Below are 576716 nucleotides of genomic sequence, written 5' to 3' on the forward strand. Positions count from 1 at the left end.
CTAGGTATCACCCTATACCCCAAACTAGATATGAAAAACACATCTCTGGTGCCGCCAAAAGCGCGTTCCTCAATCTGAAACTTCTCTACAAAATAAAACCCTTCCTTCCTCCAAAAGACCTTCAACAGGCCACTCAAGCACTGGTGCTCTCCAGAATTGACTATGGAATCGCAGCCCTGACCGAATCAGCTAGATCGCACCTAGGCCCCTTGAAATCCGCCCTCAATGCCACAGCTAGAATGGTCAAAGGAACCAAGAAATTTGATCACATTTCTCCCGCTCTCAAGGAACTGAAATGGCTCCCAATTGAACAACGTGCCAACTTTCGAACAGCATGTCTTATGCGCAAAGCCCTTCACACAGGCAAACCAGAATACCTGGCCGTGAAACTCAAAAGAGCCGGCCAGTCCAGGAATCTCAGGAGCTCCAACACGTTCCTTCTCATTCCATTGAAATCTCGGAAACACAAAACTACAAGAAAATCCTTTGCGGGAAACGCACCCAAGATCGGGAACTCTATCCCCCCCACATTAGAATGACCTCCTATTTCCTGTAATTCAAAACATTACTCAAAGCCCTCTTCCTTGAGTGCACCTGAACTTAACAGGAAGAACATAGCACCCCCCTGTGGACCTAATGATCTGTATCGTATTGTTATTTGCAATGCTCATAAGTTGACCAGATGTGGATTCTGCCTTCGCCGTTAAGGCACATTGTTGTACCTGATGTGAAGCGCTCTGATACCCTTGGGTCCAGCTAGCGCTATACAAAACGTATAATAAATAAATAAATAAATAAATAAATTATGTACGACATTACTAAGTTCTAAACACATAAAAACATATCTTAACATGATGTGTCAAAAACTCACCCAAAAATACATAAAAATGCATTGGTACTGGTTGTACACGAAAAGCATATGTGCAGTACGAATTTAAAGCAATGTTTCATTCAAAGCATATAGATGACATTTGAAAATGCTATCCGAATGAATCACAAAAAATACATTTATGAAATGGCTCTTAAATACAAAAGAAAAAAGGCGAGACCATTTCATGGCATAATATAAACTTTTTGATTGTGGACAAGGTCAAATATTGTCTCAGGAAGTGTTCAAAGAATTCTTGTTCTCTATGAATAGTTCTACTTTAAGCAGATTACTTTGTGCCAAAAAATGAAAAAATAAAAATTTGGAAAAACAAAAGCTTGATCATAGAAAAAATATAGCTCCAAAGTTAGAAACTTTTTTTTGAAAATGAAAGTCGAATTCAAAGTCTCTCAAAACACTGCGTGCCAAATCAAAAGTCAATGTTATTGTTCGGAGAAAACATCAAATCGTCTAAGTCTGAAAAGAATTTGTGTACCATTGTAGGTGAAAGTTGGATTACCTCGTTAAGAAGATTAATTGCACATAGATGTGAAGCATCGCCGTCAGCGTTGGTCACATTAGCAATGTTCGAATTAGATGGTACCTGTGTGCTGCTTTCCACTGGTACCTCACTGTCAGCATTTTGCGTCTGTGAGATCTCAATGAATGCCGTCATCCGAATTGGTAGCCGCTGGGGACAACACAGTGCATGAGCCGTCACTGGTCCAAGCAAAGTATCAACATCCGTTGGCATGACTGATGGGAGTGTGAGACAGATGTCTAACACGCATTCTTCTCTGCTTAGCAAGCATCGTAGAACAGGTAAGATGCAATCTTACCAGATTGGCCTGAGTGACATAAACCATTTGGTATTCAATTCTCTTAAACAAGTTAATCCCAAAATTTGGACTATGCGCTCATGACACTTCATCGCCAGTAGAGTATTCTCCACGGTGAACTGGGTGTCTGCTGTGGATTGGCTTGCCATATTGAAGCAGTAGGAGCAAAAATAGTATCCCTGCTGCAAGTCCCAAAATGAGAGGCAGTCCGCCAAACACAGAGTGCACGAAGTTTGGAAATATTCCTAGGACTGCTTCAAAAGGTGCTAACAGTCCCGAAAAAATCGTCTTAAATACATGTACAATACCACTCGTATCAGACATATTTAAGATACGACCTAACATTTCTGAGAAATGTACAGGGCAGTTTGTAGTTAATAAGGTGTGTATCTCTGCAGAAGTCCTTGCGACTTGCAGATCATAGGTCTCTTTGGCCGAGGTCAATGGCACAGTTTTCTGTAAAAGAATGGCTTCATTCTGCTCAAAGTATCAATTCGTATAGAAGAGATGTTCAGTGAATTCCATAACAGCGACTCCCGGTCTGTCTTGGTTTTTGGAAACAATACTTGCATACAGCAAGTGACCCTGGCTGACACAGTTACAAGATAGGCTAAATCTGGCAACATGCCACAGCAGCTGTGATCATTCAACATAATGTAACTTCCATTAGAAAGTTGCCTAAAAATTGGATCAATCACTGCAGCTGGTGAACCTTGCAGGTGGCAGTATAAATTGTTAGAGGAACCATCGCAGGCTCAGTGTAAATTAATACCCTGACAAAGGAGAGAGCCGCTTAGTGCGTTTTCACATTTTTTACCACTTAGAAACACTTCTTTCCCCCACTCCAACATATGTGTGTGTATGGTAATTCCCAGGATGTCTTGATGTATTCTTTACCCAACCTTTTATATATGCCTGCTGGTATTTGTTTTAAGCAATACTGAAAATGGAAAATTGTAACAGGCAGAGTGATTGTACTGTGTATTGTCCATTCAATAAATGGTTATTCAGCGACTGTAAATGGCAATCTTTCCAGTTTTTCCCTGCTCAGCACCGTATAGTCTGCTCCCCTCTGTGCCAGTTTGACCTGTTTATCAGTGAGATTGAATTCTGAAAATAGTGACGTAGTATTGATTAAATGCCAAGGCACATAGACTGAACGAAGGTTTTGTAACGTCCAGCCTAATAGCATTATAGAATGTAGTTGCGACTGACCATGTTGCAACATGACCAAGTCCTGTTCCATTATGTCTATGGCAGAAGATACTATGCTGTCCAAAGAATATATCCTGGATGACAGAGTCGTTAACCCATAGTCAACTACAGAGAGAGATTTCTCTCAATTAATACGATCAATTTCTCGTATTCGTTCTGCAGTCTCTGCTTGCGTAATCTTCCAAGCTTCATTATAAGCAGCATAGATAGTTGTTTGTGTCTGTGGGCCAGATTAACCATTTTTTCCAATCTGGATCTGTTCTGTTATGAAGCAAAATAGTATGTACATCGACCACCCCCTCTGAAGTGTTACTGCTATTAGATGCAGGTGTAGGTATGGACGGTTTGTTTAACTCCTTCATCTTGGCAAACCCAAGACAAGATGTCTGTTGGATAGTGTCATTCAAAAACATTATTTGTTCTGGGATAATGCAGGCTCTAAATAAAGCTTCTAAACCCTGCACCTGCCAGTTTTTTGTGCTCCAGACAGTTTTTGTCTCAATGTTGCCCTTCCAAAAGTCGAAACCTAATGAAGACAGCTGAGCATAAAAGGCCACAGGATACATTTGTTTGGTATTTGTCAACAAACTTTTCACTCCTGTCCTATTAGCATTTTTAAAGTAAAATGATTCTGGATTTGAAACATTAAAACCTGAAAAGTATGGAAATTTGCCAAAAAATGTTTTTGAGCTACCCTTTGGTGGCGTAAGACAATGTTCCCATTGGTTACAAATTAATACATTTCTAGGATTTGCAGATTTGTGCAAGAAATGATGACCATAGTGATTATAACAATACATTTGTTCATAATCTGATGAACCTTCTAAGTATTCATGATTTGTAAATCTTGCAGACATTTCTAAGTCTCACATCATATTATTAACAGTCTCGAAGTCCCAATCATCAGAAAAGGTACTAGATGAAACAAAGTCATTCAAGGAAATCTTGAACTCGTGTGGAATCTTCAACAGCTTCGCCGGACCGAAACTGTCATAATCAGTTCTGTCCCAAGCTAGACCACCAGGTATAGGAACAGCTGTGATGTTCACTGATGACAAGTCTCTTTGTTCACGATGAGATGATTTGTGTGGCTTGAGGAGTAAATTGATGTTCTTGCTGTGTCCTTTTGAACATATCTTCCATTTATCAGTATTCCCAAAGTAAATACAAGAGTCAACCAAAGTATAAGACAAAGTACACCCAACACAATCCAAAGTTAAATCCATGGTGAAACCACATAAGTCTTTTCCAATTGATGAAAAACTGGTTCTTTGAAAGTTCTTTTAGCTGGCGTTGTTTCAGGTTCGCTGAGATCCTCAGACAACGTATCAAAGTTAATGAAATAGCCAGAGGCAGTTCTGTCAATTGTATGGATTCCATCAGGATTCGTTGAAATCTCTGGAACCACTTGATCACTTGTTACGTTTGTATAGTCAGGTGCTATTTCATTGTAGACAGGCCTTTCTTGATGAACTGTTATTTGGGTCTCAAGAGGTACAAGTTCCATGGCTTTGTTGCATAGTCCTTCTTTTTGCACTGCAGATTCTTCGATGGTGATGAGTCTCTCAAATTGAACCTCTTGGATAGTAGCCAGATTCGGGCGTCTGCTACATCTTTGGAGTCCACTTGGCCTACTGCTTATGATAGACCCACATGATGTGGTTTTACCAGGTCGATGGACACAAACCTGTTCTCCTTTTTACCAGCAAGGGGAGGCAGTAATATTGTTCTTGATCCGTGGATGGCTAGGACAGGTACTGGTTGTCTGTAAGAAGGCCCAAATTTCTTCTTGTCCGCGATCTTTTTTCTGACTAGATCCCCAATCTTTGGAATCCAGACAGGCTTTGCTGGGACAGATGTTTTTTCTTCAGGAACATGTTACTTTGGCTTTTTCTTATTTCATTTAAGTCCTGCAAAACAGCCAAACGGTCAATGATATCAAAGGGTTTCTGTTCTACCACTGAAGTGTGACAATTGAGATCCAAAATAATAATTCTTGTTCCAAAAACGATTTCATATGGAATGATGTCCCCTAGAGAACTTCTTGGCAGAATATTAAGACTACGTTGGACAATTATTAGATGTTTGACCCACCCGTCACCCGAGCCTAATACCCTAGCTGTTATAGATTGTTTTATGTCCCGGGTTTTTGTCTCCACTACCGAATTTCCCTCAGGATGGCATGGACTACAGTACCGCAATGCAACGCCCAATTTGGCCATGGCCTCCTTATAAGCTTGAGAGCTAAACGCAGGACCCTGGTCAGAATGTAGTGTGCCGACTGCGTATGTGCCGATAATGACTCGCAAATCTTTTATAACAGTTTGAGCGTCAGCCGAGCGCTGAGGCCACATCCAAATGAATCTTGAGCACAAATCCACTGCGACCATGATATATTTATAGTTACCATCCCTCTGTAAGGGACCGCTTTGATCCAAGTAAACACAAGCTAATGGTTTATCCGAAATTAACAAGAGCGTCTGTGCAGGACATTTCACTGTAGAGACTTTCATCTTTTGGCAGATTTCACATTCCAAAATATAGTTTCTGGTCTGTTTCCTCATGCGCAGCCAGCAGTATCTCTGTTTTAATAATGATACTGTGGCGGAAACACCTGCATGTGCAGAGGCAAGCCCTTCATGTGCTTCTAAGATTAGTCCCAATTTATGTTCCATGTTTGGAATTACTCTATCCCCCACTCCAGGGATTCGAGAAAACGGAACATTATTCGCATCAGTTATTTATGAGTGTTTGAGTGGAAAGCCTTTTGGTAATGTTTTGCCACTGTCTTTACTCGAAGCATTGACAGCTTGCATTATTTTGCTGTCTATTTTTGTTTTTTAATAAGTGATTGCAGCTACGGAAGCCGTTTGCACAGATGCCTTCGTGGCTCCATCAGCCAATGAATTCCCTGCAACGTGAACGCCATCACGCTGATGACTCAGTGTATGTATCACGTGAGCCTTTTGTAGTTCCAGTCATAACTGAACTACTTGTTCCCAAAGCAACTTATCCCTGATTGTGCCACCTTTTGCATCTTTGTAACCATTTTGAATCCAGTTCTGCAAGTATTCATTGTAAGATTGAACACAATAATACGAATACGAATACGAATCGCACACTATGAGTGTGGGGAATTCGCAATCAGTATTTTCAAGCGCCATCTTGAATGCTCAAAGTTCCGCTTGCTTTTAGTGACCATAGGTCTGATTTGCCATCTCGCCAGCGACCTTTAACGATCGCACACGCAGCACTATAAGCTTGTTTACCCCCTGTAGCGGGTTGGGCTGATCCGTCAGTATAAATTATACATTCATACTGCTCTAGAGGCAGAATTTCAGTAGGCAGAGGACATTCTTGTTCATATTGTAGAAATGCTTGTGTTTTCAAGTAAGGGTAAAAAACGTATTCAACGTCTGTTGCAGCAAGAGAATTAACCCATTGTATCCCTCTCGGACGTAAAGCTTTAGCATTTGGAATGCTCGCTTTTGTCACTGCCTTTAAGGCCGATACAGGAATCACGACCATTATGCGCTCACACTGTGCGAGGACTCTCACTTTTGCTACTGCAGTTTGAACCGCTGTCAGAATTATTTCTGTAGAAGTGAACTTCATTTCTGCTTGTGTGTACAAATGTGAGTTATAAGCTATTGGACATTTTTCTCCGTCATTAAAGGTTAAGTACGTGAATCCGCATTGTCCTGGAATGATTCTGATCACTAAGTGGAGTACGTTTAAATGTTTGTTGCTAACATGTCTGTTTGCAATGAACACAACATTTCTGTGTGTTTTTGAGTCCAATTAAGTGTTTTGAAATCAGGTTTGATTAATTCGTAGAGAGGTTTAACCCTTGCTGCGTAATTTAGAATGTATTTTCTTCCAAAATTCCGGAAACCTAGAATCAACTGTACGTTTTTCAGCGTTTTTGGAGGTTGGAGCAGTGCACATTTCTCTAGAAAGTTTGCTGCCAGGCTTTTGCCTTCACTTGATAATTCATAACCTAGAAAAAGGACGTTTAAATGGGCAATTCGTGATTTCTTAAAATTGAATTTGTACCCTTCAGAGGCGAAGCCCAATATTATGGTGTTCACCCTGTTCCAGTGCCTGTCCAAGTAATTGCTGTTAGATAGATGTCATCGACATATGATAATGCTTCATCATCATAGGTTTGTAGTAACTCTGTTACTCTTGCTGAAAATAGCCCTGGACCATTCTTGAATCCCTGGGGGGTATATGTTTGCCCATCCAAAATGGGTAGAAGGACATATAGCCAATTCTCCAATGGCCAGCACTTTGGGGCTTGATTGCAGTGATGGTCTGTGGAATGACCAACCATCATCGCAGCGGGAATGGGACTGGCCAACAAGGAGTCGGCAGTCCCACCCGCTATCTAACGGTTATACCGCTGTACAGGCAGTGGGAAACTGTCTTTTTCCACTGCAATTTGTGCTACGGCCCAGGAAAAGGGCCACAACACAAGCAGCATTGGAAGAAGGCAGTTTGTGCACATCTGTTTACCGTGTGCCATGCACCATGCTGTGCCTGGCACACAGTGCATGGATGTAGGGGGGCACGATATGTGCCCCCAAGCCACTTAGATGCAGCCTACATGGGATGGGGGCCCTGCCATTTCATGGAAGCTCTCCCACTATGAAAATGCAGTTGGAAAGGGATATCCTAATCCCTACCGCAGTGCCTGCACAGGCACAGACCCTATTCAATCAATCAATCAATTAATCAGGTTGCATGTAGAGTGCAACTACTCACCCGTAAGGTTCTCAAGGTGCTGGGGGTCAGAGGGGAACTGTTGGTCCATCGAAGGCACTGTGGTACAGTTGAAGAGCCAGATCTTGAGGTCCTTCCTGAAATGAGGCAGTGACAGAGCTTGCCTGAGGTCTTTGCTGTGAGGTAGGAGAAGGATCTTCCTCCAGCCGTAGTCTTGCGGATACAGCGGACGGTAGCCAGGACCAGTTGGCCGGAGAGGAAGTCTCTGGTTGCTGCGTGGAATGTGAGGGGGTGGGTAGGGTACGCAGGTCCCGCATCATGTAGGGCTTTTTAGGCATGTGTGAGGAGCTTGAAGGTGATTCTTTTGTTGACTGGGAACCAGTGGAGGTCTCTCAGGAGGCCTGTGCTGTGACTTTGGCGGTGGACATTGAGGATGAGTCTGGCAGAGGCTTTCTGAATGTTCTGCAGTTTCTTGAGCAGTTTCTGGGTGATGCTGGCTTAGAGTGTGTTGCCGTAGTCAATTATGTTGCTGATGAGTGCCTGTTTGACCGTCTGCCTGAACTCGATGGGGATCCACTTGAAGATCTTTCAGAGCAGGCAAATGTGTGGAAGCAGGATAATGAGATGGCGTTGATCAGGCGGCTCATGGTGAACGTGAAGTCCACAATGATGACGAGGTTCCGTGCGTTGTCTGTAGGGGAGTTCCAAGTGCTGTGGGACACCAGGAGTCGCCCCAGACGTAGGAGGTGGAGCTCATGATGAGGATTTCAGTCTCTGAGTTGACCTTGAGACAGCTGTTCTTCATCCAGGTGAGGACAGCCTTGGTCCTGTCGTGAAAGTGTTTCTTGGTGACTGTAGATTTGTTGGTGAGGTAAAGAATCAATTCAATTCAATTCAAAATAAGCTTTATTCGGTTGGGACATACAGCCATAAAAGCACAATATATAGTCACATAACAAATTAAAAACAGTTGATAAAGGGTTGACATCCATATTAAAAAATGGCGTACAAATACTGATTCACTTGGACATCATACATTGCGGCAATTCTCCTAATGTAAACAGTAGACACATAGCAGCTTTACATAATTTGGTGACAGAGATCCAAAACACGGGGCTTCAGAAAGTGCAAAATATAAAGTGCATAAACTGAGGCATATCTCCTAATGTAAACAATAGACTCATAGCAGCATTACATAATTTTGTTAACGGAAGACCAGGACACATTGGCTTCGGAAGTGCGAAATATAAAGTGCAAGGTGCTTAATTGATAAGACCACCCCTAGACATTATGGAGATGGTAATTTACGTTAGAACAACATACTCTTTCTAGCTTTAATTGAACTTAAAATAAATGTAGCAGTAAAAAAACAAATCTCAGGTTCTTTAAGTGCAAAAAGTAGTGTCATAGCAGCATTAGTGGTTTTGGCTTCGTACTTTTTAAACAATGGTTTAAGATAAGCAATTCTAAAAGACAGAAACAAGTCACATAAAAGTAAAAAATGCAAGGTGCTCTGCTTTGTGTTCCCGTCGCAAGGACATGGGGAAACTGGGTGCTGTTTCATCGAGGGAAACACAACCAAGTGATGCACAAGGCCTAACCTCATTCTAGTTAATACATAGCGATGGGAAGGTCTCGTGACAAGTGAAAGGTATGCTTGGAAGCCCACCGTATCTCCATGCAGATGATAAAGCCGATACGTGGTTTGTTTCCTTGCTATTTCCATCCTGCGTTCATTCTTATGAGACAGGAAGTTACTCTTTAGCTCCTGTTTTGACAAAGCAGAGGTTTCATTGTGATTTCCCAAGATAGTACGGTCAAATATGACCCTAAAAGAGTTGGCTAAATAATTGAGCCAGGGTATCTTTAAATAGTTATCCAAACACAAACAATCATTTATAATAGACTTAGTAAAAATAGTCTCCTCTTTCGACCATAATGATCTCCATAACTGAAGCGGTCTCATGGCTATTAAATCCATCAAATAGTTAAGACCAACCTCACAGTGAATAAGTTCAGCGGAAGCTGAGACCGGGAGACATAAAAGCTTCTTTAAAAAAGAATTCTCTTCCGTTTGTAAATCACAGCCTGGTTGGTATCCCCAAAGCCCAGCCCCATAGAGTGCAACCGATGTGCATCTGGCTTAATAGATCTCAATCATGTCTTTAATGCGGCGGTCCCCCAAATTAGAAGCTAATTTAAAAACACTGTATATACTTTTCCTCAATTTGGCCCGAACATGGGACATTTCGGGGTTTCAATTCCCATCCGAAGAAAAGGAAATACCTAAATAACAAAAATTGTCCACATTTTGTACTTTGTTCCCTTCAATAAAAAAGGGTTTCAGACCTTTATATTTGGGGCCACATACCATTGTAAAAGTGTTGGTCTTATTTCTCAACAGCTTCCTCTTACTAATAAATGCTGCAAACCCATCAAATAACCTCTGGAGGCCTACCGGCGTTCTAGATAAAAGCACGGCATCGTCCGCATAAAGCAGGAGTTCCTTGCCCTTCACTAATGGGGAATCCGCCTGTATCAGTTTAAGTGCTGCGTCGACTCAATTAATAAACAAGGTAAAAAGCAGCAGGGCTAAAACACAGCCTTGGCGGATACCACGTTTTACATTAAAATTGGGGGTTCATTCACCCTTCTGGCCGTACTGTACTTCGGTTGATAGATTTTTGTACAGCCTAGCTAAAAAGTAAATGATGGGTTTCGGGGCGCCAAGGTTGAGTAAAACAGGCCATAAAACACCATGATTCACCAAATCAAAGGCGCTGCTCAAATCTACAAAACTTACAAAAAGCCGGCCCTGTTTAACTTGTGTATATTTTCCAACTAAATCCTCCAAGTTAATACTCTGTTCTAACGTACCTAACCCCTTTCTAAAACCATATTGCGCCCGGGCCAAAATATCATTATCCAATTTTTAACAATAAAACGCTGCTCATAATTTTGACTGAAGAGTCGAGTAAGGAGATGGGTCGATAGTTTTTCGCTTCAGATTTGTCACCCTTTTTGTAAATGGGAATAATAACAGATTCCCCCCATCAGGACGGGCAACCCTCAGTTACTGCAGCGTTAAAAACTCTTGTAAGGATAGGCCCCACAGTTGTGGTATCGATTTATATATGTGGATAGGGACACCATCAGCACCTGGTGCTTTCCCCCCTTTACTATTACCTTTACCTATCAAAACTTCATCTATAGTAATATCAAGTGGGGTAATAGGCCAATTATGTTAAATTAGTGGGTCTGTCATAAATACATGACTAGGGTTAAAAATGCTAGAAATTAAAAAAAGTTCAGGGACTGATTCGTTTTTGAGAAGTTTAGAATTCACTGTATCCCAGAATAATTTATTGTTAGAGGTTTCCGCAGCTAATGCAAGGTTGTCCCAAGCCTCCTGTTGAAGCTCCTTCGTCCTGCGTTTTAAGTTATAATTGTATTCTGCTCTTAGGTCATAGACTACTGCACTATCCCTTAGTTTATTCGAAAGTGCTGTTTTCAATCGATTCAAAGAGACAGTACATGAATGGTCGAACCAACCCCTGGCCTGTGTTTGTTTCCTAGATGGCGTCACAGTAAGTAATTTGGAAATAGATTAATTTTGATGCAGCCAGTGCACCACCTTATTTTTCAAGGTACCATAGCTTTCTTTTTGTTCCGCTTCTAGAGGTGGTACGTTAACCATAATTGCCACATATGGTCTACATTCAGGCGGTAAATTAATAGATGTCTCTACTGGTCCTGCTTGCGCTTCCCTCTCCTTAGGTTTATTATGGGCATGTAATACATTTTTATTTACAGCTGTATCCCCTCTATCAGGGTGTAGATATCTATTCTGTGGCCCTGTCTGTCTATCCACTCTTACAGTCAATTTATTGTCAACCATAGATGTTGGATTAATGGTACCTGTATCATTAGTACTCCTAATGGAACTGTGTGATTTGCCTATATCACTAGCAGATGTATTACCTGTAACTGCAGTTATTGTTGGATTTAAATTACGCTCGCCCTGTGAATCAATTGCCTTTGTCCTTATCGATCCACAAACATCTTTTAGAATATTACCAAGTTTAATAACCTCTACATTTAGGTTTTTTATTTTATCAACCAAAGGTTTGATGGTTAATTCCATTTTTTGTGTTTTAATGGATACGATATAATTAACTTGTTCATCGGACATCGGATAAGAAGCATAGATTTTCTCAGGTACCTTACTTATAACACTCGGGGGACCACATTTTGCAAAGATAAATCTTTAGTTTGAGTGGGGGTCTCCAAACTCACCAAAGGGATAGGTTCTTGGACACTATTCGAGGTAACATCTACCTCCAGGGCAGGTATATTCTCTGAGCCATTGCCCACTCCAAGATATAGGCGGCATTCTGCCCTATTAATTTTGACATTAATGGCGCTAACTGCCTTAACTAAATAGGCATCGATAGTTCAACCATGGGGATCCATATTTTTAGGGGTTTTCAATAGTTTGCACTTTGACATCCTACCACTTAAATGACTAATAAGTCACCCAAACGCCAGACCAAATATATAAGCGGTCAAGGGACCTAGAGCGTCTAATGTTGTTGATGGATAGCGCAGGATATGACTGCTAAAAACAAGAATATGGGACTATATTATAAAAAAGCAACACATATAAATACTAACACAAAGACCTCATTCCTTGGTTTTCTGCCACAGGGCATAAAGGTCAAATAAAAAGGTTTATAAAAGGGTAAAATGTCCAAAAAGGGAGAAGTCTTAGAATCTGGTAATTGCGCCAGTGCCACAAATTAACACTAACAATCGAGGGAAACACAAAATTAGGGTAAGGCGCAATTGCAGTTCAAATCGTCTCACCATTCACAGTTCCTTTGTGAATTCGGGCTGTTCCTGCAGGGTCCGAGTGCAAGTTGCCCTTTGGAGCTTGACTGTTGGTTTTCAATGGGGAGCCTTATTCAAATATTTAGTAATATGGTGTCGCGGGAGGCCCCTGTGGTTTTTAAGGGCCCGGTGGTGGGCTGCCTCAGCTTCTCGCGCGAGACCGCCGGCAGACAGCAGTCCGGCGGTCCGGTGGTCCGGCTGTCCGGAGCAAAGAAGGAATTCAGGATCCAATGTTGGCAAGGTAGGTTTCCAGCAGGGCGGCAAACAAGAAAAACGGACCAGCAGGGCAACAGCAACAGTGATGCACCCAGGTAAGGGCGCCCGCAGGAGGCCCCGGTGGTTTTTAAGGGCCCGGTGGCTGGCTGCCTCAGCTCCTCGTGCTCCTCACACGAGACCGCGCTGCCCTCTGGGGGATGTAGTCCCCGGCAGACGGCGGTCCGGCGTTCCCGAGCAAAGAAGGAATGCGGGATTCAATGTTGGCAAGGTAGGTTTCCAGCAGGGCGGCAAACAAGAAAAACGGACCAGCAGGGCACCAGCAACAGTGATGCACAGCTGGGTGTTGTCGGCGTAGGAGACGATGTTGAGTCCATGTTTCCTGACGATGGTGGTGAGTGGGGCCATGTAGGTGTGGAAGAGAGTGGGGCTCAGGGATGAGCCCTGAGGCACTACACAACTGATCTCTGTGCATTCAGAGTGGAATGGTGGTAGTCTGACTCTCTGTGTTCGGCCACTGAGGAAGGAGCGGATCCATTCCAGGGCTTTGTCGCAGGAGTCTTGTGAATACAGTGCAGTTCGAAGCGGTATCGAAGGGTCCAAAAGGTCCAGGAGGTTGAGGGCTGTAGCTATGCCTTGGTCAAGGCGGATGCGGAAGTCTCTGGCGCTACGGAGGGCGGTCTTGTAAGGTTAGGAATCGGACCACTGTCCTGACGGGATCCTGTCAGAGGTGGTGGTCCTACCGCCTGACCTCTGCACTCCAAACGTCAGTATAGTAATCCGGCAGTCAGATCTATTTCCAGAATGTCAGACAGACTGCCAACGACAACCTGTCGGTGGCTGTCCGCCCCACACCGTGATGACCCCCTATATTAGGCTGTCTGAAAAGTTTGGCCATGTTGGAGACAGAGTAGTTTCCGCTGTGGCCGAACTATGATCCTTCTGCTTCTAAATTCTGCGAGTGAACCATTATGTTGGCGGTAAGCATACTCCGTCTCCATTGCAGAGATTATCTATACCACCAGCATATAAATCGGGCCATAAATCATGATTTTTTGTATCTTTGTGACATGTCCCTCAGCTTAACTGATAGTGAGAATTCCCAATTTTTGCCGGTCTTTTTTCTCTCAAAAGATGAAGGCAGAGAAATCAGTGGCAGTGTTGAGGTCAGTATTGCTCCCTGACGAGATAGAATAAACATCACCCACTCACTCTCTCCTCAAATCCGAAATCTCAGACTAAGTAGGAAGTATTTTTCCAGGAGGAAGATTGCTCACTATTTTCTTCGGTTTATTGTAATTTAATATGTCTTGCTGTTTCTGCACATTGAATGTCATTATAAGAGCCTGATATCCACAGGGGAATTTCCTGACTAGATTTACGAGGTCCTGCAATCTCAGCAGGCCAGAATTATTATTCTCTGTGAAGTGCCTCTTGCTGCTTATTTTAATTGGGAGACTTTATTGCACGAGTACTATTCTCTCTATTTGGGATGGAACAAGGATGCTTAGGAATAATCAGCAAGGTTGACCACCTCACAGGTGTGACTCATTCGATGCATGAGAAATTAACGGCTGTTCCCTCATGGTGTAATATCGGCACAGCAAGTAATTACCTGACGGACTGCAAGCTTCCTTTCCCCTCAGCCCCGTGACGCAGATACCATCTTCAGGGCAGGTGAAGGTTATGATAGCAACTGAATTACAACGACCATGAACCTGTATTGTGCCGGTTCTACACATGTGGGGTTGTTAGTTACACTGTGCTCTGTCTTAAGGCGAGTATGGCAAACTGCAAAAATACAATTCACACTATTTGTAATACATGTTGGGTCACATTTTTATCATTATAGTAGTTATTATGGTAGGTTTCTGCTTATGATAAATGAATAGATCAGCAGGTGTCATTTCTTTCTTCGTTAATAGTATACAAAGCACACTCGCACTGCCAGGAGCTGGGTGAAGAATCATTAAGGCAGTAATCCTGGTGAAAGTGTCAGGCTGCATTAAGCAGAACATAGGCAGAAACACATTGACGGTCTGTGTGTGATAGAGTTGGTTACCTCACCCTCTACGTCTGTAACCTTATGGGAGTGGAGACAATATATTGAATGTAATACCCACCATGACACCATTTTAATAAGTGGCCCTTTATGTATAAGATATGAAACTGAATCCGTTTAAAAATTGGCTCATCCAGGCAAGACTAAAAGACCACGAAAAAGGTCCATCTGAAACTTGTATTCCAGATGAAGAGTAACACAATTATGAAACATATCACTTTGTTGGGGTGAATAGTGTGTGTCCTTTTTATATAAATATACTAGAGATCTGATAGTTAGCCTAACTAAATGAAGGGTGTTTAACACAACTACTGCTTGTCTGGGATATAGCTTTATTTAGTGGTAACGTGTGTGAGGTTGGTTTGCACCCCCTTACAAAAACATGTTATCATCTATTCATGTAAACAGAAGCAAAAGTAAAGTAGCTTTGTCTAAAAAAATGAAGTCTCCTAACTAAATCAAAACCAGTTGGGCAAGTTCTTCAGCCATTCATCCAGTCTCCATCTCATGCCTATAAGATGGGTCAGACTGCCTGTCGTGTCCAGCAGGCTATGGGCGCAGAACTGGCCGATGGACAGGCACCCAAGACTGGCCTTATTCCATCAAACCAGCTGCACAAGGCTTTTGGCCACGTTTGCGCCTGTCCCAGCCAGACCAGCTGTGCCCTGCGTCTAGCCCACACATGCCCATTGTGCTCAATCTGCACAGGCTTTGGCCGTGTGCAGTTTTACTGTGATTTTGGTTTTCGTTTGGCTTTCAGGACTTACTAATTGACAGATACATTTTTTTTAAATGTTTAAAAAGTGTTCTGTGGTTACATGGTGGAAACAGAAGTGGCAGTATGTGTCCCTCTGGGACACCCCACTATATTTTACCTGTGCTCCCTGCATATCCCCCTATTATTTTTTTTTACATGATGCAGGCGTTGGTATATAGTATATAATGGCCAACGCAACAAACCTTTTCAGTTGTGACCACAGTGGGCATCCCGATGACTTGTGGATCCTGCAGTGGACAGATTTCAAAGTGTTTCCTGGTCCTTATGTGTTTGAAGCTGGGAAACCTATGGACTTTCATGAGTAACTGTCAAGGTACCTCTATAATGTAACCCTTCACACTTCATCACAAATAATTTTGCAATCCAAACACTGCAAACTAATCAATAAATGTACACAACTAAATTGGTCCGTTGTAGGTAAACTGCTACTTTCTTCGAGCTGCGTGCTTTAGAGCTTGTCCTATCATCGCCCTCGCACCCCCAGGCAATAAATAAACACTAACCCATAAGGCCTGGTTACAGGGGAAGAGGTAGCATCTGGAGACTGTGGCAGCAGAGAATGCAGAATGGATACTGTGGTCTTCGAAGGGGTGGTAGTCCATGTAGCAAAGAGCTGCAGGATACAACAATACCATGTCATGAGTCAGAAGTGGCTGGCAGACAAACTCTGTGCTTTTTTGTGCATTTCACCTTAGTGGGGACCCAACTTCTCTCATGCACCTAGTGAGCTCACCTGAAACCTATTGCCAATTAGAAAGGATGTGGTGCAGTGGCCTGAAGTGCTGACTCAGGCGCTGGGGAGTCTTGCTCACATCTCGGCTCAACATCCTCTAATTCTGGCCAAATCACCTAATCTCACCCCTGCCCATGGACAGCACCTGAATACCTATAGAGATAACTGGCTAAGACTGCTTCTGTTGATTAGATCTTGTTCCAGCTCCTGCCGTAAATTCCTTCCTCTTCAAGGAACATGTCCTTGTTTCTTGTTCTTGATAGAGCGCCATGTTGTTTGAAACATTGTAGGGGTGCATCATAACCGTCCGTAGTCAGCACCCGCATATTTAGAGGACCCTACTAAAGTTTGGTTTTAGAAATGTAGGACTAATCAAGAGTGTTGCCATATATAGAATTGTGCTCAAATCATTTACTGATTGAAATAGTCCTTAGTCGAGAGAATAGTGCCTTAAGTAATTTATGATTAATTGCTCTGAGTATACAATGTGCATTGAGATTAAACGTGCCATATTAAAGTTGCAGGTGTAGGCTGCTTAATGAGAAATGTAATGCTTTAATATGAGAACAATGTTTGTTAACGCTATCACCTGTATTCGGTGCAATTTTTAAATTGGTCTGATTCATGCGAATAATTTTGTTAGCAGTAAGTTGCTAGTTGTTTTTACTGTTTTTAAAATAGTTACTCACTTTTGCTGCTGTGCCTCAGGCTCCCCGGTCCACCACGAGCGTTGCGTGATTGTTGTGGAGGGAGTCTCTCTTCTAGCTCTATCATTTCTTGCTGCTTTCTCCTCATTTCCGGTGTTAAGAGGTGAGCGTTCTAGTGCTCAAACCTCTTCCCTATAAAATGGATGCTGCAGGCGACGTGCACCGGACACGCCGTCACCTGTATGCTGTGCAATTTTTAAATTGGTCTGATTCATGCAAATAATTGTGTTAGCAGTAAGTTGCTAGTTGTTTTTACTGTTTTTAAAATAGTTACTCACTTTTGATGCTGTGCCTCAGGCTCCCCGGTCCACCACGAGCGTTGTGCGATTGTTGCGGAGGGAGTCTCTCTTCTAGCTCTATCATTTCTTGCTGCCTTTCTCCTCATTTCCGGTGGGAAGAGGTGAGCGTTCTAGTACTCAAACCTCCTCCCTATAAAAAGAATGCTGAAGGCGACGCGCAGCAGACGTGCGCAGTGGGCGTGCCGGTGGTACGCCGAAGGTGCCCCAAAGGCAAGCCCGTCTGCGCCCGTCCGCGTCAGACCGTCGCCAGAAGCCAGGAACCCTGCTGGCTCCTCCATAGGTCAAATAAAAAACTCTAAGGTGAGCACAATCTATTCTAGGCAGGAGCTGTTACTCATTAGAGATCTCATTCCCTCTCCTTTTGCAGGCAAAGGTACCTACCCTTGCACTTACCAATTTCCCCCCACCATTGAAGGCCCGTTAACATGTATTCACTGTGGTTTTCAGAGTATGTCACCACCATTGGCTAATGCTCCTCATACCGCTGATAATAAGAACTTATTAAAAGCCAACTGGGACTGTTTTCTGGCTAACGTTCGTTCCCTTCGTAAACATGCCACTAACATCTGGGACTTAATCTCCTCATCTCTCTCAGATATTGGGTTTTTGACGGAAACATGGATAAAACCATCCTCCACCCTGGATATTGCGACTGCTTTACCGGATAGCTACCGTATTTTGAAACTAGACAGGTCACATAAAGCAGGTGGTGGGATTGCAATTATTTATAAAAACCCTATAAAAGCTATAATATTGGATCATTACAGTAGTGACAGTATAGAAATTCTTATATTTAGATTAGATCTCCACCCACAGTTGAGTTGGAAGGGAGCTCTTATTTACCACCCCCCGGACATGTCTCCAATTCCATTTCACATCTTTTGGACTTGATTGCTCCTCATGTGATTCCATCTAATAAATTTCTCCTTTTGGGCGACTTAAATGTCCACAGTGAAAACCTTGGTGACTCAGAGGCCGCCATTTTCCTGAGGGAAATGTCAGCCCTAGGCCTCACGAAAAGGAATGATGCTCCGAAACATATTGCAGGCCATACTCTGGACCAGGTCCTCTCTAATTCACCTGATATAGTTTATAAATCTAATAACTCATTGACATGGTCAGACCATTCAATAATCTCATTTGATCTCGCTGGCCCTTGCGAACACGTAGTTAATAAAGCCCTAATAACTCGCACCTACAGACAGTGGCATAAATTATCTCCAAATCTATTTTGTGAAGCATTTACCCCCATCTACCCATCTTTATCAGACACAGTTGATAATTGTCTGACGGCCTTTCATGACACTATTAAGTTCACATTAGATGCTCTGATCCCTGAGAAAAAATCCTGCGTGGTTTCCAGTCGTATCCAGACACCTTGGTACTCACCGGATCTTCGAACAGAGAAAAGCAAAAATTTAAAAAGATGGAACGACAGTGGCGCAGAACAAAAACCCCATGGACAAGGGGCAGTACAAAGCGGCCCTAGACATATACCATAAAAACGTTACATCCGCACAGAAAAATCATATAGCTACCCAACTTGAGCAATCAGGCAACACTTCTAAAACATTTTTTCACATTCTCAATACCCTCATTAACCCCAAAGCCTGTAACCCAGATGAGGAACCTACTCAAATACTTTGCGACAATATAGCTGATCATTTTTCGCAAAAAATAGAGGATATTTATAATAAGATAACATCCTCCATTACCAACACCAATCATAATTTGATGATTGATCATGCCTCTGATTCTTCTAGACACCTCACTTTAAAATAATTTCCTTTGCTTACCATTCAGGATACTGAATCTCTACTACAATCTGCCAAATCAGGCTCTCCTAAAGATCTAATTCCTGCTAAAACTGTAAAAAAACTTGCAGCCGAACAGGCAGAGTCTCTTTGTTCTATTCTTAACTGCTCTATTAAAGATGGTAAACTTCCTAAAGAATGGAAGGATGCTCAGATCATGCCATCAGGAACAGGGGCATAACACAGGCCCCTGCAGCCCATGCGGTGCGGGGGGGCCCCTAGCTCCAAGGGGCCCCCTCGACACTGAACTCTGGCCGGGAGAGCTCCTGATTGAGCCCGGAGGGGGGCCCCCCCTAAGTACCGTGCAGGGAGGCCCCCTCACTTTTCATTACGCCTGTGATCAGGAAAAATCCTAAATTGTCTCCCAATGATATAACCAACTACCGCCCCATTTCACTGCTTCCCCTTTATAGCAAATTGCTGGAAAAGCACATTAACATTCATCTTTCTGCCTTTATTGAATCTTCCAATTGTCTGGACCATTCTCAGTCAGGATTCCGTCCCAGGCACAGTACTGAACTAGCTCTGGTTAATGTAACAGATGACATTTGTGTGCTGGCGGACGCCGGCCAAGCAGTAATTCTCATACTGCTTGACCTGTCCGCCGCATTCGACACCATCTCACACCAGATCCTGCTAGACAGATTGCGCTCTGTAGGCATCCAGAATTCAGATTTAGACTGGTTGCAGGACTTCCTCAAAGAATGGACCCAAACAGTGAATCTTGGACCATTTAAATCCAAGACTACCTCAGTAACCAAAGGGGTACCTCAGGGTTCCTGTTTAGTCCATCCTTGTTTAATGTGTACATCGCCCCCCTTTAAGTACTCCTTAGGAATATCGGGTTTACCCCGATTTCCTACCTGGATGACACTAAACGTCTTCTTTCCTACAAGAATGATACCCCTAACATCCAAAGCATGTTGGCGGAAGGTATGAAAGCTATAACATCTTGGATGAGCAGTAATTTCTTGCAGTTGAACGCAGTGAAGACAGAAATAATGCTTTTCAAGGGCACACTTCTAAAACACTTTTTCACATTCTCAATACCCTCATTAACCCCAAAGCCTGTAACCCAGATGAGGAACCTACTCAAATACTTTGCGACAATATAGCTGATCATTTTTCGCAAAAAATAGAGGATATTTATAATAAGATAACATCCTCCATTACCAACACCAATCATAATTTGATGATTGATCATGCCTCTGATTCTTCTAGACACCTCACTTTAAAAGAAGTTCATTTGCTTACCATTCAGGATACTGAATCTCTACTAAAATCTGCCGAGTCAGGCTCTCCTAAAGATCTAATTCCTGCTAAAACTGCTAAAAAACTTGCAGCTGAACTGGCAGAGTCTCTTTGTTCTATTCTTAACTGCTCTATTAAAGATGGTAAACTTCCTAAAGAATGGAAGGATGCTCAGATCATGCCCATCAAAAAAATCCTAAATTGTCTCCCAATGATATAACCAACTACCACCCCATTTCACTGCTTCCCCTTTATAGCAAATTGCTGGAAAAGCACATTAACATTCATCTTTCTGCCTTTATTGAATCTTCCAACTGTCTGGACCATTCTCAGTCAGGATTCCGTCCCAGGCACAGTACTGAACTAGCCCTGGTTAATGTAACAGATGACATTTGTGTGCTGGCGGACGCCGGCCAAGCAGTAATTCTCATACTGCTTGACCTGGCCGCCGCATTTGACACCATCTCACACCAGATCCTGCTAGACAGATTGCGCTCTGTAGGCATCCAGAATTCAGCTTTAGACTGGTTGCAGGACTTCCTCAAAGAATGGACCCAAACAGTGAATCTTGGACCATTTAAATCCAAGACTACCTCAGTAACCAAAGGGGTACCTCAGGGTTCCTGTTTAGTCCATCCTTGTTTAATGTGTACATCGCCCCCTTTAAGTACTCCTTAGGAATATCGGGTTTACCCCGATTTCCTACGTGGATGACACTCAACTTCTTCTTTCCTACAAGAATGATACCCCTAACATCCAAAGCATGTTCGCGGAAGGTATGAAAGCTATAACATCTTGGATGAGCAGTAATTTCTTGCAGATGAATGCAGTGAAGACAGAAATAATGTTTTTCAAGGCAACACTTCTAAAACACTTTTTCACATTCTCAATACCCTCATTAACCCCAAAGCCTGTAACCCAGATGAGGAACCTACTCAAATACTCTGCAACAATATAGCTGATAATTTTTCGCAAAATATAGAGGATATTTATAATAAGATAACATCCTCCATTACCAACACCAATCACAATTTGATGATTGATCATGCCTCTGATTGTTCTAGACACCTCACTTTAAAAGAATTTCCTTTGCTTACCATTCAGGATACTGAATCTCTACTAAAATCTGCCAAATCAGGCTCTCCTAAAGATCTAATTCCTGCTAAAACTGCTAAAAAACTTGCAGCCAAACTGGCAGAGCCTCTTTGTTCTATTCTTAACTGCTCTATTAAAGATGGTAAACTTCCTAAAGAATGGAAAGATGCTCAGATCATGCCCATCAGGAAAAATCCTAAATTGTCTCCCAATGATATAACCAACTACCGCCCCATTTCACTGCTTCCCCTTTATAGCAAATTGCTGGAAAAGCACATTAACATTAATCTTTCTGCCTTTATTGAATCTTCCAACTGTCTGGACCATTCTCAGTCAGGATTCCGTCCCAGGCACAGTACTGAAATAGCCCTGGTTAATGTAACAGATGACATTTGTGTGCTGGCGGACGCCGACCAAGCAGTAATTCTCATACTGCTTGACCTGTCCGCCGCATTCAACACCATCTCACACCAGATCCTGCTAGACAGATTGCGCTCTGTAGGCATCCAGAATTCAGCTTTAGACTGGTTGCAGGACTTCCTCAAAGAATGGACCCAAACAGTGAATCTTGGACCATTTAAATCTAAGACTACCTCAGTAACCAAAGGGGTTCCTCAGGGTTCCTGTTTAGCCCATCCTTGTTTAATGTGTACATCGCCCCCTTTAAGTACTCCTTAGGAATATCGGGTTTACCCCGATTTCCTACGTGGATGACACTCAACTTCTTCTTTCCTACAAGAATGATACCCCTAACATCCAAAGCATGTTCGCGGAAGGTATGAAAGCTATAACATCTTGGATGAGCAGTAATTTCTTGCAGATGAATGCAGTGAAGACAGAAATAATGCTTTTCAAGGCAACACTTCTAAAACACTTTTTCACATTCTCAATACCCTCATTAACCCCAAAGCCTGTAACCCAGATGAGGAACCTACTCAAATACTTTGCAACAATATAGCTGATAATTTTTCGCAAAATATAGAGGATATTTATAATAAGATAACATCCTCCATTACCAACACCAATCACAATTTGATGATTGATCATGCCTCTGATTGTTCTAGACACCTCACTTTAAAAGAATTTCCTTTGCTTACCATTCAGGATACTGAATCTCTACTAAAATCTGCCAAATCAGGCTCTCCTAAAGATCTAATTCCTGCTAAAACTGCTAAAAAACTTGCAGCCAAACTGGCAGAGCCTCTTTGTTCTATTCTTAACTGCTCTATTAAAGATGGTAAACTTCCTAAAGAATGGAAAGATGCTCAGATCATGCCCATCAGGAAAAATCCTAAATTGTCTCCCAATGATATAACCAACTACCGCCCCATTTCACTGCTTCCCCTTTATAGCAAATTGCTGGAAAAGCACATTAACATTAATCTTTCTGCCTTTATTGAATCTTCCAACTGTCTGGACCATTCTCAGTCAGGATTCCGTCCCAGGCACAGTACTGAAATAGCCCTGGTTAATGTAACAGATGACATTTGTGTGCTGGCGGATGCCGACCAAGCAGTAATTCTCATACTGCTTGACCTGTCCGCCGCATTCGACACCATCAAACACCAGATCCTGCTAGACAGATTGCGCTCTGTAGGCATCCAGAATTCAGCTTTAGACTGGTTGCAGGACTTCCTCAAAGAATGGACCCAAACAGTGAATCTTGGACCATTTAAATCCAAGACTACCTCAGTAACCAAAGGGGTTCCTCAGGGTTCCTGTTTAGCCCATCCTTGTTTAATGTGTACATCGCCCCCCTTTCAGTACTCCTTAGGAATATCGGGTTTACCCCGATTTCCTACGCGGATGACACTCAACTACTTCTTTCCTACAAGAATGATACCCCTAACATCCAAAGCATGTTCGCGGACGGTATGAAAGCTATAACATCTTGGATGAGCAGTAATTTCTTGCAGTTGAACTCAGTGAAGACAGAAATAATGCTTTCAAGGATGCTGTCACAAGCTGGTCTCCTAGCTGGTGGCCAGAAGAATTAGGCCCAGCACCATCTCCCAAGGCAGTAGTTAAAAATCTTGGGGTACTAATAGATAATGACTTAAACATGGATGAACATATAGCAGTAACTAAAAGAGCCTGCTTTCATGCCCTTAGCCTCCTTCGTAAGGTCTTCCATTTCTTCCCTGCATCAACACGTAAAACCCTGATCCATGCCCTGGTACTTAGTCGTTTGGGCTTCAGCAGTGCTTTGCTGATCTCTGCCAAGGAATCTGCCTTGCATAGTCTTCAGGTGGTGCAAACACAGCTGCTTGGTGGGAAACCAGTGCACCTTATCGTGCCCCATCACTTCCCCAACTACACAAACTTGACTGGCTACCTAGTCACAAAAGAATTCATTTTAAAATTTGCTGCATTGTGTTCAAAGGCCTAAACCAAATGGGTCCTGCCTATCTAGCAGATAAACTAGTTAAATACACAGCGTCACGCTCCCTCCGTTCTGAAGGGAAATGCCTGCTTGTCATCCCCATATCAGGCAAGCCAGACTGGGAGGAAAATCGTTTTCCTACCTGGCCCCCAAACTATGGAATCAACTGCCCCTGGATATCCGCCTTACCACTAACTATCTAGGTTTTAGGGAAAAACTCGAAACCCTAATTTTTTAACTTTGCACCACATACCCATACATGTCCTTAGCGCGGAGATACTTCAGGCGCTTTACAAATGATATAAATAAAATAAAAATAAATAAATGTAGTGTTAGGATTTATTAATGAAATGCTTATGTTGTCATATTAAAAATGCACTTAAAAGAGTAAAGGCCTGTGAGATGAAACGCTAGCAGATGCCTAACTGTGGTTTTCTTAGCATGACTGGAAATGTCAAGTTGGAAATGTGCCTGGGAAGGAGGCTCATGTTTGCAGTTTAATTTTGAATTGAAACTCAGAGCGTGCAGAGGGATCGTTCTCATGCATTTCTTTTGCAGGTGCAAGGCCATGTAGCTCGTTAGGTAGAATGAGCCATTGTTTAGAAGTTAGATTGGTAGGAGTGGAGATGAAGGGAGTGTGTTAGCATGTGCACTTGCAACAATTGGCGAAGAAGGTGCTTGGGATCCAAGGACACAGCAACGGTGTTTGGAAGAAGAAGGTTTGACATTGGAAAAGTACAAGGGGCTGTACCTGCTGACGGAGGAGTGTCATGGGCATACCTCTTTTTTTTGGAATTTTGTATTAGGGAAAATGCCCCGAGGGTGGAGAGTTAGTTCGGTCTTAGTGAAGCTAGGGTTATGGCCTGTTCGGGTTAGACTGGGTCCTGTCTAAAGCAGTCCAATTGGATGTGCAGTTAGACATGGGTCTTAGTTTGGATTAGGCAGGAGAAACTAAGGTGCATCTTAGAACGAGCTCGGTAGTTTAGACTACTTACCTGGAAAAGTGAATGTGCTTCTTAGGAAGCCTTCACAGCTGACACCTTTTTCTCTTGCCTGGGAGGTATGTTAAGTAGGGATGTCACTTTAGAATTAGTGTAGGGACAGACTAATCTTTTCTTTCCCTTGGAACAGATGCAGTCGACTTTCCAGTGGGCACAGTGATTGCATGCCTAATGCTTCTTGATTTAATTTTTATTTTTATTCTGAGTCGTTTGAGACTCTTGCGAAGGATTGGGTTTGTATTAGTTTAAGTTTATTTCTTGAACCTCTTGCTGAGGTGCTTGTATGTCCAGTTATTTTTGGCTTTGTAATAAATTCTTAAATTTTCCTTTGGAGTCAGTGGTCCTCCAGATTAAAATGAATTGATTTTGGGAATCTGTCAAATGGGTATTGAATTTAAAGAATTTCCTTCACACTTCCATGCAGACTAAAGAGACCCGTAGACCTGGGGATTCCTCGGAGTGGTAAGGTGAAAATATAGGTGGGAATCCCAGCGTCATCAGTAAGTAAGGGAGTCCTAGGTTAGGATAAGTGTTTCCCCAAGGCCCATAGAATTAAGGTGATGACCATTCAGTGGATTACCGGTGGAAGACGGCTATTCATGGAAACTGACGGAGAGTGACGGTGCGGCGAAAAAGCAGCAGTTCATGGGAGAGTGAGTATGAATAGGGTTTTGTGTTGTTAGATTGCGGTTTTATGTTGTGATGTTTGTGGTGTTCGTGTTGTGATGTCTTGCGGAGTTGGAATACCTGTTGTATGAAAGGAGATCAGGCTGTGAGCGCGCGCAGCCCGGTAAAATCTTAGGCTCAAGGAGTAGCTTAAGTGGGTCAGGTGTACCGTACACCCAAAACTTAATTGTCGACCATTGTTAAGGGGATCGTGAGGTACCATCGATCGCCCGCTGGACCGAGATATGGGGAATGAATGTGTGAGTGTGTGAGTAACTAACAAGCTGGTCGTGGGTTGCTGAGTGTATGTAACCTATCAGTTGAGGTGATTGTCCGCTCGTTTCGTGGACAGACAGTTGCCAGTTTGGGTAGGCAATTACACGACTGTGGACGTACAGTCAGACTGTAGTCGTACAGTCACCGAAGTGATTGCTTAGTCGTAAGTTATCATTTCAGTGTATGTTTGGGACGTATGCGTGAGTGAGAAGCCAAGTGAAAAGGAGGGGAACTACTGCGAACGAGGGAAATGGTGACATGATGTGATAGGGCGGTTGATGTGAAGCCGCGTTGAGATTGGTGAATCGTTGTCAGGAAGTAAACAAGCACTGCGAACAGAGAAACACTGGTTTCATCATGAAATGCTTTCAAGTGTTTCGAGATTTGTTCAAAAAAGGAGGAAAGAGATTAGAGCCACAAGGGGAAGAGGCTCCGCCTGAGGACACCCCAGCTCATTATATGGCTACGAATGTGGGGTTGCATACCATACTGTGGCTCGAGTATTGGTGCAAAATTGCTGACGGAAATGAGAAATTGTATCAATTGAAACCGATTATGGCTTCTTTGCGACCATTGCCTAGACCAACACAGTTTGAGTCGCTGAATGTGTGGATTAGGGCGACACACAAGAGAAATAGAGATAGGAGACAGGAGCGGGTGAAGAGGTCAGTCAGGGCGTTTCAAGATGCGAGATGGGACACACTGGAAAAGAGATGGAGAGTACAGACGATTGAGGGGGATACATTTTATCCATTGTTGGTCAAGTCAGGAGATGCGCAGGCAAGGAAAGTTAAGGATGAAGACAGTGATACTGATGATAGCTTGTTAGATGTTATCTGAGAGACCACCCCCGTACAATCCGGAGTCGGAGGGGGACAGATCAGCTCAGTTGGAAGGAACTAGGGAACAACAAGCTCCACCGAGTTCTGAAGTAGTGGGAAAACTCTCAATGGGAGAAATGCATAATGCAGAAAGTGTCACTTCTCAGAGGTTACCGGATGCTCTTAGGCTACCGGTTACTATTGGTCCCATAGTGTCAGTGTACAACCCAGAGCAGGTGAGGAATGGAAGTCCAAAACAGGCAGTAATGGAAGGAAGTGCTGGTTTTGGAGGGAACAGTGTAGTGAATGAGCTGGTTCCATCACAGAAGCCTGTAGAGTCAAGCACACCGTTACCGGCTACAGCAGATTCATCAAGAGGGCCGATGGATCTGAGGGGACCAAGACCAAAATCCCTGGGAGAGCCGAGGTCAGACCTGAGAACATGGGAGTCAGTTGAAGGGACTCAAGGTGATCAGTCAAGAGAGGACTGGGATCATGGGAGTGCCGAGAATAGGGTGGCTTTAAGGGACACCTTTAAAGTGAACAGGTGCAGAGAACAGGACAGTGACTGTAAAGTCAAGTGGTGCATCTAGTTGAGGTATGCTTAGAACAGCAATGAGGGCAAATAGGTTAGATGTGATACGATTGAAAGCAGAAGTGGACGAGATTGTTGAAGGGAACTTGCCTATAGAGAGAGTGGAACGCTATGAGCCAGACGAGTTGTTGTTTGTAGCAAAAGATGTGACTCATAAAGCAAGATCGGCACATGAGAAATTAATTGAATTGGCAAACAGATACAATGTGTACTTGTCTAAAACGAAAATGTTGCAGGGTGGTCACCGGTTACAGTATACTGATAAGGATTTGGACGAAAAGAGAGTAATTGGACTAAAGACCCACATTAGAGAACTGATTATAGGGATACGAGCATGGAGCAGACTTGACAAGTGGGAAGAAAGATGGTCCAAGAAAAAGAGTGTTAAGAGAAATGCATCAGAACCACCTCCTGTGGGAGGGGGGATAGCAGGAATAGGGAACTACCCTTTATAAGAGGTAGCTAGTGGGGGGTATGTGCATGTGCCTTGGAGTAGAGGAGACTTGGCAGCATTCACAAATGACTTCCCAAAACTGAGAGAGAGACCAGTTGAATGGTACAAGCAAGTTGAGAGGTTTGTCAAGATTTCGATGGTGTTGTGGATCGATCTGAATACACTGTTCGACATACATTGTAGTTCCCTGTGACTTGTGGGTAGCTTGTAAGGCTGCAGTCGAATGGCCCACATCTGAACCGGAGAGAGATGCTCTCACTAATGGCCCATCACCTCTTGTTATGAAGAAATGCGAGCAGGTGATCACGTGGTTGAAGGCAGTTTCATTTATGATAAACTTTATGATATATTTTTATTTTTCAGAATCAGTTTTCTCTTTTGACAGTTCTTTTACTCTGTTAGGAACATCTCCATAGCTGGTACTTGGAATCTCATCCTTATAGTGAGTTATTTCCTCTTTTCCAGTGTCAGGATTTTTGTTCCTGCTTTCAGAGCTTTCAGACTGTTCTTCAGTATTTTCTTGATCACCAGTTTTATCTTTACCTTGCTCAGTGTCCTTACTGGTGTTAGTCTCTACCAAATCTCGATCTTCAGATTGATCTTCAGAATTCGGTATTTCAACAATTTCTCCTTCTCCTTCAGACGCAGAACTTGCATCTGATACTTCCAGATGTTGACGTTCTTGTCAAGCTTCAGTATCTGGACTTCTCTCTGGTTCACCTTCAGAGTCAGAATCAGTTGTGCTTTCACCTTTCTCGTTTATATTCTCAGGTTCAGGAACACAAATGGTATGGCTTGCGTGCACCCATCTTTTTACTCCGGCACATTTAACTGCAGTGGTGCTGACCAATATGACTTGTCTTGGTCTCTGCCAGCGAGGCACCAAACAGTTTCTTCTGTGATGTACCTTTATAAGAACCTAGTCTCCAGGAACTAGATGATGAGCTGAACTTTTCTCTTTCGTGTTTGATTCAGTTCCCACCCGATGGAACACAGAAGTCACCACGTCAGACAGGTTTTTGCAGTAATCCAGTATGATGTCATTATTAATAGTTAACAGTTTATCAACTGGTACAAATGCTTGTCTCATCTCCCTGCCCATTGAAATCTCATGTGGACTCAATCCAGTCTTGCTGTCAGGTATGTTCCATAAGGTCATCAAAACAAGTGGTAAGGCGTCTGGCCACTTAAGTCCTGTTGCCAAACACATTTTTGCAATCCTGTTTTTAATGGTTCCATTTACTTGTTCAACTACTCCTGAAGCTTCAGGTATGTAAGCACAATGCATTTTCTGACGAATGTCCAGTGCTTCACATATCATCTGCATGAGTTCATTTTGAAAGTGAGTGCCACGATCAGTTTTGATCGTTATTGGAAATCCGAACCTCAGGATTATCTCACGTAAAAGCAATTTTGCAACAGTTAGCCCATCATTTCTCCTCATGGGGAAGGCCTCTACCCATCGAGAGAACAAACAAATGATCACTAAAACATATCTGAGTCGGTTACAAGGTGGAAGTTCAATAAAATCCAACTGCATTCTTGTAAATGGCCCTCCCTCCCGTCCTATGGTTCCCAGACTCACAAATGTTTTTCTGTTTGGATTAAATTGCTGACATACCAGGCATCTCTGGCACAGACTTTCAGCAATCATCCTGAACTTTGGATTGTACCACATCTGTCTGAATAGACGAAGCATGGCATCTCTTCCAACATGAGCTTGACCATGATACATTCGGACCATGTTTGAAATCATGCTATCGGGCATTACTGGTCTTTCATCTTTGTAAACCCAAATTTCATCTTCCTCTCTTTGTCTGCATCCTGCTTTTAACAGATATTTTTCTCTTCCTCATCAGCTTCTTCCTGCATTTGCCTCACTTCCTGCCAAGTTTCAACTACTGTGTTTAGCATTAAAGAACTTGAAACATGCTCTTTTTCTCTGTCCCGATTAATGGAAGCCAAATTTTTAGCACAATATTTTGCAATTGAGTCTACGTACCTGTTACCTCGGGTGATATAATCATCTCCCTTCTTGTGAGCTGCGCGTTTTACCACAGCAATCTTGTCATGCAATTGAATTGGGTCAATCAACATTCTCACAAATTCGGCATTACGTATTGGTGATCCTGTAGAAGTCAAATAACCTCTTTGGGACCACAGCTGTCCGTAGTCATGGATAACTCCGAATCCATATTGACTGTCAGTCACTATGGTAACCTTAATTTCCTTTCCCAGTTCACATGCTCGAATCAAGGCAATCAATTCTGCTATTTGAGCAGAACGAATTCCTTTCAAGCAAGATGCTTCCAGTACATCTGCCACTGTGCAAATTGCATATGCTGCACTCAGAACACCTTCATTTGTTCTCAGACATGAACCATCAACAAACATTATGTAATCTGATTCAGGCAATGGCTCATCTGTGATGTCTGGTCTTGGTTTGGTACAGTATTCAAGAACATCTAGGCATTTGTGATCAACCTCATTTCTCACTTCAGTTTCCATGGTATCAGGCAATAGTGTAGAAGGGTTTACAGTTACGCATCTAGAGATTGTCACATTCTCTGCTCCTAGAATTACCTTTTCATATTTAGTCATTCTATTGTTTGTGAGGTACTGCGTTTTTGTCCTAGTGATGAGAATCTCCACAGAATGAGGTACATACACCCTCACAGGAAATCTCATCACTATTCCTTCACTTTGTTCTAGACTTACGCTTGTAGCTGCTACTGCTTTCAAACAACCTCGCAACGCTTTTGCAACTGGGTTTAAAACAGCTGAGAAATATGCAATTGGCTTTCTCAGTTTTTCATGTCTCTGAATCAATACTGACAGTGCACATCCTTCTCGTTCACTGCAACACAGTTCGAACTCATTTTCATAATCAGGCATTCCTAAAGCTGGAGCTTCACATAAGCTCGTTTTAGCTGTTCAAATGCTTCCATTTCAGTTTTGGTCAATACTATATGGTCTCAGATATCTGCTCTGGTTAATCTCTGTAATGGTTTTGCTATCAGTGAAAATCTGCTAATACACTGTCTACAGTAACCTACCATTCCCAGGAACATTCTTACTTGTCTTTGCATTTTTGGTGGCTGCATTCCTTGAATCATTTTGATTCTTTCTGCAGTGACTTGTCTGATTCCTTTGGCAATCTTATGACCTAAGTATTGTGCTTCTTTCTGACAAAATTGTAATTTAGATGGAGACACTTTATGTCCCTCTTCTGCCAAATGATTCAGCAATGCAACGGTATCTGTTACACATGCATCTTTTGTCTTCGATGCCACTAGGAGATCATCAATGTACTGAACCAATACAGACTCTCCAGGCATGCTCAAACTTTCTAGTAATTTCTTTAGCAACTGATTAAAGATAGATGGACTTTCAGTATACCCTTGAGGAATTCGGCACCATGCCAGAATAAGATCTCCGAACCGGAACGCAAATATTGGCTGGCTTTCTGGGTGCAATGGAACTGTAAAGAACGCATTACACAGATCGATCACAGTATACCATTCTGCATCATGCGGAATTTGATATAAAATCACTGCTGGATTTGGTACAATCTGACAAAATGGGACAACAATCTTATTAATTTTCTCAAATCCTGTACAATTCTAAAGGTTCCATTTGGCTTTTTCAATCCCATATCGGTGAATTACAAGGACTACTTTTTATCTCTCTCTGTATGCCTTGCTCAATCATTTTGTTTATCACTGGAGTTATTCCTTCTAATATTTCTGCTGCCATTTTGTTTTGGGGAATGTTCGGGTAACTCACACCTTCTTTTATATAGACTTTTACAGGATCTACATCTTTCATTGATCCAATATCTTCTCCTGTGAAATCCCATACCTTCTCTTTCACTACCCTTTTCAATTCATCAGGTATCTTTTCTCGATCAAATACAGGAAACAATTTATTTTTCTCTGCCTCAATCATTAGCATGGTCATTTTATACAAGCTATCTTCATCTGAAGAAATTGTTTGTGCCCCCTCCCTACAGCTCCGGTCCCGCTCTCGGCCGAGTATTGACGCCGAGAGCGCTGGGCGCCGGTTTTGGCGGCCATCTTGGGTCGGGCTAGGTAACTGAGGCCATTGACAGCGCTATAAAAGGCGCCAGGAACAGGTAGCCGGTAATTCTGACATTGCATGCACCTTTCCCCCTCTTGAGGCGGAAGCCGGGAGGTCTCTTGTCTTTCCCTGATTTATGATTCTGATAGGTGTTTGGGACCCCCCAGCGCTCAGCAGCGCCTAGAAATTGTTTGTGCCCCCTCCCTACAGCTCCGGTCCCGCTCTCGGCCGAGTATTGACGCCGAGAGCGCTGGGCGCCGGTTTTGGCGGCCATCTTGGGTCGGGCTAGGTAACTGAGGCCATTGACAGCGCTATATAAACAGACGGTCATGGCTCCGCGCAGCGGACGCGATCAGCGGACGCGCCGGACCTGCGCCGGAGTCGTGCCAGAGTCCTGCCCGTCTGCGCCCGTCTGCACACGACCGGGCTCAGGGCTGAGGGACTCTGGCACTCGCACCTGCTACTCCTCTGCGGACCTTCTTGCACTGAAATCTGACAGGTATATTCCATCTCCTGCTATATGTACCACTCTCAAGGAAAATCATATACTGCACCCTCCTAGCGGAAAGAATTTAAACCGCTCAACCCCTCTAAAGTTAGCCACCCTCAATACCAGGTCACTACATAAACATCATCTGGAAATCTTTACTCTCTTACAGGACGAGACTATCGATATCCTAACACTCACTGAAACGTGGTTGAGCGATGTCTCTTCCCCGGATATCATTGCCGCCCTTCCCAGCGGATATGATATGATCTGGCACAATCGACCTGAAGGGACCCGAGGTGGGGGAGTAGCAACGATTTTCAAAAAGCAATTTATGGTAACCAAAATCTTAGCAGAGACTATAAACATCGTCGACCTACTAGGGATAAAAGTTACCTCGAATAACTCTTGTCTCATCATCCTAACAGTTTACTGTCCACCCCAAAGCACTCCCATGTTTAATGATCTCTTTATCCCCATTATTTCTGATCTATGCACACGTTATAAAAACATCTTGGTAACGGGTGACTTTAATAATCATTGGGATAAAAGTGATCAATCTCCGGCTGTCCAGACATTACAGACCACCATGACTGCCCTTGGATTAACACAACTTGTGGAAGCTCCAACCCACATAAAAGGCCATATCCTAGATCTCATCTGGTCCTCGATACCAAGAGCAGTCATCACAAGTATTTCACCTTGTATTTGGTCGGATCACCATCTTATCTCATACGATTTACTGCACAATATCTACCAGGCCAAACTACCGTTAAAAACAAAAAGAGTACGCCAATGGAAGAAAGTAACTTCTGAGACCTTAACCAAAGTTCTGCCCAAATACAAACAGAATTCCCCTATCCTCGTTGATAGCTCCGACTTAAACTCAAAGTATGGTGCAATAATAACCACCCTTGGGCAATCACTCGATGAGCTAGCCCCTGAAAAAACACAAAAAGTAAAAGGTGCAGAGAAAGGAGCCCCCTGGTTCACTGAAGGCCTACGTGTACAAAAAAGGAAACTTCGTTACCTTGAAAGATGTTGGAGGAAATCCAAAACGGATACCGACAGGGAATCATATAGACTACTGTTTCAATCATACAAAAAGCTCATTATATCAGCCAAGAAGGATTATTATGAGACACGCATCAATAAGGCTACTAACATCCAGAGAGAGACCTTCCAAATCCTGAAAGAGCTGAGTAAGAAGGAAGGAAAGGCTGATATTCTGATTGAGTGTGAGACCTTTCAGGGTTATTTCCTGGAAAAAGTAGCAACCATCCTGTCCGATATCAAGAAGGACAACCCAGTCTCCTATACCGAACTTCCTCCACACCCTCCATCCCCTGTCCTCACTAGTTTCCCTGAAATCGACTCCACCACTCTGAGACAACTTGTATTATCCACCAAATCAGGCTCCCCCGCCGATCCCTGCCCACCTGACATCCTTCGGCTGGCAATACCGCTCCTAGAAGATCAAATTTTAGACCTTCTAAATACCTCATTAGCCACTGGAACTTTACCATCTTCCTTCAAAGAGGCACGCGTCAGACCCCTGTTAAAGAAGCCCGGAGCAAATCCCACTAACCTGAAGAACTACAGGCCAATCTCCCAGCTGCCATTTCTGTCAAAGGTACTAGAACAGCATGTATTAAAATCGCTGTCATCCCTCCTGGAATCTCACCATCTTCTCCAGGAGCGGCAAGCTGGCTTTCGTGCCCACCATAGCACAGAACTAGTAATGCTGTCGGTACTAGATGAGCTAAGATGCATGGCTGACGGTAAAAAGCCAAGCGCCCTGATTTTATTAGATCTCTCAGCGGCGTTTGATACCGTCAGCCATGCATTGCTCCTGGACAGACTGGCTAGGTGTGGGATAGGAGAGCAAGCCCTTAAATGGTTAACAGCTTTTTTGACAGGAAGGACGCAGAAGATCCAGTTGGCAGACCAGGTCTCAGATGTGGGCATGCTGGCCTGTGGAGTCCCGCAGGGATCGGCACTCTCTCCGCTTTTATTTAACATGTACTTACAACCATTGATTGAATCCCTGGCAAATATGAATTGTAAAGTATTTAACTACGCCGACGATACTCAGCTGTTGCTGAGTATCGATAATACTCCATCGGCTCAGTCTCTGGCCCAAGACATTCTACGATTTACAGTGAATTGGATGTCGTCCAATTTGCTGAAAATCAATCCAGATAAGACGGAAGTGCTTGTAGTTTCCACCTCTACTTCCCCCTGGAATGATTTGTTTTGGCCACAAGAGTTAGGGCCTACCCCAAAGCCTTGCCCCAGTGTTAAGAGCCTCGGCATGAAAATCGACCAGGAACTCTCGATGGTCAACCAAGTATCCACCGTAGTTGGCTCCTGTACCAACCTGATCAGACAACTACGTAAACTCGCCCCCTTGCTCTCGAGAAACATTCTGCAAACCATCGTATCAGCCACCATAGTGTCTAGAATAGACTATGGCAACGCGCTGTACCTCGGCCTCCCAAAGAGTTCCATCAATCGTCTTCAGGTTATCCTGAATGATGCAGCACGCTTGATCTTTGGATTGCCGAGGAGGTCTCATGCCTCCCCTCTGCTCTATGGGCTACACTGGCTGCCTATAGCGCAGAGAGTCGAATTCAAGAGTATGTGTATCTGTCACAAAGCAGTCCACGGACAGGCGCCAGCTTATGTAAAAGAAAGGCTCAAGCTATACGAACCAAAGCGCGCCCTGCGATCGTCCGGATCTTTTCTGTTATCCTGCCCACGCTTCAAGCTAACAACTAAAGGAGGCAGATCTTTTTCAGTTCAGGCCCCCACCACCTGGAATAAGTTACCAGAGGCGCTTCGCAGAGAACCTAACCTCCTCCTCTTCAGGAAGTCCCTGAAAACCTTACTCTTCAAGGACGCTTTTCCATCTCAACAATCGGCTATTTAGATCAGACACCCACGTACTTTCATTCCATCTTTGTTGCTGTACTTGGTCAGTAGCGCTTTGAGACCTGTCGGTGATTTGGCGCGATACAAAACACAGTTACAATTACAATTACAATTACAATCTGGGGTTTGCAGTTCTATGCCATCCGGTGAACAATATATGGCACAGTTCATCTTACACAAAATGTCTCGTCCTAACAGATTTACGGGGCTACTATCACACACCACAAATCGATGCATGTCTTTGAAATTTCCAATTTCTACTTCAAATGGTTGGGTTAAGGAGGTTTTAATCTGTTTATTAGCTACGCCTACAACTTGGATGTTCTCTCCCGAGAGAGGAAGATTTTGGACTTCCACTGATCAGAGAATGGGTAGCACCAGTGTCCACTAGGAAAGTTATTTCTACATCATTCACCTTTCCATTCATAAATGGACCAGACTGATCTACCTCAAGAGTGGCTCCAAGCACACACTCTTCTCCCTCTCTCAGGCACCGTCAGAAGCGTTCATCCGACTCACTCCTGCCTTCCTCTTGTAACCAATACTGGGGACTCACATTCACTCTGGGCGATCGGTTTACCTGTTCGCCTCCGCTGAATCCTGTCTCTGCACTGCATCTCTGAAGAGTTACACTGTGTGGAAGTGGCGGTTGTGGCACCTGACTTTGCTGAGTAACTATCTGCTGCTGTTCCGGTTGCTGTTGAATTACCTCATGCTGCACCTGTGGATTCAATGATGTATTTTCTGGATTAACTCTTGGTGGATACTTACACTCTTTCTTCCAATGCCCTATCCTGCCGCAATTATGACAAGGGTACTTTTACTTGAGCTCTTCGATATTTCCTACTAATTTTGTTTTGTGGAAATTTCCTTTCAATTTTCCCTGACTTGCATCCGTGTTGGGCTTGAAGTAGAGCTTGCCTCTTGTTCTGAAGTCTCAGGGACACAAAGGCTTCACCACCAGCTACCCTGAACTTCCTTGCTGGCAGTTCTGACCTGCCAAGAGGTGCCTAATCCTGTGTTGGGACTCTTGAGGTTGTTCCTGCTGCTGGGGACTGGGAAAAGAGAAGCAATTAGAGAAGTGTGACACATCCGCAAGTGTTTACGATACCACACCGCAGTGCAGGAAGAATTCCCACGCATCACCATTGTGTCATTGAAAAAACTGACACAGCATCTGCACGCGGCTGGAGAAGTTGCCGCAGGCCGAGTCTTGTGTACCGATCTCCGAAGTCCGAGATCACAGCACCCACTCCTGCTGTGCAACGGTAAGAACTGACGCATCGCAGGACCGCGGCTGGAGAGATCAACACAGCACCTTTGCCGCCGCTGCCGCATCGAGAACCAACACATCCCCAAATCCCCATGCATCACACCGGGGCTCTAAGTCTAAAACAACACAGGGGACATGGTAAGAAACTGACGCATCACCTCCCTGCACAGTAAGAAACCGACGCATCACCTCCGCTCCAGTAAGGAACTGACGCATCACCTCCCCTGCATGGCAGTAAGGAACCAATGCATCACCTCGACTGGAGTAAGGAACGGACACATCACCTTCCCTGCGCGTAAGGAACAGATGCGTCACCTTTCCTGCAGCTGTTTTTTATGTTTATGATTTTGACTCATGCGAGGTACTTTGTGTTGAAAGTGTCATATCCACAGTTTGCTATGGACAGAACTGTTGTAACCTTTTAAAAGTCATATCTTGGTAACTGTATGTTGAATATTTGTCGTTTTGGTATTATATGGTTTAGATAAAGATTACTTATTTTTCTAAACTGGTGTGGTGTTGATTGTAGTGTTTTCACTGTATTACTGGATCTGTGCACAAATGCTTTACACACTGCAGCTGAGATAAGACTGTCTGCTCAAGCCAAGCTACCAAGGGAGTGAGCAGAAGTTGTCTAAAGGTGTAACTCCCTTACCCTGACTAGAAGCAAGGATCCCTACTTGGAAAAAAGTGCAAACCATTGCCAACTAGAGACCCCCCATTTCTAACAACACCTTAAACAGATCTTGGGCTTCGCCCCGAAGCGGCTAGGAAGTCAATTGTCCAGGCACTAGTTGTTTCTAAGCTGGACTATGGTAAGGTGTTATATCTTGGGACCTCACAGGGCAGATTGAGAAAGTTTTGAAGGGGCAGAATGCTGCAGCGCATGTGCTGGTCAATCTTCCTAGGCGCTCATCCATGGGACCTACCCTTGCTGAACTCCATTGGCTTCCTGTGAGCAGGAAAGTGGCTTTTAAAGCTTTGTGTTTCTGTCACAAAATCTTGAAAAGGAAACCGTATCACCCCAGAAGAAATCTTAGGTCTGCCAAGGCATCACTTACTGCAATTCCCTTTGGTAAGAAAGCACGGATGGGAGGGTGCTCCTTTTTTTTGGCCTCTAAAATGTGGAATACCTTGCCACTAACTCTGAGACAGTAAAGCTTATGATCAGCTTTCCACAGGTCCAGTGCCTGCTTTAGACAGGTCCAGTGCCTGCTGAGAATGCGTGTTCAGGCCTCTATAGGTAGAGGTGCTGGCGTCTGTAGGTTGGAGTAAGCATTGAATTTACAAATCCCCTATTATTATTATTATTCTCATTATATGAATTACATATGGGTGAGTGGCCTCTCACAACTTTCTGCGAAAATATGCATGTGGCATACAAGGGAAGGTGGGATAGGGGGTTCCAAATCTCGCTCTTTACTATCAAGCCTTACAATGACACTACTTGATTGAATGGCCGTGAGACAAAATTGATAAGCAGTGGTATTATATTGACCAATATTTGGCTAATAAACATACCAGTGAAGTACCATGGGCCCCCAAAAGTATGGGAGGTTGGCTGTTGTATGTGCTCCCCATTAATCGAGCTAGGCTTGCTGTGTGGCACTCTGTTGCTCACAAAACCTCCTGCCAATTGTAGATAATGCAGACTTCACATCTGACATGTCCACTCATGACTTTCAAGTCTGGAGATCTAGTGGCTGCTTCCGTCTTCTAGATTTTTATGCAGATGGTGCTCTGTAGCCCTTTAAGCAGATCAAGAATGACTATGGGATCCTCAAGACTGAACGCGTCCACTACTTCCAAATCAGGCTTTGGGTTGTGCAACCTCACAACAAGGCTGGCGCTACTAGGACTCTCACACCCTTTGAAAAATTCCTCCAATGCCTTACGTCGACCAAAGGTCCGGTCTCTCAAATATACACCATCCTCAATCCCACGACATCCAGATGGAAAGTGTCCTAACAAACACAATGGGAAAAAGATATGAATATCTCCCTGGATCCCAAACAATGGCACGAGATTTTCTCCTGCACCAATAACTTTGTATGTCATGCTCAAGGCAAGGGGATCCTGTATAGACTTCGATTTTGCTGCCACCTTAGTCCAGCCTGGCTTCATGTCATTGATCCCATTCGCTCTGATGTTTGCTGGGGGGGGGGGCTGGAGGACCTGGGGTACCCTCATGCTCATTATGTGGTTTTGACATAATTTTGGGGATACCTGAGATACATTATTTCTTCAAATCCTGAGACTTTCTCAAATGATGGGGCCCAGTTAGCTCCAATTTGAGCATGGGCTTTCCCCCAAACGCTCTGATCTCTCGGCGTGTTTGATCCTTCATTGCTACCATGATTTTGCTATTCTGTGGTCTCGGAAGACTTATGATTAATGATCGCTCCCTTATAAATGAGAGTGGCACGGTGCAAGGGGTGTGAATTTGGGAGTGGAGGTGATTTGTGGACCTTGTTAATTGGTGGCTGCGTCCACCGACAGTTATGTTGGTTTACTTTTTCTCTGCCTCGTTTCAAGGAAATCTAATAAAAACTATTCAAACGAAAAGTGCTGCTAATAGACCAGTTATGTTATAATTCCATCCAGTATCTCACCTGATGCTCTGTAGTAACAGCAGGCAATGTAAAATACAGTGGACGAACTGAACAAGTGGGAATCATTGAACTTAAAGTTATGAGCCTACTTGTTCTTGCCAACAGGGTACTAAAATTAACAGTGATGGAGTCCTTCTGTTAATTTGAATGGTTGCGTTTATCTGAATGGCTTGAAAGACCCGGGTCATGCATTTTGGGCACATTCACCCATGAGCCGTTCTGCATGACTTTGGCATTCCTTTTCTGTCTCATCTTCCCATGAGCCATAACACTAAGCTATAAAAGTGCAACCTGAACCCCTGTCAGCAGCTGGTCATATGGCTGGCGCTACTTTATAGACCAAGTGACCCTCCTCTACAAATTAAAGGAAGCAGGGGCCCTTTAAAAGTGACAAGAGCAAAAGGGTAATTAAAGTATATTAAAGGAAGATGGAAAACCACTCAAATAGAACTAAGGCAGGAGAAGGATGGAACATACCAAAAAGCAGATGAATCCCCTACAACAGAATGATTGACAGAAGGTTTTTTTATAGTGGATTGTAAGCAGAGAAACCAGTAATAGACTCATCAACCCTGGACAATGTATACATTTTAATTCTTTATCGGTTTGAATGGCATTCAAGAGAAAGTACTACATGACTCCAGGGTTATTTGGAGGTCCATCTGAAAATATTTCAAGAATTGAGGTATGTGTTGTGTCATCTAGTAATGTATTTAAATGTATTTGAAGTTGTGAAATATTCTTTTTATTCCTTCTTTTTTTTGTCATCCTTATGCATCACGTTGGAGTTCCCTACCTTTGCACCTCAACTTGAGCAAGCCCTTTTTTAACTTCAAGTTCCGTAATAGTTACTGGCCATGTATCCCAAGCAGGGGCGTAGCTTAGTCAGTAAGATTTGTGCAATGTGAGCTTACAATTTTCCGACAATCAAGCTGGCATATAATGTTTACATACATTATAGGACAAGCAGGGTGCATGAGAGGATTCTATGGGGCAGTGGAAAGGGAGACGAATGCAGATTGGTAGGAGTACTAAGAGAGAAAACAATATTTTGTGAAATAGTCAATATTCTGAGGACTTTCATAGCAGAGAGTGAGAGAGTGCATGTGCATTTTTGTCTGTGTGTTTTTAAAAATACCTGGGGAAATCTGACTGACATCTCACAATACCCAACTGAAAGCACCTGTACCCAGCTATTTATCAGAAAATACATTTATTAGGGTGGTGTAACGCACCTCATCCCAAGTTTGGATCATAGGTCATAATCATTGGACTCCTTCTGAGTTATTTCTAGCCTTTCCCATGTGACGTTCAACCCACCATTTCTCTAGTGATGCCCATATCTCCACCTTCCTTCATATAGAACAACCGCAATCTAGCTTACCGATTCGCATAGCTGAAATTACCCACTCAATAAGCTCTGGGGAAATAGAGGATACCCATTTAATGCATGTCTCCCTTTTTGTCAATAAGACCAGAACAAAAAAGTAATCTCTGGTTTTTAGGCATTTTGATCCTTCCCCCTTTATCTAATAAGATACCAAACATCACCAGTGCGAGGCTTACTTTTATTTCTTTGCCCAGCATCTCAGATAGAGCCGTACCCAGTTCTTGGCAAAAGATTTGGATACCTTGGCACTGCATATACATGTGCAGATCATCCTCCATTTCCAGACTACATTTAGGAAAGGACTTCGCTGCTCATTTTTCCAGTCTCAACAGCTTTTTCGGTGTGCAATGGGCTCTGTGCAGTGTGAACAGATGTCTTTTCTTGAGATATGCAGATTTCACAAACTCACACAAAGTAGACATAGATACTTGCCAAATATATGTCAGCTCTAACTATGGCAGGTCCCTTCTCCACATCGCCACTGGCAAGGTGAAGTCTCCATCACTACCTTGCACTATCATCCAGTACCATTTGGCCACCTCTTTTATTATGTGGAACTCCCCTGTAGTAGTTCCTCCCCCTCAACATCCTTCCACCATCTTGATGCAACCCAGGAACCCATCTGGCCACTTGATAGAACTTAAACCTGGATAGATATCTCCTGCAATCTGCTATCTATATTTCCAAGACATCAAGCTACAATCCTTGATAATCTGACCCCATCTATTTATATCCACATCTTACAAAATTCGTGCTAAATTGTCCTGTAGACATTCTGGAGTTTCAGATATGGGCGAATTTGCCATAATAGGGTATCCTCAGTATTCATCTAATTTGCACCCAAAGCTTGAATGCAGCATGCGACATCTTCAGCCTAACGTTTTAAAAGAATTTGATGTTACCAAACTTGTATAAAAAATGCCTATCCCCATATGGCTCGTTTTTCAGCATGGCTTGAAAAATAAGACCTATCTGCGAGTAATCCTCTCCCCTTAGCAACATTCTAATGTTCTTGAGCAGAAAGGCCCAAAAATAGACTTGGAAACCCAGGGCAGCTATACTATACTATAGTAGTCATTTTCCTATGAAGTTTTTTCCAAGAAATTCTGATTTCCCAGGAGACCCAAATAAAACTGCTCACTTCTCCTTGCAGTTTCTTAAGCCATACTCTGCTCAATGGTAGTGGAATCTCATTGAAGAGGAATAAGTACTTTGGCAGCACTGACATCTTAATGATGTTAACCCTCCCAAAGATCGCGAGTGGGAGATACATCCATGACCTCAACAAACTCCTAGTAACCATCATAGCTTCCTTACAATTGACTTGGCCATTTTGTCCAGCTCTTGTACTACTAATATCCCTAAGTATCTAATTTATTTCCTTAAAAGAGGGCTATCACTTTGTATATTCCACACCATTAGCTCAGTTTTTTGAGAGTTCACCAAGTAGACCTTTCCAAAATCCTCCAGTGTCTGCTGAATATTAGGATACGAAACTGCAAAATTAGAAATATAAACCATTAAATCATCTGAGTATAACACAACTTTCCTCTCCCATCCATTACATTTAAAAGGTACATGTTAGAACTGTCAGCCTTAGGGCGGTCTTCCCCCAAACTTTTTGCCTGCTTACCTACTCTTTCTGCGGATTCTTATTGTTGGCCTTAGGACTCTACGCACTTTACCACTGCTGACCAGTGCTAACGTGCATGTGCTTCTCCCCTAAATATGGTAATATTGGTGTATACACAAATGAAATATTTTGTTTACTTATAAGTCCCTGGTAAAGTGGTATTCCATTTACCCAGGGGCTGTAAATTAAATGCTACTAGTGGGCCTGCAGCACTGATTGTGCCAGCCACACAAGTAGTCTTTCAAACCTCTCTCGGGTCAGCCAATGCATGGTCAGTATGTGCCATTTACGGCCACTTCAACCAGGCATTTAAAACATTTGTCAAGCCTTAAACTCCCCTTTTATTCCACATAAGTCACCCCTAAGGTAGGCCATAGGTAGCCCATAGGGCTGGGTGTTTTGTAAGTAAAAGGTAGGACATGTACTGTTAAGTTTTCCATGTCCTGGTAGTGAAAAACACCAATTTGTTTTTTCACTACTTTAAAGTCTACTCCTCCTATAGGTTAAGATTGGGAATACATTAATACACTTTTGAGATATAATTCCTGATTAGAAAGGAGTAGCTGTATCATTTATTAAATCTTTGGAATGGTAATGACGAATTCTCTTTACATGTAAAGTTGAATTTGATATTATTATTTTAGAAATGACACTTTTAGAAAAAGATGATTAAATCAAAAAGAGACTAGCTCAAGTTACTTTAGGGGAGGGGGAAGACTCTGGTATGTTTTGTCACGGAGTGTGAACACCCAGCAGGTGTGTTCAAAAAGCCCTCACCCACCAACCTAGTTGGTGGCATGCTTCATCATCGGGCCCACCCAGTGGCACCTAGCGTGCCCCGGGTGTGCTTCAACGCCTGACTACAGCGGAGCTGGTATTTTACTGAGTGTGCGGTGAAGATAGTTAAGGAAGTGATGTTAAAACGGCTGAACGGTGGTCCCAGTACCCGTAGGTAAAATTAGACTTTAATACCTGGGCCTCCGTCAGCGGTTAAAAATAAGGCAAGGGGATGTAAGGGGCGAGTTACGACCTCTCACATCCAATGGGTCAACATGTTTCAGCCAGTGCCTTATGACTAGACTGGCTTTCTTCAGGACCTAAAATAAGTGAGTGCAAATTACCTAGTGGGGGTGTAGGGGAGACTATGTGTCTACACGCCCTAAAGTGTATCTACGTGTGAGAGGGGGATTCCCTTCTCAAGACCACCTGTACACATAACATGGAAGGACAAAACAAAAACACACAGGGAGAAGGTAGAGTCATTAGGATGTACAGTTTTACGCACATCTGATGCCGTCACTATAGCGAGTGCTGGTGGGCTATAGGCGGCTATGGTGTGATGGTATTGGTGGTACCATCACAGTGGGAATCGCACTGATAACTCGAGAGTGAGGTGATTTAAGAGACGGAGTAAAACAGGGTGCATTAGTGAAATGCGGCGCAAGGAGGGATTCTTACGCAAGTTATTTGCTCAGTCTGACCTCAAGGTTGGGAGGTGGCAAAGGCTTGACCCTGGGGGGACAAACATTTACCAAGCTGATTAGGGAGACCTGTTAGGAAAGAAAATAGCGCTTACCAGGAGTCGTGGTGGTGGTTTCTCATACTCACAGTACTTCTGGGTTGAGCCTGCTCTGGACCTGTAGTGCCTCCTTCGCATACCGGTGGGGAATGAGTGTTTTCCCAGGTCTTAAGTAGTCTTGTTAATTGGTCTAATTAAGTGCACCTGTGATGTGGAGGGCAATGGTGAAAAGACTCACAGGCCTGAGTCATGCTGCCTGGAGTAAGTATGGGCGCCTTAGGTGCGCGCGCGCTCTAGCGCCCTGTCGCGCTGGGAGGCATCGTTATGGGCCACTGGGGAGCCACCCAGGCGCTCGCGTCTATAATTAGCGCATGCGCAATAGGTCCAAGTGCATGCTCCTCCGGGGAACAGCCTGGAGGGTAGTGTGAGTTGTTCGCGCATGCGCATTGTGACCGGGCTGGTCTGCGCATGTGCGGCGTATGACGGGTGATCGCCCGCGCATGCGCGGTGTGTTGTTCACCGGGCACACTTGATTTCGTCCATTGAGTGGACCTGAGGCATGCAAATTGTTTCATTTCGTCCATTGAGTGGACGTGGGGCATATAAAAAACATTTAAACAAATGCATTATGAATAAATGGGGGACAATCTTTGGCAATTTCAAGAAATAGACTGCTTAGAGGACATAGTCGTTCCAGTGATACTGCGCCCAAACATATGTAGTTTGATGGTGGGGGTAGGGTGATCACTGGCGGGTCAGGGAATTCCACGGGATGGCATCATTCAATCCCTGGGTGGATGTGGAAAGGCGGTAGATCCACCTTTGTTCTGCCTGCAGTAGTTTTTGGTCATTGTCCACAGTGCCTGAGGTGATCTGCTCTATCACCGTCCATGATAGGTCATTGGGTGTGTGGCCTTCGGTGATGAAATGGTTGGTCATCTTGCTTATGTTCTTTTTGCATCTGATGGTACTGCGGTGTTCGGTTATGCGGGTTTTTATTTTCCGTGTGGTCATCCCAATGTACCGGAGTCCACATTTACATGTAATTAAGTAGATGACATTGCGGGAGTTGCAGTTAGTGTGGCTGCGCTGGGTCCACATCTTGTTTGGTTCCAAATCCAAGGTTTTGGTGTGAGAGGTGAGGTGGCACACGCTGCAGTCATTGCACGGATAGTGCCCGCTGACATTGGGGAGGCCCCATATGTTGCGGAGGGTGTTGGTGGCAGGTGGGGGTGGTGGTCTGGGACGGGTATTGACAAGGCGGTCTTTTAGATTGGAGTTTCGCTTGTATGCGAATCTTGGAAGGTCCCATTTCCTCTGTCCTGAAGTGATGATTTTCCAATGTTTTTTTATAATTTTCGACACCTCATTCGATGCTGTGTTATAGGTCGTAACGCAGGTGATGGGTGGGTTGTCTTGGACTTTGGTGACAGTCTCGAGGAGGGCCTCCCGATTTTGGTTTCTTGCTCTTTTCTGTGTTTTGTTGATGATTGGTCTAAGTATCTAATTTATTTCCTTAAAAGAGGGCTATCACTTTGTATATTCCACACCATTAGCTCAGTTTTTTGAGAGTTCACCAAGTAGACCTTTCCAAAATCCTCCAGTGTCTGCTGAATATTAGGATACGAAACTGCAAAATTAGAAATATAAACCATTAAATCATCTGAGTATAACACAACTTTCCTCTCCCATCCATTACATTTAAAAGGTACATGTTAGAACTGTCAGCCTTAGGGCGGTCTTCCCCCAAACTTTTTGCCTGCTTACCTACTCTTTCTGCGGATTCTTATTGTTGGCCTTAGGACTCTACGCACTTTACCACTGCTGACCAGTGCTAACGTGCATGTGCTTCTCCCCTAAATATGGTAATATTGGTGTATACACAAATGAAATATTTTGTTTACTTATAAGTCCCTGGTAAAGTGGTATTCCATTTACCCAGGGGCTGTAAATTAAATGCTACTAGTGGGCCTGCAGCACTGATTGTGCCAGCCACACAAGTAGTCTTTCAAACCTCTCTCAGGTCAGCCAATGCATGGTCAGTATGTGCCAGTATGTGCCATTTACGGCCACTTCAACCAGGCATTTAAAACATTTGTCAAGCCTTAAACTCCCCTTTTATTCCACATAAGTCACCCCTAAGGTAGGCCATAGGTAGCCCATAGGGCTGGGTGTTTTGTAAGTAAAAGGTAGGACATGTACTGTTAAGTTTTCCATGTCCTGGTAGTGAAAAACACCAATTTGTTTTTTCACTACTTTAAAGTCTACTCCTCCTATAGGTTAAGATTGGGAATACATTAATACACTTTTGAGATATAATTCCTGATTAGAAAGGAGTAGCTGTATCATTTATTAAATCTTTGGAATGGTAATGACGAATTCTCTTTACATGTAAAGTTGAATTTGATATTATTATTTTAGAAATGACACTTTTAGAAAAAGGACATTTCTCTGCTCTTACTGCTCTGTATGCCTGCAACCTGTCTCCAATACCTGTCTGGGGTGGGTGACAGCTACACTTTTTGCATTTCCGCTAGGCATCCACAAACACAGGAAGGTTAGGTGTGTCTGAGTACTGAGTAGTATGTATTCTGATGGCTCTTCATGTGCAAGAAGGGAGGGAGGGCCTGAAACTTACACCTGAATAGGCATTGCCCTGTCTCCACACAATGGGCTGATTACCACCTGCTGATAGTCTGGATCCAGAGCTGGAAAGAAAGGACTTCTGTGCACTTTAAAGACAATTTGTTGAAATCACCCCACTTCATAGGCACAACTGACTTTAAGTACTAACAGCTAGATTCATCAAGCTTAATTGCGCTCGCAAAGGGCCAGATTCTGAGAATCTGGCCCTTTGCGAGTGCAATTTTTGCATTTGGGATTCATCATCCCAAATGCAAAATTCGCTAATAAAGAATTCGCACATTTGCGAGGAATTGCATTTAAGGAATCTCTATTTGAGATTCCTTAAATACAATTCATGAACCATTTTGAAATTGCGAAATCGCAATTTAGGACCGCTATTTACCACGAAGTCAAACCTCGTGGTAAATAGCTAAAACTTAGAAAAATGCATTTAAATGCATTTTTCTAAGTTGCATGTTACACACACACATGTCCTTTGGACATGTGTGTGCACAACATCAGTGTAAATTCATCCTTATAAGGAATAAGGAATAACTCCCCATTCATTCCTATGATGAATGGGGAGTTATTCCTTATTTGCAATTAGCAATTTGCTAATCGCAAATAAGGAATGTGTAGGAATCGCAATTTATTTAGCAATTCCTACATAAATCCCGTTTTGCAAGTCCCTAATAGCGATTCCTTATGAATCGCTATTAAAGACTCGCAAAACGGCCCTTTCATGAATCTAGCTGTATGTCTCTGACCTTGCCAAACTAGACACGGCTGGACTTGTGAAGACCACTGCCAGGAGGAAGGACTGTTGTGCTGCTACAAGGATTGCCACTCTCCCGGACTGCTGCTCCGGAAGAACTGCTTATCTGCTCTGATGTGCTGCCCTGCTGCCTGCTACCCTCTGCCCTGCTGAGGAAAAGGACTGGACCCATCTCACTTCAACCAAAAGTGATTCCAAGGGCATGCTGGCTTGCCCTCTGTTCTGAAGTCTCCGCGACATCAGACATACTGCAACCTTGCAACAGCACCTGTGAGTCCTGCCCTTCCAAGTGGTGCCAATCCAGTCCTGGCCCTTGAAGCTCTGTGCTGCACCTCACAATGACGATGCATCGCCGCAAGTACGCCGACCAGAACTAGCATGTCTGGGCATACCCGGCGCATTTAGGGCGAGATAGCAAAAGACACACAGATGATGGACGGAATGCAGACCAAATCCAACATTCACCCCCATTCAAGAGATCTGGGCTAAATGCATTGTTCTTTTGCTCACCATGCTACCCCAGTTTAGACCTAACCATAATCAGTCTAGACCCTGTGCCTCATGGGAACAGGGAGGACCTGGCTTGGCAGTTCGGACTGGACTGTCCCCATGTAGCACAGGGTCAAGACTGATTTGCATATGACTGGGTCTAAACTTGGGTGGCATGGTGAGCAAAGGAACAATGGGTTTAACCCAGATCTATTTACTGGGGAGGAATGTTTGATTTGCTCTACATTCCATTCATCATCTGTGTGTGTTTTGCTTTCTAGCTCCAACAATTGGCAATGCGGAGTTGGGATAGGACCAGAAGCATCAATATTTGAGCCATAAAAACCTCCTACTGCATACCATACATTGCGTTTCTGAATTTACGCTATGAAACACCGCCCACTGGAATCTGCTATATGGTCTCCAAAGGTAGCCCGAGCAAATATTTTAATCAAATTGGCCACCCCCTTCACACAACACATTTGGTCCGTACATGCAAACTCACTGATCTATCTCTGCCCCTTCAGCGCTTCTTCACACCCCTTCTGTAGATGTGTCTCTTGCAAAATTATTACCCCGGCTTCTGAGAGCCCTAGATAGTCTAAGATATTCCTCCTTCTGTTTCTTACTCTAAGCCCGTTCACATTCCATGACAGGACCTTCAAGGTGATTTCCATATCAACGCCTACTATTCTTCCCGTAATCTTTACCTTGCCAGTGCCTGAAATAGCTTCCTCGACAGTCAGCTCGCCACCTTCTACTGTTATCCCTTATGTCACCTTTTGCTGCATATGAGGACCATTCTTTTAGGCTTCTTCCCTTAATGTTCCCCACCCAGTGTCACATCTTATTCACACCATTCAAGTGCGTCAACCCTCCACCCAACCCCCCTGGGGAACCCTCCAGTCTAACCATTTGGGTACTCTCATTATACCCATTTGAGCTCTCCCTCTAGTGCCAATCTTACTTTTTCGTACACTGATTTGTTTAATTAAGTTTTACACCTCCTCTAAATCTCTGAAATGATGCATGCTATTTTCCTACAAAATTTTAAGAGTTGCAGGGAACCTTAGTTGGGCTTTGGCCTACAGGTCCCGAAGTTCTTTTATCTGCTTCCCCAACACCCACTGCCGGTCTTCTGACGCCTTAAAAATATCTGATCTAATGTGGAAGGACCCATTGTCTGTCTTATAGCTACCTGCCTATAGAACCACTGCATGGATCTGCTCTTTGAGGTTATAAGATTTAAAATCGACCAGTATCATACTTGTGTTTTTCCTATTTGTGTTTTTCTTGAACGGGTCTCAATGAACTCTCTGTGGACAACTCTCTATAGTCTACGGAATAAACTTTGAGATTAGATTTAACACAACCCCCCTTATATTGTCTCCTTCGGAAATGTTCAGCAATCTCACACTATGTGTGCCTCGCATTGCTCTTTAAAAATTCCAGTTTGTCTTGGATCTTCTTCCCACCTTATTTCAGAGTATGAATCTCTTCCAGATTTACCTCCATTTCCCCCTTAAGTGCCTTCACTGAGTCCTCCAATGTGTAAATACTTTAAATTAACTTGTCCTTTTTCCCTTCCAGCACCTCACATGTGCCTTGTATGCTTGTCAGATACCTGTCAAATTTAGGGCCTCGCTGCACTTTTGCGCCGCCAGAACATTACTTTTTTGATGAGCCGGTGGCACAATGTGCGCAGCATATTTACAAGGCCTCGTAAGCCATTTTACATGGCTTTTCATGGCCTTGTAAATATGTGCCTCTTTAATGCAGAACACTGCGTGAAAGCGGCATTCTATGGGTGTTGCTGTGATTTACAAGGTATCGTAAACCTGGGAACGCATCAGGATCTAACACCACCCATCTACTAATATTTTCCTTTTTCTATGTGTGCCCCCCGACCCCACCCCCAATTGTTTTACCTGCCCTATTTCTGTCTTTGGGAGGGGAAATACTGATGGAAACAGGGTGAACTCCAGATTGGGTGTATTATGAGCACTCGTGTTTCTAGCAGCAAGGTTTTCTGCTGCCGCGGACACAAATAAATCAGGGGGAGTAACCGACAGTTCTCACTCTGCTCGCATTCACCCGTTCAGGGTGTCGCAGGCAAATCCACACGCGTCTGCCAGCTCATGCTGACTACTCCTAGCACTCTCCGGAACGGGGTCCGCGCAAAGGTCTGCTGACCCTTGCGGAGACCTCGCGCCGCCTCCCTCCAGAGTGCAGCTCTGCAGCAAGATTCCTGAGCTTTGGTGACAGGGCACTAGAGGAGAGAACTCTCAACCATTTCACTCAGCCAGCCGCCATGTTCCCCCCAGAATTAGAAGTTGTGAAATATTCGTATAAGTCAGGTATTCCTTCTCCACTTTGTCACAGCAGCAATGTGTGGAAGTCAGTACGGGTGGCCAAGCAAGCTACTAGGCCAAACTCATGGCAGATGATGCGGTATTCTAATAGAAACTGTATAAAAAGGTGATTAGATTAAGAAAGTGCAGGAATACTGCACTAATGGTTGACAACACTATACAAAACAATATCTGGCATGGTACAGATTGGCAAATGCCAGGAGAAAAGGCGCTCTCTTTTCTTTCACTATGCAACAGACGTCACAAGAGTTCCTGTTTTACGTATGAGCAGCACGTTCAGCTCGGTTGTTTCCCTTTTGTTGTGGGACATGAATTTCCAAATTGATAATGGATTCAACTAGAAGTACCAGAATGCAAAGAAAAACCTTGAATATGAATAAGCAACTCGCACAGGGAACTGGTTAATTTTAGAGCGTGGAATCACTGATTTGTTTTGCTGCACATGACCTATGGGGTGAGGTAAACAACATCAAACACAAGGACAGCATATACGCAAGATTAAACTAAAATCTCATCCAACATACACAAGGCTGGACTACCTTTGTGTAACGTCTTCCACCTCAGTGTCATCTTAATGATTTTGGGGGCCCCAGGCAAGAAATGTTTGGGTGGCCCCTGCGTGGAATGACTTTAGATTTTATTACACTTTTTTTTATGAAGTCAAGCCCTATGTTGGCTAAAACCAGACGTGAGCTAGAGAGAAACTTCACTTTTTTTAAAGGGGGGCCTTTGGAAGGCGGGGAGCCTGGGCAATTGCCTACATTGCATATGCCTTAAAATGTCTCTCTTCCAACTCACCTATAATTCGCCATTGCAGAGGTCTTCAAACTGTGGGGCGCGGCCTCTGGGGGTCTGTGGCTGTATTCCGGGGGGGGCGAGGGGGGTAAAGGGGCACAAATTGCGACTCAAGTACTTGTATATGAAGAATGTCTGGAAGGTTTCCAGGCAGTTGTGATTTACATACAGCAGTTGGAGTGCTTTAAAACAGAATGTGAACTGTGATCCCTGATTCCAAGGCGTCGGGATCAGTGAGTGGTGGTGTCAAAGATTTGTCTAAAAAGAACAATATACTCTATAGCTGTTTTGTTATTTTGTCAACCTGCAGGTAACTGCATATAACAAATGTGCACATGTTAAATGAATAATAAATGCAAGTTAAACTAATCACCTCTATTGGCTAATGTGATTGATGCAGATGTCTGTGTGCGACTAGGAAGCAGCATGGGAGTAGCTTCTGCAGACTAAGAGCCCGATCTCCAGGGGCCCCCTTAGCATAAATGAAATGGAATTTAGATTTATAACATGCACTAATACCCGGAGGTGTCTAGGCGCGGCTGCTCCCCCTGATATACTAAACAGAGTGGATGATTATAATTCTGTGACGGGCTAGTTGTTTAAAAAGCTGAATTTTTTAAAGTTTACGAAATCCAAGTAGATTGTTTTCTGTCTTGAGTGCCAGAGCGAGGGAGTTCCACAATCTGGCTGTACCTGAGATAAAGCTCCCTCTCTCGTCTGGCTTAGAATTGTCATGACCTGTGTTTCTGAGAGGGTGTTGAAAGCATAGAGACAAGAGCGAGTGGCTGCTGGCAGACCTTCACCACTCGGACCCTCTGTTGTGGTGGAAGGGTGGCCATTTGAATGCCCTCCCGTCCCCTGGCGGGTGGATAGAAATAAGTCAGAGACTGTTTTGACTTTGACTTGAAAGGAGTCTGCTAGCCGGTTGCAAAAGTCTTGGTCTATTCCTGTATTTTTCTGACCAGGGAGTTTACTCAATTTCTGAACTGTAGAAAAGAGTTCTTTGGTGGAGTTAAGGGATGCGCTGATTTTGGTCGAGTAGTATTGTTTTTTTTGTTAAGATTTTTTCTTTGTAATCTGCAATAGCTTTTTTTGTAGGTGATCTTATCATCATGGACATACTGCAAGCACCATTTTCTTTCCAGCCTTCGACATACTTGCTTAAGTAGTCTCAGGCTATCGTCAAACCATGGCTCAGATGGGCAAGTCCTTTTATTAGTTGTACTTTTTAGGTGCGCAATGGTGTAGAGAGTGTCAATGATCCAGTTGTGGTAGGTATTTGTGGCCTCATTCAGGTCCACTGGAAACCCCGGTTTAGAGAGGTGGCGGGTGGCTAGTAAAAAGTTCTGAGGCAGCTTTATGCCAAGGGCGTTTCCTAAGAATGGATAGGAGGGACGGCCCTTGTTCAGTTGTCGTCTCTGGACGGATACTGAACATCACGGCTGAGTGGTCTGACCAGGTTAGTGGAATGATCGAGAGAATTTTAATATAGAGGTTGTCTGAGAAAATGCCATCTAAGGTATGACCTGCCTTATGAGTAGGACTATGCACTAATAGTGTGAGGCGACACTTCCCATCATGTCAATGAGGGCAGCCGCATCTTTAGATGCTGTGTTTTCGAGATACAGATTAAAGACCCCTAAGATGGTGAAGTCAGGAAAAAGGGATTTAATGTCTAGCAGCTGACTGCTGTTATATAAAATATTAGCACTCTGACCTGGGGGTCTATAAAGAAGCACCCCATTAAAGGAGTACCAGCTGGTCAAGGTAATCTTTAAGATCAGTGCTTCGCAGTTTGTGGTGGTTTGGATGGGTTTAAAGGAGACTTTCAGCTGTTCCTGAAAGATGATGGCCACCCCCGACCCTTTTATGAGGCAGGTCTAATCTGGAGATAATAAAACATGAAGGTATAGCCAAGATGAGGTCTGGGTCAGGCGCCACGTCTGCCCCAGTTTCAGTAACGAAAGCTAGGATCAGACCCAGGGAATTAATAAAATAAGAGTAGGACAGTGGATTTTTTATCAGCTACCTAGTTTTAAAGTTACACTCGTCACTCATAAACTATATGGTGCATGCTACGCGCCATGTGGTGGCACTGTCTTTAGCCTCAGGGTGGGGCATGGTGGGTGGGGGCCCCTCCATGTACTCTGCAGGAACACCCCCCCCCCCCCCAAGTTTGGTTATGCCACTGGGAAGCAGGGCCACTAAAGTTATGCAGCAGGGGAGGACTAATATTATTTGGCAGGGTTGACTAAATTATGCTGCAGGAAAAGGCAAATTATGTGGACTGGTGAATCACATTTTATTACAGTATTTCATTATTTTGCCATATTTACACATGTTTAAACTGTCTGGGCAAAGAATGAACCTCTTTATCACCAGTCTAACTCTCAAATACACCATTAAGCAATTAAAAGGTGACCTGTTGCATTTTGCTGGGCTTTCCACTATGTAACAACACATTATGTTGAAGTTTTAGTAACTTTTAATCTATTTGAGGATAGAACATTTGTTTTGTTAAAATCTACAGATTAAGCAGCAAATGCGGTAAATCCATAATTATGAGGAAAAAGCCACAGATTCACATCATTCTAGTGGTCCTCCCAGAAAATCGCAAAATGTAATCCTAGTTGGAGCAGTGGGCGATAGTGGCATGTGCATTCATAGTGCTATGACGTCAGAGACTGTGACAGAAAGCATTGTGAATATAAAAGTGATTACTTATATTTATATATATTAGTAATATGTAAGCAGACTGTATCTAGAAAGATTTTGTTAGATGTAGATTAAAAGGACGCTCTCAAGAACTCAGGTGGTGATACCCTCACATTCCCACTCAAGAAGAATAAACTTCTGTGGACCTCCAGGTGACTCCATCATTTCAAGCCTATGCTGACTCTTAAGTAGCCATTTACATTTCTTTCAGGTAGCAAGCACCTCTGGAGAGAAAGGCTCGCTTCTTCTTTAGTTTTGTGTCGCTCCCTCAGCTTCACAGCAGAGGAGCCCCCCACCCCCACACCACCCTTTCACTTTCAGGCAGAGGCATCACAAGGTCAGCTTTAACCTTTAAGGTATGGTTGTTTTATTAAAATGGTGAGTCCAGGGGGTGGGAGGGAAGTAGCTAGCATGGGTGCACTCAGATGCAGAGTCCTGATCCTCCAGAACCTGGGGGCCTCAGAATAATGGCCCAGGAAAGAGAAAGCGGAAAGGAGCCAGATCCATGAATATAGTTAGTCATGTGTTTTCAGGCCTTGGATAGTCCAGTGGAGTGGGCAGGACAGACAGCTTGCTTCACAGCACTGTAGGTATCATTGGTGCTGTAGGTGACGTGACGTGCCTCAAGCGCTCCAGAGTATGAAGGGTCAACTAAACCACAATCATGGCTATTTTACTACCCTTCCTGGCTTGCCTTAGGGCCTAGTCCACACTTGCTGTGCCAGTGTTACTTTGGGCCTTGGAGAAGGAATCGAAGGAATCGAAGGAGAGGAGACATCTTAGTTTGGGCATCAGAAAATTGGCAGGGAGGGGGTGGGGCAAGATGGGAGTCCAGGGGCCTCATTTATGAAAAGTGACCCATCGCTGCGTGAAAACAGCGATGCGTCACTTTTCATTGAGCCCTCCTTGCGACACCAATGATGCGTCATATTTACAATATGACGCATCATGTCGGAAGGAGTTACAGATACGCCAGTATTTCTGACGTATCTGTAGGCGCAAAAGTGACGCATTGCTGGAGTGTGTCACAAAAGTGACGCAACTCCAGCAATGTGTCCTTTCACATGGGGCTGCGTCAGTCTTACGCCTGCTGTGAGGCAGGGGTAAGATTTTGATGCATTTGAGTCCTAGAAGTGGCGCAGTGAAATCTTATAGATTTCACTGCATCACTTCTATGACCCTTTCTTGCGTCAAAACGCCCCCCTTGCATTCATTATACCTGGCGCAGGTATAATGTGGCGCAGGGGTTTACAAAGTGTTGCATCTACCTAGATGCGTCACTTTGTAAATATGGCGCAACAGGGCGCATTTTTTACGCCACTGGTGCATCACAAAAAGTGACGCACGGCCTCATAAATGAGGACCCAGATTTTTAACAAAGGTCAGAGGAGACAGCCCACTATAAAAGGCAGTAGTTATCATTACTGAAGCAGGTGCATGGTCCGGGGTCAGAGGGGCCCTCTGAATCACAATTAACTGTCTTTATTTGAAAACAATAATATGGGGGCTCATTTTCCTTGTTAGCATTAGGGCCCCTATGCTGCAAAAAAAGGTGGCAACACATAGAAGCCCCTTTTTTCCTGAAAGGGAGAAGAAGTGGCCCAACGGTGAGAGCTTCTGACTTTGGAACTGGGGAACCAGGTTCAGTTCTCTGCCATGAGTCAACATCCTTTGATTCTGGGAAAATCACTTAATAACCATGGGGCATATTATCAAGAACGGAGTTAAAAATTATCGCTGGTTTAGCGACAGAAAACTGCAGCTAAAGCGGCGATAATGGTCTTGATAATATGCTCTTGAAAATTCCAATAGAAGTCCATGTTCTGGTGTGAACCTGGGCTTCTATTGCAATTCTCCAGGGCATATTATCAAGCCTATTATCTCCAGTTTAGCTGCAGTTTTCTGCGGCTAATCTGGCGATAATTTGAACGCCGTCCTTGATAATATGCCCCCATGTGCCTAAAAACAAAAGAAAAATCTGACCTTGTGTAATATGACTGGGGCCATGTAATCGCTTTAGTGCCCTGGGACCGAGATTGGGCTATGTCGAGCTCTCAAAAACATAAAAGGGACAGAGGCTGTTTCAAGACTGAAGTGCTGATCAGGTATTTGCGGGAAAGGGGCGAAAGAGGCAGAGGTGATATCCTCCTACTCAGGGCCGCTGTTATCACTAGTGCAGAAGGTAAAGTTGCATTGGGGCCACACGTGTGAAGGGATCACAACACCAATTATGGGGAGCAGGTTTTTGTTAGTCAATTTCTGTTTGACGAATTTGCGCTTTCGTAAGTCTCAGATTTATTGTGAATATGAGCTACTGACAAAGTATCCCTGAAATGATCTCATAAGTCCTAGCCCTAGCTCAGCCCTGCCCCTCCGCTACCCCGATCCTTGCCATGAATTGTTGGAGGGGGACCCCAACTTTAAAAGATTTCGCTTTTGGGGTGCTCAAATAAGTTTACCAAAGACCTCTGGCCTGTGAGAACAGCTTTGGTGCCTGCTTATGAAAGAATTCTGTTATTGTAGACACAATTGGTGAACCACAATTTTGGGAATGAGCTGGCTTTCAATAATGTGTACTAGTAAACAACCGAATTTAGCAAACATAGTCAGGGGGTTGGATGGGGCGGCACAGAAACAGACAATAGCACTTAAGATCCCCAAAATGTTAAAGGGGGTAAGAAAGGGAAACTAGCCGGGAAGTAGTTTGAAATATCCAGAATACTCGTGGCCACTTACTCGCTGCCCCACTTGGGCTACATCAATCACTGTTTGGTGACTACTGGTGCAAGGTCACTGAGGGTAACATGCTCCCAACTGATATCAGGATGTGCTTGTAATGAGAGCAGTCCCCCTCATGCGGGTCAGTCATCAAGGGGTAGGTGCAGAGATGTATCAGTGCACTGGAGCCCCAGGTCAAACAAGATTACTTTAGAAGCCATCCCAGAGTCATTGGATGATCATCCAACTACTCTAGAAGTAATTTTCACATCATCAGGCATCATCAAGCTCTTGAAGTCATCAGCAGACTTTAGAAACTTGAGCTTGATGACTTGCGGACTGCAAGGAAATATGCAGCTGCACAAGTAAAGTTCTCAACTGACCCTATCCCACTAGGTTACATTTCAACCACTCTTTGATTTGTCACCCAAAACATTGAGCAGGAAAATTATAAAACTGAAACTACAAGGTCCAAAATGCCTAGTGGTATTGACTACTTAATGGCGGATCTTATGTAATAAATCAGGATGGCAACAACGTACCAGGTTTGGGTCTTAGCAAGTCCATGTAATCTTTGTTTCAAACATCATAGCTGCCAGTTTCCCAGGTCCCTGCTACACTAGTTAGTCCAGTCTCGTGTTATTCTTAGAATTCTGGGACTTGAGTCCTGCTTTTATACTGGGTTAAATAAGACTACAAATTCCAGATATATGTATATGAAAAAAGGGACTGTTCTTACTAGTCATGCATCGACATGGGAAACTTGTCAACTATGACGTATCTACATACATTTTTGCAGAAGTGCCTTTTAGGTTGAGCCTGGGCAGCGCATGCGCTGCTCTGCGAGGCATGCTGTATTAAGGTTAGGCATAGAAGCTCTGCCCATTTCAGGCCCATCTCTTCAATGCTTCTGCAATCTACGTTATCGGATAATGACAACGCCACACTGATCCACATGGTACTCCAAATTCTATAGTGCTGGACTAGCGGAAATATCTGTCCCTTTGCCACAATCGGTAAATTTACTGATTCGGTAAATATACCGAATCGGTAAATCTATATGTAGGTGGCACTGGAAACAGTGCCACAGGCCCCTAAGAATTCGTTATTTACCATGTAATCCTATTGCATGGTAAATAACGAATTCCTGTGTACATGCACATCTGTGTATGTACACCTGTGCCACACATACATGCCCTCAGGCCCTCAGGGCATGTATGTGTGCCACATGGCACACAAGCCAGTTGGTTCACACACAGAGATGCAGCAATGCAGTCAGCCCGTTCTCAGAATCCTTGAATAGTACACATATTCACGCAGTCTCCACAGTGCGGCCCTTTTGCACGGTTTACCCAGTTTGATAGTGATACAAGAACGCGCCCAGTTTTTAGGCTCCTGAAGTAAGGCACATTGCACATTTTCATTGAAACTGCAGTAATGCACGTTTGCCTAATCTCCACAGTGCTGCAGTTTGCTCATTCGTGATTAGTCACCCTAGCCGCACATTTGTCCAAGTTCTGCAATGTTTTAGATGCTTTGCAACTGCATAAAAAGGCAATAAAGCACACATTAGCACATTTTTCACAATGCTTCTGCAATCTACGTTATCGGATAATGACAACGCCACACTGATCCACATGGTACTCCAAATTCTACAGTGCTGGACTAGCGGAAATATCTGTCCCTTTGCCACAATGCCACCAAACGCTTTCCGATCAACACAATTATGCAGTAGCAAACGTATCTGTCCTACTTATGCAGTGCTGTAGTAATGCCCATTTGTGCTTGTTTTTCACAATGCACAGTGATGCACATATGTACCACAGCAAATACACCATGCTTTCATTAATACACACTGACAAACACTAACTAGCTCGCATACAGACACAGGCTGAAGTACAGGCAGGCAAACAGACACACAGTGGTGCACACAAAGGCTCAACACACAAATACGCATGCACAGCCAGGCACAGACTGCTCAATGTACAGCAACCGATAAAAATGCGCAGAAACACACTACACTTACAAACACGTGCGCACGCAGGAGAAAGTTTTTCTTTAGAGCCTGCTGCCGGAGAAGCTGAACACAGAGGCTGTCTAGTCTTGATTCTACCGTCTGCCTCTTTCCCCATCCTACATTTCCTGCCTCTTTAGCTCCCTCTTGTAGACACTTTATCGTGTCTGCCTGCTCCCTGTGTCACAATGCTCCTATCTTTATCTGTCTCATTCTTTCACACTTTCTGCCGTTCGCTCGCTTGCTCAGAGTCTAATGATAAAATATGTCTTGGTTTCTGCCCCCAAAAGTGAGAGCCAGTGCCCACCAACTGCAATCGCCCGTACAAATTAAGCACAGCACCCCTCGACAACACCCCTACATAGGCCAAAATGCAGCTAACACTCACTTTAATCACCCACTCGAGAAGTACACCAAATGCAAATTGGAGCGTTTTGAAATTCCACCTGGGATAAGGAAGCGCTTCATAAAAGCTTCAACACGATACACAAAGATACATGTTATGATAATGGAGCTTTATGAAGCACGCTACCACCAAAAATATCTTGGCGCTCTAGCTTTTATTAATAAAAGTGAGAATTTTGCAGCACTGAGTTAAATCTGTTTTATTTCCGATGTCTGCGGAATATGAAAAAAACTTGAGGCTCCTGCGGCCTCTCAGCATTTTCGTTTCCTATAATGAGCTGGTGTACAAAGCTTTCCTCAGTGTGTCTTGGGCAGTCCACCACTGCACGAGGGCAGTCAATAGTTGTAGGCTGCTGCAGAACTCAATGCCACCCGAGCATGCGCAGTCGGTATTTGCATGTCTGTCATGCCGGTCACCCAACTGCAGCACAATGATTGGCTGCATAGTGAGGCTCACGTTCGGAGCACCAGACACTCATGTGTTATAGATGTCACTGCGTGTGCACAGGCACATGGACTTGCACAAAGACCTGTCAAACAGAAATAGCATTTAATGTAACAGAAACACAAAACTTCCGGTCTTTGCAATTGGGGGTGGACAGCTCAAATTATGGCCTGGGCGGCCCCTGCTCGGCCCACCCGTAGCTGCTGCCATGACTTTACCAGGTGGCTCACTTTGGTTTGAGCGACAGGACAACGTCTATGCACATTGTTCCTTTCTCCTCAGTTACAACACTGGTTTAAATTGTGCCTTTTTTCTTTTTTTCTTTTTATATTAACTTTAAATATCAGCTGCTTATTTTACTTAGAGTATACTCAGTCAGTTGTTGATGTATTTTGATTCCTTTTAAAGTACTAAAAGGTTTTGAGTAACGTTGTAGCTGCCTGGTATTTGATTTCTTGGTTCTGTAGTGATTTAGTCGGCTCCTCCACAAATAATAATAATAATAGAATGCATGCCACAACTGAAACACTAACTGCCACACGTTTATATTAAAAACATGTTAATGCAAGGAAAGATAGGACGGCCAAGTTAAGGTGTCTTTTTCTTTTTATGGCATATGTTTGCAATAAAAAATAAAACAATAATCATCTCGGCTACAGGGGTTTTCAATGCTTATTGTACATTTGTGGAAGTTTTAACCTCAGTGCTGCCACAGAGGGCCGTTTGGTGTTGCTGTGCCGTATTTTTTAAATAAAACGTTGAAGTTACAGCCGCTCCTAAACACCAAAGTGTTGAATGGGGCTTGCTCAATGGTGCTATACCTTCTTCAATAAAAATCTAAAGTTGCACCCTGCTCATGCCGCGTTTAATTGCAAGTTTCATGTTTTAATTGTATTGATTTTTAATCAGTATATATGCATTATTATTATTGGCCCAATAAGTACACAGTTCATATGTTCACTTAGCTAATAAACGTACTTTAGTACTATAACAAACGCTGCTGAAATAACTACTTTCTCCAGTATCTAACTTGTTGGAAAGCTCTTGCCTTATTTAGCGTGCCGGTGTTGAACCTGATGGACTGGGTTTCTTGGTATTTTGCTGCCATCTGGTGGTGAAATAAATAACTTCATTATTTTCTCATTCAATGGAGCCACACTCTGTCTGAAGGTGACCAGCAAAAGATACAACAGGGAAGTCATATAAAACTTAGCGGCTGGTACATAAGGTATAATGAGCATTGTGAGAAATGATAAAGGGACGTAATGTACGCATCGCTCCTTAAAAGTTGAAACGGGCGAAGGTTGAAGCAACTACACAACCTCTTAAATGGAAGAACAAAGGAAATCAGTGGTCAACATCATAATACTCAGGGGCAGATTTACAAAAAAGTGACTCAGTGTGTTCCGCAAGCCAAGTGGCTGCGCTGCACTGAGGCACGTTCAAAGCTCATATGTTGCATCTCTGTGCTTCCCTCTGTGCTGGCGCACAAAAGCGCTCTGATACCCCCGGGTCCGGCCAGAGCTATATAAAACTCCTTAAATAAAATAAATACAAAATTATATGCAGGAAGGGAACCCTTCCTCTACATAAACAATCAATAGAAGTGATTTCCTCTTTCTATGTGTGCTGCAGAATGCCCCAGCAACACCCATGGCACGCAAAGTGCTGCATGCAAAGAGGCCATATTTACAAGAGCAGGAAAAGTCACGCAGGGTGCCCTTTCCTGTCCTGGTAAATATGGAGCAGTAAAATACGCCGCCGGTACGACACAAAAAGTAACACACTGGTGGCGCAAGGGGCTTGTAAATCTGCCCCTCAAGATTTAAAATCTGAGTTATGGGGGAGGTGCATTCGTTGTGAAGTTACTACATTGCCATCATTGTCATTTAATTCAAGCATACCGTTTATTTTGATAGAGTTTGTTCCATAGCTAACATGTGGACCACTTCACGCCCAAAACCTGCAGCCATCTGTTTTTCAGCCAACAGCATATTGCACACTGAGAATTATGAGCCCGTGCTTACTACAGTAAGCGAAAACTGTGCGTCACAGAATGAAATGTGCTGTCACTACCTACCGGATGTACTGACTTTTTTACATTAGAACATTGGGGCAACTATGTATTGTTTTGAATAACATGAGGAGCTCAGCAAATGAAAACACAGGAAGTGACTGATTGTAGATTAACATACGGATAAATATACGAACTAGAGCAGCATGCTAAGCAGCTAATTAAGCTTCACTTGTTCCGTGCAATGCACCTCTTTTGGATGAGCAGTGGACAAGCTGCAGGCCTTATTACCTTTACCAGGCCTTGATCACCATGTTTGATAGAGAACCTGCTTTCAGGTTGCCGTCAGTACATCCTGGGGAGTTCAAGCTACTGGAGATCACATTCGACAGGAAATGTCATCTCAATAAATGCACACTAGACAGGTACTAAGTAGCAGCACTTCTCCTTCTTACATAAGAAAGGGAAAGTACCAGCCCTTCCTATCAGGGGTCCAATTGTTTTAATGGGAGAGTGCTGGCACTTTTCAGTCGCAAGTAGGCACATGTTCTTCTGTGTTTACTTTTCAATACTGCCACCAGAATATTATGTGTTACTTTAGGTGATGTAGGTACAAATGCTGCAAAGTGCTGACATTTTCCTCCTTCATCTACTTTGTGCACAGTAAAAGGGAGAAGAAACTTAGAGGCATATTTTCAAGGGATGTGGTGGAGTGAGGCATTAGCCTTCCTGGCTTAATGCCTCACTCCACCACTATTTACAAGAATATGGTGCAGCCCAAGAATATCCCCCTGCGCTGGCGCTACACTTAGCAGCCTAGCACCAATGCAGGCACTCTGGCACCTTAGTACAAGGGTGTCTGCGCTGAAGGGAGTATTGTTTATGTGCAGGAATTATTATTTATTAATATGTGGACAGTAACGGTAGTGACCAAGGCAGCTAGTAACTGGAGAACAGATATGTTTTCAATTTAGACCTAAATTGGGGTTCCGATTCAGTTAGTCTGAGGTTAAGCGGCAGGGAGTTCCATAGCTTAGCAGTAACCACCGCAAAAGCTCTGCCTCCTCTTCTGGAGCGATGGAAACGGGGCGGGAGCAATAGACGAAGGTGGTTAGATCTGAGGGAACAAACTGATTGGACCTGCTTCAGTCTGTTCCTGAGATAGCCTGGACCATTCTCATTAAGTGCTCTAAAGGCCAGGATCAGGGCTTTGAACTGAATGCGATGAGATATCTGAAGTCAATGCAAGCTCTTTAAGTATGGGGAAATGGAGTGGCGGTAGGGGACGTGGCAAATCAGTCTTGCCGCCGCGTTCTGGATGATCTGTAGTCGGTGACATAAATATGCAGGAGCCCCTACATAGAGACAATTAGAGTAGTCCAGATGTGAGGTGATGAGAGCGTGCACGACGGTCCTCATTGAGTCCCTGGAAAGGTAGGGGGAGATTTTCTTTATCATTTTTAATTTGCCAAAACAGGCAGAGGTGACCCTTTGGATTTGTGTTTTGCATGACAGTTCGTTGTCAATATAAAACCCAAGATTCCGGGCAGAGTTGGCAGGGATGGGGGGTGGGTTCAACTCAGGTGGCCACCATATGGAAGACAGCAGTGGGGATTTCAGATTAAAAAATAGCACCTCGGTTTTATCGGTGTTCAATTTTAGTGTATTAGATGTCATCCATAAAACAATGTTGGTGAGGCAGGATTTAAAATTTGCTAGCCCTTTGTCAGAGTGGGCTCTAAAAGGAAGGTGTGCCTTCCTGCACATAAACAATCTTTAAAAGCTGTTTTGTAACTTCTATGTGTGCTGCTTAATGTAGTTGCAAAACAGCATTTTTAGAAAATGATTGTTGATGTGCAAGAAGGGGGACCTTTCTGTACATCAACCTAGCCTTTTGCTGTTACTATGTGTGCTGCACAATGCAACGCACATGAAAACAGCCATAACGAGGAGAAATTGAACATTTCTCCTTGTTGCGCCAGAGTAAGACAGGGTTTTCCCTGGTCTTAATACTGGCGCTGCCTCCTATTTACATGTCTCTTGTAAATAGGGTACAGCATCAGAATCAATTGGAGTTGCGGTGAAATGCACACAGCAACACCCATTGCCCTCCCCTTTCACGGTAAGCATAGCATGAAAGGGGGCCTTATATATAAGGCAGCGTTAGGCCACATTAAGTGGCTTAACGCTGCCTTGTAAATAAGGCAAAGCCCCTAACGCCACAGGACCATCATAAAAATTGACATTCCTGTGGCGATAGGGGCTTGTAAATATGCCCCTTAATGCAGCAGCAGAGGCCTGAGACAGGTTTGAAAGGCTACTTCTATGGGTGGCACCAGCAGTGCTGCAGGCACACTAGTAGCATTTAATTTACAGGCCCTGGGTATATAGGATAGCACTGTACAAGGGACTTGCAGGTAAATGAAATATGCCAAACAGGTGTAGACCAATCTTACCAAGTTTACAAGAGAGAGCACATGCACTTAGCACTGATCAGCAGTGACAACATTTCCAGAGTCATAAAACCAACAAAAACAGGTCAGACAAACTACAGGAGGAAGGCAAAAAGTTTGGGCATAACTCTGCAAAGAAGGGCCAGTGCCAACAGTGAGCCTTTCTTTAATTGTACAACAAAGACAGTGGATCAATCTGGTCAAGTGGTTCATTATGTTGATAGTGTCCTGTTTGTGAACCTAACCTATCAAGCAAGTTTTATCTCAATTTACAGGCATTCATCTGCTAAGCACATTCTCTCATAGCCCCTTATCCAGCAGAAAGAAAAATGGAAACTACACTTCTTGTACTGTCTACTTGCAGCAGAAAGTAGTACAGAAACATATAACTAGGGGTGGGAAAAGAATTGCGCTCTGCCAATGGAGTTTTTTCCCACTCCACCCAGGGTTCCACAAAACTCAGTAAAGTGACAGGGAGCAGAGTTTTTTCTCTCATGCAGCTCACCAACATTAAATTTGCGAGCAAGAAAAATCATACGCTAGTACTCCTCCCAATTAGATTTCTCACTGCAGGTGGTTGAAAGTGAAATCTGGCCCTCGCGTTGAGGAAGCTGCCACTCAAGTAGAATATCTACTCGAGCGCCAGAAAGGAGCAGCTCCCTCTGGCATGACGTGTAGTGCTGTTCTCAGTGATTTTACACTGTGGCCGAACTCCCAGTGCTAAAACTCAGTGGGGGCAGCGTGACTTGCCGCACTCCACCGCTTGCGGAACTCTGTGGAGTGTGGCAGAGCTTTTTCGGCACTTCATGGAGTTCCGCGGAGCAGAAGTCAGTGAACTATGCCCAGGCCTAGATAAAACCTCAAATCATTCTTGAAACACTCAGAACCTGGACTCATCTTCCTCCTTTATTTCTACCTACAAACAGGAAATTACCATGTTTGATTTATTTTTGTAGTATTCACTTACCTGTTAAGGGGATGTGGTTTGATTGCAGATTACACTGTTTCAAGTCACTTAAGCTGGTCAAATTCCTCTGAAAAACCCAATGTGTCATTCCTACACCTGGGTTTTTGAGGCGTAGGGATTTTGATGCATCTGAAGCTCAGCGGCCCTCTTCCTGACAATGCGTCATTTTGGAAAAATGTAATAATTATCACTGCATCAGATTTACGGGGGATTTTTGCAATGGAACGCCAACCTTCCATATATTAAAACGAACACGACGCAGTCGATTCTGACAGAGGAAAAAACACGATGCAGGCTGATGAAAAGTGACGCCCCCTTAAAGGTTGATCACCTTGTAAATATGGAGCAGTGATGGCGCCACCAATGCGTCAAAAATGATGACGCACTGGAGGTGCAGGCTCCTTGTAAATAAGCCCCTGATTGTTTATGGCTGCACCTAACTGTTAAGCTCAGTTGATCTATCTGTTGCCACTTCCACCATCAAGAAGGTTAAGATTTTGAGTTTTGAAACTGTAATTGGCATGAACATCACATGCAATTTTAGCCTGAACAATGGACAGCTACAGGGTTCATCATAAACGTTTAACCCCGTTAGATAGAGTTCAGGTTCAAAGGGCAAGGCGTAAGTACTGTGCCACTTTGACTAGAAGGAAGAAAGATTTAAAAACTGAAGCCTGGGAAGCCCTCCATGCAGCAGCAACATAAAAGGACACTGCTGCTTTCTGGAAGGCTGTGAATGCTCCTTTCTACCAAGACAGCCAAGGTCCACGCCTAGACAATGCTATCACGGCCCAGGAGTAGGTGTCCCACTTCCAGGCCCTGTATAGCAATAAGGCTCTGCCTGTACTAGCTTCCGAAACACCAGTATCTTTAGAAGAGGAGGATTCCCCGTTCCCTCTAGACATTCAATTCAAACTAGAGGAGGTATACAAGGCCTTAAGGGAGAGCTTAGCCTCGAAAGCACCAGGCCCAGACTCCGTCCCTATTGATGTTTTTAAAATGTACCCAGACCTGTGGGCTCCTCTACTCACTAGAGTCTTGAATTGCATGATGAAAAGAGGCTTTATCCCAACCTGGGAGGAGGCAATCTTAGTCCCGATATACAAGAAGGGGGACAGGAATGACCCTGCCTGCTATCGGCCCATCTCTTTGTTAGATGGCTTCATGAAGATGGCGGGCATGGTCATTCTTGCTCGCATTCAGGACTGGGTGGAGGGACAGGAAGTGTTGTCTCCCTTTCAGTATGGGTTCAGGGGAGGGCGGGGGACAATTGAGCAGGGGCTAAATCTTTCACTAATCATTTCGAAATATATTCACGCAAGGAAATCAAATCTGTATGTGACCTATGTGGACCTCAGCTCTGCTTTTGACTGCGTTCTGCACGACAGTCTCTGGCAGACGCTGACGGACATTGGGCTGGACAATAAAATAATTGTATACATCAGAGAACTCTATGTGGAGGCAGGTGCCCGAGTTAGATATGGTCAGAGGGGGGAATGTACAGATCTTTTTAAGATTAGTAGAGGGGTAAGGCAGGGCTGCATCCTGGCCCCCCTGCTATTTAATCTATACATTAATGGAGTGGGTTCTTGTCTAACACAACAGTATTATGATTACCCCGTAATCAAGGGCAAGCCCATCCCCATTTTACTTTATGCTGACGATGCGGCCATCCTCTGACAGACCAAGGTAGGCCTCCAGAAAGCCGTACACACCTTCACAAATTTTATGAACACTAGAGGGTTATGTGTAAACGTCTCGAAGACATTTACTATGTCGTGCAGTTGAAATAAATACAGACTACCATGCCCAATTGTTTTAAATAATAGGAAGGTAGCGTTAGCCGATATTTTCTGCTACCTGGGGGTCCACTTCGATAGACAAGGCACCTGGAAACCGGCCGTGAAAGCACGGGCGGTGGCATTTAACAGAGCAGTTGGGGCTCTCATGAATTTTGCTAAAAAAATAGGAAACAGGCCACCAATGGAGCTCCTCAGAATATTCAAATCGAAATGTGTGGCTATTGGGTCATATGGGGCTGGTATCTGGGACTGGCAGCAAGTGGAGGAGATCCAGCGAATTGAGAACAGGTTCCTCCGATTTATAACCGCTACACCAAGGAGCACCCCTATATATGTATTACATGCCGAAGTTGCTCTTATTTTTATTACGAATATTATAAAACTCGCCCCGGTTTTACTTTGGCACAATGTTTGGACCAACCCAGCCACATAATTGAATAGATCCATCATAGAGGACTGCTTGAACTGTGATGGGCTGAAAAATATCAAATGGCTTATTTACATTAAGAACTTTGTCGGTGAGATTGGTCATCCTGAATATTTTATGGACCCAGCCTCATTGGAATCTCTCTCGCGATCTTCACTGAAAAAGATACTGCTGGAACATTTGGAATTACAAAGGTGGAAGGGCGAAAGGTCCAAAAAATCGGTCATGAGCCACGATGAAGTGACATCTCAGCGGGGTCTCCAGTTGTATCATGTAGTAGAACACCCCCTACATCACCGTAGGCTCCTGACCTACTTTCGTCTGGAAACCTTTTATAGTCTCATATCATTCCCGACCTGCAATGATTGGTCGAGGGGAAAAAGGCTGTGTCCTTGTGATGACCAATCATTTCAATCAAACATACACTGCACTCTGTTCTGCACTGTATATAGCCACTGGCGACGACAAATTTTGAAGCCTCTTCTGTTAACTTGGGGCCTAAGGAATTCAAGAAACGCTTATAATAAACTTAGGTCCTTAGATGATTGCCTTACTATTAGTACAGTGAGTCTTTTTCTGAATACAATTCTTAGAGTGAGAAAGTCTATCGTCACGGGATAATAAGAGTTAGACAAATGTTTTTAAGGATTATCTATTTTAACTGCTTATACTGTTTTATTCCTTTTAACCATTTTTCCTCAAGAAGTCAAACCTTAGCAATGTTTAAACCAGAATGAAAAATATGATATTTTAAATTGTGATTTTTTTATCTGTATACTTTTATGAATTGTTATTTCAATTCGAATAAAGTCTTTTTGAACTTTGATAAACGTTTGTCTCAGTGAAGAAAGTTCTGGAGATAAAAAACAATGTAGCAGATTCTTTGCCTTGCTTTAGGAAAGCGAAATTCAGAACCCTACTACCAGAGGTGGAAGGTCAGATATACCCTTTTCCAGAGGAGTTTAGAAACCTTGGTTTTCCGTCCTGCCAGAGGTGACCACACAGGCATTATGTCAGGAATCCTGAAGTTCTTACTCTCCAGGGATTGTGTGCAGTGTTACAAAGAGGCAGCATTCTCTAATTATAGTATACAAGCGTCAATGGCTAGACTTGGAGACTGTGGCAGATGGCCCAGATGGATGGAGGGCAGAGTCACAGGTTAACACGGATCAGAACTTTTGGAGCAAGGTGGAAACAGACAGAACATTCAGAAAAAGCCGGATCATTCAGGAAGGAGCCAAAGGTTCTGGACACTGGAAAGATTTAAGCATCAGTCACTGTTATTTACATCATGTCATGTTTGTTCAAAAAGCATTTTCCTGGGCAATATCATGTTAATTAATAATAAAGGTCTCTGGTTGTCTAAATATTCCCTTTTCCTGGAACATTTCATGAGAATCTTTGGCAAACACAAAATTAAACAAGATGCCCAGAGTGGCTACCTTACACAATGGTCAAGAGATCTGAGTAACTACATTAGTCTTTAAAATCAACTGGTCTCAGAATTCAAGATGGATTGATGAAGCTGCAGCTGCCTTCTTCTGCCAAGGTGTACATGAAGATTGGAAAGACACCATATCATTAGTGGTAAACAGACCCACTAATTTTAATGGTCTCCTAGAACACAATGCCAGTGGGAGAGAGGGGTAATAGCTCACAAGGTACCTATAGTTCCAGCAGGAGAATATAAGTCTACAGAATGGTGAGAAGAACATATGCAGACTGGGCAATTACAGAACCCCCTTACAACCCCAGAAAAATATAAAAGGCGAGAAAGCAAGTGTCTGGTTTGTGGAAAACCTTGATATTTCTTTAAGAATACAATCAGCTGGGAAATAGCAGTGCCTGATCCTAAAGGGGGAATCCAGATTAAACAGATTTACAACAATATAGTTTGCCAGTGATAAGCAACATTACTATTCGCTGATCAAATTGCCCACTTCCACAGACTCACTCTCTATTTTGGCTCTTTTTGACTCAAGAGCCTCAGGACTCTTTATGTACCAGACCTTTCAGGAAAGAGCACAGGTTTCAAAAAGAGAAAGGAACTTATTAGATTCTGAAATTGCAAATTTGATTGATGCCCCTACTTCCACTGTTTTATTAGGAAGTTTGGAGTTATATAGACATAATCCTCAAATTGATTGGCACCAAGAAATCCTTCAAGTTTTATATTCCTACTGTACAAATAACTGCTTATTCTGTGCTAATTTTGCAATACAACACAACTTGATGTGCTGTATTTCATAGCCTTCTGAGAAAAGAATGCAGATTCCTGCTGCTTATCTTGAGTAACTGGATGTATTTAGTAAAGAAAACGGGGGAAATATATTACCCCTGCATCGATCCTATGATTGTCCCATTGGTCTGGTCCCAAGAAACAGCACAGACGCATTTGTCCTCTATGCTCTAAAGCAGATCATGTGCTTAAAGAATATCACAATGACAACATGTAGAAGGGGCCTACTAGACACTCCGGGTACCTGAAAGAGCACCTATTACTTTAGCTCCAAAACCAAGAGGGGAGTCACATCCATGTGTGGATTACTGCACATTAAACCAAATTACCATCCTAAATTGGTATACAATACCCCTCAGTTCAAGAATGTCAAGATCTATAGAAAGTCCTTTCAAGAACACTGGTTTAGTCAGAAATACGGATAAATTTACCAACAAAATGGCATATACATCCAGTGGTTTATAGTGCCAGGTTTAATAAAGCAACTAAAAGAGACAATGTGTTGATTTCTCTAATTGTAATAGATGGGTCAGCTAAGTATGAAGTGGAGGAGATTCTCGATTCCCATACAGACAGACGGAAGTTACAGCATCTAGTGACATGGAAAGGGTATGTTGCCTCAGACAGACCTTGGTAACCTGAGTGAATCATTCATGCACCCCTTTTAATCCACTCATTCTACCATCATTTGCCTGATGAATCTGGTCCTGATTTGGGGGGGGGGGGGGGGGGAGTGTTGGGGACTTTTTGCGGTAAATGTAATGCAAGGAATCCAGAAGTCTCTCCAGGGATAATGTCCATTGTTGGAGGGATGTGGTCACATTCTCAGACCCCATGATACAAGCTTGCAATTGGCTGGCCTTGGAGACAGTGACAAGTTTTGGAGAGAAGTGGTTAAGGAAAGCTGTGCTAAGAGCATCTGTATACCTGTGCTCCATCTTTCATAACTGTGTTTGACTAGGTATGAGATGATGCTGTGACTGGTAATTGGATAGAAATGCCAAATTCAACGCTTTTAACAGATCATTTGGGAAGTTATTTAATTTTTGTTCCTTATGATTATCTGTAAAGTTGGCATCATGGCACTAACAAACAAAAAACTTAACCAGTGCTAGCATCATGAAGAAAGTCAACTACATTCCTAAGATATGACACTGAGAATCAAAGAGGGCTTTATGAACTAGACAAAGAAATTTGAATAGCACTCTTTGCTTCAAAGGCAACCAGTCCAAAGAAGCTAAGGCAGGAGATATATGATTTGTTCTCTTCAGTGTAAGCAAAAGCATAGCTGCAGATTTTTTTTTACTAATTGCAGCTTATTGAAAACATATGCAGGTAGTCAAATAGCAGCTAAAAAGGCATTTAGAATTTGAACCTTAAGGGAAAATGAAAATAGATCAGTAATCTATTTCAGGATGTGAGGTTTCAACATCCCAGAGCTTACAATATAATGTATTTCAATTATGCACCAGTAGCACAAAAAGGGAACTCCCAGAATGGCGGGGATCTAAATGGGGTGGGGCGTGGGGGTATTTTAGTCTAATTTTCAGTTAGATTTAACCGAATCCAGCACATCCATGAGTCTACATTTTGAAAGCTCTAACATAAATTGGTGGCACACTAGGTCCGATATTTCCATTTGCAAAAGGCGGTTGCAAATTGCGCACTGCTTTTAGCAAATGGAAATGATTTTAGCAAACCAACTTATATACTAATAGGTTGGTTCACAGAATTACAAATTGTAGGGGGTAGCAATCTGAACAGCTTCATTAATATTCATGAAGTAGGTCGCAATCTGTGACTATATGTCTTCATGCCATCACAGGAATGGAGGCCTTCTTGGGTTACTAGGGGTGTACTTAAGAAGAAGGAAGCCGGATGTCAAAATAGTTCTTCTGTATTTACTGTCAGGTTGTAGGAAAACCCTACTTTTGTCTACCAGACTTCTGGGTATATTGAGGGTACGTGACTGCCCCACACCGAATTTTAATGTTAGGTGTGAGGGATGATTAAGAAATTGGGTTATAGGCTCAGGGGGGCAGCCGCGGCCGGTAGTGGGAGTACCTGCCGGGCGGTGATGTGGGGAGGGGGAGGGGCAGGGTGGGGAGCAGTATTGTATGGATTACGGACCTTAACAGGTAAGTAAACATATAAATAAATAAAACGAATTTCGTTGCGCGCACTGCATCGCATTTGGTGATGCAGTGCACGCAACAAAATTCATTTTATTTATTTATATGTTTACTTACCTGTTAAGGTCCGTAATCCATACATTACTACCCCCGAACCTGCCCCTCCCCACGTCACCACCCGGCAGGTACTCCCACTACCGGCCGCGGCTGGAGGGGGGTGAAACTCTTCTCAAGCCACACTCACAATTCTTCTCAGGGTGAAGTCACAAGCAAACCCTTAAGTTAAACTGTGCTCAACCGTAGGGTACCTTGGCACAGGGCAGTCAGGTTTAATTCAGAGGTAATGTGTAAGGTATTTGTGCAACACTTCAAACAGCAATACTTTGAGGACGCACCACAAAAGGATCCCACACCAGTTTAGAAAAATAAAGTTTTTTAAAATAAATAAAGCAAGACCAAATAGTCAAAATATCCAATCAGTATAACCAGAGGTATTACATTTTGAAAATTTTAGTAAAAATAGAGCGAAAAGGCATAACGCGCCAACAGTGCATAGATCTGGTCGCGCCAGACCGGGACAAAGTCACAAGTTCAGGCCAACCGCGATGTAGCGTGGGCCGGCTACAGGGACCCAGTTAGGATCGCTGAACAGAGTACCTTAAATCCTTGTTTGTAGAGTGTTGCGAGGATCTGTGTCACAGATGTGTTGCGCGCCAGAAGCAATGCATTGGTTCCAAGATGCGGCAAGGCTGCGGTGAGAGGTCCTGTCGCGTTATCATTGAATATCCCATCGACAAGAGCTTACAATGCAAAGTCCGGAGTTCAGGATGTGTCACACAGTCGGGTGATGCATTGGTTCTAAGGAGCTGCGTCATCATCATCGAGGCTGCCATCAACGAAGGCTTGCACTGAGGATGCATCATGCAGCGGCGGTTCCGATGCTGCATCAGACTGTGAGGCAGGTCTTTGTGGCAGTTCCATTCCACGCTGCAGCAGCAATGCGTCAGTTCTTTCCAGGGTTGGTCGTGCAGCAGAGGAGATGCGTTGGTTCCGCTAGATCCACAGAGGCTGGCAGAGCACCTTAAGCCCACTTCCAAGGGTCCAGGACAGGGGTGGCACCACTTGTCAGGGGAGATTCACAGATAACAGAGTATAGGTGCAGGAACAAGGTTGTTGCAGCCTTCTGTCCCTGAAGCTCAATTCAGGAGGCCAGCCAACTAGCCCTTGGAGTCACTCTGTGTTTCTGGGTTCAAGAGATGCAGACCCAGTCCTTCTCCCCCAGGCAAGAGGTCAGCAGGTCAGCACAGTAAGGCAGCAGTCCAGCAAGGCAGAAGTTCAGCAGGGTAGCAGTTCAGCAAAGTTGGAGTCCTTCAGCAGCACAGCAGCACAGCAGTCCTCTTCCTGGCAGAGTACTCACAGGTCCAGAGGTGTACTGAAGAGTTGGTGTCTTAGGTCCAACATTTATACCCAGTTGTGCCTTTGAAGTGGGGAAGTAGCTTCTAGAGATTTCCCTTTGAAGTCCCCAGGCATCCTGCCTTACCAGTCCTGGCTCCAGACTAACTGCAGGGGGTATGCAGTCCTTTGTGTGGAGGAAGGACACAGCCTCTTCAAGTGTAAGTAGACCTGTGCCCAGCTCCTGCCTCCCATACTGCCAGTGATGGCCCATTCAGGCAAACCAAAGCCCCCTCTTGTGTGTTGCTGTGTAGGAGGAATACACAAAGCTCAACTGTCAGCTACACCCAAATGTGACCAAGGTAAAGACAACATGCACTTATCGGCTAAGGCAGGAAAACTGCAACTTTCTAAAAGTAGCATTTTCAAAATTGTAATTTAGAATTCAACTTCACCATAGGTTAGGATTTTTCCTTGCAATTCGAAATACACCAAACATAAACTGATGACCAGCTCCCCTTTAGAAATCACAGCTTAATAAATATAATGAGGTAACTCCAATGTTAGTTTATGGTAAAGGAAGGCCTTGCAGCAGTGAAAAACGAATTTAAGAGCATTTCACTACCAGGATAAGTAAAACTTAAAAGTACATGTCCAACTTTTTAAGTACACCACTCCCTGCCCTCTGGAAAAGAAAGGTTTGGGCATGGCATAATGATTATTTTTGCCAGGTTGAAATGGCAGTTAACAACTGCACACACAGGCTGCATTGGTAGGACCGAGGCATGTTTAAAGGGTCACTTAAGTGGGTGGCAGAGTCAGTGCTGCAGGGCCATCACCACCCCCTTTTGTATCGCTTTGGCAGCCACAAGTGTGGCAGGGTATGCTCAGACGTGAGTCCCTTGCTCACTTTGCCACTGGATTCAAGCAAGCCGGGCTGAAGACGGCTGGAATGCCAGAAACCGGTCCTCGGAAGCTTGTTTCCGGTCCAGGGAAGGCATGGCTTGGCAGTTCGGGCTGGACTGTTACCATGAGGCACAAGGTCAGACTGATTTGCATATAGCCATGTCTGAACTGAGGTGGCAGAGTGGGCTAAAGAACGGTGATGGATCAAACCCAGATCTTTCGACTGGGTTTGAGTGTTTGATTGGTTCAGATGCTCCGTCCATCACCACCCCCTTTTGTATCGCTTTGGCCGCCACAAGTGTGGCAGGGTATGCTCAGACGTGAGTCCCTTGCTCACTTTGCCACTGGATTCAAGCAAGCCGGGCTGAAGACAGCTGGAATGCCAGAAACCGGTCCTCGGAAGCTTGTTTCCAGTCCAGGGAAGGCATGGCTTGGCAGTTCGGGCTGGACTGTTCCCATAAGGCACAGGGTCAGACTGATTTGCATATAGCCATGTCTGAACTGGGGTGGCAGAGTGGGCTAAAGAACGGTGATGGATCAAACCCAGATCTTTTGACTGGGTGTGAGTGTTTGATTGGTTCAGATGCTCCGTCCATCACCACCCCCTTTTGTATCGCTTTGGCTGCCACAAGTTTGGCAGGGTATGCTCAGACGTGAGTCCCTTGCTCACTTTGTCACTGGATTCAGGCAAGCCGGGCTGAAGACGGCTGGAATGCCAGAAACCGGTCCTCGGAAGCTTGTTTCCGGTCCAGGGAAGGCATGGCTTGGCAGTTCGGGCTGGACTGTTCCCATGAGGCACAGGGTCAGACTGATTTGTATATAGCCATGTCTGAACTGGGGTGGCAGAGTGGGCTAAAGAACGGTGATGGATCAAACCCAGATCTTTTGACTGGGTGTGAGTGTTTGATTGGTTCAGATGCTCCGCCCATCACCACCCCCTTTTGTATAGCTTTGGCCGCCACAAGTGTGGCAGGGTATGCTCAGACGTGAGTCCCTTGCTCACTTTGCCACTGGATTCAAACAAGCCGGGCTGAAGACGGCTGGAATGCCAGAAACCGGTCCTCGGAAGCTTGTTTCCGGTCCAGGGAAGGCATGGCTTGGCAGTTCGGGCTGGACTGTTCCCATGAGGCACAGGGTCAGACTGATTTGCATATAGCCATGTCTGAACTGGGTTGGCAGAGAGGGCTAAAGAACGGTTGATCAAACCCAGATCTTTTGACTGGGTGTGAGTGTTTGATTGGTTCAGATGCTCCGTCCATCACCACCCCCTTTTGTATCGCTTTGGCCACCACAAGTGTGGCAGGGTATGCTCAGACGTGAGTCCCTTGCTCACTTTGCCACTGGATTCAAGCAAGCCGGGCTGAAGACGGCTGGAATGCCAGAAACCGGTCCTCGGAAGCTTGTTTACGGTCCAGGGAAGGCATGGCTTGGCAGTTCGGGCTGGACTGTTCCCATGAGGCACAGGGTCAGACTGATTTGCATATAGCCATGTCTGAACTGGGGTGGCAGAGTGGGCTAAAGAACAGTGATGGATCAAACCCAGATCTTTTGACTGGGTGTGAGTGTTTGATTGGTTCAGATGCTCCGTCCATCACCACCCCCTTTTGTATCGCAGGGCCACTAGTAGCATTCAATTAACAGGCCATGGGCACATGCAGTTCCACTTTAAAAAGGATTTACATGTAATATAAATGTGGCAATTGGGGATAAGCTACTGTTATAATGTTTTGGGGGATGAGCACATGCAATTTAGCACTGGTTAGTAGTGGTAACGTGTGCAGTGTCTTAAGGCCAGCAAAAATGGAGGAGGGGAGGCAAAAAGTTTGAGGGAAGAGTGGACAGGTCTGACAGAGGACAATAGGATTACCTTAGTACACTCCCCAAACATATCTCTATCCCTCAGAGCCCAACTTTAGTGTGGCTGAAGACTTTCTCTATCTTGAAAATGCCCAAAGTGGATACAGGTGGTCCTGGGAACTTTTACCCCATTGGCTGGACGTGCCCAGGAACCATTCCCACCAACTAGCTCATGCCAGGTATAAATGTGGCATCAATAGCCACCCACTTCATAACAATCATGAATCTGAGGAAGATCAGAAGAGGATTGAATCTGCTGTCTGTGACATGAGAAGGGCCATGAAGGACTGGACCTGCTCTCTTGTACTCAGGACAAAGAGGTGGACTCCAAGGGTCATAAGGTTGACTTCCTGTTAAAGCTACAAGGATCAACAAGATATAAGAGACATTTTCCTGCAACTACCTTGCTGACTAGTGGCAAATGTACCTGGACCGGGCACTTCCATTTGGCCTTTGCCTGACACCCTGTGCGTCTCTACGTGCCCTCCTTGAGGTAATGGGGGGCTTTAGAAGTGTCAATAAAGTGGTGTAAGCAAAGAATTTGCATTTACATCCCCTCATGGAGGCACTCCAGGACGTTCATAGAAATGACTGTGTGTTTTCCAAAACTTGGATTTATTCCAAACATATTTCAAATATTATGGAGTTTTGTTGCTCCATTTCATTGGTTTGTAGATATTAACAGCATATCAGTACGATAACAACCATAGTTCTCCGATGCATTTCGGGCAGTATGCCCTTTGTCAAGGAGAGGCTGGAAAGAAGGAAAATGAGCCCGGGTCAGGGTGAAGAGTTAAAATGGGAGGGTCAATGTGGGCCAGTTAAATAGTTAGCGAGTGCCGATCAATAGGTGAGATGACGTGGGAGTCAAATAAACGTGATGAAAAAATGAAAATAAACGTGCTTAATACAGCGTGAATCATTACAGTGCACATACGCGGCAAGCGCATGTGAGTACGAAGATTAACTGTCGGGTGAAAACGTGGAAGGTATACAAGCACCGCTATGATATCCAAAGCGGACTGTGAAGGATTCAATACTTACTCGGTGATTAGCGCCGTGGCGGTCAGCAAAGATAACGCGACGGTCTGAAGATGCGGTGTGGTGAATCAAAAGATAAATACATAGGTGCAAACATAAAAAACGGACTAAAAGGTTCGTGGGTAGTGGCCATCTTAGATAGGGGAAAGAAGGAAACTAATGAGGGACTAGAAAGGGCTGATACGATGAAAAGTAAGAGAAATAAAAGGTACAATAAGGATAAAATAGAGAGGTTAGAATAGAGAGCAATGCAAAAAAGTAAACAATGGTAAATTACAGGTAACAACTATATTCTACACGATCGTTTAATCCATGGGGCTTAAGAGTATGTAAACGAAAGGTCCATTCAAGTTCTTTCTGCAAAAGTAGTTTACGATTGTCAACTCCTTCTCTTCGTGGGACACATTCAAGAACAATGAATTGCAGTTGTGCAATGGTATGGTGGAATTCCTGGAAATGTGTGGCAATGTTGGATTTCTCTTGTTTAGTACGTATGTTAGACTTATGTTCGTTGATACGAACCTTGACTTTTCTTTCAGTTTTGCCAACATATAGTTTGCCACATGGGCATTTTAGGGCATAAATGAGGTTCATAGAGTCACATGTTGCATTTACTCGTAATTTGATAGAGGTCCCTTTCATTGGATGTTTAATTTGATCTCCTCTCATTAGACAATTACAGTTGTTACAATTGTGACATGGTTGGGTTCCTTTGAATGTTTGTTGAACAATGGGTGGTGAGGAGAGAATTTCTTTAATGTTCTTACCTCGCGTGTGAGCGAACAGCGGAGGGCTATCAAAGATATTCCGAAAGTCTGGTTCCATTTGGAGAATGGGCCAATGGTTTAGAATGATTTTTTTAAATCTGTCGGTAGCTGTAGAGAATTTGGAGACAAGAACCATGCGTTGAGCAGGAGGTTTAATGTTCTTGACTAGACTTTGTGGTCTAGTGACGTTGGCAACACGTGTTTCGGCTTCATTGATAATTGCTTGGGGATATCCTCTATCTAGGAACCGATGGTGCATTTCCTTGATGCGATGAGTGTAGGTGTCTTGTTCAGAGACAATACGTTTAATGCGCAACATTTGTGAGTAGGGCAGGTGTTTTTTAAGAGACCCTTGGTGGAAGCTCTGATAATGAAGTGTGTTGTTGCGGTCGGTGACTTTTCGATGCAAGTCAGTGATGATTTTCTGGTTGTGAATTTTAACCTGTACATCCAGGAAAGGGATTTCTGTGCTGCTTGTTTCCCACGATAGAAAAATTCGTGGATCCTTGGTGTTAAGGTCCGTAAGAGCTGCGATGAGTTCTTCCTGTGGATGCGCCCATATGAAAAAAAGATCGTCTATGTATCTTACATACATTTTCAGTTTGCCATGAAATTTGGGGTTCTCATATATGTAGCTTTTCTCAAAGTTCTCCATATAGATATTCGCGTATGTTGGAGCCGCGCAGTTTCCCATGGCCATTCCTGTAAGTTGAAGGTACCATTTGTCATTTTCTTGAAAATAGCTATGGTAAAGCGTGTAGATCATCAACTCCATCAAGAATGTGCTTTAGAAGTGTACACCTGCGGTGGATTGAGAGTTGAAGGATTAAAGTCAGAAGGTAAAATCTTTGAATAGGAAGAGCATGATCAGTATATCTGACCCGCACTCCATCGCAGTCAGCATGAAATGTTGTCTAGGTCAGATTCACATGAGAGTTTTTCTCTTAAAAGTTCATCTTCTGGCAGCTGTCAGTTTGAAAACAAAATCTGCTTCATTGGGTATTAGGAGATAATTTGCAAGGGGCCCCCCGAAATTTCTGCTGCCTAGGGGCCTCCACAGGGTTTAATCCAGCACTGGTGGGTTCCACAGCCCCAATGCTCCAGCTGACATGTAATGCACCAGTGTGTGGTATGTTAGAAATTCCCACCTGGGAATATTAAGTCACTCTATTAGTTCATTGAAAACCATTAAAGTGCCATCCTGGAAGAGATAACCTACAGCTTTCACTCTTTTGCATGCCAGACGTATATGTCAATGGATGTGATTGAACCCCGGGTGCACAGGGAGCCCAACAGGGGAATGGTAAGAGCATAGAGAAGAGCTGTAGCTGTGATACATAAGCTCCTGTAAAAGCAGCGATGTGCCACTCAAAACAAACACCGACAGGAAGGAACTTTGGTCTGCATAGGATGAAACAATCGTAGGATGTATTCCAGCCACAAATGTGGGTGGATCAAGGTGACGTCATCTAAGTGGTGCTACACAAGCCAAGAGCTTACCCATTATAGTTCAGCTTCTAGGTAGTAATGTACGTAATTGGGAGCTCCCAAGACACCCTAGTTGGTGGGCAGCCTAAACTTGGATGGCGCAACTCTGCTTAGGCTCATGCACCAAATGAGAACTCCTAGCAAGTCAGAGAGTGAACGAAAGAACTTGGCTGGTTTAGGAAGAGTGAGGTTGGCAAAGTAATACAGCAGGTGCAGGAGCACTATTGTGTTTTAGAACGCAATTCTGACCATCACTGAGAGAAGGAGGAGTCTCCATAATGCAACCTGGTTGCAAATCCCCAACACTCCCCTGATAATGTTGCTGTACAGGAGAACTCTTTCATCATGATAAATTCCGGAACCCTCTATATCTAAACATCTGGGGCTGGCAGACACCGTCCCCCACCAACATCCAAGCCAGATTCCACAGTGTTCTGATGCAGGGGGAAGAGGCATGATTTCCACAAGTTATCGTGGAGGCTAGACCCCTCAGCACCTCAGCAAAGGTATTAAGGGTGGAAGCAATTTCAGAGTAGACTCCCACTATATCGCATGAGTTGTGCCCCCTAGTGGTACACTCCATCTCGCTCCTCCTTGGCCACTGGCTCCATTGATAGAGCAAATGGGGGCCATCCAAACTCCGCCCACTCATTATTTCTCCCACACCGTGGCGGAATTCACGCCGCGATCAACGGATTAATTGATGTGTTCCCTCCTGGCATAAAGCTGTTCGGATGAGGATGCAGCAGTTGGGGGTTCAGAGGCAGCAGATGGTCCAGCAGAACCTTACTTAGAATTTTATAGTGGGTTTTTGAGAATCATCAACGGCCGATACGAGGATATGTCCGACATTTCCTTTCCCGGTTTGGAAATAGACATAAGTATGGGCTCCCTAAGAGACAAAGGGAGGTGGCCATCTGTTGCTGCTGCCTCACAGAGATGTTCCAGACAAGGAGATAAGAGGTCAGAGAAAACCTGACCAAACTCTAATGAGAGTCCCTCCAGGCCAGGAGTCTTGATAGGGGCCAGGGAGATCCACAATAGATACGGAAAAGGTCTAGTTCTTAGCGCTGTTCCGGTGTGACTTGGAGCATGAGGACATTGTGTAGGAAGAAGGCTATTTTAGCCTTGAAGGAGGCGGCCCTGGCAGAAGCGTATAGTTTTGTGTAGTAATCAAAGAAGGTGGTGTGAATTTCAGCCTTGATGTGTCCTTATGAATCCTGACGAAGGCAAAGGGAAGGTATGGCAAGGCAGGGCTGTTTCTGCTTAATCAACCAAGTCTAGAACACACTAGGCATGTCCGCTTCAGTGTTGGTTTTTATTTCATGTGCAGGATAATCAATGCAACAAATCCACTCAAGCAAGATAGAACAAGTTGAGGGAGTGTTCACATTAAGGTCGAAATAATTCTAACCTTTCAGAGACGGTAGTGCACAAGGCCTGATCCTCTAAGAACAAGGATTGAAACCTCCATGTGTGTATTGGAGGGTGTGAAGCTCTCCAGTGGGTGCCTGCAATCAGAGGACTGTGATCTGAAACAGTCCAGCCCAGGAAGTCTATCGGGGTGAAAGAAGAACTTATGGATTTGGAACATAGAAACCTATTAAGTCCCACATAAAAGTTGTGCAGAGGGGGAGGCGGAGCTTGCCAGGCTTCAGAATGGCTGTGTGCTGAGCTTGCGCCGCAGGCCGCCTACACTGATCCATAATTAATTGCCTTCCATCCGGGGCTTGCCGTGTGAACTTCAGCGAGAAGTGTTGGTGAACCTTGGAGCTGTGATCTGATGCTGGGGACTCACCGAAATATACACTCCCCACGTTGCAGCACACTTTCACGCGGATGCAGCTTGTGGCGTAGTTAGAAGGAGGGTGAGGCGGCGCCGCCTTTCAGCTATCGACGAGTGAACATTGGCGCCGCTCTGCCAGGTCGCCGCTGATGCCAGTACGTTACATGCTACCTCCAGCCAAGATTGGTGTAGCAGACCTCAAAAAGTGGCACTGCCTTTGTCACTGGCGCTCCGTGTACCTCTTCCTGCTGGGCCGTGCTCCAAGCTCCTGATGCGGTGATCAGCTTGATTTGGGGCGGCGGCTGGTTCGGAGCTGCATGCTGGCTGCCGCGATCGCAGTGGTGGATATTGCCTGAGATGCTGCCCCTTCAGATGGTGACTGCGGCGCTTCTGATTCTCCATCCGTTTTTTGAGTCGGAGCCTTTCTGTACTCCCTGCCCCCCGTGGCTGCCAGAGCATGACTGTTAGACCTAGCACCTTGGCGTGGGTCTCCCTTCCACTTTTGCTGTTGCCTCATGTGTTTTCGCTGGTGTTAGATGCTTTGGGCACTGTGCCACTGCTGTCCAGTGCCTCAGTGCAAGTGCTCCCTATTGTAAATTGATGTATGGATTAGTGATTCCATGATTAGCTGGTTTGGTTTACCTGGCAGACCCTAGTACAGTGCACCAGGAGGGTTGTATGTCGGAACAACGAGTTCCCTAACCACGACTTCCCTTACAACGAGTTCGCAACTACGACCTCGTCTGAACCACGATTTTTTTTACCACGCATTCCTTTACCACGTTTTTTCGTTTTAAATGAATGCGTGTTAAAAAAAATGCTTTACAACTAGTACCCCGTTCCCCACACCTTTTTAAAACGAATTCCTTACACTGTAAAAATAAACACGTTCACCCAAACACACTAAACTAATTCTCCCACACCCTAAAATCTAACACGATCACTCACACACCAATTAAATAAACCCCAAAGCCTCCTTTCCCTTGTATATTATCACCCCGTCCTCTTAAAACGAATCCCTCTGCTCTTTAAATATACACGATTACCTTCAAACCTAATATGTTAAACCCAACCTCTCTTACCTTTTTCCCTGCGACGCTCCTTTTGACTCCTGATGTGTCATAAGGCATATTTTCTCTGCAGCTGTCTGGTTTTGTTTTTTACATTATTACGACCAGCCATGGAGGTCGGATGTAGCAGGGGGGTCTTTTTTCTACATGCCACGCTTGTTTCCGGCCCGAAGGACGCTACGTGGGGTGAGTTTACTGAACAACTACGCAAGCCCGAACTCCGCCCTGCCAGAACACTAGACCGAACCAGCCTTAACCACGAACATGCGTGGTTAAGGCTGAGTCGTTGTTCAGGCAAGTCGTTGTTTGGCTTGCGTGACTCCGGAACTCGTTGTTCCGGAGTCGTTGTTCAGGATGTTTCCCGCACCAGGAGTGCCCAGGGCTGGTAATCCAAATGCTACTGGTGGGCTTGCAGCACTGGTTGTGCCACCCACAGAAGCAGACTGTAAAGGTGTGTCTAAGGCCTGCCATTGCAGAGCCTGTGTGCAGTCTGGTACTGCCATGCTGACTGGGCAAGTGCACCCACTTGCCAGTCCCTAAACCTTCCCTTTTCTTCATATCAGACACCCCTATGGTAGGCCCAAAGGCAGGGTGCACTGTAAGTATAAGGTAGGACAAGCCCTGATGTGTGTGGCATGTCCTAATAGTGAATTACAGCCATTTTCGTTTTTCACTACTGCAAGGCTACCTATTCCCCATAGACCAGAATGGGCAGTTTGAATATTACATCCTATAATCCTAACTGACTCAGGGAACATGGTAGAATTTCGAGTTTAGTATGCCTGACCTCAGAACGATAAAATACATCTTTTAGTGAAGTTGGTTTTAACATTCTGTGTTTGAAAATACCACTTTTAGAATGTAGGTATTATCTGGTCTAACTATCCAAGCCTGTCTCTGCTAGGTTGTGTATTCCTTGTCTGGAGTTTGAGTGACAGGGGCTGGGGGATTCCAGGAGACAGGGTGAGTCAGCCCAGTGGTGAATAGAGAGAGCCGCATCTAGATGGGAGGGAGGAGTTGCACCTGGGACCTGAATAGGGCTGTGCCTTCCCTCCACAATGCTGGCTCCACCTCCTGTGGGGCGTTTGATGTCTCTGTCTGCACTGTGAAAGGAAAGAAGGACTCATGTAAACAGAGTGCTTCAGGACTGACCAGAACTGGTTTGGACTAGGCAAAGGCCTCTCTGCCTCCAGAGAACAAAGAGAAACTATGTATAAAAGAGGGCACCCAGACCCGAGAGAATTAGATTACTTTTGGGACTACAAGAAGAAACCTTTGCTGAGGAGTGGAACCAGAGAGACTGAGGAGAGACTATCCCTAAGCTGAAAGTGCTGCTTGGGGGATTGGCCTGCAGTGGTTGCCTAACTGCCAAAGAAAGGAGAGAGGAACTTTGTGTGTACTTTCGTCAGCTTGTGTAAGGATCTCCAAGGGCTTGAGAACAGAGCTTGCCTCATGCTGAAGTCTCAGGGACAACACACTTCACCCACCAGCTCCCCAACAGTTCTCTTGACGGGCCTGCAGTTTTGCTAGACTTTTTGAGGACTTGCATGTCGCAAAGGAGCTGGAAGCGCAACTCAAGAACAGGAAGCGTGTCGCCGAACTGCCGCTTCACAACACGAAGCGCCTCGCATCACCGGAGAAAAGGATCGACGTCGAGGCCGACGCTGCCTCATCACTGGGAAGCCTGTCGCAGGAAAAGAGGATCGACTTCGTATCAGGTGCCGCCGTATCTCCAAGAAGCGTGTTGCAGGGCCTGTCGCGGCTCATTGCCGGAGTAGAGGATCGGCGTCGCAGCAGACGCCGCCGCATCACTGGGAAGTGTGTTGTATGGCCTGTCATGGCTCGCATCGTTGTGGAAGCAACTCGCATAGCCAGGGGAGAAGATTGACGTAGCAGCAGATGCCACCGCATCACTGGGAAGCGTGTTGCAGGACCTGTCGCGGCTCGCATCGTGTAAAGCATCTCGCATCGCCGGAGCAGAGGATCGACGTTGCAGCAGATGCCGCCACATTACCGGGGCAAAAGGGGGTGGTGATGGACGGAGCATCTGAACCAATCAAGCACTCACACCCAGTCAACAGATCTGGGTTTAACTCATCACCGTTCTTTAGCCCACTCTGCCACCCCAGTTCAGACATGGCCATATGCAAAACAGTCTGACCCTGTGCCTCATGGGAACAGTCCAGCCCGAACATCACCGGGAAGCATGTCACATCAAGGAGAAAGCGCCATCTTTGTTTCTTTGTACCAGAGCTTAAACGCATCACTGTCCTTACGTGTAAGGGACTACCGCATCACCTTTCCTGCAACTCTTTCGTTGCCCTGCGTATTGTGGATTTTTTTGTCGTTTGTGGTCTTGTGTTAAATCTATATAAAGAATACTTATTTTAATATACAACTGTGTGGTGTCCATCTGTAGTGTTGTCACTTGATTACTGTATGTGTTCACAAATGCTTCACACACTGCCTCTGAGATAAGCCTGTCTGCTCCTGCCAAGCTAACAAGGGGGTGAGCAGGGGTTATTTTGGGAGTGTACCCCCTTACCCTGACTAGAGGCAAGGGTCCCTATTTGTCACAAGTACCTACCTGTGCCAACTAGAGACCCCCAAATCTAACAATGACCCTGCCCCCGCCTCGGGTGCTGTTACGCACTCCTGCAATCCAGCTGACTGGATCACTCGGCTTGTGTGGGCACATCTGAGGGAGCGTTTTGAGTCTGGGAGGCTTGCTACCTGTTTTGAAGATCTCTGCACAAGGAGGAGGAGAGGGATCCCTGACTGCCTGCTAATATCGTTGTGGCAGTGCCTGAGGACCCTAGCTTTGAGTGTCGGAAGTGGACAGAAACTTCAGAGGGGGTGCGCTCTCTACAACAGGCTTTTGATGATTACTCTTCTTATGCCTCCACTGGAGGAGTGTGACTTTGCAAAAAGCGCCGGTATTATCATGTGGCGCTTTGCAAATAGCCTCTGTAGGCTGAGGCTGGGGATGTAGTGCTTGGTGCTCGCTACTGTGGTCTACCCCCAGCGCCGCGGCTGACCTTCCCCTACGGTCCTGGTAGGACCCGAGTGTGAGGTTACCAGGAGGCATTACCCATATCGCCTGGGGGAGCATCTACATCATGGGTAAACCTGATAAAGCCCAATCGAAGCTGAACTTGAGTTGCCCAAGTCCAGACACAGAGAGGAGGCCTCCGAGACTTCAACTCCCAGATCGGGTGATGAAACGTAGGTTACAGGCAGTGAGTTAAAGCAAATCCTGGCAACTATGCAAAAAAGCCTTTCTGCCATTGATGGTAAAATTGACTCTTTCTCATATAGAATGGACCGTATGTCCAAAAGGCTTGACAAACATGCAGAACGTCTCAATGTGTCCGAGCAGCGTATTTCGGAGGCGGAAACGGAAGTTCACAGCGCGCAGAAACAGATGGCAAGAGCACTGTCGGTGATTAAGGACAAGGCTGAGGACTTAAAAGCAAGCCCAGGTGCAGCAATCTGCGTATTACTGGACTTCTGCAATCCACTTCTACTGGGGTTAAGAAGGTGTTTGTTGAGAAACTACTCAAGGATCTGATAGGCGCAGAGATTTTTTCGCCTCTGTTTGTGGTGGAGTGCACGCATTGCTCTTTGGGTCCTCGACATTCATCGGGAGCGCCCGCGCGCCCCATTCTCACAAAGCTACTTAACTATCAAGACATGGACGGTGCTCTCGAGAAGGCTAGAGAACTGGGAGAATTAAGGCATGATGGTTCCTCACTTTCGATTTTTCCAGACTTTACGCACAAGGTCCAGGAGGTAGGAGGCAGGAGGCAATTCATCCCGATAAAACGTAAACTAAGAGAATAGAATATGCAATGTTGTATCCAGCAAGACTCGGTGATTGTTAATGGTTCAACGAGGATCTTCAGAGACCCCAAGATGCTTCAAAAGGCTCTCAAAGACTGGAGAGCTTTGGAACAGATTAAGACACCCACGTGTTCTGGTCAAGAAGGAGCCAGCTCAAGCAGAAATCTGGATGACAATGACTAACTTTATTTGGTGGTCCAAGATCTCAGGGTTTGCTTACTTTGATTACTTGTTGTTATTCATAAACTCTGTATAGCGGAGAGGACTCGTAACAAGATGACTGGCAGAAAGAAGTTGATGGCTGGTCGGAAGAAAAATGGAACTGTAATATATACCTAGCTATACAAGGACATATACCATGACCAAAACACAAGCTTGTTATGTTTCAAAGAGTCACTTAACAATTGGTTTTATCCGGTTTTATTTTAAAGATTATTATCATAATTTTAAAAAAAGCAGCAAAAATGGAGGTAGTCGCTTATACCTTGTGGAAATTTTAATATACAGATGTTTATATGTTCTAATTTTGTATTTTATGCACTAACACTGCAATGGGTTTAAGTAACTATGCAGGAAATAAAGAAACTTGATACTGAAACTTGAAACTTGGTATAGCGGGAGGACTGGGTTGTATTTCTTTATTTTTTATATATATTGAAACCTACAATTTTTCTCACTCATGTTTTTCTCATGAATCAAAGGGTTGGGCCTTATCTGGGATGTAGATAGTTTGTGAGTCGCTTGTGAATTGATGTACAAGGTTCACTCTATTATTGTTTGGTATGTTTACCCCCTTTGGATGAAATATCTCTTTTGGGTGGACGGAAATGTCTGATTTGTTATAGATTGCTATGTCTGGCCACATACGCCTCCATGGGGTACCCCCTGGTTGGGTCATGTACTTTTTCTTTTGTTTGTTTTTTTACTCACACTATTGTGATATTTTGGTTTGTTATGCAGGGTGGGACATAGATCGTAAATGCATCGTTGTAGTGGGCATTGCGTAGGCGGGGGTTTCATTTTGTTTTCACAGTCAATGTAGACTTTAATGATGCGCAGGGATCCCGGGGGATTGTTCTCTATACCCATCCACAAGTGTTGCAATGAGTAGACTGCAGCAGCCACTAGATGACACGCCCGACACCTACGAGGGAAAGTAAGGTTCGTCACTTGGAATATTCGTGGGTTGAACGACTTTAGGAAATATGTAAAATATTAGCTTACCTTAAACGCCACGAAATTGATATCGCCTTACTGCAAGAAACTCACCTGGCCCCTAACAATTGTGTGCTTAACAATAAGCGACTGCAGGGCACATTCCATGCGGCTGGTTTCATCTCCTACGCTAGGGGGGGTCCTTACTTGGATCAATCCCAGATCTGGTATCTCCCTGACAGAGTTAAAGGCGGATACCAATGGCAGATATACTGTTTCCAGGTGTCGCAGCAGAGGTTTGGACATTCAACTTGTTAACATATATGGCCCAAACTATGATGACCCTCTATTTTACAGGTCGCTGCAGGCCCCGATTTCTGACAACCCAACTGTACCTCAGTTATGAGGTGGTGACCTGAATTGCATCCTGAACCCTCTACTAGATAGGTCTGGTGGTCAGGGACGCTGCGTCTCTGCCGCCGCCAAAGCTATTGCTGAGGTTGCACAGCAGCTAGATTTGGTCGATGTATAGAGAGCGGGACACCCGGAGCCAGGTGGATTCACCCATTATTCAGCCCCTCATGATACACACAATAGAATTGATAACATCCTGCTGGAAAGATCTTCACTCTCCCGAGTCCGAAACTGCACAGTAATTCCAGCACTTTTTCTGATCACTCTCCAATGATCCTTGAGGTAGAAATTCCACCGCGGACTATCGCTCCATTTAAAATGGAGGTTTCCCCCATACTCAATCAATCAGGGAATTTGTAAAGCGCACTACTTACCCGTGAGGGTCTCAAGGCACTGAGGGGAGGGGGTGCTGCTACTGTTCGAAGAGCCAGGTCTTGAGGAGCTTCCTGAAGGTAAGCAGGTCCTGGGTCTGCCGCAGATGGGTGGGGAGGGCGTTCCAGGACTTTGCGGCGAGGAAGGAGAAGGATCTGCCACCGGATGTTGCTCGTTGGATGCGAGGGACGGCTGCGAGGGCGAGGCTGGCGGAGCGGAGCTGGCGGGAGGGGGTGTAGAAGGTGAGTCTATTGTTCAGGTAGGCTGGTCCGGTGTTGTGGAGTGCTATGTGTGCATGGGTGAGGAGCTTGAGGTGATCCTCTTGTTGACGGGGAGCCAGTGCATGTCTCTCAGATGGGAGGTGATGAGGCTGTGTCGAAGGATGTTGAGGATCAGGCGGGCGGAGGCGTTCTGGATGCGTTGCAGCCGTTGTAGGTGTTTGGTTGGGATTCCTGTGTAGAGTGCATTGCCGTAGTCCAGCCTGCTGCTGACGAGGGCTTGGGTCACTGTTCTTCTGGTTTCGGTCGGGATCCACTTGTAGATCCTGCGAAGCACGCGGAGGGTGTTGTAACATGAGGAGGAGACGGCGTTGACCTGCTTGGTCATGGAGAGGGAGGAATCGAGGATGAATCCTAGGTTGCGTGCGTGGTCCGTGGGTGTCGGTGCTGGTCCCAGTGTGGTCGGCCACCAGGAATCGTCCCAGGCAGAAGGGGTGGGGCCGAGGATGAGGACTTCCGTCTTGTCCGAGTTCAGTATTAGGCGGCTGCTCCTCATCCACTCTGCGACGGCCTTCATTCCCTCGTGGAGGTTGATTTTGGCGGTGTGAGGGTCCTTGGTGAGGGAGAGGATGAGCTGGGTGTTGTCAGGGTAGGAGATGTTGTTCAAGTCGTGTTGGCGGGCCACTTGTGCAAGGGTGGCCATGTAGACGTTGAACAGGGTCGGGCTGAGGGATGAGCCCTGGGGTATGCCGCAGATGCTGTCGGTGGCTTCGGATAGGAAGGGTGGGAGGCGGACTCTCTGGGTTCTACCGGAGAGGAAGGACGTGGCCCAGTCCAGGGTCTTCTTCTGGATTCCGGCTTCTTGGAGGCGTGTTCTTAGTGTGCGGTGGCAGATCGTGTCGAAGGCGGCTGACAGGTCCAGGAGGATTGGGGCTGAAGTTTCGCCGTTGTCGAGTTGGCACCTGATGTCGTCTGTGGCTGCGATGAGGGTTGTCTCGGTGCTGTGGTTTCGTCTGAATCTGGACTGGGATGGGTCTAAGATGTTGTCCTCGAGGTGGCGGGTCAGCTGTATGTTGAAGATTTTCTCGGTGACCTTCGCTGGGAAGGGGAGCAGGGAGATGGGCCAGAAGTTCTTGAGGTCCTTGGGGTCCGCCTTGGGTTTCTTGAGGAGGACGTTGATTTCGGCGTGCTTCCAGCTTTCCGGGAAGGTGTCAAAGGAGTGGTTGATGATCTTCCGTAGTTGGGGGGCGCTGGTTGCAACTGCTTTGTTGAAGACATGGTGCGGGCAGGGGTCGGGGGAGGATCCTGAGTGGATGGAGTTCATGACCTTGCGTGTCTCGTCGTCGTTGACGTTGGCCCAAGAGGTTAGCTGGTTGGTGCAGGGGCATTCGGGGTGGGGTCTGTCATGGCCAGGTCGGACAGGATGTTGAGACTGTCGTGGATGTCGGCGATCTTGCGGTGGAAGAAGGCGGCCAGTGAGTCGCACAGATCTTGTGAGGGCGGGATGTCGTTGGTGTTGGCGCTGGGGTTGGATAGTTCCTTCACTATGTTGAAGAACTCTTTGCTGTCGTGAGCATTGTTATCCAGGCCGGTTTTGAAGGAGGATCTCTTGGCTGTTCAGTTGAGGTGGTGATGTCTGCGGATCGAGTCCTTGTGGGCTGTGTGGCTGTCTGGTGTGCGGTCGTGGAGCCACTTCTTCTCCAGCTTCCGGCATGTCTGTTTGGAGGTCTGGAGTTCTTCGGTGAACCAGGCGGTTTTCTTGCTGTGGTGGTTGATGAAGGGTTTCTTGAGCGGGGCGAGAGTGTTGGCGCAGTCGTCGATCCACGGTCTGAGGTTACGGGCGGCTGCGTCTGGGTCGGTGGGGTCGTGGGTGGGTTCTGGGCGAGGGTGGAGGTCAGTTGGTCCTTGGTGATTTTGCTCCAACAGCGGCGGGGTAGCTGTTGGGTGCGGTGGTGCGTGGTTGGTTTCGTGAAGGTGAAGTGGATGCAGCAGTGGGCTGTCCAGTAAAGTTCCGTGGTGTGGTTGAAGGCGACGTGGATGCTTGTGGAGAAGATGGGGTCGAGTGTGTGGCCGGCGGCGTGGGTGGGTTTGGTGACGAGCTGTCTGAGGCTGAGGTTGGCGAGGTTGTCGATCAGGGTGGCGGAGTTGGCGTCATTGTTGTTCTCGAGGTGGAAGTTCAAGTCCCCGAAGATGATGTAGTCCGTGGAGGCGAGTGCGTGGGTGCTGGCGAGGTCGGCGATGGAGTCGCTGAACTGGGCTCATGGTCCAGTGGGGCTGGGGGTGTTCATCTGAGGGTGGTGTTGGGGTCGGTGTGGATCCGGAAGTGCAGGTGTTCGGCGGAGTGGAGTGGGTTGTCTGCAAGGGTGTGGACCTCGAGGGTGGACTTGTGGGCGATGGCTATTCCTCCTTCCGATTCCATTGGCGCGATCCCTGCGGGTGATCTTATAGCCGTCCGGATGGCTATGGTGATGTCCGGTGCCGAGGAGTCGTTCCACCAGGTCTCGGTCAGGAAGGCAACGTCCGGGGCAGAGGTGTCGAGTAGGTCCCAGAGCTCGATGGCGTGTTTGCGTGCGGAGCGGGTGTTGAGGATTATGCAGCGGAGGTGGTTGGGTCCGGTCCTTGGAGGCTTGGTGGTTCTGACGCAGTTGAAGTTGCAGGTGTGGCAGGAGAAGGGTCCGTGGGTGCACTTTGGGGCGGCCTGGAAGCAGCGGTGGTCTCGTCCGGTGTTGAGAGCGTGGAGGGTGTTGGCGTCGTACCGGAGTGTGTCGTTGTGGAGTGCGCGGGGTCCAGGGTTCCTGGCGCTGGGTGCGGTCCAAGTGCGGACAGGCACAGACTGGCCTGCCTCCGGTGCGCCAGCGGCGCGCACGCTGCGCGGCCGCCATTTAAGGCTGGGAGGGAGGGAGGAGGAGCAGCTGGGAGGCGGGAGCGGGGCGGCGAGGGGGGCGGGCCACAGGGGGGCAGTGGCGGGAAAGAAGAGGCAGGCTGGGGTACAGAAGAGAAAACGAGGGGAGGAGGAAAGCGCCCAGGGAAGGTACGAGCACTAAAGAAACAAAGTGCTAGCAGGAACAACAAAATACTGAAATGACAGTCACACAGATATGGGGCACAGTGGAATGGAACTCACGAACTAGGGCGTGGGGACCCTTGGATTGCGCACTCCATTAAAGAAACACTTGAAGAATATAGCACAGAGGCAGACAACGAGGTTAAGCACATGGGGAAGTATGCTATTGCCAAACACTATGTCGAAAGTGACAGACCTGGGGCAGGACTGGCTGCTCTAGCCCGTCGCCAGAGAAATATGGATGGGTCTCCGAATTGGATGATGAAAATGGCACTCTCCTGAAAGATCCTTCTGATATAGCTAATACATTTCGTCAATATTATAGGGATTTGTATAGTTCACTCATCACAGTTGATGAGTCCGCTATTCTTTATTACCTGGAGCATGTTCGACTAACGTGGTTAACTAACTCTCATAGAGAATACCTGATGAGGCCACTAGATGCAGCTGAAATTTGCATTGCCTTGAATTCTATGCGAGATGGTAGCGCTCCGGGTATAGACGGACTCACTGTCCCATTCTACAAAACGTACATAGACCTCCTGCTGCCTTATCTAGTATATTATTCGAAGAAATAGCAGACACTTGTATAATGCCGCAAACTATGAGTGAGGCGCTCATTGTCACAATATTAAAACCTGACATACCCCCCCAAATGTGCTCTTCCTTTAGACCACTATCACTCCTAAATGTGGACACATAAATATTTGCTAAAATACTTGCCAATAGACTTTCCCCTCTTCTCCCCGTTTTCGTTGGCCCGGAGCAAGCAGGCTTTGTGCCCAGACGAACGTTAACCCAAAACCTTCGGACGGTATTTGGTGTCATACAACATGTTAGGCCTGAATTGAAAGCCGCTGTCATTTTTTGGGACGCAGAGAAGGCGTCTGACTCTGTGGAGGTGACCATTATGTTATGTTATGTTACGTTATGATATGTAATGTTATGTTACCGGGTCTTGTATAGCGCACAGCTTCCCCAGCAAAGGGGCGTCCCGGGGCTTTCAGCATCAGTAAGGGGGGCCAAACACCACAACAGAGCAGCACCAGAAGGAGACCACAGAGGCTAAGTTAATGGAAAGAGAAAGATTTTAAGGGCTTGCCTGAAAACAAGCAGACACTCCATACTGCGTATCTGCATAGGCAAGGAGTTCCATACCTTAGCCGCCAGGCAACGAAAGGAACGGCCTCCTTCGTGACAGCGCTTCACCCGGGGATCACTGACCAAGTGCTGCCCCGTGGAGCGCAACTGGCGAGGGGGAACATAGGGGGTAAGCAAATTACCCAATAGGCTAGGCCTTGCGAGCTTCAGAATATGAAAAGAAAGACACAATGTCTTAAATTGGATGCGCTTCTCAATAGGAAGCCAATGTAGTCGCAGAATGATGCCAGCAATAGGGCAGAACCATAGGAGCCCCACCAAAGCTCTGGCAGCAGCGTTTTGAACACGCTGCATCTGAACTATTTCAGCCCTATTTTCCCCCAACAGGAGGGAACTGGCATAGTCCAGATGAAATAAAATAGTCGACTGAACAATCAACTGGCGTGTCGATGGTTCAAAGAACTTCAAAAGGGGCTTAAGACCCTGCAGAAGGTCAAAACACGTACCAGCAACTTTTCTGGTATGGACCTGCAAACTAAGAGAGGAGTCCATCCATACCCCCAGATTTTTTACCACTTCCTTTGAATTAGGAGTCTTACCCAGTGCACTCGACCACCAGCGCTCGCTCCACAAGCTTGCGTTCTTCCCAACCAACTAAACCTCGGTTTTGTTGGCATTCAGTTGCAAGCAGTTGGTAGCCATCCATTCAGCCACGGCCGCCAGCCCATCTCTAAACCTGGAGGCATTCGGAGAGTAACCTTCAGCCAAGGTCACCACAAGCTGCGTGTTGTCTGCATACGAGACCATGGTAAGGTCCCACTGCCTGGCGACCACTGCCAGAGGCTGAATGTACAGATTAAATAACGAGGGACTCAACGCCGAGCCCTGGGGCACCCCCTGGTCGATGGAATGGGTCTGAGATAGAAACTGGGGGCAAACACTCGGAAAGATCTTTCGGTCAGAAAGGATCTGAACCATTCCAGAGCCAGACCAGTCACCCCCACCTCCTCCAGCCGCTGTAGCAGAATACCATGCGAAACCATGTCAAAGGCGGCACTGAGATTCAACAGGATCAATCCCGCAGTCTAACCAGAATTGAGGATGGTCCGCAGATATTCAGTCATGGCCAGGAGAGCCGTCTCAGTACTGTGGCCAGGGCGGAAACCGTTTTGCGATGGATCCAAGATGTTATTGGAGTTCAAAAACAGTGTAAGTGCAATATTAACATGCGCCTCTGCTATCTTGGCCACCCAGGAAAGAAGAGATATACGTCTGAAGTTTTCAAGCTTGGCCGGGTCAAGCGATGGTTTCTTGAGAATGGGCGATACCCATGCCTGTTTCCACAGCGCCGGAACAGTTGCTGTGGAGAAGGAGGAGTTGACTATATGACATAGCGGGGCCAAGAAAAGAGAGAGTGACTCCCTAAACTGCGCCGGCTTCAAAGGATCAGTTGGAGAGCCAGATTTAATTTTCCCACTCAGCCAAGTGAACTCATCCTGTGAAATGCAAGGAATGGCTGCCAAAGTCGGCCGTGACCCGACTCTAGGAGACCAAGTGGTCGACGGAATGGTCGCTTGTGGAAAAGATTTATAGATACCACTAACTCCCTCGATGGTCCCTTTCGACCTAGATTTCCCACTACAATGGAGTCAGTTAGATACTTCGACATACAGGTCCACAAAGACTCTGAATTGGTGCTGCGGGATAACTATGGGAGGGCATTCGCTAAACTAGAGGGCAATGTAGAGAAGTGGATTAAGTTGCCACTCCCCTCGTAGGCCGTATATCGTTGATGAAAATGATAGTCATACCTAGATTATTGTTCCTCTTCAATAACATACCTATGGTGATACTGCGGCACTTCTTCAAAAGACTCAAAGCTCTAATGGTTAGATTGGCATGGGAGGGAAAGGCCTCTAGGGTCAAGATGGATACTCTTACGTACTCATAATCTTTGGGTGGGCTGGGCGCTCGGGATCTTGATTTATACTAAAGAGCTGTCAGTGCTCACATGCTTATTTCTGGTGTCAGGGACCACACACTCTCCCGCACCTCCTCATAGAGAGAATGGTGTTGGATTCGTCCCCACTCTCTAGGCAACTTACTCGGCCCCCCAACAGGCATTATGGTGTTCTCGACTCTATTAACTCAATGGTCCACGCGTGGTGCGAACTATTAAAAAGGCAGGTGTGCACTCTGCTTTATTCCCCTCTGCTCTCAATGGGTTGGTGTCAATGGTTCTCATTGGGTTGTGAAGTTGCTGCGACTCAATCGCTTAGGAATGTTCAGATCCGTAATATGGGAGATTTCTTCTCTGAGGGGAGAGCTCGGACATGGGATGAGGTTGCCGCCGAAAACCACAGCGCTAGCACCTTAGTGCAATTTCATTCTTTTAGGGCATGTCATACCCTGAGGGTGCTGCTTGGAGATGAATATTTAGAGCATCCAGCTCTCTCGTCTTTCACATACCTCCAACGAGCCAAGTGCCCATATAAGCTGGTCTCAAATATTTATACAATGACCCAGGAATATTATCTTTCCAATTACTCTCCCCTGAGAGTGCAATGGCAAGCCGATCTGGAGATACTTATTGATGATAGTCAATGGAGGTACTGCTGCGAGGTCACCCAATCGATGTCTTTAAATGGCAGGCATAGGCTTATACATTTTACGTTTTTAAATAGAACATATTATACACTGGCACGTCTCCACAGATATGCGTTAAGAGACTCTGCTAATTGTGAGCGCTGTGCCGCAAGTGGTGCTGATTTTTTACACATGGAATGGGCAGACCCTCGGATTACGGCCTTTTGGAACCAGATTTTTCAGGAGTTGGGTGTGATTGTGGGTGTTCAGCTTGCCTCTGACCCTCTATTGGCCCTATTGGGGTACACTAAACCTCAGCCTAAAGGGGTAGGAAACTTTTGGGCTTGGCTTTATTTTAGCCGAGAGGCGGACAGCACTGCGTTGGGTGTGTGGGCCCCCTCCCACAAAATGGGAGTGGGAAAAAGACATAGGGCCATATTATCAAGAAAGGGTGATACATTATCGGCGCTTTTATCGGCAGGAAACTGCCGCTAAAGTGGCGATAATGGGCTTGATAATATTCCCTTGTGAATTCCCATAGAAGCCCAGGTTCTGGTGTTAACCTGGGCTTCTATGGGAATTCACAAGGGCCTATTATCAAGCAGTTTCCTGCCGATAAAAGCGGCGATAATGTATCGCCCTTTCTTGATAATATGGCCCATACTTTTTTGTAAAACGCAATCTGAAACATATAGTGAGCTAATGCCACCTCAGACCCGCCCCAAGAATTTCTGGGGGTAGTATAAACAGCATCTTTTGTCAAGAGAGGAAGAGCCAAATGATGCTTACAATTACTGTGCTGTATTCTGTCACTCAAATTACAATGTGTTGTTGTTGGAGATATTGATGTACATGTTATGTCCAATTGGGGTGATGTCCGTTGCAAAATACTAGTAAGTCGGGTGGTATCATTCGTCATGTTACAACTGTGTCTGCTGCATATCTCACTGGCTATCTTCTTTGGGATGTTCTCATTTCCTTTTTACAGATTTCCTGGTTTTCCACCTGCTATGATGTTACCATTACAGATGTATGTACACTGCTGTGACCTGTTAACTAAAATCAACAAATAAAGATTTTTTTAAAAAGGCTGTGCAGAGGGGAATAGAAAGAGAACATCCTTTGGCCCGCATGTCTTCACTACCAGATATGTTCTAGAGACCAGCTCAGGAGCCATTGGGCTAAGTGCTTAGCGTTGCGAGCAGTGGTTGCCTGAGGAAGAGGGAGCAATGGCCTGTCCAGTGTAATGACTAATGCACAGTTGAAGTTTCTACCGAGTATCCAGGTGACCCCCAACCCATTGTGTCAGGACCTCAGATAGACAGACAATCGAGGAAGGTGGAGTGTTCGCAATTAGTGGCAAATATGCTCGCTATAGCTACTGGCTAGCCATCAAGGGGCTCCTCCTCCAAAGTATATCTGCCCTCCTTATCTAGGAAGGTGTCACCAGTTGAAATGGGATCCCTGTTCTTATCCATACCATGCACCCCGGGAGAATGCTGAATAGTATGAGGAAAACAACTGACTCCCAGCACCTCTGGGGTTTGCTTATCTTTCGTTCGACAATATACAACTTACTGTAGAAGCGCTATGTGCTTCTCAATTAGTGGAATGTAGCACAGCGTTGGTTAGCTGTCTTCATGCCTCTGATTTTCCATTTAAGGAAGTTATAATCGCTGAGCGGTATGTGGTGTTTAAGAGAGCTCGCTGTGGAGTTGCCAAAAATTAGGATACACTACAAGGGAGGTACGATGCCCAACTTGGTCTTTTATGAACTGAAAGGTTGCAGGTAGCCGACAAAGGAAAGGAAATATTAACATAAATACACAAGGTGGAGGGCAAAGGGCAAAGTCCAAAGCTATAGCAACAGGTGCCCAGCATTCTGCGGGGACAATTGATGGGCTGAAGTCTGCCTCAAGCCCAAGTGAATCACCAGTAGGGAAATTATATATGTAATATACCAGCATTTGTAAAGCGCACAGCTACCTCCGGACAGGTGTCCAGGCGCTGGGGCCATCGGGAAGATTACAAAAGTTTATAATAAGGGTACTCCCAAATTTGCTTTGTAGGTCTAGAGGGGGAGAAATAAACAACACATACATATACAAAACCTCTAATCTGACCTGTTAATCATTCAAAGTAGAATTAATCTAAACATTTCACAGAGATGCAACCGTGATAGGAAATATTCACATGGACATATTATTCTTTAGTTTTTCATTTATTTTCATTTTCATACTTTAGACTTGAAAAAAACATTTGACATTTTTCGGTATTTTCAGACATAAAGCTAAAAAAATGTTGATTCAGTGCTAGAAACTCATTATTAACAGATACATTGATTTTGATCCCCACATAAAAGCTCCACAGTGCTATCAATCTCTATATCATTCAATCCACCTCATTCATTCCAATACCACACATACTCATACCAATAACTCAATATAATAAAAAACAACAAAAGACATCAATGCAACTGAGAATCCCACATGTTCATTTGTAGATGAATTATCACGTATTTCCCTTGATATATTATGTATCATCCTTCCTTTGGTTCTCGTTCCTTCTTTGTTTCTTAGTACAGGGGTCCCAGATGCATAGGGCCTACGTACGTTTCGGTGAGCTATTTAATTTACATCACCTTAATCAGGGCCAAACATATACATAGACATACAAATATTAAAATGATGGGGTTCTTCACATCTGAAATGAGAAGTATAATATACTGCATATTAGTTTAACAGTGTACGGTATACGTTGCATCCTGTTTCCCAAAGCCAGGTTGTGTGCTACTATTTCATTAAAACATTTTTTAAAGAATTGCTGTGTTAGAGACACGGCCCACATAGTGGTGCCTGTATCACAAGAGGGAAAAGAATACTTTTCGTGTCCCAAGAGCTGAGAGACCCCAATAGGTTCCTAGCTTGTGGCGGAATTGAAGAAATAAGGCTGGTGATAGTTGCGAAGCCAAGTGATTAATATAGATGTGTGGAGATAGGAAGAACAAGTTAGAAAGGTATCTCGCCAGTGTGTCTCGATTTCAGAAGATACACTCTTGTGTGAATACCACCACCTGAATGGGTCATAATTCAATGTACCTACTTATAGAGTCAAAGAACCGCTTGGCAAGATGCAGTTTCCTATTTTGCTTTCAGGTTTTTATTTTATGATGCTAAAACTAGGAAAAGAATGTTGGAAATGGTTAGACTGTCACTGCTCCTAGTTATATTTTAACGAAGTTCTTATAAGTTGACAGATAGGAAGGATTATACCTCTTAGCCGTTATCTGACATCCTCACAATGTTTATTTGAAGAATTGCTAGGGTCTGTTCAAGTATAGACGGAGAGCTGAGTGGATCTGTTATGCCATTTATCTTTAGAAGATTAGTCCTAAAAAAAGGATAAATATATCCTATATAAGAGTTGTGATATACACTGGGTATTATGATGGTCTTGACACTATGATGGCAAGGATCGTGCTAAGAGGGAAGTCCTATCTTACCTTGGAGGTCTGGTCCCATGTGGGTGACAGTAATTTTCTATCTTCTTTTAATCGTTGTGAATCTGGAGTCAGCTCTATTTAGCTTGCTTTGTCCTGTTTAGAAAAAAACAGAATGGAATGTTGGTAAGATTCACCCCCGGTACGCCTGTTTACCTAAATATACCCATAGCATATATTTCAGTAGTTCTAATACTAATAGATGAACTACTTTTAATAAGTATAAGCGTTGGTGGATAACTAAATGCTATCTATGGGGCTGCTCATTAGATCTATAAAATCCGTGGTTTCCACATTTTATGAGGATAGAGCTCTCAGTCTCATTGTGAGGCATCTTAGGCATACTGGTTGCTCCTGTTTTAAATTACTGCACTAAACATTGCTGAAGTGCTCTGTGCCAAGAATGCTTCAGAGCTAATTTATACATCGAACAGTACATTTCTTAAACTGAATAAATAAAATGCATTGCTCGTTAGCGTGGGCGATGGTGTGCTGCCAATTTCCTAACGGAGCTGTAGCATAATGGCTAACACGCAGATTACACGAAGTTTAGCTGTATGTGTTGAAAAACAAAGTTAAATCTTCTTTCAGATACTCGTCTAACAGTGATAAAAAGGGCACGGGGTTAATGATGTACGATTTGAAAGGAAAAAATTAACTGCGCACTACCTATGATGTGAAATAATAGTCTAAAAGGCAGGGACTCACAATCCCTTATCTCTGAAATACGTCAATTGCTGTTAGTGCTGCAAGCAAGTAAATGCTAATATTGCATACTATCTGTGAAAGCAGTAATTTACTAAGTCTAACGATCGGCTTACAGATACTCTAACTCGAAAGTAAAACGTACCTCTGCTGTATTACAGTTGCAGCTTGAGAGATCCGTACTGCTACCTCGTACAAAAACGTGGTCAGTGGCACCCAGATTTTCACCGGTTTATAAAGAAAACAGCTCGAGTCCAACTACATACAGGTGGTGCTAATGTTATAGCCACGCCTACCACCTTGTAGTGAGTATAGTAGAAGGTCTGGTAAAAAACGGCCCTTCTGGTATTATCAAGGACACTAAAAACCGACTACCACCCCTAGGGTGCTACTCATCCAAGATGGTGCTAATATTTACGCTGAACTGCCCGATGTTGTTCTGCCAATTAGGTATTTCTGATCTAATAACATCAGATTGAAATATTATGACTATGATATATATAGAGGAATCATAATAAATTTCAAAATAGTGCTCAAGATATACTCTTTGCTTATTAGTATATATAGCTAATAGTCAGTTAGTGTGGTACTGGACATATCATAATTGAGAGTTGTTATATGCATATTCTTATAAGTGTCTTATTATAAAATAGTCCTGGGGCTGATTGTATACTAAGATTTAGACAGTAACAATCCAAGTTATTTCTTCATTGTGTCCATGACGAACAGTGTCCAAATTGTAAATCCAGAACGTTTCACGTTGTTTCCTGACCTTTGTCATATCTTTTCCTGGTATTGCATGGATGCGTTCCAATATGAGCCAACGCATTTCTTTCTCTGTGTGGTGAAATTGTTTGTAGTGCGCTACCATTGGGGCATTCACTTTTCCTGTTTTTATTGCAGATTTGTGCTCAGATAATCTAATCCTAAATTCTCTTGATGTCTCTCCCACGTACCCTATATTGCATGGGCACAGTATAAGGTAGACAATATTGGCAGTCTTGCAGTTGGTCATTTCTCGCAGTTGTCCTGATTTTTTACCATAGGACCATGTTTGGCTCGTAATAGCTCGTTCACATGCATGGCATGTGCCACACTTATGATTTCCTTTCGGAAGAGGTTTGCCATCCATGGTCATTTGGCGTATGTTGCTCTGGCTTTTCATCCTACTATGGACTAATTTGTCCCTAAGGTTAGGATTTCTTCTGAAGGCCACTAAAGGTTTGCTCAATTGTGAGATTTCCTCATTGGTATTCAATATTTTCCAGTTTCGTTGGATCACTTGTCTGATCTTATTATTTAAGCTAGAGTGATTAACTACACAAACTAGCTTTTCACTCTCTGGTTTTGGGATCGAATTTAGTAGGGCATCTCTGTTGTAATATTTGGCTCTTTTCAGAGATTGGCGAACCAGTCTTCTAGGATACCCTCGTGCTAGCAGTCGTTCTTGTAATTCCTCTGCATACCACTTGAAGTCCTTCATGTTCGTGCAGTTCCTCCTTATCCTGAGGAATTCCCCAAAGGGGATTGAGTCTTTCTGACATGGTGGATGATAACTACTATGTTCTAGTATAGTATTTTTTACCGTGGGTTTCCTATACAGACTTACTGTGAGCTCTCCCTCTGTGTTTTGTATCCAGATATCTAAAATTTCTACTTGTTTTGGGGAACAATTGCTAGTGAATTTGAGGTTAGGGTCGGCTAAGTTTAGCCATTCCATGTATTCTTTGAGTGCTGATTCAGTCCCTGACCATATAAAAAATATATCATCTATAAACCTATGTCAGCTAGAGATGTTCTCATAAAATGGGGCTAATTCGTTACATATATGTTTTATTTCGAATTCTCCCATATAGATATTAGCAATGCTGGGGGCACAAGACGCCCCCTTGCTAACTCCTTTGATTTGTTGGTACAGATCTAGTTGGTATTCAAAAAAGTTGTTATGTAGGACTGCCTCTAGGCACTCTAGGAGAAAACTGTCAGGTCTTTGCCCCGGTGTCCTTGATAGGAGCGCTGCCACCGCATCCATAGCTTGGTCCTGGGGGATATTAGTGTAAAGTGATTCTATATCACACGCCACTAACAATTGTGATGTTTCATTGAAAGCTGTGTGTTCCAATATAGAGATCATATGGCCTGTGTCTTTTATATAGGACTCATAAGTAGTAGTGAGTGGACATAGAAAAGTATCTAGGTACTTTGAAAGCGGCTCGGTGCTGGAATTAATTGATGCCACTATAGGTCTAAGAGGGGGGTCTACAACATTTTTGTGCGTTTTGGGGACGCCATATACCGCAGGAGTTACTGGATTGAGCTTGATTAGATAGTCCATTTCTTTCTGGCAGATGTAACCATCCACAAAAGCTCTATTGACTGTTTCTTCTATGTGGGTTTTTAATTCAAGAAGTGTTCTCCTATTGAACTTTTTGTAATGTTCTTCAATAGATAACATTTGATGTATTTTATTAGAGTAGTAGGAGGTGTCCATTACCACTATGCCTCCTGCTTTGTCGCAAGGTTTGATAGTTATGCTTGCATTTGCTTGTAGTGACTTTAAGGCTTCCATTTCTACAACTTCCATATTTGGCTGAGGCTTGGGTATGTATTTCAGAATTTTTTCCATCTCCTTCATCACATTCTTCTCAAAAATACCCACTTCTGGACCTAACATGTCCAGGGTGGGCATAAAATTTGAGGGCGGTTTACAGCCTGACATGTTTACTTCTTCTTCTCTGGTTTCTGTATCACAGAAGAACTTTTTAAGCCTAATTTTGCGAAAAAAGGCAAAAATATCTTGGGTTATTTTAAACCTATTGGCATGTGAGCTAGGGACAAAGGAGAGTCCTTTGCTTAAGACCTTAATTTAATCTGATGACAGTGTATGCTTTGATAGGTTAAAAATAGGAATAGTAGAAGTATTACCTAGCTTTACTGTCTCCAGTATTGTTGTTTCCTGGTTCGCATGTAGGGCTGAGGAGGTGGAGGGTCTGACTGAGGATAGTAATTGGTGTTCGTTCCTCGGAACCGGGGCGTACCCCTGCCCCTGCCTCTCACTAAAAAAGGCCGCTGATGTGCTCTATTAAACCTCTCTGCATAATGTCCTCTTTGGTTTCCATCATGATAACCATAGTCGGATTCTTCACCTCCTGTTTGTCCTTCATAGTCAGATTCTGAGGAGTTGGTTTCAGAGAAGTTCTGAACCCTTACCCTTTTATTAGCCCTTGGATTGTATTGTGCTTGATCAAACGGCCTCGGTCCCGATTGGGTCTGATCATTGGGTCCCTCTTGGTAGAAATCTGTTCTAAGATAGGGATAGATTTTTTCATGTGTAAACCACCGCATATCTTTTTTTAGCTTGTCAGTTTTCTTTTTTATCAGGTAGCTATCAAATTCTGCTATTTCTTCATTTATTTCTTGTAATGTTTTTTTTGGCTTCTTCTACTGCTGGACTTGCTTTAAGTTTCTCTTCTAACTCTAAGATTTCTTTATGAAGTATAACAACCATTTCTCGTACCGTCTCAATTATTAGAAGCATCCAATCTCTTGAACAACGGTTCACAATAAGCGACCACCGCTCAAGAAATCTACGCACCTCAACGAATAGGGCTGGCATGTTCCTAACTCTAAGCCCTGTTGGGATAAATCCTGATTTCAAGTATTCACACATACAAAACGTGTGTGACTCCATACGTTTGGCCTTCTTCTTGAAGTTCAGTAGTTTGAGCCAGTCACTATTGGTATTGGATGTAGAATTTGTGTTGACTATATTGCTACCTGTGATTTGGCCAAGCATGTTAGCAAAGTCCTCATCGGAGAACCCAAATGTTTTCAAGTTATCCATTATGGGAAAGAGTTGGTAATTATAATCAGGCAAGTTAGAGAAGGTTATATCAGGTTAGAGGGAAATAGTGTGAATGTGATTTGAAAACGCAAGATAGCAAAGTTTAGAAGTGTACAGAAAGAAACCTAATGTCTCAAGGGTCACTGATATTATAGAAATGTTTTCACACAGCACTATCAAGGCAGAACATGAAAACCCTACAGTGAATACTGTTGAGATACAAAAGTTTATAATAAGGGTACTCCCAATTTTGCTTTGTAGGTCTAGAGGGGGAGAAATAAACAACAAATACATATACAAAACCTCTTATCTGACCTGTTAATCATTCAAAGTAGAATTAATCTAAACATTTCACAGAGATGCAAACGTGATAGAAAATATTCACATGGACATATTATTCTTTAGTTTTTCATTTATTTTCATTTTCATACTTTAGACTTGAAAAAAACATTTTTTGACATTTTCAGACATAAAGCTAAAAAAAATTTGATTCAGTGCTAGAAACTCATTATTAACAGAGATAAATTGATATTGAACCCCACATAAAAGCTCCACAGTGCTATCAATCTCTATATCATTCAATCCACCTCATTCATTCCAATACCACACATATTCACACCAATAACTCAATATAATAAAAAACAACAAAAGACATCAATGCAACTGAGAATTCCACATGTTCATTTGTAGATGAATTATCACGTATTTCCCTTGATATATTATATATCACTCCTTCCTTTGGTTCTCGTTCCTTCTTTGTTTCTTAGTACAGGGGTCCCAGATGCATAGGGCCTACGTACGTTTCGGTGAGCTATTTAATTTACATCACCTTCATCAGGGCCAAACATATACATAGACATACAAATATTAAAATGATGGGGTTCTTCACATCTGAAATGAGAAGTATAATATACTGCACATTAGTTTAACAGTATACGGTATACGTTGCATCCTGTTTCCCAAAGCCAGGTTGTGTGCTACTATTTCATTCAAATTTTTTTTTATAAAGAAATGTTTAGATTAATTCTACTTTGAATGATTAACAGGTCAGATTAGAGGTTTTGTATATGTATTTGCTATCGGGAAGATTAAGCAAGCTATTGCCCAGAGTCACATGGTGCTGGGCTAACCTGCCTGGTATCGAACGTGAACCCCGTGGTCTGGAGTCAGGCAACCTGGCCGCTGCGCCACCCCTCTTCCACGATGCCGCCTACTGGGATGTAGGTAAGCAATATTAATAGTGCTGCAGGAGAGGGCGCCCCAACATGAGCTCCACAGCAGAGGCTTTAGTTAGTTATAGTACTATGGTGATGACTGGAACCAAGTGACAAGACAGGAACCTAACAAAGTTACCAGCAGACATCTACAGAGGAGAAGGCAGGAGAAAAAGGTTCAATTATCTCATGAGAATCATTTAGCGCTTGAGAAATTACAGCAGATAACAGCAGCCTGCTGTGTAAAATCATGGGGATCATCGACCCCAGGAGAGTAGTTTTAGTTGTCGAGGTTTCAACATTGCTGTCTGATTGAGTCCCGAGGCTCAAGGATGCGAGGCAAGCCATACTCGCAGAATGATACTGTCGCTCCTAACACTGATTCATCTGTGCCACCGATGGGGCCAAGCAGCTGGCCTAAGGGCCAACACTTCCCCAGGTAGTACGTCCCATCCTGCACCTACGCCCTGACATTGTGTACTCTTCCTGATTTGAAGGACTACTGCCGATAGCTGTTCAACCCAGTCCAAGGCCACAGCTCGTTCTTTAAAGAAGTGGAAATTATTGGCTAAAACGCCTAGGAGCTTGACAGAAATAAATAGGTGAGGCCAAGCTTGCTCAGATTGCGCTTCACCCCTGCGAAGGAGGGATGTCACTGCTGCACCGCAGTGCTATAGTCCTGGAATAGCATGATGCAACGGTTGTCAATTTTGATTGAAGGTTGTCGGCGAGCCTCCGTTAATCGCTCATCCCGGTTCATACAGATAAAGGCACTTCCCTCTTCAATACCTCCATTAGTCTAGTCAATCCAACCAACATTCTTGCATGCCCACCACTCAAATGAACTCATATTTCTCTATCCTTATCCACTACTAATCCTTTTTGGGTTCCGGAGCAGCATGCTACTCACCGAAAAGCGCTTCCAAGCCTGGCCAGAGGTAGGAAATGCTATATAAATACAATTACAATAACACCTTATAATATATACCTTCAGTTTGGAAATACATTTAAATGTAATTTAATGACTCAAATTAATAGGAATATAACATTCCAACCTGATGGTAAAGTTGGATTTTAAATTACTATTTTGAAAAATGCCACTCTTAGAAAGTTGGGTACAGATTTACAATTCCTGGCGCATCCCTGCAAATCAGCAGGGATGCGCCAGGAAACTTGCGACACGCATCACAATCCTTGGGCCAACACGGATGCGCCGCATTTACAATGCAGCGCATCATGGCGCAAGGAAATCCAGATACATGTCTCATCTTCCGTCGTAACGTTGGCGCAGTGCTGGAGTTGTGTAGCGGGCGCGACGCAACTCCAGCACTGTTCCAACCCGGCCTATCTCGCACATGATGTGTCACACCTTACACCTGCTTCAAGCAGGCGCAAGGTTTTGACGCAGTGGGGTCTTAAAAGTGACTGAGTGAAATCTTGTAGATTTCACTCAGGCACTTTTCCGAGGAAACGCCCACATGAAACCTGACACAGGTTTCATGTGACGCAGGGCTTTACAACGTGACGCATTTCCCTAGAAGCGTCACGCTGTAAATCCCCTGCAGCATGGCGCCAGCTTCACGCTGCGTCACAGAAGTGACGCAACGGCGGTGCAAAAGTGGCGGATGAGGCTTGTAAATCTGCCCCTTGGAATTTTTCTGCCTACAGCTTGGCAGACTCTGGAAGGTATGAATTACTCTCAGGTAAAGGAATAAAATGGACTTGGCTGGGAGGAGGTGTGACCTCCTCCTGACAGGGTGGCCTGGGGTAAGTAGTCACCAATTGTACAAGCTTCAAATGGGTATCCCCTGTTACAGGCAGATGTAACTCACACCTAGGCCTGCCCCTGCCATTGTCCAGGTAGTCAGAGTGGCACCAATACAAGTGGTGAGACAACCCATCCCTGAAATGGTTTTCGTGGGGAGTTCTTTATTTCGCTAGACCCACCTCAGGGGTGTGCACAGAGCTCGGACAAGGGAAGAGAGATTCTGCCATATTGGGTGTTGGCAGAGTAGGGCAAGGGCAATGTGGCATTGTTTAGGGATAAACCCCCAGGAAATGAAATCAAGGTGGGTAGGGTTGGCCTAGGGGATCTTTTTCTTATTGGTTAGGGAGTCACCCCCACCTACGAACTAGTGCCATGCATAAAAATGCCACTACTGGACACCTACTTCTGAACACTGCTGGACATGAGGAAGACAGAATGACTACACCTGCGGAATTCTGATTTCAGAAAAAGGAATGCACCGGTTGTAACTTGCGGACAGAGCTGGACCTGCTCCCACTTGAACCCGTGACAAAAGAGTGGATTCCAAGTGCTAGTTAGCTAGTCTCCTTTTGAGCTCCCGGAACACAAAAGCTGCAAAAATTATCTGCTGAGCTCAACTGACCAGTTCCAACCGGGTTTGTCTTAGACCTGCTGGTAACTTATGGGAGAGTGAGTCTGTTAGGCTTGTCAGTCTTAGGGTGGTCATCCCCCAAACCTTTTGCCTTCTCCCCTTCTATTTTTGATGATCTCATTTTTGTTGGCCTTAGGACTCTGTGCACTGCTAACCAGTGCTACAGTATTTGTGCTCTCTCATTTGAACCTGGTAGAATTGGCTTACACCCAACTGGCATCTTTAATATACCTGTAAGTCCCTACTAACGTGGTACCACATGTACCCAGGGCCAGTAAATTAAATGCTAAAAGTGGGCCTGTAGCACTTATTGTGCCACCCACTTAAATAGCCATGCAAACATGCCTCAGGCTGGCCATTGTAGCTTGTGTGTGCAGTTTTAAACTGCCATTTTGGCCTGGCAAAATCAACTTTTTGCTAGGCCCAACCTTCTTTTTCAATACATATAAGACACCCTTAGGGTGGGTCCTGAACAGCACGAGGGAAGGTTTGTAATGTGTTTAAAAAGTTAGACATGCACTTTTAAGTTTTATATGTCCTGGTAGTGAAAAACTCCAAGGGGCAGATTTACAAGAAAGGTATGCATCTGTAGAGATGCGTCACTTTCCCTGTGCCACCATGTAAAACCCTTGCGTCACCATGGATGCGCCGTATTTACAATACAGCACACCATGGGGCAAGGATTGACAGATGTGTCAGAAATTCTGATGCATCTGTTGACGGAAAAGTCACACATTGTTGGAATCGTGTCGCAAGCACGATGCAACTCCAGCAATGCGCGTTGCGGCCTATTCCCAATACACTGCGTCACTCCTTACGCCTGCTTCAAGCAGGCATAAGGTTTTGACGCAGTGGCGTCCTAAAAGTCACGCAGTGAAATCTTGTAGATTTCACTGCGTCACTTTTACGAGGCTTTCCGGCGTGGGAACTCCTACCCTGCATACATTATACCTGACGCAGGTATAATGTCACGCAGGGCTTTACAACGTGACGCATCTCCTGAGATGCGTCACGTTGTAAATGGGCCGCAACTTTTACGCCGCCGCTGCATCACAAAAGTGACGGAATGGCGGTGCAAAAGTGATGCAAGGGGCTTGTAAATCTTCCCCCAAATTTCTTTCTCCACAACTGCAAGTCCTACCTTTCCCATATGATAACACTGGGTTTCCTTATTACATTTAATAAGTGATGAATTTCAATTGAGAGCAGGTATGGTGTCTAAGGAATTGCATTTAAAAGCTCTCTTTAATGGTAGAGTCATATTTTTTGTCACAATTCTGAAAATGCCACTGTCAGAAAGTTAACGAAGCAAACACAAGATGATGGAGGAGCACTGAAACTTTTCAGACACACACCCCCAGTCACAGATCTGGGTCGAATCCACCATTGTTCTTTAGCTCACTTTGCAACCCCAGTTCAGACCCACCCATGTGCAAATCAGTCTTGACCCTGTTCCTCTTGTGAACAGACCAGCCCAAACTGCCAAGCCATGTCTTCCCTGGACCGGAAACAAGCATCCTGGGACCAGTTTCGGGATACCACCCCTCATCAGCCAGGCTAGCTTGAATCCAGTGATAAAGTGAGCAAGGGACCCACGTCTGGGCATACCCTGCTACCTTAGGGCGAACAAAGCAGGCTCAAGGAGAAGATGGACGGAGCACTGAAACTTTTCAGACACTCACCTCCAGTCACAGATCTGGGTCGAATCCACTATTGTTCTTTAGCTCACTTCGCCACCCCAGTTCAGAAAGTAGGCATTTTCTTGTTGCAACCATTTGGCGTCTGCTGCCTATATCCTGGGTCACATGACCAGGTGTAGTTGGAAGTTGGTGTTTGTGTATTGCTCCCAGACAGTGAGTTTAAGAGAAGCTAGGTGTTGGAAGGATGGGCCACTCTGATTTACCGAGGGGGGATCTGTCACCTAGCACACTTGCACATCACAAAGCCCTTGCCTGAGCACTCTCACAAAGGGGTTCACACTATGAACCCCAAACAATCTGGGGTGGGCAGGGAGGCAGGAAATTCCACGCACCTCTTGGGGTGAAATCCTCTAGAAGCTTCTTCTACTTCAACGTGGGCACCAGGTATAAATACTGGACCTCAAACCCCAACTCTGGAGTACACAGCTAGACCTGTGGTAGACTTTGAAGGAGGACTTCTGTGCAGGTCTGCTGCAAGGATTGCCACTCTGCTCCCATGCTGTGCTGCCCTGCTGCCTGAGTGAAGGACTGAACCTGCATCTTGAAACCAGGACCACAGAGTGACTCCAAGGGCTAGTTGGTCGGCTACCTGATCAGAAGCCTCAGAGACAGAACAGGCTTCCTCCATCTTGAATCAGCACCTGGACTCTGCCAGCTGTGAGCCCCGTCCTCAAAAGTGGTGCCATCCAAGTCTGAGACCATTGGAAGTGTGCATGAAGGTGCTTTGCCAGCTCCACTGTAGGCCAAGCAGAATCAACACATTATTGCGCACCACATTGTAGAAACTCTGCATAGCAGCAACGGCGCAATGCATTTTCTCACCAAACTCCGCATTGGGACCACTGTGTGACGTATCCCTGGTGCAGGACTAAGAATCACATCCTGCAGCGCCCTAGGAACCACCACTGCGTAACACATTTTCAAAGCAGGAGTTTGCATTGCATGCCTCATGTCAACAGCATCAACTGATTAGATTTTTGCAGTTTTGGTCTACAATTATTTATTAAATTGTACTCTTTTTCTAAATTGGTGTGGCATTTTTCTACTCTAGGGTTTCACCTTATTGCTGTTTGAAGTGTTGCATAAATAGTGTATTTTTTTTTATTCAAGGACTGGTCATTTATGTTGTCAATGGTTTTTTGTTGTGTATTTGTTAGATGTCAACTATATTGGATTTACTATTTGATGTTTTCTTGTATGGTCACATGTATGTCTCCTTTCTATGACATGAATTTAATGTTCTTTATGTATGCTATATAAACAAATGCTTAAAGTAAAAGGTGAAATAAAACACCAAATCTACTTTATGTGTCAAAAGGGGTTTGTCTAAAGAGACTTAGTTAAACAACACGTCTAAACAATCTCCTGTTACTAGCATAAATAGTGTATACATTGCCTCTGAGTTAAGTCTGACTGCTGTTGTGCCAAGCTACTAGATGGTTAAGCACAGGTTAATTTGGGGTTTGCTTTTGGCTTCACCCTGATCAGGATTGTTGTTGCTGCTTGAATAGGGTTTCACCACCCCTCAGACAGTAATACAATATCTTACACAGTCCTAACCCCCAAGCGGTGCCAGAAAGGTCATGGAACCTTGCCTGGTGTTAAGAGTGTACTCCACCACCCTCAAAGTTGCAAGAAACTGGATTTTCTCTAAAACGAACCAGAGGATCATATCCAGATTCGGCTGAAACCCCAGCTACCGCCCACACATTTCCAGTCAGATTCCTCATGCCCGACTTCCCTCGCAGACTCCCATATGTCAACAACAACCAATCTACTTGCGAATGTGAACAGACTTCACTGAGGTCAATAAGGAAACGGTATCAGACTGCCACCAAGACCTTCCCGGATACAGACTTCACCCACACCAAACTCTTCGTGTTGACACTGACCGCCTCATGTTTACTGCCAACGAGAAGTTTTGACAGTGGTCTAGAATTTAATTAGTCCGCCACTGATGAACCATTCTTCGGATTTAGCCTGCAGCCTGACCCATCAATGAGAATTTTTCTCCAAGAAAAAGACTAAGTCAGAAGGTAAAGTTTTCACCAAGCCTATCCCTGTATCTGACCAGTGATCAATCATGGTCGATCTTAGCTTTTGACCCCATTTGCAAGAACCAATACCCGCTTTTTGCCACTGGTGACATCTAAAACTCTACAAAATCATGTTTCCAGTGCCCTACTTCCAATCTTTGTTTTTTTGGTAACTTTTTGCTCATTAAATTTGACTATTTTTATAATATGGGCTGGAATTCTTTTTACTGTTTTGGTACTTGTTATACCTGCTACTCAGCCAGTGTGACTGTGGTGGTGGAATGTTGGTGTGTGAGGATGCTTTGGAATGTTGGTGAGTGAGAGAGTCAGTTGGAGGATGGGCTAAGCAGCAGGAAAGCTGCTCTTTGTGGGGCTCTTCATAACATCTTACCTAATAAACCTACTTATCTAATTTACCTTGGAACTGGACGTGCTTTCTTCGACAACATATTTTGGCGACCAGGATGGGATAACCATGCATAGTTTAAGTCTCCCTGTTTTGATTGAAACGTGCTTTGTGGGAAGTCTGCTTGTACGTTCTTAGTAAAAGTGTACATTGTTGGGACGACTGCATGCAGTTTAAGTTACCCGGTTTATTACGTGTGATTGCAGTTTCCAAACTTACTACGGGTTTGGGTGAAGGGCAGTGTGGATGCCTATTCGGTGGTATGAAGTGGTGGTCCACACTTACTATGGTGTTTCACCATTCCTTTTATTTTTGCAATTGTTTTGATGGTTTGCTACCGCGCCCTGTGGTCGGTCCCCTTCATACTACTTTTATGTTAGCCTGGCGAGCTGGCATGTTTTGTGGTATCAGGGTTTGGATTGAGGTTTTGTGTTGTGGGAGAGTTTGTGTTTTGTTAGGGTTAGGAAGTGAGATGATGTATGTGAGTGTATTCTTATTACCTTTTACTGTGGTTGTGTATGCAAGTATTATTTTATGAAGTGTTGTGAAAATTGCATTCCATATTTTCAGTCTTTGTATGCACTTTTGCAATTATTGTGTTACGACATGTCCAAAAGGTTTTCCACCTATTATTTTCATGCATTCACATTGGTTCTTATTGCTACATTGTATACATGCATGCAAGAGTTCTAATGTTTTTCTTTCAAGAGTTATAATGTTATTCTGAAAGGAGATCTGTTATACCTGCTGCTAAGCCAGTGTGACTGTGGTGGTGGAATGTTGGTGTGTGAGGATGCTGTGGAATGTTGGTGAGTGAGAGAGTCAATTGGACGATGGGCTTAGCAGCAGGAAGGCTGCTCCTGGTGGGGCGCTTCATAACATCTTACCTAATAAACCTACTTGTCTCATTTACCTTGGAACTGGGCGTGCTTTCTTCTACAACAGTACTGATAAATGTTTTACACGTTTCTCCTAAGTTAAGCCTCTCTGCTCCATGCAACAGCTACCAAGAAACAAGTTCAGGTTTAAAATATTGAGAGCTAATAGGACCTGAAAAGGAATAGTGCAATTATTGTTCGATTAATAATTCACTTACTCGCACTACTGAAGCAGGACCAAAGCTGATTTATACATGGCTGGCCTTAGTCTGAAGTAACTCAGTGGGTGAAAATGATGCACTGAACTGCAGACCTAGTGATTATTGGCTGAGACTTTGCACCATTTTTTAAACAGTTTCTAGTCTATTGTTTAGGTGCTACGGTAAGCATACGTTAATAATGATAACGGCCAATGATATAGGAACATTCATATTTCACATTTAGCTTGATGCCTCAATAGAAGTTATTTACTTGATATAATACAGAAAAGGCAACTTAATATCATTACAAATATGTGTTTGAATAAAGCTTTACATAACTATGTGGCACTAAATGGAAAACTGACTCATCACATAAAAATATATAGTGCTAAATATTGATAAGTACAGCTTATGTGAAATGACTGGACACTTTAGCAGCAACTCTTTCTCAGAGGGCAATACAAAAACATATTTCTTTAATTAAAATACAATATGGCACATATTACAGCATTAATAATAACATGGTCTAATATCCAGAAGCAATACGAGTTTAAAAAAACCGAAAACGCTACCCATTAACATACATTGGTAGTTAATGATTCCCAAAGCTTTTTGCATGCTTTAACATTTCATTGTTATCAATAGACAATGCAACTAGGAGGGGGAAGGGAACTTCCTCCCCCAAAGCATCATGATGTTTTTGTATTTCTTTACAGTTTACTCATCTATTAATGTATCAATTCACTGTGTTCTTGAAAAAATACTCTATTGTAATTATGGCAAATATACAGTTTCTTCTAAATAATAGAAGCTTAAAACATACAATGGCACCAAAAAATAAGATTCTGCTATTTACGATAGGTATGTACATAATTTCAATACAATTATACACAAAACATTTTCGAGGCTCACAATAATTACAAACATAAAGGTGTGTAACCCAAAACGTGACATCCAAAATGACATAGTGCAGACAACGAAGGATGTTAGCACCTTTTAACATACGTCTAGCATAAAAGATGTTAGCCTTCTGCTTTTAAGAAAACAGACAAATAAACAGTGCATTAATTTGTGGCATCTGTACATGAGCAAATGATAAACATGCGCAGATTGCATTCTAAAGGTCTGAGGTTTGAATGCAGTCATCAATGGCAATGTTGTTCTGTATGCTTAACACCAAGCAAATTTAGATTAGGTTAAATGGTTCAGTAAAGGAACACATGGCAGTCTCACAGAAAACAAACAATACGAAATCTTATGTACATTGTTGCTGAACTCACAGAAACAATCACAAATAAATTGTGTTTATTGTAAATCAAGTGACTTTAAAATATTTAAAATGTATACCCCTACATTCATCAGGATATAAAATCGATTTTAAAAAAATGCAGCAAACTCAATCAGATCCAGCTGATAGGAAATTGCACAATACGATATCAATGAATATGTAAGCTTACCCTCGACCATACTTGATTTATAGATTTCTTGATTAGTCAATTGACCTATGCATTAATAGTAGGTTACAGGCGTGTAATCAGGAACAATCCATACTAAATTGGGCCCTTAAAATAACATATCTTAACTGCCCCCCTAATAAGAAGAGAATCACACAGAACTGTAACTTTTGTCTAACCTAAGAAACGCTTTGGTTACATAAAGTGCAGCTGAATAAGACATGGTTCTCAAAACCACTATATGTAAAGCAATTAATCTGCAGCTCATCATCATCAATATGTTAAATTATTCACATTTTACTTTATGTTTTAAGGCTCAGTAGAAATGATTGCTTGAAAGAATTCCAACAAAAGGCATTTTCGTACCGTTAAAAAATATGTGCCTCAATTCTTCTTTGTATGGCTATGTTGGTTGCAAACGTTATATATACAGTAACATAATTTATAGAGGAGTCCAAATTAGACATCCCTTTTTGTGATTCATCACATTGTCATATTGCACTTTTTAGATAATGTACACTGGCCTTTGAATGAAATAATGACACCTGAAGTTTTAGTGAGACACCAGTGATGCTAAAGGATGTCTAAATGGAATCACTGCTAGGCTATGCAGTTGCCATTGAAATATATTGAAGAGATAATTCTATTGGTTCAAAAAATCTTATACTTTACTCTGTATAAAATTCTCAAGCTTAATTATGATGCAAGCAGTGCACTCCATCACTCTCATTGCCACTTCTGAAGTGAACCGATCATTTGGAATTTGTGGAAAAGGGAGCATGTCTGGGTAGCGAGTTTTCAAACTGTCCACCCCATAGGCCTCTAATGTGTGGACATCATTAGCAAGGCCTTCAAGTTGCTTACTATATTCCTCTATTTTCTGGGCAAGTGCAGCTGGCTTGACATCTTTGTCAGACTTCCCCCGGACAGAATAGTCTGCTGCAATTAAAGCTAACTTGGTGGACAGGTAGCATTTAAAGCACACCCATTCATTGGCATTTTTATGAAGGTCATTTCGAGCAGCAGAAAAGTTTGCACGAGCTTGGCGCAACCATCGGCGGGCCTCAACTGGATTACCAACTGACTTGAATGTGGGTGGAACAAAGAACCGGTCTGAGTGTTGGAATCCTGTGGAAGTATATGCTTCTTTGTACTGCTGCCTTTCAGACTTATGGCTTGTTGCCTCTTGATTCCAAGAGGAATAGAATCTTTGAAAAGAAAATTTATCTGATTGATAGCGAGCAGAGGATGTTGGAAAAGTTCTTCTGGATGTTCTATCTACATTTTGATCTAAAAAGGCCTGTTTTTCTAGTCTGTTAATTTCATTTTGAAGATGCTTAAAAACTTCATTTGCAATTTCCAAGTTATCAGCATTTTTGTCCGGATGCCACTTTAGGTACAACCGTCGTATAATCTTTTTCCTCTCTGATTCAGGAAGCCGCCATGCCTGCTCCATTACTGATGTTACTTCCCTTAGTATTTCTGGTAATAAACTCTTCTTAATTTTCTTAGGTGAGTTGCGTTTTGCAGATGTCGTCTTTTGGCTTTCTTTGCCAGGGAAAGAAGGAGGAACAGTTCTGGGACCTGGAATGGGATAGTCTGTAGGGCTTGTTGGAGTAGAAGGTGCACTGTCTTTGCTTTGGGTGCTTTCATCAGGGCGTGAAAACTTGTACAAGTCAAGAGAACTTACAATCTTGTACTCACTATATCCAATGTCAATCTGGTAAAATTTGCCTAAAAAGCTTGAGTTGTCCTCCTCCTCCTTTTCCACTTCTTGAACAATTATAGCATATGTGTATGTTGGTTGATAGGAACCATAGATGTCACCACCTTCTGCATCAAGAAGATACCCAACATATTCTCCGGGGTAAAACACATTCATTGGATCCATTAAAAGAGTGTAGTGTATTTCGGCTGGAATTGGAGTGCCTGCCATAGGGAGTTCCAGTTTTGATGGTTCTACTGAAGAATCATACTTCACTCCTAAGCTGTCAAGCTTGTCACTGATTCTGTAGATATCATTGCAGCCTAACATGGCAATTAAATAAGAGGTGTCAGAAATCAGGTTGTCTGTGGCAGATTTCAGTGTCATTGCTAGTGCCAACAAGAAATTAATGTCTTTACTATCGGAGTGTTGTATGTAAAGTAATATCACTGCATGTCCATATCTCTTTAAAAAGGCAAGTGTTTCACTTTTGCTATGTGGAATAGGATTAAACCCCTTAACTCTTAATGTGGTTTGCAACTTTTCAAAGCAGGATACCTTCAGTCCTTCACGCAATGCTTTGCAAAGTCGAACAGCCTTTTCCTCATTTGCTAGGAAAGCATTGTCATTCTCATGTTTCATAATTCTAACAAGTCCAGTGAGAAACTGGTCAGAAGATAGGAGCAGCTGCAACCGCCCCTGCAAGGAACATAATGCCCCAAACTGGCATGTTCTTGGACTTTCTTCGTCCAACTGCTCTTCAAGGATACTGCTGAGCAACCGGGCCCTCAGTTTCTGAGGAAGAAGCATTATGAGTTTGGTGTGAAAACCATGATCTTTTCCTAAGTAGCACTGACTGAGATCTACTAGCATTTGAACACCGATATTACCCTGTATTCTACTTTTGTAATGTGGGGCATCATCGAAAACTAAGATGCTTGACTTTACCAACCTCCCATCTTGACTTGGCAAATAAAGAGCTAAGTCTCGTACATTATCAAGATCATTCCTAACTTTCACAGACTCATTCTGAAGACTTTTAAAAAGGCCAGAGACAACTCTTTTAACTGTGCGCATTTCATTGGGATCTAGCTGCTTTCCATCTGAGCTCTTGAATATGCGACTGAGAACTTCAACATATTGCTTTGTGGCCACCACATCTTCTGTACCTAAAAGTTTAAATAACTGATGGAAGGTTCCAAGTTCTAAAGGTAACTTGTATAAGTAAGGTTTAAAGTCAGACTCATATTCTAGATTAATGACAACCTCTTCAGGCTTAAGAAGTTTCCACCCATCCTCTACCATCACAAAAGCAACGCCTCGTAGCTGGAATCGGAACTCCCTTTTTTCTGTGTTAAGAAACTCATAGATGCTACGAAGAACCTTCAACCTAGTTTTTACCATGTCATCATCAAGAGTTGTTACACTGCATACATTCCTGCAATTGGTCAGAACTTTGTCCAAAGAAGGCTCCACATTAACATTAAGCATACTTAACACTTGTTCAAGCTGTTCTTGAGCACCAAGGGTACTTCCTTCCTGTTCTTTAATTGTTAGAGGAGTTGCCTTCTCTGGTAGAATAGGACAAGATGTCCACAGCAGTTGCAACACATCAGTCTGCTTAAATTTTGGATTCACTTGGGAGCCACTGAACCGTATGAGAGGAAGCGTTCCATTCACCTCCTGATATTGAGGATGGAACCTGACAAGCTCTGAAGGCGCCCGCTCAGAGCACAGGAAAGGAATGCTAGATAGCTCTCGTAGAAAGTTTCCTGACAGTAGATCCGCTCTTTCCTGAAATATGTGATAAAGAAGAACATCAATGGTGGAATGGAGTTTCTCACTGGACCACTTTTCTGTGTTGGCTTTCATACTGATCTCTTTGGCAAACTGTAGAATTTGATGTTGTGAGAGCGCATGTTTAAGGCCTATATTTCGTAAAAAGGTAACCCAGGATGCCATAAATGCGGCCTGATTCTTTGGTTTTACTGCTTGTTCCAAACTTTTGAAAAAGTCTTGAGGTATGAACAATTTCCCAGGAAGCATGACTTCAAATACCTTTACAGTTCTGTCATAAAATTGCCTAGCAGGTTTAAGTCTTTTATCTACATCATAAATTATAGGAAGACCTTCAAGCTTTTCAAAGAGTTGTTCTTTAATGCTCGATGATTCATCTGCATTACTCAGACTGTTCTTTAAATAAATTAGATGCTCCAATTTTGCACTGTAGGAGAGACTTTCAAACTTGGGCAAAAGGTGTTTGGAATATACTTCAAGATCGTCTATAGGTAAGCAACCCAATGCACTGTACAAGTCCTTGAGGTTGATCTTTTCTTCTAGAAAGGCAGATGAAGAAGAAACAGACCACTTTTCTACCTCCACAGAAGGGATACTCTTTGTGAGAACATAGCATGCACTACATTTAGAAATGCTGATGTAGCGACCACTTATTGCTTTGAAACATGGAAGAGATTTTAGAACTGTTAGGTCATCCTGGGACATCAAATTATTCAAATGGCAATTAAAATACATTAAAAGTGCTTCAAAATCACTCGCCGCTAACTTTTCAGTTCTAAATGTTGAGGTTTGTATCATGTGCTGTATAGCTTTGAGGATGCTGGAAGGATTTTCGATGTTTGCAGTATGGCCTGCCAGCATAGGCATCAAAATATTGTCCTTGGAGCAAATTTTATTTATTGCTAGTTGAATGCAACCTGTTTTCATTAAGGTGTGGAAGACTTTATCACTTTGAGCATTAGGAAAGATTGATATGTGCATAAGGCTGAGAGGCAGCAAAACATCACACTCAGGGACAATAATCTGATTGGAAGACACCGTGAATTTAGTACCAGGAAGCAACGCCCAATCCTTCAAAATGTCTATCACCATATCAAATGTTAATGCCTCCTCTGCCTGATCTTCTTTAACATTTACAGATTCACTAACAAAATGCCAGGCACTTTTAAGCCAAGACTCACTTGCAAAATTCTCTTTCCATCGAACACAAACTTTGCTTTTGCATTCTCTTGGCAACACTGCTGACAGTAAATCAGCAAAACTTGTCACATCAAAAACTTTAGCAACACCACTTGCAAGTAAAAGGTTACTGTATCTAAGGAACAGTGTGTTCATAAAAAGATCCTTGCGTGATGGAACCAATTCATGGTATGTTGTTAGAAACTTTGGCTTCTTTGGATCAAAAACTTGTAAAACACTGTCCAATGTAATAAGTAGTGGTAGTCCCTCAATCTGAATTTCACTTTCTTCAGCATCCTTAAAGCAATAGTCAACCAGAAGTTTTAAGCTATGGAACAGTTTGAGGTTGGTCTGCTGAAGACGACAAGGAAGTTTTCCAATATTACAGCTAGTGTCGGCTGAAGAAAAAGTCATAAGAAAAGTTCGGACGTCTGAAGGACTTGTGTAGCTGACTGGAATACCTGAATCCACCAAGCAGTGGTAAAGGTTTGCAGTCTCATCGCAATAATACACCAAATTGAAACCGACCTCCAGAAGCAGGTGTTTTAGTCTGTACACATTTTCTGCAACAGTCTTTCGAGTTGTAATGTTGTACTCGACGTTCTTCAAGTGTTGCAATTCATCCTGCAGTAGATTGTCAAAGAATGGCCTTCCCTTGGTCGTGGTGGAGGTATTTACCCAGGTAATGATTATAGCTGACTGTAATTCAGAACCATCAATGTTTGGTGCTCGCACAACCGGCAGAAGACGTTTCATATCTTCATGAATGCAACTGTAAATTGCTTTTACTAGGCAATACCAGTCAGGCTGGAGATCAAGTCTGTTTACAGGGAAGAAGGATAAAAACTTTTTCAGAGTGTCTTTGACAACATGGATTGGTGTATTGTGCAACACTGTCACAGTAGGGTCAGAACCAGGAAAATAACGTTTTCTTATTTGTGCCAACAATTCCACATACGCTGGCGCTATCAACGCTATCATTAAGTTATTGTTCCAATCACTTCGTACACCCACTCCATCATCGTCACGCCACAGATTTCGCCTTGCAGAATCTAGAGCGAAGTGCCCATTGACATGGAAAGGAAGTCCAGTTTCTAAAGTGAGAGGCAGGAAGCAGAATGCTCTGTGAGGTTTTTTGTAGTTATGGGTAATGCAAGCGGCGACTCCCCCACGTGGAAAGAGTGTAATGTCCTTGTTCTTATGTGCTGAAACAACACTCTTGGAAACCTTTTCCATATTAGAAAAGCCTGATCTGTTACAAATCAGCCATGTTGTAAGATTACCCTCAGAGTCTTCAATGTCCATGGTGTATGTAATCTGCTGAACTGAAATATCCTTCAACATTTTCTTTTTAGTTACACTTTCAATGACAGAGGCATGGAATTGCTTACGTTTGAGACGATCACCATCTGTGATTTTAGCCCTCACAGAATACAGTACATTAAGAACCCCTGTCGTTTTCTCAATTTCACATATTGAAATTTTCTCCATATGATTTAAAAACATTAACAGTTCTGCTCCATCTGTACGCAGTTTATCCAGCAAATTTTGCACCATTCTGTCGGAAGCAGGAACTGTTGAAATTTCAGATTGCTTTGCCATTTCTGAATTACGCAGTGGAAACCTGAACATAGTTGTTTTTCCAAGTTTGAAATATTTTCCTAGATAGAGATCAAGGACATCAGAGAACTGTGTTTTAAAATCTGCATCTAAATCCCTAAACATGCGGCCAGGACTTACTGTTGTTGCACCTGGTGCGTATCTTGCGTGTGGATCAAATATGCAGAGGATATCATTGCAGGAAATAAAAGACGGGCAGTCTGTAATGTGGTAAACAGAATTAAATCCTATACCGTACTGCCCGGTTTTGCAAGGATTTGCTTCTTTGGTGCCCCTCCCTAGGTTTTGAATGCCTCTAATATCATCTTCTGTGAATGGCTGGTTGTTGTACACACAAAGCGCAGGCCCCTGAAGTGGAGCCCACTTTTCATCAAAGATTCGGTCAACTGGATGGTATCTTGGATCAAACACAAAACAGATTTCAGTAGCTTTGGCATCATCTGCATTTTGAAGAAGCTCTTTTAACATCTCTTTTTCTGATGGATAAGCATTGAGGATACTTTTTATTCTACTGGTCAGTTTTTCTTTTTGACCAAATTCTGTCCCAAGCGAGGTAAAATGAATGTTTGATGCGTATCGTTCTAACGCCTTGTGTCGCTTAGGTATGGCTCCTAGTTTTACTGCTACCTCCCTTGGTATATCAGCATGACAGTATTTCACTGTTGAGTCTTTCACTTTAATCCAAGGACAATCATTGTAACACAACGCCTTAGCAGGAAGCATAGCAAGGTTTGTATCTGGCAACAATATGTCACTATATTTGCTCTCACAAAATTCTTGTGACTTCTCCCTTATAAGGCCCCATATGCCCTCACTTATTATTCGTCTACAGAGCTGAAAGTTATTTTCTGTTAGCTGTTTGTTTCCACTGTCTTCCTTTATTGATTCAAGGACTAATGCAAAATCATCTACTGCAAAAGTGAGTTTTACACCAACACATTCAAAAAGTTCCCGGAAATTATTTTTGTATTTATTAGGAAGTGGGTAGATGTAAGGTGCTGCATCAAAATTCAAGTGGAAAGAAACCTTTGCTGGATCAACATATGTATTTTCAACCAGAATGAAACTGCAATTTTTGAGCTCAGTCATGATTTCTGCCTTGTTGGTATCATTTTGGAGCATTGCTTCATGAAGGAACTTGTAGCAAGCATTTGTGATATTCTCCTGGTACAAGGTAATATCATCACAATACTTTGAAACTTCTTTTAACTGGTTTATCACAAGGTGAATAGGTGGCTTTCTAATCAGACCTAAGAAATCTTTCACAGCTAATGATATGGATCCACAGCCTTTAAAGGAAGGAGAGCTTTCATTGAGAACTGTGTTTAAAAGGCAAACAACGTCTTGGTGCTCAGCAATGTAAAGTTCAGCTGGTGAAAACATAGTCTCCGTCTTGTAGTCACTACCCTTCCAATGTAAAGAGAATCCTGCTGGTTTTGTGACAAAAGGGAGAAATTTAAGATTGTGGCATTTTGCAGAATATTCCTTAGCACTTGAGTCCCTGCACTTCAATTTTTCATCAATCAGGCTTAATATAACATTGCTTCTTTGGCAAGCTGCATAATGGTCGGTATCATTAATGCAAGAAATTGATTCCATACGTTCTATTAAATCTTCCCACATAATGTCATCTTTTACCATACCAAGCTGAGTAATCTTGATCAAGATAACTGGATTGAGATAGTTCTGATATGTGCCAAAGGGAAAGCGTCCATCTTCACTACAATACAACTTTGAAACTCTACCTTCAGGGTGGATTAGTCTTGAAGGTGTAACAAGGGGGTGCTCCTTCAAAGAACAAGGAATGCATGGAGTAACTCGAAGGATTTCTGAGAACTCTTCAATTCTTTCATTGAGCACATAAAGCATTAAAGGGTCACGCAGCTCTGCTTCAATTTCTTCAATATGGGGAAAAAACACTTCAGTAAAAAACTGATTCTCTGAGAATGTGTTTTCAAGAAGTATATCTTTACAGCCAGCTTGTTCAAACCCAGATTTTATCCAAGATGGAAGTTCCACTGCACAGAGGTTCTTCAAACCTGTCACTTTAAGATATTTCTGAAAGATCTTAAAGGCAGGAGGGCCAATGTCTTGCCTCAGAAGTAACATATCATCTAGAAACCTTACATTTTTCATGGACACCCAAGAAGATCCATCAGAAAACACTTTCAGACGTTCTTTGCTTTTCACTTTAGCTATGTCTTCATAAATTCCTTGACATATAACAGAAAAATCATCATGCACATTATCAGGATCAGGCCATACAGCATAGTAGTTATAGTCAAACAACTCATTATTGATTGACATGTCTCGCAAAACATAAAGTGCTTCTAAGTAAGCTCGTACAATAACATGTCGCATGAAGACAGCATTCCATCTGCCCTTTGTGTCGGTTTTCCAAATTTCTTTCCGATTTGAAGTAACAGCAAAACATCCATTGATATGAAGAGGTAGGCCTGTTTTTATTCTTAGCGGTAAATAGCAAAACACCTCCCCAATGGTACCACAGTTAGACTTCACCATCCATTTTCCATCCTCAGTTTCTGAAAGCATAATGCCTACTGAGCCACAAGGTACAAGCCCCAACCGTTTACCACTTTCACTTAATGAAAATCTTAAAGCTTCACCAGTGTCCATGCATGAGCACAACAGCCATGTTGTTGAATCAACTGTTTTTTGTGGTAGTTCATCTGTTGCTCTTTTATTTTGCCCAGACTTAGCCATTTCAAAAATGTTAGCAGGGTCATCTTCTGGACCTCTAAAAAGTGGAGAATGAAGATCAGCAATTCGCCTAAACACATGATGGAACTCTTCAACTACAATCTGTAATATGCATGAGGACTTTGGTGCTTCAGTGGGGAGTTTTTTACTGTTGCTACAATTTTTCATGAGTTTTGCAGCCTCTTTGAGGATACTCTGAGGTGAAGTCAGAACTTTGGAGACGCACAGTTTTTTCTTAATGGTGACTGCATCTTGTGCTAAAGTAGGATTGGCTTCTTCTGGTTTCAAATACTTTAAAACCATTGCATTCACATTTTGAGTGAAGAGTATTAGCCTATGCCCACATATGCTAAACTCATCAACAAGAGAATAAATATCTGCTGTATTGTAATTAATGTTACTTACTTCACTCAGTTTTGCTTCTTGCTGGGTTCTAAAGGAAAGTCTAAAAAGGGTGCCTTTGTAACTGTATGGTGATTCAACTGTTAAAGGTAGCTGACATTGAAAAACATCTATGAATGGTTTAAACTGATTTGGAAATTTGCGCAGTCTTTTCTGTTGTTTACTCCAATTTATCTTGATACCTGGATTAGACTTGTCGCGAATATGTTTGCTGATATGATTAATGTTTGGGTCAAACATAATCATGAATTCTCTGCTCATGATGATGGGGATATCAGTTATGTGATATACAGAGTTAAATCCTAGTCCAAATTTCCCTACTTTGTCAACTTCACTTCTTTTTATGGATTCTCCTAACCGAGTAATATTTAAGAAATCTGAGTCTGTGAATTCTGAGTTGTTGAATGACCACAATGCAGGCCCATGACAGGCTGCCATACCTGGATCCAACAAATTTTCTCTTATGTCCATATTTTTTCTCATATCAATCAGAAAGTTGCATTCTGTTGCAGAGGCATCGTCTGCATTTTGCAGTAACTCTTTAAATATATCCGAAACAGAGGGATATTCTTCTAAAATGTTTTTGATTCTTACAGTAAGTGGTTCTCTTTGGCCTGACTGCTCAAAGCCCATGTTTTCAGGATTAATAAGCCTCGTACTGAGACAAGGCACATTTAGCCATTCTGCAGTCTTCATAGGTATGTCTTCATGCACTAAAATGATTGGCTCCACAGAATCCTCAAGCAAATCGTTGAGGTCGTCTACTTTGATATCACAATAGCAGCACTCTTCAATGGGTCGCATCACTAGTTTCGAAGGGTTTTTGCTACAATGTATAGGCATGGGTATATCACAGTCTGCAGTAAGCTGACTGCTATACATCCATCGTATAATATTCAGCATCAAGTGAAGATTTTGCTTGCTTTCGTCTTCATTCATTTTCTGTTTACTCCTCTTGTATATTTCTTTAATGACAGTAAAAATATGTTCTGGGGTCAGTTGATCAATCGAGCCACACAACCTGAACAACTTATGGAATTTGGCCATAGTTTTTGGTAAGCTGTGTAGGTAAGGCTGGAGATCAAGGTCATGTATGGAATGTATGACTGCTTGCATGGGTGAACAAAATGTGGTACCCGTCCACACCCAGGCAAATGTCAATGTCTTAAAATGGTCTTTACCTTTTTCTAAATGATCTTGCATGAAACTATAAATTTCAAGTAATATATGTTGAAATTGGTAATAGTCCTCATTATTAAATGTTTTAGAGCAATTCCAGTCTACTACAACCTTTAAATGTTTCAGAACTGAATCTATTGTAGGTTCTAAGGAGATACCGAGAGCCCTTTCTATATCTCCAATTACATTATCTACTAGAGGGACTGATGAGCCTACTAACACAGCATGAGATAAATCAGTCATTTCTGGGGGACTGCATAGCTTACACTCATCCCCCTTCCAGACTAAAGAGCTTGGATAATTTGGAGGCCTCTCTTTGCTGGCTGGAATCCACTTAATTTTTTTTAGAGCTGCCCTCGTTTCAGGTAATTGTACAAGTGCAGGGTCTTTGTTCAAAACAGTTAACAGAGTTCTGGCTTTTCTGAGAAGGATGTCATGGTTTGAGTTGGACTTGTTCTGCAAATATTCAATTTTCTTTGCTACTTGCACAATGTCTTTTTCATTGAGGTGGGTTTCACTCTTTAGGCCAATTTGCCTAAGAGAATGAAGAACATCTGATGAAGACCTAAAGGCTTGAGGTGGAAAACTTATTTCTTCTTCCGTTAAAAATAGATTCTGAAGTACTTCTATTTCAGGGTCAAAGAGCTGATTTGCGGACACTGAATTCCCTTGGAAACATGGGATACATTTCAATGGCATTAACCAGTCCACCACAGCAGTTGTTTCATTTTTTAGAAAGGACAAGTTTTCAAGCACCCATACCATCAATTGTGTTGTTTCAACAGAGGAATAAAATCCCTTTTCAACATCTTGGAACATTAATTGGAGGCAGTCTGTACTCTTTAGCTGCTCCACTTTCAACGTGTTTGCCAAGCGAATTGTAGCCTCATCCCCACCATCAATTATTGGAATAGAAAGTCGTAATCCTGGGGGAAGTTTGGCAGTATGATGTAAAACTTTGCAACCCCTCAAAACTATAAAAGAAGTCTTCATTTCATCAGATGTTGCATATCTTCGAAATATTAGTAATTCCTGAATAGTTGTCTTCTCTTTCTCACCAACATCAGTTAACGTGGATAGAAATCTTCTAAGGGCATCTTTGTGTGTTGGAGGTAAGGCTGCCACTTGACTGGATAATTTTTGTAATGACATCCGATCCATTAAGTGCAAGACAGAATTTGGGGAAGGTGGATGGATATATTTTTTCAGAAGCGGATGCTGTATAGATGGATCTAAATTGTTAATGACAATACCACCCAGGGTTTCAATTATGTCAGGCAACAATTCAGGTAGCTGCACCTCAGATTCATCATAGAGAATAATTGGTGATGGGGTCCTCAGCCTCACAAGCTCGACCAAGGTCTTATCTTCCTCTAACGTTGTCTTAGGTATAAGTGGCAGGTCATCAAACAAAGCTAAATCTTCAGAAAAATGTATGTAGATAGTCTTCCAGACCATTTTAAGCCAGTCAATGGTTGGATGTTTTTTATCTTTGCAACCCGGATACCACTGTACCACCATATCCTTGCTTGGCCACACAGTATTTGAAACTTCTTTAATGAGACGTGCAAATCGTTCAGGATTCAATAGCTGCAACTGAGTGCATGGTCGTCCTATAAATGACAAAAAAACAACAGTTTCACAATTAAAAACTATATAGGAGATAATGAATAAAACACATTCATAAATTACACATGTAAGTAAAGTCTATATGTGAACAACACTGATGCTAGCATTCTACTCAAGTCTTCATTGGACTCTTCATTTCATAAAATATTTAAAGCAAGTACAGGCCTATACAAGGCCTAAGTGAACTCAAAGTGTTTGGCTGTAATACAAAATAAGAAAGAAACATTTTCTTAAGATCTGCATTACAATTTCATGGATGTTATGAACATCTACACATTTGTATCCTTCAAATGAGCATTTCTGGTTTGGCAGTGGATGCATGAATAACCTATTTAATATTGAACCAAAGCTAGGCTACTTAAAAGTCTTATATCATACACACAATGTGGGAAACACCCAAACTCTGCTGGGCACAGTTTAGATTGCATATTCAGTAACTGATTCCTTATCAAGAAGCTAAACAAGCCAGGCACAGATTGATCGTGCCATGCTTTAATAACACGTTGACTATTAATGACTTGCAATCGTTTTCATGGCAATAAGAAAGCAGTTGGTTCAGAATACAGAAACCATAAGAGCTTGATTAAGGTAAAAATTGTTTGAATTGCCCACTGATTTCATTGAACACTTACTTGCTCATTTTGATCCTGATAGGCAGTGCACCAGCCAGTAAGGTCAGTGGAAGCCATGAACCCTTCCTTTCTGGTGAAGGGCCTCTCACCAGATTATGAGATCCCCGACTGTCTGGAAGGAATCTCACTGTCTTCAGAGCAACCGCTTGTGCAGTGATAGCTTTGAAGGCACAAACGTCTGTTGAGTGGGTGGCATATTATATTGATCCCACCCTGTACACTTTTTTGTTTTTCAAAAACAAACTCTCAAAAGGGGTGTTTGTTTTTTAAAAACAAAACAAAACAAATGACCATGATCTGCATGGAGTTTTCTACCCGTGGTTTGTGGTCATTCATTGGGTTTCTGGGCAGAGGCCTATAGCAATGACCACCCTTCTTTAAACATGGTGGGGCAACCATCACTTTCACCTGGCACACTTATGACAGATGGCTGCCAGGTCAAGGGATTCCACTTATGCAGCCAGCTATGCTCAGCCGGTGGCAACCCTGTGGGTCAAGTGCGGTGTTGGGGTTGGTGGAACCCACTTCACCAAACTCTAAATAAGCCTTTATGTTATTTTCTGCAGGTTCAAGATGAAAGCTATGATTACTAATCTTGGCTAGGGCTGACCATTACATGCAACATTACACGCAACATTGTGCCCCAGGTTGGGCGCCATGTGCATGTTAGAGGTTAGTCCTGACCACACCCAGTAGACTTCTTTTTATCATGCTCACGCCGATAAGTTGGTATACCAGTGCTTGCCTAACGATCAAAGAAAGTCTATTGCATATGGCCAGGATCGATCCCTGACAAGGAACCACTACTGACAGGTCTACAGATAAAACAGTTGGTAATGACGCTGTCGAAAATAATTTTCCTGGGACCGGTTTTGGGGTATCACCCCTCATCAGCCAGGCTAGCTTGAATCTAGTGGCATAGCGATGATTTAACTCACATCTGGGCATACCCTTCCCACTTAGGGTGACTAATGCAACACAAAAAGATGATGGACAGAATGTTTACCATTCACTCCCAGTCACAGATCTGGGTTAAATCATGTTTTGCTCTAACCAATGCCTCCTCAGAAACTGCTGGAGTCCCTTGTCTGCTTTTGGTGTGAGGAGCCAACAGAATACAAGAGGCCATGAGACTTAGTTGGTGCAATTATAGAGCAATCAGGATCCGTGCTTTAATCAGACACATCAGAATCATTACTGAATCTTCAGCATTCCGAGGAGGAGGAGGGAAGTTAGTCTCAGTATGGGAGTGAGGTCATTATGTTAAATCCCTGTCTGGTAGAGATGCTCCTGGACCAGTGTTTGGGACTCTGCCTTCACCAACTAGTCATCCAAGTACAGGAATATATGGACTCCAGGCCTCCACAGTGAAGATGCCACAACTGCTAGCATTTCTGTAAACACATGTGGTGCCACTGTCAGCCCAAATGTGAGAATCACAAAATGAAAATGATGGTAGGTCCTGTGGGTTATGTGAACAGACAAATTACATATATCCTGCAGATCTCCTGAGTTCAAGGTGTATGAACATGTCTTGCCAGATCTATAGCTGTAGAAGGCAGAGATCCAGAATAGCCCTCAGGCTTCTGTCGTTCTTGGGGCCCAGGAAGTAAAGGGCATACAATCCTGTGGCCCTCTCTTCTGGAGGCATCACATCCATGACTCCTTTTTTCCGTAAGTGAAGCACTCTTCCTCCAAGATCAAGGTGTGAGTCAGCAAGCACTCTCAGGCGGTGGGTGGTCTGGCAGGGAAGACAGTAAGGGCATTGCCCCGACAGCTCTGCGGGATGACCCATTAGTTCGACATGAGTGCCCACCAACTGGTGACAAACGGGGAGGCCCCTCCACCCCCAGAAGATAGTGGCAGAGGGGAAGAACCCAAGGGTTTTAGAAGCAGCATAGCCAACAGAGGATGGTGGAAATAGATTTCCTGCTGAAGCTGTCTATAACCAGCAACAAATCTGCTAAAGAATGTGAAAAAAGCTTGTTGCCAGGGCTGCACAGCCATGGAGTAACCACAAAAGTTATTATATTGTTATTGAAACCGATGTGCGGAGAAGGCAATTGCCCTGATGTTCTTCAAGCATTCCAATTAAGAACTGACTTTCTCTTCAAATAGTCATTCTCAGTCATAACAGTAGAAGAAGGCCTTGCTCAAAAATCCAATGGAATGTAGCCAAGGATATTGTTGTTGCATGACTGCCGTGAATATTGACCATACCACATATCAGCAGAATCAAAGCAACATTTCAGTATCTATTTAGATGCATCAAGTCCATCACTCACCATGTCTGAGAATGTATTCTTCATGCTGCAGGCTGATGACCATGAATTGCTCTACTTCCCATAAAGCATGGACACAGTGGTCCAAAAGACAGGTGGCATTAGCTGTGTGTAAAGAAAGCTGCAGGTGTCAAGTGTATTCGATTATCAGTCCAGAGGAGCCATAAGACTGGTGTTTGGGTTCTGCTTTGAGACATCATTTGAATCTCCAGACTCTCTGGGTAGGATGATATAAGCGTGGATCATCCAGAACCAGCCTATGGGACCTTATAATCTACCTATGAACTGCTGGGCCTAAACTGGGTTTCTCCAAGCAGCCTTTACAGAATCTAAGTGAGCCTTGTTAAAAAGAAACAAAGGCTCCATAGAAACTGAGAACTGTTTCTCATCAAAATTGTTACCTTCACTTCAGTAGAAGGCAAAATCAGTTCCAAGGTCTCTGTGCCTTCTGAACAATTTTTATGAAAGACGCAATCTCCTACAAAGCAGAGCCAGAGGTTTGCACATTTTCCTTTCAAAGTAGTATCTGAAACACCCATGTGTGTCCATAGTTAATGCATCTGAATTGAGGCCAAAAACCTCTAAAAGGCCAAACCTTTGAGCCCTGAGGAAATGTGAACATAGCGAGAGGAGGATCGGCGCTGCCCCGCGCATCGTCGCCGCACCAGAGATCGTCGCCGTCCCGAAGATCGTCGCATCGTACCTTTTGCAAGCCGCTTCCACCGAAAACTGCGCACCGGAATCCACACAAGGTATCACATCCCTCCCCATACAGACCGGAGTCACCGCAACATGCACGCTACGTCAAGCAGGGTTGTCCCATCGCCTCCCTATGGTCTCAGTAGTGACGCATTGCTTGCTTTTCAACACTGCAGCTTTCATTTGGAACTTTTGTCGCATCTAAAGGTACTGTTGGCTAAAACGCGACGCAACTGTGGATTATTTTAGCGCAACCTTAAGGACTCTTTTGAAATCATATCCTTGAACTGTGTATTTTGGATTTTTGTCATTTTGAACTTGTGTAGTTTAGATTAAATACCTTTATTTTTCTAAACAGTTGTGGAGTCAGTTTGTGGCGTTTTCACTGTGTTACTGTGAGTGTTGGTACAAATACTTTACACATTGCCTTCGATAAGCCTGACTGCTCATGCCAAGCTACCAAGGGGGTGAGCAGGGGTTATCTAAAGAGTGTATCCTTCTTACCCTGACTAGAAGCAAGGGTCCCTATTTGGACAGTGGTACCTACCTCTGCCAACTAGAGACCTCTAGTTCTAACATTAGGCCTGACTTTTTCTCTGGTCACATTGATGATACTGGCTCCTAGCATCCCCACTGCCAGGACTATAGCTGATTCAGTGGGTGTTTCAACTTTATCTGTGAAGGTACAACATTAGGAGGAATCGGGTTGAAAGCTCCCGGAGTTGCCAAATTCACAGCAATGGACCACCCACTGGGGAGTAGCCCAGAGGGTTGCATAGTTTTCCCGAGCTTTCCAGCTAGCTAGCTAGCTATACTGTATCTTTTTGGGATAAGTTGCAATCTTGATGAAATGACTAACACTCTAGGGGACATACATTCATCTCTACAGTCAGAGTCCTCCAGTCAACCCCCTAGCAGGCCTTTAAAGTCACAAAACGGTCTGGAGAGTTATTTACAACAAATTTATAGATCTGGGATATACCTCCTGTGCCTAATGGGCCAATAAGAATGTTAGCTTTGAGGGGGCTAAACTCGGTTACATCACAGAGGGCCTCTCGCTGAGGATGAAGGGCGTGACCGAGCTGTAACTGTAAAATTAGGATTTGTGTAATAAGTATTCACTTTGAAGGTCTTTGAAAGGTATTGACTGGGAACCCTGCCAGATGTCTCCAATTACTAATATGCTAATGGGATTCCATCTGGTCCACCTGTCAAAGCCTGGCTCTCCACAGGGGCATTATGAGCAAGATCTTTGCTCATAATGCCCATAATGTCTGATCACTGTTAAATTAAATCGGAGTATCACAATTGTAAAGTAGTTAGATGAGAAATAACTTTAAATTGAGAGTGACAAAAATAATATTGAGTGACAGGCATTTGAAAAGTATTTTGCTGTAGACTTTCCGGGTATACATGAAAGACTTCTTTGATGTGCCTCCTACTTAGGGTTGTTCAGTTTAAGCTACTGTATCTTTTCTTGAGGGCATAACAAGCACAGAACTAGTGTTTTCTTGTCCTCGTACACGTCTTGAAATTTACAGAAATGTATATGCTACGTATTCACTTTTCTTGACAAAATTCAGTATGTGCTCTGCTGTAGCAGGAGGAATGTAGTGGGCATACTATATAAGGCAAGAGTGGGGTGGAGGAAATGTGTCAAAGTTGCTGACTTTTCAGATACTTGATTGTTGGATATGATGATTTTTGTAATTTCAAAATCCCCACATGCCACAACGACTGGCTAAAGTCATTAACATATTTCAACAGATGCGTTCTGAATTCAATCAACACTTATTATACATTGCCAGAACAATCCAAATAATCACCACACAGTAGCTGCAACAATTAAACGCTCACTGTCTGCATAAGTGATTCTGCTAGTTAAGGTGAGAGCCTAATGGCAGAGCTCTACATGGGACAGCAGGATTGGTGCTACTTGGCGTTTAAGAAGAATCGCCACCATGTTGGCGAGAACGCTGACTGTGACAGACCAAGCAGGAGAAAGCAGTTTCCCATTTCAACTGCAGCCATTGGTATGGCTACCTCCCTAGTTCGTGCAAAAAAGGACATGTCACAGATTTCCCAACACTTAACGTTATATATCAAACTGTAAGGACTTTTCGAAAGAAACACAGTCAAATTATTTAATAATTAAAAACATACACCTCTCCCTACAGTACAAGTTACTTTCAGTAACATTCTTACTGGTAAAGACCGTCTAACCAGATTCCTCAGCTTTTGAATTATTTCTCAGGAGTCACACTGGACCCAGAAAATCTTTTGTATGACCCCTGAGCATTGACTGGTGGTGCCCGCAGATCCACATCAAAATAACTCTACAGCAGATGTGACGTACATGAACCTATGTAGCTGCTACCCATGGCCACTGACATCAGCTTTCTTAACACTACTGTGCCCACAGAGCCAATGAGATTGGTTGTAACCAGTGTGCAGATTCCTAGACTGGGATCTTATTATGATCTTATAATTTGCAAATCACACAGTATGTTTTAGTGTTTAACTCAACACGACTTGGCTGTTTATAACCGCATGCGTATTTCTCATAATGAGTGACTTCGATTGTGGCATTGGGGAGGGAAGTGGTTCCAAAGCTGGTCCGGAGCCCTGAATGGATCCACAGGGCCCAACTCGAGCAGAGGGCAGACCCATCGGTGGAAGCCCAATTGGGAAGGGTATTTGCTCCTGGGGGTCTGCAGGCTTGCCAGAGGGAGCCCTTAATATGCCTAAAAGGCACAGCATGGCATCGCATACGATTTGGTGTGGTGTCCCGCATGGAAGCTAGAATTCTGGCTGTCGGGGGATCCAAGTTTGAATCGAATCCAAAGTAGATCGATCCAAGGAGCGTAAACTGGAGGCACGATGACACACTTGCACCATCGCGGGAGACAGACGGAAGTGAAATGTGCCTGAGTCATGTTGCTCTTATTCTTGGGTTTTCAAGAGGACTTACTGAGCCAGAACGACCTCAGGAGGGGATTGAGACCTGCATTTAGACCTTGACCAATTCCAGTTCGGCGTCTTGCGGTGATTCGCTATGGAGAACTCTGCTTCCTGGTCCCAAATGGCCTTGGGGTGAATCAAGGCGCAATCAATACAGGCCTTAGAGTTGGGAACCAATATTATGCATCACAGGCAAACTACATGTGGGTCACTCACAAACATTTGTTTGCAGCATTCCCCACAGGGTTTAAACCCTGTAGATCTGGGAGGTGGCAAATTTCTCTTGCACAATGGAGAATTTAGAAGTATTTCAATGAGACTGGGAGTAGCTCAGTCTTTCGGTGTGGAAACAAAACAAACTTATGTCAGCGCGAATGGGTATTGCTTATACAGTTCTATACACATCACATCCTGTGTGGAGTAATGCTGATGTGGAGTCACTGGCACTACCTGCCGGCACGCAGGGGTACTGTTGATGATTTTCCAGATCCAGTCTGATGCTTGGGGAAGTATTCACAAGGTGAGGATTCTGCAGTTAGAAGTCTATATTAGAACTGTAAAGCAAGTGTATAAGCAAGAATGTCAAGCCCTCTAACCCTAGGCTATACAGATTGAACAGATACAGATTGAAGTAGGGCGGCACTGAGGTTTTTCCACTCATCCCTGGGCTGCCATGGAAGTCTAAAGGTTGGATCACTGACTGGAGACATGTATGGTCACAGTGAACTCTTGAGATTCTTTGTGATTACATACCGCGCAACTGGAACTTCTGAGCTAGGGTGAAGAGATTTAAGCATTAAGTACAACCTCCTAGCTTTGAAAGTAACAGAATGGAGGCTCGGATGCTAGCAAAGGTAGGTACTCCTAGATCTTTTGCTTTTTTGATCACTAGGTTTACTGTGGGTGAGTCTCACTACTTGTGTCTCACACAGGGTAATCACACGATAAATGGACTGCAAATGTTTACCGACTTTATACACCTTTTAAGATAAAGTAGCTGCGACACAACAAGAGTATGGGGCACTCAGCTTTTTACACATGCAGGCTGCATGTGGGAGACTACCATAGTGTATAGCCTGATAACTGTGCACAGCTAGCCAGCAGAGAGAGGATTCTGCAAGGTTAGCTCTTGACCTGGGATAGGCTGTATAATATTAGTGGGCACTCATAGGTAACATCAGTATGGTTTATTGCTTTGTCTGCATCGACACTGTATTATACATAAAAGGGGAAATCTGTCTTATAGTGCAATTTCGCTTCCCTTAGGCCTACAAACTCCTGTGATGTACGAAACTGGGGTGAAACATGTGTACCCCCTTTGACTACACAGGACCCAAAATCACAGTTTTAAGAAAGTGCTTGGGTGTCTGCAGTGGTGCAGCAGCTCCCCTTTCCTTGATTTTGAAAAAGTCACCCAGCAGGGTCAAGTTAACTATGACCCTCCGAAGCTTTTCAGCCTGAGTTTAAGCATTTGTAAGATTGCAGCTTCTGCTCTTCAGCTGTAAATGCAGCACCTGTTAGAGGTTATTTATTATTTAGAAGTTTATAAAGCGCACGGCTACCTCCGGCGGAGGTGTCCCGGCGCTATGATTACCTGAATATCCCCAGAGGAAGGAGCCCAGTATGGATCCCACTAAGAAGAATAAGAGATGCTGCAAAACTTTATAACCGTTGAGTGAACAACCAGGTTTTAAGTTTACGTCGGAAGACTGACTCGGATTCAATGAACCTGAGATCCAGAGGTAGGCTATTCCAAAGCTTGGCAGCTATGACGGTGAAAGTTCTACCGCCGCTGCGGGAAAGCCTGAATCTTGGGACGATCAGTAGACGAAGGCTGTTGGATCTTAGATGTCTAACTGAAGATGAAATTTTAAGGCGTTTACTCAGGTAAGACGGGCCAATTCCATGGATTGCACGAAATGCCAGAATCAAGATCTTAAAATCGATGCGCCGGGCTATGGGGAGCCAATGAAGCTCATCCCGGTAAGCTCTGACCGAAGAGCGAGCAGGAATATTGCCAATGAGCCGAGCTGCGGCGTTTTGGACAATTTGCAGGCGGTCAATCAGATATTGGGGGGCACCTGCATAAAGACTGTTAGCGTAGTCTAAATGTGATGTGATAAGTGCCTGGACCACCGTTTTACGGGAAGATTGGGGAAGGAAGGGGAAGATCTTCCTGATCATGCGCATTTTAGTAAAACAAGCCCCCGCGACTTTGTTGACTTGGGATTTACCAGACAAGGAGTTATCAAATGTGAAACCTAAGTTGCGGGCAGCCTGTACTGGCATAGGAGGAGGGTTCAAAACTGTGGGCCACCATAGAATAGCAGGGGGGGGAGATTTCTGGCTAAAGAAAAGGACCTCAGTTTTGTCAGTATTAAGAGCAAGATGATTTGCTGACATCCACGTGCAGATATTGCCAAGGCAGTTTCTGAAGTTGGAAAAGCGGGAGTCAGAGTGGTCTCTAAATGAGAAAATAAGCTGAGTATCGTCAGCATAAGAGACCACTCTGACACCCCAAGATTCTACTACCTTGGCAAGGGGGGCCATATAGGTGTTAAACAATAGAGGGCTTAGGGCGGAGCCCTGAGGTACGCCACATAGAAGGGGTTTATCCTCCGATTCAAATGGGTGCATCTTGACCCTCTGAGACCGATTGGACAGAAAAGATTTGATCCAAGCCAGCACTGTACCCCCAATCCCAAGCTGTATTAGACGGGCTGCGAGTATGTCATGGGATACGGTATCAAATGCGGCGGATAGGTCGAGGAGGACCAACATGGCCTCCTCGCCCTTATCCACCGATTCCCTGATAATTTCCGAGACTTCTAGCAGCGCCGTCTCGGTGCTGTAGCCGGCTCTAAAGCCAGACTTTGAGTCATGTAACAGCTGATTTGCTGCAAGATACTGGGCTAACTGATTCTGTACCACTTTCTCCAATATCTTAGCAGGTTTAGGCAGGAGTGATATGGGCCGGTAGTTACTGAATTGCGAGGGATCTGCGCCAGATTTTTTTAAAATGGGGATTAGTCTGGCTTGTTTCCAAACTGAAGGAAAAAGCCCACGGGACAAGGAGGAGTTCCAGATTGAGAGTAAAGGGTTTACTAAAACAGGGGCAAGATTGCCCATGATTTTGGCAGGGACTGGATCCAAAGGGGAACCGGACTTGACTTTATATAGCAGGGATAAAGCTAGGTCAGGAGTAAGCTCATTAAAGGAATTAAAGGAGCAGTGAATGGGGCTGGATATATCGGGAGGGTGGTGAGGAGAGGCACTATCAAAGGAAGAGGAGAGTTTAATTATTTTGTCCTGAAAGAAGTTCGAAAGTCCGTTGCATAGATCTTGGGTAGGGATACATTGGGTTTTCGTGGCAGGGGGATTTACAAAATCTTTCACGATGGCAAAAAGAGTCTTAGAAGAGTTCTGCGCCTGTTGGATAAGATTGGAAAAGTAAGCTCTCATCGTAGAGCGTTTCAGTTTGTGGAATTTGTTCCGGGCAGATTTGTAAGCAAGTTTAGCAAAAGGATCATAGTCTTGTCTCCATTTGCGTTCCAGCTGTTTACATTTGCTCTTCTCCTCACGGAGCAGGGGGGAAAACCAGGGGGCGGAGGGACGAGATCTGGAGGAGGACAGCGGAACAAGAGGGGCGACCAAATCAAGAGCCGAGGAAAAGGACGAATTAAATCTTACAGTTTCACTGTCGAGGTCTTCCAGCTGGTTAAATTGGAATTGAAGACAAGCTTCTAAAGACTCACACGTGACTTTGGTCCATTTACGACCTTTGTCTCTGTGAAGAAAGGAGGGGGAAGGAAGGGAAAGGGAAGTAATGGTAAAGGGAAGAAGGAAGTGATCAGTCCAGGTCAGGGGAGAAGGGGACAGGGCAGATATACCAGGATGATTAGAAAAAATAAGGTCTAAAGTATGACCTGCAGTGTGAGTCGGGCCGATAACTAATTGGGGCAAAGTAAGTCCTAGTAAAGTTTCCAACAGAGAGGAGGCTTTAGTACAGGAGGGATTATCAATATGGAGATTAAAATCTCCCAGCACAGTAAAATGGGAATGTTTAAGAGAGAAGTCAGCAATAGAATGCATCAATGCATTGAGAGAAGAAACGGTAGCTGCAGGGGGATTATAGACCAGGATACCGGCACAAATGATACTTGCCGAGTCCATAATTGTGAAGTAAGCTGCTTCGATGTGGCCATGATTGGGAATTTTTGTAAGGTTCAGTTTCAAGTGAGATTTAGCAATTATAGCGAGACCCCCCCCGGGCTTGGAGTTTTCTCGGTTAATGCCAGTGAAACAGTAACCAGGAGGAATAGCCAGGTTAATATCCGGATTAGACGAGTCTTTGATCCACGTTTCTGTAAGGAACAATATGTCTCATTTATGGGTGTCAAGTGAGAGCCAGATATCCGTGGCATGGGCTGGAAGCGATCTACAATTAATTAAAGCAGCTTTTAAAATAGCTGGGGGCTGATGTTGAACACTCGGGGGAGGAAGAGATGCTTTAAGTACAGCAGGGATGGTAAACTTGCATTGTGAGCAGGAGTAGCCCGCTGATTCCAAACAGTTAGATTTCCAGCAAGTAATAGGGTTACATGTATTGTGCCGAAGATGTAATAGTTGATCAGAGGTCCAGGAGATTTTTGGATTACAAGGAGCAGGGGTTCTGGCGCTAGGCGCGGGTCCGGCGCGGACGGGCGCAGACGGGCTTGCCTTAGGCGCGCCCAGGGCGCCCGCACGCTGCGCGGACGGGATGGTCCCTTCTTTATATCCATGTCCCTCTGGTGGTGGGAGGAGGGTGGGAGGCGTCCAGGAGCTGGAGCGCTACCCTGCCTCCCCCCAAGATGGCGGTCCCGCGTTCTCCCGGCCGGCGAGAGCGCTGTGCTCGGCTGCGCCGGGGGAGAGAGATCAAGGTCGGGCCCCTGGGACGAAGCAATCTCGTCCGGACCGGCAAAGAGGTCTAATATTCAATAAAATAGCTCCAGTTAAAATATACACAGATTTTAAAAGCGCAAGTCTGGTGGCAGCTGTACAGAGGTAGTAATCACCACGCATACAACACACTCGTATTCAAGTTTTAAAAATGATCATAATATCAAGCCACAAAGAGAAAGAAAGTGCCCCCGGCTTTCCGCCTCAGGGGTGAATGAAAACAAGTAGGTTCTAGGGTTGCATGTTATGTGGCCTGAAGGTGTTTAGCAGAGTTTTTAAGCACAGGATTAGCACAGTGCCATCCACGGCGAGCTACATTGTGACAAAGTCTTTTTTCTTTTTTTAGAGCAAAAGCCTTTAAGCATATGATTAACAAGTACTATCCATGTCAAGCTGAAAAATGACAAAAGCTTTGTACCATTCCAGGCACTGTATTACAGCTTTGGATTGATAAAATGCCATACCAACCAACCTAGAATGAATACAGGCAACCCCGGACACGTGTTTCGCTCTAGTTAGATCTCATCAGAGAGGTATTAGCTTTATCCAGACACCCAGAATAAGTCAAAACAATACCCTTTCAGGCTTAAGAGTGCCTCATAAATTATGCAAAAAAGGAAGCAAGTATATCTGAGTAGTTACCAAGTTTAGGTGGAGAGCAGTTCCTTTATTTTGAGCAACATACAATGCCACTGACACTCTGAATCAGCCCACCTCAAATATCTGTTTCTCTCGCTGAGCTTTTAGGCTTAGGATTAGCACAGTGCAATCCATGCCAAACTAGAGAGTGACAAAGCTTTTTGCCATTTTTACAGCAAATACCTTAAGCGTATGATTAGCAAGTGCTAATCTATAGATAAATATTTATATATGAGTGTGCGGGTGTAAATATGTATGTACACTGTGTATACATATATAAACATAATACACACAAACACACACACACAGCATAGGTTTTAATGTGTTGTACATATGCTCTACGCTGTTGTCTTGTGAGTATAGTGGTCATGTAGGAAAGAGCCAGCTCCAGTCTAACCTTCTGTAGCTGAGAACGTTGTCAGTGGATCTTATATTTGTGGATTACAACTTCCACAGTTTGAGTGCTTGGACAGAGAAATATTGTGCCACTTGTTTTTTTACTTGTAAGCTGGAATTTTGAGGTGGGCTGTCATTGCACAGCGTAAATTCTGTTGTTGTATGTAATTGGAGATTTTCTTTCGGATGAAACATGGTCCTTTGTCATGCAGTGCTTTGTGGCTGATGCAAAGCATTTTGATGCAGCATCTTCTGACAACTTGTAACCAGTAAAGAGCCTGTAAGGCAGGGAAGATGTGTGCTTGTGGCTTTACATGTAGGAACAGCAAAGGTCTGAATTTGAAATTCTCTATAATCTACTTATAGTTGATAGAGGTGAGCAGTAGGCTATTCGCGTAATCAAGATTTGATAGAACAAGAGAGATTGTCACATGGACCTTCTGGGAGAATTGTCCGTTTGCTATTGGTCTATAGTTGCCGGTGTCTTGAGTGCCCAGGTTAGTTTGCTTTAACAATGTAGAGTATACATGCTTTTTTGTAATTTCCTGAGAAAATTCCTCTTGTTACAGAGTTGTTGATGAGTGTTTTGACTGGGAGGACTGCTGAAATTATTAAAAAATATTTTTGAAGATTTGATGTATCAGAGGGGCAGACGGCATGCTTGCTTGCTTTGAGAAGGTCCAGAAAATTCAGTAGGTGACAGTTCTTTGAAGGAGAATGAAGACTGTGTTAGCCTTCCCCGGAGGAGTATTTTGCAAATAGGTTGGGGGCTGTTGTTTTTTTGTTGGGTAAGTAAGACTCCAACATGTTTGCTTTAGTTATGCAGTGAATTGCCTCCCCGCAAGAGACACTCCAGCTCTTCTGCAGTTCCCTCAGCTGCTGCCCAAAACATCCCTTGATATCATTAAGGGTCTTAAGTCAGGTTCCCCTGCCGACTGCTGTCCAGCTAAATTGCTAGCTTTGATGGCCACGGTTGTAAATTCTCTGGTCAATAAGGTACTCAACTGCTCTCTAACTACTGGCCATATGCCTTCCATTTGGAAACATGCCAAAATGTTGCCGCTAAACAAGAAACCCTCAGCGGATCGTAAAGTACTAGCAAACTACAGACCCGCATCGCTTCTGCCAGCTTTCTCAAAGGTTTTAGAGAAATTTGTGAAGTCTGTTGTCACTGATTATGCTGTAAAAACATAACCTTCTTTGCATTAGTCAGTTGGGCTTCAGAGCGAACCATAGTACTGAAACAGCGCTACTGGAGATCTCAGAACATGTAAAGGAGAAGCTCGATCAGGGGGGCAAAGCCGTTTTGATTCTATTAGATCTTTCGGCAGCCTTTCATACTGTCCCGCATGACAGGCTGCTGGAGGGGCTACGAGAACTAGTATCAAATCTGGAACTCATTGATGTTCGAGTTTATTACATCGAACCTGTCTGGAGCCCTATACGGCCTGTAAGCAAGATCGCAAACAATGGACACCCTACAGATTATCCAAATTCAAGAAGGACATCTGTAGAAAAAGTGAATTCTCGAGTACCATCTATCGACTTGTTAAGACGTGAAATTGAATTTTCGACGATTAGCCCTGATGACGCCCGCTGGGGTGAAACGCTTTGGCTGTGTGGATAAAGAATAAAAGAAGATTTTTCTAAGAAGACAAGTTTTCACAATAATTTGTGTGATTCGTGTGCATACTGTATGCCATTCAATTCGTGCCTCTTTGAGCATTTATATTGTTGCACCTGCTTCATGCAATACTGGTGTCATTTCTACCCCCAGTCATAATTCAGTTATGAAAAGTAAGTCAGGTTTTGTGTTTGTCAATAGGACTAAATAAGTGGTACTTGATCATCTATCACTAGGCAGTCTAAATAATGTTTTTGGGAGGTGGTGTACGATTATACTGCAGGAGAGTGAGTACTGTCCCTTGAAGATGCAGTCCAATGGCCTTGCACTGTCTTGGAACACAAGTGGATTATGTTACAAGCCAAAATGTGGCATTATACCCGGAATTTCACCTTTTAGTTAATGAGAGTTAATTCATCTGTAGAGGAAAATACATACTCCTAGCCCATGCTGAGTTCATTAAGGGATTTAGGGAAATGGAACGCTATGTGAAAATGGCCTCCTCCAAGTGACTGGCCTGTGACTCTCTAGGCATCTGGTACCAGTGCTAGTTGAAGTCCCCCACCACCAGGAGTTTTTGAACGAAGGTCACTGACCATGTCGGTGAGTATCTCGTTGAACAGGGGGTTCGACAGGAAGGGACGGTACGCCACCAATATTGCCAGACAAAAGGATTTGGGGCTTATTTTTGCCCCTAAAAGTTCTGCGCCATCTAGGCTCTCTGCAATGAGCCTTTCTACTTCTAACTGCTTGTTGTAGAATAGTGCTACACCCCCCCTCTTTTCCCGTCCTGCCTGTTATGCCACAGGACATCATAGTCCATGGGAAGGGCTGCTACAATATCTGGCCCTGAACCTCCTTCTAGCCAGGTTTCTGTTACTGCTAGGATGTCTGGGGCTTCATCATGTAGGAGCGAGAAGACCTCTAGGTTATGTTTCTGGAGGGACTGGGTATTTAGTACTAATGCCCAGGAGGTCTCCTTTCCTCACACCCTTAGGACTATGGGACTGCATGGCAGTTCTCATTCCCATTCCATGGTTGACAAGTAAATTCTCTGACCTCAATTTTCTTCCACCAACTTGTCCAGGGGGTAATCCCTGTGCTCTAGTGCCCACAGTTCCTCCGTTGGGTAGGCCTGGATTTCATCAGGGGATCTGGCCCTGGTTGGGCTCGGATGGGCGCAGACAGGCTTGCTTTAGGTGCATCTTTGGAGCGCCATTGGCGCAGCCGCTGAGTGTGTCCGCTGCACGTCTACTCTAGCCCGGCTAATGAACACTCCCTCACCCCACCTCACCAATCAACCCTGCTGTGCAGCATCTGAGGACCCCACAACAACTAGACCTCGTCGCCGCGGAAGTGAGTAGGTGTTGTGCCCTGTGTGTCGGCACTAGTAAGTAAAATAACAGTGAGGGATTTTTAAAAATAGAATGTAAGACACATCTATGTAAACACCTAGTCAATTTTAAAAGAATTCTTTACCATGCGTATTCCCAAACCACCCGGTGTCGTTTAGCGTCTTGCTCCTTGCCTGCACGTCTGCTCCAGCCCAGCTAATGAACACTCCCTCACCCCACCCCACCAATCAGCCCTGCTGTGCAGCAGCTGAGGCTCCTGCAACAACTAGACCGCGTAGCGGTTGAAGTGACTAGGTATTGGTGCCCTGTGTGTCAGCACAAGTAAGTAAAATAACAGTGAGGAATTAAAAAAAATAAAATGTAAGACACATTTATGTAAACACAGAGTAAATTTTAAAAGAATTCTTTACCGCGCGTACTCCCAAACCACCTGGAGTGGTTTAGCGCATCTCTCCTTGGCTGCGCATCCACTCCAGCCCGGCTAATGAACACTCACTCACCCCACCAATCAGCTTTGCTGTGCAGCAGCTGAGGTCCCCGCAACAACTAGACCGCGTGGCGCCGGAAGTCAGTAGGTGTTGGTGCCCTATGTGTCAGAACAAGTAAGTGAAATAACAGTGAGGTATTTTCAAAAAGGAAATGTAAGACACATCTATGTAAACAGAGTCAATTTTAAAAGAATTCTTTTCTGTGTGTACCCCAAAACCACCTGGTGTGGTGTAGCTCGTCTCTCCTTGCTAGTGCTCTTCAAAGCTTTGTATAAACAACCCTAATTGTTTGTTGGAAATGTAATATATTGTGTTTTGTTACAAACAAAAAAAAAGAGAAAAAAAGTAAACAATTGTTCGGTAAAAAAATGTTTTTTTTTTCTGGTACGCCTTATTACTTTTTGTGATTTAATTTATATAGCTGGATTATTATACCAACACAATTATAAGTATATCACAAATTACTCCTTCCCAAACACTTTCTTAAATACGTGAATTCATAAACAGTGTCCTGGGGGAATATTGGGTTGCCACCTATTTGATTTGATAGCCTTTTGACTCTGCACGCTTTCCCACTGCTAACCAGTGCAAACATGCTTGTGCTCTTTCTCTAAAACATATTGGTTTGGCTTATACCCAATTTGCATATTTAATTTACCTGTAAGTCCCTCGTTTAGTGACACTGCATGTGCCCAGGGTCTGTAAATTAACACACAGGGCACCACACCTACTCACTTCCTGGCTTTTCAACACAGATACCGCACCGCAGCACCCAGATACCCCTAGCCGTGATAGCATTGCGCTATGTACATTTTTAATTGATTGATTGATTAAAAAGGAAGGTTTGGGCCTGGCAAGAGGTTTACTTTGCGAGGGTAAAAAGGCAGCTTAAACTGCACACACAGGCTCTGCAATGGCAGGCCTGAGACATGTTTGAAGGGGTACTTAAGTGGTGGCACAACCACTCACTCACGCTTTCGGAAGTCCACCAGGGAGGGTGTCATTCGGGTGTGGATGGGGAGGTCGTATCAGGTCTTGACGGCGATGTAGGAGTAGGAGCGGCCCCAGCTACGGATACGATAAATGCGGGGGGACGTGTGCGAGCGAAAGTGGAGCGGACACAGGTGTTTCGAGGGCAGATGGAAGTTCAGCTGGTGGTTGACGTAGGATGGTCCTTGGTCGAGGAGAGCTTTGTAGGCATGTGTGAGCAATGCATGTAAGTCACACCTATCATAGGCCCTAGACAGACCAGAGGGCAAGGTGCAATGTATTTAAATAGCAGGACAGGCACTTTTAAGTTATCCATGTCCTGGTAGTAAAAAAAACTTAAATTCGTTTTTCATTACTACAAGGCCTCTCTCTCCCATAGGATAACATTGGCGTTGCCTTATTACATTTTATAAGTGCAATTTCCAAATGTGAAGAAACAACCAGTTCATGTGTGTGGTGTCTCTGAAATCACAATTTAAAACCCTCACTTATGGTGACGTTGGGTTGTAAATTGCAATTTTGAAAATGGCACTTTTACAAAGTTTGCCTTAGTCATTTGGTGCCAGCATCCTGTCTCACATGACTGGGTGTAGCTGACATTTGGGCTTTGTGCTTTCCTCCTAGACAGCCACACACAATGGGGAGCTTAGGTGTGACTTGATGGACCATCACTGGCAGGATAGGTGGAAGGAGCTGGGCCCAGCCCCTCTTAAACTTGAATAGGCTGTGTCCAGGCTCCACACAGACAGCTGCACACACCCTATAGTTAGTCTGGAGCCCGGGCCAGGAAGGCAGGGCATCTGTGCACTTCAAAGGCATGCCTCCAGAAGCTTCGCCCCACTTCAAAAGCACAAATGTGTATAAAAAAAAGACCTCAGACACCAACTCTTCAGTAAACTTCTAGACCTGTGGATACTCTGCCAGAAAGGACTGCTATGCTGCTATAAGGAGTTTCACTCTGCTCTACTGCTGCTCTAAAGGAACTGATGTCCTGTTGTGCTGACCTGCTACCCTCTTACATGGGGAAGAAGGACAGGACCTCTAACATCATCTTGAACCCAGGATCCCAGAGTGACTCCAAGGGCTAGTCTGCTGGCCTCCTGATTTGAGCCTCAAGGAAATAAAAGTCTTCCCAAACAGCTCCTGGACCCAGCTGCAGCGGGTTCCTGACCCTTAAGTGTTGCCTCTCAGGTCCTAGACCCTTGGTGTGGCTCAGGGCTGTTAAAATCAAGCTTTTGGACTCTTTATGATTGCGAATAGGCATGTTTGAACTAAGACCTCATTGCTTGACCCGAAAACCAGTGTAAGCCATTGCAAGCCTGTCTCGCCACAGAACAGCATAGCTGCCCGTGGGGGACTGCCAATACAAAGCACCAGTCCACCCGTCCACGACACCTGATCTGCTCCTCACACCACCGACAGCCTCCGGTGACACTCTATTTGCTCCACACGCCTTCGGTTGTCTGGTATGAACCTCTAACAATGTAAGACAATCAAGCTCAGACACTGTAGGTTTCAGAGGATGATATTGTGGTCTACGGTGTTATTTTGAAGCTTGAATTCTAAAGTGAAATATAATATGCTAAGACCTTGTGAATTAGCAGTATCTGCAAATCTCATACTAGTATGCAGATAAAATCTGGTGAGATGTGCCGATGGATGGTTGTGAGCAGGGATCATGAACTTAGAGGGCTTATAGCCTTGGTAGATACCCCCATATATAAATTCACGCAGAGTGTTTGTACCTTTGGCTCCCAATGGCTAACGTGCGCCTCAGGCCAAGTCTTCTTCTAGGTAGTCCAGCCATGTCAGGAGAGGACAACTATCTTTCACTGGAGGCAAGTTAGTAGACCTAAAGCATGCTAGTCTGACATCTAGTGTCAGAAATATGGGATCTGCAACAATGAGGTCCAGGCAGAAACTTCTCTTTATTCACACAATAAGCGACTTTTATTTCCCAGATTATCTTAATACCTAGGCGATATTCAGACATTCCTTCCCTGTAATTTACCTTGCGAATATGTAGAGTATATTTAATTGTGGCACAGGAAACTATAAGTAGAACAGCATGTATTGCAATCTTTCCCCATTAGAGAAGACAAATAGAAAGTTAAAATGACTAGTTTTTTAAATTCAGGAAAAATCTGGCTAGCTTGTCCTACGGTATAACTCTGTAAAAGCTTCCTAAACATATATCTCAGATAGAAATAGACCGCAGATTACTGTTCAGAAAATATTAGAAATGATGGGTGGAGCTGTCTCATGAGAAACTGATAGCTTTCTGGAACAGAAGGTGGGAATATTGCACACTAATATCTAAGTGAACAAAAGAACATATAATGTTGGAAACATTCCTTTTTGCAGGGTTATCTCAATTGTTTGCCTTCCTCATCCCCACTTTGCTCAATTTTTGTTTGTTGTCTTTACTACTGAAAACAAGTGCTAACATGCTTGTGCTCTCTACTTAAAACATGGTGAAATTGGCACCCAAATGGAACATTTAATTTACTTGTAAGTCCCTAGTAAAGTGGCAGTACATGTGCCCAGGGCCTGTAACATAAATGCTACTAGGGGGCCCGCAGCACTGATTGTGCCACGCACTTAAGTAGCCCTGTAAACATGTCTCAGGCCTGCCATTGCAAAGCTTGTATGTGCAGGTTCAACCTGCCATGTTGACCTGGCAAAATAAACATGTGCAAGGCCCAAACCTTCCTCTTAAATACACATATGTCACCCCTAAGGTAGGCCCTGGACAGCCTCAAGGGCAGGGTGCAATGTATTTAAAAGGTTGGACATGTACTTTTAAGTTTTACATGTCCTGTTAGTGAAACCCTATTAATTTTGTTTCGTTAAATTGCGCTGTTCGGCTCCACGTGGCGTTGTTGGTGTCATCCGCACCTGAAGTGACATTTGCAGTGCCTATATAGGCACCACCTAGGCGCACTGATGTCAATTAGTTTTCGTGACTTTCCATGCAAGAAGCGAGGAGCCTCAAAAAACACTGACCACTGTTGTGGAAAACAAGGGCCCTGAAAGGGGGCAAGCCCTGTCCCTAGAAATCCGTTTGCAGAGCGAGTAGGAAGGTTGGGTCAGTAAGGAATGTGCAGCTAGATTTAAGGCCTGATTTAGATTTCGGTGGACTGGTTACTTTGTCACAACGGTGACGGATATCCCGTCTGCCGAAATATAAATCCAATATTATCCTATGGGATTTATATTTCAGCAGATGGGATATCCATCACCGTTGTGACGGAGTAACCCGTTTGCCGAAATCTACATCAGGCTCAGAGTCTCTACCAGATAAGCTCTATGGAAGGTAAGTAACTTGCTCATCTGGTAGAAACTTCTAGCCACAAATTCTTTACCGTAGAAAAGATTCCCAAGCAATACCTCCCCGATGGTGTGTATGCGGACCAATTTCACATGAGGAAGTCCTGCAGGACCAAACGGGCAAAGTGCCCATCCCTTTGCACCTGGCTGTCCAGACAGTAGGGTTGCTGCCAGGTAAATGTCCTGGACTAGAATTATGCGAGCTAATGCACTATTTCCTATAGCGACCACCAGACTTTAAGATACTTCTGGCTACCATTTAAGCACACTTCTGTCTCATCTCTGATCTGGTCCCAGCTTTTAATCTGTCGCTCCAATGTCCTGTCTTTCCAAATACTTTGTTAGCACTGTAACCCTATTGCCTGTCAAAGTCCAGTGTCGGCAGCAGCAAGAATTACACCACAGCTGTAACTGAATAATTGTGCCTGTAACTGACACATTTTTTGCCTCTTAACTGTGTTTTTTGGTGGCACTGTAACCCTATTGCCTTCCACTATAATTACCCTGCTGTGGGGTCTCTGGATGTGTGGCAGTGTAAACCTACTGCCCGCACGTCCCAATCTACATAATTCTTATTATCTGAATAATGTCTATTCGTAAAAATGTTTTCTGTGTTTTCCGAAATGACTGTATCATCATGATCTCTGAACCTTCTTTCTTTCATGAGCCTGCTAAATTGCTCTCACCCCTCGCCCCTCTCTCACTTCTCTCTACTCTATTTGACATATGATAACTATTGCACTACGTAATGACAAGCTAAGATAGATATGCACACATGGTATACAGATATTTACTTGAACTTGGATCATGCACGAGTTCATGCATGAGAACATATACATATGGCACCATGATTATTTTTTTCCTCCTTATATCACCACCACGTATTAATTAAAATCTGGTAACACTTCTATTTTCGGCAACACTTTACTTCAGGCTCACTTTCCGTCCCACTACCTCCCATACCGGAAATTGCTGCCGCCCATTACAGCAACCTGGATGGTTAGCGGTCTACCTTTCCACTACCCGGAAACTCACCCGCGCTTTTCACGCCATATGGCGGAAACCAACAGGGATTCTCATTACGTTGGCTATCCTGCAGAGACTCGGATGCCAGACAGACATGGATCACATCACTTTATATTGACAACGTATTCAAGTAGGCCTGTGGGAACTTTGGTTGCCTTCCCTACACCGCACTAAACTAAGCTTACTGGCCACAAACATGATTTTTCAATTGTGCGTAAGCTTTGCACTTATTAAATGTACCTTTTTTAAAGGCTTTGGGTGCTCACCCTTCATAAGGGGTCCACCCCGAATGGATTACATGCCAGTATCTTCTAACGTCGAGTTTCCGACTTTAGCTTAGTAAGCTTTGGTGAACTTTGGGTGCATTTTCCAAGCCACTGTAAGCCGCTCAATTGTGTTGCTGCTAAACATGATTTTAGAATTACGCCTAATCCTCGCACTCTTCATTTACCTTTAAGGCGTCAAGTGCTCACCATTCACAAGGGGTCCACCCAGGACATCGAGACTGTGGGCATATACGCGCCTCTCAGACCATAGGAAGATAGGCGCTTCTCACACCGCTTGCAGTATTACTCTGTTGGTACAATTCCTGATGGCATCCGAGCGGTCATTCCTAATACGTATTGCTATTCACAGGGCTCGTCAGTCCCACACCTAGCGGACCAGGCGCTTCCCATACCACTAGCAGCGTTACTCGGTTGGCATTATTCCCAATGACATCTGAGCGGTCATTTTTAATACTTATTGCCGTTTACGAAGCTTGTCAGTCCCACACTGATCTCCTTTTTTCCATATTTTGCCCTAGAAAATCACATCGCCTTGATGATACCTTTTCCTACACTCTACACGACAACTAAGGGATATTAGGTGGTCCCTTGAGCCTGAGGTATGCCAACTTACATACTATTTTCGGTCCAATAAAGACGTGGCTTTAGCAATCACTCGGTTCTAATGCCATCATTTCTCCTAAACAGGCTGTTTTACTTTCTATCTCGTCCTACCACGGACGTGCTTCACTGACCACGGACTGTCGGCGCCTTATCCTGGCACGACCTATTCAGCATTACTCTTTGGTAAGCTGACCTAATACGAGTTTCCTAGCATCACCTTCAACATAGTGGCACCAGGGTGTTATTGAATTTTGTCTAGGATCATCTATGGTTTTGATATTTCCTCCTTTTCCTCCTCCATCGCTTCACACCATCACTTCTATTTGCACTTTTTCCATCCGCCACGATTTTACTCACAGGCTTTTTCCTTCACGGTTCTCCTGATATTGGACGATGCTTGTCCAATTTTTAAACTACAATTTTTAAACAACCTTCTTCTTCCTCTCTTTTTTCCCCAGTTTCTCGTATTGAATATGTAACACTATTGTCTTTGCGCAATTTCTAAAACACATGTACATTGTATGTCATTACAGCGCTGAAGAAGCCCTCTGTTTTGGGCGAAACCCGTTGGCTGTCCATAAAGATGCAAACCAAGCGCATTTGAAATAAAAGACAAAGACTTCAAACAAACGAATACTGATTGTCTTTTGAACCTGTTTACTTTGCTTTACTCTGTTTCTTAATATTGCCTCTCATCCTCCCTCTATTCATGTTAGTATTTGTGATCAAGTGGCAGCTGATCATTTGAGGAGGGCAATATTTATACAATGTGTGACTAGCCTAGGTAGTGCAGTCTCTCACAACCCAGCTGCTTTTCCATTTTTTGAACCGATGGACAGGTTACGCTGTCACAACGGTGAGGGATATCCCGTACGGCGAAATATAAATCCAATAATATCTTTGGGATTTATATTTCAGCAGATGGGATATCCATCACTGTTGTGACGGAGTAACCCATTCGCCAAAATCTAAATCAGGCTCAGAGTCTCTACCAGATAAGCGCTATCGAAGGTAATTAACTTGTTCATCTGATAGAGACTTCTAGCCACAGATTCTTTACTGTAGAAAAGATTCCCAAGCAATGCCTCCCTTATGGTGGGTATGCGGACCAATTTCACATGAGGAAGTCCTGCAGGACCGAACTGTCAAAGTGCCCATCCCTATGCACCTGGCTGTCCAGACAGTAGGGTTTGGTAAACATGTGCAGGGAAGCCCACGTTGCTACCAGGCAAATGTCCAGGACTGGAACTACGCGAGCTAATGCAGTTATGACAGCTTTAGATCTGGTAGAATCAGCAGGCAAACCCTCAGGAGGTTGCTCTTCTTAGCCAATGCGTAACAGATTACTATACAGAGAACGATCAGCCGTGAGATGGCCCTATTCTGTCCAGCTCATCCTTTCTTCGCACAAACATACCCCACAAAGAGTTGGTCATCCACCCGGAACTCTTGTGTGTAGTCAAGAAAGAACGACAATGCTCTTTTTGGATCCAGATGGTGAAGTCGCTTCTCTTCCTTGAAAGAATGAGGCGGAGCATAAAAAGTAGGCAGAGTGATGGTTTGACCTACGATAAATGGAGTGACCACTTTGGGAAGCATGGAAGCTCCCGTATGAAGCACCAGCTTGTCTGGGTAGATGTTAAGATAAGGAGACTTGGGGGACAAGGCCTGAATCTCGTTGACCCTCTGGGCAGATGTTATTGCCACCAGGAACGCCGTTTTAATGGTAAGGTGTCTGAGAGGACAGTTATTTAAGGGCTAAACAGAGTACACATCAGGAAAGTCAGGACCAGATTAAGGTCCCACTGAGGGATAATATAAGGACACAAAGGAAACATATGTTGCAAACCTTTCAAAAACCTATGCACAATAGGGGATTGGAAAAGGGAAGGTTGGTCAGGCAACCGAAGAAAAGCAGAGATTGCAGAAAGATATCCCTTAACAGTGTCCAGGGCAGAGCCCTGCTGGGCAAGTGAAAGGATGAACAGGATAACCTAAGAAAGGGTGGCAGAAAGGGGATCAATCTGTCTTTCTGTACAGCATGCCCCAAATTTTTCCCAACAGCAGGTGTACACTGTCTTGGTGGAGGGACGCCTAGCTGCCAAGATAACGTTACAGACTTTGGGAGGAGGGTTGAAAGCTGTAAGCTGTCACCGCTCTATCTCCACTCAAGAAGGCGGAGCGTTGACAGGTTCTGGTGGAGAACCATCCACTACTGCTGCAATAGAAGATCCGCTCGAAGGGGCAGGCTGATCGGAGGACCGGTGGCTATGCTCAACAGCTTAGACTCTCCGTGCCCAGTCCGCAGCCACAAGGATTACTTGGGCCCAGTCATTCCTGATATTTTTTAGAACTCTGGACAGGAGTGGTGTGGGTGGAAAGGCATATAGGAGGTCTAAGCTCCACTTGAAACGAAAAGCGTCTCCGAGCAAGAGCTGCCTTGGTAACTCCAGCGCACAGAACTGCTGACATTGCACGTTCTCATCAGAGGCAAACAGCTCTAACCAAGGCTCTCCCCACTGCTGAAAGAGACCTTTTACTACCTCAGAATGGAGATGTCATTTGTGATCCGCGAGGCATCTTGCACTGAATTTGTCCGCTATGGCGTTCAGAGAACTCACCAGATGTTGAACCATCAGGGATATGCCTTGCTGTTCAAGCCATGCCCAGAGACACATGGTCTCTTGACAAAGGGTCCACAACTCTACACCTCCCTGTTTGTTGCTGTACCATATGGCAGTGGTGTTGTCCTTGAACACTTGTACCAGCCCTCCCTGGAAGGAGGGAAGAAAGGCTTTCAATGCCAATCGGATCGCTCGGAGCTCCAACAGGTTGATGTGGAGTCCGCTGGAGACCAGAGTCCTCTAATCTGCACCGCTCCCAGATGTCTTCCCCATCCCACAAATGGCACATCTGCCACTACTGTGAGATTTGGTTGGGGAAGAGAGAGGTGTCTACTGCTGACCCGATCACAGTTTGTTAACCATGACTGCAGATCTTTTGCAGTTGCTTCCGAGATCTGGACCATGTCAGATACATTCCACTGATGCTGAGCCCACTGGAATGTCTTGTCCCACTGCAGAGTTCGCTCATTCCAACAGGCATGTGCAACTAGCAGGTCCCCATGACCTCAGAATCAGTCTCACAGAAATCAAGGATAGAGGCTGAAACATCGGTATCATAGCCTGAATATCCGGGTCTCGCTGTTCGGGGCATAGGGTCAAAACTGCACCATGTCCCGAACAGTTTCAATGAAAGGGAGCGTCTGAGAGGGAGTAAGGTGTGACTTTGGCACGTTGATAGTGAACCCCAGCAAATGCAGGCGGTCCACCGCAGTCTGGAGCCCACCTTTAACAGCCAGTCATTGAGATAGGAGAAGACTGGCACCCCTGATCTCCACAGATGAGCTGCAACCACAACCATCACTTTGGTGAACACCAGAGGGATACAGGTGAGGCCACAGGTGAGGACAACAAGTGAACTGCAGGTAACGCCTGCGGGCAGGCAGGACGGGAATAGGGAAATATGCATCCTGCAAGTCTAACGCTACTATCCAGTCTCCTGGGCCCGGGGCAGATTGGACCTGAGCAAGAGTAAGCATTTTGAACTGCTCCTTCTCGAGTAAGAAGTTGAGGGAGCTCAGGTCGGGGATAGGACGAAGGCTTCTGCCGTTCCTGGGTACCAGAAAGTAGCGGGAATACAACTACAACCCACTTCTGCTGTCAACACTCTCTCTATGACTCCTTTGGCCAAAAGAGCCGTCACTTCCTAGCAGAGAAGAGATAGGCAGTCCTCCCTCAGCTTGTCATAAGTAGGTGGCATGGAGGGAGGTGTCTTCTTGAAGAAGAGTAGCCCCTTCGAACAAACTGCAAAACCCACCTGGCCAATGTTGCGGACTTCCAGTGGGGCAGGTGATGGGGAATCCTGCCGCCCACTGGGTGCTTATGATGGTAAATGGGCAGACTAGGAGGGTTTGGAGGCTGCGGCTGCTGTGGGGTGGTGGACAGGCCTGACCATTGCCCACCCGACCTTTGGGGCCAGTAGGTACTGTGTTCACGGCCAGGCAGAGGCTGGAAAGCTTGCATGCCGCTGTGGCTCGGCAGGTAAGGCACGCAGCTGTATGCCCCTTCCGTACTCGCGAAAGAAGCGAAAGGTGGATTGAGGGTTCCGTGTAGGAGTCAGGAATGAGAATGGGGATGGCGACCCTGTTGAGCGCTGTTTGCACCAGGATCATCTGCCTTAGGACCTGTGGGAAAGCCGATGTTGCACGACCGCTGCCAATCCTTTTCCATCTGTAGATCCTTGGGCCAGAATGGTACCAGCAGCGGCCCCTCCCATATTTGCAGGGCCTGAAGGTGTGCTTGGGGAAAATGGCTGCTCAAATAAGAACTGAAGGCTCTCGTACAACTCTTGTATTTGAGCGGGGGTCTGGTTTTGGAAATGCAGGGAGTCGGCCCAGGCTCTGGCTAACCACTGATCCAGGCCTCAAGGGACGCTCCCTTGTCTCCTTGGCTGACGCACAAGGTGAAATCAAAGCATGCTTAACAGCTCAACGACATGGAGTGGGACGACAACTCGGACCTGCGAAGGCTCCTGGGCCTTGCTCTCAACTGGGAACTTGAGAGTTGCTCGTCAAGCCTCCAGTAGCTTGAGGGATCACTCCATCAAGGCCTTTGGATGCATGGCATGACAGTCGGGGCACACCTTTGGGTCATGGTGTCATTTGAGGCAGTATAAGCAAACAAGGTGGAGGTCCGTCACAGACATCTGTCAGTGACAGGCGCCACAGGGCTTGAAGCCGGCCTTCTTTGATGACATTCCTACCACACCAGAGGTAATACCTCAAAAATGACTTCAACAAAATGTCTAAAAAACCTTAGTCAAAAAGTGACCAAGGGGTAACTGGCGCAGAAAGGAAAGAACTGACATCAATGTGCCTAGGTGCTGCCTATATAGACACGCAAACATCCCTTCTCGCACGGATGACGCAATGTGAAGCCAAACGATGGCACCTACCGGCATGCAGGGTTATTGCTTGTGCAAAATGTCCAGATCCAGTCTGACGCCTGGAGATAATTCTACGGTAAGGAATCTGCGGCAAGAAGTCTTTATTAGATATTGTTTCTGCACTTTAGCTCAACTTTTTCTTCCTTTATAGGATACCGTGGGAAGGAATTGGGTATCACATTGGATAACAGAGGAGGGGGCCTCTATTTTGCCTTCCTGCATAAGTGTGTCTTCATGCAAAATGTAACTGTATCTCCAGTCACCTAGTGAGCCTCCAATTCCATGGCAGAAGCGAAAGAAGGTTTTTAACCACTATGCAAGGTGTGTGGTACCTCACTAAGTGCGCAGCGGAAAATTTCTCTACTTACGCCCTGTTTGGTTCCCGAAGCGCAAGAAGTTTTTGGACACCTTCCAAATCTTTCCTCAGATGAAGCCAACACCTTAAATGAATATGAAATATGTTTAAAAAATTAAACTTGCATTTATTTGCCAAAGTTGAGTACTCTTTTACAATGTTTTCACTTTGGGAGAAGGATGCAACCGTTGGGTGGGGGGTCCGTTGAGGAATATATCATGGCACTAAGGAAACTGGCATCTACCTGCAATTTTGGGGTGGCAACAGAAGAAAGATTGCAGGATCTATTTTTCAATCAATCAACTATATTTATTTAGACCAATGGCCTTTAAACAACACAACATTAAAATATAATAGCAAATACTTGTATAATGATACATTTCATCTAATAAAACCATAAACATTACCCATGTAAAATATATTTTCTAATCAAATCTTCAGATAATCCTGTAAAATACATCTGTATTCCTACTAATTCTCCGTAGACACTGCACTAGCTGCCCTCATTAATAGCACATGCTATGTCTAGAAAGCGCTGCCCTCATGAATAGCACATGCTATCTCTAGAAAGCACATATCAGTTAAAAATTCTGCAGCGTGCCCACGAGTCAATATTCCATATTTCAAGAATATTGGGTGTGACCACTGTTTCCGCTGTTTGATTTTTAGGCAATCCAACACAACATGCAACATACACATATGGTGTTCAACCCACAAGAACAATTCCTTCCTATATCGATCATTTTTGCTTTGACCATATTCCATATCTTGCAAGGGTTGGGTCCTATTCTTACTCTCAACACTTCAGTTCTTAGCCGCTGGATTGTAGGGTATCCACATACAGATAACTCACTTTATTCCGCCATGCATTTAACATAAAATACACCGCATTTTTCTCTCTTAGATATTGATATTCACTTTCGTTGGACAGTTCTTTGCCTAGCGCTTTTAGCTCACTCTTGCAGACTTCTATTTGTAAGGTCTGTGGGAGCAGCATTACGTTCATATCTGTGGAAACGGCAACCAGGTTGGTCCTAACCTTTTTTGCCCATTTTAATTCACTTTGCACAATTTCATTCTTGCACTACTGAGAAACTTTCTGTCCATCCTTCTCACTCAATTTTCCCCAGAATCTTATTAGGGCTTTTGCAGCCAAAATATTCCATGATGTCATGCCAGTTTCTAATCTTATTGCTTTGAACATGGCTGAACTGAGAAGTGACAATAAATACTTCTGGCAGTTCCCCTCCTTCGCATCCCACCTGTTTTTACCACTAATATATAACAATTCAGCTCTGGATTGGAGTTGCAGGGTGATCATTGCTTCATAGGCTTTTAGGACTGGTCTTCATGACATTTCCCCAAAGGACTTATAAAATAATTTCAGCCCACTCACAGAGGCAATAGCCCTGGTCTTTAAAGCCTCTAAGTGAAATTTCAATTTCAAGGACAGCTCAAACCAGACTCCAAGATATTTATATTCATTTACTAATTCAAGTCTCTCCGAGCCTAGGTGTAAATTAAATTTGCTTTTAGTTTTTCCAAAGCAAAGCACCCTAGTTTTCTCCATATTTACCAAAAGTGTTTTCTACCTACAATAATATTCAAATGTATCTAGTTTCTGTGGAAGGCCTATTTCTGTCTGGTCTAAAATCACAAGATCGTTGCCATACAGGAGGCATGCCACATGTTTACCATTCATCTTAGGACTAAATCCATTTGCGGCAGTTAAGGTCACAGGCATATCGGCAACACATAAAGAGAAAAGTAGAGGGGCTAATACACACCTCTGTCTTACCCCATTATTCACTTGTATTTTTTGCGTTAAGGTCCCCACAGTATCCAGGATCAATTCATGTTGGGATGTGCTATGGACAAAGCTAGGAAAGCCATGTGGCAGAAGGATAATCCATCTTGAAATGAAATAATTACCATGCCTAGTTCTTGTGAGCATTAACAAGCATGCGTAGGGGTGATTAGGAAACATTCTGTTTGTGAGGACAAATGAGGCATGAAAATGTGCATGTGGTGAACACAGTAGTAGGATCAACTTCAGGTGCCCGACAAGACTTAAAGAGTGCAAAAGAATTTCAAGGAAAATGTTGTAGGTGCAGTAATGTGGTGCATGTGTGCAGTAATGTGGTGCATGTGGCTAACTGCAAATAATACCTAAGTAGAAAGCTACGTGCAGGACATGTGGAAGGAAAAATCATTACACTACCTGCTGTAGATCTACCAAAGACAAGAAAAAGGTCAGAGAAGTGGTCTGTGACTCTGATCAAGAGTGTGAGGAGGTAGTATTGCAGATCAAAGACGAAATAAACAAAGGTCCCTTTGAGGTGGTACGGATAAATGGATCAGCTGTTAAGACGTTATTTGATTTGGTGGCAAAAATAAAGTTAGTACCTAAAACATTCTTTGAAACAAATTTGAAACAAACAGTGAAGCTGTTAAAACCAGATATATGGCCCACAGTATATGGTGAGGAACCAATCAAATTGATGGGTTACTTTTGGGGTACTATTTAGTTTGCTAATAGACTCGGGCCAGATGTACGACCCTTTTTTGCTCTCGCAATTGGGAGATCGGCCCGTTTGCGACAGCAAAAAAGGGTAATGGCATGTATAAACGCTATTTTGCGAGTCACTGACTGTCAACATAGCGTTTGCGACTCTCGCTATTAGGAAGGGTCGTCCCGCCCGAATAGCAAGACTCACTGCCATGTATAATTGTTTTGCAACCACATTTGCAGCCGCAAAACACTCGCAGTTTACCACCGACTTCAAGTTGGTGGTAAACCACTCACAAACAGGAAGGGGTCCCCTTCCCCTTTTTGAGTGTGTGAGGAAATATTTTTTAAGAGCAGGCAGTGGTCCAGGGACCACTGCCTGCCCTTAAAAAATGTAAACTGAAAAGTTTTCTTTTTCTTTTTTTAGATGCATCCCAGTTTCCTTTAAGGAAAACGGGCTGCATTAAAAAAAGAAATTGTTGAAAAAGCAGTCATATACATGGTGGTGTGCTGACCCCAGCAGGCCACCAACCCTGTGAGTGCAAACCATTCCCAATGGAGTCGAAATTGTGCTTGCCTCAGGAATAGTGATCAGGCATGCAATTTGCGACCCCATTGGGAATCGCAAACAGTGTCTGAGACACTGTTACATATATTGCATTTTGGGAGTCGCAAATTGCGAGTTGCAAAGCGATGCCATTTGCAAGCGTAGTACATCTGGCCCTTATTCCTGGGAAAGTCTATCTTCAATTAGAGATGATTCTCTAAATAGTTGCTACAATCAGAAAGATTTGTCTGTGTATATTGACCTCAATGAAACTCAATCAGTGAGACTGAAAGAAAGTGTGGTGGTTGTTGAGGTGGTGGGAAATTCACCATTCAAAACAACTATGAGAAGCAATTCCCTGAGGTATTCAGAAAAGATCTGGGGCACTTAAGAAATTATGTTCATTTGATAAAGCTTAAACTGGGAGTTTTGCCTGAAGTGGGGAAGATGAGGGGTATGCCCATTATGGTATGGGAAGCATTGAGGAGGGAATTAGAGACGTTTCAAGAAAGTAGTGTCATACAGTAGGTAGAAGTGGCTGAATGGTTGTCTTCTGTAGTGATGGCTTACAAAGCAAATGGGGAAGTGAGTTTATGTATTGATTTGAGGGAGTTGAACAAGACAGTGGTTGTTGATCATTACTTGTTACCCAACATTAGAGAGACGTTTGAAAGGTGCAAAATATTTTTCGTCCTTAGACTTGACATTAGCATATCACCAGATCTCACTACATCCCCAATCACAGGAGTTATTATCATTCACCACAACATTTGGAATTTTCAAATTTTTACGTTTGCTTTTTGGGTTGGTTTCAGCTTTTGCAGTTTTCCAAAGGGCTATGGAGTACATTTTGAAAGAGGTTGATGGAGTGAAGATATATCAGGACGCTGTGTTGGTGTATTGAGAGAGTCAGGAAGAACATGATATTAGACTGAAAGTTGTCCTGAGGAAACTTAGTGAAAGCGGACTGGAACTTAAGCTAGAGAAATGTAGATTTAGTGTGACTGGAGTAAAATACCTAGGTCATTTAATCACTTCTGAAGGTATTCGACCAAAGGAAGATTTGGTGTGTGCAATGAAGAAAATGCCTAGCCAGAGCAACAGAGATGAACTTTTTAAGATCTTGGGGCCAGCGGAATATTACAGTAAATTTGTCCCAGGCTTTGCAGAGAAATTTAGTTGTATGAGGAACTTGTTGAAGAAAGGGGTGGAATATGTTTGGTCAGAGGATTGTGTAAAGGAGTTTGAAGAGGTAATTGTATTATCTTTTTTTAAAGCTTTTTTTATTGGGTTTTGTAAATCAGAAGAAATAAAAATCTCATTTTCATCTAGATGAATATTACATTCATGTGCATCACTAGTAGTTTGTTCAGCTTACATTAGTCATGGTCTGGTCATCGCGTTGGAGATCTTCATAAATTCGTATCCACAATATTACAAATCCACAATCGTTCTCCCCTCCCATGGCTCAGCTTGTTTCAGGTAGTTGACATTTCCTTTCCCGGGCCTAAGCTATTCTCCCCTGGTAGCATGTGTTCCCTGCCCCCTCACCAATCCCATCCTCCTACCCATATTTCCTGTCAGCATGTTCTACCATATGGTGTCTGGTCCAAGTGGGTGATCCATCAAGTATGTTTGCAAGAGGACCCATATATCTCATGGCTCGGAGGTGGGTGGCGGCAGTTCAGCGTAGATGAGTGATTGCTCTTGAAAGAATATGAGGTCCTGTAGCCACTCCTTAAACTTGGGGGCCCGTCCTCTGCCCCACCTGCAGGACACCCTTCGTTTGGCAAGCAGCAGACCTAATGAGACATATTTCCTGGCCAAGAGGCCCACTCTGTCTGTTTATCCTAGCAATGCCATGAGTGGGGGAGCTGGAATAGGGGACCCATTCATCTTCCCCAAGGCTTCATAAACCTTCTGTCAGTATCCCCTAATGGGGTTGCATCCCCATGACAAATATGAGAAATCAGCTCCTGCTTTCCCGCACCTATCGCAGTTATAATCTGATCGTAAGTGAAATCGGTGAAGCTGTGAAGGAGTATAATATTATTGATGTAGATATTTAAAATGTACGATGTGCAGTCTGCCACTTGCCGATAACTTTCCCGTTTGTTGGCAGGAATACTGCCATTGTTCACCACTAAGGGGGGCCTCTAGTTCCTCATCCCAATGTAATCTCAAATTCCTTCGTGGCTCGGTGCTTGTTGTTTGGATGGTGCGATAGAGCATGGAAACCACGTGTGTGAGTGTAGTGCTTTGGAGTAGCATGTGCAATGGGGGCAGTGTTGGGGGTTCGGAGGGGAATTCGGGAGTAGCCATTTTAATATTTCTGTCACAGCCGAACATATAGGAACAACTCCATAGGGGTGGGCTGTAGATCTCAGAAGAAAGTCTCGCTATTATAGAATGCCCCATGTTCATGTAGATCGCCCATGTCATCACCCCAGTTTTTCGGAGCATCCGGCAGCAGCCAGCTTCATGCGCAGCCAGGAGATCCGGATGATAATGAGTTCCCAGCAGTGGGGAGTACAGCATGGGCGCCTGTAGGCGCTTGGCTATATCGCGCCAGGCAGCGTTTGTACAGGCGACTGTCGTAGGGTTGGTGTCTCTGGGTTGTGATGGCGTTCCAATGAAGGCCGTAACCGGAATGGGACACATATACCCCTGTTCAACAGCTAACGTGCCATATACGGAGGGGTCGGAACCAATATGCTGTAAAGTGTGCCTGGGCGCACACGAAATAGAGTTCCATATAGGGAGCTTCAAAACCCCCTTTCGAGAATGGATAGTTCTCCCCCCCCCCCCCCCCCCCCCCCAACACGTCAGCCGAACAAGCTGGGTTTGTAGGGTTTTAAATAACTGCTTGCCTGCTTGCCTGGGGAGTAAGGAATATTAATAAAGAGATAAAGTAGTTTTGTCAGCACTATCATCTTAACTATCTTAATGGGGCATAGAGATCCACCTCGTTATTGAGTCTGTTATGGCCTCCAGCACACGTCCATAGTTATCTCGCAACAGCTCTGTTCTATCTCTAGTAACATTGAGCCCAAAATATTTGATTGAAGAATCACAACAGGTCAGTCGATAGCTTCGAACATATCGTCAGACTTGAAGAGGTGAGGCGGAAGATTTTGGATTTTCCCCAATTGATATTTATCCCAGAGCGCGCTCCAAAGTTTATAAACTCCTAAGTATGGGGTTAAGGCTGACTTCAGGGTCTCAAATATACAGTGTGATATCGCACCCCCTACAGAAGTGAATTCACACATGTGGATAAACAGCTCACAGACTCTGGGGAACACGGGATCGTAGATTAATGGAACAGATGACTCATCCCGCAGACGCTTCATATGGACGACAAGGAATACAGTGGCTCAACAGATTTCCGACTGGGGGGAGTTACAGAGTTATGTTGCCATTATGTGGTAATACTCTGGAAGCATAGTGAAAATGATAGGATTTAAAACTGGAATTATCAAAATATAAAGCTGCAACCTGAAACTTGTACCACTAAGTAAAAAGCTTACCGGAGAACATTCCAGTTGTACAGGAATGTAGAAGATCTATGCTCAGCAGGATGATGCATGTAAATTGTGGTTTTTTTTGTTGTTGTTTTTTTGAAATGCCAATAAAGTTTATTAAAAAAAAAAGAAATACAGAGTGATATCGTCTGCATAGAATGATACTAGCAGATGTCTTGTGGGGTAACGGATCCCGTACTCCTGGTGGTGTTGCCGGAGTTTGGCTGCTAGTGGCTCTATGGTCAAAGCAGATAGCAGGGGGCATCCCCGCCTTGTCCCAACATGTAATTTGGACATGGGAGAGCAGACCCCATTAATCAGCACTTTTGCCTGTGGTTGGTTGTATAGCAGTTTTATCCAGGACAAGAAGGGTGGCAGGAATCCCATTCAGCACAACACGCCAAGAAGGTAATCAAGGGAATCAAATGCCTTGGTGGCATCTAGGAATATCGACACTGAGGCTAGGTCGGGGTTAATGTCTTGCATACGAGGGAAGAGGGTGAAAAGGTTATGTGAAATTGCTCGCCCAGGAACGAAGCCCGACCGGTCGGGCAATACTAAAGCATTCATGAGCAGACTCAGGCAGTTAGTGTGCACTTTTGCTGGTATCTTCGCATCACAATTTATCAATGAAAGGGGCCTGTACGATTTGGACTCATCCGCTGGTTTCCCAGACTTCGGTATGGAGATAATGAGCACCTCCTGCATTGTCCGCAGGAGAATGCAAGATTCCTGGGCCTCATCCTACAAGGTTTTCAGGACCAGGAACAGGCAGCTGATATATGTTTTCTAGAAATCTGCGGTAAGGCCGTCTAGGGCTGGGGCCCGTTCAGAGCAGAGCTGCATTATTGCTGAGCAAATCTCCTCTTCTTCTATCTCAGCAGAGAGGAATTCTCTCTGGGCATCTCCCAGCCAACTCAATGCCAGATCTTTCAAATATGGCTCTAAATCTATAGGCACTGTCCTTTGTGTGCTGTACAAAGTAGTGTAAAAATGATGAAATACCTTGGGAGGCGCTAGGGGGCGCACAGCGGAATGGCTGGGTGAGATCACAGCTCCGCAGGGCAGACACGAACATTACGGGATTTGAGATACCCAATGCCCGAAATTAACGGACCCGAACATCGGAACATGCATGGGAAGGTGCCAGGACTAAAGCGCACTAACTAGGCTGATTAAAGAACGGCGGATACTAGCGTTTTAAGCTGCGGAGACTGGAAGCGCCCGGAGAGTAAAATGGCGGACATCGGACGCGAGACGACCGGAATGATTTCACATCGGCTCTAAGTATGCTACCGAATGACATTATCTGGCCTCGAGAGGGAGAGCGATAGACTGATGCAGCACCAGTGCAGCGGCGACACATCGGTAAGCTCAAGTTTACGCACCGCGTTATGCCGAGAAGTAAAGAGCTAAACCGGCAGGGTCGGACAAAATAGCGGCGCCCGTAGCTTTGGGATAAACCCATGCAGAACTGTAAATAATCGGCACTACGCTGCAAACGAGGTTCGTGATATTGGGTGCCGGGGGCTGCCATCCCTATAATCAGAACTACATGTACTGGCGGTGAAGAGCGGAGCTGGGGAGGCGAGGCTAAACCGATGGTTGCAAACAGCACACAGGAAGGTAAACACGTTGGAGGCAACGGCATGCGGGCTGGGAGGCACAAGTGCGGACAAAGCGAAGCGGCTGGAAGACTCGGTGATGTCTGGGAAGAATAGTTTGAAGCGCTGACAAAAGTATGGCTATTAGCGGACAGCACTGCCGACAGAACGTGGAGTATACGCAACATAAAGGTGAAATCACGACGTGTGGGGATCTGGTGATGTGCTGATGCACAAGTATCAGTAAAAAGAGGCTAGAGGCATCTAGGTGCGGGTCACCTCACAGCGTGGTCTCCTAATACAGTTGGTACAACAGGCACGCCAAATACGAACTGCTACAGCGGTGGAGGCGTTGGGGGCTGCTGCCGGTGTGGAGAGGGGGAAGTGGCGAGGATTGGGACCCCAGACAGCCTTGCACTGCAACTAAGGCATAGCTACCCAGGCCACTCCTAGCAACACGACGGCGGCGCATAACAGGCAGACACGCTCCGCGGCACACATCAGCATAGTCGAAGCAACACAAGTAGCCACCATGGTGCGACCAGACAAGCAACAACCCAAGATAACGTTTGAGGCAAAAAAGGCGCCAAAGGGCACCGAAGAACAGGCAGAGGGCGAAGCCCCCACAGAACAACAAGCAAGTAGCAATATGGAAAAAATATTACAAGCAATACAGTCAAATTTACAAGATATAAATGGGAAGTTAGATCATTTGACGTGTCGTATGGACAGCATGGCGGCCAAAATGGAAAAACACGGCGAACGGCTGGAGACGGCAGAAACACGCACATCAGCGGTGGAAGACGAGGCGCTCGCAAGTACCAGCAAGTGCACTGGCATGGAACGAGTTCTGGACGTCATAAAGGCCAAAGCGGAGGAGTTGGAAGCCCGATCCAGGCGCAACAACGTTCGAATAACGGGGCTGCCAGAAACGACAAACACAGGCCGCATGGAGTCGTACGTTGAGAAGCTATGTACAGACATATTTGGAGCAGAAGCACTATCACCAATCTTCAAAGTCGAGAGAGCGCACCGGTCGCTGGCACCTAAACCGCCAACAGGGGCTACACCACGGCCAATTGTAGCGCGAATTTTGAACTACAGGGACCGAGATAATATATTGAGACTCGCGCGAGAAAAAGGACCGATAACGCATCAAGGAAACAAACTTGAATTTTACCCTGATCATACCGTGGCAGTCCAACAAGCACGGAGAGAATTTGCAGCGGTGAAAGCAAAACTACGTGACCTACAAATAAATTATGCTATGCTGTACCCAACCCGTCTGAAAGTAACGTGGGAAGGGAAATCAATACTTCTAACAAGTCCCAAAGCAGCACAAGACTTTGTAAAAAGAATATCGAAACAGAATAAGGCCGCAGCGAGGAGAGATCATCAGCAGGACTTGGACTGAGCGGTTGATAGCAGGAAAGAAACTGTGTGGAAAGACTGCGGTAAGGTCAAATATTGGTGGTAAAGAGATGGATACTGTTCTCCCAGTGGTGGGCTATGAAGGGGACGCCGACGGGGTCTCTGAACAATGTACGGGACATACGAGACGACCCTGTTGTACTTTAAGCGCACTGGTCTCCTTTGAGAATAGCCATAAGTAATGGGGCAGAGAACACTGAGGTGCAGATTCGTATGGACCGAGTGATTCATAGTCGGGAACATGAGAATTTGCTTGATGTTGTAACTAGCCCTGTATGGGGGGGTACAGTCTGCTACCGAGATGAGACCTGAATGTTACAGTTGTACACTATGGGGGCAATGATGTTGAAATATAGGGGTGAAATACGGATATAGCACCGTCATTGGGATGTACATAATGTTGGAGGGAATATGTTGATGCTAGGCGACTAATTGTTCTGCATTCAGTAGCTAAAGCCTAAACTGGTGACAAACGTGTTCTTGTTAATCACGGACAGTCTCTTGGGCGCATAGATCAGAGTTACTAAGGGGTACTGTCAAATGATCGAAATCAATGCATGCTGTTGTATTATGTGGCATTGGGGAAAATCCTGCACTGCACATTTAGGCATCGAGGAACAGGTCTGCCCCCATCCATTCAGTTGGGTGATGTGGTGTGCCCTCAGCGGACCTCTGGAAGGGTGATCCCCACATCAGTTATGTTACGGAGGGGTGTTACACGGGGTATGCGGCTTCGGCAGGATTGGGTTGCTGAAGAGGGTGGGAAGGGGTGGGGGCAGGGTGTTGTTCAAGTTCAGAGACCTGGGCATTTGAGATGCATTATTGTTCTGCATGTTGTACGGCAGAAGGTAACAAGGACAATTGAAACCAAACATCATCATGTCAATTACGAGTTAAGACAAACTTACACTAGAACTGTTATTCTTATATGTTTGAACACTAAATGGCGCACAATGTGAAGAGTTCCGGTAGAGCCCACTTAAACCTCCTCACGTGGAACGTGAGAGGTTTTACACAGCCCAAGAAAATTAGGCAGATATTTGCCTGCTTGAATAGGTGGGAAATTGATATAGCTTTCTTACAGGAGACACACATAGCGCCTAACACACATCAGACTATTGGGGCGAGATGGGCAGAATCAACCTATGCAGCCAATTACTCATCATACTCAAGAGGGGTAATAACATTGATTCGGAAGGGCACGAATTTCATAACAAGAGGTGATATCGGACCCAAATGGTAGGTACGTTATAGTCTCAGGGACATTACGAGGGCAGAAAATGACTTTGGTGAACATATGTGGGCCAAATGTGGACGCACCGGAATTTTTTCAGGGACTGTGGGGTAACATGCATGCACTGCAGGATACACAGATCATATGGGGAGGGGATTTGAATATAGCCCTGGTGCACCACGTATACCAATCTACAAATTCGGCAGAACCGCAAAAGAAAGCTAGGGCGAAAGTCTTAGATATAATGGAAGATATATCGTTGACAGACCTCTGGAGACACACATACCCAAACATACCAGGGGCGACGCGCGTGAATGTGATCCACAACAGCTGGTCCCGTATTGATTACTGGCTAGGTACTGATAATATTGTGTTGTGGTCGGAGGAATTGCGTACTCTTCCTAAAACGCTGTTAGATCATAATCCGATTCTACCAAAGCTTCAAATACCACACTATTTACCGCCCCCATTCCAATGGAGGTTCATCGCTCAAGCACTAACAGACACAGTGTATGCTGACACTATTCATAAGGCGATAAAAGAATATTTTCAGTTAAATGAAGCAGCAGTGGAGGATCCGGGGCTATTATGGGAGGCGTTTAAGGCCACAATAAGAGGAGTCTGCATGGGTACCACAGTGGGCATCTTGCGGGACATAAGGCAGCAAATTAGGAGATGTGAGGAGCGTATGAAAGAACTGGAGGCGACTTATGAAAGTTCACATGACCCAACACTGTTAGGCGACTTGCGACAATTAAACACAGAACATCAAACCTACATCGAGGATGAGCTAAAATATATTAATAAAAGACACGTAGCCAGGAACTTTTGGGAAGGGGGTAGGTCAAGGAGAATATTGGCGACTAAAATATGTGAGGGTAAAGGGCATAAAGCAATCTTACAAGTAAAATCGGAGGATGGCACGCTGAAGACGTAGGCGAAGGATATATTACAATGCTTTGTGGACAATTATAGTGCATTATTTACATCGCAGTCCACAGCTTCGTCTACAGAAGTTCTGACATATCTCGAAGACGTAACCATTGCGTGGCTATCAGATGGTCAGAGGGAATACTTGGCATTGCCAATAACGGTAGAGGAAGTGACAGAAGTAATACAGTCCTTACCGAATGGGAAAGCTCCCGGTCCAGACGGATTCACTTACGAATTCTCTAAAAAGTATGTCGACATACTGGCTCCCCATCTGGTAGCCATGTATGGCGCCGCATTTGATCAAGCAGAACTACCACCAACGCTTAGAGAAGCGGTAATAATAGCCCTTTTGAAACCGACTAAGGACCCAGAGATATGCGAATCCTATAGGCCCTTATCGCTGATCAATGTTGACTCAAAGATTTTAGCAAAAATACTAGCACTGCGGTTACAGCCACTAATGACGAATCTGGTGCTTCCTGATCAGGCAGGGTTTATACCGACAAGAGCCACATCTCATAATACTAGGACACTGTTTGCCCTCTCCCACTATCTTACACCATCTACGAAGGCAGTGGCGGTCATGCTAGATGCCGCCAAGGCATTCCATTCCATAGAATGGCGCGACATACTATCTATACTGCAGAGAATGGGCTTCCCCCAGAGATTTATTCAGTGGGTGTCCTTATTGTACACGAAGCCGAGGGCAAGAGTGAGAATAAATGGGTATATATCGGATGCATTTGTCATTGAAAGAGGGACTCGGCAGGGGTGCCCCCTTTCCCCATTGTTATTTGCGCTAGCCTTGGAACCGCTAGCTTGCCTTGTCAGACAGAAACACAAACCCTCGGCCTTACAATTCCTATCCAGACCCCTACACATATCCCTATATGCAGACGACATGCTTTTGTATGTACGTGATCCCGAGAAATATCTGGACCCTCTATTAAGGGAATACATAAAATTTGGTAGGCACTCTGGTTTGGCCATAAATTGGTCTAAATCATCAATCATCCCTCTGACAAACACGACCACGCCACATGAAACTGAATTCCCGTTAGACTGGCAGACTGACCCTATAAGATACCTGGGGGTGTGGTACCATAGAAACCCGGAAGTGGTAATACGCTCAAATTATGGACGTACTATCTCAAAGCTTGAGGACAAAATTAAACGTTGGTTGCACCTACCACTATCGTTAGCAGATCGCATTGCGATTGTAAAGATGAATATCCTGCCTAAATTCCTCTACCTCTTCAACAACATTCCCATCCCGCCCCCAGGGGCGGTTTATAAACACATAAAATCACTAGTGTTACAGCTGATATGGGCGGGCAAACAGGCACGCATAGACCTCAGAACGCTAACACTGCCCTATGACAGGGGAGGATTTGGGGTGCCGGACTTCTTATTGTATTATTTATGCGCCCAAGCACAGTATGCTGCCTACTGGTACCATAGGGTGCCATATCTTACACACACAGCTGTGGAAGAGGGGGACGCGGCGCCAATACCACTGACGGCAATTCTGACCCATAGACGACCGCCTTTACACGCAGAAGACATAAATACTATTGACATCATGGCGAAAGCATGGCAAAAACTAGGGCACTTGGCACATAAGGTCCCACTATATGTGCCGGCATTGCCATTACACCATCATGCGGAATTATCAGTCACTGGTGAAACGGTGGGTATGGATCTACTACGCCAGGTAGGCATACACAAAATGGGAGATCTCTTTCATGAAGGGGAGTTTAGAGGGGCAGAGGAGCTGACGTACATCCAAAAGAAGACGCTACTGTTCCGCTTTACATATTACAGACTGCAAAGAGCAATGCAGAAGTTATACCCAACCTTCCCCTGTGAACCGGAGAGCCTAAATACACTCCAGCTCATAGTAACGACCTCGGATACATCGCACCTGGTATCAAGATTATACTCAACTGCACAGGCAGAAATTTCATATAATACTGATAAGGCTAAATCGAGATGGGACTCATGGCTAGTAGACCCTCTAATGGAGAAAGAATGACAACAAACATGTGCATTAGTACAAATACTCACTCCCAACGGCAATTTGCGCATCATACACTACAAATACATCCACCAGGCATATTACACACCAGTCAAACTACAAAGGTATGGCTTACAAGAAGAGGCAACATGCAAAAGGTGTGGGGGGGATGTAGCTGATTTTGTACATCTAGCTTGGAGCTGTACGAAAATACAAGAATTTTGGAAGGAAATCACAGCCAAACTCACTGTTATGGTAGGGGCGGAAATAGAATGCTCGGTGAGAACCTGCTTATTTTGTGCCGTATCATTGCTGTTAGCTAAACGCCAAATTGTGCCATGTTGGAATAGTAAAAATGCGCCTACAAAGTCCCAATGGTTAGGAGATATGACTAGATGCAGAGATAGGCTTTTGGCATATGAGGAGGAGCTACCGACCCGATCCAGGCCGAAGGATTACTGGAGATTCTTCACGGATTATATAAGAACATTACAAACAGATGAGAGATTGTAAATTTAAATACTGCATAAAAATACATGTTTACTACTACATTGATATATGTTGCCCTTGAGGAACCGGCTGTAAAGAAGGGAAATGTACTATGTAAGAACTGACGATGTATTTGAGGATGTAATGGTCTCAGTTAATGGTTGTCAATTGATGTTTCTTTTTTTGTACTTTTTGAAGAAAATCAATAAACAGATTTAAAAAAAATAAAAAATGATGAAATGCCTTCAGTATATCTGGCGTGTCCCTGTATACATTTCTGTCTGATTCTGTTATCTCTAAGATAGTGTTAGAAAATCTTGGTTTCCGAATTAATTCAGCAAGCACCCTGCCTGGCCTTTCCCCCTCCCCATATCTTTGGGCTTGATAATAGCTCCCACGAAATAGGCATTCGCTTTCAGCTGTGTTTTGATATTCAGACAATGTGTCTCTGATCTTTCCTCGCAAGTCCCCACAAGAGGAGTTCTCTAGCTGCGCCTCCATCTGTTTAATGTCAGCCTCTAGATTTCAGGGCGTGGTCCGAATATCCTGCAGTATCCCTCCTCCCTTCGCTATGCATATCCCACGTAAATGACTTTAAAAGTCTCCCACACCTTAGCCATTAGAGGTACAGAATCTATGTTCCGCCAAACAAAAGTCTTGTATCTCTTGCTCAACCTCCATCCTGAATGGGGTATCCAGGAGAGGATGGAGGGGAAGCTGCCGGGACTAGTAAGGTGTGGAAGTGCACGGGGTGTCAGCACCATTACAACAGGTGAGTAATCGTAGTACATGCGCGCCAAATGGGACGTCTGCTGCAGCCAAGGCCCCAGCCCTCTAGAGATCAGCCAATAATATATTCTTGACCATGAAGAGTGTACTACCGAATGACACGTGCCCTCCATTCGCGAGGGGTGTAGGGTCCGCCAAGCGTCTATCAACTGGTGGGCAGTGATAATCTCCCGAACTCGGCACTGGGTATTAGTGAGATGGTGGGCCTGGGGATGAGATCTATCCAGCTGTGGGTCAATTGCTATGTTGAAATCCCCCCCCCTCCATACAATGTGAGTGGATCCTATATTTGTTATCTTTCACCATAGGGTAGCGAAGACATCAGAGTCATTATTATTGGGGCCATAGCAGCACACCAATGTGATGGACTGTGACGCCATTCTGCCTCACATGAGGTTATATCGGCCTAGTGAATCCTGCATGGATCCCAGAGCTACATATGGGACATTTTTTTTATTAAGTTTCGCCGGTCCCCAAGCATACCTAGAGTAAGCAGCAAAGCTTCTATGCGCTGCCCATCCGGAAGCAAAGGTGGTGGGAGCGGAGGGGGCTAGATGTGTTTCTTGGAGCATGGCACAATGAATATTGTGCCTATCCATGTAGGCTAGAATGTGTCTTCGCTTACGGGGTTGACTAGTCCACGCTAAAAAATTGTATCTTTGTTGTGCGGAATTAGCTGCCATGCATATACAACTTCAGATGATAAATCGGGAGGGGGGGGGGGGGTTGCTCTGTGGATTCCAAATTACTGACAGTAAATATCCTCAGACCATACCCATCATTGTTTAGCAACATGAAAGCCATTAGAAGTTTCCCTTTCCCACCCGCCACCCACAACAGCAGCCCAAACTTGCCAGAGACAGGATCCCCCTCCATTCAAGAGGGAACCAGTGATAACTGAAAAAACATAAGTGCCTGTAATGAGACAGCGGGCAAGTGAGCTTTGTTTAGAGCTCCCATAATGATTGTAGCTTTCGGCAGACATCAAGCACCAAGAAGAAAATGAAACAGGAGAAGATAGAACAGGGTATCTGTTAGGAGAGCAGATTGAGATAAGGTCAGTGTAGCAAGAAACAGAATTAACAGAAGGGCTAGGCCCAACAGTCAAGAACATTTTGCATTAGGTATGTACTTCTGGGGTGCCGCAGGAGGGCGCACCGGGTCCACATCGAGAGTACGAGTGTGCCCAGGAAGTGTTCTTCATTATCCCATTTGTCCGATATAGTTGTAAACAGTGCACGGGTGCAACAGGAACATCGCTGGTATATATTTCCCCTCCCTCTCAGTCACCAGAGATATAACTGGGCACTATTTCCACTGCAAATTTTCAGGCTGAAATGTCATTCACGGGCGTGAGGCAGGACATCAGTGTCGTAAACTAGGGTGCTCCAGAGCCGATCTCAACGTATTCCGTCAGCCCAGCTTCGACAGCGGCGAGGGAGAGCAGGAGGGAGCTCGGCCCGTCGCCCTCGAGGGTGATCCTCTAGAAGTGCTTTTCAAGAAGTCAGTTAAATGTTGTGGATTTGTAAAAAAGTGTTGCTTCCATTGATGTGTAACTCGAAGGAGTAATGGGAATAACATGGTGTATGTGATGTTCGACTGTTGGAGTTTCTTCTTCACCGGCAAGAATGTCTTCCCCGCCATGGTGAAATCTGTGTATATGGCAATGGCCGACCCCTCAAAGGTAAGTTGTCGCTGCTCCCTGGCCAGCCAGAGGGCGGTATCTCGATCGCAGTAATTTAGCAACCTGGCGATGATAGGCCTCGGAGGGGGGACCAGTAAGTGATCAATGGGCTCTCTCTACTACAAGTCCAAAAGCAGCTGTGAGTAGGCGTTCAACATATTCTTCTATCCGCCCGGTGTTCGTGGACTCCACTATAACGAGGATGCATATATTGTTGCAGTGCAATCTTGACTCTAGGTCCTCGTTCTTGGCCGTTATCACCTTCAGTAGGCGTTCCATATTAAGCAATTGCTCCTTTCTGCCTGGAGATGTGTCCCCTAATTCAGAAATTCGGAGCATCAGACTCAGTGATGCACCCATAGTGTTTCTCGAGTTTTTGGGCTATCGTGTCCAAGCTTGCACTCATTTTGTCCATCATATTTTCAATGGAGGTGAGACTGTGTTTCATTGTAAGAAGCAGTTCCTTCAAGTCGTCAGCTGGAGTTTGGTTGTCGGTATGCGGGCCCCCCGCCATGGTTTGGTCAGGTTCGTTAAGCTGTGTGCAAGTAGATTAGCAGAATTCCGACTGCAGCTTGGTCTTTTTCCCTTCAGTTCTGCCCATTCTTTGGCTGCAGCTGCTATAGCTCAGACCAGGAGTTTATCTGAATGGAGGCCCTTAATAAAAATCCCTGCGATTGTCCTAGAGTAGTAATATGTGGCAAGCTTGTGAGATTTTCCATTCCAGGGCCGGCATCTCCTCCTCAGAAGGAGGGAACAGTGTACTGGCCGGCGATTTTCAGCCCGATTTATTAGGTCTGAGGAATCTGGCGAAGTGGAACGTTGTCAAGCAGCCTCCTCAGTGCAGTCAAAAGGCCCGCGCCAGTTCCACGCACTGGGGGGCCCCCACATGGCAAGGACAGCCCTGCTCCCCAGCCAATCCCTCCACGGGGAGGGGGGGCAGGGGCTACAATCGCGTCCTTAAAGTCTCAAAAAAGAAAAAAAGATAGAAGGAGAAGGGGCCTCCCTGGTCTCCTTCTAGCCATCTGGCTAACTTGTCTCCGCCGTCACTCCCCCGGCCCCCTATCTCTTGCGGGGCCGGGAGATGAGGGGGTCCTTCTTCAGGATCTGCAGTGCGGTATCGGGAGCCGCAGCGGCGTCCGTGTCACTCACCGCTCCCTCCAAGCCCCTCAGCATCAGGCACAGGGAGTATGTATGTTCGCCATCTGGAGCCCCATGGTGGCTGGTCGGCGGCTCCGCCCCACACCTCTAAGCTGTAGACATTTAGGGGTGACAATTATCCAAAGACAGGACCATCCGCTGTGCCGCAGGTATCTTCTGTCTTCCCTGGGCTTAGATTGTTCCGTGGTCAGCAGCGTTCAGGGAGGTCCCGTTAAGTGACCGCCATCTTGGTAGCGCCACAGTCACGGCCGAGTCCGCTGCTGTTTCGCTCCCCGCTCTGCAATCTATGGCTCAGGAACAGGCGAAATAGGGTCGCAACATGCTGCATGTCCTGTTGCCTCTGAATTCGCCTCAATAGTTGGTCATTTGGGACAGGATTTTACTGTTTTTTTGGCCCCGGGCGGCAAGAGCCTCAAGCTAGTGCGGCTATTTTGCTTGCGCGCCCTCCAGCACCCCTTGAAGAGGTTACATTTAGTTCGTGCAAAGCCTCTCGCTTAAGCAGCTTTGAACTAGTTGCCAAGACTATTCTGACAAAGGATGCCAGTTTGAAGGGATTTGCTTTGGTACAAGTATCTGCTGGGAAAGAGAAGACTATCTTGCTTGTATAATGTGCCGTCTCCAATGAGTTAAAATGTTTAAATTTGAATAGGAGTGGTGGTTAAAGGATAAGTGGCTACACCTTGCGAAGATGGTCCTGATGGGTGGGGTCTCTGTATGTGTTTCTCTTAAATAAAGATGGATAGTACAGGGAATAATAGTGTATCCTTTTCACAGAAATCTACTCCAGTAGGTCTCTAATTGAAGATCTCTAAATGTCAATGTATATACAAGGAATCTCAGTAGAGCTGGGTCTCTATCACAGCCATAGATTTTGCTGACGACTGTTATTTGCAAAAAGTATTCATCCTAATTTTTGACTATGCTCTCAAGTAGAAAAGACACTAGAGCAAACCCATGTTCAGTATTCGGCTGGAAAACTTTTTGCTTTTATCAAGAAAAAAAAATAGGATGTTCACTGTTGAAAAACAGTTTGCCAACAAACCCACTACATACAGGGGTGTTTTCTTCCCTTTACAAGCTTAGATATGCACTTAACTAACTCTTACTTTCATAGGAATAAATCAGCATGTCATTAAAATATTTGGTACTACATGCAAGTGATATGTAAATTCCCAGAAACGTACGTATTTCTATGTGTTCATATTTTTACACACTTATTTATCTTCGCAACTAATCATGCCTTTAACATGAAAATAAATGACCACTGAGGCTTTGAGTGGAATATAACACCAAAAAACTAGGAAAAATGTCAAAACTAGGGTAATTGTAACTTTCGTTTGACAATCCCTTACAGGACGTTGGATAACCAGAATAATACCACAAAATCATCCTGAGGGGCTACAAATCAATAGCCCTGCATTTTGAAGATTGCGAAAATAATTATATAATGTGTTATTGTTCAGAACCTGTTGGCCCCTCTCCAGAGAACAGGCTTTAAGCAAAACCTTTCTGGGAGGCCATGGAAACTGGGTGTGTGAGAAAGTGGATTAGTAGTTGGGGCGGAGTGTAGCCTCCCACAAGTAATATTAGGTCATATGTATGAAGCATTTTTGCAGTCGCAAACAGCCTGAATTGCACCTTTGGGCAGTTTGAGATGGCAAAAATGCTTTTTCAAATGTACAAAAATCCAAATTGCGATTATCCAGAATCGCTGTTATGGTGTAGACATTTTATTTAGAATAGGCATGTTAGGGCATCCCTTCAAAATATCAATTTCCAATGTTATGTTTCAAGGTTTTGCCACCAACATTTGGTAGCAAAACCTTGATTTTTTACCACCAACTAAAAGTTGGTGGTAATGCATTCGCTAATTGAACGGGGCCCCCATGGGACCTCTTCTTCTTTGTGAATGTCAAAAAAACATTTTTGAAGAGCAGGCAGTGATTCCATGGAACACTGCCTTTTCTTAAAAAAAAATTACAATGTTTCATTGTTTATTGTTGAAATTGATCACATTTTCCTTCAAAGAAAATGGATTGTATTTCAGGAAAAGAAAAAAAAACGTTATTCAAAGGCAATCACAGACATGGTGGTCTGCTGATCTCAACAGGCCACAATCCCTGTGATGGCAGGCATTCCTAATGAATTACATACTGCGACCTACCTAACTAATATTCCTGAGGTACGACGATTTGCAGCCCACTAGAAATCGCAGCTCACTCCAACTTCAGCAGATGCACCTAGCAGGGTCCAGGTCAGACTCAGTTGGAGGTGGTCAGCTGGGCTCTTCAGGAAAAGAGCTTCCTGCAGGTTTTTGTAGCCTTATAGCTTAACAGGAGGTCAGCCAACTGACCCTCTGAGTCTACATCTAGGTTCAAGTGGGAGGAGGTCTAGCCGTTTAGGACTCATCAAAAATCTCAGCAGGAGGTGCAGGACTTCTCCTGTCTTCCACAGGTCCAGGAATGGTCTGAAGAGGAAGCCCATGGGTGCACATTTATGTCAGGCACTAGCCTGGGGATGTGGGTGTCTCCAACCCCCTGCCTATCCAATATGGAAAAAGGTCCCAGGGTTAAACCTACTCACGTTTGCAGCTGGTCCTGTGTGCCCTACTGCAAAAATGCCTCAGTGCCCTGCTCTACCTAATTCCAACAAGGCAGAACTTTTCTCCTCGGGTGCAGAGCTCCTGTGCCCACCCAAGAGGTATGGCCAGGGAAATAAGCTACCTCTTCTCTGTGGTCACTCAAAACTGGTTTTGGTGGCAGCTTCTCATGTTGTATGGAGTTTGAGATTCCGAATGGATTTTCCCGATTCACGCCCTTATATAGGTACAATTCACGTTGCCCTTATATAGGCATAGAAATCAAGCCCTTATTTAGGCATAGCCCATGCAACCCAAATACAGGCATGGCTACTTCCATCCGTTCACCAAACTTCACAACGATTTATGGAAAACCAGCTTAAGCAGTTAGGGACTTCCCCTTGCTTGAATATTGATTTCTTCAAGAACTCAGTTAGTTTTACAACGAACATCTATTCCTTAGGGGTTCATTCATGACGTTCATATGCCCGACTTTACGTCAAACATCGCATTCCTAAACACCTTCAAGGTATGAATATACCTTCACTTGCAATTGGCAAAGCACGGTGGTTCGGAGCAGTTCGACGACCTACTTGTCCGACGCAGCTCGCTACAGCAAGTGCCGAAGGAAGTCGACTCTCCAGCTGATGCACTGATCAGGAATCTGTCCTCCTCTGCTGAGAATCCAGCTCCAGTGTTTCTGACTCCCCTTGCAGGGTGTTAGTAAATCGAATCCCAAGACAGAGATACCAGATCTCCTTCATTCTAAGGTATGGAGCTGATTAGAACCTAGAGAAACCTTTGGTAGATTCTTGGCAAAAACTAAACCTATGCTAAAGACCATACTTACTTCTTCCCTCGTACTAGACCTAGGTTAGATTTATTGGGGTAGGCGTATTTTAGAAGCACCGGTTGAGTATTTTAGCCTGTGTTATTTATGTATGTATTTTTATATGGCTTAGAAACCATACAATGCTATTACAGTTATTTTATAATACTATTCTCGCTGTACGCATTATACTTTGCATTCTGTCTAACGATTGTAGCAGTTCACCTCTCTTGCATGAGCAAGAAGACTGTTCAATAAACCTTTTATTGAAAACGCCCGTCTCACTATTTCTCTGCAACTCTGTAGAAACAAAGCATGCACATTTGACTGAGTAAAATAGTTATCTATTGTTTCTACGACTCTGAAGATATTTTCCAGTCCTAGAGAAACAAAGTTGTCAGGTTAATGCGGTTGTCAGAAACTAATCGCTTCTTGTGAATTCGAGAACGTTTCTAGTGACCTCTGAGCTAGCTGGCACTCACAATTAAGTTTAGTATATTCGATAGAGACCTACTGACCTAAGTCCTACGTCAAATCTATAGGATATATTATTCCAATGCGCAGAGCCTATTGGGAATATAGGAACTACACTACACTCTCCCACTTCAATTGATGCCTGGTTGATCAGAGGGGCAGAGGAGGGGGTAGGCTCAGGTGTCAACTACAGTTGCCAATTTTTGAAGGTAATTAAGTTCCTGGGCACTGTCCAGATGATCAAGCTGTCAGAAGAAAACCTCATAAACATCCAAGGCCTTTGTCTCAATTCTGGTACCAAGTTCACATCTCATCAAAGGGGCTTTTCAGCTCCTGGGATACAATTGGAAACTCATGTAAATGGGCTTCTGCAGGCACTAGGCAGGTAAAAGGTGACTTTTTTAAAGTACCTTTATCAGATACCCAGTACAAATCTGACTTTACAAGTGAATTGGACTTGTAATAAACATTTAAAAAGTAAAACAAAAGAATAACTTTGAAGATGTTCCCTACGCAGGGATAACATAATTTCATTTTAGCATTATATTCCACTGCATTCCTATATACTGGCTAACCATGTAACAGTGAACTTCGATCTTAAGAGCCTTGTCACTGCAAGGACACATTTTACAATACATTTTCAGGTATCCTACATTTAAATATCATGCACACTGCCTTATTGATCATAAAGGCCTACTTACGGGTGCCTTATGAATATTTAAAAGGAGGGTTTAGGCTTGTCAAAGGGGTTATTTTGACAGGTTGAATGTGAAGTTCAGTTTTAAACTGCACAGACAGGTTACAGAGGTAGGCCTGAAGTCATGTTTTGCACTGTCACTGTAGTGGTGGCACAATTGTGCCACCATTACAGTGACAGTGCAAAACATGACTGCAGTCCACTAATGACATTAAACTTACAGGCCCTGGGTACACTTTCTACCAAATACTAGGGACTTATAGGTAAGTTAAATATGCCAATTAGGAGAATACCAATTTGGCTTGTTTTTAGTGGTCAGACTGGGCATTGGAAAGAAGTGTCCTAGGGTACAGAGTCCAAAACCCAGCAATAATATTCAGCAGAAAAATTGGGGTGACCACGCCAAAAAAGGAGCATTTTCTCACAGGGGGCATCTAATGTACAGAAAGAAACCATGGTGGGAAGAAGCGACGATCAGGAAAAGATTACGTTTCCCTCACAAAACGGACGCCTTGTCCTACTGTAGACTAAGGAATGGCCACTAATCTAACGAGCCCAATGCACACCATAGCTTACTCTTACATTCTAATGCTTATCACACAGGCAATTATAGTAGTGGGTCAGGTTTTCAGTTTTTAACCGCATTTAAATGACTGAAAATTGGGAATTATGTCACAGTGGGCATGCTTGCTCACTAGTGAGTCCTTCAGTTCGGCTACTTGGCTATGAATCAACTTCCCAATAATGAATACTGCATTAAAATACTAGACTTGTCACCAAATACTTCCACTAATGTATGTCTGAATGAACTTGGTATCAAAGAACTGCACAAAAAATATGCTACTGTAAAACACACTTGATGCATGCGTAGCGGCATGAAATAAAATCACTTAATTGAAAACAATAGTAAAAAAGCAAAACACCCTAGTCTACATATGGCACTTATTCACAAACATGCAATAACATGCATCACCAGAAAAGACACTTACATTTCCACAGACGTGCAAGAACAACCAAGCTTTACCACACTGAATTAGTTAGTTAAACTAAATATGCACTTAATATATGGTTCGTCCAACAACATAATCAAACCAACAAATATTAAAAATTAAGTTCAATGTACAGTTGGCCTTAACTACACATGGAAGCAATACTTTTAAAGCTGGGATTCCCAACCCACGTGAAAGAATTTTGTTTTACATAGTGAGCTAAATGTGCTTGGTATACTTAATGGTATCCCAGGTGTTTCCTTTGGATTACATTTTGTTGACCTCTCTGCCTATTCGTTTGTACCCAGTGAGCCTCAATAAGAGCAAAGCATTTTACTCAGCACTTTGAAAAGGAGGGAGCAATTTGATTTTTTGGGCTAATAAAAATGATTTTATTTTAAAAACGTGGGCATTTTGGTAATCATATACAATTTATTTGCAGTAGTTTGACACTTGTATCAAATAATTGTATAGAGGCATAACGTGAGCGTAGGAACCATGTCCAATGTGAAAATTGTGAAATACATTAATGTTATTTTGCATTTGACAAGGAATTTAAGGTAAGGAGTACTGATATTTGCTGTTGGTATTAGAATGCATACCACTGCATTGCATGTATATATGAGTTATCCTACCGGGATTAGGTGGAAGGCATGTTCCTATTTTTCTTATGGGATCCTTTAACATGCAGATGGTTTCTGTGAAGCGGTCCTCTTGTTATTTCGACTACTACACTTGTCGTTTTGCAACCATGAAGCAAATACACAGCCCTTGCATTTGCCTATGCTTTCTGGCTGTGCAGTGCAGGTGATGGCCTGCTAGTGATGTGCATCTTTGCATGGCCGATTAATTATAGCATATGTTTAAGTATAGACATAATTGCAGATATATATACAGTTCAAAAGATTTGATTTATTTTGAATCTATGCTCCTGAGACTTTCCTTCTGACTTGGCTATATATTTCTTCTCTCTCTGGGCATCACGACTGGTTGGATCTACAGCCAGCTTAATGCCTCGATCCTCCCTTTTCTTCTCAGTTTGTCTGGCATCAGATGCTTGAGACTTTCACTGGCTTCCTTTGGCTCTCCCACCTCACTGTACATACTCCCTCGTTTACACCTTCCTGTATTTCTATTGCATTCCTTCTCGCTGTCTGTTCCCTTTTCACCGTAATGTATTTCTACACAACGAACACACTCATATGACGCTAAAGATATTTGAACTATTTATAGGCAGCACTCACATTTTTGAGAAGTTGAAAGTTCCAGTTTCTTTAACCCATTAGCAATAAAACCTGAAGCAAGAGGACTCTACCTTTACATGTATGTTAACATGTACCCGTTATTACGTCAGACTTAACAGCACAGCTGTCCGCAAAACGTACTGTAATCAATACAATGAGTCAGCGACTCCTCCCTGCGGAGCATTAGTCTCTCACCTCACTATAATCCGCATCACTCCCCCTTCCAGAAAGTGCTTCCATTGGAACGCTTAAGGGACTATTTTACATCTGGAACGTTCACTCAATAATCTGGCTGCTTGTTCCCTTCAATTCTTTAGCTCATATATGCATTCTATGCATACAGCAATCCCTTTTCCTCAGCATTAGCAAAGCCAATAGAGTAATTCTTTAAAGTTATCAACACTATGTGTGCAAGCAACGTAATCTTTTATCACCACTGTATTTCTACTAGTGTGCCACAATCGTACTAGAGTGGCAGTGTGAACAATAGCAGTCCGACCAGCAGGTCTATGTTAGTTAGGCAATACAAAAAGATGACGGATGGAATGCTGAACATTGGCAAACATTCAGACCCCATCACAGATCTGGGTTAAATCCATTGTTTTTTTGCTCCCAATGCCACCCGTTTGGACCCAGTCATATGCAAATCAGTCTTGCCCCTGCTCTCCATAGGAACAGTCCATCCTGAAATGCCAGGCCATGTCCTCCATGGACTGGAAAACAGGCATCCTGGGACTGGTTTCGGGGGATCACCCTTCATCAGCCAGGCTAGCTTGAATCCAGTGGCACAGCAAGCACGGGACATACGTCTGGGCATGCTCTTTCCACTTAGGGCAACTATAGCAGCACAAAAAGACGACGAATGGAATGCTGATTATGGTCAAACATTCACCCCTAGTCACAGATCTAGGGTAAATCTATTGTTAGTTTGTTCTCCATGACACCCCAGTTTGGACCCCGCCTTGGGCATATATGCATATGGTGGTACCTCGAAACTATTCCCAGGATACTTGTTTCTGATCCAGGGTGGACCTGGCTTGGCAGTTAACCCTGGCCCATTGGGCGAAGGGTCAAGAATGATTTGCATATGGCTGGGTCCCTACTGGAATGGCATGGTGAGCAAAAAAAAGATGGATTTACGCCCAGATCTTTGTACTGGGGGTGAATGTTTGACAATGTTCAGCATTCCGTCCATCATCTTTTTTTGTTGCTATGTTACTTAGACAGCACACCAGTGTTTCACTGCATTTAGGGTTGAACTGGGTAGTTTAAGGGTCAGTCTAATTACCGTTCTCCTTTTTAAACCAAATGCAGTTCTGCTGACTCTTCACTCCCTTTACAATCCCACTGATGACAAACTAGTGCTCAGAAATGAATATACCAGATCTCTCAGAGACATTACTATGAGGTACCCCTGTACCCCAACTTAGGCATGTCCTGTATAGAGAGGTTCCAGGGTCATTTTTTCAAAAGCGTTTTTCTCCATCTGAAGAATTTCACAGCTTCCAATATACACATTAAATCTTTTTCTTTTCAAATTGGGGTTTTAGATGTTTGGTTTACATAACAAGAGTACCCTTAATTATGTTTCCTTATACTCTCTACCTTTTACATACATTTATCTAAGTCCTTGCATGCCTTTGTGAACTAGTTATTTTATTTCACATTGTGGCTCTTTCTCCTCCTTTGGTTCTCTTGGACCCATCTCGATTCTCTTACTCGCGTTGTTTTGCCACCTTTATCCAGCTACCGGAGGTTCATATTTTTGAATACTTTTCATTCTGCTTAGAGTCTTCTGCATCTTTGTTTTGTTCTTGCCCTTCCCCAACTTGAATTTTTAATTAGGGTTAGTAGTCCATACTAGATGTTTGAATGGATGGCACCACTGCGACTAATAAGTCTTAGAAGAACAGTGATAGGAACAGGGCTACTGTTCAGGCTAACCGAAGATCTGAAAGGACATGTGCCTACAGAGCTATGTTAGTAGCAGAACTTCACCCTGTGAAGCTATTGACAAGGTCTTGTGTTCATGCTATCAGCTAGATCAGGGCTCTCCAATGTTGGTCCTGGAGGGTCAGATCCATGTCAGATTTTTAAGATACCTTAATTTATCTAAATGTGCATATGCTAAAAATCGGGCATGGATCTGACCCTCCAAGACCGACATTGGAGAACCCTGAGCTAGATGATGGTAAAATTGAAGATAGATTTAATTGTTTGCTTAATGTTCATTCATGAGTAAATCTTCTCTTCTATCACATTCTAAAAGTTGCATTTCACAATGCACGAATTATACCCGGTCACTGTATACTAATCAAATATGGACTCATTAACCCAATGGCAGTGCGTAAATGAAACAATGGGGCCTCCAGTGGCTGCAAAAATATGTGTTCACTACTCAAAACAACCCGCAAAAATAAATGTGCAAAAATCAAATATGTAAGCTTGGTTTTTAAAGTCTAAGATGAAATCAATTGCCAACTATTGTTTTTTTGGATTATTGCACCATTATGAACTCAAGTCTGTGAATGTATTCTACGCGCTTGAAAGTGACACATTTGAATATTAGATACAGACAAATAGCAGGCATACAATCACCACACTTTTCAGACAGCAATCCTACCTGAACATCCCCACAGAAGCTGTTGTGCTAGAACATAATCATATACAATGTAAATATGTTTAACTTACTACCTAATATCATTGCCATATAAAGCCAAACATGATAAAGAGAACACATTAAAGACCTTGAAAAGTTTACAACTAATCACATTCATGTAAAGGCATTAATATCTCAGTGTAAAGCAACAAAGTGTAAGGATCAGGTACAGGTACTGAGTGTGTCTGGTGTACAGACCTCAATTTAGAACCCCATAACACAATGAAAATTAAGAGGTCAGCATAGAACGACATTGTGCACAGAAGACACAAATCAAAAGCTGTATAATTAACAGGTAAAACATTCTAAAGTTATTAAGGGGGTGGTCGCAAAAAGACGATATAAGATGAAAAGGTTAGTAGCATTAATAGTATTTTCTCTTCAAAATAACACTAAAAATAAAGTAATTGAAATGAGTGTAAAAGCATGTTTAACAATATGAAAAGACAGGAATGTTGCCTTTGTATCATCATGTAAAAAAAGGGGGGGTTTCCTTTCTGTGTTTTACAGTTAATTATTGACCATTTGGCACATAGCAGATATTCCCAATCAATTTTTACCATGACATGTAGAAATATTAGGTACAAAAACTCTATAGATTCCTCATTTCACACAAATTTACTATTAGGAAATAACCTGGTTGAAATTTTACAATACACAATTAAAAACAATATAAAAACAACATGCAGTCAATAGCTCAAATCAATGATATTCCAACTCTACACATTTCTGACTTGAACTATGAGTCTTTGCTTGCACGTATTACACAAATTTAGCATAAAACATAAAAATTAATAACATTTTATACAATTAATGCAGTTTAAAATCACATGGTGTCCTTATGTCGACGCGTTTCGGTGCTTGAGTTTGAGTCGAATAAACACCTTCCTCAGGACTGAACTTTATTAAAAACCAGGTATCTTCTTTCTAAAGAGACGAATACATACAGTTAGTCTCAAAATTTCCTAAATGAGAGAATGGGTCCCTACTCCTACATGTCATGTATCTATCTACATATCTTACGTCTTTTTGCATTGACCCATGTACAGTACTTACTTTTATTACTTGTTAATCATTATTTTCATGGAGTACTGGACCATCAAATTTACTTTCTAGGTCATCTTTGTGGGTATAGTTCATATATCTCAACCACGATGCCTATAAAAATAGGTAGACGCATGGTCAAAAGTTGTTATCTTTAATTGACCAAAAGAGTTTTATTATTTAACAGAGTACTTTGTCACTATTACTTACTTCACTATTGTGGTTGCAATCATAACATCTGCATCACCTTTAAACTTGGTGCTGTAGTTATGCAACTTTCATGTATGTATTTTTTGCGCTGGTTAAAATCATGGCGTTCCCTCCGAAACCTAAGGGATTAAATGATGACATTGTTGATAGCCCTAGGGCACTCTGAGTTATGAAGTGAGTATTATCTCTTGTCCTGCCACACTTACTTTGAGACCTTACTACTGCATGAGGCTTCAGCACTTCTGACTTTATCTTTATGTCTCTTGGTGGATCTGGTGAACTTTTGGGGATTTTTTCCTTTCTTTATCTCCCTCTTTTCCAGACCGGTTTGGTGGTTTTATGGTCTTTTAAACGAGATGTTACATTTAAATTGTCATTGTGATAGTGAGCAGAACTATTACCTCTTACTACATTCTACTGTGCCGTCTGTATATCTCTGACCGGCGATCGGCAGTATCCGCATTTCCCACATTCTTATGTTTACATTTGTCAGGGCGATGTCTATTAAATAAAGGATTCTTCTAGAAAATTCGGGGCAAACATGTTGCTGGCTGGATACTCTTACACCAATACATGCCGTTTTTCTTACACATACTGCCCAACCCTTCACTTGATCACCAGGGGATTGCTTAATCGACATTGTGGGTTGTACGGTTTAACTCTACTCCACAATGCCGTTTCTATTGAATCCCCGCAAGAGTCTACCTTAATCTCGAAACACAGCAGTTTACACGGCCTCTCACCTGTGTGCACGTCTTCGTCTCGATGTCACGTCCTCTCGCGATTCAATCAGCTGAGAGAATGTGGAAATGACCCGCTTTTTATAGGTCTCCCTTTCCCGATTAATTGGATAATTATCAAATTCATTAGCCTAATTACATTGCGTTCATGGCCATATGTCCGCCATTTTAGTAGTTTTTGCATTCCCTGAGCTTCTAGTAACCCATTGGTACGTAGAATATGTATTCGGCGTACCAATGGGTTACTAGAAGCTCAGGGAATGCAAAAACGACTAAAATGGCGGACATCTGGCCATGAACGGGTCATTTCCACATTCTCTCAGCTGATTGAACCGCGAGAGGACGTGACATCAAGACGAAGACGTGCACACAGGTGAGAGGCTGTGTAAACTGCTGTGTTTCGAGATTAAGGTAGACTCTTGCGGGGGTCAATAGAAACGGCATTGTGGAGTAGAGTTAAACCGTACAACCCACAATGTCGATTAAGCAATCCCCTGGTGATCAAGTGAAGGGTTGGGCAGTATGTGTAAGAAAAACGGCATGTATTGGTGTAAGAGTATCCAGCCAGCAACATGTTTGCCCCGGATTTTCTAGAAGAATCCTTTATTTAATAGACATCGCCCTGACAAATGTAAATATAGGAATGTGGGAAATGCGGATACTGCCGATCGCCGGTCTGAGATATACAGACGGCACAGTAGAATGTAGTAAGAGGTAATAGTTCTGCTCACTATCACAATGACAATTTAAATGTAACATCTCGTTTAAAAGACCATAAAACCACCAAATCTCTCCGCCGACAGGTGGACCCTCTGTAAACTGCAAGGCTGAGCCGGTCTGGAAAAGAGGGTGATAAAGAAAGGAAAAAATCCCCGAAAATTCACCAGATCCACCAAGAGACATAAAGATAAAGTCAGAAGTGCTAAAGCCTCATGCAGTATTAAGGTCTCAAAGTAAGTGTGGCAGGACAAGAGATAATACTCACTTCATAACTCAGAGTGACCTAAGGCTATCAACAATGTCATCATTTAATCCCTTAGGTTTCGGAGGGAACGCCATGATTTTAACCAGCGCAAAAAATACATACATGAAAGTTGCATAACTACAGCACCAAGTTTAAAGGTGATGCAGATGTTATGATTGCAACCACAATAGTGAAATAAGTAATAGTGACAAATTACTCTGTTAAATAATTAAACTCTTTTGGTCAATTAAAGATAACAACTTTTGACCACGCGTGTACCTATTTTTATAGGCATCGTGGTTGAGATATATGAACTATACCCACAAAGAGGACCGAGAAAGTAAATTTGATGGTCCGGTACTCCATGAAAATAATGATTAACAAGTAATAAAAGTAAGTACTGTACATGGGTCAATGCAAAAAGACGTAAGATATGCAGATAGATACATGACATGTAGGAGTAGGGACCCATTCTCTCATTTAGGAAATTTTGAGACTAACTGTATGTATTCGCCTTTTCAGAAAGAAGATACCTTGTTTTTAATAAAGTTTAGACCTGAGGAAGGTGTTTATTCGACTCAAACTCAAGCACCGAAACGCGTCGACATAAGGACTCCATGTGATTTTAAACTGCATTAATTGTATAAAATTGTATTAATTTTTATGTTTTATGCTAAATTTGTGTAATACGTGCAAGCAAAGACTCATAGTTCAAGTCAGAAATGTGTAGAGTTGGAATATCATTGATTTGAGCAATTGACTGCATATTGTTTTTATATTGTTTTTAATTGTATATTGAAACATTTCAACCAGGTTATTTCCTAATAATAAATTTGTGTGAAATGAGGAATCTATAGAGTTTTTGTACCTAATATTTCTACATGTCATGGTAAAAATTGATTGGGAATATCTGCTATGTGCCAAATGGTCAATAATTAACTGAAGAACACAGAAAGGAACCCCCCCCCCCCCTTTTTACATTATCTATACCCAGTCCTTTCTGGTTTATCTGGGAAACTCTCTTCTTTGGAAGGCCTTTGTATCATCTACAGGGTTCAGGCTATCTCACTTCCCTCCTTTAGGTCTAATCTCAGGTTGGTAAACTGTGGTGTTCTCCAAGTTTCTACACTCTCAACCACTGCTGTTCCATCTGTACATCTATATGGGCACGATTCTATATGTATGCAGATGGCACACACAGTTTACCGTCACCATCTGATGATGTCAGGATACTTATATATCAAACTCTAACCAGCACAACCTGAATGCCTGCTAGGCCAACACTTGATGCTGAATGTCTTCCAATTTTCTCAAGCTGAATCTTCAAAAAACTATGGTCCGGCTTACTCACCTCAGTACTAACGAGTGGAATAAGATCTCTTGGTTCGAGCCACTGGGCGTTTGCCCTGCACCTGTTAATGCCATAGGAAATTTAGGAATTCCGTTTGAGTCTTCGATTTCAATAAAACCTCATGCCACCAAGGTAGCAAACTCTCTTTAACTCTTCCTTGTTTAAATAATGTATTGAACTTCTTCCACAGACTGATCAAATGCACCTCCCCTTCTACTCTACCACTCACACCAAGGGGGTATAACAGAACTTTCCCGGATTAATTTCATACCCACTGTTTCCAAGACAAATCTACTACGTTCACTACAATGTTTTGGCTACTCACATGCTACTGAGTAAGCCTTGTGTATCATAATCAACCTAAGTGATACACAAAAGGAGTATTTTCTACGTATGAGACTGCCAAGCCCCAAGAGAAGGGAAGTGTCTACAAGAGAGGCTGCATATATTCTGACACTCTCGGCAACAACAAAGCTCATGCACAGTGACACTCAATGCACTGTGCACTCAAGTTGTCATTACACCTCACAAACCCCACTGACATAAACCAAACTATAAAACACTTTTCAAGGGTGCACTCCAAAAGTGACCAGGAGCCTGCTGCAAATCGGAGAGCTTCAAGGCCTTCCCAGGGGTACGAGGTGGAATATAAATAATGCACACAAACAACCCAGGAAATCACTTTAGACCTTGCAAGTGTTTTCTAAAGCACTTTCGAAATACCAATAAAATACAATGTATTCTGCTCTGGAGAAGATTTATTTCCCACAAACATTATTCATAATTCTGGAAGCCATACATCACCAGGAGCCTTTAGTCACTGATCTGACTTTTATTCCATAACAGAGACAATGTAATTCTTGGCCAATCCCAAACACATGCACAGGCCACCCACGTGAGATCATTCTGTGGTTGAGAGACGTTCAAATCTGCACAACTTTGTAAAGTTGCCAAGTCTGTGGACTTCACTCACCCTTTCTTGGGAACAATGCTTACTGCAAAAAACCGTTTCTGTGAAAATGTAGATCCTATCAAAAGTTGTTTTGTTACAATTTCCCTCATAAAAATGTACCTAAATTCACGAATGTGACAACGTTTTTCAAAACTACTCAAAGGAGCATAGGGCATGTTCCTGTAAACGAATGGAATTCTTGTGTTAACAGCTGGGCCACTGGCTGTCATGGGGAAGACTTTACTATATTTAGTATCTTTTAACATTCTTTTTAAAATTTTTGTGGTTACTAGTTAGTGCGATTCTAGGCAATTACAAATAAGCTTTAGGTTGTAGAGCAAGAAGCAGCAAGAACCAACTCACCATTTCTTTTGCAACATTTGCAGGGGTTGAAGGGCCACTGCCATTTAGTAGCGGAGGTTTTGGGGAAAGCAGTAACTGAGACCGCCAACGCGCCAGGAACCACAAATCCCAGCAGCACTAGCGTGCGGGTCGCGCTGAAAAGTGAGACGCTGACCCACGGCACGGTTGTAGAGCGAGAAGCACCAAGAACCAACTCACCATTTCTTTTGTCACACTTGCAGGGGTTGAAGGGCCACTGCCATTGAGAAGATGAGGTTTTGGGGAAAGCGGTAACTGAGATCGCCAACGCGCCATGAACCACAAATCCCAGCAGCACTAGCGCGCGGGTTGCGCTGAAAAGCGACGCATTGATCCGCGGCGCGGGACGCGTCCGGACCAAGGGCGGGCCCGTCCACACACTTCAGAGCCCAGAAGAGGCTGGGCTGGGCTCCCCCTCGAACATCCAGCAAAACACCCAAGGTAAAGTCAAGCATGAGCTAAGAAATATTTCCCACCAGATGCTACTATTAAATAATACCAGCAGTTTCTTGCTATACTGCCCCGTTCCTCTTGCTATTTGACTGTGGACACTGGATATTGGGAGTATGTATCTATCAGATTGCAGGAGTGAACAGAGATAAGTAAACAAGGGGATAAAAGCATAGTAGGGACTCTGGACTCCTTCCTGACCCGGGCAACAACAGTTCTGGCACATGAAATCGAACTAACAGAACGACGCCTATCGATGGAACCCCCTAATCGCAATAGATTATCAAGGGGAGGGTCTGGCCCAGACAACACTTCATGTGAACCCCCCCTTATAGATAGGGGTATAGAAGATACCGAAAACCCGAGACCCACACAACCTGACACGGCAGCGGGCTCCCAACAATGAGCGTCCCTAAGGGTGGCAGCTTCAAAAAAATCAACGAAGAGCCCTACGGATGCGATCCAAAAGAGAAAGAGGGGTCGGGTGCTGCATAATCCAAAAGTAGCGAAAGCCCCAAGGACAAATAAACATGAGGGGGCAGCAGTCCCAGAAATAATTTGGCAAAACACAGATGGCTTAGAAATAGTGGAAATAGCAGACACTGCCGAATTTCCAGGGATGTCCGAAATAATGTGGCAGAGACTTGAGACACTTGTTGGTACCATGTTAAACCCCATTTTATCAAAACTATCCCAGATTGAGGAAAAAGTAATCGTATTAGAACATCAGGCCACAGAAAATAGTTGTGCTCTGGAGGCGGTAGTAACAAGGGTTGGACAATTAATGGACAAACAGCCCCTAATAACCCAGGAGAGGATCGGACCACATTCCAGTATAATGCCAAAAAAATCCAACCCCGAAAAGATAAATAGGGACCTACACATAAGAGAAAATCAGGAGGGCTCAATCCCAATTCTAAATATGACAAAAGGCACAACTACCTCTAAGGTCAGTAGTAACACCAGGTTTTTAGTGCCTAATAAACTGATCGAGACAGCTGATAATAGAACCCAGGATCTGGTGTACGCTAACATAGGACGAGGGGGGGAAACAGCATACAGATAGGTTTGGACCTGGGCAGTCATAGAGAAAAGAGTTTTGGTTTGAGTATTTAGCCAAATGACGCACAGACGCACAAGTTACTACTTGTGTAACGATATATCTGTAAGAGACATTAGTTAGTGATAGATTCCTTACCTTAGAATATCCCCAGGCGTCAGACTGGATCCGGAAATTTTTTGTGTAGCAGTTCCCTTGCGCGTCGGTAGGCGTCGTCTGCGGCTCCGCGTCCGTCGTCGGCGTCGTGGGCACCGTGATGACGTTGTCGGAGTACTAAGACGCTGCCTCCGCGTGCTGACGTGAGGGCCCTGAAAGGGGATAACCCTAACCCTAGATATCGGTTCGCAGAACGGGGAGGATGGGTGGGTCGGTAAGGAATCTATCACTAACTAATGTCTCTTACAGATATATCGTTACACAAGTAGTAACTTGTGCATCTAAAAGAGACACGTTAGTGATAGATTCCTTACCTTAGAATAGATACCCCAGCAATACCAACCCCGGTGGTGGGTCTGCGAACCAATAATCACACCAGAAAGTCCTGGAGGACAGAACGGCCAAAGAAGCCATCCCTTCGGACTTGGCTGTCCAGGCAGTAGTGCCTTGCAAACGTGTGCAGCGATGCCCACGTAGCTGCCTGACAGATGTCTTGTAAGGGAACTCCCCGGCCCAGGGCAGTTGTAGTTGCCGTGGCTCAGGTGGAATGAGCCCGTAATCCAACAGGGGGCTCCTTCTTAGCCAAGGAGTAACATGCCTGGATACACAAGATGATCCACCGGGAGATGGTCCTCTTGTGCACCGCTTTCCCCTTCTTAGCGCCCACGTAACCAACAAAGAGTTGGTCATCCACCCGGAACTGGCGTGTGCGATCCAAATAGAATGAGAGCGCACGTTTTGGGTCCAGACGGTGGAGCCGCTCTTCCTCTTTAGAGGGATGCGTGGCGGAAAGAAGGTTGGCAAGGTGATAGACTGCCCGATGTGGAAGGCTGTGACAACCTTGGGCAGGAAAGATGTCTTAGTACTCAACACAACCTTATCCGGATGGACAGAAAGGAAAGGTGGAGTACAAGAAAGGGCCTGGAGCTCACTCACTCTCCTGGCAGAGGTGATGGAAACCAGGAAAGCAGTCTTCAGAGTAAGAAGGCGGAGAGGACAGTTGTGAAGTGGCTCAAAGGGAACGCACATCAGAAACGTAAGAACAAGGTTCAAGTCCCACTGAGGCATCACAAACGGAACAGGAGGAAACGTGTGTGTGATGCCCTTTAGAAATCTATTTACAATAGGGGACTTGAACAATGAAGGTTGACGCCTGGCTGCCAGAATGACAGTACAGACTTCAGGAGGCAAGTCAAATGGCCTCAACTGTCGCCGCTCAATCTCCAAGCATGGAGGTGGAGACTGGACAGGTTCGGGTGGAGGACCGTCCCCTGCTGCTGCGACAGAAGGTCCTCCTGAAGAGGCAGACGAACCGGGGGATCGACTGACAGACTGAGTAGCTCTGGATACCAGTACCTTCGTGCCCAGTCCGGAGCCACAAGGATGACTTGTGCCCGGTCGCGCTTGATCTTCTTCAGCACTCTGGGCAGAAGTGGTATAGGCGGAAAGCCGTATAACAGACCGCAACTCCACACGCGCCGAAAAGCGTCGCCGAGCGAGTGCCGCCTTGGAAATTCCAACGCGCAGAACTGATGACATTGCGCGTTCTCTTCGGTGGCGAATAGATCTAACCAAGGCTCTCCCCATTGCTGAAAGAGGCCTTGCGCCACGTCCGAGTTCAGACGCCATTCGTGATCCATCATGCACCGACGGCTGAGTTCGTCCGCCCTGGCGTTCAGAGAACCTGCCAGGTGTTGAACCACCAGGGTCACGCCCTGCTGTTCCAGCCACTGCCAGAGGCGCAGAGCCTCCTGGCAAAGGGTCCACGACCCCACCCCGCCCTGTTTGTTGCAGTACCACATGGCGGTGGTGTTGTCCGTGAACACCTGCACTACACTCCCCCGGACAGAGGGGTGGAATGCCTTCAGTGCTAGACGAATCCCCCGCAGCTCCAAAAGGTTGATATGGAGCCGGGACTCCGCCGGAGACCAGAGTCCTCTGATCTCCGCCTCTCCCATGTGGCCTCCCCAGCCCTGGAGGGACGCGTCCGTCATAACTACGTGCTCCGGCTGGGGAAGGGAGAGGGATCTGACACTGACCCAATCGCGGTCCGTGAGCCACCACTGCAGCTGTCTCGCAGTGCCCTCCGAGATCAGGACATGGTCGGAAAGGTTGCCCTGATGCTGGGCCCACTGAAACGTCAGGTCCCACTGCAGAGCCCGCATCCGCCACCTGGCGTGATGCACCAGTAGGATGCAGGAGGCCATCAGCCCCAGAAGCCGCAGCGTCAACCTGACCGAGACCCGGGATAAAGGCTGAAAGATCGGAATCAGAGCCTGAATATCCCGAACCCGCAGTTCGGGAGGATAAACCCGAAACTGCGCAGAGTCGAGAACCGCTCCGATGAAGAGGAGCTTCTGAGAGGGGCACAGGTGTGACTTTGGCACATTGATGGAGAACCCCAGCTGGTGCAGTAGATCTGCCGTAGTCTCGAGGTGGCTGACGACTGTCTGGGGCGAGCCCGCCTTCAGCAGCCAGTCGTCGAGGTAGGGGAAGACTGAAACCCCTAGCCTGCGCAGATGACCTGCGACCACCGCCATCACCTTTGTGAACACCCGTGGGGCGCTGGTAAGGCCGAAGGGGAGCACGGTAAACTGAAAGTGCTCGTGGCCAACCGTGAACCGCAGGTAGCGCCGGTGGGCCGGCAGGACGGGGATGTGGAAATAGGCGTCCTGCAAGTCCAACGCTACCATCCAGTCTCATGGGTCCAGGGCAGCTAAGACCTGAGCCAGAGTCAGCATTTTGAACTTCTCCTTCCGGAGGAAGCCGTTGACGTTCCGTAGATCCAAGATAGGGCGTAGGCCCCCTTTGCCCTTCTTGGGTACCAGAAAGTAGTGGGAGTAGCAACCACACCCTACTTCTGGCCCAGGAACGCGCTCGATGGCCCCCTTCGCCAAGAGGGCCGTAACTTCCTCTTGCAAAAGTTTCAAATGATCCCCCGATACACGGTGGTTCTGCGGTGGCATGGCTGGAGGAGTCGCCTCGAAGGGGAGGGAGTAGACCCTTTGGACGATGTGCAGCACCCACCTGTCCGAAGTGACAGTGCACCAGTGGAGGTGGTGATGGCGAACCCTGCCCCACACCGGCGTCACATGGGCCTGAAAACACGGACTAGGAGGGTTTTGAGGTGGATGCTGCGGGGTAAGGTGTGGACTGACCTCGCCGTTGACCCCGACCGCCGCCAAGGCGGTTTCCACGGCCGCCACCGCGTTGGGTATTACCTTGCGGAGTGTGGCTGGCAGCACGTGTGGGAGCACCCCTTCCGTGGCCACGAAAGGAGTGAAAGGCAGCCGATTGCTGGTGCGGGCCGATAGGCCCAGGACTTGGCCGTAGCCCTGGAGTCCTTAAAGCGCTCAAGCGCATGGTCTGCCTTGTCGCCAAAAAGGTGACGGCCATCAAACGGCATGTCCATCAGTGTGTTTTGGACATCGGCCGAAAAGTTGGCGGACCTCAACCAGGCGTGACGTCTGACCGCCACTGTCGTTGCCATCGCTCTACCTAGTGAGTCGGTGGTATCCAGCCCACACCGGATAGAATATTTGGCTGCATCCCGGCCCTCCATAAGGGCTTGGCCGAGTTTGGCCCATACCTCCAACGGACACTCTGGCAGCACTTCCGCAACCGTATCCCACAGAGAGTGGGTGTAACGGCCCAAGAGGCAGGCGGTGTTGGAAGACCGCAGTCCCAGACTAAGGGAGGAGAAGATCTTTTTACCGAACTGCTCGTCCCTCTTGGATTCCCTGTCCGGCGGAGCCGACAGGAATGCGGTCTGGGAATTGGAGGCCTGGATGACCAGGCTCTCGGGGGTGGGGTGGGTGGACAAGAAACATGGGTCGCCTGGAGCCGGGCGGTGGCGTCTGGCCACGTTCCTATCTACGGGTGAACCCGTAGCGGGCTTGGACCAAGTGCCCAAAAGAACGTCGGTTAAGGCCTCGTTAAACGGCAGCAGAGGCTCGGCTGAGCATGACTGCGGATTAAGGACCTCAGTGAGGAGGTTAGTCCTCACGGCCGCGACGGGGAGCTTAAGGCCCAAGGCCTTGGCCGCCCTCATCAACACCACACTATAGGTTGCCCCCTCCTCAGTAGCCACGCTAGGAGGTGAGACAAAGCCAGTGTCTGGCAAAGTGTCAATACCACTGGCGTCCCCAAGGTCACCTGCCCAGTCCTCATGAGACTGGCATTCATGTGCCAGAGGGTCCTCAGACCCCTCCCAATCCTCCTCATCACCCATCTCCTGGTATTCAGGGTAAGAATAGGATGGGTCCGGTTCATGGAAAGTAAACTCTCCGAATGGCGTCTGAAGCGGCGCCGCTTCGACGCCGGAACCGGGTCGAGGGAGGTCTCGGGGACGGCGCCGCCCGAGGACGGCGCCGGGGGTGACACCTGTGGGGCCGGCGTCGGGGAGGTCGTTAAATCCACCGGTGACGACCCGAATCCGGAGCCGGATCCAGCGGGGCCCTGCCGGCGGCGTCGGAGCCGAAGCACCCGAATGCGTTGGGGCCGAAGCTCCCGACCCGCTAGGGCTCCCAGACGGGTCCGCAGGGCCCGAAGGCGCCGCAGAGCCCGTCGGAGGAGAGAGAGTCCTCATGGCCATGAGGAACCGCTCGATCTACTCCGGCGTCGCGTGAGGCCCAGGGACCGGAGGGTATGAGGCCGGACGCGGCGCCTGCGACTCCGACGGAGCAGCGTGGGCGGTGTCACCTGAACCCCCGGCCGCGTCGCGCGAGCGTCGGGGGGAGTCAGTAGAGCGATGACGTCTCTTCGACTTCTTGTGCTTACCTGACGACTTCGACCCGGAGGAGTGACGTCGACTCCTGGAGCTATGATGGCTCCGCTACCGCGACCGGTCACTCGACCTCCGGCCGGACCGGGACCTCTCTCAGCGCGGGACCGACTGCCGGAGCTCGAGCCGCTTACGGGACCGCTCCCGTCTAGCTTTAGTAGTCAGGGCCCGGCAGTCGGAACAGGCCTTGTCGTCGTGGTCGACGCCGAGACAGTAGAGACACCGACAGTGAGGGTCGGTGACCGACATTAGTCGGTCGCAATCCTCACAGGGCTTGAAACCTGGCATCCCTACCCGCACCGTTCGGAGTCGAAGACTTCGAAAGGAAAGATCAAAAAGATCAAAAAGTTATAGTCAAAAAGTGACTAAGGTACCAATTTTTCCGGATCTGCGCTGCTGGCGCGGAAAAAAGAAGAACTGACGTCAGCACGCGGAGGCGGCGTCTAAGTAATCCGACGACGTCATCACGGCGCCGACGACGGACGCGGAGCCGCAGACAACGCCTACCGACGCGCAAGGGTACTGCTACGCAAAAAAATTCCGGATCCAGTCTGACGCCTGGGGATATTCTAAGGTAAGGAATCTATCACTAACGTGTCTCTTTCAGATCCTACATTTACCCTCTGCAGCTGCGACCCTGGTCTTAATTCAGGCGAATGTGCCATTGTTGCAGAAGGGGAGAGTGAATCAACATCCCAACTAATGTCCAAAGCGCTCTAATGGGTAACCCAAAATCTGGAACGGCGGGGACGGGACGGGGGAGGTTTCAGGCAGGAACATTGGAAGCCAGATGATTATGGCGAGAAGAGTACCATGGGTGGGCCCATCAAGGAAAGAATTATCGGGTGACTGTGTGGTCTTAAATTTTAAAAGCGAATCTGTTGTTGGTTTTCTCCATGAGCAATTGGGTAATGACCACATTAAAAATTCCTGCATCGTCGCCCTACCACTGGGCTTTTTTTTTTACAAACCTCCCACTCTGTTTAGATCAATGGCCCACTCACTGCCCACGGAAGCAAATTTGGGGGGTACCCCCTGGGGTAGTAAAGAGACCGTGGACTGGAGGCACATGAATAGATATGATCCCCTTTCCGACCTTGACGCTTGCAATTGACTACACACACCACATAACTGCCCACAGCTGTGTAATGAAATGCGCTATCCCCTCAACCAGGATAAAAGCACAAGCTTATCAGCATTGCCCCCTACACAACAGGAGACTAAAGGAAATGTCATCAATATAGCCTCATGGAATGTGGCTTGTATGATACACAAGATGACTGATACTAACAGGCTAAAGATATGGCAGGACCAGGAAATAGTTTGCTTCCAGGAAACATGGGCCACAGAACCAGTTTTCATAAATGGTTATTGATCCTTCCAGACTCAGGCAAGCCCATCTACATCAGAGAGGGCAAAGGGGGGAATCTTAACTCAGATTAGGAATGATGTATCAATAAAGGTAAAGACGAATCGACAGCCTAACCTAAATTTACATGTTTTGATACTGGAGATACATCAGGTATGGGTCCTGATAAACTTCTATAATAATAGTTTCAGCACAAGGATGCACACGATTGTGGGGGAAGTGATAAAATTATTTCTGAAATTGTAATCAAGAATAAGAACCCTAACATTGACATCATAAGGTTAGGTGATTTCAATATACACCCTTGTAATTACAAAAACGTGCCAGTGTGGCTTAGAGGATATGAGGGAAAACCCTATTCACCACTTTACACATAATGAATATGAAAATAGATTAAACAAGCTAATGGGCTCGTTAAATCTAGAAATAATTTCGGACTCAGATCACCCAACGAATCCCTTGCCGTGCTACTTCCTAAGAAATGGGGTGGAGTCTACGATAGACTATATACTAATAACCGCTCCTTTACCAGAGAGAGTAGAAAGGACTTGTAATTCTTTTATGACTTTTAGTGACCATGCTATGGTCTCAATGGAGTTGAAGGTACCCACATCTGGGGGTCAACCTCGCAGAAATATTGAAACACCAAGTGTCTCTAGGAAAAACGGGTTACAGCTCAAATGGGCCAATATTGACGTAACTAAGCTTGTCCCTGAACTTATATCAAATGCACAAGCAGACATTCAACTATGCCTAGATTCAGAATCTGAGGCAGGGACAGTTGTGCCTGCCTTTTGTAATATCCTAACAAAAATAAAACAGGCCCTAACAAAAACAAAATCCATAAAGGGCGGAAATGGCAAGGGATGGTTTAACTCACCATGCACTAAAACTAGAAAGGCCCTGATGGTAGCCTTAAAAGCTAACCCTACGAACCCCGCTCAAATAAAAATGCTCCGGGATTCATATAATTCTGCAAGGAGAGCTAGAGATAAAGAACTCAGAGAGGCATTATGGGCCGACCTGGAAAAGGCAGCTTGTTCTTGCAACAGCTGCGAATTTTGGAAGTTAGTCAACGCACCATATTTTAAAACCGTAAACGATCCCACAAGGGATGTCAATGTCGATGAGGATTCATAGGTAACTCACTATGAGAACATCTTTGCCTCAAATCCCGACATTAATAATCATAAAGTGCCAACCCTGGAAACGTACCATACACCTATATTCTTCTCACTAAATGAAGTACAGGTGGCTCTGAGTTCATGTAGTTTGGGTAAGGCCCCCGGACTTGACGGGGCTCCAAATGACTTCTTTCAAACTAACCCCGACCTGTGGATCCCACTCTTAACTAATGCCCTAAATAGCATAGCCCAAACAGCCCCCCCCTCGTGGTCTTCGGGGGTCCTACTGCCCATCTACAAAAAATCGGATAGAGCTGCCCCAAAACACTATAGACCAATATCCCTGCTGGACACAACATCGAAGCTTATGGGCCGTCTCCTCCTATCTAGGCTAAAGAGCTGGGCTAGAGATAATAAGATCTTGATGCAGGCCCAGTATGGCTTTCAGCAGGGAAGGGGTACTGTAGAATAATGTTTTAATTTAGCATTGACAAATACACAAATATGAAAGAGGGCAAATTATACATGGCATTCATGGACCTCAGCACTGCGTTAGACTGCGTGGTCCATGATAAACTATGGGACATAATGGTGTCGATGGGGGTTGACCCGGTTATTTTAAATTGTATAAGGCAATCTTATGCAAACGTGACAGCGTCAGTGCGCTACACTAAAACTGGTGACTGTACATGTCATTTAAAAATTTCCAAAGGAGTGAGACAGGGCTGTGTACTGGCCCCTTCTCCTTATACACAATACACTTATACACTTATAAAAGGTGAGAAGGCACTTACAATGGCCACTAGGGACGTTCCCATCTTCGAAAATCAAATGCTTCCAATACTGTCCTATGCAGGCGACGCTGTTTTAATTGCAAGAACAGGGATTGGGCTACAAAAGCTTATAACAGCGTATGTCTCTTTTATGGATTCATTACACATAAAAGTAAATCAAGTAAAGTCTTTTAAAATCATAGCTGGTAGCACTAAAAGAGACAAAGTCCCATACTTTAGCGCGGACACAGGGAAAATCAAGGTTGTAGGCTGTTTTCCCTATCAGGGTATTCTTTTTGACAAATACTTGTCAAGGGCAAAATTGATGGAAGGAAGGGGGCTGGTGATGGAGAGGGGTATCATGCCCATAAAAACCTTTGCAAAGAAATTGGATGGCAAACCCTTGCTGCCAATAAAAAACATATATCAGGCCAGAGTAAAAGCGGCAGTGACCTACGGTGCTGGGGTATGGGGCACGGTTACACCCACACCACTACAAATTATAGAAAATAAATTTTTAAATCAGTAGTGGGTCTTCCCCCTTCCTTTGCAAATGGCATTTTACATACGGAATTGGCCCTCCCTTATATATCAGAATATATACAACTAGCCCCGCTCCTCCTATGGCACTCTATATGGAGGAGAGATACAGACACAACGACTGAGTTCTAAACCCCTATAGGGCAAACAGCAAAAGTGGGATAAAAGATGGCTGTGCACCACTAGATAAGATAGGAATAACAAAGGTACGTGTTACAATGCAGAAAAACATCAATACAAAGTACCAAGTCACACCGTCCAAAGGTTCTTAAGTCAAACAAATATCGCAAAAAGTAAAAACTAAGTTGACATCGCTCTGCACACCGGCAAAGAACAGTCATTTTAGGTATCTGTGAATTTATGAGACACAGAAAGAGACAAAGAAAATAAATAACATGTCAGTGAATATAGGTGGTCTGTTGGTGAGAGAACAAACGCTGTAATTGGTCGCAGATGCATCAGAAGTATACCTGATGGATCTGATCAGAAGACAGTGGGATGCAGCTGCAGTTATGGAGGGAGCCTTGAGTTGGTAATAAGAGGCGTCATACAAGGAGGAGCAGGAATTTTAAAAGAAATATCCCAAGAAAGCAACCAAGGTCCAGAGAATTAAAAGCACTGGCTTCTGCTCGTGGTTGGTAAGTGGGGACACAAGGTTCACTAAAAAGGTTGCATGACATAATTATGCTTCCATGTCATTTGCTTTCCATTACGTAAACATACTTTTAGCCAATGTTCTCTTCAATGACAGTTATAATTCTGGAAGCTGCAGAAACAGAAGGCTAGTGAGTCAGTGAAGTTGCATATGTTTTGGAAGTGTAAACCCAATAAATTCACTGTTAAAAGAAAGCAAAACAGAATTGCTAAATTTACCTCGACATTTGGAAGCTTCTTTCAAAGTGGTAAGAATATGACTTATTAAATTTTCAGATAGGAATCTTCCTTCGAGGCCGGGAAAGAAAGACCTAGTAAAAGAAGGGGAAACATTTTAGAATGAAAATTGCAGAAAATATGTAGCTATCTCTTACAAAAGTACATCTGTTGACAATTCTTACTCGTTCCTCTTTGAACTGAGGAAATCATGGCCTTGCTTTAAAAATATTTAGCTATCTCTTACAAAAGTACATCTGTTGACAATGCTTACTCGTTCCTCTTTGAACTGAGGAAATTATGGTCTTGCTTTAAAGGTTACACAGATATAGAAAGTTTTAGCGGTCACAGATCCTTCGATTTACTAAATTTGTGGGTTTACGACTGCTAAAATGTTTGTTAAATGTCAAATGTTATGTTTTGCCACCCCTGCAGAACGTCACTGATCTTGCCTTCCAACGATAACAGTGTGCCTCTAATGGCACACTAAATAGGTTCTGCGGTTGTTACCAGAAGGACAGGAGATTGGAAGGAATGCTGTGTCTGATGGTAGTATCATTGTCTACTGGACCTAAGGCCCGACTTTGAAAGGGCTGGGAAGCCTTGTTGTTTGGGCAGTGGGACTGGTGCAGTTGAGAAGCCATGCCCTTGCATAGCCCGTAAAAGGACATCATAGTTGTGAGGATTACCAGGATAGTGCTGAGAGGCCCAGAGAACATGCCGTGGTGCAGCTCTGTATAAAACATTCTAGGGCCGAGTCCACCCTCACTCTAAGCAGGTGGGAGCAGTTGAAAGAAATGTCTATAAAGGATCTCTGGACGTCCCCAGAGAAGCCTGTGGACCTCAGTCATGTGTGGCGCCCGAACCACCAAACTAATTCCTATAGCCATACCTAGACAATCTGTGGTGTCCAGAACCAAGCAGATGACGAATTTGGTGGCATCCTGACCATCTTGAATGGTTTGAGCTAGGGTGGATCGCAGGTTTCTGGGACCATAGGTGAGATCTCGACCACCATGTCCTATAGTGCGTATAATGCTAGAATAGGCAGTTTGCATTAACTAACCCTAGGGTAAGACTGGACGAGGAGAACATATAATTACCAAAAGTGTCCACTTGTTTTGACTCCTTGTGAGGGGGAGTGGTATGAAAAGCATTAGGATTTACTTCATTGGTGGACGCCTGTACCACAAAGCTCTCCAGTTTGGGTGCTGGGTCAAAAAATCTGGGTTGCCTGGAGCAGGTCTATGGTGATGGGCAATTTGTCAGTTGACTGGAGGGCCAGAGCATCGCTTGGCCAAAGAGCCCACCAGCGTGTCAATAAGGGCGTTATTAAAGGGTAACAGACACTGTAGGACCTCTATGAGAACATAGAGAATAGTCGGGAAGTGAAGAGCAAAGACCTTAGCAGCCTTCTAAATATTGTGGCGAATAAGGTACTCCTCTCTGATGCTGGAATGGGGAAGAGGTGTAAAATGCACTGGCTTCCTGCAAATCCATGTTGTCTACATCATAAGGAGAGGCACATTTCTCCCAATGCCCTCCATTTTCAACTCCATATGGCTGACGTTGATCAGAGTCCAATCCCAAAAATGGTGCAATGTATATACATGCGGTAGTGGGATTCTATCTAAGTCGGATGGGTTCAGTGTATACTGTGTGGTACGTCAAGATCTGTATGCAGCTTAGGTCGAACCAAAGCCATTTTGGAGCTGGACAGCACAAAGGTGTTGATGAACGAGAGGCTGGCACGGATGTTGGTGTTGAGACTGATGGTAGTACAGAACCAGAGATGGGTTCAAGGGGTCCAGGCAGTGCTAAAGGAGAAGCTACCAGCAATAATCTGATAGGAGAGTCCTGCAGATCCTTTGCATGCAGAGGGGTGCAAGAGGGAAATGGAAGAGTTACAAAGATGCACAGCTCAGCCTCACGAATGGCTTTGACTTGCTGTGATGTCGTTGATAGGCCTAGAAACGTGGATGCATTAGAACCGAGATTGAATCAGCTCTTCGTGGAATGAGAGTGGGACCGAGAGGCTCATAGGGGGGCAAGTCCCGTTGGACTTTTTCGGTTTCTCCTTTGACTTATCTTAAGACTTCCCCCATAAGGAAGATCGGCCTAGGTACGACTTCAGGGGTGGGATTGGAATGGAGTATGTGCACTCCACTTCAACTTGGAGTGGGACCGGTGCAGAGCCTTCTGGTGCTTCAACATGTAGAGCTTCATCTCACGATCTCAAATGTTTTTCGGGTTCATCTGGATGCAGTCACGCAGGCCTTAGAGTTGTGCGACAAACCTAAGCACTAAAGGGACACCTCATGGAGATCTGTCACAGAAATCCATTTGTGACAGTCCCTATAAGGCTTAAACCCTGTAGTCTTAGGGAGAAACATGCCTTACAAGCTGGAAAATACAATTTGAGTGAAAGAAGTGAAGAAAAAATAATGAGCAGAGCAAAGGTGATACCTATTGGCTATGCCAATGCTTGTTTATTTCTAAAAGTTCTGATGAAAACCAAGGTGCCCTTTCACCTAACAGTTTAGCTTTGTGCTAGATTGTTTAAGGTGCTTAGCATCCATACCTTGAACCTAGTTTACCTGCTTGTAATGTCTCCAGTCGTATCGGGGGTGGAGTTGGTTGATATGTTCTGCCATGTTTCAGTGTTGAACGTAACCCAGTTGTATCTGAATCTGGGCTGGTGAGGTGTAGGGACTTTCATACTTCTATTACATAGTTGGAAGGGTATCAATCTGTGATCAGACCATAGGATGTCTGTGGGGTTTCCTGTAGTCATTTTGTGTATGTTTGAGAATATTGGATGTAGTAAGTGGCCTTGCTTATGCGTTGGGCCTTTGAGCCGTTGTGTTAGATGAATTGCTTCTAGGTCCAGTGTGAAATGTTTGGATACATCATATTCCACGTTTTCTAGGTGAAGATTTAAATCCCCAAGCACTGTGAAGCCTCTGGTATTAGGCTATGTTCTACCACTGTGTCAGGGAGGATTTGTGTGAATTGAGTGGCAGAGCCTGGGTGTCGGTATATTAAAAGAGCAGAGAAATGGAAGGTTGGTGATAGTTCCATGGCACATAACAGACATCTTCAGTTAGGGAGTGGCAGTGGATCATATTTTATGAAATATGGCACACCCCATCCCTATTTGCATCCTTCCCTGTCATACCTGTCAATTTCAAAAGCTGGAGGGAAAGTCCTCACAATGTCTGGTGTAGAGTCTTCTCTATGCCAGATGCATAGATTTAATGTGAAGATTTTACATAGAGACTAATCTGAAGACAGGGGCGTGGCTACAGGCGAAAGATGGCAGACGCATGAGCGATAGGCTCGCCCTGACCCAACAATAATCCTGCCACATCTGCCTGCTGGGGTGGCGACAGGCGACCCCAGCGGCCCCTGTGCTACAACAGTGGACAGAAACTGGCTTCCTGGCAGAAACAGCAGACCGCCCGGGAAGAGACCTCGAGGCCTGCAGCCGTGCCCGGGCTCACCTGGTGCGGTTGGCCCAGGGAAAGAGCTTAGCTGTGGGGAGTGTGCACAGAGGAGTGCCTCCTGCTTGTCCCCGCCACCCCTGGAGACAACGGTTAACCGCTGCCTGCGCACTGGGGATTCGCAGGGCCAGCAGGTTAGAGGTTACAGGTGAGAGGCCCTTGAATAGAGTGGTGAACAGACGGTGATGACAAACACCGAAGGGACCCCCAGAAGAGTACAAGGATGCTGCGCTGACACCCGTGAGGAGGCGGCGGCCTGCTTTGCAGGATGGCTGGCGATAGGAGCGGTCCCCGAGCAAGCCCCAGAGGTGAGAGGGCCATGACGGTGAAGGTAATCGGGGCCGACATCGAGGCCCGGAACATGGAATGCAGAGGGAGCGGGTGAGGCGCACCCACTCCAGCGATGAGTGGAGAGAGTACTGGGGCAGCCCGGGGAGGCTGCAACATTGCAGATAGGGAGGCGTCAGCTTTATTGAAGCACTACCTATTCCACGAGCAGGCCCTGAATTAGCTCCTTCAAAGAGAGAGCTGCTTTAGTGAAAGCGAACGGGCCTGAAGCGGGGCCCGCTGCCCTGATAGTGAACGGGGCTTACATTGGAGCCTGGAGTGCGGAACACGAGGGGGCAGGGAGAGACGCCACCTGGGCTGCAGAGATAGAGTCCGGCCTCACTGGAAAGAGAAAAGATAGGGTGATAATGGATTGAGGACCTGGACTCTGCACCACGGTGCTGCCTACCGGCACCCAAATTTAGGGAGGCCTGTGCCCAGCTGCCTGGAGAAAAACAAGCGTGTGAGCCTCGCGCTCAAGGTAAAAAAGAAAAAAAAAGTGTGACGAGAGGCAGCAGGGGGAGGGGAGAGAGGAGGGGGCCTGCGCATGTTTCCCTTGCAGGAGAAAATCGCCAAACGTGCACACGTTGCTATTGAAGGCAATGCAAAGCGTGCACGTTTTTGGCTGAAAAGGCGAAGCGATTGCTAAAGGTCTCCTTCCTATGCAGCGCATGCGCGCTGCGTATGCGAGACCTAAAAAATGGCTGAGAATAGAAGATTGTCAGGTAAGTGATCACAGGCCTGCGACTTGAGGCCTGAGGAGTGGATTTCTATTTGATGTAATATAGATTGTGAGAGGTTTTTGTTTCCGAGTTTGAAAATACAGTGCTGGGGCAAACTAGCTTGGCCAGGCCCATAAGCATCTTGTGTGATAATACAGAATGATATTTCAAGATAGCACTCTACCTATCATTCCTAAGGGCCACCAAGGTTGACGGTATGCCAGACCTTGAGGTGGAGTAGGCAGACATGCACTTTGTGTTGCAACACTGTTTACCTGAAGCTTGGTGCAATACATTCTTGATGTGATTGTTAGACATCTGACTATACAATATAGACAACTGCAGAATTTGTTAGGAATACCACAATTCTGAGGTACAGTATGGCGAGTGACAGAAATCCGCAGAGTAACTACTGCTAAAATTACATCCAGCACTGTACACTATCATTCCATGTAAAAGGGCAGTCAGGGTTCACATTTTGTGGCCTGGTCCCTTAACAGGGGAGAGTCAGTGCACTGAATCTCTAACCAGAGAAGTCTTCAGGACTCGGACAGGCAGTACTCTGCAGCAGGTCAACATCAAGGTGAAACGTTACTTTAAGAGCAGCAGAACATATCACCGAGCTGAACATCAGTTGTAATTTCCATACCTGCCAGTACCATGCAGTACCGCTTCGATCACTATTATCACTAACGTGGTAATAGTTTGCTACTCTGTTCCAGCATCACCAAGATCATCTCTGGCACACAAGAAATGTATGCTTATGGCCAGACAATGCCGCACGTTTACTCATCTCCAGCACAATGGCTAACACCACATCAAAACACACAACAAATACCTGGCTTGTGGAATGTCTTTGAGCAGAAACCTGAGCTGCATCTTTCCACCAGCAATGTGCAATACACCTGCATCCCAGTGGAGACCAAAGACCAATGTGTGTGCTTCACATTTACGAGCCAGAGAACTGGACACAACATTCAGCTTAGTCCTACAAGACCAAGCAAACGCAGTGAAGCATGGAAAAGCAGTCCCCCGATTATAAAACCTGCACACAATATACTTCTTTCTTTTATAAATTTGTACATGTTTATTAAATCACATTTTACCGGAGCAATGTTTTATGGTGTAAACTGCACACATCAAGTTTTCTTTTTTTTTATTCGGAGGAGGTGTTGGGCGCTTATGTGTTTCCTCTGTGAATATTCACTGTTATGTAGTGTTAAGCATGACCTGGCCAGCTTTATGAGCACTCTAAGAATAATAACAAACGAGCAAACTGGTTTTCTCCTAGTAGCTTTTTTCCTGCTACTTATGATAACTATCTTGTTTGCTTTACTGCTTTTTATTCTAAATACATGACTGTTATACAGTATTATCCTTTTCCTGAGATCAACCTTTATGTAATGTCGTCCTGAAAAAACCCAATGGCAAACCCACAAGACCTTCACATCAGCCTACGACACAGGGGATCAAAAAATCCAGCTCACCAGATTCAAGCAACAGACTGGGGGACCCTGTAAGGTACTACTGTGAATCTCGTCTCTCCTTCATAACTGCAGCCAACTAAGGTGTGATCGGTTCAATCCTGAACTCGATGGGTGGCATGCAACAATCCACAGGGGGTCCTCTCTTACACCCCTTCCGAGCAACATCTGCAGTCTCCCAAACACCACTGTCACCAAGTCAAATCCCAAATGTATGCCCAGGACACTCAAATTCATATGTGATTAAACTAGGAACCAGAAAAGCATCAACGACTGCCTTAAAATCAGATAAGCTTGACTAAATACCTTTGATTTATTTATGTTGTATGGCAGAGATTCAAGTACTGGAAGGCACTGACTCCAAAAATATTCCTTTAGTATTACCCACATACCTTCGCACTCCCCCAAACAGTGCATAGAACGCAAGAAATTGGGATAATTGTCGACACAGATCTATCATTCGCACCACAAATCCATGGCCAGATCCTTAGTAATTCACAAATGGACTGTTTCAAAATTGTCAATGTATGGCTCCCAGAAAGCTCACTGATAGACTACAAAGGATACAAACCAAGGCAGCCAAATGTGCTTTAATCTGGGGACAGGCAATCATGTCAAACAGCCCTAAAAGCAGTCCACTGGCAGGTAGTGTGGACAAGGATAAAAGGCACTCCATAGATTTATTGGAACGAAGGACCCAGATATAACCACAACTTGGCTTCCAACTACAAACCCACTAGGGACATGGATCAACCAACCTGCACCATAGCCAACCATGCACCTTAAGGCGACAGAGGTAGGTTACTGGGAGCCCAGAGTTCCAAACTCTGGATTTCTTTGTATCCCTTCCCGAGCGTAGAACTAATCTCCTGCTGTAGAAAAAATCTGATTTGTATAAAGCTTTAAAGTAATTGTTAGACTACATTTATTGATATGTGACACAGTAAAAAAAAAGAATTACTTAAAATAAAATACATTGATTAAACATCAACAAATTAATTAACTGCCAATCGTTCAACATACATATACAATTGTTTAGATGAAAGCACTTCCTTTGAAAAAAACACCCTAAATGTTTCTGCTGGTACACAGAGCATAAAATCTGTACTCTAATCTGTACTCAGTCATGTAAATCTAACATAGAGTCTTATTATAATTATCAGCAGCTGACTAGACAAGATAACATCATAAATTAACTATGGAGATTTTAAAAGTTAAAATCTTTACCTTGGGAAATCTTCTAAGGTTATGTAAACAACATCTTTATCTGACACAGATGAGGAGAAAGTAGTGAAGGTTCCATTCTGTAAAGGAAGAAGTTCGAGGCCAAGAAGTTCACTGTAATTTCCATCACTGAGCACAAACTCTAAGAGGTGAAGCTTTTCCTCGGTTGAGCCTCTGTGCCCAGATTTCCTCAATACCTGTCGCACCAACGAAGGAGTCACTTTCTTCACTGGCTTAGTATTGGGTACTGAAAACTGAATTGCATCCGAAATGTTGGCAGGTACTTTAGTGACATGTGTTCCTGAGGATTGAAGATACTTCAGCACCGTTTCTGTATACTCAAGTTTTTCATCGATTTCTGAGAAGCACACCTCATGCACGTTCAACCATGAACCACCAATGGAATAAACAACCACATTCTGTAGCAAATCACTCAATAAAGGTTCTAATGCAGACTTCCAGTGTAGTCTTGTCTTCGTCATATCTGGCCATATGCTATAAATTTTCTCTGCAGAGAGTGGAAAATCAGGATTTTCCTCCGTCTCCATTCTCTTGATAGCTTCCAAAATGAGGGTAGAATATGCCTTTGGGACCACACTTTTTATGAGAAGTTCATTCCAGAGAGCAGCAGGGTCTCGCCACTGATCCAGTTCTCGCCACTTGATGCTCCTTCGGTTATCAGTTAGGCCAAAGAAACCACTGATATGAACAGGGAGACCTGTCTTGCTTTCGTCACCTGGAGGTAAAGGAAGAAAGCAAAACGCTCTCCCATAAAATTCAGCGACTGCTCCCTTGTCCTGCCCATCACATGACAAAGGCATGGCAATACCTATTGTAGGTATAAATTTCAAGTCATCAGCTAAGCAGTCAAGTTCATTGCACATTCCTCGACCGCCAACACTATTGCACACCAACCAGGAGGTGTGTTGGACCTCTTTAATGCTCTCATCTTCTACAAGTATGTTTATGTGGTAAGTTACACAAGTTATGCTGTTGCTTGGAATGCCATTACAATAGTCATCTATGGCACTGCCTAGAATCTTGATGGAGTTTGGCCTTTCATGCTTCAAGGCTTTGTTTTCATTAGCGGTCACTTTAAAAAGAAGCCGCTCTGTTCCATCTCCCTCCCTCACATACAATGACACATTCTGAACACTTTTAAGGAACAGTAACACAGTATCTGCATCTGCCCTGAATGAATCAAACAGCTCCAGAACTTTTTGTTTGTTGTATACATTGGTACTTAATAAAGATGGCTCATGGCGAAGAGGAAAGCGGAAAAATGTCCCAGGAAAATGGCCATCCACGATTGTTTCTTTTGTGCTTCCAAAAATGCCGATGAATGGTGCAAACTGGTCCACAAGTTCGTTGATCTCTTTTATGTCTTCTTTTAGATTCCAACACTGGCCCGATTCGTGCCGGCCAAAAAGCGTTTGATGGGGGTCCAGCATTCCTATTTGGTCACCGCTGAATATACTTGGAACATCTGCCCAAAAAAGGAAAATAATACAATATAACTTGGTCTTTAAAAGAATTATTATCAGATCACTTGTTTCTTAAGTTAATAGTATGCATTTAAGTGTATAAAATGTACATGCTTTACAAGCACAAATAGAGTACATGAACCAGATTTGTGGGAATTGTTATCATTTCAAGCTTACCTTTTTTGTACTGACATTGATTCTTACTTAGAATTAGAGAATTATTAAGAACTCCCTTTTTTCAAACCTTGCTGATATGTTTTGGTAGCGTTCCATCATCTGGAGAAAGCAGTCAGACACAATTTCGGTTATGTGCCAGTTAGGTGCACAGTTAATAAAGGCAAGATAGTACCATCTGGCTCACCTACTGGGACCTTCCAAATTGGAAACCAGCACTCTTCAGAGTTCCATCACTGAGGTCCTCAAATATTTCATATGTGATTCAGACATATGCAGTGCTTGAGCAATGTGTATGATGTTAGCAAGGTCGACCATGGGGATCTATTCAAATGCATTTGGGCAAAAACGAAAACAGGCGAGAGTAAACTAAGTGAATTAATGCTAGTGACAGAAGAAAATAAGCATTGGCAAAGCCAACAGGTCTGACTTGAATGTGTTAATGCACACAAACACAGGTAAACAAAAACCATGCCTGCATGTGACCGCATACTTAAGTCAGAATTATGGGCCTTGCTGGTGTTAGTGTGTACCTACTTCACTGACGTGCTATGGTTAGATGGGTTCATAAACAAAGCAGGGTTTCCATCTAGTGCAGAGAAAAATCAATAGCCCGAGAAGCCAGCGCATTTCAACCGCAGAGATGTTATTATTTGTTACACGTCTAGTTCTCAATGTTCAAACATAATAAGGACAAGTCAAGGTTACGAACAGATTTCCCAGTAAATTTATGCAAATTATTCGACAATAAAATACAATCTATTTGTACTTCAGATATTATCCAAAAGGTTTCTTTAACTGCCTGTGTTTTTGAAAAGAAACCACATATATCTAGCAGAGTCCCACACAATCTCATATGAATGCATGCAATGTGGAGTGAAAGAGACAGGTTGGAGGTAGGCAGAATAAGGCAAAAGAGAGCGTGGCACAGAAAGGAGAAAGAGGAGGGAATGAAAGAGAGAGAAAGAGGAAGTCATAGAAGGAGAGACAGAAGTTAAAAAGTGCGAGAACAAGCAAATGAGGCGAAGTACCAAGAGAGAGAAGACACACAACCAACAACGAGACAGAGATGGGAAATTGAGAGAAACGATTTGACAGACAGCAGAGAAAGAGCACAGATGAGGGAACGAAAGAGAGAGGAGGAGAGAGAAAGAAAGAAAGAAAGATGGTAAGAGATATTGGTAGAGGAAGAGAGAGAGAAACAACGAGGGGTAGAGAAAAAGGAAGAAGACATAGGAGGCACAGAAAAAGATGTATAGACCTAGATATAGGCACATGGCTAAATAGGTTACATAAGAGATATTCTACATTTTCTAATTGCTCTTTGTTTAGCAGTTTCTCTGACAGGTTGAATTCGAGGCCCTGGAGATGAGGTCTGCAGGATCTCTTGCGGTGTAGCAGCTGTTCGAGGTGGACATACCGTCAGGACCCATTGACTTGAATTTTTACGGTGCCCGTCCAGCATTTGCCTCTATGGCAGGCGGTCACCCTAGCCAGTGCTCCAATAAAACTACTTGCTTATCATACTCGGAGCAGCATTCACCTGGCAGCTGAAACCAGTTTGAATGGCAACATAAAGTCAATGCACTTCTAAAGGGTGATCGGCAGAAGACATATGTAAGAGATCTCAGAATGTAAAATCAGAAGATAGAGGTTCTGAGCTCTGTACTTCAGCCATACGTTTTCTCTTTCAGCAAAAGTCTTCCTGAGGTAGAGACCAGGCGATTTCTACCACATAGCGGAGCATATGTACAAGGAGATGTCGGAGCGTCGCGCTGTGCCACATATTTACAATATGGAGCACCCCCGTGCTTTCCCTAGCTCTGCCGCTAAAATTAGCTGCCTACTGCCAACGCGGCTTCCCTTGCACCCTAGTGAAAGGGTGCCTGCGTTTCAGAGGATGATTGTTTATGAGCAGGAAGGTGTTCCGTCCTGCACATAAACAATTCATAATGGCGATTTGATATTTCTTTGTGTGCTACAGGATTCAGCACACATATAAGTAGAAAATCGTCATTATTTAATGATTGTTTAAGCGCACTTTTCTGCACATAAACAATCATTCATGGCGTTTTGCTCATGTGTGCTGCAGAATGCAGCATAGATGGAAAAAGCAAAAGAGGAGAAAACAAAGTATTTCTCCTCGTTTCCCCATTCTAGCACCCGCTCTTGCATGGCCTTAGTTTTTATCGCTGCCTCGGATTCACAGATCCTTGTAAATCTCGTGCAGCGTCAAAAAGCAATGGGTGTTGCAGTGGAAAGCCCACAGTAACAACACACATTGCACACACTTTAACGCAGTTATCTGCGTGAAAGGGTACCATATTTACAAAGTGGCATTAAGCTACAAAAAGTAAATATAGAGCAGGGCATTGCACCGAAGGAACATCGTTACAAGTGACATTCCTGTGGGAGCAATGCCTCATCATTGGTTGATTACAACTAAGAGATGCTTAACAATGTCTCTCCATGCACTAATGTTTTGAGTACTCTACCAACACAGAAACAAGAAGCACTTTTTTTGGGAGCAAGCACATAACTTCTGTCCATTCAACTCCTGTACTCTTGGATCCCCTCTCCTGGTGATTCTCACAGAATTATCTGGCAACAGATGCGCTGTCTAGCCAGACCATAACAAGGGTGGGACATCAAATGTGCAAGTAGGCTTCTCTATTCTTATTCTGATAATGTTATTGTCACTCTGATGGGACTAAGATCGCAACTCTGTAATCATACTTTTTCGCTCAAAATATCTTTGATCCAGTCTTTCTTCCTACGCACATCACTAAGAGGACGATGTCTACTTTGAATCAGTTGTATGTGAGATGAAATACTTGTTTACCATAGCACATCTCAAACACTTGCACACTCTCCAATTGCTTGGTGGAGACCCACAGGGCCCTATCAGTAGAGCAAGCAGAAAATACATGCCACAACGAGGGGGTCATCACATGGGCCCCTGCAGAAATGTTGATGATGCTTTGGGCTGTGGTGAACCTGGGAATGGGATAGGAAGCATGTTTGACACCAGACACTTTGTAGAAATGTGACATGAAGGAAATAAGATCCATATAAGCAAAAGTATGACAGAGCGTAGCAAGTAAGGTGAGCTAGAGGGAACGCGAGAGACGTTGAAGAAGGAGCCCTGGTGGGAATGTGAGCCTTAGGGACAACAAACCTACGGACTGTTACTCTAGTGGAAAGAGAAGAATTGCTAAATGGTTGGAGTTACATCTTGGACTATGTAGACAGATTAGAGAACAGGGTCTTACTTCGGTTGAGGACGAATAGAGGAATAGAGACCAAAAGGTGAGCCTCTTATTCGATTGTTGAAGCAGAGATCCCAATGAATAATCAAGTCTGTTACATCTGACGTCTGGTCAAGGACATCTCACAGATGGCCAAACAATAGAGCAGCAAAACATCCCCCTGGACAGCGAACCCTTCCCTGGAGTTTCAATGTATCCACGCCTCCAGAAACCACAGCAGATCTAGTAGCCAGTGCGTCTAGTAAGCCTTAAAAAAGACAAACGGAAGTTGTGAATGCACATTTTGCACCTAACTATCATGTCCTGGACGATCCCTTAATCCTCTCCTGGTATAGGAATTTGATTAAAGTCACTAAAATTAAATGGCCTCCTGAAGAACTCATTTGCATTCAGGTGTGAGTTTTCTCTCAGTCAGGCCCAGACATCCGAGTACGTGTTTAATCACTGAATGGCTTCTAGACCATATATAAGAAATATCCCATAGAGTAGTTTAGCTAAATGAGTTAACTAAATTCTGATTTCAGATTTAAAAGGTTATGTCCCAGATGTTCCGACTTCCTGAAAATTGTAATTAATTTATGGACATTTAATTTTGGCTGAGAACCATGGTTTTGTATCTGAAAGCTGTCTTGGACGTGGATATTTGAGCATGCACTCCCAGCAGGAGGAAAAATACCCTAAAATTATTATGTTCCAAGGAAGCCTAAAATATTCCAATAATCTATTCATGTATTGACGAAAATCTGCCCGGCACACAGCCCAAAAAAGATAATACCTATTAGAAGTACACTAACCTAAATAGCTGCCACCGATCTAAAAAATATGACTTTTTAGACATTTAATTTTACGGATTTAGGGTTTGGTAAGGCCACAAACGTGATGGACATCCTGTCCACCTTATTAGAAGCAGAACACAATATAATGCACTTGTAATAAGGCAGAGAGGATATACGTCATATTTGTGAGGAGGTAACCCATCCACCAAACTAAATTCAGGGCCTAAACATTTTATTGATCTTTAGAAATATGCAAAGACCTAAACTACAAACACTTGTGGTGAATAAAAGGCATAAAAGAAAATATAGGGCTAAGCTAAAAGTAAGTACGAACGTTAGCACATGTTCAAGAAGCCCGACCTACTACCGCCACATCCATCAGAATTAAACAGTGATTAAAAAAATATGCCAGCGAAATGTTCTATTTAGAGTTCAACAGGGTCCCTATTTTTCAGTGGCCTAAGCAATCTGCATGGTAATTGTAACCTGCGTAGAGGAACACATCCCAGCACTTTTAAATACTGAAGGCATGTAAGATGTTAGATTTCGGAATACAAAAAGGCAAGAAAGGGTCCCAGTCTGTTTCAAAGTCCTCACCGTTTAATGTAAGTGCCATCAATAGTTCACCATCCATAGGAGCTCACAGAATATGTAATAGCAATCTCTTGTTTATGAGGAATCTGTAGATTTCAGTTTAGTTGGGTGAAGGTATGATTCGTAATACTTCTTCGCTCGTGACTGTGTTAGCCCCAAGGGAGGAAGAATGCTCCTATTTGAGTAATCCCCAAGGAAGCAAAATTAATGATCAATTGATGTTTTGGAGACACAGGACCACACCATGCCAAATGGAAAAATTACCAGCTGCTGCTGATCCAGCATGCAGATTCTAAAGCTCACTTTCCCAGTGTTTGCACCCTATTGGTTAATTTTTGTCTGGACAGTATGGGGTTAATTTATTGTGAGAAATAGCAACACAGCAGTCAAGACAATAAGCTAAAGCAGTAAAACACACTTTGCATTGCCCTGCTCTCCATCGGTCAACTTCTGGAGGAGTAGTGAGAGCATCAAAGACTGTGGGCAGTATCCATACAGGCAAAGGGCTGTGCCAGTGAGAGTTCTGGGCAGCACCGGTAATGGAATCAGGTGGGTGCAAAAGTGGTGGAAGAGGATTCACTAGTGGTGGAAATGGCCAGTTGCCTCCTGTGAAATATTCTGGGCACCAGCACCTTTTTAAAAAAATTAAGAATTGTTTACCAACTCCTGACTGTGATAGTATATAAGGATGAAAGTTTTTAGACACATTCAGATTTGCGGGCATTAAATACATCTTTGAATAAATGTAAAGTCCTGTAAAGGCTTCCTGCTGTGGAAAAAAAATAGTAAGATTTGTAGCATTTTCCAAGTTGATCAATACTGAAAATACATGGTCTCTGTGAATATTAATACTGTAGATAAGTTATTGGGTTACTCATTGTGCAAAATACCTGTAATGTGATAAACAGAATTGAACCCAATGCCAAATCGCCCGACTTTCAGTGGGTCATCTTTTTTCCTGCTTCGAGCAATTTCCTGAATCCCGTGCCAGTCTTCAGGAGTAAAAATGGCATTGTTGTACACATAAAGTGCTGGTCCTAGGGAATAAAAAAATATAAGTTGATCCAAGCAATAAAGGTAAAGGTACCAAGCGAAATAAAGCCAGAGCCAACAGGACCTATTAAACAAAGTCACGACATGGGACATCGCTTATATTTTCAGGTAATTAATTTAGCTAGCAATCCTACTGGATGAATCATTGTATAATACACATATTTACAAATGATTGCCTAATAAGAAACTATCTTGTTCAAGTCAAATGGATCAATAATCTGCTATTTACAGTCCATATGTGACAGATGAGCTACAATCTAGGACTTCTGTGTGCAGTGGCGGCTCCTCCGCTAAGGCGGAAGTGTCACCCCACTGCTATTTCAGCAGTGCAAAAAAGAAAAAGAGAATGATAACAGGACGTTATGATCATTTTCTTTTTATATGCAGTAGTCGGGCGGACCTGGCTCTGTGACCCCAGAGCAGGGGAGGAGTGGTCTGCACTCCTCTAAGTGCACATGACAGTTTGTCCGGCCCTCTAGGGCCAGCCAAACTGACATGGGCATTTGGCATGTTCTCCATTGGGCTGTGTTGCACAGCCCCATGGAGAACATGCTCAGCCTCCCAGGCACTGCCTGAGCGTCCAAACAGGATGCTCAGACCAATCACAATGCTGCTCCTGCAGTTTCGTGATTGGCTCGGAGAGCCCGGAAGCCTGAGTGCTTCCAAGTGCTGTAGCAGACTAGAAGAGGACGAAGGAGAGGCAGTGGTGGTGCAGCGAAGAAGGTACGTTTATTTATTTATTTATTTGTTTTTTATCCACCCCTCCTCCCGCCCCAATACCCAAGTTCCCAGCTAGCCGCCACTGTCTGTGCATGAATATTTTCTGTAAGGTAGGAATGTGTATGTATGTAGTATTTGTATACCATAAACCTGGCCAAAAGCCAGCAGAGCACTATACTAGGTCAAAGGCAAACACAGTCAACAAGTGATAGGAGAGGTAGCTGGGATTTCTAGCAGACGTGTATGGTTACTGCATTGCGATGTAGTGTTCTTTGAAGAGGTGTATCGTCAGTAAATTGGAGCAGCTTGGTTGGCAGTCCTTAGGGATACATGGATATTGTTCTAGATCATTGGTGCATAGATGGAAAAGACCTACTGCCTTGTTTTTTCTTTTTACATTTTTATTCTCCAGTTTGATGGAGCCTTGATTGCAGATACCATGTAATCATAGCATATGTCACAAAGGGAATGTGTTTATTTACAATACACATATTATATAAAGTACTAACGCTGCTTAAATGAAAAAGAGAAATATCCCAATTTCTTTTTTTATAAAACAGCCAGCCTAATAAGCATTTCAACGGTGAGGTGCTCATTTAGTTATATGGTATAGGCATGAAATATGTGCGAAAATCAGTACATGCCTCAAATAATTGCCCCAAATTTTGAAAGGCTTGACATTTCTGCATCAGATTATGAAAATTGGGAGACTGGCTGCCACCAGTAAAGGCTGGTTAACCAAGTGCAAAACATGCTGTTCAATGTCATAAAAGGCCTTCATGTAGTGTGTAGTAGAAAAATGTATTGTGTATAATTAATAGCACATTACAATTAATGCAAAAATAAAAAAATATATTCTGTCAACATTAAATAAGGATCGTCATACATTATCAACCTGCAATTTAAAACAGGGAATGCAAAACAGAATACAACTCCTAAAGCTAACATACACGATAGTTGTTTCACTCAAGCTAACAAGAAGTGTACTGCTCATTCGTGATTTACTAAACATACTGGGATTCTAAAGGTAGTTACCCAAATTTACCAGTGTTTTTTCAGTATCCCGCTGCCAGATTTCAGTTTTTTCCAGGATTGTTTTTCAGTTGACACATTTGTCTAGTACCTGTGTGGAAATCCGGCAAAATCTCACCACATTCAAATACTTTTAATGGAAAAGCTTAGAGCAACTGTTCATTGTATGGTCCTCAAAGAATCTTCACTATAGATATTTGGGCAAAGACAGATTACGTGGATAATAGTGCACACAAAAGAGCACAAGACGCATGAGAGGCACAAGCGATTATGGTTGACGATACCACTGCAAAACCCTCTAATTCTAATATAGGACTGTACAGCAACAGTAGGTAAAGAAAGCAATTTTTTACATGTCCCGCCAAAGGAGATATTAAGTGACGTGGCATAACCGAGATGGGAAACAGCCTGAACAACGAATCCTTAACAACGAGTGCATTAAACAACAAATCCTTAACCACGACCTTAACCGCCAGAGATGCATGTTATTGTTAAATACTTTTATCCTCAGTTCGATGTTGTTTTCATTCAGTGAACCTCAAATGAACCTTGTGGTGTACTTTTACTGAGCAGCAATTTTCACTCGGGCATTAAACAGATTGACCAGTATCTTCCAACGTCCCAACTTATATTTTCTATGAATATATTATAATACCCACAACAGAACGACAGCTAAATGGCAGGGATGTTTTTTTTAAATAATAATGTGATGCTGGCCAGTCCATCTTGCCATCAGGATCATGGCCATCATTTAAGCCACAACAGTCTATCCGTCCACTGGGGCCTGGAGCTTCCCTATCCCCAGGGCAAACAAGAGGAAATTTGGATTACTTTGGACATATTTGTGACATATCAATTGAGAGAGATCATGTAAACCCCAATTTATACGTATTTGCCTTGATGAATAGCGGCACAATTCAGGTTCTGGGTCACCCAGCAACGAGGGAACCCTACGAACTATTGGAATTTCTAAAAAGAGACCCAGGCGTATCCAGGGGTGTATGGCTTGCATGGATCCTGCTATATTTTTTATGCAGAATGCCCTGCAATCCTGAAACTCTGGGTAGGATAATACATTTCTGCCACATTTCTGAGGTTAAGTTAGAGAATCTACTGATGTCTACAATATTTCATGCAAAGATCAAAGAATTTTCTTTTACCCCTGAATTGGAAATCATGATCTTTTCTCTTGATTACATTTAGTATGATGTACTTTTGATGATGCTGTTAATTTCCAACACAAAAAATAAAAAAAGGAAAAGCATGCTGCTAATGTTGCAGAATATGTGCAAAAGAATTGTAATGTGGAACAGAACAGTTTTGGGGGCAATAAACAAGCACAAGAACTAGCACACATCAGAAAAAGGAACATGGCACCAACCATGATTGTAAAAAATCGGCTTTAATCGGTTCAAAATTGAAAACAGAGGCCTAATCCAGAAGGGAGAACATTTTCTTCAATCTTATAAACTATTGTAAGGTCACAAAGTTCACCAAATGTGATATCCGAAAGTGTTAGAAGACAACCTTTACGAAAAGCTTCTGATTCTGTTTTCACGTTACAGTAACAGTAACAAAGGATTGACAACCAAGCCAAATGCTAAGAGGAAATTTACACATATTAAATATCATGTTTTAAATTGCCAATATTGTTTAGTGAATTTGAACAAAGATAAAGCACATGATTTGCAGAAAAAAACATACCTTGGTAAGGCACCATATCTGCAGACCAAAGAGACTCTGTTCCATATTGAGTCTCATCATATAAAAATTTAACTTCTGTTGCACCAGCATCTTCAGCATTCTGGATAAGCTCCTGTAGGCAAAACATGTCAAATATGACAAGATAAAGAATTGTTCATGCAACATCTCTCTATCATTTCTAGTATTTTATCCTTTAAAATGTGAAAAGTAAAGGTGTGTCAGTAGTAGACAACTATCTATCTTTTCTTTAACAATTCTTGTATAGCTCAATTGCTTTTGAGAGTGCCTACTTGAAGTCTGTGTTTTTGTATTCTTTTGCTAAATCATGAATGATACTATTTCAGAAATCTGTTAAATTTTGCCTCAAGCAGAGTAAGTCACTTACCTTCAGTGACACCTTTACTGGTGGTGACCTAAACGCAGATTCCTCCCCTCGTGATTTTCCCCAGGAACTTGAGATATTTTGATAGCAATTCCCTTGCTAGTCAATAGGTGGCGTTGTGAGGCTCTACATCGGCTCTGTCGTGCGCCAGATTTGATGTTGAGTCCCTATACCTGCCCATTTCCGCGTGCTGACATCCATTTCTTGGCGATCTCTGTCTGCGCTGTCAGTTGCGGACCCCATAGGAATCAGAATGATCCAGTGTGCACATCTCTAGAATGGTATCTTATTAATGGACTACATTAGTCCATTCAATAGAATGGGCAGGATTGTGAGTCAGTGAGGAATCTATGATTAGTTTGAGAGTCTCTCCTCAAGAAAGCCATTAATGAAGTTAAGTAACTTACCTTCTGATAGAGCCTCTAACCACAGATTCTTCACTTTGTGAATAGATACAAAAGCAGTACCTCCCCCAGTGATGGGTTTGTGGAATGGCTCAGACCAGCCAATCCTGCAGGAGTCATCGGGTGAAATGCCCATCGCACCTCTGGCCTGGGTTTTCCAGGCACTAGTGCTGTGTTAATGTGTGATGGGGCATTCACGTAGCAGCTCGGCAGATGTTCAAGACTGACACACCATGAGTCAGTGCAGTGGTAGCAGACTTTGCTCTGGTCGAATGAGTGTGCAAGCTTTCTGGGAGCTGCTATTTTGTTAGTACATAGTATATCTAAATACATAGCACAATCCATCGGAAGATGGTGCTTTGTTTAAACCACTTACCCCTTTTTGGCACCAGAGAAGCCCACAAACAGGCAATCATCCAAACATTGATCTCGGGTCCAATCAATATAAAAATTGAGGGCCATCGATTATTGAAGACTGTTGAGGTGTTTCTCCTCCTTGGAGGGGTGAGGAGGAGCGAAGAAAGCTGGCAAGTTGATGGATTGCTCAATGTGAAAGGGTGGGACTTCCTACGGCAGGAAGGCGACTTTCATACAGAGTACCAATTTGTCTGGAAAGAACAATGTGTATGGCAGCTTGATGGACTGGGCTTGGAGTTTATTCACTTGCCTTGTCAACGTATGACAATGAGGAAGACAGTTTTGATGGTCAATAGGGGTAGAGGACAGCTGTGCGTCGGTTCAAAAGGAGCACACATGCAGTAATTGAGAACCAAATTAAGGTCACATTGTGGCATAACAAAAGGTGTTGGTGGGAACATGTGGATCGATCCTTTTTTGAAACACATCACAATAGGTAATTTGAAAAGTGATGGCTGATCTGACAAATGCAAAAAGATAACCCTTAACTGTTGCCACAGCAAGGCCCCACTGGTCTAAAGACAGACAGAATAAGAAGATGTCAGACACGTTTGCATTTATGGGATGGAAGTCATGTGGAAGACGCGAGGAAATAAACATCCCCCAGCGTCCTGCATACATAGTTTTTGTGGATGAACAACTTGCTGCCAAGATGACACCAACCACTACAAGAGGGTGAAAAAAAGCCTTCAACTGTCATCACTCAATATCCACGTTTGAAGGTGTAAGTTGTGCAGGCTCCCACTCAGGATCTGGCCCTGCTGCTATGACAACAGGTCCTCCCAAAGTTTCAGCCTATCAGAGGACAAATACTCATGGCAAGAAGTTCGGGGTAACTTCCCGGGTGATAGTGCTCTATCCAAATATGCATAACATAACACTCTCTTTGCCCAGTCTGGGGCAACTAGGATGACTTGGACCCGGTCTTTTTGGACCTTTTTCAGTTCTCTGGACAGGAGAGGCAGGGGCGGAAAGGCATGCAGGAGTCCTGAGCTCTAGCTGAGACAGAAGACCTTTCTGAGAGAATACTGCCTTGGGAACTTCAACATGCAAATGTCTGGTCACTGCTTGTTCTCTGCAGAGGGTTCTCCCCATTGCTGGAAGATGCCCTGTGTTACCTCTGAGTGTAATTGCCATTTGTGATCCACTAGGCAATGTTAGATCTGTTATCCTGCCCTTGCATTTAATGATTCTACCAGGTGCTGGGCGAACAGGGAATTGCCGTGAGCGTTCAGCCACTTCAAGAAATACAGAGCATCCTAGCACAGGAACCACTATCCTACTCTACCCTATGTGTTGCAATATCACATGGCAGTTGCATTGTTCGTGAGAACCTGTACTTGTCTCCTTTGATGGTTGGGAGGAGCACCTTCAGTGCCAAGTGAATCATGTGCAACTTCTGCAGGTTAATGATGAGGCAGGCTTCTGACAGAGACCAAAGTCCTCTGACCTCTACCCCCATCTATCCAAGGTGGACTCTGCAACCCAGCAATGATGCGTCTTTCACAACTATTAGATGCGGAGGGGGTATGTAGAGGGGTTTGCACATGACCATTGCAGTCGAACAGCCACTGCTGCAGGTCTTTTGCAGTGTCCTCCGACACCTGGATGGGCTCTGACAGGTCCGACTTCAGACACCACTGCATTTGTCCACTAGCAGGATGTAGGAGGCTAAGAGGCCAAAAAGTCTCAAAGCTGCTCTCTATGAGACCCAGGTCAGGGGATTGATATATCAGCTTACTAGTCCTGAATGTCCTCTGACTTGCTGTGGTAGAGGGAAGGCTTGAAATAGTACAGTGTCCAGAATGGCTACAACAAAGGGAAGCCGTTGTGAAGGAGTCAGGTGTGACTTTGGCACACTGATGGAATAACCCAATGATGGCAACAGGTTGGACATCGTCTGGAGGGGGCTTGCCCTCAGGAGGCAGTCATCGAGGTACAGGTAGACTGGTATTCCCAACCTCCACAGATGGGTTACAACTACCACCATCACCTCTGTGAACAGCCAAAGTGCACTGGTAAGGCCAAAGGGGAGCAGGGTTAAGTGAAAATCCTCTTGGCCTACCTGAAACCGCAGGTAGCATTTGTGGGACGGCAGGACAGGGATGTAGAAATAGACATCATGCAAATCCAACGCCACCATCCACTCTCCTGGGCCCAGAGCAGACAGCATTGGCTAATAGGAGCATTTTGAACTTGTCTTTTTGGAGAAAGAAGTTCAAAAAGTGCAGCTCAAGGATAGGCGGTCACATATGGCCTTCTTGTTCATCTTCGCACAGCATTCACACGATGCAGAGTTGTGCCTGAAGCTGAGGCACCAGAGACAGACATTGTGGCGGTCACCAACATTTGTCAGTTGCAGTCCTTTCAAGATTTAAACCCTGTTGTTTTGGAGGCAACATGTCCCTTGCACGCTACATAGTTTGTGAGAAAAAGAAACTCGCCTGACAGGATTCAAAAGGAGCTCTAGATCACATCAGAAGGCACAGAAAGAAAGGAAAAGACATACGCGTGCAGTGATGGTGCAGGTATAGTGGCCCCAATGTCACTTCCAGGGTGAGACTGATTTAAAACAGAGCGACACAACATCACCTATTAACGCTTGAGGGAATTTCTGTCAAAAAATCTCTGGATCCAGTATGGCGCCAGGGAAAATACAAATGGTAAGGAATCTGGGTTTTGAAGCCTCTATCAGAAAAAAACAGGTTTGCCTATAACATATTTACAGCCGTAAACAGTTTATTTTCGATACATAAAGATAAGGGATCTTATTAAGGGTTGTTAGGTTTTCTACTTTTCAAAAGTAGGTTTTCTACTTTTCAAAAGTGCAAGTTTACCTTTGTGAATCAGGTCCGCTGTCCTTTTCAAAACCCAGCAATCTGTTATTGACAAGTACCATAACTCAATAAAAAACATCAGCCCTACATCCACTAGTCATAATAGCCGGAGCGTCCGAGAGGGACTGTGCTGAATACTCACGCTTACAAATGCTTCCCATATGACTCCCTGTACCTTAAAGAATGTGAAAGACATGGAAGTGTATGATGCAAGCAGTGAATCGAGATAAAAGCAAAGCTGGAAGTTTTTGATGCCCCGAAACAAAGGGAATGCTTGTTATACATAAATGTTTTTGCAACCATATCCAGCTGTGAGCTCCCAGCGGTTGTTCTTCCAGAAATGGCAACTAGAGAAATTAAATCCACTGAAGCATTTCAGTATGCCAGTGGTCCTTAATTACATGTGACATCTTGCAGACCCAGTAGATCCATTTCAGAGGACTCTGCCATAACTGCATTTGGAGCTGTTCCACCATTGCCAAGCATGGTGAAGCTAGAGTTCCAATTAATTATTATTTGTAAAAGCCATGCCAACTACCCAACCACATCAAATCAGGAATATCTTTCTCTAAAAACAACAAGAAACAGATTATGAGAGACTCTTCTAATAAGATCATGATGAAAGGCCATTTTTTATAAAGAAGTAAGTCCTATTTAGGATTGTGCACTTGTGTGTCTGCTACATAGTTAAGAGACCTTGGAAGTGCCTGCCTCAGACGTATAGAAGTTGGAACGAGGAAGAAGACAGGTAATAATAGCAATGCCCTGTTTTGTCATCCATCTGACAAACCTTTTGATAGGTGAGAAATGAGACCTAAAATAAAAACGCAGGGACTAGAAACCACTCTGAGTAACATAAACAAGATGTGGACATTAAATGCAGCCACGTGCTCACCAGCAGATTGTTGTTTCCCTACATAACTGTCTGTCAGTTCACACAAATACACACAGTGCACCTGACCTGAACATAGCAGCTCTGAGTTACACACAGACTATTGCACACAAGGGCAAGAAACAATACAGGTCGATGGTACCCACCTCTTCAAGTCACTAAAGCGGTTATAGGTGAAGATACAGAATGAGTGGTGTGACTTCTATGACTAAGGTTACTTAAGACAACAACATATGTCCAAACATATATTTGGTATAGGAGGGGCTCTCCTATTTGCACAAAACTCTGGTAGCCGGTCTTGCGGGGCCCAAAACTGATTAGGGAGTCTCTCAAACCTGAAATTGCATGGCCCAACATGGTGAATTCGGGAGGACCAATAAGTGCACAATTACTGAGGTGGGCTTTTTCAAAAGACCTTGGGGAGGTGTCCTCATAAAACGTGGTTTGTTCTTAGGGCTGCATTCTTTGAGTGTCTATGCGAGATGTAAGAGAACTGATGATTGCGTGTGTCAAACTTTGTAGGGATTGTTTGTGACAATGAGAAAGACAAGTACTAGAAGCAAAGCAAAACTGCTGCCTAAGGACAATAACAAGTACCTTTAGGATTTGTCCCCCTTCTGGATATCTTCTCAATATGTCTTTAAGGAAGTCCACAAGTGGAGGGGTTGTCTGTCCAAATCTGCCTAAAATAAGGAAATACTCAAATGTTAGCCACGCCAAACCTTTAGAGAGGAAGTGCAAAAAATGAATAATTATAATATGCTGACGATCAATAACACATCATACATGATTTGAGCTGAAAATTTTTCCATTAAAAGTGCCACGCTCTGTTTATATCTGTCTTTAAGGCTTGAAACAAATTTCTATTTTTATATTATGGAGAGAAACCTATTGATGAGATTGTTGAGAATACAGTAAGATTTGTTCAAGACAGTAAAGTGACACAACTTCACAAGCTGATCCCACTATTTGAGATACAGCAAGCCAATCTGAGGAAACAATAATGTAAGAAAGTCATTAGTGCATCAGTGTTTGAACATATCTGCTAATATTTAAGAACAACACTTGAACTTTAAAGCACATAAAGGGGCCCCACTCCCCTCTTAACAAATGATCCTTAGAGGACTTATACCCTTAATTAATGAACTGGGGCTGAACAGCTGTGCTTCCTCGCAGCGCCTTTGAGTCATACGCTGTCCAGTCCTTATCGGGGTGCATTCCGCACGCCCCTCTCTCCTCCTCGCTGCACCCTGCCACTCCATAATATCGCTTGACCTCGCCATGGTATCCCAACCCCCCCTCCTATCCCTGTTTATTCAAATGTTAATGTTCCTGTTTAAGATCTGAATGTATCAATTTTACTTGACACCTTGTCCGCAGTGAGATGTTCCGTCAGACTCTGTCACAAGAAATGTACTAACTATTTTCTTCAGACAAGGGCACCACGACGTGCTAACCTAGTACCCTATTTCTTATGTACCCACTTTCCCCCTATCTAAAAAGTTTCAACAAAAAGAATGTTAAAAAAAATACATACGGTAAGTGGCAGCCCGCCCACAGGACCCTGCCACCACCTCGGCTGCCGGAGAAGGACGCAGACACTAATTGCAGAGTTCTTCAACTATAGGAATAGGGATCTTGTCCTTCAGGCAGTCGGCGGCGGGGGATCCCACCTTCGAAAACCATGTCATTCAGATCTTCCATGATTATACACAACATGTGCAACAGCTGCGACAAATGTTATGGGGAGTAAAACAGAAACTGAAGGCCATGGGGCTAAAATACCTGTTACTATACCCCACAAAACTGAAAGTAGTGCACGAAGGATGATCTCATTTTTTCATAAAGCTGGAAGAGGTATGGGACTGGTTGGAGGTGTGGCCATCTCTCAGTGCCCCGCTACACGACCTCAAGAGTGGCTCAGACATGGTGAAGGACATGCCAGACCTCCCTACCACTGAGACCCAGAGGCTACATGATGGTAACTAACAGCACCACAGGGTCATTGGGTCAGGGGAGGATGGTATGTAAACTAAGAAGTGTGAACAACTGCAGCAGTACCAGACAAAGATGTAGCCTGAGGCGGTTATAGGAACTCTTGCAAGGATGTACATATGGTGCCTCATTAGATTAGTTGTTGAAATGCCGGCATGGCCAGTAGCAGCACCATGTGGTAGGGTGATGGATGTTCCCGTTAGTCACCCCTCTTCTTTCATCTTTTATTCCATTTCCTTTTTCTCTTCCTTCTCTTTTCACCTCTCTTCTTTCTACCTTCCGTCCTAGTTGTCATTGGGGTAGTGAGTGAGAGGAGAGGTGGGCTGTCAGGGGGGTGTGATAGGCGTGTGTGGTGTGCGGTGAGTAATTGTTGAAAGTTGAGTGAGGCAGCTTTAGTGTAGAGCAGTTAGGAGTCATAGTGTGTCTTGGACCACTCCCTCGTGGGTCGGACTTGAGGTATATCTTATCCCAAAGATACTATTTAGTTGTTCTGGTGGGTAGGGACTTGGCTCCTTCACACACTACTGGAGTCAAGCAAATTTAGTTTAATAAGTTAAGGGGGTAATCTGGTATATAATACAAAAATACAATACAATAAATGCAGCCGCTTCCTAGGAAGTGACCCAGCACTAGCAGCAGAAAACTAGAGTGACCCAACCATTTGAGAATCCAAATCCTATGGCCTAGCTGCAAAGAGGAAGGTCTTTAGCTGTTTATGACAGACTGATTCAGGGGGAACGGTGCGGAGTGCAATAATAAGGGCGTTTTCAGAGCTTAGAAGTTAGGAAACCGAAATATCTTCCACCCCTTCTCTCCGTGTATTCTTGGAACTTGCAAAAGCATCATAGCATTGGAACGCAAGTACACTGTCAGTCTTCCCCTCAAATACATAGGGCCTTTCGAGAGACAGGCTCTGTACACGTAAATTAGTGCTTTAAATTTGATGCAACACCTGATAGGCCGCCAGTGCAATTAGCAAAGGGAGGCAGAAACTGATAGGTGCACTGGCACCTTCAGAATTAGATGTGCCGCAGCATTTTAAATGATCTACATACAATGCAGCAGGTAAGAAGGCAAGCCCAGGTGCAGACAGTTTGCATAATCCACTCTGGATGTCACCAAGGCATGGACAATCATCTTCCAACTGGTTTCCAAGAAATGATGAAGCATTTTCCTGAGAGATTTTAGAGTAAAAAAAGCAACTAGCTGAGACCACCTTAATCTGTGGTTCAAAGGACAGATTAGAATCTAACTCGAAGCCAGGGTTTCTTACACCTGAGGAGGTTAGAGGAGGAGGGCCTAGTTCCGATGGCCGCCAGTTGTAAGTGTCTGGGTGGATGCTGGTGCCGAACAAAATAATATTTTTTTTTTCCGAATTTAGTTTGAGTATGGGTGGGGAGACACAGTTTTGGTTAGTGAGTGTTTACCTGGGGAAGGGGGAGGGACATGGGTTGTTAGTCAGAGGTTGGTTTATGGAGCATAATGAAGTACTATGTTCGATTGTGGGCGTGCAAGAGCGATGCAGTCTCTGTGGGTGCCTGGCAAAGGGGTGGGAGAGAGACCGGTCTCAGCTGGTGGGACCTTGGAAAATCCGCTGATATAATGTTAGAACACATGCATATGGTCACTTGGAATGTGCGGGGACTGAACACCTTTGTAAAACGATACAGAGTGAAAGCCTTTTTTGCGAAGGTTGGGAGTACATATCGCAATGATTCAGGAAATGCATCTGACAGAGGGGGAGGCACAGAAATTGCAAAAGAAATAGAGGGGTCAGCTTTACTCCTCTAGTTATTCCAGTTAGGCCAGGGAAGTCTCGATCTGGATGGCGCCTAATGTCTCATTCAAACTACGCAGTTTCACCGCGGATATAGAGGGGATATATGAATTGGTGTATGGTAAATTGGACGGGGTGGAAATATGTTTACTCAATGTATATGTGGCTAATGTGGATGATGGAGAGTTCTTCTGTACACTGCAAAGAGAATTGCTTCCGTATGTGGGGATGCCCATCATTTGGGGGGTGGGGGGGCGGGGTGATTTTAACTGTGTGTTTGATTTGATGGCCTACTTACTAGATAGACACCCGCCCAACCTAGCATGACAGCGGGAGACGATGCACTGACTGAATTTCAAAGACATATGGAGGGAACTCCACCCGACTGTTGGCAAGTTCTCTTGTTTTACCCCATCACATGGCAAGTTCAGCCGATTGTATAGATTTCTAGTGTCAGACGACAGTGCTCTAAATATACAGGGGGCTTGGTGCTTGGTGCGCTTCCTATCAAATCACGTGCCATTACTATTAGAATACGGGTATGAGGGACAACACCTTAGAATACCTCTGTTGCGGCTTCGGCCGGAGGTGCTGGGGCACCCACTTTATAAGGAAGACATATGGACAGTCCTACAGGGGTATTTTGTAGCCATCTGGAACTTGACAACATTGAGGGGGTGGAGTGGGGTGCCCTGAAGGTGGTGGTGAGTGCAGAGAACCTTTTACAGATTCATAGCGCTAGACAGAGACTGGAAAAGCACATGGTGGAGGCTGAAGAGATATTGACCCAGCTCCAACAACAGGTGAAGGACCAGCTGCCAACGGATTGGGCACTACTAATGGCCCAGTGCAGGGTAGCAAACATATGGGACAGACTGGACTGCTACACAAGGTGAGAGTATAGAAAGAGAATCTTAGAGAAGGTGACAAATCGGAGTGACTACTGGTATGGCTGCTCAAAAGAGAGAGACACCCGTGTTGGTCTGAGAAGACAGAACTTCTTTGGCGGACTATATTGGTATAGATTAGTTATTATGCAATCACCTCGCGGGGAACACGGGGCATTCACGGGTGACACTGTGAATGGGCTGAGGTCCTTTCTGGAGCAAGTTATTGTGCCCCGGCTTGCAGAGGCCGGAATTGAAGGAGGAGCTACGGATGGAAGAACTGCAAACAGGCATACACAACATGACCCTTGGAGACTGACCAGGTCCTGATGGTCTACTGGTGGAGTATTATAATACTTACTCTGATTTACTGATCCTCAAGCTCCTGTAGACACTTCTGGGGGCCAAACAGCGAGGTAAACTACCACTGCATATGCGTCAGGCAATTATTATGATGCACCATAAGCCAGAATAGGACCTGAAAGATGTGGGTCCTACATGCCGCCGTCTATGCTGAATGTGGATACAAAGATACTTTTGAAAGTGCTGGTGAATGAGACTGCGCTGTGTAGTGACGCACCTGGTGGGTGACGACCAATGTGGTTTTATGCTGGGAAGGGGTACTCATATGAACATCCAGCACCTGTTTCACGTAATGTACTTGATTCAGGGGATGGACATGGAGGTGGCCCTTCTGGCACTGGATAGCGAAAAGGCTTTTGACACCCTGGGATGTGAGTACCTGTAGGAGGTGTTACAGCATATGGGAATGGAACTGGGTTTCTTATCCTGGGTGCAATGTTGTATACAGCACCCATCATGAGGGTACGTGCATTCGCCACATAGGAAAGGGAGCGAGACCAGGCTACCCCCTGTCCTTGCTCCTCTTTGCCTTGGTCATGGAGCTACTGGCGAGCTGTATGAGACAGGAATTTAGAGACTGGTGAGTGTGTGTCAGGGTCACCATCCATATTGGGTGAATGTGTGTTGACGATACCCTCATATACCTGACTTGATGCAGATGCTAATGGGAATATTGGAGGACTTTCGGTGGGTGCCCGGATTGGGTGTCAACTGGCATAAGACAATCCTCTTTCCCTTAGCAGGCTTGGCGATGCGGCTGTAGACTGACCTCCCAGAGGTGGGATTACCCTGGGAAACTGAGAAGTTTTGGTATTTGGGCACACAGGTAGCTCGTGACATGGCCTACAATATGACCTCAATATGGGCGGGATAGTTGACAATTTAAGTGGCCAGTACCAAAATAAGCGCCACACCTTACCACCTAACATACCTTAAATCTTCAGGATACAATGATCCTCTTGCGCGACTGAACTCTTTCAGTCACGCAAGAGGATCATTGTATCCTGAAGATTTAAGGTATGTTAGGTGGTAAGGTGTGGCGCTTATTTTGGTACTGGCCATGTTGGATATTAGCCTAAAAAAAAATGTTTTTGTCTGTCTTGGTTTCTTTGTTGAGTCTGTTGGTCCTGAGGAGAACCCCTATAATTCACGGGTTCGAAACGCGTCGACCTGACCTGGTCCCAGGTCACCCAGACTGGTTTTGTAAATAGGAGGGCAAAGTTTTTGATTTTGATCATGTTAGAAAATACACAAACCTAAGGAAATTGTTGTATTTGAAAATCTGTTTCACTCTCTTGTTTTGTTGACATTGGGACCTGTATGTAGGATGGGTGTCTGATAGTTGAATGAGGATTGTATGTTTTGCCTAAATTCGTGAAAAGGGATAGTGTTTGAGTGTGTTGAGTGAAGGTATTTTTGACTGAATTGTGTATATATATATATATGTTGGTATATAATCTATTGTAAGTGTTTTCTATGTTTTCTCATGCACCAAAAACCACGTTTTTTGCAAAAATAATGAAGACAGAGAAAGTGGAATAAATCATTTGATGGTGCAATTTAAAAAGCAGACTATTATGTTTTATTCATAAAGTTGTGTGAACAAGTCTTCTAGGAGTTTAGCTCAGTATTGGCATTTGTGTTGTTCGATAGTGAGTTCACAACACTGATTGTGCCACCCACTTAAGTAGCCCTTTAAAACATGTTTCAGGCCTTCTATTCCAGTCTGTATGTGCAGTTTAAAACTGCAATATTTACTTGGTAAAATAAACCTTTTGCCAGGCCTAAACCTCCCTTTATAATACATATATGTCACCCCTAGGCAAGGCACTAAACTGCCCATAGGGTAGGTTGCAGTGTATTTTAAATGTTGGACATGTACTTTAAGGTTTTATATGCCAGGAAGTGAAAAACTCCCAAATTCATTGTTCACTGTATAGAGGACTACATCTCCTATAGGATAACACAGGGTTACCTTAATACATTGTGGTCCAGATTTTACCACAGCATATCCTGAGGGCTTCTCGAACATCAGGTTCGATAGAACACCCAAAAAAGGAGGAGGCCTCGCCATTATTTACCGCAATAACTTCACACTGCGGACAGAACATGTCCCTGTTACGACATGTGAAGCAGTCAACTTCACCATTTCAACTCCTTACTCAAATTCAGTCAAAGGCATTCTTCTTTATCGCCCCCCTGGTCCTCGAACTGCTTTCCTGACCACCTTGGGTTGTCTCCTTGAACCTGTGGCAGGGGAAAACAATTTTTCCATTTTAGGAGACTTTAATTTCCAACTGGAGGCTCATGATAATCCCGACACTATGGTTCTTTTGTCTGAAAGTGAAGCGGTAGGTCTTTGGAAATTGGTTCTATCCCCGACTTACTTAGCGGGCCACACATTGGATGGCCTTTTTTCCAACCCCAACCTACTCACTTTAGGAGATACTCTCCCTCTAATATGGACGGATCATTCTGCGGTCCTTTTTGATATCAAAATAAAGACTAGCTCTACTTTGCCCACTAAATCTCCGGCCCCTATTAATTTTAAAGCTTGGAAGAGTATTGATGCGGCCGAATTTAAATCCAAACTGCTTGCCTCTCAGATACCTGTTATCTCTGATCCTGAGATGGCAGCCACTAATTACACTAACTGGATTCAGGATACAGTTAATGTAACAGTTCCTACAAAGAAAAGGTCTCCCAATAGGGTTTCTAGTTCTGCCCCTTGGTTCAACCAGATTCTCAGGCTTGAAAAACAAAGTTGTAGACTGCAAAAACGAAAATGGTGACTACACTATGACCCTGCTGAAAGATTATGCTACAAACAAAGGCTGATCAAATATAAACATTTGGTCATCCTTGAAAAAAGTAAATTTTACAGCAGTCAAATTGAATTGGCGCACGATTCAGTTAAACGCCTTTATCAGGTTGTCACACACCTATTGGGACAAGATACATCTGTCTGTGTAGATGCTACTCAAGATATGTGTGATTCTCTGGCAACTTATTTCAAAGCAAAAGTCTGTGATATCTATTCGCTTTTTAAGGCACAAACTACCAGTGACCCCCTCTTACCACTTCCACTAATAGATCTTAAAGACAGTCATGAAACTGTTACCTCTGCTACTGACACCAAAGTTGTTCCGACTTTCCAAAATTTTAGCCAGGTTTCCCCAGAATTGGTATCCCACCTTCTTACCACCATTAACTCTGGCTCCCCGGATGATCCTTGCCCTCCATCTATATTCAAGCTATCTCCTGAGATTATTGGTTTCAAGCTTACTGAGATCTTTAATGCCATGTTCGAATCAGGTGTATTCCCATCCATTTGAAAAAAAACTGTTATCAAACCTCTTATCGAAAAGAGCACTTTGGATCCCACTAAGGTCACCAGCTACAGGCCCATAGCCTGCCTTCCATTTCCAGCTAAAATTGTGGAAAAAATCATGAATGCTCAGATATCAGATTTCATTGATCAAAATAACTGTTTGGATGACTCTCAATTCGGATTCAGGAGCGGACATGGCAAAGAAACCGCCCTAATTAAAGCGTCTGACGAAATCAGGAAGATTTTAGATGGAGGGGGGGGGGGCTGCAGTTCTTATACTGCTAGATCTCTCGGCGGCCTTTGACACGGTCGATCATGTTACTTTGATCGACCGTGTCGCGGCAACAGGAATATCACAAGGTGCTATATCCCTTCTTTCCTCGCAAATCGTGAGCAGTCTGTGTCCTTTGGTAAATTTAACTCGTCACCATTTGTCTTGCCTTGAGGTGTTCCCCAGGGATCCTCGCTATGTCCGACACTTTTTAACATCTATGTGTCTGACTTGGCGAGGATCATTAAATCGCATCACCTGGCTTTAACATCATACGCAGACGATACTCAACTGGTGTTGGCTGTCAATAACAATGGAGAGAAAATGGCCCACAATTTCCAAATTGGAAAGCTTGCAATAAGTGCAGGATGACTGAAAATTGCCTTAAACTAAACTCCGAGAAAACGGAGGTGATGGTCTTTGGCAACCTCTCACCGGCCTGGTCTCCCACGTGGTGGCCAGCAGATCTTGGACCTCCCCCCACTCCAGTTGCCAAGGTCAGAAACCTGGGGGTCATTTTTGACAGTAAACTGTCATTTATGCATCATGCAAAAGCTATGGTTTCCTCTTCATTCTTCACTATAAGAATGATTAGGAAACTTCTTCCCCATCAACGTGGTTAAAACTCTAGTCAGCACTCTGGTGATGTCACGCATCGACTATTGCAACGGGACTCTTTGTTAATGCCCAAGAAAGAGTATTGAACAAGTTGCAGTTGGTGCAGAATGCGGCAGCCAGATTGATTACAGGAACACCTAAGTTTAAACCAATTTCTAAAATCATCAGTCAGCTCCATTGGCTACCGGTAAGAAACCAAACAAAATTTAAAGCTTTATGCATTGCTTACAAGGCAATTCATGCCTCTGGACCGGCATTCCTAAAACAATCTTTATGTCCTTACATGCCGGCACGATCTTTACGATCCTCCACAGCAGGCCTCCTAAAGGTCCCAAAAACTAAAAAAGTCTCATGGGGTGAAAGATCTTTCATAATTACAATATCAAACTTTGGAATAGCCTACCATACCAAATTAAGATCAGCACATCCTTGTTAACATTTCGTAAGCAGATAAAGGCCTGGCTTTTCAATCAATAATATTTGCTGTTCCGTCAAAAGACTTCCCTGCTGTCTGAGAAGGAAGATTGATCCAGCACCCATCATCCCAGGCTGAAGTGCCTCTAAGGGTCGGCTTACTGACCTCCTGCTCTGAGCAACAGGGACACAAAAAGCTCCAGAGGCCTCTCTGTAGATTCCCAGATGACCTCCTGCATTGGACCTGCAACTGGACCTGACTGAGCCCTGCTATTCTCTTCTGGAATGAGTTCCTAATCCCCAAGCAGAACCTCCCAGGTCGTAGACCCTCGGTGTGGCATCACAACAGCTCCTCCTTGAAGAAAAGGAGAAATCCTAAAGTTTTGGGCTCTTCACAAATGTGGATGGGCCAGTTTGTGCCAAGATCTTGATGTCCGCGCTAATTGCCAATGCGAATCACCAGAGAGCGACCACTGGCAACCCAAGATCGGCACTTTGCACTACAGCATCGTCAGCCTGCGGAGACTGCCAACGTGAAGCTACAGCAATGACCGTCATGATGTGCAACAGGATCTTCTCGCTTTAGCGATGACTGTGTACAACACCCACCCAGCTCTTCGTTTTTACAGCAATATCCGCTCGGACCCTCACGCCCTTCCCCACTGCAAACCGAACTCTTTGCACTGGAGTTTAGAATAGTAACTTTTTCACCGTACTGACAGGGTTTAAGTATCCCGCCCAATCTCCATTGTGGTCGGCCTGAACTTGTGAATTTCACCCGGTCTCGCACAACCATTAATAAACCAAACCTGAGGAGTTTGCCAAAGCTATTCCTTTCCATCTGTGATCCTAATTGACAATTAATTTCTAACAGTAGTTATGCCTGACTTTAGACCTTGGTGTAACTTACCCATAAATTTCCCCTGCAAAGCAATGGCTGTCAAGGATAAAGACGTTTGTGATGTGTCCCTATGCAAGTTATGATCAAGTGTGATTGTTCATGTATGGAAAGTCACAGAACCTGAACATATCTGGTAAAATTACTTACTATAAAGGCCACACATATTAGTGGTAAATATTATTAAACTTTCATAAGGGTAATATAGGGTTAAGCTCAGCAATAATTTACACAGCTAATTCTTTGCAAAGAGTAACATCCAAGAGTAAGAGTATTTCTCAGTGTAATAAATATGACGAACAGGGCACGTATACTATACCTCCTCCTTTGAGCCCTCTTGACTGTAGATTTATAAAAATGTTAGGGTGGTGGGAATGAAAATCTCCAATTTTGGTCCAATCAAATAACTGAAAGACAACATAAAATATCATTTAATATCATGTCTTTTTCTTTTTTAATCGATTGCAGAGTTTGAGAACTGAAAAAAACCTTGCTTGTTCAAGTAATTGCATGCATTCTTAAAGTATGACATATCACCTACTACATACAGGAGCAAGCAATGTTTTCATTATGTTATTGCAGGTTTGCGTGGTTCCCAATTATTGGCCTACATGTAGTTCACAAAATTTCTTATACTCCATATCACTATGCCCAGCAAGTTTTTACCTTCAATTAATAGCAATCTGTAATAAAATAGGCCCCTAATATTAAATACTTTCCTTCACTTTCTCCCTAGCCTCCTAGGCTCAATATATGCTGATAGGATCTTAGGGATCCGCAAATGTATGCGAGTGCGCACTCAGCATAGTTTTCCTCGATGAGTGATGAAACACTAGAGAGGGAAAGGTATGCTAAATTACACTCGCATAAAACAATTGTGGAAATGGGTATTATGGCACTAAAAGTAATCTGCATTTTCGCGCGATATGCTGATTAGGTAGAACTTAATGATTATCACAAATTTTTCACAGTGTTTGCAGGAAATAAGCGAGGGCTGCATGAAAAAACCGTGGAACTGCACACATCAGTTATTATTGCACAGCAGTTACTTCTTTTAAATTAGCATGCCTAGGAGGCACAGCATTAAGTTTCATATTTCAGATTGTAAGCACTATATGTTCAAAGAAAATAAAGTGCAATAAACACAAATTCACTTTTCCTTTACCTACAACCCAAAGGACCAACACTGCCAACGGGAAAAGTGATCACTTCGCATTTTGCACTTTATACTAGGGTATATTTGTACATAGTGAAAATTGCTGAAACATCAAAAACAGTACCTCTCTGAATGTTCAATGTATTTTTTTTAAGTTTTACAATAGTTTCGAACTTGTAGATAGGAAAATAACATATAAAAGTCAAATATTATAGTAGAATATTAGCACAACACAGATAATGTTATAATCCTTGGTAATGCGGTGAGGGGTATCACTGTGTACATTACACAGCAGTGAGTGTTCGCCACTGGCAGCGGACCTCGCTGAGCAGCGAACACAGCATGCACTGCACTTGTTCAACGCACGGTGTACCACTGTGGCGTAAGCGCCCCATCTATATAGCACCAACGTCTAGACCCAGGATGTGCTACGGAAGAGGTGCGGCAGGGTATTATTTTTACTTTTTCATTATTTCTAGACAGACCCAACTGCTCCTCACATTGTTCTCGTCAACAACGTCAGGTATTATGATTAATTGTGAGGGTAATTAAAATCATTACAATTTTTAAAAAGACCTTCCCAAAACGAAATATCTTAAATCCTAAAGAAAAACAAGCATGTGCAATGCAATAGGACTCACATTTGTTAAAAGTTAGGACTGTTGGCATTGAAAAATACGTTTTTTTACATTTTTTTCTTTTTTTTGCAGTGTAGTAATTAAATTTGCATAGTGCTATTGCCATTGGTATAAAAAACAAAAGTAAAAAACAAGGTAACTTTAACAATTCTGTTTAATGAGTAATTACACGAACAACAATTTAAATAGCATTTAGTGTTTTTTTTTTATTTGATAGCACTACTTGCCCCAATGTAAGGTGTGGGAGCACTTTGCATCATATGAACACATTGACAATAAATTACAAGTATGTACATTAAATACAGGATGTTACAACGAGGGTTTCAAGAAGTAGGAGTCAGTTTTTGCTGTTAGGAATTATATGTAACGAGAGAATGGCTGGTTGAAACACTAACCCCTAGATTCATCAAAGTCCCCTTTTGCGAGTCTGTAATAGCGATTATTAAGGAATCGCTATTACAGACTCTCAAAACGGGATTCATGTAAAAATCGCAATTCCTACAGCGTCCTTATTTTCGATTAGCAAATTGCTAATCACAAATAAGGAACAACTCCCCATTCATTCCTATGGGCCTAAAGGCCTAAAGGCCCATAGGAATGAATGGGGAGTCAATCCTTATTTGCGATTAGCAATTAGCTAATCGCAAATAAGAATGCGATTTCAAGGGTGCCAGGGGTGTCCAAAGGACACCCTGTAGCACCCCTGAAATGGAAATGTAACCTGATGTTGCGCACACACATGTCCAAAGGACATGTGTGTGTGTAACATACCACTTAGAAAAATGCACTAAAGTGCATTTTTCTAAGTTTTCGCTATTTACCATGAAGTCTGACTTCGCTGTAAATAGCGGCTGGAAATTGCGAATTTGCAATTTTTAAAAGTTTCATGAATTGTACTTAAGGAATCTCAAATAGAGATTCCTTAAATGCTATTCCTCGCTAAAATGCGAATTCTGTATTAGCGATTTTTGCATTTGGGATGATGAATCCCAAATGCAAAAATTGCGCTCGCAAAGGGCCAGATTCTTAGAATCAGGCCCTTTGCGAGCGCAATTTTCAATGATGAATCTAGCTATATGTCATGAGTTAAAATGTTACGCAGTGGTTAGTGTTGTCTGTACTAATATAAGGTTATTTGTTAAAAACAGTAACCCACTTACCGATCTACATAAAATGAAGCTCATCTGCATGTTAAGTGAGGTCTTTTGCGGGAGACATTTACAGTAACATGAACTGCTGAAATTAATTCATAATTGCCAAAGGATGAAATTAATTTAAACAGTCCATCACTTGTTTTGTTTCACAGGATAATCAGCTTTAATTTTTTAGGTCTCACCTACACCTTTTAGCTGTCTGATGTCAAAGATCTATTGAGGGCACTACCAATACTAAGAATGGGCCCACTGCTTACCATTGGTTGTCTTTCTTTGCAATCTCATGTGCTAGTTTCTTATTCAATGGCTTTCGAGCCTCTTCTTGTGTTAGTCCACTGCTTCGTTGCCATCCTTTTGACTGGATGACCGGACACAGTTCACATCAAAGAAAAAGTGTTTATGGCTTGGCTTGACAGCAGAGCCGTTGCCAGTCAATTATGTGATAATCACCAAGAGATGAGATTTGCCTTCAGTCACACTGGGCGCCAGGAGTACATGTTCTGATTGGGCAGAAGTTGTGTCAATCCACAAAAAAAGTGTTTGCCCTCCACAAAGCTGTGATCACTTTATTTTGCCAGCTGCCTCAACTTGAACTTTCAGGGGCGCGCACACACAACACTGCAATGCTATAGATGTGTCTTGGATAACTAGACAATTTAGGTTGTTTTATTCTGGCAGCAGCACAGATGGGAGAAGGGCAGTCTTTACACTACATGTATTTTAGGTCGTGCTTCACAGTGCAACTGTCGCCTGACCATTTAACCTACACCAATATTATTTTACAGTTTGTTGCTTCCACAAAAATATATATCCATTTGCATTCAATTTACTACTATTGTATCATTTACCATACTACATTGTTGTTTAACCCCTTCCACGCTCATGACGAGCTCAGCTCGTCATGAGTTACGCCTGTCGTACGCTCATGACGAGCAGAGCTCGTCATGAACCGCGGCTTTTTAAAAAAGTCAGCGCACAGCGGGAAAACCCGCAACGCGCATGGGGTTAAAGCCAGACCTTTTGGCATTGTCAGTGCTTGTTTATTTTTCTTTCAACACTCCGTGTGAGTACATGTGTACATGTGTTTTTCTTATCTCTACCCTGTGTGCCTGTTCCCCTCTCATAGCACTGGTCTCTATTTGGATGGCTATGCTATCTCAGGCAGAGCTCAACTTGGCACTCGCCATCCCGCCCACCATTTTTTGAGTTCCACCATTTCTGATGTATATGATCATCGGAATCCAGGGTATACTTGGTTGGGAGCGGGTATCCCACTACCCTGTGCACGGCATTGAGACTGCGGGTAAATTAAATATTCGGTTTTCAGAGATGCAGTGTTTCTAGTCATGACCAATGCTACAGGAGGCCCTTCAAGCTTTAAAAGGCTTTATTTGTCAAACACTTCTCTAAAAATAAGTTCTGAGATACTAATCAAACCATAGCTGCCAAGGTTTCAGATTGCTATGTGTGACATTTTCATTTTTTCAGTGTAAATATGAGTGACATTTCACCGACTATGAGTGACAATTCCTTGCGCGCAAAATCAAGCAATGAAAATTAGGGGAACATATAAATATCAGAAATTACACCTATTTGAGCAATGAGATGGTTTTTAGGATCATGAGTTCAGTCACACGTAGTTAAGCTAAAAGGGTGTGGACCAGACTGGTGACCAAAAACTCTAAAAAATGATAAAACAAGCAATTGACTTTCTCCATCTATGCATGAAGGATCTGGAAAACCATTCCTGTATCCATTAGGACTGCCTCAACACTGCTCCAACTGAGTAAAGAGTTGTAGAAGAGCATGACAGCACAATGTAGTAATGTTACATGTCTCCTCAGTCCTCACAGGACTCAGGTACCTCTGCCATCACTCGCTGACTGTACTTGTGCCTTTGACCCTGTACAGCACTCCACTTGTCTTGGTTTGTGCTATTAAAATAGCATATACTTAGAATAATCTCCCTTCACTGACATAGAACTTCAGAGTACACTACATGCACAGGTACAAGAATGCAAACATGTTGCCTATTTATGGTGACTACTAACTAGAATGTTAGCAGAGAAGCAATGTTAAATACAATAATAAAATAAAACCATCTTTTTATTTTAAAAGTAGCACTACAGATCTGGATAACAATGTTGAAGTTATTTCAAAATAGTAGTGTATTACCAATGCACGCTTAAAAAAAATGAAAAATGTTTATTTGCTATCATTCTTGTACCCCAACTCTGTTCTGCCTGGAAGCCCTCGCTGCCTGTGCACTTACTTAGTTCCAGCAGTTCCTAGAGACCCTGGCTGCCTGTGCAGTGGCTCGGGTGTAAATGTCCGAAAATCCCCCTCTGCTCTGTAGACAGAACACGACTGATATGGTGAAAGGCTTCGGAGCAGCCCTGCTGCTGCAATTGTGTCTGAAAATAAAGGATCAGAACTTGCAGTGCGTGCGCTCGGCTCAGCGCTGTGTGTGTGATAAGTTACAACACACACACACACACACACTACAAGCCTGAGTGGCAGCAGGCTGCCTGGCCAATACTTAAAATACTAATACACTTTACTTAAGTGCTGCTTTCAGAGGTGGAGGTCGGAGCACAGTGAAATTAAAACCTAAGGTGTCACGAGACAGAGAGCGGCCCGCTCCCCTGCGGCCTGCAGATTATTGTTTTATGCAAGCATTCTCAGATTATTATTATCTTGCAGATAAACCAGTCGGAAGGATGGGAGCCGCCCTGCCTGCAACTGTGTCTGACAAGACCACAACTTCACACATCATACAATGTACGTCAGTAGCAGCATTGAACAGGCGGCTGCCTGGCCATTACTTACTTCTATCTCGTCACGTCACGGCAGGCGGCGGTGGTGGTGAACCGGGGGGGGGGGGGTTGATCACAATGCCTGGTGCGCGGGCGGCCCATGCTGAGAGTCAGTCAGTGACAGGTGTGGGGGCCTCGGTAATAATTACATTTTTATGCGCACCACAGGCTGAGGCAGCAGCAGCTCGACTCTCGGTCTCTCTCAAGTCCCCCGCCACTTTCTAACGACTTCCTGTGCTCTGGAGGCAGCCGGACGTGAGGTCCCAACATCCGATAATCCCCCCCACCACGGCGTCAGGCAGCCAACCTGAGGGCAGGCAGTGTTCAGTGATTGACAGCCACGTCGCGGCCCGGGGCGCGCCGGGACCGCGAATTAAATCAGCGGCAGATTGCAACATTGTAGCACCTCATGACTCTCAGAGGAAAGACAGGTTTAACTGTTTAACCATCTGTCTGAGCCAGCTGCTGTAGTGAGTCTGCAGCACCGGGGAGCAGCAGAGTCAGCAAACAAGTGAAGCACGAGTTTCACAGAGTAGCATTATGCGTTACAATGCATTTCAGTGCGGATGATGCGAAACACCGCACTGAAATGCGTTAGTGTCACGCCTGATGCGTGATACTTGGCAGGATTGTCAAACTGTGTCTCACGAAATCGCGTGAGCTGCACATATGGACCCTGTTTTTCGGAGCGCCCGGACTCATTTCTTTTCCCACCATGACCCTGGCTCCCACCTGCAATCTCGTCTGTGCCTCCAGCCAAAAACAGGTAGGTGTGAAGAGTTTTATTTTTAAGGCGGAACTGAAGGGAATTAATTCCATTCAATGTTGTACAAACTTATATTAGGATATTTACTTGGGAACATAACGAGTGGGAGTGAACCTTGAAGCGTGTGACCCTGGATACCAACACAGTTGGTTAGTTTAGGCAGGTTTCGACAGGAAAACGTAAATGAAAGGGCATGCCAAAGCAGCTGCCCTTGAGCCAGTTACGCACTGTCCAGAAGTGTCATCCTCTCTCTCTCCAGCAGATGGAGTCGAGGCCACTGACGAAAGTAGGAGAGGAAAAAAGCTTTACAAGAGTGGATGTTTGTTTGCTTAGTTCAGAATCGTAAATGTTTTTGATTACATATGAATTAAGTGGAATGTCCGTCGGATACGAAGCTGCCAAGCGCAGAGGAAGAATTCCTAGCATCTTTCAATAATACAACACGCACAGTACAGTAAAGGCTGAGGATTCATGATGCCAGGAGCATTAAACGGATGGGCAAACACAACGCACAGTCAGATCACAGGACAACAAAGCATTTCTCATTTTCTGCATTAGTAAAGGTAAGAGGAGACAAAAACAGCCACTACTGAAGTCAGCAAAGGCCGGCGCTTTCAAAAGTAAAACAGTGCTCAGACTCAAAAGACGAGGGGGGATACCGACATGAAAGTAACAGAAAATAGTACTGGACAGGGGAAACAGCGGGATTAATTGAATCACCACCGAGCCAGGCTGTTGAAAGGGAAGCCTGGCTCAGGCGGAGAGGTGGAAAGTGGAGAAGTTGAATACCAAGCAACACGCCGTATCTGTGATTGCAGCAGAGCAAGCTGACTGCGCCAGAGAGATGACGAACATTTCCTGATAATCGGATTATTAAATGCGAGGATTCATGACTGAAAGAAGGGAAGGGGGCAGCTTGCATAATTATTAGAGGGGGGACATCTCCAGCTCCAGAGCTAGGGTACTGACACTAAACCCTGCATTAAGGAGCCACGCCAGTACACACACACGGCTAAAATAAGTGCCTTCGGTGACTATGTGCTCACAACTTAAAAGAGAAAGTGCCCTCAAAACATCATTACTTTGGCACTGCAACACGCACACTACAACTGCTGTTGTTATTTGACAAACTTGAAACTGTGCCATCAGCATTTATTTCAAGATTTTACTTTTCCAGCATTCGGTTAATTCTTGAGAACGCGATTTACATCTATATATGGAAAAAATGCTTTTCCCATTATACATCACAACTATACATTAAAACCAGTGGTGCACGCGCACCACAGAGGAGCGGGGGCGAGGGAACCTGTCGGTGTCTAGGACGCGCTGAAGCGCGTCCTAGACACGGACGGGAATGGGCAGAGCAAAGGTGGGACATGCGCCCGCCTTTGTCCCATTGCGTGCTGTTTTTTTTGTTTTTTTAAAAGCACGCTACAGCCAATGGCGGGCCGCGAAAGCAAAACCACAACCACACGCACAAGCGTGTGGTCAGCTTTCTGAAGCCCATACAGGATGTCTCGCGCTGCACGAGCTTCGCTGCGAACTGCAACGCTAGGCGCGAGACCTAACAAGCACAAATTATAACATCATAGTAATCTAAAAACAGTTATATTGGTATTGTTTCATATTATCAGAGTTGAACAAAATGCTAGTGTAGAAAAACCCAGATGAGCAGCAGTGACACAGTGACACAGTGAAGAGTGCGAGTTAAAATACCGACAAACAGGACAGGCATCAGTTAGAGCATGGATACTCACAAACATTTTCCCAGGGCCCCCAAAATATGGTCTGTGGTGTGCCCAAGGACCACACTATGGTCTGTGGTGTGCCCAAGGCCCACACTGATGCCAGCGGGATGGGAATGGGGCCTTGCAAGCTTGGGGGGGGGATGTGGGGGTTGGGGAAGGACAGTAAGGTGGGTGTTGGAGAAGCAAATTATATACATGGTGTGGCCAGTGAGTCACTGAGTTATTTTGAGTTTCTTTCCATACTGCCCTAAATTATTCCCCTAATCTCTAAAAGAGTCATACATTTGACAGTACTGTGTTATGCAGTATCTGAATTGCTATCTCTCTACCTGCCTTCTCTACTTTTCTGTCACTACCTCAGGGGTGTCACGTGTAATAAAAGAAGTAACCTCATTATTGAATTGGAATGCAATAGAATTACACAATGTAAAACCAAGAAACCTAAAATCAATCCTGGCTTCCCCACTTAACCAAATTGTATGATCCTAGGCAATTGTTTTAATTCACTTTGCTTTCCTTTTCTTCATTTCACATTTAAGAAAACCTTGAAATATACCTATTCAGGATATGCACTGAACAAAACCTTCTACTGTGTTTAATTTAATACTTGCATTGTTGTCAAAGTGAGAGGAGGAATTAATGTTTCTCAATGCACTGATCTAATGATATGTACTAAGGTAAAATGCTTCTTCATGTTAATGAATAAACTTTTAGAATTTTGAAGACACTGTTATTTTATACTCATTTGCTGCAAGATGTCTTCAAATGAATGTGTTCCAAAAGTCAAGTGATGCAAGATACCTTGTTTTTGCTTCTTTTCTTTTACATCAGTTCTTGTAAATAAACACTTATTTAGCATCTTTCGGAAAGTTAGGGCTCTCTTAAATAAACAGCAGCCCAGTGCGGTCATTCAGCAGGTGGCCTCATGTAAAGGTCTAGAGCGCAGCAAATGGCCAGCAGGCCGTACTTTGAGTATCACTGAGTTAGAGGGTGAGCATACATGAACAACATATACTTCAAAGAAAGGGGGAGGTGAAGGTCAGAAAAAACAGAGGACTCAGCCTCCTCCTATATGTACTCTAGGCACCAAAGAGAGTCCGTCCATCAAATTGGGCTATCTTTCCACTCATGAGATTAGGTAGAAAACAGAACGTTTTCTAAAAATAACCCTCACCCACCAGGCTTTCCCCTTGGTGGCATGCTTCATCATAGGATTGGAACGGGCGTGGAAGAACCTACGAATGCATGGGAGCACTGTGATCATATACTATGAAGTGAAGTATGGGGAGGTATAAGAGTGGGAGGGTCTTATCTTAGATGGAAAAATGGTTAAAAATACCTGGCCAAGTAGGGAAAATAATGTATTCAAACCTCTTGCTGGTATGGTTAAAAACGGGGAAAGATGAAAAACATACGATTATGTGCAAGTATTTTATGGGTCTACATGTTTCAAGCATTACCCCACGGCTTTTCATCAGGACCACCTAATGATCCCTTATGCCACTCCTCATTAGAAAAACATTAACTCTTGTGCGTGTATTCAATAATTTTGTCACAAAAATTAAAAATTACATACGATACCCAATTGGTAATGTTTCTTTTGATATGTAAGTGCCAAGGATCAAAAAGGCCCGATCTGGGGGTCGTCTTTTCTCATATAACGCCTCCAAACTGTGGAACGCATTACCACCAGACATCCGAGCCCAGCCCAACCTCCTCTCGTTTCGTAAACTTTTGAAGACCTGGTTGTTCCCTTGATGGCTCCCCCTTCATGCCATTTGTCTTTTCACTAGCGCTGGGACGCTTACGGGCAGCCATGCGCTCTATAAATCTGTAAACATAAACAAATCTGTAAACATGAGCTCAGACAGGAGAAAGGGACGCTTTTAGTCAGACTTTCATCAAAGCTACTCCCTTGCCTGTTGGGATAACCTGCCCACGGCTCCAGCGCCGTAGGACGGGAAGAACCCTATGATGAAGGAAGCCACCAAGGGGAAACCCTCATGGGTGAGGGTTATTTTAAGAAATCTTTCTGTTTTCTACCTAATCTAAGAAGTGGAAATATAGTCCAATCATACAGGAACAACATCTTCTGCCTGTTTTTCAAGGAGTGTTAATGTTACCCCTTTAACAGAAGATGGTGTTCGCTTTTGCATCTGAAAAGCTATCTCTGCCCTCTTACTCACTAGTTGTTTTACCTACAAAAACAGCTTAAAGCCAGGAACTGAAGTTTATTTTAATTTCACAAATGTGCGCTTTGGCACTACGACATAGGACAGTAACAATTATTTTTTTCAGCCACCAGATGTTGCATTCTGGAGCTTGTAGTTTTGTTTTAAATTGTGGGCTCAGTCAGTCAAAATGTTCTTTAGTTTCTTAACCACAATAAAAGTACATACATACAACCGCAGCACCTAAAACTGTAATAAAACAATCACAATTATACGGTAAAATTTAATTTCAAATATTTAACATATAAATGGGAATTTTCCGTTTAAAAATTAAATTCCTCTACTAAGTAGCGATCATGGTGAGAAAAGCAGAAACCGAACCAACAATGATAATAAATCAACTAGATAATTCAACGACGTTTTAAAACATTAAATGAGGACTAAATTAAAACACTAAAAAAATGTAATATAATCTGGGGGTAAAAACATAGAACCAGCAACCTCAGAGAAACCGGTCAACTACCTTCTTTTAAAAAGAAGCTTTATATATTTTCCTGCATTTTAAAGAGGCTCTTGTATAACTAAGCAGCAGACGTCCGCAGAGCGTAACCTTATAAGATCTGATATTAAATTAGCGAAAAATAGGGGCTAAAAAACGTAAGCACCATGTTCTATAAGGTGTGCAAAATAACACAAAGTGAATAGTGCTTTGTTGAGAATTATTATCACATGGGCAATTCGGGAGAACTGAAAGCCATGCACCTCTGTTGTGGAAATGCTAGGAGAAAATTAATTTACCGAGGCAAAGGTGGGTTAATAATGTCTGTATTGTGGATTCTCTATGAAAGTTAAATAGTATTCGGGAATTTATCTGGGGGATAGTGCAGAGTAATTACTTGCTAACGGTGGGCCTTGGAAAGGGGCTTGGGTGGCATTGTTCAAGAAATAAAGACCTAAATGGGGCTATAATACCTTCAGCTGATTCAGGATTTGTGAAAAGCTCCAGAATACCCAGACTCGTGGAGACAGCTCTAACATAAACCAGCCAAGGAATATTGGCCCTATTATCCAGGGCCAGGCAATCTTTTATAATTAATTTTGTAATGCCTGCCTTGAAGGAGGGGGGCGCTGCCAGATCTTAAGGCATAGCAGCAAAGGGGCCAAACTAATCAAATCCTACAAGTAATTCATCCCAGTCTCTACATAACAAATGTATGTAGCCGTGCCTGAGGGAACAGCTAGAAGCCTGCGTAAGAAGCTGTTTTCTACCTTTTGCAGAGTTTCAGAATTGTCATAATCACAGACAACAGCTCCGTAAAGGCCAGCCGGGATGTATTTGGACTTAAAAAGATTAAAATACTTCTCTAACAGACGTGTGACCCAATTTTGAGGCAATACAAAAAAGTGCTTCCATCTCTCTGGAGAGTTGCTATGATCTAAGCGTCAATAGGGGACCCCAATAGGATCCCAAAGTGATTACAATTTCTCACTTGGATAACTGGTACCCCTTCAATTGCATAAACTCTGAACTTGGTCAGTTTGGGACCACTAACCATAGTGAATGTCTGAGTGCGATTTACATTCAGATCGAGATTGCTCATAAAAACAGAGAAGGCATCCATCAGGGATTGCAAGCCCTTTGCTGAGGACTGCGCCGTCTGCATATAATAGAGTAGAGATATAGCAATTACCCATTTTCCGAGCATCCTTTCCATTTTGCAATAAATATCTATCCAGGCCATTAATCTGGATTAGGAACAGTAACTGGGCAAAAATGTAGCCCCACCATCACCCTGCTTACAACTTATCAAAGAGTTATACCCTCCCTTCGGGCCGATCGAATCCTGACCGTGGTATCCCAATGTAAAGATCTCAATAAAGTGACCAGTGCCTCTTCTACCTCTAGGTTTTCCAATATGGACCATGATATGTAGAGCAATTAATGGTATCAAATGCGCTTAAAAGGTCTATAAACTCAAAAGTGTAATGCAGTTTTCTTTGCTTCAACATACTTTCCAATAAAGAGGGACAGATTCAAACATTGTTCCACAATACCAATGCCTGACCTAAATCCTAAAAAATTGGACCTCTGACAGGATGTTAGTCTCAGCCCACTCCGCTAAAATGGAGAGGAGAACCAAGGCCAGGATTTTCATGGTAGAATCTAAAAATGATATTGGGCGATAACAAGTTGGTTGGCTCCGGTCACCTTCTTAAAGATTGGTACAATAGTTGCCTCCTGCCGACAAGGAATTAATGGCTCCAAACATGCATTGCGACTGGGCCTGCTGACGGTGGCAGATTTATATCCAGGGAACAAGTTTTACTCTCGTCCCGATTCTCCTGGCCCGCTGGACACACTCTTGTTCTATCAGTTGCGCGCTGTCTGCCGGGAGCTGCACCCTACATTTCCTCAGTCCCCGTCTACGATACCTGCTCTCGATTTCATATACACATCCCAGACCCTGCACAAAATAGTTACTAAATTATATGCCATTACGTTGTTGTCCACTTCTATCTCTACAGATCGAGCGATGGTGGTGTGGGGCGTGGTGGGCATAGACATAGCAGAGGCTGCCTGGCTCTATTGTTGCAATCAGACGGAGAAACTGTCACCAAATTACTGGCTTCGTCTTATACACTTCAAGTATTTACACAAGCTGTACCGCACTCCTGCCCAGCTCCACAAACTCGGACTCATACCCAGTGACACGTGCATGCGCTGCTCTGCTTCTGCAGCGGATTTTGCCCATTTAGCATGGCTATGCCCCAAGGTGTCTGAGTTTTGGCAGGCAGTATGCATCGCCGTCTCAGAAATTACCTCTGCGACTGTGCAACCTGATCCCTCCCTGTGTATGCTGGGCTTTGTAAAATTCTGTCCAGATGCCTCTAGCTGCTTGATTGCGATGCTGCTGGTCCTTGCCAGGCGTACGTTGGCCATGTGCTGGGGTCACAGACCGGCGCCCAAAATTAATCATTGGCTGGAGGAGGCCTCGAGGTGCCAGACTTTGCTATCAGAATTTTGGGACTTACTGCCCGCAAGGTCTTGTCCTATTGACATATAGTGACCCTTGGTGACATTCCTCCACTCCCGCGCTCCCTCCAGCTGTGCTGCCTCTCCCGCGCTCCCCGCCGTCACCCAGCCCGCGGCGGCCGCCAGTGCTGGTCAGTAATTGCTTTCCTTCTCCCTTTGCGTCCCTAAACCGCTACACGGTCCACTATAGCTGTTGCCGCGCTTACCCCACCCCCCCTTAGGGGGAGGGTCAAAATGGGTAACTTTGCTGTCTACACAGTATCATAACAAATTTGTTTTTTTGCAGATGGGAGTGACTTTTCAATTATTTGTTTGACTTGAAACTTACTGTGTATATTGTTCTGATCTGATGCACACTGTAATGTGTTTGTTTTGAATTTCCTCAATAAAGGTTTTGAAAATCACAAAAAAAGAAGAAGGAATTTATGGCCTCACAATCACTGCCTGTTCGACTAGCCCTTTCTGCATTGTTATCCCCAGACGTTTTGCCTTCCTCTTCCTATTTATTCTCGTGAATTTGATATTGTTGGCCTTAGGAACTCTGGATTTTACTACCGCTAACCAGTGCTAATATGCCTGCGTTCTCTCCTCTAAACAAGGCAACATTGGCTTATTCCCAACTGGCATATTTAATTGACTTTTATGTACCTAGTAAAGTGGCTCGACCTGTGCCCAGGACCTGTAAATTAAATGTTACTTGCAGCCCTGCAGCCCTGATTGTGCCACCCACTTAAGCAGCACTCTAAACCACAGGGCTGCTATTGCACTATGTGTGTGTGCAGTTTAAACTGTCATTTCGAGCTGCCAAAATAAATATTTTGCCAGGCCCACACCTTCCTTTTTGACACAAATGAGTCACCCCAAAGGTAGGCCCTGGACAGCTCAGAGGTCACGGTGCAATGTATTTAAAAAGTTGGTCATGTACTTTTGAGGTTAAAATATCCTGGCAGTGAAAAACTCAATTTTGTTTTTCAGTACTGTAAGGTCAACCTCTCCCATACAATAACATTGGAGTTATCTTATTACATTGTATATGTGTCATTACCAAATGGGAACATGTTTGGTGTCGCTGGCATTAGAATTCAAAATCCTAATTTACGGTGAAGTCGGATTTTAAATTACAATTTTGAAAAATGCCACTTTTGGATAGTTGTATCCCTAAGGAGGTAGATCCTTATACGTGGTTGAGACTGGACCTTATACTAGCTAAACAACAAAAATTGTCTCAAACACAATTACTTCAAAGAAAAATTATTTAAATGGATGAAAAAAATATCTATTCAATTCCTTCCAGGCAAATCTTTTATTGCCATTCACTTCAAATTTTATGAAATTTTTACAATTGTATTAGCAAAAAACAAACACTGTACATTTAATATTCTGACACTTTAAACACAAAATGACATGAATATTGACCAATTAATGCAACATCAAAACATACTACAAAAACAAAAATATTTAACACAAAATACATATATCAACAGCAATAAATGAATATTCAAACTGTGCGTGGAACTATTGCCAAATTAATGGCGAACAATACAATCACTGGACTAGCAAGTCCTAGTTTTTATTTATGAATCAAAATTCGTTCCATCCAACACAAAAGCCGACGCGTTTCGAGGCCAGGACGGATGTCCCTGGTCTCTCATCAGGGCTTTGATTCTTTATGTCTGTAGGATGTAAAGAAAGACCTAATTACTGAACTCGTCCTACATTGATTGCCTCTCCTGTGTGACTCCACAGAAAATAACTAACTGTACATACCGGGTTGGGGTCATGTGGCAATGTGTCGCGTTCCTTATGAATCTGCGGCAACTGGGGCTTTATTTTGAGGTGGGGTACCTAATGACAAAAAAAAGGAATAGCGCGTGTAACTAAAGCGCCAAACCCAAACAATTTGAGTGAGCTTAAACACACCAAAACTGACCTGCGCTGGGCCGTCTCCCGGCCGAACTCTGAGAGGGTTGTAACCATGTGGCGGTTCGTCTGTATTAAAACACATGTGAAAAATTGCATCAACTAACATTCACACACCGCTATCGATCTTAATGAAAGCCCGCACGAACAAAGACGTGCGCCTACCTTTCTATGCAACTTCAGTGGCCCGTGAATTTTTCAATAACAACTGCGCTCGCCTAGACCTAGCGAGGAACAAAAGTGAATGATATTAAATCGGCTATCGGCCGGCAAGGCGATAAAATATTGAAGCAAAAAGAGCATGATTTCAGATGGTCCGTGCTGCAAGTAGTCAATTCAAAAAAGAACGTCCTAGACATTGAGCGTGTTTTGCTTCAGAAAGAAGCATACTTAATCTTAAAATTTAACAGTGCCCAGACTGGATTAAACACCTTGTCTGAGATTACTCGCCTGTAACATATTTTTGGCAATCAACGTACCTTGGTCCCATGTGACCTGGCTTGGTCTAAGTGCCTTTTTCCTCCTTTTTTAACACATGGCAATTCTAGGGCTATGTGGTCTAAATATACATTCAATTTGTCATCGTTTTTGATTTGTTTTGAGTCCTTGGACACCAGTAAAAATATTGTGTTCACCTTTGTGCTACACATGATCAGTGCGGTTCGCAATTTTTCCATACTTGCACTTTAAATTATAAGCCCGTTTTTTCGCAAAAACTACCAAGCCCAGAATGCACTGGTCTTTACACCACTATAACTAACCGCTAACAGTCCGCCGGCCATCTTTGAATCTTACAGAACCCATTTGATTCTTGGGAGGCACAGACATATAGGTAAGCGGCACCTCCCTGCGCTTTTTGCTTCAATATTTTATCGCCTTGCCGGCCGATAGCCGATTTAATATCATTCACTTTTGTTCCTCGCTAGGTCTAGGCGAGCGCAGTTGTTATTGAAAAATTCACGGGCCACTGCAGTTGCATAGAAAGGTAGGCGCACGTCTTTGTTCGTGCGGGCTTTCATTAAGATCGATAGCGGTGTGTGAATGTTAGTTGATGCAATTTTTCACATGTGTTTTAATACAGACGAACCGCCACATGGTTACAACCCTCTCAGAGTTCGGCCGGGAGACGGCCCAGCGCAGGTCAGTTTTGGTGTGTTTAAGCTCACTCAAATTGTTTGGGTTTGGCGCTTTAGTTACATGCGCTATTCCTTTTTTTGTCATTAGGTACCCCACCTCAAAATAAAGCCCCAGTTGCCGCAGATTCATAAGGAACGCGACACATTGCCACATGACCCCAACCCGGTATGTACAGTTAGTTATTTTCTGTGGAGTCACACAGGAGAGGCAATCAATGTAGGACGAGTTCAGTAATTAGGTCTTTCTTTACATCCCACAGACATAAAGAATCAAAGCCCTGATGAGAGACCAGGGACATCCGTCCTGGCCTCGAAACGCGTCGGCTTTTGTGTTGGATGGAACGAATTTTGATTCATAAATAAAAACTAGGACTTGCTAGTCCAGTGATTGTATTGTTCGCCATTAATTTGGCAATAGTTCCACGCACAGTTTGAATATTCATTTATTGCTGTTGATATATGTATTTTGTGTTAAATATTTTTGTTTTTGTAGTATGTTTTGATGTTGCATTAATTGGTCAATATTCATGTCATTTTGTGTTTAAAGTGTTAGAATATTAAATGTACAGTGTTTGTTTTTTGCTAATACAATTGTAAAAATTTCACAAAATTTGAAGTGAATGGCAATAAAAGATTTGCCTGGAAGGAATTGAATAGATATTTTTTCCATCCATTTAATTAATTTTTCTTTGAAGTAATTGTGTTTGAGACAACTTTTAGAAAGTTGGCATTTACTTGCCTTAGCCATCTGGTGCCTGCAGCCTCTCTCTGGGTCACTTGAGTCGGCATAGTTTACATTTGGGCTTTGTGTATTCCTCCTAGACTCCCACACAAAATGGAGAGCATAGGTGTGACTAGATGGGCCATCACTGGTGGGATGGGAGAGAAGAGCTGGGCCCTCTCCCACTTACACTTAATTAGACCTGTCACAATAAAAAAGGAACTGCATACCCCCTGTAGTTGGTCTGGAGCCAGGGTCAGGAGGGCATGTCATTTGTGCACTTCAAAGGCACTCCTTTAGAAGCTTCTGCCCACTTCAAAGGCACAACTGTTTCTAAATACTGGACCGGAGACACCAACTCTTCAGTACACTTCTGGATCAGTGGATACTCTGAGAGGAAGATGGACTGCTGTGCTGCTGAAAGGACTGCCACTCTGCTGGATTATTGCTCTGAAGGAACTGCTGCCCTGCTGTGCTAACCTGCTGCCCTCTTTCCTGGAGAGGAGGAGCTGGACCTGCAACTTCATCTTGAACTTAGGGCTCTCAGAGTGACTCCAAGGGTTAGTGTACTGCCTCCTGATCTGAGTCTCAGGGACATAATAGGCTCCCCAGCATACTGCCCCAGCACCTGGGCCCAACTACAGTGAGTTCTTGACCCCTAAGGGGTGCCTCTCATGTCCTGGACCCTTGGTGTGGCTCAGTGAGCCAAAATCAAGCTTGTGGGCTCTTTGTGACTGCAAACAGGCCCATTCCTATCGAGTCCTCACCACTCACACTGCAAAGCTCTGTCAGCCCGACTCTTCACGCTACCGTATCAACTGCTAGCGGGGGACCGTCAACAGGAAGCTCCAGCAACGCCCTCCTGTGATGCCAGCCGGCTCTTTGCGCTATGTCCACAGCCTCCCGCTCCCTCTCCAATGCAAATGGGGCTCTTGCACCAATCTGAGAAGGTAAACTTCAGCGGACCTTTGTGACTTTAGCCGAGCTACACTCCACCGAGGTCGGCCGGAAAGTATGACTTTCACCTGGTCCAGTGCGACCAGATATCCCTAGTTGGCGCTTAGTGCTTTCTGGCGCTATTTTCACTAAATTCTTTCAAACTTCATAACTCTGGTTCTACTGATTGGATTGGTGTTGTTTTGGTCATGTTTTATTCATTAAATTCTGCTCTGTTTTCTAACTTGTTGTGGGATCCTTTTTGAGTAGTAATTGCTTTGTGAAGTGTTGCTTTAATACTGTACACATTGCCTCTTAAGCCTGACTGCTCTGTGCCAACCTACTGGAGGGTTGAGCACAGGTTATTTTGGGGTTGGCATGTGCCTCACCCTGACAAGGATTGTGGTTGCTGCTTGACCAGGGATCACACCCCAGTCAACCATGAACCCCATTTCTTATACTGCCCGAATCATGTTAGTGAGTAGAGGTGTCAACAACTCAATATTCTGTTTAAAAATATCTACTACCAGGACCCAGGGCCTTTCCACGTTGTTTTTTTTTAAAGTCGTTAATGCTAACAGAATCACTTAACTCCATTGCAGCCTGAGGGTCAGATATTTGATCTCTCCCATCTCCTAATGAGGTATGAGGGGAAATATTGGATTTACACTACTGAGAGTAATGAGAGACTCAAATATCAGCTGGTATTAAACATTCAATCTTCGGGGAAGGACTTTCGGAAAAAGAAAGGTCAATTCACTATTCCCCAAAAGAGTCTATTGTTTTTCAAGCTGCCCAGCACAGCAGTATAACACAATGCCACTAGTGTGTTTATTTTTATTGCTCTTTTCAGAGAACTTTGATCTCCAAGTCATGTTATACAGACAAATTCTAAACAATAGTGGGGTTTAATTTACTCTGAACAGCTAATAATGCTCACCCATTTCCTGAGCTTTAATGGCTTGTATTTAGTTTCAACATGCACAATTTCCTATCAACACTATAAGTCCTCAGTATACCGTATATTAGCCCCTGTGCTCCAGAGAAACTGAGTATTCAGAGGAGAGAGCCCTCCTCCATGATGGTGCATCGTTTACTCCTTCCAACCTCTGATGAAAAAGGGAACTTATCCATTGAAAGTGCCCCCATGTTACTTTCCTTGAGCTGCACTATTTTCTGCATTCTCGCTGCACCTTCAATGGTCAGACCTCTGTGCTTTTGCCTGTGCTTCTGTTGGGGGTGATGAAGAGTCGAGAAACCAAGAGGTGACACTTTATTCAAGCGGGGCCAGATGACCTTTGCTCACTTAGAATCATGTTGAAAAGGGTAGGCAGAGTCGGTGCAAATTTATGTAAGACATTACCCCTTGAATCTTTCCAAAGCACTAGAAAAAAATTCAAACAGAAACCTACAGTTCCAGACATGCTAATTTTTATCAGTACCAGAGTAGACGCTATGTTACGCTCAAAACCGACATTGTAATCACCAAGAACACCTTCCTGGATTGTCATTTTTCTCAGTGAACTCAATGTAATCTGTGCCTCTTATATCTCCCATGGCTGTAAACTGAAAATAGCTCTCGCTTCATATGTCGATGAATCAATCACCATTTCCACAACAATTGAAGGATTTTGATTTGGTCAACTAATATTTGGCAGACAATATCCAACCCTTGTCCCTTTTCAACAACAATTCCCACCCAGACTAAATGACAAAGGCATTAAATGGACGTCAGTAGTGGTCCAACACAACGGATCAGAATTCTTTCAAGGACAAGCTGGATCGCCTCAACTATAAATTATCTAAACTAGACAATACAGTGTTACACTTAAGCTCTACACTCACTGCTCTCTTAAAATATGTATCCACTCACTTGACCAGTGTACATTCCCGGACCATAAGACCTAGGAACAATGGTCCACTTTGTCTAGATGGACTCCACAGGCATACATTGGTATTCTACTAGCAGACTATGGCATTCATTCCACCTCTTCCACAGAGGCTTCCACTAACCCCACCCCTATAGTTAGCCTATTGGAACAGAATGCCTAATATCTCATCACTTGGGAAATAAAGCTGTCTTAGTCAGAGAAGACTTTGAGTAATGGGAACGTTATCCCTATTCCAAATGAAGCCCTGGACACTCCTCACACCCAAACTATCATTTCAACTTTTCAATGCATTCCATATTACTGTATATCAGCAGTGAAACACAAGCTGAAAATCACTGACATTATTTACCACTGCAATATGGAAATACTAGTCCTCACAGAGACTTAGTTCAACTATACTTACCACACTATAATGCACCTTTTACTCACTCAGAATTACTCCACAAGATGTGACCATGGAAAGAGGTGAGAGGGGATTTACAATTATTTTTAGAAACTCTGTACAATGCAAAAAGATAATAAGTAGATACTTTTCGTCTGAACAATGTGTGACTCTTGAACTACACCCACAGCATAATTCCCTTTGCAGATTAAATGTTATCACCCTTCTGGCAATATTAAAGCTTTCATTGATGAATGCATGAAGCTCATGATAAACAAATCAATTCAAATGTGATGTTATTTTTCTTGGAGACTTTAATCTATATTATGGCAACATAGAAGACCAAGCAGTCGATCTGCTTTCTTCATGACTTTCTAGAAATCATCTGATCTAACACAGCCTTTGATATACTCACACCAAAATTGCCACACTAGATTTAATTATTTTTAAGTGTGACCGGCACTCAGTAGAAGACCTCGGAGCTGTAGACAGGTTTGGCAAACATCTGGTCCCTTTCTCTTTGCTTCTCTCATATTCCATAACCAAAAGCAAACTCAAAAGGGAGATATCAAGGTTTGGCATTAGCACTCAGAATTTACTCCTGTCGTTCAGTACTGCCTCTGGCATTAATCACTCAAGCTCCCTCTTTTTCAACTGTTTAGCAGACATGCTTGATAATATATCATCATTCAAGAGTAAAATGGAAAGACCAAAACCTTTGGTTCCCTGGTTCAGTAAAATTCTGTACAAAGAAAGGAAAGCCCTGAGATTAATAGAGAGGAAATTGAGACAATCCCCATCTTGTCACCAACCTCGCTTCACTATACAGAAGGAACTTCTCAAATGCGAAATGGACTCATTTTAGTTCTCTCATTGACTCATCCAAAATCCACCCCAAACAACTCTTTGGACTGGAAGAGCTGCTTATAATCAACCACTTCCATTAGATTTGAAGATCCAACTTCAAAAATGGGCACATTCGCAAAATTCTTCGACACCAAAGTGAAATCTATTGAAAAATCACTGGCAATACATCCTGAATACCAACTCAACTTTCTCACCACTTACAAATCCAAGATAACATGGCTGGCAACATTTATTTAAAAAGTTTTATATAGCGCGAACACGACCCACGAGGGTATTGGAGCGCTTTACAATGTACAGTTCTTAAACATTAGATGGTTATGGTAGTATACATACAGTCGGTATTCGCCACTCAGAACAATAGAGATAGATAGTATTATATGGATAGCATAGGTGACTGGTAATCAATAACGAATGATCCACGCACCGCTATTAAACATTAGGCAGTTGAGGTAGTATATGTACATTCGGTAATTGTAAATCAATACAGAAGAGGTAGTCAGTAATAAATGGGTAGCATAGGTGACTGGTAGTCGACTTAGCATTAAAGTCTTAGGAGGTGAGTTTGTTCATTAGAAGCATTTTTACTTCTTTTTTTTGAAGGAGGTAAATGAGGGGAATCCACGTATCACTGGTGGTAGGGATGTCAATGAAATCCAGTAGAATGGATTAGTGTACATCATTATGCTGGGTAGACCGTTCAACCATTTTATGGATCCGATTTCCAAACATATTGTCAAGAAGGGCTTAACACATACTTCTCTGTTGAACTAAACTAGTAAACCCATCCCTCAGCCACTGTGTACTTCCTGATAGCCTGAAGAGTGGTAGTCAACCTCCTTCTCAAAAAGCCTTTTACAGACATGAATGATCTCAAGATCTCAACAACTTTTACCTTGTATCCAATCTAATATTTCTTGCAAAAGTTACCAAAAGCTGTGTAACAAGGCAACTTGTCCGACACATCCAAAACAACAACCTTTTAGATGATTATGAGTCATGTTTCAATCATGCCCACAAAAACAGCACTGCTCCAAGTTGTCAATGAAGTGATTTTCATCATAGACACAACCAAATCCTGCCTCTTTATTCTGCTCAACCTATCTGCAGCCTTTGACACAGTTAACCAGTTTGCCTCTCAAAAAGTAGAAGCTAGGACAGAGAGGTCCTGTAATGGACAGAGCGCAAAGGCTAAAAATGGATTCATAAACCGGTTTCCTTAACATAAAGGATCCTGAAGAGATCTTTTATAGACCCAACTCTATTTAGCTATCTATTTAATAAATTGTAGCCCTCGGAACTCAAGGACCCTTTATCATCAATAAGCTAACTATACCCAACTGTATCTAAAGATCTCCTCTTGGAATGAAAAATTACCATCTTACCAAACACTTTAAACATGTTATTCAAGACTGGATGACTAAGCATAATTAAAGTTGATTCCATCTAAAACAGAATTTCTCCTGAAGCAGAAGTTGGAAACATACAAAGGGGCAGGCCTCACCTAATGATTTACTTTCCTACTTCTCACCCTGACCATCTACGAAATAGCAGTACTCAGAAAAATTAATCAGCAGCTTCTTGCTAACAAAAGTTCTAATGGAATTTCTAAGGCTGCCCTGTCTGCCATCTTCAGTGCCTGGATCTCCAAACTCCAGCCACAGGAACGCAGGCAAAACATTTCCACTGTCTGGGGAGCCTGTCCTCATTCCTATCTTATGTCATGCTAAATCTGAGGCTTCCAAATGGATTCCACTTTGCTTTTGGTATTCATATTATGATATTATGGGGCAAACTTTAAGGGTGAACATCAGAAGACATCGCTCCAGGATTGGAAGAATCTTCTTTAAATGTTTGGTTTATTCACCCTGTATTGTATGTATTGTGTTGATTTAATCTGAGGTTACTACTTCATTCTAGTACAGCGTAAAGCTCTCCAGTATTTCACTTTCAAATTCCAACTCCTTAGTGATCAACCTTTAATGCTGAAGCAGTGGAGTAGCAGTAGCCTATCAGCAGGAAAGAACCCTAATTTAATTCTCAGGCCGATCAAACATGCCTAATATAGCACTATGCACATACAAATAATGTTGTTTCTTTCTACAGATTTGCATCCTCCGTTCTCATGCTATCACAAAAACCTCCCCTATATTCCTAAAACCCTCCATGAAAAATTGACCTTGACCTAAAACATCTGATTGTTGCCTCCTTTTCTTCCCTTAAGGATTCTGTTTATTTTCCATCCTCTGCATGCCTCCTCTCTCGGCGTATAGTCTATTCTAACTCACATGCATTTTTGCTCTATTCTCAATTATTGTTTCTCTACAAAGTTCCCATCACTTTAAAGATCACATTGTCTCTCATACACCTACACCTAACAATAACTAATCTCCTCTAGCTCATTTTTTATTCCCACCAACCATCAGCATGAATTCACATAGCCCTCCACAATAATGATCACATCTAACTCAGATTAACCGAATCTTCTACAAAGAAACTGGAGTATGTGCATGGAATGGTTTCCTTGACAGCAAAAACTATACCCAATAACCAACAATAACTAATAACCACTGGATTAACCACTAACCTTGGTTTTAGAGGCTGTGTGCTGCATGGCGTAAAGTGTTTCAATGCCTTGTCTAGGGTAGTAGAAAGCGCCATACAACTGAAACACATAATTCCTTCTAATTTAATCTAACACAAATGAACTATAGAAAATGAATTGAATAGTTTTCTTGGGAGCATAATATTAATCCTATAACCATCACTAACCAATAATCCCTGGATTAACCACTAGCCTTGGTTTCAGAGGCAGTGTGCTGCATGGCGTAAAGTGTTTCAATGCCTTGTCTGGGGTAGTAGAAAGCGCCATATAACTGAAACACATAATTACTTCTAATTTAATCTAACACAAATGAACTATAGAAAATGAATTGAATAGTTTTCTTGGGAGCACAATATTAATCCTATAACCATCACTAACCAATACCCCCTGGATTAACCACTGACCTTGAGTCCTGGGGCAGCACGTTGCCCCTTATAAAGAGCTTCAGTGCCTCCTTAGGGGAAGCAAGCATCATATAAATGCAATTGCAATACAATACATGAGACAGCATATTACCATGCTCCTCATCTGTCACAGATGTCCGAAATCCTATCACACCAACAAGAATAATACTAGAATGGTAGCTACTGAAATCCCCCAAGGAGACACTACAGATATGGAGTATGAATTTGTCCATACCTCACAATGGCAAACTCATTGTTAATTATATGCAGACTGAATAGAATTCCATTCACAGGATTGTGATATGGCGCAATGCAGTGCTCCTGGATGGTGGAAAAGAGTTGCAATGGAAATCATGGTTTGACGTAGGGATCTTTTCACTAGACCAGTTATTTGACAGGGAGTACCAAAAAGCTCTCAGTCTTTGAACACTGAAATAAAAATAGTAAATAAAAGAGTTCTCTTGTCTCACAGTAACCTTGTTAATACAATCTTTTGCAACCCGGTCGAAAGGCTGCTGTGGCATAATACTCTTCAGAATACTGACAGGAATTACTGCTAACCCTCTACAGATATGTCAGAGAAGCAAGACTTGAGTTCTTGTACTTCAAAATCCTATAATACTGGCACTCAGACAGAGAGTGCTGTGCTCTACTACATATAATTTAACAATACCATGGTTACAGTCCTGCTGTACATCTGTAAGGAACAAACTAATGCATACCAGAGATATTCACATTCTGCAATCAGCGTATCCAGCATTGTTTTAAAACATTGCTGATGTAACTGTACTATTCTCGCTCTCTCTTCTTTTCATATTCTTTACTTCAGACTACTGGAGACCCTAGACAAATGACTCAAAGAGCCTACAATGATAGCAGACTGTGAATGCAATATATACAAAATAAATTATCAGATTCAGTTTGATCAGCTTTAGGGATCCTTCTTGAAAGTTGCATGACAGAACAGTAGAGTCTTCCGGCTATAATAATATACCACTCTGACTTTTCAATTCTTTATCCAAATGACCCACCCACTCACTTATTCCCATTACACTGATGGCCGTCAGTGAAGCAGGGAGCTATCATAAGAGTTGTGGTCTTTAGAATTATACCATGGCCACCGCATTAAACTGACCGGATGAGTGAGAGCAAAAATACCCCAAATCCAGGACAGAAGGCTGGGGGCAATGTCCCACAAACCGATACTTGCATTATATTCTTCTTCTCCACCCCCCTTGGATTTTGCTTCTATGTTGTAGTAGTAAAGAAAGAATTCCATCCACTCCCTGCTGAGAATATGAAAGGTGTCCTTTTGTATAAATATTGTTTCTATCTCTCTTGACTGATGTTCCATATGTTTATACCACTTGCTATTAGACACTGTTGTCAAAATAACAGTATGTTGAAAGCACTCTATACCATTACATATTTTCTTATGATCAATCTCTTGATAATGAGGAACTTCTTACAAAAAAAATAATTAATGGGGGGGAAAAACAGCCAAGTTGAGTTGAGATCAGTGGCTGAATCACAGCACCAAATATCTGTTGTGGCAGTCCAAGAACATGTACCCAGAGGTGGAGCTGCACAGTGGCGATGAGTTGGGTGAGCCAGTCAGTGGAGATGCATTTTCCACTTGCAAAGAGTACTGCACTGTCTCCCTCGTTTCCTCCATTCCCGTCAGTTTTTCTTTATGTTTGCCCTAAGCTCGTTTACTCACTTTCATTTCATGCTCTTTCATCTCTTCCCCTCTTTTGCTCCCCTTACTTAGGGCATGCACCTTTTTGTCTCCTCAGCACTCTGCTCCTTTCCTGGCACCTAATTTTTCTCCGCTCACACCTTTACCCATCATTTCTTCCTGTCAGCCCTACCCCCCAATTTACCTAACACGACCCTTACCTATCCCTTTTCTCACATACAGGCTGTGTTCCTCTTTGCCCTTTTTATTTTTCCACTTTAGCTTTGATCACTTCTTTTACAATACTTTGCTTTTCTTCATGCCCACTTCTTTAGGTACCCTCAGCCTTTTTCTACTTTACAGGCCTTTAATCTTCCTACAACCATCTTCCCATTTCCTGCTCTCGTTTTCTCTCTTATGCTCTCCCTCCTTCTCGGACCCAGTTTCTTTTCAACAGATTGGGATGTACCCTGTACTGTACACAAACTCTGATCATATATTATGGCTTTCTACTTATAATCAATCAAGGACTGCCAATTTTCCATTAAAAGTCTACAGAACACTTTCAACTGCCGACCCATCAGAAGACGTGTTTGAGGTTTACATGCAATACGGTGCTCCTTCGAATCAAAATGTTAGTTTCTTTCAAAGATAAAGTTCTAAAGGGTTTTTTAAGTATGATAACTTGTGTAATATGATACGTGAATTACAATTTCTATACCACCCCTAGAGTAATGCTTAATTGCTCATAATACTTACATAGTAAGGGGTTACTTGATTTTCCAAATAGCTGGAATAAACGCCTTAGGTCCTGGGACACCAATGGTAAACTACGATATTCGCCATGGATAATGCCCATTAACCCCATGCCCTGGTGAAAAGACCTCACAAGTTCCTTCTACATGTATGCCCTTGTCTGCATACAATTAAGAGGGATTAGGATGAATGCTCAAGTCAATTATATTCCAGTGGTGATTGAAGTAAATTCTACTAAAAAAAGAAAACATCTTGAGAGGACCCAAAGCCATTCAGTAGTTGGCATAGACCACAAGATATGGGCAATCTCTACCTACAAAACTAGATACGTTTTAACAAAGAGACTTTACAACTCTTTCCAGCTTTCCCACAATATGCTAGTAATAAACACTGACCTAAAATCCTGAGTACGGTTCCAAAAACATCATTCCATTTCCCTGATGATGGAAGTCCATGAGCATCTGCGCCAGAATAAACTTTTTTAATCATGATCTTCCCAATGTGGCTAAACTGAGTACAATAGGGCAGTCTTTTTCAACCATACTCCTCCCTACTTTTTCTGCCAAGAATGTGAGCACTGATAATCAGGCTAATCACTGGTAATACCTATCTTATAGATTTGTTTATGATATTGCACTGGTAATACCTGTAGGATCAGAAAACTGGTAACATATTACCTTGGATTGACAGTACACAGTCTCACTGTCTGCTCAGTAAAATATGGTAAACTGGGAAAATTACAGGCCTGTGAATGAGCAGGCTTTCAATGGAATCTCGACTTTACTTAGCATATTTTCCCTATGTCTTTGCCCATGTATCTCCCACTTTGTGAGAATTTTTCAGCATGCTCAATATAGAAAGTCAGCACAAGGACATGTACCCAGATCAGGTCTCAATACAATTTTTATTTGCAAATGATTAAATTGTTATTCCATGCTACACTGAAATAGTTATCATGAACACCTGGTCCACAGCTTCTCGATTTATAAAGCAAAATCACAGGTTTTAAGAACCTGGATTACAAAATAGGGGTGTGAAAACCGACCTCAAGGAATAATCACAACCCTTAGCAGAGCGAAACCTCAAGGTCACTAAATTAACCTGAGCTCCACACCCTAGAAGCTGTGGCACACGCGGCTTAAAAGGAATTAGAATTAGAAAAATTGAATAAAATTTCATAAACAAAATGGCACCAAAATGATAAAAAAAACAATATGGGAACCAAAGACATGAATTTCTAAAGTTTTAATTAGAAACTGAGACAAAAAGCACAAAGAGTCAGTCAACGTTAGTCAAAGGTCGCGGTAGACCTGGACCTCGGTGTAATTCGAGGCTGGCCGCAATGAAGCACTGGCCAAATTCACCAACTAGGTTCATCCTGGTCAAAGATTTTAACTTCTGACTTAGTCTTTTAAGTCATAATCCACCACAAGAGTACAATTTGTAAGCCCATAAGGACCTTAGAGGAGCCACTCACCGGGTGTCAGGTGGAGTCCAACAGTAGGGTCTGGAGTCCAGGTCCGGGTGCCACTGGCCAGCTGGGTACTTCTAGGAAAAGGACTCCAGAAACTTGTTGCCTCCCTGTGGACACACAGGAGCTCAGCCTTATGATCCTTGGTGTTCACTTCATTGTCCTGGATTCAAGAGGTGGTAGGTCCAGTCCTTCAGGGCTTCTTCTCTCAGGTTCCAGACAGCAGGTCCAGTCCTCTTCTGAAGCTTTTTTTTCTTCTGCCACACTAGAGGATTGCACAATAAGTGCTGCTGTCCACAGGTGACAGTTAACTTTTCCTGCCATGGGTGTATTAGCATCATATATTATGGCCTTACAAAAAAAAGGCAAATACGCCTATTGTGGATTTGCTATTTTCTTTATGTTATAGTGATTAGAGCACATACGATGGGCACTTGACAACAGTGCCCCAGAGTGCAAAGTCTAAAGACCAGCACAGTAATAGGGTCCGGCAAAAGGTGAAAAATCTGAGGTGACCACACAGAAAAGGCAGATTTTCTACACACTATGTAATTTAGTTGCATTTTTCTTTTTCATTTACAAAACAATTAATCTACAGTGACATACTGGCCATAATCTCAAGCTGGCTAGTGGTTAACAGGAAATCTGTGTCAAACTTTCCCTTCATCTTTAGTAAATGTGTTCATATTATTGTGAATGATGGAAGCGTCTTTCCAAATCTGAATTGAGCAAACCAGCATCATGAATACCCCAGTCTGCAACTAAAGTGAGGCGGCCCAATGGATTGCTAAAGCTGAATCACACTAAAACAATGAATAGGTCATTATGGCCGTCTTTTGCCTTCATGTTTGCAGATACACAGCGGCGTCACTAGGGGGTGCGGGGGGGGGTGCGGACCGCACCGGGTGACACCCTCACATGGGGGTGACACCATCTGGTTGCGCCCCCCCACCCCCCCCCCCCCCCCCCAGCAGGCCTCTGTACATGGCACCCCCTGCACCGCACCCGAAGGCCTCGGAGAGACTCGATCCGCTTTAAAAACAAAAGCGAACAGAGATATTTTCTCACCTATTCGAATTAAAATGTTCTCATTAGTTAAAGTTTGAAAAGTGTAGTAATGAGGGGCCCCCGCCATTTATATGGAAAAAGACACGGTGCTAAAGAGGGGGGGCCGGGGAGGGGGGGTATTAACCGCTTGGAAATTAGCTTTTACTTTAGCTGTTTCATATCGTAAAATTCTCACGTCTACAAACTCGCTGGTGCCTTGTACACAGATTTCTTTTTGCATTTTGAAAATCTTTAAAAGAGAAACCACATGAAAGCGGCAGAGAGTGTAAAAGGGGGGGGGGGGCTGCCCCCCCTCCCCCCAGGGTTTAATGTGCGAGAGAGAGGGAGCTAGAGGGGTAAGAAGACAGAGAGAGAGTTAGAGTGAGAAAGACAGAGAGAGAGGGAGCTAGAAGGAGAAAGACAGAGAGAGAGGGAGCTAGAGGGAGTAAGACAGAGAGAGGGAGACAGAGGTAGCTAGAGGAAGTAAGACAGAGAGAGAGAGAGGGAGCTAGACAGAGAGAGGGAGCTAGGGGGAGTACGATAGAGAGGGAGCTAGAGGGAGCAAGACAGAGAGAGAGGGAGCAAGACAGAGAGAAAGGGAGCTAGAGGGAATAAGAGAGAGGGAGCTAGAGGGAGCAAGACAGAGAGAGAGGGCGCTTAGAGGGAGTAAGACAGAGAGAGAGGGAGCTAGAGGGAGTAAGACAGAGAGAGAGGGAGACAGAGGGAGCTAGAGGGAGTAAGACAGAGAGAGAGGGGGAGCTAGACAGAGACAGAGGGAGCTAGAGGGAGTAAGACAGAGAGAGAGGGAGCTCGAGGGAGCTAGACTGAGAGAGGGAGCTAGAGGGAGTAAGACAGAGAGAGAGGGAGCTAGAGGGAGCTAGACAGAGAGAGGGAGCTAGAGGGAGTAAGACAGAGAGAGAGGGAGTCAGAGGGAGCTAAAGGGAGCAAGACAGAGAGAGAGGGAGCTAGACAGAGAGAGCGAGCTAGAGGGAGTAAGATAGAGAGAGAGGGAGCTAAAGGGAGTAAGACAGAGAGAGAGGGAGCTAGAGGGAGTAAGAGAGAGAGAGGGAGCTAGAGGGAGGAAGACAGAGAGAGGAGCTCGAGGGAGTACGACAGAGAGAGAGGGAGCTAGAGGGAGTAAGACAGAGAGGGAGCTAGAGGGAGTAAGACCGAGAGAGAGGGAGACAAAGGGAGCTAGAGGGAGCAAGAGAGAGGGAGCTAGAGGGAGCTAGACAGAGAGAGGGAGCTAGAGGGAGTAAGACAGAGAGAGAGGGAGCTAGAGAGAGTAAGACAGCGAGAGAGGGAGCTAGACAGAGAGAGGGAGCTAGAGGGAGTAAGATAGAGAGAGAGGGAGCTACAGGGAGCTAGCGCGAGCAAGACAGAGAGAGAGGGAGAAAGAGAGAGAGAGGGAGCAAGACAGAGAGAGGGATCTAGAGGGACCAAGCCGGAGAGAGAGGGAGCTAGAGGGAGTAAGACAGAGAGAGAGGGAGCTAGGTGGAGCAAGACAGATAGAGAGGGAGCTAGAGGGAGCAAGACAGAGAGGGAGCTAGAGGGAGTAAGAGAGAGGGAGCTAGAGGGTGTAAGACAGAGAGAGAGGGAGCTATAGGGAGTAAGACAGAGAGAGAGGGAGCTAGAGGGAGTAAGACAGAGAGGGAGACAGAGGGAGTAAGACCGGGAGAGAGGGAGCTAGACAGAGAGAGGGAGCTAGAGGGATTAAGATAGAGAGAGAGGGAGCAAGACAGAGGGAGAGGGAGCTAGAGGGAGTAAGAGAGAGAGAGGGAGCTAGAGGGAGCTAGACAGAGAGATGGAGCTAGAGGGAGTAAGACAGAGAGAGAGGGAGCTAGAGGGAGTAAGACAGAGAGAGGGAGACAGAGGGAGCTAGAGGGAGCAAGACAGAGAGAGAGGGAGCTAGACAGAGAGAGGGAGTAAGACAGAGAGAGAGTGAGCTAGAGGGCTCTTGACAGAGAGAGGGAGCTAGAGGTAGTAAGAGAGAGAGGGAGCTAGAGGGAGCAAGACAGAGTGAGAGGGAGCTAGAGGGAGTAAGACAGAGAGAGAGAGAGATAGAGGGAGCAAGACAGAGAGCGAGGGGGCTAGAGGGAGTAAGAGAGAGAGAGGGAGCTATAGGGAGTAAGAGAGAGGGGGCTAGAGGGAGTAAGACAGAGAGAGAGGAAACTAGAGGGAGTAAGACAGAGAGAGGGAGCTAGAGGGAGCAAGACAGAGAGAGAGGGAGCTAGAGGGAGTAAGAGAGAGAGAGGGAGCTAGAGGGAGTAAGAGAGAGAGCGGGAGCTAGAGGGAGTAAGAGAGAGAGTGGGGGCTAGAGAGAGTAAGACGGAGAGAGGGAGCTAGAGGGAGTAAGACAGAGAGAGAGGGAGCTAGAAGGAGTAAGAGAGGGAGAGAGGGAGCTAGAGGGAGCAAGACAGAGAGAGGGAGCTAGAGGGAGTAAGACAGAGAGAGAGGGGGCTAGAGGGAGTAAGGCAGAGAGAGAGGGAGCTAGAGGGAGTAAGACAGAGAGAGAGGGAGACAGAGGGAGCTAGAGGGAGTAAGACAGAGAGAGGGAGCTAGACAGAGAGAGGGAGCTAGAGGGAGTAAGACAGAGAGAGAGGGAGCTAGAGGGAGTAAGACAGAGAGGGAGACAGAGGGAGTAAGACAGGGAGAGAGGGAGCTAGACAGAGAGAGGGAGCTAGAGGGATTAAGACAGAGAGAGAGGGAGCAAGACAGAGGGAGAGGGAGCTAGAGGGAGTAAGAGAGAGAGAGGGAGCTAGACAGAGAGATGGAGCTAGAGGGAGTAAGACAGAGAGAGAGGGAGCTAGAGGGAGTAAGACAGAGAGAGGGAGACATAGGGAGCTAGAGGGAGCAAGACAGAGGGAGAGGGGGCTAGACAGAGAGAGGGAGTAAGACAGAGAGAGTGTGAGCTAGAGGGCTCTTGACAGAGAGAGGGAGCTAGAGGGAGTAAGAGAGAGAGGGAGCTAGAAGGAGCAAGACAGAGTGGGAGGGAGCTAGAGGGAGTAAGACAGAGAGAGAGAGAGCTAGAGGGAGCAAGACAGAGAGAGGGGGCTAGAGGGAGTAAGAGAGAGAGAGGGAGCTAGAGGGAGTAAGAGAGAGGGGGCTAGAGGGAGTAAGACAGAGAGAGTGGAAGCTAGAGGGAGTAAGACAGAGAGAGGGAGCTAGAGGGAGCAAGACAGAGAGAGAGGGAGCTAGAGGGAGTAAGAGAGAGAGAGGGAGCTAGAGGGAGTAAGAGAGAGAGCGGGAGCTAGAGGGAGTAAGAGAGAGAGTGGTAGCTAGAGAGAGTAAGACAGGGAGAGGGAGCTAGAGGGAGTAAGACAGAGAGAGAGGGAGCAAGAGGGAGTAAGACAGAGAGAGAGGAAGCTAGAAGGAGTAAGAGAGGGAGAGAGGGAGCTAGAGGGAGCCAGACAGAGAGAGGGAGCTAGAGGGGGTAAGACAGAGAGAGAGGGAGCTAGAGGGAGTAAGGCAGAGAGAGAGGGAGCTAGAAGGAGTAAGACAGAGAGAGAGGGAGACAGAGGGAGCTAGAGGGAGTAAGACAGACAGCGGGAGCTAGACAGAGAGAGGGAGCTAGAGGGAGTAATACAGTACCTAGCACCGTACATTTCCGACAGAGGTGGTCCATGCGGTAAGTTGTGAGGGGGTGACACCATGAGTTACCCGCACCGGGTGACACCAACCCCAGTGACGCCACTGCAGATACATTCTCATGAATAAAGGAATAACAAGTCAAAGCTCAGTGGTGGTGACAGAGGGGTGTCAAGTACTGGGACACAATAAAATACAAAGGATCCAAGAACAGAATAAAGGTCAGCGAGAAGCGAATAGACTGCATGGAAGGTATAAAAGCAAAGGAGAAAAAGTAAGATAGGGATAAAAGGGGGTTAAAAATGGAAGAAAGGTGTAAGAGAGGGTGGAAAAAAGGATGACATGTGTAAGGGAGGGTGAAAGGAAGAGTGAAAAAGAAGCAATGAAGGATGAATGGAAGGAAAAAATTATGGAGGCAAGAAAGAGCAAAAGCAAAGAAGGAAGAGTGGATGGATGGTTAAAAAGAACTCAGTTTGCTTGTGTGTTGTTATTAAATGTATGGTTCATAATGTGCGATTTTTAATATTTTCGGGGTAATGGCTAAGCAGCGCGCATTCTGCACCACAAACAACCTCTTGCTCCTATCGCCCTCTACCCTGTAAGGAGGAAAAGTGGTATACTCGATGCTGGGGCCGCTGGGTCAGGCCCACTACCCCAGTGTGACAACACAACCGCTGCAGCTTTTTGGGGGGTTATGTGGAGCAGCGGAACCTGGCCCAGACATCATGATAAGTAGGGGGTAAAAAACAAATCCCCCCGAGCTGATCCCGGCCGTTAGCGTGCAAACAACGGTCGAATGACCGACTTCACTACTCAAGCATGTTTGTCGCTTTTTGACCACGCAAACTGGATGAGCCAAGCAAGTACCACATTTTGTGCAGATTCCAAGTTATTAGCAATTCAGAAAAAGCCATTTATTATAGTGCATCTTAGCCACAACTACACACACATTCGATATTGCTTACTCGGACTGTGATACATAAAAAGACAACATTAAAAAAAGCATTTAAGGATAAAGTAACAGCATACTAAGGTCCAACAATGCCATCCTGTGAGAAACTATGAGACAGGCGTCCCAGTGGTTAATAAGCTTGGGGTTCACAGTCACAGACCTAAGTATTTCACAATTAATTTACAGCACTTTGTGGAATAAAATGAAGGCTTCTTTGAAACTTTCGATGAGCCGATTAGTACGTGGCGCATACTGTAGTGTGAAAGTAGAAATGAAACAGTGAAGACGACCCCGCAGCTGCCTCGGGTTTGCTTTCACCGACGCCAGGTGCTAACATGGAATGTTTTCAAGCGGCCTCGGGGAAGGCGTGACAGACAGCTTGACTTCAGGCTTGTTGCTACATTTGCAGGTATTCCAATCCAGGTGACACGTAGGATATTGTGGTGTTTGCTAAAATGAAACGCCAGATTTTGCAAGAGATGCTTTTTCTTCTATTTCCAATAGGGAATATGTGACCGAAGTGATACGATCAATGGTCGTGGTAACACATGTGATTTGTGGCATTTTATTTCTAAAAGCCATAAGACATTACCACATGGAAAAGAAAAAAAAACACATTGTTTGTTCATTTTCAGAATTATACAGCGGTTTTGCTAACTTGACCTAATTTTACTTTTTTCAAATATATATATGATTTTGTTCGTAACTATGCATGCGGCTTTCTTCTTCACCCCAGTTCATACGAACCACACAATCAAAACAGCATAAATAAATTGGTTCATTTAAATTGTTACAATTAATAGTTACCACCAAAGACTACAAATAGGAAAGAAGAGGTGAACACTGTGGCGTTTCTCTGTAGCAGCCTGCATGCCACATCCTAGAGGTATCAAACAAAGCCGAGATGACTTTGGGTAATATTTTTCAATGATTCACAGCTCTTATCAAGGCGCTCCCTCTTCTAGAAGACACAAATCTTGCTAGACTTTGTTGGTGGGGCAAGTAATGAGAGTGGCAGGGTACTTAGGTCCGCGGGGGCAGAGTGTTAAACTGATTTTTTGCCAAGTGTCCAAAATATTTGCATCGGCCCTCACTACCCTTGATCACTGTACTCACAAGAATTGTCAAAGTCAATACATCTTACTTTATGGCATTGACAGTGCTTTTTTGGCAGTGCTGTTCAATATGGATAAAAAGACCAGCACTGGCAGAGTCAATAAGTCTTGGCCTCCTACAAAACTGAGGTAGTTTTTTTTTACCAAAGCTTTCTCCCAATCTTATACATCAACAAGAATGTGCATGCATGTCTTGCAAGCTTGGAATTGGTTTTCTATTAAAGCAAACCCATTTCAAGGTGGCCACCGATGTTGGAAACATGCATGATGACGAGTATGTGTGCATTTGTCATGAAGCAAGTGGCCATGTTTAATTTACTGCTCTAACTTTGAACATGACCTCGTTAGAATGACAAATTAAACTACTTAAAAACAAGCATTGGCAAAGCCAATAGCTTTGGAAATGTCTGCCAACCTTTTGACTATTCCTAATGTTTTGTCATGGGTTTGCAAAACGTTATGGTTCTGGAAGATGTTGAGTCCTCATAAATCTAAAAAAAAATTGGTTGAAGGCAAAACATTTATTTTAGTCTCAAAAAAGCATACATTGCCTACCTGGAACTGAAGGGACCTACTTTGTGTGCAGATGCAATCCTTGTGAAAGAGCAGTAAGACGTAAGTCATAGTGAAATCAGCCGATGCCTGTAGTGGGCTGATATATTACTCCTTGATGGATACTGGAGTGGGTGGAAGAAAAGTGTGAATGGCAGAACCACAGACTAATGGATAAAGTCTGGCTGAAAACCTCTATAGGTAACTATGTTATACATATAATTTTGATAAAACCAAATGGTCTTTGCGAACACAGATTTAAAAAAGCCAAACGGTCGCACATTGGCTGCTGGGCTCTTGCTTTTGGCAAAGAAGAAGAAAAAAGAAAGAAAGGAAGAAATAAAGAGATAGAAAAGAGGAAGAAAGAAATATAGTTGAAAGAAAAAAAGAAAGATAAAGGCAAGAAAGAAAGAAAAAGAAAGAATGGGAGAAGACAGAAATAAAGGGAAAAGAAAGAAGACAAGAAGGTAAGAAGGAATGACAGACAGGTTTGCAAAGATAGAGCACACTCATGAGCTTATATTTAGAGTTCATGTGAGCTGATGGCATGGTGCATCCCACTATGACATAAAAGCTCTACAAGCAAAGGCAACTCTAAAGTAACAATAAAGTAAAAACAAAAACACTGGAATTGAAAGGAGCTCCATTGTGTGCAGATTTGCTCCTTGTGCAAGGGCTAAATGCTGTTTCTCAGAGTGAAGTTAGCCAGTGGCCGAATACCCCATGCTTTAGTGAGCAAAAGTAAAATGTGAATGACAAAACAATAGACCAATGAAGAGTGGTGGCTGAAAGCCCTTTTAAGTAAGTATATTATACATTAAAATTTAGTAAAATTGCGAACGCCAGACCTAAAAATCAAAAAGAAGTGCATGCAAAGTGCAATAAAGGAAGGGAGCAACACAGCAGCACTTTGCAGCTTCCCAGTCCTCATTTAAAAAAAAGAACATTAAGCATGGAGTGTGAAGTAGGGAACAAAAAGAGAGTGTGGAGAGCATGGGGGCTAAAGAGAAAAAAGTAGGAGAGAGCAAGAAAACACACACACACCCATGGAGTGCCCGCAAAGTAAATAAAACAAGCATTGCCAAATCCAATATGTCGCGTTTATTAATTGAAAGTGCTTCATCCCCGAATGTTTGCATGTGTGGTTGTGATGGGTAGGTGAGTGGGTGAATACATAAAGTATACAATCTTTGAAGGAGAAAAGGAAGAAAGAATGATTGATAGAGAGTGCTGTGAGTGATGGTAGAAGGGGTGGCCATTCAAACCCTGGCTACAGGAGCAGCAGGGGATTTTATGTGTATATCATGTTTTCTGTACATGACTGAAAAGATTTAACTTGGGACATGTACTACTGTAAAATGGCCTATTTATCGGAAAATACACCATGACAGGTTCCTAAAGTGAACAGGCAGATATAAAACTAAAGTGTGAAAGAGAGAGCAGGGATAAGGATGGGTGGATGGAAAGTGGGTGTGAAAAAAGTTGGAAAGAAATATATCAAAAAGCACAAGAAAATAAGCGAAGAATGATTCTCAATAACGCCATCTGGACCAGCACTTAGGAAATACTGCATGCACTCATTGAGAAACATGCCTTATAGGTTTAAAAACAACTGAGAGGTTGACCTACTATGTTGTCTACGGAAAATAAGACAAATGAGAAAACTCTAATTAATTTGAGGAATAGTGAGCTATTATAAGCACATGCTTACCATTTCATCACAGCCTGCTTGTTGCAGCACAGTACTACACCAACATGACTGATACGCAAATTCAATTAATGTGTCCTAACAATGTTCAAAAGGAAATATTAGCATTAAAAAATGCATATGTGCGGTTTTAAGAGGCCTTTATTTTCTGCACGAAATGTTAAAATGTTTTCCAATTAATTTCGTGAATCCAAATCAAGTTTAAAACTTCCAAACTCTTGTATACACTCTTGGTGGCAGTGGGTGAAAAGTGATACTTTGTTGAGCGGATTTTTGCATAAAAACATTACCTCTTCGTCTCCTTCTCTTCTCATTACAGCATAAGGAGTTACTGCCTCTTGCTAAAAAAAAAACTCATACAAGACAAAATTCCTAAAAAATGTTCATGTCCATAGCATTCAATATAACCATACACACCCCTAAACGCTTCCTGTTTCTTTTGTTTAATAAGGCAATTTTAGATGAATCCAGCTGAGTGCGGAGCACCGGCTGCAATACAGATTGTTCTTCCGCAAGCCTCTGCTGTGGATGAATAACCTTATTCTACTACTGCTACGCCAAAGGGTTCCTCTTCCTATCCCATGAATAGCTCTACATGAAGGGTAACTGCAAGCACTTAGAACTGATAAGGCTGACTCCCTCAAAGGATAGCGGATCATTTAAGCAGTGTTTTCCACTCCCGTCAAGATTATGAAATGTACCCTCACGTGTTTGCATAGACATGTCAGAAATGCGGGACTCCTGTCATAAACCTTTATGCAAACCAGAAAAATACTCTTCTTCCCATATTCTGTTTGAGACCAAGGGAGTGGAGTGTCTAGGGTTTGGATGTTCTTTCATATCCTTAGCCTCAAGGGATTCTTTATGTTTTTCCTTTGATTTTGAAGTTTCTAATCAAAGTGGAGAAGGAGAAGGCTACAGTAATTCCGATTACTCCATGTTGGGCTCCCTCAAATAGTTGTCCTTTAATGAAGCTTTGTCTGTCTGCAAGAGTTCTCACAGTGGTTCCAGCTCCCCCAATATTTCCAGACCTATCTCAGAACACCCTTCTTCATCTATGCTTAAACGCTATTGAATCCTCCAGAAGACAAACAACCCATAGATTATATTCTCATCATTGGGAATCATTTAGGAAATGGTGCTTGAATAATGACATTAAGCCTTAAATGTATGTTTTATCTTTTCTTGAAAATGGTTTTCTTTCAGCCTAAAGTTAAATACTTTAAGGGCCCGCCGGGCAGCCATGAAGGCATTTAGTTAAAGTGGTGGAGGGCTTCAGGACTGTATATTGTTTGCAGTGTACATCCTTAAAAGGTTTTCCTAATGTCTGAACCCCAAGGACTCATTTAGCATTAATTTAGGATCTGCTTCTGATTCTACCTGTGCTGAAGAATTCTTTCTTTGAACCTTTACAGGCAGTAGACTTAAAACATCTGTCGCTGAAGGTCTTGTTTCCAGGAGCAATCACATCTGCCAAGAGATTGGGAGAGTTGGGCTCTCTATCTGGCAAACAAACTTATCTCAGAACTTTTGATGACAAGGTCGTCTTTAGGATAAACCCATGGTTTGTTCCAAAGATCGTTTCCTCTTTTCTTTTCATTCAAGAAATTTCCTAACACAGTTCTTTTCTTCACTGTCTGTAAGAAGAGGTCTATTAATACATATGGAAAAGTAACATATTTTTGTAATATTGATACATTTTTTTGTCAACTTCTGTCCAGCAAAGAAAGCCTGTAAACTTACAACAAACACTTAATATTTGAATAAAGACTGTGTTTACTGAAGCCTACCATTTACAAGGGATCCCTTGTCCCTCAGGAATACAAGGGGGGTCCTCTAGAAATGTGCTTGCTTCTAGGGTTGAATTTCAAGGTGCATCCTTATTAGCCAGTTGCAGGGCAGCTAACCTGGTCTACTCCATTAACGTTTGCTAAACATTTCAAATTTACACAGGTTGGTCAGGCAGAAGATGTTTTTTGATAAGAAATGTCCGTCTGCAATGAAGAACTGAGCAGAGATGTATTTTTACCCTATAAATATAATGAAGTTATTTTCTTGTGTGCTACAACTGTGGAAGAGGTGTGGCGCCGCGGCCAGGGCGACTGACGCTGGAATCTGGGGACCACGGTTCGATCCCCGGCTCCGGCGGCAGGTTAGCCCAGCACCATGTGACTCTGGGCAATAGCTCGCTTAATCTTCCCGACGGCCCCCCAGAGCCTAGAGACCCTTACGGGTGATTGTGCGCTTTACAAATGTGGACTTTACTTTACTTTACTTACAACTGTATTGTAGTGTGCTACTTTTTCATCCCTTGATCTTCAGCTGATAGCATGGGTGTTTCTGCATGAAGTAATGAGCAGAACAATGAAGGGAGCAAAGAGGTAATAGTTAAACTAAGTAGGGGTAATTACATGACTATGAGTCCAGCCTTTCCTGTTCTCATCATTATATCACTCCCTTACTCCCAAATTGGCTTCCAGGTTGATTAGGGGATAGGAAAGCTCTATAAAGATGTGTACGTCAGAAAGAGTTTAGAAAGCATATGTATGTACCTTACATGCTGATGGAGTTTTTGTGGATTTCATATTTTTATGTATTATTAAAACATGCAAAACATACATTTACTCTTGAAATGACATGTACACATGATGCTATCGTATTTCCAACAAACTTCCTAGAACATATAGACGTTTGATTTCTTGGGTTTGCTAACTAAGTCTCAATTTAGGTCTCCATTTAAGCCTAGACAGCATCTTGTACAAAAATAGATGGTTCCTCCTACATGTACACTGTTCATTATTTCTGCAGCACACAGTCAAGCACTGTCATGTTTGTTTGTCCTGCCATCAATGGATGACATTAGGATAGAGTGGGCAGAATCAACATTCCTTATAGTGGGATAGTACTTAGATGCTAGGGCAATATGACATTTTATAAAGCTGTGTTCTGATTAGTTAAAGTGTAATTCTTTTGGTGCCAGCACGATGATTTTGCTGAACTTCATGATTCCCTATGCAGAAAAAGTGTGATTAAACCCCCGATTTTGTGGTTGAGCCACAGAACTATCCTGAGTTTATTCTGTTATGCCCTAATCTAAAAGGCATTGACTTTATGCATTTGAATGTATTATCTCTGTACCGTACCATTTGAATCTTTGTACAAAAGCTTTAAAATGTTATTTCTGGTCCAAAACTCAATTATTGATATGCTGGGGAGTGCCTTTTCTCAGGGACACATTGCCTCATGAATTTGAGGTTTACATCGACTCCGATGCATCAGCTCCTGGGTGACTTAAGGTAATATTTTAGGGTGTACAATTTCAGGGAGTTTGGTTGTTAGGGCATTTTTTTCAGGACGTTGGGCTTTTTCAATTTTATATAGCAATAGGCACAAATGTCTCATAAAATAAAGATCACAGCAGGGAAGACTGGAATCAGAGTGATGTAATTTAAGGGAAGTAACTTAATCAAACCTGCATATCTCCTCAGTCTACTTGGAACAGGCTGATAATACTGCGCTAGGCATTAGAGGCACTTGTGTGTAATAGCGCTCGACTTCGTGAAATTTTCACTGTGATCTTTTAAATTCCCGTTTTGTCACTTATTGTTTTCATAATTTAATCGTTATCCCCTGGTTTTACCTGATATTGCTTAGGCTGACTTGCACTGTAAAATTCATTGCAACTTCACCGCTGCTTAGCGGGCCACTAGCTGTATCACCACATACCCGGCAGACATCTTGGGTGGGAGGTAGGCACTTGTGACGCCGCCATTTGCCGAGCGCTCTAGTGCTCAGGCCGGCGCACGAGGTGTGCATAAAAGAGAGGCATCCGGGTCTGTTTCGCCCTTGGAACAGGCTGATAATACTGCGCTAGGCATTAGAGGCACTTGTGTGTAATAGCGCTCGACTTCGTGAAATTTTCACTGTGATCTTTTAAATTCCCGTTTTGTCACTTATTGTTTTCATAATTTAATCGTTATCCCCTGGTTTTACCTGACATTGCTTAGGCTGACTTGCACTGTAAAATTCATTGCAACATCATCGCTGCTTAGTCGGCCACTAGCTGTACCACCACATACCCGGCAGACATCTTGGGTGGGAGGTAGGCACTTGTGACGCCGCCATTTGCCGAGCGCTCTAGTGCTCAGGCCGGCGCACGAGGTGTGCATAAAAGAGAGGCATCCGGGTCTGTTTCGCCCTTGGAACAGGCTGATAATACTGCGCTAGGCATTAGAGGCACTTGTGTGTAATAGCGCTCGACTTCGTGAAATTTTCACTGTGATCTTTTAAATTCCCGTTTTGTCACTTATTGTTTTCATAATTTAATCGTTATCCCCTGGTTTTACCTGACATTGCTTAGGCTGACTTGCACTGTAAAATTCATTGCAACTTCACCGCTGCTTAGCGGGCCACTAGCTGTACCACCACATACCCGGCAGACATCTTGGGTGGGAGGTAGGCACTTGTGACGCCGCCATTTGCCGAGCGCTCTAGTGCTCAGGCCGGCGCACAAGGTGTGCATAAAAAGCTGCCATGACCACGTGCAGCGGTAACGCGCAGCGGGAGCGCCGTAGGAGAGCCGGAGTCAAGCCAGAGTCCGGCCCGTCTGTGCCCGTCCGCGCTTCGGACGGGCCTACGGCAAGGTATGCTGACCCAAAAACTAAAATTAAGGTATACACAAGGCAAGAGTTACTTTCCCTACAATATGAGCCAGATTGTGATAGACACAAGATGGATCCGTCGGTGTGGTCCGGCCCTGCTAATTGCCAGTGCTGTGGCCACGCTTTCACCTGGACACAAATTACTGATATGACATCTCGAGGGAAACTCCTATCTGGAGGCCTAATAAATGCTAGATCAATGCCCAGACATGCCCAGTATATATACGATCTTATACTTGATGAAAATCTGGACCTACTCTGTATTACAGAGACCTGGCTGAAACCAGGCTGCACCCCAGATGTGGTACAGGCTCTGCCACCGGGTTATACTATACTTAGAAAAGACAGAGGAGAAGAAAAACGGGGAGGGGGAGTGGCTGTTATTCATAGAGACACTCTTTCATGTTCAGTGTTAGAGCTGCAGGAACTTAAAGAGGCAGAAGAAATGGGCTTCTGCATAAAAATCAATGATACCTTCACCTTTGCTGGGGCATTAATATATAGACCACCAGGATCCTGTAAAGGTTTCTTGGAAACAGTGGGAGGAGCACTTAGCCCTTTGGTACTAAAGTACTCTAATTTCACGGTCCTAGGGGATGTAAATATTCACCTAGAGAACAGATTTGATAATGCGACTGCATCTTTTAGGGAGACCATGGAAGTTCTTGGCTTAGTTATTAATGGTAACCAGCCCACTCACGATGCAGGACATATGCTTGACTGCATCACGACTAACATAAGCACTCTAAGATGCGAATATCCAAAACCTCAGGTATGGACAGACCATGCGCTCATACAGTTTACTCTCACGCTTGAACATAATATGAAATGTAAAAATCTCGATCAACGAAGTCAGTCCACCCATGAAGAGTGGAAGGAACTAATGGCCCACCCAGACCTTGCCAGACTGGCAATGGAATGTAGACCCAAAAAGATAGGATCATTGAATACTGACCCCAATACGTTCAAGGAATGGATGAATGTGCTAATAGGAATGGGAGGGCAGGGAAATATTTGGAAGACCAAAGGGAAAAAAAAAGAAGCAGTCCGCCCCATGGTTCAACCAGGATCTTAAAATAAGACAAGGAGAACTGCGCAGAGCAGAGCGCAGATGGCGTAAGAACTACTGCATGATAGAACGCACCAAATACAATGCCACAAAGAAAAAATACCATGAACATATTAAGTTGGCAAAAAAAACGTATTATTGCAAGGCGGTTGAGGCTGCAAACAACAAACAGAAAGTCATCTTCAACATTGTCAGAGGATTTAATAAACCTGACTTTCTAACGCAAGAAATTCCCCCCCTCAGAGACTCTGTGCGAGGCTATCGCCGAGTACTTTGAAGCAAAAGTACGTGGCCTGACAAAGGATTTTGTAATCCCTAGCCTGGCCGGTGATGAAGTTAATGGAATGGAAAGACTGGTGGAGAAACAATTGGCGAGCTTCCAACCTGTCAGCTTAGAGGAATCTCGATGAGCTATACTCTGCACCAAATCAGGTTCTCCATTTGACCCCTGCCCTATTAAACTCCTGCATCTTATTGTGGAGGTTACCAACCCAGTCATTAACGACATTGTAAATAGTTCCCTGGCCACAGCTAATGTCCCCCCAGAGTGGAAACTTGCAGCAGTGAGACCCCTGCAAAAGAAACAGCTCCCTGACCCCACTACATTATCCAATCTGCGTCCCATCTCACTACTTCCTGCTCTATGTAAAATCACGGAGTCTATGGTCAACCAACAACTGACCAGGTTCTTAGAAGAGAGTGAAGTATGGCATCCCAACCAGGCTGGTTTCAGAGCGCAGCACTCAACGGAGTCTGCTCTCCTGCATACCGCAGATACCATTCGTACCGCCCTAGACCAAGGGAAGAAGGCCGTCCTGATTTTATTAGACCTATCGGCGGCCTTCGATACGGTCTCACATATCATCCTGATAGACCGTTTGAAAACCTTTGGCATCACGGGTGTGGTACTTGAATGGCTCAAGAACTTCCTGAGTGGAAGGAGACAGGTGGTGACGCTAGGAGAATTTCACTCTGGGGAGAGAAGACTCACGACAGGAGTACCTCAGGGCTCCAGTCTTAGCCCGACATTGTTTAATGTCTATACCGCACCCCTGATCAGTTTAATTGCATCGTTTGGCATAGAAGCTATAGCCTATGCCGACGACACGCAACTGATCCTGACTATGGATAAAGACAACCAGGTCTGGGAAGAGAAACTCAAGGGCTGCCTCACGGCAACCTTTGAATGGATGCGGATTAACCATTTGAAATGTAACACCGGGAAGACGGAGATAATACCGATGGGCCCAAACAATGAATTCATACCCAGACTGTGGTGGCCTGAGAAAGCAGAAATACCACCCAATACTGCCACCACGGCCCGCAATCTGGGAGTGACCTTTGATTGGAATTTGTCCTTTAAACAGCAGGCACTGAAAGTGGCAGGTACGTGCTTTGGTGTTATAAAGAGCTTGAGAAAGTTCTTCGACCTCCTTCCCTTGGAGGCCAGGAAAACAGTAGTGGTCGCACTGGTCACATCCCACCTTGATTATTGTAATGGACTATATGCAGGTACCAACAAGGAGGTTACCTATAGGCTCCAAATGGTGCAGAACTCGGCGGCCAAACTTGTATTAAAGTGGCCCAGGAGATCATCAGCTACGGAAGCCCTTAAGACTTTACATTGGCTACCTATCACTAAAAGAATTCTATTCAAAATCTTGCTCACCACCTTCAGGGCAATTCATAAACTAGGACCGTTGTATTTGCGGAAAAAATTCATCAGATACCATCCAACTCGAATTCTCCGCTCGACCAACGCCAATCTTCTGGCAGCTCAACCATTCAGGCTTAAGACCCGCGGGGGCAAGTCCCTTGCGGTGCTAGGCACAAAAGCCTGGAACACACTCCCCCCCCACATAAGAGCCTTGGATAGAGAAACTGAATTCAGGAAACAACTAAAAACCTGGATCTTTACTCTACCTGACACCACTGCCAGATCCCTAGTGTAAGAATTCTATCTGATCAGCCATACAAGTGGGCGCCAAGATGCTCCTTGGAGCGATAGTTGCGCGGTATAAATAACCCCTTACATTACATTACATTACTTACACTCACTGAGTCACAAAGAAATAAGTCACTCAAACATGTGAACTCAGCAATGAACAATAATATATTTCCACTTTCAAGGTTTCGGCTTCCGCTATCCTCAGGTAGTATAAGAATGTTTGCTCAGCGGCTGCACAGCTAATACTGCTGCATTTTCAAAAAACACATCAGGAGTGAAGATTCAATTTGGAATGTGGAATCAATGCAGTCCTGAGTACTCTACCAGAAAGTATTGTCAGTGATGTTGAGGACATCTGGCTGCAATGATTTTAACACATGATGTATATTCTCGTTCGGCGATGATGTATTTCGCCCAACTAAGGCGGCCCTGATCACATACAGTTGCAGCGCCATTTGCTTCCCCTTGAATTGTGTGCATGTGATTCACAAACATAAAGAAAATACTATGAACGCATATGTACCTTCCAATTCATTTGAGGATGTACACTGGCTCAGTTGTTTTCACTGGAGGCACAGCTTGGAAACAGGCATTACCAAAGAATCTGGGAGGATTACTGCAGCAGAGCCCCCCAGCGACAAGTATAACAGCAACTGCACCCCACATCCATCTCAAAGTAGGCGAACGCGGGTCAGAGGACAAAGAGGGAGCTTAACTGCGAGTGGTGAGGGGATGGCCACAGAATTACGCCTAGCTGGGTAAAGAGGTGTTCGTGGGTTACACAAGGAAGGGGCAGCATACGGCAGGCTTCATCCGTGATATCCAGCAAATTGCAAAAAAACACAACCGCTTCAACAAACACAAGCTTACGCGCTGAGGGATCGGGAGGCGGCAGCGGGCAAGATGTTTGACGATGCAAAAGCACCCAAACCAAACTCAATCTCCCAGAATGCATCATCAGGGCTACGAAATACCAGCCTGAAAGACAAGTAAAACAATTGGAGAAATTAATAAAAACTGAGCAAAGCAAATGGTGGGAGGCTAAATCCCTACAACGCTACTTGGATGTGGGGCGGATCCCACGGGGATTACGAATATTAATAGCCCTCAGTTCCGAGAACCCGGATCAAGAAATGATGAAGGAATGGGCGAAGACAAATTTAGAGTCGTCCAGAAAACTGGTCACCATTCTGGTCAGATATGCCGAAAAAGACCGCATCAAAATACAGGAGGAAATAAAGGTAATTCATGAAAAACTGAGCGGAATAGGGTAAAATGATGAACTGCTTAAACTAAAGGTAGAAATGATTAAAAGATTCAGGAAGGAGGAGGAAAAAATCAGTGAAAGAAAAACTTTCAAGTTCCACAGAGACCGAACAGACTATGAACGTGGGCGCATTTTTACTTTCGCCAGAAAATATGATTCGCTGAAGGTATCCAAATATAGCGGAACACAAGCTACGAAACAAATTCTGCAAAGGGGAGGACACGACCAGAGATGACATCAAATTCAGATCTCAGTTCGGCACTAGAGGGCGAGACTGAATTGGACCCCCACAGTGTGTGGACCAAACAAATACCAGCAAAGATTTTGTTAACTGAAGAGGTGGATTTTATATGTCTGGAGAGCAAATAGAGCTTACGCCCCAGACCAAAAACCAAACAAACAGGCAAGGGAGAACAGAACCACAAGGTGCCGTGAGAGGCGAAAGGCCAATCGATGAAGAGCCCAAAAATTGAGCACAGAAAACACGGCGAAATTGGAGACGCTAGTAAATTGTGAACCCACAAATAGTCAAACCATAAACAACCTGGCCAAAGTTGACTTGAACAAGGCAGAAGAGCAACTGTTTCTCGGACTGTCATAATGTCCAGAGAGCACGTTCAATTATGCATTCCCTCCTAGAATGGACATTTTTAAGAGTGTGCGCAGACAAAATTGAAAAAATATTTTCTGCAGCAGAATAAACCTATGGACACTTTGGCAGATATTCGGTTTGACCAACATGCATCTATAGCCCCACGTTCAACCTCACGGCATCAGACATGTCAATCCTACGTGATATGCAGGACTTAATACGTTTAAACATTATTCCAACACAAAACAATGAGGAAATTGAACCCCGGAGTAAAAAGACCGATCGAAACATTGAAACAACACCTTTGAGGCCCTGCTCCACCTTCAACCCTATTACACCGAGGGGCGCAATTGACATCTTCCATGAGCAAACAGTGACTGGTATTAAACAACTGAACCATAAAGTGCAAAGAATTACAAGACGTAAAACTAACAAACAAGAACTCCAGTACCGTATGTTAATGACTAAATTAAAGATCAACATAGAGGTGGTCATACGCAACTCAGACAAAGGGGGGAATTTGGTTTTATGAAGTAAAGCGGACTACATTGAGGAAGCTATGAGTCAGCTAACAGATAGAGACTGTTACCGCAAAAGTGACACATTATCCCTCAATACCATGTATAATACCTACCACATGAAATTAGTGGCATGGAAAAATGCAGGGATGCTGACTCTGCAGGAATACAAATTCTTGCGTAATGACAGTCCAGTGACACCAATTCTATATTTTATCCCAAAAATACATTAAAAAAAACAAAAGCCACGTAGGTGACCAATAATATCGGCCCGCAATAGTCTGCTGGAAAGATCATCCCAGTATGTTGACTATTTTTTGCAGGGACATATGCAGCAGTTCCCCTCCTACATCAGGGACACGGGGGACCTTTTGTCAAAAATACAGAACTTTGAGTGGCATGATGATTTTATATTAATCACCTTAGACGTAACCTCGTTATACACGTATGTCAATCATCAAAATGGTCTGAGGGAGCTGCAATTCTTCCTAGGTAGGAGACCGCCTGAATGTATACAACATAGCAAAATGCTAATCAATATTGTTGAGTTTTGTCTTTGCAATAACATTTTCATGTTTCAGAATGCACTCTACCAGCAACAACGGGGTGTAGCTATTGGGGCCAGCTTCTCCCCCAGTTATGCCTGTTTGCACATGGGATAGTGGGAGGAGCTGGTCCTACATAAAGAATATGAGGCATATGTTAAAATAACATTAAACTTTGGTTAAGATTTATAGATGACCTTAATATAATCTCGAAGGGAACAAGGTCAGACGCAGAAAAGTTTATAGAAGGTCTCAACATCAGCAGCCTCAATCTTAATTTTACAGCTACTTTGAGCTCAGATAATGTCAATTTCCTTGATGTACAGGTATATATCAGAGAGGGCAAGCTGGAAACAAAACTGCACCGCAAACAAACTGCAGGCAACTCAGTGTTGCATGCCAGGAGCTTCCACTCCCAACATTTAATCCAGAGTATTCCATATGGGGAGATGATCCGGCTCAAACGCATATGCAGTTGTGAGGATGATTTGAAGGTAGCACAATTAGCCAGTAAAAACAGGTTTTTAGCGAGAGAATATGTCATAAAAAATATCAATGCAGCCATTACAAAAAGCAATGCAATCAAGAGAGAAGCCCTTCTGAGTAAAACTCCATGTATAGTCAGCAAAACTCAGGAGGAAGGAGCTGAAACCTTTAGAATCATCCTGGGGTATAACAAACAGGAAAGGGCCATTAAAAACAATAATCAGAAAAAAAGGCCTTTGGCCCTTAGTGGCCCGGTTATGGCCATCTGTTACCAAACAGAGTGGCCATAACGTACTGCAAGGCACCCTCTATGAAAGACACTTTGGTCCAGAATGAACCCGGAAGTCAGAAAAAGAGCACATGGCTATCCCAGAGAAAAGGATTTATTTTACAAATGCAAGCTATGTAAGGCATGCCAATTTGGTATCAATAAAACCTACAAGACACCCTTTGGGGACCAAGAATGACCCATCAACAAAGCCCTGACCTGCAAATCAGACTACGCTGTTTATGTGCTGGAGTTCCCTTGCGGCCTACGATACATAGGAAGTACTATACTTCAGGGGCAGAAGAGGATACTCCAGCACATTAGGGCAATCAAAAATCAAGATCAATCCTACCCTGTGGCTTGCCATTTTCGTGAAGCCCACAGTGCTGACCCAAAAGATTTAAAATACTTTCTAATCAATGCCGTTCCACGAAACAAAAGAGGAGGGAACAGGGAGAAAGTCCTTAGGAGATTAGAAACACACTACATTATTGATCTTGATTCAAAGCAGCTGGGGGGTCTTAACACCACAGAAGAATTGTACACATGCCTCTAGATGGGATTTAGGGGTAGACATTGTACATACAAATGGCATGAAAACAACAGCAGTCCCCCAGCTTCAGACCACAAGGGTCAAACTGAAACCGCATAAGGCCCCCTTTTATTACTTACACAGTCTTTAACTGACTTTTAGCTTTTTACACTGCGGTGAAACTTGCACATAGCACTTTTTAGTAATTTAGCATGCACTATCACTTGTGGTTTTACTGTCGTAAGGTTTACATTTCCGATGTTTACATTTGATGAATTGTATATGCATCAGCACTTTAGATCTGACTGTACTTTACCAATGGATTTAGCATCCCCATTAAGGCCAATATCCAGTCATAGAATGTATGTATTAGACAGAGAGAATCCAGGTGACTTGAGGCAAAAAGTGGCAACAACACCACCCAGGCAGTTGGGATAGGTACAGACAGTAAAGCAATGGAATTTTGAATATTGTAAAGTTTCAATTGCTACAACATTTTATACAATTTCTATGGTTTATGGACTTACAATGGGAAAATCCCAAGAGGATTTTTAGGTATTTATACCTGGATGCTATTTTTAACCATAAACCTATTTACGTAAACAGAGAGTATTTTTTCTATGTTTATGGTTACCTTACGAAATGTTGCACATGTCACTTTAAGGAAACTTTAAAAAATGGTTTAAAAGGCAAACCACGAACTGTGATGCGCGTCATGTGATCAAGGCCCTCCGGGAAAAACATCTTACCTGCACCTAATTGTGGTCCGTGCCACAATTATATATCTATATAAATAAAAATGTAACTGTTCGTTTGTTCAAAATCTCAAATCTCCGAAAGTTTTGTGAAAAATGTTCTAGCACTGTCTTATGACCCTATCAATATGACAAACAATGTGTCTATAAACCTAGACCACCATTTGTCCCTGTAGCCTTCCTTCAGACCTACCCTTCCTTCTTTTTTTCTCTCTCCTCGTTGACTCTGCATGGTTTCATTTTAATATTTGGACAAGTCTTTCCATATTATAAGGTTTTGTAAATTTGAGCGCAATAAAAGGCCACCTTTCTTTGTAATTATGTTTCACTATTTTTAAACTTGGTAACACAATCCATAGAAATACACTCCACACCACATAAATCCAATCAGCATAATTTCAGTCAACTACACACATTTCCAGGCCACACAATTCAACTCTACACATTTCCATTTCACAGCACATAATTCGACAGCAAACCACATATTGTAACGCAACAATTACACAACACACCACACACATCCAATCCAAACCACAGAATTCCTTATCATGCCACAAAATTCAACAACACACCACATAATTAAATGCCACTACATGCCACCCACAACACAAAATACCATTCATCATAATTACACTCTATGACACACAATTCCTCTCCACATAATTCCAGTACACTCAATATCACATAATTACTATCCACATATTTCCACTGCACACCATGCCACCGAATTCCATGACACAAATCCACACCACACAATTCCACAACTAACAATTCCAATCCAAGTCACATAGTTCCACTCCACACCATATACATCCACTCCAACTCCAAACAAAAACACATGGGAAAAAGACATTGTTATTTAGAATGCCAATAGCTCAAACTCAAAAAAAAGCAAGACCTATCGCACTGCAAATGCTTGTTGCAGTTCTTGTAGCCATTTGGTGATGGCAGGAGCCCGACACCTTCCACTGCTTGACAATACTACGATTACCAAGAAGCAACGCAAATCTATATATTTTGCAACATTTAGGTCTATCTGCCCAATAGGCAAGTTACCATAGTGGTGCCCAGGCTCTCGCTGGTCACTTCTCACAAAAAAGATGTAAGTAGGGTCCAGAACGGATGAATAAGAGGGTATTCTCATAGCATATGAAAGAAACTGGAAGGGTCTGTTCTGTATCTAGCGCATGTCGCTAGTGCCCCGGATACATTTTCGGTAGGCGAGCTCTGGAGAGTTAGGTACTGTGTAAATAATTAAATCGGGTGAATTTAAAGCATGGATTTCTGTTTACTTGTTTGGTGTCCATTACTTATCGGAAAACTCCTCCACTAGTTTCTGTTCCCAAGTTCCCAAGTTACTTTAAGGGCAGTTGTAGACACATAGAATGTGGGAGCTAAAGCTCATCATCACATCTTTACGCTGCGTGCCATGGATTAGTAAGGTGTACTGCACATCAAATTTTGTCAGCCATGCCCCCTAACCCCACTCCCATGTATCTCTAATTACACTATTCAAAGCATTGTATGGTACAAATTTGTCAGTGGGGCCAGGTCCCCGTAGGGTAAATAAACATGATTCATCCTAATTAACTAATGAACCAGACATGTCCCCAAACTCTGCCAACAGGCATATTACATGGAGGAGACTCATTTCCAGGTCCCTAAGAAATTGGAATGCAGTGTTTGCATACCAGGACGCTATTTGAGTTCTGCCACATATGTCTACGCTCTACTTTCTACCTCGAGCTCTCATAAAAAAAAAGCCAGCAATTCCTTTGCTAGGTCAAATAAGATAGGAGAAAGGGGACACCCATCTTGTTCCCCTACGGATCTTTAGTTTCTCAAACAAGACCCTGCCTGTATGGGCTCTGGCCAGAGGCACTGCATACAAATGTATTCACTTCTGGATGCTCCCCCTCACTCCTAACTTAGACACCAACCAAAATAGAAAAGGCCACAAAAGTGTATTGGATCCCTTCTCAATAGCTAAGGAGGCCACGGCGGGATAATTTGGTGCTGTGCAGGACCAGTCCATAATATGTAACAGACTATGTATATTAATATGTGTGTTTCTCCTGGATGCAAAACTGCACTGCGCCGAATGGATCAAAGCTGGCAGATATGGAAGTAGTCGATTTGCTATAATTTGGTCCAGAACTTTCATTCTGTGTTAAACAACGAGAGAGGTCTATACAATTTAAACACAATGGGGTCACTGCCTTGTTTAGACAGCTCAGTAAATATAGTTTTCCTAGTTGTGTCTGGTAGCACTCCCTTTAGATAGGCCTCGGTGTACATAGCATGGAGCCTCAATGAAAGCTGAGTTTTGCAAGTAGTACAGAACTCCGGGGGCAGCCCATCTGCTCTCGGTGTCTTCCCACTAGCCAGTTGGTCAATAATAGCTTTAAACCCCTATAAAGTCAGGACCTGAGTTAAGTAAAAGCTGTTGCTTGAGGGCATGGAACTGCGTATGCATGAAATTAAAACAAGCACTGAGATGTGCAGGCTGAGGTACACCAGCAACCCCATAAAACGTCTTATAGTAATCAGATGATACGTTGTTGATATCTGTTTGAGAGGACACCAGCCATCCGGCAACCAACCTAATAGGACAGATTGGCTTGTGTGGAATCTCTGATCTCACTAGCCAAGTCGAGATTCATCCTGCCCTGTCACCTACCCCCCATGCGGACATAATAAATATTCTTTATAGTTCAGGCATCTCAGACATTCAAGAGGAGTGTGATATATCCTAGTTGCCCCTAGAAGTGTCGGTCTATCTAAGTCGTTCACAACCGCATTGGTCTCTAGAGTGTGGAGCGGTCACCCTGCGTCAGTAATCTCACAGATCAGTATTGACTTCATTCCATAACAGGTTTTGATACAAGTTCCACACATAACAACTTTATAGGCATCCCATTCCACATTAGGATGGAAGGCCTTCTTTTCATTTTTACTAAAATAGAGGTCTATAGTCTCATCAATCATTGTTCAAAAAGGGGATCAATGAGTGCATCTGACTGGAGCCTCCTCATCGAACTGGCGGGTGCCAACTTACCATAATGCAGTATCAGCATCGGAAGATTATGGTCCGAGGCGGTATGGCATACATACTCTGAATAATGCGTCCTATATATCAGATCCACAGACCCCATAAACATATCTAGTCTCCATAGATACCATGGACAGTTGGATAACATGAGTACTCCTGACCCTGTGGATGGTGTTCCCGTCATAAGTCCAACAAACCCAAGTGGCCGGCCCAGTGCTAGAACCCTCAAACCAGCATTTTACAGGGGGTAGTCTGAAGAGACAGAAGCAAGCAGTCTTGGTCACTGTCTGAGACCAAATTATATAATCTCTTGCCCAGAAGCTGGGAGTCTCCAATACCCATGTTAGATATGGCACCAGGGTTTCGAGAAATTGCAGTGGACATACATTGGGCGCATTAATGCTGGAAATAGTGAGTGGGTTGCCATCTAGGAAGCCTTCAATTATTGTGAACATCCCCTCACACCCACAGTTGTATGAGTTGTGTAGAGAACTCCTGGGGCTACCCAGATCAAATATCTCTAGAGAAGGCGGAATATGTGATGCCTCCTAATTGCCCCTCCATCTTTTCTCTCACTTAGCCAGTTCTGTTTGTGTCATGTGGGGCTCTTATTAACAGGCTTTATGTACTTTTTTATGCTTAAGAATGGATTGTATAAAATAGTGTTTCATTGGAGAGCCTAACCCCCTAATATTACAACTGGGAAAGATGTAACTGTTACTCTTGGTGGAATATACATATCTCCAGGATCAAGTCTGTCCACGGGTCTAACACTCTCCCAGTGGCATCAGGGGTAGGATGCATGCAACTAGGGAGAGACTGAAGTAATGCATGGCTATTACCACTAGCAGACAACCAAGAGAAGTAGAAAGTGTCCTTTTTGACATGGTCACTCACACTTTTTGCTACTGGTAGTGATGTTTTTCGAATGATGTACACTGGTTCCCTGCTAACCAGGTGCCAGTGCTCTTTCCCTAAAAATAAGGTAAAATGGTCTAATTGTATTACAATTGGCACACACTTTAGAAACCCTGTAAGTCCCTAGTAAATAGTACCCTTGGTACCAAGGGCATGGTTATTAAAGGGCCCCGAAGGGTCGCAGCATGTATTATGCCACTCTAAGGGACATACATACAAATTGCATGCAGACTGACATTTCAGGCTGCGTGACATGATGCAAATCATGTGTGAAAACAAGACATAGCACACTCACTGGGTGCCATGCCAAAGGCAGAACATATAATATACGTACGTCACCACTACAGCAGTTATATTTTATGTGAGGACTGCCCCTCTGATGTTTAGTTCTATTACTAGATATTGCAAGTGAACAGGGAAGCCATCTTAAGGTATGTACTGGGCACTGGTCATTACAAGATACCCAGCTTCATAATGGCTTCACTGAAACCTATGGTACTTGGTATCAAACGCCTTGTCTTATTAAATTCATATTGATTCCAGTATTGGATTTATTATAACAGACACCCAGCGAGCACCTATGGGGTGCCCCCGAACCCTACTAGTCTTTTAGTGTGCTGGCTGACTGGTCTTATCCAGCCTACCACCACAGACCAGTTTCTGACCCCCTATAGGTGAAAGCCAGTGCTCTCTGAAGTGCTCTCTGAGGTCAGGAAACAATGCCTGCTCTGGAGAAGGCATTATCACCTCCTCCAGCAGGATAGCTATTGAATCTGCATACCAAAGCCAAAGGCTTCAAAGACTCTGACGCCTTTGATATGCGACCCCGGCTTCCTCCAGACCTAGAGAATGCCACCCCCCACCCTGAGGCCCATTTGGGACTAGGACAGGCAGGAATTTAGCTATGCAAGTAGGCATGTTGCACCTCCAGGCTAATCACACCACTAAGGTGGGCTACCTGATGTGCTCCACGAAGAAAGGGTTCCACCATCTTGTTTTTGGTGGAATTGGGAACTCTGGGACAGGTTTGTGCCCACTCCCCACAGGAAGTGGCCATATAGTGGGTGTAGTGACCCCAGGGGTAGGTAACCCATTGGCTACCAACGTTTACTCCCCTTAACACCCATAAATGTAGTATTTAGGTGGCCCCCTGACACCAGGAACTCAGATTCATCTCTCTGAAAGAAGAAGGATAAAGAAGAGCCGAAGTCATGAGAACTGTGGACCAGCACCAAACTTGGGGCAAACTCCTGCCTGGCTGCTACTCTCCCGTCAATCACTAACTCGACTAGAAGCAGAACAGTCTCTCAAAATCCTTGGAGGTCCCCCCAGCACTTCATCGACCCAGCAACTTCTCCCTTTGAGTGGAGGAGCCACTTCCCTGCACCTTAGCGATCCACTATATTACTATATTAGTTATTATGCGATAGTGACTTTGGGCAATAATTATTTGGCATTAATATATCTAGGGAATAACAAAGTTGATAAAGAAATGCGTGAAGATGTGTTGTCTTTTTTGAGGACCTGCCATCACTTTCACTCTAGTGTGTCCACTACAACCTCCTTTACCACATACTTCACATGCCATACCACCCCACTCATACCACCTGCTGACTGCTTTACCCCCCTACCTGCTATGCATACCCCTGTGCCTCCCTTGTCTTTCAACAGCAGTAGGTGGTCGCCTAATGTCTGTGAAGGGGTAATAACTAGTGTTAAGATGGGCCATGTTAAATAGATTTAGGACAATAGTAAACAATGCACCGGTGGAATTCTTTGAGGTTTCAATATGAAGGGAGAAAAAAGCAATTTGTAGTTAATAATTTTTTTTTAATGTAATAGCTGCAATATGAGTTATCTTGGTCTCAGGGCTGAAATGCCACCACATGACCGTTCAAGGAGTTTACAGTTGCACTTTAAATTAAGTAATTCCTCTAAAAACTAGAGGACTGATGGAAAAAAATGCTGAGACCGAAGTTCCCTTATTGGTGAAAATGAACTTAAAGGAGATGTGACCCAAGAATTATATCTTTCTGAGCTTGTCTCAATGACATTCAAAGCATCTTAAGTGAAAGAGAAAGAGGCAGCCGAGGGGAATAGGACGGACCATAGATGTTCTTTGGTAATCTTGGACCCATATCTAGAAAGTGTAACAGGCTAACAGATTGCGGATACCGAAGTGGTAGAATGCAGGAGAATAGGGAGAATGGAAAATGAAATAACATAATGGTTTGACCATTCTATAGAAAGAGGCTGATTGATCTGAAAAAGAAATTGCGAGACAAACTATGTATCAAGTGAGTGACTGCATATATGCGTGGCTTGGTCAATTTTCTGAGTAAGGTCTGCAGTCGCTAAAAAGGAAAGATGCCTCTTCTAGGAGTGTAGAATCCTCTAGCCCAGTGGTTCTTAACCTGTTGTCCAAAGACTTCTAGGGGACTGGGAGGTCTACTCAGGAGGCCCGCAACTTTGTTACAAAATTAAATATTATTAAAATGAATACATTAAAATGATTAAAGTATACACAAATAAAATTGAAAATATGAAAACGTTTTCTATACTTGATTGTGAATAAACAAAGAATTACAATATTTTAAGATCTGTTTGGTGTATACTTGATTTTGTTCAAATCATAGACAATGCTAAGGCCGGGTGTCCCCAGCATCCAATAATGATGAAGTGGGGGTCCCCAAGGTCCAGTAATGATTCCGTGAGGGTCCACAGAAGCCAAAAAATTAGTCCCATAACAGTATCAAATTGGGAAATGTGGGCCATGAAGAGCAATGTAAATTACAAGATCCTGATCAAACCCAGTAGAGGGCCCAGAAAGGGGTCTCAAAGTAAAGAGTGAGTTGCACTAAATAAAAAATGTTAAAACAAGGGTTTCTGCTAGAGAAAATTAGCTATCAGCCAGAATAGAAGCTTTTAGGATACTTTTATATATTTTTTCCAGCAGTCACAGCGAATAATATGGCAATGCTTACTAACTGAGTATAAAAACAAATTCCATTGACTTTAGCCAAAGTAATTAACATGTTTTCCAGAGAACATGACTAGAAATATTTCACAACACCATGAACATCCTCAGCCACTGGCATGGCCAAAGACTATGATGATAAATTATACAATGTGATTGGTGGAGCACTTAGTTAACAAATGTAGTGTATGTAACGAGTACTGCTGAGCAACAGAGTAACTCTACAGATGTACTTAGAGAACTGCTTATTTTAGTTTTTTTCTTACACGTGTTTCTTATTTTTGATGTTTATGTTAATTTAAATCCATGTATAAATTTGAGGATTGTGTAATGGTGAAAAACACTTAGAAGCAGTGTGTGCCTAGGCAAAAATCTACCTTGGAGCAAATATGCTTTAATATTAATCAAGTGATGATTTTTAAGGAATCCGTTTTGTATGACTATTTGCTTTAAAGTAAACTATTTTTCTGAGTTTTTCGAATTCATGTACTCCAAGAGACATTTGTATCTTTTGTATACAAGCGTGTATATGGATTTCTTAAACTAGAAATAGAGTTTAAATGAACAACAAACCTCCACAGACAGGATAAAGGTCTTGTAGTATTATCCAAGACTCACAAAACCTAGACTAGGATATCTCTTTCTATCTGTCAGTGAGATCAACTTTCACGCAATTTTGGGCACACACTAACATTTATTTGTTTGTCTCAACTCTTTTCAATAGTGGGTTTAGGTTACAATAAGAACAGTCAAATCTTTATAAGACCAATGAATTCATAAAAGAAGGACCTCCACGTGGTTATGAATCAGGTATTTCACCCAACAAAATGAAGCTGTAGTCATAAGTCAGCATTTTTCTGTATGCTTTTCTCGTATTTCATAAAGACATCAGTAGAGATATTGGTAATATATGCACCCGAGAAAAAAAAATCTGTTTTCTGTATGTTGTATTTTCATGCATAAAAAGAATGTTTAAATGTGAACTTATTCTATGCTTGTCTTCATTCTATGTGCACACAAATGTACATAAACTAATCAGAAAGTAATAATTAAGCTTCTCAATGGTCCCTATCATTGGTATAAAGAAAGAGAGGCACTGGAGTAACAGTCTGATTGCTCTTGTCTCCTGATTTTCCTTAAACTGGTCAGTATTTCTTTAAAGAGGTCTGGAAGATGAAAATGAGTGGCCAATATGTGTGTCAAGTAAAAAAGCCAACTTCTAATTGTACTACAAATGAGCTTGCAAATTTGTGAATCCACAGCAGTGCTTATGGAGCTATGTTTTGGCTGTGTCAACACAAGACAAACTACTTAAAAGTGAGCCAAGACGGCTTCAGGGAGGTGTGTAGCATGCCCTCTCTTTTTGTAGTACTGGAGTAGGATTTGTGGGAGCTTGGTAAGACACTAAGCTCACTCTCACTCTGCCAGTTATTTTATAATGAGGTAGCACACTCATAATAAGAGAAGGAGAGTGTTGGGGGCAACGGCAACAGGCTTTGTTGGGAGCACACATAAGATGGTGGCACCCAAAATACAGAATTCCTGTTGTTAGTGAAGGGGGCATTTTACTGGAAATAGCAGCTAATGTGAAGGTTATTGCAATCAACGTGCCGAGTGTTTTATTCTAGCCAAGGGTCTGTAAACGGACGCAGTAGAAATGTAGGGAGAGTGTGGTGCTAAGTAGGGTATGAAAAAGCAAAGATCAGCCAAAGTCCAATTAATTCCTGAATCTAGCAAAGTGGTGTGTGACTGGATAAAACAGATAATGTACACAACTCAAATTCAAACTGAAAAGTATTCAGCCTCTAAAGATATTTCTCTGAAGATAAATTTGTCGATTTACTGCAGCCCATTGATTTTTCCTTACACGATCTTTGCCCAAAAAAAACCTGGGAGAAATCATGTGGGGAAAAAAACAACATTCCCAGTTTCATACCCTGGAGTGGGGATATCATATTAATTCCCAGGTGCAGAACACAGAATGGTATGGTAAATAATGCTTTCTGTGGTATCTATATCTACCCATTTTGGTAACACCATCCAAAACACAGTGCACGTGCAAAGAGAATTAGACTTTTGTAAGGAGATGAAGTGAAGTGTACTGTTTTCGGAGGCAAGTCACAAGAATAAGGTCATTACATAAACCAAAGCGATTCTTTGCAATCCTCGCCTTTCTTAGAAATGCACTTTTGTGTAGACCTTTGTATGGGGAGTGGTTGCATACTGCATTTGTCACAGCCTTTAAACTGCTGAGAATTTAGTAATAAATTAAAAGTTTAACAGTCTTTGCAGTTTACAAAGCTACTATCCTGTATTTTCAGCTGAGGTCATGAATAGGTACAGAAAATGAAGATCTAATGAGTCATAACCTAGTAAAACCACAAGGATCGTGCCACGAACAATAGTAAAACAACTTCTTTGTCTCTGCGATTTTCACAAGTTTCCATATTAAAGTCACTTCCTTTTTATATATTTCGTATATGCTTGATGAGAGAGTGACTCAGACAAATGCTCCGAGCATACGTTATCAGAATTCTTCAAGTGGCGTGTTCTGAATGGCTGCGGGACAGTGGTTATTTAATGGGCTGTAAACTTGTGCCGGCAAGATTTTTCAAAATAGGCAGAAACTGTGTATATTGAGAATACAATGCCAATATATTATCAATGTTGTTGTTTCCAAAAAGCACAATAAACATAAAATAAAAGATCAATGCTATAGAGAAAACACCATTACAAAAAATATTTTCACAAACCACGTTAAAATAAGTAATTGACAAAAACCGTCTCAGAATATATGCCATTTCTTGACTCTTCCTAGCTTCAATAACGACAACAGGTTGAACATCAGTTCTCTTCCTGTACTTAATAATACAGTTTGCAAATACATTTTAGGGATAGAGTAAAACAAAGAACAGTCCAACAAAGAACGTGTTAAAGAATATTTTGTTTTCAAGTTTAACAAACTGTTCTATCAATACCCATTATCAATTTCATAAAACCCTTCAATTTCCAACCAGGGTTAAAACCAATGTATCACCTAATGATGACATTAAGCATCTGAAGGATAAGGAAATCATTAAAGACACAAAATACATCACTTGTTCTTAAAAAACAACTACTGTATGTGCAACCAAGATTTGCTGTAGATATATCAGTAATTCTTCAAGTGCCTTTCTACAAACACACCATAGAATCAATTGCTTACTTTGGCATAACGTATAACCAGGTGGAATTCTGACCAAATCAAAATAATTATTTATTTTCTTCGTTAACATATAGGAGAATTTCAATCAATTTAAATAGGAGCATTTTAATAACTTATTGCCCTCAAAGCTTTTTAACCAATAAAAAAGTTTATCAGACACTTTAATATTAGTAGATCCCAACTGCATAAGGGTAATTCTACTTTTGCCTCCTTCAACATAGAAAACTTTGGCAGTAGGAGAACTAGCATTATATATACCGAATTTTACATTTTGACAAAAAATAGATGTATATTCACAAATAACAAACTTTATGATTTGTATTTATGAAGTAAAAAATAAAATACAGAAAACTATTACAAATATAAATATATACTACTGGATTACATTACCATTTCAGATCAACCAATTGTTAGACAGAAATGTATATAGCTCTGATAAAGTGGAGATTCTTCAAAACCCGTGTTGGCTGTCTTTGGTGTTTTGAGAAGAATAATCAATAAAAATGTCTTTCCAATATTCTGGAGCTCAAGATGCCTATATCTTTTATATATTAATCAAATACTTTTACGAAAAGTTCATCTCAGTTGAATTTAGTGGCAAAAAACTACCCTCCTACCCAAACACTGGTCTGCCCCCCCCCCCCCACACTGATTTTAATAGCATCATCTTTTCACAAACCTTCATTACAATTCCAACAATGATTTACCTTCATTTCATGCTACTGTGTAGGGCATTACTGTTTGTGCTAGACCATTAAATTGGTTACTGTGCAGGGACAGTAAAGCTTCTTGCTGGGTGGGACCATTAAAGATCATTATTGCGAGGGGATATTAAAGATCATAAAAGAGAGAGGGCTTTAATGTGTTTTACCCTGTGGTATGAACACACATTCATTGCCTACTGATGCATATACTGCCTGGTGCCACTCAGATATATAATACACGGAGAAACTAATGCATATAATTTCTTGGGAAGAGGAATTCAACATGATTCACAAAAGCAGAATTCGTGTCAGATTTTCAGAATATCAATATAAAATGTATCTGTAAACAATGTAACTCAATGGACCTAATTTACATAGTCAGAGATTATCCTGAAAAGGTAACATGTTACAAACATTCCTGAAACTAAGTTAAATAACTATGAACTTGGCCACTGATGCACATAGTGCTTGGGACCACTGATGAATGGTATTGCCAATCCTATACATGCATGGTGCTGTAAGAGGGCATGGACATATTGCTCTCTTTGAAACCTGATGCATGTTACACTGTCTAGTCATGGGCACATTCTGCCTATTCACCAACTCCTCTTGTCTTCACGTTCGGCTGAGAAGTGTACCGATTCAGAGAAGTGCAGCACTAATGCAGGTGAAGATACGTAATGATAAATGTAGGGCAAACTAAATTAAAATTAAGGTAATGACATGTTTTGAAAAAGAATTTGCGAAGAGAAGAAATGGAACCAGAGACAAGCAGGTGAGTTGGTACAGGGATTGAGTCGGCCATCCAGTGGTGACCAGATTCTTTCACCTTAGTTTGTGGGCTGTCATTATTTTTTTTCTGACAGTTTCTTACTGTAATATGATATTCCACTGTGGCTGTCGTGGGTCGATTGTCACAGTTCATTTGTCGCACTACACTCTGAATTGTATTACTCTTATGTTTACCCCAGAATAAACATATTGAGGATGTCACATATAATGCTCACATTTGGCCATACAAAGAAATATCTGCAAACATTTTCCATTCCCCACCAATGTGCTTGCACTATGCTCTGCAGGTAGTAAATGTAGTTATTTGCCAAATCCATGCATTGTGTCAATTGAGACTGCCTATAAATGCACAAGCTCTGCTTCGGATAAGCACCCACCTCTTTCCTGTTATGGTACAGTTGTTGCTCAGTCACCGGAAAATCAGTGTCAATGTAAATTAACTTCTTGATGTCTCCGACAGATGCAGAAGGAAGCACCTCATATGTCCTGCAACCAACATATTCATGAAGGACTGTCACTCTGGCCAACCTGTGCAGAAACAAACAAAAGAGAAAGCCATAGGTCAGATCTCCCTATATAACTGAATTTCCTCTGCGTCACACAAAGCAGACAGAGAGAGATAAATACAATGCAAGCAACATTTAGGAATATTCAGAGTTGGCTGGCAGTGAACGAGGCTCACAAATGCCTATTCGGTGTATGCTTTCATTCAGTGGAATCTGTCACAGAAACGCACTTACACAAGCACTGTTTCAAATACTTTAGATTCTGGAAATTAAAAGTGGAGCTTGTTAGAGTATTTTACTCGTGGATCAGTGAGTAAAACTAATCTTATGATGAAATGGCGTGTGAAATGCTTTTATCTCCATTTTTTTCCAAAACAAATGTTATTGACTTTTGCCAGAGAATCATAGCCCGGTGGGCAGACAGATAAATGAAGGCTGATAATGTCAAAATACACATAAACAAAAGCGATAGCCTGTGCATCCCACCCCCAACCCTAATGCAATAAATGACACCGACATTAACTCAAGCATGAGCTCCACGCCCTCCCACTTCTCTCCCGTCCCTTGATAAAAAAAATCTCCTCGTCTACCAATGATTCCAAGGATCAGACAAGGTCTGACACAATACATGTACAATAATCCACCCACCCTTGCCAAATATTTGGATGTTTCTACAGACATCCCCTCGCCTTGTGTATTGTCACCTCTAGGCCTATGCAATGATCCATCCCCTTTTTTCCAGGCTGCAAGGGAAGGGGGGTTTCGGCCCGCAAAAAGCCCTAAGGCCCTAGCTATGTCCAGCTTTGCCAAGGTCAGTCCCAAAAACAGGAGCGATAGCTTACATCTGTTACCCCCACCCAGACTATCTGTGACATGAAAGAGGATATGTTTTGGGTCCAGTGGGATTGACCAGAACAAGACCCCACCGAGTCAAGAAGTGACCCAGCACTAGAACTGGTCCAGCACAGAGCAACCCCACACTGCATGTAGGAACGTTCCATCTTCCATATGGCAATGGAGGCTGAGCTGGGAGGCAATCAACCCCATACGCCTTAGGCGATGAGGTGTGTATATTTAAATTGGATTAAAAGGAGGTGGGCTGAAATAGTGGCTTCCCAAGGCGCCCCCAGAGCCTCAGTCCAATCTTCGTTCTCCAGGACCCCAATATCCACCTCCCACGCCCCCCTGAGAGTGAGAAATGTATTTGTACTGTTAGAGATAAGGGTCTGATAAATTGTGGCTATGTTGTGATTCCCTAGATCGCCTAAAATAAGTTTACCCTCCAGTGGGTTAAATTCAGGGAGATCAGGTAGTGCCGAAATATATTGGGTCAGCGCAAGGCGGAGCTGAAGATAGCAATGAAATTGACTACAGTGGAGTGGGTATTCCACCTACATGTACTGGAATGACTTAAGAACCATACCAGTCAGGATGTCCCCTAGGCTGGAGATCCCAATGAGGTCCCACTTTCTAAAGGTCTTCAGCATAGCCATCCGCATGCAGACCTGCCAGAGCGGTGTCCACTCCATCAATGTACCCCACCAACTCATCCAATGAAGGGATAATTTTCACAAATTGAAGACCACCTGAGTAGCTGAAGGGAGGACACTGACATTACTCCTGCCACACAAATAAGAGATCAAGGGGCTGTCCCCCATCGCCCATCTCTCAGACACATAGGCCTGGTCGTCCCGAGACGTACTACCAATCATTAATAATCAGCAGGTGTGACACACAGTAATAGGACCCATATCCGCCACAGCGATACCCCCCACAATAGGTCTACTGGAAGCATTTACCAAGGGCAATATGCAGAGCACTACCCTCCCAGAGGAAGCCGCAGAGAATGGAATTGAGCTTCCGGTATCAGGGATGCAGGATGTCATATGGAAAGTTCTGCAGCTGGTATAACAGACGAGGTAACTATACCATTTTAAAAATTGCTGACCTACCAGTCAACAACAACAGCAGAACCGACCAAACCATCACCTCCTCCCTCAAGCGGGTCAGGATCGGCTCTAGGTTATGATACCATGCCAGCAACGCATCTGGGGACACAAAGACGCCCAAGTGCTTGAACCCCCCAACGGCAATCATCAGCCCAGTCAATGTCTTGTGTATAGCCTCCCACAAGAAACACCATTGATTTTGACATGTTAAGTATTATCCCATTTTTTAATTTATATTTTGAAGCCACCGAAACAGTAGATGAACTTAAAAACAAACACTAGCAAAGTCAATAGGTCTCACCTATAAACCTACCAGCTTGTTTCCGCTGCACATACACATGCAAGCACAGCAGCCTTCTTTCAATAATCCATTTTGAGAAAACCATTCGAAGATGACCACCGTGCATGCCTGCACAGTTTCCATTTTTTAATACTTCTTCTCATAGTTAATGAGAATTCATTCAAAGACGGCTGCCACCAGTGTACGGGCATGTGAGGTGCCAACATTTTAATTCATTTTCTCTTCTTTAAAGAAAACCATCAAAACAAGGAAGTGGTGTGGGCACACTGGTGGAAGCCCATCTTTGAATGGCTTTTCTAATACTTATACTGGGCCACCATGAGAGCTTGTGCATATCCATCCGCCATCTTTGAATTAATTTTCTTTTCTTTGAAGAGAACCTTTCAAACAAGGCTGCCACGTGTTTGCACACATACACAGTGCCTATCTTCGAAGGGTGCTTCTGATACTTTAAGAAACGTCATTTAAAGCTAGCCACCACAAGAGTGTGCGTGTGAATGGCCACCGACTTTGTGCAAATTTTCTTTTGTCTGAATAAAGCCTTTCAAAGATGGCCACTGTACATGTGCACGCATGCAGCAGACAATTTTGATTTTTTTTTTATACTTTAAGAAAACAAAAACAAAAAGACTTTAAAAAGTGGCCTCAGCACATGAGTGCACATACACACACTGGAGTATAAACCTAGGAATGGATAGAAAACCATTTTAAGATACCTGTCTGCCAATGCAATGGTAGGAGGCACTCAGAGCATGAAGTGGCAAGAGGACAAACGGTCACTGGGGGCTAGTTTTTTTTATTGAAAGAGGGTGGTGGGGGAAGAAAAAGTGAGAACGGGGAGAGGGACAGAAAATAGTTCCACATATCTAAGGGAATACAAGGTCTGGCATCAGCAATGGAAGGGTACACACCATCCAACCAAAACAAATAAGGACAGAAATGCTTCTTGAGTGGGACAAATACAAGAAGGGGGGAAAAACGCCAACACAATAGGAGCAGAGAAACGAGAGGGAAGAGAAAGCCATTCAAAGCATAAGCAAGAAACTGAATAAAAGCCAACATTATATGTTGTATTTTACACAATACATCTTCAAGAATATACAGCTGAAGGTATCTGTAGGTGAGACCTAAACAGCACTCTGTGCACTGTTATCCTTAGGGTTGGTCTAGCAGCACCAGTAAAGCTAATGAAAAATATACAGAAATAAATAAAGCTTCCCTTTTTATGCTTAAAATGATCTACTGTCTGCTACATCTGTATACTGAAAAGTGGAAACTGTTAATTTGGCAACTGTGAAAACCCTTCCTTTGAGGCATCCAAAACATCCCGCCAAACAGTTATAGGACTATTATATGAAGGAATTGTCATTCATGTCACCCCCACCACATCTACAACCTGGAAACATCACCAATAAGCACCACCCTGACCCATATCATCAGCACCTCCAATCTGTCTGCCACTTTCCCGGATGAATTGGAAACTTGCAGAAATCAATGCCCTCCTCAAGAAGTCCACAGCCGAGCTGAAATAACTGAGCAACCTCCTACCCACCTCCCTGCTTCCCTATCCAGCCAAAGGGATTGACAAGGCTATCAACAAACAACTCACAACCTGCCTCGAACTTCACCATCTCCTAGAAAACAGTCAATCAGGATTCAGAAAGAACCACAGCACCGAAACAGCACTCATCATGGCCACAGATGACATTCGAATCATCCTGAATTGAGGAGGAACAACCGCCCTCATCCTGCTCGACCTCTCTAAGGCCTTCAACATTGTGTTCCATAACACCTTCATCAAGAGACTCACCAGATTGGCATACAATGATCAGTTCTCAAATGAATATGTTTTTCCTGATGGGAAGAATACAAAAGATCCGGTTGCCATTCTTCACATCAGAGACCAAGAAATTGATATGCAGAATCCCAGAGTGATAGTCCCTCAGCCCCACACTTTCCAACAGATACATGACACCACTCGCTCACATCATCCAATCAAAAGAAATCACTGTCATCTCCTACGCCAATGACACCCAACTCATCCTCTCCCTAACAGACAAACCAACCACAGCCATAACCAACTTCACTAATTGCATGACCATGCTAGCAGACTGAATGCAAACCAACTGCCTGCAGCTCAACTTCGGTACGGCGTAAGTACTGGTCTTCATAACAAGACCTCTCCATGGGACTCCACCTTGTGACCATTGGAGCTAGGACCAACACCTACAGATCATACAAGAAATCTAGGGCCAACAAGCTTAAGATGATGGTTTAAGTCAAAGCAGAGTGCACCTCCTGCTTCCACATCCTACGCATGCTGCAAAAACATCTTCAAATGATTGTGTCAGAAGACTAGACGGACCGTCACACAAGCACTCATCACCAGCAGGCTGGACTATGGCAACACTCTCTACGCCTGAATCTCCAGACAACTCCTGCACAGACTGCAGACCATCCAGAACACCGCAGCAAGACTCATAATCAGCCTCCCAAGTTGCACCCATATCACACCACACATCAGTAAACTTCATTGGTTCACCATCCACAAGTGCAGACAATTTGAACTTCTCACACACACATACAAAGCCGTACACAACACAGGACCAGAATACCTGAACAACTGCCTATACTTTAACCAACCCACTAGACACCTACGTTCTGCCTCACTCTCACTCGCACACATTCCTGCATCCTCAACAGCAAAACTGGAGGTTTCTCATTCTCGTACATCACACCCAAGAAAGGGAACGACCCCTCTCAACAAATCAGAGCCTCCTCCTCACTTCTTGAGTTCCGCAAGAAGCCGAAGTCCTGGTTTTTCGTATAAGCACCTTGGTGACCACAAACCAACACACCTGCCTGGATACCCTCGTGCGCTATACAAATCAATATAATATAACAACATAACATAACATGTCTTCCAAACGAACAGTAATTTCGAAGTTTCCAGATCATAAATGCATTACAATGAAAATTACCTTGAAAGGCCTTGGCATAACTTAAGTAGAGCTAAGCATTTAACTTTTTACATGACATCTGGTTTGCAATTATGGGTAAGCATGAAGTGTCTGATCTCTCCTACTCAATATATTTGTACAAAATGGCAATGTTACTCAATGGAATACTCTGGCACACTCAGAAGCAGCATCTGTTTAAAGCAAATGATATATTGTTTGTCAGCAAGTGGTCTATTAAGTACAATGGCCAGAAGCATAGTACTCCTCTGACCACAATGTAGTGTTGATTGTATAAATTGATTAAATAATTAAGTAATTCATTCCTTCAAAGCTCACCTATTTGTGCAAACACCCTACCAAGCACAATAAGTATTATGTTGGTTTAACTATTGAAAATAGCTTACTATCACCAGAAGCACAAGCACCACAGTGGACGCCAACGACAAGTATAAATAACAGATCATGCATGCCCATCTGTCTGTAGCAAACTAGGCTCATTGGTAACCCTAGGCCCATATAAATGCTTTCTTCCACTTTATGCAAAGTGTATGATGTCGACTTCTGATTATACTGTAATCCACACCTTCCTCCCAGCAAGCTTATGTGAAGAAATGTTGTCCTTCTAAGTTCTCTCTCTTGGAGCCTCATGTACCAAACTGTTTTTCAGTTACAAAGCCCGCAATTCACACAATTGCAGGCTTGACCACAGCAAAAGAGTGTTTCAATGTACGAACAAAAATGTTGCGAGTTTGAAAATCTTTCTGACCCACATAGTAGTTTTTTAGGGCACATTATGAATAGCAAAGGGAGGATGGGTTCACTTGAAAGCGGCATCATTCTACAAACTGCGATTTACAGTCAATGTATTAGTAGTTTGCAACCTCAAGTATAGTCACAAACCAGTGACCAGCACCCGACAAAAGATCTGGAAAGTGGGACAGTTTTCACTGAGTTAATGAAAGATTCCAGTCTCGTGTCCATCAGACAGTGGCCAAGGGCTACAGTTACCAAAATAAATGTTATGCAGGAAATATGAATGCAAGTATGAAGGTCAATTGTCCCCCTGCAGGCTTCCATATCTTCATTTGCATCCATTCCCAAGGGGTTGCAAGATGCCTCGTGCCTCATACGTATTAATGAGGCAGGAGTTTTCACAACCTTCAGTAAATGGGCATTTTGTGATGTGACTGTTTAGTACATCAGTTAAGTCACAAACTGAAGCACAGGTCACTACCCAGTTGGTGTGCATACGCACTGACAAGCGACCCACTGACAATTTAAGACAAAAGCCACCAGAACCGACGGGGTCATTGGAAGCTGACTGGGCAGATGCGCTCAACCAACCACCCAAATTTTGTGAGTAAAACATATTGATTTTAAAAATAACAATAAAGTTTCACAAACAGCCGCATTTTACACATTTGTGTCTTGATGTCATTGGCTGGATGGGCAGGCCACTTACAGTTTTGGTTATCAGACAACTGCGGCACAAGCCAAGCGTCACCATGTTATTTTATGCTGTTGTGGTCAGTGATTTCCTCGAAAGTGAATTACCATAATTTATTTATTTATTTTATATGAAAAGTTTTGTAAAGCGCGAACAGGGTATCATAGCGCTGGAAATAGAGGTGAAAGCACGAATAAACCAACATAATGACACAAATGATGTAGTTAATTAAACACACTATCAAACTTCCACTTCTTGAAGTGTACAGTCACGTTCCTTACTTTAGGAATTGCCTAGCGGCCCTGGCGTGGTATACAGAATGACAGTGCTAAGCCTCACGGATTCCCTTCCAATGTCGTCATAATTGGGGGGGGGGGGGGATTTCCCTTGATTTGCTTCCAGAATCCAAACGTTTGCTGACACATTGAGGCATGCATGTAGTGCAATGCCTCTTATGTGCAGGCAGTCAGATTCTGCAAAGAGCTTTTTGTTGCTTTAGTGAATCTGAGAAAAAGCATTGTTTTTCTCTGAGAGGCGGACGGCGACTCTTGCACTTCCCAGGTCAGAGGGCAGGGGCGGTGTCTTGCGGAAATAGTAAATGTGAAATACAATAAATGAGCGGCTCCGCCTGAGATGGAGGCGTTCGGTTGCAACGCTGCAGCACGTATTGTGCTGCCAGGAGAGGAGGACACTGCCTCAGAGAGAGAGCCTGGGCGTGTCCGCGGGGAAAGACAGGGACCTGCCGGGGAGCCTCCGAGGCACGTGTGCTGGAGGCAGCGCGTCCGAGATCTACGGTACCCCGGACATTCCCGGGGAGCAGCGTGAAGCGGCCGCCTCTTTCCGGCAGCCGCGCTGAAGCGTCTTATACTTACATCCCCCTGCGCTCGCCTTCACCGCCGCCCGAGCACAGGCACCGTCACCCCGGGGACGACAGCACGGAGGGGAGCCGGGAACGGACGTGGTAGAGGCGAAAGAGAGATGGAGTGCGGTGACGGCGCAGCCGAAACCGTTAGTCAGAGCAGGGCTGCAGAGGGCGGTGTTTGGTGGGCAGCGTGAGATCACGCACCGCAGGCAGGAGAGGGGCGCAGCAACCCGTGCCAGCCAGACACAGCAGAACGAGGGAGGCCTGGCGTCCAGAAGGGAAACAAAACACTATCTACGGAGATTTACAGTCCAGCCACGTGTTTTCCATGTCTGAACCATCCAACCACCTTTAAAAAATATATATTTCATAGACCCATTGTCCATTACATGTTCATTTGACATACAGATATCACACAAAATTAAACATTTAAATAGTCGGGTATGTATTTTTTGAGGTTTTTCTTTTCTTAAAATTCCTATCTCCAAACTGCAGTGTTCCGAAATAAATAAAACTTGCCAGTTCTGCATGAACTCCGATCCAGATGGATTCAGTGTGTGGGGCTTATATCCCATTGCCAGACAAACCCACTGGGGAAACAAAATAGATTAATGCAAAAGTCATTAAAGACCTCAAATGACTGAAACGTAAACGACTTTAGCTGGAAAAACTATGATGCAGGGTTATGTGGCAAATTAATATATATGGGCAATCCGAGGCAAGCCAGCCAGTATAGTACCAGCTGCCTTCTTCATTAGCTAACAAGCACTAGAAATAAGCTGCATCTGGTGCTGGTTACCTCAAAATCCGAACCACACAGTGCATAAAAATTTACTCAGTGGACCGATACCTGCCAAATGCACCAGTTGCTGACGCTACAACTGCGTTGGGGTATGGGGTGCTATCACCTTGCTCGACCCGTTCAGAGGCATTGGCTGGAAACCCTTATGGGCTCTATTTTGTGGTTGCTTTCTGTATCAAAGTTCTATGAATTACAACCCCCATCATTGGAACAGGGAACCTCACAACGTTTGCATGCCAGTCAACACAAATCTATCAATAAGGGTAAGTGCTAGGCAGGCGCGCAACACCCATAGGGCTGAAACGGCTGCAGCCCACCCCGTCGTGTGTGTCAGCCCAGGCTGAGACAGCTTCCTGAGCACACACACTTAGTGTTTTTGAGCTTATCGCAGCTGCACCCGAGTACTTCACAGGTCTTTAAAAGACCATTTACGTGTTCATGAAGCTTTGTTGTTTTTTCACCCCTTCATCTCCACTCTGCCTATTGCTGGAAGAATTAGCCCCCCCGAAATGTTTAGTAGCCCCCCCCCCCAGCCGAAATTTGGCTCTAGTTACGTCCCTGGGTAGGTTTTGCTTTCAAAAGCCACTAAAGAAGAGTAAGCCATGAGTGGTTTCAAGCTTTTAAGTCCCAATGCCAGTTATCCAGACACTCCTTCTGCTCCCTATGTAGTGAGGGAGATAGTGAATGTATCCTGCCACAGGAATTGACAGCCACCTCAAATGTTAACCTGTGTGATGTGGGCGGCCACACACCGGTTTTCATCATAAGAGTTAGTGTCTTCAAGTTAGGATTTTTTTTGCATATACAATGTGCCAGGAATTCATCCCACCTTGTGAAGGATTTACTATGGATGAAACTAATACTATTCTTTCTCTTTTTTCAAACATATATTCTGCACCCACAGTCAGTTTGAGTTCCAGAAGTCAAAATGTCAGTAGCGACTGGCATGGATCAGAGGTGGCGGGGGGGTGGAGATAAAGAAAACATATCTCCTAGCGTCTCTCCATGTCGTCCCTCGTCGTCTTCCCTCGCTCCAGCCGGAAGAGGAAGCATCCAGGCTCCCCTGACCAAACACTTTGCCACTGGATTCAAGCAAGCTGGGCTGAAGACGGCTGAAATGCCAGAAACCGGTCCTCGGAAGCTTGTTTCCGGTCCAGGGAAGGCATGGCGTGGCAGTTCGGGCTGGACTGTTCCCATGAGGCACAGGATCAGACTGATTTGCATATGGCCATGTCTGAACTGGGGTGGCAGAGTGGGCTAAAGAATGGTGATGGATTAAACCCAGATCTGATGACTGGGTGTGAGTGTTTGATTGGTTCAGATGCTCCGTCCATCACCACCCCCTTTTGTACCACTTTGTTCGCCATAAGTTGGCAGGGTATGCTCAGACGTGAGTCCCTTGCTCACTTTGCCACTGGATTCAAGCAAGCCGGGCTGAAGACGGCTGAAATGCCAGAAACCGGTCCTCGGAAGCTTGTTTCCGGTCCAGGGAAGGCATGGCTTGGCAGTTCGGGCTGGACTGTTCCCATGAGGCACAGGATCAGACTGATTTGCATATGGCCATGTCTGAACTGGGGTGACAGAGTGGGCTAAAGGACGGTGATGGATTAAACCCAGATCTGATGAGTGGGTGTGAGTGTTTGATTGGTTCAGATGCTCCGTCCATCACCACCCCCTTTTGTACCACTTTGTTCGCCATAAGTGGCAGGGTATGCTCAGACGTGAGTCCCTTGCTCACTTTGCCACTGGATTCAAGCAAGCCGGGCTGAAGACGACTGAAATGCCAGAAACCGGTCCTCGGAAGCTTGTTTCCGGTCCAGGGAAGGCATGGCTTGGCAGTTCGGGCTGGACTGTTCCCATGAGGCACAGGATCAGACTGATTTGCATATGGCCATGTCTGAACTGGGGTGGCAGAGTGGGCTAAAGAATGGTGATGGATTAAACCCATATCTGTTGACTGGGTGTGAGTGTTTGATTGGTTCAGATGCTCCGTCCATCACCACCCCCTTTTGTACCACTTTGTTCGCCATAAGTTGGCAGGGTATGCTCAGACGTGAGTCCCTTGTCACTTTGCCACTGGATTCAAGCAAGCCAGGCTGAAGACGGCTGAAATGCCAGAAACCGGTCCTCGGAAGCTTGTTTCCGGTCCAGGGAAGGCATGGCTTGGCAGTTCGGGCTGGACTGTTCCCATGAGGCACAGGATCAGACTGATTTGCATATGGCCATGTCTGAACTGGGGTGGCAGAGTGGGCTAAAGAACGGTGATGGATTAAACCCAGATCTGTTGACTGGGTGTGAGTGTTTGATTGGTTCAGATGCTCCGTCCATCACCACCCCCTTTTGTACCACTTTGTTCGCCATAAGTTGGCAGGGTATGCTCAGACGTGAGTCCCTTGCTCACTTTGCCACTGGATTCAAGCAAGCCAGGCTGAAGATGGCTGAAATGCCAGAAACCGGTCCTCGGAAGCTCGTTTCCGGTCCAGGGAAGGCATGGCTTGGCAGTTCGGGCTGGACTGTTCCCATGAGGCACAGGATCAGACTGATTTGCATATGGCCATGTCTGAACTGGGGTGGCAGAGTGGGCTAAAGAACGGTGATGGATTAAACCCAGATCTGTTGACTGGGTGTGAGTGTTTGATTGGTTCAGATGCTCCATCCATCACCACCCCCTTTTGTACCAATTGCAACGCTAAGCGCCATGGTTCGGCGCTCAGATGGGTAATGGGGGCCTGGGCATGTTCTCCATGCAGGCTGTGATGCAGCCTGCATGGAGAACTTGCAGAGTGCGTATGAATGTTTGGCCGGCCAAACATTCATGCGCACTTTATAGAGAGCCTGCCACCACTCCTTCCCTTGCGCTGAGAGCAAAGCAACTCGCCCCGTAAAGACGCAGAAACAACTAAAATGATAATAAAGTACAGCAAAATTTCAGTATTTTCTCACACTAGAACTTATTTTGTTTGAAATAATTTGTTTAAGATGGCACTCAATACTGCAATTTTACTGTTTATGAAAGCTGGTATCATTAAGGGATCACTTTCTCCAAATATTTGAGGACTAAATTTAAAATAGTAAGTTTCCCTGTCTCTGAATATTTGGCATTATTTCCATGCCACTCCTCCAGTTTTCAAGGGAAGCATGGAAATGCTTAAATTATTTACTGGTAATTCCATTACTCTTGAGTTGTTCTCCCTCGCTCCAGTCCTTATGTTTGTACAAGCCCATCAGACTATTTGTTAATCCTGCAACTTTTTCCCCACAGGAAAACAGATATTGCCCACATAATGTAGGGCTCCTCCACCCCTTCGTGACTAATGTTCTCTCAGGCTGTGCTGGCAGTCGGGGGACAACAGTACTACTAGAAGATGCTTTCCAGACAGACTTGTTGGAAAGTGATGTGGTGTGGCGGTTAAGTCTCACCATGTAATACTATCACGATACCCCAAAGATGGTCCTGGGATTCACAATAATAAACCCGTAGCTCAATCCCATAGAGACCAAGGTTTCAGATTGCTATGTGTGACATTTTATTAATTTTAGTGTAATTATGAGTGACATTCAATGACTGACACTTTCTCAAGCAATAAAGATGAGGGAAACATAAATATCAGATATTACACCCATTTGAGCAATGAGAAATTTTCTAAGAAGATCTTGAAACTGCTGTAACCTAATCGACCTGTAAAACAAATATCTAACCATGATATTAAAACTTCAACTCCGACCTTAGCAGGAACATTTATAATGTCAACAGCGTTCATTTTTTACACTTACCAAGTCTGAGTCAGAGTGCTGCAGATGGAATGTAAAGCCTGCTGGCCATCGGGCTCCGTTGTCCCTTGGAGTCCGTCACACTCCTTGGCAGCAGACAGCTGCTGTTAATCGAGATACATTCTCACTTAGTGACGACAGTGAGAGGAGGTGCTAAGTAGCAAGAGCCGTGGCTGTGCCTTTTAAAGACACTCAGCACCTGCTCTCAGACTCTCGCCGACCGGACACAACTCCTGGGGACCCCCCACAACAGGGACAGGGCAGGCAGTTAGTGTCGAGGTCAGAAGGTGAGAAGTAGAATACTGGCCTCCTCCTGTAATCATTTAACTCAGCTCGGGGTCAGCAATTAACTCTTGGGGGCAGAGCAGGCAGGAAATTAAGATAAACATAACTCAGATTTTTTTTTTGTAGTGCCTGCCTGGGCCTTGGCCCCATGTTTTCTTTTTGGACTGTACTAGTAGTTAGAAGTACTGCAAGTGAGCTTGTAGTACTGGTCAGCAGACCGGTGTCGTCACATTTAAAAGTATCAGAAAAGTTTCCGGGCACTGAATTGTTGAGATGGGACTGCAACCACTGGCATGTCAAGGAGGGGTCTCTGTGGACATAATCAATGGAATGATGCGCTTTAAAGCTGGTAAGCAAGGTTCTCCGCTGTGGCAGGATAAGAAAATGTTTTAGAGAAAAGACTGGATGCAGGACAAATGGAAACTGTAATGGATCTACGTACATCACGCAACAACAACTCTCAATTTATTCAGGAGAACAAACGTAGAGTACAAAGATACACCAATAACCCAATTGTCACAAAAGAACATTCACGCAGGAGGCGCATTCTAATAATCTATAAAATATTTATAATATAACCCCCATAATTAAAAGACAAGAAAAAAGGGAGGGCGGCAGAATAGATCAGGGCTCCGGTAGGACAAGGAGCAGGAGGCATTCCAAGCTCCAGGACGAGGGCCTACAGGCTCCGGCAGGTTTTCAGGCAAGAAAAAATCCAGGTATAGCTGTGACAGGTAAAGCAAAGGGATTCTTCTCGAACTGCTAAAGTAACAAGAAGTGTGTGCTCTGACGAAGCTCTGCACGAGTTGAACAGGGCTTTTTCACCGCTGTCATGGTACGAAGCCAGTGTATCAAAGGAGGTAAATACCTTAGCTGAGCCACCACGAATGCTCCTGCAGCCGCATTCATGAAGCATAGCTGCAGGCACTCTCACATGCAGCATGATCAAGGAGGCTGTATATATTACTGGAACCGCAACGCGACACAAAGGGTGCAAGCACTACAGCGGTGGGACTTGCGGCTGGCAAACTTACTGCACATAACGGACGCCAACCCGCAGCGCTTTTAAGAGCCCTGTCTCGGCTGCGGGCCATTGGGCATATTATTGCAGTCACTCTTGTGACGTAACATCACGTGAATCAGAATGCTGCCAGTAATTGTATCCAGAGCAAGCCTCAAGCAGCGTCGGCGGCGCTGACAGCTTTACTCAGGCAGTGCTAATCATTTTACTGCAGTGCGCCAGCCTTAACAGCTGAGTAGGTGCTATAATGTGTGATCATTATTTTGAATGCAAGGACTTGCCTTCAAGTGCGTTAAGCTAACGTGTGATGCGTGGCACTTGGCAGAGCTGCAGTCCTGGTTGAGTGGCTAAGAGAGTTAGGCTTTACTAGAGGAATATGTGTTAAGCATTTCTGAGCACCAACATGGATGATAAGTAATTAGCATGACTCAATAGAAATCCGATACCAATTGATAAAAATACAGTGTATTTTTATCTTAATTCTGACACCAAAACGTTCGAAATAGCATACATATAACTTGAGTTATAGATTTTAGAAGAAAACATAAATCAATACTGCATAACATTGCGGTCAATGGGAAAAAGTGAAAAATGACAATCGGTCACTTGCAGGTCAAGTTGCATGGAACCCACAGGGGGTTAAAGTCATGCGGGTCCCTGGACCAGGCCATGACAGTCAGTTCAATTTTACCTGGCCCGTACAGCCCTTGTGCAGAGTTGTCTTGGCTGTCCCTGGTGCTGAACGGGAGCTGCGGGAGAAGCACTCAAGTCTGGCCTCACTCTTGTGGCTGACTGGATGCGGAGAAACTGTCTCAAACTGAATGGGGAGAAGACCGAGGTGGTCATTCTGGGTCGCAATAAACATCTTTGGGGCCCCCACCATTGGCCCATCGAATTGGGAACTGTACCTACACCTTCCACTGCAGTTCGTAACCTGGGCGTCATTATTGACGACAGGTTAACGATGAGACAACAGGCCACTAAGGTCGCTGCCATCTGCTTTTCAACGCTGCGGTGGCTCTATAAGATCTTGTGGATGCTCCCACTCTCCTCCCGTAGAACCGTAGTCCAGGCGCTTGTAACATCTCGCCTGGACTACGGTAATATTCTCTACTTGGGTGCAGATAAAGCCACCTTGCAGGTATTACAGGTAGTGCAAAATGCGGCTGCGCGCCTGCTGAAAAACATTCCCAGACGCACTTCAGCCAAGGCCGCCTTGCGCGACCTTCATTGGTTGAATATGCCTGAACGCATTAAATTTAAGGCACTATGCTATATGTTCAAGGTTAAGCAGGGTAGTGCCCCAGCTTACGTTCAAGGGTTGATAACACCTTACAGACCCATACGTCCACTAAGGTCATCGGACGTGGGAAATTTCATCATGCCAAGATGGAAGCAGACAAAAATGGGAGGTCGTTCCTTTTCTACTTTGGGCCCTAGGTATTGGAACTCCCTCCCACTGGCCCTAAAACTCGAGACCAACTTGTTTCGCTTCCGTAAGGCCTTGAAGACATGGCTTTTTTCTCAACGTGCCCCATAGCCTGCTGTGTTTCAATTTAAGTGCAACTGCCTCCTTTTCTTCTACAGTCTATCCCTTGCGCCGGGAAACCCATTGTGGGTAGCTGTGCGCGATATAAGCTTAAATATAAAAAAATAAATAAAAGCTGCTTCTACCACTTACTCAGTGCTGCGGAAAACAAAATTTGAAAACACAACGACGGGTTCGCTTTTGATGTCCAATGAAGGTTAGATGGTGTTTCCTCTAGGTGCAGCGTCGCATTCAGGGGTCGGTTACCAGACTGGTTACCAACAAACCTTGGCAGCAGCAAGCACAGCAGATACTTACTTCGATGTCCAGTGGTCCCTGGTATCACAGTAGCAGCCTGAAACTTTGTGGAAGGCAGGACTACAGTTTCACAATGCAGCAGGCCATCTGGATTTGGGCTATCCCTTGGAGAGCCCGATGTCTTGTTATTCTTCAGATTCGGAGCGCTGTTTTACTTGCAATTTGCAGGGGACCAGTGCCACTAGTCTGAGAATCCGACGGTGCTTCAGGCTCTTACAAGGGTCTCTCTGTCTGAGGGAGTCGAGCTTTAGCCTAGGACAAGTCTTGATCATGCAGTTCCAAGAGTGTAACCACAGGAATAGAGTATCCCTCTTTTGGTTTGTGCAAATTCCTGACGTCGCAGATACGGGTCTCTACTCTTTCCTCTTTAATGCAAGTTGGTTCAGAACTGAGATTCTGGTACCAGGGGGTCCCTTAAATCATAGATTTAGGGGATTCAGGGGTGTGAAATCAAGTAGCCAATGGGCTGCTAGTGCCTGCAGCAAGTCTGCCTCTGAGGTGACCTCATCCGGGGGTGTGGGTCACCTTTTCTGCCCAGAACCCCCAATTTTACCACTCTTAAAATGGCAGAGGTCTTCTTCTTTAGCTGTACAGCCAAACACCCCACCCTAGGGCTACCCTTCTGGATTTGTACACCTCCTGCACTCGTAATTTCCCATCTGTCTGGTGCAAATGTGCCTGGGGTAGAGTTGTTTCCTCCTTTGAAAGTCAGCCTTGATGACCACCTCCTTGATGCGCCATTTAACCAGCCTTCCTGGGAGGAAGGAGGTGTTACCAACTTACTGTTCAGGCCTTTGTTCCTGACTCCGGGGCGTGATCATACTGCCTGGCAGGAGGTCAGAATCCTGACTTGGCGGCAACAAGCACAGGCTGCCAGCCTGAGCACATAGGAGCTGGGTCAGTCAGTTGAGCAACCTCTAAGGTAGCCACCTTGGTGCGTGTCACGGCCTCCTCGACACGCGATTTGTGGCGGGTGAGAAGGCACGCTGTTTCATACCAAACATGACATATTTTGATGGTACAGTAATGGAGCTACGGACCCCGGATCTGCCCAGGTGAAAGCCCATGTTATCCTATGACCATCTACCACTTACAGTGTAGTTTAATGGTAAAGGCCACTATAGGGATGTATACACTTGCACTTATATTCCCATACTCTTCATGTACTTCTGCCTCCTGAGCTAAGGAGGCCTTCTTAAGGGGTGGCTGACATATTTAAAAGCAGTGCATTGACTAACCACACTTGGTGAGGTCAAAGTCGGAAATGATTAGTTTACACTGTTCCTACAGTTTGCAATGGCAAGCCTGCTGCCTACTTGGGTCACTCAGGGTGGCTCAAACAGTGCTGCAAGCCCCGGGGACCCCTTTACCATCCATTACCTGGGTACTACTGGTACTATATACCAGTGGCTCATAAGGGATGGGGTAAAGTCTTTGTCAGTTGGGTTGCCAATTTACACATTACAGTTTTAGGGAGAGAGCACTGGCACTAAGGAGTGGTTTACAGGCATCAATGCACTGTTTGAATCAAAAACCAGTATCTAGCAGTCCAAATGGGGACCATAAGTGGGGGAGGGCATATGCAAAAAGGTCTCCTTTCTTACACTTGTTGCACTGCCGGGGATCCTTCTGAGTTCGTCTACCTGTAAGTTTAACAAGGCACAGGATGGAACAGGTAGCAGTGCATTTGAGAAGCCAAAACTGAGGTGCACATTGGTTAAACCTGATTTTACCTAAAAAGCGAGTACCGCAGCTCTTAGGGCTACCGTCCTGAGCATCCATGTTGGAGATGTCTTAGGCGCAATGAATATCTCAGGTAAAGGAAGCATAGTTGACTAAGTAGAAAAAGACTGCTTCAAGCAATATTTTATATTAGAGCACCACTTATTGGCAGACCTCTAGCAACATCTTGTTTGAAAGTAATTTTTGTTGGAAAATAGTGTCATTTTATCTAGTGGGATTAGGTCTTTTATTTTTCGTAGCCCGTCATGTCCCTTTCTTATATTTATGGCATCCTAAAGGGGGCCTTGTCTTATTCATGATGGAGGGGAAGATTGCATCAAAGAGCAGACACCTTGTCTCATCTTCATCTGATAATGAGGGGTCTGAGAGGTCCAGAAGGATTCCTAGTAGGAGATCTGTTCACTCTTGAGATGCAGATCAGGCTTATACTAAGTCTAATGTGGAGAATATGATTAAAAAAGCCTGTTGAAGATGCCTTTGCTGCTAAAAAAGCGAAGACAAAAAGAAGCTAGTTATTCTCTTCTGCTAAAGGTAAATATATGAGAAGAACTGAAGCAATTCTGTCTCATGTGAGAAGCAAGTTAGATTTCTTGATTACAGACTCAGCTCAAGACATTTCAAGTCTTTTTCATCAAGCAATTCATTATTATACCTGTAGTAGAGGACAGAGATTCAATTTTGTCTCATGCTGTGAAGGTGGGCACAATGCTCGTTGATGCTATAAGTCCAGAAGGTTCTTCTTCATCTGAGACTGTAGACTAGAAGACTAAGGCGCTCAAAAAGACCTATTCAGCTATTCATTTTTCCATGAGAGTCAAAAGTAAGGACTTGAGCGAGGAAGAAAATGAGTCGGTAGTAAGAGTGTTTCGAGAGACACAGCCAGGGACCTTCAACAGTTATAGTGGCTCTAGCGTTTTAGCTGCCTTTTGTGAAAATGTGCAGGTGTAACCCATTTTTTCAACGTAGATGAAGATATATTATGTGTTTAACATCAGACTTATTTCTGCAGTCACCTCAGTGTAGTTCCACCTGCCAGACAATAATGAAACACCAATAATTCGGTATTTTCTCGACTTAGCAGATTAAGATATATGTAAGAAAGAGGAATTGCTTAATATGGGGTTACCTTTGAATCACATAAAAAGAAGCTATGGGTATGGTAGAAGCATTACGTGTTTCTGACTTATCCTCAACTGAAGTCTACCAGTGCTCAATTTTTTTCAGTTTTTAAGTCCCCAGGTGTCATCCAGCCTACAACTTTCTCCAGTCTGTGTTTTTCATGGTACTGCTGAATTACCAAATAAGCTTTCCAATAAAGACAAGTGGCTGTTTATCTGCATGATTGTCGTAGGGTCACAATAAACTGGAAGTTGAATTTACCCTATTTATCTAAAATGGCATGTGAAAATAATTAGAAACTGCAGGAGAGAATATTGTTACTATTTGCACATCAATAATCTGGGTAAAATATTATGGACACACTGATAAAAATCTATAGTAGATATAGTGTTTGAAAGACAAGCAATACAATGGTGTGTGCATATATCAGGAAGTGAAATGCTTCTGGTCCTATGTTCGGCTGAAAGTTAAGTGCTTTCGAGAGGGCTTGTCCCATATTTGAGGTGTAAAGTCGAACAAAAAAAAGGAACCAGAGCAAAGCCCTGGTTTTTAGGTCACTATTACTTTTGATTGGTAGTATCACCATGAATGTTGAACCTCACCTTCTATCGACCCTCGAGTTGCTGTTAAGCTCAGCTGCCTTCAGTAGTAACACTTCACAGGCTTTTGTGGTTTACATGGTCAAACACTGCGGTGGATGAATAAAACTGGCAGGGAAATTGACTGATAAAAATGCTATATCATTTGTGGTTTCCATTTTGGGGCAGAAACATGCATGATATTATTGCTATATATTCTGGTTCTTTGTCCAAGCAGAGGAACGCTAGCAACCCTAGACTGGTTTTTGCCTCATTACGCCTCTTCAGTGGGGTATTCTGAGTCCTGTGGCCCAGCCTGCACCTATCAGTAACGCTTGGAAAGTCGCACTGAGGAAAACAAAAAGTGATTAGTGGAATGCTTGAATTGATCTATACTACTCTTAAATTACCCAGTCCATGAAATATTTTGCCTATCATACCACCCTAGCTGAGAACCGGCTTTCTGCGACTGCGATTCAGCCCCTACATATCACCACTCCCTCATTAATTAAAGCATTGCATCCATCATGTTTTTGTTGCTGGAATTCCAACAGCATGGGCCGTGATCAACTTTTGACCCTAAACCTGAAAGGCAATGTATGTATAACTGTGCAAGTAAGCTTGGCAAGGCAGGACAGGGGTTGGTGTGCCTCTCATTTTACTATAAAACCTTCCCATATATAATTGTGCTGGTTGCACCTGCATCATAATACATCCTTTATTCCAAATTAGCCCATGTGTCCCTATTTATGGTTTGTCCAGCAGTGAGGACCACAGTGGAGCACTCTGTGCATATTAGACAACAAATCTAATGCCAAACCTCTTGAGTCAATTGGGGCATGAATGTCCAAATACAAATGTAGATGTTCTGAACTCAATTCAACTCAAGTTGTTTTTTCCTCCACTGTTTCACTTGGCGAAAAAGTTTATGCATCTTTTACTCACATTGCATGGGTTCATGACTGTATAGTTCTTTATAAAATGTTAACTTTCGGAATATACTACAACGTAGCTGTCTCCACCAAGTAAATACATAGTTTAATTTTAAGTAGGAAACATGCAGGTAAAAGTAAACCTTGTCAACTCTGAACATTCTGCAGTGATGGGGACACTATGTTTTTTTTAACCTAAACAACAGTATAAATGAGTAAATATGTTTCAACAGGAGCAGTGAGACTTCATAATAATATCTTCATAGATGACCATCTCAATGCTGTTTAAATTTCAAGCTTACAGCAGTCAGAATTTACCATTGACTGACTGCGCAGCAAGGCTGCTTTGCAATGAAGTACGTTTCATATACTACCCAACTGTATACAAGATGACTGTCTCTAGAACGTTGGGCCTTGGTCAGAGTTTGTTTCAATGGAAAACTACCAGAGGAAAATCCACAGTTAGCATTTCCTCTACCTTAGGCATTGGTATGCTGGAAGAAATTTAACCAATGTGTTCTTCATATTTACCACTTTCTCTTGAAATCTGAGAAACTCTCCTTACCACCCACTCTTAAAGGTTACTTGGCAGTGCCATTGGAATTGGCTGATGCAAACACTGGACCAGTAGGTAAGAAGGGATGAGAAACCTTAAAAATATGACAGACTATATCCACTAAAGATACACCTTTGGTTAGACCGCTCCCTTTATTCCTGATGTTCTGGATAGTAGACCCCTGACCAGTAGAGATAATACTAAAAGAACCTGTGACAAGGTCTCCTGGAGAAACTGCAGAATACTACAGTGGAAAGCATCATCATTTTTCAAAGTATGCCAACCCTGGAGTCCTTCAATGCCATTGCGGTGTGGTCCAAAGACCACTAGAGGTAAATGTATTTAGTTAATGTGATCTGCGAGTCTCGCTGCCCCACCGCAGTGAGCAACTTTGATTCTTCTCTGCTACAGTGCGGCCGGCCGGGTGCTCAGCTCCTGTGTCTTCCTGTGCCCCATACGCCTGGAGCAATCACTCCCTCCAAAGGGTCTGAAACATCAGCACTTGGCGTGTTCTGTACATTTCAAGTGATTGGACACCAGCCCAGGCAAATCCAATTACCCTGTGTAGTATGTGGGTGTGTGGTGTCCTGCAGGGGCTAGTCCCCTGTTATTGGCCTTTTAGGCTGCATTACTGGAATGGAAGACCTTGTCAAAAACTAATTTTTCACCTGGAGATCCCAGCATGTATACTACCTGTATCTGCTCCATTGTTCATTCTGGTTGGTAGCCCCATCCCTTTCTCAAGCTTATTACACAAAAGAACAAGGCAGAGATGCCATTTTCCAAATGTACATCTACCCACTTCGTCCGTCCGTCGGTACGTATTTATTCCAAGATTGAGTATGTTGTAGTGCTCTCCAAGCTTACGCTCTCCCTCCGCCTGAGGAGACCAAGTCGACACTCCTGGGAGAAGCCAGTCCCCCTTGAGTTCTGCACACAAACTACACAAAAGCTGAGGCACATAAAGAAGTATACAAAGTCTGTGAGACTGGCTTTAGTCACCAAAATATGAAACAATAATATCCTTTATTTCATATCAACAAAGCGTTCATAACATCCAAGACAGGCAGCTAACTCAAGCTTGTCTGGACCACTTCCACTAAATGAAGTGTGATATTGATGTGACTTACTGTAGTGCTAGAGGCACTCTTGCAGTTTGAGACCATGTGATGACCTTTGACTCCCATTATTTTAACTGACTTTAGTGTGTCATTTCATCCTAGTCTGGATGTACGAAGGTCCTGCATATGCCTTGCTTCTCTTCTTTCTTGTAATCTTGCTGTCTTTCAGTGGGAGCTGTCACAGAGTAAGATAGCCTTGCCAAGATTAGGACGTGTGAGTTGTGCATTTGAAAGCGTGAAAGGGAGAGAGGTGTGGAATGTACTGTTTGGTTTCGAAGTGCAGTGTTGTGGGCAGTGATGAATTATGAAGTGCTTACTATTGGCTTTGACTTGGCCTCATGTCCTCTTGTTTTCTGACTACCTTGCTTCAGCTTTTCTGCATGCACAGCAGCGATTGCAAGTTGTGTGGGTTATGACTATTGGCTTTGACATGGCCTCATGTCATCCTTTTTCTCTGGCTTTGCCTTGCTTCAGCTTCTGCGTGCACAGCAGTGTTTGCAAGTTGCTTGGGTTATTCACGTTCACGGTCTTTCTGTTTTGGTGGGGGATTGTTTATGTATTCTGAAAGGCTTTGTGAGCTTCGTCAAGATAGAGGCTGAAACATGCGAGATTTGAAGAAGAGGACATGAGAGCTCCTTCCTGCTGTGGGAATGTTTGCTTGGAACTTGGCCAGTTCTGGTAAGATTTCTCTGGCTCATGGGGAGGTCTTTCTCGAATCTTCTAGTGTGTTTAAAGCTGAGGGTTGTGGACTTGGAAACTGGGAGTTGGAATCTGAGCGAGGACGGACGCATCTATCTTGGAGCGTGGACCCTGGTTGCTGAGGCTCTCAAACCCCGGCTGTTTACTTACCCAGTCAGAAGTGGGTGAGATGCAGTGTTTGCAGCAGGGGATGTATTGAGTTTTGCCATTGTGATGTGAGCCAGTGGCTGGCAACACTGGGAGCCGCACCGACACCCACCGACCATGCAGCCAACCTGGGAATCATCCTAAACTCATCGCTATCAATGACCCAGCAAGTCAACGCCATCTCATCCTCCTGCTTCAACACCCTCCTCATGCTCTGCAAGATCTACAAATGGATCCCCACTGAGACCAGAAGGACGGTCACCCAGGCCCTCGTCAGCAGAAAACTGGGCTACGGCAACGCCCTCTATGCAGGAACCACGGCCAAACTCCAGAAGCGACTCCAACGCATACAGAACGCCTCTGCAAGCCTCATCCTCGACATCCACTGCCACAGCCACATCACAAAACACCTAAGAGACCTGCACTGGCTCCCTGTCAACAAAAGGATCACCTTCAAACTCCTCACCCATGCCCACAAGGCACTCCACAACACTGGAACAGCATACCTCAACACACGACTCACCTTCTACACCCCGTACCACCAGCTCTGCTCCGCCGTCCTCGCCCTTGCCACCACCCCGGCATCAAGACTTGGAGCACCATTCCCATCGACCCTCGGCAGACCCAGTACCTACTGACCTTCAGGAGACGCCTCAAGACTTGGCTGTCCGAGCAGTAGCAGCCCCCCACTCCTCCACCAGTGTGAGCGTGAGACCCTAACTGGTGAGTAGTGCGCTTTACAAATGATTGATTGATTAATCATTTGATGTGTTGTCTTGTGATGTATGAGTGAGTGTGCTTTCTTTGTGATGTAGGAGTAAGTCAAGGTGCACCACCAAAGTACTCATTTGATGTATATGTATAGCTTTCTGATCTCTTGCAGGACCTCCAGTTTATTTGCTTGCGTCTTAGCTCATATTATTTGCTGCTTGTTTATTAATTAGTATTACTCATGCATTTAGGTTATTATTGCTTCCATATAAACATATATATCTCTTTGTATATTTGAATCTTCTGCATTTGACATCTGGGAAAGCCTTTGTGAGAGAGCATTGTGTAAAATAAACCCCAAGCCGTATTCAAAAGAGCGAGTCCTTGCATTTTGTAAAATAAAACCCTTTTCTAAAGGTGCTTTGTTAAAGTGTTTTGACCGTGTGGAAGATTCTGTATTAACTGATAGACGCATTCAAAACACTTACCCGGAGGGGAACAGCATGACCTACATCCCCTTAGATGACAATTTCTGTGAGGTCATGGACGCCTTAATTTCTAAAGCGATAATGCAGGAGGTGGCCCCCCTGGAGAGGAAACTGTTGCAGTACACAGAGCGCTGCTTTAAACCACTCCCTGGGAGGGAAGAAACTCTAGGGCTTATGCCCCTTTTACTTCTGGGAGGTCCATTCCACCTGTACTGCTCCATAAATGCAAGAGGGACCCTGCATCAGGTGTAGTTTAACAGACTGAAGCAGGCCTTTTTGGACCACTCAGCCTCTGCCACTGCAAGCCCAGAACCCAGGTCTTTGGGGTTGCAACCTTTAGGGACCCCTTTCTCGTCCTGCCCGTCCAAGCTCCCACAGGGGTCGACTCACGGTCCATCTGGGTCCCATCCATGGTGCACCTCACCCTGTTATACACCTCACACCTCTCTCAATATTGGAAAAAGTGGTACAGGTCTCTCTGGTTTTCTTCCTCTATCTCACGAACGTACCGATAATCTCTTAGGGAGGAATTACATCTGGCTCCCCACTCAAACCCTGCTCCCTGAAGCTTATGAAGCTTGTAAGGAAATGCATTGTTCCCCATCTAACATCTATTCTTAATATGGCCATCTCCTCTGGATGTTACCTAACCAGCTGGAAAACAGCTGTTGTCCAGCCACTACTTAAGAAAACCAACCTGGACCCATCGGTACCCAAAAATGGCACGTTTCCTTGCTACCTATTCCCACAAAGATCGTGGAGAAACACCTTTTTTATATTATCAAAAGAAGTGTAGAATTTAAACAACACCTGAAAGGGGTGATAGCAAGAAAGGGTTCAATTCTCATCTATTTCCTCTTCTTTAGAGCGTTTTAAACTTGCACAATCTTTATGCACTTTTGGGTGTGTATCTTTTTTTCAATATGGTTAAGGTATTCTGTTCTTTATCAAGTGCAATTTCGTGTGGCACACAACGCATGGACTAGTATTAATTGGTTTTATTGAATTGTATATAAACAGATTTATCATGTATAGGTGGTGGGCATTAAAATGTAGGCCTGTTGTTGCTTCTTGTTTTTTCAGTGTATACTGTGACAAAACCCTAACGAAGACATCGCCGAAACGCGCATAGTGCCAACCTACTGCCAGTTGTTTCATTTTATTATGACATCTTAAATTTATATTGCACAAGATATGGTTGTCTAATCTCTAGATGTGACTTTGTTGATAAAAAACAAACCCTCAAACAACATTTAGGATTGATGTATGAAAATTGTATTCACTAAATTTAGTGACAACGGGTATAACCTATATTTTGTGGACATCTGTGGACATTTTTTGATACATGAAATGTTTTTTACAAAATTGTCTATATTTACTAATGAATAATGTTTTCTAAAGAAGAAAATATATTTAAATAAATACATTTGATATTGGCATCATTGTATGTGTTTCCACTTGATAGTCATTATATTGTTTGTGTACCCGGTTGTTCTGCCCACATTTGCATTTTTTATCTCCTTGCCTAGGCTTCCTCTCAAATGAAACACCTAAACACTCAGCTAAGCACCTACTTGGCGCAACAGCACCTGCTCAACTCCTCCCAATACAGATTCAGGAGTGGCCACAGCTCTGAGACTGCGTTAATAGCTGCAGTGAATAACATATGTACTCAAGTAGACGCCGGGTACACCTCATTGCTGATACTGTTGGACATATGTGCAGCCTTCTATACCATCTCCTCGACAAGGCTGATTGACCGTCTTCAGGAAGTTGGGGTATCAGACTCTGCTTTGGAGCTTCCGGCCTCATTCCTGACAGATAGGTCACAGAATATAAAGATGGACCAATTGTATTCTGATCCCATATCCCACTTGCTTTTGTTCACCCCTGTGGCGGAAGCCGGGGGTTTTCTTTCACTATCCCTTTGCTATCTGGCATTTATTCGATTGTTTGCAGTACCATGTTTAAAAATTTGTAAAATATTTTAAATAGTTCATTTTTATCTGCCTACAATACTGACCCCTCGGTGTAAGAATAACGTTGCTCCGAGGCCCCTCGATGACATTTCCTGACCGGTGCAGCCGATTTAGGTGCTGACGCCGGTAGGCTAGGAGGGTCGCCATCTTGGGGGAAGGAAGGAAGGAAGGAAGAGGGTAGCGGTCCAGTAGTTGGACGCTTCTCACCTGCCTCCCACTGGATAAAAAGATGACGTCTTCCCGTCCGCGCAGCGGGCGGGCGCAGCGGGCCGACCGGGGCTCGGGGCCAGAACCCCTGCCCCTTTCATCTCCAATGCCAGAAACAGTAAATACACATCAGGTATTCTACAAAGGACCTGTTTACCCTACGCCCCAATGTTGAAGACAGTTACCGCCACACTATGTCAGTGGACTCACTTATGCCACATTGTGCGACCTGCCACTTTACCATTTGTGGGGGAAGGAATGATGAGTTGAAGCTGACTAATATGAAATTGACATTACTTAATTGCAGATCCCTCAAAAAGCACAGATTAGAGATACATGACTTGGTGCTAGAGGGAGATCTCGATGTGCTCTTCTTAACAGAAACATGGTTAGATGCAGCCTCAACTCCCGAAACTTTGGAAGCTGTCCCCGCCTGCTCAGAATTGATAGAGAAAGGCAGAAGGGTGGGGGATTGGCAATGATCCACAAGAGCGACCTACACTGTACCTTAGAGAAGGCTACATTGCCCAACAGTGAGGGTGTTTTTTTTTACGATAAAAGCCAATCCCAAAAATATTATTAATGGATTCCTCGTATACCGGCCTCCTGGCAAGACCTCGCAGTTCTGCAACCAACTGACAGAACTGATAACTCAGCATGCACTTCGGCATAAGAAATTTCTCATTTTGGGAGACCTCAATCTTCACTTTGAGGATCCCAATTGTAAGGAGGCACAGGCCGTGGTGGATGCTTTGAAATCCCGGTCGCTCAAACTAAAATCTATATCCCCGTCGGATCAACTTGGCCATCTCTTAGACCCCGTTTTTACCAACTGGGAAGGTATTAAAATCGCCACTCCATTGCAAATTATATGGTCTGATCATTTTGTTATTCCATTCGAGGAGAAATTGCCCCCCAGGAGGGCAGTGTGACTAAACTCAGGCCCTTGAAACGTAGAGACTGGAAGAAGTTCAAGGAGGAAAACTTTAGATCCGCCCTACGTAAAGAAGCCCCTCTTCCTAACGACACCCTGCTCAAGGCATGGGCTGATTATGAAAAATGGATGTCCAGGGCTCTGGACACAGTAGCACCATGGACACTCAAGCCCCCCGCCAGGAAAACTAAAACTGCTCCATGGTTCCCCAAAGAACTTAAAGAAGCCAAAGCCAAATGTAAAAATACTGAACGTGGCTGGAGGAAAAACTATAATCCAGAGGACAAGCTAAACTACAAAAGAGAATTAAAAACATATCACAAACTCGTAAGAGCAGCTAAAGGCACGCATTTTAAAGAACGCATTGAATCTGCAAAAAACCCTACCAAGGAACTTTTCTCGATTTATAAAGAGCTTACGGTCCCTACCAGACTGGAGGCCAGAGACACTTACTCTAATGAGTTATGTGATGAGATTGCAGATTTTTTCATTAAAAAAGTGGATTCAATACACGCCACTTTTACAGGTAGCACACCGACTAAACACTCGGTAGTGAGAAGTGACTCTGCTACCAAGCCCCATCTGACATGCTTTTTAGTTCCGGAGAGGCTAGACCTGCTCACCATCATAAACGGAATTCAGTCCGGCTCCCCTCTTGATGTGATTTCTCCTAATCGCTGTAAGGGAGTCCTTGATTGCTTGATCGAGCAGATTGAACATTTAATTACTCATATTTTTCAGGAGTGCCATGTGCCTGACGTTTGGAAAACGGCACAGGTTATACCCCTGAAAAAAAAAGCTAACATTCATATCTCCCAACTACAAAATCTCCGCCCTATTTCTCTCCTCCCCTTTTGTGGGAAAGTTGTGGAGAAGGTAGTGAACAGTCAACTTATGAAATTCGTTGAGGAGAACTCTCGTCTCCATTCAACTCAATCAGGGTTTAGAGCAGGCCACTCAACCGAGTCCGCGGTTCTCTTTTCCACAGAATGTCTGAGACAACTTGTTGACGAGGGGCAGACAGCAGCGTTGGTTTTATTAGATCTCAGTGCAGCATTTGTCACCATGCTGCACTCGACGCTGCTGTCTCGCCTCTCAGACTTGGGAATAGAAGGATCAGCCTTGGAATGGATAAAATCCTTTTTAGAAAACAGGAGTTTTCAGGTGCACTGCCCTCCTCACAAATCGTCTCTTCGCAAGCTGAGACATGGCGTTCCACAGGGCTCAAGCTTGAGCCCTACGTTGTTTAATCTTTATATGGAGCCCCTGGCTCATATTGTGGAAGCCTATGGTGTGGATATCGTCACATATGCTGACGATACTCAACTAATAATTAGACTTACCCATAATCAGGCAGAGGATGCCACTAACTTTTCCAACTGCATGAGGTCTGTGGCAGGGTGGATGAACAGCAACTGCCTACGCCTTAACGGCGACAAAACCGAGCTGTTGGTGGTTGGAAAGTCCACCTCCGCTTGGTCGCAGGCTTGGTGGCCGACAGAATTAGGGGTGATCCCCCGCCCAGCGGAGGTCGTTAGAAATCTAGGAATCATGCTGGATGCGTAGCTTTCCTTCAAGCAACAGATCACTAAAATTACGGGAAAGTGTTTCGGTATACTAAAAACTCTCCGAAAAGTCCTCGACCTGCTCCCCATTAGTGCCAGGAAGACACTTATTCACGCCCTAGTAACACCACATCTGGACTATGGCAACGCTCTTCTCCTAGGCCTGAGCAAAAAAGGCATACATCAACTGCAGTGAGTCCAAAATGCCGCCGCGCGCCTGGTACTCAATCTTCCGCGCAGGGCATCTGGAAAAACGGCACTAAGTAAACTTCATTGGCTCCCTATTGTGGAGCGCATTAAGTTCAAAGCACTCTGTTTTGCCCACCGCATTGCCCAGGGAAAAGGCCCAGGTTATCTGCAAAACCTTCTTACCATCCACCGCCCGACTCGGAATCTCAGATCTGCCGGAGTGATGTTGTTCCAACTCCCTCGCGTTCGTAAGACCAGGATGGGAGGTAGCTCCTTCCGCTTCTTAGCAAGTAAACATTGGAACAATCTCCCCCTTGACCTTCGTATGGAGCCCTCCGAAATGAGATTCAGACTAAAATTAAAAACGCACCTTTTTCCCAAGCATATAAGTGCTTCTTTGTAGCCTAGGATCCTGACTAGTCCCGGACCTCGGCCTCTTCAGGGAGCAGTAGCATTTCTTAGCGCGGGGACACACTGTCCTAAGTGTAACCAGGCGCTCTTAAAGTGGTTTTATTATTATTATTATTATTATTATTATTATTATATCCACTTTCTGTGGAGACCTGCAGGGCTCCTCTCTGAGTCCTACCTTGTTTAATATATATGTTTCCCCGCTAGCTAAGGTGATTAGATCCTTTGGGTTCGAGGCCTTATTCTACGCTGACAACACACAAATAATTGTGTCCATTACAAAGAACTAAGAGACCTCCACAGCCAATTTTAACAGCTGCATGCAGGCTGTTGCCTCCTGGGTGGCAAATCAACTTTCTTCGATTTAATGGGGACAAAACGAAGGTTCTGGTCTTTGGCAACCAACAAAATATATGTACCCACTCATGGTGGCCAGAAATGCTTGGATCATTCCCTTGCCCTGTTGCCTCGGCAAAGGCCTTGGGGTCATAGTTGAAAACATGCTGTCTTTTGATCTTCAGGTCAACAGAACTGTTTTAGCCCGTTTCTGGGTTATTAGGACCCTGAAGAAGATCTTTCTATTTCTATCTATCTCATCACAAAAACACCCAGCTGTTGCCCTGATTCTGTCCAGATAGGCTCATTGTAATGCCCTTTATCCGGACATTAACAAGGGATCTATTCAAAAGCTGCAACTTGTCCAGATGCTGCAGCAAGACTGATTCTGGATCTTCCCAAATTTCATTCGATCTCCGCTGCCATTCGAAAATTGCATTGGCTTACAGCCGACAAGCAAATTCTGTTTAAGACGCTACGTATTTTTCACAAGGCACTTCATAACTCAGGTCCAGAAGGAATTAAACACCTCTTCTAACGCTATGTCCCTGCCAGACAGCTGCGATCTGCCATCAAATATTGGCTGGTTGTGCCCAGGGCAAGGTGGGGAGGAAGAGCCTTTGCTGTGGCTGCATGTAAACTCTGGAACACTCTATCTACATCAATTTCATGTCTCGAATCACACCCTCTTTTCTGTAAATCCTTAAAGACCAGGCTCTTTGCCCTCTAATCTCTTTGAGTATTGATACTACCCTCCCTCTTACTGGGTTTCCGTTTTCAGCACCTTGAGGCCCTTGGGCATTGTTTGCGCTCTACAAGTTGATCATTCATTCATACACAAGATGTGTCAACTGATGAGGCCCACCAAGCCACCTCTGATGTGCTGTATCCATGAGCGCCTAATGCATCCCGCTCCTCAGAATGGTTCCAGGTTGTAAGGTTGCGGCCTATAGTGCGGGCGGCTTCGTAAGCCACTAGATAAAGAGATCTGCAACTGCCTGCGAGCGAAATGCTCTTGCCCATCTTTGGGGGACAAGGTGGCACTCACGCCTGACATCGACTAGCGCATGGCGCTGGTTGAGGCAAGGCGCATTCAGTGGCTGCGCACAGCACCCAGCCTCAAGCAGAGGACATACCACCAGGAGGGGACAGTATCAGGACGCCTCAAAGTTCAGAAACGTTTATCCCACCAATGGCCATCCTCGTCACCAGGGTGCGAGAGGAGGGCACTGAGGCAGTAGCAACCACAAAACCAATCAAGGTGAGTGTTCATCTTTTTCCTCAGCAACATCTGGGGGTCAGACTTCAGGGTTTCGTTCACAATTCGGAAGGCCCTTACCTCCGATGCATGAATCCTGCAGACAATACAAGGATTCCACATAGAGTTATATGGCTCCCCGTCCAGTGAAAGCCTCCTATTCCCTTGGTTTTCTCTGCTGCACATGCCAAGCTAGTGGAAATAGAGGTAACGGAGCTTCTCCGCAAAGTGGCATTCAAGGGACTTTTTAAGCAATCTTTTTGTAGTGGACAAAGGGGATCAACCTGAAGGAATTCAGCGAGTGGTTGGTTTACTGCCAGTTCAAAATGGTGGGGTATCCATCTGTCATGGGACATCCTCTTTCTTGATTGGATGGTGCATTTAGAGCTCAAACACTCCTACCTAACCATCCTGATCTTCCAATTTCAATGGCGTGGGGATATGTTTGAGTTCACCTCTCTTCCTTTTGGTCAGGGCCCGGGATGTTCATTTCATCATCTATATAAATTATATTCTCCTTATGGATCAATGCCCTCAGAGCATCTCGCTCCATCTACAGATGGCTGTCTCTCTTCTGGAGTTCCTTTGTTTCATCATAAACCAATGGAAGACGGTTCTTATACCCTCTCTGTCTCTTGTCTTCCTGGGGTTTGTGGTGGACTCATTCCGAGCCACTCTCTGTCTTCCCTCCAGGAAGATGACCAAGATCAAACACAAGCTGCGCTGTCTGGCAGTCAAACCTTCCACCTCCCTTGACCAAATAGCGAGGATGGTGAGGCTTCTGTTGTTCTCCATCCAGGCTTATTTTCCCTGGGCCCCTTCACTATCGGTTCCTCCAACGGTTGAAAGCCTTTCACCTCAGGAAGAGTCTCATGTACTCCCAGATGGTCCCCTTGTTGGAGGAAGCTCGAGAGGATATTCTGTGGTGACTGGCTTATATGGAAGCATGGAATGGTCAGGCAATATTTGTCTCCCTTCAGGATGTGGCCATAGAATCTGACGCCAGTGGCAGGGGCTGGTCTGGGGGGCGAGATGTGGGTATTTCTCCAAAGGAAGAAGATGGTCTTCTCAAGAAATATCAGTGCACCTCAATTGCCTCGAACTCTTGGCAAGATCGTTTGTGATCCAGTGGTGGACCAAGAATCGAGTATAGTGCTATATCCTCCTCAAGATGGACAGTGTGGCAGCCGTTCACTACAAAAACCATCTTGGTGGTACTCCATCCTAGAACCTGTCGGATCTGGCCCGTAACTTCTGGGATTCCTGCTTAGAGAATCAACTCTCTGTGTCAGTGGAATAGTAGCTAAACAAGTAGCCGACTGCCACCCATGTCACCTCCAAAACTGGAGCCTGTGGCGTTTACACCCATCAGTGTTCCAAGCCCTCTGTGACAGATAGGGCCCATTCACTGTGGACCTCTTTGTGTCCCGTCTGGACCACCAACTACCAAACTACTTCAGTTGGCGTCGAGATCCGAAGGCGGTGGCCATGGATGCTTTCCTCCAGAACTGGCAACTGGAAGGGGGCTATACCTTTCCTCTGTTTGTGATGATCATACACCTCTCGGCTCAAGTAGGAAGACAGGAGGCAGACATCGTCTTAGTGTATCTGATCTGGAAATCAATAGTCTGGTATTCAGTTCTTCTAGAACTTACTTGGTATTTTCCAATCCTTCTACCCCTCTTTCCAGATCTCCTCATGGACCCGAGGGGAATCCCCATCATCTAGTGCTGGAGGGGTCCTTGTCTCTTATGGCATGGAAGATTACAGGGAATGCTGGAAAGTTCTGGGGCTTTCAAGACAGGCTGCATCCCTCCTCTCCAAGGCATGGGCCGACAGCACCGTCAAGCGTTATAGATTTGCATGGGCTTGATGGTTGGGCTGGTGTTATCAATGACGTATGGATCTCGTGGGGCAGAATTTGTCCACATCTTGAATTTCCTTGCTTCTCTGACATCGAAGGGATTTGCATATATACTATCAATACCTTCAGATCAGCGATCTCAGTGGGTCGCACACCAGTCGGTGGCCATCTGGTGGGGGAACCCTGTTTTGTGGGATGTCAATAACGTTCTTTGAAGGACTTGTCGGCCAAGCTGGCCACTCTTCTTTGCCTGGTTTCATGGTGGCATGTCTCGATGTCAGAGTACTGGTATTAATGAGTAGAGTATTTACCCAGGAGGGGGTCACTTATCATATTTCAAGATGCACACATGTAATTCACAACTGGTTAATTATCCTTCTTTTCCAAATTTCCCAAAGCTGTGTGTTGTGAGGTGTATAAAGAGTTATGAAGCTACGACGGCAGACATCCGCTCTCATGGAGAGAGGCATTTGCTGATAGTCCTATGGAAACCGTTCAAGGCGGTCTCTTCACCTACCATCCCAAGATGGGTCCGGTGGGCCATGCAGGAAGCTGGCTTTGATACCAAAATGTTTGGGGCTCACTCAGCCAGAGGAGCTATGGCATTAATGGTGTTTATCCTTGGGACCCACCTGGAGGATTTCCTCAATGCAGCTGACTTGTCCTCAGATTTGTCATTTAAGAGATTATATTTCAAACCAATCCCTAATATTGCTTCGCTGGTTGTGGATACGCTTTAAATCAGCATAATCCTCACCTCAGATCCTGACATAGAATAAAGAATTTACTTTCTATCATAACAGAAAGTTTCAATTCTATTAACGACATGGAGGCAAGGATTAACCCACCCGTCATTGTATTCTTCCTCCCTAGAATGAGAAAGGTTTACATTACGGTGGATATATCTTACTACTTTGATATTGCAAAGTGGATGGTTCTCTGTTTTGCATAATAATGCAGATCTCTGTTGACTCTGTTATGTAAGAAATGTTTATTCTCCAGTTTCATACACCTTCGTTCATTTTCCTCTGGGATCTGGTGGGTCAAAACAGGAATAAGGATGCTAGTGTTCGTCGGCAGTCGTAGGAAGAAAGAGGAGGTGGCAAGATCGGTGAGTGACTTATGAGGAGTCCTGGCCTTAACTGATTCAACATTGTTTATTTGTTGAATTGTTGACTTTTTCCTTAAGGGTTATGGGAAATTAAGTATTTTGTTCTTCTCTAAATGGCTGCTGTTGATAAAATGAAGAAAGAACAGCGTAATCCTCACCTCCGTGTACTAATTAGAATTGAAACTTTCCATTATGATAGCTAGGAAATTTTTCATTTAGTACCCTTCAGACTGAGAGGAAGATTAAGGTGTAAGCAATGTGTTGAGAAACAAATCTGTAATAATGAGGATCACTAAGGAGTAATCAGTCATTACCTCCACAAAACTTTGTTATCTTATTCATTATTATGAGAAGTACCAAAGCAGACCAGGGTTGGTCCACTCTGAACCAAGGAACAAAACCATACATAGATTTAAAAAAGCTGCAACACCCTAAATTAACTTATTGATACAAAGACACTGCGTGATGAACAACTGCATCAAATTTGGATTCTTGAGCACATCCACCCGTAACGAGATACTACTGAGCAATGGTTTCGGGTGGTGCCCAAGTGTCCCCCACACAAATGTGAACAACTGTAATGCGTTTCACCTAAGTCAATGTTGCTGCCATTCAGCTTGCGGAATAATGACACAAAGAGGGGAAAAGATCAGACCTAGACTTCTAGGATTGATGCAAAAGGAATGTACAAGGAAACAATAATCTCCTCGGAACTTCAAAAACTGACACAGTGTTCCACTCTGACCATGCCATCCTACACCTGACAGCTGCTTTGCCATAAACTTCAAGCATAATATTCAACAAATTATACCCAAAAGATCACCATCCTACCTTGACAAACTGCACAATGACTTGGAACCTTTGCTCAATTCAATCCCCCTACCTTTATTTAATTGCATACTAATGAGTGTTTTCAACCATCATTATCTTCTTTGGAACTTTGCTCTTGCTGCTCCCTCTCATCAACCCTGGATCTTTCCACCACCTCTACTATTAAGACACAATGAAAGTACTCCTGCGAAGGTGACAGAAATTTAAAGTCACTGAACACATTGAAGACTAAAGCAAAATCAAATATTAATTAGCTTGCAACTGCACTCAACACAGATAAATCAAACTACTTTCACACTCTGACATCCTCCCTATACTGCCACCGGCAATGTCATGCTTTCTCCATCAACAATCTTCTCTATCCATAACCCTTTTGACACACTCAGTTCCACCTTTTTGCCTCAGACTATGTAGCATACCTTCCCTCCAAGACTGAAAACATTAAAACCACCTTAATTCACTTCTATTTGCTCTAAAGCAATCATTGTAAACCCCAATATCTAAAAGTCTCCTCTCTGATGTCCCCAGCAAACCATATCCAGATACTGCACCGTCTGACCCCTTCAGCATGCCGCCAATCAAATCTCTTGCCCTCTCATTTCGTGTCTTACTTTGTCTGATGTTACTTGTCATCTACTCCCTCGGTTCCAGTACTTACCTCGCAGTTTCACTGCCATTGTCCTACTTTTACCCAATAATTCCTTCACTGGCCCTTCTAATCGAGTACATTATTTTTAGTCTGACAGCTACTCTTCCCTAAAATAACAGCATTAACAACTTCACCTAGTTTCTCACTACCCTGAATTTAACTAACTCCTTCCAATCCGGCTTTTAAACTCTGCACAGCACTGAAACAGCACACAGTCTTATTTACAACTTCTTTAAATCAGCTCACCATACATACTCTTCAATTCTTAAAAGTTCTGACCTCTCAAATGCATTTGGCACTGTTTAGCACATTACCCTTCGTTCTACAATCACTAACTCAGGTATCACAAATAAAGCATTCAATTGATTTTCCTCTTGTTTTTCCGATCGATCTTTCTACATTACAAGATGTTCCAGACTCTCAGATTATTTCCCTCAGTAGTTGACGTTCCACAAAGCTCAATTCTTTGCTGTCAGCTTTTCTCCCACTATACCGCGCCTCTTGAGAAGATCATGTCTTCTTATGGCTTCTCCTACCATTTATATACTGACAATATACAAAATGTTTCCTCTGTCTCAACTTTTATGGCTGTCCTCCAAACATGAGTCTCAGTCTGCATAATAGATATTTGACACGGGATGCCCAAACCCTACTCGTATACTTAATTTAAAAAAAGGCATGTAATTTCCCTTAAAATTTGAACCACAGCATCTTTCATCTCCTATTTCTGCTTGACATCTCCGCACCCTGATCTAGAAACTTTGCCACACTATTCAACTCAACTTGGAAATCTTTATAAGCCATGGCTGCCAGATACCAAGTATACCACATTCACAAAAGCAGTTCTTGCATACCTACGTGGCCAAAGCACTTCTCTCCACCTTTGAACTGAGCACATTAGATTATGGCAACAGTCTATTAGCTTGCCGTCCTCAATACTTCTTCCTTCCACTTGACAAGTAAACTCTCTAGAAGCTTTCCAAGCATGGTTGTTCACAGTAATGTCATCAGCAAATCAGCTGGCTATTGGGGAAATATAAGCCACTGTTAGAAATGAAATTCCTGGTCGGCTGAGGTATGAACCCAGGCCATGCAGGAATCACCACTCCAGTCAGGGTAAGCTAGATACACACTAAAAGATAACTGTGCTCACCCTCTGGTAGCTTGTCACAGAGCAGTCAAGCTTATCTGAAGAGGCAATGTGTAAAATATTTGTGCAACACACGCACACACAGTAACTCAATGAATTCATCATAAGACTATACAGGTTTAGGAAAATAGAAAACGTTTATCTGAGCAAAATAAAATCAAAATAACAAAAATGCGATCTGTAGAAGTTGAGATATAAATTTTTAAAGATTAAATGGAAAAACAATACTTAGAAGTCAGTAGTGGTTAAAAGGTTATTTGAAGTCACGAGGGACTGGTGCAAATCCAAAGTTTAGGATGACAGTGATGGACGGCAGGCCGGTTTCAGGACCCACACAGGTCCTGCTCAGTATCTTGGACGGAGCAAAGCCTCGATGATAGTAGCTCGATGCATCAATCTTTTCTACTCAGTCGCATAGGTGCGTCGTAGTCGAACTTCACTGAAGAGAACGCAATGCATCGTCGTTGAGCTGCGCAGAGCCTCGTCATCGGGCCAGACAGGCTGTGGACTCACTGTCATCGAACAGTCTCTACTTCAGCGTTGAAAGGCGATGTGTTGGTTCCAATCAGTGTAGCTGTGTCGATACATTAGTTTTGTAGAAAACAGCTGCCAAATCCACCTCTGAGGCCCAGAACTTGGAGAGGTCACCTCAGGCAAGGGTAGGACTCACGAAAGGCAGGGTCCAGCAGCACCAACAGAATTGCAGGAAGATTATGTGTCTCTGAGACTTCAGAGAATAGGAGGCAAGCTAACAAGCCCTTGCAGAGAAGGTAGGGTACCAGCGGTCCTTAAGCAGAGTCAGGGAGCAGAAGGGCAACAAGCTGAAAAACAGTCCTCCCACAAAAGCAGTCCAGTGAGTCCTTTAACAATCAAAGCAGTCCTTCTGATAGTGGTTCACTTTAAGACCCAGAAGTGTCTGATTTTAGGGGGTCGGAGACCCAGTACTTATACCCAAAAGTGCCTTTGATTTAGGGGGGGACTTAAAAGCAGCTCTGTGAAGTGTATAGGGATCCCTTTCAACCCAGTCCTGTCTGTCAAGCTATCTCAAGCTGGAGGGTAAATCAGTGCTTTGTGTATGGGCAGGACACTACATATTGAAGTATAAGGGTCAGCCCCTCCCATTCCTTCCTGCCCAGGAAGACCCATCAGAATGCAGATGAGTCGCCCCTTCTTGTGTTTGTGGCTGTCTAAAGGGAATGCACAATGTGCAGCTGTCACCCAACCCAGACGTGTATTGTAGACAGGCTAAAAGACACAAAAAAGCTAAGAGCAGAGACATTTTCACTTTCTAAAAGTGGCATTTCTAAAATAGTGATGTTAAATCCAACTTTTTCAGTAAGGAGAATTTATCAGTAGCATTCCAAACATAAGAAATATGAAAAAGCTACTCCTCTCTGATCAGGAATTACAGCTTAAAGGTGTATTAAGGAATTCCCACTGCTGGCCTATGAGAGGGATAGGCCTTACAGATATGAAAAATGAAATAGGATGTTTGTTACTACCAGAACATGCCAAACATACAAGTACATATCCTATTTTTTTAGTTACATGGCACCCTGCCCTTAGGGGTGACATATATAATAAAAGGGGAATTTAAGGCTTGGCAAGTTGTTTTTAATGCCAAGTTGAAGTGGCAGTAAACTGCACACACGGGCACTGCAGTGGCAGGCCTGAGAGATTTGAAAGATACTGTGCGTGGCACTATCAGTGCTGCAGCCAAATAGTAGCATTTGAAGTACAGGCCCGGGGTATATGGTATACCACTTTATAAGGGACTTACTATTACAACAGATGTGCCAAACATGTGTACACCAATGTCATGATGTTTAGGGGAGAAGCTGTAGAAAGCTGTCTCTGTATATACTATATATCAAAGTAAGGTATAGTGTGCACAGAGTCCAGGGAGTCCCCAGAGGTATAGCAGGGGCTAAATTAGGTCAATACTAACAGCTCTCTTTGTGGTAGTCTGGGTGAGCAGTAAGGCTTATCCAGAGGGTGTGTTAAGCATTTATTGTATTCACTCACTCAAGGATTGATTGCACACACTCAGAGACAGAATCCAGACCAAGTGGGTAAGTATAAAAAAGGTATATTTGTATTTTATTTCTAGAACCAAGTAGGACTTGCTACATGTAGGTAAAATGTTCTTTCAATTGAAAACTTTTACACAGAATTGCAATTGGGATTGGTTGCCAATTGTTACTGGTTGGTATGGTTTCAAAAAATAGGTTAAATTACACAGTATTTACTTTCAGAATACGTTTTTATTACTTTCAGATTATATCGACTACTAGGGGTGGTATGCCTAGATACCAAAACCCAGAGATCTCACAATGCACAGTAAGTAAGACTTTTAAAGCTTTGCAGTTTAGTTACTCTTTCTCCATACAAACATCAGTTTAACACAGAACATTTTTGGCACAAAAACTGATAACATGGGTTCCTATGGGAGAAAAATAGTTATGGTTTCACAGGTAAGTAAACATTTCGCAGGTAAGTAAGGATCTTATCAGTGGGAGTTTTGAGAGTTAGGAACACATTTCCCCAAGGTCTAGGTAGGCACTCAAGTTGCTCCAACAGCAGCACTGGGACGGCCGGATGCAGAGTTCAAGGGGGCTAAGGGGTCTTTGGTTAGGGACTGCTTACGAGCAGGCCACTCAGGTATGGGAGCAAAGCTCCTGGGTTTCAGGTCAGCACTGCAGGGGTCAACAATCAGCACAGGAGCTGCACCACCAGCGGCACAGGGGCGGCCGGGTGCCAAGAGGACGTCGGGGACCCTGTGGTTTTCAATGGAGACCTCCGGAGTTGCAAAGAGGTTGCAGGCTTGGGCAAGGAGACTTCTTGAAGGCAACCACTGGCTGAAGGGGGAAGTTGGGGTCTTGGGGATACCTGGACACTGTCAGTTGGTCCACCCAAGGCCATGGGGCGTCGGTAGCAGGGGTGTCTTCTGGCATCAGGTTTTCTTACCAGCTCTGGTCGCGGAGACCCTTCAGGTTGAGGCAGCAGGCATCGTCTTGAAAAAGGTCGGGTATCACCAGATCCCACGTCAGGATTGCCGGGGAGACCTCCTTGTGATGTTGGGCCACTCAAACTCGTGCCGTCACGTGCAGAGTGGAGCAGAATCGCAGAGCCGCCGGGATCTGGATTCTGTGGGTGAGTCTTTGCTTGACCAGATCCGGTGCTCAGGGAAGACAGAGTTTGTACAATGGTTACAAGGCCGGTCTTCCGGCTCTGGGGGGCTGCTGGACACGCCGGGTTCTTCGCTGTAGGCAGATAAAGCAGTAGCTGTCCTCTTCTTCCCGGGCCAGCACTGCCCTTCAGTTCTTCTTTCTACCCCGAATCTGAGGAGGCAAGGTTCAGGGGCACCCCTAAATGCTAAATTTAGGGGCGTTAAAAGGAGATTGCAGGTTGGAACCAGTGGATCTCTTCCTTGGGGTGGGTGATATGCCACCCTCCAGTGGGAGGAGGGCATGAGCCACTTTCTGATTGGTTGGGTCCCCTCATCTTCAAGATGGAGAAGACTGAGATGTGAGATTTACCTCACCTCCCCCACCTGAGGGGTGGGGTTGGCAAAGTTGGGCACACCAGCCCTCCTAGTTTGGTTGTCCCGTCGATTCTTCCACCCAACGTGGGGGGGAAACTGGTGGGAGCCAATTCCTGGGGGAAGCAAAAGGTAGGGACAGCTCTCAAAGGAGGCAGGCCTTTGAATCTTCCCCTTTGTAGACCCAGCCCATCCTGGGGCCAAGGAGTCCTGACACCTCTGCCCAGGAGGGGCTTTTTTACTGGACTCAGAGAGCGAAGGCTCTCTATCCATGGGTCCAGAAACATGGCTGGGGGTGGCAAATGGCAGCAGCCATTCAGGAACCACACCAGGGCTTGTCTTTTTTCAGGGGGCATCTCTAAGATGCCCTCTGAGTGCATTTTACATTAAATCCCACACTGGCCTCTGCGTATGTTTAATGTGCTGAGAAATTTGCTACCAAACTTCCCAGATTTTAGCAAAGCCATTTTGGGGCTGTGTAGTTTGTTATGACCAACTCTCAGACCATATACTCTTTATGGCTTTACTAAACTTACAATGTCTAAGAATGGACCTATACACTGTAGGGGTACAGTGCTCATGCCACTGTACTTTCATTTGAGGGCAAGTGCACCCTGCTAGGGGGGTGGCTTACCTAGGCCTCAGACCGTGTGTTGTAGGAATAATACACAGGGATGTGTTCCATGTCGACTCTCCACTTTTCTCTGCACCAAAATACGTGCCCTGGAATGGCAGTGTAAGGGTGGCACAATAGGTGCTGCAGCCATTAGTGGCCTTCTCTGGTTACAGTGCCCTTGGTACCTTTTACAAGGGGCTTACCTGTAGCCAAATCTGTGCCAACTATGGTTACAGAAGTACAGCTTTGGGAAAGAACACAGACCCTGTGAGCCTGGTTGGCAGGGACCCATGGCACACCAAGTCAAAAGTGCATCAGTCATGAAAAAAGTGGGGGGTAACCATGCAAAAATGGGCACTTTCCTACAGAAGCACATACGCTTGGGCACTGGATAGCAGTAGTAAAGTGCTCAGAGTCCTAAGGCCAACAAAACAAATCAGCAACATGTGTGTGCTTAACGTTCAGTAAATAAATACATTCAATAAGAACTGACACCAAATGAAAGAACAGCCCAAGATTTGTTGTAGAAGTCACCTGCTTCTGCATTGTCAAATAAAAGTAATAACAAAATGAGGTTGAGTGTATTCCAAGATCCTTCTTTCCTCAATACCTTAATTTGGCAGTTATAGTGCTACCCCTTACTGTACATGAAAACAGTGAAGCTACCCGCAAAGGATTGTCATACGCAAATTGAGTCATATTTCAAGAGGGACAGGAGGATGAGAAGGTAGGAACCTTCGAATTATTAAGAGCATTTGTGATCAGGAAAAGCAGAGAAGGCACAGGCTGGTATTTTACTTTGGGGAAAGTTTCTAGAACTGCTACTTAAAAATCAACACTAAAAAATGAAGCACTTTGCAGAAGTACAGCAGCGACCTTCCTCAGTGGCCTGAAAGGACAGCGTAGATGTTAGAGCACGGTTGACATAACTCTCCACTGAGTCATTCGCTCGCTTTAACGAGAAGCAGAGCTCGGAATGCCAAGTGTGATCTGCCATTCATAGATTGCACTCGGCTGCTTCAGACCTGACTAATGTTTTGAATCTAGGCTCTGGTGCTCAAATGAGGTCACTGCCTCTGCCAAGAAAATCTTTTAGTTAGGCGTGCTCTGGTTGCAGCCTCATCCCAGGCTGATGGCTGAGCAGCGCCAGGGCCAGTGAGCGGATAACTGTCTATACTTGGGATGATAAAGTACTGGGGTTTGTCATCCCTGAAGTCCTGAACAAATCGACTGTATTTGAGAGGGACGGCGGAAGATCTTCGGTACAGAGTGTTTTGTTGCATTTTTTTGTGTGCCAACTCGACCCGAAGGTATCAGAGCGCTTTCCATGAGCACCAGTTGTACTACTGACCAACACATTCATTTTTAGGCACAGTGAGATTAAGTGTTGTGCTCAGAATCACAGGATGCCTGAGCCTCCCTCCAGACTCGAGCCTGGTTCCCCAACTTCAAAGTCGGCCGCTCTGGCCGTTAAGCCACATGCCACCTGGCTTGATGGGCTCTGCACACTGCGAGACGTGTTACAACTGAAAGGCAAGGTAGAAAAGGAGACCAACAACCGATTCTGAAAGGCCTTTTCGCAAATCTGTGAGTAGAATATACTTATTTCCGATTTGCAACAAATATCCCATAACCAACAGAATCCCATAAATAACAAGAGGCCTGAGTACAGGGAGTGGAATTGCAAACATAAACATGGGGAGTGCAACGGGGTTGTGCATTGTTACTCACTGCCGCTGTGAGTACAGCGATGATGTCTTGCTGAAGTAGGCAGCCCCAGGGCTCTAAGTGGGCCGGGTCTCACCGGTGCTGAGCACCGGCAATTTTTTAAATGGGGCCTCGAAACGGGTCTCTATCGGGCTCTGTTTTGTGCCCTGGCACAGGCGGTCCGTTTTTTTCCGGACTTTAGTGACAGCAGGCACATCATGCTGCTCACTTCTTACTAGTACTCACACTGCTCACTTCTCACTATCGGAGAAGTTACAGTATTATGTCATGCCAGTTGAGCGTTGTAGGGGAAGGGAAATCCTTTTAAGAGACTCATTTTCTCTCTGGATTTCACTTCTCTTTTTGAAACTCAGCAACAGCAGCAACATTGTCGTGGTTGTAAGTAGAAGCTATCAATATTATATACAAGTCATAGTTGCTGCTATTTATCTAATGCAACTAACAACCATTGACAAAGCCAACAATATTGACTTCTCGTAGGTATGATGTTACTTGGTTGTATCATATAGCTGGATGCAATGACAGAAACAGCAAAATACAAGTCTGGCGGCACACTATGCTAAGCACAGATGTTTAGCTTATTTGTTTTAAGCCACATCCTTAATTACAAAGGCCACTCCCCTTAGAGAGACCCTCTAGTTTTTGCATCCCACTGAAAGCCCTGGGCTGCCCTTCCCTTAAATGAGGGTGGGGGAACATCCCCATACAGAAGAGACCTTAAAGCGCATTTCATCTGCAACGCCACTGCGTTAATTTATATCCTTTCAAAGGTATAGCAGTGCAACAGTGGACACCAAATATACAGTACTCACATAAAAACTCAACACAAAGCACATGGTTGACGCCTCGTCGAAGGCGGGTGTGGAGTATGATTTCTGTACAAATTATTAGATACCCCAAACAAAAGAAAACGTCAGTTTTGCAGGCCAATGGGAAAGAAAGAAGCAAACATTCATTATCAGAAGATTGCCGACTACATCAAATGTGGACAGACTAATATTTATCATATCATCCATTTATTTTGATATCATTTATACAGTATTACTGGCTTGATACAAATGTCATTTTCCTATGTATGTGAAATACTATAACATCAATTTTGATAGCTTCCATTCGTCTAAAAAACATACATGCACACAGAACAAACGTTCTCATTCACGCACCTTTTCACACTTTACTAGGCAATATTCTTTAAAATATCATTTGTAATTACAAATTAATCATAACACAATATGTATAGACAAATCTCTATCTTTCACTATAACATTATTTATACACATTGCCCTGTTTTTTTAGATGCAATAAATCTATACATTTAGCCTGAGTTTTGTTATAATTGATGCAATAAGTCCACGCATGGAGTAGTTTCTAGTAGATTTATTGTAGAGATAAGACAGCTTAGACATCCACAGTAGGCAGGTAATCTCTAACTGATAGTTCTTCCCTGTATACATTCTACATGACATACTAGACATTCTACATGACCTATAATCATTCTAAGAATGATCTAATACAGGAATATAACACACCTCCCCCCTAAAAGAAACAAAAAAAACAACAACAAAATGAAAAATTCTACAAAAAATTTTTTTTTTAAAGAACATACAAAATCTTTGAATTTTCCAGGGAAATGTTTCACCCGAGAACTGCTGCGTACACAAACAGGTTCTAAGTTACAATCCTGAGTACATTCGTCAGAAACAACTTCATCCATAGAAGAAGTAACCTGTGGAGAAACATTATCGTTTATCTGGGGAACAGATGCATAGGGAGATTGCAAATTGTCAAAAACTTCATGTGAACCAGGAAGACCTGAATCAATTTCAGTCAATGGTTTACTTCCTTGAGATTTCACATCCAAGCAAACAATCCTTTGGTTTTTTGAAATATCAGATTTGCAAATCGATATGCGCCTAAAATTCCAGATTTTCCCACCTTCCACTCTAACAGCTTTGCTGAAAACTTCAGTAACTTTAACTGGAGAAGACCACCTGGATACACCCTTCGGAATAATACCACCAAACTTCACCCTAACAAGGTCACCTACAGATATTTTGGAAGGAGTATTCTTCTGAGGAAAATTCTGTAACATCTTTTCTTGGTATTTACTAACACGATCTCTGACTTCCTTCATGTCTAATTCCAAATACACAGAATCCTTTGCCTTCAACCACCAAGGGAAAACTTTAGTGCCTGGCTTCCTACACCGCAAAATCTCAAAAGGAGATAGCCCTGTTACAGAGTTAGGAGACATTCGATAAGTGAATAAAGTGGCTTGTAAAGCTCTTTTCCATTTCAAACCACTTCGCAAGGCTAATTGGCAAGACTCTTTAATTACTCGGTTGAAGCGTTCCACCTGGCCGTTAGATTGTGGAGAATAATTAGAGACTTTCTTATGTTGGATACCACAAGTTTTCAAAAATGAAATAAAAACTTCACTAACAAACTGTGGTCCATTATCTGAAACGACTTCTTCTGGCAAACCTTCTCTACAGAAGACCTCATTCAAGAATTCTACAATGGTTTCAGAACTGACTTTTTCAACAATTTTTAATTCGGGCCATTTTGAAAAATAATCTACAAGAACTATAGCAAACATATCTTTCCCCGACTGATAATTAAAAGGACCGATAATGTCGATTCCTAACTTCCTCCAAGGTCCAAGAGCAAATTCAACAGGAGAAATACCAGCGGAAATTGGTTTCACAGACTTATCACTTAATGAACAAGGAGAGCAGTTTCTGACCCATCTGTCTATCATGGCATCCATACTGGGCCACCAGTAAAATTCTCTGATCCTTCTCTTGGTGGTAGACATCCCCATATGGCCCTCATGGGCCAGACTACAAATGGAATGTCTAATACTACACGGAGGTACAATTTTATCTTCTCTATATATCATACCATCAATTTCCATCAATTCATCCTTTACCTTAAAAAAGGAAGCTAAATCACTACTCATTTTCTTTTCCTCAGGCCAACCATTTTTCAAGAAAGTTTTAACTTTCTCAAGCGCAACATCTTGAACCATGGCAGTAGCCCAACTACTCTCGGTTATAAGATTTTCTTGATCTTTCCTAGCGATCAAGTTAACATCACACAAGCTGAAGGCTACATCACACTCGTCAGAGAGATCTTTGCTAGAAAAATTACTAATAGGAAAACGTGACATGCAATCTGCATGCACGTTAGAGCGTCCTGGAACATAAACCACCTCGCAGCGATATTCCTGCAATTTAGCAGCAAGACGTGCAAGGCGAGCAGTGAGAGTTCTTCCACCACCAGCTGACAACATATTTACAAGTGGTTTGTGATCTGTCCTCAGTGTAAATTTTGTTCCCCAAAGAAATTGACGAAAATGCTGAGTCGCCCATGTGCAAGCGAGGAGCTCCTTCTCTATTGTGGAATAATTAAATTCAGCATCTCGCAATGTTCTGGATGCATAAGATACTACACATTCACTTAAATGGTCTTTTTGCATCAACACAGCACCTAGGCCTACATTACTCGCGTCCACACAAACTATACATTCTTTATGGACTGAAAAAGGTTTTAGGAAAGGAGCATTGATGATTTTACCCTTTAAAGTGTCAAAAGAAGACTGTTGTTCTTTGCCCCATACAAATTTAGCTTGCTTTTTTAATAAGGATCGTAAAGGGTGCACAATAGTAGAATAATCTTTAACAAATTTGCCATAAAACTCAGTAAGTCCTAAGAAAGACAGTAATTGCTCTTTAGAAGAAGGAACAAGAGCATCAGTTATGCTTTTAACATGATTGAGTTTCGGTTTGATGCCATCTTTAGATATCTCGTGTCCAAGATACTCCACTTTCGGTTGTCTAAGCTTGCACTTATTAAATTTTAAAGTAAGACCTTTTCTTTGAACATTAGACAATACACAATGTAGATTGTGATCATGTTCTTTAAGATCTTTCCCGAAAACTAGGATGTCGTCTTGGAACGCGATAGCTCCTTTACAGTCAGCAAGAACTTCTTTCATCAAACGTTGAAAGACAGAGGCAGCACTGGCAAGTCCAAAGGGCATCCTTAAGTATTGAAACATGCCCTCTGGAGTTACAAAAGCTGTTAATTTCTTTGACTCTTCATGCAATTCAACCTGGTGGTAGGCACTAGCCAAATCAATTGTGGAAAATATAGTGGCACCAGTGAGTGAGGAAATCAGTTCATGAATATTCGGGAGGGGTTGTTTATCGATCCATATTTCTTTATTTAAGCTGCGGAGATCCACACATAGGCGGAGCTCACCAGAACTTTTGAGGGACAAAACTACAGGAGAAACCCAAGGGGAGGACTCTATTGGCTCTATGATATGTTTAGACACTAGATCCCCTAGAATTTCCTTAAGTTTCTCACGATATGCCAAGGGAACATTTCTGACCCTGTGTCTAACTGAGACAGCATTATCGTTAAGAATAATCCTGTGTTTAAAATCTGTAAATTTTCCTAGAGTATCTCTAAAAACTTCGGGAACATTTTTTCTAGTGTTTTCTACAAAAGAAGTATTATCATCTAAATCACTTATGCTTAATATGGATGGATCACCCAAGTACACTGGAGGATCAGCATTGGGGTCAAGTTTGATTCCCAATAATCCTTGATGTGGCCACCCTAGGATAGCGACACCTTTGGTGGCTACGTATATTTTCCCTTTGGTGTACCTATCTTCTACTTGAATATCAGCCCAAAAGAAACCTTCAATATTTATCTTTTGCCCAGAATAGCCACCTGGAGAAATGTCAGGATATGATAATTTTCTTTCACCCCAAAGACTCTTGAAGAGATTCAAACCAATAATGGAATACCATGAACATGAATCCATCATTAAAAGAATGGGTTGATTATCGATTAAAATTGTGTAAGAGGGAAATTCTTTTTGTTCTGATTCATCTACAGATAAAATACAATTGAAACTTTGTAAAACTTCTTCTTCCTCTTGAGAAATGTAGTTAACCTTTTGGGAAGAACGACAAACATTAGCAAAATGGCCTTTTCTCTTACACTTGACACATACTCTGTCCCATGCTGGACACCCTCGGTAATTTCCTAAATGGTTTGAACTGCCGCATCTATAACAAGATACATTTCTCCTGTAAGAAAACTTATTATCTGTAACATTCCTATTGTCTGGGAATTTTTTCTCATTGTCTTTCTTGGGAGGAAATCTATTAGGACCAGATGAGGTGGTTTGACCTTTTACTAATGCAACTTCAGTTTCAGGAACTTGTGATTTAGGTGTTTGGCCCCTAATCTCAGATACGAATAGTTCTGATTGTTCAATCCCCTTCGCAATGTTAATGACAGCACTTAAGGAGGATTCTGTGCCCAACCAAAGTCTCTCCTGAATTTTCTTACTTTTTGTGCGCATCATTATTTGATCTCGCAGAACTTGTTCGTAAGAAATAGTTTCAAATGCGCAAGAACAAGCTAATGAGCGTAAAGTAGAAACATAGTTTTCGATCGATTCATCTTGTTTCTGGACGCGGGAATAAAATTTAAAACGCTCCATAACTGTATTTATTTTTCTGCCAAAACGGACTTTCATTTGTCTAGAGGCTTTTTCAAATACATCAATGTCTCCAGCACCTTCAATGGGCGGAAGATTATCAAATTCTTTGATTCCTGCTCCACCAAGGCAGTGTCTAAGGAGAGCTAACTTGCGTTTTGCTGAGCACCCATCTTTTTCCAGTACATCAACGTAGGCTAAGAACATTGGGTACCATAGATCCCACTCAATACTTGGTTCACCAGCAGTTTGTAGAAAGTGAGGTGGGGCAGCAATATTGGACATTGTAAATACCACAAGGAAAAAAAATAAAAAAATATATATATTTTTTTTTTGTTATTACCTTGTTGACTGTTGATAATAGTAGTCGATTCCTGCTAAAAGTAATTTTCTGGTAATTTTGTCGAATTAGCTATTTTGTTGTGAACAAATGCTCCGTGATTGAGTTTTCTGTGAAGAATCACGAAGAAAATAAACAAAATGGCTGCACGTTGCTGACGTCAGACGTCAGTCAGGTGAAGGGGTAATACCCAGAGTGCACTTCGTTTGTCCGCCGGAGAGTTGCTCACAGTCGCGGATCACAGAGTGCGCGATAGAGTCTTTGGTGTGTTGCTATGACACACGATGATACAGTGCAGCAGCGGGTGCGCAGGATTACGTTGCCGTTCAAAAGATGCACCATCCAACGGTGGGAGTCACTAAGTGCAAGTAAAAGGGTTATTATTTCTCTCAAACTACCACTTTTCACTCACGGTTGTGGCTCCAGTCCTTGGGAGTTCCAGTAGACAGCAGCTTTCTCCGCTGAAGTGTTTTCCGTCGGTAGCCGCTTTTCTAAGTTGCTGTTACGAGCTTTAAAGGATAGGTGTTGCAGTGTGATTACCTTGCGTCGCAAAGGTTTTTCAGCGTATAAAATGCAGGCAGACAGTTTTCTTTAAGAAAGGGCTCCTGTCGTTGAAGTAAAAATTTTCCTAAATGTGAGCGCTGTCTTGAACTCTTCTACTTGTCGGTGGTGTTTGTTCTCCCGATCGTCGCCAGTAATTATGTTATAATTGATGCAATAAGTCCACGCATGGAGTAGTTTCTAGTAGATTTATTGTAGAGATAAGACAGCTTAGACATCCACAGTAGGCAGGTAATCTCTAACTGATAGTTCTTCCCTGTATACATTCTACATGACATACTAGACATTCTACATGACCTATAATCATTCTAAGAATGATCTAATACAGGAATATAACACACCTCCCCCCTAAAAGAAACAAAAAAAACAACAACAAAATGAAAAATTCTACAAAAAATTTTTTTTTTAAAGAACATACAAAATCTTTGAATTTTCCAGGGAAATGTTTCACCCGAGAACTGCTGCGTACACAAACAGGTTCTAAGTTACAATCCTGAGTACATTCGTCAGAAACAACTTCATCCATAGAAGAAGTAACCTGTGGAGAAACATTATCGTTTATCTGGGGAACAGATGCATAGGGAGATTGCAAATTGTCAAAAACTTCATGTGAACCAGGAAGACCTGAATCAATTTCAGTCAATGGTTTACTTCCTTGAGATTTCACATCCAAGCAAACAATCCTTTGGTTTTTTGAAATATCAGATTTGCAAATCGATATGCGCCTAAAATTCCAGATTTTCCCACCTTCCACTCTAACAGCTTTGCTGAAAACTTCAGTAACTTTAACTGGAGAAGACCACCTGGATACACCCTTCGGAATAATACCACCAAACTTCACCCTAACAAGGTCACCTACAGATATTTTGGAAGGAGTATTCTTCTGAGGAAAATTCTGTAACATCTTTTCTTGGTATTTACTAACACGATCTCTGACTTCCTTCATGTCTAATTCCAAATACACAGAATCCTTTGCCTTCAACCACCAAGGGAAAACTTTAGTGCCTGGCTTCCTACACCGCAAAATCTCAAAAGGAGATAGCCCTGTTACAGAGTTAGGAGACATTCGATAAGTGAATAAAGTGGCTTGTAAAGCTCTTTTCCATTTCAAACCACTTCGCAAGGCTAATTGGCAAGACTCTTTAATTACTCGGTTGAAGCGTTCCACCTGGCCGTTAGATTGTGGAGAATAATTAGAGACTTTCTTATGTTGGATACCACAAGTTTTCAAAAATGAAATAAAAACTTCACTAACAAACTGTGGTCCATTATCTGAAACGACTTCTTCTGGCAAACCTTCTCTACAGAAGACCTCATTCAAGAATTCTACAATGGTTTCAGAACTGACTTTTTCAACAATTTTTAATTCGGGCCATTTTGAAAAATAATCTACAAGAACTATAGCAAACATATCTTTCCCCGACTGATAATTAAAAGGACCGATAATGTCGATTCCTAACTTCCTCCAAGGTCCAAGAGCAAATTCAACAGGAGAAATACCAGCGGAAATTGGTTTCACAGACTTATCACTTAATGAACAAGGAGAGCAGTTTCTGACCCATCTGTCTATCATGGCATCCATACTGGGCCACCAGTAAAATTCTCTGATCCTTCTCTTGGTGGTAGACATCCCCATATGGCCCTCATGGGCCAGACTACAAATGGAATGTCTAATACTACACGGAGGTACAATTTTATCTTCTCTATATATCATACCATCAATTTCCATCAATTCATCCTTTACCTTAAAAAAGGAAGCTAAATCACTACTCATTTTCTTTTCCTCAGGCCAACCATTTTTCAAGAAAGTTTTAACTTTCTCAAGCGCAACATCTTGAACCATGGCAGTAGCCCAACTACTCTCGGTTATAAGATTTTCTTGATCTTTCCTAGCGATCAAGTTAACATCACACAAGCTGAAGGCTACATCACACTCGTCAGAGAGATCTTTGCTAGAAAAATTACTAATAGGAAAACGTGACATGCAATCTGCATGCACGTTAGAGCGTCCTGGAACATAAACCACCTCGCAGCGATATTCCTGCAATTTAGCAGCAAGACGTGCAAGGCGAGCAGTGAGAGTTCTTCCACCACCAGCTGACAACATATTTACAAGTGGTTTGTGATCTGTCCTCAGTGTAAATTTTGTTCCCCAAAGAAATTGACGAAAATGCTGAGTCGCCCATGTGCAAGCGAGGAGCTCCTTCTCTATTGTGGAATAATTAAATTCAGCATCTCGCAATGTTCTGGATGCATAAGATACTACACATTCACTTAAATGGTCTTTTTGCATCAACACAGCACCTAGGCCTACATTACTCGCGTCCACACAAACTATACATTCTTTATGGACTGAAAAAGGTTTTAGGAAAGGAGCATTGATGATTTTACCCTTTAAAGTGTCAAAAGAAGACTGTTGTTCTTTGCCCCATACAAATTTAGCTTGCTTTTTTAATAAGGATCGTAAAGGGTGCACAATAGTAGAATAATCTTTAACAAATTTGCCATAAAACTCAGTAAGTCCTAAGAAAGACAGTAATTGCTCTTTAGAAGAAGGAACAAGAGCATCAGTTATGCTTTTAACATGATTGAGTTTCGGTTTGATGCCATCTTTAGATATCTCGTGTCCAAGATACTCCACTTTCGGTTGTCTAAGCTTGCACTTATTAAATTTTAAAGTAAGACCTTTTCTTTGAACATTAGACAATACACAATGTAGATTGTGATCATGTTCTTTAAGATCTTTCCCGAAAACTAGGATGTCGTCTTGGAACGCGATAGCTCCTTTACAGTCAGCAAGAACTTCTTTCATCAAACGTTGAAAGACAGAGGCAGCACTGGCAAGTCCAAAGGGCATCCTTAAGTATTGAAACATGCCCTCTGGAGTTACAAAAGCTGTTAATTTCTTTGACTCTTCATGCAATTCAACCTGGTGGTAGGCACTAGCCAAATCAATTGTGGAAAATATAGTGGCACCAGTGAGTGAGGAAATCAGTTCATGAATATTCGGGAGGGGTTGTTTATCGATCCATATTTCTTTATTTAAGCTGCGGAGATCCACACATAGGCGGAGCTCACCAGAACTTTTGAGGGACAAAACTACAGGAGAAACCCAAGGGGAGGACTCTATTGGCTCTATGATATGTTTAGACACTAGATCCCCTAGAATTTCCTTAAGTTTCTCACGATATGCCAAGGGAACATTTCTGACCCTGTGTCTAACTGAGACAGCATTATCGTTAAGAATAATCCTGTGTTTAAAATCTGTAAATTTTCCTAGAGTATCTCTAAAAACTTCGGGAACATTTTTTCTAGTGTTTTCTACAAAAGAAGTATTATCATCTAAATCACTTATGCTTAATATGGATGGATCACCCAAGTACACTGGAGGATCAGCATTGGGGTCAAGTTTGATTCCCAATAATCCTTGATGTGGCCACCCTAGGATAGCGACACCTTTGGTGGCTACGTATATTTTCCCTTTGGTGTACCTATCTTCTACTTGAATATCAGCCCAAAAGAAACCTTCAATATTTATCTTTTGCCCAGAATAGCCACCTGGAGAAATGTCAGGATATGATAATTTTCTTTCACCCCAAAGACTCTTGAAGAGATTCAAACCAATAATGGAATACCATGAACATGAATCCATCATTAAAAGAATGGGTTGATTATCGATTAAAATTGTGTAAGAGGGAAATTCTTTTTGTTCTGATTCATCTACAGATAAAATACAATTGAAACTTTGTAAAACTTCTTCTTCCTCTTGAGAAATGTAGTTAACCTTTTGGGAAGAACGACAAACATTAGCAAAATGGCCTTTTCTCTTACACTTGACACATACTCTGTCCCATGCTGGACACCCTCGGTAATTTCCTAAATGGTTTGAACTGCCGCATCTATAACAAGATACATTTCTCCTGTAAGAAAACTTATTATCTGTAACATTCCTATTGTCTGGGAATTTTTTCTCATTGTCTTTCTTGGGAGGAAATCTATTAGGACCAGATGAGGTGGTTTGACCTTTTACTAATGCAACTTCAGTTTCAGGAACTTGTGATTTAGGTGTTTGGCCCCTAATCTCAGATACGAATAGTTCTGATTGTTCAATCCCCTTCGCAATGTTAATGACAGCACTTAAGGAGGATTCTGTGCCCAACCAAAGTCTCTCCTGAATTTTCTTACTTTTTGTGCGCATCATTATTTGATCTCGCAGAACTTGTTCGTAAGAAATAGTTTCAAATGCGCAAGAACAAGCTAATGAGCGTAAAGTAGAAACATAGTTTTCGATCGATTCATCTTGTTTCTGGACGCGGGAATAAAATTTAAAACGCTCCATAACTGTATTTATTTTTCTGCCAAAACGGACTTTCATTTGTCTAGAGGCTTTTTCAAATACATCAATGTCTCCAGCACCTTCAATGGGCGGAAGATTATCAAATTCTTTGATTCCTGCTCCACCAAGGCAGTGTCTAAGGAGAGCTAACTTGCGTTTTGCTGAGCACCCATCTTTTTCCAGTACATCAACGTAGGCTAAGAACATTGGGTACCATAGATCCCACTCAATACTTGGTTCACCAGCAGTTTGTAGAAAGTGAGGTGGGGCAGCAATATTGGACATTGTAAATACCACAAGGAAAAAAAATAAAAAAATATATATATTTTTTTTTTGTTATTACCTTGTTGACTGTTGATAATAGTAGTCGATTCCTGCTAAAAGTAATTTTCTGGTAATTTTGTCGAATTAGCTATTTTGTTGTGAACAAATGCTCCGTGATTGAGTTTTCTGTGAAGAATCACGAAGAAAATAAACAAAATGGCTGCACGTTGCTGACGTCAGACGTCAGTCAGGTGAAGGGGTAATACCCAGAGTGCACTTCGTTTGTCCGCCGGAGAGTTGCTCACAGTCGCGGATCACAGAGTGCGCGATAGAGTCTTTGGTGTGTTGCTATGACACACGATGATACAGTGCAGCAGCGGGTGCGCAGGATTACGTTGCCGTTCAAAAGATGCACCATCCAACGGTGGGAGTCACTAAGTGCAAGTAAAAGGGTTATTATTTCTCTCAAACTACCACTTTTCACTCACGGTTGTGGCTCCAGTCCTTGGGAGTTCCAGTAGACAGCAGCTTTCTCCGCTGAAGTGTTTTCCGTCGGTAGCCGCTTTTCTAAGTTGCTGTTACGAGCTTTAAAGGATAGGTGTTGCAGTGTGATTACCTTGCGTCGCAAAGGTTTTTCAGCGTATAAAATGCAGGCAGACAGTTTTCTTTAAGAAAGGGCTCCTGTCGTTGAAGTAAAAATTTTCCTAAATGTGAGCGCTGTCTTGAACTCTTCTACTTGTCGGTGGTGTTTGTTCTCCCGATCGTCGCCAGTAATTATGTTATAATTGATGCAATAAGTCCACGCATGGAGTAGTTTCTAGTAGATTTATTGTAGAGATAAGACAGCTTAGACATCCACAGTAGGCAGGTAATCTCTAACTGATAGTTCTTCCCTGTATACATTCTACATGACATACTAGACATTCTACATGACCTATAATCATTCTAAGAATGATCTAATACAGGAATATAACAAGTTTGACACAAGAACTCCATCATTTGCATGTGTTCCCATAATTGGGGTTGGTGCCAGCATAAATGTTATTCCTTTATTAATATGGGGCCACATGCTGCCCAGAGAAACAATTGTTTGCACACTTCTCTAATTAGTAATCAGAATATATAGACCACTTTGTCTCCCGTTTTTGTACAATTATCCCTACGCCCACGAAAGGAGACAACTTACCTCCCTGAACCCATCTGCTGCAAGTGGTAAGGGGTTAATTACTGGTGTGAAACACTTAACCTGGCTAATTGAGCAGTAATCTGAACAGTATATCATAATAACTTTCAAGTTTTGATTTCCAGATATTCCGCTGGCCTACTCGAACTATAACTGTACTTGATTTTTTTCATTCTAAAAACGGCATGCTACGTGTTTTCAGCACTTGAAACGTGCATGATGTGCGGCGTGCATACATGATTGGCAGCTTGTAACATGGCCCCAGAATGTAAATGTAATCTCAGTCAGTGTGCACTGTGCTAAATTTAGCCGGCGGCGTTGTGATGCTAACAATTTACTGGACTAACAGATATAGTAATGTCCTTCCACCCTCTCGCAATGTCAGTGCAACTCAGGAAAGGATGCAGACTTTGATTCAGTGAAATATCTGCCCTTCTTTAAAGTTCTTACCGATGGACCAGCTACAGCCTGCAAGGCGTGGTAAAGTGCCAAAGCCTCCTGACATCTATTCTTGTCATAGGACTAAGAACTGCTTCTACCTTTGTTTCTCTTACTGCCAGTTCATAATATGTGTCCATTGAAACGGCAGGTCTCAAGGATGATCAAATACTAGAGAAAAATCAAACGAGACCTACCACAACCTCACAAATTGGGGGAGGAGGGATTGATTCATTAGCTAAGACCAATAACTAATATTAAAACCAGCTCATACTGGGGCTGGGACAGTTCTTCCACAGAGAAATGCACAGGGAAGAGGTGCAGAGATTACTTAGATAGAAGTAATAATACATTTCTGGAGACAGATCCTACTCACTGAGTGAGAAGAGAAATGCAGATTTGATTGAGGAAGCAGACACTACTGAGTGGATTAGAAAACTGAAAATAGATTTCTAAGTGTTGAATCAGCCTAGGATACCCCTGTGACATTTTCTTACAAAAATCTATACAAGTCAGTCCCCCTCCCCCACCTGGGAGGCCCATTGTTTCGGATGTGTGGTCGTTATGGGACCATTTGTCTGAATTTGTGGCTTTTTCATCAGCCATTGGGAAAACAAACAGCGACATATTTTATTTTTAACCTTTATTTATCATTTTCACATTAACACACATGAGGTAGCCATGTTGATTACACATTGCACCAACAAATATATTTCCATTTTTGTTTTGGTTTAAAAAAAGTGGTCTTATGTAAAATACACACAATAGTCAGTACTAGGCATTGAAGGGAAAACTTCAGACTTGCTCCAGTTTATGCCGAGACCAGAGAACCCTCCAAAGCAAATAATTTCTCTGGTTATTGGCCCAAGATTCTCTTGTGGGTGACGCACATAAAGTATGATATCATCTGCGTAGAGTGATATCAAAAGAGGGCCTGTTGCAAACTGAAGTCCCCCTGTGCAGGTGCTGCTCTTGTACCCGCCCAACCAGTGGATCAAGTGCTATGATGAAGAACAGGGGAGAAAGTGGGCATCCCTGCCTAGTACCATGAGCTAGCTTGACAGATCGGGACAGTGTAACATTCAATCAGAGCCTGGCAGTAGGCAAAGTATGTAGAAGAGAGGTGAGCTCTATAAGTCCTTAAGGCATACCCATTTTACTCATAGTGGCCAGAAAAAAAGGTCACTTTAGAGAGTCAAATGCTTTTACATGCATCAAGCAGTTGTTATATTCTACCTATTGCATATTCCTTTGTATGCCTTTACCAACTTCATGCATTCAAGTGGAATGCCTCTGCACTGTAATGCACCATAGAATGTTGGGTGATGATTGAAGATAAACCACAGTTATGATGGGGCTGAGCTACCTTTTGGCTGCTCCTGGTGGGTCCTTATTCTTGACTTAATCTTGACAACTTAACATCTCAATAAATCTACTTGAAATACCTCAACTCGGCTGGACTAAGTTACTACATTTGTGTAGCCACCGCAGGTACATTTGGCGAAATCATGTGTATTACAAAGTGTGCAGGTTTAAGGCCGTTGACTTATGCGGAACAAAGCCCGATTGAGCCGGAAAGATTACTTGTTCTAGGAGAAGGGCTATCCACAATGCAATCATTTTTGCAAGTATTTTGTAGTCGAGGTTTAATAAAGGGAGGGGCCTATACCAGCCACACAGCAGCGGGTCCTTACCAGGTTCAGGGAGAAGAATAATAACAGCTTTGTGAAATGAAGGTGGAAGCACCTTGTTTTCAAACGCCTCCTGGGATACTTCAAGGAGGTATGGGGCAAGGAGGGTTTTATATGCTTTATTAAAATTGCCAGTATACCTATTTAGGCCCGGAGCAGTCGAGCCATTCACGGCATCGATAGCGCTGATAATTTCCTCAGTTGAAAAGGGTTCTGCCAAAAATTGTTGCACAGTATCATTGAGCCATACCAACGCAATCTCTTCCAGGTATTTCTTTGGTTCATCCGTATTATCTGTTACACGCGAAGTGTATAGGTTGGAATAGTACTCAAGGAATTTGTCATGTATGTCCGGCGTGCCCGAAAGTAAGTTGCCAGTATTGCTCTAGAGGCTAGTAATGTATGATTGCCCCATCTGGGGTCTCAGTAATCATGCTAACGAGCAGCCCAGCCTCTACCTCTCCCCATAGCGTCTGCCGATAGCGTACTTACTTAAAAAGTGTGTTTCCCTCTCCGCAGCCTCATGGAATTCAGCTAAAAGAGTCATCCGGGGTTAAGAGTCGCTCGGGCGTCCCGCGTTGCCTGCTCCCGATCTAATGAATCCAATTGTTCTTCTAGGCGGAAAAGCCTGTGTCTAAGGTCCTTAAGGACCCCGGCTTGCTTTGAAATACAAACCCCCTCAAGTAGGCGTTGAAAGCCTCCCACAATGTGGCCAACAAACAGCTACATTTATTGAGGATTCTACAGTGACGTTGAATTTACTGAAACATCTACGTTTTGACCCAGAAGCTCAGATTATGCCATGACTTTACACGAAAGCGTTTATTAAGAGTATTCACCAGGATAATGCCATATTAGTTATTTGTAGGGTTTTGGGCGAAAACGATTGGCCTTATAGAGCCCCGATGGACGTTGTTGTTCACTATTTGTTGTTGATACTAAATAATATGTTTCCAATTTGTAAAAGCAGATGGGTTGCTTCCATTGGTTCAATTTGTGCCCCAATCTATCAAATGTATAGGTACATGATTTTTAACAAAGAAGAGGTTTTGATGAGCAGAATACATATAAGATCAGGATTTCTCCTTGCAAGAGTTCTATTGTTGATATTTGCTTTATATAGGCTGGAAATTGAAAGATTGTTTTGTATGGCTTAGCAATGCACACCTAAAAGTCATTCCAACACACAGTATGGGTCAAATCACCTTCCTCAATTTAGACACCAGCCCAGGAGAACGTGGATTGCTGGAGATGGTCCATTACGAAAAAATCAGATAGGTATAAACTATTACTTTTTTAATTTCAATGGCTCTGATTGAGAATCCTCCATTTGAACAATTCTCCATATTTAGAAGAATTGTTTCAGCATGAAAGATTATGTTGATATGAAATCAGAAGAAAATTATCAGACAGGCTAAAAGCAGACCCTATCATAATTTCAGTGACAAACTCAAGTCCCCCTACTTGAGTGAGACTAATGAAACAGTATTGGGTGTCCTGACCTATATTCCTTTGGTGGAACAGATTAGGATATTTTTCATTAAAAAAAACGGGAGGATATTGGAGGGGGAATGATAAAAGACCTTTGCTTCCACATTTTTCTTTTAAAAGAGGACAAATCTTAGAAACAGGTTGGTACATGTGCACAAATGTTCCACACAAGGAGTTTTGAGAATCCATCAAGACTTTGAAATTTACCACACACATCAGGACATAGCCCCTAACGCTAATGGAATGTGCACAGTCAGACACAGACCAACAACACCTTGGATCTGGGTCTATGGACCCCAGGGATACAAAGAGCCTTTATTATCTTTAATACTACTTTGGTCTTTGCCACAAGAGTATGCCTGTATGACAAATAGTAAGTACAAATCAGGAAACAGGAACATAAGAGCATCATAAGAAGAGGGGTTGTGGTAACATAATTAGTAACTAATTCGTTGGAAATGACCATCTTTTGTGTGGTAATCCTTGAGATGTTTGCCTTCACTGCCCTATTTTTGCTGAACCCAGTTTATGTTGGCATTAGGACTCTGTGCACTTTACTCCTGCTAATCAGAAGTGTAGTGTTTGGGCTCTCCCTTTCAAACATGATAAAATTGGTATGCACCTGACTGGTACATTTAATTTACTCATAGGTCCCTAGTATATGGTACTAAATGTACCCAGAGCCTGTAAATTAAATGCTACTAGTGGGCCTGCAGCACTGATTGTGCCACCCACAAAAGTTGCACTGTAAAATAAGCCTCAAGCCTGCAATTGCAGCCTGTATGTGCAGTTTTAAAAGTGCCATTTTGACCTGGCAATATAAACCATTTGCCAGGCAAAAATCTTCCTTTTAATACGTATAAGTCACCCCCTAAGGTAGGCCCTGACAGCTCATTGGGCAGGGTGCAGGGTATTAAAATGTAGGATATGTATATTTCATGTATTACATGTCCTGGCAGTCGAAAGCCCCTAAAGTCGTTTTTCACTGTGGCAAGGTTAGCCTACCATGTACTAACACTAGTTTACTTTATTACATTTAATAAATGATACGTGTTGGGAACAGCTAGGAAACTACTTCTTCCACTCATTTTAATTGGAATTTCAAATCCTCTTTAATGGTGAAGTCAGATTTTATTTTACAATTTTGAAAATTTCACTTTTAGAAATTTAAAGACACACAATTGATGGACAGAATGCAGACCGAACCAAACATTCACCCCCAGTCAAGAGTTCTGGGTTAAATCCATCGTTCTTTTGCTCACCATGGCACCCTTGACCCAGCCATATGCAAATCAGTCGAAGTGTAAGACATAAAATTGAGATGGTTTCTGTAGAAAAATTAGCAACATCAGTTACTAGAAATTGTTTTGGTCTGCCAGATGATTACTATGGTTTAATGGAAGTTAGTGTGTAAGATGTTTTTACAAGAAATGCTGACTGAAGCGTGGACAACCTAGTCATGTATAATTACTACGTGCCAGCAACAGTGCATTCTAAGCCTTACAAACAGAAGCCACAATGCATTACGGAAGCTGGGAAATAATCCCCTTAGAAGAGTGCAGTGACCCAGAAAGCTTCCAATCCAATCGATCCTTGGTTAAGTTAGGGTTCCCCAAGGCTCCACCTTCTCTTCCACACTCTGTACCCTCCAGAACATGGAACCACTTACTGCAAGTCATCAGTCCAATCTTGCATACCACATGTATGTGGATGATACGCGGCTGTAGCAGAAAAAATCCTCCCTAGATGACATTATCCATCTCTACAATGCTCTGGACCACCTCAAACTAAACTCCCTAAAGATGGAATTCTTCATCTACTACTCCTCTCTCACCCCCCCCTCCCTCAGCACATCTACTTGCCGGTACAGGAATGGCTCAAACACCTGTTCACCCTCAAATGCAAGCCTGTAATCACTGACTCAGCTAAATCCTTAGGGATCATCCTGAACAAATACTTGAATATGCAGGCCCACATCAGCTCATCCAAATGCTTTCTTTCAATCTAGTCTCCTCAAAAGGTCAAACCATTTATCCCTCTACCAGATTTCAGGCATGTAGTGCAAGCCCTCGTCTTTTCTAGACTGGACTATGGTATTGCTACTCTAATTGTAATACTGAAAGCTCAACTTGCTCCTCTCAAGGCAACCCTCAATGCTGTAGCGAGGCGAGTAACTGGTACTAGGCACTTCGATCACATTACTCCCTCTATATTACCTCGCCAGTGGCTTCCCAATGAAGCCTGACGCCTTTATCAAGGTAGCCTGTCTGACACATAAAGCTGTATGCTTCGGCACCTCTAAATACCTAGCATGTCAGCTTATCATCTCTGAAGGTAGCCTTAGGCAGTGCCAGTTCCCTTCTTCTTGAACATCTGAGAATCAAGAAAAGTAGTACCTATGCTTGAACCGTCTCCAGCTCATCCCCAGAATTAAGGTATTCCCTTCCACTTGAGATCCACATCAATCTGTTGGCTATTACCTTCAATGCAGAGGTGAAAGCTATTTTGATGAACAGATTCTTCCGAGTTTAAACCTCTGTCCCCTATGAGGTCATCCTGGTCTGCCGGTTGACTGGATATCCCAATGCTCCAGAGGAAAATACAGAGAGATACAATTCATGTATTAGCCTCCTCCTTTCTAGACATCAACATGTCAAAAATTTGTGCGGACATCTATACGAATCCATGATTACAGGTCGAGTTATAGATTTCTTGATGGTCCGTTCCTACCTCTACGTCATCTTGGCATGTTAGCTTATGTGTCTGTCAGCATTACATAGAAGTGGGCCAGCAAAAAAAATAAAAGGGTGAGTCATGCAACAGCAGCACCAAGGGTGTGTCTTGGCTCCAAAAGCTTATGCATGAGCCAAGCCCAGAAACAAACATTATGCAACAAACATTATGTAAAAATTCAAAAATGTCACACTGTCACTGGACCAATCTACACCCGGCTGAAGAGCCCATAACAAGGGCAAAACCGGGCCTGGGTTGCTTGTATTCTAGTTCAGTGTGGACCTCACCTGACAGTTAGGGCTGGATTGTTCCCATCTGAGCGTGGTCAAGACTGATTTGCATATAGCTGCATCCGAATTCAGGTGTATGGGGATGAAAAACGATGGATAGGGATGCGGCCTGAGTAATTACCAGCGGCAGAGATTAATTCGAGCATTCCATCCATCATTTTTTGTATTCTTCAGTATGTCACCCTTAGGGGCTCAGGTATGCGCAAACGTTGGTCCTGTTTACACTGTGTGAGTGGAACCAAGCTATACTTGGTTGATAAGCGCATAGCAGGGACAAAACCCCTCATGGGTTGTTTGAAATCCGGGTCAGGGAGGACCTGGCTTGGCAGTTCGTGCTGGACTGTTCTCATTGGGACATGGTCAAGACTGATCTGCATATAGCTGGGTTCAAACTTAGGTGACATGGTGTGCAATATAACAATGGATTGGGATGTGGCCCGAGTAATTAACAGTGGCTGAGATTAATTCAAGCATTCCAATAATTTTTGTTATACTTTAGTAAAACTCAGTCATTGGCGGTTGTCCATCTGCGACAGGGCCTCTGCTGTTAGTGCATCAGGAGGTCCTCCCAATGCAGCGATTCCCTGTACAGGTCCCCTACCAACGCCATGATACCCTCCATGGTGAGTTGTGCACTATCGAATAAACATAACATAACCACGTGAGCTATGGTGGAGCGGAGGAAGGAAAATAAACAACAAACACCATGCCAGGAAAGAAGCTCCCTTCACGTCGTGGCATGGTGACATGATTATAGTGGTGTCAGCAACAGCACTTTGTCACTTTGTCAGAAATAAACCTCTGAAATGGCAACTAGCATGAAATAGGTCAGGCAATCTGCAGTGGGGGGCGGGGGGGGGGCTGATGAGTTTTGTATACGCCTGTTTGCAATTTCGATTTACATTGTTGAATATTTCAGAAGGCTTAGTCAAAGCCTAGTGATTACCCTTCTGAATGGAACAAATAATCTGACGTCATTGGAGTGTATTGTCTCTTTGTCTAATAGGGATGTTTCACAGCTTTATTTTGTGCTGAACATTTTTATGCTCGAATATTTTTATGGTTTATCAAAAACGAATTATACTTTAATATTTATTGAGGAAGGCCCGTGCACGACGCCTTCTCGTGTAGCAGCGTGGACAGCCCTGGGCACAGGATTTATTTGTTGAATTATGGGCACGAAGAGTGACCAATGCCCGCCTCTCTGCAGAAGTCTAAAATCTGTTGAATAGGTTTTTGGCACAGGTCGAAGTCGTTCCGTGGACAACGAGGCGTGCCAGCAAACGGCAAGGCTCCTGCCTAGAAAGAAGGGTGGTGTGAGGGGATCTGGAAGGCTGGGCAAATGTTGCCAGAAAGCACAATGCCTGATGACATTTGCCAGCCAAGCTTGCTCCAGTAATCTTCGTGAAAGGAGGACCGCAGTAGCCACCGCTGCTGCATCTGCTGTTCATTTCTGCTGAGTCTGCAGAGCAGCAACAGTGACTCAGCATCCTCATTTATATCCAGGGAATCTTAAACCTTTCAATAAACATATAATTTATGAGGAGAGCAGGCAGTGCGGTCCCCTTAGCGGCAGGAGAGCTCAACTCTAGGAGATTTTTAAATTGATTTGTTGGAAAAGTTCGCAGCAAAGAAAACTCTTCTTCTAACTTAGTGTTTCTTCGGCAGTCTGCCCTCAATCAATCAGGGATTTGTGAAGCGCACTACTCACCCGGGAGGGCACAGATAATGGCCCCCCTGTGCCTGCCTGGCAGAGATCTCTATGCCTTCAGAGAAGCCAAGTTATAGGCAGCGCTTCTTAAGCCATTGTAAGTTTGCTCAGCGACGGCCATCTCTCATGCAGCCTCTCAGTAAACTTTTTTGTTTTACAAAATCAAACTTCCAAAGCGGGAGTTTGTTGTAAAACAACAACAAAATGCCCTGACTCCAGGGTGTTTTCTCTGTGGGTGTCATTTTGTACTGTTTCTGTTCGGGATCGCCACACTTTTCCTAAATGGAATAGACGGTCTGATGTACTTACACAAACATCCCCAAGTCCATCTGGTAGTCGGTGAATGGCTTCTGTTGTACTTTATTTGATCGTGTAAGTCCCCCTACCAGAGCCTTGAGACCCTTACGGGTGATTAGTCGTGCGCCACAAGAACCCTGATTAATTGATAGATTGATTGATTGTAAGATTTTTGGAATTTTAAAGGTTCTCCAAAGATCCAAGCAACTACTCCTCATTGTCTGCTAGAATTTGCAAGAAATTTCATATGTGAACCAGATTGCTACATGTAGATATATTATTGAAGCCATTTCACTTACAGACACTTCTCCGGTGGCTCTTAACAACCTCCCGTCTCCTAAGAAAAATCTGAAAATTTTCGGATTTCACCCTTTCCTGCGACACAGTGTGAGGCAGCCTCATGGACTGAGAACCTAATGAATGGTAGTATTGTGCTTTGACAGCAGAATGCTTTAACTCACAAAAGTCTTTAGCACTCGGTGATAAACCTATTGAAGAATGAAATCCATTAAAATGTTACTTTTTTACTTTCATTCATTTATTTATAAAGTTTTATTTTGCGGGAACTTGACCATTAAGGGTATCAAAGCGCTTTACAGGAATTCTGAGTATAGGTAGTATAGCCAGCCACATCATCAAGGACAAATGCAAAAACAACAGTTGATGGACAGAATGCAGAACAATGTCATAAATTCACCCCAGTACAGAGATCTGGGTCTAAATCCATCGTTTTTTTGCTCACCATGCTATTCCACTTTGAAACTAGCCGTATACAAATCAGTCTTGACCCTGTGCCCCATGGGAACAGTCCAGCCCGAACTGCCATGCCAGGTACTCCCTGGACTGGAAACAGCAATCCTAGGACCAGTTTCGGGCTTTCAGCCCTCATCAGCCAGGATAGCTTGATTCCAGAGGCCTGGAGGGCACTGGACTCACGTCTGAGCATACCCGTCCCACTCGGGGTGACATATGCAAAAACAACAATTGATGGACAGAATGCAGAACAATGTCATACATTCATCCCAGTACAGAGATCTGGGCCTAAATCCATCGTTTTTTTGCTCACCATGCCATTCCAGTTTGAACCTAGCCATATGCAAATCAGTCTTGACCCTGTGCCCCATGGGAACAGTCGAGCCCGAACTGCCAAGCCAGATTCTCCCTTGACTAGAAACAAGCATCCTAGGACCGGTTTCGGGCTTTCAGCCCTCATCAGCCAGGATAGCTTGATTCCAGTGGCATGGAGATCACGGGACTCACGTCTGAGCATACCAGTCCCACTCGGGGTGACTAATGCAAAAATGAACCCAGATCTCTTGACTGGGGGTGAATGTTTTGATTTGTTCTGCATTCCCTCCATCAAATGTGTTTCTTTTGCTTACATCATCAAGGACAGCACAAGTGTAACAAAATCCTCAAAGAAATCCCCTCAGGGACCATATTATAAAAACTATGGCTACAAACTTAATATGCCAGAGATCAACATGTGTAAACAATATGGGATATATTATGTCTGGGAGTAGCTTAAAATAGCAACTCCCATGAGAACTCTTTGTTTCATCTGTATGTCTTAAAATCTACATATGCTGGTAACTGCACAGTGACTAGGGGCATGACATCTGTCTTGCTTATGAGTTCAATATGTTCAGGTACTACAGCATCATGGGGCATGTCATGGCAGCCGGTCAAAGCACTTCCACCAAAGTCGCTTCAAGTTACTTTAGCAATGATATGTTTTAATCTTGAAAACAACTGATGCATTTTTTGCATCCCTTCCCACAATTTTAGGGCTCACCTACAGGCAATGATTGTTCACTGTCGAAGGCCCATTGTCTTCAACAGAGTGTACTTAAAGTCAGACCCTTACTCATGATTGGATGGGTTTCTTATCTATTGCAGGTTGATGCTCCTGGTTTGATGGTGTTCTCACTATTCTAGTTCTTCTCGTACCTCTGAAGAACCTCTGAAGAATAGCTTCTTTACTATCATTTTAAAGGATAAATTATATCCTTTCACTGCTGTCACCAAAAAACGATTTAAATGTGTTTGTTTTAGCACTCCATGGGAGCACATGGCTTTCTTGGCTCTCTACCCCATCCACTCTCTTCTTGCTGCTACACCAAGGCTCATATGCTGCTCCTTTTGTCCATCTACCCACATGATTTGTGTTTTTTCACGTTTGTTTAAAAAAAAAAAAAGTTTTGCGAAGGCCCAACTGCTGAAAGAGCTGGCACAAAATATGTATCAGCTGTTCCAACGTCCCACACACACAACAGGTAGAGTACAATCATCCACAGTGCAAAATTCCCTAACACATAGAGCATATACAATACAGGCATCCACGCTACAAGCCTCGATCACACATGATCAGTAAAGTACAAGCAGCATCAGTGAAACCATCCTCAGACTTAGCAGGTACAGTAAAAGCTTCCTTGGGGTCAACCACAGAACATGCAGATCAGTGGCAGGAGTGGACGTTTCCATCACTCAGACAGACTGGCAGAAGAACACTCACACTGAGCAGGTACCATACATACTGCCACAGTTCAAGATCCCCTCACCAATTGGTGCCTAACAATTATTTGAACTTGCTGTCTATCCTGACACGCACACAGCAAGTAAAATACAGGCATCCACCTTGCAAACATCTTTAACTGAGAAATCAGGTAGAATACCAAGCTCCTTCCACACGCACAAGATATACTGGATGCAGATACTTGTCTTGTAGATAAGAATCTGCACTGCAAGCTTTGATCACATGCAAACAGGTACAGTAGAGTAGATGAGAGTAGGCTGTGAACTGCGCTGCCAAGAGCAGTGCAAGCTCCCCTCGCACACAGAGCAGGTACCGTAGAGTAGATGAGAGTAGGCTGTGAACTGCGCTGCCAAGAGCAGTGCAAGCTCCCCTCGCACACAGAGCAGATACCGTAGAGTAGGTGAGAGTAGGCTGTGCACTGCGCTGCCAAGAGCAGTACAAGGTACCCTCGCACACAGAGCAGGTACCGTAGAGTAGATGAGAGTAGGCTGTGCACTGCGCTGCCAAGAGCAGTACAAGCTCCCCTCGCACACAGAGCAGGTACCGTAGAGTAGGTGAGAGTAGGCTGTGTACTGCGCTGCCAAGAGCAGTACAACCTCCCCTTGAACACAGAGCAGGTACAGTAGAGTAGATGAGAGTAGGTTGTGCACTGCGCTGCCAAGCGGTAGAGTAGGTGAGAGTAGGCTGTGCACTGCGCTGCCAAGAGCAGTGCAACCTCCCCTCACGCACAGAGCAGGTACCGTAGAGTAGGTGAGAGTAGGCTGTGCACTGCGCTGCCAAGAGCAGTGCAACCTCCCCTCGCGCACAGAGCAGGTACCGTAGAGTAGGTGAGAGTAGGCTGTGCACTGCGCTGCCAAGAGCAGTACAAGCTCCCCTCACACACAGAGCAGGTACCGTAGAGTAGGTGAGAGTAGGCTGTGCACTGCGCTGCCAAGAGCAGTACAAGCTCCCCTCGCACACAGAGCAGGTACCGTAGAGTAGGTGAGAGTAGGCTGTGCACTGCGCTGCCAAGAGCAGTACAACCTCCCCTCGCACACAGAGCAGGTACCGCAGAGTAGGTGAGAGTAGGCTGTGCACTGCACTGCCAAGAGCAGTACAAGCTCCCCTCACGCACAGAGCAGGTACAGTAGAGTAGATGAGAGTAGGTTGTGCACTGCGCTGCCAAGCGGTAGAGTAGGTGAGAGTAGGCTGTGCACTGCGCTGCCAAGAGCAGTGCAACCTCCCCTCACGCACAGAGCAGGTACCGTAGAGTAGGTGAGAGTAGGTTGTGCACTGTGTTGCCAAGAGCAGTACAAGCTCCCCTCGCGCACAGAGCAGGTACCGTAGAGTAGGTGAGAGTAGGCTGTGCACTGCGCTGCCAAGAGCAGTGCAACCTCCCCTCGCGCACAGAGCAGGTATCGTAGAGTAGGTAAGAGTAGGCTGTGCACTGCGCTGCCAAGAGCAGTACAAGCTCCCCTCGCGCACAGAGCAGGTACAGTAGAGTAGATGAGAGTAGGTTGTGCACTGCGCTGCCAAGCGGTAGAGTAGGTGGGAGTAGGCTGTGCACTGCGCTGCCAAGAGCAGTGCAACCTCCCCTCACGCACAGAGCAGGTACCGTAGAGTAGGTGAGAGTAGGCTGTGCACTGTGCTGCCAAGAGCAGTGCAACCTCCCCTCGCGCACAGAGCAGGTACCGTAGAGTAGGTGAGAGTAGGCTGTGCACTGCGCTGCCAAGATCAGTACAAGCTCCCATCGCACACAGAGCAGGTACCGTAGAGTAGGTGAGAGTAGGCTGTGCACTGCGCTGCCAAGAGCAGTACAAGCTCCCCTCGCACACAGAGCAGGTACCGTAGAGTAGGTGAGAGTAGGCTGTGCACTGCGCTGCCAAGATCAGTACAAGCTCTCCTCGCACACAGAGCAGGTATCGTAGAGTAGGTGAGAGTAGGCTGTGCACTGCGCTGCCAAGAGCAGTACAAGCTCCCATCGCACACAAAGCAGGTACTTGAGATTATGTTTCTGTGTAAGCTTTATTTGGCTCACATACAAAACATCCATAGCAAAGGCTTAGTTAGCAAAATAATAAGTGCCAGGGCCCTCATCAGGCGGCCACAGCAGCTTGTACCACCCATTGTCACTGTCAGATTTGCCAATGGCTGTACCTACACAACTACTAAGCATCATACTGCTACAATTGTGACAACTCAGACTGTTTGAGGCACCAAGCTATTAGAATGGCTTGGGCAACACGTATGAGATGTTCTTAGGTCTCGCCTAGCTATTGCGTAAGCAATCGCTATGCAAGATTATAGTAAGGGGAAAAGAAAAGTCTACCAAAGACCTCTGGAATGCGGTTATGGCCAGTGCATGTGAGGCATTCAAGCGCGAAGCTGGCATCTGGCATCGACTTGAAAGCAGCAGACTGCTTTCGCCAGCGCACGCTTTGCCTCACTTCCTGCTCCCCCTCTTACAGCAATTAACATCCGTTCGCTCACACCCCATATGCTCGTTCCCTCCCACCCTTCCTTTGATGTCCGTTTTTTAGGTCGAGCTATAACAGCGCTTGCCATCCCTTTAATCTCCCCAAACGTAAGCAAGCTAACTCCTCTACCCTCGGTCATCTAGCAACTGCCCCCCACAGAGTGCGTGTCACGGCGGCGCTATCGCTTTCACTTCTCTTTTACGGCCGCGCTGCATGCTTATCTCATTCAGACAGCAGTCAAGGGGGGCCTGTTTCCTTTCGGGGCCTGTTTCCTTTCTTGCACTTGGGCTCCCTGGCCATGCTACTTACTGTACTCTATAGATGTTACCGCTTATCATGCGAGCATTACAAATGTTAGCACCCATCCCATTAATCTCCCCAAACGTAGGCAAGCTAACTGCTCTACCCCCGGTCATCTAAGCAGTCTCGTTTAAGAAACAGACAGAGTTAAAATTGCTGGTATTCACTAGCGAGTGTCAGCCCTTTGATTGGCTGAGACAATCTTTGCTTAACATACATTACATGTTAACATCGAGGGCCCAGAGAAATTAGGGACTAATAGGGAATGGGAAATCCGCACTCGATTCCCCCGCAATTGCTCATTTTGCTCGCTTCTCCGCTGTACTCAAATTTCACTTACACAGATCATGTAAAATTTCTAAGAGGAAAACTTAGGTTCTGCGAAAAATCCGCAGATCTTGTCATTCCAAGGGGTCCAGCTAAAAGTGAGCAACCTGCCTATCTGAATTAAAGGGGGACTTTTAAATAAGCCCACTTTATGTTTGATAATCAATTGAGACACCCACATCACTGCTAGTCAGCTCCATAGTTTTGTAAATCTTTTGGTGATTTTTTAGGAGCTGCCTTAGTCTCTTCAATCTTCTTATGACGTAAGGAAGCTGCTTCCTGAGTTGCAGTCCACATTGCTTCTGATTGGCTTCGTATTGGGTGTTGGTATTCGTTGTGGGTGTGATTAATTAGGTGGACTTCGAGCACTTATTTCGTTGTGTAACTCTTTGAGGTGTCTGCAGGGGGCTAAACAGGAAACAATAGCATCCCCTCCCCCTTTCCTAAGAGACAGAGGCGCCAGAAGCTGACCCTGGCTTTCCAAAACTGGCCTGGACTATTGTGCATTTAAGTGATTTAAATTTAGACTTATCTGTTTCCTTTGGTTTCTTTCTGCGCCTGCATGTGATGACAAGCAGAGTTACGATAATTAATCTTTCTGCTCGCTTTTCAAAAACCATTTTGGTTGGCGGGTCGCAGTACTCTGTTGTCATTGTTAAAAATTCGGGGCTTAACTAATGTGCTTACTTTACTTCTTTCAGCTGTTGCCTTGAAACCTTATCAATCAAAGTCGGGCTTAAGCCAGTGGAATATTCAGGGTCAGTCTTTGCTCAGACAGCACCCTGGGTAAAGCTAAAGTGAGTGCCCTTTCTAACACCCTTACCCCCTCAAAGCTACCCGCCTTTACACTTTTGCCTTTTCTAAGCACTGTATATATTAGCTGTTACTATGACACCACTTAACATTGTTGTTTCTGTGCTATTATTTTGGTGAGAATGAAAAAAGCCTGCTCTGCAGTCTGACACTGTTGTTTATTGTCCTTATCACCAAGAGAGAACAAGTATTGGCATAGCCATTAAGTCTCGCTTTTGGGACCTTATAAGTATTTAGTTATGCAGAACATTATCCACGCACAAGCACACACACACCACCATACACACAGCCACACACACAACCCCACACACAAACACACACACACACAACCCCACACATATACACACAAAACCCCACAAACAACACATATAACCACACACACAACCCCACAAACAACACACACACAACCACACACACACACACAACCACAGGCACACATACAACCACACATACAACCACACATACAACCTCACACACAACCACACACAACCAACCACACACACAACCACATGCACAACCACACACACACAACCACACACACACACAACCACACAACCACAAACACAACACACACAACCACACACCACACACACAACCACACACACAACCACACTGTCAGTGCACACTTTCACCAGGCACAGACACCATCAGTCGTCAGTGCACGCTTTCACCGGGCACAAACACCACCAGCCATCAGTGCACGCTTTCGCCGGGCACAAACACCACCAGCCGTCAGTGCACACTTCCACCAGGCACACACCACCAGACATCAGTGCATGCTTTCACCAAACACACACACCACCAGCCGTCAGTGCACGGTTTCACCAGCCACACACACACCATTAGCCATCAGTGCACGCTTTCGCCGGGCACAAACACCACCAGCCGTCAGTGCACACTTCCACCAGGCACACACCACCAGACATCAGTGCATGCTTTCACCAAACACACACACCACCAGCCGTCAGTGCACGGTTTCACCAGCCACACACACACCATTAGCCGTCAGTGCACGCTTTCACCAGGCACACACCACCAGCCATCTTTGCACACTTCCATCAGCCACACATACCGGCAGTGCACACTTCCACCAGGCACACACAACACCATCCATCAGTGCACAAATTCTACAGGCACACACACCACCATACCATCAGTGCACACTTCCACCAGGCACACACCACCAGACGTCAGTGCATGCTTTCACCAGGCACACACACACACCACCAGTCGTCAGTGCATGCTTTCACCAGCCACACACACCATTAGCCGTCAGTGCGCGCTTTCACCAGGCACACACCACCAGCCATCTGTGCACACTTCCACCAGCCACACACACCGGCAGTGCACACTTCCACCAGGCACACACACCACTAGCCATCAGTGCACACATCAATTGTTAACGCATCCACAATTAACTATTGTAGCAATCGCAGTCTGCCACACTTTACTTTTAAACATATTTATCTAAAGCGCAGCATGCCACCATTGCTACAAAAATAAATAGACATTTTTGTGGCCTACAATTTATAGACTTTTGTTGCAATTGGTGTTGCAAGATTTAGCAATGCCAATAGCTCAAACGTAATTAATGCGAGACTTATTGCATTGCAAATGCTTGTTTAATATATATTGAATGAATAAAGAACTTTTGTTCTGCTCATCTTTAAATTACACAAACAGCACCACCATGTGGCAGATGTCATAAGTGCCGGTGCTGAAAATAAGCGCTGCTGCCGAGCACCGGAACCCGTCAGCTCAAATTAAGCACCGCTATTTTCCATTATACAAATAGGCTAAATCCAGTCCTGACACAGGAAGAAAAGCTTCACAGAAGATACAGCAGTTGCGTCTTACTAGCAAGAGATATAGTATAAGCATCCGTTGTGCAGGTTCCACTCACATAGTCCAGGATGTGGGCGCATGTACTGACAAAAAGAAGATGCAGTTTAAGCACCAGCACCCCTTTACATAGCTGGTCCAGTAATCGTAAATGCAGTTCAGGCTTCCCTCTAAACAGGTATAGTGCAATCATGTGCAGTGCAAGCTTCCCTCATATAAAGATATGGATAGTACAAGTGCAAATGCCCGTTATACAGACCATAGATACAGAAGGAAACGTCTCGCTCACACACAGCAGATGCAAGATGTGGAACTTGCCCTGAGAATAAGCATGTGCAGTGCAAGCTATTCACAGAGAGGGTCAAGTATAATCATTTGTAGAGCAAGTTTCTATTGTCTCACAAACACTATGTGCACAGCAAGGGCATCACCACAAACTTCCATTATACCGACAGACAGAGCTTGCAACAGACGAACAAGCTTCATTCACACAAAGCAAGTGAAGTACTGGCTTCTTTAACAACATCTTCCCGCATACATCAAGGAGTTACAATACATGCAGCCACAACACTAGCTTCTTTATTACACAACAGATACAGTACAGGCTTTCACAGTCATGCTTCCTTAACATTGAGAGCTTGTACTGTTGAAAGGTTTTGCATATTGTATTATATACATGGTATATTCTTTCAAGAGAATCCATCTAGCCTAAAAGGGCCACACCTATGCCTTTATGGCTGATATATTGTATATGTAATATACTAAATGTTTAAAGACAGTGGAGAGCAACAGAAGGATATATGTATTGAAGCAAATGTGTTCCATTTTAATTTCATCTTCTCTGTTGAATTCTGTGCTCACAATATAAACTTTCTAGGCATCATTTTAGCAAACATCTGCAACCCAGATGCTGAGTTCCTTCTCTGCTGCCTGTAGAGTTACACTGGGGATCCCTAGAGTTAATGTTAAGCTGTTAGTGGTTCAATCCCAAGTTGAGAATATACCAAGGGCAATATATGGCCCAGAGATCTAGGAGCCCAAGTTTCTAGCTAGGAATTATGTAATATCAGTATGCATCATACATGCACCCAATGAATGCTGTCCACAGAGCTACTTCACTGGGGAGCCAAATCCTTCTCACCCATTATCAAGCCACGTAAAGATGTATACACAACAAATTTCATTCTTCCATTATGGTCCAACTAATGGAACCTACATTAGTGCTTCCACTGGAAGGCAAGGTTAGTGAAGTTTCCACCACATCATCTTACAGCTGCTTACATGCCACCTTACCATGCTAATGTGTCCAGAGATTTATAGATTGATGTGGCAGAAATGATTACCAGGCCATATATTTTGCTATTTTCCCTACCTGCTGAAGCAAACATTAATAAAAAAAACACACCTTCACCTAAAATTACAAGACTTATTTGATTTAATCATGTCTGCATTCTCCATTTGTTGGTAAAGAAGCTATGCCATGATACCAGCAATTACTCCATGGCGGATCATTGTAATCCGTAGTCATGTTGATATCTGAAAGCTCTATAGAAGTTTTTCCCCCTTAGGCTTGCATATCCCATGTGTCATATCCTGTAATTGGCAAAGTGCCATGATCTGCAAAAGAATGATGATTTAAACCCAGATCCTTGTGACTGGGGGTGAATGTTTGTATTGTCCAGCATTCCGTCCACCAATTGTTTCTTTTGCATATGCCGCCCTAAGTGGGAAGGGTATGCCAAGACGTGGGTCCCGTGCTCACTACACCACTGGATTCATGCTATACTGGCTGATGAAGGGTGATGCCCTGAAACCGGTCCCAGGATGCTTATTTCCGTTCCAACGAGCACCTGGCTTGGCAGTTCGGGCTGGACTGTTCCCACAAGGAACAGGGTCAAGACCGATTTGCATATGGCTGGATCCAAATTAGGGTGGTGTTGTGAGCAAAAGAATGATGGATTCAATCCAGATCCTTGTGACTGGGGGTGAATGTTTGCATTGTTCAGCATTCCATCAATTGTTTCTTTTGCATATGATCTGCACCACAGCACACATTTACCTAGACCTGGTCAATGCACCTTATTACAGTTAATGCACTGTCCCAGGGCAGCTGTGCATTGTATCTGCCATGTGGGCTGCACCTTAGTGAAAGGCTGACCTGCTCATTCTTCCATTATGGTCCAACTAATGGAACCTAAATTAGTGCTTCCACTGGAAGGCAAGGTTAGTGAAGTTTCCACCACATCATCTTACAGCTGCTTACATGCCACCTTACCATGCTAATGTGTTCAGAGATTTATAGATTGATGTGGCAGAAATGATTACCAGGCCATATATTTTGCTATTTTCCCTACCTGCTGAAGCAAACATAAATAAAAAAAACACACCTTCACCTGAAATTACAAGACTTATCTGATTTAATCATGTCTGCATTCTCCATTTGTTGGTAAAGAAGCTATGCCATGATACCAGCAATTACTCCATGGCGGATCATTGTAATCCGTAGTCATGTTGATATCTGAAAGCTCTATAGAAGTTTTTCCCCCTTAGGCTTGCATATCCCATGTGTCATATCCTGTAATTGGCAAAGTGCCATGATCTGTAAAAGAATGATGATTTAAACCCAGATCCTTGCGACTGGGGGTGAATGTTTGCATTGTCCAGCATTCCGTCCACCAATTGTTTCTTTTGCATATGCCGCCCTAAGTGGGAAGGGTATGCCAAGACGTGGGTCCCGTGCTCACTACACCACTGGATTCATGCTATACTGGCTGATGAAGGGTGATGCCCTGAAACCGGTCCCAGGATGCTTGTTTCCGTTCCAACGAGCACCTGGCTTGGCAGTTCGGGCTGGACTGTTCCCACAAGGAACAGGGTCAAGACCGATTTGCATATGGCTGGATCCAAATTAGGGTGGTGTTGTGAGCAAAAGAATGATGGATTCAATCCAGATCCTTGTGACTGGGGGTGAATGTTTGCATTGTTCAGCATTCCATCAATTGTTTCTTTTGCATATGATCTGCACCACAGCACACATTTAACTAGACCTGGTCAATGCACCTTATTACAGTTAATGCACTGTCCCAGGGCAGCTGTGCATTGTATCTGCCCTGTGGGCTGCACCTTAGTGAGAGGCTGACCTGCTGTTTCAAGCAGCCTATCCATCTTTCACTTTGCAGGCAGCAATACAGTCTGCCTTTCAGAGGGGGGCAGCAGTCCCCCTGCAGGCGGTTGCAACGACTGACTACACCGGTCTGCAGGGGGAAGTCTGGGGTGAACACAGGACACCTCAAGAGGCTCCCTCTGGTGGGTGTGGACTGACTGTGCATCACCTCTTTGTGGCGCATGGTGAGTGTGCCCTCTGCCAGCTCCTTTGCAGCAGTGACTATGACACCGTGCAGGGACACTCTGTAAATGTGGGAATAACCCCTCGAGTTCGAGCTGGCATATATGCAGTGCCACCATGACCAGTATTACAGGAGAGGCTGCCTTAGAGTCTGCAGCCCGTTTTGAAATATCAATGTTCTTCGGGGTGCAGGCAGTGGGCACATAACGTGTGTGGGGCACTGAGTGCAATACAGCCCCAAGTAACACGATGGTCAGAGTCCCCAATTAATTTCCCCCTGAACAATACACTGCCATGGTAACTTTTTAACCACACCATTACTAGAAATCCCAGATAGGATTGCAGGTGTCTAAATGGCATTTATTTTAATTTTTCTTTAAATGTTGTAATTACTGCACTTTTTGGCAGAATTGAACCCCAAAGAGAGTTCAATTTTTCAGAGATCTGGCCATTAACATCACATGGTAAACTCCTGGTTGGCAATTGCATAAAAGCTTCCCGCATTGCTCCCCTGGTGATTTTTGGCTTTATCACTACATTTGATCACTGCCCTTCCCTTCATCCCCACCAAACCAAGGGCTCCAATACACAATAAAATATGTATCACACAAATGCTTAAGAAGTATGGCAAAGAACACAATAGCTGCTAAGTAGGAGTTGTGTTTAACAGATAGTATGCTGTAAAACCTAATATCACAAGTTGTACATGTAGGGGCCTATTCACAAAAGTACATTTACCCTTGTAAGTTTACTGTTATAATTTTTACTAAATGTACTACTTTTGACTATTCAGCATTTCAGTTCATAAATGTACTAAAAAGTGTAGATTTATGTCTCCACCCCCTGAAGCAGGGAGTGGAAAGAGATTTATGACTCTAATATTACAACTAGTAACTTTTCACACATTGGTTGCAGCACTGGGGTGGAGATCTATCAATGGTAAAGTATAGGGAACATTAAAAAACTTAATTAAACGTTAAAAACATAGTAAACATTGTAATTATTAAATATACATGTAAATTAATTGTATATATTTATTTTAGTTGTAGAAAAAATACAAATACAAATTTTGCAACTCTATTACCTTAATTTTTAATTAAATATTTAATTATTTTTAATATATTAAGTTAAATTAAAATTATTTTTTAAGATGTATTTTAAAATACCTGCCTGAAGTAAAAATGTTACATTTATTCATTATGTATTAAAATTGCTAAAAGTTAGATTGAAAGTTAATTTAATTATTTTTGTTTAAAAAAGAAAGTTACATTTATCAATCAATGGATCAATCATTAGATTTGTATAGAGCTAATTGTCACCCAGGAGAGTATCCAGGTGCTTCATTCATTCACTTTTAAATTAAAAAACATATTAAAATATTGTATGTTTTGCACTCTGCTCCTTAATAAAATTGGAACCCTTGGTCGCAAGTAAAAATGGCTCCTGATTCCTCCTTTTTCGTGGTTGCTGCCGTGACCACTGGATGGGAAATTCTGCAGCACATTGGAATATATAGGTATTTGCAGGTGCTTAATTTATTCCACAACAATCTGACGCATTTCAGGTCAAACACGAGTCTTTGTCAAGGCAAGTGTCCCCAACCACAGATCGAAATAATTGACAAACCAGTTTCATTAACATAAAAAACCTGCGAAACAGTATTCAATCGATGCATCGGTTTCCCAAATTGCAGTAAGACATTATTATAAAAAAATAATTATGACAAGCGGATATAACCGACATAATTCATACCCCAAATTTCATAATTATTCAGAAACATTAACAGAAAAATCAACGTCACCAAGACTGATTCAATAGATACACTGATCTAAACAGAAACAAAAGACATGCTGCAAGAATATTTCCAAAATGCAAAGACTATTCCATTCGAATAGGAATTCCAATTGGTGGCATGTTCATATTGGTCCTCCACACTATCCTATATTTAAGTAACACAATTACTGGACAGTAAAACATCTTATATATGTTAATCAATGCAAGCAGTAATGGATATATCTCCTGGATTATGGAAAATCGCATATTGGAATTTCTAATCTACATTTCTAGATAGAAATGTCCTATGTATATATTAATCAGAGTGGGCAATAGCATATATTTTCAGTCAATAATAGAAAACTGCTAAACATGAATTTCTCAGGGTATGAAACAGGACCAAAAAAATCCAAATGTGAATACTCATCAGTAGTGCACAAGTGATGGTTAAAAACAAAGGTCATGTTCTAAAGACAGTGAAAGTATGTGACACATTTCATCAGCAATGTAGCCCAAGTGGGCATCCCAAAACATGGTTCATGGAGACGGAATCAAAAAAGGGAGGAATAATAAGTGATAACCTAATGATAAGTAGAAGTATTATTAAACTAATTACATAGTGGGAAATCTGTTCGAAATTTTCATAAACATCACTGACTGAGGGTCTGTATGCCAATCATGTTGATATGAGTTGCACACATGCATTCTAGTATGCAGACCCCAACATCCTATCACCCCAATACAATCTATGAGTTTTGTTAAGTATGGTTGATGGTAATCTTTATGTATATAATGTAAGGATATGCTAGAAAGACCATGATATAGAGCGCTGGGAAATCATTCCCATCATACAGCGAAGAACAATCAGGAGTAATATCTGAAGGATACATACAGTATAACATCATAAAAATGTCAGTAAGCATTGCTCAAAAAACGACATACATTTGTGAAATCATCCTACATAAACTCCCAGTTCTTCCTACTTCGGATTCTAATCAGGGTCAAATTCGCTTCCTCGAACACTCTTGGGGACTTTGTCAGTACCAAAAAACATCAGTTTTGTTTGGTGCCTATGTTTCAAATCAAAATTAATCATTTATGACTCTTAAATCTTCCAATGTTCGTTTCCTCATGGGTAAAAGGGCACTCCGAACATACTTCAAATTGTGTTATATCTTAGTGTTTTGGCAGCACTGTATAGCTTGCATTGGAATCTGGTGCAATTAAGATTCCTCTGCAAGAATGCTAAAATGCAGGATTAAAGATGTGATGATTCCAGTTTTGCTAATGAGCCGGTGCTGGCAGAGGAGGAGCTCCTGTGTGTTTGAAGTTTTGGCTACCGTGCAGCTCTATATATGATGGTAAACTTACCTCCAGACTCTTGTAGTCTTGAGATTACTTACTACAAAATTGCAGTGACAAAATAATACATAGATACAAAAATCCGAATTGCATGTTAAGAATTTATCAATCAGTTTTTTTAAAACCGTAGGTAGGTAATATAATTTTCAGTTTGTAGTTTGACTAGATGATTTGCATTATCCGCTTTTGTATAAACCTCTCCTCTCTGCCAAGCATCTAGTATTCTGGTTATTGTTCGAAAAGTAACTATATGTCAGCATATCCCCAGTAATCTAGTTGTTACATAAGTCACGGACAGTAGAATCCCCAACTCAATGCCTATGACATGATGGTTTCTCAGAAAGTTCCAGTGTTTATTGGATATAGGTTTAATGTATGGGGAATCCCTGTTATATGTAGTTATCTACTAGCATTAAAATACATTGATATTTCCTGGGAAGCCTCTCTTCATGCTGGGACGATGTTGAACTTAATGTCCAGATTATTGATTTACTGTTAGCTGTTGCATTTCAGCAGATTACAATCAATTGGAAAAACTTCTCTAATATTTCCTTCAAAGCATGGTGTTACAATGTCTGCCACAATCACAGGCTGGATACTGCTTCGTCTTTCCTGTTCATATGGCAACGAAACGTATGGCCTTATGGCTTTCCGTCACACTTTACCTTGATGCATCTGCCACATTTCATCCATCACCCGCCCAACAGGAAGTCTCCAAGCCCCCTTAAATGCCCTTCACATTTCTCATTTCTTTCGTTATCAATTGTGTACATTTATTTTTGCATAGCCATATTTTTGAATCATTACTCTCCCCCTGTTTGGTTCTGTTGCCCATGATTAACTCTAATTATCGATATTGTCGTATTGTTTTCATTGATTATTACTGCTATTCTTCATGCTATTTTGTACTCTGTATTGACACCTTGTTTTCTCTTCCTTTACCTAATAAAATTCTTCTTTGAACTTAAAAAAAAATAACTTAAAAAAATACATTGATATATATTTTTCAAATATCAAAATGAATTACTGTTTTTCTTTCCAACCGAGTAATTTGTTTCCTTTATGCCTTGGGTTATTTTTCAATTTTAACATTTTGCCAGAGTTTGAGTGGTTCCTGATCTCATATTTCTCCTTCGTGCTCCCAATAATGTGCTCTTTAATAGCACAAATACTAAAGTAATCTTCCCACTTTGGAGTGTCAGAAGGGTACTCCTATTTGAACCCTTTGCCTGGATGATGACAGCATTTGATAGTTTTGGGGTGTATTTTTTAATTTTGGGGTGCAGTAGCTGCACACAAGATTGAGGACTAATGGACCCCCTTTAAATTAGGTCCAGTTACCAATGATAAACACGGCAGCTTCGTGATTTACTTATTTATTTGAACGAATGTAAATGTGGGTGTACTTTATCCAGATTGCTGATGCAATAATGATTATGAATACTGATATATATGCATATGGTAAACTAATTATCATCACCTTCAGTGGACTGCTCTTTTGGGTTATCCTTAAATGGTTGCACATTTGCTGGGGTAAAACGATAATGCAAAATGAAGGATGACTGCTACCTGTAGAGAGATAAAAGGGACAGTCACATTCTAAAGGGAGAGAAGGACTTCTGAATCAAGTAATCTTGAATTATATATAAAAAATATGTTATATCATTGGCACGGCAGTTTGGCAACTGTAGTGCCCTTCTAGATTCAGGCCTCCCAGCTCCACTGTCCTAATCTTTCTAGTTGCATCACCTAGCACTTCTGTTTTTTAAAAATGAGTTCATTTGAGCAGGGGTGTGCTAACTAGATACTAGATCACTTTGTTAGCTGTCAGGTCGTTGGGGTGACCCTCTGGATATTTGAGATTGAGTAACAGCTCCTATTAATATGCAACACATTATACTTGTCCTATCTTTTGTGCCTAGTTTGGGAGCTTTTGTGCATTAATCAAAATTGTGCATTAATAATAACATGCAGAATAAATCTACAATCAAATTCACATGTGTACACTGACATAATGCTACTGCCCTTAAAATCATTCTGATATCACAAGTGTTTTCTTGGCTTATGCTAACTAAGCGTCAATGCCATCTCGTCTAAAATGGGTGCAACGTCATGGTTGTACTTTGTGTATTATTTCTGCTGCATGTAGTCAAGCAATTCATGTTTGTTTATTTCAGAATGCTTCTGTTTTCTAAGAAGACTCTTTAGCATGGGCTCAGCATTGAAACATTTCTCCAAGGTTCTTCCGCTCGCATGCAACATTGCATTCTTTCACAATAGTTCACTGTTGTTTATGTAATTAGTTTGTTCTGACACCTCTGGATGATATGAGGTCAGAGGGGGCTGAATCAATATTCATGTAGAGGGTTGGTGCTAAGGTGGCAATGCCTATTATATTTGACATTTTTTGTTTTGATTTGTTGGAAATTTAGATCTTTTCCTCACACACTGATGAATCTGTACTTTCCATGATTGTCTTTGAAGACATTTCCTGTATAAACCCAAACCCCTGAATCTTGTAGCAAACCAGAAGCATTCAATGCTACTAGGGATAGTCTCACATTTCTAATTCATTTCGCTGCTTATTTGAGATTTGAAATATCTTTGCATATTTTTGATTTTGCCTATTATTCTGTATTGTGCAATTACTGAGAGCCTTCATAGCAATTACTTTATGCATCTCTGCAATTTCTTTATTCTGCCCTTTGAATTTCTGTAATAAATCTTTTTGCATTTCGAATTCCACTTTAGAGCTCAGTTATTGAGTCATTTCTTTCTTGCTTAACTGTAATTTTGATGTGGTGATTTGCATCTTATTGCGGGACATCTTGCCTGATAAAAGTGAGGTGCGTGGGTTATTGAGGTGTCTCTTGGGATGTAATAATTTAGGGGTATACTGCACCCACACTAATGGGCAGAACTGTTTGCACATTAGACCAGGACCATTTTCTCAACATAATGGCTCTCTTATAGGTGGTAAAAGTATTTGTCTCAAGATAAAGTATTGATATTTGGGATCGTTATCAATAATTCCATAGGACATGTATGCAACTGTATTCTGTATACAGCTTCCTGTGCAGTCCTGCGCCTAGCATTACAAATTGATTTGTATTCTGCATGGACTGCAAATTTCAGAGTATGACAAATCACTATATTACCCTGCAACAGAGAGTTATATACAGCTACTTTTCAGTAATTCAAAAGGTTACAAAATTATTTTAAATATTTTTCTATCCTATGGGTGATACAATTATTCATTACTCTGTAATGCTCTTATAATCCAAAAAAACCTTATTATAAACAAATACTTTGACATATCTAAAAGAAAAGTAAAGCTGACAAACTTGAACTTGGCAAACTTGGCCTCTTTGAATATGTATTTTATAGGACAACCCATCTCTGTCTGTTTACCATGTTCCCCCATTTCTATTGCTTTTGGTGCCTTGTTGTTTTTGCTTCTATATTGGTTTTGGCCTGCTAAACAGTACTCCTCCACATGTGATCTATTTAAATTCACATCCAGCTTATTCCGTTTGCATTGTTTATTTATTTATTGTTTCAGCTGACAACCTTACAATATTTTAAGAACATGCAATATAAAAACAACTCAATAAAAGCATGAGCACAGCAATCTATCAATAAATTCATTAGAAACATTAAAATGCAAGTACAATAAAGTGATTAAAATATGCCTTTTCATCGAAGGCGTACAACCTAAGAAAAAGAGCATGCCTAAATTCTTCAGATACAGTAAAGTGTGGGTGATGTGAAAAAGGTGTACATTACCATCAGAGGCAAAATTCTAAATAAAAGAGAAACATATGCATCACTATCAATTAAAAAAACATAAAAAATAATTGGGAATTATATTTTTTTCAGATGTAAACAGTCTGCCAACTCACCGAGGGAGTAAAAGTGCAGTGCATAAAAATAGTGCAATTTATGCCTAAAATAGCAGTGTGTTCCATTATGGGAATCAACCAGGTTCATAGAGCCTACTTACTTAAACATAACTTTAGAGTGGAGGGCAATTCTCTCTGGCAGGGCCACGCAAACCATAAATATGATGCTAAGGATGTGGTTTAGTACATAACACCATTGCTGGTTTAACACATCTGACCCCAAAGTATTTAAAAAGGGGGAAGAGCCACCTCTGCCTGGCAGCTACATATTTTTTACAAAACAGAATAAAATGGGTTAGATTGGCCAGACCACCGATGCTACATTCACAGCAGTCGTATCTACCATCAAGTATATGTATACTATAAGAAAATCCCAGGTCGGGAGGTTGCCTAGACGGAATTTTAAGTACAATGTTCACTTCAGTTCAGAGTATAGCATGTCTAGATATTCTGGACACGAAAGGCCCTAAATGTTTTTGCATGTATGAGATCACGGCTTCAACTCCCATCATTTTTTGATCTGTGTGTATTCATGATACCATTCTTTAATCAAATCTGCAGTGTCCTGTCTAATACTACCAGGAGCTTCCCACAGAGACAACAACTGTAGCACATTAAAAAAGTTTTTACATGTGTGGCTTCGGCAGGAGCAGCTATCTGTGACTTCCTCTAGGCTTTCTAAATAAACGGTGGTCTTGGGGTTTCTTACTTATTTGAAAAATTCTATAACTGTTTGGCTGGTCAGACAACTGCCTGCTACATACTGCTTTACATATTGAGTAAATGCCTGTGGATTCTAATATTGGTGCTAAGAATTTTCGAAGAAACCCTAAGAAGGTTGGCCAGAAAAACAATTTATTTTTCTTCTCAAAATTTCTACACATACTGCAAGAATTTAAGAATGGATATTCGGTTTCCATTTGTACATAAAGGTTACTAACAGGAGAATTAAAAATCGGACTTTTATGAACAAACTCAGGTAAATGTAAGAGCTATTTTCAGCAAGTAAGTAACATTTACATTTTGCCTCAGATCGAAAAGAATAGCTGTTCAGGCCTTGATGGCCTGTGCCATAAAATGCTCTGGCACTTATTGTTGCCTTCCTGAGCACAGTGACTACAGTCTGGCACTGTTGTGCAAATCAGGTAGCTGTGGCCGAGGAGTGCAAACGTATTCCTAGATCAAACTCCTTCTGTTTTAGTGCTTTATAGGCACTACAAACATGTTATAGTTAATTCTTTGCCTGATTGTAAACCAGCAGATGTTATTTGGGGTGGTGTTACACAAGCTCAGCTATAGAGCAGCAGCAAGTTACCTGTTGTAGCTTTCTGTAGGTACTGCATGCAAAGGTTTGGATAAAAGAAGGGATTCACGTTTATGCTGCGTTGGCCTCGTGCAATCTACAAATCAAAAAGGCCAAAACATCTTCAAACTTATGTGAGAAACCGGGTAAAACAAATATTGTTTTGTTGTGTTTTTTTGCTAGACATTTTGCTTACATTTGTTATTTGAAGAACCAGTGATAGATCCATGTCCTAGATTTTTAAAAACAGTTTATTGGGACTGGAATCCCTACATATGAATAATAAAAATCTATGAATTACACCTCCACCCACATTCTATAGCCTTTGCATAGCTTTGGTCTAAGCACTTCAGAAAACATACTATAACAAATTCAAAACACTTAGGGTAGACATCATATAGGATAGAAGAGTCATATCTCTCAATCTACACAGTGGACTCCTTGCCCAGTTCAGTCTTCAACCCCTTTATCTTCCACTTGTTCACTCCTTTGTACTCCGAAAGTGCTTCGAGGTAGATCAAATATGAGATACAACAGTTTACATTGCCATAAAATAAAATTGGATTTTTTTAAACTGGGCATATCATTCAGCCATTTAGGCTGACGAAGGGGACTGTCAGGGCAGTGCCCTTGTGCTGGGTCCATTTCATGTACTTGCCACTGCCTTCCAGGTAGCCACCAAGGATGCACCAGACAAGAATGCCGAGCCACTATCCACATTACAACGTATTTATTACATAGGCTTGATTAGGCACATGTAAGTACCCCTACTATACTGGTCTCTGCATCATAGGATTATTGCCACAATAAATAAATGTATATTTAGTATGTGTAAATATCAGGAATGGTATGCTGCCTTTATGCTGCATACACTGCTGTGAATGACATTTTGGTGCTTGCACTGCACTGATTCGCAAAGTAGTGTGGAAGTAGTGAGTGGGACAATTTAAGAAACCATGGTGCAATGGAGTAGGGGTACAAGAAAAAAAGGCACGGACGCACCCACTATAAAAAGAAACAAATGGTGAACAGTGGAAGCTAGCCTTCACAAACAAAATAGAAACAAAATAGTCTGCTCCTCCAGGGGAAATAGAGAAGAGAGGCACAAAAAGAACATTGCATGGGGAAATAATGGGGAGGGAAGCAAAATGGGTAACTAAGTCGCAGATATCGCGGTGGAATAGTCACCAGCCGCAAACGTGCATTGTGTGAATTCTGCAGAAAAATATCCACAAGTCAGCAGGAATAAACCTTTAAGAGTGTGATATCTGATAATGGGTAGAGCTATGGTGCCGGTTGTGATATTGTGACTATTTAAGTCTTGAATCCCTTTCATTTGCGTTAGAATGTACAGCACTACATTTCTCCCTGTCCAGCCTATTGATATATAGATTCCAATACATAAATACATGTATGCATTAAATACTCAGCCATGCCAGTGGAAATATATAAGCCCAATACAATTTATTATTTGGAGCAACTGTGCTGTTAAGCATTTATTTTCTCATGTATTACTATACTGCAAATTTCAAAGTTACATCACATGACCATGGTACAGCATAAGTAAGGCTCCCGGTTTTCCGTTTTTACTGATTTTTACAGATAAAAACAGACAGGAAACCATTTACTTTCTTGTTTCTATTTATTTTTAAGTGGGGATAAAAACAGAAACTGGGTGCTTTTTGAGTGATTCTAATTTCACTTTGCCATGACTGCCAGGCCAATAACTGTGTGGATTGATAGGTAAGGGGGTTACAAAAGAAAGTTTTTATTAAAGAGGCATAAATAGCAGTAGCTATGCACAAGGCTGATACTGAAAGGTGCATATTTTAATGTGAGTGCATTGATTTATCTTCTGCGGGTGTTCATATCACTAAAACCTTGCAGGCATTCAAGGATGGCTGCATATTTATTGGTTTAATACATGTGGAAATATACCAGTTTCAGCTTAATTTTTTTCACAAAACCCATAATAAATATAGATAAATACAGATAAAGTTGATAAAAAATAAAAATGGATAAATACAGTCAGAAATGTCAAAAAAATAAATATCATAAAACCGAGAGCCCTAAGAATAAGAATTGAGAAAACCTTACATATTGTATGATAAAATTAATGGATCTACTGTGGAAAATAAAGCTAATATTCAAAAAGCTAATCCTTTTATCTCTGTACCTAGGAAAATCTTTGTGTCCTGATTCTAATCAACCACCTTTGTTTACTACACGTGAAAAAACAGCATAACATAAACCACATATGTAGATTCGCATAAAACAATCACTGTTGTTGTGGTGGGACTCGTTACACAATGCCTCTTTTGGGTCATGGTTCTGGCCAATACTCAACAGTGGTAATCATTAGATTATTACTCTATATATCTGAATATATATTGCATACAAATGGGTCATGTTGCATAGGAAAAACACAACAGTATTGAGTCACACGGACTTGGGCAAACACTAATCTAAAAAAAGTAACCTTGACTCCAGTTTCAAGAAACCATTATAATATTTTTATATTTTTGTATGTCATTGTTGCTCCTTTACATCAGGGAGTAACTTTCCACCCCACACTCTCATACCGGTGAAGGTCAAATCAGGTCAATCTCTTCCTGACACCCAAAATAGGTGTTATGTTTTTCTTCATTATGTGGCCAGAGGGTCTCACAAAATGGCACTCAAAAACTGTTAGAACAGCATGAAGGGACTTTAGGCAAAGCAATCAATACCATAAGTACAGTATCAGTATAGGCTATATTATACAGTGATGATGGCCATTAAGACATTGCTTTTTTAATATTTTGCTGAACCTACAAACAAGCACAGTGCAAGCAGGTCTGGAGGGGGTCTGAAGACCTGTGCATTGAGGAGTACCTGGAACTTTGTCCACTAGTCCTGTTCAAGTGCCTTGCAATGAAGGTTACATTCAAACATGTTGTTATTGTACACGCATGTCCAAACGTATGTAAGATTATCACACAAAGGTGTGGCTCATGGCAGGGCTGAGCTGAACATATAAGCTGACAACGCGCTGTCGGCTCTTACCTGCTTCAAAGGTGGCTGGCACCGAGGTCTTCTGCATTCCTTTGCCCTCAATAGAGTGACCAGTTAGGAGGCCCTCCCCTTCAGGGAAGTGAAGTGACAAGTTACTGTTGGTACCCACAGTCACTGTAGGGCCTTCCTAGCATCATGGCAGTACCTCAGTGGCTCTATGAGTGGCTGCTCAATGCTAGAAAGCACTGAGGAGAACTAATGGTCGCGAGCACCCCCACCAGTCCACCAAACCCAGTCCACCCGATGAGCCCAGCGTCCAGACTTGAAAAGTTAAAGGTCTGCCCTGGACTTTTAAATAAAAGTAAATAGCTGTTCTGCCTGGGACCGGAGACGTCTTTCTTTCTCACAGGCAGCTCAGACACCTATGGCCCTGCATAGTCAGGAGCATTCTTAACCCTCTAATGCCCCATTTGTCGATTTGTTTAGAAACAAACAAAAAAGCTTTTATCATACCTTTCTTTACTGTGATTCATTCCCTAGGAGAAAGAACGCCATGGTGTCACTTTAAACACAGTGGCATGAAGTAGACATATTTCTACCTCACAATAGTGTTTTATTGTAAATGCATTTTACAAGCTATCGTTTCTGTAGACGAATTATATTTGTTCTGAGCTTTTCTCTTACCTACTTATTTCGCTTCCCTGGAAAATACAAAAGCTTGCATACGCAATTAACTTCACGTGAGCAAATCAGTTTGTAATGGATATGGGAGGTGGAGTTTAAAAGTTTCAAATGGAGTAGGGACCAGAGCAATCCCAATGATCTAGAGTCACAACTGTACAGCCTTCTTTAATTGTTTGCCTTCAAATTTCCACAAGAAGTTTTCGATAAAGACTTCTAATATTATTTAAAAATGATGTGGTTTGATGGGCATATTCTCATCAATCAGTTTGAGTGCTGGGGGTGGTTTGTGGTTCGGGGGGTGAGAGGGAGGGTGGGAGGAGTTGAGAGATTAGTAAGTTCAAGACATAGCTGCCAATTAGCCTGTCTTCTTTAATAGAGATCTTTTGCCCGTTCTGGCTTTTGGGGACCGGATTAGAGACCCTACAAAGCCCATGGGCGAGGCAGCTTTAATACCATTTTTGATCACTCTACAGCCAAAAAAGCACTGGCAAAGCGAATATATCTTACTGTTGGGACCTATTGGCTTCGCCAATGGTTTGAGCCACGTGGCAAGCTTCCTTGATAATATGCCACATGGATAATGAATATTTTTAAAAAACTTCAGAAGCAGCCTGCCATGCCATTTTGTAGGCGCACACAGCATTCCATCGCACGTCTAGAAACTGGCACTACTGAATTTTTTTTCTTTTGAGTTTCTGATCCAAGTTAGATTGGTCACTAAATGAAAACAAATTTGGAAAAGCATTCTTTTTTTTATTTAAAGACAGTTAGAGGAATCAACAGGGCCAGAAGAAACACAGTCGGGCAAGGGCGAAAGCAACTCAGGGGTTGAGCAGACGAAAAAACACAGGAGTTGTGGTCAAATGGGCAAAAGACAGGAACGTGGAGATGGCGGGAGGAAGTATAAAGAGGAAAAGGCAATGCTTGGGAGTAATTTAGAAGCATATGAGTGACAGAGAAATACGAGCGCAGGAGAGAATGAGGAGACATCAGTGAAGCACACACACTCACGTACAGTGCTTCAACAAAACGAAGAGTAGCACCTGAAAATGCGGGCAGTGGTACGATACAAGTAATGCATTTATTCTCTAGGGAGGGACAAGCACAAGAAGCAGAAGGAAAGTCCACACAGCTAACAAATAAGAAGTAAGCAAAGGAGAGAAACAAAAAAGCCAACCAATGGTAAGCAATGGGCGGGTTCTAAGCCCACTGAAAAATAAGAATTTGTCTTGCAACAGACAGTACATGTGCTGACTTAAGCGAGACCTAAACAGGGGTAATTTCTAACACTCCTACTTTGTTCTACAAGTGAAAAAGTGTCACTTAAAGTGCTCACACATAATACATTTAGGTGTCACACATAAACAGAACGAAAATCTAGAAATGTAGCTACTAAGCGAACTGAAAACTTGGCCGCTAGGACCACTGCTATTGTGATTGTGTATCTGGAATGAACCCACAGTTCACTGAAGATATCTAGTCTCGAGGATGCGCACAATTTATGGTGGCAGGGCTGCACCAGAAAGCTTTTAATTAAACAGGGAATCATGTGTTGGTGGTTATCCTCAAATGACCCAACGAGCCATACGAGATGGCTGAGTTTCAAAACTTCTTTTCTTTTTTAAACCCCACTTGGAACTCATTGGCCAGACTGTGGGATACCGTCCGACCCAAATCCACAACGGTGTGGAAGAGTAACAGAGTGCTATGGCTCTCAACACAATGAGGATTAAAAATATCTGACTGAAATATCACCCAGCCAACAGCAGCAGCGCAAGCGGTGCAGGGAGAGGCCTCGTGTGCGCGTGTGTTTGTAAATGCAGCCAAGAGAAGAGGCTAAAAAATAATTTTATACAGCCCTCAGAGCCCAGGCTACAAAGTACGAGGTCACATGCGTCCTTCTGTCGACTGGTGATCAGAAGATTGTAAAAGCGCAGAGAAGACAGACACAGATTTGTAATCAGTTCGTGGAAATGGAAAACGATTTTATTGAAATATCCGCAATAATAGACAAACGTGATTATTTCCAATCACATTATACACATAAATTTAACTTGTTTTAAAGGTATTATCTGAATTTTGTTTTATAACTTCATGCATTTAATGTCTGCTTTGTATAACAGGTATTTTAGTGTTTACAAAAGCTTTACAAAAATGTATTGAACTGACATAAATTAATTTAATTTTATTGGTATAATTTCACCAAAGTCACAGGGGTTGCAGAAGTGATACCACATGCCTTTTCACCACGTGACTGAATTAAAGGAAGTGTTATCACATAAGGTGCCATCAGCGGCGGCCGCATAGATAAGCACGGTGAGGCGGGGCAGAACGCTGCGGGGGGAAGCTGACAGACGGCGGAATAGGTATTATTTCTTTGTTTAATTATACCTATTTCGTCGTCTGTCTTCTTGACTTCCCGCCCACCGCGCCCGCCTGGCCCCACCGTGTTTACCTGTGCCGGTCGCCGCTGGGTGCCATCAACGACTTCAAAACCTAAAAAAAAAGTTGCACCTTAAAGGAGTCACAAAAGCTGGACATCAGTTTCCTGCTACTTCCCCGTGGGATGAGTGCAGAGTTCTGAGGTTTCTCGATTCGATGTGAGCTATACTCATGGAATGTAGACATTTGACTGTTGTCTATGGGGGACTGCACAAAAGCAGTGACATATGAAAAACGATAGGGGTCGCCTGCAGAATGGAATGAGGGCCCCCTGAGTCTCCTATACCTCACAGATATTCATTAGCATTGAGCTTCAAGGGGGCCACCTGGAATGCTGAGGGGTCTCCTGAAGGGTTGGCACCCCCCTTGCTCCACGGGAGCTGCATGAGCCTGCATTACATCCCTGCAAAAAAGGGTCAGTATCTGGGGCGTAGCTTAGTCATTGCGGGTGTGAGTCTCAAATTTCCTACCTAAAAAGTGTTGTGGGCAGGTTGGAGGGACGACATGACTGAGGTTCGGGATGGACTGGTCCCATGAGGAGCAGGTTTAGCACTTAATTGCTTCAGGTGGTCCTCTGGGGCAACTTTCGAAGACTACTACTGCAATGCTGGTGAATTCCAAAAAGTGGTTAATATCCAGATCTTTCCACCTGTGCCTGGCGAAACCTAAAAACCAACAGACATGCCAGACCCAACAAAGGGCCTCCAGACCTAACTACCAAGCCAAGAATGCGTTTATTTGGTGGGTGTTGCACCCCAAACTCCCCCTGAAGCAACACCTCTGGAAGTATATTCAATCTCTGAGGGTCATGGGCTCAAGTAATAGCTCATCTGCACGTTGAGAGCCCTGGGAGACAACGGGGAGGCAACTGCAACCCTTGTAGCCCAAAACGGCCATGTTGATTTGATGCGTTTTCAGCATGAGGACAAAGTGATGCCAAGAATACACATTATATTGATCAGATGTCATGGACCTACCAGCACCTGCATGCCACAATATGTACCTAGGTTTCTACTGACCAATGCCACAGGATTTCTGAAATAGGATACATTGTAAATGACGGATGCTCCCATTGCTACAACAAAAATGCATTCTCTACAATACATACACTGCTCCTTTGGAAAATACAATTGCATTAGAGGAGGAGCGTATGGCAACTACATTTGCAGAAAGGAAGCGTCCATTGAATTGATACATTCTGAGAGTTACAGACCTTTATGGACGCTAAAAGATGTGACTATTTAGCCGGAGTCCAACAGGCAACCATTGTATTGATATCTTGTCATCACCGCTGAACAGGCCCGCTGCCATGGAACGCATTACTCTCTTTTTGTGAGGTACCAGCCTCCCAGGTTCATCGACACACAGGCAGGCTTTCATGAAAGCAAGCTGGCCAGTTTAGGTTCTATTGATTTTTTGCTATCAAATCAATAAGAGTGTTGCTTGGCTGCATAGTGGGTTTCATGTAATCTGACCTATGACCTTCATATTGAATCGCTAGTCTTGACAACCAATTATTCTGGCTATAAATAAGTGCATGCTCTGCCTCTTTTTCCTCCATTTTTAGGTGTTGTCTGCAGATAGTTTAACTGTCTACTCTGAGCTACTGCTGTTACACAACGTACAGCATAACACACAATACAAAGCATAGGCATTGATGCATATACAACACACTTTGGCAAAGCCAACAGGTCTGGATTTGGCTAGCTGGTGTGCTGGGTAGTTTTAAAAAAAAATGTATTGAAAGACTGTGCCACAAAAAAAGTTACTTGTGGAGGGGGTAAGAATAAATTTACACCTAACCAAGCTCTCACATCTAAGGAAGCTACAATGTTACATAGTCACTTAAACACTTTAAAACTTTAAAAAGGAGAATGAAAAAAAATCACACCATCGAACTGGGCACCTGAAGCGCATACAGAATAAATAGCTGCTACTAAGAGATTGTATAAAAAAACTACATTTCAAAAGCAAACTTGAAACCAGGTTATTATTGAAGTGTAATGAACTGGTTTTAGGTGGATGTGAACAATGTGTGCAAGCCGTGTGCAGTCACTCAAAGTGAAGGGAGAAAATCAGCTGACCCATTGCACCATGCTGCCATGGTGGGCAGAAACAAAACGGGGCTGACAATTTAACAGACCGGTGGATATGGCTCGCTGACCAGGGGCCCAAAATGTATTTAAATTATGTATGAATTTGTTGAACCGTATAAAGTTTTTTTTGACTGACTGACTGACATTCTTTACGATGTTTAGAAATTTGACAGATGTCATGAAGAAGCGTGTAACAAATGGCCACACTAGGATAAAACTAATCGACATCGAGTTACTTAACTCAGGAGTCCTTCTGACTATCCTAACTATATCACTGTCGCCATGGCATTGTGAGAGGTATCTGACAGTTACATAATTTACCCTTCAAATTTTAACCTAATGCAGGTGAAGAGCAATGTTATTATTTTATTTATGTGGCTTTTTAGGATTTATATGTTATTATTTGTAGTTCTAAATAATTTTTTGTGTGAGATACAATATAAATCTTATATGGGCTCACATTGTGTATATATATTTCAAAAAAGTAACACGAGTGAGCGCTGGAATGGTCCAGACGCCCGGAGGGTAGGAGAGGTAATAACCGGAGTATGTCCTCCCAAAGAAGCTAAACACAAAAAATACTCCAATTGACCACGTAATGGTCAGTTGAGTGGGAAGTAAAAACTGTACCCGAGGTCTAGAAACGGGGGAAGTAAGGGGGGGGGGGAATACCTAATATAAGGTTGTCTCTAACCCAACCATGCATGTGGGGGAAGAAACTAGTTTTTTTATATTACCCTCATACACCCTAGTGGTGTCATGCTTCATCATCGGGTCACCCCGACCCCTACAAGTCGGGGTGGGCTCGACCATAGTGTTGGGAAGCTCTTCTGATATGTACAAAGAGAGGGGGCTCTAAATAAAATCACCCAGATAGATCCCCAGTATCCCTTTATTTTTGGGGTCTATCTGAGAAAGTAAAATATTGTATAGAAATTATTTATACAAGTGGGTCTTATCAGGATATTATGGTCCTATGACCCTAGTGCTGACATGTTTCAGTCCACAGTGGCCATAAAGGTCCGGGACTTTCTTCAGGGCTATCAAGCCCCCTATTTAAGGGAAAGAAGGATGGGATTCCCTATCCTAACGGTGTTGTGAGGGCAGAGTAGCTACTCCTCAATAGTGTAAAATGCAGTGTGTGTCAACTGCCAGGCTCCGTCCAATTAGGGAAGTCGGCTTGCTTCACACAGGACCGGACGAATATGTGGGTGGTCTTCAATTTAAGGTCTCACCCCGCATAGTAACCTAGATCGGTTCCGGTCCTCGGCTTTGTGTGTATTTCAAACCATAATTATATTGTTTGTTGTGTAAATAAGTCAACTTATGCTAAACGGTTCAGTTTTTTGACCAAAGAAGCACAGCACTACATAATTTCTGGTGTGTGGTCAACACACTGTGGGCCCATACATATGGAGATAATCGTTATTTAATTCAAATTGCATATCTTGTTCCTCCTGCAGCACAAAACACTTACCTAGTCATTCTCATGATTCATAATCTGCAAAGTACAAAGAATTGCAGAAATAGCTACCGAAAAAACTGCAGTAGAAAAACAGGTGTACAATATCAGTGAATGAAACCCAAGACAATGGTTTCTCCAAGTGCTGCCAAAAAAGCACCATAGTGCATGCTTAGAAAAGTATTTTGCTGAACAATACGTATTGATGTGACAGTTAACACAGTAGGCACAGGCATACTTGTTGATGTGTGTGTTTTGGTGCTGATGTGCACATACATTCAGAAATGTGGCCTAGGGACTTCCAAACATGAGGGAGACTCTCACCAAATCTTAATCTCTCAATAGTGTCTAAGAGTAAGGGGATCATTGGCACTCATGGCAGGCAGTCCCCCAAGGTCACCATGGCAACAGGGCCCTGTCCTCTGCCCACCCTTCAGCATACCCCCTGCTATATTAAAGATTCTTCTATGCACCAGCACAGCTTTTTAGACACAAATGCCTCAGCTGACACTGCACTTTCATCAAAAATACAATTCCTGATAACCCACCATGTAACGGAGACCCTCTAGGTATTAATGCTTTCTCACAACTAAATTCATAAAGCACTGGTGTAGGAAATCTGCCTTTTATATGTGGTCACCTCAGATTTTGCACTTTTGCTGGACCCTAGATTTTTGCTGACTTTAGAACTCTGTACACTTTGCACCTTGTTAAGCAGTAGTAAAATGCCTGTGTTCCCACTTTAAATCTGGTTGAGTTGGCATACTCCTAATTAGGATATTTAACTTGTCTATAAGTCCATTATATTGTGGCATGAAAGGTATCCAGAAAACCTGTAAGTTACATGCCGCTAATGGACTGCAGCACCTTTTGTGCCATCCACTATTGTAGTAGAGAAAACATGATTTCAAGCCTATCATTGTAGCATGACTATAAACTGCAATTCGATCGGTCAAAATAAACCCTTTTCACAGGTCGAAACCTCCATTTTAAATAATAATGTCACCCCTTTGTAGTACTTGTAGTCCACAAGGCAGGGTGCATGGTAGTTAAAAGTAAGACATGAAGAAACGTAATGTTAGCATGTGCTTACAGTGATTAGCATCCAAAAACTAGTTTCACTGAAAGAAGGCTTGCTGACCCATAGCGAAACACTCGGAAGCAAAATTAAAATACTACATTTTTATCTCAGGAATGGGAACAGCTAGAAAATAATTAAAGACCTATTTTTAATAGTAAATACAAATCCAATTCAAAGATGGAGTCAGAATTTTAACAAATATTAGGGAAAAGTAACATTTAGAAAGTTAGAAAAGGATGTGAAATGCCTCCCAGGAACAAACAATAGACTGACCCAAATGGGCAGAAATTATTCCTCTGAATTCCAGAGAATATGCAGGGCGGGCTTTGGGCATCTTTTTTGACACTACAATGTTAAATCCTGTTTGAGTGTCAAATCCTGCTTGACAAGCCTGCTGGATTCACATAAAATATCTGAGCTGCAATTAAAAGGGAGAAAACAGGATGCAAAAGCAAGTTATGTGTATCCACTGTCTGGTTGCTGAAAGACCCTGCTTTTGTCCTACCAGACTTCTATCTCTGGGTTTGCTGTGGGTACACTAAATGCTCCAAATAGGATTTTAGTGATAGATGTTGGAGGACACCAGGATTACAATAGTACACTCCCCACACACACACCACCAGCCCTCAGAGGACACCTTCAGTGTGGCCAAAGACATTCACCATCTTGGATGTACTCTGGCACATTGCATTTTAGACATCTTGCAATAAGACGAACAGGGACTATGAAAAAAGTGGATAGGTTTGGCCCTAAGGTTAGGATGGGGCCGGGAAACACCCTACTCACTAGCTCATGCCAGGCCTAAGTGTGTCATTTTCAAGAACCCACTTTGGAACACTTTCTGGATCTGTTGAAGATCAGAAGAAGACTGGCCAGCGGTCCGTGACCCAAGAGGAGCCCTGAAGGACTGGATCTGCTCCCTCTTGTACCCAGGACAAAGACATTGACTTCAAAAGTCAGTTGGGGGCTGATCTCCTACGTGGCTACAGGTAGACAAGCTGCTAGGGACCTTTTCTTGGAAGCACCCAGTTGACCGGTGACAACTGGACCTTGGCTGGACCTTCTTGTTTGCTTCTGCCGGAAGCCCTGCGAGTCTCTAATTGCCTCTCCGATGGTCCTGAAGCCTGTAGAAGCGTACTGCTGTGGAGTACTGGGACTTAAAAGAAGTCAGAAGGTAAAATCTTTGACCAGGACAACCCTGGTTGGTGTATCTGACCCGCGCTCTATCAAAGTCAGCCTCAAATTGTGTCTAGTCCTGGCCTACTGCGACAATTAACTATCATTGGTGTGTTGTGGTTTTTGGTGCTATTTCTACTTGAAGTTTTAAAAATGTATAACTCCATTACCCCTTTTAGGATTTTTGTCATTTTTTGTGTCATTTTGATTATTACATTTTACTCTAATTTTCTAATTTGGTTTGGGATATTGTTTTTTTTACCTTTTGACTTTAATACTGTTTACCTTTTGACTTTAATACTGTTTTGGTACTTCATAAATACTTTTCACAATGCCATAAGTTAAGTCTGTCTGCATTGTGCCATAGCTACCAAGGAGTTGAGCTCACGTTAATTTAGTTCATCCTGGCAAGGTCTGGGTTAATCCTAGACATGGGTAGTCACTCACCCTAAATAATGATCCAGTTTCTTACAAGTGGTTTGTTTTTGAGAAGCTGAAATGTGCAGGGAATTTCTTCAAGCAAATGGGAGCCATGGAGGAACCAGGCAGGGACCTCCTGATGTGATTTTCTCCTTTTTTACGGACTGTGCTTTCTTCAAGCTGAAGATGTAAAATGTTAACAACATTTTGGAAGATTGCATGTACTAGTGGTCTATCTTAACACTGTGGTAAATAATCATGCTGGTCACTGTGTACCTCAAGAACCAGCTACTACTGCGATACTAATGAATTTCCAAAGTCTTCCTTTTTAGGTTTTGCCTTCAGGGGGAGAGGGTCAAACAGTCAACGTTTGAGGGTGCTGTAGATTTAGAATGACAGATGAGATTTGTTAGACCTGTGAGACTTAGGCTGGTCTTCCCCCCAACTTTGTTCCTTACTCCTCCATATTTTTCTGATCTCATTAATGTTGACCTAAGGACTTGTGCACTCTACCACTATTAACCAGTGCTAAAGAGCGAGTGCTCACTCTTTAAAAAACTGGTAACTTTGGCTAATCCCCCAACTGACATATTTAATTTACTTATAATTCCCTGGAAAAGTGGTACTACATGTACACAGGGCCTTTAAATTAAATGCTACTAGTGGACCTCTATCACTTGTTGTGCCACCCTCTTAAGTAGCAGTGTAAACCTCTCAGGCCTGTCATTGCAGTCTATGTGTGCAGTTTTAATCTGACATGTTGACCTGTGGTTAGTCTGTATCCGAGGCCAGGGAGGCAGGTCAGCTGTGCATTTCAAAGGCATGCATCTAGAAGTTTCCACTTCGAAAGGCACAACAGGGTATTAGTACTGGACCTCTTCAGTTAACTTCTGGAATAGCGGATACTCTTATAGGAAGAAGGAGTGCTGGGCTTTTACAAGGACTGCCACACTGCTGGACTGCTGCTTTGAAGGACTTCTGTCCTCTTGTCTAGGCGGTACAAAAGGGGGTGGTGATGGACGGAGCATCAGAACCAATCAAACACTCACACCCAGTCAAAAGATCTGGGTTTGATCCATCACCGTTCTTTAGCCCACTCTGCCACCCCAGTTCAGACATGGCTATATGCAAATCAGTCTGACCCTGTGCCTCATGGGAACAGTCCAGCCCGAACTGCCAAGCCATGCCTTCCCTGGACCGGACACAACCAGGTACTTTATTCAGCGGGACTAACTGGGTCCCTGTAGCTGGCCCTTGCTCCATAGCGGTCAGCCCAAACTTGTAACTCTGTACAGGTCGGCAGCAACCAAATATTCACGGTCGAAGCGTTTTGCTTTTTGGTGCTATTTTCACTAAAAATTTAAAATTACATATCTCCGGTTTTACTGATTGGATTTTTGTTGTTTTTGTCTTGCTTTATTTATTCAAGGACGCTCTATTGTCTAGACCTTTGTGGGATCCTTTTTGTGTGGTATTTTCACTTTATTACTGTTTGAAGTTTTGCACAAATACTTTTCACCCTGCCTCCAAGTTAAGTCTGACTGCTCTCTGCCAAGCTACACGAGGGTCAAGCACAGGTTAATTTAGGGTTGGCTTGTGCCTCACCCTGATAAGGATTGTGGTTGCTGATTGACCAGGGCTCAGACCCACAGTCAACTAACAACCAAATTTCTCACAAGTGTCACGGGAACCTGATGCCTAGAAGAATGCCCCCGGCAGTTGCCAAGAAGAGATGGGGTAAGGGGCCCAGGAAACCAGCCCCTGCCGTTCCCACAGTCCAGGTTGACATGGCACCTGTGGAGGACACTCCTGTGCCTACCAGGGAGGATGGTGCCACCCTGGGTGACCTGCCTGAGCGTGTTGGATGGCAGGTTGAGAGTGGGCCCACCAGGGAGGAATTCTGCAAAGTGAAGAAGAAGTGCCCCATCCTAGAGAACTTGAGGCAGCAAGCTGAGACCCAGGCAGCAGGTGATACTTCTGGAGATCACCTTACCTATTGGAGAATGACCTCCTACACACTGAGCCTAAAGTTTCTGGACCTGGGGCAGCCCATATAATGGTGGGCCCTCATTGTGATAGAACCTTCCTGCTGAGGTTGGTTCATGATTTTATGTTGGCAGGACATCTGGGGTAAGACAAGAAAATCATCAATCTTACCCCCACTTCATATTAGCCTCGGATGCTCCCCTGCCACTTTTACCTGTTGTTGGCACTCCCTTTGAGAGGGTGGGCATCGACATTGCTGGTCCATTGTACTCCAAGACAGATGTAGGCTACAGGTTAATCTTGGTCTTGGTAGACCATTCCACCCAGTACCTAGAGGCCATTCCTCTGAGGTCGGTGACTGTACCTGCTGTGGCCAGGGCCCGGATGGGGATGTTTCCTGTGTGGGGTTTCCTAAAGATGTAGTGTCTGGCAGAGGGACCAACTTAGTGTCAGCATACATGATGTCCATGTGGGATGAGTGTGGTGTGACTTACAAGTTCTCCACACAATATTATCCCCATACCAATGGGCTAGTGGAGAGATTCAACAAGACCGGTAAAGGCATGCTAATAGGCCTTTCTGAGACCATGAGGTGTAAGTGGGACGTCCTCTTTCCCAGCTTACTGTTTGCCTGCAGGGAAATGCCACAGAAGGTATCAGCAGTTTAAACATGCTGCAATTTACCAAGTCAAAATGTTCAGCAAATATTGCTAAGTCCCATTTTAATTAGCAAAATTGTAATAGGCAATAGCTATTGCTCTTGAATAAATCCTGATCCCAAGTGTATAGCATTTTAACAGATATGGTAATTATTGCATCCTGAGCTGCAACACTTCTAATGAAAACCTATATGTCAAGAATGTAAGCTGCAATCATCTCACAACTGACTGATAGTCATTTGCCCCCTACATGTGCACACAGTATTAATTTGAAATGAATGGTGTAAGATCCATTTATCAAACCTAAAAATTTAGCAAAACCAATGTGCATTAGAATACACATTCTCTGAAATCCTCTACACTACATTAGGTCCTACTTTATCAGGGGATGTGTATTAGGAAACCATTCCAGATTGTTGCAAGAAGTTGGATTGTAAGGAAAGTAAAACAGTCAGTACCTTAAAACAGATATACTAAGGATAAAAAAGAAATAAAAGAAGAGCCATAGGCCATGGCACACAGTCCACACTACTTTCAGAGCACCATGCGTTTTTAAGCTCTTTTTGAAGTTGACCACTTTTTCTTTTGCTAATGGATTGCTTTGTGGGCTTGCATCTTCTATTTGTAGCAGTCTATTCTTAAACTTCTTTTGATGAAACCTTGGCATCCTCAAAATACCTGTCTCACTGCGTGACATGTTAGGTATGGGGGAACCTACACTCGTAAACAGTATGATTTTGTGAAACATCAACATGAGAAAAGCGATTAGATAGATCAATATTGCACTTGTAAATATTATAATGCAAATTAAAATGGAAACAACATAACGTTCATATTTACAAAGTAGCATGTATGTTCTAAACAACCTGTAAGAGTGTTGCACCCTTACCTTGTGTGGTGTCCATGACTGTATTACATGCATAGTCCCTTGATTCAAAACAGAGTGCTCTACTTTAAGAGTCATTGTTGGAGCAATCCTGCGTGCACTTGGTTTAGCAACCTCCAGCTACTATTGCAGTAGGCCCAAAGCGTGTGCCCAGTTGTCAACCAGTTCAAACGTGTTTAAGATCAAGAAAGTGGTACCCGAGCAGTGAAAAGCAAAGCGCTCCGTAGTGCTGGAAATGCATCCAAGCGAAATGAGGTGACTTCCCACAGAGTGCATGCCAGGGAAACCATTCACACCAGAAAGCCTTGCGTCATTCTATATTGCACCCATGAACATGTTTATACTATATAAGAAAGGAATGACAAATACATATATACTATATATGTGCTGATCACATTGTGCAAGCCCATATATCCAGCCTTGGAGTAGCAGCCAAAACTATTAATGTTCATTTACCGCGGTTTCGAACATAAGGCTCTACATTAAAAGATATTATTGAGGCAATCTATGTGCAAAAAGGATCAGAAACCTGCAATGGTTATTGTGAAGAGCCAAAACGTGTTCAGCCTGTTCAGGGATATTATTACTTAAGAGACATTACAGGATATAATAAACAAGGGACAATGGGGTGGTGCGGGAGAGACAGCAACGAAGCAGGAGGGGTTGGGAAGGTCGATGAAGAAGTGCTTGGGCGCAAGGGACAGTGCGGAAGGGGTGCGTTGGAGGAGGGAAGACCATCTGAAACACGTGCACTCTTAAATCATAATTCAGTCTTAAAAATGCAGCACTCTCCTCTCCTACATTTACTGAGGTGGGACCCTGCGCTCCTGCCGCTGCTCCACACCTCCCCACAAAAAAAAGTACTGTGTGTTCAATTTGCCCGTTGTTATTCCCATATCCCGGAGCTGATTGTTTCCCTACGGACAGCAGCTGCTTGATATTTATAATCCGTGCCCCCATCATGGCACGACTGTGGCACAATCGCCTCACTAATGATTTTTTAGAAAGCCATGTGCTGGGTTCCTGGACAACACAGAGCCCTTTTTTTCAGAAACATTTTAATAAACGTTTCGTGAGATGCCTGTTTGCGGTTGGCGTGTATGAAAGAGTGCTTTGTTTTCCCTCTAATCAGCCTCTTGGTTGTAAACGGCGATGAACCCACCGGATGTCAAGCTGACAAACAGTATTCGCTGTTCCACTGTCCAGTATTCCACTGGAGCCAATCAGATATTCTTCTCAGCCAGAGCTGACTAGTAAACTGTCACTGAGAGAGTACAGTATTAAGGTTGGCCAGCCATCACTACTGCTGCTCCCTGCTGCCGCCTCCTTCGATCCCTGAAACAGCTGCCGCCCGATGTGCTTGTGTTCAAACAGTGGGCTGCAAGAGCACAATCTGCTTACTTCTCCGGAGCCCACAGCTGTTTACAGCCACTTTCCGTATCTGAGCGGCAGGCGTCATGCACACGTAACCAAGCGAGAAACCCAGCTGGAGACCGGCAGCTAAAACATAAAAGATGTGCATGCGGCGGTCCATGAAGTGGGCCTGTGATGAATAAACGCACAAATGAAAATAAAAGACGCATCCTCCTAAAAAGTCCTGTGGCCAGCACATGAATTAATAAAGAGGTGACAAAAGGGCGCTTGGTAAACAAGGAAGTAGTCCCTACATAAAAAGATAACTGCCCAGCAGCGGAACTAAACTGTAGTTGTGCTGTGCTGCTTCCTGCAAAACGAAATGAAAACGGAAGTGACATATCGGATCGCAAGCCAACGAGAAGCCAGCTAACAAGAGCAATGCCACAGTTAACCAATAGCAAGCGGCAGGAGAAATTACCCTCGATATTCTATTTACTACAGGTCTTGCGACAGCGCATGCGCTGTCTAGGCTCGACCTAAAAAGGAGGAGGACTCACTGTCATCCATAAGTCCTCATAGTCCTGTACCAAGTAAGTAACCCTCAACTCCATGAAGCTGCTGATAAGCCTTTTGTCCACTCCCTGCAACTCAAACCACCATCCTCCATCTCATCTTCTGACCTCCCAGGCAGAACAAATTGTCAGATCTCCTCACCATCTTGCCCATCCTACATGCCCATATCACCCTCTTGGGTGACTTCAATTCCCCAGACAACACAAGCTCAAAAGAAAAAGAGAGACCCTTCTCAACCGGTTCAACACGCTCAGCATGGCACAGCATGTCACACAGTCTACACACTCTAAAGGCCACATCCTCAACATTGTCTTCTTAACATCATCGACAGCCCAATACTCCCACTCACACCCCTCGACTGAACCAACCAGGGTTTCATTCCTATCTCCCTGCTCATTGTCCAACCAAAGTCAACCCAAAAAAGAAAATCAAACCTTTAGATACTTTAAAGACTTCGCCTTATACAACCAATTGCTTGAACTCGCTCTCCCCTTGTCAACTCTACATCTGATGCCAACACTCTTCTAAAGAACTTCAACACCTTTTGGGAAAACTATGTGAATATCCATGCCCTAATTAAAACATGCAAGTAAAAGTCGAAGTCTTTAGCATCCTGGCACTCTAAAGACTTTGCTGACAATAAATGATCTATTCGCAGACAGGAAAGAAAATGGAAGAAAAACAGAATCATCAATGATCTCATTATAGTAAAGTCACACTGGGCAACTCATGGACAGCTCATCACATCAGCCAAAGCAAAGTACTATATCAACACTGTCAGTGAAGCCTCCAACAGACACAGAATACTTTTCAAAATAATCAGGCACTGCATCAAACCCCTGCTGGACCGACCTATTCCTTACTTCGAAGAAAAGTGAAATGCCATCAACCTCTTCTTCTGTGAAAAAAAACAGAAGCTCAGAGAGCACACCGACAGCAAAAAGCCTGCTTCATCTCTTTCTTCCACCCCTTCCTGGAGAATCTCACAATTGTCATCCTTCATAGTAATTTCTCTTTAAGATCTCACTAACACACTAAACTCCTTCAAAGCCACTTCTTATGAAGATGATGTCTTACCCTGTTCCTTCACCAAATCTCTTTCTGGGAACATTCTCGCAACCCCTACTCACCATATGCCTCTTTCACTCAAGGCATCTTCCCAGAAGCTTTTAAGCCTTTAAGGCAGACCAGATCCTCCTAATTCCAAAGAAAACTACACTAGACCATGATGACTTTGCCAACTACTGGACCATCACTCACCTATCATTCATGGGCGGGCTCATTTAAAAAGCAGTCTATGTTCAACTCCTAGATCACATTAGTGTTCACAATCTCCTGCATGATCACCAGCCTGGCTTTGGTTCTAGCTGAGCAAGAAAATCATAACCTTACACATCATAGACTATGTCCTCCTGACCACAGATGAAGATGATCTCTGCCTCCAGATATTGCTTGACCTCTCAGCTGCGCTAGATGCACTTGCCCATCCCACTCTCACACGCACTCTGGAGTTTTGAAAATGATTCACCTTCAATTAGCTTTACTGGCTGTCCGCCTACCTTTTGAAATTACAAGTTTGTACACATGGGCACATCCAGGTCCCAAACAATCCCTATCACCTGCAGAATCCTCCTGGGTACCATACTGTCCCCTGTCATCTTCAATCTCCATGTGCAGCTACTTGGTGTTTTACTCACACATAACAGCATCTAGATTCATTAATATGCCGATGATACACAACTTTACTTAAATGTCTCTGCTTCAGACAGCCAATGCACCAAATACTGCCTGCACAGCATCCAAACCTGGATGTTCAGCACCTATCTGAATCTCAATCCAACCAAGACAGAATTCATGTTGTTAGCCAAGAACAATATGCATGAAATAGTACTAACCTAGCTCAATGACATGAACCTTGATGGTTTCAAGACACAACTTTCACTGAATGCCAAGTCACTTAGATTCACCCTGGACACCAATCTCACACTCAAGGAACACACTGCCAGAAAAGAAAGATGACCTGGTACCAGCGCTCTCATCTAACCAAAAGGAAGCTGTTTCTTCCAGAAAATGACTTTAGAGCTGCTATTCAAGTCCTCGGATTCTGGCATCTGGATGGTGGTGATACCCTGCTCCATGTCCTCCTAGACTCCAAATTGACACCCTTTAAAATCATTTATGCTCTCCTTTATATCTCATCCAGGGCCTGAACAAATATGATTACATCTCCCTATCCTGATGGAACTTCATTTGCTTCCCTTACCTGCCAGCACCATCATCAAAACCTTCACGACTAGTATCTTATCTTATCTTGAGGACAAGCTCACCTTCTCTAGTGGTTCTTGTCACACCCCGCAACCAAGACACCATCAGACTACAGACTAAGAAGTGTAAAAACGAAAAAACAAGGCAGCAATCCTTTTCCATCTATTTAGCCAGGATCTGGAATGACATTCCATATTCATAAGGACTCCCTTAACGTTTTTCCAATTTAGGAAAGAAATATGCACCTCTAAAGAACACTACTACAGAATGTATTAACAGTCCACAAACAAGCTACCTCTTCTACCACTTACTGACTTCATGCTCATCTTTGAACCAGTAGAGCACTCCCTGCCATTTGGCTAGGTTTGCGCTATAGAAATACTACAAGCATACAAAACGTTTACTTAGCGCTCTTTACTCTTGGGCACATCAAGGCTAACTCAACATTGACATACAATCTAATCTTGCATAGCAGTCACCTTCTGTTTCCTTTATGTCTCTCTCGTTTACCAAAAAGGTTCATGTACGAGCTCATGACATATTGCTACCAGGGGCCGCATAACACATGCTCCACAGTTTCCTTCATTGCACCGGGCGTTCCTTTCAAAAGGTACACCCGGTGCAATGAAAACAAATGTGACGCATTATGGGGCATGCACTGCCCCCCGAGCAGTTGTGAACTTGCGCTGCCCTGGGGGCAGCGCATTCATGTGAAATACAGAGCAGCTGCTTTACAGCTGCTCTGGGTTTCACTGTGCTGGCAGCAACCCGCCTGCATTTTTAAATGGGAATAGAGATCCCTTTGCAGGAGAGTGCAGCCCGTGACTGCACCTGTCTGCAAGGGAATGTCTGGGGGTCCATAGGACACCCTTAACCCCCTGCAGAAGGATGCTCTCAGGAGGCGCACTGAGGGCTTCTTTGCTTCTGCGCACGTGTTGGTAAAACAGCACGAGCACAGAGACACAGAGATTTCCTCATTTGCATGGGGCATGCCCCCATGCAAATGAGGGAAAGCCCCCTTGAAGATAGCACTGGCGCTTTACGTGCGCCAGCGTTATTGGTATTACAGAAGGGACCGCACAAGCGTCTGCGGCCCCTTCTGTAATACCAAAATGCTCCGGGGGCATGCAAAGCGGCGCAAATGGCCGTTGAGTCCCCTGGGAACTTTATGTAACACGGCCCCAGGTACATTAAACTGTGTGTATGTAGTGAGGAATTGCCAAGGGAATCAGTTTCTCTAGGTCCAGTTCCTCTTGTAATTCCTCATTCTCCCCTACTGTTCCACCTCGAGATTTCAGCTGCTCTCAGAAGTTGACATCCCCAGGGCAAACACAACATATGTGGTGTTTTCATGGATCTTGTATCCATGTCTCTTGTAATTTCCCACAGGGCCTCTAACCTTGTTACCTGCCCCGCCATGAATTCTGGCCAGCTTCTAATGAGACCTTGTACTGTTTCCAAAAGCCACTACTATGCATTTGAAAAATCCACATTACGCACATTCCTGATTCAAAGTGCTACAGGTGAACGGGAACAACTCTTATGTATTAGCAATGTAGTTGTGGGTATTCAACTTAGTGTAACTTCATGCGGCACTACGCCGGAATCACTGCAGTGACACCAGGTCACTGCAGACAGCGCTCAGAGCTGGGCAAAACGCAATATTCAACGGAAGAGGTGCAATGGGCCTGAGCCCGGGATTAGATTGAACCAAGATTGGAATAGGGACATCTAAAGAAATATGGCGAGAATCACTTACCAGATGATACTTTAACCCCTTCGGTGCTCATGACGAGCTCAGCTCGTCATGGCATATACCTCTCAGGTGCTCATGACGAGCTGAGCTCGTCATGACCACACCCGTTTTTATTGCTGTCCAGCACAGGAGAAGAATATCATCAGCAGCGATGTGGTTAAAATATCACAAGAATCTTTAAATGTCCAAAACACGTATTTTATATTTTCTAGCACTAATAAGCCTTGTATGCAATCAATGGCATGTTAACATGTGACAAAATTCTAAAGGTAATACAGGTTCCGCAGACTGCCATGGAAGATACATGTCATGCATTGAAGCAAAAATGGGAGCACCTCTCACTATGGGGACTCATAAGACTCCTCTTCCACTTGAATGCTCATTAAGGCAAAAACTCTGTATTGCTAGTAAAAGGGATTCATATTTGCCTCAAACTTAAGATGGCTGCAGAGGGCTGACTTCTTGCCCCCTCTCTCTGTTTGTAAAATGTAATACGTTACCATGAGCGGGGTCTAACAGGCTATCATTGCAAGGGGGACATCAGCAGTATGTTATTCAAGAAATCATGCTATTTACAGAGCATTAAACAATATGATAGGTCTGACAGGCAGTGACATGTCTGGTGATTGTCTAATGAAGCAGGAGGCAGAGCGGGCTCTGCAGACTGCCGTCAGTATTCCATGCCTGGTATGCAAGATGATAGAGTGAGGCTTTCACTAAGCAGATTCATATGATTGAGGCAGAAAAACTCCATAAGTGACGGACAGTCACAGGCACCACACTGTCTACCTTTTGCACCCTGCCTGCTTTGCCCTATAACTTGCGCCCTCGCCATGCACTGCTAATTACCCCACATATTACATCACAATTGACATCATTGATATTACCACTGCAACAGTTGCTTTAAAATGATTGATGAGAAAACTGTGCATGGGAGGGGTGTGAGTTATAGTTACCTTAGGGCACGAGTTATAGTTACTTGAGATAATTCTTACTATAACTGCTGAATTTCTATAGTTTTGTGTATGTAAAATCCGAACCTAACTATACGGTCTCTGTAAACTTTGTTTTTTGTAACTAACCTCTAGGGTTTTTTAAGCTGTTATACACATATATACACTCACACATATATATTTCCATCAAAATGAAGGTCAAGGTGAAAGGTAAAAACACTTGGGCCCTGATTACGAGTTTGAAAGAATTGTGTGTACAAATGCCGCCGGGCAAGCAGAATTAATGATACCAACTGGAATCCTTGCATATAATCCCTTCAATTATGAATTAGATCCCTAGGAATGGTAAATAAATGTGTGAACCAATTACTGGATAACATTCCACCTGGTATTCCCAATTTTGAGCAATTTAATGCAGACATATACCACCTTCTTTGAGCAGGTGGTAAATGTCTGTAAGGCCTGTGTGCAGGTGGTGAGGGGAGTGGTGATGGAGAGATGGGCAGGAGAATTTGTGCCATGCAGGGAGGAGCATTACATGCTGTGGTTTAGTTGATAATCAGCGGAGGGCCAGGAAAAGGGTCCAGGATGCAATGCAGCCCTTTTCCTACGTGATTTTACCGGCCACATTTTTTTAAACTGGTAAAATGGGTACTGGTGATCCTGCACCCAAGAAAATCTGGGTGTGGGAACACGGGCCCCTTATAATTGTGTGCAGTAGATTACTATATAAGAATTCCAATGTGCACCAGTCCTTATTGGGGCATGCGGTCATTCTTGACTTGTAGATTTTCCATGGATGAACAGGCTAATGTTAATGTATCCATATCTCAATACCATCTGAATTATTGCAAAAGATCATACCTTTATTTTTATTTGTAACGTTTTATATAGCGCAAACTTGACCCTAGAAGTGTATCTGAGCACTTTACAGATAGTTCAATTAGTAGAAAATAGATAACCAAGAAACATAAACGCCGACAATGTCCGTTGCAATCAGAAGTGGGACAGTGGTTTATAAACCAGTACTCAGATGGCTTGCAAGCCATGGTTTGAGAACAGATCAGTATCCAGAGAATGAGTTTGTGGGTTCAGGGTTGAGATGTGTTCATTAAAAGCAGTTTGACTTCTATTTTGAATGAAGTGATTGAAGGGATAAGTCTGATTTCAGGGGGCAAGGAGTTCCAGATTCTAGGGGCCAATCTGGAGAAGGCTCGGTTGTAGGTTTTCCTTTTTCGAAATTTTTGAGGTTTCAACAGTAAGGGGCTTGTGCTTCTAGATGATCTGTCACCACTGGACAGTTAAAGTTTGTCAGCTAGATACTTCGGTGTATTGAAGTGTAGGGCTTTGTGGGTCATGCAAGCAATTTTCATCTTAATCCTTGCCTCATAAGGGAGCCAGTTTAGTGCCTTCAAATCTGGAGTGATGAGGCTGTACCTTTTCGATCTGGTGATGAGCATTGTAGCAGTGTTAAGGGATGCCCTTAGTGGAGCCAACCTGGATCTCGGCAAACCACATAGAGTAGCACTCCCATAGTCTAATCTGGGGATAACTAGTGCTTGCACTGCTGATTTAAGTTCGTCGAAGGGGATGAAGGGTTTTATTTTTCTTAGAATGCTCATTTGAAAATGTGCACCTCTGGTAGCTGAGCTGATGTGTTCTTGCATGTTGACCTTCTTCTCAAGTGTAATGCCTAGTGATCTTGTGGAAGTCAGTTGAAGACTGTTAAGATTTTCATCCAATCTTCGATGTCAAGGGATCTTTTTGGTGGGGCAATTAAGAGAAATTCGGTTTTGAGCGAGTTGAGTTTAACGTGGTTTCTGGTTAACCAGTTTTTTTTGGCAGAGTTGTGTTGAGTAGACGGATATCCTCAGGGGAGACGATTTTAAGGTATAGTTGGGTGTTGTCCGCATACATGTGGTATTGTACATTTGAAAATATTGATTTGCAAACCAGAAAAAAGACAAAATGTGTGAAACTACTGCTCTAGAAGTTGCTCTAGATTAATATATAGATGGATATGAGCAATAAAGATCATTTCTATGTTGCACTAAATGTACAATGATGCAGTGAAGTTTGTCCAAAATATTCCACATAGAGACCCTATATCACACTCACACAGAAAGCTGAAGCAAGACAGAGCCAACTTTAGGATCTCGCTACTAGCCACAAGTAATTTAAGAGGGAAGCCTCTCAAATATCTGACGGAAAGCGAGGCGATGCCTAATTCCAGCAGAAATGTGTGGTCCACTGTTAGACATGTGGAGAAGTGTGGCTCAATGGTTAGAGTGGCAGACCCTGATGCAGAGGTCTGGCCAGGGACCAGGGTTCAATTCCCGCCTCGGTGGGTCTTGGGCTCAATTTCCCCGGACCTGATAATTCTCGCCTCGGTGCCTATTCTAATCATGGGTCCCACTCTGCAACTTTGGGCAATAGCTTGCTTAATCTCCAAAACGGCCCCAACAGCACTGGGATGCCTGGCTTCACCTTGGGGGTGCCCAGAAGTGGACATTTCACAGGGAAAAGCCAAGAAGGGTTCCACAGCGGTATGAGTACAGCGCCAGGATGGCCCGTTGCTGGGGCAGCAGTGCGCTTTACAAGTACAAATTCATTCATTCATTCACAAATTAATTTCAGTACCAGAATATCGAGCTCTAAATATCCTACTACTAAAATATCTCAGCTAGAAGTTTATAAAGGTGTGTATGTAATGTATTGGTATGAGGGACTGCAATAACATATGTATATGAAATCGTGGAGGATGGTGCTCTTAAATTATTCTCAGTTGTTGCTAATTATTCTGAGACGCATTCTGGACCATCTTTTTTTGCTCATTTTTTTCACTGTGCCACTGAAGAAAGAATCCTGCCTCATGCAAATCATGTCTAGGCCTGCCTTAAAACAAACACTCCAGCTTCGATTGCCACGTTCTCTCCAAAAAGGAAGACCAGCATTCCATCTATCATTTTGTTATGATGTATATAAAACCCAATATTTGATTTTACATGTTTACTATGCGCACAGGCCACAAGTTTTTTTTCTTAAATGCAAGGGAAACTCATAGGCGTAGCGGGGAAACAAAGCAATACATGTTATGTTTCTGGTGAGAGAAACAAGTACAATAAACCCTTCAATTATTGTGGTTGGTAGCAGCAGGTAACCAATTTGACGTTTGCACCGTATTAATAAATGAGTGAAAGTCTGTTTATGAGTACACTTGTCCTAAATTGCATGTGCTATTTGGCTCATTTATTTTCACTGCAATCGTAGAGCTGCTTACATCCCCAGACCCTCACTAATTACCATATTTTATCAACAAAATATTCATGAAACGTGACCAAATCTTAAATAAGGTAAACACAAACAATGCCCACTGTTCGATGCACAAACAGCAGTTTTAACTACCTCAAAATAAACATGTAATATCAAAAATACTTAAAGATTTACCATGTGTTATATGCAGCAGCGGTTCCTCTTTTAGGGCAGGGGAGCATCGCCCCGCCTGCTGCGAGCATAGCAGCTGCAGCAAAACATATTTTAAATAAAATGTTCAATCTACATGACCATTTTTGTGAAGTAAGCTGTGTCTCAGGCTCAAGGGCGGGGACATTCCTGCTACTGATTGGCAGCCAGAATGACTTACCTAGAGCCTAAAGTGCACGTGTTGAATTTGCCTGCTGTCTTGCAACGACCAGCCCCACATCCGCACTTCAGCTTGCACCAATACCAGCCGTAAAACATCCGGGCAGACTGCAGGCACCGGCTCCTCATCTGAAATGGAGCACTATATCAGCCTGCTCCGACCAATCATGGCGCTACGCCCATGCTGAAAACAGCATGAGAGCAGCTCCAAGATTTGTTAGGGTTCTCTGGCCCTTCAATTCCGAGACAGGCTCCATGGTTTGAACAGTGGAGTACCTTCCTTGAAGACACCAACCGCAGGGTGGTCCAGCGACTCTGGGGTCTTCCCTGCAATTGAGATGTAAGTACTTTTGTTTTTATTTTGTTCATTCCCCAAATATACCCTTCTACAAAATGCCCATGTTTCAAAAAACACACAGATGATTAACTAGCTCTGAGAGTTGAAATACAAATGCAGAGAGCTATGCTGACACAAAGCACAATACTACTTCTGGAACGTCTGGCCAGTCTTTAACCCCTTCGCTGCTGGCCCGTTTTCGCCGCTGTGCGGTAAACAAACGAACAGGGCGGGGCCGTGACGAACCCCAGCCGTCATCCGCAAACGAGCACCGCGGAGCGTGACGGCTGGGGTTCGTCACCAGCATGTGAGGGGTTAAGGGATAAATATATTCTACTATAACCAAACAAAAAATATATTGTGCTTTCGCCCTGAGCATGTGGTTCAAAGACTGCGTGCTTTCACTGGTTCCAAACCTTGCACTGTCTGAGTCTACTCACACACAGACTGGTGAGCTGGTGCATGAGCACATAGAGCTTTCTTGCCACATAGGAGAGTGTGCTCAACAAATACCCTTGCGTCGGTTTAATATTGTCACATATTATGCAAGTGCCATTAAACAATACGGTGAGTGATGTGTTAAATAAACGATTATTATTATTGAAGTGATGTTTCGATCCTAAGTGGTCTAATGCATGTTCAAGGGTTCTACCCTTTCTCTGTCAGTGAAAGAACACTCCTAGTCAGCGGCGGCTCCTTCGCTATGACGGAGAAGTGTCGCCTCACCACCAGCAGCTGCAAAAAAAAAATGATAATAAACCAGGTTATTATCAATTTTTCTCTCTCCCGGGCGAGTCTTGGGGACGCGGCTTTCGTGGGGGAGTGGTGGACACTGTTGTCAGTGCACATGTGGGTGTGGCTGGCTGTCTCAGGACGGCCATACCAACATGCACACTGAAGCTGTATCCAACTCGAGCTGTGTTGCCAAGTTGGATCCAGCAGGCACAGGCTCCCAGTCTCAAAGGGAGCACAAATCAAGGGCGCTCAGGCCAATCCTGACCCTGCTCTCATGCAGCATGAGAGCAGCATCATCATAGCTGCCACGGTTTCAGATTGCTATGTGTGACATTTTCACAATTTCAGTGTAATCATGAGTGACATTTCAACAACTATGAGTGACACTTTCTCGTGGGCAAAATCACGCAATGAAGAAGGGGGAAACATATACATTTTAGAAATGACACCCATTTGAGCAACGATAAACTGTAAGATCTTGAAACTGGTGCAGACTGATCTTTGCAAAATGCATTGTAACCCTCTGCGCTACTTTTTGGTGAGTCAAAACTTCTACTAGACAAGTAACTCTCCAGCAGGAGCTTTTACACCCATAAGTTATGTCTAAACACAGCACCCTTACTCAGCTCAGCTTGTGCGGCTGAACCACAAGTAACTAAAGGATCTCTGTGGCAAAAGCATTAACCCGCTGAGCTATCTACATAAAATACAGTTCGGTGATGTCAAAGTACACCTTCTTTGTTGCACCCTCTGCACTGGCAGGAGCATTTCGCTCTGCACCTGCAGTGTGTTATAGAAAGATCAGAGCTGGCCAGATGAAATCTGAAACCAGTTCTGCTCAGTGAAGGTACACTCTGTCTTCCATAAAGATAATGCAATGGGTCTCCCTGCTTTCCACGGCCTGCAGTTTCCATTCAAGATTTATGGCTTTCCCTTAACTCCCTGCTGGATTCAAACCCATACAAAATAAAACCGTGCAAGAGGCTATTTAGATAGATTGTGTATTTTAGCTTTCAATACTGACTTAAATTAGACTACGCACACTTAAGAGTTCAGTAGTTATGTCTGAAATCACGCCGCACCAAAAACAATTACACCCATTATGCAAGAAGCCATAGCTCTGCCCTGGCAACACAGGCATCAGCCACAATTCGAATCCTTTCCACTCTGAATGATTTTCGATAGCAAATTCCCAAATTATCATAGAGCAATTTAGCCTCCCACCTGAAGAATACACGTTTTCGTTTGAAAGGCTGCCTCTGATTGGTGGTTGTGAGGAGTGAATTAGGTACGTTGTAAACCCCGTCTTTCAGCAGGTATGTTCATGGCGCATTATAAATGAAATATAATAGCAATTACATTACCCAAGACAGTAACATCAGTAGCAGTCTCTCAGGGCGAGGCACGGTACCATCGACCAGCTCATCATTAGAGTCTGCAGGCCCCAAACTCGACTGCAGCGTCCGGACTCACGCAGCATCAACAGAGGCTGCAGACACCACTTAACCCAGTACTAGTCCAGCACTGCAGCCAGCGCGGTCCAATCCCAAGTCGACCAGCAGCACGGCAGCACGCCAATAATAAAACAATTTGCAGCACAGAGCCATACATCACGAGGCACAACTTAATAACTGCGACACGATTCTTCATACGGGCCGCACTTTGCCTAATGACTTCCCGCAGCAGCAAACACGGGCCTGGGCATGATGGTGTGGCTCAGGAACTCCAATGGCTGCCCCGGTCTGTGCTAGGGGTCTTAGCTGAGCCGCTGGTCGGGTCGGTTGCCTTTTTGAAATAATAACCATTTGTGTACACCTTTATCATGCTGCGAGCAGCGCTGCCATTGCATGCAGCCTGCCATACGTTTTTAGGTCTCGCCTGTCGATGCGCATGCGCAGCGAGCAAGCGAGACTATAGGGGCTCATCCAGACTTTATCTAACTTGCAAGGAATCGTGGCGATTCCTTGCAGTGCCCGTGACTTTTAAGCTCAATGCGCATGTGCATTGAGCTTAAAAGCGCGTGCACATGCCCCCAGCCGCCTGCCTTGCCTACTCTCTCTCACAGCCTCCCCCAGCTCCGCCCCCTCACTACTTGATTGCACGGCCGCTAGGCCGTGCCTCCCCTACTCTCCTCCCCCCTCCTCCTCTCCTCCCCTGCCTGCCTGCCGCTAGGCCGTGCCTCCCCTACTCTCCTCCCCCCTCCTCCTCCTACTGCCGTGTCGCACCTCTCCCCTCTCCGCCCCCTCCCCTGCCAGCCGTGTTACGTGTTCTGCTGCTTCCCCCTGTCCTGTCTCTCCTCCTCTCCCTCTCTATACCCTCCCCCTCCCCCCCACCACTCCCATCAAGTCCCTCTGGCCCTTCCCTCCTCCCCGGACCCCTCCTCCCCTGCCCCCTCCTCCCCTGCCCCCTCCACCCTTTCTTGTCTATTGCACTTCTCTGCCATCTGTCTTTTCTTGCGGAGTGATGCTGGCTTTCACAGCATGCCGAGCTGCTGCGTGCGTCCCTTCTACATTAACTGGCTCCTCTCTCTTCACCGACCACTTTGGCGATCGGCGTCCTGAAGCAGCAGGTAGAACAGTGTGAAACAAGCAACAGGGACCGATGCTGGGGATTAACCTTCCGCAGACCAAAGCCACCCGACCTGTATAACTCTGTGTCAGTGGTGCGTAGTGTCCTGTGGCCGCATCCAACACTTCCTGTGCAGTGCATATCTGCCCTGGTGAAAATACTTTCTCTGGGGAGTTTCCAGCAGTTTAATGGCTTCACTGGTATTTCCTAGGGAATGGGGCATTGCACAGGAGAGTGTGCCGTCGCCTTTCGGTATCTTTTTATGCGTCGTCCCGCCATGTACTATACTGTCCCCTTGCACACGTACAGTTATATGAGAAGGTGCTCAGCAGGGGTAGGCTGCATACATCCTTTTGCTGCCACTGCTCCGAATGCTAGTCTTCGTTCTCCCTGCTCCTCAGTTGCGGGGCTGTGCTCACACCGCAAACAGTGGTCATTAGAGCTCGGCCATACGTGTCAACGTTTGGGAGTAAGCGAGAGGGAACTTAAAGTTGTCCCAAATTGGTTTGCACGTTAACTTGCATTTAGCTAAATTCTTTGTTTCTTTATGGAATGCATTAAAATCGCCAATCAAAAGGATACACTTCTTTTCAACGTGCAGGCTTCAAGACAAACCAGCATTGGACAGGTGATTATTTATGCAGCCCCTCACCCTCCAGGCTCATGCTGTGACAGCACACTCCTCCATCCCTATGGGCGCCCAATACTCTCCCCCTCCAGGCTTGTACTGCAACATTACACCCCTCCACTCAAAGACACTCCCACGCCCCTCCCCCCACGCACCCCCCATGAACATACTGTACCATTGCACTCTTCCATCCCAGGACACTCCCAGGTCTTCACCCTCAAGACTCATGTTGTGCATCACGCTCCGCCGTCTCTGGAGGTGCCCAAGCATCTCACCCTCCAATATGGCACTACGACGTCACACCCACCTTCCTCAGAAACTCCCTGGCCCCTGACCCTCCAGACTCTTACTGTGACTTCGTACTTCACCATCCTTGCAGGCGCTAAAGCTCCCCACACTGTGCCACCCCACGCCTCTATCCTAAGATACTTTCAGGCCCCAACTCTCCATTCTCATACAGTGTCATCATTCCCTCCAACACTGGACACTCCCAGTCCCCCAACCTCCAGTCTCATGCTGTGCCATCACACCCCTCCATCCACAGGTACTCACACGCCCCCCCACCCTCCAGTCTAATACCGGTGCAGTCACACACCTCCGTCCCCAGGCACTCACAGACCCCTCATCCTCCAGTCTCATGCTGTGCCATCACACCCCTCCATCCACAGGTACTCACACGCCCCCCCACCCTCCAGTCTAATACCGGTGCAGTCACACACCTCCGTCCCCAGGCACTCACAGACCCCTCATCCTCCAGTCTCATGCTGTGCCATTTCACTTCTAAATTCTCATTCAACTCTTGTATTGCATCCTCTTACTCCCTGGCCCTGTAATCTCCAGTCTCGTATTGTGACATCATACTGCTCTATCCCCAACCACTCACATCCCCCCCACCCTACAGTCTGATTTTGTGCAGTCATGCTACTCCTTCCCCAGGCACTCCCAGGCTGCCTACCCTCCAGTCTCATACTGTGCAGTAACGCTTCTCCTTCCCCAGACACTCACAGCCCCCCACACTCCAGTGCCAATCTGTGCAGTCACACTTCTCCTTCCCCAGAAACTCACAGCCACCACACTCCTCCTTCCCCAGACTCTCACAGCCCCCACACTCCAGTGCCAATCTATGCATCTAGCGAGTCACCCTGCTGTGGACGGATTGGTTAGGCAAGTGATGCTGGGTGGGTGTCCAGGTAGCTGGCATTGGCAGTGCGCCTTGGAGCATTCAAGGATGGGACAATATTTGCAAATCAATCTTGAGCGACATCTGAGAGGGTGGCTATTTTAAATCCTACCAGGACCGCCAGAGTTCTCCCTTAACAAATGCCAATTTTTCCACTGCCTCCAACTCTAGCCTGCACTCTCTGATCACCAGGCAAGGCCATACCGGGCATCAGGTGTTTCCCTAGGAGGCTGAAAGGTATGGATGCTGGTTTGGGGGCTTCCGGTTGCCTGCTAAATGTATTATAAGGCCGACAGCTGATAAACCATTTGCTATTGGCCAGCTCGCTATGGCACCGAATTTTGCACATTACAAGAATGTGTTCAATTGTGGCCCGCGCCACACAAACGCGACATCGCCATTCATCAGCCTCCTTGTACCCACTGGAACCTGTGAAAAGTAAAACTCACAAACTACACATTCTTCCCTGCACTTGTGAAAGGGCAATACGAATATTTAGGCCGAAAATGTTCTGCTGCACACTTACACTGCAAGCTAGCGCCATCTAATACTTTTTAAAGAAATAAACTAAAAATAAATGTATCCATTCCAACTAGACCGACATCAGCGAGCCTTGGTCCCAACGCATTTCTTCGGAATGACCTCTTGCTTTCCAACGTGCTCAGAAATACTTTATGGCCTTTTATGCTTCCATATCCAGCAGACAGCTGCAGTGATACACTTTTAATAAACCGGTAACTTGAAGCGTCACCAAAGTAAAGAGAAGCTTTTTATTGTGTTTCCGGTGAGGCTTGGAGCGAGCCCTGCCTGGTGCCTGCACCCCGCTGGGCCCATCCCTTCAAATGTTCACCTGCTGTGAAAAGTCAAGTGCCTCCCTTGCCCGGCAGTATACTTGAACCCTGCCAGAGGTCACTTACCCTATTCCATGACAGGTATGGCTTTCCTGTCTCTCCTGTAGTTGTCTTTCGTGTCCCACCTATGTCAGGGGTTGCCCTTTTACTCTCCGGGGATGGCACTACTGGATGCTGCCCCTTCCTACCAGGGTTGGCCTTTTAGGCCCACCCTCTTGTTGCCTCCTTCTGTCGACAGGACTGCAGCATCCCTAAGCAGTAGCAGGCACCATTACAATATCAGGAGATCTTTTGGGCAGGATAGATGTACATAAAGCACAGACCTGCATTCCCTGTTAACTTGGCCTGGAGCTGGATGTGGGTGTAGACATTCAGCTGCTAGTGCACATTGTTTTACATCAGAACATTTTTAGACTTAAACAGCAGCTACCATGCCATGTTAGAGAGCACTGGCTGCAAGGTGCCCCAGAGCTTCACCATCAGAGCGCTTTAAATCAGCATGCTTATAACAAGCAAGACTAGCACTCTAAATTACTTCCAAGTTTGCTTAGCATAAGCAACAGCTAACCATTCACAAACAATGTTTATATACCAATTGCAAATTAAAAAAAAATTAATGCAAAGCATTGTCATTTACAATGCCATTAACTCTAACTTTAATGCTGCGAGACCTATTGCATTGTAAATGCTTGTTTGAACTGTAGCCGCGGCCCGCACTTCTACTTTTGCGCCCGCGGCGATCATCACCATGATGTTGATGGCGCCTTTAATGATGCGCAGCGGCCGGCGGCCATGAAATACTCAAGTCCAGTGAGTGACTAGTCAAGTTACTCCCTCAATGCTGGCCGCCTCCTGCCGGTCCAACACAGGTTTTATTGGGCACACGGTAGTATAGTAGTGAACCACTAACAGGACTCGCCACTCTAGGATCCCCCGCCGTTTCTCTGACCTGCCAACACCTTACCTCACTTCCTCTTGGCTCCTCCAGGACGATGCACAAGGTCACATCCAATCCCGGGGACCCCCACGATGCCACAGGTGCTAGTATCAACCCCTGCCGAGGGCAGGCTCCAGAAGCCCCCGGGTCTGATGAGAGTGCGAGTCACTGGCGTCTGAAAGCCGCGCCGCCCCGACAAGAAATGAAATGCCACCACGCAGCAGGGGAGGCAGAGTGTAACATTGTAGCACTCTGACTCCAGAGCTTAGCAGTCAAATTAACTATTAATTTACTGAGGGAGAGCACTGCTGGCAAACCAAGTCTGTGGGAAGCAGCAGAGCCAGGGCACCACCATGTAGCCAGTTTCAGACTGGCATGATTAAAATTGCGTGACAGTGCATTTCAGTGCGGTGGTGCAGAACACCACACTGAAATGCGTTAGTGTCACACCCGATGCGTGAAACTTGGCAGGCAAGCATCATGATTGCCGCATGGGATTCTAGGAGCCTGTGCTGGTGAGGAACAGAAGAACAGCGATGCGGCAGGTACAGGTGTGCAACACCCATTGGGCTCAAAGGGCTTCAGACCCCCGTTGTGTGTGTCAGCCCGGCCGAGACAGCCTCCTGGGCTCACATACAGCCGCCCGAGTACTTCACAGGTCTTTTAAAGGCCATTTACTTGCTAACGAGGCTTTGTTGTATGTTTTCACCCCTTCTTAGAGCCCCTGCATCTCCACTCTGCATATTGCTGGAAGAATCATCCCCCGACATTTTTAGTACCCCACCTCCCGAAATGTGCCTCTAGTTACGCCTCTGGGCAGGTAAGTATTTTTTATTTGTTTTTTGTTGTTTTACTGTCATCATTGTCTTCCCCCAGCCCCGCCATTCATCCCGTACACCAGCCACTACTGCTCTTAGCACTCAACGGGGTGGGTGAAAGGCTTTTAAGTTGTTGCTGTGAGCCCTGATACCTGCTACTCCCTACCACACCGCTTTCACATGACACTAGCCGCCACTGGTAATATGGTTCTATATTGCCATCTCGGGGATCTGGTGATATTTACAAACCTTACGCCTTGTAGTTTATGATGTCACAAGAACCCCTCACTGACAATCTTGTACCATATTTCATGACTCATTTATACAAGCACGAAGGTGAAAAATCACATTGACGAGCACTCGCAATTATTAGCAGACTTACGTCCCTTTGTATAAAGTAGAGTAATTGTACCAAGCAGAATCTAAGGAAGTAAACAATGTTTTACTCATGTCTATTTCACTATATAATAAAAGGCATACACCACATAAGCAAAACTGACTGACAGCAACAATTTACTGTCTTACAAATGCCATGGTATGACTTCATAAAGGAGATATGTACATTGTTTCTATCAAGAAAAGCAAGTATGGGGGCGTGGCTTGGATGGCAATGAAGGCAGTCGCCTGAGTTCGAGAGCTCCGCGACCCCGGGGAGAAGAACGGCGAGACAACCAGCGATAGCCCTCGTTTCCCACACACGGAACAGACGGTAGCGTGTGCGAACGTGCGGTGCTGCGAAGCTGAGGAGCGAGCAGTGTGCGTCACGAAGATAAAGGCATTAAAAAGCCTTTTTGGAAGGAGCGCAGGCAGCGAGAGCCCAAGATGGCGGGGCAATAAAATTCAAAAAAAAAAAAACGGACAATAACGCGCCACAGCACGGAGAAAAACCCCAAGACGGGACACAAGTGGAGGTCCGGCAAGAGAGCGAGAGGTAGCGGAGGCGCCAAAAGAGCAAGGAGGCTGCGAGCGCACTGAGAGGTTACAGAGGAGCGCAAAGGCAGAACGGTGGCGGCCATCTTGCGTCACCCCGGAGCTCAACTAGAAGCACAACACGGGGGTGGAGAAGCAGCTCAGCAGGTATCCCCCCCCGAGCAGATAAGCGGCCGTGCGCCAGCACAAGGCGTGTCAGCGGAACAAGCGCCCCTTCGGAGAGGGAGGCGCGGCGAAGCGAAAGTGAGGCGGAAGAGCGGGGCGCTAGTGCTGGGAGGGGAAGAGGCGCCAGTACGAGCAAAGTACTTGCACGAGCACCAGTAAGAGCAACGAGCTACAACCCCCCCCCCCGGGAGCACAAGGCGAAGCAGCGCCGGGCAAAGCACACGCCCCAGCAAAACGTGGAAGCGGACAAGAGAGAAAAAGAGCCGGAATACAAAGGTAGCGGCCATCTTGGGAGGGGCGACAGGCACAGCGCGACGCGGCTGCCAAGCAAAGGAAGCACCGCCACCCCCCCCCTCAAAGGCCTCGTTGGGCAAGGGCCCATCAGGGAATACCAGTGGGGCGGCCAGCGAGCAAAGCGTGGCTGTCCTGAAGGGGAGGCGAAGAAGGCGAGAAAGGCGGCGGCCATCTTGAGAGGGGCGATCCAATAATAGCGCAAACACACAACAACACGAGATCGGGAGAGCAGACTGGCAGTATGCAAGGTAGTGCATCCCACTGACAATCGGGGGGCTCGCTGCGAATGCAAACGCATGCGCTGAGCATCAGCCACCAAAAAGCAAAACAAAGGTCACACAAGAAGACGACCACAGTGGCGGCCATTTTTTTTTTCTTTTTTGAGAGGAGGGGCAGCACAACAGACAACAGGCAACCCCACAGTGGTGATAAAAGACAAGGCGGTAAACCAATCGACAGGGTCGGCAGAACCTGGACACAATTACCCTCGGTGCCTCCCAGCCACAGTGCGCTAAAGAGAGAGAGAGCGACCCAGCACCTGACCACATCGACGCACCCCCAGAACGGAGCAAACCCAGCCACAGGGGCAGGGCGGGTACAGTGAAGTGAGCGAAACACAAGGGTGACACAGCCAAACAAGCATTGTCGAAGAAGTGAGAACGCGTCACCAAACCAAGGTCCAGCACCTGACCCAGAGGGGTAGCCCTGGCGTCCGGGAAAACCAGGACAAGGTCTATAAGGTGGCCAAGCAGGTTCACTTTTGGCAGCGAGGCTAAAGCGGGCACGGCTGCGACTGCCAAAACCACCCCACCTAAGGAAGCACAACATAACCTGCAGAAGAAAGAGAGACTGTCCATACACCAAGAAAGAAGAGGCCTGGAGACAATGAACAGCGATAATAAAAAAATTAGGAAGGACCTGGAATCACCGATCAAAATGAAAAATCTGCAAAGCACAGAGTCTGCGATGGACCAGCTCGTTAAAAAAATAACGGAAGCCAACGACCTAGCAAAGGCCACAAAGATCTCAATGGACAATGTCCAGCTAGAGCTCACAGCCATACGAGCAGACCAGAACAAAACGGCAAGCAGAGTAGCGGAGACAGAAAGAAGGATCAGCGTCATAGAAGACAAGTCAGGCATTATGGACAAAGACATCTGCTATATCTCCAAAGTCTCCAGTGAGCTGCAGAAAAGGCTCGCAGAGCAAGAAGACAAAAACCGAAGGGGGAACATAAGGATTCTAGGCATACCAGAAGATGAGGAAGAAGGTTTGGGCTCATGTGCAGCAATGCTCGAAACGCTGATACCCAAGCTGACAGGCATAAATTTCGAAAGAGCCTTGGAGATCGACAAGGCTTACAGGATCCCTTCCACAAAACAACCGCACATGAAAGGGCCTAGAACGATCATCTGCAAACCCCTTAGGTCGAGCCACACTGATGCAATCTTCACTTTTGCCCGAAGAGGGCAACCACCCATCTGGAAAGGGAAGAAGATAATTTTTACCCAAGACCTCTCAAGGAGCACAGTGGAAGCACGGAAAGGTTTCCTTGCGCTGAGAGACACTATGAAGAGAGCTAAGATAACGTTCAGCTTTGTCGGTCCAGCAAGAATGAGGATAACAGACGGGCAGGACACACGTATGTTCGACGACCCAGCAGAGCTGCGCAGATACCTCAGGAAGCCAGAATTGGAGGAGATGGAACAAACCACGCCAGGTACAGCAAAAAGAAGAGCGTCATCAGATGGCTCAGAGACGGAAGAGAAAGGGGCAGCGGGCGGCAAATGACACGGCGGGGAATGACAATGTAAAGTGGAATGCAAACAAGAACTACCTCAAGGAAAGGACGGAAAGTACCAGAACAGAGCTACCTCAACAATGGGATTTTGGACATGTGTAGAAACACTGATCTGCGATTCATGGGCAGCGAATCATGGACAACCGCACAGAAGGGTAACCAGGGGGCTGAGCATCTGACAATCATATCCTTTACCTAAAAGCACAGCACGGGGGCAGGAAGGGGGCGGGGACATTAATGTCTTTTTAAGGAACCGGGGAAGCGGAGGGCGGGAACCGTTGCTGTCGCACGTTTACAGTACGTTGACAGGGGGGAGGGGGGAGGGGGGGTGGAGGGGGGGAGGGGGTCGGGAGGGAGGCCCTGCGGCATGGACAATCAGAGCCTGGCGGATGTATAATTTTTTCTTTCTTTCTTCCTTTCTCTTCTCTCTCCCCTTTCCCATACCCACACACACCACCCAATCCCATCCAACACCCCAGGGGGGGGGCCTATAAGTGGTGGCTGCCACTAGGCAAGAATAGAGCAATGGGAAGACACTCAACTAGTGCACGTAGGCACAGCGACACAAACAGCACACCATGATGGCTCCCGACAATAGTAGCCAGGCACAGATAGCCTCAGACATAAAGATAGTGTCACTTAACGTCAAAGGGCTAAACCACCCCATCAAACGACGGAAAACACTAGATTACCTATACAAACTGAAGGCAGACATATACGTCCTGCAAGAAACTAGAGTGTCCGCAGAGGACGCAAACAGGTTGAAAGCCAGCTGGATAAGCGAAGTACTGTGCTCACCAGCAATCAACAAAAAGGGAGGGGTCATCACTCTAATCAGTAAGAAAGGGAAGTTCCAGGTCAACGATAACACAACAGACACCATGGGAAGGAGGCTGATCACATCAATCAACAGAGGCGATGAGAGGGTACACATAGCCAATATATACGGGCCAAACACGGGGGACAAAAACTTTTGGGAGGACCTAGAAACTGAACTTAGCAAGGTCCCCCTGGGTGAGCTCCTAATCGTGGCAGGAGACATGAACCAGGCGATGGACAACGCAACGGACAGACACCCACACAGACCTAGTCATGACTCACAAGAACAGAACATACTTAAAAACCTATGCGCCAAACTCTCACTAGCAGACCCATGGCGGCTACAATACCCAAGCGCCAGAGAATACACTTTCTACTCGCACCCGCACAACTCATACAGCAGGATAGACTACATACTCATGTCTAACACACACACACACCTGACCGACACAACGGAAATAGGACCCATCACAATTTCAGACCACGCACACGTATCCCTCTCCCTGAGTGGCAAGCATAATGAAGCACCGAGCAGGAGATGGCGCCTTAACAGCGACATCCTCGAAAACCCTGCCAACATCACCGAAATAGAAGAAGCGATCAAAGAATATCTCCAATTTAACGATACAGCTGACACAGGGGCAGCGACACTATGGGATGCACTTAAAGCAACAATAAGAGGGAAACTCATAAACATCAAGGCACGCATGAACAGGAACAGAAACAAGAAAATTAAAGACCTAGAGGAGCAGATCAAGGGGTTAGAAAGGAACCACACGGCTAACCTAACAGATAGGAACACACTCACAACGCTAACAAAGAAAAAATATGAGCTAAACAGAATCCTAAGCGAGAGAGCATCCACGTGGATCAACAAATACAAATCCATAAATTTATGCTCGGCCAACAAGGCGGGGAAGGCCTTAGCTGGCTACCTGAAAGCCAAGCAAAGGCAGCACTGCATAGCCACAATAACAGACGCAGACAACAAAACACACACAGCGAATAAGCGTATCCTCGAAACATTCAGGAAGTTCTACAAAGAACTATACACAGCGGACACATCGCTAGATGCGGATGGCGGGGCAAGCCTGCTAGAGAGCCTGGACCTGCCCAGTATAAGCCACGAACAAAGAGAGGCCCTAGACCAAGACATAACCAAAGCGGAGGTTGGGAGGGCCATAGACTCACTAAAACCTAACAAGGCCCCAGGACCGGATGGCTTCACAGCCACCTTCTATAAACAATTTCAACCGCTACTCAAAGACACACTTGTCAGAGTATTCCGAGCATGTGCAGAAAACGGCAATATGACAGACTCAATGGCGGAGGCAAACATCATTGTCATCCCCAAAGAAGGGAAGGACCCCCAATTCCCTCAGAACTACAGGCCAATCTCTCTAATTAACGTGGACTGCAAAATCTACGCAAAAGTCATGGCTGCCAGACTAAATGCACTACTCCCCGCTCTCATACACAAATCTCAGGTGGGCTACCTGGAAAACAGACTATCGCAAGATAACACCAGATTGCTATGCCACCTAATCAACCGCACGGCCAACAGCGCGGAAAAGGCGGTCATGATCGCATTGGACGCAGAAAAAGCATTCGACAGAGTCTCATGGCCGTTCCTCAACCAATGCATGATGAAGTTTGGACTAGGCGAAAAGTACAGGGGTATGGTCATGTCCCTGTATAAGAACCCACGGGCGCGAGTGGTGGTTAACGCTGCCACATCAGACACACTCATACTAGAGAGAGGGACAAGGCAAGGCTGCCCCCTATCACCGGGTCTATTCCTGCTCGCCCTGGAACCACTCCTCCACATGATCAGGTCAAATGCACGGATCACGGGGGTGCAGATAGAGGGGCAAGCTTTCAAGTTAGCGGCATACGCAGACGATATTCTGATCACCACAAACAACCCAGAACAGTCAATTAAGGCACTCGTGCAAACAATAGAGGAGTATGCACATGTCTCAGGCTATAAGCTCAATAGGGAGAAATCCGAGTGCAAACCGATGAACTGCCACACCACCAAGGCCGTCCTGGGCACATCCGGCCTAGCATGGCAAACGAAACCCCTAAAATACCTAGGCCTCCTCTTCGGTAGGGACTTAAGGACGACTCTGGACCACAACGAGGAAGCGATGCTAAAAAAAATTAAGTCCAAGCTAGACACATGGGGCCCCAAATTCATAAGCTGGTGGGGTAGGATCGAAACAATAAAGATGATGGTCACCCCCATGCTAAACTACCTGCTCTCCATGCTGCCTCTCACACTCACACCCGATTTCCACAAACGCCTAGACAAAAGCATCAACATGTTCCTCTGGGGAGGTAAAAAACCAAGAATGAGCCTAGCGAAACTCAGACTCAGAAAAGAACAAGGCGGACTAAACCTCACGAACTACAAAGCCTTTCAGACGGCATCCCTGGCCAAACAGGGTCTGCATTGGATTGCCCCCGCGCCAGGCTATACGCCGGTGTGGCTGGACCTGGAAAGGTGTATTCTAGGAGGCGCTGACCCAATCATGGCCCTCACGGCCCACAAGCACCCAGAAGCCAAAAACGCAATAATTCACAACACAAAGATAGCGCTGCTAAGAGTAGACAGGGAAATGGCTGTGAGTATCAAAAGCACCAAATGGGAATCTCTGTGGCACAACACCAAAGTCAAATACAAAGGGAAAACACTAGATAACAAGGTATGGCGAAGCAGAGGCATCACTACACCCTCGCAACTAGAGGCAGGGTACACCCCACTCACCTACACGGCACTACAGCAGACAACCTCCTTGCCTAACAAGGAGTTCTACGAATTCCTCAAAATAAAAGCAGCTGTCACCAGAGCAGGACTAACGAAACAAACACCCACCATCATACAATACGCGCAAAACTTAAACAAGACGGGCCACCAAACAGCACAAATCTATAAGCTAATCACACCACGCACCACAACCCTAAACAACAAGACGCTGGCATTCTGGGAGGAGACCGTACAGAGACAGCTGAACGAAGTGGAAAGAGCCAAACTATGGACGACAGCGTCCAAAAACAAAATAACACCCCAGCTAGCACAAACAAAATATTGGCTACTTCACAGACTGCACTGGACACCAGCGAAACTAGGGAGGGTCGGAGCCAGTGATAATAGCACATGTTGGAACTGCCAGAGGGCCACGGGAGACCTATCCCACATGCTATTCGAGTGCACCAAAGTCAAAGCTTTCTGGGGCAAGGTCTACAACGTCATAGACACAATAACGGGAAGTAAGACACAAAGAGGACTAGCCGGGGCAGCCACCGCCTTCCTAGCGACAGACCTCCAGTCCAAAGAAGTACGCGACCTGGTCGATGTACTTCTAACGGCTGCGGTGAAGACGATTCTGGGCAACTGGAAGGACACCAGCAAAGCCACTTTTAAGCGCTGGTTCAACTGGGTAACCTTCCTCCGGGGGGCGGATAACATCACCGCCAAGCAAAAGGCGGCAAACCATACGGCCAAGGAGAATATGTGGGAAGCTCTCGACACATACCTGGAACGGTAATCCCCCCCCCCCCCCTCTCTTCTCTCTTCTCTTTTTTCTCTCTCTTCCTTTCCCTCTCTCAGGCCCCGCCAGGCCGCAATCTTGCAAGACCAGTACAAGTATTAAGAATGTCTTTTTCTATGGATATGTACAAAATTTATTTTCAATAAAAATATTTTGAAATGAGAAAAAAAAAAAAAAAAAAAAAAAAAAAAAGAAAAGCAAGTATGATGCCACCTAGCGATAGTGAACAAAAATACAGGCAAACATGGCACCATTCTATCAGCCACTGCACAGCTCCACCTCCGACTCAACTTTACTGTACTCTGCACACATCGAATGCAGCAAAAGCATGAACAATACCTGACATCATCCTTGGCTTCCATCTTCCTTTTCCTGCTGATTTGCAGCGGTTAGGAAAGTGCAGAATAAGAACATGAAATCATTGATATTCTCTTTAGCTCCGCCCCATTTCGCTTGTTGTGTTAGCTCCTTTCCGGTCACATTTAAAACCATCCACGCTTTGTGCCCCTCAGCTCATTCTGAAAGGCGTGTTGTCTTCACAAGTGTCAGTCTCTGTGCTCCGTCGGGCTCCCCTTTGTCAGATTGCAATGCCCGGCGGTCAACGGAGCCTGTTCTCACGTCCGAGCACAGTTTACACAAGAAAGAATTAAAGAGGCCGTGTGTACTCAACCCAGAAACCAGGCTTCCCCCGCTCGCTGTTCGGTTTTACTTTTAAGTGTCTCCGCGGCGGCCGATCTGGTTTGCAATGCTGTCTGTCCGCTCGCAGTGCTGTTCACCGGCGGTGTTTGGAAACGAGAGAAACAGCGGCTCGGCTGGCTAACTCCTCAAGTCAGTGTTTCTGTCGGAAAAAAAGAAAGGAAAAAGTCAACGAAAAACGGATACGTGCAATGTACAGACATTATGAGCACAGTGGACATGGGAAACTAGTTTCCTCCCAGTACCTAGCAGCAGTTCCTGAATGGATGTCAAAATGTTTCTAATTATAACCGGCGCGGAACTGTACACCACTACGCAAGGGGTTTGGGAACACTCACCCTCTCCCTCAGCTCACAGCCCCTCTCCCGCTGTCTCCGTTTACACCCTTGCGTATTCCTTTGCCAGAAATTGAAATACATTTTTAGGAATTTGTAATTTTATCTTTATACCAACGCGAGTACCTGACTATCTGCTTCTACAGTACACTAACAGTAGTAGTAAGCTCTGGTCTCTTCCAGGGACGTTTGCGGTCACTTTTAGGTCTGGCTTAACTGTATATCTCTCTAGTCTACGCACCTTACGTGATCAACAGAAAAAGAACTTTAAGCAAAACTAATGAGAGAAGGGTTGGGCAGTTTGATTATGCAGAAGTTTTGTGTTTCAGCTGTAAAAGGGAGCGTGTACTGCACAGTTTGTGCTCAATACTGGAGGCCTGATTAGGTAACCCATAGGTCACCGGTTGGAGTACTGCCAATACCGCTGCAGGGGGTGATGTGAATACTGCAGATCAATGAGTAACCTGCAGATCACAAGTTCATGTGAATAATGTCCCTACAGCAGAGAGATGTGTAACCTGCTGTCACGCTTATGAATCCCGGAAAGATAGTTCATTGTGTTAATGCACCCACAAGATGGCATGTCACAGATTCTTAAACCAGCAAGACCGCCACTCTACGCCTTTCACTGTTTCTATGTTAATATAATGATTACCAATAATTTGAGTAATGATAACACTTACTATTTATTTATTTATTTGAAAAGTTTTATATAGCGCTGGCTAGACCCGGAGGTATCAGAGCTCTTTACATGAGATAGGCCATTGTTTCAGAACATTGTTACATAGTTACATCAGTTACAGTAGCAATTACCAGTATATGCTTAGGAGAAAAACGTGAGCTTACTTAATAATATAAGATATTATCGCTTAGCATATCCAAGACACACGTCATATGAGGAATGGAAGGAAGTGGGGGAAAAGGTAGACAGGGGAGAGGAAAGCAGACAGATCTAGAGCGGGAAAGTACTCCTGGGGGAACAAAGCAGTAGAGGAGAGAGACAGATAAAACCATGAAGTCCCGTGAAAATTTTTTAGAATACAAAAGTGAGATTCATAGCAGGATATTCTAATTCCTATATGATGGAGAAATGCAAACAGGTATTTCCAAGTAAAACGTATCAAATGTTTTTTTCAAATCAATCGCCATGATTACTGATGGAGAAGCTCGCACAACAACTTAAGTACTTGGAAAAGACGTTTGATATTCTGAAAGGCACACTACCAGCAGAGAAAACCCCTTCCAACATAGAATATACCAAGGGCCACTGGAATTATGCAGCAGAGAAGGACCAAACGATGCGGCAAGGATTGACTAAATTATGCAGCAAGAAAAGGAAAATTGTGCAGCACATTTTGTGATAGTATTACTTCATTATTGTGTCATTTTTAAACCTAATAACGGTGTCTGAGAAAATAGTTCACCTTAATTAGTACCAATTTAACACCTAAATGCAGCAATAAGCAACTGAAATGTGTCCATTCAACCTTTGCGGAAATCCATTCAGTGTGCAGGAACCAGAATTGCCTTTTTTTGTGTAACTTTTGCTCCTTTTCAGCTAGAAATCAAATTTCTTTTTTGTTAAAATCTGCAGATTATGCAGCAGACGATGGACTAAGTACAAATGCGGCAAATATATAATTATGCAATAATCGCCAAAGAATCGGATAATTCCAGTGGCCCTGAATATACCCATACAATCCAGAATGGACCCATTTTATACACTTACTTTCAGGCAGGCTGTCTCTATTTTGCAAAATTGTCCAGCACCTGCTGCAGACACCTGTGTGTCACCTTTACATTACTTGGGTGAATATTAAAATATATGTCTCTGGATTAATGATCCTTTTACCGAGATTTGTACATAACATGAAATTTAAAAATTCGAATTGTAAGAGAGCTGGACTTGATAATGTGGCAATTGCAGAGAGCTTTGTGTAAAGGTTTGAATCCTAGTATGTAAGGGCCAGATGTACAACGTTTTTTAACGGGCGCAAACGGGGTTCAGACCCGTTTCCGCACGCTAAAAACCTTGGGCCAATGTACAAGACCTATTTTGTGACTCGCTAATCAATTAGCAACTCGCAAAATAGGTTTTGTGACTCGCTATTAGGAAGGAAGGGCGTTCCCTTCCTAATAGCGACTCATGTGCCATGTATGAATGTTTTGCGACTGCAATTGCGGTCTCAAAACACTCACAAATTACCACCTACTTCAAGTAGGTGGTAATGCAATCGTAAATGGGAGGAAATATTTTTTACCGGCAGGCAGAGGTCCCAGGGACCACTGCATGCCCTTAAAAAATTAAACAAAAATGTTTCTTTTTTTTTTTTTTTTAAATGCAGCCCGTTTTCCTTAAAAGCTGTCCCAGACATGGTGGTCTGCCGAAACCAGCAGGCCACCATCCCTGGGAGGACCAGCCATTTCCAATTGAGTCGCAAAATGCAAGTGCCTCATTAATATTAATGAGCCTCGCATTTTGCTACCCCATTGGGAATCGCAATCAGTGTCTCTGACACTTTAGTACATAGTATATTGCGACACACAATTTGCGACTCGCAATCGAGTACAATTTGAGAGTCGCAATTTACTACGGTCATACATCTGGCCCTAAGTGGATTAGTGCACTCAATTTAGGAGTCCACTTGTAATTGTAGGTCACACCGATTTAAGAGATCTATTTGTAACCGTAGGTCACAGTAGTGGCCTAGCTAGAGTGTCACTGTCCATTATGCAAGCACCTGGGTCAGTACTAAACAATAGCCATATCTGAGATGCAATGGGCTGCTTGCACTCAAAGCCTCTAGTGCCACTGCATCTGCTGCATTAATCGAAGCAAAATCTATGCATAGAGGTCCTCATTCCTTTTGCCACGCAGCAACACGGGTTTGCAGAACATTTGTATGAGTAAGACGTATAATTTCAAGATGTCTTGAACTTTGAAAATTTAAAGGGCAATACTGATATCGCAGATGTCTAAATTTACAAGTCGCAGTAGTGACTTTTCATGAAAATCGCGATCTTTGCACAGAAAGAGGGATTACTGTATGCTACGATATAAATCTATCCAAAAATACCTCTTTTTAAAAACAAGGAATTACGAGAGTGACTCATACCGTATCACCATTTTTAGTGTGAAGGGACCCACCTCTCAGCAAGGAAAGGAAATATAAAAAATCTTTTCGTGGCAATAAATAGAAATATAGAAGGAATATAATTCTTGACGCAAACCTGGATTGCTGAAAATTCCAGTACCATTAATTGAATTTTAAGGAAGACAGCTGACACATACATTAGGAATGAAAAATCCCCTGGCTTTGGTTGTGTAAGGAATGTTTGTTTCTCCATAGGTCCTGAGGAAAGTGGTGGACAACCCACCGAAACGCGCGTCAACCTCGCGTGGAACCAATCTTTAACATCTGATGGTTTAAAATTAGGCAGAAAAAACCTTTTTTTGCCACATGACATCTAGATTTGTTCAGATACTGCAATTGTATGGAGTGTGTGGATGTTAAAAGTTCGAATGAATGATAGTGTATGAGTGTAATTGCATTAATATTGTTGTGTTTTTATAGCCAAGGGGCTATTTACTATAACATTGTTTTTGTACTTGTTGGAATATGTATTTTGCACAAAACTATATATAAAAAGATAAACATATTTGATAAGAAATGAAAATGAAAAACAAAGAATGATGAATTTATAAGAAATGAAAATGAAAAACAAAGAATGATGAAATAAAATACTAAAGAAATGTTATTCATTAGTTCTGAGGTTATTGTTGTGTGTGAACAAAGTGAAATATGCAAATCATGTTGGTAATTAAAAGTATATAGATCTTGAGGGAATCTCTTTAGTACCTTGTACCTTTTCTCCACTCTTTTCCCTGACCTCAAAGTAACATTAGAGTGGTCCCCTCCTTTATGTGTCCCCGGTCCTCATTCTATACATCGTTCTTCGCTATATCAATTCTGCTTTATTTTCCTTCCTCTTCTCTTCTCCCTATGCACTCCACTCTTTCTTTCTCTCACACTCTCACTTATCTTTATCTCTTTCCTTACCTTCTTAGTTGTTCTTATACCCTTATTGCCATTTACCTGTCCTCTTTTCTTTGCCCCTTTTCTCTCTTCTACTTTACCCTCATCCTGTCTTCTATGTATATTTTACAATTCCCTCTTACCTAACCTCCCTTTATTCTCCATTCCTCTCCTCTCTGCTCCATCCATGCTACTTTAACATTTATATATTATCTTGACTATAGTCTTACTCATCTCTGTCTTCATGTTCTTTCCAACTTATTTAATTATGTTTCTTCAGTTTCACCTCCCTATTCACATTTTGCTAGCTCATATGTCTTCTTTCTCTCACACTTTGCTTTGCTTGCTACATTACACTGGGCCCTTTTCTTTCTTTCCTTTCCTTTCCTCTCCTCTATTTTGCCTGTATAGTTCTCTCCCATTTCCTTCTTTCCCCTTCTCATCTTAACTTCTTGACTTGTCTACTTTGCCCTTCCTTTCTCTCTCTATACCAGTGGCGTAGCTAGGGAGGGCGGTCCATCCTGGCCAGCACTCTTTTGGGGGCGTTGGAGCTGAGTAAGTCGACTGTAGACTATCACCCTCCTACCCCCAGAAAACGACATTTCAGAAACAAGTCGTCTGTCGACCCCCCTACCTGTCCCCTCGAAACAAGTCGTCTGTCGACAGCCATCCTCCGCTATTATTCAGGGATCGCCCTGGGAGGCAACAGCTCTAGCTAATCAATGCACTAAACTCAAACATGGCTGTCAAAGTATCGCATACAAAAACAAAGTGATGGGTGGAATGCTTGAAATAATATCAGCCACTGCCAATCCCTCGGGACGCATTTCAATCCATCCTTTTTTGCCTACCATGCCACCTCAGTTTGGGCCTAGCCATATACAAATCAGTCTTGACCCTGTTCCTCATGGAAACAGTCCAGCAGGAACTGCCAGGTCAGGTCCTCCCTGAACTAAAACACAAGCAACCTAGGATCAGACCCTCGATCCAGGTTCTGATAAGAGAGTTAGCGTTAGAGAAGGTTTTCCTCCTTGGACTCCAGTTCGATTCGTTACACCAGGCTTTTCCGTTTTTATCGGCACGATTACCATGGTTTACCAATAATTTTAAGAGCAAGAGAGTAAATTGGCCATCCCTTTATCTCGGGTAGTGATGAGGTCAAAAATACCTCACAAGCCAAATCACACCAACCATTTCCCCTTTGGGAGAAGTAACATTCCACAGATGGAAATAAGGAATCAATTAACCTGGGGGAATCAAATTAGAAAGTCTTAAAAAAACCTGTGGTTACCAGACATTACATTGTGGTTGGATTTCAAACTAGTACAGAGGAAGAATGTAACCAACACCACATATGTGAATTTTGATGTAAAAATATCTCTGGGAAAGGCCAAAAGTGACCATCATTTTGTTTGTGTTTTGTGTAAATGTGGATTTATGTATATTGATGATTGTTTGTTAAAACACTGTATCCTATAAAATACGCTAAGAAAAATAAAACAATGCCAACAACTAGGTTTGGAAATGTATGATTTCATGAGATTCTTTTAATTATTTGTTGCCATAATTAATTTAGATGGTTTATCAGACACATTTAGGGTGTTTGTAAAAAGAAATACTGTTTAAAAGTTATTCTTGCACTCATTTTTTTCTTTGTTGTACAATTGCTCTATAGGCCAGTCCGACCCTGGTGACTAGATCCCAAGAGGCTGGGTCAGGTCCCTTTGGATTATCTTTAACGCTCAGATAATTTACCTGTAATCTTTGTTACTCCAATTCTCACTTACTCGCCCCATTACTTACTACTTGACTGAAGGTTACCATTTACACTCCAGCAGTCACTGTTGTGAAGCTGTTTTCTATTTTCATTTGGGTTCTAAAGAGCCTCCAATGAATGCCTCCCTCACTCCGGCCCCTTCTGGTTTATATCAAGCCCTAAGAGAAGGCAGACAAAGGGTCGTAAATAATAGGAAACATATGGAAGAATCGCAGTAATGAAGATTACTGGTAAAGTAATACGAGCATTTCCTCCTCTTCTTCCGTCCTGGTCCCATTCCTTACTAAACAAGGGCTGCCAAATCTAAAACCCCTTTATCAGCAGCAAAAAATAACCTCCAACTGTATGCATTCTGGGAAGAGCGTTATTGTCATTAGCCCCATTAAGTGCCAGCACAACAGGAGAAAGGAAGGGGAAAAGTAAAAAGAGAAAGGTAACATAGTACCAAAAAAAAGGACCAGAATGGAAGAGGTAGATGTCTAACCAGATACTGACCCTAACATTAGCTGAGAACCAAATGCTAACTCAGAACTTTGAGGAACCTGCTGTCTATTATGCAAAATAAACGTTGAAGGGGAGGACCAAGTGGCGGCTTTATAGATATCACGAATGGAAACCCCTGACCACTCAGCTCAAGATACTGCTAAATACTTTGTAGAATGAGCTTTGACTACGATATGTCTTTAGCTCCCTCCTGACAGGATGAGGAAACTACTACCTTCTTCATCCATCTAGCTTAAGTGGAAGTAGAGGGATTTTCTCGTCTTTTTAGAAGGCCAAAATTAATAAATAAACCGGAAGAATTTCTAAATTCTGCTGGCCTCTTTAAGTAAATCTTTGGGGCCCTCACTACATTTAAGAAGTGAATCAAGGGGTCTGTGATACCTATCTCTGGTTGTAATGAAGGAAGAATAATATCTTGCTCCCTATGGAAGGTAGAAATAACCTGCAGTAACAACCTAGGGTCTAAAGAAAGGACCACTTTGTCATCCAAAACCTTGGAGTAGGGATGACCAAATACTAATGCACCAAGCTACGCTAATCTTCCTGCAGTGGTTATTGTAATCAGAAAAAATACCTAAATGCTGAAGAGTTTCAACAAAGTGTTGTTCCTGCAATTCTTTGGGAATGTCCATATCATACTCCATAGAGATAATCTATAAAACTCACTTGTCGGATATCCATTCTTTCACACCTGATAGAACTGTAGTTGAAGACCCTCCACTAACCCAGCAGAAATCCTGGCTTAGTCAGAATTCTATTTTCAATTCCCTTTACCTCCTTACTGGCGAGATGAGGAGTCTGGTTGTCCCTTCGGCTGAAATCAGGCTTTAGTCTGGAATACGTTTGTTCTCCTCTTCCTGTATCGATCTGACTTCTTCTTGCTTCTCTCCCAGGATCTTGGTCTGTGATGGAAGGGTTGAGTGTACTTTCCACTTATTAAAAGGCTTTATTGCAACTTCGTCCAGTTCTTTGCCTAAGAGCTTGTTGCCTGAAAAGGCATTCTTAGGAGGCAATATTTTTTCTGGTCTGATCCACTTTCCAGGTAATGAAGTGTAAATGGCGTCTGATAATCACAGAACTAACCGAAACCATGGTGGAGCCTCTTAAATTATCAAACATCATATCTGATAACAATTTGGCTTGATCTTTACTACATCCTAGAAGCTGGGACAAGTCTTCACCCTCCTGTATGCCAGAAAAAATGGCTTGAAAATCCTTTACAAGGGATTGAGATGCATTTACTACATATATTGGGCCCTGGGATTTAGTAGACCAACATATCTGTCTAAAATAAATAATAATATCTTTAAAAAGAACTTGCGAAACAGAAAAGACAAGTCCAGATTTCTCCATCAAGAATAGCGTAAAGAGACAAAATTCCTTTTGATGATCTCAAAGAAAAAGATCCAGGCACTGCAGGTAAAGTCCTTGCTTTCTGGATAAAGAGATAGAACAGGGGTGGATGTAAGATCCCAAGACAGCAAGAGGAAAACCATGGAGGCAGCTAGTAAGTTTAGTAGGCCGTACTATATTGCATTTAGAATCGAGGAATAATGGAAACTGTACTCTCTAGGAGCCATCCTATTGGCACACAGCGGGATCACTGCCAGCATCACGCACCCCTGAAGCAGTGCCATAGCAGCCGCTAAACAAAGTAATTGATTGCTTTTCACCGTAACTAAAAAAAAACAAGTGAGAGAAGAAGGTGCGCCTCCCTGCACCCTCAAAACCAAAGTTGTACAGCAATATACCAACACCTCGCACCACATTACTATAGAAATAAAGGAAAAGAAGCAGCGTCCTATTGCAGCCGCGGCTACCTAAAATAACAAGCATTAGAAATGCAATCGGGCTCGGATTTATTTGAGTTTGAGCTAATGGCATTGTAAATGCCAATGTCTTTTTGCCATGTGTTATGGAGTGTGTGCATGTGGTGTGTAGTGGAATTATGTGGGTTACATTGTAATTTTACCAATGGTTGCATGCTGTGCTTTAGATGAATATGTTTAAAAGTAAAGTGTATCATACAGCGATTGCTACAATAGTTAATTGTGGATGCGTTAACAATTGATGCGTGGACTGATGGCTGTTGGTGTGTGTGTTTGGTGGAAGAGTGCACTGGCGCCTGTGTGTGTGCCTGGTGGAAGGGTGCACTGACGGCTGGTGGGTGTGTGTTTGGTAAAAGCGTGCAGAGATGGCTGATGGTGTGTGTTTGGTGAAAGCGTGCACCGACGGTTGCTGCTGAGTGCGCCTTGTAAAAGCATGCACTGACGGCTGCCTGGTGTTGTACGCCTGATGGTGTTTGTGTTTGGTGAAAAAGTGCATTGATGCCTGGTGGTGTTTGGCCCTGGTGAAAGCATGTACTGACGGCTGGTGTTGTTGTGTGTGTGGTTGTGTTTGTAGTGGTGAGTCTGTGGGGGTGAGTCTGTGGGGGTGAGTGGTGATGAGTGTGGTGTGTATGAGTGGTGATGAGTGTGGTGTGTATGTGTGGTATGTGTGTGTCGTGTATGTGTGTGTGGTGTGTATATGGTGTGTGTGTGGTGTGTGTGTGTGTGTGTGTGTGGTATGTGTGTGTGTGGTATGTGTGTGTGGTATATGTGTGTGTATGGTGTGTGTGTCTTCTTGTGTGTGGTGGTATGTATGTGTGTGGTGGACTTACTTTGAGTGTTTGTTTCCTGCACACTCACACACTGCCCCTACACATTCACACACTGCTGACACTGCACACTCACACTGTTCACCCTGCATAGTCACACAATGTTCATCCTGCAGACTCATCTTGCACACTCACACAATGTGCACCCTGCACACTTACACACTGTTCACACTACTCACACTCTGCAATCAGTGTCACTCTGCTGTCACTCTGCAATCAGTGTCACTCTGCTGTCACTCTGCAATCAGTGTCACTCTGCTGTCACTCTGCAATCAGTGTCACTCTGCTGTCACTCTGCAATCAGTGTCACTCTAGTGTCACTCTGCAATCAGTGTCACTCTAGTGTCACTCTGCAATCAGTGTCACTCTAGTGTCACTCTGCAATCAGTGTCACTCTAGTGTCACTCTGCAATCAGTGTCACTCTAGTGTCACTCTGCAATCAGTGTCACTCTAGTGTCACTCTGCAATCAGTGTCACTCTAGTGTCACTCTGCAATCAGTGTCACTCTAGTGTCACTCTGCAATCAGTGTCACTCTGCTGTCACTCTGCAATCAGTGTCACTCTGCTGTCACTCTGCAATCAGTGTCACTCTAGTGTCACTCTGCAATCAGTGTCACTCTAGTGTCACTCTGCAATCAGTGTCACTCTAGTGTCACTCTGCAATCAGTGTCACTCTGCAATCAGTGTCACTCTAGTGTCACTCTGCAATCAGTGTCACTCTGCAATCAGTGTCACTCTGCTGTCACTCTGCAATCAGTGTCACTCTGCTGTCACTCTGCAATCGCTGTCACTCTGCAATCACTGTCACTCTGCAATCACTGTCACTCTGCACTCATTGTCACTCTGCACTCACTGTCACTCTGCACTCACTGTCACTCTGCACTCAGTGTCACTCTGCGTCACTCTGCACTCACTGTCACTCTGCACTCACTGTCACTCTGCACTCACTGTCACTCTGCCCTCACTGTCACTCTGCCCTCACTGTCACTCAGCCCTCACTGTCACTCAGCCCTCACTGTCACTCTGCACTCAGTCTGCAGTCACTGTCACTCTGCACTCAGTTTGCAGTCACTGTCACTCTGCTCTCACTGTCAATTGCTGTCACTCTGCACTCACTGTCACTTGCTGTCACTCTGCATTCACTGTCACTTGCTGTCACTCTGCATTCACTGTCACTTGCTGTCACTTTGCATTCATTGTCACTTGCTGTCACTCTGCACTCACTGTCAAAAGCCCTCCTACCCCAAATAAAGATCAAAAACTGATTTTAACAGTGGGTCAAATATATGCAGCAGTGGCGTTCAGCATTTGTCCATAAGCCGGATTCATGGAAGTTTGTTAGTTTAACTGCTAACCAGGTAAAAGAGTTCGATTCTGATCAATTGCATATAAAATCATTTTACCTTTGTTGCCCTAAAATCTGGCGCGGTTTTGCCTCTTGGGCCTACTTTGGACACCCATGTTTAGAACGTGCTGCACAACTCGCACTCGTCGTGCACGGCTCGAAATTAAAATTAGGAACATAGAATAATAAGCCCAGAAGCCATGCCCACTACTCTAGTTAAATCAACTTCTCGGTTTGGCACAAATGGCCATCTTTGCCTCCTTGCAAGGCATAAACTTAAGAATGTAAATGCTGCGTTTATGTAAATTTGTTTTTTTCTTCAACATTACTAATCCTTTCCCAGCCTTCACAAATAAATACGTCTAAAATGCCGTGGAATTATGTTGGTTTTAAGTACATTGTATGAGAGCGGGAGTTGTTCGTGTAGGTATTATAAATACAGAGCTGGGTGCCTGCCAGAACGTGTTGAAAAAGAACAGCTGAATTTAACCCTCAAACTGCCTGGATTGCGCCCAGAATAAGACAGTTCTGTATTTCAAAGGCAGCTGAAAGTTATTAATGCTCCTCCCTTCCAATAACACCATGGTGTGGATGGCTTCCAACTTGGGTATGGGGGGGGTAGGGGCGGGGCACTTGGTATTTTCTCTTTGATGGTACGCAGAAACTGGTGGTTCTGTCTTTCGAGAGTGACCTGAGGCGCCCTTTTCAAAGTGAAGCTGGACTGCGCGTGCAGTAAATGGGGAATGTATACAGAATACCGGCCTGTTTCAAGGCGCTACAATAAAATGCCGCTGCCTGGAGGGAGGGTGGGGAGTCTCGCGGCGGCGGTTGCTCTCATCTGCGGGTGTGACAGCGGGTGGACAGGGGGCGGGTGGTCGGTGGAGGGCAGCGCCCAACTTTTGGCGGGAGAGGCTCAAGCGAGGGCGCTATACTCACCCTCAGGGGGGGAGGTCTAGGGCCCCTCGGCAGCCGTATCCTATAGACATATGTACTGGGCCCTGGAAGCTCCTATATGAGGATGGCGAGGGGCTTCGAGGCGCTTAAACGTAGTCACTCGCGCATCCCACCATCAACGGGGCTCCTACTTCATGGCGTCGAGGACGCATGGCGAGCCTCTGGTAGCCTCGGCCACACGTTGTGATCTTGGGCAAACCCCCGTCCATTTATTTCAATTTGTAAAGGTGCGGAGAGAGCTTTAAAACCCCCCAGGATGCAAACTCGGGCCACAACATGACAAAATGTCGTCGCTTTCACATTGTCACGCAGCCGTGCTTTGTGTTCGCCGGTGCCCTTTGAGGTTTAAACGCACCCAGCCCAAATTAGGCGCTTTGTGCTTCTTTTTGGCTTCATACACGACGAGAAAACTTTAATTGTGCCCGAAGGCTGAGGTGCAGCTGCTCTGTTTCACACCAGTCAGTCAAAACTCTCACCCATTGGAAAAGAGGTAGGTGCTTGTGGGCTCAGTGCGCCTCAGACCACACAGTGGAGCCGCTGTACTCCGTGCCTTCAGCCGCTGCCACCTCTCATTGAGTACGTGACCTTTGCCCTCCTCGAATCTACACGACCCGCAGTCACTACATTCCTGACAGACATTCAGTCAAGGATTTGTAGTGGCACCACTCACCGGTGAGGATTTCTACGCGCTGACACAGTGTAGATGGAAATTAGTGAACGTGCACCACGCGTCATCAGCTACTCACAGTTTCACTAATATCTGCCAGTAGGGAGCGCAGCTGCGCTGTTCACCAGCGGCGTGGTCAGCTCCAGTCACAAGCGACAGAACGAATGAACAAACCATGCCAACTAACCACCAGGTGATTGTACGCCACGGAGCACACGAGGGGGCAGCTGCGCTGGTCGCCACAGCTGTAGCAAAGTTTCACTATTGCACAGTTCACGAGGGCGCAGTCTCACTAGTACCCAGCTCACGAGGGGGCAGCTGCGCTGTTCTGTCGCCATCAACTGCACCAAAGTAACGTCTGTATTTCGATAGCGCCCAGAAGCAGGAGGGTTGTCGTTCGATACTGGTGCTTCTCATTTGCATGGCAAGTGGTAGGCAGGGTGGGCCGAGCTTCGCCGATACCGATGAGGGAGGGGGGCGTGGGCCCCCGTGTCTTGCTGTCTCAGCGCCGGATGAGTGAGGCTAATGAAGCCCTTTCCCGGCCTGGCATGCAGCAGCAGCGCGCGGAGCGCTGCTGAATGGTGAACGCGCCCGGCCATCTGGATTCACTTACGGAGGCACCCTGACAGCTCCTAATTATAATTAATGTACTTCTTTGCGCGAGCACGCACGAAAAATGCCCAACATGGCGTCTGAAAACTACATTTACCCTATCACTTCAAGCCTATTAAAACGACACCACAACGAAGACAAATCACTGGCCAGATGACAGAACACGCTAAGGAATGTGTGGAATTTGTCTCGCCAAAGCCCTAGGAGATACTTTTTTTTTCTCTTCTTTAACATTAGGGTCTCGAAACTCCTCCCACTTACGTGGGCGGAGGCCTCGCCCTAAAAAGGCAAGAATGCTGGGTTGGGTAGCAGCCAAAAGGTGTACGAAGAACTTGCACATTTCTGTGAGGGACGCCTTATGCATGTTTACCTAATTTTTGAAGGTACAGTGCTTCTTTTTAATTCATGGTTTGTGTCCTCCCTGATGATGGGGCCTGAGGGTTATATTTCTACTTGTTTCAATCAATCAATCAATCACTATTTGAAGAGCGGGGCAGTGTCACCCCTGAGGGTATCTGGGTGCTTGGTTGCGAGGTCTCAGTCAAAAAGCCAGGTCTTGAGAAAACAGGGGGAAGAAATGAGCAGAAAAGGGCAAAACAGAGGGCAGAAAAACAAGCAAGCGGAAAAGGCAAAACAGAGGACAGAAAAACTAGCATAAAAGGCAAAACAGAGGGCAGAAAAAAGAGCACAAAAGGCAAAACACAGCAGAAGTGGGCAAAACAGTGGGCAGAAATACAAGTGGAAAAGGCAAAACGGAGAAGAAGAAGGCAAAACAGAGGGCAGAAAAATTAACAGAAAAGGAAAAACAGAGGGCAGACAAAACAGCCCAAGAAACGTGCAGAGGAGGCACAAACAGAGGGCAGCAGATAGATGGGCAGCAGATGGTAGCGGACTGCAGGCAAACTGGACAGGAGAACTGTTGCAAAGAACTGTTGCAGGGGAGGTGGCACCTGCTCAATAGGGTCGCGCTGCTGCATCAATTAAGTAGGTCCTGGGGGGGCACTGGGGTGGGTCGCTGGATGGTAGCAGGAGGGAAACTGCAGGAAGAGGGAAGAAACAAGCATCAAAAGGAAAAACACAGGGCAGAAAAGGCAAAACAGAGGGCTGAAAAATTAGCAAAAATGGCAATACATAGAGCAGAAAACAGAGGGCAGGAAAACAAGTAGTAAAGGCAAAACAGAGTAGAAGAGGGCAAAACAGAGGGTAGAAAAACGAGCAGAAAAAGACAAAACAGAGGGCAGTAAAACAAGCAGCAAAAGGAAAAACAGAGCAGAAGAGGGCAAAACAGAGGGCAGAAAAATGAGCAGCAATGGCAAAACAGAGAGCAGAAAAATTATAAGAAAAGACAAAACAGAGCAGAAGAGGGCAAAATAGATGGCAAAAAAACTAGCAGAATAGGCAAAACAGAGGGCAGGAAAAGTAACAGAAAAGGCAAAACAGAGGGCAGAAGAACGACCAGAAAAGGCAAAACAGAGCAGAAGAAGGAAAAAATAGAGGGCAGAAAAATAATAGGAAAAGGCAAACTTGTAGGGCAGAAAAACATGCAGAAAAGGCTAAACAAAGGGCAGAAAAACAAGCAGGAAAAGCAAAATCGAGCAGGAAAGGAGCAGAGGAGGCACAAACATAGGGCAGCAGATAGAATGACAGCAGAAGGTAGTGGACTGCAGGCAGGCTGGACGGGATATCTGTCACAGGGGGAGCTAGCATGTGGACCTTCTCCTGGTTTCCAACTTGGTTACTAAGCTAGACGTTCCTGGCTGCATAGGGGGCAGGGTTAATTTTAGAATTATACTAGTTGTTCGTTATTGGCAGGGCAAATTCAAGTTGGATCCGAAGCTAGACTCTACGATGTTGTGTTGCTGAAGAGGGGGTCCTGCAGCAGTTGTCGATGAAGATATGAAAGCTCTAAGTAGACAAAGTCCATGCCCAGGAATGCTTCAACATCAATTGCATGCTGCCGGCATCAGTCCAGATGAAGCCCTCTATGTTTGGACATAAAAACGTTTTTGAGAATTCAGATCTCCTTCAGTGGAGCAAATTGGCAAGTTGGGGTCGACCGCCTACTCTGCTTCCACGGCTATCCTAGTTTCTGTCGGTTCTCCAGGCAGAAATTTAGAAAAAACTTTCCAAGTCCCTCTTCCTGTAGGTTGTGGATGGGCGAAGTGCGCTCTAACATCAGTCAAGGGTCATGGACCAAGAGGCACCATTTGGGTTTAGGACTCACTCCAACAGAAGCCCGGATCAGGGCCCATGACAGGTCATGGACCCTACCCTATGGGCATTTAGGGCCTACCTTAGGGGTGAGTTATAAGCAGGATCACTGGAATTATGCGATTGTGCAGCCACGTCTGCCACATAATCTGATTTTAACAAAGCAAAATGTTTCTAGCTCAAACAGGTCAAAAGTTATTAGAAATGCAGCAACGTGTTGCTGCACTACGGAACACCCTTTGTAAAGGTGGACTGGTCATCTTTCTATTATTTATTGCTATATTAGGATGTTATACTGGTACTAATGAGGTGCAACCAACGCCCAGAGATTTATCAAGCTTAAGAAAAAATGACAGAATAATTAACTAATACTATTACAAAATGTGCTGCATTATGCAGCGTACTTTGCCTTTTCTGGTTCCATAATTTACTCAACCATGATGCATAATTTGGCCCTTGCTTGCCGCATATTCTAGTGACTATGGTTAAATAAGTGTTAAAAAGAAGGTTCAAGCCAGGCAAATGGTTTGTTTTGACAGGTTGAAGTGGCAGCTTAAGACTGCACGGCCAGTCTGTTGCCAGGACTGGAGACACATTTTACAGTGCTACTTTAGTGTGTGGCACAATGAGTGCTGCAGCCTACAGATAGCATTTAATTTATAGGTCCTGGGTACTTGTAGTACCAAATACTAAGGACTAATAAGTCAATTAAATGTTCCAATCAGGTGTCTACCATTTTTGCAATGTTTAGGGTTCAATAAAAAAGCCGAAAATAGCGATTGACCATGCAGGAATGGTAAATTTCCATTAATAACCAACAATTTAAAGTGTGTACCTCATTTGCTGTGAATTCCACTACTGAGTTCGACCACAAGGGACACTTTCTAAAAAATGTACGGGTATGTAAGATACCCGTAAGTAAGATACACAGAAGTTTATAAGATACATGTAAGTTATACTGACTTCCAAGAGTCCTCACATTTTTTATAAAAATGTTTTAATTTAAATCAGCACATTTCTCTGCTATGTTCAGGCGTAAGTCACCCATGAGTCTGAAAATCTCGTTCATTAAATGAGCACTTTCACTGTGTTTTTATTTCCTTTAGTGTTACTCAAGGCGATAACAATAAAGTGAGCAACAGAGAGCAGTGGGCACCTGTGCGTCATTCCAGCAAGCAAGTTTACTTAGAAGACAGCAGCGGCACGAGAAGACCTTGGAGAAGGGTTCGTAGGACACAAAACAATGACATCATGGGTATCGGAGATATAAAGCGCAGAACAGCTGCCAACACTTGAGGGGGGTGGGGGCTAATGAGGAAGCAGAGCTCGCGCCCCTGTAACCCAAATCCACAGGCCAGTTGCAGGCTTGAGCTTTTGCAGCAGATGGCCTCACGTGCAGCATCTGTTTCCATATGGGATACACATATGTTTTATTTTTATGTTGGAGATCTCAGCATAGAGAACATGCAAACCACACTCGGCTAGCTCTTTTCTCATTTGTGTCTGCGCTGTGGATGCATCCTCAAACCTTTCTAAATGCAAAAGAGGGGGAGGTGGAGCCCCCAAGGGGTCAATCAAGGCCCTGCACTGACCTCTCTTAAGTGTTTCTGTTCATTTATCAAGTGTCAGATCAGATTACTGTGTGCCTTCGCGATGCAATACTGCACAAAGGCACTTAGAAAGAAGAACAGGGATCTATACAAACCTATTTTGTACGTACAGCGGGTAAAATAGCACTTTAATCAGCTTAAAAGTAGTCCGGTGACGGTAACACAGCCTGTGGGCAATTCTTATTGCCCAATTATCTTTCCTAAAATGATGTTTAAAATGTAAGAATATTCAAATATTTAAGGCAGATAATTTCCACCCAGTACAAGTACTGTAGTTCGATTTTTTAATGAGCTTTCCGCCGGTTAGTAATGTAAAATATTCATGCTTCTCTGCAAGATGTGAATGGTTTATTTTCTTAACACGGAAAATAAATGTTCCTAGAAACAGAAAAATAAAAACAATTGATTAATGCTACTGATTGTGTCCTTTAGCCATTTACTCTATGCAACAGAACACACCCCTTCACTATCCATTTGGTAATTGTGTCCCGGATAGAAATAATATGGACCTTAAAGAAACAGTTATTTTACAATGAGAATTAAGGTTCAACTCAAATCCCTTTATTTAGGGTGATTTGAACGTCAATCAACTTTACAAAATGGCTTCTACCTCTCTGCATTCACGAACCCAAAGATGTCCTCGTCTAATGTGTGCAATGTCAGAAAACAAAGATTTTTGAGCATTTTTAAGGTCTGACTTGACAGCACAGCTGCCCGCATGATCTATGGTTATCAATTCTATAAAATATTCAAAGAGAGACCTACGGCCCTGCCAAGAGGAACATTTATCTCATTGTAATGCACGAGGGACTATTTTATATCTCAAACGTGCCCAGAGTACTGACACGTTAGTCGTTATCCAATAAAAGCGTTGTTACAGGCAGCTAGTGTTTTTGCTTTGTTTTTTCACAGTTTTAGACTTTAAAAAAATATTTGTCAGGAGTTTGCCAATGTTTGTTATATAAGAGGAGTGCTATCGTTGAATGTCTGTTGAGTCTGTGACAGAGCGATCAAAAGGTGTGGCCTTCAAGTCTATTCTGATGGGGCGTGGTCTCTAAATTAGCTCTCCTTTTGCCAGGCTGTTCAATGAATGAGTACAAATGTAAAGAAAATGATAGAGATTTTGCCTATAGTCAGTTATCAATAACCTAACCAATCAGGTGTTGTTTTTGTCAATTGTTATCTCAAGAAAATAATGGTCAATGGCAATACCATTAAACCTAGCTGACAAATGGATCTCCCACCATATATTCCACTGCCTCTGTTGGGTCGGAAATGTTCCTCACATGGTGACAGATGTGTACCCCTGCCCTGAGGGTCCCAGCTGCAGCAATGCCTGCATCCCTGATGCGGATCATGTGTGTGCACCATGCCCTAAGCCTGTTACAGGGATTGATGTATTGTTGGAACAGGAGGAGGGACCAAAGCGCTACTGTCATGATGGTAGAAGGCTACTGCCTTTCCCTCAAGTTAAGTAGTGCAACGGTGGCAGCATACCATGGAGTGATCAGTAGGAGTGAGCAGGCCTTTTTACCTGTGTCACTGGAGTGAGGTTTCACTCATGTAAAAATCTGTGCTATGTGCTTAACTCGCCCTTGGCCTACATCAAGCTAGTATGTAGTGCTATGCAGTGCACATGTGGCTTCATGCATGTGCTGTGTGTATGTGTGCCTGGGAATATTACAATACATGGAAGACTCTGCATTCAATTTTGGGAGGCTCAGGGCTAACCAGAGGAGCATGAGGAGGTAGATGAATCTCCCAGTTAGATTTGTGGATTGTTGCATTCCTGTATGTTGGGTGGGACGCATACACTGGGGCAAGTAGAGCCAGAGTCTTCAGTATACTTTAAAAGTGCTCTTTGATTCAGGGAGAGGTCACTGAAGAGGGGTCTGGGCACATCTCAGGAAGGACAGGGGGCTAATAAGAAAATCATAAGGAGTAGGGATTGGACCTTGAGTTAACCTGTTAATGCACATTTCAGTGTCTGACCTCTAGTGGTGAACTTCTAGTCACTTCGATGGCTTATGGTGTGGGGCTCTCAAATTTGGAATTCCTCTTTCTAGGCCAGACTGCTTTCTGGAGGAAAAGCAGGGCAGAGGAGCAGACACTTACAAGGGAAGCAGACCCCCAACACAAACGTCAAAGATTCAGATCCTAAATAACAATGGCGCCTGGAAATAGACTATACGAAGGGTAACTTGAGGCCACAAACATTGGACATTGTCAACTATCAAGCAGCCAGTCGGGCTTTGCAAGGAGGAGAAGCTCTTTAAGACGTCTGCCTGTGACCAGGACTGGGGGTTAAGCCCTTCCAGTCTCCCACCTCAGTGAGGGGACATCACCCAGGGAAATCCAAGACCACCTGACCCTGGACCACCACTTCCTGCCTCCTTGCCAAGCTTGCCAAGACCAGTGTGCCCTGTGAGGAAAAGGAGAGCGCTGGAGGGAGCAAGGTCTAGTGGGGGATCCTGATGAGTGGCTCTTGGTATTGAGGCGTGAGGAGACAGCTGATGTACCGATTGGGTCATCACCCGTGTGCAGGTTCAAGCAGGCGAACCCTTATGCCCAAAGAGACCATCGTGAAGTTAGCCATTGTACACAGAACATGCCGTAGTCTGTGTGCAGAAGGAAGTATTCCTAAGGTAGGCTGCTGTGAAGATTACACCTCCACCAATGGGGACGTAGCCCTAGTGAAATCAGTGATCCCTTATGTCAGAGGGGGCAGCAGTGAAGAGGAAATTACTCCTGTGTCATTTGGTGCCACCACTCAATTGCGGAGTGAATTCAGTGACCCAGAATGCCAGAGGGGGCCACCAGAAAGGACAATGATCATTGCCTGGTTCAAGCCATTGTCGAACCAAGAGACCACCATGGTGACCTGTGCGGGCAAGGGTGCCCGACTAAGGACCAGAACCGAAGCAGTCCACCCCCACTTCCCCCGTCCCACCTATAGGACGAATCAGAGGAATTTTCCATCCCACCGGAGGAAGTGTGATGGATGCCCAACTGCTCCCCATGTAGAGACGACTCCAAGAAATCCTGCCGTGCCCTCGAGAAAGCCTGGCGCAACAACCAATCAACGAAAAACATGACAGCCCTCAAGGACGCCATCCGCAAACACCACCAGCTGATCCGCACCACCAAGAGGCCATCTTTCAGAGAACGTCTGGACAACAACACCCACAACAGCAAGGAACTCTTCAACATCGTGAAAGAGCTCTCCAACCCCAACGCCAGCAACAACGACATTGCGCCATCACAAGACCTCTGCAACTCCCTCGCCACATTCTTTTACCGCAAGATCGCCGACATCCACAACAGCTTCGGTGCTCAGAACGCACACCCGGCCACTGAACCGACATCCCCCACCACCACCCTACACACCTGGACTCCGGTCAGCACGGCAGACACCGTCCGCACGATGAACACCATCCACTTGGGCTCCCCAGCCGACCCCTGCCCACACCACATCTTCAACAGAGCCGACTCCACCATCGCACCCCAACTCCGGAACATCATCAACAACTCCTTCCCATCCGCCACCTTCCCAGAGAGCTGGAAACATGCGGAGATCAGTGCCCTCCTGAAGAAACCGACCGCTGACCCCACGGACCTCAAGAACTTCCGCCCCATCTCGCTCCTTCCCTTCCCCGCTAAAGTCATCGAAAAACCACCAACAAGCAGTTGACCGCCTTCCTCGAGACCAACGGCTCCCTCCACCCATCACAGTCCGGATTCCGAGCGAACCACAGCACCGAGACCACCCTCATCGCAGCCACCGATGACATCAGGACCCTGCTGGACAACGGGGAAACTGCCGCCCTCATCCTCCTCGACCTATCAGCCGCATTCGACACGGTCTGCCACCGCACCCTGACAACCTGCCTCCACCACGCCGGCATCCAAGGAAAAGCCCTGGAATGGATCACCTCCTTCCTCTCCGACAGAACCGAGAGAGTCCGTCTCCCGCCCTTCCGCGCAGAAGCCACCAAGATCATCTGCGGCGTACCCCAAGGCTCCTCGCTCAGCCCCACCCTCTTCAATGTCTACATGAGCCCCCTCGTAGCCATCGCACGCAAGCACAACTTCCACATCATCTCCTACGCAGACGACACCCAACTGATCCTCTCCCTCACCAACGACCCCGTCACCGCCAAAGCCAGCTTCCAGGACGGAATGAAAGACGTCGCGGAATGGATGAAGCTCAGCTGCCTGAAACTGAACTCAGACAAAACAGAAGTCCTCATCCTCGGCCCATCCATCTCCGCCTGGGACGACTCCTGGTGGCCCCCGGCTCTGGGCACCCCCCCAAACCCACGGACCACGCACGCAACCTGGGCTTCATCCTTGACTCCTCCCTCACGATGACCAGGCAAGAAAAACTTTCACAGTCCTAGCAGCAAGGGCCTGGAACTACTTGCCCCTAAACCTCAGACTGGTTGAGACTGAGAGCCTTTTCAGGAAACAACTGAAGACCTGGATCTATCAACAATCTGACGCCTATGTCATGGCCGCTATTTAGAATTTCCAACATCTCATTCCATCTACACTCAATTTCTCAGCGCCAAGATGCTCCTTCCGGAGCGATAGGTTGCGCTTAATAAATACTCACAAATAAATAAATAAACGCCGTTAAATCCTCCTGCTTCAACACCCTCCGCATGCTCCGTAAGATCTTCCGCTGGATCCCCACCGGAACCAGGAAGACGGTCACCCAGGCCCTCGTCACCAGCCGCCTGGACTACGGGAACGCCCTCTACATTGGGACCACGATCTAACTTCAGAAAAGACTCCAGCGCATACAGAACGCATCTGCACGTCTCGTCCTGGACATTCCATGACACAGCCACATCTCCGCCTACCTGAAGGACCTGCACTGGCTCCCCGTCAGCAAGAGGATCAGGTTCAGACTCCTCACCCACGCTCACAAAGCTCTCCACGACCTGGGCCCCGAATACCTCAACAACCGCCTCACGTTCTACACACCTACCCGCCAGCTCCGCTCCGCCAGCCTCGCCCTCGCCACCGTCCCACGGATCCGCAGATCCACCACCGGAGGAAGATCCTTCACCTACCTAGCAGCCAAGACTTGGAACACCCTCCCACCCACCTACGACTAACCCAGGACCATCTCTCCTTCAGGAAACACCTCAAGACCGGCTGTTCGAGCAGTAACAACCCATCCACCCCCCCCCCCCCTTCCCCTCCCTCAGTGCCTTGGGACCCTCACGGGTGAGTAGGCGCTCTATAAATGTTCTGACTGATTGAGATTAAAAGTGCTTCTCACCAACATCGGCCGCTGCAGCCCTCCACAACATCCGCAAGTGAAACATTTCCAGATATTCCGGTTAGGCAACCCTGCAAGTGCAGGTAAGACTGACTCTAGAGCCGGAATGCCCCACTGGAACCTGTACAGCAAAATAGCGCTTTGGGCGCTGGAACACTTTTGACTTCTAAAAGAGACTGAGTGGGATTCCTGAGACTCTGACTCCTAGTGGGGCCTAACCTGGATGTTGAGTGTGAAAAACATAACATTATTATTATATCTGATTTTGTAGAGCGCTCAGCTACCCGTAGGTTTCCCGGCGCTAAACGAACAGAAGTAAGAGAGGACAACGGAAGATAAGGAATCGGTTACAGAGAAAATAACCAGGTTTTCACACCTTTGCGGAATTTGATGTAAGATGTTTCAGACCGCAGAGGGATAGGAAGTGAGTTCCAGAGCGCAGGTGCCAGGTGGGAGAACGAACGTCCGCCGACTCTGGCACGCTTAAAGCGGGAAACAGAGAATCTGCAATGAGTGGAAGACCTAAGGGTGCGAGAGGGACAATATTGCTGGACTAAGGTGGAGAGATAGTGGGGGGCTTTTCCAGCTTTGATGCGGTGCATAAAGCAAAGTGCTTTAAATTTGGTCCTAGATTCTATGCGCAACCAGTGAAGGCTGCGCAGGGAAGAAGAGACTGAGGTTGTTCTCGAGAGATTACAGAGTAGACGGGCAGCCATGTTCTGAACTACTTGGAGCTTCCTGGTAACCTCCTTACAGGCACCCAGAAGAAGTACGTTGCCGTAGTCCAGCCGCGATGTCACTAGGGCCTGGACCACTGACTTCTGGGTATCTGGAGGCAGCATCCATGTGATCTTCCTCAGCCACCTGATGATGGTGGTACAGGTGGCCGAGACCTTGACCACATGTTGTCTCATGGATAACTGATTATCAAAGAGGACCCCCAGATTGCGTGCTGACGTTACTGGGACCGGTAAAGGTCCCATTTGCTGAGGCCAATGTTGCGGGCCCCAGAGAGCGGAATCCGGCCCAAACAGGAGAAGCTCTGTTTTATCGCCGTTCAGCTTAAGCTTGTTAGTCAGCATCCAGTTGGCGATATCAGTGAGTCCAGCACAGAGAGAAGAGGAAGGGGAGTGTTGATTAGAGGAGAGAGAAAAAATAATCTGGGTATCATCAGCATAAGAAAAAATAGAAAGTCCCGCCTGTTCCGCAAGAAAAGCAAGAGGTCTAACATAAAGGTTAAAGAATAAAGGACTAAGAATAGAACCTTGGGGAACACCATATGGAGAGTTGTGAACAGTGGACACAGAAGAGGGGGAAAAAACCTGGAAAGTGCGATGAGAAAGAAAGTCAGAAATCCAGGCAAGGGCGGGGCCGCAGATACCCACAGACTTCAGGGCAGACAAAAGGATGCTATGGGAGACGGTGTCGAAAGCGGCACTCAAATCCAAAAGGATGAGTGCCACTGTCTCCCCTTTGTCTACCTGGCACCTAACTGTCTCCGAGACTCCCAAAAGGGTGGACTCCGTAGAGAAGCCTGCACGGAAACCAGACTGGGAAGGGTGGAGGACGTTTGCTGATTCAATGTAGGTGGTGAGATGACGGTTGATATGTTTCTCCAACACCTTTGAGAGGCAGGGGAGCAAGGAAATGGGCCGGAAGTTGGCAGGATTGCTGACATCCGCATTGGCTTTTTTCAGCAATGGAACCACCATCGCATGCTTCCAGATATTAGGAACCACTGCCTCAGTGAGGGATGCATTCAGAAGAGCCAAGATGCAATCCAAAGGGGCAGTGTCCAGAGTACAAAGAATCTGGGGAGGCATGGGATCCAATGGAGAGCCGGATTTAATCTCTGCCAACAATTTCTGGAAGACGGGCATGGAGATACATTCCCATTTATCTAGTCGAGGAGAAGAGAGTCGTTCAGGATCATCCTGTGAGAACCATTGGGAATGGTTGTGAATTTGAACATCCATGTATAGGTGTTCACCACATTCCCAATGGCCAAGTCCCTGCTCCTAGTTTTGGAGCACCTTGTTTCCATCTCTCGCCTCAATTTATAAATTGGAAAATGTGCCATACTGATTTTAAGTGGGACTTGAAATTGAATTTCCTCAAATCCTGATTCTTTCAAAAAGCACTTCAGAAATTGATTTTGCAGATTCTCAGAAGCCTGTCAGGTTGGATTACACACTGAGATGTACCTGCTCACTAGCCGCTACCCTGCCAAGCTATGCAGTCAAAGGACCATACTTCAGGCCCATAATCAGTGGGAAAGCTGTGGTTGCAGAGGGCGACTAGCATGGGTTTCTCAAGATATTTAAAAATTCTGTACTCTGGTCATGGGTTTCCCAGTCCTTATTTCCCAATGTATAGACATTTGGGGAAGTAACTAATATTTAACCAAAAAATTAAAGTCGTATGCCCCGCCTCGACCTAAATGAGTGGGAATTATATTAATCCAAGATTGATCCAATACTGTTTTGATAACCTCTGTCCCACGACGAGCATCCCTTGAGTAAAAAGTGTTCGTTTGGTCCCTGCACAGCCAGAATGGCATAATATTTTCTTACAATTATTATGTAAAGTTTAAAGTACTCTTGTGCTTTGAGCAAGCCAACAGACTGAAGAAAGGCTTCAAGGGAATTTGCTAACAAAAAAGTACCTTTAGACTGATATTGATTCAAAAGCTGCAAGCCAGCCAAACATTTCAAGTCGAAATAGAGGGGTCGTTTTAATGAACGTCCCCCAAAAACATATTTTGCATTGTTTTTTTACAGTAAATTTGGTAGACGAAATCAAAATGTTACAGGAAGCTGAAATGTGCAAGGACCTTTGGTGGCAATGTGTATACTCGTCCAAGAAATCGAGACAACAAATTTGGTTCCTTCGTTATTTTCTCACATTTAAGAGTTCCACAGTGTAAATAAACATATCATTGGTTGACTGTTAACTTATAAAAGAAAAAAATCCCAAATACATTGCCAAAGCCTTGTTGAATCGTTCCAGGGACACTTTTGAAGAAAGTGAGAACGCTTCGGTCCTTTCCAGAGACTTACGCCCTGCCATCCTTTCACCCGCCAAAGAGGGGGAGGGAAAGGTGTCCTCGGCTCGGCTTGGCTACTTAATTTCAGAGTCTGGTCTTATTTTACTGGGAGTGCTGACCGATTTAGGAAATTCGTGTGCACCCGTCCACTGCTCTGGCTAGACTGCGACGGCCACATGGGGGCGTGGCATCCAGCCACAGAAGCCGGGTGGCGAGGGGTCTGGGATCTGATGGTGAACAGGCGCAGCAGTGCTGGCCAGCAGGGCATAGAGTGCCGTCAGTGGGTACAGGAACCGCGGTGACTCATGGGCCGGCTCCTTTGTATCCGGCACTGTGATGACTTGTGAAAACTATCCCTGCGGCTTGCAGCTCAGAGCCGCAGCATGAAGGCAGTGGGAGTCCCGAGAGGCATGTGACACCCGCATGCATGTCCAAAAATAAAGGCAGCAAGACACGAATAAGAATGATGCACTTTGTTCTGGAGAGGTCGCCGCTAGAAAGCTAGCAAAAGAGAAACATTTAACTACAGAACCCGTTAAACTGACAGGGGCACAACTTATAACGGAAAGCGGTCACTTCAGACTGAATAAGAAACTGTTAAATTAAGAAAGTGAATTCACAAACGTTTCAATTGATTTTTAACAAACAATTGTTAAAAAACTATTCAAACAGATGATCCGGCTTTTTAATTCGAAACGCAATAAATCACACACTTGGAAAGGACCACTTTAAAACAAAGCAAGATTTCCCTTCTGTACCAGAATTATTTTGATAAAATAGTATCCACTGAACCAAAAGTAGTTTTTTATAAATTGGACTCTGCACTAAGGAAATTGCACAGTTTTTAAAGAGAAGGTTGTAACAATGTGTGTATAGAATGTATGAATATATAAGAAAGTGTTTTCCTATATGTGAATTGTGATAAAGACTTGGAATTTAGGAACTCGAAATCATTAACTAAGCCAAATCATTTTAATTATATTTTAATGAAATTTGTGAATAATAATTATGTATTTCTATGTGAATCTGATGTAATAAATGCATTTACATAGATTGCAATTTCTAGACATTCATTATTCTCGTGTGAGGTTTTGGTTCAGTGGATACTATTTTATCAAAATAATTCTGGTACAATCTTGCTTTGTTGTAATATATTTACCCAGTCCCTTTTGGCCTAATTGGGGTAACTCTCTTACTTTGGAGGGAAGGACCACTTTAAAACATGCTTTGAAAAAAACACACAGTGCCTTTGCAACAGACGAACCCCCGAGCCAGGTAATAACTTGAACTAGGGTACCTGCAGGCGTGTCATCGTCCTATCACCTAACTAGTCTATTCGCCACATCCACTCGAGACTGCTTTGGGTGCATGTTTGCAGCAGTGGTGTGTCCGCCGCTGTCATCGCGGCCGGAGGAAGCAGGCTGTACACCAGGAAGGGTGCGCTGTCCTCCGGTACCCTGCACTGCCTCCACCCTTGCGCCACACTGCAGCATCCCAGCTTCCCGGAACTCAAGCGGGGACGTTCTCGCGCGCGCATCCTCCACACACAGGTGCCTAACAGACCACCTCACAATCAGGACCTTTGCTAACGCCGATTCGCCCTCTACCAAGGACCCCCTCATCTCTGTACTAACTTGACCCCTCTTCCCCACCAATGGCAATGACCGACTGACCTCAGAACATGCAGTACTCACATGCCAGGACAGACAGAGCTGGGTAGCGCGCGCCTTGGGTCGTCACTGTGGCGTTGCAGGTGGTCGCCGGTGTGCCGCGCGCCGCGCCAGGTGCTCCGGGGTCTCAGCTTCACAATTCTTTCACGTATCGAGACCCGTGGCTGATGCTGCAGTCTCAGCGTATCCAAACAAGTTCACTGCAGCATAGGCTGCCACTCCAGCATCCCAGTGTTTTTTTTTTCTTAAAGGGATACAGCCCGGTCTAGCCCAGGGCTTTGGGTGAATGCCAGGATGCCGTCAGCTAAAGCCGCCTGTCTTTCCATTGCAACCCTATCTTCATCCAGACTTTGCATGTCTGTAAGGAGAGCACTGATTTTAATGATTAGCTTTCTGCTCACCAGGACTAGAGTTAATTAAGCGTAATTTAGAATGCTGATAATACTCATCATATAATCATTCGTAATAACGTGGACAAGGGAAGCCAGGGAGAGAGGCTCCTCAACTTTTATTAAACAATGTTATAAATAGATTTAAAATAGTAAAACCAGTAACACATTTCGTATATCTGGTTTGCTTCTATCTTTCACAGTGTAAACTTGGCATTTGTCCTGTCCTGTAGCCCTACCCCACCCCTCTTTCACTAGCATTAGTGACTACAAGTGCCATGCAAATGGATGTGCACACAATGGCAAAATACGTTGGACATCCCATACAATACCCAGAGATGGAACTCTCATTGCAGTGTGGGGCATGTGTGTACCCCCTCTTTGCCAGGTATTTGGGCAGAAAGAAAAATGTCTGTGTCTGTGTCTGTGCTTTGTGTTTAGAGAAAAAAGGCCTTCATTCATGCAGTAGCCACCAAAACGGTCACACCTAGTATCATACTGGTTTATTCAAGAACTTATCAGACATGCACAATATGCACCTTCCATTATATAGATCCATTTTTGGTGATTCTGTCCCACTTACACTATTTCTGCCACCTCCAAGGACTTAATTTAAATATTGGACGGTGGATCTTTAATCAGCCGGTGTGGCAGAGGTCCCACCTCCACCACACTTGCTGAGGAATGTCTGCTGCATTACAAGGTGCATCAGACCTCACCAAGCATTGAGCAATATCGCATCTACATTAGGCAGCAAAACATCCGGAGTGATGTGAGATCAATCAACTGCAGCCATTCATGGAGGAGAATAATTTACTTAGTACTTGACAATGGCTCATACCTTATGGTAGCGATAACTTCTCAACTTGCCACAAAGAAAGCCTATTATTCCTGTTACCAGTGGGAGACGGATATCACCTGTACCTTTGGAATGGGCGCAATTTCTATTTGCTCAGGTGAGTGTTTCTTGAAACTTTGCACACTGGTCTGTGCTTTCATGTGTCATAATAATCTCCTTTTGCATAGGCTGTCCCTGCTTTTGCCTGTGCCTCTTCACGGGTCTTCCTCTCCCCTCCTCGGGCCTTGTATTTGTACTTTCGCCCTGCTCCTCCACCTCAAGATGGCCTTGAGGTGAGCAGTTAGCTCACCAGCATCTGGGCTACTCCAGGAAGGTGGCTCCCTGAATCCAGAAGATAGGGAGTCATTAAGTTGAGTATCCTAGACTAGACATTAACGTCATTTTCTGTTGTAGTACATCTTCAATGGGCTGAATGCTTACTCATGCAATCCCTTTGTAGTGCTAGCTTTCTTTCAAGGGACGTGTGAGAGGCTGGCCTCATATATGATGTTTACTCATGTAAGTGGGCATCTTGCACAAGTCCAGACAACCCTTATGGTGATTTAAGAGGTCTTAGACAACCTTAGAAAGCTCTCTAAGTGGTAGCTGTGGAGAGCAGCCTCCCTTCTTAGTCCAGAAGGAGTGTAAAGCAGCTTGTCTTACCAGAATGCAACCTTATAGTATAGATTAAGTGAAAAGAATCACACCAAGTATTTATAAAAATATGTATTTTTATATAATACTCTTTAGAATGTTCAAGTATCTCCAAAACGGAGATAAACACAATGCACATAATGCTTTAGCAAAGAATGAATGAATGTAGTGAGATTTGTATTGCGCAAACTTTGCCCAGAGGCATCAAGGCGCATAAGATGGAATAACTGAAAACTGAGCAAAACCAGGGGGAGAGTGTATAGGTAGGCTTCTGTATAGAGCCAGGTCTTTAAGGCTTTGCGGAAAGGAACAAGAGACACGACATCCTTGAAATTGTTCGGCAGTAGGTTCCAGAGCTTCGGGGCAAGGGCAGAGAAGGCCCTCCCTCCCCATCTGGCCTTCGCCGTCCGCGGAACTGATAGAAGTTTCTTGTTTGCAGAGCGCAGTGCCCTGCCAGGGGTATAGAAGGACACAAGAGACCTAATGTTTACTGCACCGGATCCATGAAGGGCACAGTGGGTAAGACAAAGAACCTTGAAGTCTATCCTGGACTGCATCTGGAGCCAGTGGAGATGTTTTCTGATAGCAGATCCTGAGGATCGTCTAGGGGCGTTAACAACGAACCTGGCTGCTGCGTTCTGCACAACTTGCAGACGTTGAACCAGCCCCTTATTTATGCCTTGACAAAGGGCATTGCAGTAATCTAGGCGTGAGGAAACAAGGGCAACCGCAAGTTGCTTTCTTGAATCCAGGGAGAGGTAGTTAGAGAGTTTTCGCAGAATCCTTAAGACCCCACAGCAGGTGGAGACGGTTCTATTTACTTGCTTGTCCAGGGACAGTGTAGAATCAAGTATTACGCCTAGATTACGAGCTGCAGAAGAGGGTGTGGGGCAGGTTCCAAGAGCAGATGGCCACCAGTCGGTCGACCAGATCTCATGTTTGCCTCCAAAAACAAGGACCTCTGTCCACAGTAAACACAGGAAATAGCACGAAATACACAGTGGCTCCAGGGGGACCGAACCATATACTAAGAAAGTGGAATAAGAGCCACGACTCGAGTCAAGACAGTGTCAAGAGGACGTAGAATTGTTGGGATCTCAAGGAACCACCCAAGGTAAGTGTGTGCAGTGTGGGAACATAACTGTGTGCTCTCTACAAGTCTATGTGCAAGTCACGGTTGGATTTTTAAAGATAAACAACACTTCCCAGTGGACGCTGAAGGAACCCTGTGGAAGACAGTAGGTTGGCGAGCCACCCCAATTGTGGATACCCTAGTATCCACATTACGTACACCAGGGAAGCCGGGTCCATAAGTGTGAAGTGGTGTTGGAAACCGACATCGAACCAATAGAGGACTTCAGGAAAGTGCCGCTGCTGGAAGAGGAGAAAGTGTCAGTTGGAATCCAAACATGGATTCTTGAAGAGGAGTACCTGAAAACAGAGGGGACAGAGTCTATGTCACTCAGGGGTGACCAGGAGATTTAGAAGACGAATACCCTCCGATATCTGGTACTTAGGATGGATGACGAGGACCATGACTCTGGAGACGCAATGTGAAAACTTTCCAGTGTTTTTTAATGATAACATTGAGAAAATGTAATCAGAATTTGACACGAATGGAGAATGACTTCCCAAGTCTAATATCTTGTTAGCAAATCCTATCCTTACCACTGAGTCATTGGATACTCCTGTTAACATATTTGACAGATGGCTACCTCTCGTCACAGTGTCTTTTAATGACACCCTAAATAGTATTAACTCAGGCTCCCCAAAGGAACTTTTTCCAATTTCTGTTCTAAAAAAACTGGACACCTTGATCCTTAAGTGGATTATGGAACTTCTCAATGCCTCACTTTCTGAGGCAGTAATACCTGCTAATTGGAAACATGCCATGATCCTTCCGTTGTTAAAGTAAGCAAACGCTGATCCAGAAGTTTTCTCTAACTTCCGTCCAGTTTCTTTACTTTCCGCATTTTCCCAAAATTTAGAAAAGCACATTATCTGCCAACTGACTCAATTCATGGACTCCCAAAATATTCTGCATCCGTCCCAATCTGGATTTAGATCAGGTTTTTCTACTGAATCAACACTCTTAGGAGTTACTGAACCAATTAGTCGGCGACTGGATGGGGGTGACACAGTGGCACTCATCTTTTTAGATTTGAGTGTCGCTTTTGACACCGTATCACATGAGACCCTTATTCAAACTTTACATTCCATAGGCATTGGCGCCATTGCTCTGAAATGGCTTGCGTGCTTTTTAACCCATCATACGTTTCAGGTATTCTCTTCAGCACTAACTCCAGTTCTCATGTCTCTTCTCATGGAGTTCCTCAGGGCTCCATTTTGAGCCCTTTACTCTTTTACATCAGCCCGCTGTCAGCCTTAGCAGGAGAAGCTGGGCTTACGATATATTCTTACGCAGATGATACTCAGCTTATCTTCTCCTTATCTACTAATAACACTTCTAAGGTTTCTTCTCTTCAACTAGGCTTACAAAACATTGCTGGATGGATGCACTCAAATAAATTGAAATTGAATGGAGGAAAAACGGAACTCCTAATTCTTGGTGGTAACAAAGATCTTTGGGGACCACAACATTGGCCGCACCAAATGGGTTCCCTTCCCCAACCTTCACAATCTGTTCGCAACCTGGGCATTATTATAGACGACCAACTGTCTATAAGTCAACAAGCGGTCAAGGTTGCCTCAATGTGCTTTACCATTTTGAAATGGTTAAAAAAGATCCTATGGCTGCTGCCCTCTACGGCACAAAAGACTGTGGTCCAAGCCCTGATTGTGTCAAGATTGGACTTTTGAAATGTTTTATATTTAGGGGCCAATAAGGATATTATTCATAGGCTGCATGTGGTTCAAAACTCGGCAGCCAGACTCCTATATCAGCTACCTCGAAAGGCCTCGATCACCAAGACCCTTCAGGACATACATTGGTTAAAGATTGAAAATCGGTCCAAGTTTAAAGCCCTCTGCTATATGCACAAAATCAACGATGGGACAGCTCCTCGCTATTTGAGCACTTTAGTTCACCAATACATTCCCACTCGCCTTCTCAGATCTTCCAAGCAGGCTAAATATGTGACCCCTAAGTTCAAACTGACTCGTATGGGCGGTCGTTCTTTTGCCCAATTGGCCCCAGCTCTATGGAACTCAATGCCACTCCCACTTCGCCTTGACCATAACTATGTCAAATTTCGGAAAGGCATCAAAACGTGGCTATTTAATCACTAAGCTCTTCTAGCTGCTCTTCTCTTTTAACCTGTGTCCGCAGGTGCCGGGAAACCCCGGGTAGCTGTTGCGCCATATAAATTTAAATATAATAATAATAATGACTCTGCAGCTTTGAGGTCCAGGTGATGCTGAGAAAGACCAGGACCTGGATATGAGCTGTCCCACAAAGGATGTCAAGTGCTGAGGGGTTGGTGTCCGGCGGGAGCACCAACAAGCCTTGGCAAGGCAAGCCACGTAGTAATCAAAGAAGGTTCAACGTCGGGGCCAGCAAGGTCCAGGGGACTCAACAAAGGCAGGAGAGTCAGGGCAGGCCTGAGCAATCAGGGGAGCCTAAAAGAAACAAGTGTGACCCGCAAGTGGACCCACAAGCTGGAGGCACTGGAGTCACGAGAGGAAGTCAAGCAGCTCACCAAAAAAATGCAGGCCACGGTGCACATGATTCTGGTCACAGGAGATGGTCGAGGTAGGGGCTACTTTGAGCCTGAAGATCTTCTTGCAAGGAAGCAAGCAAGCCTTTGCATCTGCACTTCGGACGTGGTACAAAGAGGTTCAGTTATTGCAACCCCCACACGGAATACTGGCCTCTAACTTGGTGAGAGGGTAGAGTAGGCATCGGGAGCTGTGGAAAACCACCACCTGTGCTGCAGAGCCCACGGAGTCTGAAGGAGCTCAGGATCTGAAGATCGGTCGACTTAGTTGCGGTGCCTGCAAATGCAGGAGAGTGACTCCTTCACTCCAAGGGAGATTACTTCAGGTGTCTTTGATGCTTCACAGGCCTTGGAGGTTCCTGTATGATGCACAGGCACAGACGATGCAGCAGACTGGAAGGGAGATGATGTCAGGCCCAATCGAAGTTCACCGAAGTCCAGGGTGCCCAGATGGTAGAAGTGCAGCGGTGTCTAATCTGAATCTTATCCCACGATGAATCTAGGGACCTACACCCAGGTAAGCCCTTAAGTACCCTAGGGAAAGGGTTGGGAAGATTCAGAGGACTCTCCCAGGGGAGGGTCTGGACAGGAGGAGGTTACTTCCATGTCCTTTTTCCAGTTTCACGTCAGAGTGGGAGCCAACAGCTCCCACAACTGGTTTGAACTGGACTATGTGCAGGGACACCAAATGTACCCCTCATGCAGACTCTCAGGTGCTGGCAAGCGCACCCACCCGGTCCCAATACACTAAATCCTGTCTGGGAGGTGATCACACCTCCTTGTGACAGGATGCCTATTATTCCAACTTCCGCTGCTCGAGCTTGGCTCAGCAGCAGGAGGGCAGAAATGTGTCTCTGGTCGCCAGCAACCATTTGTGCTGTCCGAGACTAGAAGGTTGGCACCGGGAACACTGAAAGCCTAACGGAGGGCTCTTCCAGTGCTTTGAATCATACCTCCCACACCATTTACCATGTGGGGGTATGATTCCAACATGTTTGATACCAAACATGATAAGGCATCACGTAATTACGAGGTGCCGCTCTATATAGTATATGGCTGCTTCACTGACAACCTGGGAGAATGGACTCTGTAGGATGCAGTGGTATCCTGCTCATGCAGGGGCACACTCTCACTTCGAACCAAGCACACTGGCTGCAGGATTTCAAAGGCCTGCTATAGGGGTGATTTATCGGTTTTAAGTACAGTGACCCTTAGGTATAGTAAACCTATATCTTTAGTAAGTGGTGCATGCACCAACTTCCACAGGCAGCAGTGGCAGGCCATTAGTTCAATTTTGAATGGTCTCTTATGGGTGGAATAATACATGCTTCAGCCCATGTGAGACCTCTGGGGCACCTAAACCCAGGGTACATAAGTAGCATATACTAGGGACTTATAAGGGTACACCAGTATCCAATCTGGGGTGTACCTAAGTACTGAACAAACCAATTTAGGGAGAAAGCAGATAGACTGGGATCCTGATTAGCAGGATCCCAGTCAGACTAGTCAAGATACATTTTTAACAGGCAAAACGGGGGGGTAACCATCAGAAGGATCCTACCTTCCTACAGAGCTCTTCACTAGTACACTCAAACACTATTGGGTTGCTATAAATACTCCAGGATCCCAGGGTGTCCATGTTCCTCCATGGATACCTTGACAGGCTGCTTGCTTATGAGCAATGGGTATCGCAGGCCAGTGCACCATTCAAGCCTTTGCCATCTGAGATGTTCTTCTCAAGGACATCCAGGGAGTTCCTTTTGAACTGTTAGACAGTCTCCTTAACATTTTTTTGGCCAAAATCGGTCTATTCTTAAGCTGTTTTTGGGGAACAGAGTGGCCTAGTTTTTGCTAACCCTCGTTAAGGATTCTCAAAGATTATGTGGTACTAGAGTCTAACCTATGGGTGGTTATTGGTTCTTCTTGGAAGACGGCATTGTTCTGCTGGGGCTTGTCCAGAAACTTTAGTCTCCAGAAAAAGTCATCTGGCATACCTTGGATGTGAGGAGGGCTTTGCTGATCTTTCTGGCTCATATTGATTTGTTTTGAATATTCCAGTCTCTGTTGCTCACTTTTGGGTTTAGTGGAAAAGATATGTCCGCCTATTGTGACCCTTGGTTGATGGGTCCAGTTCACTATTTCCATTGCCTATCAGGCTGCAGGTAAAATGTTTTTCTTTGGGTTGTCCTTAGACAGTGGTGTAGCATGGATGGGGCCACAGGGGAGGTGGCCCTGGGCGCAAATTCTTACGGGCATTCTTAGGGGAGCAGGGGCAAGGTTTTACTCTCTCTCCATCTCTAACCAGCCTCTGTCACAGATGACCATTCCATCTCCTGAATCAAATATAAGAATATTGTTGTTGGGGCTCTGCCGTTGCCTGGGCAAGATTGTTCTTACAGAACAGAGGGCAAATTGTGACATTTCCATAGTTTCAGTCATCTGACCAGGGCACACCATGTGGAATTCCTCATCCACCAGGCCTCAAGCATTATCCCTTCTGACATAAAAACATTATCTTCCAATGGCCTCTCATGCCCTTCTTTAGCTGCATTTCTCAGAAAGGGTGAGATTTTACTCTCTGAAGGAACTCCTTTACTTGCTAGTAGAATTTCATTCCATTCAAGGACCTACAATCCTGCATTCTGCTTCACTGCATCAGCTGCAAATTGAAGAGAAGACATTGTGTGGTAAGATGACTCTCTGCAGGAAGTGAATCTTTGGAATACAGCATCTGCATATCATCAATGAAACTCATCAATGAAACTCATCAATGACAATTATGCTTTCTGCCAAGCTCTCTAAAATAATTTTTCATCAGTTTAAGTTTGTGTCTTCTTCTGATCACTAGTGTTTTGTTTGATATGTCTTGTCTGTCTTTTAATGCAGAGAAGGAACCAAGTTAGAGACGTTGGTGCTTTATAAATTCTGCATCCCTGCTTTGTCTCTTTTCACTGTTTTCTCTTCTCTTCCTTTTCTTTTTTTTTCTTTTTCTAGCATTCTCTCTCTCTTACTATGGGTCTTAGTCTGCTGATGAAAAATAAATCTACACTTAAATGAATGCATCTGTCTACCAACCATGACCACCTGCACAAAATAAGCATTGCCATGACATAACCTGACATAAGATAACATAACATAACATAACATAATATAACATAACATAACATAATATAAAAGGTTACCCCTATCTGTTCCAGGGAGGGTGCCTTTCTCAAACATGATAATGATTCTATGGTTGCTTCAATATTTTGCTAATGTGCCTGTGATTATCTATTTGGTGGCATTGAAAAAGATCAATTCTTTATTAACTGAATTAGAAAGGAATTCCAGTAGCAGAAGAGTGGCTTTACAAAAGCTCTACTCATGGATAATAGAGAGTGGTCTAGGAGTCCAAAACTCTGAACTGGATTATTTGGTGACACAAATACAGTGGTATAGCAGCAAAGGTTAACATCAGAAAAATAAAAATAGACCCAATTGGTTATGAGGGATTTGGGGCCAGAGTTTATGTGAAATTATATTCATAGTCAACAATGATGCAATCTCATGCCCAAAGCTACTACAGATAGCCTGTTATTGTTTGACAAAATATGTTAAAAACTGTGGTGTACACCCTGGATAAACTGATCTGGTGGCTTCTCGAATTCAGCAGTTTGGACAAAAGCAGTACGGTCAGCTTTTGCAGACAGAGCAGATCACTAAAGTAGGAGATTACCATGTTTCTGGCGATATACACACATCGGAAAATCTGCAAGAAGAATAAGGGCCAATTTGGATCTCTGGTTACGGTGGCAAACTGATCTGGAGCATGAGACGCACACAGCTGTAAATGGAGGAGGCAAAGGACCTTTTGCTGTGATGAGTAATGGTAGAAGGATGCATGCAATATTTTATTTGAGGGACAACACCCAACCATAACTAGGACAATGGGCTTAGGCAGGGAGTTGACACATGCTGACTGGGGGGCTGTGCTGGCACACCTGGGTGGGGCTTCAAAGACTGTCAAATTTAGGCTTACTCAATTTAATTTCCTTAGGTGCAGTTTATTTGTCTCCCATAAGACTGAGCAGGATCTACCAAGGAGTTGGTGATGAGTACCAGACAGGCATACTTTTACCACATGGTCTGGGACTGTTGTTGTCTGGATGAATTCTGGTAGGAGGCAACGCATTTAGGACCTGATTTAGTTTTTGATGGACTGGTATTTATTCTGTATGCCCACCCACTAAATGTTGAGATGTCCGTCAGCCTATTGGACATCTCTTGCTTTTACAAGAACTGCTGTCATGGTGATTCCTGTTAGTGCATTGCAAGTTTGCCGGACGGCTCCATCAACATGGTGGAGCTGTGCATCAAACTTTCATTGTTTTTTTTATTTTCAGAAAGAATATCCCAAAGGGAATTTTATTTTGAAAGAAAAAACAATAACCCCCTTCTCATGTGAGTTTTAATATAATTCATATTAGAGACCCCCTAATGAAGACTATCTGCTTACATAAGTATCAATCCAGGAGAGAGTAACTTCAGTGCATAAAAGCAACCATTGTGAAACTGATGTTGCACAGTCCATTAATGTGTTTCATTAGTAAAAAAAGCTTCTGTGGAATGGTCTCCTCCTCTAGCTATACTTAATCACCACACTTGATCATTTTTCATGTGGACTCCTTTTGGATCATGGACCTATCAAACAGTTGTGGTTTAATGTATCTTTTTTTGTATTGCATTGATCCATACGCTTGTATTTTTTTTTGCACTAGGTCCCTGCATTTTTTTCATGTATGTATGACCTGACTGCTATATGTACAGCGATCTAATTACCGGATTGGTCATGTTCGTGCTTTATAAAACTCCACACATTTATACAGAGCATTAAACAGTAGAATAATCTAAAGTGATATCGATAAAGATTCTTAGTAACACTAGGCTGTCGTGAAGTGCAATAAATTGGAAAAAAGCTCTGCACCAAATTGATTTGATTTAAGGATAGAGGCCAGCAACTCTATCAGAATCAAACAGCTCACTTGCATAGTTGTACCCAATATCCCTAGGGATTGTTTGGTTGCCCTGTCCATGTAACATAGTTAATGTAGCCTGCATTTGAAATGGTTAACGTCTGGTTGCCATCTTTCTTTTCCAACAAGTCCTTTTATTCCAGAAGAAGTCGACTCCACATATATTAACTCGATGTGCCCTTGATGTTCTGTTCTCATGTCATATGTTTTCTTTTTTGCTATCTTTGTAGAATGTGCTAATGAGATGCACTGCTTGAACCAATGTATATCAATATGTCACCGATAACTGTAAGCTTGAAGGATGTTAAGAGTAGGCTCACTGTGTAGTAGACTGAGAAAATAATGTTTTTTTATGATCTGCTTGCGCCTTAACTGATTGGTCTATTATGTGTGAAAGTGCTGCTCAAAGTAAACTTTGATGCTAGGAGCGCTGTGGAGGAAGAATCTGCAATATTTCTACAGAGTCAGAACCCCTAAAGTCTCCCCTAGTTGCACATGGGGTGGGGTTCCTGTGAATATAAGACAAGTACTTATAACATATGTTTTTGTTAGTCCTGGTGCTGGAAAAATGGCCCAAGTCTTTTTTCCCATTACAAATCCCCTGTTACATAGGTTAACACAGTTACATGGTAGGAAGTTATTGATTAATAACTCTTGATAGGAGAGGGCTAGAAATGCCATTCAAAGACTTCCCAGAATGGTATGAATAGATCCAACAATATCATATTGTTGAATTTCTCCTAAAGTGTATGTCCAAGAAGTTATAAGACTCTCTTGTTTGGAAGTCCAAATGGAAGTGGATTAGCCAGGCTGCCTTGAAGAGGTGATATTCAGCCCCTGGGGTTAACTGGCTCTGCTGGCAGGGTAGTGTGCTGTTCCATAGGAATGCCAGGCCAGGAGGAGGGTCATAAACTATGTTCTTCAAAGAGGAGAGCATAGAACAGTGTCATTTACAACTCTGAACTTCCCACCTTAGGCAGATGGTAGGATTAAGGAAGGTATGAGCAGATGCAGTGGGATGAGTCTAAGTAAATTAGCCATCCTAGGGGTGTGTTTAGCCAGCTCTTACCTCCTAGCTGGAAAATCAGCCATTATGTATTTGGAAGATGTGATGCACTCTGGGACAAAATAATGCCACACTCTACAGGATGTGGTCATATAGTGGAGGAGTTACCCTGCTCCCATTGGTCAGAAGTGACCTCCTGCTTGACCCAGAGAACGTGGAGTAAGTATCTGAGAGGAGTATCTGAGAGGGGCTGAGCCCCCCAGATCTGCTGCTTGAAACTTACCGAAGCAAGAAAAGCCCTTTTGAAAAGTTTTGCTGTGCAAAGATTTCTAAGGCCTGACCTCTGAAGACTGCACCATCTGAAACTACAGCCCTGTGCATTATAGTGCTGAAAAAGAACCAGTGAGTGGAATCCCTAAAAGCTACAGATTAAAAGAGCTCATATGGAATATTACCAACTAAATCTACACCTTGGGGAACTACCAGTGGATTTGTAAGGGTTTTGTACCAGTGGATTGTGGGAACTGAAGTCCACTAACACCTCCAACTTCAAGGACCATCTTGGAGCTTCCAGACCCTTGCAGTGTGTTTGAGACACTTTGGGACCCCTTGAGGAACTTCAGGAAGAAGTTCAAGAAGTTTGGAGAACTTTGAAAAAAAGCTCCATTGAGGGACCGGCTCAACCTGGTCAGCCAGTCTGCCTGCCCTCAACCACGAGCCGGCTAAGCCAACCAGGTTCATCCCGCTAAAAGCTCGATCGATCTAACTTCCAGGAGCCGGTGAACCCTCACCGGATCCGGCTGCATGAGGAGCATCGATAGACCCCAAGAGAAAAAGCTTCAGAAAAGTTTCTAAGTGCGCTCGTAGAAATGGTGACCGGGAGCAACCACGAGAGCCAAGCCGCCTGCCTTCCATCACTGCCGGCCTGGATCCCTGGGTTGCCCCGCTGAAGCGCTAAAGGAAAATTTTCTAAGTCCGCTCCTGGGAAGTTTAACTGGAGCTCGTCGAAAGGCAAGCTGGCGAACCCTCACTGGATCCGAACTGGCTGGGAGCTTTGAGGGCCTTCAGGAAGAAAAGCTCCAGAAGCGTTTCTAAGTTTGAAGATAGAAACTGAGACCGGGACCTGCTGCAAACTGTAACCGCTCAGGTCTCCATCGTGCCCGCCCTGAAACTTTGACTTTGGCCCGGTCTATCATGAGCGGGTATCACAACATGGTGCTATAATCTTCTAAGTGCTTTATTTTGCTAAATCTTTAAAAAATCATATCTCCGGTTCCCTACATTTGATTTCTGTTGTTTTGATGTCATTTTAAAGATACAAATATGTCCTATTTTTATAAATTGGTATTGGACTTTTATTATCTGTTGTGTCTTAATTATTTACTGAATTGGTGTTTTTAAATGATTTACTTACCTGTCTTTGAAGTTAAGCCTGCCTGCTCGCAGCCAAGCTACCAAGGGTTGAGCATGGGAATAATTTTCTAAGACCTGTGCTGAGTCCTACCATGTGTTAGTGGCCTTATTGTCAGTGGCAGGCTTACATTTGCCCCTACCAATAACCCACTTTCCAACACAACTAATTTGATAATTTGAGTTTGTAACTTTGCTCATTCTTTAACGAACCTTTATGGTTTGAAACCTAACCACTCTCTGTATCCTTATGGAGCCTACTTCAATTATTTAAATGTATTGAATTTTGATGTTAGCCTCAGTCACACCTAAAGAGAGCGCTATATGAACCTGAATTAGCACCAGAATTTGAATGGAGGAAAGCCCTCTATTAATTTGGTAGCAGAGGATGGTTTCCATTGAGGCTTAGAAGACTTAAAACTTGCCTCAGAGATAGTTAAAATCTGTCTCAATCCAGTTTATATTCTTGAGCCTCCATGGCCGAATTTGGAGTTTTGATGGTGTTTATGCATTCCTGAAGAGGTTGCAGTCTCCAGGAGTCTGAGTATAAGTAGGGTTATGTGCTTTGGGACTGTGAGTTGTCGAGAGTTGTGTTGTTTGTGGTTTTTGATGACTTATCGTGTTTTGAGTTGAGGTGTCAAATTTGGGTCCAAGAGGTCTCCATGTTGAAATTAAAAACTGAAATTCTTTCACATATATTACTTGTGCTTATGAAGATGAATGTGCTTGCTTGCTGCAAATACTTGATATTTGGTTATCGGACTCATCTTAATCCAATTTTCAGGATAGATACAGAGTTATATTAAGACATTTTTGACTTGTCTGTTAAGACTGAAGTATGGGACCATGAAGCGCTGTTGGCCACACCAAGATAGGGACTTATTCAACTTCTATTGGGAAATTGTATTAACTGAGATTGATGTTCAATTAATCCTTTGCATAGAATTCACTTTGTGTGTTTGTTAGTGGCAGGAGGGTACTATTCTAACTCTTTATAGAGTGATTGCTGACTTTGTTTTTGTTTAGTGGAACAGAGAAGAGTTAATGTTTTATTTCTTTTAAATGTTGATATTTTGCTTATTCAAAGCTGATCGTAGCAGACTGAGAAATGCTATTAGGTACGTCATTAGGTGTCTACTGGGACTGGTTGGCTTGGAATGTGTGCCATGCTAGGATTGCTCATTCATTATGTCATTGGGTGGCCTGCTGCGAATGCTCAGTATAGTGGTGTCACTTTAGGTTTGGATTATTGTGTTATTCAGCATTGCAGTGCGATTTGTTAGGAACTGCCTGTTATTTCAATTTGGAGTTTACAAATTTGGTATTGCATTGTGTAAAGAGCAAAAATGAAATTCTATAAGAAATTAGGAGTAATGAAATGATGGGAGAGTATCTGTTTGTGAGGGTGAGGATGCCACACATTATATGTTTACCAAAGTCCAGTTACACACCTGTATTTGAATTAAATAATGGAATAAGATTATGACAACTGAAAGGTGCGTGCGCTTTATCCCCATGGTACGTTCGATATAAGAATAATCAAGACTTTAATCCAAGTGTTAAGTGAAATTAAGCCCCTGTCAAGACCTGCTCAATATGAGGTTTTGAATGCATGGGAGAAAGCAGTATGTGCGAAAGAGAAGGAAAATACAAAACCTAAAAAAGAAATAAGGACCGTAGTTGGATGAACGCGGAACGGCAGGGATGGAGACAAAGTGTAATTGAGGGCATAGCGCTGTGTCTTATGAGGAAAGAACAGAGAGAAATACATCAAATAAAGGAAGTAGGAATGAAGAGAAAGGGACAAGAGCAACAGAGGCTCAGATGATTACTTTTTGGATCATCTGCTACATACTGGCCACGCCCATATAATGGTGTTCATCAGGTTTCAGGGAACCTGCAGCCCTCAAAGTGAGTTGTAGGAGGAGGATCAAATGTAGGTTCTGTTGTGAGCACACTTGTTGACCAAACCTCGCCAGAGGATGGTTTGCCTCTTGTTCCAGATCCATCATTGAGAATCATTAGCACTACTGTTATCATTGCAATTCCTGGTACCTTCATTGTCACTATAGCCCGTAATACATCCGGTGCTGGTACTACTTTAGATTCAGAAGCGTGACCTTGTACATGAGGAGACCCGCCACTTATAAATGTGCCCTTTATTGGTGCTGAGGAAGATCCACAGTAACAAGTTCAAGAAAGGGAGACAATCCCAGAGAACTAGATGTTTTAAGGTTAAAGGCAGAGTTGGATGAGCTTATACCTAAGGGAAACCTTGATTTGAAGTTCATAGGGGAAGAGTTTTTGATTTTGAGTAGGAACGCTGCAAGACGTGCTTGTGAAACTCATGAACAACTGGACGAGTTAGCTACAGAGTTGATTTGAATAAAAGTCAGCCCAGGAGTTGAATAACAATTTCAGAATGTTCATGAATAAGGACACTATAAAGAGAATGAGCACACTGGGTTTGAAATTGCATGTTAGGAAGCTAGTGGGGTGTATCAGGATATAGAGCAACATCCCAAAGATCAAGGATCACTGTTCCAAAAAAGGAGCAGAAACAGAAAGAGAAAAATAATACATGTGGACTAGAAGGGGAGATAAGTATTAGTAACACAGATGTCAAAGCTTACCTGTTGAGAGAAGTCTATGGAAGTGAATATGTGCATGTGCTGTGGATTCTTGATGATCTTTATACTTTTACAAATCAGGTTGCAAAATTCTCATCAGTGTGCCTCAAGTGTTTACTTAGATCAATGATGTTGGACTCTAATCTTTATACGCATGAGGTGATACCCTTGTCCAAAGTTCGTCCATTGCAAAATGTATTCTCTGCGAAATTCAGTTGTGAGAATGTTTGAAAAGTTTGATTTCCAGTATTTCCATATTTAAAGTAGCTTGATTTGGCTCTCAGATTGTGCCTCAAAAAATTCCACAATCTTAGATTACCAAGGATTTGCCTCAGTTTTTCAGTCATTTGATGGTTCTCTGCTTGATAAAGTCAATGAGTGTAGATCAGGGTTCTCCAAAGTCGGTCCTGGAGGCCCGGATCCATGCCAGAGTTTTAGCATAGCCCCATTTAGATAAATGTAGTTACCTTAAAAATCTGTCATGGATCCGGCCCTTCAAGACTGACCTTGGAGAACCCATGTGTAGATTAATGATTGGGCTCATAGTAATTAATGTCACCTCCCTGATTTCCTTACCCTTGTCAGCAATCCCTAGAGGGTGATATTTTGATGTAGACCAAGGCTCCCTTTGCTAAACTGGCACATTATTGTATTACTTTGACGGAATGTATATGACAATGCACTCATTTCTTTCTCCATCAACATACATCTTACTAATTGGTACTGTTCTATTTCATAAAATGAACTGTGAGTAACTGCCCTCCGATTAGTGCACCTCAAATGAATTGTGATAATGATCTTTAGTATGTGAAATTGTATTGTGTTACATAATTTTATGATTATAAATTTTTAAAGGAAGAAATTATCATGTACTAATACTGCTTTTATGGATTTCTGATTTCTGAAATTCCGAATAAAGAAATTTATATTAAAAAAAAAATAAAAAAAATAAAAAAATGAAGGCATATAGCTCTTACGTGGGATGAAGGCAGATGCAGGACAGAACACATGTACACTGGCTGAGTAAGAGTAGTTCAGATTGTAGACAATCTGCTCTTGAGTACTTGAAGGGCCAATTTGCATCTGGGAGCAGGCAATTGCATTGATTACATTTGGGAATCATGTATGTGAGTAAAACCATTCTTCATTTTGTTGACTTCAGTGATGCTTGATGGAAAGGATAGATATACATTCACGGGTCCCAACATGACAGGCTAAATCTGTAATAAAATTTGATCAAATTTAGGACGGAAAAGGTTACTTTCGTAGTCACTACTCCCTGATATGAATCTGTTGCACTGAAATGTAAGAAAAGACAGGAATTCCACCAGTGGGACTATAGCAGTGTTCATACATATAAACTCTATATTTAGGACACACTCTTTTCATGGCAAAAATGTTAATGTTTTCTTAACTTTAACTTCAGCATTCTTATTCAAATGCAAGCCAATGGGCAAATTAAACATCTCCATTTTCTGCCAAAGAAAATCTCCCTCTTGGATATGGGCGATTAAAAACATAGTAGAGATGGCACAATTGCTCTGGAGCAGTTGTTCGTAGTCTGTGGTCCAAGGAATCCTGGGGGTCCGTAAAACAGGGGTCTGTGACTGTTACACAATTAAATAAGTAGTATATACAAATAAAGAAGTACAATTGAAATTTTGAAAACTTTTTAATATTTGATTGTGAATCAAGCAAAATATTTCAATATTTCAGCATTTGTTGTGTGTATACCAGTGGCGGCTGCCACGGAGTAGCACGGATAAGGCAGAAAATAAATTAAAAACGTTACTTACCTTGCAGCCGGACAGCCGCCTCACCACGCGTCATACTCTTCTGTTCCTGCTTGAATCAGGAAGCATACCCAGGCTCCCCTAAGCGAATCACAATACTGCAATGCAGCGTTGTGAGTGGTCTGAGTGCCAGGGTTGAGCGCTCAGACAGGGAGCCTGTGCATGTTCCTCGCCAGGCTGTGTATACAGCTTGGTGGGGAACATGCAAAGTGCGCATGACTGTTTGGCCGGCCCAAGACGACCGGCCAAACCGTCATGGGCACTTAAGTGCCTATCACTTAAGTGCCTATCACTCCTCACCTTGCTGGCTGTGACGACAGCCTAGTTCTGCCCCGCCCCTTAAACCTGCCTGACAACGAAAAAATTAAATGATAATAATACGGTGTTATTATAATTTTTTTTCCTTTTTCCACTGCTCAAAATGCAGTTGGGCGGCGCCCCTCCGACTTGGCGGAGGAGCTACCTCTGGTGTATACTTGTATTAGTATTTTTCTGTATTGTTCTGAGGTTCAAATCATATATAAATAAATTGCTTAGACGAGGGTCCTCTGCTTTCACTAATGATTCAGTGGCATCCCCGGACTCTAGTAATGATTGAGTGGGGTTCCACAGAAGTCAAAAGGTTAAGAACCGCTGCTCTGGATGATTTCTGGAGTTTTTTGAGAGGAGGGACATCGTAGAGGCATTGCCCGTTCTAGGCTAAGGCAAGTCTAGGTAGCTGCCTATAGTGTCACCATCAAAAGGTTCCAAACTGTTCCCGTAGGTATAACCTGAGGAATTGCACACTACAAACCACCTGAACATCCAACCACAAAGAAGCAGCACAATTAACAACTGTAGGCTATCAGGTAAAATTAACCCCTCCCACGCAGGGCTAATTCCCGTGCGGGGGGGAGGGGCCGCACGCGGCACCGTGGTGCTCGGCACAGTGGAGCTGTGCTCATGATGAGCTGAGCTCGTCATGACTCCGCCCACAACAATAGAACCCCCGCACAGGCAGGGAATTAGCCACGCGTGGGAGGGCCGCGGCAGTTATGACGAGCTCAGCTCGTCATGAGCACAGCTCCACTGTGCCTCATGACGAGCTCAGCTGGTCATAAGCATAGAAGGGGTTAGGGTTTCACAGAATGGCAATTCTCAGACCTACTAAATGTTAAGATATGGGTTGAGAGAAGGAGGAGTCCTTGGAAGGGTTGGTGTCAGGAGATGAGATGAGGCTTTGAGCCCATCACTGCTTTCCTTACCAGTCATGGAGAGGCCAGTGTCAATGCTTTCCTAATCAGAAAGGGTTAATACGCTGGACCTGTGGAAAACAAAGTAAACTCAGAAACATGCTAAAAATTATTTACCAAGGCTGTCACTTGTCTTTTTACCACAAGATTTATTTAGTAATTATAATTAAAGTAACAATAGCAATGCAACCAGCAAAAATTAATACATTACAGAAAATCAGTTGTATGCTTTCAGCACATAAATTGTCAAAAGAAACAAATCACAATCTAGTTTATATAATTGCCTTGCCTGAGAAAATGACATTGTGTCCTCGTAAATTATGCACTTGCCCTACAACTTTGTTATTAGACCAACAGAGCAATTTGTCCAAAGTAGGAATTCCAAAGCAATAATAAGCTAATGTGCAAAAATATAATCAATGCACAAATGAAATGCTTCAAGCAAAAATATCGCCATATGCAAAATAGTAGTGCCGCCGAGCGGATATCCATGCAAAATGTAAAGAGTGAGAGAGCAAAAAAAAAAAACTCCTGCCAAAAGCTTATACCCTTTTATAATGATTTGAATGATCAACATTATACAAAAAAATATTGTGACATTTTAAAATATATGATATTAGTTAGCAACAGATTTAGGAAACTAGAATTTTCCCAAAAATTAAACAAATAATGATTTTTTTTTAAAGAACATATTTTATTGTGTCAACAGCCAAATCCATTCTGGTTCGACAGAGGTTGTGGGTAGAACCGGCAATATACTGCAATACATCTATAATATCAGCGCCGAGACACCCACAGGTATTTGCGCGCTCTACAAATTGCCTAAATAAATAAATAAAAAATAAATACATTTAGACATCCATTTTGCCAAAACTATACAAGAAAAATATAAAATGAAATATAACTTTAGCATTCTGAAAAGAAACTGTATGTGCTACTTCTGCTCTACAATTTCTTGCATTTGTATCCCCCCACCACTGTGTCTTAAAAGGTTAATCGATCACATAATAGAATAATTGTCCACCTCCCTATTGTCCCATTATTCTTGTATCTGTTTTCATCAAGGTGATGGGGTCAATGTAAAGGCCTTGATAGTTTGCCAATCTCTTCCAGATTTTAGGGTGTTTTTGTGGGCATCCCCTAGCTTTAAATGTAGGCAAATAAAAATTAATTATTAATGCAATTTTTCTCTTTGCAGTGGGTCTTTTGGATCTTCAGCAAAAAGTGAAGCCCTTTCAGGTTCATGTATTCTTTTGGTTCAATTCTTCCAAAGTATGCTCATTCAGGAACTGTGTAATTCTTATTAGGTTTTCTTTGTCTTGTTACTTTACCTGTTGCTCCTCCCTCTGTGAATTCTTCAGCGCTCACTACACGCTCTCCATTAGTACTATCTATTTTTTCTTCGGCTACATTTGGACAACCTAGTTCAGATTTTCAATGTGCAACTCTTCTTTGCAAACTTTAATTTTCAGTTTGAACTTGTTTGCTTGAGTATGATGTGCAACTGAACTTCCATTCAAACTTCAGTTTTTCTCGTCTGCTTTTGAACTTTGATTTTTGATTCTGCTTTCTTCTTCTATCAGCCCTCCCTCTATATAAACGTTTTGAGACTTGCTCTCTAACTCAACTTAAGATAACAGTAGCTTTGGTTTTTACACTATGCAAGTGTAATAGTTCGATCCAGTAAGGCATACTTTTACGTTTCACAGCTGCGTTCGTCACCAGGACGATTTGATAGGCCCAATCCATCTCTTCTGTAAGGAATTTCCTCTTACATGCTTCTTAATTAGAATCAATTTCATCATCAGGGGTAGTTGAGAGATTTCATGACATCCTTAAAAACAAAATGTCAATGAATGTGCATCTACTTCTTTGAAATGGGCAAATGTACTACCTCTGTTATTGTGAGTATGAGGTATACTCAAAACACATGAACTGGTCTAAGTCCTCATGAAATATTAATGGGCCAGCCAATGAGGATTCCTGGTATCCTGTCAGCAGCCTTGCTGAATATTACTCATAATTTGATTCTCGATTATTGCAAGCATTTGGCTGATACAGTGCTCTTTATCTCTCACCAGTTGCAGCTTTGCCCCCCTCTGTACCATCAGTTGCGTGCCATGATCTACTAGTACCTGACTCTAATGCATCACAGATCACTTTGATGGTATCACTCTTGTACTGTCCACCCTTGTCCGACTCACTCGTTAATGGCATTACATATCTAAAGATCAACTCCATCAGAAACAATTTTGCAACTGTCTGGGCATCACATTTCCTTTTTTGGTTATGCCTGAACCCACTGTAAAAACATGCACACCACCACTAGGATGTACCTTAGAATATTACGTGGTGGAATTTCCCATAACAACCTGTAATCTAGAAAAATGACAATTTACCTTTGCCAGCAGACTCATGACTACATGAGTTTCCTTTTCAACATTGTTTTTCCGATCCACTTTACACCTCTGACAAAAGCTTGTTGCAATATTCCTTACCTGTGGTGACAGTGACTTTGGCAAGACACATATTTCATCTTTACTTTACTTTTCCAGAAATCATTATGACTTTGTTTAAACCCTGCTTGCTCCCATTTCTTATTTTCTTCATCTGATATTATATTTGGTACTCCCCTCAACTCATCCAGTGTTTGCATTGCCACACAAGTAAGAACAGGTGCTGGGAGATTATGACATGCGTCTGCCTATTTATTACATTTAGTGACATCAGCGCTTTCTCTGCTATGTGTTCAAGACTTAACAACTGCAATTTTAGATGCCAATCTCAAAGAATATATACATGAAAAATTATTGGTCAATTTTGAATTAATGTTCCAGCAGAGGTCATGAAACCACACCGGGACCACAATTGGCCAAACTCACTCCATACTGTAACACTTAGTGCATGAGCAACACAATAGGCTCTAGTAAGAGCAACAAGCTTGGTAACCTGTGCAGAAGACACATTGCACAAATATGATGCTTCAACAAAGTATGTTAACATGCAGACAGCATATGCAGCACGCAAATTTACTTCAATGTCTCTTAAGCAAAAGCTATCAGTAAATAGAGCCAAACTAGCCAAAATCAATGTCACATCTTTTGCCTTTGTTTTGTGCATAATTCTTGCACTTTCAAACAAAAATCTTCATCATTTTTGTCAATATCATTCTCATTTTCTACTTCTGGAAGTGGTATAACAGTAGCAGGAGTTAAAGAAGCACATCTTCAGATTTACATATTTTAGGCTGCAAGAATTATTAACTCATACTTAGTCAATCTTGCATTAGTTAAGTGTTCAAATCTCCTTCAGGTCAGAAGTGTCTCCACTGATTGTTGCATTTTTAATAATGTATAATCCAAAACTGCTAAATCATTTTAGGTGATGGGCACAGATGTAGCTGCAACAGATTTCAAACATACAGCTAAAGCAATGACAACTAGATCGAGGGTTCCTGAATAATAAATGTAAATGGTCTTTTTCACTGCCGTGCTTTTGACTGAGAACAGAAAAACAGCACTCATCTGCCTTTTATGTAATTTTATCTGTGTAGTTGTATCTTTTGATGGGATGCTTGATTCTTTGTATGTATTTGCTTGCCTAATGTCACACGATGGAAGATGGCTGTATTGTTTTTGTATTGTATACTTGTACTGTAATTGTTGACACTGAAACGTGATAAAATAATGTCTATGACAACAAATCGTGCTACAGGCTCCAGTGACTGCACAACCAGAGCTAAAACATCATCTTTCTTCTCTCTCTGTGTTCCATCCCCATCACAGGGTGGAGGCCTCACACTTCTTTATTATTTTGCTCTCTCTGTGTTCCATCCCCATCACAGGGTGGAGGCCTCACACTTCTTTATTATTTTGCTCTCTCTGTGTTCCATCCCCATCACAGGGTGGAGGCCTCACACTTCTTTATTATTTTGCTCTCTCTGTGTTCCATCCCCATCACAGGGTGGAGGCCTCACACTTCTTTATTATTTGATTGTTTTTTGCTATCACAAACTAGTATTCATCCATTTCTAAATAGCTTTGCCAACATACCCCTTCAAGCTTTTCTGATTTGTTTTCTCATTTGCCATGCTTTTCTGATTTGTTTTCTCATTTGCCATGCTTTTCTGATTTGTTTTCTCATTTCCTCACGTGCTTTTGTCCCATTCATTTAATGCTTCACACTGTGGAGGTATTGGCTGAGGTTTCATATCAAACAAACATCGTCTCAGAAAAGCATTTGTTTTTCAAGACAAGGGTACCATTCACAGGAAATGAACTTTGTATTACTCTCTTTGGCCTTATTCTACTGTTTCAACGCTCAACATGTGTGTGTCCCAACCTTGAATAGCATTTCACGAGCTGGCCATGCCAACAGTCAAGATGGTTGTGTCTCATCAAGCAAATTCTCACATTTAGCAGATTTTGCACCCATTGTAAAAATCCCAAACTCAAGCAAAATAAAAAATTCAAAATATGCAAACGAATACTAAAAAAGTATGTCACATAATGTACTATACTTTTAATCACTTGTGATCACCGGGAACAGGAAGGAAATTCAATATAACCACAAGTACACCATCACTTAAATTGCTATACAAACACACCAAGAGCTCGGTCATGACAAGTGACAACTTACTTAAGACCAGAAATAGTTTATGCTTTTTGTGCACATAAACTACTACCATTGTCTGTCCTAAATTAGTACATACTCGCATCTGGACCATTAAGGAAATCATAAATGTAAATGGGGCCTCAGCATCTTCAGGGTGTGGAAGCAAGATTCAGTGACAGTGACTTGTGTTGTCATGTCCAGTTTGTTGTTGATGATTATTCTGAGGTTACTGGTGTGGCTGCTGGATGTGGGTTTGGGTCTGATTTCAGCCGGCCACCGTCTGGAGTCTTATGGTGAGGTGTTCTTGCCAAAGATCACAACTTCTGTCTAGCTGGTAGTGAGCTGGAGACAGTTGGCTTTTATCCAGCTATTGACTTCGGTCATGCAGGTGGTGAACTGGTTGCTTGTGTTGGGGGTCTTATCTAAGAATGGGAGTATGAGTTGCATGTTAAAAGAGAAGATGTTCATGTGTGTGCAGATGACATTGGCCAGAGGGCTTATGTATGCATTGGAGAGGGTGGGGCTGAGTGATGAACCTAGAGGCACTCAACAGATGGGTTTGTGGGCTTCCGAGGTGTAAGGTGGCAGGCTGACATCTTGTGTTCTATCTTTTAAGAAGGAGCAGATCCAGTGAAGAGTGGGTCCTTAGATGCCAGTCTTGTGCAGGAGTCGGTTTAAGATGGGGGTTGAGACCATGTTAAAGGCTGCAGAGATGCCCAGTATGACATTTCAGAACAGAACCTCAAGACGGCATGCGTAGCGCCCCAATTCAGCATGCACAGGACAGTGCGGTTGAAGACAGTTTGCCCCAAGACACTGCCCTTAGAATTCTCCAATTCAAAGTCTAATGTAGTTAAAAATGTGTCTCTGCGGTCTCCAGTAAAAACAATAACATTTGCTCTGGCAGTTCTCCAAAAATGTTACATGCCTGCAATCTCCACCAAAAAAACTGCTGATGCTTTCCTTTTTAGAAAGGGTTGAGCTGAAAGACCAGTGGAAACAAATGGAATTCAAAAACATGGTAAAAATTATTTACCAATAAGAATATCACTTATGTTTTTATCATTAGATTTATTCAGGGAATGCAATTAAAGGTACATGGACAATGTAGCCATCACAAATTAGTACATTACAGAAAATCAAATGTATGCTTCCTGTTCATATATTATCAAAAGAAACAAATCATGATCCAGTTTAAATTAGTGCCAAGTGTAACATGTGTCATGCATGAGATGACATTGTGTGCTCCCAGAAAAAGACTGTAAATTGTGCACGTGTCATATAAGCTTGTTATTAAATGAGAATAAACCGACAGTGCAATTTGTGCTAAGAGCTCCAAAGCAATAATAAGCCAATGTGCAAAAATATAATAAATGCACACATTAAATGCTTGTAGCAAAAATATCTCGAAATGAAAAATAGCAGTGCAGACCAGCAAAGATCCCTGCAAAATGAAGTATGGGAGTAAAAAGAAAAACCTCCTGGCAAAAGCTCAAGCCCTTTTATAATGATTTGAACAATATATGTTATCCAGAAAAATAATGTAACATTTTAAAATATATAAAATTGTACACCAATGTAAATACAATGTTACATCAACGTAAAAACATTCCTGTTGCTGTCCGTCTGCTGTACGTTCGGACAATTGTATTTGTAAAATATTAAAACACTCTTTATTAATGTAATCTTTTCAACAGACGCACAAAATCGATTTTAAAACGCACTCCATTAATTCATGTTTTTGCACATAACTTTTCCCTGTACCTAAGATGGAAAAGGAAACTTTATGCAATAGACAATGAAGACTTTTACTCTTGCCAACTGCCTGCAGAAGTTCAGCCTTGAAAAGTTACATCTTGTTAGCTACAAAGAAGATACAGATGAGCAAGACCAGCAATTGGAAGTTAAATTCATATTACTTTTGTATTTTACAAAGAAAACAACTTGCGTACATGTATTTGTCAGGCATGTTTTAAGGACTGCAGTTTGCAACAAAAGAGGATGCCAAGCACATTAGCATTCACAGCCGAGGCCAAGAATAGGGGGCAGGACATGGAACCCACCACTTACTTTAGCAGACCATCCTACCTTCCACCAAGAACACTAAGAAAGGCTTCTGATACTGATCAACAATAGAGCAGGAAACCCTCTCTATGCAGGTGTTTCCATCTCTCCTCTTTCATTGTATGATATTGGCTCTTCACTATGAGACTGTGTGAAGGGAGCTGGTTTCAATTGAAGTAGATCACATGGATCGCCATCTTTAGGGCCATCAGATTACACTGGAAGCATGAAATTGGCCCTACTGCCAGGGATGGTGAGCAGCAAAATGTTTCTACATTGAGAACCAAAAATCTTAGCACCACTCCTTGTCATGTGATGCAAAGCAGTAGAGTTTGATTTCCTCATAGTGGCTAAAGTACACCATTTGACCATTGGGAGTATCGGCCATCATATATTCAGGGCTGTTGCATTAAAATAAAGAATTGTATACACATAGGTATACCCCAGATGGTGCCTCTTGTGCACTGTAGCAACTGATTCTGTTACACTCCCTGCTGCTTGTTTCTCACTACACTAACAGAGGATTTTTCATAAAATATTCCAAGTGACTCTGATTTAGAAACTGGTAGCTGCTTGCTCTGTATGAGCTGGAATGGTGGGCAACAATCTATCCCAAAGTCCAAGCATTAAAGAGAGGTCCAGGGGATCAGCATCAAAGCCTCCTGTACTCTGGCCAAACATTGCGATCTGAGGGGCATATTAGCAAGGTCCTGAGATAATTATCACTCAGCGCTTTTAGCGTGAGGATATTTATCGCAGGCTAACGCTGGATTCCATGGCGGAGATAGCGTGCTATCAACAATGCTTATCTCCCAAGCGATAGGAATCCATGAGTAAGCTGGTAAACAATGTGATTATCGCAAGAATAGCTAGGTTAGCGCTGCTTTTTTTGTCTCTAACAGGGTTAGCATGAAGCTTGATAATAGGAGAAATGTCGCTTAGCGTCTAATGAGATGCAAAGTGGGAACGCCCACTTTGCATCTCATTAGAGATGCAAAGGGAAGCGTAGTGGAAAAGGGTGCTAACATGCAATTTTGCATGTCAGCACCCTGTTGTTGATAGGGCGATATGTTCATCTCCGTTTCTTTGGCTTTTATTGCCAAAAAAGCGGAGATTAAGCCCTTGATAATATGCCCCTGAGTTGTTTAATATTTGTGATGAATGAGGGACCTGTGTGCCTTGTTTTTATAGATTGGGCGTTTTTTGAAATTTTATCTGTGCATTTTTATCTTTTGATATGGAGTTTTGGTTGGTGTTATCCTTGTATGTATCTGCTTACTTTTATGGCTGCTCTTCAGACAAATAAAGCTGTTTCTGTTATTTAATATTTGTGATGAATGAGGGACCTGTCTTCAAAGTTGCTTTCATCTTTTGTTTGAAGTTCCTGTCCTGTTGTCAAACAAGCATGGAAGTTATGTTTCACGTGCATGGGGGCTATATGAAAACCAACTTGCCTATGGTTGTTGACATTCACGGCCCAGTAAAAACAAGCCTGTGCTGATCAAGAATACTTTTTTGATTAATTAAAACCATTACAAAGATATAAAATGAAGAAGGAAATGATAAATAATATCATACAATATATAGAACATTCATCTGATACCACACCAGTCCCAGAACTTTACAGAAATTAAAATTGAGTTAGTTACATTATGTACTGAGGTAACATTAAGTACATTTATGAAGTGCATCTGTGCATGTACAAAAAATAGGGATAGCCATAACATTATGTTCTATTTGGCGAAGAAAAAAATGTCTCAACGTAGTCCATATACATGTCCATTCTTGAATTAAACTCTGCACTGTCTTAAAGAGCCTGACTTGGACACCCCGCTTGTTCCCCATTGCCCACGCGGACGAGCCAGAAGAGGAGCAAGATTAGCCTTACCTATTCATTAAATTCTATGGAATGTGAGGGGCCCTACATCTACAGATGTTCTATATCATAGCAGGGAAGGAGGATATTTTATGTTGAGTGCCATATGTATGCGTTGGGTGGGAAAGGGGGTGGAGGGACTTATTGTTTAAAATGGAAAAGGTTGCAATTAATTTGAGCTTGACGTGCCTTGTGTTGATATACTTTCACATGCTCACTGCACATGTACGACTACTGAGGCATAACGCAGGTAGAACTACATACTGTCTTGACAATCAGCCCTATCAGGTGATGTTTGTATTGTTGAAAAACACAATAACGTTTTGTTTAAAAAAAAAAAAGCAAACAACCTTGGCCTGTCTTGTTTTAATCATAGAATTATTACTTGTTGGCAGGTTCTGATTCCTAGTTTGTTTAGTGGATGAGGAAGCTATTTTGAAAGATCGGTACATATAAATAAAATGTGTAAAACATTTTTTGACTTATAACCACAGAGAAGCAATGTTGAGTCCCACAAGGTGCAGATCAATAAGGTGTAAATTCCATAGATGGTAGTAGACCAAATCAATATTTAATTAGTTTGATCTTAAAAAGGGCTGTGAAGCCAGCACATAGGGAGGCTGCCTTCTGCCATAAATATAAGAGCCTCTGCTCAGAGTTGCTTTGTTTTCGACCGATGAAGGATGAAGGGATTTATTATCTTTTTAAATATATAATTGGACAGGTTGGAATTCCATTGTTCCATAGCATTGAATTAATAGTTGATTTTAGAAACAATTTTCATGGATTAAAGCCACCCTCTAAACGTAATTCTATTTCAGTCCTGAAACAACTCTGTAGTGAGAAATCTGGAGCATTGTAGGATTTAAGAAATGCAACTTGATGCATTTTGTTTAGTTAGGCCTATTTTACTCATTACATTGTGCCAGAACGTAAAATTCAGAAAATTTACCAGCCGTTGTCTCAGCCCCACAAGAAAAAAATGGGTTGGAATTTGGCTTTGACACCTTCCTGCAGGGGTTCTAGGGATGAGCAGCACAATTTATTTTGCCAGTGTGTTAAAAGCAAAACTTAAAAAGCCTCAGATTGTAAGGATGAAGTAAGTGTGTTGCTTGAAGCTGGCTCACTCATTGAAGAGAATTAGAAGGGACTTGTTCCATTTTTTAATGGTTTATATTCCATGTCCCGTTTTCTTTACTTTACAGGGCATGACAACCACGTTGGTTTTCTCAAGAATTATTTCCAAATGGTTGTTCGACCAGAAAAGTGCAATGGCAGTGATAAGCTTCTGCAGGTCCATAGCTGTTTTGCTTGTTAAAACAATGCCATTGTTATTGCGGAGGGAGATGATTGATTGGCCCATGGCTTTAAGTGGAATGAAAAAACTAGGGTGTCTCTCAAAGGGTGCGTGACCGATGAAATTAAGGGTGAGGTTTAAAAATACACAAGCTATTTATCTGTGCTTAGCATAGTGTGCCGCCCAACTGGTAACATTATAACTACAACAAGCCAGGACTATTGGCTTTGTCAATGATAGTAACAACATAACTATTAACTATCGCATTCCTACAAGCGTGACAATTCGGACTATTCCAGGACCCCAAAGCTATAAGAATGACTTGGGCCGCAGGTAATAACTATGAATTCACACGCATGCATGCACACATCCATTCACAACAGTCACTCACTCAACTATACATACAAACATACATACACGCACGCATGCATGCACCAAACATCAAAAAACAAAACCTACCTTCACTGCAGAACTCCGGAAGGGAAGCCTTAGTGGAAGCCTTAGTGGTCCCAGGAGGGTTGGGATTGCTGCCTTCAGCCAAGGCCAGTCAATGAGGAAAGGCAGCAGTCCCTCTCTTGTCACAAAGTGGTATGGGGTCACTAACACTGCAGACACCACCTCACTCTCTGACGAGGTGTCACTGATTGACACTCCGCCCTAAGCACTTCAGGGCTTAAAACTGAAGAGCCCAGGTCCGAGACAATCAGTGGCACTCCCCTCATCACAGGGGGAGGGTCTTGAGGCACTTTTGGCAGGCTCAGGAGGTCACGCCCATAGGGCTATGAAAGTTCAGCTCAGGCAGCCAGGATGCTGCACATTTAGCACATGTCTAGCTCCTGGCTGCCAGACCTGAACAAGAGGAGTATCTGTCAGGTTGACCTTTGTTCGCCGTGACAGACTCTCTTCTTGTCTGGAATAAGGTAGGGGTGTGGTCCTTCTGCCCCTATAGACAGGCTGCGGCTGATCCCAAGTAGTTGTATCCTCCTCTGACATTGCATACGTAAGGTTTACATTGAAATCTCCAGTGATTATCTATAAAGTATCAGGGTATTCTAATTTCATATGGGCACTTGTCTGCTGAACACCAATTACCAATGTGTTTTTAGGTTGAAGCATGCCAGCTGGCACAGCGGTCTGGTTCAAAAGACTTATTGGTTAAATGTTGATAGATAACCTGGAAAGCAAACGCCACTTATTGGTTTCCATTGGCTTTTTTGTTTGTCACTTTTATGTTCTTGGTTTCTATTCAATGTTGGTTTTTTAACCCATAAATCTAGCCTTTGGCCCACCCGTGAAGTATAGCCTCTTTACTATACCTCTTTTATTTCTTCCACAAATGTCTGCTTTTCAGTAACTTTTTTCTTTTTCTAAAAGCACTGCATAAGAGTGCAAGTGTTTTCACCATCGACTGTGTTTTCCGACTTCTCCCAGACCATTTCTTTTCATAACATTATAAACTTTCAACACCTTGATCCTTTGAGCTGTTTTAAGAATGTTTACAGTTTTATACAGATCTGACCTTACACTTGTTGTCCCGTGTACTATAATAATTTTAAAAATGCAAACTATGCTTTTCCTAAGCATTCTGTGACAGTGGATACAGTTTTACCCAGCTTGTTTGCCCGCTTCTCCTAGTCCATTTCTTTTTATAACATTATACAAATGTATTTTTCCACAACTTTATTCGTCAAGCCTTGAATCCACATTTCTACAGATATGACTAGTCTGAGTATTAGGGATCTTCTTGACTAGATCACCATCTGTCTGAATATTAGAAATGTTCGTATGCTTTACCGTATTATTTTTCTTAGAGTCGTTCATAGATGCCATGTAGAGTTTTCTGCATTTGTACGAGAACATACAGCACAAAAGGACTTAGATAAAAGTTGGAAGAAAGGAGCTGATAAGATTGGTTCAGAGAGTGATTATCATTTGAATTGGAATTGTGATTGCCATTAATATTTCCATTGATTAAGTCTAGTCCATCCTGTGGATGTGACCCTCCAGATCGTGCCTTCTCCTCAGTGGAAGACATCTCTATTTGCTGATCTGTAAATCTTTATTGAGGAATAGAAGATAGCCGGGGCTTAAGTTTGTCAGTAAGCTGCTTCACTTACTAAAAAATGAAGGAGCAGCCTTCCATGTTTGAAAAATCTAAGAGTTTTGGCCTCCCTCTTTTTACTTCTGGACCTAAGTGGAGCACTTGAAATGGTACCTTATCTAGATTTTTTCCCAAATGGTTCATAAAAATGTCTCTTATAGAGGAGACCAACTGGGCAATGTCCTCTGTAATCGGGGATTCCTGTCTACAACTAGGATTATTTGAGGGAGTCTATATAGTTGGGGTGCCCAGGGGATGGAAGACCCCAATGCCTCCTGAGCCACCTCCTGAGTAAGGCGTTTTTATTTTTAGCCACAAGTCTTTTTTCCTTATCCGTTCACATCAGTGATTTTTGATACTGCTTCTTTTTCACCACAGGCTTCACAAAATTCTGCACAATCCTAATACTAGTATCTAAACACTTTTAATTTACTTCATCAACCAAAAACGAAAATCCTACATTCTAATTGCCCCTCTCCTGGATCATTGGTCACTGCCTTTTTTCTCTGGTAGTGTTCAGTGGAGTGTTAAACATAGAAAAGGTCTTCCACCTTATTTCCCTCAAAAGTAGCTCTATCTTTCTCTATCTTTCTGGCGAGTCTATCTTTCTGATGACTGCTTGCAGACACTATATCCTTTGCAACCACGGTGACTCCTCTGTAGCCCCACCCCAAGTAAAATATCTGGATGCTGAGAGAATCCGTTGCCGCTCAAATACTCAGACCGTGACTTCCTGAGACCTAGAGAGCTGAGGCTCAAAAGGACACCAACGGACGGGTGACAAATTTCCAGTAGGCAAAGGCTTACATCACGCTTTCTGTGGAGCACTACCCTCCAATAGTGTCCTTTGAACTTGATTCACTTCAAGGCTGCTTCCGTGGCCATCCACAGATGGGGATTCTTGTGCTTCTCCACCAAAGCTGGAGGCAAGGCCCAGACCCAGACAATGGCCCACATTAAGGTAGGATCTTTTTTTTTTTTTTTTTTTTTAAAACCTTTATTGACATCAAAAGGAAAGACAAATCGAGGCCTACAACCAAGCCGGCCGGCCACCATGTGCAAAATAATCAGGAGTCACCAGGCAAATATCACATAATCAATCAGTACAAAGCAGAGGCCGTACAATCGTAGAAGGGGAGAGGAGATAAGAAACCAAAGGGCTAAAACACAGGAGTAAATAAGGCTTAATTTTATAATATGGGGAGAAGGCATATGACAGGCTCACTTGCAATACGGAGGTATCCGGTATCCCAAACCAACCTCAACATTAATAAGGGGGCATGAGGGCAAATTATCGGGGGAACGATACAATGCATTCATGAAATCAGGATGTGCGAGACACAATCAGCCCCTGAGCATTATCCTCGTAACATGCCCGCCACCCAAGACACTACCAAGCCAGAACAGAGGGAACGGAAAAACAATGCATCAAAACCAGCCCATCATAGTAACCTCTGGGACACAGAAAGGGAAAAAAAGGGGGAGGGGAGGGACGAAGTGGGGAAGGGGAAGAGGAAGGGAAGGGAAAAACGGAGAGAAGACTAAATAAAACAAGAAAAAAGAATAAAAAAATATGAAAAACGAAAGGAAGAGGACACGCCAACACAGGCCCCCCGTGGCGGGAAGACAGGAGACAAAAGGAGTAGCGGCCCAAGTGGGGGTATGGCGATCGGGGAGAAAGACAGCCGAAACATAACAGGAGGAATAACGACGCCACCCCCCCCACCCGAAACACACCATAGGAGGTCGGGACAGACGCGGCCTCACGAAAAAGAGATACAAAAGGGCCATAGAACCAGAAGACAAACAAAAATAGAGCCCAACCCACCCATCCCACTGATAAAGATCAATTTACAATGGTCAGGCAATTTCAGTAGTTGTTTCCTAAGTTAGATTTGCCCGGCGTAAAAACGCCTCTGATACCATATGAAGTTATTCAATAAAGAGGCAGGCGCTGGAGACTGGAAGACAGGAAACAAGTTTTATTCCGGCGGAGTAGAACACGTCAGATCGGACAACAAGGTATCGTCTCGAGGTGCTCTCCCAACCTCTCTGAGACCTGGTCTTTTATACACTGGTTCAAGACATGTGAACGTCCTTTATTACAACAGGGACATTGTAGAGCATGAGAATGACATCAGAACGATATCCCTGTCACCCCCCCCCCAGTTCCAGCCCATTCCAACACATGACAACAGTAGAGACCCTTTCCCCTCATATGTTTGGGAGGGGCTATCACGCAGCTGAGTGTTCTGCCGATCTCTCTGGAATGTGTGCGCCTGATCGAATCTCTGGGGGTGGAGGGTCGTGATCAAATAGCGGCTTCTTTCAGGAAAGGCGAGTGCATACAGTAATGGGCAATAAACTGTATCCTCGGGCTAGAGGATGACCAGCGGTCCGTGCTGACGTTCAGGCTCAGAGGAAGGGGTCATCAAAGGAGGGGTATTCATGGACGGAGAGGAGGTGTTGGTCAGGCGCGGGGTGCGATTCCCCTGGACAGAGTCATGGGAGGGGAGGGCTCATGACTTGTGCATGAGAGAGCGGGGGTAGTCAGGGTGCATGGGGGACGCTTGCAGGGTCAGGGAAGTGCGCTGATGAGTGATCGTGAACAGGGAGACCATGGTACCTAAAATGGCTGCCGTGTATGCTCGTACGTGGGTCTGCAAGATGGCGTAGATGATGTTCAATACACGAACTAAAATTCCACAGTCCTCCCTTTAACATGTCTCGCCAGCTTGTCAGTTCGGATCAATCCCCATGAGACCACGCACCTCTACCTCGTATAGGGGACTCATGTGCTCAGATTTAAAGTTCAAAGTCTTTGGGCACATACAGTTGGAAATGAGTGCACATAAAGGTGGTAAACATTGAATACCTAAACAACACCCACATAGTATCATGATTGGTATTAGCAAAAACGTGAACAGTCTCCATCCCCAGTTCTTTAAAGTGTCCCAGAACCAGCCTCCAAGCGACCATCCTTCCTGTTCCTGGTGAACCTCCGAGGACAGTCTGTGGAGGTGTTCGATTGCTTTGTAGACTGAAGGTGAGTTATCTGGCACGTAGGTGCAACAGCTGGAGCCGATGATGCGGCATGCACCTCCACGGTCGGCCAGAACCACATCTAGGACAAGACGGTTTTGAAGAGCCACCAGGCGGACGGCCTGAAGCTCAGCCATGTTGTTGGCGAGGACGCCAGCGGTGATGTTAATAGTTGTTTCTAATGCCTGAGTCAGGTGTCGGATAGCGCGGCTATTTGCCATTGGTCCCCACAGAGGAACAAGTCCCTTTGCTGCATCCAGGAACTGTGCTCCGGTGGAGTCGGCTTGCTCAACATCTCCAGCGCGCTTTTGCCGGTGGTGGTTGGCTGGAGCCACATACGTGGGAGGAAGAATGAAGGCGATGTAGCACGTACCCTTCCAGCCTTTTGGGAGCCACGTGTAAGCTTTGGTGCCACAAACAAAGTACATATTCGGGGAAGCAACAAAGGAGGGGGGGTCAGCTGAGGCCAATGTTTTGGTGATGCGGCAAGAACTGTGGTGATCAGGTGGTGCTCTTTCACGGTGGTCGGCTGGACAGTGGTCGGCAACATTTGGTGAGCGGGCGTGCTTTCTTCCAGGATCCAGAAGGAAGTCATGAGGAGGAGGCAAAAGAGGAAGACAATGAAGAAAGCGATTGTCTTTGGTTTGTGCAAATTGTCCGTTTTTGGATTCCTACAGTGGGTATTTCCTGTTGCTTTCGACGTCTTCTTATCTGGAGCTTCCATCATCTTCTTATCTGGCGCTTCCATCATCTTCATCTTCAAGGTGCTCGGTAGTGGGCAGAACCACAGACTTAGTTTAGCTTCTCTCCAGGTAACCCGTGGTTGCTTTGGGTCACCGTTCTGAGATTTTTAACTTAGTCAGTGGCCTACTTAGCCGAAGCTCCCTCCTTTCGACGCAGGAAATACCCTTCTCGAGATGGCACAGTAGGATCAGAGTGTTTTGCAAGTTCAAGTGCCTCGGTATCAGGATAGCAGTTCAGTGAAGGTCGGTCTTTGTTCAGGAGCTCTTCTTGGGTGCTGACGTTGTCTGTCGTGGCCAGGGTCGAGGAAATCTTTTTGCAGTGATGGGCGTGCAGCCAGTGCTTCTTCCCCTCCACTCGAAGAGCCGTCCGAGTGGTGATCAGTACTTGCCAGGGGCCCGTACACCGGGGTTCCAGACTCTTTGCTCGTTGAAAGTTCCGGATCAAAATATAGTCGCCCGGTTGGATATCGTGACCGGGACCCCTGGAAGCATCGGGGATGGCCTGCTGCACCTGTTGATGAATGACAGACAACGTTTTAGTTAACTTGTACAAATAATCTGACAGCAGGACGTCGGGGACGTCATGAATGGAGGTTGGTTTGGGGGCAGTCCAGAGGTTCATAGGCCGCCCAAACACAACTTCGTAGGGGGTCAAGTGGTGCTTAGTGGGGGTGGAGCGCATCGATAGTAATGCCAGTGGAAGGGCATCTGGCCACTTAAGTCCTGTGGTGGCCACTATTTTTGACAGTTTCAGTTTCAGTGTGGCGTTGTGTCGTTCAACCAGGCCAGCGGATTGGGGGTGGAAGACCGCATGGAACCTTTGTTTGACCCCTAATCCCTTCAGGATAAGTTGGATAACTTCAGCTATGAAGTGGGGGCCATTGTCGCTCCATAAAATTCGACAAAGGCCATAGCGAGGGAAAAACTCCTTCAATAGTACTTTGGCAGTAGTCATGGCAGTGTTATCACGGGTCGGATAGGCTTCCACCCATTTGCTGAAGGCACATACAATGACTAATACGTACTTCAAGCCTTGGCACCTCTCTAGCTGGATGTAATCCATCTGGAGGACCTCAAAGGGGTGGTCGGGGATCCCAAACCCTCCCCGGGGTACCACAGTTCCTTTCCCGGGGTTGTGTTGTAAGCAGATAAGGCACTGTTGGACTAGGCGTTTGGCTGAGTCGGGGATCTTGCCGTTATGCCAGACTTTGGAAATGAGTTCGATCATGGGGGCAGAACCTATGTGAGCAGGGGAATGTGCCATTGTCAGTATGGGAATCAAGTATGCATCAGGCAGCAACCATTTGTTTGTGTCCTTTGTTCGCCAGCAGCCTTCATCGTCCCTTAGACCCACCCGTGCCCACTCAGTCAGTTCGTGTGGTGTGCTGGTCGATTGGATATCCCTGATCGTTTCCCTAGCGTTCGTCCATTTTTCTGCTTGTGACCTGGTCACATACATGCGTGACGTGGCCCTATTCTCAGCTGTGGTTCGGGCAGTGATGTCGGCTAGTGCGTTTCCCTGTCCAACTAAGTCTGTCACCTTCTTGTGTGCCTGACATTTGATCACTGCTAATCGTGTGGGGAGAAGGACTGCTTCAATCAGGGCGGAGACTAAATCTCCGTGAAGGATGGGTGTACCATGGGACGTCAGGAATCCCCTTTCCCTCCACAGGATCCCAAAATGATGAACTACCCCGAAGGCGTACTGGCTGTCTGTGTAAATGTTCGCCGTGGTTCCTGCTGCTATGATACATGCTCGTGTGAGGGCAATTAGTTCTGCTGCCTGTGCGGATCGTTGTGTGATGCAAGCTGTTTCAATTACTGTTCGAGCAGTCGTTACCGCATAGGCAGCAGAAGTGGTGCCGTCTGGGAGTTTGATGCAAGAGCCATCTACCCATAGTTCTCCGTCAGGGTCTGTGAAAGCAATGTCTCGGAGGTCAATTCTACTCCTAGTCTGCTCGTCCGTGAGGGTCACACAGTCGTGTATAGGGGGCACATCGGGGTCATTTTCGGGCAAGGGTAACAGTGTAGCAGGATTCAATGTCGTGCATCTCTTCATGGTGATGTGGGGCGCAAGCAAAGTCAATTCGTATCCTGTCAGTCGTGCGCTAGTCAGGTGTTGAGTCTTTGTCTGGTTCAAAAGCGTGTCAACTGCATGGGGTACTAATACTGTGAGAGTGTTCGAAAGTACAATTCCCTCACTCTGTCGGATAGAGACAGCAGCAGCAGCTACTGCTCGAAGGCAGGCTGGTAGAGCTCTGGCGACTGAATCAAGAGTGGCAGAGAAGTAGGCACAAGGGCGCTGTTTGGCGCCGATGGGCTGAGTTCGAACAGACAATGCGCATCCCTCCCTTTCGTGAGTGAAGAGGGAGAAGGGCTTGGAGTAATCTGGTGTTCCTAGAACGGGTGCCGAGCAAAGGGCATCTCGCAACTCCTTAAAGGATGCTTGGCATTCGGGGGTCCACGGGAGTGGGAACGGAACATCTTTGGCCAACAGGGAAAGTAGGGGTTTTATAATGAGACTGAAATTTGGTAGCCATTGTCGGCAGAAAGAAGTAAGGCCTACTAATGAACGGACTTGCTTCTGTGTTTTTGGAATAGGGGTGTCTAGGATGGTTTGGATTCTGTCGGGTGTAAGTTTTCTCCCTTCTTTGGACAGGAGATGACCTAGATATGTTACTTGGGACTGACAGAACTGCAGTTTCTTTTTGGAGACTTTGTGGCCATTCTCCGCGAGAAAGTGCAAGAGTTGGATAGTGGCTGTGATTGCAAGTGGAGTGGTGTCGGCAGCCAAAAGGATATCGTCGACATATTGGATCAACACTACTCCATCTGGTAGCTGGACAGCGTCCAACTGCCTTTTCAGGGCTTGGCTGTAAATGCTGGGACTTTCAGTGTAGCCCTGGGGAGCTCTACAAAATCGGTATGAACGTTTTTTTTAAAGTGAAGCCGAAGAGATAACGGCTGTCTGGATGGATGGGGATAGAGAAAAATGCATTTTTAAGATCTATAACGGTGAAGATGGTGGCAGTGGACGGGATGAGGGTCAGAATGGTGGCGATGTCTGAGACTACGGGGTACTGTGGCACCACCACTTTGTTGACTTCTCGTAGGTCGATGATGAAGCGGTACGCTTTCTCATCCCCCTCACCTTGCTTCTTAACAATGGGTAGGATAGGACTATTGCAGACATTACTAACCACTTCCTCTACCACTCCTGCATCTACCAAGGACTGAATAATCGCTACCAATGCCTTCTCGCCTTCGGGCGATATCCGGTACTGTGGGAGTTTCGGGAGTATTGCATCTGGTCGAACAGTTATGTGTACAGGATCGATCATCATTCGTCCTACATCCGAGTCGTTTCTGGCCCATAGGTGCAGGGGTAGCGAGTCGAGCAAGGATAGGTCAGCATCGGTTATGGCGTACATATGTCGTGCGGGGTAGGGTCTGGACATGCTCGGGTTGTCGTACAGGATGACTCGGACTCCATCCGGGGAACACCTAATAGTAGCTCGGAAATGTTTCAGTAAATCAATACCCATAATAGCGTCAGGGGAGTTGGAGGAGAGCAGAAACGTCGTGTCAGTGGGATTGTTTCCTAGGTCAAAGGAGATAGGTACAGACAGGGGATTAGTGGAGGGCGTCCCATCGAAACCTATCGAGGTGATGTGTGAGCCAGACAAGGGTGCCCTTGGAATCAGTCGTTTTGATAACACACTACGTGTCGCTCCAGTGTCTACCAAAAATGGAGACTTTGTACCCAGGACCTTAGCAGTGACATAAGGACCTTGCTGGTCAACACAGAGCTCGACTGGATCCCTCCCTTGCCCCTGGCAGTCCTATGCAGAGTCGTGATCATTGTAGCCATCGGACTGTTGGCACTGATTCTGTCGGGGGCGGTCAAATGTGTTTGATCTACCAGATCGGTCATTGGTGGTGTCGTGAGTCTGTCCTCGTCCCTGCCCTCCAGTTTTGGGGCCATTTGTCATGTCCCTTGTCTCTTTATTTTTAATCAGTTCCCGAAGGGCTAGGCATTGAGACTTCCAATGTCCAAATTCTTTACAAAATGCACATTGGTTCTCATCAAGGTCGGTTCGTGGAGCGCCAGGGGTGGGGTTGCGGTCTCTAGGGGCCGAATTCCTAGGGGCATTTGACTGGTGGTTCCCCCTATACCGTTCCCTCCCTGTGGTCACTCCCTGTAATTGTGCAATCATTACTCGTTCCTTTAGGTCCTTTTTCTTTTTCTCAGTTGCCCTTTCGTTCTTATTCTTTTGGTGTTCGTAATACTGAGCCATCTGAAGGATAGCTGCAGGTTTAGAGGCTCCCCAACTACTTTCGCTAGTCTGTAACTTTTGGGAGACCTCTTGCGATAGCCCCTTTACGTAGTTCTGCACGAATAGGTGTTGTCCGGTTGCGGTGGTCATGTCTTGGCCACTGTAGTCGGAGAACACTGTTTCAAATCGTGAGAAGTATTCTGATACGTCCTCCTGAGGTTTCTGGCGGCAGGCCGTGACTATCGACCAGTCTACCTTCTTTTCTGGGATCAACGTTTTCAGCTTCTGCACTATTTTGTCAGGGAGTTCCAATATGTCTTTTACAGGTTTCTGTCCGGGCTCTCGCTGCCTATCTAGTTCATCGAGTTTTGTCCAGGTGTGTCCGAACAGATCTGTGTGGTCGGCTCTCCGGATTTGCTTCCACACATCAGCCGGCAGACACAACCCGAAAAACAAATCCATGTCCGCTAGAGTCATTATGGTTGAGCCCAAGGCTGTGCCTAATTCAGTATAGAATGCTGTAGGGTTCTTTCTTAAGTCAGGCAGGGTTTGTCTAAAAGTTAAGATATCTTGCCGATCCCATGGTTGGTAAACCCAGTTGTACACAACCCTCCCTTTGGCATCTGCATGGTTGATATCATCGTTTGTTCCCTGACCTCTTGGGGGAACCCAATAGGGGGCAGCTTCTCTGATAGGCATCATGGTGTTGGCTGCTTCTAGTGAGTGTTCAATCGTCTCAGGGACTGTGATCTTGACCTCTGGTTTCTGTTCCGCGAGGTGGTGGAAGACCTCAAGCGTTTGCATGAAGAGGTCCGTCACATCACTTTCAGCCCCATCTCCGACATCAACCCTTCTATATAGAGTCGTCAATTTAGCAGGACCTTTAGTCTGGTACCTATCCTCATACGCGTTCAGGGTGTGGTAGCTGAACTGTAAAATAAAATGCCGTCTGTGACTACCGGCATGTGAGTTGTGCATATTCATAGTATATTCTTCACTCTCCTTCCGTTCTACCAGGGTTTTTGCTATCTGGTCGATTCCATCCCGCTCATCTTTGCTCAACCTATTTGGTCTGCCTGTTAACTGTTTGCCAGTCTCAAGTTCATCTGGTGTTGTTACCAATGTGGCTGGTGCGAAGGCCGTAAGAGTCGGGGCACTAGCGCTAGGGTTACCCTCGACCGCACTCTGGACTGGTGAGTGTTGTGCTAGAGGCTGGCAGGGAGCATAAGGAGGAGGCATGTAGATCATTGGAGGACCGAGCAGTAACTCGTCATTTGCTCGCTGTTTGGAGGGAATCTCCGGGTAGAGCGTACAGGTGGTCCTGACAGCTGCTTCTAGTGTTTTTATTTTATTTTCATCAAAAGAACCTATCAGTGGCCACTGGTTTTTAGGATCCCTTTTTGTATATTTATGCCATAACTTACTATAAGCTATAGCGACTAGTCCTTGCTTAGTAAACATGTCCTTATTAGGGGTGCCTTCCAGTGTAGCTGGATGGTCCATTTCTAATAAGCGGTCCGGGTTGACCCAACTATGAGCCAATGGGGAGAAGATAGGCATGACGGATTACAATGGGGGGCAAAAGCCTGCACTACCTATCCTTTCCCTATTTGCAAAGACTGGACAGAATATTCTATTCTACGCTATTTGCAAACAGGGAATACCTCCAGAAAGAACCAATTCCCAAAACAGTCAATGTTTGGGCAAACAATCAATCAATGAAGGAACGAAATAGGTACGACGTGTTAAATTTTTGCGTTACCTACCCTTCACTATCGGCAAAGGGAGAGAGAATATTCCTATTCTTCCCGTTTGCAGGCAGAGAAGATTCCTAAGAGAACCAACTTCGAACAATTCAATGCTCGATTCAATCAATCAATCAATGGGGAGGAAAAAATAGGCACGACGTGTTAAAGTTTTGCGTTGCCTACCCTTCACTATCTGCAAAGTCTAAACAGAGTATGGCGATTCTGTGTTTGTTTGCAAATAGAGAATCTCCCAGAAACAATCAATAGGAAATACTAGTATTATCAAACAATCAATCAATCAATCAATTTCGCAATTTGTCGTGTGTCACGACCTTACCCGGACCGCATGGACAGTTTCTCGTCTTCCGCTTCCAGCGCCCGATCGTCCTCTACTCTCTGTTGCTATCGCGGCACTCCTGGTGGTTCCCAGTCAGGACCGTAGATCACTCGGGAGAGGTCTGCTCGGAATCAGTGAAGTTCAGATGATCGGCTGTCAGACGAGGGTCTATTGGACAGGAGCTCTTCCGATCGTTGCAGTCGTTCACTCTGTCGTTGGGACCTCTCCCACTGGATCCACGTGTCGCTGATGGGCCCGCGTTTGGGACGCCAATTGATAAAGATCAATTTACAATGGTCAGGCAATTTCAGTAGTTGTTTCCTAAGTTAGATTTGCCCGGCGTAAAAACGCCTCTGATACCATATGAAGTTATTCAATAAAGAGGCAGGCGCTGGTGACTGGAAGACAGGAAACAAGTTTTATTCCGGCGGAGTAGAACACGTCAGATCGGACAACAAGGTGTCGTCTCGAGGTGCTCTCCCAACCTCTCTGAGACCTGGTCTTTTATACACTGGTTCAAGACATGTGAACGTCCTTTATTACAACAGGGACATTGTAGAGCATGAGAATGACATCAGAACGATATCCCTGTCACCCCCCCCCAGTTCCAGCCCATTCCAACACATGACAACAGTAGAGACCCTTTCCCCTCATATGTTTGGGAGGGGCTATCACGCAGCTGAGTGTTCTGCCGATCTCTCTGGAATGTGTGCGCCTGATCGAATCTCTGGGGGTGGAGGGTCGTGATCAATAGCGGCTTCTTTCAGGAAAGGCGAGTGCATACAGTAATGGGCAATAAACTGTATCCTCGGGCTAGAGGATGACCAGCGGTCCGTGCTGACGTTCAGGCTCAGAGGAAGGGGTCATCAAAGGAGGGGTATTCATGGACGGAGAGGAGGTGTTGGTCAGGCGCGGGGTGCGATTCCCTGGGACAGAGTCATGGGAGGGGAGGGCTCATGACTTGTGCATGAGAGAGCGGGGGTAGTCAGGGTGCATGGGGGACGCTTGCAGGGTCAGGGAAGTGCGCTGATGAGTGATCGTGAACAGGGAGACCATGGTACCTAAAATGGCTGCCGTGTATGCTCGTACGTGGGTCTGCAAGATGGCGTAGATGATGTTCAATACACGAACTAAAATTCCACACCACCCTGCACCCCTGTAGAAGGCTATGGCCCACCCTTCAAACAGCGTGCCTGTCGCCCTAAACCAGAACCCGAAATATAGCGAGAAGTAAGAAAGAAGAAAGAGACAAAAAGGCAACAAAAGCGGAAAAAAGAGGACAGGAAGGAGGCGCAGAAGAACTATAATCCGAACGGGCGGCCGCAGCCCTCCGCCCAACCAGAGAAGCACAGTCAAAAACAGATCAGGACGACACCCCATCACGTGCCACAAAACATGAGGAAAAGGGGACCTCCCACCTTTCTACGAGTAGAAACAATTATGCTACTAAGTCGTATACCGGGAATCAAACAGAAGTCGTACCCTTCACCCCCAACCTTTTCGAACGATAAACCCCACCCACCACATGGCAACGTAAAACCACATACTAAATACGAAATCAGCATATAATCGAGTGGAATGGTGACTAGCATAGTTACGTGGGGGGTAGATAAATCCACAAGGGAGCAATAGTCCAAACAGAAAGTATAGATGCATCAAAGATCGCAGCACGAACAATGAAAAACAGGAGTTCAGTTGCGCCACTGGAGCGGGCGATGTGGCCCCAATTATAGACACAGGCAAAGTCATCGAAGGAGGCACAGGAAGCAGTCCACCAATAGTTTCAGGCAACAATGTCAAACAGGGTCGCAGTACAGCATCCAGGTCCCCGGGGTCCGAACCTTGAGAAGCAGGGCGCCCCAAAGTCACCGACACACTACACAATCTTCGATCAGTGGCGGAGACACTCAAGTCAATCGAGGGGGGCGAGGCAATGAAGTCTTCGAAACAAGAGGGCGACGAGAAGAAACGGCCGCCCAAAATGGCGGCAGATCGTGGCGGACCCACCGAGACGCCCAGGGCCAGGGAAGCGTGTAGGGATCTCAGGGCTTCCAGGATATCTCTGACCGTCGGCTCACGTCCAACAGATCCGCTCCCCACACCAATAGGCAACACGGGCCCGCCGCCACAGGGTGATTCTCGTTGCAGAGGGTCGGCCGCCATTTCGTGAATCAGCCCAATCGCCACTCACCAAGACCCCTGGAAATAACAGTTCGCAAATGTAGGACTTTACAAGCTCCGGGGGTCCCCGCAAGGGCGGCCTCGATGCCAAAAGGATATCCGCCCCAAACGGGTCTCCGCCAGCACCAGCACCGGTGCCCCAAACAAGCGGAGTCCGGGCCCCGAGGACCAGGGCCGACGGACAAAGCAGCGGCGGGGAGAGACCCCTTCACAGAATCAGGTCCCCAGGCCTCTCATCCACGTCGGCCGCGCGGCCACCAGGGCAGGCCCGGGTCAGGATCGCCGGGATCTTCGCACATCGGTTCCCAACACTGGTTCTCGCTCTCGGCCGGGGCCGAGAGCCGTCGGATCCCACCGGCCAGGTCCCGGTCCAAGTCTCGCAGAGGCCCCGATCTCTCAGAGGCCACAACTCCGGAGCCACTGCACACCGAGACCCCGGGGTCGGACGGTAAGTACAAACAAGCCGTTATGTTACCAATGCCCCAAAAATGTGTCGTCCTCGCACAGGATAAAAGACAGGATCTTAAGGTAGGATCTTGCTGGGCCTCATCCGTACTGCTCTCCAACCATTCCCCAATCCACAGTACAACTACATACTGACCCAGCACCCAACTGGCACCACTGATAGATGGGTGGAATGGCATTGGCTGCAACTGCAGCCATGATGTGAAGAGTACTGTGGTGATCCCAAGGGCCAACAAGGCAGCAAACAAATAGACAGCCAGGAGGAATGCTGATTAAGCACTGAATGTTGATCATTGAAGCCACAACTGCAGACACACTAGACAGGCTAGAGGGACGAACAAACATTTATTATAGGGGGTTGAGAAGCTCATTGGCTATAACCAGAACTTTGCAATCCACTATGGCTCCATAGTTGCACTATTGACAGCCCTGCCATCCACGAAGCAGCCTAAGAAAGAGATTTAGACTATAGAGTGTCAGAAGGTCAAGGTTTATCTGACTGTCTTGTTACCATGATAGCCCAACTCGCAAAAAAATTGTTTCTCATAAATATGTATTCATCTGTCTCAACTGATGCCATGTCACGAACATTAATTTATTTATTTCTCACATTCCTGATTCTTGGAACTCAATGGACAAAAGATATGATGAGTCTAAGTATGATGAATCGCGATTTGCTGATCGAAGTTTGAATATATTGGCTCGATTTAGAATATCAAAACGTCCCCTTGATTTATATCCCAGGTGGGAGATTAAGTTTGAAGCTTGATCAGAATCCCAATTGCTATGCACATACTGGCAGGTACGGCACATATAATTACGGATCACATGATCTCGGTCAGAGGTATTGGCGTGGCTTTAGGATTTCTGCTTAGAATGGTTAATTTAAAGATTTCAGTAGAGTTTCTTTACAGATCGATGGAAAGAAGCATTTTGGCTTTGTCCTCAGAGCAGCTCGACCGTAGGTGGTTTTTTTCCCGGAAAGACCAATTGATGCCTGATTAGACAGGATATTTGATGGTGTTTTGGTGTGTCGTTTAGCTCTAGCACATGTTGACTAATGCATAATGGTCTCCGTGCTGTCAGACTTATTTTGGTTAGTCTCAACTTTGACTGGAAGCATTTTTGAGGTGGAAGGGGAATTTCTTTTTGCTAAAATATCGCATATAATCTATTATAATTAGCTTGGTCAGGCTTGATCAGTCACACCCTACCATCGCTATTATATTTATTTTCTTTAACTTCTTCTTTTGTATTTGTATTTGTATTTGTATTTGTCTTTTGTCTTGTAAGATGCTGTGGAAGGTTGTGATGAGATGCACTTGGCGAACGATTTTGAGCAATAGTTATTGACCCAGTTTCAAGGAGGGATTTCAAATCGGGAATCTATTTTGCCTCTCCAGGGACATGTATGTGAGCAATATCTGAGCTTGGGTTTGGTCTGCCTTCAGGAATACTATATGCATTTCGAGGCCCTTGGTGGGGAGCTCCTCTCCCGCTGTTCTCTTTCTTCTGGTAGACTCTCAGAGATTTTTGCTTCATCTAATAATAAATGTAACACTGCTGATAAAGCTGTAGGCTTCTGGGTGAGCACGAGTAATTTGATGCACGCAACTCTGCTTCTCCCTTGGACAATGAACTAAGATGTTTAGACGCTCACATTTTTGTTCTATTTTCAATACAAAAAGTGCAAGAGAATATAACATATCAACATGAACTTTTAATTTGCTTGATTGATAGTTCAAGGCTTTGACAGTTGCATCTTCGGTATTAAGCATGGTGCTCAGCAACAGTTGGGCTTGCAACCCAGAGCATTGTAGGTTGGTTGAGGTTCAGAGGGGCTGATAATGTTTTCTCAGAGGCTGAGGTGTTTAATGCAGGAGGTGCAGGGACGGTAAGGTCAATTGTTGCTAAAGGTGAATCAGAGGTAGATTACAGCTCTGGTGGAGGAATAATTGTAGGACAGGAATGTGGGGGTACTGATCTAGAAGAGAGAATAAGTCCTCTAGTAGTGCTTGATCTTCATAGAGGTGTAATAGTTTACATTAAGACCGTGAACGCTACTGCTCTAATTCGGTGCTGCAACGTATGAAGTGGTTAAAGCAGAACAGAGGTATTATTCTGGTTTATTTTTGTCTTGGAGTAAAGTCCACATTAAGGGCCCGATGTAGGTAATCCCAGATTACCGATTTTTAAATACCGAATCATACCGATTCGGTATTTAAGAACAGGCAAATGGGATGTTGGTAATTTTACAGAAAAAATTACCGAATCGGTAAGTTTCGGTAATTACCGAATCGGTCAATACGGATTCGGTAATTGGCATTCATTCCTATGGGCCTTCAGGCCCATAGGAATGAATGCCAATTACCGAATCGGTATTTACCGATTCGGTAAAAGGGGGAAACATTGAAGGGTGGCACGTTGCACCTCTCAATTGTGTATGGGTGCACATGTTGCAGACATACATGCCCTAAGGGCATGTATGTCTGCAACATGGCACTGTTGGAAAAGCAAAAAAAATGTTTTTTCCAAGGTTTTCATTATTTACCACCAACTTGTAGTTGGTGGTAAATAACGAATCCTAAAAGGGGAAAAGCACTCATTTGAGTGCTCCCTACATAGCAAAATCGGAAAGCTAAATCAGTAATTTACCGATTCGGTATTTTAAGGAATCGGTTATTTACCGATTCCTTAAAATACCGATTCGGTAAATTACAGAATCAGTAAAATGCTCACCTACATCTCATTTTCCAAATACCGGTCCGTAACGGCCGAAATTACTGAATTTCGGCCGTTACCGACCGGTATTTGCCTACCTACATCTGGCCCTTAGTGAACTGCTGTTTTGCATGCACTCCAAAGGTACCCTTTGCCTACGAGAGAGCAAAGACAATAAAGTTACTACGCCTAGCACTACCCTGCTATCTCAGACTAAATCAGGATCCCTTGGACCCTTGCCCTCCCTACATACTACACCTGATCCCCGAGACTGTTAGCTCTGCTCTGACCCCTTTGCTCAATAAGGTCATTAGCTCTGGTATATTCCCTCGTAGTTGGAAGAAAGCTTGTATCAGGCCCGTTCTCAAAAAAGAGGCCTTAGACCCTACAGAACCTAGCATTATCGGCCGATATCTTGTCTTCCCTTACCAGCTAAGATCCTGGAGAGAGCTATGAACCAGGAGCTTATGAAACACATAGACCACAACAACCTTTTAGATTCCACACAACATGGTTGTTTAGATCAAACCATTCCACGGAATCCGTCTTAATCATGGCAACAGAGGATATCCGCAGGACAATGGATGATGGTGGCAGAGCGGCTCAGATTCTGTTGGACTTAACGGCGGCATTTGACACCGTTAATCATAGGGTCCTATAGAACAGGCTGAGGACACTGGGCATCACAGGCACTGCCTTAACTCTTCTCGAGTCTTTCCTCAATGCCCGAGTACAGCAAATCCAATGGGAAGGTCTCCAATCGGAAGAGTTCTCTCTCCCAGGCGGCGTGCCCCAGGGATCAGCGCTCTCGCCCACACTATTTAATCTGCATGTAACACCTCTTGCGGCACTAATAAAATCACACGGTCTGCATCTAGTGTCATATGCCGACGACACACAACTAGTAGTGTCACTTTGTCAGACGGTGGAAGCCACAGCAGAACGTTTCAGAAACTGTCTGCTAGATGTAAAAAATTGGATGAGTCATAACTTCTTAAAACTCAATACCGGAAAGACGGAAGTGATAGAGTTTGGCCAAAAACCATCTATTTGGAGTCACCTCTGGTGGCCTCCAGAGGCCGGCACGTGCCCAGTTCCAGCCAAAAAGGTCAGGAACCTTGGATTTATGATTGACAAGGACCTCACCTGCACAGTGCAAATAAGTCAGGTCACTTCGGCCTGTTTCTACACTATTAAGGGGCTCAGGAAAATCCTTCCATACATACCGCTCACTCTAAGGAAAACAGTGATGGGAGCCCTAATTATGTCACGGGTAGACTACTGCAATGCACTGTATTTAGGCACAGGCGAAAAACAGCTTGCTAAGCGCCAGTCAATTCAGAATGCAGCAGCCAGAGTCCTACTGAACCTCCCTAAACGACACCCCACCTCCCAAGCCATACGAGAACTTCATTGGCTCCCAGTTAGGCGCAGAGTCCAATTCAAGGCCCTCTGCCTGGTCCACAAATCTCTCTATGGGAAAGGAACAGAAGATCTTACCAATCTCTTCCCCCGCTATGTGCCTTCACGCGCACTCAGATCTACAAGTCAAGATCTGGTCTGTCTGCCAAAAATAAGGAGAGCCCGTGGGGAGGCAAATCCTTTTCCTACCAGGCTTCCAAATTGTGGAATACCATGCCCTTCGTGCAACGATCTGACAAGAACAGAACTAGCTTCAGAAAGGCGCTAAAAATCTGGCTTTTTTCTATGCCCTAACCACCATCTGTATCTTCTACTTTCTACAGCGCCAAGACGCCTCGGCATAAGCGCGCCTTAAAAATAATTCAGTCAGTCAGTCAGTGAAGTAAGGATTAAGAAAAGGAAATGGCTGGTATTGAATTGTAAAATTTGATTTTCAAGTTGGAATTATTCTGGCCCTGTCATTTGTAATAGTTATAATATTTTATTATGATGTTGTACTATAATATAACAATAGCATTTCTGCTCAAATATTGATAACAAATAGTCACAAGGATTTAGGAGCGTTAGACTTCCTAGATTGAAATTAGGTTATCATTTGGGAGAAAACGCAGGTAGATTAGTTGCAAGGGCTTGATTTTACTTTGCTTGACTTGAAAAGAACCCCTCAACTTACACCAAGAAATAACAGTTGCACATTAATTATAGCTGGTATTAAAATGGGATAATATCCATAGGCAGTCTGTCCTTTTGAGTCCTTGTTTCATTGAGGCAAAGAATATTCAAAAGATCCCGAAGTCAGTTGCATCCCACCAGGGTTCTGCCAAAGTGCAGAGAACTAGGATTAAAGAGATGATTTTCTACTGGACAAAAAAGGGCTACTAGGCTGAGCTGTAGCACACATTAGAATCATATGTTTCAGAGTCTCTAAAGGGAAAAGCAGCAAACAGCAGAAATGGAGCCCAGATGTCTCAAACCTGACCAAAGGGAGCGGCCAATCAAGGGCTCCAGCAACCATTTCAAAGTGTTGTGAGTTCTAACACATGGGATGAAAAGTGTTGCACAGCTTCTCACGCAAGCCACACAGAAGGCCACAATGTGTCAAAAGGCGCTGGACAATACCAAGGAAAGCAAGCAGTTTTAGAGTTTCAATAACTGGTTCAGTGAGCCCTGTTTCCATAAGCCATAACTCAGGTTCAGAGCTTCTTAGAGAGGCTCAACCATGACAAACAGTTCAATATCTGACCATTACATTTGCATTTGCCACCCCGAGTGGGGCGGGTGGATTTAGGCCCAGATCTCTGAACTGGGGTGAATTTATGACATTGTAATGCATTCTGTCCATCAACTGTTGTTTTTGCATTTGTCACTCCGAGTGGTACGGGTATGCTCAGTTGTGAGTCCCGTGCTCACCATGACACTGGAAACAAGCTATCCTGGCTGATGAGGGCTGAAAGCCCGAAACCGGTCCTAGGATGCTTGTTCCCAGTCCAGGGAGGACCTGGCTTCGCAGTTTGGGCTGGACTGTACCCAGGGGGCACAGGGTCAAGACTGATTTGCATATCGCTGGGTTCAAACTGGAATGGCATGGTGAACAAAAAAACGATGGATTTAGGCCCAGATCTCTATACTGGGGTGAATGTATGACATTGTTCTGCATTCTGTCCTTCAACTGTTGTTTTTGCAATGAGTCCTGCATGAAGCTACCTATAAAAGAGGCATACGGGGCCATCTTATCTCCTCCTCCTCCTCACCATTTTCATCAAATTATAAACAGTCATTTAGGAGTCATTGGGGGTTGTTAATAACTTCTACCCTCTTAAGCCACCAACCTTCTCAAAACTCTTTGTACAATTTGCAAGGCTTAAGGCTGTACTGTCCCAGTGATAGCCCAGGATAATAGAGCTGAGACTACAGACGCTGCAGCTAGCTTCCACCCAGCTGCTTTCAGCAACCGCCCAGGTTTGAATGTCTGTTTCCAGGCAGCACTCAGGCTCCAGCTCGAACGTGCAACAGCAATTATGAAAACTGTCCAGGCTATGGTACTTTACATACTGGGTAACTCTGAAAACCATGCTGGCTAATGTGTGTTACATAGTAAGGTACTGAGAATATTGAACAAAGCGATACAAAAGGGGGGCGATGGACGGAGCGTTTGAGCAAATCAAACACTCACCCCCAGTCAACTGATCTGGGTTTAATCCATCACCATTCTTTAGCTCACTCCGCCAACGCAGTTCAGACATGGCCATATGCAAATCAGTCTGACCCTGTGCCTCATGGGACAGTCCAGCCCGAACTGCCAAGCCGTGTCTTCCCTGGACCGGAAACAAGCATCCTGGGACCGGTTTCGGGTTCATAACCCTCATCAGCCAGGCTATCTTGAATCCAGTGGCAAAGTGAGCAAGGGACTCACATATGAGAATACCCTGCCAATTTAGGGTGAACAAAGCGCTACAAAAGGGGGGCGATGGACGGAGCGTTTGAGCAAATCAAACACTCACCCCAGTCAACTGATCTGGGTTTAACCCATCACCATTCTTTAGCTCACTCCGCCACCCCAGGTCAGACATGGCTATATGCAAAGCAACCTGACCCTGTGCCTCATGGGATCAGTCCAGCCCTAACTGCCAAGCCATGTCTTCCCTGGACCGGAAACAAGCATCCTGTTACCGTTTTCGGGTTCATAACCCTCATAAACCAGGCTATCTTGAATCCAGTGGCAAAGTGAGCAAGGGACTCATGTCTGAGCATACCCTGTCAACTTAGGGTGAACAAAGCGATACAAAAGGGGGGCGATGGACGGAGCGTTTGAGCAAATCAAACACTCACCACCAGTCAACTGATCTGGGTTTAATCCATCACCATTCTTTAGCTCACTCCGCCACCCCAGTTCAGACATGGCCATATGCAAATCAGTCTGACCCTGTGCCTCATGGGAACAGTCCAGCCCGAACTGCCAAGCCATGTCTTCCCTGGACCGGAAACAAGCATGTGCTCGTGCTCACTACGCCACTGGAGTTAAGCTATCCTGGCTGAAGACGGCTGATAGCCAGAAACCGGTCCTAGGATGCTTGATTCCGGTCCAGGGAAGACACTGTTTGCAGCTCGGTCTGGATTGTTCCTATGAGGCACAGGGTCAAGACTGATTTGCATATGGTCATGTCTGAACTGGGGTGGCTTGGCGAGCAAAATAACGATGGATTAAACCCAGATCTGTGACTGGAGGTGAATGTTTTGCTATTGTGCTACATTCGGTCCATCATATTGTGTGTTTTACTGTTCACCCTATGTGGGAAGGGTATGCCCAGATGTGGGTGCCGTTCTCACTATGCCACTGGAGTCAAGCTATCCTGACTGAAGACGGCTGATAGCCAGAAACTGGTCCTAGGATGCTTGATTCCGGTCCAGGGAAGACATGGCTTCGCAGTTCGGTCTGGACTGTTCCTATGAGGCACAGGGTCAAAACTGATTTGCATATGGCCATGTCTGAACTGGGGTGGCTTGGTGAGCAAAATAACGATGGATTAAACCCAGATCTGTCACTGGGGGTGAATGTTTTGCCATTGTGTAACATTCTGTCCATCATATTGTATGTTTTGCTGAGAATATTGAGCAAGGCAATACATATACAGTGGCGGCTCCTCCGTTGGATTCATTACCGTTAAATTAACAGAGCGTCAGAATGGAGGCAGGGTCACTGCTGAGTGACAGCAGCAGGAAAGAGAGTGGGCTGTATATGCACTGTTTAGGGTGTGCATGTCTTTTTGGCCATTCGTCTTGCGTTGTCCAGCCACACATGTGCACTTTAAACATCTCTAACTCAGCTGTTTTAGGACGGCTGGGTAAGAGCAAGTGCATGCCTCCAGAGTGCTGTGAAGCGCTGAGTGAGGCTGCTCCCTCCATTCAGGGTGCTGCTCTCATGCTGGTGAGAGCAGTGCCCTGATTGGTCAAGGGAGTTTCCTGGAGGCCAGGCTGCAGAAGCAACGAGGACATCTGGAGCGAGGAGTAAGGTATTTATATGCGCGCGTGCTACTACCCCCATGGAGGCCAGCCGCCACAGCATATTTATTTAGTTGTACTTCAAAAACTAAAAACAAATTGCTTTTAACCAATGTATTTAGAAGGTTGTCTTCTTAAATGCACAACTTTGGACATTTTTTAAAAACGTTGTTGGGGGAAGATAGGACGTCTCCGCAAATGTTGACCATGACAGCGTTAAGCCATGCTCACTATTCTCATTTAGTCTATGAAATTTGTGACTGGCATGAGAATATTTCCAAGACTTCTTATGAAAGGCATTCCACCCCAGAACTCCAGCAATTGCTTATTTTGTTTAAAAAAACTAAACTGTAGGAGCCCAAAGATTTTCTTAGGAGCCCATTGCTGATGCTGCTAACCGCCAGGTTTCCTGAATACCAGGTCTGTCTAGACTTTATCCCTCCCCACTCATCTCTCTTCCACCACACTACACATTATGTCCTATTATCTCATTCTTGCATACTGTTTTTCATTCCTGATCTGTCCGTTTGTCACTGCTTTCGTTCTCTTCCTCCTTGTTTCTCCCTTTCCTGCCTTTCTCTTTCTTGATCATGGACTCGATCATTCTGATAAAGAAAAATTAGTCTTTAGCACCAAAAAATGAGTACCTGTGCCTATCGCCTGTAAACACCGGCATAAATTACACTTTTGTGTACGTTTACTCTTTTTTTGGTGTTCTTAAACTATGAGTTTAGTTCATAATTAGTAGGGATTTTACTACTGTGGAGACTCTGCTCTTGTTGCGGAGACTGCACAATCTTTTTATGTACGAAGTTCTCTGCCCTGACTGCGGAATCTTCACAGCCTTAAAATAGTCATCTTAAAAGTATGCTTGCAGTTTGTGAATACCAAAAAATAGTAAATTTACACACGTGTGTAAGTTTCCCTTTGTGAATCACGGCCTGAGTTTGTTAGTGAGGCTGCATGTGATTTTACTGCAAGAGAAAAACCCTTACCTTGGGAATTCCCTTATAGTTTGGACACATACTGCCACATGCATCAACAGAAGGAATTGCAATTCCTAAATAGCTATTTTTAAGGAATCGCTATTTAGGAATTGCAAAAGCCTATGCATGTAGGAATCGATATAAAAATAGCGATTCCTACACATTCCTTAATTGCAACTCGCAAATTGCTGGTCGCAATTAAGGAATGCTGTCCTATTCATTCCTAAGGGCCTCCAGGCCTATAGGAATGAATTGGAGATTGCATGAGCAATTTGCGAGTATCAGAAGGTACTCACAAATTGCTCATGCAATTTCAAGGGTGTCAAAATGACACCCTGCTGCACCCCCTGAAATTGATCTGTGCACATATGTTGCACACACACGCCCTAAGGGCATGTGTGTGCGCAACATGAAACTTTGAGAAATGCAAATTACCATAATATTCAACTTCATGGTAATTTGCTACTCCTATTAGCGAAATCGCGAATTTTTTTAACTTTAATGCATTGCATTTAAGGAATCACAATTTAGAGATTCCTTAAATTGCGATTTTTGCATGTGGGATGATGCATCCCAAATGCAAAAAATACCGGTTGCAAAGGATTTGCGACCGTTTTTTCCTTAGATGCATGTGCCTGATAGTAGGTAGTGAAAGGGTGTGCTCACACGAACCTTGCCCATCTTAAAAAGCTTAATTTAAGGTAAGGATGCACTGTGACTACTGTCTGAGACCAATGATAGCTTTTAACTTCAGGCCATACCTCAGAAGCTGCAGTTCGAGATCAAATGTAAATTTTTGACATGTCTATCATAAAAGAATTCGTGACTGCAAATCTACCTGCAGGGAAATTCCCAGCTGTAGAATATTTGCTCCTTCGTCAGCTTCTAGCCTGAGGCTCTGTATAACAGAAGACGATCATATCGAAAAACTAAAATTGTGTCTACTCAATACACGGTAATTGAAATTTCTGGTTTTTCAAATGAAGTTAAGGGTGAATAGTTTTGAGAGGTGTCAGTCTTTTAAACACATTTAGCAAAGTGCGCGCTGTTTTGCAAAACAAAAGGAAAGTTAACTTGGTGAAAATGGAAAGAGTAGATGTGAACACAAATCTTAATGCCTTTTCACCAACCAGCAAGGTTTGATTTCATAAAGAAAACTTTCAAAATGTTTTGTTGTTTTCTTATGATTTTGTTTCACATAAATGAGGCGTGAAACCCCAAATAAACCATTTAACTTGTAAATACAGCATTGTTGTTCCTTAATATGAGAAATTCAATTGAATGTAGGCGAGGAGTCCAAGTAATTAGTGAGGAATACACGAAACGAAATATTTAGGTGCACAATGATCGAAAATACGCATTTCAATTAGAAATTTACATTAGTTTAAAATATTTTGTTTGAAACTGCTCTTCGTTCGATTTTTGTCTTTCACTTTCCTCACCCTGAAAAGTATCCTTACCTTTATCAGGGTTCGAGTTGGGGTACCACGCGAGTGGACGGCGTCCCCCAACTTATTTTACCAGGAGCTCGAATACTGGAGCAAATGGTGCCACACATTCACTCTTTGGCCTCTCTGGGCCGAGATCGGAGCTCATTTAGAACGCTGCTACGCACTGGCTTCTCTGGTGCAATCGCATGTAAGGGGTGAGCGAGGGGAGGCAATGATTCTGATGGCGCAAGCCACCTTTCGTGACGTCACTTCCTGTTGTGACATCAGCGACCCCCACTTCTTTGATTAGGATTGCCCTGCCTTTATCCTAATCCTATCGCTTAACCTGTCTCTAGCTAAATCACACACTGTAACTATACCCTTAACTCTAACCCTAAGACATAGGGTTTTGTCACCCTAACCAGTAAAGCCAAATCTTCTTCCAACCCTCACTATAAACAGTAACTCTAACCATATCTGCTTCAAACTTTAACAAGTAATGCCAAATCTTCTTCCAGCCCTAACTATAAACAGTAACTCTAACCATATCTGCTTCAAATACTAAGCATTAATGCCAACTGTAACCATATCTGCTTTCAACCCTAACAATTTACACTAACTCTAGCCCTATCTGCTTCAAACCCTAACCATTAACACTATTTTGGGCCACATCTGCTTCAAAACCTAGCCATTAAAACTCCGTATCTGCTTTTCTTTCATCTAACGCATCTTTCACCTCACTCTCTTTTCTCATTAAATGCTTTTTCTACAATTTGGTTTGAACTATATGTAATTTAAAAAAATGATGTACTTAGTGTCCACCCTCCATCCTGTGCCTTGCTAATTTAGGGACCATCCAAAATATATCCCACTGGTCCAATTACTTTGACTCTTAGCACATTAAGAGACTGTGAGAAACTGGATAATTATTTGGGGTGGGTAACTCTCTATGTCGAGGAATAATAACAACTCTTGTCTGGGCGAGCTCTGAAAGTGACTAAATTAACTTGAGTTCAACTCCCTGGTAGCTATGGCACAAAGCAGACAGACTCAATTCAGGACAATGTGCAAAGTATTCATGCAGTACCAAAATTAGTAAAGTAAAATGCAAAGCACTAAAAATCTCAAATCGAATACAAAAAAAAATAGAGTACACTTTATTAAACAAAATTACACCAAAAATGACAGAAATCAAATATGCGGAACCAAATATATGAATGTTCAAAGTTTTAAGTAGAAGTAGCACCAAAAAGCACAAAGCACCAATGACGGTCAATAGTCGGTGTAGACCGAAACCCAAGCGCAATTTGAGGCTGATTGGTGAAGGAGTGCGGGTCGGCTGCACCAACCAGGTACATCTTGGTCAAAAATGTTACTTTCTGCCTTAGTCATTTAAGTCTTAATCCATTATAGAAGTACACTTCTAAAGCCCCAAGGGCCTCAGGGGAGCCACTTAGAGACTCACAGTGAGTCAAAGAGAGGCTAACAGCAGGGTCCCGTCTCAGTCCAGCTCCCCTGGTGAACTGGATTCTTGTAGGAAAAGGCCTCTTATAGCTTGTTACATCCCTGTCGCTTTAACAGGTCAGACTTTTAACCCTTAAAGTCCACCTCTGGTCTAGGTTGAAAAGTGAGCAGGTCCAGTCCTTCAGGGTTCTTCTCGGTTCCCAGATAGCAGGTCCAGTCCTCTTCTGCTCTTCCACAGATCCAAAAAGTGTTCTGAAGTGGGTACCTCGAGGTGCCACATTAAAGCCTTGCATTAGCTCATGGCACGGAATGGCTCCTGGGCGCACCCTCACCAATGGGGGAAAGTTCCCAAATCCAACTCTACCCACTTTGGGCATTTTCAACATGGTGATAGTCTTCAGCCACACTAAACTTGGATTCTGAGGGCTGGGTGTAAGGGTGAGGGGGAAGTATATTATTGTAATCCTAGTGACAGTAGCAGTCATTCAGCAACCAGGGAGTGGATCCACAAAAATTGTCTTGACATCCTGGTCTGTGCCCCAAGTGTTACATGTAAACTCAGTTGGCTTGTCAACTTCTGGAGGAACCTGATGGTGTGGTATATTGGCCCCTGTCTTTACAGCTAGGAGGAGTGTGCACTGGCGTACCTAGGAGGAGTAGGTGATGCTCCATTTGGTAGGTGACCTACCCCATGTCCACACCATTATGTTCATTCAGAACGTACACTGTATGTCTATAAAATGTATACCACACTACAAATCTAGTATCTTAGGGTATGGTATCACACAGACATGCACCTTCACTGTCCCTACACGAGTAGACAAGGATCTCCTGGTCCTGATGAAATGACAAGATCCCTCGGAATATGAAAGGCATGAAACATGTTGACCCCTCTCACTTCACATACATTATTTTGAGCTTGAGAAGTCCAGAACAACCTGCTCTAGCTTTGACTCTTTGGTCTCTTTTTTAACCATAGCATAGGAACCAAGCTAATAAAGAACCTAGTGGGATTCCTGTAGCAATTTTTATCTCGCACACACCTTTTTCCTCCACATCTACTCATACCTCTTCAAACCACATGCCCCTCCACCCCTTCCATCCCACATTGGCGAAATCTGCCAAAGTTTGGATCTGTTCACACAATCAAAGGCGGACGATTAATCCACCAATGCCAGATGAATAGAATCGGAATGGGCAAAGGAGTATTTGCATAATACCAGATAGAGATTCCAATATTGATCGATCGTAGAGCGCCTGGGGCGGCCCCCATACTGCACATCAGATAATACATTATTATCAGCCACCAACGTGGAAAGTTTGCCCAAAAGTACACACCCTATCACGTTTACAGTGAAATCAAGCAAAGACATTGGCATGTAGCAGTGTGTGCAATCTCTGTCACCCTTCTTGAAGACTGGCACAATAATTGATTTTGCCCATCGGGGGACCTGCGGTGACTGCCGCATTGATGATGGACGTGAGGACGGGTAACCAGAGCTCTACATCAGAGACGTAGGGGTTGGGTCAAATCCCATCGGGCCGGAACTTGCTTTTAGACAGCCCCAATATTCCCTTCCTTACCTCCTTAGCAGAGAAGGATAAGGATAAGACAGCTGTCCCTACGAATTTACCTGATCTACCACTAAAGATGAGGGAGGGGGAATTATATATATCCTCAAAATGGCTAGGAAGGGGCTATTGATTATACCCCAAAATTTTGAGCTGTTCTTCAGAGTACTTGCCACAATCAAGTCAGACCATGCTTTGTCCTCTAAGGTGTTATTACGTCTTGTCAATTCAGCTTTATACAAATCACAGCTTTTCTTAAGAAAAAAGAGGGTCTCTGGGTTTGGCACTCAGTGCTTTTTTAAGGATTCTCGGCGCTCGGGAGCAACCTGAGTCAACCCACCTGAGCGCCACATCATGCTGCCGCAGGACTGGTGCCTTCAAAAAATCCGAGATGATGTTCAGAATGACAGAAAGGCATCTAAAATAATGAATGCGTCATTCTGTTGGCCTGAGCAGATGTCAAACTCCTTCAATACAAGTCATAAAAAGAGTGTGAGATTACGTGACCTCTTAAGTCTCCTCCCCTCATCAATTGTCTTAATGGTCCGCTACCACCCTCCCTATGGGTTTGCATAAGCGTGGACCAACTAGACCTAACACACACTGGATTGCTAAAAACGCTCGAAAGGATTTCAAAGTCCAATACATATTGAAAAAAGGAGTTAGAGACAAAAATAAAAACCATGAAGGACTCACAGCACCTCCCTATAAAAGTAGGGTTAATGTCTCTCCTGATCAGAGACAGCTTACCCATTGCTGAGACTAAATCGAATTCATTCAGTATAGCATTAAGATTAGATCCCTGTTGGGTATGTTCCATATGCATACTGGTCTGATGGAAACAACCCATAGCCTGTACACCACCATTTCTTGGATCCCTGCATAAATGAAAGTTAAAATGATCTGCAAACATGATATTAACATATTGTAGATTATGTGCTCTCCAATTCCTTAAATAAGAACCCAACAGTTGTATATTACAAATCCCCAGTGACAACAAGATTGCATTGAGGAAATTCAGCAATAGCAACTTTCTGGGAAAATGACAGAGCTTGCAGGGTAGGGTCTTCTGTAGACAGAGCATCAAGGCTGCATCGAACCGCTAGTGAAACAAAAAATCACCCCCCCCCCTTCGGCCCCTTTGATGAAGTTGCATGCGTAAAAAAAGTCTTGTATCGCCCTAAAAAAAACAATTCACGATTTCCAAAGTTTCTTGGAGGCAGATCACATAAAGCCCAGCCAGATCAGATCAATGAACTTGCCTGCAAGGCCTGTGATATTCCAGCTGACAAATATGCATTCTTTGGAATAAAAGGGGATGGAGTCAGTTAAACTCAGCACAGGAGGAACTTTCTGATCAAGCGAACCAGCCCCTGACAGTCAATCACAACTGTCCAAGTATGATAGTGGCGCAAAGCTGTTTCTAAGAGCTATATCAGGGGCAACCAATTGCCTGGCTTCCTGAGTAAATATCCGTGATCCCAGAGTTTGCATTTGGCCAGATTGTGTTGGATGCACCAATGGTCTATAAAAATAGTCCAGAGGAAGAGCTACAATGGAGGAGACAAGACCACTAGGGGTAGGACACTTTGCTGCTCCTAAAATTCTCTCTGCCACATGAGGTCTATTAAAATTGATGATAATGCAATCTCCCACATAGTTTTTCTTAACGCTTCCAACCCAGTTCACTCTTCGAACCATAATAATGTGTCATTCCACCCGGGTCTCCAGAGTGGTATTTAAGTTCAGCCATTGCAAGACCTTTTTGTTAAGTTGATGAAAGTTCTCAGTTATGCCTGGCGAAAGAGGGGATACATTCCCCAACACCATAACATAGGGAATTAATTCCGGTGGCAGATGGAGGACTATGGGCCGAGGGCTAGGGGTGCTGTGTACGCCAATACGTGATCTGTTCTCCTCTGCTTACCATACAACACTGGCCAGTTCCTTTTCCGAAATGCTCGCCTCCTCTAGTTAGTTTGCCCCTCTAGACGATGGAAAGGTACTTTTGTGCTGCCTCTGTGAGTCCATGGTGGTGCTGACTACAGCACTGAAAGATCGAGATCCCAGCTGTGCATTGCCTCTTACCGCACATTGTGATTGAGAATGCCTCTCGGTGATTGGTAAATCTAAAACAGCAGGATTAAGAGCGGATGCTTTCACCAAATGTGCTGAGTGGGACTGATTCAAGTTGGTAATCACCTTTTCAATGACTGCTAGAGATTGGTTGAAGGGTTCCAATTTAGCTTCCAAGACAGATATTATGGAATTACCAAATGAGCCCAACAAGATCACCAAAGTAGATTTTTCCCAAGCTAAAGAGTCAGCACAACTAGGCGGTGAGTCCACAGTAACCCTTGCACATTAGGTCTACTTTAGGACTACTGGCGATTAAAGGCTACTTTCTTTTACCTCCTGCTCCCACTCTTGGAGCCACCTTTAATACTTCCTGTACGGTAGATGAAAATTGAGTGACTGGTACCCGCATGTGAGAGTGCATAGTACACGATCAGGCTTCCACTTCCGGGGATTCCAGAGGTTCAGACACACAAGCTTCCCCTCCAAGGTCCAAACTGGTGGTAGGGCTGGACTCTGTGCGAGAGAAGAACCGGGTGATAGAAGAGGTAGGGGTGAACAAGAGAGATGACGTGTAACCATTTTGATATCCTTATCAAGGACACCGACAGCCCGCTTTAAGAAGGCATCCATGGTAGTCACTGATTTATCCTAAGGCTTGGAGGCAGCTGTGGTGGGCTTACACTTCCCCAAAGTATCCCCCAAGATTGACCCCAAGGACAAGCAAACAGACAGAAAGTACAGGGGCAAGAATCTCCATGTAACAATTGCAGAAAAAAAACTACCCCACTCCAGCTCTCTCCTAATGCTTTTAGGCTGCACAAAAGGCAGGAGCCTCCGAGGTACCGAAGCCCTGGGTTCATTAAATTATATGCCAGCAAATAAACCACCAAGTGCTCCAGCAGGTCAGTCAAAGCAGACGTGGGCCACTACAAATACAAACCGAATGACGCTCCCTAAAAGTAGGACAATGGTAAACAGGGATGAAAAAATTAAGGATAAAAAGAGATACCTACCAGATCCTCTTGGCTGCTCCAGTCTCCTCCGGCTCGAGCCACTAGACCCCAATGCTTTGTCCAAGGGTCACTTGTAGCACTCACTATACTGTATAAGGGGAATAGCAGTACCACTGCCGCCCACCAGAGTAAGATCAAAGCCAGAGACCAAGAGGGGGGCGCCCATCCCAGCTTCCTCGTGTCTCTGAAGGGCACAGATGGGCCCGCCCTTGGCCCAGGCACGTCCGGCGCTGTGGTAGGTGGATGTAGTGTCTTGCAGGCAATGATGACAGACACTTATTTATTATTCATGGAGCTTTATTGAGGCACTCCGTGCTCGTCCCTGTCCCTACTCTAACTGCCCCTTTCCTGCCCTTGCTCCTCCTCTTCCTCCAGCCCCCTAGCTCCACCCACACCCAACTACTAGACTGCTCACATTATTACATCTCCCCCTTTGTCAACAAATGAAAACACTGACTTGATTAGAGATCTTCAATGAGTCTCTTGGGCTTTTGAATGTTCCGTCGAGGTCGGAGACTCACTCCTGCATCTCCAGATGCAGCTTCTATCTGAGTTTCGGGTCTCTGTACTGCAACCACTTGATTAAGTCCCTCTGCATCTCGTTGATCTATTGTTGTCAAGAGCCTCTTTCATGGCAGGGGTACACTTTTGAAAATGCGAAACATTTCGGGTAATCTGTCTATTCTCAGACTCCGCAATAATCATTGTACCCTTCTGCTGTGTGATTACCAAGGGTTCATCTATGAATTTACAGTCAGTTTTCTTTAGCTGTTCTTGTTTAACCACTACACAATCTCCTTCGTGAAAGGATGGAGATTTTGCTCTCCTCCGAGTGTCTGCATAGGATTTCATTTTGCTCTTGCCGGCTCGATCAGCCAGTACCAGCTCTTGATGGACATGTGCCGGGGACACTGACCGCAACGCTCCTTCCCATGTCGGGATCTGCGTTCTAACGGGTCACCCCAACATGAGGGTGGCAGGACGTTTTCCTGTGGTGGCCTGTGGTGTCGTTCGATGCGGACCTCATTGAGAGCCACTTGCAAATCCCTTTTGTCCGAGGTAGCTTGTTGAAATGTCTTTTTTAAAGTTGCCATGAATCTTTCAATAGTGCCATTGGCCTGTGGCCACAGAGGCGTGACCTTGCGATGCCTGAAGTTGAGGTGCTTCGCGAAGTCGCTAAATTCATGTCCATTTAAAGGAGGACCATTATCCATCTTGAGTTCCTTGGGGACGCCCCAGGCAGCAAATACTTCATCTAGCACAGCAATCGTGCTGGAGGCATTGGTGGAAGATACAAACTGTGCTATTGGAAACCTCGAGTATTCATCCATAATTGCCAGGACGTATTTGCCTGACTGGAGGGGTCCATAAAAGTCCATGGCAAGTTCTTGCCATACCCCACTGGGTAGCTTGGTCATTTGGAAAGGAGCTGGAGGATCTCCGTGACTGACCAATTGACACTGGGGACAGTCCTTTAAGGTAAGCTCCACCATTTGATCAAGCAGTGGAAACCATACGCGCTCTCGGAGAGCTCTTTTCATCGCGACCACTCCACGGTGGCCCTCGTGGGCTAAGTTCATAACGCCTTGGCGTAACTGCCTCGGCATGACAATCCGATGATCTCTCAGTAGGAGCCCCTCTGAGGTGGCAGATAACTCTTCACTGATATGCCTGAAAGCTTGCATCTCTTGGCGAACTTGAGGATCATTCCTTTCTTCCTCACTGTCGTGTCTCCAGCGGTGTGTCCGCAGTCGGCGCACCACTTTCTGAAGGATGTTATCTTGTGCAGTGGCTTCCTGTATCGCTTCCAGAGGAACCGCCGGTGGCCGGGCTAGGCCCACTACAAAGTGTATGTATTCTTCAGCTATTGAGGGAGGTGAGACCTGGGATGCTTGAGGGTGTCGGGACATACAATCCGCGGGATTCGCTGTCTTTCCCGGTTTATGTATTATTGTGTAGGTGTATTCCTGTAGGCGCAAACCCCAACGTTCAATTTGAGGTGGCATATTGGCTCTGGGGTTTCCAAAGATGGTGACGAGCGCCTGGTGGTCAGTCACCATGGTGAAATATTTGCCATAGATGAATACATGAAAATGTTCGCAGGCCCATACGACCGCAAGGCTCTCTTTCTCGGGTTGGGAATAAGCCTTCTCAGTGTCTGATAGGCTGCGGCTGGCGTAGGCCACAATGTGTCGTTGATCAGTGTCATTGTCATACTGAGCCAGGATTGCACCCAGTCCCACTGGGCTAGCATCCACCGTTATCTCCGTCTTCCTCTTGGGGCTAAAATATGCCAAATTGTCTGCTGATTCAACAGCCTGTTTAATTTCTTGAAATGCCGCTCACACTGGGGGTTCCAAACGAACGGTTGCCCTTGCTTGGTGAGGGCTCGTAATGGGTGACTAATAGTGGCGTAACCTTTTATGTATCTGGCACAATAACTCGCCATGCCCAGAAAAGATCGGATATCACTCACATCTTGAGGGCTCTTGGTGGCATTGAGTGCTGTCACTTTCTCAGGGTCAGGCTTCATCCTGGCTCCCGAGAACACATGTCTGAAGAATTTAAGAGTGGATTGATGGAACTCACACTTGTCCTTATTGAGGGTAAGGTTAGCCTCCAGGAGAGCATGGCATACGCGATCTAAAGCTTTGTCATGTTCCTGGGTGTTCGACCCATACACCAAGATATCGCCACTGTAGTTCAGTGAATTTGGTATGTGTCTGATGGTCTGACGAATGACTTCTTGAAATATTTCCGCCGCAGAGGAGATACCAAAACTCAGCCGTTTGTATCGAAACAAACCCAGATGAGTGGCGAATGTTGTTATCTATCGCGACTTCTCAAGTAGTTCCAACTGGTGGTACCCATTGTTTAAATCAAGTTTGGAGAAGACTCTTGCTCCATTTAATGCTGATATCATGTCACTCAAGTGAGGTCCTGGGTGACGCTCTCTTTCTATGGCCGTGTTGGGAAGCCTCATGTCCACACATAGACGCACCTTTTTGGGGGTGCCTTTCTTTGGTACAATGACGACCGGTGACACCCAGGGTGTGGGACCATCAGTTCTTTCAATAATGTCTGCTTTTAACAATTCCTGAATTTCATCCTCCACCGCTTGCTGGAGATGAAAAGGTACTCGCCTGGGATGTTGGGCCACAGGACGCACTTGTTCGTTAATGTGTAGTCGAATCAGACATTTGTTCATTTTTCCAAGCCCAGTGAATAACTTGGGGAATTTACGGAGAATGTCCAGATCATCACTGACTCGGTATAAGATCTCAACCAACCGGAGGCGCTCCGCAGTAGGCAGACTGAGGAGACAATCAGCCTCCGGACCTTCAATGACATGAATATATGCCGGCACAGAGGTGGATTCGTGTCTGAGTGTCGCTGCAAATTTACCCAGGCATGGAATGGGTTTTTTCGCCATCCAGGTGAACACTCTGACATGTGCCGCCCGCTGTTTAAAACAAACTTGGTCGCATGCGTCCCCACTCTTATATCTAATGGGGGATATTTCTTTAGTTGATCCGGGTCCGATACCATGCAGACATAGTCATCCGTGTATTCTGATTCCAGAGATGTCGATCTCGATTCTCTCGACGGCGACCTTCTCGGCGACCTTCTCATCCATTGGGATTTGCGAGACTCCCTGCTGGAGTGGGAAGAGCCAGAGGATGACATCGCTCTATCCTGTACGGCTTTCGCATGATGTCGCTTTGTATCTGGGCGAGACGACCTTGTAGCTTCACTCATTCTTTCTTTGCTATATACTCCACACATCACCTCGAAGTGATTTTTCCGTCCGCACTTTCGGCATTGTTGACCCATTGCTGGACACACATCTATGTGTGGGAAGTCGTACCCACATTGATAACATTTTCTTGAGCGGTCTGGTTTCTTGTCTCTCTGGCCAGACTCATAGCGTCGGCGTCCTTTGTATTGATGACGGGATGCCAGTCGGGACCTTCTCTGTCGTTCTTTTGATCTTCTGCGAGTGCTGTTGGCTTGCATCCGATATGCTTGTTCTCTTCTCTCACTACGCCCCGTCTCCATTCTTTTGGCATGTTCCTCCGCTTGATCATGCACCATGGTCATTTCCTCAATCGCATCTAGATTATTACTTTTCCGTAGCAACCGCCTTCGAAGTGTCTCTGATTGACAACCATCAATGATTTGCAGTCGGATGGCATCCTCCGTTGAAAACGCATCAAAGTTGCAATACTGAGACAGTCGGCGTAGCCTAGATATGAATGTGCTCATCATTTCCTCCTTTTCTTGACGAGCCTGGAGGAAGATGTATCTCTCATAATCTACGTTTCTTTTGTGTAAGAACTTTTTGTTTAATGCATCTCGCACTTTGACATAAGTTCCTGTATCGTCTGTCGGCAACCCTTTAATTAATTTGCAGACTTCTTTTCCCACCAGATTGCGCATTACAATTAGTTTATCTCGGTCTCCCGTGACTTTTCATCCTTCAATATAGTCCTCAAAGTCCTCAAACCACTCTTGCCATCTGGGACCCATGCTTCCGCCAGCTACCAGAGTCAGTGGTTCTGGGGGGCGCCGATGGGACACTCCAGTCGCAATCGGTGCGATTGCTGCTGCACCGTCACCATTTCGGTGTGGTGAATTCGACATTTTTGTACGGGTGTACCAGTGACGCTTTTCCACTTACTTGTGCTTGTTGCTCTTTGCCACTGCTTATTTTGCATTTACCAATGTTTGTTTGTTTGCCTCTTGTCTTCGTCAATGCTTGTTTTGCAATGTCTTGTACTGCCTGACCTCAAAATGGCCGCTTACAATCTGCACATAGGGGATGTCCTAATGGCTGCCTGATTCCAAGATGGCCGCCGCTAAGGAAATCTCGGTTCCCACGAGATTTCAGCTTCATTCGTTCCCTTCAGGCTGATTCAGTCACCGGGACTCACCGATAGCCGGTCCTGCAGGCAGCAGCACGGTGTCAACACTCCACACACCCTCATATTGCTGGATCATCCAGGTAGGATCGGGGTGGGCTCCCGACTTCACTTCTCCAGTCTCGGGCCGTTTCCGCAACCACGCCAAGTCACATGCATCTGGGGTGAGCTCCCAATTTTGGCGCGAAGCAGCGTCCGGCTCCGGTTCCTCCCAGCGCTCGATCACGCTGATCAGGCAGGGCTCCACGCGATCAACGAATCGCGGAGCTGAGGCGCTTACCGCTGGCCTTTGGCTTCAGGCGGCGATTTCTCTGGGGCACACGTGTCGCAACGGCGACCACTTTTCTCGTGCTGCCTGGGACAGGACGTTTCTCTTTATTCAATCAGGGATGGCAGGTTGTAGCATCCCACCCTCGTCGCCAGCTGTAGTGTCTTGCAGGCAATGATGACAGACACTTATTTATTATTCATGGAGCTTTATTGAGGCACTCCTTGCTCGTCCCTGTCCCTACTCTAACTGCCCCTTTCCTGCCCTTGCTCCTCCTCTTCCTCCAGCCCCCTAGCTCCACCCACACCCAACTACTAGACTGCTCACATTATTACAGTGGAGGGTGCTTTTTTCAGCCTGTAGCATGAGGAGGCTGGTCACGGCCCCTCCTCCTCCTCGAATGGCAGGATTTTGGGACACAGAGTCCCCACCGCAGCTCCACACGCAAGAAATCTGCAACTCCTACAACAAAACGTCGCGCCCACATGCATTTCTTTTGTTTTATAGCGCCACTCATACCAGTCTTGGGTGTCAGTGCACTTTACATCACACACACGTTACATAGAGACAATGAAGCACATGTGTGCAAATCAGTGTATAGGAAATGTTATATAAGACAGAGAACTACAAGGTGTAGGAGTCACATGTCATCCACACTGGTAGACAGTGTAGCTTAAGTGTGCTTGGTCTGTAGAAGCATACACTCAGAATTTAAATCGTTGGACCATGTTTGGGGGTTGTGTCTATTAATGAGAAATTATTTCATCCCAAATTAACCCTTTTTATAATACTAGGATAATGAAAGACTGAGGAAATAATCATAACTCTCAAACCTATACCTTGCAGTTGGCATGCGGCCCTTTGATGACAGTTAATAGCTCACTTTTCTATATTAGAATTTTAAGCTATAAACTGCAAGTAACAAAAGGATCTCTCTGACAAACGCAGTAATCACGGAACCAGCTACACTATATGCTGTTTGTGATAAGCATGGTAGATGTGCTTTGCAGTAGGCATACTAATCCTACCTGCGCTACTTTAGATACGTCAAAACTGCCAAAAGAGAAAACTCCGATTTCACTCCAGCAAGCCCATTAATCACCAGAGTTATCGTGGCACTTTTATTGCTGCTTGAAAAGTGCTGGGGGCAGGGAACGCAGCAGCAGGTCCCTTTAACCCCTTCGGCGCTGATGACGAGCTCAGCTCGTCATCAGTTGCGCCACTCGCACGCTGATGACGAGCTGAGCTCGTCATCTAACGCGGCTTTTTGAAAAAAGCCACGTAGCGCGAAAATCGCCGCAGCGCGCATGCGGTTGAAATCATAATAAACTTGGAAACGCGGTGCCTCATGAAGTCAGTGTCGGGTGGGGGCGGCACCGACCGCACCGCCTTAGAGCCAGCCCTGTACACTCGAGTCGTGTGGTCGGGTTGCACTGATTCCCGAATATCCAAATCATTGATTGGGAGCAATTGGGACACCCAATAGTATAGTTTCTCATGCACCGCTGCCCAGACCTCTGTCGTAGGGGGAATTAATGCACTTCAAATGGGAGACTCTTGGTGCCGACCTGCCCCATATATAGGTATTAATACAAGCCTGTAGCTCATTAAACCAATGTTACTGGACCTTAAAAGGTTAGTTTTGCAGGGTATGAAGCAGTTATGGAAGTGCCACCATTTAAAGATGGCGATTTGCCCCAGCATGTTTGAGGGAAGGGTGCTTCCCCTGGTCAGGTGTCCTTTCATTTTCTGGAGCAAAGGAGTGATATTACTTTACTGACAGGCCCTAGGGTCTTTATTTATATACATCCCTAAGTATTTGCATCCAACCCTTTGTATCCATGTGTGGATGCAAGATTTTGTTGATGTCGCACCCAACAATTACCCTCCCTTCGGGGTTGCAGCAAAAATCCTAGTCAGTTCAGTTACAGTGACTGCCCGCAAGGTGAGGGTGACATACATTTTGGCTATCGTCCTTGGCCTTTGAAACAGGAAGCCTGACACTAAGACATATCGACCCAGGTTGTCCTGGACAACTTCCATGACCTCTAGGGGGAAGGTTTTATTCAACAAGGTAGCCACGCCTCTCGACCCCCTGGTTAATCCGGCGTGGTACATTTAATTATAGCCCAGTCGGGAAAAAAGGAACCCCTGTACCCAAGCAAATGAGCCTGCAGGAGCAAGAGGAAAGCTGGAGCCAATCTATAGGCATCTCTTAGTTTGGCGCTCCTCTTAACCATGTTAATGTTAATGTTAAGGTTATTGGTATTTATAGACCGCTAATTGTTACCCGAACGTGTCCTGGCGCTGTGTGAAGGCCTACTGCGAACTAAAACAATGTGGCAAATTAACCAGATCAATTTGAAAACAACCATGTTTTCAGTGCTTTCCTATAGGCCAAACGATTAGTCATGTTTCTCAAGGATAGTGGAAGAGCATTCCATGATTTGGCCGCATTAGCTACAAAGCTTCTGCCACCCCAGTTGGCTTTTTTCACCCCGGGAACAATCATGAGTTTTGCATCTGCTGACCGCAGTGCTCTTTTTGGTATTTACCAGTGGAATCGCTGTTTTAGAAATTCAGGTCCGGTTCCCTGGAGGGCTCTAAAGACCAAACATAGAGACTTGAATTGAGTCCGTTTCCTGACCGCCAGCCAGTTACGTTTTCTAATTTTGGCTGAGATTGATTCGAACTTTGGTGTGTCTATTAGGAGTCTAGCTGCTGCGTTCTGCAGAATCTATAGTTTATTCATCGATCCTTTATGAATCGTAAGATAAAGACTGTTACAGAAGTCCAATTTGGACATTATTAGTGCACAAACAATTGTTTGTTGCACCTCTTTGGGTAGTAGTGGCATTATTTTTTGCAATATTTGAGGATATACGATGTTGATGAAACCACTGTGTTCACCTGGTCCCTAAAACTTAATTTATCGTCTCTCCATACTCCCAGATTCTTCACCTTCCTAATAGGAGTGGGGAGCTGACCTGAAGCCTCCGGCCAACATTCAGGGGTCCAAAAGTTGGGGTTGTAGCTGAACAACCCAACCTCCGTTTTGCCGGAGTTGAGTTTCAGGCAGTTTTGGGCCAACCATCCCCCCACGGCCTTCATACCGTCCTGTAACCTCGACGTGGTTTCCTGGATCACTTCTGGTAGTAAAGTCTCCACAATTTGGGTGCCATCCGTGTAGGAAGTTAAAGTGAACCCAAAGGATTCAATTAAGGGTGCCAGTGAAGACACATAGACATTGAAAAGTGTCGGGCTCAGTAACGACCCTTGCGGCACACCACAGGGTAGAGAGAAGGATTCTGCTTCAAATTCGTCAAGGGCTACCGCTTGCATTCTGTCAGAAAGAAAGGATTTGAGAAGTTTCCAGGCAGTGCCCTTGACTCTTTTCTCATCCAATTGGTCCATCAGCAAAGCATGATGGACCTTGTCAAATGCTGCAGATAAGTCTAACATGATCATTAAGGCCTTCCCTCCTTGGTCCAGAATGGTCCTGATCTCTTCTTTGGACTTGAGCACCGTTTCCGTACTGTGGCCCTCTCTCAACCCATACTGAGTTGGGTTAAGCGCCTAAGAATCATGCAGAAATTTGCTGAGTTGAACATTCATGTTTCTTTCCCTAATTTTAGCTGGGAGTGGTAGTCTGGATATAGGTCTAAAATTATTTGGATCATTAGCATCCAGGCTGGGTTTCTTCAGCAGGGGCAAAATTGTTGCATGTTTCCAGTCTTTGGGAAAGTATCCTTCTAAATACATTGTATTAGTGATGGAAGTCAGTTTTCGTGACACTGGCTCTGCAGCTAGTTTTACTACCAAACTCGGACAAGGATCATGTGGGGAGCCTGACCTCACTTTTGCCAATAGATTGAGAGTGTCCAGCAATCCATTTAAATTCCAGGACAGTATCCTGCATTCAGCATCACCCTCTATTGCAGTCATGGTGGGTAGTCGGTCTTGTGCGTTTGCAGGACATTGGCTACGAGCCAAATACAGTATGTATGTGCAACCAGATTGACAGAACTAAACCCCAGATCCCTTGGCCCGCCTTTGACTTATCTTTCACCATTTTGGGTGGCCCTAGTGGAGTCTCTCCTCCCCCCTACATGTGGGTCATCAAGAACCAGAACGAGGCACCTCTACAATGCTGGGCTGAGCAAATGTCTCTAAGGGGGGGGTCTGTTGTAGCGCCATCAAAAACAGGGTTCTGGTCGTTAGGGAGTGAGGAAAAAAGGGAGGGGGAATGATAGTTTAGTTTCTTTCACCTTCAAGTCCCTTAGGTGTCTCTTTTCACTCTGTTAAGGATCTAGACCAACCACCCTTCACCTTACGACCACAGCTATGTAGTCACTCCAAAGTCTGAGCTCACTGCCAGGCTGGCACCAAAGTCCTCCTAAGTCTGCAGCCTCCAGGCACAGATGGCTAACTACCAATGAGGTGTGGCCGCCGTAATCTGACTAGTCCACACCGGTCAAGAAAGGCGAGGTGGAGGCCCGTGCGCCACCACTGGTAACTCAATTTCAATATCTAAGCAGACCACAAGTCTCCTGCCCAGCCTGCCTGGCACTCTCTTCTCCATCTCTTAGCCCTGGAGGTGGCTTGCAGGAAGTTCGGTGCGGCCACAAGGTGCCAGTGAGCAGGCAGGCAGTCACCCCCTTGGTCAGTCGACCTCTATCGCTATGGCCTCAACCATCCTCACCGCCTCCAATGTCTTGGTGGCTGACGACTAACACACACGGCCTGCCCAGCACTTACTTTTCTGCCTCTCAGCCTTGTGAGGATGCCCGCAGGGAGGTCAGGGTGGGTACAAGGCATCGGGGGTAAGTTGAAAGTCACCTCTATGGTCGTTCATCCCCTAGATGGGGCTGGATACTGTAAGATGTCCGGCTAGCATAGAGCTGGATTAAGATGCAACCGCCATCCTAGGCTTCTTTTCATTAAGAAACAGAATTCCAAGATGGTCGCTGTGCATGCACACACATGAGTGGCTATCATCTTCGAATATTTTTATTTTTTTGTAAACAAAAGTAAAACTATTGCAAAATTGCTGGTGTGCTTATATATGGAAACACATGCTTGGATGAGCACCTTGAAATAGTTTAAGAACCATTTTAACAAGCATTGGTAATGCATCAGTTTCGTCTATGTAATGAATAAAGAGCTGTTTTCATTAATTAGAGCTCCCTGACAGATAACATGGGAGTGGACAGGATCTGGTGCAGTGGCCAGAGCAGCTGGCTCGAGAGCTGGGGATCCCGGTTCAGGGCCACGCAACATCCTGTGATTCTATGCAAATCACTTGGGGGCAGATGTATCAAAATACCTATTTGCGATTCTTAAATAGCGATTTTTTGAGAATCGCTATTTGGGAATTGCAAAATGGTATGTATTTAAAAATTCACTATTTTTTTGCGATTTCTTAAAATTCCTTAATTGCGATTAGCAAATTGCTAATCGCAATTAAGGAATAATTTCCCATTCATTTCTATGGGCCAGGAGGCCCATAGGAAGGAATGGGAAGTTATCCTCAATTTGCGATTCGCAATTTGCTAATCGCAAATTGAGTCAAGGGTGAAAGGGTGTCTTAAGGACACCCTGCTGCACCCCTGAAACTTACATGTGTGCGCATATGGCACCTTTACAAATGCCAAAAAGTGCATTTGTAAAAGAATTCGCAAATTACCACCAACTAAAAGTTGGTGGTAATTTGCGATTTCTTAGTGTAAATTCGCAACACTTAATTGCTTCTTACATAGCATTTAAGGAATCGCAATTTGCGATTCCTTGAATGCTTACGCAATATTAAGGAATCGCAAAATTTGCGATTCCTTAATATTGCGATGACTTTTAGTTGATACATTCCATTTTCCGATTTTTTTGTCGCAAACGCTGCTTTTTACCGATTCGCAGCATTTGCGACAAAAAAATCGTTTGATACATCTGCCCCTTAATCTCTCCGGGGATAAATTATTGAATAAATATGCTGCAATAGTAAAAGGCAAACTTTATTAAAATATAGTTCCACCAAAGTGGATGTTAATAGTATTTCAGCAACTGGAAACTGATAAGAGAAGCAGATGAAGAACACGCACTAGTAAATGCAGGAAAATATGCTGCAGTCAATAGAAATGCAGGTAAGGTAAGTGGTACACAGAGGAACCAATGAGAAGCCAGGAAAGAGAGGAGGCGGGATGTAAGACACTTTTAAGATGATATTAAAAACACTAGATTTCTCACGCACAGTGCAAGCACTGTGCTGGCGAAAACTAAAAAGGCCAAGAGGACAATCTATATGGCAGCACACAGCGCTTAGAGTGCAAACATGCTGGAAGCGCAAGGTGGCGCAGGTGAGGGCCTCATTTTTAGGTCTCGCCTGGCGTTGCAGTGCGCATGCGCTGCTCGCTCTGCGAGGGCTTCTTGGAATCAATACGGTTTCAGAAATCGTGTCTCAGCTCCGCCTGTAATTTTCATTGGCGAGCGTCGTTTGTTGCCAGTGATTATGCTGAACATAGTTTGTTCCGGAGGGTTTTTAGTCCCTCCTGGTTACCACCCTGTCCTCTTTTGGCCACGCCCACCGGAACTGGATGTTTTACTGGCGGCGTGAGACGGTGGGTTTTATATTTACTTTCGGCACTTTTTTTTACTATTTCATGTGTCTTGCGTGTGGGATGCACCAAATTCTAAATTGTACTCTTCTGCCCGTCCCACTTACTTTTTTGTAATCATTTTTAAAGCTGTTAGTGTGTGTATGCTTTTTTTTAAGGAGGCTGAAAGGCCGGTTATCCACAGCGCTTTGAAAAACCATTACTGTGTCACTAAGTGCTATGGAAATATTGCATCACTGTTGTTGAACGTCATTCCTTTCCATGTTCACTTATAATCATTATAACAACAATATTTATTATTAAGGGTGAAATAGTAAAATGTAAATATTGCCTCCAGGATTTGAGGCACTGTCAGTCGCAGGAGGAAAAGTGTTTACACTCTGCCTGAAATCCCTGATATCACAAGGCTTCTTTTTATTCCGTATTTAACCAGCACTTTCATTCCCCACTCTCTCACATGCTGTTATTTAACCCAAACTTCGGAGTCATGAAACAATTTGCGCGGTCGCCCCTCCCGCCCCCAGCCCGCCGTCTTCCAGCATAAACACACACAACGCTTTTAGTGCTGTCACTGGGAATTGTTATCCAAGCGGCACCAGCAAGGAGCCTAGTTCTCTGTGACAAATTATATGCCGCTGTGATAATACCAGGGTGCTCTCGTGTGGGGGGGCTTCTGGTGGCGCCCCTCATGTAGCTGGGTGGGGGTGTGACCAGCTTGCAGACTCACTCTGGCTCATTTGAAAGAGGGGGAAGGGGGTTTCTTCATTACATGTAGGCAGGCCCAGGGGGTGCCGCAGTCTGTGAAGGGTTGGCAGAGAGGGGCTGTTTATGTAACACTGAGACATCCTTGACACACGAATCACAGTATCTGCTGTCCTTGGGGTGAAAGGTGTGGGGAAAGGGACGTGGGGGCTCTGCTGTACTATTTTGGTCACGTTTAAGACATCGGGCAGGTGATTGGTGTGTTTCAAATATTGTTTCCATCATTTCAGATGTGAACCCACACATCACTGGCTGCTGAGCCCAGGTGAGACATGACAAGTAAAAGCACGGCTGTGTCGGGGTGTCTAAGCCTAAAACGCGCCTCTTCAGCTGAAATGTGTACTGAAGGAATACTGGTCTCATGGCAGTATGAAAACCCCAGGATGGCGGTCTGTCGCCCTCTCTACTATCAAACGAGCCATCACGGGAGGGGAGCAGCCCAGGCTGTTTACCCAAGGACCCCACTCTTTTCAGGCCCCCCCACACCTCCTGCTACTAATAAATGTAGTATTTTTCACAAAAGTAGATTTAGCATTGGTTTTCTTCTGATATACACTCGATAAGGCAGATAACCTTAGCTGCCACAAGGGGTCACTGTCACCATTAAACTAGAGGAGGGCCCCACATCCAGCTGGTGACCCCAGCCCGACAAAAGCTGCTCACAGGGATGTTTGCAGTAATGGGTGATTCTATGTCAGGACCGGAGGCTTCAGATTATGCTTTTGTACCTTCTCCACTGCTTTATTACAAAAGTCGCAGCAGCCAAAAAACAACCAAATAACAACAGCCCTACCTTAGAATTAAGGATATGGGCAAACAGAAAAGAAATATCCATAAACCACAACTCCCATGAGTCCCATTAGGCAGTCCATAATATAGTCCTTTCTTAGTCTCCACCGCAGCTAGATAGGACGTCCCTCTCATGACCACTTCCTCTTTCTTCGCTGCTTCGCAGCCAGTTAAGTGTTTTCCTCCCTTTCTCCTCAATTTGGTATTTATTGTGGATTATTAGGGGGTTCTTCGTTGTGATATTGCTTATGGTGTTTATTGTGGGGTTTATTGATGCGCTCCGTTTTCTTTCAGAGCCCATTGTCGGACGCGGGAGCATTTTCTTGCTCTTACGCGCCTTTGCCCTGTTCTCGGCCGCCTCCGGCCACTAGGGGGAGCCAAAGCGTCTCGTTCCCCTCGGCGCGGTGTCTCGTCAGAGAGCCGCGCTGAGGAGATCGCTTCTGCCTAACGCTCGCCCGGTCGCCTCACCTTGCCGCTCTTTGAGCCGGTACACAGCCCCACAATTGCATTGCATCAACTTTGACGCCCCGCTGGGGTCTGTACTGCGGTTCTAACCGCGCTGCCGCCTGCGGGCGTTAATTAACACTCGAGCTTCCTGTCAGTGAGTTGCTAGCGCGCAGGGAGGCGACAGAGGCCCGGTCTTTTGCAGAGGGCCAGCGCGCTAGTGGGGTGAGTGTCCCTACATTCCCGGTTCCACTGGGCATATTATTACGTGCAGCCTTGTTTCTGCCCCAAATTATATATACAGGCTATAGCCTGTTGCCCTGTCATTCCATTAGACTTTGACCCTCCTCGGAAGGGGGCAGTGTGGTAGTGCTAGACGCTTGGTTGCCATGGGGGACGAGTATTATGAAGATGAGGAGTCACAGGGCTACCTCAATGATGATGAATTTTATCAGGCCGTAGATAGCTCTATATATAGGTGCGTCACGGAGATAGTGGGGCCTATGGAGGAGCGCCTCTCTGCACGTATCATACAGGAGTGCGAGAGGGTGACTCAGGCACATCTAGGGGTCCCGGTTAATCCTACGGCCCCGACGGGGAGTTCCCCCCCAGTCCCTAAGAAGCCCCGTAAGGAAGGGGTGTCGAGTGGGGCGCAGGGTGTGGATAAGGACGCCTTCAAGAGACTGCGTGACGCATTCTTGGCGAAGGCGATAGATCCCTCCTCGTCGTCCTCCCCAACCCCGGGCCCCTCGGGTGCCCCCGCCAGTTCAGCCCCTTTGTCACCGGCGCCAACCTCCCCGGCGGACACCGATGACGACGAAGGGTCTGAGCGTTCTTGGAGGCCTTCGGGCTCCGCCACCGAGATACCACAGGATAGTTCAGGTATGCTGGACCCGGACAAGATAATCCATCCGAGGTCGGCGGCTTGGGCCCCTGGGGAGAAGGTGGCGAAGTTTGTCGCTGGCCGCCTACGCAAGCCCTTAGAGAAAGAGGCAAGGAGCTGTTTGCGCGGGGAGTGCCCTAGGCCTACGCTTGAAGGGAAGGTTGCCCTGACCCCTGAGTTGGACCCAAAGATGGCTACCTTTTTAGCGAAGTTTGTTAGGGACCCTCGGAAAGGGATTGATCGCTCCTGGCGGGATTGCCAGGACAAGCTGTTGGATGCCATAGGTCCCATAACGAAGATTCTGGACATGGCTGAAGAGGCCAAAGTGTCCGGGGCGGTCATCTCCCCTGAGGTCCTCTCTAACTGGGCGCAGAGAGTAGTGGTGTTCCTGGGGAATGCGAACTGCGCGTTGTCCACAGAACGCAGAAGGTCCCTCCTGATTAAGTTAGATCCTAAACTAGGAGACCTGGCCTCTTCTGAGGCAGGAGCAGTAGCCCAAGGAGGCCTATTTGGAGAGCCTTTTATTAAGGAACTGGGGAAGTTCGTTAATACCTTTACGTCCCTAGATAGGGCCCAGTCAAACATCAAAAGGGTCTTCCACCAGCGTTTCTCCAGGGGGCCGGTCGCGGAGGGGGCCGCGCGACCGGCCGTGGTGGTCAGCAAACGACCAACAGAAATCAAGGCTCCGGGCGAGGGCAGTACAACTCCTCGCAAAACTACAATAACTTCTATCCTACCAGAGGACAACGCTTCCGTGGCCGTGGTGGATTCAAGAATGCTGCTGGGAACTCCTCCAACGGTGAGTGTAATCTCGGCGGACGAGGTCCGCGTGGGGGGTCGTCTGGCCTTGTTTCCAGAGGCCTGGGCCGCAATCACAGCGGATGCCTGGGTTTTACAGACTATTCGAGGTTTCCACATAGAATTTTACGATCAGCCCCGACAAGTCAGGCCACCTCCTCCTATCGTTTTCTCGTCTGCGGACGCAAGCCTAGTCGACGGAGAGGTTTCGGACCTGCTTCGCAAAGGCGCCATCTGCCCTTCTTCTCAGCACCCGATGGGGTTTCTGAGCAACTTGTTCCTGGTGGACAAGGTGGATGGTGGGAAACGCCCGGTTATCAACCTCAAAGAATTCAACGGTTGGTTAGTCTACCGGCATTTCAAGATGGAGGGGATTCATCTTTTGAGAGATGTGCTCCTTCCGAACGATTGGATGGTGCGCCTGGACCTCAAGGATGCGCACCTTGTGGTTCCCATTCATCCCCCACACCGTCGCTAGTTGCAGTTCCGGTGGGGGGGTCAGGTGTTCGAGTTTACCGCCCTTCCTTTCGGGCTTTCTTCAGCCCCTTGGTGTTTCACCAAACTCCTTCGGCCGGCGATGGAGGTTCTGCGGAGCCAGGGCATCCGGATGATAGTCTATCTGGACGACATCCTGCTGATGGCTCAATGTCCCGAACAGTTGGACCTCCAGCTGCGCCAGACCATTGCCTTACTCCAGGGTCTTGGGTTTGTGATCAACAGCGGAAAGTCCGTTCTGATTCCGTCCCAGTCTGTAGTATTCTTAGGATTCACCGTGAATTCCATTCAATGCACCCTCAGCCTTCCTTCTCGGAAGCTAGGGAAGATCCGTCACATCCTCCGCCAGACGATCTCGCGATCGCACACCTCTCTCCGTCAGATTGCCCGGGTGGTGGGGCTACTGTCTTCCTCCATCCAGGCAATCTTTCCGGGACCCTTGCACTACCGAGCCCTGCAACGCCTCAAGGCGCATCACCTCCGACGGGGCCTGACGTACGATCAGGTGGTTCCCCTATCGGACGAAGTGAAGGAGGAAATGCGTTGGTGGCTCACGCATATGGAGGCCTGGAACGGCAGGGCGATTTTCGGTCCTGTACCAGACTTGGTGATAGAGTCCGACGCCAGCCGTGCAGGCTGGGGCGCTCGCTGTGGAGAGTTTTCCACAGGCGGCGCCTGGTCATCCGAGGAGCAGGAGCTCCATATCAACTGTCTGGAGTTGTTGGCCGGGTCCTTCGCGATCCAATGCTGGACCAAGGACACAGTTCGTTCTTGTGTCTTACTTCGCATGGACAATATCTCGGCGGTGAGATATGTCAACCATCTGGGAGGCCCTCGATCCAAAGCCCTTTCGGACATGGCGAAGGTTTTCTGGACTTGGTGCCTAGCGCGCCAGGTGTCGGTGACGGCGGAATACTTGCCGGGTCGCGACAACCGGGTGGCAGATTGGCATTCCCGATATCTTAGGGACTCCAGTCAATGGCAACTCGATCCACGGGTGTTCAAGTGGTTGGACGATACCTGGGGACCGTTCTCAGTGGACCTCTTTGCGTCCCGTCTGGACTTCCAGCTTCCACGTTTCTTCAGCTGGAGGCCGGACCCTCTAGCAGAGGCCACGGATGCCTTCCTCCAGGACTGGAGCAGGGAGAAGTCGTACGCATTTCCCCCGTTCTCGATGATACTGAGAGCGGCGGCCCATCTCCGTCGCCAACAGGCGGATGTGGTGATGGTGACCCCCTGGTGGAGGTCGCAAGTGTGGTTTCCGGTTCTTCTGGAACTTTCCTGGGATTCTCCAATCCTACTCCCCCGGTTTCCGCGGCTTCTTCTCAACGCGGACGGGGAACCCCATCATCTGCTCACGCAGAGCTCGCTTCACCTCATGGCGTGGAGGCTTTCGGGCGACGTTGGTCGCTCCCGGGCCTTTCGAGACCAGCTGAAGATTTCCTCTCAAAAGCCTGGGCAGGCAGCACGACAAAGCGTTATCGCTCTGGCTGGAATAAGTGGTCACGCTGGTGTCTTCGACGACACTTGGATCCCTTGGTCGCAGGTGTTGTTCCTGCATTGAATTATCTGGCGGAGTCGGCCGCGGCAGGTCTGGCCTATCGCACCATCAATGCGATGCGATCGGCGATCTCGGCGGGCCATCAGCCAGTGGAAGGAGCGCCTCTAGGAGAGCATCCTTTTGTTTGTCGTCTACTGCGGGGCGATCGCCTGTCTTTGCCGCCAGAACCGCGTTATTCGGTTCTTTGGGATGTTAACCTAGTACTGAATCTGTTGTTGTCATGGCCGTCGAATGAGTATCTGTCCTTGAAGGAACTTTCGGCGAAGTTGGCTATGCTCTTATGTCTGATTTCGTGCAGACGAGTATCGGATGTTCGTGCCTTGGATGTCACGGCAAGGGTTTTTTCCCCCTGACAGGGTGATTTTTACCTTGGGGCGTCGCACGAAGTGCGCTTCACGGTCGATTTCTTATCCGAGCTTCGCGGACTCTCCCAAACTGTGTGTGGTTCAGTGTTTAAAGGTCTATGAGGACCTAACCTTGGAACTTCGCCCTCCGGGCGAGCGACAGCTGCTAATCGCGCTGCGTAAGCCACACAAGGCTGTCTCTTCTCCCACCATCGCCAGATGGGTACGGTGGATCATGCAGGAAGCAGGCATCGACACGAAACAGTTCGGTGCACATTCAGCTAGAGGGGCCATGGCCTCGAAAGCCTTTGCTGTAGGAGCCAGATTAGAGGATCTGATGAGAGCTGCGGATTGGTCTTCGGACACCACCTTTAAGAGGTTTTACTTCAAACCGGTGCTTGATATTGCCCATTAAGTGGTGAGTAAGCTTTAAACTAGCATAATCTGAAGCCTCCGGTCCTGACATAGAATCGAAATTTGCCTAGCAGTGTAACGGTAAGTTTCAATTCTATTAAGGACACGGAGGCGAGGATTATCCCTCCCGGTCTCCGGTGGAGTTTACCCGCCCGTACTGCAGTAAGTAATCTGTTTTCCAGTCTCATGTGGATGTAACTTGCTGATGTGGACTTTACGTGATTTGGATGTCCTTTCACTGCTGATGTTGTGGCAATTTTTCTTCACAGGAAATGAGGGTGCCAAGCAGGATCAGTGATGACATAGCGTGCCTCGCGCGAAGAAAGAGGAAGTGGTCATGAGAGGGACGTCCTATCTAGCTGCGGTGGAGACTAAGAAAGGACTATATTATGGACTGCCTAATGGGACTCATGGGAGTTGTGGTTTATGGATATTTCTTTTCTGTTTGCCCATATCCTTAGTTCTAAGGTAGGGCTGTTGTTATTTGGTTGTTTTTTGGCTGCTGCGACTTTTGTAATAAAGCAGTGGAGAAGGTACAAAAGCATAATCCTCGCCTCCGTGTCCTTAATAGAATTGAAACTTACCGTTACACTGCTAGGCAAATTTCGATTCCTAACGACAGTGTTGGTGAAAGGGCATTCAGCATTTTGATGCTACAATAGGGGGATTCTCATGAGACTATTTGGGGCCAAGTGGGTGACATTTTCAAAACTGATAGTGTTTCATTTTTGTAAATTTACGGACATTCGTGCATATATTGCCCTCCGTAAAGGCATATGTGGGAGAGAGAAACATAGCGCCAGGCTGGGGAGGGAGCAATCTGGAAAACATGCACTCTCGGAGAGAGCTGAAACAAAATGAAACAAAGCATTGAAAATGCAATAGGGCTCGCCTTTGATTAAGTTAAAGCCATTTGCTTTGCTAATGGTATTGTATTCTAGCTTTGTAATATTTAGTGTATATTTGTGATATGTTGTAGTTGTATGTAGTTAGAATTGTCTTGCTAGCTGTGTAGAAGTTTGAAGCATAGCGTTAGTAGGAAAAGAGCAGTGTTTCAGATTTGGGAATTGAATGAATAGAAGAATAGTATGTGTGTTATTTTCGTACAGTGAGGATTACAATAGCATGAGGTAGACTAAAGGGGCGAGGGGACAGCAAATATATGCAAGTATATGCACATATCACAAATATACACTAAATAATGCAAAGCTAGAATACAACACCATTAGCAAAGTAAATGGCTTTAACATAATCAAAGGCAAGACCTATTGCATTTACAATGCTTGTTTAATAAAGAGAACAGGGACTGGAAACGAGTGCTAGGAGAGGGAAAAGACAGCGAGAGGGAGAGAAAATAGACTTGCATGCAGTGGAATGCAAGATCTGGCGTCTGCAGTGGAAGGATACAGGTAATCCAGTCTAAACACATGAGACCTAAATGCTCCTTGAGCAGGATAATCACAAGAATAAGGAGAAAAGCCATTGACTCAATGGCTTTTTAGATAGACAAAAAAGCCATTGACTCATAAGCATAGTGGATATTTATGTATTTATTTATTGCCATTTATAAAGCGCGAACAAATACCCGCAGGCGTCTCGGTGCTAGACAATTCGCTTAAGTTCAGCTCGGTGTTATATGCTCCAAATGATTTTTATTATTCTTTAATGGACGCTATTGATTAAAAAGCCAAGTCTTTAGTTTCTTTCGAAACTGGAAGAGTGAGGGGCTTAGCCTGATGTCTTGAGGCAAGGTATTCCATAATTTAGGGGCCGCAACCAAAAAGCGGCGATCGCCCCAAGACACTGTTTTGGAACATGGAATAGAAAGACCTGAACAAATTGAAGCGGTGTGCGAAGAGGGGAAAACAATCTTTATATAAAATTAGTTTATGCTGCTGCCAGTTCTTATTACTAAGTAAATCTCCAGGAAAATCAGAAATAAAAATTGGTGAGTGTGTTTAGACGCCCATTGGTCAAAAATGTAGTGTTCATTAATGGAAACGTTTCTGGGAAAAACAGGGCATAAAATGGATTTACAAAAGTGAATAATTCATATAAAGCGAGCATGGATTCCACAATATATTTTGTGTGCCCGTCGTTAGAAATGACTGCAACTTTACTTTTAAACTTTTTGCTAGATTTTTGGTTATATCGTGCATCTTGACTTCTCATCTTGAGATCAATAAACTGGGTCCATCTCTTAATTCATTGATGTTCCATTGTCCTATTAAAGTGTTCTGAAATCAGAATGTGCTGAACTCTGACGTCCTTGGTCTTGGCATGGGAACAGCTGCGTTTCCCAGGAGGGAGGCATGTGTACCTACGGCCCTAATTTGAATAGAAATAGAACAGTGGCTTTCAGCGCCCGGTTTGCTTGCCAACCCGTAATTAGTGCAGGAATGCTTTGAATTTTTTATAACACACTTTTAAGAAAAGAGATTAAATAAAAGATGCCTGCAGAGTAAGGAGCTTATGGACCTGATCACTGTTGTCGGTAAAAAGGTAAAGATTCAAATAAGTCGGTCTGTCTTTGACACTTTCTGGAATGTTCCTAGCGTGCCATATTTTGGTCGCTACTGCTTGTGGTAGGAGCGGGCGAATCATAATCTAGTTTACTTTAAATGGTCGGTAAGGAGACAGGTGAAAGTTAAATCTCAGTTCTGGCACAACAATTTTGGGGGAACTCAGGGTATATTAAAATCGGCCAACTAGAAATGATTGTATCTCATAAGTTATGGTTCAGAAATGCAGCACCTTCATAAAAAGTACATCACAAACAAAGAGCCTTATTTAGAGTTTGGGAGAGGGGATGCTCCATCACAAATGTGGCCGTGCATTATAGCCTACCCTACAGCACTTGTAATATGGTGGATGTGCCATCTGCCACGTTTTGAAGGATTGTCACATCCGCAGAACTGTAGATAAGAACCTAGATTAATAGCAAGGGTGGTAAAATGTTTCCCCTTCACCAACCGCCCAAAAAAGTTCCTAATTATTTCATATGCGCAGTTTCTGAAGTTACCAAGTTTTTATTGCTTTCACATGCACAAGGGCCAACATATGCTAACGTTTTACATGGGAACTCATAGGATGCAAAGCAAAAGATAACGTCAAATTACTTTCTATTTTAAAGAACTGTGTGTGCAATGCTAATTTGTGTTCCGTGCATAGCAACAACAACTATAGCAGATGTTGGCCAAAAGGTTTTTTCGGAAGCTACTTAGATGATTTTCAATCTAACATAACCCAGCCAGGTCAAAGAGCACTGAAGAAGTCCTTGACCCTGCTCCCCCTTGCTGCTTCCGAGCAGCAGGTCTGGCGCTTGTACCATCGCTGACCTCCGTCTGAGAACCTCCTGCCTTGCCTGTCTTGCTAGTGTCTGTGGTTGCAAGCTATTCCTAATTTGTGCTCCTATTCTGCTTTCTATGTTGTGCAATTTTTCATCTCCCCTTTTGCTTTTTGTATTCTGTTATTTTTAATCTCCCCTCTGCTTTCTGTATCCTGCCTGCTTGTCATGCTATTCTTCGTCCTCTCTTTCCGCCCGTTCTGCTGCCTCCCCGCAAGCCCTGCCCACCTTCACCCAGCACCCCCCTTGCTGCTTCCTACTTAATGCCCTGGTTACATACTGGTAATCTTCATTACTCCAAGTATAGTCTTCCTCGCCACATGAGTTCCCGTCCCTCCTTCCCTTTCTGGCTATTGGCTTCATGTTTGGGCTTGGTAGTTTCAGGCTGAAGGGTTGGGCCGGCCCGACTCTTATAATGGTCATGGGGTATATGGGTCGAGCATATGGGCAAGGGGAGGGAGGCATGGAAGGCTAACTTTTGCTTTGGAGGGTCCTGGTGTTTCGCTGAAGCTCACTTTGTTAGTCATGTGGCGAGGAAGACGTACGAGGAGGTAATGGAGGCTGCAGCGCAACATCAATGAGCAGGTCCGTGACCCAGCTCCCCCTTGCTGCTTCTGAGCAGCATGTCTTCCATTTGTACCACCGCTGACCCCCGCCTGAGAACCTTCTGCTTTGACCCTCCTTGTTTTCCTTGTGTCTGTGTTTGCACACTATTCCTCATTTTTCACCTATTCTGCTTACTGTGTTCTGCTGTTTTTCATATCCCCTTCTGCTTTCTGTATTCCGTCATTTTCCCTCTCCCATTCTGCTTTCTGTATTCTGCCTGTGATGGAGCGAGATAGAGAATTTCTTTTCATTCCAACTCGCAAAGTTATACTTCCATAAAATAAAATAATCCTATTAATGTTTTGTGATGTATTTGTATTAAATCAACTTAGATTAAACTTTTACACGCGGGAACATTAACATATGTGCTCATAAATGTGCATTACTGTTGCATCTTTTTGTTCGTGCAAAAATAATAAATTAATTTTGTCGTTCTGTCATGTCATAACTAATTGCAGCTGAATTTAAATGTGGCATGTGCTTATTTTGCTTTCCTTGTCTATGTGATGTCATTTTACTCTCTATAGGTGCATTAAGGATTTCGTGGACTTTTGAAGACTGGTAGATATAAAATGCTGCTTTATCTGTTTGCTTTTTGCTAGGTAACATTAGTCTAATGGGTGGGTTAAATATTTAGCAAACAAAGGGTGGAAACAGAATGAATAATATTTCTTTCATTAATTATTTTCTTGTGTTTGTTTATACATTAGAGAAATTAAATTGACTGCTTTGGGCCTAGTTCACTCGAGTTTACTAAAATGATGAATTTAATTTCTGCACGGAGCTTGAGATGTCCTTTCTAAAAGTTTTCCATAGAAGTAACATTTGTTGAACTACGATGAGGCTCTGACATTATTCTGGTCGGACGTGGCCAAGGTCAGGAACCGGCAGAAGGAACATTTGATAACTTGGCATCCGAGGAAGTGAAATGAAACCAGTGAAAAACTATTACAAAATTGTTGCAAGCAAAGGAAGCCTCGGAGCACGTACAGTAAAGACAATGGAGTCTAAGAAAGTGACGGATCTGATGTTTTGAAATTATGGGGTGACATGTCACTTGTCACTCACGAACCAATGGGACGTCGACTTTTGCAGAAAGTTTTACTTTTACTTAGATTAGCTTAGCGCAGAAAGGTATAAAGATCCATGCCCCGTGGATGGGTCACGCTGCTGCTTTCTAACCTTTGGATGAGGGTGTCGTGCTGACGGACTTTACTTGGAGCACGTAAGATACCCAAAAGACTTTACTTTATTTTCATTTATTTAGCTAATTTAGGGACTTAGGTTTTGAAAAAATGCTAAACTTATAATTCTTTGCAAATAATCTGAATTCTATATGATGCTTACAAATATGCTTACAATGATTCTAATAAAATTTGCATAATTAAAACTATATTCTTATAATTCAAATAAATAGCTAATAAAATCTTACTTTTGAAACAAGCTGGTCTTGTCATTTCAGGAGTGCAGGTTATCATTAGCTAGATGCCATCGCCATGGTGGCAAATTAAATAGTTAGGATTTGTTTGAATAATGTCATTTATTTACCGCGGATGTATATAAATGTATATAAAATGTATATAAGTTTAATTAGGCCACATGATTCAGTTGGTCAAAATATGTCAGATTTTGTTAATGGGTCCATGTTTTTAAGTGGTGATTTTTAGAGTGTGTTATGAAGTTAGGTAGCATAGTTTATGACATATTTTCTATAGGCCGCTGGATCAATTCTTCTGGTAGCAGATTTTGATGGTTGCTATGGTAACCAATGCGTTCTGGTATGGATATAGGATCGATGTTTAACACATGTTGAGTTTGTTTTCCGTGCTATATGTGAGTTGTACCGGTACAGATAGTGTGATGAGAAGGTAGTCACACAGTACATTTGATCTGTTTCAGTGTAGTGATATCGCCGTGTATCACTAGTGTTGTGGCCGTGCAACACATGTTAGGGCTAGGTGTGAATGTTGTATAGTGAGGATTATCTAAGAAATTTGAACAGCATGAGTATAGGGACAATGAGCCTGCTATAAAACTCACTGTGATAAAAGTAATAGTATATATTCGTGCTTGAGTGAAGGGTAGGATAACGTCGGTACATGATTATCTATAAACAGGTGAGAGTCCTGTAGGGGTACATGTTTTATATCTATAAACAGGTGAGAGTCCTGTACGGATAACGTTGCTTATTTTATTAACGGTGCATGATATCTATAAACAGGTGAGAGTCCTGTACGGATTTCATGTGTGTTTGATTTTAGGGTCTTTTCGTTTGAAAGTGCGTGATTGTTTTGTAATTGTGTTCAAGTCGAACTTTCGAATTGTCACTTAGTTGTGCATTCTGAGGGAAAACGAGTTCATTAATTACTTGCTTGAAGGGTAGAGTAAAGAGATTACTTTACTAGCAAATGTATATTCTGTGAGAATAGCGTAGTCTATTCCACGCAAAGAATTTCTTGTGTGATTGAAATTCTATCACTTATTAGAGAAACAGACAGATGAGTCTTTCTTGTGATTGTTAAAATTAATTTTCATTGAAAAAGCGTTCTTAAAATGGCGCTGTGAAAAGAGTTTTTAAAGGAGGGGTGAGCGCTGAGGGTGAGACGCGAGAAACCGCAGCTACTGTGTACGTCACAGAGCCGTGCTGTGATTGGGCGACATACGTCACGAGCTGTGTTCTGATTGGTTCTTGAATCTCTGACGAGCTGTAAGCTGATTGGCTCTTCAGAAAAACTTCATATTTATTGGTTGAGTAAAGTAGTGACGTAACTCAACTTTGATTGGCTTGTTGGTGTGTTTCGCGCACGGATTGGCTGGATTTTGCGGAACATCCCGGAAATAATTTTAGAACAAATTTATCAATTGAATTTGACTTTTAAAAATGAGTTATCATTTTAAACATGTTGAGAAAAAGCCTACGTTGCTTCAGAAACTTAAAAATTTTATTTCACCTGATAAGAAAATAGAAACGCGAGGTGGTAAATTACTTCATAAATATAAAACACCTGCAGCGTATATGGAAGGTGAATATGGTTATCATACTGTTTTGTGGTTTGATATTTGGAAACACTACACAAAAGATGATAGTGTTTTGACTTGGCCGGACGATGGTTCTTTTAATGTGAAAGTTTTAAGAAATTTAAGAGAGAAGATGAATGCTCTTATACCAAAGCCAAGACCTACTCAATTTGAAGCTTTAGTTGAATGGGAGGATGAAATGTTTCAACTACAGAGAGAAGTGAGTGGTATTAAAAGACCTCCTAAAATACCAAGCTATAGAAGGGAACACATGAAGACAGAATGCGAATGTGGAGACAGGGAAGCATGAGCGAAGGACTTTATTTAATTAGAGAAATGGTTTTGGGATCTCCTAGTGAAAAAAGAACTGAAAAGAAAAATAATGCCCCATTAGAAAGTGAGACTGAAGATGCAGTTTTAGAAGAAATTGTCACTTCTAATAAAAGAAATGAACCTTTGAGACCTCCTCGATCATGGTCTACTCCGATGGTTTCTACAGAGACTACACCGAGTGCACCACCGATTAGTGAATCTTCTAAACTATATCCAAATAATTCTGAATCTTTTGAAACTTCAGAAAAATTAGAAACTGGGACAAATGCTGATGTCTGTATTGGAGGTAAACATTTTTCGCTAATTCCAAGAGAAAGGGAAGCTCCAAAAAACTATATGAGAGAAGTTAAAAATGAAGGAGTTGAAAATTCTTCTGAATATTTCCGATCAAAGGAAGAATTAATTCGGCAAATGACAAAAGGCATGGAAGCTGTGACAGTTCCAGTAACGATTGGTCCTGTTCAGCCTGTTTTTGAACAAAGGGAAAATAATAAGCCAGGTTTAACAATTCCTTTAAATGCAGAAATTCAAAAAGTTGCTGAAAAATTTTACTCAGATATATCTGAAATTAATTCTGGAAAAACGAGAATGCCTGATCTGACTTTTATTGAAGGTTCTTTTTCCAAATCACCGATGGGTGCAGAATCTGATGCTGAAACTTCTGAAATTAGAAAACAAAATTCCAAACTTGATGTAGCAAAATTAAAAGCTAATTTGGAAGAGTTAATTATTGGTACAATTGGTCCTGACAGTTTAAAATTTTATCGTGATGATGAACTCCTGTTCATCTGTAAGAGTATTCAGTGGAAAACAAAAAACAAATATGATCATTTAGAAGAACTGGCAGCTGAACTTGAAATTGATTTGAACAGGCAAAAGAATTTTGCAAAACATTACAGATTAGATTTTACAGAAAAGGACATTGAGAACTTCAATGCAATGGGAAGAATAATGCATATAAAAGATTTGATTGTTTACATTAAAAAATTGGGTGAGTTGAGTAAGTGGAGAGTGAAATGGACAAGAAAGAAGGAAGATGAGAAATTAGAAAAATTGTCAAAACAGTTTCCAATGAGAGAGATTGCAGGTGGAGGGTATGTTCATGTCCCTTGGTCAAGACAAGACATTCTGTTGTTTACAAATGACTTTCCTAGATTAAGAGAAAAGCCTGTTGAGTGGTACCGTCAGGTAGACAGGTTTATAAAAGTTTCAAAGGTTCTGTAGATTGATCTGGATGGATTTTTTGACATTGTTGTCCCATCAGATCTTTGGACAGAATGTAAAATTTCTATAAGTTGGCCAAAAGAGGAACCTGAACGAAATAAAGAAACAGGTGCTCCTGCTCCGATAGTAATGGATTTTTACGAAAAAGTGATTTACTGGTTAAAACAAAAAATTCCGCCAAAAGAGGTTGATTGGGTTAAAATAGATAGAACAAATCAAGAACCGAAAGAATCAGTTCATTCTTTTTATGAGAGGTTAGTTTTTAAACAATACAGTGGCTATGAGAAGTTGGATGAAAAGGATATGAGTCATTTCATCTATAGATTTGTTTATGGTCTCAGACCAGAGGTTGGAGAAATGATCAGAAATAATATTGTCGGTTGGCAATCACTTTCAGTTGATGACATTTTAAGAAAAGCAAAATACTGCATTGATGAGTTAGAAGTGAAGCAGAAAAAGCTCAAGGAGAAAGCGATGTGGGCTCAAGTAAAAGTGGCTGAGCAACAGATTGCTAGTCTTGGAAATAAAAATACTAATTTTATTCAAACTCAAAATTCAAATCAGGGTCAAGGAAAATTTAAATTTAATATTAACAGAAAATGTAATCCTAAAGTTGAGGAATTAAAACAGAAATTACCTTGTTTCAATTGTGGAGAGATTGGACATTGGAGAGACGAGTGTAAGAAACCACCTAGAACTTTAAAAAGTCCATTGTTAAATCCACAGATGCAGAGTGATGTTGATCTGCAGCGACAGCTACAGTTGCAACAGAATTTAAATGATTTGAGTCTTCAGCGACAGCTGCAAAACCAATTGAATCACCAGCAAAATCAAATACCGCAACCTCCTTTTCCTAATTGTGGGCGAAGTCAAAAATATATTCCAAGTGTGGGATTTCAAGGAGATGATCAGGTAATAAGAACCCAAAGGCAAATTGTGCAGAATGCTTCAGGACAGTTTTTGTTAACCGAACAACAAGAAAGTGATTCTGATGATTGCTTCTGACGGTGCCCGAGAGAGGGGGAAGAGTGTGTTATTGGAGCCACTCTTGAGGTTGACCAGTCTGGTCCATTTGTAAATGGGAAAGTTAATGATGTAGACATCACTTTCTTAGTGGACACTGGTGCTACCCGTTCTACTGTTAGATCAGTGGAAATTGAAAACCTATCTCTCTCTGGGGAAACCATCCAAGTAGTTGGAGTAAGTAATCAACAGATCAGAACGGATCTAACTGATCCAGTACCAGTTGAAATTGGAAATTTTAAAGACAAACATAGATTTGTGGTTTGTAACAGCAGTCCAGTGAATTTGTTGGGAAGGGATATATTGTGCAAAATGAATTGCAGAATATATTGTTCTCCTGAGGGAGTTGAATTACAAACAATGGAGGAAGATGGTCTGTATCGAATGACTATGATGTTGGTAGAAACAGAAGAAACAAAATAGTTTCCTACATTTGAAAAAGATAATTTACCAGAAGAGCTCAAAGAAACGGTAAAGGCTGAAATTTGGGATTTGATTGGAAATGAGATGGGTCTGATGAAACATGTCGATCCAGTAAAAATTACTTTAAAGCAGGGAATAGAATTTCCAAACATTCCTCAGTATAAAATGAAAGCGGAGACAATTGAGGGAGTTATTCCTGTGATCGAAAAATTTATTAAGCAAGGTGTTTTAAAAGAAATTGAGAGCAGTCCTTGTAATTCACCTATTATGGGAATTAAAAAATCGAATGGAACATATAGGATTGTTCAGGATTTGAGGAAAATTAATCAGATTGTCATACCATGTTGTCCTGTGGTTCCAAATCCTGCCGTCATTTTGTACCAGATTCCACATGATGCAGAATGGTATACTGTTATTGATCTTTGCAATGCGTTCTTTACTGTACCATTACATCCTGAGAGTCAAGAAATTTTCGCTTTCAGATTCCAGAGTAGGACCCTCGCATGGTGTAGAATTCCTCAAGGGTATACAGAAAGTCCTTCTATCTTTAATGAGCTGTTAAAAAGATCTTTGGAAGATTTAGATTTACCTGGCAGGTCAACGTTGGTGCAGTATATTGACGATTTGTTGATTGCTGCTAAAACAAGAGAAAATTGTGTGACAGACACGATTATACTGCTAAATCATTTAGCAGATGAGGGACATAAGGTGTCTCCAGCTAAATTGCAGTTTTGTAAACAGGAAGTAAAATATCTAGGTCACAGAATTGCAAAGGGAAAGAGACAAGTGACAGTTGAGAGAATTAAAATGATTCAAGCAATGCAACCTCCAAGAACACAAAGACAGGTCAGAATGTTTCTGGGAATGGTCGGTTACTGTCGACAATGGATACGTGGATTTTCGGTAATTGCAAAACCACTACAGAGATTGACAAAATCAGATGTAAAAGACCCAATTGTTTTAAACGAAACTGAGTTTGAGTCTTTTGAAAATCTAAAAAGAAGCTTGTGTGAAGCTCCAGCTCTAGGCATGCCGAATTATGAGAAAGATTTTGAACTATATTGCAGTGAAAGAGAGGGATGTGCTTTGTCTGTGTTAATTCAAAGACATGGGAATCTAAAGAAGCCCATTGCATATTTCTCTGCAGTTCTTGATCCAGTTGCTAAAGCTTTACCAGGTTGTTTAAAAGCAGTTGCTGCAACAAGTGTCAGTCTTGAGCAGAGTGAAGAAATCATAATGGGATTTCCTGTGAAAGTTGTTGTGCCTCATTCAGTTGAAATATTACTGACAAGAGGTAAAACTCAGCATTTAACTAGCAGTAGGTTGACTAAATATGAAAAAATAAGTCTGGGAGCAGATAATGTCTCTATTGCAAGATGTGTGAATCTAAGCCTTCCACATTGTTACCTGATTCTGAAATTATTGATGAAAATGATGTGGAACATGAATGCTTGGATGTTATGGAATATTGCACCAAGCCTAGGCAGGACATTAAGGATGTTCCTTTGCCTGAATCAGATTTTGTTTACTTTGTGGATGGTTCTTGTTTGAGGTCAGAAGGAGGTGTTTTAAAGGCAGCTTATTCAGTTTGTACAGTTGCAGATGTTGAAGAAGCATCATGTCTTGAAGGGATTCGTTCAGCACAGGTGGCTGAATTAATTGCTTTAATTCGTGCTTGCGAAATATCAAAAGATTTGAGAGTTACCATAATAACTGACAGCCAGTATGGGTACAGAGTTGTGCATGATTATGGACAGCTCTGGTCTCAGAGAGGCTATTTAACTTCAGCAGGGTCACCAATTAAAAATGCAGTGTTTATCAAGAGATTGATTGACGCTATACAATTACCTAAAGAAATTGCTGTGGTTAAATGTGCAGCACATACAAAAGGTGTGGATTTTATCTCCAAAGGTAATGCTTATGCAGATGAGACAGCAAAATACTGTGCAAAAAATTGTCGTGCTTACAATCGGGAAAAAAGCAAAGAATGTGATTCAAATTCATTGATGCTAACATCGGTAGTGGAAACATGGCAGGAAATCAGGGATTTGCAAAATGAAGCTGATGATGAGGAAAAGAATTTGTGGTTAAAGGCAGAATGTAGACCACGTGATGAGGATGGAATATGGACTTACAAAGATGGCAGAGTAGTTTTACCAAATTGTTTAATTGCTGACATGGCCCGATTATATCATGGTCCTGGCCATATTGGAAGAGATTCCATGATCAGACTTTTTAAAGAGACTTGGTTTAATACCAAATTTAGGACTATTGCTGAGTCTTTTTGTCAGAGGTGTTTAACTTGCCAGCAAATGAACCCAAACAGAAAGTCAATCGTAGGTACAGGAATTATAGGTCGAGAGGGTGGTCCTTTCACCAGATTGCAAATGGATTTCATTGAGATGCCCCTACACAATAGTTTGAAATATGTTCTTGTGATTGTTTGTTTATTTTCAAGATGGGTAGAAGCTTTTCCTACTCGACATTGTGATTCAGTTACAGTTGCAAAACTGTTGCTTAGAGAAATCATTCCAAGGGACGGTTTTCCTGTCACTATTGAAAGTGATGGAGGGAGCCATTTTGATAACAAACTTTTGAAATTAATTTGTGAAGCATTAAATATTGAGCAGAAAATACACTGTGCATACAGACCAGAGGCATCTGGAGTTGTTGAGCAAATTAATGGAACAATTAAGAACAGGATTGGAAAAATGTGTCTAGATACAGGTGTAAAGTGGACAGATGCTCTTCCACTGGTTCTAATGTCATTAAGGAGTACACCTGATAAGAAGACAGGTCTGAGTCCTCATGAAATTTTAATGGGCAGGGTCATGAGACAAGCTTTTGTTCCAGTTGGCAAATTGTTGAGCATTAATGACAGTGCTATTTTAGAATATTGCAAGAGACTGTCTGACGTAGTGACTTCTGTGTCTAATCAGGTGGGAACTGAAGCACAATCAGATGAAAAAGTACAGACTCATGATCTGAGACCTGGAGATTGGGCCAGGACAAAAGTTCATCGAAGAAGAAATTGTTTGGTCCCTAGGTGGCAAAAACCTAGGCAGATAATTCTAGTCACTACAAATGCAGTAAAATGTAAAGTATTGAAGAGGTGGATACATCCAAGCCACACTATTCCAATTCCTACTCCTGAAAACTCTGATGAAGAGAGTGATTATACAGATGATTCTGATTCCGAAATAGAAGGTGAAAGAAATCCAGATTCTGAAGATCGACAGAGAGGTCGACATCTGGAAAATCTGCAAGTGAATAAAGACTTGAACAAAGAAAATTTGGAAATCATTGAAATAGACTCTGAAAGTGATGAAGATCTGATTAAAAGAAATTGAGCAGAAGAGTCTATTGAAAATTTTGAAGACAGAGAAGCTGAATCAATTGAAATTTCTGACCAGGAGAGTATCGAAAAGCAGAGGATAAGCTCTGGAAGAAGGAACAAGAAACCAGAAACTGGGAAGTTGAAGGTAATTGAAGAGGAGGAGGAAATCGAATTGCCAAGTACCAGTGATGGAAGACAGAGTATAGTTCCTAACGGAGTGAAACTGCCGAGTAGAAAAGGTCCTGTGTCAAGAATCGAAATTTCTGACAGTGACTCTGGAGAAAGTGACGTGAATGATGAAGATGGAAAAGTAAAGAAAATATCTTGGAAGTCAGAAACAAATGTTTCAGAACCGAAAAGAAAGATCTTGAGAAAAGGTGATTTGTGGCCAAGCGGAAGTGGAAGATTGAGAGTCAGGCTAATTAAAAATTCTAAGGAGCAGGTGTATGAAATTACTAGTCAAAAAGAGCCTGAAAAGAATGCCAAAAAAGGGAGGAAAATAGAAGTAGTGTCTAGAAAAACTAAGAGAGTTGTGAAGCCTAATCAGAAATATAGGTCTCCTGAATGGACTTATCTGATAATTCCTCCTGTTATTGAGATTAATAGTAGCAGCCAGGAAGATGAAATTGAAGAAATTAGTGACAATGATTGAAGTACTAATTTATTAACTTGGGTTTTTATTTTTAATTATTTTGGCAAAAGGCTGAAGAAATTGTGTTAGGTGACACAAGGTCGAAGAAAACTTGTTTAGCTGGGAACATTTTTTGTGACATAAGGTCGAAGATACATTGTTAGGGTAAAAAAAAAAAAAAATTCTTTTAAAAAGGTAGGTGTACAAGTACATTTTGAAATTAATATTTTAAAATAATTTTTTTGTTCTTTTTATCTTCTAAAGACAAAGTTTAAAAAAAAAAATGCCTTACGTTATGGAACGGAGTACTTCGAAATGTTCTATATTCAAGAGATTCTGTAAGATGACTCTGGTATGTGTGCTCGTGTTAATTCTGCTCTGGTTAATATTAGCTGTTGTTATTCCTTTTGAAATCAACAAAAATTTACACAAAGTCAATATGACAGGCAAAGCTTCAATTAGTCAAAACAAACAGTGCAACAAGCAAAGTTATTGATCACAAACCTGAAATTCATCAGGACAAATCTATTAGTGATTTTTCAAGCAATACATTCACAAGGCTTTTAGGAGAATATGTTAAAGTAATGGACGCTAAAGACTGCTGTGTTTGTGTAAAGTTACCTGCTTCTGTTTCTGAGGGAGTAACATACAATATGCTTCCTCTTACATATGGCATAACATGTAGTGTGTTAGCTAGTTTGTTCTATCAGACTGGACGTTTAGAATATTATTATTCAAATTTTGATGACATTTTTGCAAATTTAAAAATTGAAAGTGTTTTGAATAAACATAAAAAAGCCAAACAGATGAGGGAATTTTTCCTAGTAACTAACGAACTCACTTATGAGTATGCTTATAAGAATAATCTAACTTGTAAATTAAGTACTGAAGGAAAGAATTTCCTGAACCTTGTTGAGGAGAGGAGAGCAATTTATAAAAGGAACGAATTAGTTAAGCAGACTAAATCTAGGTTCTGGCAAAAAGAAGATGAGAAGCTTAATGGCAAAACTTTTGATAATGTTGCAATTCACATAGATAAACCAGTTAGTGGTAAGCTTTGTATTAGAAGAGATAATACACTTTTTGATAATTATTTTGTGGGTGCTAGTAATTGTGAAGATACTTATCAGATTATGGGAGGTTGGGGATTCAAAGGTGGTAAGGATCCAATTTTTCCTGGGATTTATTTTATTTGTGGTGACAAAGCCTACTATAATCTCCCAGACCACTGGTATGGGACTTGTTTTGTTGGAATTGTTTTTCCAAAGATATTTCATGTTGACAGAAATTCAGAAGGACTGTTCAAAATTAATAATCATGTAAATAGATATAGAAGAGAAAGTTTCACAGAAATTTTAGGAGATATTTTTGAAGCAGTGATACCCATAGTTGGTATAACCTTGAATACAGGGAAAATTAGAAAATTATCCACAATTGTCGATAGATTGTTCTCTGATACAGCAGATGGTTTCCAATTAGTGAATGTTGAAGTCATTGCAATTAGAACTATGGAGATGCAAGATCGCCTTGCTTTAGATATACTTCTTGCGAAAGAGGGAGGAGTTTGTGGCATTTTACATGTACAACATTGTTGTACCTACATACCTGACGAAAGTAAAAATATTGATATGTATATTAAGAATATTACAGAAATACATTCAGAGATAGTTCCATTAGAAGAGGAAGATTTCTCAGAGCGACTTTCAAAAAGGTTTCAAGCTATAAAAACCTGGTTTCAAGAAATAGGTGGTTCAGTTCTTGGCAAGATTTTAACACCTTTGATTGTGATAATATTTATAATAGTTCTAACAAAGATTGGTTGTTTATTACACAAGAGAAAGAAACAAATGAAAGAAAAGAAGAGAATTTATAAAATAAAAAAGGAAGAAGAAAAGGAAATAGAATTACAAGAATTACATAGGGCACGTTACGATAATTGCAGAGATTTTGCAGAAACACATTTTTAGAATACTAACTCAAATGGATTTGAATCATTTTCTAATTAGTTTAAATTATCTAAATTTTGGGTGTGGTGTGGTGATTTGTTAATCACCAGATGAGGGAGTAGTTGATGGAGCGAGATAGAGAATTTCTTTTATTCCAACTCGCAAAGTTATACTTCCATAAAATAAAATAATCCTATTAATGTTTTGTGATGTATTTGTATTAAATCAACTTAGATTAAACTTTTACATGCGGGAACATTAACATATGTGCTCATAAATGTGCATTACTGTTGCATCTTTTTGTTCGTGCAAAAATAATAAATTAATTTTGTCGTTCTGTCATGTCATAACTAATTGCAGCTGAATTTAAATGTGGCATGTGCTTATTTTGCTTTCCTTGTCTATGTGATGTCATTTTACTCTCTATAGGTGCATTAAGGATTTCGTGGACTTTTGAAGACTGGTAGATATAAAATGCTGCTTTATCTGTTTGCTTTTTGCTAGGTAACATTAGTCTAATGGGTGGGTTAAATATTTAGCAAACAAAGGGTGGAAACAGAATGAATAATATTTCTTTCATTAATTATTTTCTTGTGTTTGTTTATACATTAGAGAAATTAAATTGACTGCTTTGGGCCTAGTTCACTCGAGTTTACTAAAATGATGAATTTAATTTCTGCACGGAGCCTGAGATGTCCTTTCTAAAAGTTTTCCATCGAAGTAACATTTGTTGAACTACGGTGAGGCTCTGACATTATTCTGGTCGGACGTGGCCAAGGTCAGGAACCGGCAGAAGGAACATTTGATAACTTGGCATCCGAGGAAGTGAAATGAAACCAGTGAAAAACTATTACAAAATTGTTGCAAGCAAAGGAAGCCTCGGAGCACGTACAGTAAAGACAATGGAGTCTGAGAAAGTGACGGATCTGATGTTTTGAAATTATGGGGTGACATGTCACTTGTCACTCACGAACCAATGGGACGTCGAATTTTGCAGAAAGTTTTACTTTTACTTAGATTAGCTTAGCGCAGAAAGGTATAAAGATCCATGCCCCGTGGATGGGTCACGCTGCTGCTTTCTAACCTTTGGATGAGGGTGTCGTGCTGACGGACTTTACTTGGAGCACGTAAGATACCCAAAAGACTTTACTTTATTTTCATTTATTTAGCTAATTTAGGGACTTAGGTTTTGAAAAAATGCTAAACTTATAATTCTTTGCAAATAATCTGAATTCTATATGATGCTTACAAATATGCTTACAATGATTCTAATAAAATTTGCCTAATTAAAACTATATTCTTATAATTCAAATAAATAGCTAATAAAATCTTACTTTTGAAACAAGCTGGTCTTGTCATTTCAGGAGTGCAGGTTATCATTAGCTAGATGCCATCGCCATGGTGGCCAATTAAATAGTTAGGATTTGTTTGAATAATGTCATTTATTTACCGCGGATGTATATAAATGTATATAAAATGTATATAAGTTTAATTAGGCCACATGATTCAGTTGGTCAAAATATGTCAGATTTTGTTAATGGGTCCATGTTTTTAAGTGGTGATTTTTAGAGTGTGTTATGAAGTTAGGTAGCGTAGTTTATGAGATATTTTCTATAGGCCGCTGGATCACCTGTTGTACATGTTTTTCCTCGTCCTCTCTTCCCGCCCATTCTGCTGCCTCCCCGTAAGCACCACCCACTTCCACCCAGCGCCCCCCTCCTCCCAGGACCTACTTAATGGAGGCAGCAGCACGACCCCATTGAGCAGGTCTTTGACCCAGCTCTCCCTTGCTACCTTAAAGCAGCAGGGGTTGCGCTTGTGCCATCGCTGATCCCCCCTGAGGCCCTTCTGCTTTGCTTCTCCTCGTCTTCCCTATATCTGTGTTTGCATGATATTCCTTGTTTTTTCTCCTATTCTGCATTCTGCTGTTTTTCATCTCCCCTTATGCTTTCTGTATTCTGCCTGTTTTGCCGCTTTCCTTCGTCCTCGCTTACCCCCGTTCTGCTACCTCCCCACTTCCTGCCACCAGCAAGCCCCAACCACCAGCACGAAGAGTGCGTGCCAAAGGCACACTAAAGGTAAGCCCGTCTGCACCTGGACTGTGCCCAGCTCCAGGACCCTGGCTCTCCCACCGCTCACAGACACTCTACCACTAGAGCCCTGGGCCCCAAACTCTGCAACAAAAACTGCTGCTGCACCTCCCCACAAATAATGGAAGGCACTTTTTCCTGCCGGTAATGTCTCTTCTCCCTTAACACCAAAGCACTCGCACATGCGACCACCACCACACCAACCACGACTGTGTTAGACAAACTCCACTGCCTGCTGCTCAATGCCCAATCACTCTACAAGCACACCACTGAGATCTGGAACACCATCCCCTCTCTCACACCGATGTCATCTTCCTCACTGAGACCTAGCTCAACACTGCATCGTGCCCAACATCGCCTCTGCAGCACCCAAAAGATATATTAGCACACCGGGATCGCATCAACAAACACAGAGGTGGAATCACCATCATCTACAGATAAACCATCCACTGCCCCACCGCTTGAGAGAACACCACTCTGATCATAGAGCACCTCGAATTTGAACTGACCGCTAAACCACTATCAGAGGCACTGTCACCTCCAGACCTCCCAAACCACGCCCCAGTTTCTGTGAGGCCATCCAGAATTCATTGTGCTGCTTGCCATTGACTCCAAACACTACATCTTGCAGGGAGACCTCAATTTCCACATCCACAACTTTGATGACACCAACACCGCCAACCTCCTCGAAAGCATGAACAACATCGGCCTTACCCAACTAGTCACCAAACACACACAATACGCAGGACACATGCTCAACCCCATCTTCCCGGGCAGTGACAGAGTCAAGTACAGCCATGTCACCGTGCTCACCTGGACAGACCACACCATTGTCCACTTCAACATCACAGGATCCCACCCCACCACTACCAAGCCTCCTACATCTCCTACCGCAGCTGGAACAAAGTATCTGAGAGCCAGTGGACTGACTCCCTCAACACATCCCACCCGGACACCGCAACAAAACTAGAACAGGTTGTCAAGAACTTCTCTACCTGGATCGCCAACAGCGCCAACAGAACCACCCCCGCCAAGCCCATCAAACCCAAGCGACCCACCAAGCAGGCCAGTTGGTACAACATGGAACTGAGAGCCCAGAAATGCAACTGCAAGTGACTAGAAAGGAAATGGTACACCAGCAATGAGCCCACAGACCGAGCCACATTCAAGACATCCCACAACAAATACCACCAGCTCCAAAAAAAGGCAGAAAGGAGCACCTAGCTGACCGTATCAATGCCATTGCTAAACACAGCAAAGAACTCTTCAACATCGTCAGAGAGTTCTCTAACCCCTCAGTCACCATCATCGCAGTCACTGATAATATTATCAACCCTTCCCAGGAGATCTGAGACACCCTCGAAGACTTCCCTTACAACAAGGTCTGCACCATCTACAAAAACTTCGAACCCCACCCACCGCCGCCGACACCCATAGTCACCTCCCACCTACAGTTGCAAAGCCTGACTACCTGCTCACTACCTGGGACCAGCTCACAACATTAGACTGAGGAAATATGTTTTTTTAATGACAATCCCTTTTTACCGGACTCCACTGATTTTTGCCTTGCTATATCGTTGCAAAAACTTCCGCAGGACCCACTTGGTTGTTTCCCCTTGAATCACGAAAGAAATCCCACCACCACGATAGAAACTCATTTTTGCAGGACCGCGTTTTCTGCCCAGAGACTGTTGCCCACCCAACCCCCGTTCTCTGCAGCCCTTCAAAGAGCAACATGGCCTTCACACCGAGTAAATGATCCATTCTTCCTGCTCCTGCTCCCAGCCTGACAAACATCCCTGACACCATGGTCGGGTTGTCTGGACAATGGTCTGATTGCCGCATTCTCATCCAGGACAATCGGAGAATGGCTCGTAAAGCCGGGGCTTTTGATCAAGGCGGCTAGGCAAAGAAACCTGAGGAAACCTGAGGAAACCAAGCCCTGATCAAAGCAAAACTAACATTTGACTGTGTACCTTCCCTTGACCAGGTCACCAACTGCAAACACCACCTGGATCCGGCTAATCTACAATAAACACTGCTCTGATTGGACAATGGTCTTGCAGCCAAAAGGCTGGAGTATGAAATGTATGAAAGGCTTGTTAGCTACGGATTTAAGTAGCAGCCTCCTCTGTCGTGTCTTTGACTGGCTTTGGACTCTGTTCCATAGCCCGGGATATTGAAATAAATCTGGGTTCCTCCTGCAGACGAAGGCTCCTGTGTCTCCTTTTACTACGTATGAAGGGTATGGGAGATTTGAGCGGTTCCCCCGCTGCCGAGACCCTGTAAGTGGGTTATTCCGGTTCTTCAAATTGGGCCCGAACATGGACTCCATGAGTACGGAGTTCAGGCCCGGTGGATGTGAGGAGGTGCACGGAGAGACTCTGACGGAGGCGCCCTACCCAAGGATTCTCGTTATATTCCGGTAGACCCGACGACTCACCCGGTGTTCCTCCCCACCCGGTCTGGGCCACTTGACCGCCTTCTCGCTGGAGTCCCCTAGCAAATAATTTCTGGAACAGCACACAGCCCTGCGTCTGCAGAAGAGAACTACCCTTGTAAGGTAAGGGTGGACTGATCATCCACCAAGTCTGTCTGTTATTGACTTTCGCAAAAGCCAATTTATTATTGACTTTTGCCAAAGCCAAGCAAGCGAGGTGAATTTTAAAAACCCGCTGGTGTCTGGTGTTTGCTCAGGGCCGGTCACTCCACACACCGCGTGACTCCCCAGGAGTGTGCCAGGTTCCCCCCCTGCTGCCTCGAGTTCGCCTCTGCCCGCAGCTGAGCTCTTGGTTTTTCCTGTGCCAGTTCTCCGCCCGTGTTTTTTTCCGCCGCTCCTGCTAAGTATTGTATTTTGTTGCTAAGTATTGTATTCTGTTGCTAAGTATTGCATTTTGTTTGTATTCTGTATTTGGACTTGTCTCTGTGCCCACTGTACTGCCCGTTCTCTGTCCTGTGTACCTGCCCCCTCGCCCGTTTTTTCCCGCTCTTCTCTCCCCCCGCTCCTCGCCGCTGAGCCCCTGCGGCCCTGCCCCTTTTTCCTTCTGTACCCCCATTCGCCGCCCCGCTACCGCCTCCCAGCTGCTCCTCCCTCCCACTTCGCCATTTATGGTGGAGTCCACGCGTACGCGCAGCGGGTGCGCCGATTGTGAGCCAAAGGCGTGCCAAAGGCAAGCCCGCCTGTGCCCGTCTGCGCCTGGACCGCGCCCAGCACCAGGACCCCTGGCCCCCGACGATGCCAGCCCACACGATGGACTTACAACGCCGCCGCCCTCAACGCACTCAAACCCGACCGGAAGCCCGCCTGCTACCTAGCCACCCTGAAACGTACCCACGGACCATTCAGCTGCCAAGCCTGCAAGTTCACCTGCCTCTGGACCTGCACCACACCAGAAAGGCCAGGTAACAGCAACAACCACCTCAAGTGCATCTTGCTCAACACCCGCTCCGTCCACAGACACGCCGTCGAACTCTGGAAACTGCTCGACACTACTTCACCAGACGTCGCCTTCCTCACAGAGACCTGGATGAACGCCTCCTCAGCCCCGGACATCGCCATAGCTATCCCGGACGAATACAAGATCACCCGGAGGGACCGCGTCAACCAGACCTTCGTCCACAGGAACACCATCCGCATCACGACCAACTCCGTCGACACCTTCTCCACCGCCGAACACCTCCACTTCCAGATACACACCGACCCCAAGACCACCCTCAGAGGCACCCTCATCTACAGACCCCCGGGATCACGCACACAATTCAGCGAAGACATCGAAGACATCGCAGACTTCATCAGCCCGCACACCCTCCCCTCCGCTGACTACATCCTCCTCGGGGACCTCAACTTCCACCTGAAGAACAATAACGACAGCAACACCACCACCCTGCTAGATAACCTCGCTAACCTCGGACTCAAGCAACTGGTCAACACCCCCACCCACTACTCCGGCCACACGCTTGACCCCGTCTTCTCCTCCAGCAAGCACATCTCCTTCAGCCACTCCACCGGACTTCATTGGACTGATCACAGCTGCGTCCACTTCAGCTTCAGAAAAACCACGACCCACCACCACCCGCAACAGGTTCCCCGCAGGAGCTGGAGCAAGATCACCGCCGACCAGCTCACCACCTACCTCAGCCAGAACCCTCCAGACAGCACAACGGACCCCAACGAAGCAGCCCGCATCTTCACACAGTGGCTCACCAACTGTGCCGATGACCTCGCACCACTGAAGAACCCTCCTAGCAGACCCGGCAGCAAGAAAGCCTCCTGGTTCACCGACTAACTCAAAACATCCAAGAAAAACTGCTGCACCCGTGAAAAAGCCTGGCAGGAGTACATGGTCTGCCCAAACTATGACCGGTATCTTGGCCATGTCTCAATATCATGAGAATAGGGAGAACGAAGGTAAGGATAAGGAACATAGGAAGGTTAAGGATCTTAAGACTAAGGCCCTTTTACAGTAAGCTTATCCTCCCCGAGGTCCCGATGCCCGCAGAAATGTTAGACCACAATCCCAACCCCCTCCGAGGGCCCGCCAGTCCACCCCCTCCAGTCCTCAAGGTACGGGAGCCCTCCAAACAGAACAGTGTGCTTATTGTAAGGGGTACGGCCATTGGATAGATGAGTGTCCTATATTAGCAGAAAACATAAGAACAGGGAGGACTCGACCTCGCGTTCCAAGGGAAGCGAGGCCGACTCGGGATCATTGTCCGTCCCACCCACAGGATAATGAACGTAGGCCCAGGGATAACGCCCCCATCCGGCAACGCCCGACCAACAGGTTTGATGGGAACGAAGCAACACGCACTTATTATAATGATGATTATGATGAAGTTGATGAGACAGGATCCTACCAAGCATAGGACAGCCAAGAAAGGGGTATTACCAGATTGCAAATTCCAGTGGATCAAAGGGGCCCGTATATTAAAATGTCAGTTGTGGGGAATGATAAGAATTTTCTTTTGGATACTGGGGCCACCAGGTCTTCTATTGCACGTCTGTCAGTCCCAGGGGCACCCCTTTCTGGCAATATGAATGTCTCCGTGGGTTTTGCAGGGACGCCCGTAACCAGTCCTGTCTCTGAACCCCTCCCTCTCGACATTGGTCCTGCACATGTTGACGCTCCCTTGGTCCGTACTACAGGTTGCAGTGAGAACTTGCTAGGTTTGGATTTACTAAAAGCCCTGTATGCGACCATATCATGTAGTCCCCAAGGTGTATGCCTAACAATCTCCCCGACTGCAGCTTCCTACATGTATCTGTCCGGTCCTCTCCCACCTGAGTTGCAATCTTTACCTTCCTCCCTCTGGGCATCATCAGACACTGATGTAGGGTGTCTCAACATTCCCCCTCATGTGGAACGCATCCAGCCAGGCGCACTTCTCCCCCGCCTTTGGCAGTATCGACTGCCCGCGGAAGGAGAAATGGCCCTGTTGACAATAATATCCGAATTTATGGACAATGGCGTAGTGGAGGAGACACGTGGCAATGTCTGTAACAGTCCCATCATTCCCGTTCTTAAAAAGACAAATGGAGATGCTCTCTCCCCTAAAATATACCAATTTGTGATTGACCTAAGAGCCCTTAACAAAATAACAATATCCCAATATCCTGTTGTCCCCGACATTACTGCCCTTTTGAAGATGGTTCCCTCTGACGCCACACACTTCTCTGTCATTGACCTGAAGAAGGCCTTCTTCAGTATAACCATACATCCTGACAGTAGACAATATTTTGGTTTCTCCCTTGGTGGGCGGAGTTTCAGATTCTGCCGCGCCCCCCAAGGATTTACCGAGAGCCCTAGCATCTACAGCCAAGCCCTAAAAAGCCAACTAGACTCCTTGGAACTTCCTGAAAATTCAACACTATTGCAATATGTAGATGACCTCCTCATTGCTGCAAATTCTGCCCCTACATGTAAAGAAGCTACTCTCTGTCTGTTATGCCACCTTGCCCTCCACAACCACAAAGTCTCTTTGAAAAAGTTTCAGTTTTGTCAAGAGAAGGTGACCTATTTAGGTCATCTCCTCTCAAAGGAGGGAAGGCAGCTCACCGCTGATCGTGTAGCAATTATCAATGCTATTACGGCCCCACAAACACAAAAGCAGGTATGAGCTTTCATAGGCCTAACCTCATACTGCAGACAATGGATTTCAAATTTTTCGGCTATGGTCAAACCCCTTCTTGCCCTCACCACCAAGGAAGTATCAGACAGTTCTTTTACATGGACTACAGAGCATGCGCAGGCCTTTAAAGATTTGAAGAAAGCCCTGTGTACTGCTCCAGTCCTCGGTACCCCTGACTATGGCAAACATTTTTTTCTTTTTTGTACATGAGACCGACGGCTGTGCATGCGCAGTCCTGACCCAGATGTTTGGAGGTCACCAACGGCCATGTGCCTATTTTTCAGCCACCTTAGATCCTGTTGCGAGGGCTATCCCAGGATGCTTACGGGCGACAGCTGCGCCCCCCTCATGGTCCGTCAGAGTGCGGGAATCGTCATGAACTCCCCTCTGACCCTGATGGTCCCTCATTCTGTAGATACCCTCCTTAACAACACCAAGACACAGTACCTCACTAGCGCACGACTTACAGGGTATGAACTAACACTCTTTGCCAGTCACATTAATATCAAAAGATGCACTGCACTAAACCCCGCCACATTACTTCCACTAGACACTCCAGATACCCGCTCAGACCCACATGACTGCATTTTAAGGACAGAGGACGAGACAAAGGGATGGGTTGACTTACAGAATACTCCGATAGAGGATCCAGAAGGCACACTATATGTAGACGGATCATGTCTAAGAAGGCCAGATGGTAACACTTTAGCTGCCTTTGCACTCACAACATTAGAAAAGGTAGTCGAAACAGCTCAAATCCCACAGTGTTCTGCCCAGGCCGCAGAACTAGTGGCCCTCACCAGAGCCTGTGAGTTAAGCAAGGGTATCACAGTGAATATCTACACCGACAGCCAATATGCCTTCGGGGTGGTTCACAACTTCGGGAGGTTATGGAAAGAAAGGAATTTCCTTACTTCCCATGGGACCAAGATCCAACATGGCCTCCTAATACACAGACTGTTAGAATCTCTGTCACTCCCCAAAAAGGTGGCCATCATGAAATGTCAAGCCCATAAGAAGGTGACAGATGATGTCGGGAAAGGCAATGCTCTGGCTGATCAGACGGCCAGACAAACAGCCCTGAGGAAGAGGCAAGGAATGTATGTAGGAGGTCCCGCTAGGTGGGTGACAGAAACGGGCATGGTTGAAAATACAGTGCAAAGTGTGCTTGACATTCTGTCCCATACTACTCCTGATGAACTCAGAGTGTGGGAAGATCTATTAGCAAAGGAGGGAAGTGATGGTTGCTGGGTCCGTACAACTACGGAAAGACAATGGATGCTGCCTGACAGTCACGTGCTGGCCGTAGTTACAATGTCCCATGGTCCCGCCCACATTAGTGCAAAAGGAATTTGTAAGCTATTGGAACCTACATGGTACAACTCCAAAATACCAGCATATGCTGAAAAGCTAGTTAAAACCTGTATGGTTTGCCTAATGTACAACCCCGGAAAAGGCACCGTTACTCCTAAGGGAGGGTTCTCTCCTCCTACCTTCCCATTTGAAGTCCTCCAAATGGACTATATCAAGATGGACAGGTGCGCAAACTTAAAATATGTCCTGGTAGTGGTCTGTGCATTCAGTCGATGGGTGGAAGCCTACCCCGTCAAAGGCTGGACTGCTATCACTACCGCCAAAGTACTACTCAAGGAGTATTTCCCACGCTTTGGTTTGCCCCGCTTGGTCTGGAGTGACAACGGGACACACTTTACCGCCCAAATCATGGATCATGTCTGTACAGCACTGGGCATAAAAAAAAAATGTCATGCCGCTAACCACCCCCCAGTCAGCAGGTCTAGTGGAAGTATACAATGGCATCCTGAAGACAAAAATGCCCAAAATAGTAGCTGAGACCGGTGTCACTTGGGTTGATGCTCTGCCCTTGGCCCTACTGTCCACTAGAACAACGGCCCACACCAGGATAGGATTACCCCCACATGAGATTGTATTCGGGAGGCCTACCAATGTCTGGGGTGTCCCTCGACCTAAGAAACTGTCGGATGTTGAGTACCCTGTATTGACCGATTACCTGTACAATCTAACTCACACCTTTCGTACTCTTTACCACCAGGTGCACGAGGCCATACCGGACAAAAGCGAGGGCCCAGGACACGTCATCCAACCTGGGGACTGGGTCCTCATATGGAATTTCCAGCGGACCAAGAGCCTCGAGCCTCGCTGGACACAGCCACGCCAAGTCCTGCTGGCCACCCGCACGGCTGTGAAAGTGGATGGTCATAAGAACTGGGTACACTCTACCCATTGTCGGCGTGTCCCTCTGCCACTCCCCTACGACCAGTGGGTGAAGGAAGGACTGGGAGACACAGAAACAGAGACAGTGCCAACCTTCATCACGTTCAGCGACGCCAGGCTACGTTCCACTTCCACTGAAGCAGAAAGTGACAATATTCCCTTAACACTGCTCAAGAACTACTGTTTCCTGACCACACTATCCCTGCCTCCAACAGATACAATCTACGTTCCAGAGGGAAGGTTTGCCCTTGACTTCGCCAGGTGCCAAAGGCTGTAGGGCTGTGATCCTCCCAGGCTGAGAGTAGTGCCGTTTGTAAGACTGAGGTAAACCACAGGGGCCCTCAGCCCTCTGCATTCCGGGCGAAGCAACCATCAATTACAGACAGCCACTAGGGGTCCCTGGCTTAGCACAATAGCCGCCTTCCCAAACACCCGTATCCAGAAACGAGATGCCAGTCTCCGGCATAGCAGATGCTTCCTGGTCACCGTAGTGACACTGTTTGTCTCTCTCCTCCTATCTATCCTTGGTTGGCTCTTACTGATCTCTCACCCTGCTACATCATCGACTCCTATCCCGACTCCAGCAGAGCATCAGTACTATTCTTTGCCAGCCCACGAATTACCCCGCCGTGCAGAATTTTTGAATAACACCTTCATCCAAATGCTACATCACCATCAACTCATCATGAATACTTCCAACTGCTGGGTGTGCGGACTGATACCACATTCCATGCTACATCCTGTCCCTTTCTTTCCTTATCCATTTTCTATCTCTGGCTCTTGCCTTGCATGGTGGATGTTGATGCAGGAGGCCTTCACTATCAATGGCACTGCCCATCCTGTCCTTGGAACATTCCGTGATGACTTCTGGCGGAACAGATCTGGCAACACCAGTGCTCCTTTTTGCCCGACCAGCTCTTCCCCTTGCTACTACCACCAGATGAACTCGGTGAGATGGTAGTATTCAATTCCACCACTCGACAAACATTTTCAAGGTTCCGTACAAGAAAGATACTGCCCAATGATAGAGACACTCTGAACGTCATCAATGTACAAGGCCGTGTCTGCATCCATGGCCTAGGGACTAAGACAGTTGGCACCAGTACTTGTGACATCACTAAAACACTAAACTCTATATCTCCTCCGAAGTTCATGGCATCCCCCAACACCTACTTTATCTGTGGAACTGCCGCCTACACTTGGCTCCCTCGTATCTGGTCTGGCACCTGCAATCTGGCCTTCCTTCTTCCACCAACATATTCCACCCATGGAGACTACCACCTGACAATGAAGGGCACCCTGCAATGCTCACATAGGGGTGTCATATCAGCCGAAGATACAGCAGGCCAGGACGCTGGGGATTACTTCAAAGGTATACTTCCATTCTGGGGCCCCATGGCAAACAGTCGAGCTATCCGAGGACTGACCAGGGTCCTTGAGAACACCATCATAGTAACAGCTGGTGCCCTCTCCAACATCACTGCGGAGCTGCAGGCGGACCGCCTCTTAATGCTCCAAAACCACATGGTTCTGGATGTCGCCCTGGCTGATCGTGGTGGCGAATGCAAGTTGATCGGCTCCAGCTGCTGTGTGTACATCCCGGACAATGCACCTACAGTGTACCGTGCCATCCAACATCTGCATCGTCCCTCTTCCGAGGTACATCTGGAAGAAGGCAACTGGTCCCTCACCGGCTGGATCTGGGGCCTTCTTTCCCAGTGGGGTTGGAAGGTCCTCATCTTCCTTACATTAGGAGTAGCTGTCCTGGTCTCCTGCTGTCTGTGTTTCCAATGCCTGCCAGTGCTCTGTGCCACGTGTGCCCAGACCCTCAAGCCTCCACCATCAAGCATCCACAACACCAATATGATGATAATGGTCCAGCAAGAAACAGATGGGCTTATGAACATTGACATTTCATAAAAGTATTTGCCACTCTATGGCACAAGGAGGGTCTGGGGAAATATTTTTTTATTGACAATCCCTTTTTACTGGACTCCACTGATTTTTGCCTTGCCATCTCATGGCAAAAACTTCCGCAGGACCCACTTGGTTGTTTCCCCTTGAATCACGAAATAAATCCCACCACCACGATAGAAACTCATTTTTGCAGGCCCGCATTTTCTGCCCAGAGACTGTCGCCCACCCAACCCCCGTTCTCTGCAGCCCGTCAAAGAGCAACATGGCCTTCACACCGAGTAAATGATCCACTCTTCCTGCTCATGCTCCCAGCCCGACAAACATCCCTGACACCATGGTCGGGTTGTCTGGACAATGGTCTGATTGCCGCATTTTCATCCAGGACAATCGGAGAATGGCTCGTAAAGCCGGGGCTTTTGATCAAGGCGGCTGGGCAAAGAAACCTGAGGAAACCAAGCCCTGATCAAAGCAAAACTAACATTTGACTGTGTACCTTCCCTTGACCAGGTCACCAACTGCAAACACCACCTGGATCCGGCTAATCTACAATAACACTGGTCTGATTGGACAATGGTCTTGCAGCCAAAAGGCTGGAGTATGAAATCTATAAAAGGCTTGTTAGCTACGGATTTAAGTAGCAGCTTCCCCTGTCGTATCTTTGACTGGCTTTGGACTCTGTTCCATAGCCCGGGCTATTGAAATAAATCTGGGTTCCTCCTGCAGACGAAGGCTCCTGTGTCTCCTTTTACTACGTATGAAGGGTATGGGAGATTTGAACGGTTCCCCCGTTGCCGAGACCCTGTAAGTGGGTTATTCCGGTTCTTCAAGACCCACAGCCATCATGAAATTCGTCCCCTGTCCCCCCCACATCAACCTTGGGAGCAAGCTGATCAGCAAGAAGCTCACTGCCATTTTCAATGCACCCATCACCTCGGCTATCTTCCACGAAGATTGGTAATATGCAGAAGTGAAACCCCCTCTCAAGAATCCCTCTGCCGACCGCATCAAACTCAAGAACTATAGTTCCATCTCTTTGCTTCAGTTCCCCGCCAAAGTCCTCAAAAAGGCCATCAACCGGCATCTCAAGGAACACTTGGAGAATACCAATTTTCTAGAGTCTTCCCAATCTGGATTCTGCACCAACCACAGCACTGAAACTGCCCTGCTCTCTGCCACTGATTACATCAGAATCCTCCTGGACCAGGTAGAAATTGCAGCCATGATCCTTCTCTACCTCCTAGCAGTGTTTAACACTCTATTCCGCCATACCTTTATCAAGAGGATACATCACATTGGAATCTAAGGGAATGCCCTCAAATAGATTGCCTCCTTCCTCACCAGAAGAACCCAGAGAATCTCCCTACCACCTTTTGCCTCAGAACTCAAGAACATCACTTGCGATGTTCCTCAAGGCTCGTCCCTCAGCCCCAGGCTGTTCAACACCTCAGGACACCCTTGGCCAACATCTTCCGAACCCATGACTAAACATCATATCCTGCACAGGCGACACCCATCTCACCCTCTTGCTAATAGAAAACCCCTCCACCTCGAAGGTCAACTTCTGCAGGGGCATGACGAGCATCGCCTACTGGATGGAGTACAACTGCCTAAAACTCAACACAGACTAAATGGAAGTACTGATCTTTGGGAACAACATCATCCTATGGGACAACTCCTGGTAACCTCCCGAACTAGGACCCACTCCTAAGTTGACAGACCTCACCCGCAACATTGGCATTATCCTGGACAATACGCTCACCATGAAGAACCAGATAAATGCAGTCTCTTCCTCCTACTTCCTCACTCTTTGCATGGTCTGTCTTCGCCAGATGAACCATCACTCAAGCCCTACTCATCAGCCGGCTGGACTATGGAAACATACTCTACGTAGGGATCACCACGCATCTACTAAAGAGACTGTAGACCATACAGAATACAGAGGCCAGGCTCATCCTCTACCACCCCAGATGGACCCACATCACCCCCACCTCAATAAGCTCCACTGGCTCCTCATTTAGAAGAGATGTCAATTCAAGATGCTGATCTACACCTACAAAGCCCTTCCCAATCAAGGACCTTCTTACATCAACCACATCATGAACTTCCACCAACCCTCCAGATACCTGTGCTCTGCCCTCCCCCTTGCACACACACCCCGAATCCGCTGAAGCAACAGTGGAGGATACTCCTTTCTCACCTTGCGGCAAAGTCCTTGAACAATCCCACCCGTGTTTCCGGTGGCGCTAGTGAGCAGAGAGAGCAGAGGCACTCAGAGGAGGAGCAGCAGCGGAGCGGTGTGGCGGTGCGGCTTAGGCGGCGGCAGTAAGTCGAAAGAAAGCCGAGAGAACAGAGCCGAGAGAGCCGAGAAAGCCGCAGCTGGAAAAGAACCGCGATAACCCCAAAAAAAAGCCGGGTGAGAGAGCGCGTGAGAGCGGCGTCAAAAGAGCCGCGGAGCAGCGGAGCCGAGTAGAGAGAGGAGCTGCGGAAGTAAACCGGGCGAATTCGGGCAGCTCCGGGCAGTTGGAGACGCCGGTAATTACACCGCAGCGGAGCCCGTCCCCGTCATGAACCTCAAGAGAGCCTGAGTTTTCTCAGGTTTTTTTGTTTCTGCCCCACCTCCTTCGACGACCCAGCGAGCAACTAACCAACCAAGCAGGGTGGCAGGAGCCTAGAAGTGAGGTGCTCCGATTAGAGCAGAGTGCACAGAGAGGAAAGCGGTATTAAGCTAAGCCCAACTGTCCGTATATTGAGAGTGCACGAGTGAAGATGAGGGCGTGGAGTCAAGTTGAGGCGCTGTGACCCCCCCCCCGACCAGCCCTCGGCTCGACAACCGCCTACAGCTGACTATTTAACCGGCTCCACCCCAGCATCGCAACATCGCAGCATCGCGGCACTGCTTGTTCCATAAGTGTTACGCATTGCAGCGCGGCGCTTAAAAGTACAAAAGCACAAAAGCATAAGGGACGTTTTTTTCAAAAAACTAGAAGCCACAGCCGTGAATATTTGAAAAGACTGAATATTTGACATCTTGCAGAGGGTGTGGGGTATCAGAAGTGGTGATTTCTATTGAAAAGGACTGTGCAGGCCATACTGGGTCTCCCCCTTCCACCTTCCTCTTGACCGACATTAGTTTTTAGCCACTATGAGATCAGGCAAGGAAAGACGAAGTATTTCAACAGTAATGAGTAACCGGAAGAAGAAAAACAAGTTACTCAACGCCCCCGCCGACAGCCACGAAAAACTAACAAGGCCAACAAGATCTGGCAAAAGCACAGAGGATGTCAGTTTAGTTACCCTCGAGCATGAGCACGAAGCAGAGGGTTCAATGCTAGTTCAAACTGACCAACTTATAATAAACAAAAACTAAAAAAAACTCTTGTTCAACCAAAAATTTTCTCCAAGTTCGCCTTTGTAAAAGATGCTGGGGCTGTGCTAAACCACATGAGTCCCGCCCAGAAGGGCCTTCCCTCGCCTTTGCTTCCGGAAATAATCATTTTAACAAAACACGATGTCGCAGACTCTGCACGAGCCTTGCAACCAGCATCGGTTTTGGTCAATCATTTGGTCAATGTAAGCCCACCTAAACCCATCAGAGACTTCACGCTGTAATTGTAATTTGTATTACACGTGCTACTAAAACCGGCTACTAAAACCGGCACACTCCTCTGTTTTAGAGCCAAACACCTCACCGCAAGCAGAATCTTTGGCTTAATCTACTACTCAGCACCCAGGATCCGCATTAGTAAACAGTGCATCCCCTTTGACAACTGAAGAATGGGAGAATACGGCGGCTACAAATGCCCAGGGAAAAGGCGCCACGTTACCACATGACACAGAAATCAAAACGGTTGATTCCCCAAAGACTCTAAATACAGAAGTGAGCGGTCTTTGGGAATTCATTGCTAAACACCATGAACCTTACGTCAAAAACAATGGAATACCATTCGGACAAGATGGATATCCAATTAAATCTGCTAACCCGCTTAACCACCCATGTTATTAACATCGATACTAAGTTATTAGATTTGAACGAGTTGGTCAAAAGAGTTCAATCAAAAACCATAATTAACCCACCTAGCTGCACATGTTACTCAATCATCGATAAACTATCATCTTTACCAGATGTAATGAGTGAGCTCTTCTCTAACAAAAGAGAGGGGCCCTGAAAACCCAAAGGGGTAGGGCACCGGAAGACAAATTGTCAATAAAGTTTCCCCTTTGGGTGAACTTTTAAATAAACCACAGTTAACCACATGTATACAATAACATAAACTAGGAGCAGATAATGATCAACATGAAGCAGTCATACAAAGCAAGTACATTTTATTTCGGTAGGTTTAAAAACAGAAAGAATAAAACATTCTATACACATCAAATAGTCATGTTACAACACAGGGGACAACAAAATTAGGAAAATAATTCCAATAAAAAATTGGGTAAGAAAACACCAAAACAGATAAATTGATAAGTCCTACTCAAATTCATACACTTGATTTCTTAATAATAGGAAAATCATTCTTTAGTGACTTAGTGTTTCTCCACCCAAATAGATTGCATCGACGCGTTTCGGTTAAGGCGAAATAATGTTCACAGCCAAAAACCTTCTTCAGGATTAAAAATAGTGTCCCAAATAAAATACAATCTGAAAATAAAAATACACAATATAAGATATACAGTGCTGGACTGAACAAATGCAGACAGTCATCATGCTGTACAATACTGCTTCTACAAACATACAACTGTTATTACAAACATTTGCAAAGAAAATAGCAATCATTCTATGCTCAAAAAACTAAAACATGGCCTGGATTTTTTAATTACCTAGTATTTAATGGTAATCAGGGCAGTTAATCTTGCCCAACTGTGTCTTCTGACACCTAAACCAATCATATTAGATATCTATTGATGGATAAACGCTAAAAAGGCTCAATAGTAAGACCTTGCCTGCCTAGCTCAAATGATATAGATTAGAAGTTTTTACCTTATTAGATCAGCAGGTAGGTATTAACAGCGGTACTGTTGAAATCAGCCACCTTCGAAAGTACCTACAATGGTTGATTATTGGTTAGTGATGACCTCTATTTATTTTTTATATAAATTAGAGTTTGCGAATACTCTCATAACACAACCTAGTTATCTAAATATCTGAAAGAGCTGTGTCAATTATTGGTAGGGATCCCAGCAAATAAAGACCACTGAACCGCAAACCCATCTTTAAAATTCTATCAATGGGAGGAAGCAATCTGTATCTAATGCTTCTGCTTTTCAACGAAAGTTGCTCAAAGATTGATATAATGTAAATACATTGATCGTTTCAAATATTAGCGGGTCATGGACAATTAAAAAATGCGTCTATTTTATAATACGCTAACAAATAGTTTTTCTAGTATAGACAGATCAGTGAAGGCTGCTCTTTTTACCTCAAAGATACGTCATGTGCGTTTATCATGCACTCTATCGACATGGACAGCACAATCCCAGTCTTTATAGGGATGGTCAGAAGGGGTTTATGCTCTCATCTTCACCAGACCACCCACCTCCTACGAAAAAGTTAAGGCAAATACAATTTAGGTGCTAGTGAGCATATGTAATTAGTCGCCCAAATCCTCCAACATTATGCATTAAGTGAATAACTCCTATTATTACCTCGAAAATATGTTATCAATGTGCGTATAAAAATACTGCACTTTAACAAAGACGGCACAATCCCGTTCTTCGTAGAAACGGCCAGAAGGAACTCTTAGTCTCGTCTGAGCCAGACCGCCCGCAGCCTAAGGGATACATTCAAAAAGAATTTTCAGGTTCTATTCGGCATTTATACTTAGCCGCCCACTCCCTCAAACGTGGCACATACCTGCTAGTGAAATATACACGCCGCAACGTGGGGTTCCGTGTCCTATTACCTCCGCTGTCAGGGAAGCGAGTGAGGACTGTGGCTTTATGTATGCAAGAACCGCGCGAAAGCGCAACTACGTAACAAAATCGTTTTCCGCTACAAAAAGCGTATCCGGGTCATACTCCGATAGTAAACAACAAAAATAGATAACGGACTCGCGGTAAACAATGGCGAAGACCCGTTTATTGTTGATGTGCTAGTTGAACCAGCTTAACCCGTGTAGTTCACATGAAATGCATGGCAATATTTCTTAAATAATAACAATAGTTCATCCAGAGCTACGTTTGTTACATTACACTATTTTTATGCTAAATTCTTTTTATATAATAAAAATTGGACACTGAAATTAGATATCCCTGGTTCAATAACGCCACTATTTGCTCTCAAGCAATAAGGATTCCATTAATCTTGATATTAGTTCAGTAAACATATATTATACATAGCATGCCTACAATTTCTAAAAATGCAAACAGTTTCTAAGGGTGCACATATTATACCATATAGAAACATTTTTTTTTTAAAACATGTAATTTTTGTACGAATATCTATACATAATAGGTGCCAATCCCAAAAAACAGACATAAATTATACAAAAATATAAGCATATTTTCTTAAAAATAACAATAAAAAGCAACATGAATAGAGAAAAAGTAAGACACCACATAGTTCTTAATACATCTAGGGTATCGTTACCACAAGTATTGCTTCGCACAGGGATGTACTATAAACAGAAGGTCTTGTAAATATGATGGACACATATCAAGTTGGTCTGATAAGACGCTCCCATTCCTCTTTGGAATTCAGACCCTCTCTAACGGTATTCAGAAATGAAATATACCATTGTTCACGCGCCTTACGTTTAGACTGCATATTTCCACCTCTTTTGCCAATAACAATTTTCTCGAGGATGAACCATGTGAAATAATTTTCGCCATGGCCAGCCTCGAGAAAATGTTCAACTAGGGGTGCAGTTATTTTTTTCGTTTTTATAGCTGACCTATGTTCCTGAAACCTAGTTCTGGCTTCTCGGCCAGTCTCCCCGACATAGCCCATTCCGCAGGGACATTGTAATAGGTAGACTATATTTCTAGTCTTGCAATTTGTGAAGTTTTTAGCTTTAAGAACATGATTGTTAAAATTGAGTTCCTTAGTCTGTATGCATTGTGGGCACATGTTACATGTGCCGCATTTGTAATTACCTAACGCTACAGTATTGTCAAGGGTTCTCTGACTAAACTGTGGTTCTTCTCTGTATGTGTGCACTAAAACATCACGTAGATTCTTGTTTTTTTTAAACGCAAACAAAGGCCTCTCTAACTTGTTAGGTTCATCGTAATTTAGAATATGCCTGTTCCTGTTTACAGCATTTAACAAGAATCTACGTGATGTTTTAGTGCACACATACAGAGAAGAACCACAGTTTAGTCAGAGAACCCTTGACAATACTGTAGCGTTAGGTAATTACAAATGCGGCACATGTAACATGTGCCCACAAAGCATACAGACTAAGGAACTAAATTTTAACAATCATGTTCTTAAAGCTAAAAACTTCACAAATTGCAAGACTAGAAATATAGTCTACCTATTGCAATGTCCCTGCGGAATGGGCTATGTCGGGGAGACTGGCCGAGAAGCCAGAACTAGGTTTCAGGAACATAGGTCAGCTATAAAAACGAAAAAAATAACTGCACCCCTAGTTGAACATTTTCTCGAGGCTGGCCATGGCGAAAATGATTTCACATGGTTCATCCTCGAGAAAATTGTTATTGGCAAAAGAGGTGGAAATATGCAGTCTAAACGTAAGGCGCGTGAACAATGGTATATTTCATTTCTGAATACCGTTAGAGAGGGTCTGAATTCCAAAGAGGAATGGGAGCGTCTTATCAGACCAACTTGATATGTGTCCATCATATTTACAAGACCTTCTGTTTATAGTACATCCCTGTGCGAAGCAATACTTGTGGTAACGATACCCTAGATGTATTAAGAACTATGTGGTGTCTTACTTTTTCTCTATTCATGTTGCTTTTTATTGTTATTTTTAAGAAAATATGCTTATATTTTTGTATAATTTATGTCTGTTTTTTGGGATTGGCACCTATTATGTATAGATATTCGTACAAAAATTACATGTTTTTAAAAAAAAATGTTTCTATATGGTATAATATGTGCACCCTTAGAAACTGTTTGCATTTTTAGAAATTGTAGGCATGCTATGTATAATATATGTTTACTGAACTAATATCAAGATTAATGGAATCCTTATTGCTTGAGAGCAAATAGTGGCGTTATTGAACCAGGGATATCTAATTTCAGTGTCCAATTTTTATTATATAAAAAGAATTTAGCATAAAAATAGTGTAATGTAACAAACGTAGCTCTGGATGAACTATTGTTATTATTTAAGAAATATTGCCATGCATTTCATGTGAACTACACAGGTTAAGCTGGTTCAACTAGCACATCAACAATAAACGGGTCTTCGCCATTGTTTACCGCGAGTCCGTTATCTATTTTTGTTGTTTACTATCGGAGTATGACCCGGATACGCTTTTTGTAGCGGAAACCGATTTTGTTACGTAGTTGCGCTTTCGCGCGGTTCTTGCATACATAAAGCCACAGTCCTCACTCGCTTCCCTGACAGCGGAGGTAATAGGACACGGAACCCCACGTTGCGGCGTGTATATTTCACTAGCAGGTATGTGCCACGTTTGAGGGAGTGGGCGGCTAAGTATAAATGCCGAATAGAACCTGAAAATTCTTTTTGAATGTATCCCTTAGGCTGCGGGCGGTCTGGCTCAGACGAGACTAAGAGTTCCTTCTGGCCGTTTCTACGAAGAACGGGATTGTGCCGCCTTTGTTAAAGTGCAGTATTTTTATACGCACATTGATAACATATTTTCGAGGTAATAATAGGAGTTATTCACTTAATGCATAATGTTGGAGGATTTGGGCGACTAATTACATATGCTCACTAGCACCTAAATTGTATTTGCCTTAACTTTTTCGTAGGAGGTGGGGGGTCTGGTGAAGATGAGAGCATAAACCCCTTCTGACCATCCCTATAAAGACTGGGATTGTGCTGTCCATGTCGATAGAGTGCATGATAAACGCACATGACGTATCTTTGAGGTAAAAAGAGCAGCCTTCACTGATCTGTCTATACTAGAAAAACTATTTGTAAGCGTATTATAAAATAGACGCATTTTTGAATTGTCCATGACCCGCTAATATTTGAAACGATCAATGTATTTACATTATATCAATCTTTGAGCAACTTTCATTGAAAAGCAGAAGCATTAGATACAGATTGCTTCCTCCCATTGATAGAATTTTAAAGATGGGTTTGCGGTTCAGTGGTCTTTATTTGCTGTGATCCCTACCAATAATTGACACAGCTCTTTCAGATATTTAGATAACTAGGTTGTGTTACGAGAGTATTCGCAAACTCTAATTTATATAAAAAATAAATAAAGGTCATCACTAACCAATAATCAACCATTGTAGGTACTTTCGAAGGTGGCTGATTTCAACAGTACCGCTGTTAATACCTACCTGCTGATCTAATAAGGTAACAACTTCTAATCTATATCATTTGAGCTAGGCAGGCAAGGTCTTACTATTGAGCCTTTTTAGCGTTTATCCATCAATAGATATCTAATATGATTGGTTTAGGTGTCAGAAGACACAGTTGGGCAAGATTAACTGCCCTGATTACCATTAAATACTAGGTAATTAAAAAATCCTAGGCCATGTTTTAGTTTTTTGAGCATAGAATGATTGCTATTTTCTTTGCAAATGTTTGTAATAACAGTTGTATGTTTGTAGGAGCAGTATTGTACAGCATGATGACTGTCTGCATTTGTTCAGTCCAGCACTGTATATCTTATATTGTGTATTTTTATTTTCAGATTGTATTTTATTTGGGACACTATTTTTAATCCTGAAGAAGGTTTTTGGCTGTGAACATTATTTTGCCTTAACCGAAACGCGTCGATGCAATCTATTTGGGTGGAGAAACACTAAGTCACTAAAGAATGATTTTCCTATTATTAAGAAATCAAGTGTATGAATTTGAGTAGGACTTATCAATTTATCTGTTTTGGTGTTTTCTTACCCAATTTTTAATTGGAATTATTTTCCTAATTTTGTTGTCCCCTGTGTTGTAACATGACTATTTGATGTGTATAGAATGTTTTATTCTTTCTGTTTTTAAACCTACCGAAATAAAATGTACTTGCTTTGTATGACTGCTTCATGTTGATCATTATCTGCTCCTAGTTTATGTTATTGTATACATGTGGTTAACTGTGGTTTATTTAAAAGTTCACCCAAAGGGGAAACTTTATTGACAATTTGTCTTCCGGTGCCCTACCCCTTTGGGTTTTCAGGGCCCCTCTCTTTTGTTAGAGATATAGTGAACAGTCCTGGTGGCTGGAGAGTTTCTCTCGTGTATTTCTATGGTGATAGATTGGGTATAATGGATCAATTTAGAACCTTTGGGTTCAGTGAAGACCAGCTCAATAGAATCAAAAAGTGGCAATAAAATCACAGTTCTTACTGGCAAAGGCGAAAATTGGGGAAAGCTCCTAAACCTTAAAAAGAAACTTATACGGACTGAGGCCCATGCAGATTTTCTATGTGAATATGTAAAATCGGGTATTATCCCAATAGGGTTACAGGTACGAAATGAACCTGGCCTGTTCTTTGAAAATAAAATGTTTTTAGATACTTGGACTATGATATCCAACAGGTGCAGCCGTGATTGGATGCTTTTAATTATTGAGACAGCCCAAGGTTTAATTATTTTAGAGAAAGAAGAAATTGAGAAATTGGAAAATGAATTAAAACTCTGTCCTGCTTTAGAAGAGGCAAAAAAGAAGCTGGATGATATCAACAGAGATGTTGAAGGTTATAGTGAATACTTAATTAATAAGAAAACCAACAAATTAAAGAAAGACATAGAGAAATTCTCTGTTGAGAAAGTTTATCCATTTCTCCAAGAAGATTATTATCAGCAGAAAAATGAACCTTACTGGGATAGACCCAACAAACAAACATATAATAGAGGAGGGAGAAAACAAATTACCTTCTCTGAAACATCGGGCTCTAGTAGCGAAGATGAGTGTCCGCAAAGAGAAGAACAGACAGGCAGGAATTTCCCTAAGGATCAAGGATCTTTTTTAGGATCCCGCCCGAAGAGAGGGCAACGTTACAATGGGAACTCAGGGAGGGGTCAATACAACCGGGCCCCTCCACAGCAACAGGAGTATATGAGCACAAGGAGCAAACGTTATTGGAGACCGGCCGAATACCTATAATTAATTTATCTGATAAAGTACTTAGTGACACAGAAATAAGTGTTTTAAGTAGGGGCCTTAGCTTTGTTCCTTGTGCCAATATAGATCAGTTCCAATTAGAAAAAGATATGCGCCTGTTCTTCCGAAAAATTAGATTGAATAGATTTTTTGAAGATAAAGCTCCCAGAGATCATGTAAACATTTCCGGTCTTAAACCAAAATCACTGTTCACTCCCTCGCTGTCCATGGTCAGCAGAAATATTGAAGCTTTTGAAAAAGCCGTAGAAAGTGATATTCATAACATTGTGTGTAAAGCTAAGAAACCCAATATGAACAATATTAGCATCCAGGAGAGATCTGCCCTGAATTCACTTAGAGATGATAGATCCCTTACGATTAAACCAGCAGATAAGGGCGGAGGCATTGTCCTCTTTAACACCACTGACTATGAGAGAAAAATGTACAATCTCCTCGAGGTGAAAGAACATTATATTCGCATACATGAGAGTAGCATTTCGAGAATATCCAAAGAGTGTTTGGATCTTCTGAATGAAGCCAGGAGTAACAACTGGATCTGTGATGAGGAGTTTAAGTTCCTCAATAATACTGAACCGAGAATCCCAGCTATATATGGTCTTCCGAAAGTCCACAAAGATCAAGTCGATCCTCCAATGAGACCGATAGTGAGCAGTATCGACTCTCTTCTAGAACCTATTAGCAAATATGTCGACCATTTTTTAAGACCCATAGTTTGTGGTTTAAAATCATATGTGAGAGATTCGGCCCACATGATATCACTTATTGAGGGAAGAGAGTTCTGTGGAGAGACTCAGTGTCTAGTTACGCTTGACATTGAGTCTCTTTACACTAATATCCCACAAAGAGACACGGTGAATGTTGTTGATGAGCAACTGGAACTCCATGACTTAGGTGGAGCCAACAGGGAGTTCATTGTAAGATGTATAGAACTCATCCTTATGAACAATGTTTTTCTGTTCAGGGATGAATTTTTCAAACAGCTGAAGGGCACCAGCATGGGGGCCACTTGTGCCCCGAGTCTGGCTTGCCTTTACGTAGGAGCATTCGAGATCAAACACATCTACAATGAACTAGCCCCCTTTTTTGAGAATGTAGCGGGCTGGTACCGCTACATTGATGATATTTTCTTTATATGGGAAGGTACTACTAATCTTCTTGAAGAATTTCTAAGTTGGCTGAACTTAGGCGATCCTAACTTACGATTTACATCATCGTATAGTACATCAAAGGTGGACTTCTTGGACATTACTATAAAAGATGTAGAGGGTGTTCTGGAAGTTGAGCTTTATACTAAACCTACAGCTAAAAATACCCTCTTACACTTTTCAAGCTTCCATCCCAAGTCTCAAAGAGAAAGTATTCCCTTCAGCCAATTTTTGAGACTGAGACGGAATTGCTCCAATCTAGAAGATTTTTATAGACACTCCGAAATCCTAAAAGATAAATTTAAAGATAGGGGGTACCCCAAAAGGCTTCTCACACATTCTATGAAAAGAGCAAGATTCTACGATCGAGAAGCTCTTGTAAATAGTAGAAAAGAAAAGAAGGAGCCCCTTAAAAAAGTAGTTTTTGTGAGCAAGTTTTCAAATCTTAGTAACCAAATTAAGAATGCTGTAAACAGGAACTGGCATATTCTAAATTACGATGAACCTAACAAGTTAGAGAGGCCTTTGTTTGTGTTAAAAAAAACAAGAATCTACGTGATGTTTTAGTGCACACATACAGAGAAGAACCACAGTTTAGTCAGAGAACCCTTGACAATACTGTAGCGTTAGGTAATTACAAATGCGGCACATGTAACATGTGCCCACAATGCATACAGACTAAGGAACTCAATTTTAACAATCATGTTCTTAAAGCTAAAAACTTCACAAATTGCAAGACTAGAAATATAGTCTACCTATTGCAATGTCCCTGCGGAATGGGCTATGTCGGGGAGACTGGCCGAGAAGCCAGAACTAGGTTTCAGGAACATAGGTCAGCTATAAAAACGAAAAAAATAACTGCACCCCTAGTTGAACATTTTCTCGAGGCTGGCCATGGCGAAAATGATTTCACATGGTTCATCCTCGAGAAAATTGTTATTGGCAAAAGAGGTGGAAATATGCAGTCTAAACGTAAGGCGCGTGAACAATGGTATATTTCATTTCTGAATACCGTTAGAGAGGGTCTGAATTCCAAAGAGGAATGGGAGCGTCTTATCAGACCAACTTGATATGTGTCCATCATATTTACAAGACCTTCTGTTTATAGTACATCCCTGTGCGAAGCAATACTTGTGGTAACGATACCCTAGATGTATTAAGAACTATGTGGTGTCTTACTTTTTCTCTATTCATGTTGCTTTTTATTGTTATTTTTAAGAAAATATGCTTATATTTTTGTATAATTTATGTCTGTTTTTTGGGATTGGCACCTATTATGTATAGATATTCGTACAAAAATTACATGTTTTTTAAAAAAAATGTTTCTATATGGTATAATATGTGCACCCTTGGAAACTGTTTGCATTTTTAGAAATTGTAGGCATGCTATGTATAATATATGTTTACTGAACTAATATCAAGATTAATGGAATCCTTATTGCTTGAGAGCAAATAGTGGCGTTATTGAACCAGGGATATCTAATTTCAGTGTCCAATTTTTATTATATAAAAAGAATTTAGCATAAAAATAGTGTAATGTAACAAACGTAGCTCTGGATGAACTATTGTTATTATTTAAGAAATATTGCCATGCATTTCATGTGAACTACACGGGTTAAGCTGGTTCAACAAGCACATCAACAATAAACGGGTCTTCGCCATTGTTTACCGCGAGTCCGTTATCTATTTTTGTTGTTTACTATCGGAGTATGACCCGGATACGCTTTTTGTAGCGGAAACCGATTTTGTTACATAGTTGCGCTTTCGCGCGGTTCTTGCATACATAAAGCCACAGTCCTCACTCGCTTCCCTGACAGCGAAGGTAATATGACACGGAACCCCACGTTGCGGCGTGTATATTTCACTAGCAGGTATGTGCCACGTTTGAGGGAGTGGGCGGCTAAGTATAAATGCCGAATAGAACCTGAAAATTCTTTTTGAATGTATCCCTTAGGCTGCGGGCGGTCTGGCTCAGACGAGACTAAGAGTTCCTTCTGGCCGTTTCTACGAAGAACGGGATTGTGCCGTCTTTGTTAAAGTGCAGTATTTTTATACGCACATTGATAACATATTTTCGAGGTAATAATAGGAGTTATTCACTTAATGCATAATGTTGGAGGATTTGGGCGACTAATTACATATGCTCACTAGCACCTAAATTGTATTTGCCTTAACTTTTTCGTAGGAGGTGGGTGGTCTGGTGAAGATGAGAGCATAAACCCCTTCTGACCATCCCTATAAAGACTGGGATTGTGCTGTCCATGTCGATAGAGTGCATGATAAACGCACATGACGTATCTTTGAGGTAAAAAGAGCAGCCTTCACTGATCTGTCTATACTAGAAAAACTATTTGTAAGCGTATTATAAAATAGACGCATTTTTGAATTGTCCATGACCCGCTAATATTTGAAACGATCAATGTATTTACATTATATCAATCTTTGAGCAACTTTCGTTGAAAAGCGGAAGCATTAGATACAGATTGCTTCCTCCCATTGATAGAATTTTAAAGATGGGTTTGCGGTTCAGTGGTCTTTATTTGCTGTGATCCCTACCAATAATTGACACAGCTCTTTCAGATATTTAGATAACTAGGTTGTGTTACGAGAGTATTCGCAAACTCTAATTTATATAAAAAATAAATAGAGGTCATCACTAACCAATAATCAACCATTGTAGGTACTTTCGAAGGTGGCTGATTTCAACAGTACCGCTGTTAATACCTACCTGCTGATCTAATAAGGTAAAAACTTCTAATCTATATCATTTGAGCTAGGCAGGCAAGGTCTTACTATTGAGCCTTTTTAGCGTTTATCCATCAATAGATATCTAATATGATTGGTTTAGGTGTCAGAAGACACAGTTGGGCAAGATTAACTGCCCTGATTACCATTAAATACTAGGTAATTAAAAAATCCTAGGCCATGTTTTAGTTTTTTGAGCATAGAATGATTGCTATTTTCTTTCCAAATGTTTGTAATAACAGTTGTATGTTTGTAGGAGCAGTATTGTACAGCATGATGACTGTCTGCATTTGTTCAGTCCAGCACTGTCTATCTTATATTGTGTATTTTTATTTTCAGATTGTATTTTATTTGGGACACTATTTTTAATCCTGAAGAAGGTTTTTGGCTGTGAACATTATTTCGCCTTAACCGAAACGCGTCGATGCAATCTATTTGGGTGGAGAAACACTAAGTCACTAAAGAATGATTTTCCTATTATTAAGAAATCAAGTGTATGAATTTGAGTAGGACTTATCAATTTATCTGTTTTGGTGTTTTCTTACCCAATTTTTAATTGGAATTATTTTCCTAATTTTGTTGTCCCTTGTGTTGTAACATGACTATTTGATGTGTATAGAATGTTTTATTCTTTCTGTTTTTAAACCTACCGAAATAAAATGTACTTGCTTTGTATGACTGCTTCATGTTGATCATTATCTGCTCCTAGTTTATGTTATTGTATACATGTGGTTAACTGTGGTTTATTTAAAAGTTCACCCAAAGGGGAAACTTTATTGACAATGAGTGAGCTCTTAACAGACTTAAACTCTGTAAACACTTCCCACAGAGCAGCATGGGCAGAAGCAAACAGGGAAAGAAATAACCAAGACTGCGAGACAACGTAAAAAACCCAATCGGTGGTTATTTCCAATGGCGCAAAGGCCTCTTATAATTTACTTAATTACTCTAAAGGACCAAATGACCAGAATCTAAAACAAATGGGAGGTGCATCCATGCCCCGGCAAGAAGAAAAGCAGCAGAGTTCAACTAGAGAGCCGGCCGCCATTGTGGAAAGCGGGGAGTATTTATGTAACAAACAGAATCTAAAACAAATGGGAGGTGCATCCACGCCCCGGCAAGATGAAAAGCAGCAGTGTTCAACTAGAGAGCCGGGCGCTATTGTGGAAAGCGGGGAGTATTTATGTAACAAACAACAGTCAGCAAAACAAAGAAGGAAAATGAAAAGAAAAGGGAGAAACAAGATGGGCTCTATAAAAACATACTTCCCACAAGCTAATAAATCGCTGACGGAATCAGTGAAAGATCAAAGAGGCATTAAGGACGAACAAAATCAAAGGTCCAGAGAAAACCCTCTAACTTCACTCGCTCTTATAAACCCAGAGGCTACATCAGCCAAGAATAAACCAATAGAAGCTGATTTTACAAGAGGAACAGCTGAGGAAGCTGGCGAACAAGATGACCTTGGGGCAATAAGTAATAGCACAAAAAAAAACCTTTACTTCAAGTCAATGGGCCAACAAATTGTGGATAATCCGGTCGCACATGCAACTGGAGGAACAAATCCTTGGGTCACTGCCATCAGTATCGCCTCATCAGTAAGGAAAAACGAACCTAACATAATCTTTGACAAGGAATCTCTGACCCTGAGAAAGCAATGCCCAGGGCCATCCCAAAGCATAGCCCTCGAACTAACATCGGGTGAAAGACAGGACAGCAACAAGCATGAACCCAGTGTCCCAGCTGCCAACTTGGGACAACTGACGGAAAGAGATCAACCACCCCCAGACTACAGGAAGTGCAACAGTATAGCACGGGTATCAATTGCCAATTCGGGTCCGACGACCCAAAGGGAGCAAAGCCCACAAGAATATAATAATTGCAAGAGCTCAGAATTGACATCAAACATTGACCAGCGGCAGGAGGCCATCCATCACGAAGAGTCTAAATCAATACTCTTCATTCCTGATTACAGATCCAAAGGCCGCGAAGATATTTTAAATCGAAGAAATATCCTACGAGTCCTGAACTCAATTACATCTTTAGCAATGTTAACTACTCACGACCTAGAGGCTGTAGAATTTATCACAATCAAACATCTATCAGAGCAGGAAATAACAAAAACAATTTGGATCTCTGGAGAATTAGCGAAAAAAATCTTAAGAGAGGAAAATCAAATAAAAGTATGGGGGATTCGAATTAAATCGTTTTTCAATCCAGGCTACCCAGTTCCATTACTTCGCAATCTTCAAGAAAATGCTAACTCGATTCAGAGCAAACGCCCCCCAGATATTCCCACAAAATCTATACTGAGAGGAGCACGAGGAAGCTCAGTTGAACGAAAGGCCGGCACACCCTTTTTGCAAAAAATCAAAGACCTTCCGACCCAAATCAAGAATGGGACTGGATCGCAAAAACAATTAACTATAGACAGCTCAGCCAATTACAATCTGCAGAGCGAACTGCCAACGCCTCAAACACAAATTGGTCATTTAAATTGTGTTCTTGGAACATAAATGGACTAAGAGCAAAAATTACCAACAAGGATCTATTGCTATATTTACAGCAGTACGATCTAATACTGTTACAAGAAACTTGGTCAGCAGAGACGCTCCATCTTCAGGGCTTCAAAACATTCCACCTTTCAGCAAGGAGATCCTCAAAATGTGGTCACGAGAAAGTTGGTTTAATGATATACACCTCGATTCAATCAATAAACCACGTAAAAGAACTGCTAAATAAAAATATTTCGGGAACCGAAAACGGGATCATTGCATGCCAGCTGGAAATATTAACACCGGGATCCAATAGGCAAGAACTAATCTTGGTTAATACCTACCTGCACCCAAAGGGAAAAAAAAACGCAGCTACTACCCTGGTGACAGAACTGAACAAACGAATAACGGAAGTGGACAATTCGAACCTTATTGTCTCAGGAGACTTTAATATGTTCCTTTCGAAAACAACAGGGAAGATTTATCCAATGGAAGATTATTTGTATGCCAGGGGGATCCCACCTCTGGAAGCGTGCCCTTGGGGCAAACAAACAAATGTATCAAAGAGCTTATCAGAAGACCTAACAAATTTGGGCCTGATTTCGGCAAATGGGCGAATGCCGGGGGACCGTCCCCAAGCAGCAACTTTTCACAACTCAACTACATCATCAGCAATCAACTATACCTTCTTGTCCTTTTCACTGTTCGTATTAGTACAAGACTTTAAAATCGGAATATCTGACTGCAACGACCACCTTCCGCAGGAACTAACAATAAGAGCACAAGGGACAGCGATAATATTTCCAGCAAACGGCCCAAAGCTACGGACCTCAGGAAAAAACAATAGAATCAAGTGTAATACCAGCGACCCAGACCGATTAATGCAAGAAGCAAAGACGAGCTGGGAAAGCTCCGCCGAGCAGAACAATAACAAAATACTCGCCTGGGAATCCTTTTTAAAATCTTTTGGTCTAATGAACACCAAGCCCAATTTCATTAAAGAAACCGACCTACGGGCATACCAAAAAGCAACATCGCACTGCTCGACCAGCAAGCCAAAAAATTTCCCCCAATCCTCCCTAACGCCTAACTTAAGGGCAATAAAATCAGCCATTAACAGCACGCTTCGTGGGCTGAGGAAAGACGGGAGTGACAATGGCTTAGTGTACAAATTAAGAACACTGAAATGCAAAAAGAACAAAATCCTGTGGCGAATCAAACAAGAAGCCGTGGATAAAACCTGGGCAAAACTACTTTATGACTCAAAAAACAACAACAGCTCAAGATTTTGGAACACTGTCAATAAAATAGATAATCCGAATGCCCCTGGAGTGAATTTCCACATCACAGAGGCAAGCTGGGTAAACTATTTGTTCAAACACTTTAATGAGGAAGTGCCAAGCATGGCCCATTGTAATCTTGAATTCTGTAAGCAGATTGCGACGAATCTAAAACCTCCAGTTGTGGAGACCAACTTCCCAGGTACGATTGAGCAGTTGAAGGGACGAATTGGGAAAGGATGGAAGGAGGGAGCCCCAGGCCCCAATGGTATCCCTCCCATTATCTATAAACAAGATCCAACTTATTGGGCCGAACAAGTGCTCCCGATCTTCATCGATATCTGGAAGGTTGAGCAATTTCCGTCATCTTGGAGGGGTTCAATAATAGCTCCAATTTATAAAAAAGGCAATAAGAACGAGCCTAAGAACTACAGACTTATAGCTCTTATAGATATAAATGCTAAATATTTTTCTGGGCTACTTTTGGAAGAACTAACCTCCTGGGCATCAAATAAAAAATGTATCCCTATCAACCAGACTGGATTCCAAAAAAATCTAGGGACCTCGACTAACATTCTAGCCCTTTCCCTGCTGATAGACGCCGCCATCAAACGTAAAAACCCACTATATGCGTGCTATATCGACTTCTCAGCCGCTTTTGATAGCATTGATAGAGGGAAATTGTGGTCAAATCTTTCAAAGTGGGAGGTGGACTCCAAACTGCTCAACTTACTGATTTTACTGCATTCAGACACCTGGGTCCAAATAAAACTGGGGTCTGGCAACTGTTTATCCAAAGAAATTCTGACCTCAAGAGGGTTGAAACAGGGTTGCGTTCTCGCGCCGACCCTGTTCAACCTCTTTATGTCAGACCTCTCCAAAGACCTGGACAATTGCAACCACCATGCCCCAAAGCTAGGGGGTCTTACACTGTCGAATTTATTATATGCAGATGACCTGATATTAATCAGTCACACCCCAGTAGGCCTGCAACATCTCATTAACACAACTAGCACATTTTCCAAAACAAACGGCCTGACCATAAATACAGAAAAAACAAAGGGGATGGTTTTTTATCAAAAATTAAAAAAGCAAACATTTCAATGGTCTCTGCATGACCACAAAATTGAACCAGTTAAAGAATACAAATACCTGGGGATAACCTTTGATACCAACGGCTCTTTCCAGCGACATGCAACAATAATAAAAAACAGAGGGATCTCACTGGCCATCGCTTTAAAAAACATTAAGAACAAAATAGCGGGCCCAAATTAAATCCCCTTGCTGGACATACTTCGCGCAAAACTGTTACCATCAATAACATATGGCAGCGAATGCATGAGAGGGAGAGATGAAGACATTTTAGACAATGCGGTCAGTAAAACACTCTGAATACTCTTCTCACTCCTGCCGTACACCTCCCCAGCACAGCTAAGGCTGGAGTTTGGTTTCCAGAAGCAGCAAATTGCGCGCAAGGGCGCGTACGCAAAATGCTGGTACAAAGTAAAGAACGATGCAACAGACTCCCTGAACATCCACCTTTGGAAAGAGCTGCAATCGAATAAGGGATCTCCTGCAACGGTCTACCTCTAAGCAGCTATAAAATCCCTTGCTTTAAAAGACCTCTGGGACTCGAACTGTTCACAAAAGTGCTTCAAACGCCTGGTCAACAAGTCAGTGAAAATTCTCTCCATGAAAGAAGACAAAGCAGCTTTAACCAGGAGATCACATGGGTGGTTTGTAATCCAAGGCTACACTAGTGCCCCACCTCAGCCATACCTCAGTACCAGCTTTTCAAGGAAGGCGAAGGAAGAATTCCTGCAGCTGAGGATGGGGGTAATCCCGTCAAAAGTACATCTTCCCCCATGGAAATGCCTGGAATCTAATTTTAAGTGCAGGCTTTGCGACAATCCAAAGGAGGACTTTTTACACTTGTTATGTAGCTGTAAAGCTCTAGATAGTTCCCGAAGGGGCCAATTAATACAGCTTTGGAATCAAAATGGTGTGCGAACTCGCAGACAAGCCCAGTTGATCAGTTTTAAGGGAGAAGATATCCAACTGGCCTGTAGACTAGTGCGTTTTATGAAATCAGTTAACAAGATCCAAATCTCTGAGGCCAGTGATTGATCTTGGCTCAAAAAGATCCGCTTTTGCACTTCAAGAAAACTCTTTTTAATTAACATAGATCCACGACCCAAAACTCAGATGCCAGAGACTGAATTTGATTCAAAAAGATTTGCATTTGCATTTTAAGAAAACTCTTTTTTAACTAACATACACTCAGTCAATGTTGAATGTCTTTTTTTCTCCCTTTTTTTATATAAATGTAATGTATTGTATTAGTTTACAGGGATATTTTATCCATAATTTTAACTTTCCTTTACTGTGTAACTCTTCCAGCTTTTTTTTTTTATAACGAGTCATTGCAAAGATTTTTATTAATCATGCAATAAATACATTTCAAATTTCAAATCTCCCCCTGCACCTCACGACCACAGCCTCCCTTCAGGAAAGGTCTCAAGACCTGGCTGTTCATCTGAATCCCTCTCAAGCAGCACAGCTCTCAGCGCCTGGATACCCTTGCAGTTGATTAGCCACACTTTATGAATCCGGATTGATTGATTGAGAAATGTGATTCACACTACTTTCGTATTAGTGTCACGATTCCATGCTGGAAAAGTGAACACTAAGCTACTGTGGACCACTAATCCTGTTTTAGGAGGGAACTCTTGCTTGAGGCTAAGCAGAATTACAAGTCAGGTGTAAATTTTGTCTGAATGTGTGTTTGTCCTGTCACTTTTTGGCAGGTAAAACCTGCAGCATATAGGGGCAAATCATTTTAATACTTTTTGGATTTTGTAAAGCATGCAATTGCCTTTTGAGTCATCCTACACACTGGTCAGTAGGTATGGAGAAGTACCGGGTGTATAATCAGGTATCATATTTTAATGGGTGAATAACCACATTTTTTGAAGATTTTTAAAGGAAATATCATTAACTGTAGATCACATATACAAATGCAGGGAGCCCCAGGTTCTACCAACAAGATAAGTAAAGAAACACTTAGAAAGACAAGCAGGCAAGACGAAGCTGATCGTAGAATATGCATAGGCCTGAATGGTATTATCAGATTTTTTTTATGAACCCGGGGCTCTGCAAAAGATCTTTAAAAGTGAGAGTTCTGCAAAGTAGAGCTTGTGCAACTGTCTTAGGTGTTGAAAGAAACAGTGTCTGAGAGGAAGGGGGAGCCAAAGATGAGTGGACAAATCCTGGAGCAGTTAGAGGTATGGCAGTTGTTAACGGGGAGACCAATTGTAAGAAATTGTAATATTAAATGGGGTGAGTGACTACCCACTTCAAGGAGCAATCACAACCCTTGTCAGAGTGAACCCTTGAGGTTACTTAATTAATTAAGCACAGCTCCATAGTAGGTTTGGCACAAAGCAGACAGGCTAAAGTTTGAGCAATGTGTAAAGTATTTAGGCAGTACCAAAACAGTAATAGAGTCGAAATGCAAAACATTAAAAATCTAAAAAATCATTTAATAAATATAGTATAATGTAATAAGAAAACAAAACAGAAATGACAAAGATCCAATAAGGCGAACCAGAGATATGTATTGTTTTAGTTTTAAGTAGGAATAATGTCAAGAAGCATAAAGTGACAATGATAGTCAATTGTTGCTGTAGTCTAAGGCCTAAGCACAATTTGGCAGGTCAGATACACCAACCAGGTTCATCTTGGTCAAACATTGTGCATAGGCCCTCAATTCCCAATCCATCACAGGGGCGATTCTAAAGCCCCCCCCCCTCAGTGAGGCACTTTAGCACTCACAGAGTATCAGGCAGAGGCCAAACAGCAGGGTTCTGTCCAGATCCAGTTGCCACTGGTCAGTTGCAGGAAAAGGACTCTTGCAGCTTGTTGTGTCTTAGTTTAATAGGAGGGCAACCTTATAATCCTTGGATTCTACTTTTCTGTCCTTTGTTACAAGCGAGAGTATGTCCAGTTCTTCCTGGCTTTTCTCAGGTCGCAGACAGTTCAGTCCTCTTTCGATCTTCTTCAAATCCAGGAGTGTTCTCAAGCAGGTGTCTGGAGATGCCACATTAATGCCTACCATGAGCTAGTGGGTGGGAGTGACTCCTGGACACACCTTAACCAATGAGGTAAAAGTTCCTGGGGTCAACCCTACCCACTTTGGGAATGTTCAAGATGGCAAAAGTCTTTGCCCAGACTAAACTTTGGTTGTGAAGGTTGAGGCTGTGAGTGGGGAGTGTATTATGGCAATCCCAGTGTCCTCATAAATCTAACACTGAAATCCAGGGGCATTCAAACTAAGAAGAAAGAGAAAAGTAATGGCTGTTTAGCATTCATCCCTACTTACAATGCAACTCGCCAACAGATATGGTAAATTCTCAATACATATTGGGAGCTTCTCTTCATGGTACCAGGATTGGAAACTACTCTTATTCAGAAATGTTTGGTGATATATAGTCATTCGGACCACGAATGAGAACCTGTTTACTTGGAGAATTGCTTGTCTTGGACCCTAAACATGAAATGTTATGTTTTATTCTGAGTAATTTGAAAGGTTGAGTTATTCCTTATAGAGTGCATGTTTTTATGTCAATTTATGGAGTGGTTAACCCAGGGAGTGGGTCAGCTGTGCTGTGGAATGACTTGGAGCGTAGCAACATATATCACAACCATTCTCAGTGAATTTAATGGAACTGAAATCCAGGGGCATATTTATCAAGATTTTGCGTAACCTTTGCCCCAGGCAATAGGACACAGGGTGACACGAAACCTATAATGAGATTTACCATGTGACACAAGGCCACCTTGCATGGCACTGCGTGGCTTGGTAAAGCAAGAGTGATGCAAGGTAGGCCAAGTCACTGTTTGCGTTACTCTACCCAAGAGAGGTGTTCCATGAATGGAACATGTGTGTCCCCTTGCATCCACCCATGGATTTTGACAAATTCCCAGAGTTACCACGAGTGGTAGACCTGGGAATTCGTCAACATGCTATGCCAGCCCAGGAGAGACCTAACGAGGAGAAATATCTTTACTTCTCCTTGTTTTTCCTCTTTCTATGTGTGCTGCATTCTGCAGCACACATAAAAAGAGTAAAACGCCTTAAAGCACTGGTTTTATGCAGGAAGGTGCCCCTTCCAGCACAAAAACAATCCTGTCTGCAGCGTGGGCATCCTTGCACTAAGGTGCAAGGGTACCTGGTTGGGGACTAGGAGCTCAAAGTGCAAGGTGCAAAGAGAGGAAAGGAATGCACCACATAATGTTAAATTTGGCACATTCATGCCTTCTCCATGTAACACAAGTCAGAAAAACTGCTCTGCGTAGCGGGATATTTTGATAAATCTGTCGCTCAGTTTGAATCACTGTACTTGCAATATACCCAGAGACAAAAATCTGGTAGAACAAAACAGGGGTTTCCAGCAACCAGACAGGGGATAAACAGGAATTGTTTTGGCATCCTATTTTGCTTCCTTTCAAGTGTGCCCCCAGTGTTGAATCTTAAACCCAGCTGACCATCGAGAACTATTTGACTTCACATAGTAATGTCAAAAAGAGGCCCATGTGATAGGATCCTTCCTGGCTGGGTGGACAAAGGAAGGGACCTGTCCAGATGCTGCCTAACATTTGCCAGTGACAGGGGAGTCTCCTTGAAGTTAATCAAGTTCTTGGGCTCAGCCCATTTGCCATACTGTCAACCCCCACCATACCCAAGGCATTTCTCCTGCACTCATAGTTTTCACACCCTATCAAGGAGGCTATTCAGCTGCCAGGTGACAGCTAGTGTCCATGCAGATGGGTCTCTGGAGGGTTAGGCAGGGAAAAGTTAACTTTCGGAAAGTACATTTTCCTTAATAGTTAGTAGAAATCGATTTTACTATTAAACTGGATTTGTAATAATTATTAAAAATAGTAGTTTCAATATTTTTCTGATTTAGAGAAAGTAGCCACATGGAATGGGGTTCTCTGCAGATTACATGAGAAACTATCAAAGGGCCCCTTATCACTGTCTGGGAAATGTAGTTCCCTCTTAGGAAAAATGAAAATAAAAAGTGGGGAAGCAAAGAAATGAAAGGGGAGCAATAAAAGGAGAAAACTAATGGACTGGTTAAGCAGCCCTGACACAGACGCATACTAATTTTCAGGTGAATGTGCACATGCTATCAGAAAATTCAATTGTTTAACGGGCAAGAGAACCAATGTCTGAGGTGGACTGAACTATTACCCCATGCAGTACACTGTCATAGATGGAAAAACTGTGTAAATGACACCCAGACAGGCCAATATGAGAAAAGGGATGGTACAAAAGCCCTCTGTCTATTCATATGGCTATATATAACTGGATTTATGTATTACTTAATGTTTTTTATTGCAATATCCTGGCGGACTCCTAAGCCTGTCAGGCCTTCTGAAGAGATTTGAGCAAGAATTATTACAAGGCAAATCTTCTACCCCTAGGGTATGTCAAAGAGAGCAACCTACACCAAAATGCTTCCCTACAAAGGTAATCTATGAAATATTGTGCAATAAACTACTGACTCCAGACTTTAACACAGTGAAAACATATTCTACCCTCAAAAGCCTATTAGCTTACAACACATGTGTATCATGGTAAATAAATTAGGCCAATACCTTTGCCATAACTTTCCATAGTAAACAGATCAGACCTATGGCATCTGAAATACCTTTTCCTCTTGAACCAAATAGGCCTATAGCTGTTATCATTGACTTGTTACCAAAAATGACTCACGCCTACTGTATTGAGCTTAGGTCTTCCCACCAGGCATCCATCAGTTTTACAGTCATACGTTTACAAATGTATACTAACATTACAGTTGGCAAAGTGAAAAACTGTCAATCCTAAGAGGGTCTAGCACAGATACTCACTGTGTAAATCGTATATACCCATGGTTTGTCAAAGGGGGGAAGCAAGTCCAAAATCATTGCCTACTACAGTAATCTGTGAGATTCCATTTACCAAAATACCTTTCTGTAGTCTTTAAAACAGAGAAATAACAATCCACCCTTAAATGCTTATTGACTTGAACACATGATTTTCACAATCAATATGTCAGGCCTACTTTATCTTTTCCTATTAAAATCCGTCCTATAACCTGTTTCATTGGCTTGTTACCATAACAACCTGAGACCTACTGTCTTGTAAATAAGGTTTCCCACAAAGCAACCATCAGGTATACTGTAATAAAATTAT

General features: G+C 44.0%; 1 protein-coding gene and 1 long non-coding RNA gene across 3 annotated transcripts; both read right to left on the reverse strand.

Moving 5' to 3' along the window:
- Positions 1-96294: 96294 nt before the first annotated feature.
- LOC144772646 (uncharacterized) lies at positions 96295-98523 on the reverse strand. The gene is made up of 5 exons (XR_013599818.1): positions 98410-98523; positions 97563-97655; positions 97333-97450; positions 97163-97238; positions 96295-96763 (listed from the first exon to the last, which is right to left on the reverse strand). It is a non-coding gene; the product is annotated as an uncharacterized LOC144772646 (long non-coding RNA).
- Positions 98524-111383: 12860 nt separating this feature from the next.
- On the reverse strand, positions 111384-416995 carry SACS (sacsin molecular chaperone). Of its 2 annotated transcripts, none has more exons than XM_078657096.1 (9): positions 416866-416995; positions 291824-291974; positions 230267-230354; positions 219991-220076; positions 214462-214573; positions 210843-210989; positions 203659-205141; positions 196399-196490; positions 111384-124611 (listed from the first exon to the last, which is right to left on the reverse strand). In XM_078657096.1, the coding sequence occupies exons 1-9, from the start codon at positions 416886-416888 to the stop codon at positions 113057-113059; spliced, it is 13737 nt and encodes a 4578-aa protein (XP_078513222.1). In that variant the 5' UTR covers positions 416889-416995; the 3' UTR covers positions 111384-113056. The 2 variants fall into 2 exon arrangements, with proteins under 2 accessions (XP_078513222.1, XP_078513223.1); XM_078657097.1 differs by lacking the exon at positions 416866-416995 and adding an exon at positions 299482-299902.
- Positions 416996-576716: the final 159721 nt, after the last annotated feature.

Source organism: Lissotriton helveticus, chromosome 8 (genome assembly GCF_964261635.1).
Source record: "Lissotriton helveticus chromosome 8, aLisHel1.1, whole genome shotgun sequence".
NCBI lineage: Eukaryota > Metazoa > Chordata > Amphibia > Caudata > Salamandridae > Lissotriton > Lissotriton helveticus.

Bases quoted from the DNA above. Each gene is read 5' to 3' on its own strand.
- SACS (XM_078657096.1), bottom strand. From the start codon at position 416,888: ATGGAAGCCAAGGATGATGTCAG. The intron at 205,142-210,842 runs GTATTTTGCACA...TTTTTTGGGCAG, and splicing joins TTCTGTTTATCACATTACAG to ATGTTCCAAGTATATTCAGC. The intron at 196,491-203,658 runs GTAAAGATTTTA...TTCTTTTACTAG, and splicing joins ACCTTAGAAGATTTCCCAAG to GTCTTTCTTTCCCGGCCTCG.